At 49.2% G+C, this 521,429-nt stretch overlaps 12 protein-coding genes, 7 long non-coding RNA genes, 11 other non-coding genes and 2 pseudogenes across 63 annotated transcripts; 22 read left to right on the forward strand and 10 right to left on the reverse strand.

Moving 5' to 3' along the window:
- Nucleotides 1-812: 812 nt before the first annotated feature.
- Nucleotides 813-8,029, reverse strand: LOC129059692 (uncharacterized). Its single transcript, XR_008525712.1, has 3 exons — nt 6,278-8,029; nt 1,828-1,883; nt 813-1,053 (listed from the first exon to the last, which is right to left on the reverse strand). It is a non-coding gene; the product is annotated as an uncharacterized LOC129059692 (long non-coding RNA).
- TRNAN-GUU (transfer RNA asparagine (anticodon GUU)) lies at nt 1,957-2,030 on the forward strand. Its single transcript has one exon. It is a non-coding gene; the product is annotated as a tRNA-Asn (tRNA).
- A 276-nt stretch (nt 8,030-8,305) lies between the features above and the next one.
- On the forward strand, nt 8,306-8,469 carry LOC129052661 (U1 spliceosomal RNA). The gene has a single exon (XR_008517761.1). It is a non-coding gene; the product is annotated as a U1 spliceosomal RNA (small nuclear RNA).
- Nucleotides 8,470-18,418: 9,949 nt separating this feature from the next.
- Nucleotides 18,419-23,543, forward strand: LOC134760689 (uncharacterized). The gene has a single exon (XM_063719955.1). It carries the CDS (start codon nt 21,618-21,620, stop codon nt 22,431-22,433), a length of 816 nt encoding a protein of 271 aa, XP_063576025.1. The 5' UTR covers nt 18,419-21,617; the 3' UTR covers nt 22,434-23,543.
- Nucleotides 22,030-22,101, forward strand: TRNAE-UUC (transfer RNA glutamic acid (anticodon UUC)). Its single transcript has one exon. It is a non-coding gene; the product is annotated as a tRNA-Glu (tRNA).
- Nucleotides 22,579-23,515, reverse strand: LOC134760690 (uncharacterized). The gene has a single exon (XM_063719967.1). It carries the CDS (start codon nt 23,200-23,202, stop codon nt 22,579-22,581), a length of 624 nt encoding a protein of 207 aa, XP_063576037.1. The 5' UTR covers nt 23,203-23,515.
- Nucleotides 23,544-30,413: 6,870 nt separating the features above from the next.
- Nucleotides 30,414-36,263, reverse strand: LOC129059694 (uncharacterized). The gene is made up of 3 exons (XR_008525714.1): nt 35,883-36,263; nt 31,430-31,485; nt 30,414-30,659 (listed from the first exon to the last, which is right to left on the reverse strand). It is a non-coding gene; the product is annotated as an uncharacterized LOC129059694 (long non-coding RNA).
- On the forward strand, nt 31,559-31,632 carry TRNAN-GUU (transfer RNA asparagine (anticodon GUU)). The gene has a single exon. It is a non-coding gene; the product is annotated as a tRNA-Asn (tRNA).
- Nucleotides 36,264-37,925: 1,662 nt separating the features above from the next.
- LOC112131651 (U1 spliceosomal RNA) lies at nt 37,926-38,089 on the forward strand. The gene has a single exon (XR_002913648.1). It is a non-coding gene; the product is annotated as a U1 spliceosomal RNA (small nuclear RNA).
- Nucleotides 38,090-43,276: 5,187 nt separating this feature from the next.
- LOC112131459 (U1 spliceosomal RNA) lies at nt 43,277-43,440 on the forward strand. The gene has a single exon (XR_002913528.2). It is a non-coding gene; the product is annotated as a U1 spliceosomal RNA (small nuclear RNA).
- A 9,922-nt stretch (nt 43,441-53,362) lies between these two features.
- On the forward strand, nt 53,363-58,487 carry LOC129059670 (uncharacterized). Its single transcript, XM_054556384.1, has one exon. The coding sequence runs from the start codon at nt 56,588-56,590 to the stop codon at nt 57,389-57,391; it is 804 nt and encodes a 267-aa protein (XP_054412359.1). The 5' UTR covers nt 53,363-56,587; the 3' UTR covers nt 57,392-58,487.
- TRNAE-UUC (transfer RNA glutamic acid (anticodon UUC)) lies at nt 57,000-57,071 on the forward strand. The gene has a single exon. It is a non-coding gene; the product is annotated as a tRNA-Glu (tRNA).
- A 9,501-nt stretch (nt 58,488-67,988) lies between the features above and the next one.
- Nucleotides 67,989-74,156, reverse strand: LOC129059695 (uncharacterized). The gene is made up of 3 exons (XR_008525716.1): nt 74,117-74,156; nt 69,665-69,720; nt 67,989-68,890 (listed from the first exon to the last, which is right to left on the reverse strand). It is a non-coding gene; the product is annotated as an uncharacterized LOC129059695 (long non-coding RNA).
- TRNAN-GUU (transfer RNA asparagine (anticodon GUU)) lies at nt 69,794-69,867 on the forward strand. Its single transcript has one exon. It is a non-coding gene; the product is annotated as a tRNA-Asn (tRNA).
- Nucleotides 74,157-76,159: 2,003 nt separating the features above from the next.
- Nucleotides 76,160-76,323, forward strand: LOC112131612 (U1 spliceosomal RNA). Its single transcript, XR_002913628.1, has one exon. It is a non-coding gene; the product is annotated as a U1 spliceosomal RNA (small nuclear RNA).
- Nucleotides 76,324-82,216: 5,893 nt separating this feature from the next.
- On the forward strand, nt 82,217-82,290 carry TRNAN-GUU (transfer RNA asparagine (anticodon GUU)). The gene has a single exon. It is a non-coding gene; the product is annotated as a tRNA-Asn (tRNA).
- Nucleotides 82,291-91,731: 9,441 nt separating this feature from the next.
- LOC112131661 (U1 spliceosomal RNA) lies at nt 91,732-91,895 on the forward strand. Its single transcript, XR_002913653.1, has one exon. It is a non-coding gene; the product is annotated as a U1 spliceosomal RNA (small nuclear RNA).
- Nucleotides 91,896-100,050: 8,155 nt separating this feature from the next.
- LOC134760693 (uncharacterized) lies at nt 100,051-107,132 on the forward strand. The gene is made up of 2 exons (XR_010138572.1): nt 100,051-100,129; nt 100,562-107,132. It is a non-coding gene; the product is annotated as an uncharacterized LOC134760693 (long non-coding RNA).
- Nucleotides 107,133-113,067: 5,935 nt separating this feature from the next.
- On the forward strand, nt 113,068-136,116 carry LOC103889028 (rootletin-like). The gene is made up of 10 exons (XM_054556382.2): nt 113,068-113,675; nt 113,876-113,972; nt 114,634-114,717; nt 115,082-115,315; nt 116,058-116,257; nt 121,125-121,307; nt 122,480-122,624; nt 123,270-123,416; nt 123,760-123,990; nt 130,142-136,116. The coding sequence occupies exons 1-9, from the start codon at nt 113,659-113,661 to the stop codon at nt 123,784-123,786; spliced, it is 1,134 nt and encodes a 377-aa protein (XP_054412357.1). The 5' UTR covers nt 113,068-113,658; the 3' UTR covers nt 123,787-123,990; nt 130,142-136,116.
- A 3,549-nt stretch (nt 136,117-139,665) lies between these two features.
- NECAP2 (NECAP endocytosis associated 2) lies at nt 139,666-158,939 on the reverse strand. Of its 3 annotated transcripts, XM_002811420.5 has the most exons (8): nt 158,783-158,939; nt 155,926-156,026; nt 151,687-151,791; nt 151,519-151,600; nt 150,459-150,567; nt 147,694-147,871; nt 143,825-143,900; nt 139,666-140,889 (listed from the first exon to the last, which is right to left on the reverse strand). In XM_002811420.5, the coding sequence occupies exons 1-8, from the start codon at nt 158,872-158,874 to the stop codon at nt 140,841-140,843; spliced, it is 792 nt and encodes a 263-aa protein (XP_002811466.2). In that variant the 5' UTR covers nt 158,875-158,939; the 3' UTR covers nt 139,666-140,840. The 3 variants fall into 3 exon arrangements, with proteins under 3 accessions (XP_002811466.2, XP_009232936.1, XP_063576035.1); XM_009234661.4 differs by lacking the exon at nt 147,694-147,871; XM_063719965.1 differs by lacking the exon at nt 143,825-143,900.
- A 6-nt stretch (nt 158,940-158,945) lies between these two features.
- On the forward strand, nt 158,946-209,981 carry SPATA21 (spermatogenesis associated 21). 12 transcript variants are annotated; one of them, XR_010138561.1, is made up of 16 exons: nt 161,869-162,472; nt 166,673-166,806; nt 168,193-168,372; nt 171,565-171,716; nt 173,842-174,049; nt 177,536-177,819; nt 178,176-178,224; nt 188,728-189,170; nt 189,568-189,653; nt 193,683-193,820; nt 194,743-194,814; nt 194,938-195,055; nt 205,541-205,716; nt 206,510-206,534; nt 206,911-207,088; nt 207,607-209,981. XR_010138561.1 is itself a non-coding variant. In XM_054556365.2 (16 exons), the coding sequence occupies exons 3-16, from the start codon at nt 168,244-168,246 to the stop codon at nt 207,662-207,664; spliced, it is 2,184 nt and encodes a 727-aa protein (XP_054412340.1). In that variant the 5' UTR covers nt 161,872-162,472; nt 166,673-166,806; nt 168,193-168,243; the 3' UTR covers nt 207,665-209,981. The 12 variants fall into 12 exon arrangements, 10 of the variants coding, with proteins under 10 accessions (XP_054412354.1, XP_054412353.1, XP_054412347.1 ...); XM_054556365.2 differs by lacking the exon at nt 206,510-206,534 and adding an exon at nt 174,363-174,455 and having other exon boundaries at nt 161,872-162,472; XR_008525699.2 differs by lacking the exons at nt 206,510-206,534; nt 207,607-209,981 and adding an exon at nt 205,801-205,954 and having other exon boundaries at nt 161,868-162,472.
- SZRD1 (SUZ RNA binding domain containing 1) lies at nt 208,283-253,800 on the reverse strand. 10 transcript variants are annotated; one of them, XM_054546367.2, is made up of 5 exons: nt 253,555-253,795; nt 252,953-253,076; nt 215,008-215,057; nt 212,948-213,202; nt 208,283-211,394 (listed from the first exon to the last, which is right to left on the reverse strand). In XM_054546367.2, exons 2-5 carry the CDS (start codon nt 253,010-253,012, stop codon nt 211,292-211,294), a joined length of 468 nt encoding a protein of 155 aa, XP_054402342.1. In that variant the 5' UTR covers nt 253,013-253,076; nt 253,555-253,795; the 3' UTR covers nt 208,283-211,291.
- Nucleotides 236,869-237,287, forward strand: LOC100446533 (large ribosomal subunit protein eL22-like; annotated as a pseudogene).
- Nucleotides 253,801-253,854: 54 nt separating the features above from the next.
- FBXO42 (F-box protein 42) lies at nt 253,855-361,769 on the forward strand. Of its 8 annotated transcripts, none has more exons than XM_054549790.2 (11): nt 253,855-254,115; nt 264,271-264,346; nt 291,829-292,095; nt 301,520-301,636; nt 312,492-312,626; nt 351,902-352,055; nt 352,837-352,947; nt 354,909-355,005; nt 355,489-355,545; nt 356,240-356,356; nt 356,861-361,769. In XM_054549790.2, exons 3-11 carry the CDS (start codon nt 291,846-291,848, stop codon nt 357,974-357,976), a joined length of 2,154 nt encoding a protein of 717 aa, XP_054405765.1. In that variant the 5' UTR covers nt 253,855-254,115; nt 264,271-264,346; nt 291,829-291,845; the 3' UTR covers nt 357,977-361,769.
- Nucleotides 361,765-371,426, reverse strand: LOC129059702 (uncharacterized). Of its 2 annotated transcripts, XR_010138573.1 has the most exons (4): nt 370,801-371,426; nt 363,563-363,740; nt 362,471-362,601; nt 361,765-362,383 (listed from the first exon to the last, which is right to left on the reverse strand). It is a non-coding gene; the product is annotated as an uncharacterized LOC129059702 (long non-coding RNA). The 2 variants fall into 2 exon arrangements; XR_008525730.1 differs by having other exon boundaries at nt 361,765-362,601.
- On the forward strand, nt 363,728-367,423 carry LOC100449811 (metallothionein-1X-like; annotated as a pseudogene).
- Nucleotides 371,427-371,473: 47 nt separating the features above from the next.
- CPLANE2 (ciliogenesis and planar polarity effector complex subunit 2) lies at nt 371,474-377,012 on the forward strand. 2 transcript variants are annotated; one of them, XM_054556477.2, is made up of 5 exons: nt 371,474-372,045; nt 374,450-374,541; nt 374,927-375,079; nt 376,053-376,189; nt 376,402-377,012. In XM_054556477.2, the coding sequence occupies exons 1-5, from the start codon at nt 371,934-371,936 to the stop codon at nt 376,649-376,651; spliced, it is 744 nt and encodes a 247-aa protein (XP_054412452.1). In that variant the 5' UTR covers nt 371,474-371,933; the 3' UTR covers nt 376,652-377,012. The 2 variants fall into 2 exon arrangements, with proteins under 2 accessions (XP_054412452.1, XP_002811470.1); XM_002811424.5 differs by lacking the exon at nt 374,450-374,541 and adding an exon at nt 375,676-375,800 and having other exon boundaries at nt 371,477-372,045.
- Nucleotides 377,013-391,200: 14,188 nt separating this feature from the next.
- ARHGEF19 (Rho guanine nucleotide exchange factor 19) lies at nt 391,201-410,361 on the forward strand. Of its 2 annotated transcripts, none has more exons than XM_024237363.3 (16): nt 391,201-391,488; nt 399,474-399,914; nt 400,333-400,614; nt 400,783-400,891; nt 400,968-401,044; nt 401,352-401,614; nt 402,210-402,370; nt 402,467-402,619; nt 402,883-403,012; nt 403,127-403,201; nt 403,375-403,464; nt 403,632-403,792; nt 405,967-406,125; nt 406,627-406,706; nt 409,211-409,315; nt 409,721-410,361. In XM_024237363.3, the coding sequence occupies exons 2-16, from the start codon at nt 399,503-399,505 to the stop codon at nt 409,876-409,878; spliced, it is 2,415 nt and encodes an 804-aa protein (XP_024093131.2). In that variant the 5' UTR covers nt 391,201-391,488; nt 399,474-399,502; the 3' UTR covers nt 409,879-410,361. The 2 variants fall into 2 exon arrangements, with proteins under 2 accessions (XP_024093131.2, XP_024093127.2); XM_024237359.3 differs by lacking the exon at nt 391,201-391,488 and adding an exon at nt 395,598-396,052.
- Nucleotides 410,362-420,336: 9,975 nt separating this feature from the next.
- Nucleotides 420,337-428,899, reverse strand: LOC129060455 (uncharacterized). Its single transcript, XR_008527192.1, has 3 exons — nt 428,759-428,899; nt 424,213-424,385; nt 420,337-420,741 (listed from the first exon to the last, which is right to left on the reverse strand). It is a non-coding gene; the product is annotated as an uncharacterized LOC129060455 (long non-coding RNA).
- A 19,750-nt stretch (nt 428,900-448,649) lies between these two features.
- Nucleotides 448,650-453,592, reverse strand: LOC134759844 (uncharacterized). The gene is made up of 3 exons (XR_010136690.1): nt 452,667-453,592; nt 451,150-451,358; nt 448,650-449,115 (listed from the first exon to the last, which is right to left on the reverse strand). It is a non-coding gene; the product is annotated as an uncharacterized LOC134759844 (long non-coding RNA).
- Nucleotides 452,113-484,295, forward strand: EPHA2 (EPH receptor A2). Of its 2 annotated transcripts, none has more exons than XM_024231645.3 (17): nt 452,113-452,573; nt 457,442-457,509; nt 459,350-460,019; nt 469,987-470,142; nt 470,232-470,564; nt 472,511-472,626; nt 473,093-473,246; nt 473,715-473,814; nt 474,321-474,376; nt 474,631-474,756; nt 474,869-475,057; nt 476,201-476,262; nt 476,367-476,576; nt 476,771-476,920; nt 478,227-478,420; nt 479,041-479,196; nt 483,311-484,295. In XM_024231645.3, exons 1-17 carry the CDS (start codon nt 452,318-452,320, stop codon nt 483,414-483,416), a joined length of 3,102 nt encoding a protein of 1,033 aa, XP_024087413.2. In that variant the 5' UTR covers nt 452,113-452,317; the 3' UTR covers nt 483,417-484,295. The 2 variants fall into 2 exon arrangements, with proteins under 2 accessions (XP_024087413.2, XP_054396942.1); XM_054540967.2 differs by having other exon boundaries at nt 452,339-452,573; nt 483,168-484,295.
- Nucleotides 484,296-494,614: 10,319 nt separating this feature from the next.
- On the reverse strand, nt 494,615-494,996 carry LOC112135120 (small nuclear ribonucleoprotein G-like). The gene has a single exon (XM_054559711.1). The coding sequence runs from the start codon at nt 494,973-494,975 to the stop codon at nt 494,787-494,789; it is 189 nt and encodes a 62-aa protein (XP_054415686.1). The 5' UTR covers nt 494,976-494,996; the 3' UTR covers nt 494,615-494,786.
- Between the last annotated feature and the right edge of the window lie 26,433 nt (nt 494,997-521,429).

A 521,429-nucleotide genomic window follows, 5' to 3' on the forward strand; every position in this document is an offset into this window, starting at 1 on the left:
ATGAATCTAGGACATTGATGATTCATGTTTTTAGGTTTTTAGTACAATTTAATATTTTAAATTTAAATACGCATTCTGAAAATTGTATAACCAGCACAAGAAACCGGCTTTACACCATATTTACAAACATAGGAAAGAAAGATGATATTTTAAATGACAATGCTTCCTAAATGGCAACATTTTTAAAGTACCTAGAGAAAAAAAGTTAACCTAGAATTCTATGCAAAAATAAAATTTCAAAACTGTGAGTGAAATAAGGACATTGAAAACATACAAAAGCTAAAAGAATTCACCAATCCACACTACAAGAAATCTTAAGAGTCCTCCGGGCAGAAGCAAAAGGATACCAGATAAAAATGTGGACCTACACAGAGAAACGAATATTGGAGATGGCATTTAGAAAGCATGTACTACACGTTTTCTTATAATTTAAATCTTTCAAAAAATATTTGACGTAATAAATAAAAGTAAGAATGAATCGCTTTTTAAAGCTTACAGTGCATAAAGTAAAAATACATAACACTGGGATAAAGGCCAGAAAGGGAGGCATAGTGATACTAGAAAGCAGACTATGATAAATTAAAGATGTATCCCAGAAACCCTAAAGCAGCCTCTGAAATAAGAAAAGGGTTATAGCTAATAAAGCAACAAAGGAAAGAAAACGGAATGAAATAAAAGCTATGGAAACACTATGCTGGAACAACTACCCTCCAGGCTTCCACCCTATAGAAATACACCAGTGGCCAATGAGAGTGTACAAGAATGATGACTGCAGCATTATTTATAATCATAAAATAATAAAACCAACATAATTTCAAAGATATATGAAAAGGATTTTATTTATTTAACAGACAATTGAACAAACAAACAATGGAGGCAAGTCCTTTGCCACAAGGAACACAGAGGGTCATGATGATGCTACTCCTGCAAGGATTTCAGGGTTCCCAGACGCCTAGTTTTCTGTCTGGTTCTTCTGGAAGATGTTATTCTTGGGAAGCAATAGGTCCTCGAGTTTGGGGCTCTTTCAGGTTCTCTCTCCATTTCCCCATTCTGCTACAATAAACAAACAAACAAAAACAATTCTCACTTCCAGAAGATCCCGCCTGTGCCTCTGCATGCGCATTTCAGGAGGTCTGGATGTCTGGTCCACCGCTCCCCGTCTTCTTTCCCAGCTTTTGCTTTTCCCTTTCTTTACCTGCTCTCGCCCTACAGCCCCACTGCCGGACCACCGCCCAGCTGAGCCCCCGCGGCTCCACCGCGCAGAAGGTGCGACGGAGGCCCTGCCAGTTGCCCGCCTTGCGGGGTGCCGAGAAATCAACGCTTTGTAAAAGGAACTTCCCCATGGAAAAAAGTCTGTTGATTTCCGCTCTCAGGGCTCTTCAAAGGACTAAAAGCTAAAGGCCACGATCAATTCATTCGACAAGTCCTAGTCGTGAGCCCTGGTGAGTACCAGACCCTGCTCCCCCCAGGGGACCCACGAGCGACCCTCACCACCATCCCTGCCCTGGTGGAGCCCCTGTGAGGAACACAAGATCTGAAGATGGCAGCGGAAGCTCCTCAGCGGCCCCCACAGCGACTGGGCAGGGTGGGCACAGGCTCCTTCAATGGGTGAAGGCGGCGCGAAGAAGGGGAAGAACCATCCCCGGAGGCCACAGGGCGTTCAGCTTCCCTTGGGCCCCCAGGCGGCTCGGGCTGGGTCGCCGACCGGGGGGTTTCTGGAAGCTTCTGAAGCAGGGGAGGGGCAGGGCGGGAGAAGGCAATTCGGCTGTTCTTCTGGCTCCGGAGTCTCCTAACGCGCAGGTGTCCAACGTGACCGGCGCGACTCACCGCTCTAATCTCTCTGGTTTTCCAAGGCCTTGCTCAGTGGTCCTGCCGGGCGGGCCCTGAGAATAGACGGAACGGAGGAAGTTCAGTGAGTGCGCCCTTCCTATATGCCCAGTAGAGTCGGAAGCGCTTGTCTCTGTGGCGCAATCGGTTAGCGCGTTCGGCTGTTAACCGAAAGGTTGGTGGTTCGAGCCCACCCAGGGACGCTTATTGGACCTTCTGAAGCATTCACGCATTGTCAATCACTAGATAAATGGGGAAGATTTTATCTTCTCGAAGTCCCAAGCCACTAACTTATGACTGATCCATGTCAAGAGCCCCCACCTTCCCGACCAGATTCTTAACCAGGTATCTCCTGAAATGCCGGGTTTACGCCTGTGTAACTAAGGAATCCTGAAACAGAGACCTAGGAACCCACTTCTGGTGTGATAAAATTATAATTCAGTCCCTTATACGCCTAAACGAGTAATTTACAAACCTCCATTTTTTCATATTTTAGTAGTCGGGGTCCACTATTACCTCCAGGATGAGCCTGGGTTTCCTGATTGCTCTATCAATAACGTGACCAGTGGAATCATTCATCACGATAGTGATCTTCTCCATCATTTTTGAAAACAGTATTTTTCCTCAGTTTATGCATGATTTAACCCTTTTCAAAATGTTTTTGTTAGCCAGGTGTGGTGGCATGCACCTATAATCCCAGCTACTTGGGAGGCTGAGGCAGGGGAATCGTATGAACTTGGGAGGTGGAGGCTGCAATGAGCTGAGATGGCACCACTACACTCCAGCCTGGGCATTACAGTGAGACTCCATCTCAAAAAAAAAAAAATGTTTTTGAGATGACGTTAGTTTCATGGTTTTAGGATCACAAAGAATGCTGCAGTCACCATTCTTGTACAGATATCTTTGGTCATTGTGGAAATGTTTACACTGCAGACATTTCTGTAGTGTAGAAAGCTGGATGCGCCATTGCTACATTATATTGCTTACATAATCTTCTAATTTGAGTCCATTCTGCAAATGTATCTTTCATGGGAGCAGCACCAAATAATATTCCAATATAAATGTTTATAAGAGGAAAATGTGCAGGTGTGCAGTTGAGCTGCGTGACTCTCCATGGGGCCCATGTGCATAAAATGGTGGCATTAGTAATCATCTGAGAGTGGAGTTTGTGGCCCTCTGATGTCAAAAGCTGAGGCAGAGGACATGAAAACCCTCGCTGTACGTCCTCTGTAGTCTGGCCAGAATTATTCCTAGGTCGGTGGTCTCTTATCAGGAGGGAATGCTGCTTGCTTGTTTTGTCAAAACCACAAAGGGAGGGAAACATCAGGCTGTTGGTTGATAACAGTAGTGAAGCAAATCTTTCCAAAGGCTAGGTTTGTTAACCCTTAGGAAAAACAATCCTAATTCTTACAAGATGGTGCCGTGCATTTCCAGGCTCTTGGTGTCCCAAAGAACTGTACATGACACACAAAGCAGCAAAGCAAAGCAAAAATTGATTAAGCACAGTAACACTCTCGGAGTGGGGAGAGTGGGCTGACCTCTGGGATGTGAGATCAGTATTAGTTTGGTGTACTTTGGGTCTTTGTATGTGTGGCTTTTTTTCTTCCCTTCACAAGGATGTCTAATCATTAGCCAGTGTTTGCCTTTTGATTGATAGGTGGGTTGTTTAGTTGCTTTGGCCCTTGTGTGCTTGCACATTGCCTCCATCCCATAATTTTAAGTACATGCATGATATGCAGTCCATATGCATGAGTTTTAATGAGCTGATTATGATATGGAGTCATGTTAAGGATACTTTTTTTTTCTAATGCACATGCGTATCTCTGAGGAGCTGCCAGTTTACTCGTTTGGATCTCGCCAGCCGTGGGGTCCTTGCTTGCTTTTCTTTTTTTTTTTTTGAGACAGAGTCTCATTATGTTGCCCAGGCTGGAGTGCAGTGGTGCAATCTCGGCTCACTGCAACCACTGCCTCGTGGGTTCAAGTGATGCTACTGTCTCAGCCTCCCAATTAGCTGGGAGTACAGGAGTGCACCACCATGCCCAGCTAATTTTTTGTATTTTTAGTAGAGAAGGGGTTTCACCATGTTGGCCAGGCTGGTCTCAAATTCCTGACCTCAAGTTATCTGCCTGCCTTGGCCTCCCAAAGTGCTGGGATTACAGACATGAGCCACCGTGCCCAACCTTGCTTGCTTTTTTAAATCTTACCTTTTGTTTTGGCTGCTGAACTTCTGCCTTTTATCTTGCTTCTTGCTCTCCCACACCATCACCTTGCTTTTGTTTCTACTTTCACTCTCTCTGCCTTTTATCCAACTTCCAGTTCCCACTGCTGTTCTCCTGCCTTATAATGGCAGTTAGTGAGAGGAGGTTTTAAGGTGGCATGTCTAACCTCCTAGCCTGCCACATCCAGAAACCACTTTCGAGGTTTCTCTGCAGTCCTGTCAGCCAAGAGGGAGTCCATTCAGTTGGTTGTAGGGCCTAGGGCTTATTTTTATTTCTCAATCCTGAGAAGATAAGGCTGGATTAATGCAGATTCTCTGCAGGTGTAAATTTCCCCTACAAAAGACAGTTTTGCAGAGTTACTTCTGTTTGCTGGCTCTCTGACAGCATCTTAAAATATGCCAAAGGAATATATTCTGGGGTAAAATATTTTTATTTCCTTCATCTATCAAGAGCTTCACCATGCTGACAGCCTCTAATCCAAGCATACCTGAAGCTTTTCTTTGTTTGTTTGTTTGTTTGTTTTTTTGAGACACAGTCTCACTCTGTCACCCAGGCTGGAGTGCAGTGGCATGATCTCGACTCACTGCAAGCTTCACCTCTCAGGTTCATGCCATTCTCCTGCCTCAGCCTCTGGAGTAGCTGGGACTCTAGGTGACTGCCACCATGCCTGGCTAATTGTTTGTAAATTTTTTAGAAGAGTTGGGGTTTCACCATGTTAGTCAGGATGGTCTTGATCTCCTGAACCAGTGACCACCCACCTGGCCCTCCCAAAGTGCTGAGATTACATGCGTGAGCCACCGTGCCCGGCCCCTGAAGCCTTTCTTTTTAAACAGCTTTCCCACCCTTGTGACTGCCTTCAAGTCTCTGCCAAAACGCAAATAACAGTGACTGACTCCCTGCTATAGCGAGCTCAGAATAAATAGCCTTTGCTTTTTTTCATTTGGTTGGTCTTTGTTTATTTGCAGAAGCTTCAATGTAGAGTTGACAAGGACTCCAATCTTTGACCAAACCTTAGTAGTTTCCTCTGAGCCCTTTTCTCTGTTACTTCTTCGCCTGCCAAGTCCAATTTTAGGAAACAATACTGTTGAGTCTAGTTTAGCAAGAGTCTTCGCAATCACCTTTGATAGCTAATCATGTTCCTCTTAGTAATTTTCCATACACCGACTTTCTTATCTTGCCAATTGGCTATAATCTTCAACTCCTCCTGCTGTATTTGAGGTTGAGCCCAGTTCTCTGCTTGTCTCTCTTGCCTACTGTAGTACATACAACAAAATTTGTCTCATGTTTTTAACAAGTGTCCAGTGTAGTCCCTCAGAAACTACCTTTGCAAAATTATGACAATAAGAGAAAGCTGACATGGCTGACTCCATCTTGGTTCTAGCCTCTCTGGCTAGCTGTCTTTGCTCATTCCTATGCAATTACTCCCAAGCTAATTTTGGGAAAAATCGAGTTTATACTTTAAATCAGGGGTCCCCAACCTCCAGGGCCACAAGACAGGTACTGGACCATGGCCTGTTAGGAATCCAGCTGAACAGCAGGATGTGAGCTGCAGGCTTTCAAGCATTACCACCTGAGCTCTGCCTCTTGTCAGATCAGCATGAGCATTAGATGCTCATCAGAGCTCGGGCCCTATTGGGAACTGCTCATGTGAGTGATCCAGATTGTGCACTCCTTATGAGACTGTAACTAATGCCTGATGACCTGAGGTGGAACAGTTTCATCTGGAAACCATCCACCACCCCCTTCCATGGAAAAAGTATCTTCCACGAAACCAGTCCCTGGTGACAAAAAGGTTGGGGACAGCCAAAAAGGCTGGTTTAAATGATAACCTTCCCCAAAACTAAATTACCCCTGTAAAACTAATGAAAGATCACCAAGTTAGGACGATGAAAGGGGCCTGATTCCTGCTAAGATGTATGCCTCACTAAATAATTACCAGCCATTATTCCAGAAGTCACAAGATTCGCAGCTTCCCCAATTACTGCTGTAAAGAACATCACTATTGTAAAACCCAAGATTGGCCTCTTGAGATGTCTTTTCAGGCTTTTGCATTTCTGACTATTGGATGGCACCATCTGGCCCGAAAATCAACCAGTCCCTTAGCCCCCACCCAGAAGCTGACTCCATGCAGAAGGGCCATTTTCCACACCCCTGTGATTTCATCCCCAACCATCAGCACCGCGCAAGCCCTAGCCCCCTCCCCAACAAACTATCTTTGAAAAACCCCTTACCTCCAAGCCTTCAGTGAGATTGGTTTGAGTAATAACTCTGTCTCCCACATGTCGTGGCTGGCCTGTGTCAATGAAACTGTTTCCTGCAGCGCCGTGGTCTCCTTGAATTGATTTTGTGTGTACATTGGGCAGGAAGAGCCCATCAGGCAGTTACATCTGCATTACGGTGCCAGTTCTTTCCACAAAGGCTGGTCAGATACCCAGAAAGTATTTCTCCACTACCACCTGGACAATGTGTCTCCCTGTCAATCTCCAGGGAATGGGGCCTGGATCAAGTATTTAGTATTCAGCAGTTACTACCCTGTCACCTAATCCCTCATTTTCAATATTTTGCCAAGCTTCCAGTGGCCTAACTGGCCACCACACCGCAGAATCTTTACTTTATGGTCTCCAAGGAGAACTCTCCACTCGATGTTTTGTGATTTGAACAATGGAATAGAACGTGATACTGGTTGGCTGGGGGAGGTCCCCGGACACTGGTGGGATCTCGACCCCAGCAGTGGTGTCCAGGCTCTTGACACCATCTCGAGAACAAAGTCAAAGATGAGCCAGCAAATAGTGAAAGAAGAGATTTATTGCAAAGCAAAAAGTACACACTCAAGAAAGGGGAGCTCGGGCATACTCGAGAGAGAACAATGGGTTCTGGGGTTTCATCTTGATGGGTTTCTTTAACCAAGGAGTGGAATATTCATGAAAATTCCTGGGTAAAGGTGGAGATTTCTCGGAACCGTGGTGCCATCCATTTTTACAGCAAATATTGGTCTCAGAACTGTCATGGCACCGGTGGGTGTATGATTTAGTATGTTAATGAGCATATAATGAGGGCCTAGGTAAAACCTCCATCAAATCCAGCACCACATCGGGTCCACTCAGTCTTAGCCAGCTTGGTCCACACCCTGGTTTTTCAGCATCTTAACAGCCCATAGCCTCAAGTCATGTAAATCTGCTGCCTAGAATTAGTTATCCTGTGACCACCCGGTAGTATTCCTGTCTCAAATCTACTTGTAAATATTCAAACGGTCATTGACTTGAGCATTCCAACTTTGCTTACTTCACAGGGTTTCCTGCGTAATATATAAGAAAAGATGATCCAGACATTTGTTAAACTTCTCAAATAAGATGTATCCCAGGTATTTGTGTCAAATTTGGATGATTTTGGTTTTGTCTTTGCAGAATATAAAAAACTAACATGAGGTAAGCACTAAGGTGTGGAGATGGCTGTGCAAGAGGTGACAAAGTCCAACACCATGCTTGAGAGTGTCCAATCATCTCTTCTGGGGCAGCATATTTTTCTACAATACTGAATTTGGAAAAAAAAAAAAACCAACAACATCAAAAAAAAAAAAAACAAACCTACAAGATTGATGAAACTGGACAACTGTCTTTATAAGATTACCAGTGATAAAACCAGTAAGGAAGGCTGGTTTGCAGTCATCTGAGCAGCCTCTTTACTTTCATAAATATGGTTTGTCTCTGATATTAAACGGCTTCCAATTGCAAGTGGAATGCTACATCACAAGGATAAGGATGCGAAGAGAACCAGTTTCTTCTGTAATCTGAAACACTCTAGTTTGAGAATTAAAAGCCATTCTTTGAAGAAGGGTTCCCCCCAGCTCCATCTGTCCTCCAAAAAGTTGCTTCTCAACACATGCTAAAGACCAGCTTCTTTGGGAGAGAGCAGATGCAGGGGAGGGAGAGAAAAAGGGAGAGGCAGACGTCATTTCCCCTTGCCGGCTCTGGCAGCGGATTGGTCGGTTGAGTGGCAGAAAGGCAGACGGGGACTTGGCAAAGCACTGTCGGTGACATCACGGATAGGGCGACTTCTATGTAGATGAGGCAGCGCAGGGGCTGCTGCTTCGCCACGAAGGAGTTCCCGTGCCGTGGGAGCGGGTTTAGGACCGCCGATCAGAACTGAAAATCCCAGCTGTATGTGAGGGCTGGAAAGGGCTCGAGAGTGCGCAGGGAAGTGACCGTGTGTGTAAAGAGTGAGGCGTATGAGGCTGTGGCGGGGCAGAGGCAGAAGATCTCATACTTACCTGGCAGGGGAGATACCATGATCACGAAGGTGGTTTTCCCAGGGCGAGGCTTATCCATTGCACTCCGGATGTGCTGACCCCTGCGATTTCCCCAAATGTGGGAAACTCGACTGCATAATTTGTGGTAGTGGGGGACTGCGTTCGCGCTTTCCCCTGACTTTATATAGTTTGAAGAACAGACTGTACGTTCAGGGTAATTTTTTTTTTCTGTTTGTTTGTACCTTGGTTAGTGTTTTAGACTTAAGCATTAATCCTACAGTGGAAAGCAGGGGAATGGAAAGTAACAGGTATCCTGTCCGCGGTAGGAGAAAAACTGAGCATCAACCTTATTGGCGTTGTAACACAAGCTAACAAGGGTGAAAATCGCTCAGCTCTTCCCTTTCTACCGGGGCTGCTTTTTGCGGGGATTGGTCCGCGTTCTCCAGTCTCTTGGTTTCTCACGCTCTCTGAAAATCTTCGTGTTTTTTCCTACCCCCCAAGTCACCTCCTACACAGCTTCTGCTTCCAAGCTCAGCCCCCACAGGAGATTGTAGGATTTCTGTGCTAGCGGGGAATGTGTTCTCACCTCTTAGAGCCAGGTAGAAACTACTCAGTAGGGCGCTGTTCTCTGGGAAGAAAGCAGGGCCTTTGGGGCTCTCAGTGTCCCCGTTGGGTTGTAGACATAACAGGCTTACTTTGCGTAGGGGAAAGGCTCTACCCGCCGCCAGGTGCCCTAGCGCATATTCCTCGAGGCCCGCACGTCAGAACCGCAGTCTAACCTGTCTTGGCCGAAATGCGCTGCGATCCTCCTTGAGATAGAAGGAGGGAAGTTTTATGAGGAGCCAGGTCCAGTTTCCCTACTTACTATCTCCTGCCGTTTACGTATCTAGTCTTTTTTCAGACTTTATTTAAGCGACAGCTTCATGTTTGATGTCTCGCTCCCACATCCTACATCCATTACCAGGCAACTTTCTAGATAGCACCCCGACCCATCCTTCCCACCCCCAAGCAGCCCTTTCCTATTTCTGGGGCCAGTGTCCTCCCCCGTCCCTCTTTCTTCAGGCCCTCGCTTATCACCTTCATGGACAGAAAATACTTAGCTCTCTCTTATCCTGTGGTTTATGCCTGACACGCGTCAGTGCCCTGGCAAATTCCTTAATACCCCTTCTCAAATAGCACTGTAAATGCATCTCTTTTTAAATCCCAGAATTATCTAATTGGTTTTGTCCCTGAACTACATGAATACTAGTATTCCACTACAGAAGAAAACCCGAGGCCTAGCGATGGCGGTTCTGGGCATTGTGCCAGCGTCTCCCAGGGTATGTTTTCTGACCTCACATACTTTTGATCAACTGAGGTCAGGAGTTCGAGACCAGCCTGATCAACATGGTGAAACTCTGTCTCTACTAAAACTACAAAAAAAAAAAAAAAAGAAGAAAGAAAGAAAGAAATTGCGGGGCGCGGTGATGAGTGTCTGTAATCCCAACTACTCGGGAGGCTGAGGCAGGAGAATCGCTTGAACCCGGGAGGCGGAGGTTACAGTGAGCCGAGATCGCGCCATTGCACCCCAGCCTGGGCAACAGAGCGAGACTCTGTCTCAAAAAAAGAAAAAAAATTAGTCCATCTGAGACATATTATTGGAGACAGTAGAATCCTGCGTCCAACAGGCACTTGGTGCAGATCTGCAGCCATTGAGCTATTGGCTCATGTTCCCTATGTTCTATTAAGTATCATGAGCAGAAATTGAGCTCTTTGGCTTTTACCCACTGAGTATGGCTATAGGACAGGTCGCTCTCTGTCTCTCTTTCTCTCTCATTATTTGCATGGTTATTTTTTGCCATCAGTGTGGGTTTTTGGTTTTGAGGTTATGAAGTGAATTTCTGGGGACAATCTCTGTTGGGTCGTGTTGACAAGGATCCAGTCCCTGTTTGGTGATACATGACAACTAATCTGGTCTGTGAGTCTTCTTTATTGTCTATTTATTGTCCTGAGATAATGGTATTTCGTGATATTTGAGACTGCAGCAATGATAGGTTGTTCAGATCTTGTCTTTCCAATGTTTGGTAAAAATTTTATGGCCCCAATAGTTGTCAATATCTGCAAGAGTGGCATCTCTATTACAAGAGTGATCTTACTACTCAATGTCCCCCCTCCCACCAAACTTCGTTCCATAGGAGCTCTTGGCTTTAACAAACTTACTATATCTAAAAGACATCTTAGTACAGGAAGAAAACTAAATCTGTAGCCTGTAAGGAGCAGTTTTCTTTGACTGGTATATTCGGGTTTCTAACCAGCTGAAAAATTCAAATACATGTCCTTTAAGGATTAAGTTTAAACCACACTACAGAAAGGAGAGAAAAGATTTATATGATCACATATAAGCGATATCACCATCCATGGTCCTATAAATGTCTAACAGCATGGAATGATGAAGGGCAGTGTCTTTTAGGATTTTTGGTTATATCTATATGTATGGCTCTGAAGAAACCCAACGTTGGGCGAGTTCCCTCAAATTTTTCACTAGGCATGACCACTGCTCTATTTTAGATAGAGATTCTGTGGGGCAAAACCTGAGAATTATGTGCCTGGCTATCAAGAAGATAGCTCCTTGCATTTTTTGGGGGAGAACACTTTTGCTTCAAGGGAGTGTTTCCCCCCGGGATTAGAAATCTTTCTGTAACCTCAGGAAACATTGCTGATGAAAACCAGGCATGGTGTGCTGCACAACTTGTAGTAATAAGGCAGAAGTTAAAAGGAAAAGACAAGTTTTCCTGTACTTGGCTGACTCCAAGACCTGCAATAGATAGAGCCCTAGCAGATTCTTAATTACACTATCTGAAAAGTCAGAGCCCCAAGGAATGAGTTCTGGAGACTCTCTCAACACAGTCCACCCCTAACAAGGATAAGAGGTAAAAACGACAAATCCCTTCACTACCTTCTCTTTCCCCCTTTCCATTTCTAATTATACAAGTTTTGTTAAGTTCCTGATTTCCCTTCAGTGCAGCTGCAAGGTCACCAGCTATACTTGCATTGCAAGACTTGTCACAGTTTGATTAGCTGCCTTTCTTCTGCTTCTGTAAGCCCTCTTGCCTGCCCCATGAGTTTCGTGCCATCAAATTTCTGCCGTGCCATTCAAACTAGCTGACCCCCTTTCAGAAGTGTGTATAAAGTCAAGCCCTGTCTTTGTTCAGGGCTCAGCCTTTGGATTTTAATCTGCTGTGCCTGAGTGCAGTCAATAAATCCTCCTGTTCTACTTATTGGTCTCTCCGTTCTCCTGATTCCCACAACAGTAGTAGGGGACTGCGTTCACATTTTCCCCTGGTCTTTCATGGTATGAATAACAGATGGATTTTTTTTTTTTTTTTTTTTTTTTTTTTGCCTATAGTCGCAGGCGCCGTCTCAGTGATTGTATGGTGTGGTCAGCTGTTTTTGTTTTTGTGAGACCTTGTTTTCTTGTTTCCTGTCCTGGGACAGATGTCTGTAGTCACTTGTTTCCTCAGGAGACAAATTTCAGTCTCTGTGGGGGAGTTCTCTCCTGTTATCTGTGGTGGTACTAGGCAGGCGGCGCTCAGGGATCTAGGCTTCCTTGCTTTGTAGATTGCTCAATGGTCCCCAAGGCCTAGTGGCTTTTAACAGCACTTGAAAACCTTAGTGTTTTTCCACTGTCCCCAGGGTCACCTCTTACACGGCCTCTTTTTTTGTTTGTTTGACTTTTTCTCTGAGAGACAGTCTTACTGTATCTCGTGGCATCTTGGTTGACGCGATCCTCCCACCTCAGCCTCTGGAGTAGCAGAGGCATGCGTCACCACAGCCAGCTAATTTCTGTTCTTGTTTTTGCTGTTGTGGTGGTTGTTTTGTTTTTTTAAGAGTTGAAGTTTCGCCATGTTCCCCAGGCAACGTGCTCCCCGCGAAGGAGGCCGCCCGCCTGGGGGAGGGCTGGAGCCACGTCCCCGGGCTAGGGGTGCTGTGGGCACTGCGGGTACCGTACCCACCGCTGCCCGGCGCTGGAGGCCAAGAGAGCATTCCCGACGGGTTCCGCGGATGCCCCGCCGAGTCCTGCGTCCCATCCTGCCCGGATTGTCGCGGGCCGGGGCATGACATGAGGCCGGGGCCTGCGCGGCCGCAGCGGCCTGCAGGGCGCAGCCGTCCCTCCGCCGGTCGGGGTCCCCTCGCTCAGTCTATGAGACAAATAAATAAATAAATAAAGAAATAAAAGATGGAGTCTTGCTCTGTCGCCCGGGGTGGAGTGCAGTGGAGCGATCTCGGCTGACTTCAACCTCTGCCTCCCAAGTTCAAGAGATTCTCCTGCCTCAGCCTCCGGAGTAACTGGGATTACAGGGGCATGCCACCACACCCGGCTGATTTTTGGATTTTTATTTGAGATGGGATTTCATCATGTTGGCCAGGCTGGTCTCGAACCCCTGACTTCAAGTGATCCACCTGACTTGACCTCCCAAAGTGCTGGGATTACAGGCATGAGCCACTGCACCAGCCAGAAGGGGGCATTAATATGCAAGCACTGTATAGGGCAACATCTGTGTTCACCTCTTACAAATCTTAATGCCGTGCATATGAGTGGGTTCCTTCATGTTCCCCTGGGGATGTTTGAGGTTGCCTGTATGTGTTATGTGTGTGCATATCTTTAAGCTCAGATATGCATAGGTGGATTGACACCTCTGTTTGAATGTATTCCCATGAGCTCATGCCATTAATTCACCATGGCAAGAAATATTTACTGAGCGTGAGCCATGCCATTCCACAGCCACCATTCTAGTGCTAAGGTACAATGAGGAAGAAAAAATCGAGGCTTTCTGAGCTCACATTGGGATGGGGGCATGGTGGGGAGACCCAGGCATCAGTGTAATAAACAGAAACCATGGCAGGGCTAACTGTTCTGGAGGAGAGGTACATGGTGTACTGAGGACCCTGAGGTTGACCCAGGTGCACGTTTGAGCTTTGCCTGCATGGTTTGGGTTTTGTGGGCTCACCTGCATGTGTCCACACAGGCCCCATCTGCATGTCTGTGCATGGCTGCATCGCCTCATGCACACGTGCACTGCCCCTGGGCTTGCCCACATGTGCCTGCTCCCCAGGGTGCCAGGCTATCAGCCTACAAGGCATTGTGGGTCTGGGCCCAGCCTGCCACCCCCTACAGAGGCCTGAGCCTGCCTTCCCAGGAGGCCCAGGACTCTCACCCATGACCCTTCCCTGCAGCTGGAGCAGACTCTGTGGCTGGAATCTGGGGAGCTGGAGACGCAAGAGCGCAGGGGGCTGGTCCTGCAGAGCGTGGAATTGTGGAGGCAGCTACAGGAGGAGCAGGCCTCCTACCGGCGCAAGCTGCAGGCCTACCAGGAGGGCCAGCAGCGGCAGGCCCAGCTTGTGCAGCAGCTGCAGGGCAAGTTCAAGGCCACCCATTCCTGCTCTTTCCCTACCACGTGTTGACTTTGCCCTGCCCCCACCCCTGGGGCTCACCATCAGCTCCCAATCCCCAGATTCTCCAGTACGAGAAGAGGTTCTCGGAGCTGTAGCAGCTGTTGGAGAGATCCGGAGAGCTGGAGCAGCAGCGGCTGAGGGTGGGTGCCAGGGTGGGGTAGGGGCAGACCCTGTCCTCCACCTGCCCAGCCTGGTGCTTTAGCCTCCCTCCCACCCAGGACACAGAGCACAGCCAAGACATGGGGAGTGCCCACATCTGGCTGGAGGAGGAACAGCAGGGAGGGCCAGGGCTGGCAGGATGGCCCGCTGGGCGAGCGCCTACTGATCCCCTGTGCCCCACTCAGGAGTGCCAGCCTGGTCCAGGTGAATGCCATGCTCCGAGAACAGCTGGACCAGGCAGGTTTGGCCAACCAGGCTCTGAGTGAGGAGATACGAAAGGTGACCAGTGACTGGACACGCAGCCGCAAGGAGCTGGAGCAGTGGGAGGCGGCATGGAGGTGCGAGGAGGAGGTGGGCATGGGGGTGCAGGGAGGCCAGCTGGACTCAAGAGGAAGTGGCACTGCAGAGGAGGGAGGACTCAGAAGCCTGGAGAGGGAGAGGGAGCACTGTCTAAGGGAGCATGTTAGCAGAAGTAAATAGACGTCATCACAATAGTTGGTCTTTATCAATGTGTAGCATGTACCATGTGTACCGTGTGAATTGACCTTTATTCCTCGTGATAACTGCGTGTGGTATGTGCTATCACCCTCCTCATTTTAAAGAGAGGTTAAGGCCGGTCACAGTGGCTCATGCCTGTAATCCCAGCACTTTGGGAGGCTGAGGCAGGCAGATCACCTGAGGTCAGGAGTTCGAGAGCAGTGTGGCCAACATGGTGAAACCTCATCTCTACTACAAATACAAAAATTAGCCTGGCGTGGTGGCACACACCTGTCGTCCTAGCTATTCGAGAGGCTGAGAGATCATGCCACTGCACTCCATCCTGGACAACAAAGCAAGACTCTGTCTTGAAATGAATAAATACATAAAGAGTGGTTGAGTAACCTTCCCACAGTCATGCAACTGGCAGCTGGGATGCAAAGCTAGGTCCCTTGCATTTTTGCCCTTCCTTGCTGCCTCTTGCAGCCAAAAGAGGACTTGAAACCCAGGTCCCTGTGCAGGAGGGAGCCATGAGGCTTGGGAAGCTGAGCGTGGCCGCTGCGACACAGCTCCATGTACAGGCCCACAGGAAGACCCACTCTCTGAACGACGGTGCCTCCTGGGATGGTCGGAGATGAGGGAAGCAGGGGGAGGGAGTAAACCCGCTCTCACACCAACCCTTCCCTCGGCATGTCTTCCCTCCAGTCCTTCAATGCCTACTTCAGCAACGAGCACAGTCACCTGCTCCTCCTCTGGAGGCAGGTGGTGGGGTTCTGGCGGTTGATCAGTGAGGTGAAGATGTTCACTGAGAGGTGAGGCCTGGCCGGGGATGGGGCAGCAGCTGAGAGACAGCCCTGCTCTTTCCATCCAGCTCAATTCAGTTGAATTTCAGTTCACCTCAATACACCTACTGTGTACAAGGGCCTGTGAGGACACAGAGGCCACTTGTAATAACCATTACCACAGTCGTGGCAGTCAGCATTTATTAGATGTTTACTCTGGGCTAGGCTCTTTGTATATTTCATTTCAACTAATATTCATAGCTTCCCTGTGAGGTAGGAACTGTGTTCATTCCCATTTTATAGATAAGGACATTGAGGTGCAGAGAGGTTGAGTGATCTTCCTGAGGTCACTCAGTAATACATAAGTGGCTGAGTCGGAGTTTCAAGTTCCTGACTTTTTTTTTTTTTTTTTGACATGGAGTCTTGCTGTGTCACCAGGCTGGAATGCAGTGACACAATCGTGGATCACTGCAACCTCCACCTCCTGGGTTCAAGCAATTCTCCTGGCTCAGCCTCCCGAGTTGCTGGGATAACAGGTGCATGCTGCCATGCCTGGATAATTTTTTTTTGTATTTTAGTAGAGTCGGGGTTTCACCATGTTGCCCAGGCTGGTCTCGAACCCCTGAGCTCAGGCGGAGCCTTAGCCTCCCAAAGTGCTGGGATTATAGGCATGAGCCACCATGCCATGCCAAAGTTCCTGATTTTAATCCACTAGAATATTCAGCTTTGCTACCAAGGACCTCACAGCCTCTAGTGATGAAAAGATGTAGATCCCCAAAATTCTAGACTGAGGAAGTGAGTGGTTAGTGATATGTACGTGGGACAGAGGAAATGTCCTCGAGGCTCAGAAGGATGGGAGGGGTGGGGAGTTCAGAAAAACCGATTTGTGGAGATGGAATTTGCACTGAGCATCAAGGGATGGGTACGGTTGAAGCAGAGCAGCAGGCACTCCAAGCAGGAGCAAGGCATGAGCAAAGGCATGGAGATAGGAGCCCATGGCAGCCAGGGGTTTGCAACAAAAAGCTGGTACAGGGAAAGGAGAGCCTGCCTCAGCGGGGGAGCTTGGGCCTGCCTGATCTTTGAGCAGGGGTGTCTGATCGGTGTGAGCAGTCAGCTCAACAGTAGTGTTGGGGAGGCCGTGGAGACAGCCCCAAGGCAGGAGGCCAAGGTGTTTCATTCAGTGTGTTAAAAACATTTTAGCTAGTAATCTTTTCTTTTCCTTATGTCTCACTACAGCCTCAGCCTCCTGGTCTGAAGCAATCCTCCTACCTCAGGTCCTGTGCAGCTGGGACCACAGATGCATGCCACCAGGCTTGCCGATTTTTTTATTTCTTGTAGAGTCGAGGTCTCACTTTGTTGCCCAAGTTGGTCTTGAACTTCTGTGCCCAAGTGATCCTCCTGCCTTGGCCTCCCAAGGTGCTGGGATTACAGGCATGAGAAACTACACCTGGTTTAATAATCTTTTCTTAATATCATCAAATAGCCAGTGTCTACATTTTCCGTATGTCTCATAAATGTCACAGATAGGCAAGGTGCGGTGGCTCACGGCTATAATCCCAGTACTTCGGGAGGCCAAGGAGGGCAGATCATCTGAGGTCTAGAGTTCGAGACCAGCCTGGCCAACATGGTGAAACCCCCATCTCTACTAAAAATACAAAAATTATCCATGTGTGGTGACACACGCCTGTAATCCCAGCTACTGGGGAGGCTGAGGCACCAGACTCGCTTGAACCCAGGAGGCGGAGGTTTCAGTGAGTCGAGATCACACCACTGCACTCCAGCCTGGGTGACAGAGTGAAACTCTGTCTCTAAATAAATAAATGAATAAAAAGTCACAGATAGTCTTGCCTTAGTTTTTTCTTTACAATTTGTTTGAATCCGGATCCATAGACATTCACAAAGTGTGAATGGTTGCTTTGTTTTTTGTTGTTGTTGTTGTTGTTGTTGTTTTGAGATGGAGTCTCACTTTGTTGCCCAGGCTGGAGTGCAGTGGCAGGATCTTGGCTCACTACAACCTCTGCCTCCTGGGTTCAGCAATTTATGGCTTCAGCCTCTTGAGTAGCTGGGATTACAGGAGTGCGCCACCACGCCCAGCTAACTTCTGTAGTTTTAGTAGAGATGGGGGCTTCACCATGTTGGCCAGGCTGGTCTTGACCTCAGGTGATCCACCTACCTTGGTCTCCCAAAGTGCTGGGATTAGAAGACTGAGCCACTGTGCCCAGACCATGTTTTGTCTTTTACGTCCCTTTTAACTTATTTGTTCAGGAAACTGGGCTAGTTGTCCTTGGAGATTCTCATGGTCTGGATTTTGCTGGTTGCATCTTTATGGTGTCAATTAACATGTTTCTTTATCCCATGTATTTCCTGTCAATTGGATGTTGGATCTAAAGCTAGGTCAGATTCAGGTTCTTCCAGTTGCTTTTTTTTTTTTTTTTATCAAGAAACCATAAGTAGAATGTGTTCTAGCAGAATGCCCCTATGCCTGGTGTCTCTCTTTTCAAGATCCAACCCACTCATCAGAGGCTGCAAAAGTGAGCTTCTCATTTAGTCACTCCTGTGTATATTAATTAGAATTCTACAATGAGGTACTTTCCCTCCTTACTATTTGATAACCAGTGGTACATTTCCTTCAGGAAAGGAAAGGAAAGGATTTAACCTGTATTATGGACTTAAAATACGTTTTTTTTTTTTTAGAAAGTCTCTCTCCGTCACCCAGGCTGGAGTGCAGTGGCACAATCACAACTCATGTTAGGCTTGATCTTCCAGGCTCAAGTGATCCTCCCACCTCAGCCTCCCAAGTAGCTGGGACTATAAGTGTTCACCACTATACCCATGTAATTTTTTTTTTTTTTTTTTTTGAGACAGGGTCTTGCTATGTCTCAAGAAATGGGCCACCACGCCTGGCCTTAAAATACATTAGAAATGTATTTTAAGGCCAGGCGTCATGGCTCATGCCTGTAATCCCAGCACTTTTGGAGGCTGAGGCGGGTGGATCACCTGAGGTCAGGAGTTCAAGACCAACGTGGCCAGCAGGGTGAAACCCCATCTCTTCTAAAAATACAAAAATTAGCTGGCTGTCGTGACGTGCATCTGTAATTCCAGCTACTTGGGAGGCTGAGGCAGGAGAATCGCTTGAACTGGAGAGGCGGAGGTTGCAGAGAGCTGAGATTGCACCAGTGCACTCCAGCCTGGGCAACAGAGCCAGACTCCATCTGAAAAACAAACAAACAAACAAAAAATTTTGTAAGTAGCATTTAAATTTTTATATTTTACTTTAGATTAAGTCACACGTTCACATTTCAAAAGGGTACACAGTAAAATGGCTCCCTCTCACCTCTGACCCCAGATATTCCCATTCCGTCCTTGGAGGCAAGCAACATTATCAGCTTCTTTTTCTTTTTATATATACAATGTTTTTCTTTCTTTTCTTTTTTTTTTTTTTTTTTTTTTTTTTTTTTGTTGGCCACCAAGTTACCACGAGAAGCATTGTCAGTTTCTTTTTCTTTTTTCTTTACTTTTTTTTTTTTTTTTGAGATGGAGTCTCGCTCTGTCTCCCAGGCTGGAGGGCAGTGGCACGATCTTGGCTCACTGCAACCTCCGCCTCCTGGGTTCAAGCAATTCTCCCACCTCCGCCTCCCAAGTAGCTGTGATGACAGGCATGAGCCTCCACAGAAAATACTCCAGCAGGAACTGGGTGCAGCGTACCAGACCACTATAATTCTAATTACAGGGTGTGGAGGTCAGATACGTTTTGTGACTATTTTGTCTCTGTCGGTGGCTTGCTTGCCTTTTCACTTTCTTAGTGGTATCTTTTGATGAGAAGGTGTGGCTAATGTTGATGAAGTCTCATTTATCATGTCTTTCTTATACCTATATTTTTTCTGTGTCCTGCTTGTTGGTAGGGTAATCTTTGCCTACCAACAAGTCACAAAGTATCCTTGAAATGCTTTATATCTTTACCTTTTAAGTTTTGGTGTATAATGCACCTGAAAGTACTTTTGTGTGTAGTGTAAGGGAGAATAACATTGTTGGTCTCCCCACATCCATATACAAATCCATTAATTAAAATGATTTATTTTCTTTTATTGAACTGCTTTTATTGAAAACCCATTTATTGACCGTATAGCTGTGGTTCAGTTTCAAGTCTCTTAACTCAGTCTGTTTATCTATTTGTCACTCCTGATGCCTTGTCTATAATAGCTTATAGTAAGCCTTAAAGTCAGATAATACAAGTCCTTGTTATTTTTTACACATTGCAATAAATTTTGAAATAGGTAATCACTCATAAAACCATCACACACATCAGGATATGCTGTCACTTCATCTGTTTCTGATATGGTTTGGCCGTGCCCTCACCCAAATCTCAACTTGAATTGTACCTCCCAGAATTCCCATGTGTTGTGGGAGGGACCTAGGAGGAGGTCATTGAATCATAGGGGTGGGTCTTTCCTGTGCTATTCTCCTGATAGTGAATAAGTCTCACTATCTGATGGGTTTATCAGGGGTTTCTGCTTTTGCTTCTTCCTCATTTTCTCTTGCTGCTGCCATGTAAGAAGTGCCTTTTACCTCCCGCCATGATTCTGAGGCCTCCCCAGTCATATGGAAATGGAAGTCCAATTAAACCTCTTTTTCGTCCCGAACTCTGTTATGTATTTGGCAGCAGCGTGAATACGGACTAATATACTCTCATTTCTGAGTGGGACACACGCTCTCGCTCACATATGCTGGTTGCTGACTTGTGACTGAAGATTCTCTATTGTACCCTCTAGGGACAATACATCTCCAGTTGTCTGCGGGGAGGATGAACATGCAAAAAATCCACACCACTCAGTACAGAGTCTCGATTTAGTCCCATTAGTCTGAATGGGACTAATGCCCTTATAAAAGGGACCCCGGGGAGCTCTCTCGCGCTCTTTCAGCCCCCTGAGGGTACAATGAGAAGGTGGCAGTCTACAACCAGGACAAAATGCCCTCACCATAACCCTACCATGTCGGCACCGTGATCTCGGACTTCCAACCTCCAGAACTGTGAGAAATCAATTTCTGTTGTGAATCAGCCACCCAGTTGATGGTACAGTGTTACAGAAACACGAACTAAGACAGAGATGGAATCCTATGGAGAGTCCCTAATTTGCTAAGCTGGTCATGAGGCGGGATGTTGCCAGTTAGAAACAGGAAGAGCTGACATTTTGTGTATATGAAAGAAGACAGTGGACAGGCCCATTGTGTCGGCTTTGTCCGCCTTGGCAAACTGGAGACGGAAACTCGATTCACCATCGCCAGCCACGGGAGGACCGGGAGGAACTCCAGAGGAGGTTAGGTCGACTTCATGGTAACTTTAGATCCTGAAACCTCCCAGGATTTTTCTTGTCTTCCCTTTGCTCTCTCTTCTGCCTACCCAACAGGACAGGACTCGCCGCCTTTCTTTCCCGGCAGAAAGGGGTCCGTTGTGGACAGGACCAAAGTGAGCAGCCGGTTTCCCCTACATGTCCTTCCCGGCCTGGGCGTCTCGGGAGCTCAGGCTGACCCGAGACCTAACTCCCGGCGAGTGGAACCAGCAGGAGCCTGGAAGAGCGCGCGCACCGGGGTGGAGGTTGGGCGCCGGGGTCGAGAACCGCAGTCAAACCCTCTTCTTCCCGGGGCACTGCGCACCTGCCCCCGGGGATGCCAAAGGAAGTGGCCCATAAAGCTTCTCTGCAACCGAAAGAGGCCTGAAGCTCCAGGAGGGCCGAGAGGAGCCTCGTTGAGCGAACCCAGCCTCTGCCTGGCTGGCCCTGGTCAACAGGCTCGGAAGAGGCCGATTTGGAGGATAGAACGGAAGAAAACACCTAAAGGTTTCGAATCTCATGATGTAGAGATGTTAAAAGCCTCCAATCCTAAGGTCCGACTGTGCGGGGGAGCGAGGGGGTCTGAAGCTGGATCGACCCCTGAGCCTTCATCTGGAGAGTCTTCTGCACAAGCTCAGAGCACGACAAGGCGCATCAGTGGTTATCAAGAGGGGGCAACTTCACCCTTGCACGCCTCTCCCATCCCCGCTGGGACACTAGGTCACGACTAGGGGAAGCCGGGAGGGAGAATGTTAACCCCCTGGCATCTATCTAGTCAGCGGAGGCGACGGATGCTGCTAAACACCTTACAATCCACCGGAGGGCCCCTCCCCTACCCCGAAGTAGCCATTCCGCAGAGGTGGAGAGACTCGCGTGAAGCTCAATGCCCACGCACTTAGCAGACGGGAAATCATGAATTGATGACCCGTTGGCTCTTGGATCGGAGGAAAAAACTCCAGCGTCAGAGGGAACTCTGGAAGTTTTGTCCGGAGCAAACGGAAGGGTGGTGTTGCCATCGCCTAAGGTGGGAAAATGGCAGGTGTCACAGGTTGCAGGGGAAGGTCCGAGACCAGCTGAGGGCCCCGGAGCCTTCCTGGAAAGAGTTTCCCATCCAGCCCGTCTCGGTTCCGCATCCGTCTGATTCCTTATGATGTTGAGGGTGCTGGCGTCTGGGTCCTTTATGATGCAGCGGGTGCCCCCGTCTCACCCCGGGCGCCTCCCGTCTCCCGCCTCCTCCTGGCAACCTGGTGCGCGGCTCCGGACCTGGCGACCCACGACCGGCTGGTCACTTGCTGCCGCCTCGCAAAGGCGCATCTCTAGTTCAGTGGTGAGCTGCGGCCGGGTCGCTGCAACTCGCTCCAGGACTCGGGATTCGGTGTCCCTCGCGGAGCCCTCGGTGTGTCGCCTGCAGGCTCTTTTATTGAAGGAAGCAGGGAGGGAACGGCCTTGTGAGAGACTCCAGGAGCAAAGAGCGACCCTCAAAAGGCCCAAGTCCTTCCAGAGCTCAGGGAAAGTGTCGCTTCTGGCCGAAGAAAGGAGAGAAAGCTCCTTCCCCTGTGTCCCTGGTGGTCTAGTGGCTAGGATTCGGCGCTTTCACCGCCGCGGCCCGGGTTCGATTCCCGGTCAGGGAATTGTTTTGCACTGGCCGCCCTCCCGCAGGAATCTTCCTTCACTAGGCTGTCAGCCGGCCTGCTCCAAAGGCCAGAGGCAGAACAGTCTCCACAGCGAGAGGCAAAGCTGGGCGAGGGAGGGCAAGTCCTGGTGGACCACCTCTCACCACACACCGCTCCTGTTTATCTCCGTGTCCCTCATCCGCGGAAGCGGCTTTAGAGAGCGAATGAGCGTCTCGCTCAGGTGTACACAGCCGTGCAGAGATGCCAGCCCCCGTGGAGCCGCACCCGATAAGCTCACCCTCTTTCCCGTCGCCACTTCGGAGGCGCCTATCGGGCTGAGCTGCGAATAACTAAGAGAGAGGCCAAGTCGTGGCGTTTGTGCCAGCCCCGGACACGGGCACCGGCCAGTCAGCGGAGCCTCCTCACCTCCGTTGGCAGCTAACGCGCTCGTTAGGCCTTCGGAAGAGGCGACCGGAGGCGATGCCAGCGAATTTGTTAGGGGGTGAGCGGCGGGTGAGGTCCTCGAGGGCGGTCCCGTTTGCTGATTGAGCGGTAGAGGGAGGCGATGTTCGCTGACGCAACAAGGACAGCAGGTGGAGGAGGCACAGACGGAAAACTACTGCCGTGCCCTAAGCAGAAGGCAGGTGTAAAAATCAGCACTAAGACGTCAAAGCGATGGTACCACAGTGAAATCCCACGATGTCTACACTCAACCGAGCACTTGAGCACGCTCCCCCTTTTCCATTCAGTACTCCCAGGAGGGGTTCGGAAGAACCCCGAGTCCACTGTAAGCTCAGGGGACAGCGGGAGCCAGGGAGGTGAAGTGCACAGAGGCAGCGGGCAGAACCGCGGGGGTGAGAGGGCGCGGTGGCTGCGGGGCGGGAGCCGCTGCTGAGAGGCGGCCTGGGTTGTCTTGTGGGGTGACCGTCGGTGGAATCTTTGGTGGAGAGTGGTTTGGAAGAATGGCGAGGGGCGGCAGTGGGGAGGGTGGTGACCCTGAGCGACCGGCCAGGGCGAGGAGGCTGTGCTGTCCCTGCAGGCCATGTGCTCCTTTCCACTTACCTGGCAGGGGGAGACCGTGGTCACGAAGGGGGTTCTCCCAGAGTGAAGCTTCTTCATCGCACTCTAGAGTTGCTGATCCCTGTGATTTCCTCAATGTGGGAAATGGTGTTTGTGCTAGAAGAGGCTGTGCTCTTTACCTGACATAAGGGGGTTCAAGACTGACATCCCCTCACGCCCACCCTAAAACGTTTACATGGCTTCCTCGTCTCTTTTTTTTCTGTCCTAAAGTCGCCTCATCTTCACATCCCCTCATTTTTTCTTCCACACTCGAGAGTGTCTCTCTCTCTCATTAAAAGCTCCATCAAATATTTGAAATATCTCAACCAGAAAGACTGCAATAAATACATTATTTCATTCGTGGAAGCTACAGACCAGCTAGGTTGAGAGATGCTTGATATTTTCTGCTAAACGGTGAGGCATAGAGCACTTGGAAGGTTTCTCTTTGGGCCGTTGTTTGTGTACTCTTGGGTTTCCTTCTTTTCCCCAGACAGTATGGCGCTGTGGGGCCAGCGGTAAACCCTGCTTTCCGGCTTTCTGGCTGCAGATAAAGGCTGCATCTGGTGCAGGAATGAAAAGCAAACCAAAAGACACGTGGGTTCGCCCCAGTGGGTCCAAGATAGAGTCTGACTGTACCAGGATTCGGATTAGAACAGGGGTTGCTGCAGGCACAACGCAGACTACTAACCAGTACAGAATCCCAAGGCGCCCCACACCTACTGCCCATCGTTGTGCTTCCCCACCCCTCTTTTATTTATTTATATATATTTTTGAGAGACAGAATTTCGCTTTGTCGCCCAGGCTGGAGGGCAGTGGCACGATCTGGGCTCACTGCTACCTCCGCCTCTCAGGTTCCAGCGATCCTCCTGCCTCAGCCTCCTGAGTAGCTGAGACTACAAGCGTGCGCCACCAAGCCCAGCTAATTTTTGTATTTGTAGTAGAGACGGGCTTTCACCATGTTGGCCCGGCTGGTCTCGAACTCCTGACTTCAAGTGAGTGATCCACCCACCCCGGCCTCCCAAAGTGCTGGGATTACAGGCATGAGCCATCGCCCCTGGTCCCCCGATTTTTTTTATTAATGTAAAAACATTATGCGATTTTTACTTCTTTATTCTTGGGCGGCTACAGGTTCTTGTGATTTTCTCTCACATCTTCTCCCCGTTTCCCCCTCTCCATTCTGATACATGTCCCATCTTCTCTGCATCCAGCCGGTGCCCTCTGCACGGGCATCCTGGGCTGTCCCATTGTGTCGTCCTGGTCTCCCCTGCTTCTCCCTCCTCCTTTTCACGTTTTCCCTTTTGACTCCCCTGCCTCTTTCCCGCTCCCGCCCCACCGACCCCGTCTACTGAAGCCCAGTTGATTGGGGAGTTCGGCTTCCCTTGGGCCCTACTTGGCTCAGGCTGGGGTCGCAGATCCAGGCATTTCCAGGGGCAATGGCTTCTGAAGCAGGCGAGGGTCAACACAGGGTGAAGGCCGCCCTTCTGGCTTCAGAGTCACGCAATGCACGCGTTTCTAACGTGCAACAACACGATTAGTCGACTCCGCCTCTCCGGTTTTCTGAAGCTTTGTAGTCTGCACAGTTGTCCTGCAGAAAGCGAATGGCAACCCCTAGGGTTTAGTGATTGCTTAATCTATACAGAGATGAAAGCAAGCAATTGAGCTTCTCTCTATGGCGCAATCGGTTAGCGCGTTCTGCTGTTAACCGGAAGGTTGGTGGTTCCAGCCCACCCAGGGACGTGATTTTAAATGTTGATGGTTGTGGCCAGGTGCAGTGCCTCACGCCTGTTAATCCCAACACTTTGATAGGCCGACGTAGGGGAAGCCTCCACTGAGCTCAGAAGTTCAAGACCAGTGAGAATCCCATCTCATTAAAAACAAAAATTGCAGTTGTATCTCCTCAGACCTATCACTGTATTGAAAAGTGAAAATCTCTTCCCTTGTGTCTTGTGCATCCCATGAGGACAGAGAGAAGAAGGTCCTCCTCCAAGCTTCCTAGAAAATAAGATCTTTGCAGAACAAACTAGCTTGTATGTATGGGAAACTGAAAGTATTTGAAGAAACAAACTTCAAAAATTCTGCCTTGCTTTCCACAAAAATTAACCCATCACAGTCTGCCTTCAAGTGGCATCATACCTCTTCACATGACTCCTCTCCCTGCCTTTATGCTATTGTCATGCATTCTACTTTACACCTGTTATAAACCTTACAATCCATCTCTATTACTTTTGTTTCAAGAGTCAGGTGTGTTTTTGTTTGTTTGTTTGTTTTTGTGTTTTTTTTGTTGGTGGTGGTGTTTTTAAGATGAGTCTTACTCTATCAGACAGACTGGAGTGCAGTGGCACATTCTTGGCTCACTGCAACCTCTGGTTTCCGGGTTCAAGCGATTCTGCTGACTCAGACCCCTGAGTAGCAGAGATTACAGGCTTGGGCCACCACATCTGACTAATTTTTGAATTTTTAGTAGAGAGGAAGGTTCACCATATTGGCCAGGCTGGTCTCGAACCCCTGACCTCAAATGATCCGCCTTCCTTGGCCTCCCAAAGTGCCGGGATTACAGGCATGAGCAATCATGCCCGGCTAAACAGTCAGATGTTAAAATTATATATTTGTCTATGTAGATGTCATTTCTAGTGTCTTTTTCTTTTTCATCCAGATTTTCATCCGGTGTCAGTTTCCTTCTGCCTGGGGGACTCCTTTAACTTTTCTATTAGGTGTCTTAAACTTGCACTATCATTCACTGATGCTCTGTTCATTTAAAAAAAAAAAAAAATTGTTGGCCGGGTGCGGTGGCTCACGCCTGTAATCCCAGCACATTGGGAGGCCGAGGCGGGCAGATCAGGAGGTCAGGAGATCAAGACCGTCCTGGCTAACACGGTGAAACCCCATCTCTACTAAAAATACAAAAAATTAGCTGGCCGTGGTGGCGGGCGCCTGTAATCCCAGCGACTCAGCACGCTGAGACGGGAGAATGGTGTGAACCCAGGAGGTGGAGCTTGGAACCTGTCAAAAGGCATTCCTAGCCTTAAAAGAAAAGCCAGGGACATCCCTTGCCTCCAGACACTCGAACTTAGAAAAACCTTTCACCCTCTATGTGGATGAATAACAAGGGACAGCTTTGGATGTTCTAACTCAAAGGCTGAGGAATTACTTTGGACCAGTGGCTTATTTCTCTAAACAGCTAGACCAGGTGGCAGCTGGGTGACCAGGAAGCTTGAGATCAGTGGCTACGGTCACTCTATTGTTAGAAGAAACAAGTAAGTTTACCTTGGGACAACAATTAGATGTCATACCACCACACTCCCACCCCTGCCACCCCATAAAGTACAGTACAGAGGGTCCTAGAGGCAAAAGCACACCAAAGGCTAACAGGGGACCAGTTACTTAAATATCAGACCATTCTGCTTGACACCCCAGATGTTACCCTGAAAGTATGCTGATTTTTAAACCCTGCTACTCTGTTGCTGGACCTCGCGTCTCAAGAAACACATCCCCAACTCATTGACTCCTGTGTGGAAACCACGGAAGAGCTTTACTCTAGAAGGCCCAACCTTGAAGACAAGCTCTTGTCTAACCCCAATGTTGAGAGGTTTAGAGATGGAAATAGCTATATTCATGAGGGAGGAAGAAAGGAAGGTTAGCCAACAAGAAGTCATTGAGGCCAAGGGTTTACCTTCTCAGACTTCTTCTCAAAAAGCAGAATTAGCTGCTCTAATTACAGCCTTCCAACTAAGAAAAGAGTTAAGCTGGGCACGGTGGCTCACGCCTGTAATCCTAGCACTTTGGGAGGCCGAGGTGGGTGGATCACCTGAGGTTGGGAGTGCGAGACTGGCCTAGCCAACATGGCGAAAGCCCGTCTCTACCAAAAATACAAAAATTAGCCAAGTGTGGTGGTGGGTGCCTGTAATCCCAGCTACTCCAGAGGCTGGGGCATGAGAATCCCTTGAACCTGAGAGGCAGTGTTTGCAGTGAGCTGAGATCATGCCACTGCACTCCAGCCTGGGCGACAGAGCAAGACTCCGTTTCAAAAAAAGAAGAAAAAAAACCAAAAACCTCAAGAGTCAATGTGTTGACTGACTGTAAATATGGGTTCCTGGTGCTCCATGCTCATGCAGCCGTAGGGAAGGAAAGGGGACTATCAAGAGCCAACGGATCCCCCATACAACTTTACTCAGATCTTGGAACTTTTAGATGCTGTCCAACTCCCAAAGAAATAACAATTATTCACTGCAGGGGACACCAGAAGGGAGACACTTTTATTATTAGAGGAAATTCCCTGGTGGAAAGAGCAGCTAAGGCCACAGCTAAGGAAACCCTGGTATTTCAAGCTGCTGTGCTACTACCAGGTAGTCCATCCATGTCAGTGACACCATACTACACCCATAAGGAAATTAAAGGAACTGAGTAAAAGGCTTCCAGTGAGACCCCGCTGGATGGTTGCTAGAAAAGAACAAACTCTATTCCTGAGGCTGACAAACGGGAAATTATTAAACATTTTCATGATTCCTCACATTTGGTACAGGATTTTCCATTCAAATTAGTTTCCTAAATATTCTTGGGGAAGGGACTGTTCCAAACTATAAAAAGGGTTACCACTCAGGAAGCCACCCCATATCCCAATCCCTGCTTAAACCTGTACAACACCAAGGAACATACCGTGGCAAAGACTGGCAGACAGACTTAACCCACATGCCAACTTACAGGGGACTACAAGATTTGCTAGTATTTATAGACACTTCACCAGGTGGATAGAAGCTTTCCCCATGAGGACAGGAAAAGTATTGGAAGTGTCTAAATTCTTAAAGAAATCATTCCAAGATTTGGATTACCAAAAGGTTTACAAGGTGACAACTGACTTCCCTTCAATGCTAAGGCGACCCAGTGAGGTCATGCCTCAGCCTTACCTATCTTCACTCCTCATGGATATCTCAGTCTTCGAATAACATAGAAAGCCAATCACGACATTAGCAAAACTCTTTCAGGTTTGGGGCTTGCCTGCCCTGCGTCACAATCATTGTTTCCTCGGGTTTCCCAGGAATGTACATGTGTGAGACTGCCACCCGCTTATAGATCTGTTTCCCTGCAAGGAAGCAGGAATATCTTGCCTGTGGCTTCCAGAGTTGGAGATACATGTTGTTGCACCACTGAGTGCTAACATTTGATTTTGGAATCAAGTGATGCATTCAGACTGGTTGCTTTCATTCTGTGGGATACATGTAGTGAACACATTCATGATTGAGTTTCCTGCTTTTAGCTGGAGCAAGAAAGATTTATAATTGTGATTTGTATGAAAAAATCATGGGCAAGGGAATGGGTGTAAAATAAACTTTATTGTCAGAGGTTTCTAAAGGCTCATGCTTCAAGGAAAACAGACATATGCTGAAGAGCTGATAAACTGTCTACAGCAGTGTTATTCTAACTTAATCTTGATTTCAAGTTCTTTCCATTTTCCTCCAGCTGCTGTTGACTCCAGTTATATATAGGATGGGGGAAAGGGGATTATCTATGAATCTAGGCATCACTGTCTCTTGGGCAGTTATCACATTCGCAGGCTGAAGGGATGTGATTTCTACAATCAAACTATACATTTGGAGTGCAAATCTGGAGTGGCTGTGAATCAGGAGTGCAAATCAGGAGTGCAAATCAGGAGTGGCCTGGCCAGGCCTGTCTTCAAGGCCCAGGGACAGGGCCAGGTCATCCCGACGCTTCTTGAAGCTTCTCCCACCAGGTCGGCAGCCACCCTCCCCTTCCCTCTGACCTGCAGAGAAGCTTCAGGGGGCATTTATTCAATTTGCTAGGAGCCCACGGGCACAGGTGCGCGTGACTCTGTGGTTCCCACCGCACCCACAGCCCTCCTTGGTCCTCTCGCTGTCTGAAGCAGGCAGTAATGTTCTGGGTGAGTTTGGGTTCTGAAGACACCTAGTGAAGGAGGGACCGGTAGGGAAGGGCACTGGCCCCTTAGGTCCTTCGCAGCCAGGGATCCGAAAAAGGTCTTGAAGAAATAGAAAGGGAGAGTTGGAAGTAGATCAAAGGGAAAGAAAATCCTAGATTTCCTATCCGAAGGCACCATGAAGAGAAAGTCCGCCTCCTCTGGGCCGCGTCCTCACATCGCTGGTGAACCGAGTTCCGTTCTCCATTGGAGACCAAATCAGTTGACTTTGGCTTGACTCCTAGTGAAGAAGCCACGCTTGTCCTCCCCCGTTTAGCTCTTGATCCTGAAGCACTTGATGGTCTCTCCTGGGCTTTCGATGGATTTCAGGGATGCAACTGAGAAATTTGTTTTCAATGCACTTAATTGAAGTCAGAATATTTTAAAGTATTTTTGCAAAGAAAAACGTTTCCTTTTGTAATGAAGACATTCAGATGTGAGGAAAATCACTAGGCTCTCACAAACACAAATTCTACGTCAGCAGGTAGGTTTGACCCACAGGTTGGGCACATTTTTAGTGCACTGTTGGAACTTAAGATGAATCCAGGACATTCATGATTCATATTTTTAGTTTTTTAGTACAATTTAATATTTTAAATTTAAATACGCATTCTGAAAATTGTATAACCAGCACAAGAAACCGGCTTTATGCCATATTTACAAACATATGAAAGAAAGATGATACTTTAAATGACAATGCTTCATAAATGGCAACATTTATAAAGTACCTACAGAAAAAAAGTTAGCCTAGAATTCTATGTAAAAATAAAATTTCAAAACTGTGAGTGAAATAAGGACATTGAAAAACATACAAAAGCTAAAAGAATTCACCAACCCACGCTACAAGAAATCTTAAGAGTCCTCCAGGCAGAAGCAAAAGGATACCAGATAAAAATGTGGACCTACACAGAGAAACGAATATTGGAAATGGCATTTAGAAATCATGTACTACACGTTTTCTTATAATTTAAATCTTTCAAAAAATATTTGACGTAATAAATAAAAGTAAGAATGAATCACAAAGCTTACAGTGCATAAAGTAAAAATACATAACACTAGGTTAAAGGCCAGAAAGGGGGGCATAATGACACTAGAAAGCAGAGTATGATAAATTAAAGATGTATCCCAGAAACCCTAAAGCAGCCTCTGAAATAAGAAAAGGGTTATAGCTAATAAAGCAACAAAGGAAAGAAAACGGAATGAAATAAAAGCTATGGAAACACTATGCTGGAACAACTACCCTCCAGGCTTCCACCCTATAGAAATACACCAGTGGCCAATGAGAGTGTACAAGAATGATGACTGCAGCATTATTTATAATCATAAAATAATAAAACCAACGTAATTTTGAAGGTATATGAAAAGGGTTTTATTTATTTAACAGACAAGACAATTGAACAAACAAACAATGGAGGCAAGTCCTTTGCCAAAAGGAACAGAGAAGGTCATGATGATGCTACTCCTGCAAGGATTTCAGGGTTCCCAGAAGCCTAGTTTTCTGTCTGGTTCTTCTGGAAGATGTTATTCTTGGGAAGCAATAGGTCCTCGAGTTTGGGGCTCTTTCAGGTTCTCTCTCCATTTCCCCATTCTGCTACAATAAAAAAACAAACAAAAACAATTCCCACTTCCAGAAGATCCCGCCTGTGCCTCTGCATGCGCATTTCAGGAGGTCTGGATGTCTGGTCCACCGCTCCCCGTCTTCTTTCCCAGCTTTTGCTTTTCCCTTTACCTGCTCTCGCCCTACAGCCCCATGGCCGGACCACCGCCCAGCTGAGCCCCCGCGGCTCCACCGCGCACAAGGTGCGACGGAGGCCCTGCCAGTTGCCCGCCCTGCGGGGTGCTGAGAAATCAACGCTTTGTAAAAGGAACTTCCCCATGGAAAAAAATCTGTTGATTTCCGCTCTCAGGGCTCTTCAAAGGACTAAAAGCTAAAGGCCACGATCAATTCATTCGACAAGTCCTAGTCGTGAGCCCTGGTGAGTACCAGACCCTGCTCCCCCCAGGGGACCCACGAGCGACCCTCACCACCATCCCTGCCCTGGTGGAGCCCCTGTGAGGAACACAAGATCTGAAGGTGGCAGCGGAAGCTCCTCAGCGGCCCCCACAGCGACTGGGCAGGGTGGGCACAGGCTCCTTCAATGGGTGAAGGCGGCGCAAAGAACGGGAAGAACCATCCCCGGAGCCCGCAGGGCGTTCAGCTTCCCTTGGGCCCCCAGGCGGCTCTGGCTGGGTCGCCCACATGGGAGTTTCTGGAAGCTTCTGAAGCAAGGGAGGGGCAGGGCGGGAGAAGGCAATTCGGCTGTTCTTCTGGCTCCAGAATCTCCTAACGCGCAGGTGTCCAACGTGACCGGCGCGACTCACCGCTCTAATCTCTCTGGTTTTCCAAGGCCTTGCTCAGTGGTCCTGCCGGGCGGGCCCTGAGAATAGACGGAACGGAGGAAGTTCAGTGAGTGCGCCCTTCCTATATGCCCAGTAGAGTCGGAAGCGCTTGTCTCTGTGGCGCAATCGGTTAGCGCGTTCGGCTGTTAACCGAAAGGTTGGTGGTTCAAGCCCACCCAGGGACGCTTATTGGAACTTCTGAAGCATTCACGCATTGTCAATCACTAGATAAATGGGGAAGATTTTATCTTCTCGAAGTCCCAAGCCACTAATTTCTGACAGATGCATGTCAAGAGCCCCCACCTTCCCGACCAGATTCTTAACCGGGTATCTCCTGAAATGCCGGGTTTACACCTGTGTAACTAAGGAATCCTGAAACAGAGACCTAGAAACCCACTTCTGGTGTAATAAAATTCTAATTCAGTCCCTTATACGCTTAAACGAGTAATTTACAAACCTCCATTTTTTCATATTTTAGTAGTAGGGGTCCACTATTAACTCCAGGATGAGCCTGGGTTTCCTGATTGCTCTATCAATAATGTGACCAGTGGAATCATTCATCACGATAGTGATCTTCTCCATCATTTTTGAAAACAGTATTTTTCCTCAGTTTATGCATGATTTATTTAACCCTTTTCAAAATGTTTTTGTTAGCCAGGTGTGGTGGCATGCACCTATAATCCCAGCTACTTGGGAGGCTGAGACAGGGGAATCGTATGAACTTGGCAGGTGGAGGCTGCAATGAGCTGAGATGGCACCACTACACTCCAGCCTGGGCATTACAGTGAGACTCCATCTCAAAAAAAAAAAAATGTTTTTGAGATGACGTTAGTTTCATGGTTTTAGGATCACAAAGAATGCTGCAGTCACCATTCTTGTACACATATCTTTGGTCATTGTGGAAATGTTTACACTGCAGACATTTCTGTATTGTAGAAAGCTGGATGCGCCATTGCTACATTATATTGCTTACATAATGCTTCTAATTTGAGTCCATTCTGCAAATGTATCTTTCATGGGAGCAGCACCAAATAATATTCCAATATAAATGTTTATAAGAGGAAAATGTGCAGATGTGCAGTTGAGCTGCGTGCCTCTCCATGGGGCCCATGTGCATAAAATGGTGGCATTAGCAATCATCTGAGAGTGGAGTTTGTGGCCCTCTGATGTCAAAAGCTGAGACAGAGGACATGAAAACCCTCGCTGTACGTCCTCTGTAGTCTGGCCAGAATTATTCCTAGGTCGGTGGTCTCTTATCAGGAGGGAATGCTGCTTGCTTGTTTTGTCAAAACCACAAAGGGAGGGAAAGCATCAGGCTGTTGGTTGATAACAGTAGTGAAGCAAATCTTTCCAAAGGCTAGGTTTGTTAACCCTTAGGAAAAACAATCCTAACTCTTACAAGATGGTGCCGTGCATTTCCAGGCTCTTGGTGTCCCAAAGAACTGTACATGACACACAAAGCAGCAAAGCAAAGCAAAAATTGATTAAGCACAGTAACACTCTCGGAGTGGGGAGAGTGGGCTGACCTCTGGGATGTGAGATCAGTATTAGTTTGGTGTACTTTGGGTCTTTGTATGTGTGGCTTTTTTTCTTCCCTTCACAAGGATGTCTAATCATTAGCCAGTGTTTGCCTTTTGATTGATAGGTGGGTTGTTTAGCTACTTTGGCCCTTGTGTGCTTGCACATTGCCTCCATCCCATAATTTTAAGTACATGCATGATATGCAGTCCATATGCATGAGTTTTAATGAGCTGATTATGATATGGAGTCATGTTAAGGATACTTTTTTTCTCTAATGCACATGCGTATCTCTGAGGAGCTGCCACTTTACTCGTTTGGATCTCGCTGGCCATGGCATCCTTGCTTGCTTTTTTTTTTTTTTTTTTTGAGACAGAGTCTCATTATGTTGCCCAGGCTGGAGTGCAGTGGTGCAATCTCGGCTCACTGCAACCACTGCCTCCTGGGTTCAAGTGATGCTACTGTCTCAGCCTCCCAATTAGCTGGGAATACAGGAGTGCACCCCCATGCCCAGCTAATTTTTTGTATTTTTAGTAGAGAAGGGATTTCACCATGTTGGCCAGGCTGGTCTCAAATTCCTGACCTCAAGTTATCTGCCGGCCTTGGCCTCCCACAGTGCTGGGATTACAGGCATGAGCCACCATGCCCAGCCTTGCTTGCTTTTTTAAATCTTACCTTTTGTTTTGGCTGCTGAACTTCTGCCTTTTATCTTGCTTCTTGCTCTCCCACACCATCACCTTGCTTTTGTTTCTACTTTCACTCTCTCTGCCTTTTATCCAACTTCCAATTCCCTCTGCTGTTCTCCTGCCTTATAATGGCAGCTAGTGAGAGGAAGTTTTAAGGTGGCATGTCTAACCTCCTAGCCTGCCACATCCAGAAACCACTTTCGAGGTTTCTCTGCAGTCCTGTCAGCCAAGAGGGAGTCCATTCAGTTGGTTGTAGGGCCTAGGGCTTATTTTTATTTCTCAATCCTGAGAAGATAAGGCTGGATTAATGCAGATTCTCTGCAGGTGTAAATTTCCCCTACAAAAGACACTTTTGCAGAGTTACTTCTGTTTGCTGGCTCTCTGACAGCATCTTAAAATATGCCAAAGGAATATATTCTGGGGTAAAATATTTTTATTTCCTTCATCTATCCAGAGCTTCACCATGCTGACAGCCTCCAATCCAAGCATACCTGAAGCTTTTCTTTGTTTGTTTGTTTGTTTGTTTGAGACACAGTCTCACTCTGTCACCCAGGCTGGAGTGCAGTGGCATGATCTCCACTCACTGCAAGCTTCACCTCTCAGGTTCATGCCATTCTCCTGCCTCAGCCTCTGGAGTAGCTGGGACTCTAGGTGACTGCCACCATGCCTGGCTAATTGTTTGTAAATTTTTTAGAAGAGGTGGGGTTTCACCATGTTAGTCAGGATGGTCTTGATCTCCTGACCTTGTGACCACCCACCTGGGCCTCCCAAAGTGCTGAGATTACATGCGTGAGCCACCGTGCCCGGCCCCTGAAGCCTTTCTTTTTACAAAGCTTTCCCACCCTTGTGACTGCCTTCAAGTCTCTGCCAAAATGCAATTAACAGTGACTGACTCCCTGCTATAGCAAGCTCAGAATAAATAGCCTTTGCTTTTTTTCATTTGGTTGGTCTTTGTTTATTTGCAGAAGCTCCAATGTAGAGTTGACAAGGACTCCAATCTTTGACCAAACCTTAGTAGTTTCCTCTGAGCCCTTTTCTCTGTTACTTCTTCGCCTGCCAAGTCCAATTTTAGGAAACAATACTGTTGAGTCTAGTTTAGCAAGAGTCTTCGCAATCACCTTTGATAGCTAATCAAGTTCCTCTTAGTAATTTTCCATACACCGACTTTCTTATCTTGCCAATTGGCTATAATCTTCAACAACTCCTGCTGTATTTGAGGTTCAGCACAGTTCTCTGCTGGTCTCTCCTGCCTACTGTAGTACATACAATAAAATCTGTCTCATGTTTTTAACAAGTGTCCAGTGTAGTCACTCAGAAACTACCTTTGCAAAATTATGACAATAAGAGAAAGCTGACATGGCTGACTCCATCTTGGTTCTAGCCTCACTGGCTAGCTGTCTTTGCTCATTCCTATGCAATTACCTCCAAGCTAATTTTGGGAAAAATCGAGTTTATACTTTAAATCAGGGGTCCCCAACCTCCAGGGCCACAAGACAGGTACTGGCCCATGGCCGGTTAGGAACCCAGCCGAACAGCAGGAGGTGAGCTGCAGGCTTTCAAGCATTACCACCTGAGCTCTGCCTCTTGTCAGATCAGCATGAGCATTAGATGCTCATCAGAGCTCGTGCCCTATAGGCAACTGCTCATGTGAGTGATCCAGATTGTGCACTCCTTATGAGACTGTAACTAATGCCTGATGACCTGAGGTGGAAGAGTTTCATCTGGAAACCATCCACCACCCCCTTCCATGGAAAAAGTATCTTCCAAGAAACCAATCCCTGGTGACAAAATGGTTGGGGACAGCCAAAAAGGCTGGTTTAAATGATAACCTTCCCCAAAACTAAATTACCCCTGTAAAACTGATGAAAGATCACCAAGTTAGAAGGATGAAAGGGGCCTGATTCCTGCTAAGATGTATGCCTCGTTAAATAATTACCAGCCATTATTCCAGAAGTCACAAGATTCGCAACTTCCCCAATTACTGCTGTGAAGAACGTCACTATTGTAGAACCCAAGATTGGCCTCTTGACATGTCTTTTCAGGCTTTTGCATTTCTGACTATTGGATGGCACCATCTGGCCCGAAAATCAACCAGTCCCTTAGCCCCCACCCAGAAGCTGACTCCATGCAGAAGGGCGATTTTCCACACCCCTGTGATTTCATCCCCAACAATCAGCACCGCGCAAGCCCTAGCCCCCTCCCCAACAAACTATCTTTGAAAAACCCCTTACCTCCAAGCCTTCAGTGAGATTGGTTTGAGTAATAACTCTGTCTCCCACATGTCGTGGCTGGCCTGTGTCAATGAAACTGTTTCCTGCAGTGCCATGGTCTCCTTGAATTGATATTGTGTGTACATTGGGCAGGAAGAACCCATCAGGCAGTTACATCTGCAGGACAGTGCCAGTTCTTTCCACAAAGGCTAGTCAGATACCCAGAAAGTATTTCTCCACTACCACCTGGACAATGTGTCTCCCTGTCAATCTCCAGGGAATGGGGCCTGGATCAAGTATTTAGTATTCAGCAGTTACTACCCTGTCACCTAATCCCTCATTTTCAATATTTTGCCAAGCTTCCAGTGGCCTAACTGGCCACCACACCGCAGAATCTTCACTTTATGGTCTCCAAGGAGAACTCTCCACTCGATGTTTTGTGATTTGAGCAATGGAATAGAATCTGATACTGGTGGGCTGGGGGAGGTCCCCGGACACTGGTGGGATCTCGACCCCAGCAGTGGTGTCCAGGCTCTTGACACCATCTCGAGAACAAAGTCAAAGATGAGTCAGCAAATAGTGAAAGAAGAGATTTATTGCAAAGCAAAAAGTACACACTCAAGAAAGGGGAGCTCGGGCATACTCGAGAGAGAACAATGGGTTCTGGGGTTTCATCTTGATGGGTTTCTTTAACCAAGGAGTGGAATATTCATGAAAATTCCTGGGTAAAGGTGGAGATTTCTCGGAACCGTGGTGCCATCCATTTTTACAGCAAATATTGGTCTCAGAACTGTCATGGCACCGGTGGGTGTATGATTTAGTATGTTAATGAGCATATAATGAGGGCCTAGGTAAAACCTCCATCAAATCCAGCACCACATCGGGTCCACTCAGTCTTAGCCAGCTTGGTCCACACCCTGGATTTTCAGCGTCTTAACAGCCCATAGCCTCAAGTCATGTAAATCTGCTGCCTAGAATTTGTTATCCTGTGACCACCCGGTAGTATTCCTGTCTCAAATCTACTTGTAAATATTCAAATGGTCATTGACTTGGGCATTCCAACTTTGCTTACTTCACAGGGTTTCCTGCGTAATATATAAGAAAGGATGATCCAGACATTTGTTAAACTTCTCAAATAAGATGTATCCCAGGTATTTGTGTCAAATTTGGATGATTTTGGTTTTGTCTTTGCAGAATATAAAAAACTAACATGAGGTAAGCACTAAGGTGTGGAGATGGCTGTGCAAGAGATGACAAAGTCCAACACCATGCTTGAGAGTGTCCAATCATCTCTTCTGGGGCAGCATATTTTTCTACAATACTGAATTTGGAAAAAAAAAAAAACCAACAACATCAAAAAAAAAAACAAACCTACAAGATTCATGAAACTGGACAACTGTCTTTATAAGATTACCAGTGATAAAACCAGTAAGGAAGGCTGGTTTGCAGTCATCTGAGCAGCCTCTTTACTTTCATAAATATGGTTTCTCTCTGATATTAAACGGCTTCCAATTGCAATTGGAATGCTACATCACAAGGATAAGGATGCGAAGAGAACCAGTTTCTTCTGTAATCTGAAACACTCTAGTTTGAGAATTAATAAGCCATTCTTTGAAGAAGGGTGCCCCCCAGCTCCATGTGGCCTCCGAAAGGTTGCTTCTCAACACAGGCTAAAGACCAGCTTCTTTGGGAGAGAGCAGATGCGGGGGAGAAAGAGAAAAAGGGAGAGGCAGACGTCATTTCCCCCTTGCCGGCTCTGGCAGCGGATTGGTCGGTTGAGTGGCAAAAAGGCAGACGGGGACTGGGCAAAGCACTGTCGGTGACATCACGGATAGGGCGACTTCTATGTAGATGAGGCAGCGCAGGGGCTGCTGCTTCGCCACTTGCTGCTTCGCCACGAAGGAGTTCCCGTGCCGTGGGAACGGGTTTAGGACCGCTGATCAGAACTGAGAATCCCAGCTATGTCTGAGGGCTGGCAAGGGCTCGGGAGTGCGCAGGGGAAGTGACCGTGTGTGTAAAGAGCGAGGCGTATGAGGCTGTGGCGGGGCAGAGGCAGAAGATCTCATACTTACCTGGCAGGGGAGATACCATGATCACGAAGGTGGTTTTCCCAGGGCGAGGCTTATCCATTGCACTCCGGATGTGCTGACCCCTGCGATTTCCCCAAATGTGGGAAACTCGACTGCATAATTTGTGGTAGTGGGGGACTGCGTTCGCGCTTTCCCCTGACTTTATATAGTTTGAAAAACAGACTGTACGTTTAGAGTGATTTTTTTTTTCTTTTGTTTGTACCTTGGTTAGCGTTTTAGACTTAAGCGTTAATCCTCCAGTGGAAAGCAGGGGGATAGAAAGTAACAGGTATCCTATCCGCGATAGGATAAAAAGCTATCATCAGCCTTATTGGCGTTGTAACATAAGCTAACTAGGGTGAAGATCTCTCAGCTCTTCGCTTTCTTACCGGGGCTGCTTTTTGCGGGGATTGGTCCGCGTTCTCCAGTCTCTTCGTTTCTCACGCTCTGTGAAAATCTTCGTGTTTTTTCCTACCGCCCAAGTCACCTCTTACACAGCTTCTGCTTCCAAGTGCAGCCCCCACAGGGGATTGGTCCGCGTTCTCCAGTCTCTTGCTTTCTCACGCTCTGTGACAATCTTCGTGTTTTTTCCTACCCCCCAAGTCACCTCTTACACAGCTTCTGCTTCCAAGCGCAGCCCCCACAGGAGATTGTAGGATTTCTGTGCTAGCGGGGAATGTGTTCTCACCTCTTAGAGCCAGGTAGAAACTATTCAGTAGGGCGCTGTTCTCTGGGAAGAAAGCAGGGCCTTTGGGGCTCTCAGTGTCCCCGTTGGGTTGTAGACATAACAGGTTTACTTTGCGTAGCGGAAAGGCTCTACCTGCCCCCAGGTGCCCTAGCGCATATTCCTCGAGGCCCGCACGTCAGAACCGCCGTCTGACCTGTCTTGGCCGAAATGCGCTGCGATCCTCCTTGAGATAGAAGGAGGGAAGTTTTATGAGGAGCCAGGTCCAGTTTCCCTACTTACTATCTCCTGCCGTTTACGTATCTAGTCTTTTTTCAGACTTTATTTAAGCGACAGCATCATGTTTGATGGCTCTCTCCCACATCCTACATCCATTACCAGGCAACTTTCTAGATAGCACCCCGACCCATCCTTCCCACCCCCAAGCAGCCCTTTCCTATTTCTGGGGCCAGTGTCCTCCCCCGTCCCACTTTCTTCAGGCCCTCGCTTATCACCTTCATGGACAGAAAATACTCAGCTCTCTCATAACCTGTGGTTTATGCCTGACGCGCGTCAGTGCCCTGGCAAATTCCTTAATACCCCTTCTCAAATAGCACTGTAAATGCATCTCTTTTTAACTCCCAGAATTATCTAATTGGTTTTGTCCCTGAACTACATGAATACTAGTATTCCACTACAGAAGAAAACCCCAGGCCTAGCGATGGCGGTTCTGGGCGTTGTGCCAGCCTCTCCCAGGGTATGTTTTCTGACCTCACATACTTTTGATCAACTGAGGTCAGGAGTTCGAGACCAGCCTGACCAACATGGTGAAACTCTGTCTCTACTAAAAATACAAAAAAAAAAAAAAAAAAAAAAAAAAAAGAAAGAAATTGCGGGGCGCGGTGATGAGTGTCTGTAATCCCAACTACTCGGGAGGCTGAGGCAGGAGAATGGCTTGAACCCAGGAGCCGGAGGTTACAGTGAGCCGAGATCACGCCATTGCACCCCAGCCTGGGCAACAGAGCGAGACTCTGTCTCAAAAAAGGAAAAAAAATTAGTCCATCTGAGACATATTTTGGAGACAGTAGAATCCTGCGTCCAACAGGCACTTGGTGCAGATCTGCACCCATTGAGCTATTGCCTCATGTTCCCTATGTTCTATTAAGTATCATGAGCAGAAATTGAGCTCTTTGGCTTTTACCCACTGAGTATGGCTATAGGACAGGTCGCTCTCTGTCTCTCTTTCTCTCTCATTATTTGCATGGTTATTTTTTGCCATCAGTGTGGGTTTTTGGTTTTGAGGTTATGAAGTGAATTTCTGGGGACAATCTCTGTTGGGTCGTGTTGACAAGGATCCAGTCCCTGTTTGGTGATACATGACAACTAATCTGGTCTGTGAGTCTTCTTTATTGTCTATTTATTGTCCTGAGATAATGGTATTTCGTGATATTTGAGACTGCAGCAATGATAGGTTGTTCAGATCTTGTCTTTCCAATGTTTGGTAAAAATTTTATGGCCCCAATAGTTGTCAATATCTGCAAGAGTGGCATCTCTATTACAAGAGTGATCTTACTACTCAATGTCCCCCCTCCCACCAAACTTCCTTCCATAGGAGCTCTTGGCTTTAACAAACTTAATATATCTAAAAGACATCTTAGTACAGGAAGAAAACTAAATCTGTAGCATGTAAGGAGCAGTTTTCTTTGACTGGTATATTCGGGTTTCTAACCAGCTGAAAAATTCAAATACATGTCCTTTAAGGATTAAGTTTAAACCACACTACAGAAAGGAGAGAAAAGATTTATATGATCACATATAAGCGATATCACCATCCATGGTCCTATAAATGTCTAACAGCATGGAATGATGAAGGGCAGTGTCTTTTAGGATTTTTGGTTATATCTATATGTATGGCTCTGAAGAAACCCAACGTTGGGCGAGTTCCCTCAAACTTTTCACTAGGCATGACCACTGCTCTATTTTACCTCATTACCACCTGAGCTCTGCCTCTTGTCAGATCAGCATGAGCATTAGATGCTCATCAGAGCTCAGGCCCTATTGGGAACTGCTCACGTGAGTGATCCAGATTGTGCACTCCTTATGAGACTGTAACTAATGCCTGATGACCTGAGGTGGAACAGTTTCATCTGGAAACCATCCACCACCCCCTTCCATGGAAAAAGTATCTTCCACGAAACCAATCCCTGGTGACAAAATGGTTGGGGACAGCCAAAAAGGCTGGTTTAAATAATAACCTTCCCCAAAACTAAATTACCCCTGTAAAACTAATGAAAGATCACCAGGTTAGGACGATGAAAGGGGCCTGATTTCTGCTAAGATGTATGCCTCGTTAAATAATTACCAGCCATTATTCCAGAAGTCACAAGATTCACAGCTTCCCCAATTACTGCTGTGAAGAACATCACTATTGTAGAACCCAAGATTGGCCTCTTGAGATGGCTTTTCAGGCTTTTGCATTTCTGACTATTGGATGGCACCATCTGGCCCGAAAATCAACCAGTCCCTTAGCCCCCACCCAGAAGCTGACTCCATGCAGAAGGGTCATTTTCCGCACACCTGTGATTTCATCCCCAACAATCAGCACCGCGCAAGCCCTAGCCCCCTCCCCAACAAACTATCTTTGAAAAACCCCTTACCTCCAAGCCTTCAGTGAGATTGGTTTGAGTAATAACTCTGTCTCCCACATGTCGTGGCTGGCCTGTGTCAATGAAACTGTTTCCTGCAGCGCCATGGTCTCCTTGAATTGATTTTGTGTGTACATTGGGCAGGAAGAGCCCATCAGGCAGTTACATCTGCATTACGGTGCCAGTTCTTTCCACAAAGGCTGGTCAGATACCCAGAAAGTATTTCTCCACTACCACCTGGACAATGTGTCTCCCTGTCAATCTCCAGGGAATGGGGCCTGGATCAAGTATTTAGTATTCAGCAGTTACTACCCTGTCACCTAATCCCTCATTTTCAATATTTTGCCAAGCTTCCAGTGGCCTAACTGGCCACCACACCACAGAATCTTTACTTTATGGTCTCCAAGGAGAACTCTCCACTCGATGTTTTGTGATTTGAACAATGGAATAGAACGTGATACTGGTTGGCTGGGGGAGGTCCCCGGACACTGGTGGGATCTCGACCCCAGCAGTGGTGTCCAGGCTCTTGACACCATCTCGAGAACAAAGTCAAAGATGAGTCAGCAAATAGTGAAAGAAGAGATTTATTGCAAAGCAAAAAGTACACACTCAAGAAAGGGGAGCTCGGGCATACTCGAGAGAGAACAATGGGTTCTGGGGTTTCATCTTGATGGGTTTCTTTAACCAAGGAGTGGAATATTCATGAAAATTCCTGGGTAAAGGTGGAGATTTCTCGGAACCGTGGTGCCATCCATTTTTACAGCAAATATTGGTCTCAGAACTGTCATGGCACCGGTGGGTGTATGATTTAGTATGTTAATGAGCATATAATGAGGGCCTAGGTAAAACCTCCATCAAATCCAGCACCACATCGGGTCCACTCAGTCTTAGCCAGCTTGGTCCACACCCTGGTTTTTCAGCATCTTAACAGCCCATAGCCTCAAGTCATGTAAATCTGCTGCCTAGAATTAGTTATCCTGTGACCACCCGGTAGTATTCCTGTCTCAAATCTACTTGTAAATATTCAAACGGTCATTGACTTGAGCATTCCAACTTTGCTTACTTCACAGGGTTTTCTGCGTAATATATAAGAAAAGATGATCCAGACATTTGTTAAACTTCTCAAATAAGATGTATCCCAGGTATTTGTGTCAAATTTGGATGATTTTGGTTTTGTCTTTGCAGAATATAAAAAACTAACATGAGGTAAGCACTAAGGTGTGGAGATGGCTGTGCAAGAGATGACAAAGTCCAACACCATGCTTGAGAGTGTCCAATCATCTCTTCTGGGGCAGCATATTTTTCTACAATACTGAATTTGGAAAAAAAAAAAACCAACAACATCAAAAAAAAAAAACAAACCTACAAGATTGATGAAACTGGACAACTGTCTTTATAACATTACCAGTGATAAAACCAGTAAGGAAGGCTGGTTTGCAGTCATCTGAGCAGCCTCTTTACTTTCATAAATATGGTTTGTCTCTGATATTAAACGGCTTCCAATTGCAAGTGGAATGCTACATCACAAGGATAAGGATGCGAAGAGAACCAGTTTCTTCTGTAATCTGAAACACTCTAGTTTGAGAATTAAAAGCCATTCTTTGAAGAAGGGTTCCCCCCAGCTCCATCTGTCCTCCAAAAAGTTGCTTCTCAACACAGGCTAAAGACCAGCTTCTTTGGGAGAGAGCAGATGCAGGGGAGGGAGAGAAAAAGGGAGAGGCAGACGTCATTTCCCCTTGCCGGCTCTGGCAGCGGATTGGTCGGTTGAGTGGCAGAAAGGCAGACGGGGACTGGGCAAAGCACTGTCGGTGACATCACGGATAGGGCGACTTCTATGTAGATGAAGCAGCGCAGGGGCTGCTGCTTCGCCACGAAGGAGTTCCCGTGCCGTGGGAGCGGGTTTAGGACCGCCGATCAGAACTGAAAATCCCAGCTGTATGTGAGGGCTGGAAAGGGCTCGAGAGTGCGCAGGGAAGTGACCGTGTGTGTAAAGAGTGAGGCGTATGAGGCTGTGGCGGGGCAGAGGCAGAAGATCTCATACTTACCTGGCAGGGGAGATACCATGATCACGAAGGTGGTTTTCCCAGGGCGAGGCTTATCCATTGCACTCCGGATGTGCTGACCCCTGCGATTTCCCCAAATGTGGGAAACTCGACTGCATAATTTGTGGTAGTGGGGGACTGCGTTCGCGCTTTCCCCTGACTTTATATAGTTTGAAGAACAGACTGTACGTTCAGGGTAATTTTTTTTTTCTGTTTGTTTGTACCTTGGTTAGTGTTTTAGACTTAAGCATTAATCCTACAGTGGAAAGCAGGGGAATGGAAAGTAACAGGTATCCTGTCCGCGGTAGGAGAAAAACTGAGCATCAACCTTATTGGCGTTGTAACACAAGCTAACAAGGGTGAAAATCGCTCAGCTCTTCCCTTTCTACCGGGGCTGCTTTTTGCGGGGATTGGTCCGCGTTCTCCAGTCTCTTGGTTTCTCACGCTCTCTGAAAATCTTCGTGTTTTTTCCTACCCCCCAAGTCACCTCCTACACAGCTTCTGCTTCCAAGCTCAGCCCCCACAGGAGATTGTAGGATTTCTGTGCTAGCGGGGAATGTGTTCTCACCTCTTAGAGCCAGGTAGAAACTACTCAGTAGGGCGCTGTTCTCTGGGAAGAAAGCAGGGCCTTTGGGGCTCTCAGTGTCCCCGTTGGGTTGTAGACATAACAGGCTTACTTTGCGTAGGGGAAAGGCTCTACCCGCCGCCAGGTGCCCTAGCGCATATTCCTCGAGGCCCGCACGTCAGAACCGCAGTCTAACCTGTCTTGGCCGAAATGCGCTGCGATCCTCCTTCAGATAGGAGGGAAGTTTTATGAGGAGCCAGGTCCAGTTTCCCTACTTACTATCTCCTGCCGTTTACGTATCTAGTCTTTTTTCAGACTTTATTTAAGCGACAGCTTCATGTTTGATGTCTCGCTCCCACATCCTACATCCATTACCAGGCAACTTTCTAGATAGCACCCCGACCCATCCTTCCCACCCCCAAGCAGCCCTTTCCTATTTCTGGGGCCAGTGTCCTCCCCCGTCCCTCTTTCTTCAGGCCCTCGCTTATCACCTTCATGGACAGAAAATACTGAGCTCTCTCTTATCCTGTGGTTTATGCCTGACACGCGTCAGTGCCCTGGCAATTTCCTTAATACCCCTTCTCAAATAGCACTGTAAATGCATCTCTTTTTAAATCCCAGAATTATCTAATTGGTTTTGTCCCTGAACTACATGAATACTAGTATTCCACTACAGAAGAAAACCCGAGGCCTAGCGATGGCGGTTCTGGGCATTGTGCCAGCCTCTCCCAGGGTATGTTTTCTGACCTCACCTACTTTTGATCAACTGAGGTCAGGAGTTCGAGACCAGCCTGATCAACATGGTGAAACTCTGTCTCTACTAAAAATACAAAAAAAAAAAAAAAAAAGAAAGAAAGAAATTGCAGGGCGCGGTGATGAGTGTCTGTAATCCCAACTACTCGGGAGGCTGAGGCAGGAGAATCGCTTGAACCCGGGAGGCGGAGGTTACAGTGAGCCGAGATCGCGCCATTGCACCCCAGCCTGGGCAACAGAGCGAGACTCTGTCTCAAAAAAAGAAAAAAAAATAGTCCATCTGAGACATATTATTGGAGACAGTAGAATCCTGCGTCCAACAGGCACTTGGTGCAGATCTGCAGCCATTGAGCTATTGGCTCATGTTCCCTATGTTCTATTAAGTATCATGAGCAGAAATTGAGCTCTTTGGCTTTTACCCACTGAGTATGGCTATAGGACAGGTCGCTCTCTGTCTCTCTTTCTCTCTCATTATTTGCATGGTTATTTTTTGCCATCAGTGTGGGTTTTTGGTTTTGAGGTTATGAAGTGAATTTCTGGGGACAATCTCTGTTGGGTCGTGTTGACAAGGATCCAGTCCCTGTTTGGTGATACATGACAACTAATCTGGTCTGTGAGTCTTCTTTATTGTCTATTTATTGTCCTGAGATAATGGTATTTCGTGATATTTGAGACTGCAGCAATGATAGGTTGTTCAGATCTTGTCTTTCCAATGTTTGGTAAAAATTTTATGGCCCCAATAGTTGTCAATATCTGCAAGAGTGGCATCTCTATTACAAGAGTGATCTTACTACTCAATGTCCCCCCTCCCACCAAACTTCGTTCCATAGGAGCTCTTGGCTTTAACAAACTTACTATATCTAAAAGACATCTTAGTACAGGAAGAAAACTAAATCTGTAGCCTGTAAGGAGCAGTTTTCTTTGACTGGTATATTCGGGTTTCTAACCAGCTGAAAAATTCAAATACATGTCCTTTAAGGATTAAGTTTAAACCACACTACAGAAAGGAGAGAAAAGATTTATATGATCACATATAAGCGATATCACCATCCATGGTCCTATAAATGTCTAACAGCATGGAATGATGAAGGGCAGTGTCTTTTAGGATTTTTGGTTATATCTATATGTATGGCTCTGAAGAAACCCAACGTTGGGCGAGTTCCCTCAAATTTTTCACTAGGCATGACCACTGCTCTATTTTAGATAGAGATTCTGTGGGGCAAAACCTGAGAATTATGTGCCTGGCTATCAAGAAGATAGCTCCTTGCATTTTTTGGGGGAGAACACTTTTGCTTCAAGGGAGTGTTTCCCCCCGGGATTAGAAATCTTTCTGTAACCTCAGGAAACATTGCTGATGAAAACCAGGCATGGTGTGCTGCACAACTTGTAGTAATAAGGCAGAAGTTAAAAGGAAAAGACAAGTTTTCCTGTACTTGGCTGACTCCAAGACCTGCAATAGATAGAGCCCTAGCAGATTCTTAATTACACTATCTGAAAAGTCAGAGCCCCAAGGAATGAGTTCTGGAGACTCTCTCAACACAGTCCACCCCTAACAAGGATAAGAGGTAAAAACGACAAATCCCTTCACTACCTTCTCTTTCCCCCTTTCCATTTCTAATTATACAAGTTTTGTTAAGTTCCTGATTTCCCTTCAGTGCAGCTGCAAGGTCACCAGCTATACTTGCATTGCAAGACTTGTCACAGTTTGATTAGCTGCCTTTCTTCTGCTTCTGTAAGCCCTCTTGCCTGCCCCATGAGTTTCGTGCCATCAAATTTCTGCCGTGCCATTCAAACTAGCTGACCCCCTTTCAGAAGTGTGTATAAAGTCAAGCCCTGTCTTTGTTCAGGGCTCAGCCTTTGGATTTTAATCTGCTGTGCCTGAGTGCAGTCAATAAATCCTCCTGTTCTACTTATTGGTCTCTCCGTTCTCCTGATTCCCACAACAGTAGTAGGGGACTGCGTTCACATTTTCCCCTGGTCTTTCATGGTATGAATAACAGATGGATTTTTTTTTTTTTTTTTTTTTTTTTTTTTTGCCTATAGTCGCAGGCGCCGTCTCAGTGATTGTATGGTGTGGTCAGCTGTTTTTGTTTTTGTGAGACCTTGTTTTCTTGTTTCCTGTCCTGGGACAGATGTCTGTAGTCACTTGTTTCCTCAGGAGACAAATTTCAGTCTCTGTGGGGGAGTTCTCTCCTGTTATCTGTGGTGGTACTAGGCAGGCGGCGCTCAGGGATCTAGGCTTCCTTGCTTTGTAGATTGCTCAATGGTCCCCAAGGCCTAGTGGCTTTTAACAGCACTTGAAAACCTTAGTGTTTTTCCACTGTCCCCAGGGTCACCTCTTACACGGCCTCTTTTTTTGTTTGTTTGACTTTTTCTCTGAGAGACAGTCTTACTGTATCTCGTGGCATCTTGGTTGACGCGATCCTCCCACCTCAGCCTCTGGAGTAGCAGAGGCATGCGTCACCACAGCCAGCTAATTTCTGTTCTTGTTTTTGCTGTTGTGGTGGTTGTTTTGTTTTTTTAAGAGTTGAAGTTTCGCCATGTTCCCCAGGCAACGTGCTCCCCGCGAAGGAGGCCGCCCGCCTGGGGGAGGGCTGGAGCCACGTCCCCGGGCTAGGGGTGCTGTGGGCACTGCGGGTACCGTACCCACCGCTGCCCGGCGCTGGAGGCCAAGAGAGCATTCCCGACGGGTTCCGCGGATGCCCCGCCGAGTCCTGCGTCCCATCCTGCCCGGATTGTCGCGGGCCGGGGCATGACATGAGGCCGGGGCCTGCGCGGCCGCAGCGGCCTGCAGGGCGCAGCCGTCCCTCCGCCGGTCGGGGTCCCCTCGCTCAGTCTATGAGACAAATAAATAAATAAATAAAGAAATAAAAGATGGAGTCTTGCTCTGTCGCCCGGGGTGGAGTGCAGTGGAGCGATCTCGGCTGACTTCAACCTCTGCCTCCCAAGTTCAAGAGATTCTCCTGCCTCAGCCTCCGGAGTAACTGGGATTACAGGGGCATGCCACCACACCCGGCTGATTTTTGGATTTTTATTTGAGATGGGATTTCATCATGTTGGCCAGGCTGGTCTCGAACCCCTGACTTCAAGTGATCCACCTGACTTGACCTCCCAAAGTGCTGGGATTACAGGCATGAGCCACTGCACCAGCCAGAAGGGGGCATTAATATGCAAGCACTGTATAGGGCAACATCTGTGTTCACCTCTTACAAATCTTAATGCCGTGCATATGAGTGGGTTCCTTCATGTTCCCCTGGGGATGTTTGAGGTTGCCTGTATGTGTTATGTGTGTGCATATCTTTAAGCTCAGATATGCATAGGTGGATTGACACCTCTGTTTGAATGTATTCCCATGAGCTCATGCCATTAATTCACCATGGCAAGAAATATTTACTGAGCGTGAGCCATGCCATTCCACAGCCACCATTCTAGTGCTAAGGTACAATGAGGAAGAAAAAATCGAGGCTTTCTGAGCTCACATTGGGATGGGGGCATGGTGGGGAGACCCAGGCATCAGTGTAATAAACAGAAACCATGGCAGGGCTAACTGTTCTGGAGGAGAGGTACATGGTGTACTGAGGACCCTGAGGTTGACCCAGGTGCACGTTTGAGCTTTGCCTGCATGGTTTGGGTTTTGTGGGCTCACCTGCATGTGTCCACACAGGCCCCATCTGCATGTCTGTGCATGGCTGCATCGCCTCATGCACACGTGCACTGCCCCTGGGCTTGCCCACATGTGCCTGCTCCCCAGGGTGCCAGGCTATCAGCCTACAAGGCATTGTGGGTCTGGGCCCAGCCTGCCACCCCCTACAGAGGCCTGAGCCTGCCTTCCCAGGAGGCCCAGGACTCTCACCCATGACCCTTCCCTGCAGCTGGAGCAGACTCTGTGGCTGGAATCTGGGGAGCTGGAGACGCAAGAGCGCAGGGGGCTGGTCCTGCAGAGCGTGGAATTGTGGAGGCAGCTACAGGAGGAGCAGGCCTCCTACCGGCGCAAGCTGCAGGCCTACCAGGAGGGCCAGCAGCGGCAGGCCCAGCTTGTGCAGCAGCTGCAGGGCAAGTTCAAGGCCACCCATTCCTGCTCTTTCCCTACCACGTGTTGACTTTGCCCTGCCCCCACCCCTGGGGCTCACCATCAGCTCCCAATCCCCAGATTCTCCAGTACGAGAAGAGGTTCTCGGAGCTGTAGCAGCTGTTGGAGAGATCCGGAGAGCTGGAGCAGCAGCGGCTGAGGGTGGGTGCCAGGGTGGGGTAGGGGCAGACCCTGTCCTCCACCTGCCCAGCCTGGTGCTTTAGCCTCCCTCCCACCCAGGACACAGAGCACAGCCAAGACATGGGGAGTGCCCTCATCTGGCTGGAGGAGGAACAACAGGGAGGGCCAGGGCTGGCAGGATGGCCCGCTGGGCGAGCGCCTACTGATCCCCTGTGCCCCACTCAGGAGTGCCAGCCTGGTCCAGGTGAATGCCATGCTCCGAGAACAGCTGGACCAGGCAGGTTTGGCCAACCAGGCTCTGAGTGAGGAGATACGAAAGGTGACCAGTGACTGGACACGCAGCCGCAAGGAGCTGGAGCAGTGGGAGGCGGCATGGAGGTGCGAGGAGGAGGTGGGCATGGGGGTGCAGGGAGGCCAGCTGGACTCAAGAGGAAGTGGCACTGCAGAGGAGGGAGGACTCAGAAGCCTGGAGAGGGAGAGGGAGCACTGTCTAAGGGAGCATGTTAGCAGAAGTAAATAGACGTCATCACAATAGTTGGTCTTTATCAATGTGTAGCATGTACCATGTGTACCGTGTGAATTGACCTTTATTCCTCGTGATAACTGCGTGTGGTATGTGCTATCACCCTCCTCATTTTAAAGAGAGGTTAAGGCCGGTCACGGTGGCTCATGCCTGTAATCCCAGCACTTTGGGAGGCTGAGGCAGGCAGATCACCTGAGGTCAGGAGTTCGAGAGCAGTGTGGCCAACATGGTGAAACCTCATCTCTACTACAAATACAAAAATTAGCCTGGCGTGGTGGCACACACCTGTCGTCCTAGCTATTCGAGAGGCTGAGAGATCATGCCACTGCACTCCATCCTGGACAACAAAGCAAGACTCTGTCTTGAAATGAATAAATACATAAACAGTGGTTGAGTAACCTTCCCACAGTCATGCAACTGGCAGCTGGGATGCAAAGCTAGGTCCCTTGCATTTTTGCCCTTCCTTGCTGCCTCTTGCAGCCAAAAGAGGACTTGAAACCCAGGTCCCTGTGCAGGAGGGAGCCATGAGGCTTGGGAAGCTGAGCGTGGCCGCTGCGACACAGCTCCATGTACAGGCCCACAGGAAGACCCACTCTCTGAACGACGGTGCCTCCTGGGATGGTCGGAGATGAGGGAAGCAGGGGGAGGGAGTAAACCCGCTCTCACACCAACCCTTCCCTCGGCATGTCTTCCCTCCAGTCCTTCAATGCCTACTTCAGCAACGAGCACAGTCACCTGCTCCTCCTCTGGAGGCAGGTGGTGGGGTTCTGGCGGTAGATCAGTGAGGTGAAGATGTTCACTGAGAGGTGAGGCCTGGCCGGGGATGGGGCAGCAGCTGAGAGACAGCCCTGCTCTTTCCATCCAGCTCAATTCAGTTGAATTTCAGTTCAACTCAATACACCTACTGTGTACAAGGGCCTGTGAGGACACAGAGGCCACTTGTAATAACCATTACCACAGTCGTGGCAGTCAGCATTTATTAGATGTTTACTCTGGGCTAGGCTCTTTGTATATTTCATTTCAACTAATATTCATAGCTTCCCTGTGAGGTAGGAACTGTGTTCATTCCCATTTTATAGATGAGGACATTGAGGTGCAGAGAGGTTGAGTGATCTTCCTGAGGTCACACGGTAGTACATAAGTGGCTGAGTCGGAGTTTCAAGTTCCTGACTTTTTTTTTTTTTTTTTTTTTTGACATGGAGTCTTGCTCTGTCACCAGGCTGGAATGCAGTGACACAATCTTGAATCACTGCAACCACCACCTCCTGGGTTCAAGCAATTCTCCTGGCTCAGCCTCCCGAGTTGCTGGGATAACAGGCGCATGCTGCCATGCCTGGCTAATTTTTTTTTGTATTTTAGTAGAGACAGGATTTCACCATGTTGCCCAGGCTGGTCTCAAACCCCTGAGCTCAGGCGGAGCCTTAGCCTCCCAAAGTGCTGGGATTATAGGCATGAGCTACCATGCCATGCCAAAGTTCCTGATTTTAATCCACTAGAATATTCAGCTTTGCTACCAAGGACCTCACAGCCTCTAGTGATGAAAAGATGTAGATCCCCAAAATTCTAGACTGAGGAAGTGAGTGGTTAGTGATATGTACGTGGGACAGAGGAAATGTCCTCCAGGCACAGAAGGATGGGAGGGGTGGGGAGGTCAGAAAAACCGATTTGTGGAGATGGAATTTGCACTGAGCATCAAGGGATGGGTACGGTTGAAGCAGAGCAGCAGGCACTCCAAGCAGGAGCAAGGCATGAGCAAAAGCATGGAGATGGGAGCCCATGGCAGCCAGGGGTTTGCAACAAAAAGCTGGTACAGGGAAAGGAGAGCCTGCCTCAGCGGGGGAGCTTGGGCCTGCCTGATCTTTGAGCAGGGGTGTCTGATCGGTGTGAGCAGTCAGCTCAACAGTAGTGTTGGGGAGGCCGTGGAGACAGCCCCAAGGCAGGAGGCCAAGGTGTTTCATTCAGTGTGTTAAAAACATTTTAGCTAGTAATCTTTTCTTTTCCTTATGTCTCACTACAGCCTCAGCCTCCTGGTCTGAAGCAATCCTCCTACCTCAGGTCCTGTGCAGCTGGGACCACAGGTGCATGCCACCAGGCTTGCCGATTTTTTTATTTCTTGTAGAGTCGAGGTCTCACTTTGTTGCCCAGGCTGGTCTTGAACTTCTGTGCCCAAGTGATCCTCCTGCCTTGGCCTCCCAAGGTGCTGGGATTACAGGCATGAGAAACTACACCTGGTTTAATAATCTTTTCTTAATATCATCAAATAGCCAGTGTCTACATTTTCCATATGTCTCATAAATGTCACAGATAGGCAAGGTGCGGTGGCTCACGGCTATAATCCCAGTACTTCGGGAGGCCAAGGAGGGCAGATCATCTGAGGTCTAGAGTTCGAGACCAGCCTGGCCAACATGGTGAAACCCCCATCTCTACTAAAAATACAAAAATTATCCATGTGTGGTGACACACGCCTGTAATCCCAGCTACTGGGGAGGCTGAGGCACCAGACTCGTTTGAACCCAGGAGGCGGAGGTTTCAGTGAGTCGAGATCACACCACTGCACTCCAGCCTGGGTGACAGAGTGAAACTCTGTCTCTAAATAAATAAATGAATAAAAAGTCACAGATAGTCTTGCCTTAGTTTTTTCTTTACAATTTGTTTGAATCCAGATCCATAGACATTCACAAAATGTGAATGGTTGCTTTGTTTTTTGTTGTTGTTGTTGTTGTTGTTGTTGTTGTTTTGAGATGGAGTCTCACTTTGTTGCCCAGGCTGGAGTGCAGTGGCAGGATCTTGGCTCACTACAACCTCTGCCTCCTGGGTTCAGCAATTCTATGGCTTCAGCCTCTTGAGTAGCTGGGATTACAGGAATGTGCCACCACGCCCAGCTAACTTCTGTAGTTTTAGTAGAGATGGGGGCTTCACCATGTTGGCCAGGCTGGTCTTGACCTCAGGTGATCCACCTACCTTGGTCTCCCAAAGTGCTGAGATTAGAAGACTGAGCCACTGTGCCCAGACCATGTTTTGTCTTTTACGTCCCTTTTAACTTATTTGTTCAGGAAACTGGGCTAGTTGTCCTTGGAGATTCTCATGGTCTGGATTTTGCTGGTTGCATCTTTATGGTGTCAATTAACATGTTTCTTTATTCCATGTATTTCCTGTAAATTGGATGTTGGATCTAAAGCTAGGTCAGATTCAGGTTCTTCCACTTGCTTTTTTTTTTTAATCAAGAAACCATAAGTAGAATGTGTTCTAGCCGAATGCCCCTATGCCTGGTGTCTCTCTTTTCAAGATCCAACTCACTCATCAGAGGCTGCAAAAGTGAGCTTCTCATTTAGTCACTCCTGTGTATATTAATTAGAATTCTACAATGAGGTACTTTCCCTCCTTACTATTTGATAACCAGTGGTACATTTCCTTCAGGAAAGGAAAGGAAAGGATTTAACCTGTATTATGGACTTAAAATACGTTTTTTTTTTTTTTAGAAAGTCTCTCTCTGTCACCCAGGCTGGAGTGCAGTGGCACAATCACAACGCATGCTAGGCTTGATCTTCCAGGCTCAAGTGATCCTCCCACCTCAGCCTCCCCAGTAGCTGGGACTATAAGTGTTCATCACTATACACATATAATTTTTTTTTTTTTTTTGAGACAGGGTCTTGCTATGTCTCAAGAAATGGGCCACCACGCCTGGCCTTAAAATACATTAGAAATGTATTTTAAGGCCAGGCGTCATGGCTCATGCCTGTAATCCCAGCACTTTTGGAGGCTGAGGCGGGTGGATCACCTGAGGTCAGGAGTTCAAGACCAACGTGGCCAGCATGGTGAAACCCCATCTCTTCTAAAAATACAAAAATTAGCTGGGTGTCGTGACGTGCATCTGTAATTCCAGCTACTTGGGAGGCTGAGGCAGGAGAATCGCTTGAACTGGAGAGGCGGAGGTTGCAGAGAGCTGAGATTGCACCAGTGCACTCCAGCCTGGGCAACAGAGCCAGACTCCATCTGAAAAACAAACAAACAAACAAAAAATTTTGTAAGTAGCATTTAAATTTTTATATTTTACTTTTGATTAAGCCACACGTTCACATTTCAAAAGGGTACACTGTAAAATGGCTCCCTCTCACCTCTGACCCCAGATATTCCCATTCCATCCTTGGAGGCAAGCAACATTATCAGCTTATTTTTCTTTTTATATATACAATTTTTTTCTTTCTTTTCTTTTTTTTTTTTTTTTTTTTTTTTTTTTGGTTGGCCACCAAGTTACCACGAGAAGCATTGTCAGTTTCTTTTTCTTTTTTCTTTACTTTTTTTTTTTTTTTTGGAGATGGAGTCTCGCTCTGTCTCCCAGGCTGGAGGGCAGTGGCACGATCTTGGCTCACTGCAACCTCTGCCTCCTGGGTTCAAGCAATTCTCCCACCTCCGCCTCCCAAGTAGCTGTGATGACAGGCATGAGCCTCCACAGGAAATACTCCAGCAGGAACTGGGTGCAGTGTACCAGACCACTATAATTCTAATTATAGGGTGTGGAGGTCAGATACGTTTTGTGACTATTTTGTCTCTGTCTGTGGCTTGCTTGCCTTTTCACTTTCTTAGTGGTATCTTTTGATGAGAAGGTGTGGCTAATGTTGATGAAGTCTCATTTATCATGTCTTTCTTATATATTTTTTTTTCTGTGTCCTGCTTGTTGGTAGGGTAATCTTTGCCTACCAACAAGTCACAAAGTATGCTTGAAATGCTTTATATCTTTACCTTTTAAGTTTTGGTGTATAATGCACCTGAAAGTACTTTTGTGTGTAGCGTGAGGGAGAATAACATTGTTGGTCTCCCCACATCCATATACAAATCCATTAATTGAAATGATTTATTTTCTCTTATTGAACTGCTTTTATTGAAAACCCATTTATTGACCATATAGCTGTGGTTCAGTTTCAAGTCTCTTAACTCAGTCTGTTTATCTATTTGTCACTCCTGATGCCTTGTCTATAATAGCTTATAGTAAGCCTTAAAGTCAGATAATACAAGTCCTTGTTCTTTTTTACACATTGCAATAAATTTTGAAATAGGTAATCACTCATAAAACCATCACACACATCAGGATATGCTGTCCCTTCATCCGTTTCTGATATGGTTTGGCCGTGCCCTCACCCAAATCTCAACTTGAATTGTACCTCCCACAATTCCCATGTGTTGTGGGAGGGACCTAGGAGAAGGTCATTGAATCATAGGGGTGGGTCTTTCCTGTGCTATTCTCCTGATAGTGAATAAGTCTCACTATCTGATGGGTTTATGAGGGATTTCTGCTTTTGCTTCTTCCTCATTTTCTCTTGCTGCTGCCATGTAAGAAGTGCCTTTTACCTCCCGCCATGATTCTGAGGCCTCCCCAGTCATACAGAAATGTAAGTCCAATTAAACCTCTTTTTCGTCCCGAACTCTGTTATGTATTTGGCAGCAGTGTGAAAATGGACTAATACACTCTCATTTCTGAGTGGGACACATCCTCTCACTCACATATGCTGGTTGCTGACTTGTAACTGAAGATTCCCTATTGTACCCTCTAGGGACAATACATCTCCAGTTGTCTGTGGGGAGGATGAACATGCAAAAAATCCACACCACTCAGTACAGAGTCTCGATTTAGTCCCATTAGTCTGAATGGGACTAATGCCCTTATAAAGGGACCCCGGGGAGCTCTCTCACCCTCTTTCTACCCCCTGAGGGTACAATGAGAAGGTGGCAGTCTACAACCAGGACAAAAGGCCCTCACCATAACCCTACCATGTCAGCACCTTGATCTCGGACTTCCAACCTCCAGAACTGTGAGAAATCAATTTCTGTTGGGAATCAGCCACCCAGTTGATGGTACAGTGTTACAGAAGCCCAACTAAGACAGAGATGAAGTCCCATGGAGGGTCTCTAATTTGCTAAGCTGGTCATCAGGCATGATGTTGCCAGTTAGAAACAGGAAGAGCTGACATTTTGTGTATATGAAAGAAGACAGTGGACAGGCCCATTGTGTCGGCTTTGTCTGCCTTGGCAAACTGGAGAGGGAAACTCCATTCACCATCGCCAACCACGGGAGGACCAGGAGGAACTCCAGAGGAGGTTAGGTCGACTTCATGGTAACTTTAGATCCTGAAACCTCCCAGGATTTTTCTTGTCTTCCCTTTGCTCTCTCTTCTGCCTACCCAACAGGACAGGACTCGCCGCCTTTCTTTCCCGGCAGAAAGGGGTCCGTTGTGGACAGGACCAAAGTGAGCAGCCGGTTTCCCCTACGTGTCCTTCCGGGACTCGGCGTCTGGGGATCTCAGGCTGACCCGAGACCTAACTCCCGGCGAGTGGGACCAGCAGGAGCCTGGAAGAGCGCGCGCACCGGGGTGGAGGTTGGGCGCCGGGGGGCGAGAACCGCAGTCAAACCGTCTTCTTCCCGGGGCACTGCGCACCTGCCCCCGGGGATGCCGAAGGAAGTGGCCCATAAAGCTTCTCTGCAACCGAAAGAGGCCTGAAGCTCCAGGAGGGCCGAGAGGAGCCCCCTTGAGCGAACCCAGCCTCTGCCTGGCTGGCCCTGGTCAACAGGCTCGGAAGAGTCCGATTTGGAGGACAGAGCGGAAGAAAAGACCTAAAGGTTTCCAATCTCATGATGTGGAGATGTTAAAAACCTCCAATCCTAAGGTCCGACTGTGCGGAGGAGCGAGGGGGTCTCAAGCTGGATCGACCCCTGAGCCTTCATCTGGAGAGTCCTCTCCACAAGCTCAGAGAGCAGGACAACGCGCATCAGTGGTTCTCAAAAGGGGGCAACTTCGCCCTTACTCTCCTCTCCCATCCTTGCTGGTACACTAGGTCACGACTAGGGGAAGCGGGGAGGGAGAATGTTAACCCCCTGGCATCTATCTAGTCAGCGGAGGCGACGGATGCTGCTAAACGCCTTACAATCCACCGGAGGGCCCCTCCCCTACCCCGAAGTAGCCATTCCGCAGAGGTGGAGAGACTCGCGTGAAGCTCAATGCCCACGCACTTAGCAGACGGGAAATCACGAATTGATGACCAGTTGGCTCTTGGATCGGAGGAAAACACTCCAGCGTCAGACGGAACTCTGGAAGTTTTGCCCGGAGCAAACAGAAGGGTGGTGTTGCCATCGCCTAAGATGGGAAAATGGCAGGTGTCACAGGTGGCAGGGGAAGGTCAGAGACCAGCTGAGGGCCCCGGAGCCTTCCTGGAAAGAGTTTCCCATCCAGCCCGTCTCGGTTCCGCATCCGTCTGATTCCTTATGATGTTGAGGGTGCTGGCGTCTGGGTCCTTTATGATGCAGCGGGTGCCCCCGTCTCACCCCGGGCGCCTCCCGTCTCCCGCCTCCTCCTGGCAACCTGGTGCGCGGCTCCGGACCTGGCGACCCACGACCGGCTGGTCACTTGCTGCCGCCTCGCAAAGGCGCATCTCTAGTTCAGTGGTGAGCTGCGGCCGGGTCGCTGCAACTCGCTCCAGGACTCGGGATTCGGTGTCCCTCACGGAGCCCTCGGTGTGTCGCCTGCAGGCTCTTTTTTTGAAGAAAGCAGGGAGGGAATGGCCTTGTGAGAGACTCCAGGAGCAAAGAGCGACCCTCAAAAGGCCCAAGTCCTTCCAGAGCTCAGGGAAAGTGTCGCTTCTGGCCGAAGAAAGGAGAGAAAGCTCCCTCCCGTGTGTCCCTGGTGGTCTAGTGGCTAGGATTCGGCGCTTTCACCGCCGCGGCCCGGGTTCGATTCCCGGTCAGGGAATTGTTTTGCACTGGCCGCCCTCCCGCAGGAATCTTCCTTCACTAGGCTGTCAGCCGGCCTGCTCCAAGGGCCAGAGGCAGAACAGTCTCCACAGCGAGGGGCAAAGCCGGGCGAAGGAGGGCAAGTCCTGGTGGACCACCTCTCAGGACACACCGCTCCTGTTTATCTCCGTGTCCCTCATCCGCGGAAGCGGCTTTAGAGAACGACTGAGCGTCTCGCTCAGGTGTACACAGCCGTGCAGACATGCCAGCCCCCGTGGAGCTGCACCCAAAAAGTTCACCCTCTTTCCGTCGCCACTTCGGAGGCGCCTATCGGGCTGAGCTGCGAATAACTAAGAGAGAGGCCAAGCCAAGTCATGGCGTTTGTGCCAGCCCCGGACACGGGCACCGGCTAGTCAGCGGAGCCTCCTCACCTCCGTTGGCAGCTAACGCGCTCGTTAGCCCTTCTGAAGAGGCGACCGGAGGCGATGCCAGCGAATTTGCTAGGGGGTGAGCGGCGGGTGAGGTCCTCGAGGGCGGTCCCGTTTGCTGATTGAGCGGTAGAGGGAGGCGATGTTCGCTGACGCAACAAGGACAGCAGGTGGAGGAGGCACAGATGAAAAACTGCTGCCGTGCCCTAAGCAGAAGGCAGGTGTAAAAATCAGCAGTAAGACGTCGAAGCGATGGTACCACAGTGAAATCCCACAATGTCTACACTCTACCGAGCACTTGCGCACGCTCCCTCTTTTCCATTCAGTTCTCCCAAGAGGGGTTCAAAGAACCCCGAGTCCACTGTAAGCTCAGGGGACAGCGGGAGCCAGGGAGGTGAAGTGCACAGAGGCAGCGGGCAGAACCGCGGGGGTGAGAGGGCGCGGTGGCTGCGGGGCGGGAGCCGCTGCTGAGAGGCGGCCTGGGTTGTCTTGTGGGGTGACCGTCGGTGGAATCTTTGGTGGAGAGTGGTTTGGAAGAATGGCGTGGGGCGGCAGTGGGGAGGGTGGTGACCCTGAGCGACCTGCCAGGGCGAGGAGGCTGTGCTGTCCCTGCAGGCCATGTGCTCCTTTCCACTTACCTGGCAGGGGAGAGACCGTGGTCACGAAGGGGGTTCTCCCAGAGTGAAGCTTCTTAATCTCACTCTAGAGTTGCTGATCCCTGTGATTTCCTCAGTGTGGGAAACGGTGTTTGTGCTGGAAGAGGCTGCGCTCTTTACCTGACATAAGGGGGTTCAAGACTGACATCGCCTCACGCCCACCTGAAAACGTTTACATGGCTGCCTTGTCTCTTTTTTTTTTTCTGTCCTAAAGTCGCCTCATCTTCACATCCCCTCATTTTTTCTTCCACACTCGAGAGTGTCTCTCTCTCATTAAAAGCTCCATCAAATATTTGAAATATCTCAACCAGAAAGACTGCAATAAATGCATTATTTCACTCGTGGAAGCTACAGGCCAGCTAGGTTGAGAGTTGCTTGATATTTTCTGCTAAACGGTGAGGCATAGAGCACTTGGAAAGTTTCTCTTTGGGACATTATTTGTGTTCTCTTGGGTTTCCTTGTTTTCCCCAGACAGTATGGCGCTGTGGGGCCAGTGGTAAACCCTGCTTTCCGGCTTTCTGGCTGCAGATAAAGGCCGCAACTGGTGCAGGAATGAAAAGCAAACCAAAAGACACGTGGGTTCGCCCCCCTTGGGTCCAAGATAGATTCTGACTGTACCAGGATTCAGATTAGAACAGAGGTTGCTGCAGGCACAACGCAGACTACTAACCAGTATAGAATCCCAAGGCGCCCCACACCTACTGCCCATCGTTTTGCTTCCCCACCCCTCTTTTATTTATTTATATATATTTTTTGAGAGACAGAATTTCGCTTTGTCGCCCAGAATGGAGGGCAGTGGCACGATCTGGGCTCACTGCTACCTCCACCTCTCAGGTTCAAGCGATTCTCCTGCCTCAGCCTCCTGAGTAGCCGAGACTACAAGCGTGCGCCACCACACCCAGCTAATTTTTGTATTTGTAGTAGAGACGGGCTTTCACCATGTTTGCCCGGCTGGTCTCGAACTCCTGATTTCAAGTGAGTGATCCACCCACCTCGGCCTCCCAAAGTGCTGGGATTACAGGAGTGAGCCACCGCGCCTGGTCCCCCGATTTTTTTTATTAATGTAAAGACATTATGCGATTTTTATTTCATTCTCGGGCAGCTACAGGTTCTTGTGATTTTCTCTCACATCTTCTCCCGGTTTCCCCCTCTCCATTCTGATACATGTCCCATCTTCTCTGCATCCAGCCGGTGCCCTCTGCACGGGCATCCTGGGCTGTCCCATTGTGTCATCCTGGTCTCCCCTGCTTCTCCCTCCTCCTTTTCACGTTTTTCCTTTTGACTCCCCTGCCTCTTTCCCGCTCCCGCCCCACCGACCCCGTCTACTGAAGCCGAGTTGAGTGAAGGGAGAGCAAGCGGAGCAGATGATTGTTTGAAGGCGGCGCAAAAAAACAGAATGAGCTACCATGAGAGCCGTCGGGGAGTTCGGCTTCCCTTGCGCCCTACTTGGCTCAGGCTGGGGTCGCAGATCCAGGCATTTCCAGAGGCACTGGCTTCTGAAGCAGGCGAGGGTCAACGCAGGGTGAAGGACATTCGGCCGCCCTTCTGACTTCAGAGTCACGCAATGCACGCGTTTCTAACGAGCAACAACACGATTAGTCGACTCAGCCTCTCCGGTTTTCCGAAGCTTTGTAGTCTGCACAGTTGTCCTGCAGAAAGCAAATGGCAACCCCTAGGGTTTAGTGATTGCTTAATCTATATAGAGATGAGAGCAAGCAGTTGATGTTGTCTCTGTGGCGCAATTGGTTAGCGCGTTCTGCTGTTAACCAGAAGGTTGGTGGTTCGGGCCCACCCAGGGACGTGATTTTAAATGTCGGTGGTTGTGACCAGGCGCAGTGCCTCACGCCTATTAATCCTAACACTTCCATAGGCCGACGTAGGGGAAGTCTCCACTGAGCTCAGAAGTTCAAGACCAGTGACAATCCCATCTCATTAAAAACAAAAATTGCAGGTTTATCTATCTCTTCAGACCTATCACTGTATTGAAAAGTGAAACACTGTTCCCTAGTGTCTTGTGCATCCCATGAAGACACAAAGCAGAAGGTCCCCCTCCAAGCCTCCTAGAAAATAAGATCTCTGCATAACAAACTAGGTTGTGTGTGTGGGAAACTGAAAGTATTTGAAGAAACAAACTTCAAAAATTCTGCCTTGCTTTCCACAAAAATTAACCCATCACGGTCTGTCTTCAAGTGGCATCATACCTCTTCACATAACTCCACTCCCTGCCTTTATGCTATTGTCATGCATTCTACTTTACACCTGTTATAAACCTTACAATCCATCTCTATCACTTTTGTTTCAAGAGTCAGATGTGTTTTTGTTTGTATTTGGTTTTTTTTGTTGGTGGTGGTGGTGGTAATTTTAAGACGAGTCTTATTCTATCAGACAGGCTGGAGTGCAGTGGCTTAGTCTTGGCTCACTGCAACCTCTGCTTTCTGGGTTTGAGCGATTCTCCTGACTCAGACCCCTGAGTAGCAGAGATTACAGGCTTGGGCCACCACATCTGACTAATTTTTGAATTTTTAGTAGAGAGGAAGGTTCACCATATTGGCCAGGCTGGTCTCGAACTCCTGACCTCAAGTGATCCGCCTGCCTCGTCCTCCCAAAGTGTCACAATTACAGGCGTGCGCCATCGTGCCCGGCTAAACAGTCAGATGTTAAAATTATATATTTGCCTATGTAGATGTCATTTCTAGTGTCTTTTCTTTTTCATCCAGATTTTCATCCGGTGTCAGTTTCCTTCTGCCTGGAGGACTCCTTTAACTTGTCTATTAGGTGTCTTAAACTTGCACTATCATTCACTGATGCTCTGTTCATTTTAAAAAAAGAATTGTTGGCCAGGTGCGGTGGCTCACGCCTGTAATCCCAGCACTTTGGGAGGCTGAGGCGGGCGGATCAGGAGGTCAGGAGATCGAGATCATCCTGTCTAACACGGTGAAACCCCGTCTCCACTAAAAGTACAACAAAAAAAAAAATTAGCTGGGCATGGTGGTGGGTGCCTGTAGTCCCAGCAACTCAGGACGCTAAGGCAGGGGAATGGTGTGAACCCAGGAGGGCGGAGCTTGCGGTGAGTTGAGATCATGCCAATGCACTCCAGCCTGGGCAACAGAGGAAGACTCCATCTCAAAAAAAAAAAAAAAAACAAAACTGATCACAAATAATTGTATATTTCTCACTGCATCTTGTGGTCAGAAAAGGTTGAGAAACTGCTCTACACAGGCAAATTACAGGTTCAATCTCTCCATCTACCTCTTTATCTCTTCTCTATTTTCCATGCTATGCAGACAAGACCATGGAGAGACGAAGGCAAATTCCATCAATGGGTGGTGTTAAGCCTTTTCTATGAGGTAGCTGCACATTTGGGGCACTTCAATACTGGTTACTTCAGATTCTAGTATAGATTGTCCTTTTCATTTCTAGTCACATGGTAAAATTACTTGGGAGCTTTTTAAGACTACTAGTGGCTTCCACCCACCTGGAAGCATTTCAATCAGAATCTCTATGTGTAGAGTCCAAGCACTTGTGTTAGTTAAAACCTCACCAGGCTTTATAATATGACAGAGTGGTTTGAAGCTACTGAGTAGACCTACCCTATTTCCTACCTTCCTCTTTGTTTCTCTTTCACCACAGGCTTCTTTCCCATGACAAAGTAAAGATTTTTGTCTCTGTTTTCAGATTCTCAAGTAAATCACTCTCTTTCTCAACTGGACTTCCAAGGCAAAGATTTCTTTCTATTTATCTGTCTGCATTTTTACAAAGTTGGTCTCTGGTTTCCCTTTTCCTAAAGCTAATTCACCACAAAGGTGCCCCTCAGGTCAAGGAGCTGGGCTTTCATGCACCTGCACCTGTCAATCATGGGTCAATATTTTGCAGGCAGGGTTGCTGGGTGCTGTGGAATTGACATAAACTCCCAGGTATTGCCAGCTCTGAGCCTCAGGAAAGCTTGTGACTAAGTGACTCCAGTAGTATGAGGATAGTCCTTACTCAGAAGGGTCTTCAGAAGCAAAAGCAAACATAGGCATGAGAGGGTAAAAAAAAAAAATCTCATGTCATCTTGGCTTATACCTAACAGAACTTGTGCAAGAATGGATATTAAGGTGGGTATTGTACACAGCAGAACTTAGTAAATACCAAGTCTGGAGTTTAAGGGATAGGCTGAAGAGATTTTGCAGATTTGTAAACATTTTTGCCAACTTGAACACACTTTTGTTTGGGTTTGGTTTTTCTCCTCAGTGGTAAGAGCTATGCACAATAGGGTAGCTAAGATATTATAATTTGAATCAATACATTTGTATTTTGCCAAGGACCAAGATGAACTACGATGATTTCAATTTTTTAGTGCTTTATTGTCATCAGTTTGAAAATTAGGACTTTTGCTCCTTTTTAGGCTTATGGCACCTTTTTGGTTTTCACATTTTCTCAAAGGCCAGTAACTTAGAATCTAAATTATGATTGCTTATTCTTTCAGTACTCTAGGGGAAAGTTGATTTAATCTTGACAAAATGTATTCAATTAAAATATTTGTTCTCTTAAATCTTTTCTTTCTGTCTTTCTTTTTTCTTTCTTTTTTCTTTTTTTTTTTTTTTTTTTTTTGAGATGGAGTTTTTCTCTGTCACCCAGGCTAGTGTGCAGTGGCACAATCTTGGCTCACTGCAACCTCCACCTCCTGGGTTCAAATGACTCTCCTGCCTCAGCCTCCCGAGTAGCTGGGCCTATAGGCACATGCCATCATGCCTGGCTAATTTTTGTATTTTTAGTAGAGATGGGATTTCCCCATGTTGTTCTCTTAAATCTTTTCACCTTTTACGTTTGTGCTTCTTTTCTCCAATTTGCAATAGTGGAGTGTGGCTTGCAGCTAAATAGTATATTTCTCAGAGCTACTTATTCCTGGAGCCTAGCAGTCTGCGGGCCTGGAGGGGGAGCATCTAGAAAGCAGCCCTCTCTAAGTTGAGAATAACTATGAGAATTGTGGGTTATAAGGCTTTGAGCAGCTCTGGCCTCCCCGTCCTCTTTTGTTTCTGCTGTGTGGTGTGACAAGAGAAGGAACTCATCTGAGAGTGACTTCATATTGTGGCCTTTCACTGCTTACCTCTGGAATTTTGATTCAGGCAAGCTGAGGGGAGTCTCTAGTATTCTTCTCTGAGAAGAAGAATTCATTATACAGCTGGACAATGAAATCTATGATCTGCCTGTAGAAGTTAGAGGTGCATCCTGTTCCAGGAAATAATTACAATTTAGGCAAGTTATATATGTTTGCTTAAGAGAATGCTCTCTGCACATTTCATGCTCTTCCTTTCTATCTTAGCCTAGGGAGAAAACCGTGGGGACTCAGGGCTGGAACTTTACTGTGATGGGGCAGAAGCTTAATTTTCACATGATTCTCAACAAATGGCAGCTCATCACATGTATTATCATGTCCAATGGCTGCAATGTGAAGGAGGCTTTTCCAGAATAATTTCTGCTTTGATAAAATATTAACTAGATGGATTCAAAGTCAAATTTGAAGAAAGCTGAGCAGGCAGAAGAAACAATCAGTGAACCTTTAGATAAGGCAATGGAAATCATCCAGTCTGAGGAACAGAATTAAAAAAAGATTGAAGAAAAGTGAACAGAGCCTAAGTGACCATCAAGTGGACCAACATATGCATTGTGGAATTTCTTTGTTGTTGTTGTTGTTTTGGGGGGATGGGAGGGGGGATGGAGTTTCATTTTTGCTGCCCAGACTGGAATGCAATGGCATGATCGCAGCTCACCGCAACCTCTGCCTCCTGGTTTCAAGCAATTCTCCCACCTCAGCTTCCCGAGTAGCTGGGATTGCAGGCATGCACCACCATGCCTGGCTAATTTTGTATTTTTAGTAGAGATGGGGTTTCTCCATGTTGTTCAGGCAGGTCTCAAACTCCTGACCTCAGGTGATCCTCCCACTTCAGCCTCCCAAAATGCTGGGATTACAGGCATGAGTTACCGCTCCCAGCCTTGCATTGTGGAATTTCTAAAGAAGAGGGAGAGAAGAACAAAAGAGAATATTTGAAGAAATAATGGCTGAAAACTTCCCAAATTTGATGAAAGACAAGAATACAAACACAGTAGCCTAACAAACTCCAAGTAAGATACACTTAAAGAGACCTACACCAAAACACATTATAATCAAACTTTCAAAAGTCAAAGACAGAGAATCTTTAAATTGGTAAGAGAAAAGCAACTGGTCACATGCAAGAAAACTTTAATAAGATTATCAACAGATTTCTCATCAGAAACCTTGGAAGCTGGAAGGACAGGAAATCAAAAGCTGCCAACAACCAGGAGGGGTGGCTCATATCTATAATCCCAACACTTTGGGTGACTGACGCAGGCAGATCACTTGAGGTCAGGAGCTCAAGATCAGCCTGGCCAACATGGCAAAACCCTGTCTCTATTAAAAATACAAAAATTAGCCAGGCGTGGTGGTGGGTGACTGTAATCCCAGCTACTTGAGAGACCGAGGTGGGAGAATCACTTGAACCTGGGAGGCAGAGGTTGCAGTAAGCCAAGATCTCACCACTGCACTCCAGCCTGGGTGATAGAGTGAGACTCTGTCTTCATAAACAAACAAACAAAAGCTGCCTGTGAAAGGGAAAAGGATCAATAAATGGATATTCCAAAAAGTCCAAAGTCACAGAAATATCAAGCCAAAATAAACTGGGTTCCTGACTGGAAATGGAGCCCAGGCTATGGCAGCAAACCACAGAAGTTCAGTACCGAACTGCAAGGTGGAGCAGACTTTACTGGGAATCCTGGAAGGGATCCAGAGCAGGCAGTTTGAGCTTATGAAGAATTTTAACTTTGTTTTGGATCAAATTTTGCTCTTTAATTTAGTCAAGAGAAATTTTTTCCCTACACAACACACATAGTATTGTCAAGAGAATTTTTCAGGGTAGCCATGACACTACTATGTGTGTTTGTTTTAATTTGATCTTCCTATCAACTGTCAAAATAAGAGATCTCTAAAATCTTTTTTTTTAAATTCACGTGTCTAATTTAAGGGATTCATCTTCAGGCCATTGGCAATTAGAATTTCCAATGGTGTAATTATTGCAATAGCAATTCAACCAAATAGCTCCTTTGTGGAAATCCCAGGATGTCATTTTCCAGGTTAACTTCCTGGGAAGGGCATAGAAGAGGCAATCCCAAAGATTCCCCTGCAAGAAAAAAGTTCAATGCAAAGAGTAGACCACAGATGGGTAAGGATGATGTTTGCCTCCAGTAACCCACAAATTTGTGGGGGCTTCCAGTCACAGACCTTGAATCTATAATACCATGTAGGCCATCTTGGGATTGAGCTTTCCTAGAACGAACCAGGCAACAAGAGTTGAGATGACAAAAGCCTCAAAGGGATGGGACTTCTTAAGACAAACCCCAAGATCTTGACATGGTCAGAATAAAAAGGGTGCTGGGGTTCCCAGCCATTTTCAGACAGGCCTCCTAGTATGACCTGAAAGTTACCACCTCTTTCCAGATAGTGGAAACCGAGAGAAAGCGCTCCCACTTGGTCACAAGTCAAGCTCTCAAGCACATAAAATAAGATGAGAAGGAACCTCAACCGGTACCCCCTTTTATGACAGAATAACACATAGAGACAAAGACAAAGGAACAGACAATTTCAGGGAAGAAAGGGATTAAACAATAAGAATTGGTACACAAAGTACCAAAAAGCACACCAGAGTCACTACACCCAAGACTAGTCACACAAATCCTTTTCTCCAATTAATCAAGATTTTGGAGAGGGAAAAGAAAGAAACAGTGATTTTTACTGTCCACTTGATGAGATTCCACACAGAGAAGGAGGCCGGGAGCCTGGCTGGTAAAAAAAAACTCTTACCCTTATGACAGCTGATCAGATGCTGGGTTCTTCACTGCAGCTTCCAGAAGAGCAGAGCTTTCCTATCCTGCTTACAGCTCCAAAACTGTAGGGGCCAATGGAAACCCTCCCTCATAACCCTCTGAAGTTTCACTCAAAAATCAAGTCACAAAAGGCAGATTAATTGGGGAAAAGGCATAAAATGTACCAACATGTGCATAGGGAGAGTCACAGAGTGATTACCCTCCCCTACCCACAATGGGATGCAGAAGCTTATATACCATCTCGAGGTAACAGAATGAATGATGGCTCAAAGCATGGCCAAAACCAGGTGCAACCAGAGTCAGAGGTATATCCAATTATTGTGGGCAAGACAAGTGATGGGAGGGAGAGAAAATGAGGCTCGGCTAGCGAAGGTGGTCTTAATATGTAAATGAAACCTTACAGGTAGCAACTCTCAGAAAGAATAAACCCTAAAAGTTTCTTTCAGACCTTTACAGGTGTCAGACTTTCTGTTAATCTTTCCTAGATCTGCGCAAGGAAAGACATGGCTGTATCAATGCAGATTCCCTACAGATGCAAATCTCCTCGACAAAAGACAACTTTGCAAGGCTACCTCTGCAGCTGGCTTTCTGAAGAGGCATCTCAAAATATGTCCAAGAAGTGTATTTTGGGGTAAAATATTTTTAATTCCTTCACATCTACAGCCTGATGCACCTGCCGTTTCAATGCACCATTGTTGGTGGCAACTCCATTCTTCCCTACACTCAAGCCAAAACACCAGGTTCTCCTTGTGGCTAGTCTTTTTCTCACAGCACACATCCAATTTGTCAGAAAACTTATGTTTCCTGTTTGGTTAATTACAGATTTTGATCTGCCCAAACTTTCTCTTTCTTGGTGTCTGAATTTTGGCAATGGAGTCTCCTGATACAGGCAGGATCGATTCTACTGATGATTCTCAAAACCGTCAGACATTTAAGAGCCTTAATCTCGGGGTCAGGGTTTGGGCCACACTTGAAACTTTTCTTTGGGCCTACCCGTCAAAATCAGCCTGGCCAGGCCTGTCTTCAAGGCCCAGGGACAGGGCCAGGTCATCCCGACGCTTCTTGAAGCTTCTCCCGCCAGGTCGGCAGCCACCCTCCCCTTCCCTCTGACCTGCAGAGAAGCTTCTGGGGGCATTTATTCAATTTGCTAGGAACCCACGAGCGCAGGCGCACGTGACTCTCTGGTTCCCACCCCACCCACAGCCCTCCTTGGTCCTCTCGCTGTCTGAAGCGGGCAGTAATGTTCTGGGTGAGTTTGGGTTCTGAAGACACCTAGTGAAGGAGGGACTGGTAGGGAAGGGCACTGGCCCCTTAGGTCCTTCGCAGCCAGGGATCCGAAAAAGGTCTTGAAGAAATAGAAAGGGAGAGTTGGAAGTTGATCAAAGGGAAAGAAAATCCTAGATTTCCTATCTGAAGGCACCATGAAGAGAAAGTCCGCCTCCTCTGGGCCGCGTCCTCACATCGCTGGTGAACCGAGTTCTGTTCTCCATTGGAGACCAAATCAGTTGACTTTGGCTTGACACCTAGTGAAGAAGCCTCACTTTGTCCTCCCCCGCTTAGCTCTTGATCCTGAAGCACTTGATTTTCTCTCCCGGGCTTTCGATGGATTTCAGGGATGCAACTGAGAAATTTGTTTTTAATGCACTTAATTGAAGTCAGAATATTGTAAAGTATTTTTGCAAAGAAAAACGTTTCCTTTTGCAATGAAGACATTCAGATGTGAGGAAAATCACTAGGCTCTCACAAACACAAATTCCACGTCAGCAGGTAGGTTTGACCCTCAGGTTGGGCATATTTTCAGTGCACTGTTGGAACTTAAGATGAATCTAGGACATTGATGATTCATGTTTTCAGGTTTTTAGTACAATTTAATATTTTAAATTTGAATACGCATTCTGAAAATTGTATAACCAGCACAAGAAACCGGCTTTACACCATATTTACAAACATAGGAAAGAAAGATGATATTTTAAATGACAATGCTTCCTAAATGGCAACATTTTTAAAGTACCTAGAGAAAAAAAGTCAACCTAGAATTCTATGCAAAAATAAAATTTCAAAACTGTGAGTGAAATAAGGACATTGAAAACATACAAAAGCTAAAAGAATTCACCAATCCACACTACAAGAAATCTTAAGAGTCCTCCGGGCAGAAGCAAAAGGATACCAGATAAAAATGTGGACCTACACAGAGAAACGAATATTGGAAATGGCATTTAGAAAGCATGTACTACACGTTTTCTTATAATTTAAATCTTTCAAAAAATATTTGACGTAATAAATAAAAGTAAGAATGAATCGCTTTTTAAAGCTTACAGTGCATAAAGTAAAAATACATAACACTAGGATAAAGGCCAGAAAGGGAGGCATAGTGATACTAGAAAGCAGACTATGATAAATTAAAGATGTATCCCAGAAACCCTAAAGCAGCCTCTGAAATAAGAAAAGGGTTATAGCTAATAAAGCAACAAAGGAAAGAAAACGGAATGAAATAAAAGCTATGGAAACACTATGCTGGAACAACTACCCTCCAGGCTTCCACCCTACAGAAATACACCAGTGGCCAATGAGAGTGTACAAGAATGATGACTGCAGCATTATTTATAATCATAAAATAATAAAACCAACATAATTTCAAAGATATATGAAAAGGGTTTTATTTATTTAACAGACAATTGAACAAACAAACAATGGAGGCAAGTCCTTTGCCACAAGGAACACAGAGGGTCATGATGATGCTACTCCTGCAAGGATTTCAGGGTTCCCAGACGCCTAGTTTTCTGTCTGGTTCTTCTGGAAGATGTTATTCTTGGGAAGCAATAGGTCCTCGAGTTTGGGGCTCTTTCAGGTTCTCTCTCCATTTCCCCATTCTGCTACAATAAACAAACAAACAAAAACAATTCTCACTTCCAGAAGATCCCGCCTGTGCCTCTGCATGCGCATTTCAGGAGGTCTGGATGTCTGGTCCACCGCTCCCCGTCTTCTTTCCCAGCTTTTGCTTTTCCCTTTCTTTACCTGCTCTCGCCCTACAGCCCCACTGCCGGACCACCGCCCAGCTGAGCCCCCGCGGCTTCACCGCGCAGAAGGTGCGACGGAGGCCCTGCCAGTTGCCCGCCCTGCGGGGTGCTGAGAAATCAACGCTTTGTAAAAGGAACTTCCCCATGGAAAAAAGTCTGTTGATTTCCGCTCTCAGGGCTCTTCAAAGGACTAAAAGCTAAAGGCCACGATCAATTCATTCGACAAGTCCTAGTCGTGAGCCCTGGTGAGTACCAGACCCTGCTCCCCCCAGGGGACCCCCGAGCGACCCTCACCACCATCCCTGCCCTGGTGGAGCCCCTGTGAGGAACACAAGATCTGAAGGTGGCAGCGGAAGCTCCTCAGCGGCCCCCACAGCGACTGGGCAGGGTGGGCACAGGCTCCTTCAATGGGTGAAGGCGGCGCGAAGAAGGGGAAGAACCATCCCCGGAGCCCGCAGGGCGTTCAGCTTCCCTTGGGCCCCCAGGCGGCTCTGGCTGGGTCGCCGACCGGGGGATTTCTGGAAGCTTCTGAAGCAGGGGAGGGGCAGGGCGGGCGAAGGCAATTCGGCTGTTCTTCTGGCTCCGGAATCTCCTAACGCGCAGGTGTCCAACGTGACCGGCGCGACTCACCGCTCTAATCTCTCTGGTTTTCCAAGGCCTTGCTCAGTGGTCCCGCCGGGCGGGCCCTGAGAATAGACGGAACGGAGGAAGTTCAGTGAGTGCGCCCTTCCTATATGCCCAGTAGAGTCGGAAGCGCTTGTCTCTGTGGCGCAATCGGTTAGCGCGTTCGGCTGTTAACCGAAAGGTTGGTGGTTCGAGCCCACCCAGGGACGCCTATTGGACCTTCTGAAGCATTCACGCATTGTCAATCACTAGATAAATGGGGAAGATTTTATCTTCCCGAAGTCCCAAGCCACTAATTTATGATTGATCCATGTCAAGAGCCCCCACCTTCCCGACCAGATTCTTAACCGGGTATCTCCTGAAATGCCGGGTTTACACCTGTGTAACTAAGGAATCCTGAAACAGAGACCTAGGAACCCACTTCTGGTGTGATAAAATTATAATTCAGTCCCTTATACGCTTAAACGAGTAATTTACAAACCTCCATTTTTTCATATTTTAGTAGTCGGGGCCCACTATTACCTCCAGGATGAGCCTGGGTTTCCTGATTGCTCTATCAATAACGTGACCAGTGGAATCATTCATCACGATAGTGATCTTCTCCATCATTTTTGAAAACAGTATTTTTCCTCAGTTTATGCATGATTTAACCCTTTTCAAAATGTTTTTGTTAGCCAGGTGTGGTGGCATGCACCTATAATCCCAGCTACTTGGGAGGCTGAGGCAGGGGAATCGTATGAACTTGGGAGGTGGAGGCTGCAATGAGCTGAGATGGCACCACTACGCTCCAGCCTGGGCATTACAGTGAGACTCCATCTCAAAAAAAAAAAAAATGTTTTTGAGATGACGTTAGTTTCATGGTTTTAGGATCACAAAGAACGCTGCAGTCACCATTCTTGTACAGATATCTTTGGTCATTGTGGAAATGTTTACACTGCAGACATTTCTGTAGTGTAGAAAGCTGGATGCGCCATTGCTACATTATATTGCTTACATAATGCTTCTAATTAGCGTCCATTCTGCAAATGTATCTTTCATGGGAGCAGCACCAAATAATATTCCAATATAAATGTTTATAAGAGGAAAATGTGCAGGTGTGCAGTTGAGCTGCGTGACTCTCCATGGGGCCCATGTGCATAAAATGGTGGCATTAGTAATCATCTGAGAGTGGAGTTTGTGGCCCTCTGATGTCAAAAGCTGAGGCAGAGGACATGAAAACCCTTGCTGTACGTCCTCTGTAGTCTGGCCAGAATTATTCCTAGGTCGGTGGTCTCTTATCAGGAGGGAATGCTGCTTGCTTGTTTTGTCAAAACCACAAAGGGAGGGAAAGCATCAGGCTGTTGGTTGATAACAGTAGTGAAGCAAATCTTTCCAAAGGCTTGGTTTGTTAACCCTTAGGAAAAACAATCCTAACTCTTACAAGATGGTGCCATGCATTTCCAGGCTCTTGGTGTCCCAAAGAACTGTACATGACACACGAAGCGGCAAAGCAAAGCAAAAATTTATTAAGCACAGTAACACTCTCGGAGTGGGGAGAGTGGGCTGACCTCTGGGATGTGAGATCAGTATTAGTTTGGTGTACTTTGGGTCTTTCTATGTGTGGCTTTTTTTCTTCCCTTCACAAGGATGTCTAATCATTAGCCAGTGTTTGCCTTTTGATTGATAGGTGGGTTGTTTAGTTACTTTGGCCCTTGTGTGCTTGCACATTGCCTCCATCCCATAATTTTAAGTACATGCATGATATGCAGTCCATATGCATGAGTTTTAATGAGCTGATTATGATATGGAGTCATGTTAAGGATGCTATTTTTCTCTAATGCACATGCGTATCTCTGAGGAGCTGCCCCTTTACTGGTTTGGATCTCGCCGGCCATGGGGTCCTTGCTTGCTTTTCCTTTTTTTTTTTTTTTGAGACAGAGTCTCATTATGTTGCCCAGGCTGGAGTGCAGTGGTGCAATCTCGGCTCACTGCAACCACCGCCTCCTGGGTTCAAGTGATGCTCCTGTCTCAGCCTCTCAATTAGCTGGGAGTACAGGAGTGCACCACCATGCCCAGCTAATTTTTTGTATTTTTAGTAGAGAAGGGATTTCACCATGTTGGCCAGGCTGGTCTCAAACTCCTGACCTCAAGTTATCTGCCTGCCTTGGCCTCCCAAAGTGCTGGGATTACAGGCATGAGCCACCGTTCCCAGCCTTGCTTGCTTTTTAAAATCTTACCTTTTGTTTTGGCTGCTGAACTTCTGCCTTTTATCTTGCTTCTTGCTCTCCCACACCGTCACCTTGCTTTTCTTTCTGCTTTCACTCACTCTGCCTTTTATCCAACTTCCAATTCCCTCTGCTGTTCTCCTGCCTCATAATGGCAGTTAGTGAGAGGAGGTTTTAAGGTGGCATGTCTAACCTCCTAGCCTGCCACATCCAGAAACCACTTTCAAGGTTTCTCTGCAGTCCTGTCAGCCAAGAGGGAGTCCATTCAGTTGGTTGTAGGTCCTAGGGCTTATTTTTATTTCTCAATCCTGACAAGATAAGGCTGGATTAATGCAGATTCTTTGCAGGTGTAAATTTCCCCTACAAAAGACACTTTTGCAGAGTTACTTCTGTTTGCTGGCTCTCTGACAGCATCTTAAAATATGCCAAAGAAGTATATTCTGGGGTAAAATATTTTGATTTTCTTCATCTATCCAGAGCTTCACCATGCTGACAGCCTCCAATCCAAGCATACCTGAAGCTTTTCTTTGTTAGTTTGTTTGTTTGTTTGAGACACAGTCTCGCTCTGTCACCCAGGCTGGAGTGCAGTGGCGTGATCTCGACTCACTGCAAGCTTCACCTCCCAGGTTCATGACATTCTCCTGCCTCAGCCTCTGGAGTAGCTGGGACTATAGGTGACTGCCACCATGCCTGGCTAATTGTTTGCAAATTTTTTAGAAGAGATGGGGTTTCACCATCTTAGTCAGGATGGTCTTGATCTCCTGACCTTGTGACCACCCACCTGGGCCTCCCAAAGTGCTGAGATTACATGCATGAGCTACCGTGCCCAGCCCCTGAAGCCTTTCTTTTTAAAAAGCTTTCCCACCCTTATGACTGCCTTCAAGTCTCTGCCAAAACGCAAATAACAGTGACTGACTCCCTGCTATAGCAAGCTCAGAATAAAGAGCCTTTGCTTTTTTTCATTTGGGTGGTCTTTGTTTATTTGCAGAAGCTTCAATGTAGAGTTGACAAGGACTCCAATCTTTGACCAAACCTTAGTAGTTTCCTCTGAGCCCTTTTCTCTGTTACTTCTTCGCCTGCCAAGTCCAATTTTAGGAAACAATACTGTTGAGTCTAGTTTATCAAGAGTCTTCGCAACCACCTTTCATAGCTAATCAAGTTCCTCTTAGTAATTTTCCATCCACTGACTTTCTTATCTTGCCAATTGGCTATAATCTTCAACTCCTCCTGCTGTATTTGAGGTTGAGCCCAGTTCTCTGCTGGTCTCTCTTGCCTACTGTAGTACATACAATAAAATCTGTCTCATGTTTTTAACAAGTGTCCAGTGTAGACCCTCAGAAACTACCTTTACAAAATTATGACAATAAGAGAAAGCTGACATGGCTGACTCCATCTTCGTTCCAGCCTCACAGGCTAGCTGTCTTTGCTCATTCCTATGCAATTTCTCCCAAGCTATTTTTGGGAAAAATCGAGTTTATAGTTTAAATCAGGGGTCCCCAAACTTCAGGGCCACAAGACAGGTACTAGTCCATGGCCTGTCAGGAACCCAGCCGAACAGCAGGAGGTGAGCTGCAGGCTTTCAAGCATTGCCACCTGAGCTCCACCTCTTGTCAGAACAGCATGAGCGTTAGATGCTCATCAGAGCTCGGGCCCTATTGGGAACTGCTCATGTGAGTGATCCAGATTGTGCACTCCTTATGAGACTGTAACTAATGCCTGATGACCTGAGGTGGAACAGTTTCATCTGGAAACCATCCACCACCCCCTTCCATGGAAAAAGTATCTTCCACGAAACCAGTCCCTGGTGACAAAAAGGTTGGGGACAGCCAAAAAGGCTGGTTTCAATGATAACCTTCCCCAAAACTAAATAACCCCTGTAAAACTAATGAAAGATCACCAAGTTAGGACGATGAAAGGGGCCTGATTCCTGATAAGATGTATGACTCGTTAAATAATTACCAGCCATTATTCCAGAAGTCACAAGATTCACAGCTTCCCCAATTACTGCTGTGAAGAACATCACTATTGTAGAAGCTAAGATTGGCCTCTTGAGATGTCTTTTCAGGCTTTTGCATTTCTGACCATTGGATGGCACCATCTGGCCCGAAAATCAACCAGTCCCTTAGCCCTCACCCAGCAGCTGACTCCATGCAGGAGGGCCATTTTCCATGCCCCTGTGATTTCATCCCGAACAATCAGCACAGCGCAAGCCCTAGCCCCCTCCCCAACAAACTATCTTTGAAAAACCCCTTACCTCCAAGCCTTCAGTGAGATTGGTTTGAGTAATAACTCTGTCTCCCACATGTCGTGGCTGGCTTGTGTCAATGAAACTGTTTCCTGCAGTGCCATGGTCTCCTTGAATTGATTTTGTGTGTACATTGGGCAGGAAGAACCCATCAGGCAGTTACATCTGCAGGACGATGCCAGTTCTTTCCACAAAGGCTGGTCAGATACCCAGAAAGTATTTCTCCACTACCACCTGGACAATGTGTCTCCCTGTCAATCTCCAGGGAATGGGGCCTGGATCAAGTATTTAGTATTCAGCAGTTACTACCCTGTCACCTAATCCCTCATTTTCAATATTTTGCCAAGCTTCCAGTGGCCTAACTGGCCACCACACCACAGAATCTTCACTTTATGGTCTCCAAGGAGAACTCTCCACTCGATGTTTTGTGATTTGAACAACGGAATAGAATCTGATACTGGTGGGCTGGGGGAGGTCCCCGGACACTGGTGGGATCTCGACCCCAGCCATGGCGTCCAGGCTCTTGACACCATCTCGAGAACAAAGTCAAAGATGAGTCAGCAAATAGTGAAAGAAGAGATTTATTGCAAAGCAAAAAGTACACACTCAAGAAAGGGGAGTTCGGGCATACTTGAGAGAGAACAATGGGTTCTGGGGTTTCATCTTGATGGGTTTCTTTAACCAAGGAGTGGAATATTCATGAAAATTCCTGGGTAAAGGTGGAGATTTCTCGGAACCGCGGTGCCATCCATTTTTACATCAAATATTGGTCTCAGAACTGTCATGGGACCGGTGGGTGTGTGATTTGGTATGTTAATGAGCATATAATGAGGGCCTAAGTAAAACCTCCATCAAATCCAGCACCACAGTGGGTCCACTCAGTCTTAGCCAGCTTGGTCCACACCCTGGTTTTTCAGCGTCTTAACAGCCCATAGCCTCAAGTCATGTAAATCTGCTGCCTAGAATTTGTTATCCTGTGACCACCCGGTAGTATTCCTGTCTCAAATCTACTTGTAAATATTCAAATGGTCATTGACTTGGGCATTCCAACTTTGCTTACTTCACAGTGTTTCCTGCATAATATATAAGAAAAGATGATCCAGACATTTGTTAAACTTCTCAAATAAGATGTGTCCCAGGTATTTGTGTCAAATTTGGGTGATTTTGGTTTTGTCTTTGCAGAATATAAAAAACTAACATGAGGTAAGCACTAAGGTGTGGAGATGGCTGTGCAAGAGATGACAAAGTCCAACACCATGCTTGAGAGTGTCCAATCATCTCTTCTGGGGCAGCATATTTTTCTACAATACTGAATTTGGAAAAAAAAAAAAACCAACAACATCAAAAAAAGAAAAACAAACCTACAAGATTGATGAAACTGGACAACTGTCTTTATAAGATTACCAGTGATAAAACCAGTAAGGAAGGCTGGTTTGCAGTCATCTGAGCAGCCTCTTTACTTTCATAAATATGGTTTCTCTCTGATATTAAACGGCTTCCAATTGCAAGTGGAATGCTACATCACAAGGATAAGGACGCGAAGAGAACCGGTTTCTTCTGTAATCTGAAACACTCTAGTTTGAGAATTAAAAGCCATTATTTGAAGAAGGGTGCCCCCCAGCTCCATCTGGCCTCCGAAAGGTTGCTTCTCAACACAGGCTAAAGACCAGCTTCTTTGGGAGAGAGCAGATGCAGGGGAGGGAGAGAAAAAGGGAGAGGCAGACGTCATTTCCCCTTGCCGGCTCTGGCAGCGGATTGGTCGGTTGAGTGGCAGAAAGGCAGACGGGGACTTGGCAAGGCACTGTCGGTGACATCACGGATAGGGCGACTTCTATGTAGATGAGGCAGCGCAGGGGCTGCTGCTTCGCCACTTGCTGCTTCGCCACGAAGGAGTTCCCGTGCCGTGGGAGCGGGTTTAGGACCGCCGATCAGAACTGAAAATCCCAGCTGTGTGTGAGGGCTGGCAAGGTCTCGGGAGTGCGCAGGGGAAGTGACCGTGTGTGTAAAGAGTGAGGCGTATGAGGCTGTGGCGGGGCAGAGGCAGAAGATCTCATACTTACCTGGCAGGGGAGATACCATGATCACGAAGGTGGTTTTCCCAGGGCGAGGCTTATCCATTGCACTCCGGATGTGCTGACCCCTGCGATTTCCCCAAATGTGGGAAACTCGACTGCATAATTTGTGGTAGTGGGGGACTGCGTTCGCGCTTTCCCCTGACTTTATATAGTCGGAAGAATAGGCTGTACGTTACGGTTGTTTTTTTTCTTTTGTTTCTTTCTTTATTTGTGTTTTAGCCTTAAGTGTTAATCCTACAGTGGGAAACTGGGGAATAGAAAGTAACATGTAGTCTATCCGCGGTGGGAGAAAAAGTGAGCATCAGTCTTATTGGCGTTATAACACAAGCTAACAAGGGTGAAGTCCGCCCAGCTCTTCCCTTTCTATCCTGGCTGCTTTTTGCGGGGATTGGTCCGTGTTCCCCAGTTTCTTGGTTTCTCACGCTGTGTGAAAATCTTCGTGTTTTTTCCTACCCCCCAGTCACCTCTTACACAGCCTCTGCTTCCAAGCGCAGCCCCCACAGGAGTTGGTAGGATTTCTGTGCTAGCGTAGAAACTACGCAGTCTGACGCTGTTCTCTGGGAACGCTGTTCTCTGGGAAGAAAGCAGGCCTTTGGGGCTCTCAATCCCCAGATTCTCCAGTACGAGAAGAGGTTCTCGGAGCTGTAGCAGCTGTTGGAGAGATCCGGAGAGCTGGAGCAGCAGCGGCTGAGGGTGGGTGCCAGGGTGGGGTAGGGGCAGGCCCTGTCCTCCACCTGCCCAGCCTGGTGCTTTAACCTCTCTCTCACCCAGGGCACAGAACACAGTCGAGGCCTGGAGAGTGCCCTCATCTGGCTGGAGGAGGAGCAGCAGGGAGGGCCAGGGCTGGCAGGATGGCCCCCTGGGCGAGCGCCTACTGATCCCCTGTGCCCCATTCAGGAGTGCCAGCCTGGCCCAGGTGAATGCCATGCTCCGAGAACAGCTGGACCAGGCAGGTTTGGCCAACCAGGCTCTGAGGAGATACGAAAGGTGACCAGTGACTGGACACGCAGCCGCAAGGAGCTGGAGCAGTGGGAGGCGGCATGGAGGTGCGAGGAGGAGGTGGGCATGGGGGTGCAGGGAGGCCAGCTGGACTCAAGAGGAAGTGGCACTGCAGAGGAGGGAGGACTCAGAAGCCTGGAGAGGGAGAGGGAGCACTGTCTAAGGGAGCATGTTAGCAGAAGTAAACAGATGTCATCACAATAGCTGGTCTTTATCAATGTGTAGCATGTACCATGTGTACCATGTGAATTGACCTTTATTCCTCGTGATAACTGCGTGTGGTATGTGCTATCATCCTCCTCATTTTAGAGAGGTTAAGGCCAGTCGCGGTGGCTCATGCCTGTAATCCCAGCACTTTGGGAGGCTGAGGCAGGCAGATCACCTGAGGTCAGGAGTTCGAGAGCAGTGTGGCCAACATGGTGAAACCCCATCTCTACTACAAATACAAAAATTAGCCTGGTGTGGTGGCACACACCTGTCGTCCTAGCTATTCGAGAGGCTGAGAGATCATGCCACTGCACTCCATCCTGGACAACAAAGCAAGACTCTGTCTTCAAATGAATAAATACATAAAGAGTGGTTAAGTAACCTGCCCACAGTCATGCAACTGGCAGCTGGGATGCAAAGCTAGGTCCCTTGCATTTTTGCCCTTCCTTGCTGCCTCTTGCAGCCAAAAGAGGACTTGAAACCCAGGTCCCTGTGCAGGAGGGAGCCATGAGGCTTGGGAAGCTGAGCGTGGCCGCTGCAACACAGCTCCGTGTACAGGCCCACAGGAAGACCCACTCTCTGAACGACGGTGCCTCCTGGGATGGTCGGAGATGAGGGAAGCAGGGGGAGGGAGTAAACCCGCTCTCACACCAACCCTTCCCTCGGCATGTCTTCCCTCCAGTCCTTCAATGCCTACTTCAGCAACGAGCACAGTCACCTGCTCCTCCTCTGGAGGCAGGTGGTGGGGTTCTGGCGGTTGATCAGTGAGGTGAAGATGTTCACTGAGAGGTGAGGCCTGGCCGGGGATGGGGCAGCAGCTGAGAGACAGCCCTGCTCTTTCCATCCAGCTCAATTCAGTTGAATTTCAGTTCAACTCAATACACCTACTGTGTACAAGGGCCTGTGAGGACACAGAGGCCACTTGTAATAACCATTACCACAGTCGTGGCAGTCAGCATTTATTAGATGTTTACTCTGGGCTAGGCTCTTTGTATATTTCATTTCAACTAATATTCATAGCTTCCCTGTGAGGTAGGAACTGTGTTCATTCCCATTTTATAGATGAGGACATTGAAGTGCAGAGAGGTTGAGTGATCTTCCTGAGGTCACACGGTAGTACATAAGTGGCTGAGTCGGAGTTTCAAGTTCCTGACTTTTTTTTTTTTTTTTTTTTTTGACATGGAGTCTTGCTCTGTCACCAGGCTGGAATGCAGTGACACAATCTTGAATCACTGCAACCACCACCTCCTGGGTTCAAGCAATTCTCCTGGCTTAGCCTCCCGAGTTGCTGGGATAACAGGCGCATGCTGCCATGCCTGGCTAATTTTTTTTTGTATTTTAGTAGAGACAGGTTTTCACCATGTTGCCCGACATTAGCAAAACTCTTTCAGTTTTGGGGCTTGCCTGCCCTGCGTCACAATCATTGTTTCCTTGGGTTTCCCAGGAATGTACATGTGTGAGACTGCCACCCGCTTATAGATCTGTTTCCCTGCAAGGAAGCAGGAATACCTTGCCTGTGGCTTCCAGAGTTGGAGATACATGTTGTTGCACCACTGAGTGCTAACATTTGATTTTGGAATCAAGTGATGCATTCAGACTGGTTGCTTTCATTCTGTGGGATACATGTAGTGAACACATTCATGATTGAGTTTCCTGCTTTTAGCTGGAGGAAGAAAGATTTATAATTGTGATTTGTATGAAAAAATCATAGGCAAGGGAATGGGTGTAAAATAAACTTTATTGTCAGAGGTTTCTAAAGGCTCATGCTTCAAGGAAAACAGACATATGCTGAAGAGCTGATAAACTGTCTACAGCAGTGTTATTCTAACTTAATCTTGATTTCAAGTTCTTTCCATTTTCCTCCAGCTGCTGTTGACTCCAGTTATATATAGGATGGGGGAAAGGGGATTATCTATGAATCTAGGCATCACTGTCTCTTGGGCAGTTATCACATTTGCAGGCTGAAGGGATGTGATTTCTACAATCAAACTATACATTTGGAGTGCAAATCTGGAGTGGCTGTGAATCAGGAGTGCAAATCAGGAGTGCAAATCAGGAGTGGCCTGGCCAGGCCTGTCTTCAAGGCCCAGGGACAGGGCCAGGTCATCCCGACGCTTCTTGAAGCTTCTCCCGCCAGGTCGGCAGCCACCCTCCCCTTCCCTCTGACCTGCAGAGAAGCTTCAGGGGGCATTTATTCAATTTGCTAGGAGCCCACGGGCACAGGTGCGCGTGACTCTGTGGTTCCCACCGCACCCACAGCCCTCCTTGGTCCTCTCGCTGTCTGAAGCGGGCAGTAATGTTCCGGGTGAGTTTGGGTTCTGAAGACACCTAGTGAAGGAGGGACTGGTAGGGAAGGGCACTGGCCCCTTAGGTCCTTCGCAGCCAGGGATCCGAAAAAGGTCTTGAAGAAATAGAAAGGGAGAGTTGGAAATAGATCAAAGGGAAAGAAAATCCTATATTTCCTATCCGAAGGCACCATGAAGAGAAAGTCCGCCTCCTCTGGGCCGCGTCCTCACATCGCTGGTGAACCGAGTTCCGTTCTCCATTGGAGACCAAATCAGTTGACTTTGGCTTGACTCCTAGTGAAGAAGCCCCGCTTGTCCTCCCCCGTTTAGCTCTTGATCCTGAAGCACTTGATGGTCTCTCCCGGGCTTTCGATGGATTTCAGGGATGCAACTGAGAAATTTGTTTTTAATGCACTTAATTGAAGTCAGAATATTGTAAAGTATTTTTGCAAAGAAAAACGTTTCCTTTTGTAATGAAGACATTCAGATGTGAGGAAAATCACTAGGCTCTCACAAACACAAATTCTACATCAGCAGGTAGGTTTGACCCTCAGGTTGGGCACATTTTTAGTGCACTGTTGGAACTTAAGATGAATCCAGGACATTCATGATTCATATTTTTAGTTTTTTAGTACAATTTAATATTTTAAATTTAAATACGCATTCTGAAAATTGTATAACCAACACAAGAAACCGGCTTTACGCCATATTTACAAACATATGAAAGAAAGATGATACTTTAAATAACAATGCTTCATAAATGGCAACATTTTTAAAGTACCTAGAGAAAAAAAGTTAGCCTAGAATTCTATGTAAAAATAAAATTTCAAAACTGTGAGTGAAATAAGGACATTGAAAAACATACAAAAGCTAAAAGAATTCACCAACCCACGCTACAAGAAATCTTAAGAGTCCTCCAGGCAGAAGCAAAAGGATACCAGATAAAAATGTGGACCTACACAGAGAAACGAATATTGGAAATGGCATTTAGAAATCATGTACTACACATTTTCTTATAATTTAAATCTTTCAAAAAATATTTGACGTAATAAATAAAAGTAAGAATGAATCACAAAGCTTACAGTGCATAAAGTAAAAATACGTAACACTAGGATAAAGGCCAGAAAGGGGGGCATAATGACACTAGAAAGCAGACTATGATAAATTAAAGATGTATCCCAGAAACCCTAAAGCAGCCTCTGAAATAAGAAAAGGGTTATAGCTAATAAAGCAACAAAGGAAAGAAAACGGAATGAAATAAAAGCTATGGAAACACTATGCTGGAACAACTACCCTCCAGGCATCCACCCTATAGAAATACACCAGTGGCCAATGAGAGTGTACAAGAATGATGACTGCAGCATTATTTATAATCATAAAATAATAAAACCAACGTAATTTTGAAGGTATATGAAAAGGGTTTTATTTATTTAACAGACAAGACAATTGAACAAACAAACAATGGAGGCAAGTCCTTTGCCAAAAGGAACACAGAGGGTCATGATGATGCTACTCCTGCAAGGATTTCAGGGTTCCCAGACGCCTAGTTTTCTGTCTGGTTCTTCTGGAAGATGTTATTCTTGGGAAGCAATAGGTCCTCGAGTTTGGGGCTCTTTCAGGTTCTCTCTCCATTTCCCCATTCTGCTACAATAAACAAACAAACAAAAACAATTCTCACTTCCAGAAGATCCCGCCTGTGCCTCTGCATGGGCATTTCAGGAGGTCTGGATGTCTGGTCCACCGCTCCCCGTCTTCTTTCCCAGCTTTTGCTTTTCCCTTTACCTGCTCTCGCCCTACAGCCCCACGGCCGGACCACCGCCCAGCTGAGCCCCCGCGGCTCCACCGCGCAGAAGGTGCGACGGAGGCCCTGCCAGTTTCCCGTCCTGCGGGGTGCTGAGAAATCAACGCTTTGTAAAAGGAACTTCCCCATGGAAAAAAATCTGTTGATTTCCGCTCTCAGGGCTCTTCAAAGGACTAAAAGCTAAAGGCCACGATCAATTCATTCGACAAGTCCTAGTCGTGAGCCCTGGTGAGTACCAGACCCTGCTCCCCCCAGGGGACCCACGAGCGACCCTCACCACCATCCCTGCCCTGGTGGAGCCCCTGTGAGGAAAACAAGATCTGAAGATGGCAGCGGAAGCTCCTCAGCGGCCCCCACAGCGACTGGGCAGGGTGGGCACAGGCTCCTTCAATGGGTGAAGGCGGCGCAAAGAACGGGAAGAACCATCCCCGGAGCCCGCAGGGCGTTCAGCTTCCCTTGGGGCCCCATGCAGCTCGGGCTGGGTCGCCCACCGGGGAGTTTCTGGAAGCTTCTGAAGCAGGGGAGGGGCAGGGCGGGCGAAGGCAATTCGGCTGTTCTTCTGGCTCCAGAATCTCCTAACGCGCAGGTGTCCAACGTGACCGGCGCGACTCACCGCTCTAATCTCTCTGGTTTTCCAAGGCCTTGCTCAGTGGTCCTGCCGGGCGGGCCCTGAGAATAGACGGAACGGAGGAAGTTCAGTGAGTGCGCCCTTCCTATATGCCCAGTAGAGTCGGAAGCGCTTGTCTCTGTGGCGCAATCGGTTAGCGCGTTCGGCTGTTAACCGAAAGGTTGGTGGTTCAAGCCCACCCAGGGACGCTTATTGAAACTTTTGAAGCATTCACACATTGTCAATCGCTGGATAAATGGGGAAGATTTTATCTTCCCGAAGTCCCAAGCCACTAATTTCTGACAGATGCATGTCAAGGACCCCCACCTTCCCCACCAGATTCTTAACCGGGCATCTCCTGAAATGCCGGGTTTACACCTGTGTAACTAAGGAATCCTGAAACGGAGACCTAGGAACCCACTTCTGGTGTGATAAAATTCTAATTCAGTCCCTTATACGCTTAAACGAGTAATTTACATACCTCCATTTTTTCATATTTTAGTAGTGGGAGTCCACTATTACCTCCAGGATGAGCCTGGGTTTCCTGATTGCTCTATCAATAATGTGACCAGTGGAATCATTCATCACGATAGTGATCTTCTCCATCATTTTTGAAAACAGTATTTTTCCTCAGTTTATGCGTGATTTATTTAACCTTTTTCAAAATATTTTTGTTAGCCAGGTGTGGTGGCATATGCACCTGTAATCCCAGCTACTTGGGAGGCTGAGGCAGGAGAATCGTTTGAACTTGGGAGGTGGAGGCTGCAGTGAGCTGAGATGGCACCACTACACTCCAGCCTGGGCATTATAGTGAGACTCCATCTCAAAAAAAAAAAATGTTTTTGAGATGACGTTAGTTTCATGGTTTTAGGATTACAAAGAATGCTGCAGTCACCATTCTTGTACAGATATCTTTGGTCATTGTGGAAATGTTTACACTGCAGACATTTCTATAGTGTAGAGAGCTGGATGCGACATTGCTACATTATAGTGCTTACATAATGCTTCTAATTTGAGTCCATTCTGCAAATGTATCTTTCATGGGAGCAGTACCAAATAATATTCCAATATAAATGTTTATAAGAGGAAAATGTGCAGGTGTGCAGTTGAGCTGCATGCCTCTCCATGGGGCCCATGTGCATAAAATGGTGGCATTAGCAATCATCTGAGAGTGGAGTTTGTGGCCCTCTGATGTCAAAAGCTGAGGCAGAGGACATGAAAACCCTTGCTGTACGTCCTCTGTAGTCTGGCCAGAATCATTCCTAGGTCGGTGGTCTCTCATCAGGAGGGAATGCTTCTTGCTTGTTTTGTCAAAACCACAAAGGGAGGGAAAGCATCAGGCTGTTGGTTGATAACAGTAGCGAAGCAAATCTTCCAAAGGCTTGGTTTGTTAAACCTTAGGAAAAAAAATCCTAACTCTTACAAGATGGTGCCATGCATTTCCAGGCTCTTGGTGTCCCAAAGAACTGTACATGACACACAAAGCAGCAAAGCAAAGCAAAAATTTATTAAGCACAGTAACACTCTCGGAGTGGGGAGAGTGGGCTGACCTCTGGGATGTGAGATCAGTATTAGTTTGGTGTACTTTGGGTCTTTGTATGTGTGGCTTTTTATCTTCTCTTCACAAGGATGTCTAATTGTTAGCCAGTGTTTGCCTTTTGATTGATAGGTGGGTTGCTTAGTTACTTTGGCCCTTGTGTGCTTGCACATTGCCTCCATCCCATAATTTTAAGTACATGCATGATATGCAGTCCATATGCATGAGTTTTAATGAGCTGATTATGATATGGAGTCATGTTAAGGATATATTTTTTCTCTAATGCACATGCCTATCTCTGAGGAGCTGCCCCTTTACTGGTTTGGATCTCGCCGGCCATGGGGTCCTTGCTTGCTTTTCTTTTCATTTTTTATTTTTTATTTTTTTTGAGACAGAGTCTCATTCTGTTGCCCAGTCTGGAGTGCAGTGGTGCAATCTTGGCTCACAGCAACCTCCGCCTCCTGGGTTCAAGCGATGCTCCTGTCTCAGCCTCCCAAGTAGCTGGGAGAACAGGAGTGCACCACCACGCCCAGCTAATTTTTTGTATTTTTAGTAGAGACAGGGTTTCACCATGTTGGCGAAGCTGGTCTCAAACTCCTGACCTCAGGTGATCTGCCTGCCTTGGCCTTCCAAAGTGCTGGGATTACAGACATGAGCCACCGTGCCCAGCCTTGCTTGCTTTTTTAAATCTTACCTTTTGTTTTGGCTGCTGAACTTCTGCCTTTTATCTTGCTTCTTGCTCTCCCACCCCATCACCTTGCTTTTGTTTCTGCTTTCACTCACTCTGCCTTTTTTCCAACTTCCAATTCCCTCTGCTGTTCTCCTGCCTCATAATGGCAATTAGTGAGGGGAGGTTTTAAGGTGGCATGTCTAACCTCCTAGCCTGCCACACCCAGAAACCACTTTCGAGGTTTCTCTGCAGTCCTGTCAGCCAAGAGGGAGTCCATTCAGTTGGTTGTAGGTCCTAGGGCTTATTTTTATTTCTCAATCCTGACAAGATAAGGCTGGATTAATGCAGATTCTCTGCAGGTGTAAATTTCCCCTACAAAAGACACTTTTGCAGAGTTACTTCTGTTTGCTGGCTCTCTGACAGCATCTTAAAATATGCCAAAGGAATATATTCTGGGGTAAAATATTTTGATTTTCTTCATCTATCCAGAGCTTCACCATGCTGACAGCCTCCAATCCAAGCATACCTGAAGCTTTTCTTTGTTTGTTTGTTTGTTTGAGACACAGTCTTGCTCTGTCACCCAGGCTGGAGTGCAGTGGCATGATCTCGACTCACTGCAAGCTTCGCCTCTCAGGTTCATGCCATTCTCCTGCCTCAGCCTCTGGAGTAGCTGGGACTATAGGTGACTGCCACCATGCCTGGCTAATTGTTTGTAAATTTTTTAGAAGAGTTGGGGTTTCACCATGTTAGTCAAGATGGTCTTGATCTCCTGACCTCATGACCACCCACCTGGGCCTCCCAAAGTGCTGAGATTATATGCATGAGCCACCGTGCCCGGCCCCTGAAGCCTTTCTTTTTAAAAAGCTTTCCCACCCTTATGACTGCCTTCAAGTCTCTGCCAAAACGCAAATAACAGTGACTGACTCCCTGCTATAGCAAGCTCAGAATAAAGAGCCTTTGCTTTTTTTCATTTGGTTGGTCTTTGTTTATTTGCAGAAGCTTCAATGTAGAGTTGACAAGGACTCCAATCTTTGACCAAACCTTAGTAGTTTCCTCTGAGCCCTTTTCTCTGTAACTTCTTCACCTGCCAAGTCCAATTTTAGGAAACAATACAGTTGAGTCTAGTTTAGCAAGAGTCTTCGCAACCACCTTTGATAGCTAATCAAGTTCCTCTTAGTAATTTTCCATCCACCGACTTTCTTATCTTGCCAATTGGCTATAATCTTCAACTCCTCCTGCTGTATTTGAGGTTGAGCCCAGTTCTCTGCTGGTCTCTCTTGCCTACTGTAGTACATACAATAAAATCTGTCTCATGTTTTTAACAAGTGTCCAGTGTAGTCCTTCAGAAACTACCTTTGCAAAATTATGACAATAAGAGAAAGCTGACATGGCTGACTCCATCTTGGTTCTAGCCTCACCGGCTAGCTGTCTTTGCTCATTCCTATGCAATTACTCCCAAGCTAATTTTGGGAAAAATCGAGTTTATAGTTTAAATCAGGGGTCCCCAACCTCCAGGGCCACAAGACAGATACTGGCCCATGGCTTGTTAGGAACCCAGCTGAACAGCAGGAGGTGAGCTGCAGGCTTTCAATCATTACCACCTGAGCTCTGCCTCTTGTTAGATCAGCATGAGCATTAGATGCTCATCAGAGCTCAGGCCCTATTGGGAACTGCTCATGTGAGTGATCCAGATTGTGCACTCCTTATGAGACTGTAACTAATGCCTGATGACCTGAGGTGGAACAGTTTCATCTGGAAACCATCCACCACCCCCTTCCATGGAAAAAGTATCTTCCACGAAACCAATCCCTGGTGACAAAATGGTTGGGGACAGCCAAAAAGGCTGGTTTAAATGATAACCTTCCCCAAAACTAAATTACCCCTGTAAAACTAATGAAAGATCGCCAAGTTAGGACGATGAAAGGGGCCTGATTCCTGCTAAGATGTATGCCTCGTTAAATAATTACCAGCCATTATTCCAGAAGTCACAAGATTCGCAGCTTCCCCAATTACTTCTGTGAAGAACATCACTATTGTAGAAGCTAAAATTGGCCTCTTGAGATGTCTTTTCAGGCTTTTGCATTTCTGACTATTGGATGGCACCATCTGGCCCGAAAATCAACCAGTCCCTTAGCCCCCACCCAGAAGCTGACTCCATGCAGGAGGGCCATTTTCCACACACCTGTGATTTCATCCCCAACAATCAGCACCGCGCAAGCCCTAGCCCCCGCCCCAACAAACTATCTTTGAAAAACCCCTTACCTCCAAGCCTTCAGTGAGATTGGTTTGAGTAGTAACTCTGTCTCCCACATGTCGTGGCTGGCCTGTGTCAATGAAACTGTTTCCTGCAGCGCCATGGTCTCCTTGAATTGATTTTGTGTGTACATTGGGCAGGAAGAACCCATCAGGCAGTTACATCTGCATTACGGTGCCAGTTCTTTCCACAAAGGCTGGTCAGATACCCAGAAAGTATTTCTCCATTACCACCTGGACAATGTGTCTCCCTGTCAATCTCCAGGGAATGGGGCCTGAATCAAGTATTTAGTATTCAGCAGTTACTACCCTGTCACCTAATCCCTCATTTTCAATATTTTGCCAAGCTTCCAGTGGCCTAACTGGCCACCACACCGCAGAATCTTTACTTTATGGTCTCCAAGGAGAACTCTCCACTCGATGTTTTGTGATTTGAACAATGGAATAGAACGTGATACTGGTGGGCTGGGGGAGGTCCCTGGACACTGGTGGGATCTCGACCCCAGCAGTGGTGTCCAGGCTCTTGACACCATCTCGAGAACAAAGTCAAAGATGAGTCAGCAAATAGTGAAAGAAGAGATTTATTGCAAAGCAAAAAGTACACACTCAAGAAAGGGGAGTTCGGGCATACTCGAGAGAGAACAATGGGTTCTGGGGTTTCATCTTGATGGGTTTCTTTAACCAAGGAGTGGAATATTCATGAAAATTCCTGGGTAAAGGTGGAGATTTCTCGGAACTGTGGTGCCATCCATTTTTACATCAAATATTGGTCTCAGAACTGTCATGGCACTGGGTGGTGTGTGATTTAGTATGTTAATGAGCATATAATGAGGGCCTAGGTAAAACCTCCATCAAATCCAGCACCACATCAGGTCCACTCAGTCTTAGCCAGCTTGGTCCACACCCTGGTTTTTCAGCGTCTTAACAGCCCATAGCCTCAAGTCATGTAAATCTGCTGCCTAGAATTAGTTATCTTGTGACCACCCGGTAGTATTCCTGTCTCAAATCTACTTGTAAATATTCAAATGGTCATTGACTTGGGCATTCCAACTTTACTTACTTCACAGTGTTTCCTGCGTAATATATAAGAAAAGGTGATCCAGACATTTGTTAAACTTCTCAAATAAGATGTATCCCAGGTATTTGTGTCAAATTTGGATGATTTTGGTTTTGTCTTTGCAGAATATAAAAAACTAACATGAGGTAAGCACTAAGGTGTGGAGATGGCTGTGCAAGAGATGACAAAGTCCAACACCATGCTTGAGAGTGTCCAATCATCTCTTCTGGGGCAGCATATTTTTCTACAATACTGAATTTGGAAAAAAAAAAAAAACCAACAACATCAAAAAAAGAAAAACAAACCTACAAGATTCATGAAACTGGATAACTGTCTTTATAACATTACCAGTGATAAAACCAGTAAGGAAGGCTGGTTTGCAGCCATCTGAGCAGCCTCATTACTTTCATAAATATGGTTTCTCTCTGATATTAAACGGCTTCCAATTGCAAGTGGAATGCTGCATCACAAGGATAAGAATGTGAAGAGAACCGGTTTCTTCTGTAATTCGAAATACTCTAGTTTGAGAATTAAAAGCCATTATTTGAAGAAGGGTGCCCCCCTGCTCCATCTGGCCTCGGAAAGGTTGCTCCTCAACACAGGCTAAGGACCAGCTTCTTTTTTTTTTTTTTTTTTTTTTTTTTTCGGTCAGCAAAACGAATTTATTTTTCCATGTTGAAAAAGATAGACTCATAAGATAAGATCACCTACCTAATGATTCCAAAATCTGATTTGCGCGTTAAAATCACATGGGGAACCTATCGATGTATAATCAAATGCTAGCTAATTTGCCGTTAGTCCAAATTTCATTTTAGGGACCAATGACTTCATTTTACAGGCAGGGAAGTTGAAGGTAACACAATTTGTGGCAGAGTTGGCCAAGAGACCCCAAATCTCCTCCCAGCTTACAGTCCTGTTTTCATTCTACTGAACCTTCCCTTACATGCAAGAACTTCCAGGATTAAAGAGATAAATATCTGTAAATGAAATTTTAAATGGATTTTTGGACATATCTCTTCTATTTGTTTCCCCTGAATTTCTACTCTCTATGAGTACATTGGATGTCAAGTTCCTTAATAGCAAGAACCTTTATGAAAAGTGACCAACAGCACAAAATCCTATACTAAGTACTGGTCGGAACAAATTTCGAAGACCCAGTTTCATCCATTAGGAGCTTATTTACCCAGCATTTACTGAAGGCTCACTCGGTGCATACTCTCTGCTAGGCTCTCTGGGGATATAAGAATTTTAAATAGATGTGCTTCAAAGGAACATGCAGTCTCATCGAACAGAGAGGACCCAAACATACAAAAAGGTAACTTAACCAATTTGTGCAATAATAGCTCTTGTCTCTGGGTGTTTTAGTTAAAGTAGCTGCTGTAACCCAAAAACTCCCAAATGTGTAGTAGAAATTCCTGATGGGTGGGTAGTTTTCCTCCAGAGGGTGACTCAAGGCTCCAGTCTCTTTCCATCTTTTAGCTCTCTCATCTTCAACACGTGGTTCCCGGGGCCATTGTGTTTTTTTGTATCAAGTTGATAGAAGGGACACAGCAGTGGGGAATCCCCTTCTTTGGGAGGTGAACCATCTTCTTTCTTTTCTTTCACACTCTATTGGCACTATTTCACACTTAACTGCAAAGGAGGTGAGAGTGCAATGTGCTGTTCTCCTCCCAGACGGGGCGGCCGGGCAGAGGCACTCCTCACTTCCCAGAGGGGGCGGCCGGGCAGAGGCGCTCCTCACTTCCCAGACCGGGCGGCCGGGCAGAGGCGCTCCTCACTTCCCAGACGGGGCGGCCGGGCAGAGACGCTCCTCACTTCCTCCCAGACGGGGTGGCGGCCGGGCAGAGGCGCTCCTCACCTCCCAGACAGGGCGGCCGGGCAGAGGCGCTCCTCACTTCCCAGACTGGGCGGCCGGGCAGAGGCGCTCCTCACTTCCCAGACTGGGCGGCCGGGCAGAGGCGCTCCTCACCTCCTAGACGGGGTGGCCAGGCAGAGGCGCTCCTCACTTCCCAGACGGTGTGGCGGCTGGGCAGAGGCGCTCCTCCCTTCCCAGATGGGGCAGCCAGGCAGAGGCGCTCCTCACTTCCCAGAGGGGGCGGCCGGGCAGAGGCGCTCCTCACTTCCTCCCAGACGGGGTGGCGGCTGGGCAGAGGCACTCCTCACCTCCCAGACGGGGCGGCCGGGCAGAGGTGCTCCTCATCTCCCAGACGGGGCGGCCGGGCAGAGGTGCTCCTCACTTCCCCCCAGACGGGGTGACGGCCGGGCAGAGGCACTCCTCACCTCCCAGACGGGGCGGCCGGACAGAGGCGCTCCTCACTTCCCATACGGGGTGGCAGCCGGGCAGAGGCGCTCCTCACTTCCCAGATGGGGCAGCCGGGCAGAGGCGCTCCTCACTTCTCCCAGACGGGGTGGCGGCCGGGCAGAGGCGCTCCTCACTTCCCAGACGGGGCGGCCGGGCAGAGGTGCTCCTCACTTCCTCCCAGACGGGGTGGCGGCCGGGCAGAGGCGCTCCTCACCTCCCAGACGGGGTGGCCGGGCAGAGGCGCTCCTCCCTTCCCAGACGGAGTGGCCAGGCAGAGGCACTCCTCACCTCCCAGAGTGGGCGGCCAGGCAGAGGCGCTCCTCACTTCCCAGAGTGGGCGGCCGGGCAGAGGCGCTCCTCACTTCCCATAGGGGGTGGCAGCCAGGCAGAGGCGCTCCTCACTTCCCAGATGGGGCAGCTGGGCAGAGGTGCTCCTCACTTCCTCCCAGACGGGGTGGCGGCCAGGCAGAGGCGCTCCTCACCTCCCAGACGGGGCGGCCGGGCAGAGGCGCTCCTCACCTCCCAGACGGGGCAGCTGGGCAGAGGCGCTCCTCACCTCCCAGAAGGGGCGGCTGGGCAAAGGCGCTCCTCACTTCCCATATGGGGTGGCAGCCGGGCAGAGGCGCTCCTCACTTCCCAGACGGGGTGGCGGCCAGGCAGAGGCGCTCCTCACCTCCCAGATGGGGCAACCGGGCAGAGGCGCTCCTCACTTCCTCCCAGACGGGGTGGCGGCCAGGCAGAGGCGCTCCTCACCTCCCAGACGGGGCGGCCGGGCAGAGGTGCTCCTCATCTCCCAGACGGGGCAGCCGGGCAGAGGCGCTCCTCCCTTCCTCCCAGACGGGGTGGCAGCCGGGCAGAGGGGCTCCTCACATCCCAGACGATGGGCGGCCGGGCAGAGGTGCTCCTCACTTCCCAGATAGGGCGGCCGGGCAGAGGGGCTCCTCACATCCCAGACGATGGGCGGCCAGGCAGAGATGCTCCTCACTTTCTAGACGGGGTGGCGGCGGGGCAGAGGCTGTAATCTTAGCACTTTAAGAGGCCAAGGCAGGAGGCTGGTAGGTGGAGGTTGCAGCGAGCCGAGATCACACCACTGCACTCCAGCCTGAGCACCATTGAGCATTGAGTTAGCGAGACTCCGTCTGCAATCCCAGCACCTCGGGAGGCCGAGGCAGGCAGATCACTCGAGGCCAGGAGCTGGAGACCAGCCCGGTCAACACGGCGAAACCCCGTCTCCACCAAAAATACAAAAACCATTCAGGCGTGGCGGCGCGCGCCTGCAATCCCAGGCACTCGGCAGGCCGAGGCAGGAGAGTCACCGGAGCCCGAGGCAGGGAGGTTGCAGCGAGCCGGATCATGGCAGTACAGTCCAGCTTCGGTAACAGCGGGAGACCGAAGAAAGGGGAGGGGGAGGGGGAGGGGGAGGGGGAGGGGGAGGGGGAGGGGGAGCAGCTTCTTTGGAAGAGAACAGATGCAGGAGCGGGAGGGAAAAAGAGAGAGGGAGACGTCACTTCTCCTTGCCGGCTCTGGCAGCGGATTGGTCGGTTGAGTGGCAGAAAGGCAGACAGGGACTTGGCAAGGCACTGTCGGTGACATCACGGATAGGGCGACTTCTATGTAGATGAGGTAGTGCAGGGGCTGCTGCTTCGCCACTTGCTGCTTCGCCACGAAGGAGTTCCCGTGCCGTGGGAACGGGTTTAGGACCGCTGATCAGAACTGAGAATCCCAGCTGTGTGTGAGGGCTGGCAAGGTCTCGGGAGTGCGCAGGGGAAGTGACCGTGTGTGTAAAGAGTGAGGCGTATGAGGCTGTGGCGGGGCAGAGGCAGAAGATCTCATACTTACCTGGCAGGGGAGATACCATGATCACGAAGGTGGTTTTCCCAGGGCGAGGCTTATCCATTGCACTCCGGATGTGCTGACCCCTGCGATTTCCCCAAATGTGGGAAACTCGACTGCATAATTTGTGGTAGTGGGGGACTGCGTTCGCGCTTTCCCCTGACTTTATATAGTTGGAATAATAGGCTGTACATTAAGGGTCTTTTTTTTTTCTCTTTGTTTGTGTCTTGGTTGGCGTTTTAGACTTAAGCGTTAATCCTACAGTGGAAAGCAGTGGAATAGGAAGTAACATGTCTCCTGTCCGCGGTAGGAGAAAAAGCGAGCATCAGCCTTATTGGCGTTGTAACACAAGCTAACTAGGGTGAAGATCGCTCAGCTCTTCCCTTTCAACCCGGGCTGCTTTTTGCGGGGATTGGTCCGTGTTCTCCAGTCTCTTGGGTTCTCACGCTCTGTGAAAGTCTTCCTACCCCCCAGTCACCTCCTACACAGCTTCTGCTTCCAAGCGCAGCCCCCACAGGAGTTGGTAGGATTTCTGTGCTAGCGGGGAATGTGTTCTCACCTCATAGAGCCAGGTAGAAACTACCCAGTCCGGCGCTGTTCTCTGGGAAGAAAGCAGGGCCTTTGGGGCTCTCAGTGTCCCCGTTGGGTTGTAGACATAACAGGCTTACTTTGCGTAGGCGAAAGGCTCTGCCCGCCCCCAGCCGCCCTAGCGCATATTCCTGGAGGCCCGCACGTCAGAACCGCAGTCTCACCTGTCTTGGCCGAAATGCGCTGTGATCCTCCTTGAGATAGAAGGAGGGAAGTTTTATGAGGAGCCAGGTCCAGTTTCCCTACTATCTCCTGCCGTTTACATATCTAGTCTTTCTTGAGACTTTATTTAAGCGACAGCTTCATGTTTGATGTCTCGCTCCCACATCCTACATCCATTACCAGACAACTTTCTAGATAGCACCCCGACCCATCCTTCCCACCCCCAAGCAGCCCTTTCCTATTTCTGGGGCCAGTGTCCTCCCCCGTCCCTCTTTCTTCAGGCCCTCGCTTATCACCTTCATGGACAGAAAATACTTAGCTCTCTCTTAACCTGTGGTTTATGCCTGACACGCGTCAGTGCCCTGGCAAATTCCTTAATACCCCTTCTCAAATAGCACTGTAAATGCATCTCTTTTTAACCCCCAGAAGTATCTAATTGGTTTTGTCCCTGAACTACATGAATACTAGTATTCCACTACAGAAGAAAACCCCAGGCCTAGCGATGGTGGTTTTGGGCATTGTGCCAGCCTCTCCCAGGGTACGTTTTCTGACCTTACCTACTTTTGATCAACTGAGGTCAGGAGTTCGAGACCAGCCTGACCAACTTGGCGAAACTCCGTCTCTACTAAAAATACAAAAAAAATAAAAAACTTGCCAGGTGTGGTGGTGTGTGTCTGTAATCCCAACTACTCAGGAGAATCGCTTGAACCCGGGAGGCGGAGGTTACAGTGAGCTGAGATCGCGCCATTGTACCCCAGCCTGGGCAACAGATCGAGACTCTGTTTCAAAAAAAAAAAAAAAAAAAAAGAAAAAGAAAAAATTAGTCCACCTGAGACATAATTATTGGAGACAGTAGAATCCTGCATCCAACAGGCACTTGGTGCAGATCGGCACCCATTGAGCTATTGGCTCATGTTCCCTATGTTCCATTAAGTATCGTGAGCAGAAATTGAGCTCTTTGGCTTTTACCCACTGAGTATGGCTATAGGACAGGTCTCTCTCTCTTTCTCTCTCATTATTTGCATCGTTATTTTTTGCCATCAGTGTGGGTTTTTGGTTTTGAGGTTATGAAGTGAATTTCTCGGGACAATCTCTGTTGGGTCGTGTTGACAAGGATCCAGTCCCTGTTTGGGGATACATGACAACTAATCTGGTCTGTGAGTCTTCTTTATTGTCTATTTATTGTCCTGAGATAATGGTATTTCGTGATATTTGAGACTGCCCCAGGGTGTGGTGCCACGTGCCTGTAGTCCCAGCTACTTGGGAGGATTAGTAAGGAGCTTTGCTTGAATTCGAGAGGTCAAAGCAGAAGTAAACCCTGATCATGCCACTGCACTCCAGCCTGGGTGACAGTGAGACCTTGTCTCAAAAACAAACAAACAAACAAAAACCCACAAAACCAAACAACAACAAATTGTCACCTCACTATGAAATGACAGTGGCAAACATCACTTTGCTATTGGAAAATTAAAAGAAAAACACTCCCTCTTGCTGTCAACCTGGCCTCTTGCTCTAACATGTCTGACCCATGGTTTAAAATGCCCAAAAGCTGATGTACTGAAATTATGATACACTTACCTGTTCTGCACCAGCGTTTATTTTTGTCTGGAGGAGATCACCATCCATGGTCCTATAAATGTCTAACTGCATGGAATGATGAAGGGCAGTGTCTTTTAGGATTTTTGGTTTTATATATGTATATGGCTCTGAAGAAACTCAACGTTGGGGAGTTCCCTCAAACTTTTCACTAGGCATGACCACTGCTCTATTTTAGATAGAGATTCTGTGGGGCAAAACCTGAGAATTATGTGCCTGGCTATCAAGAAGATAGCTCCTTGCATTTTTTTGGGGAGAACACTTTTGCTTCAAGGGAGTGTTTCCTCCCAGGATTAGAAATCTTTCTGTAACCTCAGGAAACATTGCTGATGAAAACCACGCATGGTGTGCTGCACAACTTGTAGTAATAAGGCAGAAGTTAAAAGGAAAAGACAAGTTTTCCTGTACTTGGCTGACTCTAAGACCTGCAATAGATAGAGCCCTAGCAGATCCTTGGTAACACTATCTGAAAAGTCAGAGCCCCAAGGAATAAGTTCCAGAGACTCTCTCAACACAGTCAGCCCCTAGCAAGGATAAGAGGCAAAAACAACAAATGCCTTTACTACCTTCTCTTTCCCCCTTTCCATTTCTAATCATTCAAGTTTTGTTAAGTTCCTGATTTCCCTTCAGTGCAGCTGCAAGGTCACCAGCTATACTTGCATTGCAAGACCTGTCACAGTTTGATTAGCTGCCTTTCTTCTGCCCTCTTGCCTGCCCCATGAGTTTCATGCCATCAAATTCCCACCGTGCCATTCAAACTAGCTGACCCCCTTTCAGAAGTGTGTATAAAGTCAAGCCCTGTCTTTGTTCAGGGCTCAGCCTTTGGATTTTAATCTGCTGTGCGTGAGTGCAGTCAATAAATCCTCCTGTTCCACCTATTGGTCTCTCCATTCTCCTGATTCCCACAACAGTAGTAGGTGACTGCATTCACACTTTCCCCTGGTCTGTCATGGTATGAATAATAGATGGCTTTTTTTTTTGCCTATAGTTACAGGCTCAGTCTTAGTGATTGTATGCTGTGGTCAGCTGTTTTTGTTTTTGTGAGACCTTGTTTTCTTGTTTACTGTCCTGGGACAGATGTCTGTAGTCACTTGTTTCCTCGGGAGACAAATTTCAGTCTCTGTGGGGGAGGTCTCTCATGTTATCTGTGGTGGTACTCAGCAGGCGGAGCTCAGGGATCTAGGCTTCCCTGCTTTGTAGATTGCTCAATGGTCCCCAAGGACTACTGGCTTTTAACACCACTTGAAAACCTTAGTGTTTTTCCGCTGTCCCCAGAATCACCTCTTACACAGCCTCTTTTTTTGTTTGTTTGTTTGACTTTTTCCCTGAGACACAGTCTCACTGTATCTGGTGGCATCTTGGTTCAAGTGATCCTCCTACCTCAGCCTCTGGAGTAGCAGAGGCACGAGTCACCACAGCTGGCTAATTTCTGTTTTTTTGTAGTGGTGGTGGTTGTTTTGTTTTTTTAAGAGTTGAAGTTTCTCCATGTTGCCCAGGTTGGTCTCCAACTCCTGGACTCAAATGATCCGCCCTACCTTGGCCTTCTAAAGCACTGGGATTACAGGTGTGATCCATCATACCTGGCCAGCCCCTGCTTTTCACTATAGCATTCATGAGTGTTTCTAGGATTTCCATGCTGGGGGGAACGTGCACTCAGCTCATAGAGCCAAGTAGTAATTGTACTTGGAACTGGTGCCATGCTTCAGGGGGTGTTTATTCAATTTGCTAGGAGTCCACGAGGCACAGGTACATGGTGACTCTGTAGTTCTCACTGCACCCACCACCCTCCTTGGTCCTCTCACTGTCTCTGGCAGGCAGTAACTTGCTGCGTGAGTGCCAGTGCTGAAGACACCCAGGCAGGAAGGGGAGGGAAAGGCACCAGTCCCTTAGGTCCTGCACATTAGGGATCCAAGAAACGTCTTGAAGAAACAGAAAGGGAGCATTGGGAGTAGATCAAAGTGAAAGAAAGAAATCCTAGGAGATTTCCTATCTGAAGGCACCATGAAGAGAAAGTCTGCCTCCTCTGGGCTGCATCCTCCCTTTGCAGGTGAACCGAGTTCTGGTCTCCATTGGAAACCAAAGCAGATAACTTTGCCCTGACTCCTAGTTAGGAAGTCACGCTTTGTCCTCCCCTGTTTAATGCTTGCTCCTGTAGCACTTGATTGTCTCTCCTGGGCTTTCTATGGATTCCAGGGATGCAACTGAGAAGTTTATTTTTAATGCACTTTTCCTTGAAGTAAGAGTATTTTCGGCCAGGCACGGTGGCTCACGCCTGTAATCCCAACACTTTGGGAGCAGAGGTGGGCAGATTACTTGAGGTCAGGAGTTCGAGACCAGCCTGGCCAACATGGTGAAACTCTGTCTCTACTAAAAATACAAAAATTAGCTGGGTGTGTTGGCGCAGGACTGTAGTCTCGGCTACTCATGAGGCTGAGGCAGGAGAATCCTGTGAACATGGGAAGTGGAAGTTGCAGTGAGCTGATGTCAAAAAAAATTTTTTTACTTTATTTTATTTATTTATTTTGAGACAGGGTCTCACTCTGTTGCCCAGGCTGGAGTGCAATGGCACCATCTCAGCTCACTGCAGGCTCTGCCTCCTGGGTTCACGCCATTCTCCCACCTCAGCCTCCAGAGTAGCTGGGACTACAGGCGCCCGCCACCACACCCAGCTAATTTTGTTTTTGTATTTTTAGTAGAGTCGGGGTTTCACCATGTTAGCCAGGATGGTCTCGATCTCCTGACCTCATGATCCATCCACCTTGGCCTCCCAAAGTGCTGGAATTACAGGTGTGAGCCACCGCACCTGGCCTAAAGAAAAAAAAAAAGTATTTTAGAATCTTTTGGCAAAGGAAATGATTTCTGACTGACAGGTTTTGCACTTAAGACACTCAGGTGTGAGGAAAACACAAAAAACACTATGCTAGGGAAAGGAAATGCTGTTGAGAATGTCTCACAAACACAAACTACATGTCAGCAGGTAGGTTTGACCCTCAGGTTGGGCACATTTTACTTTAAGTGCACTGTTGGTGGAACTTACGATGAATCTAAGACATTCATGATGTGTGTGTGTGTGTGTGTGTGTGTGTGTGTGTGTGTGTATGAGAGACAGAGAGACAGGGTCTTGCAATCTCGCCCATACTGGTCTCCAACTCTGGTCCTCAAGCGATCCTCCTGTCTCCTCCTCCCAAAGTGCTGGGACTACAGGTGTGCACCACCTGGTCCAGCCCATTTTAATGTTTTTAACTTAAATACACATTCCCAAAATTATATAACAAGTACAGGAAGCCCACTTTATGCCAGTTTTACAAAAACAAAGTGACAACATCCTAAAGTACTGAAAGAAATAAAGTTTTCCTAGAATTCTACGTCAAAATGAAAAATCTTTCAAGAATGTGACTGAAATAAGGACATTTAAAGACATACAAAAAGTGAAAGAATTCAGCAACCCACACTACAAGAAATGCAAAAGGAGTCCTCCAGACCTAAAGATAAGGATACCAGACAGAAATCTGGATCTACACAAAGAAATGGAGACTACTGCAAATCGGTATGTACATAGTTAAATATATATGTTCTTATTATTTAAATCTTTTTAAAATAATTTGTTTATTTTAAATAATTTATTTATGATTTAAATCTTTTAATAATTAAAAAAGCAATAATAATGGATTCTGGGATTTATAACATGTCTGAAATCAAATTACATGACAACACTAGCATAATGGCCAGAAGAGGAGGTATAATGTCACTAGATGGCACTGATAAAGGTGTATTCTGGAAACCCTGAAGCCCTCACTGAAAAGGCAAAAGCAGGGAAAGAAGTCGGGGAGCAGTGGACCAGAAGAAAGAAAGAGTTACAGCTAATAAGCCAACAAAGGAAAGAAAATGGAATGATATAAAAACCATGTAATCACTATGCTGGAACAACTGCTCTCCATGCACTCCAGCCTGGGCGACAGTGAAACCCTGTCTCAAAAAAAAAAGCCCACCCCTAGGGCTGGCTGTGGTTCACAGCCAGCGCAGGCTGCCTGCAGGGTGCAGGTACTGTCACCAAGGGAGACCCAAGGTGCCCTGAAGGGAGAGGCAAGGACACAGGCCTGAGCCCAGCCCTGGTGATATGAACACTGGAGTGGGCTTCACAGGGACGGGCAGCATCAGAACTGGACTGGTGAGGTCATGAGCCCACCAAGGCCTGGGTAGGGACATAGCAAGTCTGGGGACTCCAGACAGGGTCACACAGACCTGGGCCATGCTGGGCATCCAGGGGCCGGCTGTGCATACTGGCAGATGTCAGTCAGCCCTCCTGCAGTTGGGCCAGGGACACCTCAGGGAAACTGTGCCCTTCCTTCCAATCTCGGTAACATCACCCTTCCACCCAAAACCCTGGGGAATGGCCCGAATCTCTCCTGACCAACAGCTCTCAGCCCTGGTCCAGGCCACAGTCTTGCTTGCACTGGGCCGGGTTTCAGAGTCCGAAGGGCACACTGGCAGCCTTTAGTGCAGTGTTTCAGATGTCACAAACAGGTTCCTCTTTGACGAAGATGGAACTTCCACTGCTTCCCTCCTACCACGCAGGAAACACAGAAGCAACCATCAGCCGCCAGCCTGCTGGCCATTCTTTCTGGGTACTGTGTTTGGAAAAAACACAAAATAATTAAATTAAACATGCTTTTTCAAACCAAACACATCCCTCTTTTAGCCCTGGAGATTCAGAGCTGCCTCTCCCTTTGAAAATGAATGATCTCGGCTGGGTGCTGTGGCTCAAGCCTGTAATCCCAGTACTTTGGGAAGCCAAGGCGGGTGGATCACGAGGTCAGGAGTTCGAGACCAGCTTGGCCAATATGGTGAAACCCCGTCTATACTAAAAATACAAAAATTTGGCCGGGCGCGGTGGCTCACGCTTGTAATCCCAGCACTTTGGGAGGCCGAGGCGGGCGGATCATGAGGTCAGGAGATCGAGACCACGGTGAAACCCCGTCTCTACTAAAAATACAAAAAATTAGCCGGGCGTGGTGGCGGGCGCCTGTAGTCCCAGCTACTCAGAGAGGCTGAGGCAGGAGAATGGCGGGAACCGGGGAGTCGGAGCTTGCAGTGAGCCGAGATCGCGCCACTGCACTCCAGCCTGGGTGACTCCGTCTCAAAAAAAAAAAAAAAAAAAAAAATCAGCCGGGGGTGGCGGCGGGCGCCTGTAGTCCCAGCTACTCAGGAGGCTGAGGCAGGAGAATTTCTTGAACCTGGGAGGTGGAGGCTGCATTTAGCCGAGATCACACCACTGCCTGGGCAATAGAGCGAGACTGCCTCAAAAAAACAAAAAACAAACAAAAAAAAACAATGATTTCATCCCATGCCTTCAATAACAGAAGGAGGTTGAAGCCCAGTGAGGGGGTGAAACGAACATATTGTTACAGTAGAAAGGACACGAGACAGGCGCGCCGCCGGGTTGAGTCTCGCGAACAAAATGACGCCAGAGTGCCTTCCCCAGGACTGCACGTCAGTCAGGAAAACAAAGGCATTCTCTCTGACCGGTCAAACCACCGAAGCTTCGGGATCGTCGCTGGGGGCTGTGACGGGGCTGGCATGAAACGTCCCCTCGGTCTGGCTGGGCGATGGGTCAGTGCTCATGAGTTTCAGGCCTTTAAGGCCTGGCCAGACCGCAGGGGGACTCTGCAGCCGGGTCGGAGTTTCGATCCTGCGCTGCGGTCTTGCAACTGCGAGGACTTGGGGGTCGTGGTTCGTTCCCCTGGAATCCTCTTTCGTGCGTGCAGGAGGAGCCTGGCTTGCCCGGCGGTGCGAGGCGGCAAAAGGGAAGGCGCACCAGGCGTTTCCGCCCAGGGCGGCCCCTGTAAGTGCCGCAGACCCGCGAACCCCGGCGCCCGGCCCCGCCCCTGCCTCCGCCCCGGCCCCGCCTCCGCCCCGGCCTGCCCCTCTCCCGCGCGGCGCAGGCTCCACCCCCGGTTCTCCCAGTCTAGTGGCGGGGACGCCCCGCCCCGCGCCACCTGGTGCAGCCCGCTCGGCCTCGGCGACCCCGGCTGCGGAGAAGGCGCGCGAAGGTAGGAGGCCAGGGATGCGCGCGTGCGCGGGGGCTGGACGGAGGCGCTCCCGGCGAAGGAGGCCGCTCGCCTGCGGGCGTGGAGCCCTGTCCCGGGGCTAGGGGCGCTATGGGCGCCGCGCCCGCCGCGGCCCGGCACCGGATGCCAAGAGAGCGTTCCCGACGGGCTCCGCAGATGCCCCGCCGCGTCCTGGCGCCCATCCTGCCTGGATTGTCGCAGGCAGGGGGCGCGACAGGAGGCCAGGCCTGCCCGGGCGCAGCGGCCTGCAGGGCGCAGCCGTCCCTCCGCCGGTCGGGGTCCCCTCGCTCCGCGGGCGGCCGTGGGAGGCCCTCGCGACGGCCTCTGCCCCCCGCAGATGCCCTCTGCAGCTCCTGCGTGCGGGCCCCGCCCTGCACTGCCCTCCTGTGGGACCCGGTTTCGTCTTCATTGCAGCCCTGCCGAGTCGTAAGCATCTCCATTGTGCGGATGCGGAAACTGAGGCCCAGAGCGCGCAGTTGGGCTGGCCACGGAGGCAGGGCCGCCGGATGCTGTGCGGGGATGAGGCCCTGCACCCCTTGCGCTTCTCACCATGCGGCCTCAGGCCCCTGTGCCCGGCAGCGTCTCTGGAGTGGGCATTTTGAACGAGCTCCCTCCTAATTTTCACACAGACTTAAGCCTAACGACCGTGCTGGGGCGGATGTCTGCCCCTCTGGTGACCAGGTCACAGCTCCCTCGGGAAGACGATTGACTGGGGAATGGGGACCTGGGGAGGAGGCCTTCAGGGTGCCATCTGTCTGTTTACTCCAGAAAACAGAATTTCTGTTTTCTTTCGCTGGGCTCACAGCAGGTGCTTAATAAACAGATCTTGTGGCGGGAGCAGAGGACAGCGAGGTTCAGGCAAGACTCCAGGAGTCAACCCCTGGATCTCCGAGGCTCCCCACCCGTGCACATTTCCCTGACTTAACCCTCCCCTCCCCAGTCTTTCAGCCCTTGGAGGGGAGGCCCCCTTTCCACCCAGGTGGCCCCTCTGGGGGTCACTCCCTGGTTTTCACCCTGAACTTCTGGGATGCGGCAGATGCTGGATATGTGTTCGCTGCTGTCCTTCCGTGATCCCCATCTATGGCTGACACCATCCGTGACACAACATGACCGCAGCCAGAGCTAAGGGGAATCATTTCTTTTTCCATTTAACATCCTATATTATTACTTGGCTCTTAGCATTCATTAATTCATTCAGCAGCTCTTCATGGAGCTTTGGCCTTAGCCCAGGCACTGTGGAAGTGGCAGTGAACTAAGTCAACCTGGCACTTTGGGAGGCTGAGGTGGGAGGACCGCTTGAGCCCAGGAGTTGGAGACTAGCCTGGGCAACATCTCATCTCTACAACAAGTAAAAAATTAGCTAGACATGGTGGCACGCACTTGTGGTCCCAGCTACTCAGGAGGCTGAGGTGGGAGGATCCCTTAAGCCCAGGAGGTCAAGGCTGCAATGAGCCATGATTTTGCCCCTGCACTCCAGCCTGGACAACAGAGCAAGACCCTGTCTCAAAGAAAAAAGGAAAAAAGGAGGAGACAGACAACATACATGTTGGAGAAAACGGAACAGCCACTGGAGGGGCCTCTTTAGCTGAGAGTCAGGGGTAGGTCCCTCAGAAGGTGATAATTTTGAGCCAAAATCTGGCCGACAAGCGGGAGTGAGCTGTGCAAAAGGGGGAAGTGCGTCCCAGGCAGAGGAAATGGCAGCGCAAACGCCCAGAGGTGGGAGCATGCCTGGTGTTTGAGGAATCAAGAAGGCCGTGAGCAGCCGGGTGTGGTGGCTCACGCCTGTAATCCCAGCACTTTGGGAGGCCAAGGTGGGTGGATCACTTGAGGTCAGGAGTTTAAAACCAGCCTGGCCAATATGGTGAAACCTCATCTCTACTAAAAATACAAAAATTAGCTGGGCGTGGTGGTGCACGCCTGTAATCCCAGCTACTCGGGAGGCTGAGGTAGGAGAATTGCTTGAACCCAGGAGGCGGAGGTTGCGGTGAGCTGAGATCGTGCACCACTGCACTCCAGCTCAGGCCTGGGCAACAGAGCAAGACTCTGCCTCAAAAAACAAAAAACAAAACAAAAAAAAAAAAAAAAAAGGAGATGAGGTGGGAGAAGTGAAGTGGGGCCAGATCTGGTGGGCCCTGTGGGCCATGGAAGGACTTTGAACTTCATTTTAGGTGCGGTAAGGGCTAGTAGAGGGCCTTGGGTAGGGGAGGGGTATGACCTTTACTGTGTGAAACTTGAGTGGGTGAGGGGATGAGCAGGGAAGCAGAGAGACCCTCGAGGAGCCATCTCAGCAGTCCAGGCAGTGGCTTATATAATACACATCGGCATCCTGGGGTGGTGCCAGGCACACAGCAGGCGCTGCAGGATGGCAGTCATTGCTGTTACTGTTTTTGCTTATTTGAGACAGGGTCTTGCTCTGTCACCCAGGCTAGAGGGTAGTGACACAACCACAGCTCATTGCAGCCTCAACTTTTGAGGCTCAAGCAATCCTCCTGCCTCAGCCTCTCAAGGAACTGGGACTACAGGAGGTGCATGCCACCATGCCAGGCCAATTTTTTGTATTTATTTGGCAGAGATGGAGTCTCACTGTGTTGCCAGGGCTGGTCTCAAACTCCTGGGCCCAAGCAATCCTCCTACCTTGGCCTCCCAAAGTGTTGGGATCACAGGTGTGAGTCACTGCACCCGGCTTGCTGTTATTATTTAAAACTCTGGGCTGGGTGCGGTGGCTCATGCCTATAATCCCAGCACTTTGATAGGCCGAGGCGGGTAGATCACTTGAGGTCAGGAGTTTGAGACCAGCCTGGCCAACATGGTGAAACCCTGTCTCTACTAAAAATACAAAAATTAGCTGGGCGCGGTGGCGCATACCTGTAATCCCAGCTACTCAGGAGGCTGAGGCAGGAGAATTGCTTGAGCCCAGGAGACGGAGGTTGCAGTGAGCCGAGATCGTGCCATTGCACTCCAGACTGGGTGACAGAGCGAGACTCCATCTCAAAAACAAAACAAAACAAAAAACAAAAACCCTTTGGAATCAGGCACACCTAGGTTGCAGCTGTGACTGGAGCTCTTTGTGGCTGGGTGCATTGGAACCAATTATTTAACTTTGCTGAGACTTCACACTGTCATCTGTAAAATGAGCAGGGTGGTGCCGGGAGTGTTAAAGCAGGTAAGGGACAGATGTAACGTTTTGGGCACAGAGCCTGGCTCATGGTTGGTTCAATATTTTTGTCATAATTTCTAGTCAGCAGCAGGAGGATAACGAAGGGGTAAGCGGATAAGAGCAGCTGCTATGTTTGAAGCAAGTAATCTTTGAGGGGCCTTTTGGCTAGTTCCTGCCGCTAGCCCTGGCAAAAGGCAGGTTTGGAGGGTGGTAGTGGGGAGGGAAGGGTACAAAGGGTGTCTCCTCTGTATTTGGTCACCAAATAATGGCTCAGCATCTAGAACAAGGCACAGGGTTCTAGCTTGGGTGCTAGAAAGAGCCAATAATACTCCTGATAGTAATGATAACAGTAGTAATAGCCAACACTCACCCGCTGTTCAACTGCAGGTAGTAATTAAGGTAACACTAGCTAATGTGATAGTGAAACCCTGAATTCTCAGAGGCTTAGCACAATAGAAGTTTATTTCTCATTCATGAAAAGTCCTGTTGGGTGTTTGGCAGGTGGCTTTCTATGTGGTGACCCAGGGACCGAGATCCCTTCTGTCTTGTGGTTGCAGCATCCCCTAGGACCTTGGAGTTATTGCCTTCTAGCTGATGGACCAGGAAGGAGAGAAATAATTTTATGGGCCAAGCCTAAAGTGGCACGCTTTCTTTCTGTCTTAATTCTGTGGACCAGAACTTGACCACATGGCCATATCTGACTGCAAGGGAGTCTGGGAAATGGCTTTTAGCCATATTCCTAAGAGGTATTGGAAATGCTTTGTGGTGGGCACATTGCAGTTTCTGCCACACCATATCCAGGCATATAGCTTAGTACGGAGTATTTTATTTAATGCTCATGCTAGAAACAGGCACCATTATTATCCCATTTTGCAGATGAGGAAACTGAGGCTCAGAGAAGTGAAGACACTGGTGCAGGGTCACACAGCTGGTGAGGGGCTGGTGAGCCAAGGCTGGAGTCCAGGTGGCCAGATGCTGAAGCTGTTAGCATCCAGATTTCTAAGAGGAATTCAGTCATTTTTTTTTTTGGAGAATTGGGTGGAAGCAGTGGACACATACTCGGGGTTCAGATATGACTTCCTGGGACCCACAGAACCCAGCAGGACTCTGGGGGAGAACTTTGGGGATGGAGCCAAGGGTGGGTGTCACCTGGTGCCAGGGCTGACATCCTGTCTCCTTCCCCCAACCGTTAGGGCTGTGGTCAGGAGAAGGCACAGAATAATTCAGTTCAGTCCCCCAAGGACATCTGGGGCCCCCTCTGCTGAGCTGGGCTTGCAGGGCTGGACATGCTGGTCCAGGGGTATTTGCGGCTTCCCCCCTGCTCTGGTGGGCAGGTGTGCAGCCTGTAGAGGGGATTTCTGGAGGCTGCCTAGAGGTAGAAGAGTGGGCGTCCCTGGGATTTGTAGTGGCAGCTCTCTGCCGCTGGCTGGATTAGTTTTTTTTTTGTTTTTTGTTTTTTGTTTTTTGTTTTTAGAGTCTCTCTCTGTCACTCAGGCTGGAGTGCAGTGGTGCGATCTCAGCTCACCACAATCTCTACCTCCCAGTTTCAAGTGATTCTTGTGCCTCAGCTTCCCGAGTAGCTGGGACTACAGGCACCCACCACCATGCCCAGCTGATTTCTGTATTTTTAGTAGAGATGGGGTTTCACCACGTTGGCCAGGCTGGTCTAGAATTCCTGACCTCAAGCGATCCACCTGCCTCGGCCTCCCTGTGTTGGGATTACAGGCATGAGCCACCGCACCCGGCCAGTGGCTGGTTTGGTTTTGCCCAAATCTGGCTTGCTTGCCATTGCAGCTTGGCAACATTTATCTTTTCGGCCCTGTTTCTTGGTTTTCCGTTTGCAGGGCAGGTTCCTTAGTTGGGCATGAGCGGTCCAACCTGGACTGATGAGCATTTATACAGCACCGTGGCATTCTGGGTCTGACCTGGATATAGAATTAGAGCCTCAAAGTGCAAATGCCTTGGCCTTGCCCTTCGGTCACTTATTGGGAGGCTGCTGGTCTAAGTGGAATGAGCTTTGGGCTCACCACTTCCCTGAAGCATGTCGCCTTGAATAGGTGAGAGCCCAATCTCTCTGAGCCTCAGTTTTCTCATCTGGAAATGGGTTGAAGTAAGGATTTAATGAGATAATGTGAATATGCCCCCTTTGGGGCACAGCATGGAGCAGCGGGCACCCAGGGGCGGAGGGCTGAGACATAGCAGTGTAGCAGGACGAGCCGCAGGCAAAACTCCTCAGACACCAGGTTAAAGAAGGAAGGAGCTTTATTCAGCCGGGAACTTCAGACTTGCGTCTTAAAAGCCGAGCTCCTCAAGTGAGCAATTTCTGTCCTTTTTCAGGGCTTACAACTCTAAGGGCAGGAGCCCAGACACGTGATGCTAATGACGATAGGAACAGTGGCTACCATTGGCTAATAGCTTACCACCTGCCAGGTGTGGTAGGTATTATCAGTCTCATTTTTTTGTTGTTTTTGGTAGGACAGAGTCTCGCTATGTTGTCCAGGCCAGTCTCAAACTCCTGGGCTCAAGCGATTCTCCCGTTTTGGCCTCCCAAAGTGCTGGGGTTACAGACCTGAACCACCACACCCAGTCTAGTATCATTTTATTTTATTTTTTTGAGACAGAGTCTTGCTCTGTAACCCAGGCTGGAGTGCTGTGGCACAATCTTGGCTCACTGCAACCTCCTCCTCCTGGGTTCAAGTGATTCCCCTGCCTCAGCCTCCTAAGTAGCTGGGATTATATGCACATGCCACCACTCCCCAGCTAATTTTTTTATTTTTATTTATTTATTTTTTTGAGACAGAGTCTTACTCTGTCGCCAGGCTGGAGTGCAGTGGTGTGATCACGGCTCACTGCAGTGTGGCCTCTTGGGGCCTCCTCCGTGCCTCTGCTCGGTAACCACAGCCATCCTTCAGGGAACTGTGGGCATGGGTTGGTGACACTCAAAATGCGAGTGACAGAGAGGTGAACAAGGTAGGCCCTCCCACTACCGGGCTGGTATTCTGGGAACAACAGACAAGCTCACTGATGTCTTTAATGCCACAGTCAGCTTCAAGGTTCAAGTGATTCTCCTGACTCAGCCTCACAAGTAGCTGGGACTACAGGCATGCACCAACATGCCCTGCTAATTTTTGTATTTTTAGTAGAGACGGGGTTTCACTGTGTTAGCCAGGTTGGTCTCGATCTCCTGACCTCATGATCCACCCACTTTGGCCTCCCAAAATGCTGGGATTACAGGCTAATTTTTGTATTTTTAGTAGAGACGGGGTTTCACTGTGTTAGCCAGGTTGGTCTCGATCTCCTGACCTCATGATCTGCCCACTTTGGCCTCCCAAAATGCTGGGATTACAGGCTAATTTTTGTATTTTTAGTAGAGATGGGGTTTCACCATGTTGGCCAGGATGGTCTCAATCTCTTGACCTTGTGATCTGCCCACTTTGGCCTCCCAAAGTGCTGGGATTACAGGCTAATTTTTGTATTTTTAGTAGAGATGGGGTTTCACTATGTTGGCCAGGCTGGTCTCGAACTCCTGACATCAAGTGATCTGCCCGCCTCAGCCTCCCAAAGTGCTGGAATTACAGGCTTGAGCCACTGCACCTGTCCTGGTCTAGTCTCCTTTTAGAGATGAGAAAACTGAAGCTCAGGGAGGTAACCTGTTCAAGGTCACACTGTCTTGAACACCATAGTTGCAAGTGACAGAGCTGTCTCACATGCAACCTCAGACCTGATACTGACTCCAGAGCTGTGCGCCTAACCACTAGAGCACATAGCCTCCTTGCCCCAGGGAAAGAACAATGGGAGGTGGTGGGTGACCTCTGGGTTTCAGTCAGGGCCCTGGGATATAGGGACTGTGCTTTTTTTTTCTTTTTTTTGAGACAAAGTTTCGCTCTTGTTGCCCAGGCTGGAGTGCAATGGCATGATCTCAGCTCACTGCAACCTCCGCCTCCCAGGTTCAATTGATTCTCCTGCCTCAGCCTCCCAAGTAGCTAGCATTACAGGCATGTGCCACCACACCCAGCTAATTTTTGTATTTTTGGTAGAGATGGGGTTTCACCATATTGGTCAGGCTGGTCTCGAACTCCTCACCTCAGGTGATCCGCCTGCCTTGGCCTCCCAAAATGCTGAGATTACAGGTGTGAGTGCCCACGCCTGGCAGGGAGGGACTGTGCCTTTTGCATTTTCAAATGAATTAAATGAGTATTTCTTGAGTGTTGACCGTGTGACCCCTGGCACCCTGCCATGTGCTGGTTATGCACACACGATATTCTGTTTCATCCCCGGACAGCTCCGTGAGGTGAGTACCAATATTATCACATCTTACGTAAGAGGACATTGAGTCTCAGAGAGGTAAAGTCAGTGTCCCTGGTGCACCCAGCTAGTGGGGGCTGGGGTGGGTGTGAAGGGGCCAGAAGCTTCCCAGTAAGTGCCTGAAGGGCAAGGCTGGGGCATTTGGAGTTTGAGGCTCTACCACTGTGTCTAGGTCAGACCTAGGAATGCCACAGGTGTTGCATAAATGCTCATCAGTCCAGGCTGGACTGCTCATGCCCAACTAAGTGCCAAGCCTGGTCTGGGTGATCTCACAGCCTGCATTCTTTGCCCTACACCTGTTGTGGGAAAACATAAATCCTCTCATTCTTAGCTAACACTGTGACCCCATTCTGGGCCAGCAAAGATGATCCCGAATACTTAGGACTCTGGTCTTTCCGGCTGCCTGGCTACTGACCCCACCCCCTGGGCTTGGAGGGCTCTAGGACCCAACAACCTGCGGAGGGTGAAGAGTGTGTAAGGTCCTGACCTCCAGGTGCCTCCCCTCTTTTCCTACCCTGATTCCCTCTTCTCTCTCCTTCTCCCTTTCTCTCCCTTCTCCTCTCCTCTCTTCATCCTTCCTCTTCCTTTGGCTCCCCGCCTCTGCTTCTCTCCTCTCCTGTCTTTTCCCATCCCCTCCCCTCACAGCCCCCATCCCAGAGCCTGGAGTTGCGGAGGCAGCTACAGGAGGAGCAGGCCTCCTACCGGTGCAAGCTGCAGGCCTACCTGGAGGGCCAGCAGCGGCAGGCCCAGCTTGTGTGCAGCGGCTGCAGGGCAAGGTCAGGGCCACCCAATCCTGCTCCTGCCCTCCCACATGTTCATTTTGCCCTGCCCCCACCCATGGGGGTCACCATCAGCTCCCCATCCCCAGATTCTCCAGTACAAGAAGAGGTGCTCGGAGCCGGAGCAGCAGCTGCTGGAGAGATCTGGAGAGCTGGAGCAGCAGCTGCTAAGGGTAGGTGCCAGGGTGGGGCAGGGGCAGGCCTGCCCTCCACCTGCCCTGCCTGATGCTTTAACCTCTCTCCCACCCAGGACACAGAGCACAACCAAGACCTGGAGAGCACCCTCATCCGGCTGGAGGAGGAGCAGCAGAGGTGAGGGCGCAGCAGGGAGGGCCAGGGCTGGCAGGATGGCCCCCTGCGTGAGTGCCTACTGATCACCTCTGCCCCATTCAGGAGTGCCAGCCTGGCCCAGGTGAATGCCATGCTCCGAGAACAGCTGGACCAGGCAGGCTCAGCCAACCAGGCTCTGAGTGAGGACATACGAAAGGTGACCAGCAATTGGACACGCAGCTGCAAGGAGCTAGAGCAGTGGGAGGCGGCATGGAGGCGCAAGGAGGAGGTGGGCATGGGGGTGCAGGGATGCCAGCTTGACCCAAGGGGAAGGGGCACTGCAGAGGAGGGAGGACTCAGAAGCCTGGAGAGGGAGAGGGAGCACTGTCCAAGGGAGCATGTTAGCAGAAGTAAATAGACGTCATCACAATAGCTGGTCTTTATCAATGTGTAGCATATACCATGTGCACGGTGTGCATTGACCTTTATTCCTCTTGATAACTGCGTGTGGTAGGTGCTATCATCCTCCTCATTTTAAAGAGAGGTTAAGGCCGGTCGCAGTGGCTCAGCCTGTAATCCCAGCACTTTGGGAGGCTGAGGCAGGTGATCACTTGAGGTCAGGAGTTCGAGACCAGTCTGGCCAACATGGTGAAACCCCGTCTCTACTAAAAATACAAAAATTAGCCTGGCGTGGTGGTGCACACCTGTAATCCTAGCTATTTGGGAGGCTGAGAGATCATGCCACTGCACTCCATCCTGGGCAACAGAGCAAGACTCTGTCTCAAAATAAGTAAATACATAAAGAGTGGTTAAGTAACCTGCCCACAGTCATGCAACTGGCAGCTGGGATGCAAAGCTAGGTCCCTTGCATTTTTGCCCTTCCTTGCTGCCTCTTGCAGCCAAAAGAGGACTTGAAACCCAGGTCCCTGTGCAGGAGGGAGCCATGAGGCTTGGGAGGCTGAGCGTGGCTGCTGGGACACAACTCTCTGCACAGGCCCACAGGAAGACCCACTCCCTGAATGATGGTGCTCCCGGGATGGTCAGAGATGAGGGAAGCAGGGGGAGGGAGTAAACTCGCTCTCACACCAACGCTTCCCTCGGCATGTCTTCCCTCCAGTCCTTCAATACCTACTTCAGCAACGAGCACAGTCACCTGCTCCTCCTCTGGAGGCAGGTGGTGGGGTTCTGGTGGCTGGTCAGCAAGGTGAAGATGTTCACCGAGAGGTGAGGCCTGGCCAGGGATGGGCAGTAGCTGAGAGCCAGCCCTGCTCTTTACATCCAACTCAACTCAGTTGAATTTCAGTTCAACTCAATACACCTACTGTGTACAAGGGCCTGTGAGGACACAGAGGCAACTTGAAATAACCATTACCACAGTTGTGGCAGTCAGCATTTATTAGATGTTTACTCTGGGCTAGGCTCTTTGTATATTTCATTTCAACTAATATTCACAGCTTCCCTGTGAGGTAGGAACTGTGTTCATTCCCATTTCACAGATGAGGATATTGAGGCGCAGAGAGGTTGAGTGATCTTCCTGAGGTCACAGTAGTACATAAGTGGCTGAGTCAGAGTTTGAAGTTCCTGATTTATTTATTTATTTATTTATTTATTTATTTTGAGACGGAGTCTCACTCTGTCACCAGACTGGAGTACAGTGGCACGATCTTGGATCACTGCAACTTCCACCTCCTTGGTTCAAGCAGTTCTCCTGCCTCAGCCTCCCGAGTTGTTGGGATAACAGGCGCATGCCACCACGACTGGCCAACTTTTTTTTGTAGTTTAGTAGAGACGGGATTTCACCATGTTGCCCAGGCTGGTCTTGAACTCCTGAGCTCAGGCAATCCGCCAGCCTCAGCCTCCCAAAGTGCTGTGATTATAGGCATGAGCCACCGCGCCTGGCCAAAGTTCCTGATTTTAATCCACTAGAATATCCAGCTTTGCTACCAAGGACCTCACAGCCTCTAGTGATGAAAAGATGTAGATCCCCAAAATTCTAGACTGAGGAAGCGAGTGGTCAGTGATATGTACGTGGGACAGAGGGAAGGTCCTAGAGGCTCAGAAGGATGGGAGGGATGGGGAGGTTAGAAAAACCGATTTGTGGAGATGGAATTTGCTCAGAGCTTCAAGGGATGGGTGGGGTTGAAACAGAGCAGCAGGCACTCCAAGCAGGAGCAAGGCATGAGCAAAGGCATGGAGGTGGGAGCCCATGACAGTCAGGGGGGTTGCAAGGAAGAGCTGGTACAGGGAAAGGAGAGCCTGCCTCAGCGGGGGAGCTTGATCCTGCCTGATCTTTGAGCAGGGAGGGGTGTCTGATCGGTGTGAGTAGTCAGCTCAACAGTAGTGTCGGGGAGGCTGTGGAGAGAGCCCCAAGGCAGGAGGCCAAGGTGTTTCATTCAGTGCATTAAAAACATTTTAGTTAGTAATCTTTTCTTTTCTTTATGGCTCACTACAGCCTCGGCCTCCTGGTCTGAAGCAATCCTCCTACCTCCTACCTACAAGTTGGGACCACAGGTGCATGCCACCAGGCTTGCTGATTTTTTTATTTCTTGTAGAGTCGAGGTCTCACTTTGTTGCCTAGGCTGGTCTTGAACTCCTGAGCCCAAGTGATCCTACTGCCTTGACCTCCTGAAGTGCTGGGATTACAGGCGTGAGCAACCACACCTGGTTTAATAATCTTTTCTTAATATCATCAAATAGCCAGTGTCTACATTTTCCATATGTCTCATAAATGTCACAGGCCAGGTGCGGTGGCTTAAGCCTATAATCCCAGTACTTCAGGAGGCCGAGGCGGGCGGATCACCTGAGGTCAGGAGTTCGAGACCAGCCTGGCCAACATGGTGAAACCCCCATCTTTACTAAAACTACAAAAATTATCCAGGTGTGGTGACACATGCCTGTAATCCCAGCTACTGGGGAGGCTGAGGCACCAGACTCACTTGAACCCAGGAGGCGGAGGTTTCAGTGAGTCGAGATCACACCACTGTACTCCAGCCTGAGTGACAGAGTGAAACTCTGTCTCAAAAAAAAAAAAGTCACAGATAGTCTTGCTTTAGTTTTTTCTTTACAATTTGTTTGATTCCGGATCCATAGACATTCACAAAACGTGAATGGTTGCTTTGTCTTTTTTTTTTTTTTTTTTTTTTTTTTTTTGAGATGGAGTCTCGCTTTGTTGCCCAGGCTGGAGTGCAATGGCAGGATCTTGGCTCACTACAACCTCTGCCTCCTGGGTTCAGCAATTTATGGCTTCAGCCTCTTGAGTAGCTGGGATTACAGGAATGCGCCACCACGCCCAGCTAACTTTTGTAGTTTTAGTAGAGATGGGGGCTTCACCATGTTGGCCAGGCTGGTCTTGACCTCAGGTGATCCACCTACCTTGGTCTCCCAAAGTGCTGGGATTACAAGAGTGAGCCACTGTGCCTGGCCCCTGCTTTGTCTTTTAAGTCCCTTTTAAATTATTTGTTCAGGAAACTGGGCCAATTGTCCTTGGAGATTCTCATGGTCTGTATTTTGCTGGTTGCATCCTTATGGTGTCAATTAACATGTTTCTTTATCCCATGTATTTCCTGTCAATTGGATGTTGGATCTAAAGCTAGGTCAGATTCAGGTTCTTCTGCTTGGTTTTTTTTTTTTTTTTTTTCCTCAAGACTCCATAAGTAGAATGTATTCTTCCATCAGGATGCCTCTATGCCTGCTGTCTCTCTTTTCAAGATCCAACCCACTCATCAGAGGCTACAAAACTGTGAGCTTCTCATTTAGTCACTCCTGTGTATATTAATTAGAATTCTACAATGAGGCACTTGCCCTCCTTACTATTGGATAACCAGTGGTACAGTTCATTCAGGAAAGGAAAGGAAAGGATTTAACCTGTATTATGGACTTAAAATACTTTTTTTTTTTTTTGAGACAGTCTCTCTCTGTCACCCAGGCTGGAGTGCAGTGGCACAGTCACAACTCATGTTAGGCTTGACCTCCCAGGCTCAAGTGAGCCTCCCACTTCAGCCTCCCAAGTATCTGGGAATACAGGAGTGCACCAGCACGCCTGGCTAACTTTTTGTATTTTTAGTAGAGACGGGGTTCCCAGGCTGGTCTCGAACTCCTGATCTCAGGTAATCTGCCCACCTCGGCCTCCCAAAATGCTGGGATTATAGGTGTGAACCACCACGCCTGGCCTCAGCGTAGTTTTAATTTGTAGTTGGGAGCGAGCCCCATCCCATCCCCATCCTGTGCTCTCTTCCCAAGGGACCTGCAGCGGCTGGAAGGGGAGCTGTCCAGGAGGTGGGCCTGGGACTTAGCATGGGCCTACGGCTGGCAGAGAGCCGGGTGGAGGCAGCCCTGGAGAAGCAGGCCCTGCTGCAGGCCCAGCTGGAGGAGCAGCTGCGGGACAAAGTGCTCCACTAGAAGGACCTGGCCCAGCAGCAGATGCAAATCGACCTGGACAAGGCTGACCTCAGTGCCAGGTGGTTACCTGGTGGGTGCCGCACGAGGCAGGCGTCCCTGCAGAAGGTAAAACTGGAGAGTTGGGGAGAAGGGAGCATCTGTTCACTAGGGGCAGGGCCTTCCTCTGTGAGCTCAGCCAGTCTTCTCAGGCACCCCACTGAGTTTCCGAGGCACTTGCCCAGTGTATATCATAAACAGCTTAGCCTCCAGTGACAGAACTTGTGGCTGGGTGCGGTGGCTCACACCTGTAATCCCAGCACTTTGGGAGGCCAAGGTGGGGTATTACCTGAGGTCAGGAGCTCAAGACCAGCCTGCCCAACAGGTGAAACCCTGTCTCTACTAAAAATACAAAAATTAGCCATGTGTGGTGGTGCGTGCCTGTAATCCCAGCTACGAGGGAGGCTGAGACAGGAGAATCGCTTGAACCCAGGATGTGGAGGTTGCAGTGAGCCAAGATCACATCAGTGTATTCCAGTCTGGATGACAGAGCGAAACTCCGTCTCAAAAGAAAACAACAAAGAAAGAACTTGTGCCCCTTACTCCTGCCACCTGGACAAGTCCTCATGTGCTTTCCCATGAGGTAAAGCTGGTGGCAACCTCATTCCCATTTCACAGATGAGAAGTGTGAGGTCTGGAGAGGAGCCGGGACTTGCCTAAGGTCAGGGAGGTGGATGTTAGGGTCCCTGCCTTGGGTTTGGAGAAGCATGGTGGACACAGAGCTAGTGGATTTGAGAGGCAGGGGTGGTCGTCTATTCACCTCTGTTGCTCCCCCAACTCCAGAGTGACAGAGCTGGCCCTGGCAGTGGAGCGTCTTCAGAAGCAGAATCTGGAGAAGGATCAGGTCAACAAGGACCTCACCGAGAAGCTTGAGGCCCTGGTGAGCTGCAGCTGCCCCTGAGATGGGGCAGGGTGGGATGGGGTACCGGCCAGATCCATGGATGCAGGCTTAGGGCTGGGCTGCCTGGGCCACCCCCAGCATTCCACTCACCCTCAGGTTCAGCCCTCACAGGTGTGCAGTCTTCGTGGTAGGCACACTCACCTCCTCCATCCCATTTCTTCCTCCCAGCAGCCCTGTAGCATAATCCTCATGACACAGATGGGAAAACTGAGGCCCAAGAGGGGAAATGCTTGTCCAGTCTCAGAGCCAGTAAGCGGGAGAGTCGGGACTTGAACTCCCATCCGTGCTCTCCAGGTCAGATGCTGCCTCTGGAATCCCAGCTGCCCACCCCCACCAGTGGGACACTCACTCCCCCAGGGTACAGCCTGGTTTGGTCATCCCTCTGTGTGGTGCCTGGCCTGGGTTCTAGGTCCGGCTCTCCTCCAAAGGACTGTGTGAACTGGGGCAGGACACAGATGTTCTCTGTGCCTGGTCTGTTCATTGACGGCCTCGGGCCTGCTGTGGGGTCTACCAGGTGGCTGGCCTATGGACATAGCTTCAGAGGCCACCTGGTCAGTGTTGGACCAGGGAGGGAGGGGAAGGGGAGGTTTCAGATAAGACAGAACCTGGACCACCCTTCGTCTCCCTAACTACACTCCAGGAATCCCTGTGGCTACAGGAGCAGGCGGCCCTGGAGACAGAGGACAGAGAGGGGCTACAGCAGAGCCTAAGGGACCTGGCACAGGTGTGAGCCCAAAGAGGTAGGAAGACAGGGCACTGCCAGGCAGTCCTGGGCTCCCCTGCCACGCCTTTCGGTGGCCTGGGACCGAACTGCAAATGGGTGGGGGCCTGGGACCCAGGCTGTAGCTGCTCAGCACCCCCGGCCTCTGCCCTGGGGAGCCCCCAGACTTAGAGGGGAGGCATGGCCCTTTCGGAGCCCACCTGTGAGCAGAGAACTGAGCTAGTGGAGGAGGTGAAATCAGGAAGGCTTCTTATAAGAGGAAGCATTTGGGATGAGCCGGTCCCCAGCCTCGCCTGGGCGTCTTTGCCAGCTAACACCGCGGTTCCTAACTCTGAGGCCTCCTTCTGCCTGCCTCCCCTACCCTCAGTCCGTCCTGTCGGACACTGAGAGCAGCGTCCAGCTGAGCGGCTCCGAGCGCACCGCGGATGCGTCCGAGGGCAGCCTGCGGGGGCTCTCGGGCCAGCTGACCCCGTCCCCACCGCGGCGCTCCACGCCGGGCCGAGGCCGTTCACCCCGCCGAGGCCCCTCCCCGGCCTGCTCAGACTCCTCCACGCTCGCCCTGATCCACTCCGCCCTGCACAAGCGCCAGCTGCAGGTCCAGGTAGGAAGGGGCTTGAGCGTTCTGGGCGCAGCCAGAGGCCCGGGGGAGGGGCTCGCGCCCTCTGGGTGGGGGCGGGGTGGGGGCGGGTCCGGGGGAGGAGTCTGAGCGCCCTGGGGTGCAGCCAGAGCCCTGAGAAAGTGTCTAAGGGTGTCAGGACCCCCAAGGAGGTGGCCGAGAGCTCTGCGGTGAAGCCGAGCCCAGAAGTGGGGGTGCTTGGGTAGCTGGGGGTGGGCGCTTGGGCAGCTGGTGGAGGGAGGAGGCTGCGGCAGTGTTAGGGTCCTGGTAGAGAGGGAGACAGGTCCCTGGTCATACAGAGCCAGGACCCAGGGAAAAGGTCTAACAAGGGGAATCAGAGCCTGGGATGAGAGCTTGGGAACGAGGGCAGAGCCAGGGTAGGGAGGATTGTGAGTGGAACCGGGATGCAAGGGGGGGGAGCCTGGGAGCCCTGGGGGTGGGGTCAGAACCCGGGAGACGAGTGTGCCTGGGGGTTTGTCTGGCATCCGGGGGGCTTTGATAGTTGTCCGGGACCCCAGGGAGGTGAGGGCTCAGAGGGTGGTGAGAGCACATAGGAGGGGAGCGGAAGCCTGGCTCTTAGGCCTAGGCCCCTATCCTGCCCCAGGCCAGGTCCAGGCCCTGGACCCCGCCTAGCGTAGGCTAGTGTGTATCCCTGGAACCAGAAGAGAGTAGGTGGCTCTGGAGGCCTCAAAGGACCCCCCTAGACTCTGTGATCCCCGCGCCCCAGGACATGCGTGGGCGCTATGAGGCAAGCCAGGACCTGCTGGGTACCCTGCGGAAGCAGCTTAGCGACAGCGAGAGTGAGCGGCGGGCCCTAGAGGAACAGCTGCAGCGCCTGCGGGACAAGACCGACGGCACCATGCAGGCCCACGAGGACGCCCAGCGCGAGGTGCAGCGGCTGCGGAGCGCCAACAAGCTCCTGAGAAGGTGCCGGGGAGGTCTGAGCTGGAGGGTGCTGAAGAATAAGTCGGCGGCTGGGCATAACACCAGTGGAGCCTTATGCGTGTGGCTCTGCACTAATATGGTCGCCACTAGCTGCATGTGCCTATTAACGTTTATTTATTTATTTATTTTTAAGATGCAGTCTCGCTGTGTCACCCAGGATGAAGTGCAGTGGCACGATCTCGGCTCACTGCAAGCTCCGCCTCCCAGGTTCACGCCATTCTCCTGCCTCAGCCTCCCTAGTAGCTGGGACTATAGGCCCCTGCTACCACGACCGGCTAATTTTTTTTTTTTTTTTTTTTTTTTGAGACGGAGTTTCACTCTGTCACCCGGGCTGGAGTACTGTGACGCGATCTCAGCTCACTGCAACCTCCGCCTCTGAGCTGTAAGCATTTCTCACCTCAACCTCCCAAGTAGCTGGGATTACAGGTGCCCACTGCCACTCCCGGCTAATTTTTTTTTTTGTATTTTTAGTAGAGACTGGGTTTCACCATCTTGGCCAGGCTGATCTTGAACTCCTGACCTCGTGATCCACCCCCCTCCGTCTCTCAAAGTGCTGGGATTACAGGCATGAGCCACCGCGCCCGCCCAACATTTATTTTTTAGTATTCAGTTTTGTTTTGTTTTGCTTTGTTTTGAGTCACGCTCTTGCTCTGTTTCCCAGGCTGGGGCACAATTTGTCCCTTACAGCTCACTGTAGCCCAGAACTCCCAGACTCAAGCGGTCCTCCCACCTCTACCTCCCAACTGCCCCTAGTTGGGGGCCAGGGCCTGGGCCTGGTCTGGGGAAGGATATGGGACCGAAGCCTGAGAGTTAGGTTTCCACTCCCTTCCTCTGTGCCCTCACCACCCTCTGAGCCCTCACCTCCCTGGATTCCTGGGTAACTCTGATCTCAGCCCCGAGGATACTAGGCAAGCCCCCAACATTTCTAAATTTTTTGTAGAGATGGGGGTCTCACTATGTTGCTCATGCTGGTCTTGAACTCCTAGCTTCAAACACTCCTCCCACCTCAGCCTCCCAACTTGCTGGGATTACAGGCACAAGCCACTATACCTGGCTCTGTTAAAATTTAATTAAAAATTTGAAAAAGTGGAAATTCAGTCTGGGTGTGGTGGCTCACACCCAGCTGGCTGGCCAACATGGTGAAACCCTGTTTCTACTAAAAATACAAAAATTAACCAGGCATGGTGGTATGCTCCTGTAATCCCAGCTACTTGGGAGGCTGAGGTGGGAGAATCACTTGAACCCCGGAGGCGGAGGTTGCAATGAGCCAGGATCACACCACTGCACTCCAGGCTGGAAGACGTAGTGAGACTCCGTCTCAAAAACAAACAAACAAACAAACAAGGCTGGGTGCAGTGGCTCACACCTGTAATCCCAGCACTTGGGGAGGCCGAGGTGGGCGGATCACGACGTCAGGAGATTGAGACCATCCTGGCTAACATGGTGAAACCCCGTCTCTACTAAAAATACAAAAACAAAATTAGCCGGGCGTGGTGGCAGGCGCCTGTAGTCCCAGCTACTCGGGAGGCTGAGGCGGGACAATGGTGTGAACCTGGGAGGCGAAGCTTGCAGTGAGCTTGCAGATCGTGCCACTGTACTCCCGCCTGGGTGACAGATCGAGACTCCATCTCAAAAAAAAAAAAGAAAAAGAAAAAGAAAATTCAGTTCTTTAGTTGCCCTAGCCACATTTCAAGCACTCGTCAACCATATATGGCCATAGAACATTTCTGTCATCTCAGAGAGTTCTATCGACAGCACTATTCTGGACTGTATTTCTTGGAGTTTTTGTTTTTTTTTTTTTTTTTTTCAGAGATGGGGTCTTGCTGTGTTGCTCAGGATGGTCTCAAACTCCTGGCCTCAAGCAATTCCCCTGCCTCGGCCTCCCAAAATGCTGAGATTACAGACATAAGCCACCATGCCTAGCCTTGAAGATTTTTTTTTCTTTTAATTTGAGAGAGGGTCTCATTCTGTCACCCAGGCTGGAGTACTGTGGTGCAATCTCAGTTCACTGCAACCTCCATCTCCTAGGCTTAAGTGATCCTCCCACCTCAGCCTCCTGAGTAGCTGGGACTACAGGCACACACCACCACGCCTGGCTAATTTTTCTGTTTTTTGTAGAGATGGCGTTTTGCCATGTTGCCCAGGCTGATCTCTAACTCCTGAGCTCAAATGATCACCCATCTCGGCCTCCCAAAGTACTGGGATTATGGGTGTGAGCCATCACGCCAGGCACCTTGAAGATTTTTAAGACAAGAAATTATCCACTTCTTTTTTTTTTTTTTCTGCAGTCTTGTTGCCCATGGCACGATCTTGGCTCACTGCAACCTCCGCCTCCCGGGTTCAAGCAATTCTCTTGCCTCAGCCTCCCTGGTAGCTGTGATTGCAGATGCTCACCAGCATGCCTGGCTAATTTTTATATTTTTAGTAGAGATGGGGTTCCACCATGTTGGCTAGGCAGGTGTCAAACTCCTGACCTCAGGTGATTCACCCACCTCAGCCTCCCAAAGTGCTGGATTACAGGCATGAGCCACCGTTCTTGGCACCTTGAAGGTTTTTAAGACAAGAAATTATCCACTTAGCTGCGAGGTTGTTTTTGATATTTTGTTGTTTGGTTTTTCTCTTCATAAATGTAACCATCTAATGAAAAATTTGAAAAATAGAAATAAAAAGACAGCACCTTCTCACAGCCGCATCTGCCCATCCTAATTCATTTAGGGCACTGGTTTTCCTTCCCATTGTGTTTCCTGGCAGTGAGATAGCAAACGTTTCCTGCACACCTACTGTGTGCCAGGCTCTTGGCCGAGTGTTTTTTATGTAGTCTGTGATTTAGTCTTCCTGTCAAACTCATGCAATTCGGAACTCTGTTGTTGTAAGCTTGAGAGACTTGCTCAGTCTCATACAGCATGTGTGGCTGGGGGTGGCAGGGTGGGAATTGGAATTCAGGTCCATGTGAGAGTAAACCAAGGCTTTCCACGCCTGGAAAGGAGAAGGTCTTTTTAAGTAGTTGTGTTCACAGCAAACATCCCATTTCGCATTCTGCAAAATGTAGAGATGGGGGTCTCACTATGTTGCCCACGCTGGTCTTGAACTCCTAGCTTCAAACACTCCTCCCACCTCAGCCTCCCAAATTGCTGGGATTACAGGCATAAGCCACTGTGCCTGGCTCTATTAAAATTTAATTAAAAATTTAAAAAAATGAAAATTCAGGCTGGGTGTGTTTTACTTAACAGCATGTTGTCAACTGGGCACAGTGTCTCACGCCTGTAATCCCAGCACTTTGGGAGACCAAGGCGGGTGGGTCACTTGAGGTCAAGAGTTTGAGCCCAGCCTGGCCAACATGGCGAAACCCCATCTGTACTAAACATTTAAAAAATTGGCCGGGCACAGTGGCTCACACCTGTAATCCCAGCACTTTGGGAGGCCGAGGCAGGAGGTCCACCTGAGTTCGGGAGTTCGAGACCAGCCTGACCAACATGGAGAAACCCTGTCTCTACTAAAAATACAAAATTAGCCATCCGTGGTGGTGCATGCCTGTAATCCCAGCTACTTGGGAGGCTGAGAAAGGAGAATTGCTTGAACATGGGAGGCAGAGTTTGGGGTGAACCGAGATCACGCCATTGCACTCCAGCCTGGGCAACAAGAGTGTCAAAAAAATAAATGAATAAAAATAAAAGTACAAAATAAAAAAATAAAAATAAAAAAATTAGGGCCGGGTGTGGAGGCTCACGCCTGTATTCCTAGCACTTTGGGATGCCGAGGCAGGCAGATCACTTGAGGTCAGGAGTTTGAGACCAGCCTGGCCGATATGGTGAAACCCTGCTTCTAACTAAAAATGCAAAAATTAGCTGCGCGTGGTGATAGCTGCCTGTAATCCCAGCTACTCGGGAGGCTGAGGCAGGAGAATCGCTTGCACTCTGGAGATGGAGGTTGCAGCAAGCCAAGATTGTGTCACTGCACTCCAGCCTGGACGACAGAGTAAGACTCTGTCTAAAAAAAAAAAAAAAAAAAAAAAAAAAATTGCTGGATGCGATGGCTCACACCTTTAATCCCAGCACTTTGGGAGGCCGAGGCGGGCAGATCACGAGGTCAGGAGATCAAGACCATCCTGGCTAACATGGTGAAAACCTGTCTCTACTAATAACACAAAAAATTAGCCGGGCGTGGTGGCAGGCGCCTGTAGTCCCAGCTACTCAGGAGGCTGAGGCAGGAGAATGGCGTGAACCTGGGAGGCGGAGCTTGCAGTGAGCCGAGATCACGCCTGGGTGACAGAGTGAGACTCCGTCTCAAAAAAAAAAAAAGAAAAAGAAAATCACGTCGTGAAGTTTTTTGCACCTACTGCCAGTGGGGAAAGTGGCAGCTCATGGCAAGTCTTTGGGTTCCCAGTGGTTGCCTTCTCCTCCCTCCCCTGCTGTGGACACCATGTGCCTGTGTAGCAGGAAGCTGTGGGATCTGCAGACTCAGCTCTATCAGGCTTCCCAGAATTGAGGGGCATGGGGTGTTCTAGGGGGCATTTCCTGGTCACATGACCTAGCAGAGCTGGTGGCAGAATTGCCCATGTGTCCCAGGAGCCTAGCCTGGCCTCTTCTACCTGGTAGGGTGCTTAGAGATCATGCCAGCACCTCCATCCACTCCAAGTGGGCGGGCTGGGGAGAAGGAAAGCCAGGTTCTTCTGCTGGCGGGTGTGAGTGAAATGAGTCAGCCATGGACAGGGTGGTCAGGGAAGGCTTCCTGGAGGCAGGTGCCTTGGAAGACTGGAGGATGTAGCTCATGCCTAGAGGAGCAGCCAGCCACCTTCCCTGGAGAGAGCAGCCCCAGCATCCCCTCTGCTCCCCCTCCCCTTGTCCTGAAGGGAGAAGAGCAACCTGGCCCACAGCCTGCAGGTGGCCCAGCAGCAGGCCGAGGAGCTGCGGCAGGAGCGGGAGAAGCTGCAGGCTGCCCAGGAGGAGCTGCGGTGCCAGCAGGACCAGCCAGAGGAAGAGCAGGAGGACGCAGTGCAGGATGGTGTGCGGGTGCGCTGGGAGCTTGAGCACAGGTGAGCAGCATCTCGCCACCCTTCCAGGGCCCTTCAAATGTGCCTCAGGTCCCCTGACAGTGCCCCTGGGGGTTAGGGAGCACCCACTGGGTCCTGGGCCTCCTACCTTCTGGACACCTCTGATGTCGGGTTTTTTAACCAGACCCATTTCAGGAAACTGGGGCTCAGGGAGGTGTCGTCACTTACCTGGGGTTAGAGAACTAGTTAAAAGGTAGAACTTGGATGATAATAACAAGAATAATTAAAATAACAGTAATATTGATAGTATTTTTAAAATTGTTATGATCATAATATCCTTACTAATTTCACTAAGTGCCAGATACCATTTTAAGCAATTCAGTTCTCTCATTTAACTCCATGATAACTCTGTGATGTAGAAGCTGTTATCTCCATTTTGTGGATGGTAAACTGAGGCACAGAGAAGCCGTGTCGCTTGCCCCAGGTCACACAACTAGTTAGCAGAACAGCCAGGATTTGAACCCAGACATTCTGCCTTCAGAGTTAACCTCTTCACCACTGCGCTGCTTACCTCTCTGGGAGGTGATCGATGATGTTTAGTAGACCGTGGTGGAGCATATTATTCTTGTTTCTGAAGACCCTTGGGGAGATGTGTCAGGCACTATTTTAAGCGCATATGAAGTTTGTATCCTTAAAACAGGCTGGGCGCGGTGGCTCATGCCTGTAATCCCAGCACTTTGGGAGGCCAAGGCAGGCAAATCGCCTGAGGTCAGGAGTTCGAGACCAGCCGGGTCAACATGGGGAAACCTCATCTGTACTAAAACTACAAAAATTAGCCAGGTGTGGTGGTGCATGCCTGTAATCCCAGCTACTCAAGAGGCTGAGGCAGGAGAATGGTTTGAACCCAGGAGGCGGAGGTTGCAGTGATCGGAGATCACACCACAGTACTCCAGCCTGAGCGACAGAGCGAGACTCTGTCTCAAAAAAACAAAGAAACAATGTGACAAGTTAGGTGTTACCTCATTTTGCAGATGTGAAAACGGAGGCCCAGGGTCATGGAGCTAAGCCGTAGTGGGCTTGGTTGCCCTGTGGCTCAGGCTCTTTCTCTCCAAACTCCTGCCTCAGGCCTGGTCCCCAGCCCAGCGTCTCGCTGGCTACAGGAGGTTCAGGGCAGGAAAGTGACATGGGCCACTCACCCGCCCTCTGTCCCGCAGCCATAGACAACTAGAGCAGCTGGAAAGGAAGCACTCAGTCCTGGCCAAGGAGCTGGTGGAGGTGAGGGAGGCGCTGAGCCGCGCCACGCTGCAACGGGACATGCTACAGGCCGAGAAGGCCGAGGTGTCCGAGGCGCTGACCAAGGTGGGTCCCTGTTTGCTGCACAACCACAAACCTACCTCTGACCCCCAGCCCCAAGCCTTCTCACTCTGGCAGGGACTGGTCCTAGTGTCAGGCAGACTTCTGAGCCTGGTCACAGACTGACCCCTTCTTTCTGGATACAGGCTGTTCTTTGTCACAGGCCACAGAACTCTGGACCTCTGGTCCCAGCCATAAGTGGATTGACCTCTTTATGGTCATATCCCTGATGTTCTGGATGCTCCTGGGGGCAGTGCCTGTAGCTCAGGATCATCCAGTGCCTGAAACTTAGCTTCTGGGGTCTGAGAGTTGGGGCCACAGCCCAGAGAGTCCTTGGCAGGGTCCTGCCCTGTCCGCTGCAGACTGGGCTCTGAGCAGTGCTGTCCCTAGACCCTACTCAGGGGATCCTCTGAACTATGGCTCTGCCCTGCAGCTTGAGCTATTTTTGCACAGCCCTGCGATGCGTGGCTTTTAAATGGCTCCATAAGCAGCAGGCTTTCTGCGGTGATTTTTTTTTCCATCTCACACTCTGTCCCCTCCTTGTCTCCCCTCCCGTCTCCGAGGGTCCATCTCTCTGAGTCTCTTCTTGTGCCTCCTCGCCTCCTCCTGACCTTTCTCCCTTTCCTCATCTCTCGGGGCCTGACCCTGCAGGCTGAGGCTGGCCGCGTGGAGCTCAAGCTCTCCATGACCAAGCTGAGGGCAGAGAAGGCCTCCCTGCAGGACTCCCTGTCCAAGCTGAGCGCCCTCAACGAGAGCCTTGCTCAGGACAAGTTGGATCTGAACCGCCTTGTCGCCCAGGTACACTGTGCACCTGCGGGCCCACCTGCCTTGCCCACCTGTCCTCCCCACTCAGTGAGGCACCCCGGGCCCAGCCCTGCACCTGTCTTGGCCCCTGCCTCCCTTTCTGTCTCTGGTTCTCTGTCTGTCTCCGTCTGTCTATCCTCTCTAGGCATCAAATCACAGAAGTTCCATGGGCCCTCCTCATCTACCCCTCCCCAGTGTCCCACACACCAAAGGACACTGTCCCTCATTCCCTGGGAGCCTCCCCTGGGCTATTGTGGCTGGTAGGTGGGTGGAGGAGGAGTCCTGGTCCTGGGAGGGATGCCCTGCTCATGAGGCCCCACTCCTACCCGGCCCCCAGCTGGAGGAAGAAAAGGCTGCCCTGTAGGGCTGGCAGCGGCAGGTGGAGCAGGAGGCCACAGTGGTGCGGGAAGAGCAGGAGCGGCTGGAGGAGCTGCGGTTGGAGCAGGAGGTGGCGCGGCAGAGCCTGGAGGGCTCCCTACAAGTGGCGGAGCAGGCCCAGGAGGCGCTGGAGCAGTAGCTCCCCATGCTGCGCTGTGAGCGCAGCCAGCTGCAGGAGCAGCTAGCGCAGGTGAGCCAAGCTGTGTGTGGGGTGGTGTGGAGAGCATGTGGGGCAGGCCGGGCTCCCAGCCCCCTGCATCCAGTACTGGGTTAAGTCACAGGCACTGGAGCCTGCTTCTGGGTTAAATCCAGCCCCGCTTCTGCTAGCTGGGGACCTTGGACAAGCTGCCCAACCTCCCCATACCTCAGTTGCCCCATTTATAACATGGGGCTAGCTGGGCGCAGTGGCTCACGCCTATAATCCCAGCACTTTGGGAAGCCGAGGCGGGTGGATCACCTGAGGTCCGGAGATCAAGACCATCCTGGCTAACACGGTGAAACCCTATCTCTACAAAAAATTAGCTGGGCGTGGTGGCACGTGCCTGTAGTCCTAGCTACTCAGGAGGCTGAGGCAGGAGAATCACTTGAACCCGGGAGGCAGAGGTTGCAGTGAGCCAAGATCGTGCCACTGCACTCCAGCCTGAGCAACAGAGCGAGACTCCATCTCAAAAAAAATAATACTAATGATAAAGATTAATAATAGGTCAAGACTTTTTAGAATTGAAATCTTAGACTTTTGGGAACATCACATCTGGAAGAGACCTTAGGGTTTCAGGGATCCAGGGAACTTCATGCAGTGTCTATCCTGGAGTGCCTGGGTTTCCGGGAGGGGCCTCTAGAGGATGGGGCAGGGGGTGCAGGAAGCAGGGTGCAGGTCTCCACCTTGAGGCCTGCTGAGCAGCTGCACTTGGGTCTGTTTTATATATTCAGCTTCTCTGCTTAGGGTAATACAAGGGTTCTGTTACTCCCAAAGCTGAGTGAGGGCCCTCTTTTTTGTTGTTTTTTGTTGTTGTTGTTGTTGTTGTTTTTGAGACAGAGTCTTGCTCTGTTGCCCAGGCTGGAATGCAGTGGCACGATCTTGGCTCACTGCAACCTCCGCCTCTGTGGTTTAAGCTGTTCGCCTGCCTCAGCGTCCCAAGTAGCAGGGACTACAGGCATGCATCACCATGCCCGGCTAATTTTGTATTTTTAGTAGAGACAGAGTTTCACCACCTTGGCCAGGCTGGTTTTGAACTCGTGACCTCAAGTGACCCACCTGCCAAAGTGCTGGGATTATAGGCGTGCACCACCGTGTCTGGCCGGGCCCTCATTTTTGTACACACATGCATTGCAGATCTAGAGAAGGTCATGACTTGCCCAAGTACATATAGCACATCAGGGCAGACCCTGGGCTCGAACCCAGGCCTTGTGCCAGGACTGGGTTATGCCCAGAGTTGGGGTGCTGCACGATTAACAAGCTGGGGGATGCTGGGAATGCTGCTCAGTCTCTGGGTGGGGGCCAGCTCTCCCAGCAGCTGAGCGGGCGAGAGCAGGAGCTGGAGCAGGCCCGACGGGAGGCCCAGTGGCAGGTGGAGGCGCTGGAGCGTGCGGCCCATGGGGTATCCGGTTCCAGAACTACGTGCCTGTGTGCGGGATTCACCTGGCTTACACTCTCCCGGTCCCAGAAGGTGCAGCAGCCAGCGGGTTTTGAGAGTCCCAGGCACCCTGCGCTGCGCAGGAGTGTGGACGCCACCCCTCCAGGGCTGTGACCCCGCCTCAGGGCCTTTTCCCTGGCGCCGGCCATCAGGGCTCTTGGCTTTGACAGGCGATCCACCCTTTGGCTCCTCCCAGGAGCCATGGGACCCTCCCTGCCTGCCCTTCACCCAAGTCGAGGGGCCTGATTCGCAGGCTCTTTCCTCTCAGGCCCTCCACTCAGGGTGTCAACAGAGATGGGTCAGATGAGAAACCTGGATTTCTACACACACCTGGCTACAATGAGATGGCACCACTCCCCTTCCCCTGCAGAAGCAGACTCAGAAAAAGGTAGTTAAAACAGAAGGTTTCAACAAAATTGACAGTCTGATAACATAATACCCAAAAGTCCAAGTTTCCATTGAAAATCATTCATCATACCAAGAACCAGGAAAATCTCATACTGAATGAAAATAGGCAGCAAGTACACACTGGCAATAAGGTGAGAGAAGTGCTGGGATTGTCTGACAAAGATCTTAAAGTAAGCAAGCCTGATAAAAATGATTTAGCAAGTAATTATGCGCACACTTGAAATAAATGGACAAGTAGAAAGTCTTAGCAAATAAATATAAGACTTAAAGGAGAACCACATGAAGTGTTAAAAGTGGAAAAATACAACAACCAAAATAAAAAGTCCGGCACATAGGCTCAACAGCAGAATGGATGGTGCAGAGCAAAGAAATCCATCCACTGCAGATGAAAAAGTAGAAATTACACAATCTTAACGGAAAAAATAGACTCGGGGAGAAAGTGAATAGAACCTCAGGGACCTGTGAAACTACCTCAAAAGGTCTCACTTTCATGTTGTCATCTATGTCTGGAAGGGGAAGAGGAAGAGGACAAGGCTGAAAAAAACATAAAGAAGTAAATGGCTAAAAGCTTCCCAGAGTTGGCAAGAGACATAAACCTATAGGCTTAAGAAGCTGTGAGGACCCCAAATAGGATAAAATCCGAAGAGGTCTATGGCAAGACACGTGAAAAAATAAAATGTTGGAAACTAAAGACAAAATATATTGAAAGCAACAGAGAAAGGTGACACCTTACCTAGAAAGGAAAAACAATTCCGATGATGATGGATTTCTCATCAGAAACCACGGAGGCAGAAGGTTGTGCAGTGCTTTTCAAGCCGTGAAATAAAATTGTCAGCCCAGACTCCTCTCTCCAGCAGAAACATCTTTCAGGGATTAAGGGGAAGATCAAAACAGTTTCAGATTAAGAAAAGCTAAGGACATCTCTGACCAGCAGTTCTACCCTAAAAGAAAGGCTAAGGGGAGTTCTCTAGACATAAAGGAAATGATTAAAGAAGGAACCTTGGGACATCGGAAAGAAAGAAAGAAAACAGAAAAATAGGGCTTCCTTCTCGTCTTGGGTTTTCTAAACTATGCTTGACGGTTTCAGAAAAAAATCATAGCACCATTCGATGAGGTTCTAACTTTCCATAAAAAAAAGTTTGAAACGGTTATAAACTGGGAGGGTAAAGAGACCTACAAGGGAGGTAACTCGTCTGTCATTCACTCAAATTGGTAAAACAATGACACCAGTATACTGTGTGGTAAGATATAGATGCACAGATATACAAATGTCTGGAAAAACCAAGAGGGCTATAGAAACAGATATACTCAAAAGCACTATGGATAAGGCAAAACACCATTCTCAAAGATGCTCAAGTCATGACAGGAAGGTAAGAAAAAGAAAGCATATCCAGAAAATGAAACCAGGGAGGACAAACAGAAAAGGAAAAATAAAATGGCAGACTTAAGCCCTACCATGTCAATCATCACATTAAATATCAGTGGCCTAAGTACACCAGTTGCAAGACACAGACTGGCAGAGTAGGTTAATGGACATGAACCAACTACATACTGGCTACAAAGAGACTAACTTCAAATATGATGATACAGGCAAGTTGAAATCAAAAGGATGGGAAAAGATATATCATGCTAACCTTAGCCAAAGGAAAGCAAGATTGGCTATATTAATGCCAGATATAGTATATTTCAGAACAAAGAAACTAATCAGTGACAGAGAGGGAGGTTATATAATGTGGAAAGGACCAATCCACCAACTCCTCCCCCGACAAATTCATAAATGTCTATGCAAGAACAACTGAAAGTACTTAACAGAGAACTAGACAAATCCACAAAAAGAGCTGTGTGCTTCAATGTCCCCCCCTTTCTCAACAATTTATACAACAACCAGACAGAAAATCAAGAATATAGAAGAACCCAACAACACGATCAACCAGTGGGACTTAAACTGGCAATTTTAGAACACCCAACCACACCAGAATACACAATGTTATGGGCTGCATTGCCCAGCCCCCCCAAATTCATATGTTGAAATCAGAACATTCTTAGCCACTGGTGATTTAGTAATTAAAACAATGAGAAATTGCTACATACCTATCAGAATGGCCAAAATAAAAGTGTGACCACATCAAGTGCTGTCAAGGATTCAGAGAAAGCTGGATCACTCATACATTGCTGGTGGGGATGTAAAAGACTACAGCCCACTCTGGAGAATATCTGTATAGTTTTTACTTTTAAAATTCTATGTACAACTACCATACCACCTTGGAATTGCATTCCCTGCATTTAACACAGAGAAATAGAATCTTATGTTCACACAAAACCCACGTACTTCAAGTTTATAGCAGCCTTGTTTTTAATAGCCAAAACCGGGGAAACAATGTATACACGACTTTCATGAGGTGAATGGTTAAACAAACTGTGGTATAGATCCACAGCATCAAATAGTCTTCAATAATTTTTTTTAAAAAAACAACAAACTATTGATACCCACAATGACCTGGATGAATCTCCACAGAATTATGGTGAGTGGACAAAGGGTAATCCCAAAGGTTACATGTAGGATTCCATTTAAGTAACATTCTTGAAATGAATAAATTATAGGAATGGGGAATAGATTAGTAGTTGCCAGAGGTTAAGGAGGGAAGGAGGAGCAGCACTGAATAGAAGGGGTGGTGACTATAAAAAGGCAACATGATGAATCCCAGTGTTGATGGAAATGTTCTGTACCTTGCTTGTATCAATGTCAGTCTCCTGGTACTGTGGCATTTGCAATACATTTGCAATATTTGCAAATTTTATTTATTTATACATTCATTTTTTTGAGACGGAGTCTTCCTCTGTTACCCAGGCTGGAGTGCAGTGGCGCGATCTTGGCTCACTGCAACCTCCATCTCCCAGGTTTGCACCATTCTCCTGCCTCAGCCTCCTGAGTAGCTGGGACTAGAGGTGCCCGCCACCACGCCCGGCTAATTTTTTATATTTTTAGTAGACATGGGGTTTCACTGTGTTAGCCAGGATGGTCTCAATCTCCTGACCTCATGATCTGCCCACTTCGGCTTCCCAAAGTGCTGGGATTACAGGCGTGAGCCACCATGCCCAGCCACTATTTGAAAATATTACCATTTTGGAAATATTACCAAGATGTTACCATTGGAGGAAACAGAGTAAGGCGTACAAGGGACCTCTCTTTTTCTGAGTTCTTAAGATTGTATATGAATTATTAAAACGTAAAAATTAACTTTAAAAAAGCTAAGTATATTTCTCCTGGATTGATCATGCCTTTGCTTAGAAAACATTAAGGCAACAATAATTTTCCAACACCCTTTATTTTCTTGAAGATAGTTTTAACAAAAGCTGTGCTTAGGGGTTTTCCTAGAAGTTTAAAACTTCTACTAATCCTTACTGTTCTTCTTTGAGAACCCTCCAGGGTTTTGTTTTATTTATTTATTTTACACCTTTCAAAAGCATAGAGACAAAAACCGGCAACTGGCATATAATACTATATTAGTCTGAGTTCTCCAGAGGACAAGATACACACACACACACACAGAGACACACACAGAAGCAGAGAAGCCCAAGTTCTACTCTGAGTAAGCTCTATACCTAGGAGAGTCGAATATAGTTCAAGACCAAGTCCAAGGCTTAAGGCAGAAGACTGATGTCCCAGCTCAAAGACAGTGGAGCAGAAACCTTTCTTAACCCATCATCTTATTCAAGCCATCCATGGGTTGGATGAGGCCCACTCACACTCGGGAGGGCAATCTGCTTCACTCAGTTGACTGATTCAAATGTCAATCTCTTCCAGAAACACCCTCAAAGACAGTGAGAAATAATATCTAACCAAATGTCTGGGCACCCCCAACCCAGGCAAATTGACACAAAAATTAATTTTCACAAATACTCTCAGTAGAAGTGACTAATAAATGTAGCATCATATCCTGCCTGTTTATCCCATGACAATTAGTATAGTCGAGCGTAACATTGGCTTCCGTTCCCTTACAGTAGCAACATGTAGGAGTTTCATTTAAAGCGAGAATAATTTTGACCTTACAGAGTTTCTCCCTACCCCTATCTACCGTTGCCACTTGTGGATTGTCATTTTGCCATGACTTTCTTTTACAAAATATCAATAAGCTCTATACTTTGGTAATGTAAGTTTGAATTTCATCCTGGCTGCATAAGTCACTTTCCATTTTGACAAAGCCTAGAAATATTTTTGTCTATCTCTTTGAATATGGGTAATGGATACCTATTGTGGGGCCCCCTCTCAATCTCATGGTTTTCTTTATTTTCATTTAGGTCTCAATAGATATGCCTCGGCTGCTTGAAAGGCATTGAAAATGGCCTGTGGCCTTGTCCATCTAACAGAGTCCAGTAAAATCCTGACAATGGAATGGGGAGAGAGAGTGAGAACCACCAAACTCAGCACACAACGACCGAGTTTAAACCTCTGTGCTAAGGGATGATCAGAATCTATCATGGCTTCTAGTAGCATAAGACCATGTCTCACGAATGACCCTAGGCTCCCATGACAATGCCTACCTAGGAAAGCTCAAGGCTGCCTGGGGAACTTACTTTAGTCCAGCCAATACTTGCTGATGATGGTAGTTTCAGGATCTTTCTTTCTTATGGCACTTACTAAGAAGGGAATCCTTCCTCCATCCCTTTGATATATGTGTGTATCTCCTAGGGACTTCAGTGTGTCTTTGCCCAGGATCTGAAAGCCATTACTTTGAGGTGTAGTCCTCAGGAAGGACTGAGCCTCTGTCTTCCAGTCTCTGTGGGAGGTTAGAATCCTAACTTCTAATATTGCCAGCTGGCAGACACAGCTGTCCTGATGAGGCAGACATTTAAAATGAGCAATCTTTTGTAATGTTTCCCTTGTGCCCTGCCCCCTGCCCTCTCCCCTACCTCACTCTCCGATTAGAATGCCATCACCTCCACACAAAGGCAAACGGAACTCAGCCCCTTCCTCTACGGTCAGTAGTTACTGAATAAAATTGGTTTTCATCGATTTGACTAATGTCTGATTTATCTTTGACAAAATAAGTGTGAATGATTGTTTTTAGCGACATGGCAGCTGCAAAGAGAGGCACAGACATGGCAAGAGAGGGAGGGATCACCTGATCCTTCTCATTTCATAGGCATCTATTCCTGCCTGGTGTTTATGAGCCTGAGACTTGGCAGGGCTGTCCTGGTGTATAACTCCATGGCTCTGTGGCAAGACTTGAATAGGCTGGTGGTGACACTTGGTGTGACCACTGCCACCTTCAAAGATGCCATTAAGCGTTCACAAGAAAATGAAGGGAAACATAGAAAAACTGATTATGAAAGTTGTTGCCTCTCCCGCTTCTTCATATTGCTGTGTGATGTTAGTTAGACTGCAACTTAGCACAACAGCTGTTCTAATAATTGGCAGTTTCTCATTGAGTTAAGCCTACCTGATAAAGAAGCACGCTTACATTTATTGACTACTCCTGTAAAATGAACAATACATCCAACAAGGCTTCTACCAAAAATGTTCTTATTAACCTCCTTTTTATACTAAGGAAAAACTGGGTACAACACAAATCTTCATCAACAGAAGAATACCGACTGTTACAGAGTCATAAAACAATCCCAGAGGTTCACTCCATAATATCAAAACCAGGAACCCACACTGATGCCCAATGGCAGAAAATCATGATACAAAAATGAGAGAAACGAGTGAGAGAAAATGTACTATAGTCATAGTAGTGGGTAAAAGCCAAAGAGCTCAGTTTCTACTCATGATATTCATTAGAAGAACCAAAGGAATATGAACCAATAGCTGTAAGGGTCCAGGTCTGCACAAGGTGCCTGTTGGGTGCAGGGTTCTGTTGGCTCCAGTGATGTATCTCAGGTGGGCTAATTTTTACGGACATAGCCACTTAAAAATCTATCAAACAATAATAAAGGGATAGCTATTTGCATGCTAATTTACCATTGTATAGAAGGGAGAACAGACATCAGATTGTTTTCGTCAAATAAAAGCAAAACCAAGATTTACGAAGAAAAGAGGAAAGAGGAAAAGAAAAAAATCACCTGGGACCTTTGTGATTTTGCTCCCCTTGGATAAGAGACTTGACAGAAAGCTTTCAAAGAGGTCACTGTGGCCTGTCTTCTCCAGACCCATGACACTTGGTCACCACGAAAAACAATTACAGATGTTGGACTTTAAAATATGCTAGAAGTTTAGCAGCTCATCCTATGCCACATAATCTCTGTGTGACATCCACCATGTCCTTCTGTTGTACATCCCTTCAGTTAAGCCAGGAGGGTGCCTCTCCCCACAGTGGAATATCATACATCAATGTGTAGAACGTTTGTTGTGCTGGCAAGCAAATGACAAAAGGGACATTGATAGAATTAGGAAACAAATTGGAATATGATCTGTTACCATTCCCGTGGAAGATAAATTTGCAGAATGTACTCAAATTAGAAGCATTAAATAAATGCTGTAATTAAATATGGCACATCCCATTCTCTACACTACAGAAATATCTGCAGGAGTGACCAAAGATATGCGTACAACTATGGTAGAGACTGCAGCATCAGTTATAATCCTAAAACTGAAACCCACCTTATTTCAAAAACATCTTGAAAAGGGTTAAATAAATCATGCACAAACTGAGGAAGAAATGCTGTTTTCACAAACAATGGTGAGGATCACCATGAGGATGACTGATTCTACTGTTCACATTTGATAGAGCAATCAGTTCACCTCCCGAGTTCAAGCGCTCCTCCTACCTCAGCCTTTCAAAGAGCTGGAACTACAGGCGGATGTCAACATGTTCGGATAACTTTTGCATTTTTTTGGTAGAGATGGGGTTTCGCCATGTTGGCCAGGCTGGTCTTGAACCCCTGGGCTCAAGCAGTCTACCCACCCCAGCCTCCCAAAGTGCTGGAATCACAGGTGTGAGCCACTGCGCCCAGCCAGATTTTATTTTTCTCTGAAAAGATGGTATATTTACATGGTTCAAAATTCAAATAGGGCCAGGCGTGAGCCCTGGAGTTCGAGACCAGCCTGGGCAAAAGAGGGCCCCGTCTCTATTTAAAAAAAAAAAAAAATAGTACAGAAAATTGTAAAGTTAAAATAGGCATCTCTTCCATTTCTGTCTCCCAGTCTCACCCTGTAGGCAATCTGTGGGATGCTGCTTCCTGTGAATCCTTCCAGGGATGTTTTAGATCAAGTCTTCCTCTTGTCACCCAGGCTGGAGTGCAATGGCATGATCTTGGCTCACTGCAACCTCCACCTCTCAAGTTCAAGTGATTCTCCTGCCTCAGCCTCCCAAACAGCTGTGATTACAGGTGCCCACCATCATGCCTGGCTAATTTTTGTATTTTTAGTAGAGACAGGGTTTCACCATGTTGGCCAGACTGGTCTAGAACTCCTGACCTCAGGTGATCTGCCCGCCTCAGCCTCCCAAAGTGCTGGGATTACAGGTGTGACCTCCACACTCGGCCTTTTTATTTATTTTTTGAGATGGAATCTTGCTCTGTCACCCTTGCGGGAGTGCAGTGGCACAATCTCAGCTCACTGCAACCTCGGCCTCCCAGGTTCAAGCGATTCTTCTGCCTCAGCCTCCCGAGGAGCTAGGACCACAGGCGTGTGCCACCACACCCGGCCTCCCTTCCCATTTTTTTAATGCGAAAGAGAACATATTATATATACACTTTCTTCTGTACCTTGCTACCTGTCCTTGATAGTTTAGGGACTATCCCTTATTCCTTATAAATATATAAAGAGCTTCTTTTTCACTGTTTTCCCCAGAGATCTAGTATTCCACCAGATGTGCCTAAATTTATATAATCCATCCCTTACTGATGGGCCTTGTAGCAGGTAGACGTAGTGGGTGAACTGTGTCTCCCAAAAAAGTATGTTCAAGTCCTAACCCCCAATACCTGTGAATGTGACCTTATTTGGAAATAGGGCATTTGCAGATAATATCCTCCTGGATTTAGGGTGGGGCCTAAATCCAATGATGAGCATCCTAATAAGGAAAGGAGAGGACACACATGGAAACACAGGGAAGAGGCAGAGATGGGCGTGATGCTGCCACACACCAAGGAATGCTCGGGGCCACCAGAAGCCGGAAGTGGCAAGGATTCTGGCCTAGACCCTCTGGAAGGAGCATGGCCCTACAGGCATCTTGATTTCAGATGTCCAGCCTCTAGAACTGGGAGAGAATAAATACATTCAGGTGGTTTAAACCACCCAGTGTGTGGTCACTTGCTACAGCAGCCCTAGCAAGCTAATACACGGGTAGACTTGTTTTGTTTTGAGACAAAGTCTTGCTTTGTTGCCAGGCTGGAGTGCAGTAGCATGATCTCAGCTCACTGCAACCTCTGCCTCCTGGGTTCAAGTGATTCTCCTGCCTCAGCCTCCCAAGTAGCTGGGACTACAGGCGCATGCCACCACACCCAGCTAATTTTTAGAAGAGACGGGGTTTCACCTTGTTGGCCCGGATGGTCTCCATCTGTTGACCTCGTGATCGGCCCACCTCAGCCTCTCAGAGTGCTGGGATTACAGGCATGAGCCACCGCACCCGGCCAGGTAGACTTCTAAGATGGCTCTCAATGATCCTTGCCTCCTGGTATCCACACCCTCCACTTAGTGTGGACACGACTTGTGACTTTTACTCAGAAGACCCAGCCAAGGGATGGGATCGTTTCTGGAATTAAAACTATGACTGCTATCTTGCCACAATCACGTTTGCTGGCTTCGATGAAGCAACTGCAAACACGTGAACTATGCAGAGGCCTATGTAGAAAGAAAATGAGTGACCTCTGTCCAACAGCCACGAGGAACAGAATCATGCCCGAAACCACGTGAGCGAGCTTGGAAGCAAACCCTTTCCCTGCTGGGCCTTAAGATGACAGTGCGGCCTCGGCTGACACTTTGACTGCAGCCTGTGAGAGGCCTGTGACCCAGCTGAGCTGCACCAGATTCCTGACCACAGAAGCGGAGATGACAAATGCAGGTCATTTTGGTTGGGTGTGGTGGCTCATGCCTGTAATCCCAGCACTTTGGGAGGCTGAGGTAGGCGGATCACCTGAGGTCAGGAGTTTGAGACCAGCCTGGCCAACAGGATGAAACCCAGTCTCTACTAAAAATATAAAAATTAGCCAGGCATGGTGGCGGGAGCCTGTAATCCCAGCTACTTGGGAGGCTGAGGCAGGAGAATCGCTTAAACCTGGGAGGTGGAGGTTGCAGTGAGCTGAGATTGCACCATTGCACTCTAGCCTGGGCAACAAGAGTGAAAATCTGTCTCAAAAAAAAATAAAAATGCAAATAAATAAAGTACTTACTTACAGGCTTTGTATGGTTGGCTAAAAAAAAAAAACCAACAGTATCTGTCAACATTTAAGCTGCAGTGAAGAAAAATTGGTCTTTTCTCTACTCCAGTCCACTCAGTCCACAGAGCATGGTATCTTTCTCACTCCCAGCTCATAGAAATCAACAACTATTAAGTACCTACTGTGTGCCCATGGTGCATTTCAGTAGCTTTCAATCACCAGTGAAATAAAGCCCCACCCTTCGCCTGTCATTCCTATTTGCTACGGCTTTCATAAGCCATGCGGAGGGAATGGGACTTTTCATATATTAAGGGGGTCTTATGTGCCAGGCTTTGCAGGGAGCACTGCTCCAAAGAAGTAGCCACCCTGACTAAAAGCATGGATGCTGGAGCCAGACTGCCTGGGTTCAAATCCCAGCTCTGCCACTTACCAACCATGTGACTTTGAACAAATTATATAATTTCTCTGCATTTCTCATTTTCAAAACAGGAATGAGTACTGCTATAAACATTTGTGTCCACCCCCACCTCCAAATTCATACTGAAACCTAATCCCTAGTATGATGGTATTTGGAGGTGAGGTCTTTGGAAGGTAATTATGTCATAAGCGTAGAGCCCTCACAAACAGTATTGCCCTTATAAGGAAGCCCTGGCCAGGTGTGGTGGCTCACACCTATAATCCCAGCACTCTGGGAGGCTGAGGCAGGCGGATCACGAGGTCAGGAATTCGAGACCAGCCTGGCCAATATGGTGAAACACCATCCTGACTAAAAATACAAAAATTAGCTGGGCGTGGTGGCGTGTGCCTGTAGTCCCAGCTACTTGGGAGGCTAAGGCAGGAGAACTGCTTGAACCCAACAGGCGGAGGTTGTAGTGAGCCAAGATCACACCATTACACTCCAGCCTGGGCAATAAGAGCAAAATTTTCTTTAAAAAAAAAAAAGGCAGCGCCATCCCCATGTGGGGGCTCACGCCCAGCATTTTGGGTGGCCAAAGCAGGAGGATCACTTGAGGCCAGGAGTTTGAGATCAGCCTGGTCAATATAGCAAGACTCCATCTCTTTAAAAAAAAAAAAGTCCCCAGAGTACTCTATTGCCCCTTCTACCATGTGAGATTACAGCAAAAAGACAGCCTTACCAGACACCGAATCTGCTGGTGCCTTGGACTTCCCAGCCTCCAGAACTGTGAGCAAAAAATTTCTTCTGTTTATAAACTACCCAGGCTATGTTATTCTGTCATAGTCCCAAATAGACTAAAACAAGTACTTACTGGCCAGGTGCGGTGGCTCACACCTGTAATCCCAGCACTTTAGGAGGCCAAGGCAGGCTGATCACTTGAGGTCAGGAATTTGAGACCAGCCTGGCCAACACGATGAAACCCCGTCTCTACTAAAAATCCAAAAAATTAGCCAGAACTACTACTGGCACACGTCTGTAATCACAGCTACTCGGAGGCTGAGGCAGAAGAACTGCTTGAACGCAGGAGGCAGAGGTTGCAGTGAGCCGAGATCATGCCACTGCATTCCAGCCTGGGCCACAGAGCGAGACTGTCTCAAAACACAAAACAACAAGTCCTTACCTCATAGGGTTGTAGAGATGACGCAATGAGTTTTATAAGTGCATAGAAAAGTGCCTAGCAGAGAGTTAAGCATTACTTTAGCAATAAACAATAAGCATTACTTAAAGGCAACAGGAGTGCCCAAAGGAGCATCGTAAGGGACCTCCCAAGGCCCTACAGCTATTAAGTCTATCCAGATTCTCTCTTTTCCACACTGATTCCCACCTCAAACACCCTTGCTCACCTTTGTATTGGTTATCTATTGCTGCATAACCTTACCACAAACTTAGCGACTTAATAAAATGTATTATTTACCATCTGTTCCTATGGGACAGTCTGGGCACAGCTTAGCTGGTCCTCTGCAAGGCTGCAGTCAGTGTTGGTCAGGCCTGGGGTCTCACCTGAAGGCTTACCTGGGAGTGATCAGCCTCCAAGCTTGTGTGGTTGCTGGCAGCATTTGCTTTCTTGCAGACTGCTGGACTGAGCTTCAGTTTCTTGTTGGCTGTCAGACAGAGGCTACCCTCAGTTCCTGGCCACCTGACCCTCTCCCAAGGGCAGCTCACACAACATGACAGCTTCCTTCTTCAAAGCCAGCAAGAGAATTTCTCAGCAAGGCGGATGTTGCAGTCTTACATAACGTAACCATGAAAATAACATATTGTCACCTTTGTGGCACTCTACTGGTTAGCAGTCACAGGTCTAGGCCATCTTAAGGGGCAGGGAGTACACAAGGCTGTGAACAGCAGGTGGAGATCACAGTGACCACCTGGGAGTCTATCTGCCACACCTCTCAGTGCATCCAAATTCTATTGTGCAGACGGCAAGTGAGGTCTAGCATACCCCCCCAGAAAAGCAGCCATCTTCTACCATCCACCCACCAGTTTGTAAACTCCAGTCAGGGGTGTAATTGAAGTGATGCCTGGTTTGGGATTGAGTTTTCCTGGAGATTCTGGTCCTGTAATGAGTTTTTTCCAGCTGGGATTCCAGTTGGTGATGGACAGCACCAAGCTGTCCCTTGCTCCTGCCCCAGACCCCACAAGGTGCTTTTCAGGCTAGATTCCTGAGGGCTGTGTCATCAACTGTGCCACCTCCTCCTCCCTACCACGATGACCTCTTCTGGGTACTTACCTGACTCCAGAGAAAGGTCATTAAGGGCAAACAATGCAACGTGCATCTGCTAGTGCCTCATCTGAGTGATGCTCAGGTGAACAACAGTCTGTGGCCACACGTCTAACCAGGGGATAGCCTAGATCCTAAGGCCAGCTCTGTCTCCACAATCCAAGTGCTCATCTTCAATGGTACATACTTTTTTTTTTTTCCTTTTGAGACAGTCTTGCTCTGTTGCCCAGGCTGGAGTACAGTGGCATGATCTCCGGTCACTGCAACCCCCACTTCCTGGAGGCAATTCTCATGCCTCAGCTTCTCAAGTAGCTGGGATTACAGGCATGTGCCAACATGCCTGGCTAATTTTTGTATTTTTAGTAGACAGGGTTTCACCATGTTCACCAGGCTGGTCTCGAACTCCTGACCTCAAGTGAGCCGCCCACTTCGGCCTCCCAAATTGCTGGGATTGTGGGCATGAGCCACCACGCCCAGCCATGGTACATACTTCTAATAAAGTTTCCTCTACATCTAAGCTTTCTGATTTCCACCCTCCAAGTACTTAAAACTGACTTGATGGGAAGTAATGCTATGTGAAATTGACACAAAAAAGTTACTGCTCCTGAGGATCATTTAATGCAATCTCCTTACCCTTATTCAATGGGCAAGAGAATCTTCAATTTCCATTTTCTTTCTTTCTACAGTTTCTTAATCAGAGTGGCTATTTCCATAACAATAAAAACTGCTTCTTACAGAATCCTCAGGGAAAAGAAGTGTTGTGGCTTTTTTTCATTTTTAATTCTTTTAGAGCATTCTCTAGGGTCTCACTGTGCTGCCCAGACTGGAGTGCGAGGCCGTGATCACAGCTCACTGCAGCCTCAAACTCCTGGGCTCAAGCAATTCTCCCACCTCAGCCTCGCAAGTAGTTAGGATTCCAAGCAGGCACCACCATCACACCCAGCTTTTTTTTTTTGTTTTTTTTTTTTAAGAAATAGGGTCTAACAGCCAGGTGCCGTGGCTCACGCCTATAATCCCAGCACTTTGGGAGGCCAAGGCAGGCAGATAACTTGAGGTCAGGAGTTCGAGACCAGCCTGGCCAGCATGGTGAAACCCCATCTCTACTGAAAAAATACAAAAATTAGCCGGGTGTGGTAGCAGGTGCCTGTAATCTCAGCTACTGGAAAGGTTGAGGTAGGAGAATCACTTTAACCTGGGAGGCGGAGGTTGCAGTAACCAAGATTGCTCCACTGCACTCCAGGCAGGGCAACAGACTGAGACTGTGTCTCAAAAAAAAAAAAAAAAAAAAGAGAAAGGAAAGAAATGGGTCTTACTATGTTGCCCAGGCTGGTCCCAAACCCCCAGCCTCAAATGATCCTGCCGTCTTGGCCTCTCAAAGTGCTGGGATTACAGGCGTGAGCCACTGCCCCCGGCCTCTTAATTTTACTTTTGATCTCTGGGTATCTGTACCCCTTTACTACTTAGGGAGATGCTCTGCGGGTAAGGTTTGGTGGAAGACAGAAAGCAAGGGGCCAGGCTCTCTAGAACGGCCTGTATCATGAGACTCCACAAGAGAATTAAGCCCCACACGAAGTGATTCAAGCAACTACTTTCACATCAACCAAAGGATAATGAAAAGACCATACTATCCTAGACAACACAGGAGAGAAGGTACCAATTGCCTTAGACAACAGGGTTGCATTTCCTCACTTTGGCCAGCCTCATACCCCAGCCCTGAACTTTCAATCTGGACACTTGGTCAGTGGTGAGACATGACCATGAGTCTAGCTATGGCACCCTGAAGAGTTTAGCAGCCACGCGGCCAGAAACACATTCATCTTTCACATACAATGACAGAAGTAAAAATATTTATTTTTATCTTAAAAATCTGGTCCCACAAAAAGGCCAACACTTTTTTCAGTTCACGGTCTTGACCTTTCAAAGAAGAAATCTTTCAACTGAAAGGTGAGTTAATAAAAGGAATTTCAGAGGTGCTTTCAGATTTCTTATAAACCAGTAAACCAAGCAACCCTGGACTTGTAGTTTACTGAGCTCCTTCTAGCCATTCACAGTTCCTGAAGGAGAAAAGTTGTTTGCAGATAAGGCACTTTAGAAACCACCAAAGAGAAAACCCACATCTGCCAGGAGCTGCACTGTGAACCTGTGAGCCGAGAGGGCCACCAGCAGACAGAGTGCCAACTCCCACAGCTCCATGACAACAGCTTCCACCTTCCTGCCCCAACACTGTTCTGTCTGGCTTCCAGCACCCGCCTTGGCTCTGTGTTGCCTACATGGCCTAGAATACATGGAAACCAGACAACTGGCCAGAGATGAACACTGCTGCCTAAAGCTCAGGGCAGCTGCCCACAGTGAGGAATCCCTTCAGAGGCCCCTGCTGGGGCACGCTGAGGGAGCAGTCCTTTTGCAAAGATGAGTTAGTGCGGATCAGCACATTAGCAAAGCAAAATATTTAAACATTTTTAAAAGCTGCTAATCCTTCCAATTTCCCTCCTGATTGTAGCTCAAGCTGCAGCCTCTAAACCTGCTAAAAATCAGGAAGAAACCCCTCCTCTGGAGGTCAGATGGACTGAAGTGGCTACAGCCAGTGTGGGTACGGAAAGCCTCCCGCTGAACTGTGATCATGTGACACCTGTAGACCCTGGGAAGGGCTGATCTGAATCCAGGCAGCAAACTCAACCTATTCTTTTGCTCTGGGGGCTTGTGTTTAATATGGGTCATTGCGATGGAAGAAGTCTCAGTCTCTCTCATGTCAAGAGGACAGATGGGGACAGGGATCCTGGAGCTTTTCTTCTGTGTTCTGGTTGCATACTTGAATCCCAGGAAACTGTGACACAGTGCCAATTTACTGCCAAACATGCCCGGTTTGTCAACAGAGCCAGACAAAGAGGAGAGGAGAGATTCATGCTCCAAACACAGGCCAGCTGAGGAGGGCTTCGTCCTCCTTCCTTTGGCCCAGACGAGGGAGCGCCTTCCCAGAAGTCACATGAGGAAAAACTGTGCTCAGGTCAGAACTGGACCCAGCCTGTGCCTGGCTGGGTCTGGCTGGAAGTTGATCTGTAAAGAAGACAGGGAAGGGTGGGGGAGTTCAGATCTTTGAAAATACAAAGCAGATAAAAGTTGGTTTCTCTCTGGACAGAAAAAGCTCTAAGAAGCCAGTTCCTAAATGTTCTAGAGCAGCAGTCAGCAAACTTTGCCACAGAGACCAAATCCTGGCCCTCGATTTTTTTTTTTAATAGTTAATGTAACTGTATTTATCAAAGTTTTTTGTTTGTGGTTCTGTTTTTTTTTTTGAGACAGGGTCTCAGTGTCGCCCAGGCTGGAATGCAGTGGCACACTCAAGGCTAACTGCAGCCTCAACCTCTTGAGCTCAAGCGATCCTCCTACCTCAGCCTCCCTAGTAGTTGGAACTACATGACCAGTTAATTTTTGTATTTCTTTTAGTAGAGACAGGGTTTTGCCATGTTGCCCAGGCTGGTCTCAAACTCCTGGCCTCAAGTGATCTGCCTGCTTTGGCCTCCCAAAGTGCTGGGATTACAGGCGTGAGCCAACATGCCTGGCCGAAGAGTCTTAACCCCTTTCCCATCTAGAAAAAAAAGAGTGCAGCTCACTGCCAGCCCTCATTTAATTTTACATAAACATGCTCTTTGAGGCTGAAGCAAATCTGACTGATTTTCAATGTGAAAATATAAAAACTGTTCTTGGAGTTATTTCAGAATCATCTGAATAATCAGAACTGTCTATTTTGGAAAAATCAGACTCCTCAAATGAATCTTAGGCTAAAAACTGTTCAAGAACGATGTTAACATCACATGTAAGACTGCTGCGTTTTCTAGGATTTGACTTTTTCAGTAATCAATAATTACTATATTTTGGGCCGGGCATGGTAGTTCACACCTGTAATCCCAGCACTCTGGGAGGCTGAGGTAGGCGGACTGCTGGATTCCAGGAGTTCCAGACCAGCCTGGGCAACATAGCAAAACCCCACCTCTACTAAAAATACAAAAAATTAGCTGGGTGTGCTGGCAATTGCCTGTAGTCCCAGCTACTCAGGAGGCTGAGGGATAATCACCTAAGCCTGGAAGGTCAAGGATGCAGTGAGCCGACATCACGCCACTGCACTCCAGTCTAGGCAACCAGAGTGAAACCTTGTCTCAGAAAAACAAACAAAAAAAACCAGAATTACTATATTTTGTAAATGGAAATACCACTATTAAAAACAGAATGCTATAAATAGAATGTTGTCTTTTGTTCCAAAGCTGATATACTAGAGCAATGCAAAAATAATATAAAAGCAATACATTTTGTGGCAAAGTTATCTCAGGGTCAGCGCTGCAGTCTGAAGTGCCACTGGCAAGTTTTCTTAGGGCAAACAGGAAAAGGGTTACAGTCCTCATTTCATGCCTCTGTTTTTTTGTTTGTTTTTTGAGATGGAGTCTTGCTCTTGTCGCCCAGGCTGGACTACAGTGGCATCATCTCAGCTCACTGCAATCTCCCGGGTTCAAGCAATTCTCGTGCCTCAACCTCCCAAGTAGCTGGGATTACAGGCGCCGCCCCACCATGCCCAACTAATTTCTGTATATTTAGTAGAGATGGGGTTTGACCATGTTGGCCAGGCTGGTCTTGAACTCCTGACCTCAGGTGATCCGCCTGCCTGAGAATCCCAAAGTGCTGGGATTACAGGCATGAGCCATCGCGCCCCGCCCATGCCTCTATTTTTGTAAATAAAATTTTACTGGCACACAGCCATGCTGATTCGTTTACATATTGTCTGTGGCTGCTTTTGTGCAACAAGAGCAGAACTGAGTAGCTAGAACGAAGACCACACGGCCTGAATATTCTAAACTATTTGCTATCTAGTCCTTTACAGAAAATGTGGCTGGGCACACTGGCTCGTGCCTATAATCCCAGCACTCTGGGAGGCCGAGGCAGGCAGATCGCTTGAGCCCAGGAGTTCAAGACCAGCCTGTGCAACATGGCAAAACCCCGTATCTATGAAAAAATACAAAAAATAGCTGGCAGGTGATGTGCACCTGTAGAGCCAGCTACGTGAGAGAATGTGGTTGCAGTAAGCCGTGACAGTGCCACTGCACTCCAGCCTGGGTGACAGAGAGAGACCCTGTCTCAAAACAAGAAACAAAAAAAAATGTGTGCTGACCCCTGTCCTAGAATCGGTCCATGTAAATAATAGTGCAGTAGGAATTTAGTATCTTTTCACCCCGGCCCCAAGTAAAGTCTTGAGATCTTATGGAGTCAGAAAAGACAAGCCACCTTGCCTCAGGTGTTCTATAAGGATGGGCTGAGGCTGGAGCCTGGGTCTGAACTCTCAGTCCACTATTTTGGGGAAGCTGGGGGTGGGGGATGGGGTATAGAAGAAGGAGGTACTGGGGACAAGCCAAAGCACTTGGGAAGGTGGTTTAAAGGCCCAGATTTGCAAAGGGTTGCCCCAGGCTACATAACAGTGGAAAGCAGCAAAACCTCCATGGAAAGAAGTGTTCCACCCAAAGCAGGCACGCTGGGGCTCTGTCCTCTGGCTGGCTTGAAAACATCCAAATCAGGCCAGGTGCGGTGGCTCATGCCTAGAATCCCAGTACTTTGGGAGGCTGAGGCAGGTGGATTGCCTGAAGTCAGGAGTTTGAGACAACCCTGACCAACATGGTGAAACCCCGTCTCTACTAAAAATACAAAAAATTAGCCGGGCGTGGTGGCAGGTGCCTGTAATCCCAGCTACTCAGGAGGCTGAGGCAGGAGAATAGCTTGAACGTGGGAGGCAGAGGTTGCAGTGAGCCAAGATCATGCCATTGCACTCCAGCCTGGGCAACAAGAGCAAAACTCCATCTCAAAAAAGAAAAGAAAAGAAAAGAAAACATCCAAATTAAAACTGTTACTCCTAATCCTAACACCAGAAGGCAGGCATGGGGAACAATACCAGATTTGTAGTGCAACGGCCCTGGCCCCAGCCCCCACCCCAACAGAAAATGGCCCTCCTTACCCTGTAGATTTGGTAAAGTCTCCCCAGATGTCAGCAGTGGCAGGATTGGGCTGTGGCCAGGGTACAGGAGCACCTCCTATTGATGTTCCCAAGTCCGACCCATAGGAAGAGAAGGGGGAACAGGGGAGTCAGAGACCTCTCTTTCTGGTTGTTTCCATGACCAAATCATGAGACTCAGTGATCAGTCTCATGACACCAGGTAGCTGGGAAAGCCACACCAGACATGCTTTTGGGCAACAAAACACCATTGAGTTGCCACACTTCCAGCATCTTCTCACCAGCCCTTGAGGGCTCTGGAGAAAATGCAGAAAGGCACATACAAGGTGGAAGGAAGGGTGCCCGCAGGGTGGGTGGTTAGTCTCACATCATCTATCACGCATACCTGAAGCTGACTTTGTTATCAACGATTTATTTGAAATCTATTTAAAATTTACTATAACCCGTCTCAGCTTCTTGAACAGAGAATGTCCACCAAAACCGCAAGATCATCTTCATATCAAGCCTGCACTACCATGTCTAGATCAACTAGCTGAGAATACTATGTGCCAGCCACATGCCAAGACCCAGGCCCCAAACTGGTTAGGGGTCAGGAAGAGCGTTCCAAAGAGCTCACACAGAAGCTCAATCCTATCTCTCCACCAAGGTAGGCGACACAATGGGGCTGCAATGCCTGCTTTTGTGCTTTTCAGTCACCTCCCCCAGTGCTGCCAACTGCCCTTCTGAAGGGCCTGTGTTTGCCACCCTCCACCTTTGCACTAATTTGCTATTTCTAATCTGCTCTGGGCCAGGAGAACAGATACAACTAGGGCCCTCAATGGTTTAGAGTTTTTCAGTTCACCAAGGGCTCAAGGCACATTATCTTCCGTGAACCTCGCCCCAGCCCCTAGGGAAAGACAGATCAGGACGAGCCACGTGACTGTGCAGGTCATTTCAGTTTCCATTCTCCTACCTCTAAAATGCTGAAAATAACAGGAACTAGTCCATAGGACTGGTGTGAGGATTAAATATCCACGGAATGCTCAGAACAGGTCCAGCATATAGTGGCAATAACGATATTAACAAAATGAGAGCTAACATTCAGTGAGCACTTAGAATGTTCCAAAAATTGTTCTAAGTGCTATACATAGATCAGCTTATTTGATCCTCACAAGAAACCTATATTTTAAGTATCATTACTTCCCCTATCCTACAGATGAGAAAAATGAGGCATGGAGAAGTGATTTTCTAAAGATCACAAAACTGGGCTGGGCACAGTGGCTCAGCCTGTAATCCCAGCACTTTGGGTGGCCGAAGCGGGTGGATCACCTGAGGTCAGGAGTTCGAGACCAGCCTGGCCAACATGGTGAAACCTCCATCTCTACTAAAAATATAAAAATTAGCCAGGCATGGTGGTACACGCCTGTAATGCCAGCTACTTGGGAGGCTGAGGCAGGAGAATTGCTTGAACCCAGGAGGCGGAGGTTGCTGTAAGCTGAGATCATGCCACTGCACTCCAGCCTGGGAGACAGAGTGAGACTCCATCTTAAAAATAAATAAATAGGCCAGGCGCAGTGGCTCATGCCTGTAATCCCAGCACTTTGGGAGGCCAAGGCGGGAGGATCACCTGAGGTCGGAAGTTCAAGACCAGCCTGACCAACATGGAGAAACCCCGTCTCTACTAAAAATACAAAATTAGCCAGGCAAGGTGGCGCATGCCTGTAATCCTAGCACTCAGGAGGCTGAGGCAGGAGAATCGCTTGAACCCAGGAAGCAGAGGTTGTGGTAAGCTGAGATTGTGCCATCACACTCCAGCCTGGGCAACAAGAGCAAAAAAAACTCCGTCTCAAAAATAAAAAATAAAAATAAATAAATAAAGATCACAAAGCTAGTAAGCTGAAATTTGAACCCAACCATATTGTTCATATAGTAAGTGCTTCATAAATGTTGATATTCATGACTTATTATCTGACACCATTTTGTTTGTAGACATGCCAACTGCCTGTCTCAGACACCAGAACACAAGCCCTTGAGAGCTGAAACTGGATGCTATACCTACCGGTGCCTAGAACTCTACCTGGCACACAGCAAGCGCACCATATTAACATTAAAATGCTGTTAAAAATGCATCAGCAAGGCCAGGCACGGTGGCTCACGCCTGTAATCCCAGCACTTTGGGAGGCTGAGGTGGGCAGATCACGAGGTCAGATCGAGACCATCCTGGCCAACACAGTGAAACCGTGTCTCTATTAAAAATACAAAACTTAGCTGGGTGTGGTGGTGCGTGCCTGTAATCTCAGCTACTCGGGAGGCTGAAGCAGAAGAATCGCTTGAACCCAGGAGGCGGAGGTTGCGGTGAGCCGAGAACATGCCACTGCTCTCCAGCCTGGGTGACAGAGCAAGACTCCATCTTAAATAAATAAATATCCATCAGCAACCAAGGGAAGGCCTAAGGTAGTAGCTCTCAGACTTTAGTCAACACACAAACAAGAAGAGACATAAGGGCCGGGTGCAGTGGCTCATGCCTGTAATCCTAGCACTTTGGGAGGCTGAGGCGGGCAGATCACCTGAGGTCGGGAGTTCAAGACCAGCCTGACCAACATGGAGAAACCCCATCTCTACTAAAATTACAAAATTAGCTGGGTGTGGAGGCACATGCCTGTAATCCCAGCTACTCGGGAGGCTGAGGCAGGAGAATCGCTTGAACCCAGGAGGCAGAGGTTGCGGTGAGCCGAGATCATGTCATTGCATTCCAGCCTAGGCAACAAGAGCAAAAAAACTCCATCTCAAAAAAAAAAAAAAAAAAGACAAAAGAATGCAGATTCTTGCCTCCATCCCCCAGCGATGCCAAGGCAAGTGGTCCTATGACCCCACTCTGAGAAATAACGCTCAAAGAACAGTTCTTGGTACCGGGCAGGGGCTCTCTGACTGCCCCTCCTGCCACTCTCCAGGTTGGAGTATTCCCCACAGGGCTGAAGTCTGAAGCTTGACCTCCAGATAGGGCAGCCGATGTTGGGGAGGCTTAGGAATCAGGAAAGCAGGAAGGCTTCCTGCCTGCAAGCTGGGGAGAGCTGTGTGCAGAAGGCAGGCTGTGGTGACAATCGCCCAGCCCGAGGAAGGCCAGGAGCATCAAGCTGGGCTGGGCAGGGTGAGGAGGTAGAGGCAAAGGGCTGGCACCCCAGCGTGGTCAGAGGCTGAGACTAGACACTCGCTTCCGGAATCCCGGGGTCTCCTAAGGCTCCTAAGCCCAAGCTGCCGGGGCAAATGCTCTCAGCTTCCCACACCCGAGGTGCTCACTCCAAACGAAATCTCATTTCCCACCACTCACCTTGGCACACATTATGCTGTACCCATCTCCCTAAATACACCAGGTGTCTAAAAGTCTGGGCCTCATTCGTGTTCTTCTCTCTGCCTGGAATGCCAACCACTCCCACTCTATCTCCTTCCTTCAAGGTCCAGATCAACGTCACCTCTTTCATGAAACCTCCCCAGATCACACCAGCCGATGGTGGGGGTCTAGGCCCTACACATTTGGGTCTCTGTGCTGTGACTCATCTCTCTCACTACACGTGAGCAGAGACTGTCTCCATTACCCACTCACTCAGTACCCACTGAGCAGACACTGGGAGCCAGCAACCGACATGTTCATGATTTCGCAGTAACAAACAAGTCGCAGCCCCAGCCTCTCAGGGGAGGGCAGATGCCCTAAAGGCCAAGTAGGAGGAGCCCCTTACCCAGCGTGTGCAGAATCAGCTTTGGGTGCCTGCCTTCTTCTTTGACACGGACAGGTACTACATGACGAATCCGTGTAATGGGAAAACCATGGGGCCTGGCTGCCAGTGAGAAGAGGAGCCCGCAGGTACTGATCCAGCAGTCGCCCACTGAGCACTAACCTGAACTGGGAGCAACTGCTGGCTGGACGAGGGATCCCCCTACAGCCAACTGCTCCCCAGGGGGAGGGATCAGGGTGGAGGTTTTCCCCCCTGGGGGAGGGGGAAGAAGACTCAGCCCTCCTGTGCTGGCAGGCCGGGCTCGGGGATTCCCAGCTGCTCCTTCCTTCTTCTTCATGTTCTAAAGAGGGAAGAGGAATGCAAATCAGCCCATTCTGCTGGAGTCCCAATGCTACCAGAAAACCCCACAAGGAGGGCCAAGGTGACCCCAGACCCCCAACATCTGTGTAAACAAAAGATGGTCCTACCTAGCACCTCCATTGCTATGAGCTATACTTAGTGCATCATCATTCTGAATCTATCACAAATAAGGTCCATTTTAAAACCCAGCACCCCCACTTCATTCATCAGGGAAATGCAGATCAAAGCTATAATGATACACCACTACACACTCACCAGAATGGCTAAAATGTAGATTATCAAGTATTCACTATGATATGAAGTAACCATTCACGCTCTGCTGGTTGAAATGTAAACTGGTAAAACTACTTTGAAAAATTATTTGAAAGGTTCTATAAAGCTCAACATAGGAACTTAAACTTATGACTCAGCAATTCCACTCCTAGATATAAACCAACAGAAATCATACATATATGCACCAAAAGACAAGAACTCAAACATCTACAGCAGCACTATTTCTAATCGCCCCAAACTGGAAACTACCCAAATGTCCATCATCAGTAAAACATAAATAAATCGGGTGAATTCTCACAATGGCACACGCCACAACAATGAGAATGAACAAACTACACGCAACACCATGGATGACTCTCACAAAAATTACATTGAGTAAAAGAAAGAAATCATTCCAAAACAAGATTAGGTGTATGAGTCAATTCATGAAAGTTAAGAACAACAAAACCTAGGGTATGTGAAGTCAGGATGGGGTTACTCAGGGTAGTTACTGGGAGGGGCCAGGAGAGGTGTTTCCAGAGTGCTGACAATCTTTTGTATCTGGAGCAAAGTGCAAGTTTATAAATTGGGTTTTTTGTTTTGTTTTGTTTTGTTTTGTTTTTTGAGCCAGAGTTTCGCTCTTGTTGCCCAGGCTGGAGTACAATGGCTCGATCTCAGCTCACTGCAACCTCCGCCTCCCAGGTTCAAGCAATTCTCCTGCCTCAGCCTCCCGAGTAGCTGGGATTACAGCCATGGGCCACCATGCCAGGCTAATTTTGTATTTTTAGTAGAGACGGGGTTTCTCCATGTTGGTCAGGCTGGTCTCGGACTCCCGACCTCAGGTGATCCACCCACCTCGGCCTCCCAAAGTGCTGGGATTACAGGCGTGAGCCACCACTCCCAGCCTATAAATTAGATTTTTAAAATTTCATTGAGTTCTGCATTTATGATTTGTACACTTTTTTACATGCATATTATACTTCAAGAAAATGCTTTAAAAAAAAAAACTGAGCACCAAGCATGAGCCAGAAACCAGCACAAGTTACACAGATGAAGATAATGTGTTCCCTACTTGTAAGGAAAGCAGCAGCTTAACAAAATAGTAAGTCCAGCCCTGAAGTCAAAAGACCTCAAAGACCTCAGTGTGAGTGCAGCTGTGCCAGTTATTTCTAGCTCTGTGACCCTGGGCAAGTCCCCAACCCTCCCTAAGCCTCCATTTCCTCATCTCATGGAGGAAAGGGAGAGGATGTTTAATTCACATGAGAAATGCCTAAAAACACTACCTGGCCCACAGCTGATGCTCATTAAATGTTAGTTTCCTCCAAGCGAGAGAAGGAATCACATCCCAACCAGTCCACTGGATTGGACTTGCATTTCTCTCTTAAGGGCCAGCTGGCCAACTTCAAGGATCCCAAATCATCACCAGCACGAAGCAGAAAAGAGGAGAAAGAGATGGTAAGTAAAGAGGAAAAGCATTATTTTAGAGTTACAAAGCTTCTTCAGAAAAACAAATCCATCTCAACAGTATTCCTAGCAAAAACAAAAACCAATCCACTTGGTCCTTGGGTCCCCGCAATCATGACTGACCTCATCTCCCCTCTCCACCCTTGCAGCCAGGTAAAGGCCAACTTTAGGCAACCCAGCCCAACCTGTTCCTATGAACAGGAGCTGACGGGGGGAAGCCAGAGGCAGAACAGCTCAGAATGAAGACACAGGAGCCAGGACAACACCATCAGCAGAAGCTGCCCAGGACTCCCAGCGCCCACCTCAACGCCTTCCTGCCAGAACTCTCCCAAATCTTCCTTATTCAAGACAGCCTGGGATGAGCACACAGGTCCCTCCTGATGCACTCTAATAGCTAGGACAGAAACACCACCTCTGGCAGCAAATGACTGATGCTCCTTCTCAGTTCAGAGGCTTTGCACCTGCTGTCCCTCTGTGTGAACCACTCTTTGATCACTCTTCCCTTGCCTACAGGTCCCTTCTTCCAGGAAGCCTTCCTTGGTTCTCACAACTATGGGCTGCTCACCCTTCCTCTAGGAGCCCACGGCACGCAGGGCATCCCTTAGTCATGGAACCTTTCCTGCCATGTTGTAATCACATTTTTACCTGCCTGTCTCAGCTCAACTCTGAGCTCCATGAGAACAGAGGTCTCTCGTTCACCCCTGATGCAGGACCTGGCACAAGGCAGATGCTCACTAAACATCTGCTGAACTGAAGGAGCTGAACCGTAAGAAGAGCGATGGGCTCTGGGCTGGGTGGCCACAAGTATCACGTGACCACAGCCACTACAGCCACGCAAGGGTAGAACTCACTGCGATGTTGAGCTTGATGGTCTGGCCCTCCTTGAAGCCCAGGTCCAGTTTAGGGCCTTGGTCTGGGTTCTGGGCTTGTTTTGCAAATTCACACTGCTGTTTCACCCACCTGGGGAGAGAACATGAGGAAAAAGGTGAGGAAGGAAGAGACCCGCTGCCCTGCAATCACTGTCTCACTTCACTACTGCCTGCCATCAGTCCAGGCTGAGCCTCGTAGTGAGACGGGGTGGTGGAAAGAGTGCAGGCTTAGGAGTGAGGCCTGAATTCAAATCCCGCTGTGACACTTAAGTAGCGGCATGCACATTGGTTTCCTCATCAGCAAAATATGCCCATAATTCTATAGGTCTTCAAGATGGCTACGAATGCAGTAAGATCACTTACATAGAGGGTCCTAACACTGTCTCTAGGACACGGGAGAGCCTGCCCTTCCCTCCACAGCATATGACATGAGAACTAATATGCGGTCTCTACACACCCTCAAACACTCAGAAGGTAGACGGGGGGACAAGACAGATACCCAGAAGTAGAGGGCAACACAAAGGTCCCCCACCCTCCATACCACACCACCCAGCAGCACCGGTAAGGGAAGAGCCAGAGGCGCCCACATGAGAGGCCGGGCACAGCCCATCCACTGGCAGCCTGAGTTCGAGCCCTGCAGATGGTGGAGGAGGACTTCCTGCCCTGTCTCTTAGCTTCAGAAAAGGACATCAGGGCATCTGCTGGGTGCCCTGGGAATCCAAGCGCCATTGATTACATGGAGGAGCAGGTCCAGAAAGGCCACAGGAGCCTGATGAGGACTCTGGCTGCTCAGGGGACTGGTAAGGAAAGACAGGTGGCAGGCCCGAAGGCTGGGATGGTAGAGACGGGCCTCAGGTAAAAGAGAAGGCTTTACAGCAGAGATGAGCATTGGCAGAGCAGAGAGGTGGCTTGCCCTGGGTTCTCCTGAGTCTCTGCTGCCAGACAAATCACACACGAACACTTGGGTATCCTAACCTGGGAGATCATTCTGTCCAGGGAAAGAAGGGAGGGGCATGAGCATGTGTCTCCCAGAACCACTCACTTGAAATGGTCCTGCAATGCAACATTGAAGTCAAAGGCATCACCTCGGTCCCCGAAGCCAATTCCAATAAACGCCCGTCGCCCTGGGGGACAACGCATGATCAATCCCACCTTCCAAAGGCAGAGAAAACCTTTCCCAAGAGGAGGAGGCACCAGGACCCATGCCTACCATTTCCATCTTCGATGCGGATCACGAAGTACCTGCTGGAATCCGTCACACTCTCCACAGCTGTGCCAGGAAACTGATCCACCGGGGCCTGAGCAAAGAGCTCCCCTGAAAGCACAGGTTAGGCTGAGTGCTGAGCCCTGAGCCCCCTTCCAGCCAAGTGTTTCTACCACACTACTGGGCCTTTTGCCCGCAAGGCATCTCTAACCAGCTGAGACAGATTGGCAAACCTTACTGTGGGATTCAAATCAAATCCATTCTTGCTAAAGGGAAGACACAGAAAATATAACCAAGGAAAGGCTTAAGTCAGAGAGCTTACAGGTCAAATCCAGCTCACAGTTTAGTATTCTGCCTGGCCTCTATTAAAATTAAGCTTTATTAATGCTGAGCCTCCAAGTCCACTTGAGAATAAGCTGGAGCTGCTAACCCATCCATTCCATCTGCTTTACCCACTTACATTACCTGAACCCTGAGTGTCCTAGAACAGGTGAGCCTTGGCCTAGGTAATCACACCTGCTGAAGAGAAGAGGCCTAGTACCTGAGGCAGGACTATAAGAGGGGTCAGTGAGCCCCGAGGAAAGAAAGGAGGAAGTTTTCACACGCACAGGGAATCTGAAGCAGGCTGATTTAATTCAATCTAGCTTTAAAAGAAGCCCTTGAGAAACACATCACCTTGTCAACTATAGCACTCGACAGGTGCGGCGCAACATAAAATTTCCACGAGCATTTATTAACTGGCATCAGTTTTTCGCATGTGCTGACGTCTGTTGTTGCTTTTAGTATTTTTTGTTTTGTTTTTTAGAAACAGGGTCACGGAGTGGGTGTGGTCCCAGCACTTTGGGAGGCTGAAGTGGGGTGCGTTGCTTGAGCCCAGGAATTTGATTTATACCTTTTTTTTTTCCTGAGATGGAGTCTCCCTCTGTCACCCAGGCTGGAGGTGCAGCGGCGCAATCTCAGCTCACTGCAACCTCCGCCTCCCAGGTTCAAGTGATTCTCCTGCCTCAGCCTCCCAAGTAGCTGGGATTACAGGCATGCACCACCACGCCCCACTAATTTTTGTGCTTTTAGTAGAGACAGTGTTTCATCATGTTGGCCAGGCTGGTCTTGAATGCCTGACCTCAGGTGATCTGCCTGCCTCAGCCTCCCAAAGTGCTGGGATTACAGGCGTGAGCCACTGCACCCAGCCCAGCCCAGGAATTTTGAGACTAGTATGAGCAAGATGGTGAAACCTGGTCTCTACAAAAAATACAAAAATAAGCCAGGCATGGTGGCAGGCACATTTAGTTCCAGCTCCCTGGGAGGCTGAGGCAGGAGGATCCCTGACCCCAGGAGTTGGAGGCTGCAGTGAGCTAAGATTGTGCCACTGCACTCCAGCCAACGTGACAAGAATTAAAAAAAAAAAGAAACAGGGTCATGCTCTGTTGCCCAGATTGAAGTGCAGTGTGCAGTGCACCATAGCTCACTGCAGCCTCGAACTCCTGGGCTCAAGTAATCTTCCTGCTTCAGCCTCTCACGTAGCTGGGAATACAGGCACATGCCACCATGCCCATTCAATTTCTTTTGTTAGAGATAGGGTCTTGATATGTTGCCCAGGCTGGTCTCTAACTCCTGGTCTCAAGCGATCCTCCCACCTTGGCCTCCCAAAGCCCTGGGATTATAAGTGTGAGTCACCACACCTGGCTGGTGCTTTAAGTATTTAACCAAATATCTTCTACTGAATCCTGTGGTTTAGAGATAACTTTGTTTTTTGGGTTTTTTTTTTTTCCAAGACAGTTTCAATCTTGTTGCCCAGGTTGGAGTGCAACGGCACGATCTCGGCTCACTGCAACCTCCACCTCCCAGGTTCAAGCGATTCTCCTGCCTCAACCTCCCGAATAGCTGGGTTTACAGGCATGCACCACCACGCCCGGCTAATTTTGTATTTTTAGTAGAGGCGAGGTTTCTCCGTGTTGGTCAGGCTGATCTCAAACTCCCGACCTCAGGTGATCTGCCCGCACTGGCCTCCCAAAGTGCTGGGATTACAGGCGGTGAGGCACCATGCCCGGCCTTTTTTTTTTCTTTTTGTTTTCTTTTTGAGACAGTCTTTCTCTGTCACCCAGGCTGGAGTACCATGGCGCAATCTCGGCTCACTGCAATCTCCACCTCCTTGGTTCAAGTGATTCTTGTGCCTCAGCCTCCCAAGTAGCTGGGATCACAGGTATGCACTACCAAGCCTGGCTAATTTTTGTATTTTTATTAGAGACAGGGTTTTGCCATATTGCCCAGGCTGCTCTGGAATTCCTGGGCTCAAGTGATCCACCCGTCTTGGCCTCCTAAAGTGCTAGGATTACAGGCATGAGCTACCACGCCCAGGCAAGAGGTAATTTTGTAATCAAGGCTGAACTGATTCAAAACCAACAGCCCTAGAGTCTGCAGTTTCTTGTCAATTTATCTGCCTTGTGTTCCAACCTCACCAAGATTCCTTCAGCCTACAGCAGTAGTTCTCAATCAGGGGTGATTTTGCTCCCCTGTCCCCAAGAGACATCTGGCAATGTCTAGAGATAATTTTGATTGTCACAACTTGGGGGGTGCTACTGGCATCTGCTAGACAGAGGCCAAGAATGCTGTGAAATGTCCTCACTGGGCTCCACAGCTCTCCAAAACAAAGACTCATCTGGCCCCAGGTGTCAACAGTGCTGAAGCTGAGAAAGCCTGGCCTAGAGTGATATGCTCATTACCTCATGGGAAAGTAAGACTAACATGACCCAGGCACGACCTTGAGCTAACAGCACCTTGGGGTGGGTCCCACAGGGGAGGCTCAGCCCTAGGCAGTGGCTGTTACATTAGGGAGTCATGTTAAAGTCACAGCTGGCCGAGGCACAGTGGCTCACACCTGAATCCCAACACTTTGGGAGGCCGAGGTGGGTGGATCACGAGGTCAGGAGTTCAAGAACAGCCTGGCCAAGATGGTGAAACCCTGTCTCTACTAAAAATACAAAAAAAATTATCTGGGCGTGGTGGTGGGTGCCTGTAATCCCAGCTACTCGAGAGGCTGAGGCAGAGAATTGCTTGAACCTGTGAGGCAGAGGTTGCGGTGAGCCGAGATCGTGCCACTGCACTCCAGCCTGAGTGACAGAGCAAGACTCCATCTAAAAAAAAATGATTTTTAAAAATAAATAAAGTCGCAGTTACCAAATTCCCCAGAGGACAAGAGGTGTTGCCATTCTCTCACGACACTACCTGGGGCGTCCCAGCAATTCTCCAGCTTAAAGTCTCTGGTCTGGCCATGGCAGCTGCTTCTTCAAACTCCTCTGCCGCCAGTACCCAAGTTCCCAAAGAACACATCAATGCTTTGGGTTGCCTCGCAGTCCATAAAGCATTAGAGAAATATCTGCTCACTTCATGTTCTCCAACAATCTTATGAAGGAGGAACTAATACGATCCCCATTTCAACAAGGAGGCGGCCAAGGCCCCAGCGGTCACATGGCTCACCCCACATCCAGCAGCTCAGGCAGAACATAGTTCTGAGAAGAGGCAGCCAGTTCTGTCTCTCAACTTTTGCACTTTCTCTTCTGCTCTACAAAGGAAAATCTCTACATATTAGAAAAAATAAATGACCGAATACTGTGGGACCTGACTGAGCAGACACTGTGTCCGACCCCACTCGGGGTCTCAGCTGGGGGATTCCAGGTGCACTGCCCTCCACAGCTCACCCAGAGGCACAGGTGGCCCAGGACTTGTGAAGTTTCCCCCAAGACGATCTTTGCCAGCTGACCCCAACACAACCCAGCTCGGCTTGTCCTCTCACTACAGAAAGAGCTGAGTAGGACAGTTTCCAGCTTCTTCAGTTAATGGGTGTGGTCAGCTCTGGGAGTTACCACTGCACTGATAAACAATTCCTCAGTAGGAAGCAGAACCCAGCGGCAGAGGGCTGTGCATCCCCCGCCTGTCTTCAAGGCCACTTCCAGGGCTTCCTACTTCCTATCAGGACCAAGCTGCGGTCTCCTCTCCTTGGCCTTCACATTTTCCTGAGGACTCCTAAAAGGAACTGGTGTTTGACATGAAATACTCGTTTTTACACCTGGAGACAGTACTTTCTACAACTAAGGTGGGGGAATGGTACAGCTTAAAGGTACACACACGTCTCTGATTTTTCAGGACAGGTTCCCATGACCCCTAAGCAGCCTGGCCAGACCAGGCCACCTCTCCCTTCATAAAGTGGGGTGCGGCCCCTCAGCTCAGTGCAGCCTCCCTTGCGGTTACCTGACGTCCTGTCCTCCAACTTGATGTAGGCCATCTGTCCCTTTGCAGTGATCCTCAGCCGGCCACTCCATGATGGCTGGTCCAGCTGCCACTCCGCGGCCCTAAGGGTACAAACACCACTGAACCTCTGCCAGAGGCGCCTGCTGTGTGACCCCAATGCTGGGAATGGAAAGGGCTGCTTATTCTAGCCCAAGAGTTGGCAAACATTTTCTGTAAAGAGTCAGACAGTAAATATCTTTGGCTCTGCAGGTCACACAGCCTGTCACAACAAGGCAGCTCTGCTGCTGTAGGGTAAAAGCAGTATAGAACATGCACGTGGTGATGCTTTAGGTATCTTAACTGAGTATTTTCTACTGAGCACAGCTGTATTTCAATCAAAGCGTAGACACTGAAATCTGAAATTCATATAATGTTCCCAGTATGAAATACTCTCCTTTAAAAATTTTCCAAACCATTTAAAAAATGTAAAAACTATTCTTAGGTGTGAACCATACAAAAACACAGTGGGTTGTCACTTGGTGACCCCCTCTCTAGACCACTGTGTCCTCCTCCACGTAGGACTTCCTTCCAGTTTCCTTTCTATAGAAGCAGCAGCTGCAGGGGCCTGATTCTGTTTCTGACACTGCTTGACTGCAGCGGTCAGGGCGACCATTTGAGACCAGTGAGACTATCTTGAAAGAAAAAGACAGCATGGAGCAATCACCAGAAGAGAAAAGGAGAACAACAGTACATGTGAGAAAAGTGAATGGGTGCTTAGGAAGAAACCCAGGAAACCATGAACCTACAGCAATGCCTCTTTTGGCTCTAATTTGTTTGAGACGGGGTCTCACTCTGTCACACAGGCTGAAGTGCAGTGGCGCAACCACAGCTCACTGAAGCCTCAACCTCCTGAGCTCAAGAGATCCTCCCACCTCAGCCTCCTGAGTAGCTGGGACTACAGGTGTGTACCAACACACCAGGCCAATTAAAAAAAAATTATAGAGATAGGGTCTCACTATGTTGCCCAGGCTGGTCCTGAAGCCTTGGGCTCAAGGGATCCTTCCACCGAGGCTTCCCAAAGTATTGGGATTGCAGGCGTGAGCCACCACAGCCAGCTGTTTTGACTCTTTTAAAGCATTAACTTCACATTTTAGTTCTAAGAAAAGGTCAGTTAAATCCCCAAATTGCAAGAACCACAGGTGTTTCCAGGAGGCTTTTCTTAGAAGTCCCTATGCCAGTTCTCAAGAACCCTGGACGCAGCTGTCTTGAGGGCTGCACAAATGCAGATTCAGTTCCTGTTCCTCTTACCAGGCCTGAGATTCAGGCTAAGGAGAGCTCCAAGACTTAAGTGCAGGCACTGGTAGTTTCCTCTAAGCTAAACCAGCCAGCCCTGACAATTCATAACCCTCGCTCTCTGGGGCACCAAGAGGAACCAAATCCATCCTACTAAAGACCCAATAGGGGGCCAGGCGCAGTGGCTCATGCCTGTAATCCCAGCACTTTGGGAGGCCAAGGCGAGTGGATCACCTGAGGTCGGGAGTTCGAGACCAGCCTGACCAACATGGAGAAACCTCGTCTCTATTAAAAACACAAAATTAGTCGGGTGTGGTGGTGTATGACTGTAATCCCAGCTACTCGGGAGACTGAGGCAGGAGAATCGCTTGAATCCGGGAGGCGGAGGTTGCAGTGAACCGAGATCGCACCATTGCACTCTAGCCTGGACAACAAGAGGGAAACTGTCTCAAAAAAAAGACCCAACAGGGGATGGGGCTAGACGACCATCAATGGTTTGATGGTCCAACTACAGTTTGATGACAGAAAACAAATATATTTTGGTTCCTGTTGTTTTTGTTTTTATACTATTTTAAAATATGTCATGAATGTAATGTTCACTAACACATCTTTTCACCTTAAGATCAGCTATAAGCCCACGGTAACACAACTGGAAAGTAACAAGAGGATATATGGACGCTCCATCATTCTTGGGGTGCAGGCCAATCCTGTATTTCCGAAAAACTTGGACAACCATCGCCTTCAAGAGCCACCCAGGTCCCCGCAAATACGAGCACTTCCCACCAACACTCAGTGGCACAAAACAGCCATAGGCCAGGTTGTCTGTATGAAGTTTATCTTTTTTTCTTTTAATATTTTTCGTCGTCTTGATAGATAACGCATACAAAGGGTAGTAAAATGCAAACAGCACAAAAGGGAAAGGAAGTCTCCTTCCAAGGGCGGTTCCCCTCCCCTAGGGCAGTTTCCTGTGTTCCCTTGCAGAGATACTCTGCATGTTTACAAGCGTGTGTGTTCATTCGTCTCAGGTAGAGATCAGAGAAATATAGATGGGGTCCTCCCAACTGCTCCAGGCTGTGATCAAGGGAGAAATTCGTGCGAAGGGATCTGGGTAGGAAAGGGTCCCTGGGCTTCGACCGTCAGCTTAAAGCTCCTCGGGACCGGTCCTTTCAGCAGGCTCTGGGCTCCCTCCCCTCCTCTAGGGAATTTCCGTCTGTGATAGGGCACCTCCCCGCTTAAGGCTTTTCCAGGATCCCTTCAAGGCCACCGGTTAACGCTAAAAGAGAAGCGTCTGTGACATGACCACCCCCGACCAAGTTTAGGGTACCCGGCAGTCCACCGGGGTCCCTAAGCGCTAGATACGACTTTAACGCCCTCCCCGCCGCCAGGAGTCCCGTGAGTCGTACTAAGACGGGCGAAACTATGGGTCCGCCTCCCTGCTCGGGCCTGGAGCTGGAAGAAGCAGCAGCATTAGCTCCCCCTCGCCCCAAAACTGGCCAGGGCTCTCCTCGGTTCCCGCAGTGGGTGTGTCCGGGTGGCGGAGAAAGAGTTAAATTGGAGCTAGCCTGGTCTGGCGGCGGGGAATCACCTGTAGCCACGGTTGGTAGCTCGCGGAGGGATGCGGTAGACGTGGACATCAGGCTTGACACACAGCACCGACTCGTACCCGCTCTCCTCCATCGCGACGCCTGGAGCCCACCGGACTTCCGGCTCCTTCCACCGTTCCTCTGTCCGACGGACGGAAGCGGTGCGACTCTGTAACCAGGTTTCGGCTAGAGCGGCAGCTCGTGGGCCTCAGCACCGCCTCGTTTGTGCGCCCTCTGCTGGAAACCCGGCTCAAGACACGCGGCGGGCGACCTCCGGAGGCTTCTCCCTCCCTCCAAAGGTTTCTCCCTCTCTCCAGACACCCTCGGACGCGGAGACAGCGCCCTGCGCCCGCCATGGGCGGACCCCTCCGTAACCCGTGGTCTGGGTGTGGATCATCCCCATCGCTTCGGTTCTTAGGCCTGGGGCCCAGTTGGCCGAGAGGTAAAGCTATAGCCCATCCTGTAGCATCTCTGTCCTCCAGCCTTTGCCTCGGCCCCTCCTCTGCCTGAATATCCTTCCCTCTCCTGACTGTAAGTCTCAGCTGGCACCTGACCCACCAGACTAAGTAGATGCCATTACCCTATCACCCTCCATGCTTCTCCTAGGGGAACCCACTTATGTGCTCAGGGCCCCGTGTGGCCAAACCTCAACAACGAGTTGTATTCAAAGAAGTAAATTTAGTAACACAAGTAATTTAAGAATTCCAGGCCAGGCTTGGTGGCTGACGCCTGTAATCCCAGCACTTTGGGAGGCTGAGGCGGGCGGATCACCTGAGGTCAGGAGTTCGAGACCAGCCTGGCCAACATGGTGAAACCCCGTCTCTACTAAAAATACAAAAATTAGCCGGGCTTGGTGGCGTGTGTCTGTAGTCTTAGCTACTTGGGAGGCTGAGGCACTAGAATTGCTTGAACCCGGGATGCGGAAGTTGCGGTGAGCTGAAATTGTGCCACTGCACCTCAGCCTGGGTGACAGAGCGGGACTCTTGTCTCAAAAAAAAAAAAAGAATTCCAGTCTTAACTTCGATTTCTCCCAGAATATTCTGGGAGATACAATGTCTACCGTTGCCAAATTCTCAAAATCCCTCCTTCTCTACCATTCTCTCATTCATTCCGCTAGTTGAGTGCCTGCAATGTGCCAGCCCCTGTGTGGGGTGCAGCTGATCCCAAATCTCTGACTCACTGAATACCCCAAACTTTCCCCACACCTTCTTTCCTTTTCTGTCTCACTCTCCTTCTCCTTTTTACTCTTTTTTTTTTTTTTCAGACAAAGTCTCACTCTGTCGCCCAGGCTGGAGTGCAGTGGTGCAATCTCAGCTCACTGCAACCTCCACCTCCCGGGTTCAAGTGATTCTTCTGCCTCAGCCTCCCAAGTAGCTGGGATTACAGGCGCCCACCACCACGCCTGGCTAGTTTTTGTATGTTTTTGGTAGAGATGGGGGTTTCACCAGATTGGCCAAGCTGATCTTGAACTCCTGACCTCAAGTGATCCGCCCACTTCGGCCTCCCAAGTGCTGGGATTACAGGCGTGAGCCTCCGCGCCCAGCCATTTCTACTCATTTTTTATAAGCTCTTTATTATAGGATTGATCTAACCACTTACATTTTTATTGTAAAATATATATAAGATAAAATTTACCATTTTAAGTGTGTGGTGCTGTGAAATTAAGTACATTCACAATATTGTGCAACTATACCATGCTTTCCAGAACTTTTCATCATCCCAAACAGAAACTCCACACCCATTAGCAATAACTTCCCATTTCCTTCTGCTCCATCCCTTAGTAACCTCTGTTTTACTTTCTGTCTCTATGAATTTGCCTTTTCCAGATACCTAAGTGGAATCATGCAATAGTGGGCTTTTGTGTTTCTTATTTCACTTAGCATCAAGTTTTCAAGGTTCATTCATGTAGCATGGATCAGAATTTCATTCCTTTTAATGGAGGGATAATATTCCATTGCATGTATTTACCATATTTTGTTTATCCATTCATCTGTCAACAATTGGGATGTTATCACCTTTTGGTATTGGGAATCAGGCTACTATGAGCACTTGTGTTCAAACACTTGTTCAAGTCCTGTTTTCCATTCTCTTGAGTGTATACGTGGGAGTGAAACTGCTGAGTTATACAATAATGCTATGTTTAGTGGTTTTGTTTTGTTTTGTTTGAAACAGCATCTCACTCTGTTGCCCAGGCTAGAATGCACTGGCATGACCACGGCTCACTGCAGCCTCAACCTCCCAGGCTCAAATGATCCTCCCAACTCAGCCTCCCAAGTAACTGGGACTACAGGTGTGAACCACCATGTCCGGCCCTGTTCACCTTTTTGAGGAGCCTCCAAACTGTCTTCCACAGCAGCAGCACCATTTACGTTCACAAGGGTTTCAATTTCTTCACGTTTTTGCAAATATTGATTATTTTTCTTTTATTTTCTTTTTCTTTTTTTTTTTAGACAGGGTCTCTCTCTTTCTCTCTCTCTCTGTCACCCCACACTGGAGTGCAATGGTGCGACCATCACTCACTGCAGCTTCAAACTCCCGGGCTCAAGGGATCCTCCTGCCTCAACCTTTTGAGTAGCTGAGCCTACAGGCACACACCACCCTACCCTGCTAATTTTCTTACTTTTTGTAGAGACGGGGGTCTTGCTATGTTGCCCAGGCTGGTCTTGAATTCCTGTCTTCAAGAGATCCTCCTGCCTCAGCCTTCCAAAGTGCTAGGATTACAGGCATGAGCCACAATACCTGGCCTTATTTTCCAATTTTTTTTTTTTGAGACTAAGTCTCACTCTACCACCCAGGCTGGAAGGCAGTGGCATGATCTCGGCTCACTGCAACTTCTGCCTCCCAGATTCAAGCAGTTCTCGTGCCTCAGCCTCCCGAGTAGCTGGGATTACAGGCGTGCGCCACCATGCCTGGCTAATTTTTGTATTTTTAGTAGAGACGGGGTTTCACCATGTTGGCCGGGCTGGTCTAGAACTCCTGACCTCAAGTGATCCACCCACCTCAGCCTCCCAAAGTGCTGGGATTACAGGTGTGAGCCACTGCACCCGGCCATTCAGAGCACTTTCAGTTCTGTTCAGTCTAACAAAGACAGGCATCGAGCACATACCCTATGCCAGGTGCTGAGTACTGGGGTCACTGAGATGCGGCCAATCCAGCTCCTACCATCCTGGAGCTCACAGACTGGAGGAGACAGAGAGAAAAGCAGTCATTAGCAACACTGAATGAAAGGTACTATAATGAAGCAAATTCACAGGGGGCTGTGGGAGCAAAGAAAAAGAAACCCCACACAGTCTGGGAACAGTCAGGGAAGGCTTTCTGGGAGAGAGTACCCTGGCACAATAATCACTGTGAGGTTGGCAAGGCAACGATTGTTATCCTCATTGTGTAATGGGGGCCACTGAACCAGTGACAAGCTGGGGAAATGACACTGTCCAGTAGTTGGAGGTCACACAGCCCCTTGCCTTATTCTCAAAACCTAACCATATGGCTGGACATTCCTGAAATGCATTCCTAAACCTCTGCTGCTGAGAATAATTGGAGCTGCCATCTGTTCCCAGTTTAACTGCCCTGTATACCAAACAAATCCAATTCAAGCCAACAGGCAAAGTATAGGCTCAGACAGAGTCCATCCTGTGTGCGAGGCGGTGAGCAGGGGTGGAAAATCTCACTGTGACTCATCCAGCTGATTTCTGGTAGGTGCAGGGCCAAGGTGGGGTGTGAGGTGAACAAGCTTTCCCTGACAGCCTCCAGACATATATATGATACGTACTTATCTTTCTCTGCTGTATTTTCCTGCCATCATAGATATTTCCAAGAGAAATTCTCCCATTTTTCAGATGAGGAAAGCACTTATAAAAGGGGCACTCAATACCCAAAGAATTTTGAGAAAGAACAAAGTTGGAGGACTCACACTTCCTGATTTCAAAACTTTTTGTTTAGTTATTTATTTATTTTTCCATAGGTTATTGGGGTACAGGTGGTATTTGGCTACATGACTAAGGTTTTTTTGTTTTGTTTTGTTTTGTTTTTGGTTACATTAGTAAATTTTTTTTTGAGACAGAGTCTTGCTCTGTTGCCCAGGCTGGCATGTAGTGGTGCAATCTCTGCTCACTGCAACCTCCATCTCCCGGGTTCAAGCGATTCTCCTGCCTCAGCCTCCTGAGTACCTGGAATTACAGGCATGCACCACCATGCCCAGCTAATTTTTGTATTTTTAGTAGAAACAGGGTTTCACCACATTAGCCAGGGTGATCTCAAACTCCTGACCTCAAGTGATCTGCCCCCTTTGGCATCCCAAAGTGCTGGGATTACAGGCATGAGCCACCTTGCCCTGCATGAGTACGTTCTTTAGTGGTGATTTGTAAGACTTTGGTCCACCCATCACCTGAGCAGTATACACTGCACCCTATCTGTAGTCTTTTTTTTTTTTTTTTTTTGAGACAGAGTCTTACCCTGTCATCTAGGCTGGAGTGCAATGGTGCGATCTCAGCTCACTGCAACCCTCCACCTCCCAGGTTCAAGCAATTCTGCCTCAGCCTCCTGAGTAGCTGGGATTACAGGCCTGTGCCAACATGCCTGGCTAATTTTGTATTTTTAGTAGAGATGGGGTTTCTCCATGTTGGTCAGGCTGGTCTCAAACTCCTGACCTCAGGTGATCTGCCCACCTCGGCCTCCCAAAGTGCTGGGATTACAGGCATGCACCACCACACCCGGCTAATTTTTTGTATCTTTAGTAGAGATGGGGTTTCACCTTGTTGGCCAGGCTGGTCTCAAACCCCTGACCTCATGATCCGCCTGCCTCAGCCTCCCATAATGCTAAGATTACAGGTGTGAGCCACTGCACCCAGCCAATAAATGGGACTTTTACAAAAATTTAAAACTTTTGTGCTTCAAAAGACAAAAAGGTGAAAGTGTAATCCACATAATGGGAGAAAATTTTTGCAAATCATATATATGATTCGGGACATGTATCTAGAATTTATAAAGAACATTTACCATGCAGTAATAAAAAGACAACCCAATATAAATGGACAGAGGCAGGCTGGGTGCTGTGACTCATGCCTGTAATCCCAGCACTTTGGGAGGCTGAAGTGGGAGGATCACCTGAGCCCAGGAGGTCAAGGCTATGGTGAGCCACATTCATGCTACTGCAGTCCAGCCTGTGGGCAGAGTAAGACCCTGTCTGAAAAAAAAAAAAAAAAGGGGAGGCCAGGCATGGTGGCTCACACCTGTAATCCCAGCACTTTGGGAGGCTGAGGTGGGCAGATCACCTGAGGTCTGGGGTTTGAGACCAGCCTGGTCAACATGGCAAAACCGCATCTCACTAGAAATACAAAAATTAGTCTGGTGTGATGGCACACACCTGTAATCCCAGCTACTAGGGAGGCTGAGGTAAAAGAATTGCTTGGACACGGGAGGTGGAGGTTGCAGTGAGCTGGAACTAGGCCACTGCACTCCAGCCTGGGCGACAGAGCGAGACTCCATCTCAAAAAAAAAAGGATGAAGGCTCTGAATAAACATTTTTCCAAAGAAGATAGACAAATGGCCAATAAGCACATGAAGATGTCCAGCATTATTGGCCATTAGGGAAATGCAAATCAAAATCAGAATGAGATAACACTTTACATTCATATCCACTAGGATAGCTATGATAAAAAAGACAAGTAAGGTCAGGTACAGTGGCTCACACCTGTAATCCCAAAACACTGGGAGGCTGAGGCAGTAGGATCCCTTGAGCCCAGGAGTTCAAGACCAGCCTGGACAACATAGTGAGATTCCTATCTACAAAATATTTAAAAATTAGCAAGGTGTGGTGGTGTGCACTTGTAGTCTCAGCTACTCAGGAAGCTAAGGTGGGAGGATCCCTTGAACCCCAGAGTCGGAGGTTGCAGTGAGCTATGATCATACCACTGCACTCCATCCTGGGTGATAAAGGAAGACCCTGTCTCAAAAAATAAAGAAAGAAAGAAACAAGACAGATAATAACAAGTGTTGGAGAGGATGCAGAAAAATTAGAGCAGTCATATGCTGCTGGTAAGAAGGTAAAATGATGCAGCCACTTTGAGAAAGTCTGGAAATTACTCAAAAGCTAAACATGAGTTGACATGTGATTCAGCAATTCCGCTCCTGTATACATACCCAAGAGAAATGCAAATGTATGTTCATATAAAAACTTGTACATGAATGTTCATAGCAGCGTTATTCATAATAGGTAAAATGTGGAAACAGGCCAGGCATGGTGGCTCACACCTGTAATCCCAGCACTTTGGGAAGCCAAGGTGGGAGGACCACTTAAGCTCAGGACTTTGAGCAGCCTAGGCAACCTAGTGAGACCTCGCCTCTATTTAAAATTTAAAAAATTTTAAGACGAGTCAGGCATGGTGGCATGCATCTGTAGTCCCAGCCAGCCACTCAGAGGCTGAGGTGAGAGGATCCCTTGAGCCCAGGAGTTTGAGGCTATAGTAAGCTATGATTGCACTGCTGCACTCCAGCCTGAGTGATAGAGCAAAACCCTGTCTCAAAAAAAAAAAAAAAAAAAAAAAAACAACCCCAATTTCTATCTACTGATGAATGGATAAACAAAATGGGGTCTAGCCATACAGTGAAATATTACTCAGCCATAAAAAGGAATGAAATTCTGATATGTGCTACAACATGGATGAACCTTGAAAACATGACATTAAGTGAAAGAAGCTACTCACCAAGGACCATATATTATATGATTCCATTTATATGGAATGTTCGGAATAGACAAATCCACTAAGACGGAAAGTAGAGTAGTGGTTACCTAGGGCTGGGTTTGGGGTGGGAAGATTGGGGATGATGGCCAAGGGGTGTGGGGTTTCTTTTTGGGGTGATAAAAATGTTCTAGAATTAGGGCGAGGGTGGCACAACTCTGTGAATATCCTAAAAGCCGTTGAATTGTACACTTTAAATGGGTGAACTGTATGATATGTGAGTTAAATTTCAATAAAGCTGTAAATAAAAAAGGGTCCCAAGTGATCTGAAAGGGTGACATAGTCGATATTTGTCAACTTCTCTCCCAGTTCTGCCCTTGGATTCCAAGCCCCTCTGCTAGGGCTGGGGCTTCCCCTCCTTGTCTAGATTCTCACAGTTAGCAAGCTCCAGATGTGGACAGATGGGGGCTGGAGCCCCTCTGGGGCTTCTGCCTCCATAAAACTTCAGTTTGTGGAATACTGGGGCCTGACAATTCCAAGGCTGAGCCTGCACATTCTCAGGCAGAGACAGTGGACAATAGGGGGTGTGTTTGAGGGGCATAGGGGGAGATTTTCTCTAGATGGTTCATCCACCTGAGACAGGAAGACTCAGAGGAAGCGGGAATGGTTAGGGGAACCCTAATGATAAAGAGGCTGGGGAGGGGCAAGGAACTCCAAGGCAAGAGAGAAGGACTTGGCCACAGCCCTGACTTTTCTGCTCCAGGTGACAGCCTGGTCCTTTATGAGGCCAGAGCTGCACCAGGGGTGGGAGGTCACCCCACCAAACCAGCTGAGGTCTGGTTTGCATGGTAGGGGTGCAGCTGTAACTTCAGGAAGGATCTGGAGGGCAGGAAAAGGAAGTGTGGACTTGGGTCAGCAGCTATTAAGTGCGCCTCCTCTGTGTCCCTGGTAAACTGTGGGAACCGTCAGGACACCCAGTGTATCCCCCAAGGCCTGATGTTGTCCCTAGCACGGGCACGTGTCATTAAACGGTTATTGATTGCACAAGGAAATGAATGAATGACTTGAGCTTCTTTGTAGGCAAAATGATATGGTGAGATGAGTGGCCCTGGGAGTCAGACAGGCCTGGGTTTGAATCCGGTTCCTCTGCAGACTGGCCATGTGGTATCGGACAAAACATTGCTCAGAGCCTTAATTTCTCTATCTTTAAAACAGGGCTGAACCCACTGACTTCACAGGGCTGTTAGGAGAATACTGTTTACAAAGGTTTCCAGCACATAAAAGGTTCCTCCATGGATGCTGGCGGGCCTGCCATGATTTAAAGTGGAAGAAGCACCATCAAGATCAAGGTCTTATGGTCTCACTATGGGAGGAAGGGGCGTGGGGGTTAGGATTTACTCCTGGAAACTAGTTAACAGTGAAAGGGGGTCCATGTACCCGTAGAAATGGCGCTGATGTTGCCTCAAAGGAATTCAGTGGCTGGAGAGAGAGCTGAGACGGTTGGAAACTTGCAGAAGAGGGAGGAGCTTGAAGGATGGGTTGGGGGCTATCGGAAAGACAGAAAAAATGGGAGGGGGGCACAGAGACTGGGGTCTGTGGGACTAGGATTGCAGGAGCCTGCCTGGATTAAAACAGAAAGTTTGTGTAGGGGGTGGTGGCACAGCTGAATATGAGGTTGGATGAAGGAGGTGGAGGAGAGACGAAAGGCTTTAGAAATGGCCAGGTGCGGTGGCTCACACCTGTAATCCCAGCACTTTGGGAGGCCGAGGTGGGCGGATCACTTAAGGTCAGAAGTTCAAGACCAGCATGGCCAACCTGGTGAAACCCCATCTCTACTAAAAATACAAAAATTAGCCGGGCATGGTGGCGGCCGCCTATAATCCCAACTACTAGGGAGGCTGAGGCAGGAGAATTGCTTGAGCCCAGGAGGCAGAGGTTACAGTGAGCCAAGATTGTACCACTGCACTCCAGCCTGGGCAACAGAGCAAGACTCTGTCTCAAAACAAACAAACAAACAAACAAACAAACAAAAAAAAACAAGAAGAAGAAGAAAAAAAGAAAAAGAAAAAGAAAAAGAAAGGATGTGTCCAGGGCAGGGTGTGGGTGCTTTGGTGAACTGCAGATTGCCGCTGGAGACCTTGGGGCCCTGAGACAGATGGACAGATGTCCCTAGTTCCTGTTCCTTAGCCCCATCTAAGAACATGGAGTTTTCATCTATAGCAGGAGAAGCTGCGACATTCTTGGACTCTCTTTAAAAGGCACATTAGTATTTTAAAAGCTCTGAGAAGTTGTACAGGAAAGACCCTGTATCATTTCGCTTATCACAGCACTTTCCAAAGGCATTTAGCCTTGGAATCCCTTGGAGCATCTCAAGGGACTAGTATGCCAAAGAATACCCTTTAGGAAATGTTGCAGTTGGGGAAAGTGCCTGGGTTTTGGGATTCAACAGGCCATGGTTCAAATCCTTGTCTGCGACCTAGCAGGTGTTAGATCTTGGGCAAGTCTTGTGCCTTCCAGAGCCCCTTTACCTCAGGGTCATTGTGAGAACTAGGAAAAGCGTGTGGGTAAATGGCATGTGGCTAGCTCTCTGGTTTTGCTACGTGCCTCTCCTTGCGAGGCCTGGCCCCGCCTCTTCCCTCGAGCCAGGCTGTCTACATTATAGGCTCCAAGTGGGCTCCTGAAGCAGTGGTTAGGTGATGGGCTTGGTGGGACGCTTGATTGGATTTCTCCTGTAGGAGCACACTAGCTGATGCCCCTCACTTGGCACCTGTGTTGGCCCTGGCATCATGGACAATAGAAACACCCAGATGTACACAGAGGGTAGAACCAAGGCTCCAGGGACGCAGCCAAGTCCTGGCCTGAGGATCACCATAAAGAGGGCTGGTGTTGAGCCCATCATACCGGGAGTCAGCAAGGTAGGGACCTGCACCCCATGTTCTGATCCATTCACTCCTAGCTTGCACCTTTCCCTTCCCCTGCCCAGGCTTCCTCCCCAGCTGCTTTAATTAAGACTCTGTTAAAAATGGACACAAAACCCAATTCAAACTGGATTCAGCAGAAAAGAGAATATATCAGTTTGGGTAACTGACACATACGTTCATAGACTTCAGGTATGGCTAGATCAAGGTGCTAAATGAGTATCTCTTGGCTCTATGTTCCTCTGTGTTGGATTCATTCTCAGGCAAGCTCTCCCTGCAAGACAGCAGGGATTGCCCTGGCCACTCCAGGATTACATCTTCCCATCTTACACCCTCTGGTTTAGCATTCCAACAGGAAGTGAGCCTCTTTGCAATAGTTGAAACAAGTCTCTAGCATCACTGTCATTGGCCCAGATTGTGGTCAGATGCTCATCCTTGAACCAGTCACTATGGCGTGGGGAGTGGTCTGGATCTCTTGATACAATGGAGACAGAGGTGATATAGGTGGCTCCACTGAGCCCCATGGGCTGAATGGAGAAGAGAAGCTTCCCAAAAACAATGCTGGCTTCTGTAACGGAAAGAGCTGCAGGGTGAGCAAACCCAGAATTGCCTACTTCCTCTTCTAGGTGCCTTGCATGGCCTCCAAACTCCCCTCACAGCCTCCAGCCCAGCTTTATTCTCCTGAGAGCTACTCAGGGCTTCCCTCCATGCCCCTCCCCAGCGCCCAGCCTGCATCCTAAGCTTCCATCACACCTCTCAGCCTCTTTCCATCAAATATGTTTATTAGTTTGTTTGTTTGTTTATTTTTGAGACAGACTCTCACTCTCTCACCCAGGCTGGAGTGCAGTGGTGCAATCACGACTCACTGCAGCCTCGAACTCCCAGGCTTAAGCGATCCTCTTGCCTCAGCCTCCTGAGTAGCTGGAACTATAGGCGTGGCTTGTGCCACCATACCCAACTATTTTTTTTATTTTTTGTAGAGACAAGGCTTTATCATGTTGCCCAGGCTGGTCTTGAACTCATGGGCTCAAGTGATCTGCCTGCCTCAGCCTCCCAAAGTGTTGGGATTATAGGCATAAGCCTCCATGCCTGGCATCTTCTTTTTTTTTGAGATAGAGTCTTGCTGTCACCCAGGCTGGAGTGCAATGGTGTGATCATGGCTCACTGCAACCTCTGCCTCCTGGGTTCAAATGATTTCCGTCTAATTTTTTTGTATTTTTAGAAGAGATGGGATTTCACCATGTTGGACAGGCTGGTCTTGAACTCCTGACCCCAAGTGATCCGCCCACCTTGGCCTCCCAAAATGCTAGGATTACAGGCGTAAGCCACTGTGCCCCGCTGGCCTCTTTTTGAATGTGCCAAGTAGCATGAACTGAAGAGCATAAGGAAGCCCCTCCTCACCATCCAGTTTCCTCAGGGCCAAAGATATCGCCATTTATAAAGTCAGCCAGCCAGGCGCGGTGGCTCATGCCTGTAATCCCAGCACTTTGGGAGGCCGAGGCAGGTGGATCACCTGAGGTCGGGAGTTCAAGACCAGCCTGACCAACATGGAGAAACCCAGTCTCTACTAAAAATACAAAATTAGCCTGGCATGGTGGTGCATGCCTGTAATCCCAGCAACTTGGGAGGCTGAGGCAGTAGAATCGCTTGAACCTGGGAGGTGGAGGTTGCGGTGAGCGGAGATTGCACCATTGCACTCCAGCCTGGGCAACAAGAGTGAAACTCCGTCTCAAAAATAAATAAATAAACAAACAAATAAATAAAATACAATACAATAAAATAAAAAGCCAGGTGCCATGGCTCACACCTGCAATCCCAACACTTTGGGAGGCAGAGGTGGGTGGATTGCTTGATCCCAGGAGTTAAAGACCAGCCTGGGCAACATGGTGAGACCCCATCTCAAAAAAAAAAAGCCAGGCACGGTGGCTCACGCCTATGATCCCAGCTTTTAGGGAGGCAGAGGCGGGAGGATAGCTTGAGTCCAGGAGTTCGAGACCCAATATAGTGAGACCCCGTTCTCCACAAAAAGGAAAAGAAAAAAAAAAGACAAAAAATAAAATAAAAAGTCAACATGCCCTTGGGTATGTTCCCTGTAGCCTCTGTTATAAATCCTCACTTCCCCTGGGGCAGGGAGAGGGCCTGGAGGGGAGGAGGCTAGGAGAGAGACTGGAGGTGAACATTCAGGGCTTCCTTCATCCACCCATTTATTTTTTCAACAAGCATCGTCATGGGGTCCCAGTCCCACCACTTACCCAACTGTATGACGTTGGGCATGTCACTGCACCCCTTGCAGCCTCATTTGTTTTACAGTGTTGACTAAGGCACCTGGCACAGGCCCTGTCTCATAGTAGGTGCCTGTTAGTATTAGCTCACATCAGAATCTTTTATTATATCAATGTCAATTAGTTAATTAAGTCCATTTGTTTGGAGTTTGCTGACTCCGGTGAAGCTTGGAGCTGGGTCTCAGTCACTGGCTCCAGGTCACCCAGTTGGAGAGTGACAGACCACGATAGTGATCAAAACCCAGTTCAGGCCAGGTGCGGCGGCTCATGCCTGTAATCCCAGCACTTTGGGAGGCTGAGGCAGATGGATCACTTGAGGTCAGAAGTTCGAGACCAACCTGGCCTACAAAAAAAATAAAATAAAAAAATTAGTTGGGTGTGGTGGCGCACACCTGTAATCCCACCTACTCGGGAAGCTTAGGCACAAGAATCGCTTGAACCTAGCAGGTGGAAGTTGCAGTGAGCCGAGACTGTGCCCCTGCACTCCAGCCTGGGCAATGGAGTGAAACTCTCTCTCAAAAAATGAAATAAAAACAGTTCAAACTACAACCTGTGTTTTGAAGGCATGGAAATTGTTGAAGGCCTCTCTTGGACCTTGTGAGAGTCTTGGGGTCCCCCAGGATGCTCTTTCAAGCTGTCCTTAAGGCAATCCGCTTGTCTCGGGTACTAATCTGGACTCCAGTTCATACCAGAGCCTTACATGCTGAGCAACAGCAACAGCAGGGCCGGGCCCTGCATCCCTGCCTCTCAGCTCCTGCTCACGCCTCTCCAACAGCTTCCCCAGTCAGGCACGGGATCTCCCTGTCCTTGAGGCCAAGAGAGTGCCCAGGGAGGAGGGGGAGGGGTCACTCCAGAACGGGTACTCAATGCCAGCCCTCAAGCCACTGCCATGGATATCTCTGTCCAGGTCATGTTTCCGGATGCTTTGGAAGTGGGCAGCAGGAAGCACCTCTCATCACCTTCAGGAGGGCCAGAGAAGGGGCCCAGACACAGAGATGCATTCGAGAAGGGGCCTTCAGAGCTCAGAACCCAGGAGCAGAGGCCTCCAGCAAGACCAGGGTGAGCTGAGGGGCTTTCCAGAGAACAGGACAGAACCCCCTGTAGCCCACCTGCGGGGGAGAGAGAGAGAATGGAGAACTCCCAGGCCAAGGCAGCTCCACCCACCACCACAGCACCTTGTCCTTCTCTTTCATTGCACCAGTTGCACTAAGGAGTTCGTGTTAACCTTTTGTCTGAACTCCCCCAACGAGACCACAAACATCTTTTATGTGTCTTGTTTGAGGAGCATCATATACCTGGTTCAGCCTCAAAGCCCTCATGCCTAGTACTATGCCTGACACATAGTAAATGTTCGATAAATATTGATTCACTGAATTAATAGAATAATGAACAAAAAAAGGTTAGGAGACACAGGAACACATAAAGATGTACGTGTAATTGTTTTCTAAATTTTGTGTTTTTTAAAAACTTTTCTACAGCAAGAATGTATTCAAAAAGAGAAAATCAAGAGCGAGCCAGATAGAGGCAAAGTGAAAGGCGTGGATAATAGAAATAGTAAAGACTAGCTGGCTTCGTTGGATTTGACTATAACCAGAAGCTCCTAAATAGCCTCCTCTAGAAGAAAAGTTAGGAGAGACAACTCAAGCCAGATCCGAGGCCCACTGAGACAACTACTGCCTACCATGCTGGTGGAAATAGAAACCATTTAAGCACACCTGTTTCCTCAACGTGGCAATTTGTTTAAACTGCCTTGAAACTCCCTTTATCCTCACCCATTTCTGGAAATAGGTCATGAGGAAGTAATTGGTGATTCAAGCAGTTTTATGCACAAAGACTTTCACTGTCACATTATCTTAAATACTAAAAAATGAGAAACCCTTTAAGTGCCCACACAATAGGGAAATGGTTAATGATGGTTATCTTTAAAATATGGAATTTTATACATTTAATGAACATAAAAAACATATAAAGCATGTTTCTGAAGGATTTTTAGCATGGGAAAAACATAGGCTATGATGTTAATTGAAAAAAGTAGATTAGGCCAGGTGCAGTGGCTCACACCTGTAATCCCAGCACTTTGGGAGGCCAAAGCAGGTGGATTACCTGAGGTCAGGGGTTTAAAACCGGCCTGGCCAACATGGCAAAACCCCATCTCTACTAAAAATATAAAATTAGCTGGGCGTGGTGGCACATGCCTGTAATGCCAGCTACTTGGGAGGCTGAGGCAGGAGAATCACTTGAACCCAGGAGGCAGAGGTTGCAGTGAGCCAAGATCACGCCACTGCACTCCAGCCTGGGCAACAAGAGCGAAATTCTGTCTCAAAAAAAATAAATAAATAAAATATATATATATAGCCGGGCACCATGGTTCATGCCTGTAATCTCAACACTTTGGGAAGTTGAGGTTGGCAGATCACTTAAGCCCAGGAGTTCAAGACCAACCTGGACAACATGGTGAAACCTCATCTCTACAAAAAATATGAAGATTGGCCAGGCATGGTGGCATATGCCTGTAGTCCCAGCTACTTGGGAGGCTAAGGCGGGAGGATTGCTTGAGCCCAGGAAGTGGAGGTTGCAGTGAGCTGAGATCATGCCACTACACTCCAACCTGGGTGACAGAGCAAGACTGTGTCTCAAATAAATAAATAAATAAATAAATAAGTATACATATGCATAGGAAGAAGCTTGGAGGAAATACTCCAGAATACTAAAGTGAGATCGGATAGACACAGCTTCAAATTTTGAACAGTTATCTTTAGCTTTATGACCTTAGGCTCAAATCTCTTGTCTTCTCTGCATCCCAGTTCTGATTTTTGTTTCATTTTTTTCTGAAAAACAGTTAAAAAATACTATAAAACTTAAATTCTAGGCTGGATGCAATGGCGTGTACCTCTAATCCCAGCACTTTGGGAGGCCGAGGTCGAAGATTGCTTGAGCCCAGGAGTTCAAGACCAGCCTGGGCAACATAGCGAGACCTTGTCTCTACAAATAATTGTGAAAGTTTAAATTTTAACTCCCCCAAACATTGACATCAAAGTGTCTATGATTTGGGGAATTCCTGTGAGTCCTTCATTGGTCCTTCCAGGCATTAGCTATGCACCTATGGTATGCCTACGCCTATAAAAATATGTAAAACTGTGCCCCAGTCTGGGAGCTGAAGTGTCACTTTGTCTATTTTCCCCAGGAAGAAACAGTCCTCTTGGGTCCCCCAGGAAGGGTCCCAGGAGCTGCAAGCAGGCCAGGATCAGAGTGAGCTGGGGTTGCTGCCTTCCTGGGTTCCTGAAGTACCTGAAGGGCTGCAGCAGCTGGGCTCCAGAAAGGAGATCAAGGGCCAGCAGGGGAGGCAACGAAACCGGGGAACCGGGGAGGATCAGCCTCCTGAGAGCTGCCAGGTAACCTAGGAGATCTGAGAAGAAGGGTATGGAATGACCTACCACAGAGGAGGTGAAAGACCCCCCCTCCTACCATGCACCCCATTCTGGTGCATGTACCTGTAGTCCCAGCTGCTTGGGAGGCTGAGGCAGGGGTGATCCCTTGAGCCCAGGAGGTCAAGGCTGCAATAAGCTATGTTCAGGCCACTGCACTCCAGCCTGGGTGACAGAGTGTTTGCTCCCCTCTGTGCCCTGAAGATGTCAAGCACTCAGTCTGTGGGTCATTGGGCTATTCCCCTAGCCTACATCACAAGCATTTAAGTCTTGTTTCCAGGCCGGGCGTGGTAGCTCACGCCTGTTAATCCCAGCACTTTTGGAGGCCGAAGCAGGCAGATCACCTGAGGTCAAGACCAGCCTGGCCAACATGGTAAAACCCTGTCTCTACTAAAAATATAAAATTAGCCGGGTGTGGTGGCACATGCCTGTAATCCCAGCTACTCAGGAGGCCGAGGCAGGAGAATAGCTTGAACGGGGGAGGTGGAGGTTGAAGTGAGCTGAGATCGCGCCATTGCATTCCAACCTGGGCGATGAGAGCAAAACTGCGTCTCAAAAAAATAAAAATAAAATAAAAATAAGTCTTGTTTCCAGAGTGGCCCCACAGTATGTGAATGGGTGCAGGGGGGAGGGAGGAGGTGCCAGGTTCTGTATAGAGATAATATTGGGACATGCTGAGTTGAACAAAGCTGAAACAGGTTTCTGTATGCTGGGATGTCCTGGAAGCAGTTTACTGGCTGCTGAGCCTTTGTAAGATCTTGCAAGATATGATTAGAGGCCAGGTGCCGTGGCTCGTGCCTGTAATCCCAGCACTTTGGGAGGCTGAGGCGGGAGGACTGCTTGAGCCCAGGAGTTTGAGATCAGGGCAACATGGTGAAACCCCGTCCCTACAAAAAATACAAAACTTAGCTGGATGTGGTGGCACATGTCTGTGGCCCCAGCTACTCCAGATACTGAGATGGGAGGATCCCCTGAGCCTGGGGTCAAGGCTGCAGTGAGCCAAAATGATACCACTGTGCTCCAGCCTGGGTGACAGAGTGAAACCCTGTCTCAAAAAAATAAATAAATAAAAATAAAAAATAAATAAAAAATTTTAAAAAGATATGGTTAGAGTATATTGCCTTTCCCAGATTTATTTGACCACAAGATCTTTTTTTATTTATCTGTAAGATTTTTTTTTTTTTTTTTTTTTTGAGACAGTCTTGCTCTGTCGCCCAGGCTGGAGTGCAGTGGTGCAATCTTGGCTCACTGCAAGCTCCGCCTCCCAGGTTCATGCCATTCTCCTGCCTCAGCCTCCCCAGTAGCTGGGACTACAGGCACCTGCCACCATGCCTGGCTAATTTTTTTGTATTTTTAGTAGAGATGGGGTTTCACCATGTTAGCCAGGATGGTCTCAATCTCCTGACCTCATGATCTGCCCGCCTCGGCCTCCCAAAGTGCTGGGATTACAGGTGTGAGCCACTGCACCCAGCCTGGTAAGATTTATTTTTAACAGCTTCAGTGAGGTATAATTGGCGTACACTTGCACATACTTTAAGTGTACAATTTAATGTTTTGACATATGTACACACCCACAAAACCATCCCCACAATCAAGAAAGCAAACATAGCCATCACCCCAACCATTTCCTCATGCCCTTTCTCATCCAACCATTTCCTCATGCCCTTTCTCATCCCCCCTCCCACTAGTCTATCCCCAGGCAACCACCACTATCACTATAGTTTGTATTTCGTGGAATTTTACACAAATGAAATTGTACAGTGTACATTCTTTCTGTCTGGCTTCGTTCACTCCACATGACTATTTGAGATTCATCTAGGTCAGGCGTGGTAGCTCAGCCTGTAATCCCAGCACTTTGGGAGGCTGAGGCGGGTGAATCACCTGAGATCAGGAGTTCGAGACCAGCTTTGCCAACCTGGTGAAACCCCGTCTCTACTAAAAATATAAACATTAGCCAGGCTTAGTGGTACACACCTGTAATCCCAGCTACTTGGGAGGCTGAGGCAGGAGAATCACTTGAACCTGGGAGGCGGAGGTTGCAGTGAGCTGAGATCATGCCATTGCACTCCAGCCTGGAGAACAGAGTGAGACTCTGTCTCCAAAAAAAAAAGGAGAAAGAGAAAGAAATTCATATATTGTGTGTATCAACATGTTGTTCTTTTGGTTGCTCAAGTAATATTTCCATTCTATGGATATACCATAATATACCACTTTTTTTTTTTTTTGACGTGGAGTCTCGCCCTGTTGCCCAGGCTGGAGTGCAGGGGTGTGATCTTGGGTCACTGCAACCTCCACCTCCTGGGTTCAAGTGATCCTCCCACCTCAGCCTCCTGAGTGGCTGGGATTACAGGCACGCGCCACCACACCCAGCTAATTTTTGTATTTTTAGTAGAGACAGGGTTTCACCATGTTGGCCAGGCTAGTCCTGAACTCCTAATCTCATGTGATCCACCCACTTAGGCCTTTATTATTTTTTTTCAAGAGACAGAGTCTCACTCTGTTGCCCAGGCCAGAGTGCAGTGGTGTGATCATGGCTTACTGCAACCTCCGCCTCCCGAGTTCAAGTGATTCTCATACCTCAACCTCCCAAATAGCTGGGATTACAAACATGAGCCACCATGCCTAGCTAATTTTGTATTTTTAGCAGAGACAGAATTTCGCCACGTTGGCCAGGCTGGTCATGAATTCCTGACTTCAAGTGATCCACCTGCCCCTCAGCCTCCCAAAATTCTGGGATTGCAGGTATGAACCACCACACCTGGCTAAAACCTCTTTTTAAGGAGGCTCATGAAGGATTCTTGTTCTTTGAAATATCCCTTGGAAAATCCCATTAAGGCTGGGCATGGTGACTGATGCCTGTAATCCCAGCACTTTGGGAGGCTGAGGCAGGAGGAATGCTTGAGCCCAGGAGTTCAAGACCAGCCTGAGCAACATAGTGAGACCTCATCTCTACCAAAAATTAAAAAATACCAGCCAGGCATGGTGACAGGTATTTGTAGTCCCAGCTACTCAGGAGGCTGAAGCAGAGGGATCCCTTGAGCCCATGAAGTCAAGGCTGCAATGAACTGTGTTCTTGCCACTGCACTCCAGCCTGGGTGACAGAGTGAGACTTGTCTCAAAAAAATAAAAAATAAAAAATACACAGACACACAAAGGAAAATCCTATTTAAAGGGGATCTTCTCAATTTTCCAGGCTCTCATTCCACTCCCATAGGGAAGTGTGGTTCTTTGGGTAGGCCACGCCTTCTCTGGGCTTCAATTTCCTCACCCCTCAAAATGTGGGAGTACCTGTGCTACCCTCTAGGGGCACTAGGAGAATTAAGTAAGATGATGCCTGAAGTGCTGGGACCCTAATAAGTGTGTAATAAGTGGTCTCCAGTTCACCTGGAGCATTGAGGTTCACCTGGGAACCAGGATGGAGCTCCTCAGCCGTGGTGTCCTTGTCCTTGACAGGGCTCCGGATATCAATCCACCCTCGGTCACCAGGCAGACATGGTGCAGCCAGCAGAGCCTTGCTGCCGCTTGGCCAGCCGTGGCCAGCCACTGGGAGGCAGGCACCCCAAGGAGGCAGGTGTCCCACACATCAGGCCACAGGAGGCTCCGCCAGAGCCCAGCCCAGGAGGACATGGGGACAGCTCTCAGGAAGCAATGGCCCCAATGTCCATCGTGGCTCCAGAGGAAAAGACAGCCAACCCCTTCCTGCCATCCACGCCTGGACCTAAAAAACCAAAAGGAGGGTAAGTCATCCTCCAGTGCCATCATCCCCTGCCCCCAACAAGGGTGCTCTTCTGCTGAGTTTCAGGTGAGGTGAATTCTAGTCCAGACTGCTCCTGACCTGGTAGAGGACCTTGGGCAAGTCATGCTCCCCTGGGTCTCAATTTCCCCATCTGTGTAATGGCTGAAATACCAGAATTCTTGGTTCTGTGAGCCTGTATACATGAGGATGTGGGGAAATAAGGAGCCCCCTGAGATGAGAAGGCCAAGGGGATGAGGCTGGGGTGGAACTGAGTGTCCTGGGGGCTGAGAGGGGAGGGCAGGGAGGCAAACCTTCAGCTGAGTGCTTCCCCCACCTGGGGGTTTCTCTTCTATTCAGGAGTGAGGCTGTGGAGACCCACCCAGCACCGGGGCCTCTTCCTCCACCAGTAAGTAGGGCCATAGTGGGAATGGGGATGGGCTGTATAGGGGAAGGGCAGGGGGGATGAGGAGGAGGAAGAGGGCAGAGACAGATATGGCACATCAAACCCCTATTTGGAGTCAAACCAAGGAAGGTGTGTGTGGCTGTGTGTTAAAGTGCACATGGATGTGCACACGTGTGTGTATGTGTGTGCCTGTGCCTGTGTGTATGCATGTGTGTGTATTCTGGGTGGGCGTCAAGAATGCTCTTACACTCTGGAGCCCTTGGGTTCATCCCAGGTGGTGGCCTGTTCCACATCAGCATGGATTTCTTCCACCCATTTGCCCTCGGCCACAGCCACACAATCCAAAGCATCCCTGAACACCTGGGAGGCTTCCCCGACCCCTCCCAGCCACCCTTCCCTCCCCCAGCTCTGCCACTTCCTAGTTCTTTGACCTGACCGGGCAACCTGCAAATACACAGTCACTAGCATGCATGCCCTGCCAGCACCTGCCCTGTCTCATCCTGCTCTGTTCATTGGCAAAACCCCACCCTGGCTAAACCCACCCAGCCTTCTACCCATGTTGAGCAGCTCAATGCAATTGGAGAACATCCTGTCTTATTGATGGGTTTCACTTTCAAGCATTAACCACTCATGTCAGATGCTGCCTGCAAGTCTCACTTTTCCTTGGCCACACCGCCCTCTCCTCCGCTCCAGGTCATCATTTCACAACAGCATCCCCCACACCCCTCATGTCACTCATGTGTCACTGACAAACAGAAGCATCAGATGAGAAGAAGCATCCCCAAACCCACCACCCTCCCTGCCTTGATTTGGCTGCAATGGGAGCTGTGAAGATGGGCCCCTGCTCCCATGGCTGTCTCCCCATTTATTCATTAGCTCTTGTCCCCTCCCCCCACCACATGATCCCTCTCTGCGTTACTACAGGACGATTCCATCAGCATACAAACACGGCTTAGCCTCCACAATATCAAAAGCTGCCTTTCTTTCTTTTTTTCCTTTTTTTGAGACAGAGTCTCTGTTGCCCAGGCTGGAGTGCAGTGGTGTGATCACGGCTCACTGCAACCTCCACCTCCCGGGTTCAAGCTAGTCTCAGCCTCCCGAGTAGCTGGGACTACAGGCGTGCACAACCATACATGGCATCAAAAGCCGTCTTTCTTTGCTCCTCTTTGCAGCCCCATCCCTCAATAATTGTCCCCCTCACCTCCTCCGCTTGTCTTTTCTCAACACATCCCCATATAAGAGCTTTTATCGGGATCTCCATAATCTCCATCTGGCTTATCAAATGGAAGAGCTCTGTCCTTACAGAGCCCACCTCAAAACAGCAGAAGACACAGTGGCTCCCTCTCTCCTTCTCAATGCTGCCTTCTCCAGGCTCCGTGACAGCCCTACCTTGGTTCTCCTCCCATGTCACTAGCAACTCCTTCCCAGTCTCCCTCCCTAGTTCCTCCTCATCTTCTCCACCCTCGGGGCTCCACCCTCTGCTCTCCCATCTCCATTCTCTCCCTGGATGATCTCATTCAGTCCCTCTGATGATTCCCAAATCCATATCTTCAGGCGAGACTTTGCCTTTTTTTTTTTTCTTTTAAATTGGCAGAGTCTCTGTTGCCCAGGCTGAAGTGCAGTGGTACAATCTCAGCTCACTGCAACCTGTCTCTGAGGTTCAAGCAATTCTCTTGCCTCAGCCTCCCGAGTAGGTGGGATTACAGGCATGCACCACCTCACCCGGCTAATTTTTGTATTTTTAGTAAAGACGTGGTTTCACCATATTGGCCAGGCTGCTCGCGAACTCCTTACCTCAGGTGATCCGCCTGCCTCGGCCTCCCAAAGTGCTGGGATTACGGGTGTGAGCCACCACACCCAGCCATAGACCTTGCCTTTAAATTCCATGTTCATATATCCGATGGCCTACTTGAATTTCCTCTGGCTGGCTAATTCACTTCTCAAACATGACCACAGCAGTCTTCTTCAGCCCAGCAAACGACACTGCCTTTCTCACCCAAGGGGCTCATGCAACCCGGCTCAAAATCACCTCTGATTCCTCCTTTTCCCTCTATAATCCTTTCACATGGAGACAAGCCCTGTTTAGTGCTACCTACAAAATAAATCCTGAATCCGTCCCTTCCTTCCACCCCCTCTTTCATTACCCTAGTCCAAGCCTCATCTTCTTAGAAGAAGATCCAAAATCTTCACCAAGAGCCATAAAGCCCTATGCCTAGCCACTCTGGTCTAACCTCCAGCCCTTGAATATGCTAAGCCTAGTCTCACCCCAGGGCCTTTGAATGTGCCTGTGCCTGAACTCCTCCCCATAGACAGTCTTACGGCTCTCTTGAGTCATTCACTTTCAATTTCGACATCAGTTTTTCCTCAAGGCCTTCCCTGGCCAGCCGATCTCAAGGAGCCTGTCAGCCACACTCATCCTATCACATTGCCCTGTTTTATTGTCTTTGTAGTACTTTCTCCCTCCAACATTATCTTTAAGTTGTCAACCTATTTATCATCTAGAACGCAAGCTCCCTGAGGGCAGCCTCGCTAGTTGACTTAATTCTCTATGCTTTGTGCCTCAAACAATGCCCAGCACGTGGTGGTAGGTACTCAACAGGAATGTGTTGAATAAATGAATGATGGGAATAAGACGAGGTACCTCTCTGGACTAGTGAGAAGTCAGATGAAAAATAAGAACTAGGCTGGGCGCAGTGGCTTATGCCTGTAATCCCAGCACTTTGGGAGGCCGAGGTAAGTGGATCACCTGAGGTCAGGGGTTCAAGACCAGCCTGGCCAAAATACAAAAATTAGCAGGGCATGGTGGCATGCACCTGTAGTCCCAGCTACTTGGGAGGCTGAGGCAGGAGAATCACTTGAACCCGTGAGGCAGAGGATGCAGTGAGCCAAGATAGCGCCACTGCACTTCAGCCTGAGCAACAGAGCAAGACTCTGTCTTGGGAAAAAAAAAAAAAGAGAGAGGGTATGGTGGCTTACGTTTGTAATCCCAGCACTTTGGGAGGCTGAGGCGGGTGGATCACCAGGTCAGGAGATCAAGACCATCCTGGCTAACAAGGTGAAACCGTGTCTCTACTAAAAATACAAAAAAAATAGCCAGGCATGGTGTCGGGCACCTGTAGTCCCAGCTACTTGGCTGGCTGAGGCAGGAGAATGGTGCGAACCCAGGAGGCGGAGCTTGCAGTGAGCCGAGACTGCGCCACTGCACTCCAGCCTGGATGACAGAGTGAGACTCCGTCTCAAAAAGAAAAAAAAAAAAAAAAAGCAAAGAAAAGAAAGGGCAGCCAGGCAGCAGGCAGCAGACCCATCACAAGGAAAGTTACACAGATGGGAAGGAAGGTGAATGAAGAGTGACGATGGAGAGGGCCATCATCTGGGCCTCGTGGGACAAGCATATTGGATATGATGGACAGAGCGGCTGAAAAGCTAGGCTGGCTGTGATATGAAGCCTCCAGGATGTGAGAGAGGCTCACCGTGTACTGGTTACCAACTTGTCTTGAGTCCAATGAGGCAGAATACCCACGCATACATGTTATATAAAGCGAGTTTATTACTAAAGATGGGCAGCAAAGGACAACAGAAGCCTAGGATCCACTGTGAGCCTGGCCCCCAAGGCTCAGGAAAGCTGTCTGGGGCAGAGGGAGTCTTGTCTGTGTGTGCCACACTTGCTGAGGGACCCCAGAAAGCAGCCCACCCTGGGTTTTATATGTCAAGGTGACGTGATTTGCTGGGCTAAAGCCTTGAAGGCCATCCTATTTCTAGAGCTCAGGGAGTGGAACAGATCCTGGGGTGTTCCAGCCAGCCCCTCCCTATCTTAGGATATTGCATTCCCACCACGTTCCTTTTTTTTTTTTTTTTTTTTTTTTTGAGATGGAGTCTCTCTCTGTCGCCCAGGCTGGAGTGCTGTAGTGGTGGGATCTCAGCTCACTGCAACCTCTGCCTCCCAGGTTCAAGCAATTCTCCTGCTTCAGCCTCCCGAGTAGCTGAGATTACAGGCATATACCACCAGGTGTGGCTAATTTTTGTATTTTTAATAGAGACAGAGTTTCACCATGTTGGCCAGGCTGGTCTTGAACTCCTGACTTCAAATGATCCACCCACCTCAGCCTCCTAAAGTGCTGGGATTACAGGCATGAGCCACCGCACCCGGCCCCCACCACATTCTTTAACTGTATAATCTTCAGAACTACAAGTAAGAAATGAGAGAGAACTGGGTGGGTCCAAGGCCCACCTGCACCCGGAGACTCGTCCTGCACAGTCGTGGAGTGAAGCATTTGGCCTTAGCACTCCAATGACTCTCTTAACACCTTGCAAAAAGCTGGGCCTAGGAAGAAATACTAGACTAGAGCACCCCGAGGCTGGACACTAGGCACCCCTGTACCCACGTGACTGCACGTGTGGCAAAGATGGATGAAGGGATGGGTGTGACAGTCACAGGGAGCCCCTGCAGGCTCAGGGGTGGCAGAGCAGGGACACAAGAGCTGCACAGAGGTCAATGCAGTAGCTGGTTCAGGACACGTGGTGCCAGGTGGAAGGGGCTCAGAGAAGGCAGAAGGAGGAATCCAGGTGTGCGATGGTTGGAGAAGCTGGAGGGAAAGATGTCAGGGCCTTGGCACCATCGTTCACCCATAGGCTGAGCGCCTGCTGGGAGCAAAACTTGGTGCTGGATCCTGAAATAATAGGAGACATTTGGCCGGGTGCGGTGGCTCACACCTGTAATCCCAGAATTTTGGGAGGCCAAGGTGGGCGGATCACGAGGAGATCGAGACCATCCTGGCTAACATGGTGAAACCCCATCTCTACTAAAAATACAAAAATTAGCCGGGCATGGTGGCAGGCGCCTGTAGTCCCAGCTACTGGAGAGGCCGAGGCAGGAGAATGGTGTGAACCCGGGAGGCGGAGCTTGCAGTGAGCCGAGATCACGCCACCACACTCCAGCCTGGGCGACAGAGCGAGACTCCGTCTCTAAAAAAGAATAATAATAATAATAATAATAGGAGACATTCTGGGACAGACTTCTACCCACCTTGGGGCTCAGAGTCTGTATCTGCGACAGGGGCAGAGGCCCCGGACTTTGGAAGCCCTGTAGTCCCCAGAGGGCCATGGGGAGTCCCCGGAGGGCCATGATGACAGTGAGGCTGGATTCATGGCCACCATCTTGGGCCCCCAATATCACAATGGAGCAGAAGCCCCAGAACTGCTTTTTTTTTTTTTTTTTTTTTGAGACAGGGTCACATTCTGCCGCCCAGAGTGCTAGAGTGCAGTGGCACAATCTTGGCTCACTGCAACCTCCGCCTCCTGGGCTCAAGTGATCCTCCCACCTTAGCCCCTTCAAGTAGCTGATAGTACAGGCACGAGCCATCATGGCTGGCTAATTTTTGTATTTTTTGTAGAGACAGGGTTCCACCATGTTGCCCAGGCTGTTCTCCAACTCCTGAGCTCAAGCGATCCACCTGCCTCAGCATCCCAAAGTGTTAGGATTACAGGCATGAGCCACCACGCCCGGCCCAGAACTGCTTTTAATTGCTCGTTTGTTTTAGGCTTGACAGAAATAGAGCATTTGCCCTTAATTCAGGAAAACAATTAAAGGAGTCTTCGGCATGGGAAAATTGGGTCTCTTTTCTAGGCTGTCAGAATACTCAACTAGAATTTTTTTTTTTTTTTTTTTGAGATGGGGTTTCGCTCTTGTTGCCCAGGCTGAAGTGCAATGGTGTGATCTCGGCTCACCTCAACCTCCGCCTTCCAGGTTTAAGCGATTCTCCTGCCTCAGCCTTCCCGAGTAGCTGGGATTACAGGCATGCAAACAACGCCCAGCTAATTTTGTATTTTTAGCAGAGATGGGGTTTCTCCATGTTGGTCAGGTTGGTCTCGAACTCCCTACCTCAGGTGATCTGCCTGCCTCAGCCTCCCAAAGTGCTGGGATTACAGGCGTGAGCCATCACCACACCCGTCCAGCTATAATTATTTTCAACCATACTGTTTGCTGAGCGTTTACTCTGTCCAAGTGCTTCATTTACATTATCTTGCTTCTCAGACGTCACTGAGAAAACTGAAATAATCAGTGTTTAGTTAACATACATATTGAGGACGACATACCAAACACAGTTGTAAAACTGGGGACTTCATGGTGAATGGAGCTTGTGACCTAGTTGGCGGAAAGTCTAGACCATTAACATGTAAATAAATAAATACAGTTTAGGCCGGGGGTGGTGGCTCATGCCTGTAATCCCAACACTTTGAGTGGCTGAGGTGGGCAGATCACTTGAGGCCAGGAATTCAAGATCAGCCTAGGCAACATGGCAAAACCCCGTCTCCACTAAAAATACAAAAAAATTAGCCAGGCTGTGGTGGCGCACATCTGTGATCCCACCTACTCGGGAGGCTGAGGCACGAGAATCACTTGAACCCAAGAGGCGGAGGTTGCAGTGAGCCGAGATTGCACCACTGCACTCCAGCCTGGGCGACAGAGCAAGACTCTGTCTCAAAAAAAGAAAAAAAAAAAAAAGAACTCTAGGCTCACACTCATCAGGGTGACTGCTATAAACAAGAAAAAAACAGAAAATAACAAGTGTTGACAAGGATGTGGAGAAACTGGAACATCTGTGTACTGCTGGTGGGAATGTAAAATGGTACAGCTACTGTGGTAAACAGTATGATAGGCTGGGTGCGGTGGCTCACGCCTGTAATCCCAGCACTTTGGGAGGCCGAGGCAGGCGGATTGCTTGAGGTCAAGAGTTCAAGACCAGCCTGGCCAATATAGCAAAACCCTCTCTCTATTAAAAATACAAAAATTAGCCAGGCATAGTGGCAGGCATCTGTAGTCCCAGCTACTCCAGAGGCTGAGGCAGGAGAATCGCTTGAACCTGGGAGGTGGAGGTTGCGGTGAGCCAAAATCGCGCCATTGTACTCCAGCCTGGGCAACAAGAGTGAAACTCTGTCTCAAAAAAGAAAAGAAAAAGAAGAGAAGAGAAAGATTGTAGTTCCTCAGAAAATTAAAGATAGAATTACTATATGATGCTGAAACTCCATTTCTGGGTATATACCCCAGAGAACTGAAAGCAGGGTCTCAAGGAGATCTTTGTACACCCATGTTCATAGCAGTATTATTCACAATGGATAACAGATGAAAGAAACTCAAGTGTCCAAGATGAATGGATATGCCAAATGTGGTCTGTACGTACAATAGACTATTATTCAGCCTTAAAAAGGGAGGAAATTCTGACACATGCTGCCACATGGATGAGCTTTGAGGATGTTATGCTAAGTGAAATAAGCCAGTCACAAAAAGACAAAGCGATTCCGCTTATATGAGATTCTTAGTCAAATCTGTAAAGACAGAAGGTGGAAATGGTAGTTGCCAGGGCCCGGGGGAGTGGTGATGGGAGGTTATTATTTAATGGATATGGAGTTTCTGTTCTACAAGATGAAAAGACCAGCCTAGGCAACAGAGCGGGACCCTGTCTCTAAAAAAAGAAAATCGTTGGCCGGGCGTGGTGGCTCACACCTATAATCCCAGCACTTTGGGAGGCCAAGGCGGGTGGATCATGAGGTCAGGAGATCGAGGCCATCCTGGCCAACATGGTGAAACCCTGTCTCTACTAAAATACAAAAAACTAGCCGGGTATGGTAGCGCGCACCTGTAGTCCCAGCTACTCAGGAGGCTGAGGCAGGGGAATTGCTTGAACCCTGCCTCGATCACACCAAGATCTGAGCCAAGATCACGCCACCACACTCCAGCCTGGCGACAGAGCAAGACTTCATCAAAAAAAAAAAAAGAAAGAAAGAAAGAAAGAAAATCGTTAAGATGGTAAATGTGGCTGAGTATGGTGGCTCATGCCTGTAATCCCAGCACTTTGGGAGGCTGAGGCAGGCAGATCACCTGAGGTCAGGAGTTCGAGACCAGTTTGGCCAACATGGTAAAATGCTGTCTCTACTAAAAATACACACCTGTGGTACACACCTGTGATCCCAGCTACTTGGGAGGCTGAGGCAGGAGAATTGCTTGAACACGGGAGGCAGAGGTTGCAGTGAACCAAGATCGTGCCACTGCCCTCCAGCCTGGGCAACAGAGTGAGACTCTGTCTCCAAACAAACAAACAGAGGTGGTAAATGTTATGTGTATGTTATCACAGAAAAAAAAAAAGTTGGAAAAGAATAAAAGGACTCTAGGTCTGGGGCCTGAGCCACCGGTGGTGTCATGAAGTGAGACACGAGCCTGGGTAGCAGCAGATGAGAGGAACCTGAGGTCTCTGCTTTGGTCCTGTTCTAGACACCCAAGAAGAGATGTCAAGGAGGACATCTGGTATTAGGAAGGACAAAGAAATGTGAGGAAAATGGAGTCATGGGCAGGAGGATGACTTTTAGCAGGGGAAGGACTGAGGACAAATCCCTGGGTCTCCGCAACACTGAGAAATGGAGCACGAGTGAGGAGGAGCCAGCACTGGAGGCAGGGGCACAGCAGCCAGTGAGGGGCGGGAGTCTAGAGAAGGGAGTATTTCCAGAAGGACAGAGTGAATGGGCATCTGTGTCTAATGCTGCCAAGGGGTCAACTCAGATGAGGGCAGAGATCTGACCGTGGCATGGCGAGAGCAGCTTTGGAGAGTGCTGGGCAGAGCCTGATTGGAGATGGAAGTGGGGAGTCAGGACAGCCAATGCTTTCAAGGAATTTTGCAATAGAAGGGGAGCAGAGAACTGGGATGATCAGGGGTGGGGGTGGTATCAGGAGACTTTGTTTTGTTCTTTTTTTTTTTTTTTTTTTTTTTGAGACAGAGTCTTGCTCTGTTGCCCAGGCTGGAGTGCAATGGGGCGGTCTCGGCTCACTGCAACCTCTGCCTCCTGGGTTCATGCCATTCTCCTGCCTCAGCCTCCTAAGTAGCTGGAACTACAGGCACCCGCCACCACACCTGGCTAATTTTTTATATTTTTAGTAGAGACAGGGTTTCACTGTGTTAGCCAAGATGGTCTCGATCTCCTGACCTTGTGATCCGCCTGCCTCGGCCTCCCAAAGTGCTGGGATTACAGGCGGGAGCCACCACGCCCGGCCTGTTTTGTTCTTAAAGAAGGAAGATTAGCCAGTTTTGGTGACACACATCTGTAATCCCAGCACTTTGGGAGGCTGAGGTAGGAGGATCATTTGGGCCAAGGGTTTTGAGACCAGCCTGGGAAAGACAAGACCTGTCTTTACAAAAGATTAAAATATTAGCCGGGCCTGGTGGTGAGCACCTGTAGTCCCAGCTACTTGGGAGGCTGAAGTGGGATTATCTCTTGAGTCCAGGAATTCAAGGTGGCAGTGAGCTGAGATCGTGTCACCGCATTCCAGCCTGGGCAACAAAACGAGACCCTATTTCTTTCAAAATAAAAGAGGGAAGATGATAATATATTTACATGCTGATAGGAGTAATCTGGTGGGGAAAGCGAAGTTGATAACTTAGGAAGAGAGAGTGTGTGGTAAGCACAGTGTCTTTGATTGGGAGAAAAGCCTGGCCTGGCAAGAGGCAGAATGGGGATAGCCAGTCCCTCTGAGGGGAGGGAACAGGGGCAAGAGAGCCTGGGGTTGCTGAGTGAATGAGAAGTGGGTATACAGGAATAAAAGAGGCATCCAAGATCCTGCCCTCATAATGCTTACCTTCTGGTCAGGAGGGCAGACAACAGGCATGAACAAAGCCAAGTGGTGGGACCAGGAGTAACTCACTCAAGACCATGGCTCAGCCGGGTGCAGTGGATCACGCTTGTCATCCCAGCACTTTGGGAGGCCAAGGCGGAGGATCACTTGAGGTCAGGAGTTCCAGACCAGCCTGGGCAACATGGTGAAACCCTGTCTCTACAAAAAATACAAAGATTGGGCCGGGTGCAGTGGCTCATGCCTGTAATCCCAGCACTTTGGGAGGCCAAGGCAGGCAGATCACCTGAGGTCAGGAGTTGGAGACCAGCCTGGCCAACGTGGCAAAACCCCATCTCTGCTAAAAATATAAAAATTAGCTGGGCGTGGTGGTGCACACCTGCAGTCCCAGCCACTCAGGAGGCTGAGGCAGGAGAATCGTTTGAACCTGGGAGGTGGAGGTTGCCGTGAGCCAAGATCACACCACTGCACTCCAGCCTGGGCAACAGAGCAAGACTTCGTCTCAAAAAAAAAAAAAAAAAAAAAGATTAGCTGGGCGTGGCAGTGCGCAGCTATAGTCCCAGCTACTCTGGAGGCTGAGGTGGGAGCCTGGAAGGTCAAGGCTACAATGAGCTGAGATCACACCACTGCACTCCAGCCTGAGTGACAGAGTAAAACCCTGTCTCAAAAAAAAAAAAAAAATACAGCTCACTTGGAGGTGGCAAGTCAAGTGTTGGGGAGGACGTGGGGCAGGAGCACAGTGGGGTGTGTGTGAGATTTGGGGTACCTCCTCCAAAGGCTCAGAGAGTAAGGGGCAGTCTGAGGATCTCTGGAGAGGGGATGGCAGGGAGGAGCTTTGTGGGACACTCTGGCCCACTAGAGGCCTCCTGGATCCCCTCCCCTATCCCCAGGAGGTGAGGGACATTGGAGAGAGGCCAGAGCCAGGCCGTGTGCAGCAGCAGCCTCAGAAGCCTGCGGTGGCTGCAGGGACACAGAGCCTCGGGAACTTCCGGCAGGGCTTCATGAAGTGCTTGCTGGAGGTGGAGAAAATGGAGGCCTCCCATCGGAGAGCCTCGAAGGCCCGGTCCCAGACAGCCCAGAAGTCCCCCAGGACCCTGACCCCGGTCCCCACCTCAGCCCCAAGCCTGCCTCAGACCCCTGCCTCGGTCTCTGCCAGTGTCCCATCGTGGGCCCAGCTGCCAGCTCCTGGGCCAGAGCCTGCCCCCATGGGAGCCCCGGTCCCCACCTCCATGCCTTGCCCTGTCCTGCTGGGCCCTGCCCTGGACCTGGGCTGGAGAAGGATGGAACTCTTGCACCAGAGCAGCGAGAGAACCCTGAGCTACGCCAAGGCACGGTAGGAGCCCCTGCTGCTCACCCGCCCTCTCCTGAAAGGCCCCAAGATCAGAGCCTTGTCCCGGATGCAGGTCCCTGTCCCTGCACCTGCCTGTTCCCTCGTGTGTCCCCCTCTCTCCATTTCTCCTCATGTGTCTCCTCTCCGCATCTCCCATGTCTCTGCCTCCTCTCCCACTTCTGACCCCTTTTCTAACTCCCCCAAAGGGGTCTCCCTCTAGTCCCCTCTCCTGTGTCCCACTTCTCCTCTGGGTCTCCTTTTTCCTGCCATTCTTGATCTCTCCGGGCTCCCCAAAGCCTCCCCCACGACCTCCTCCTGCAGGCTCCCCCAACCCCTCCCCTAGCTATCGGCAGGGTGGGCGGCCGGATGTTGCCCTGGGTCGGGGTTCTGTCCTCCGCAGGCAGGAGCCGGAAGAGCAGAGCCTCCAAAAGCTTTATGAAAACCGGGAGAAGTCCGAGGAGCAACTGACCCTGAAGCAAGAGGAAGGTGAGGGCAGGGAGGTCAGGGAGGTCCCAGCACAGGCAGGACCCTTGGTCCTTGGGGGTTTATAGGCGCAGGGCGGACTGGGGTGTTTTCCAGATCACATGGCTGCCGCCATGCCCACCAGAGCCCTGTGTAGCAGACCCAGCAGGGGTTTTCTGCACTTGGCCTATGGGACAGGGCTGGGTGGGGGATGGGCTCCAGCTCACAAAGCTGCTGGGTTGGGGTGGCCAGAACTCATGCTGGGTCTTTTTTTTTTTTTTTTTTTTTTTTTGAGGCAGAGTCTCGCTCTGTTGCCCAGGCTGGAGTGCAGTGGTGCGATCTCAGCTCACTGCAACATTTGCCTCCAGGGTTCAAGCGATTCTCCTACCTCAGCCTCCTGAATAGCTGAGATTACAGATGTGTGACACCACGCCCGACTAATTTTTGTATTTTTAGTAGAGACGGAGTTTCACCATGTTGGCCAGGCTGGTCTCGAACTCCTGAACTCAAGTGATCCACCCGCCTCAGCCTCCCAAAGTCTAGAATTACAGGCGTGAGCCACCACGCCCGGCCTCCTGCTAGGTCTTCTGACTCGAGGTCCAGCCCTCTCCCTGTGCCAGAGCTGCCTCTCTGAGAGAATGACAGATGCCCTGCACAGTGCTTTAGGTTTTGGAATAGTTTCTGCTTCCTTTAACCCAAGCCTGCTCTATTGGTCCTCTTCAGAGCACCCTGGATGGGAGACAGGGCTCCAGGAGCCCTGCCCATCCTAGACAGTCCCTCACCATTAAACAAGGCCATCAGCCTAAACATGTACCCCATTCCCACCGCATCTCACCTTCACCAAAAAGTTTAAAAAGTTCTGAACACCTACCCTGCTCTCTATTGTCCTCAGGATGGGGCCCTGTGACCCCACTCCCCCATCACCCTGGCCCTAGAAGAATGGATGTACATCCTCCTTCCATCCCCTACTCCTCCCCAAAGCCTGCAACCCTCTTGGCCAGAGCGGCCCCTTCCTTTGTCTTCACTAGCTCCCTGTGACCCCATCCTTGAAGTTCACCCCTTTTAGTATTAAAACCCTCTACCGTGGCTGGGCACAGTGGCTCACGCCTATAATCCCAGCGCTTTGGGAGCCTGAAGCAGGAGGATCGCTTGAGGCCAGGAGTTCAAGACTAGCCTAAGCAGCATAGTAAGACCCCCCATATCTACAAAAAATTTAAAAATTAGCCAGACATGGTGGCATGAGCCTGTAGTCCCAGCTACCCAGGAGACTGAGGTGGGAGGATCACTTGAGCTCAGGAGTTTGAGGTTACGGTGGGCTATGATGATGCCACTACACTCCAGCCTGGGCGACAGAGCAAGACCCTGTCTCTTAAAAATAAAATAATATACAACTCCAGCCGGGAGCAGTGATTCACACCTGTAATCCCAGCACTTTGGGAGGCTTAGGCGGGTGGATCACAAGGTCAGGAGTTCGAGACCAGCCTGACCAACATGGTGAAACCCTGTCTCTACTAAAAATACAAAAATTAGCCAGGTGTGGTGGCGGGCACCTGTAATCCCAGCTACTCAGGAGGCTGAGGCACGAGAATCGCTTCAACCTGGGAAGCAGAGGTTGCAGTGAGCCGAGATCGCGCTACTGCACTCCAGCCTGGGTGACAGAGAGAGACTCCGTCTCAAAAATAATAATAATAATAATAGTAATAATAATAATGATATACAACTCCCTAGCCACCTTCCTAAGTGCAGCTCTCCCTGCCCCACCTCCTTGAGCAGTTCATGAACAACGTGCCACTTTGACTCAGAGACTCAAGGTCCCACAGCTCCCAATCCCTGTCTGGCAATTAAAGGGCCGACTGCCCTGCTCCAGTGGCTCAAACCACCAGGCATTCTGAGCGATCACACCTGCTTCTGAGAGTTGCTCTGGTTTTTCCTTCTGTGGAGTGCCTGCGCACGACAGGTCACCATGTGCCCCAACACCAATCCTAGCCCCACCTCTTCCCTCCCATTCAGCACTGTTTGTCAGAGACTTCCAGGCTAACAGAGGCTATTGTGTGCCAGCACTGAGTTCATAGAATACCTCCAAGAGGGTGCACTGTTGTCATGGCCATCATACAGATATGGAAATAGAGGTTCACATGAGTGCAGCAACTTGCCCATGCCCCCGTCCCAGTCAGCACGGGCTACCTTAACAAAGGACCGCAGGCTGGATGGTTGAAACAGCAGACATTTCTTTTGTCACAGGCTGGAAGTCCAAGATCAGGTTGCTTTCTTCTGTGGCCTCTCTGCTTGGCCTGCAGACAGCTGTCTTCTCATTGTCCTCACATGGTCTTTCATCCGTGAATGGGCAACCCTGGTATCTCTGTGTGTGCCCAAATTTGCGTTTATTATTTATTTATTTATTTATTTGAGACAGGGCCTTGCTCTGTCACCCAGGCTGGAGTGCAGTGATGTGATGCTACCTCACTGCAGCCTCCACCTTCAGGGTTCAAGTAATCCTTCTACCTCAGCCTCCTGAGTAGCTGGGACTACAGGCATGTGCCACTGTGGCTGGCTAATTTCTAAAATTTTTTGTAGAGATGGATGGAGTCTCTTATGTTGCCCAGGCTGGTCTCAGACTCCCGGACTCAAGTGATTCTACTGCCTCAGCTTCCCAAAGTGCTGGGTGGATGGTGTAAGCCATCGCACCTAGCCCAGATTTTCTTTTTGTAAGAGGACTCCAGTTGGATTGGATTAGGGCCCACCCTAAAGGCCTCTTTTTAACTTAATCACCTCTTTAAAGGCCCTATCTTCAAACACAGGCACATTTGGAAGTACTGGGAGTTAGGGCTTCAACATAAGAGCAATCCGGCTCATTGAATGGCAGAGCCAGGCCAGGCGCAGCGGCTCATGCCTGTAACTCCAGCACTTTGGGAGGCTGAGGCATGAGAATCACTTGAACCCAAGAGGCGGAGGTTGCAGTGTGCCGAGATTGCACCACTGTACTCCAGCCTGGGTGACAGAGTGAGATTCCGTCTCACCAAAAAAAAAAAAAGAAAAGAAAAAAGCGCTGTGGTCCCCTTGACTCACTCTGCTGTCTATTCCAAATCCAGGCCAAGGGTTTGGTTTGGGTGCCAACAGCTCAGCTAATTAGTGGCCTCCACTCAGCGCCAGTAGCCCACCCACTTTAGGGCACCCTACTATGTGCCAGACACTGGACTAGGCTCTTTATAGCCATGTTCTCAAAAGAGTAGAATGCTTATTCCTGTTGTAACAATGGGGAAACTGAGGCTCAGAGGTTAGATGACTGGACAGTTTTTCTGACTAAGTCTGTGCCCTAGACCTTGGTCACCTATCTGGATGGACAAGGTCGCAAGGATCGCTGCATTGTGTGGACCAGAGCAGAGGATGGGAAGGGTCTGAGAACGTCCCAGAGCAGCACTGATACAAAGGCCGTGTACTAGTCAGATTGTGTGGTGTCAGGTTTCTCAGCCCCATGGCAAAATCTGGGTTGGAGTCAACAGAGGGTCTTACTCTGTTGATCCAGCTGGAGTGCAGTGGTGTGATCATGGCTCACTGCTTCCTGGATCTCCTGGGCTCAAGGGATCCTACTGTCTGAGCCTCCCCAGTAGCTGGGACTACAGATGCGCACCACCATGCCCAGCTTTTTTTTTTTTTTTTTTTTTTTCATTTTTATTTTTAGTAGAGATGGGGTCTCCCTGTGTTGCCGAGGCTGGTCTTGAAATCCTAGGCTCAAGCAATCTTCCTGTCTCAGCCTAGCTGAGTGTTGTAGCTGGGACAGCAGGCATGCACCACCACGCCCAGCTAAGTTTTGTATTTTTAGTAGAGACAGGGTTTCACCATGTTGGCCAGGCTGGTCTTGAACTCCTGGCCTCAGGTGATCTGCCTGCCTCGGCCTCCCAAAATGTTGGGATTACAGGCGTGAGCCAACGCACCCAGCTCTTTTATTTTCACTTTTGATGGTGGAGGAGGCTGGCAGGAGGGTGGTTGGGGTGATGGGATGAATGAGGGAAACAAGAAATGCCCCCACCCCACATAACCCTGCCCTCCCCACAGCCTTCCGCAACTACTTTGAGATCTTCAATGGCCCTGGTGAGGTAGATGCACAGAGCCTGAAGAATATCCTGCTCCTAATGGGCTTCTCTGTGACGCCGGCCCAGGTGGAGGACGCCCTGATGAGTGCTGATGTCAATGGTGAGCGGCAGAGGTCTCCACTCTGCATCCCAGGCAGGGCCTGCTTCACTGGCTTGAAACCTGTGCAGTTGCATGAGGCTCTGCACCTAAAGGATCCTGTGCTTGGTTTAATGCTCTACTGTCACAGTCTAGAAATGCCTTTGTTGTTCTTGTTGTTTGAGACGAGGTCTGGTTCTGTTGCTCAGGCTGAGTATAATGCTGTGATCCCTGCTCACCACGGCCTCGACCTCCTAGGCTCAAGCAATCCTGCCACCTCAGCCTCCTGAGTAACTGGGACTATAGGCGCACTACCGTGCCCAGCTAACTTTTTATTTTTTGTAGAGATGGGGTCTTTGTTGCCCAGGCTGGTCTCAAACTCCTGGACTCAAGGAATCCGCCTGCCTCAGCCTCTCAAAGTGCTGGGATTATAGGCATGAGCCACCACACCCAACATCATAGAAATTCTTAACAATTTTTCTTTTTTTGCTTTTGTTTTTTTTTGTTTGTTTGTTTTTGCAACAGAGTCTTGCTCTGTCACCCAGGCTGGAGTGCAGTGGCACGATCTTGGCTCACTGCAGCCTCCACCTCCCAGGTTCAAGCGATTCTCCTGCCTCAGCCTCCCAAGTAGCTGGGATTACAGGTGTGCCAACACTCCTAGCTAATTTTTGTATTTTTAGTAGAGACGGGGTTTCACCATGTTGGCCAGGTAGGTCTCGAACTCCTGACCTCAGGTGATCCATGCACCTCAGCCTCCCAAAGTCCTGGGATTACAGGTCTGAGCACTTTCAGCTTGTACTTTCCTGTGTGCCCCATGTTTTCTGCATTGAGTATGCACTGCTTGATAATCAGACCCAGACAGTCCCTTCTAATAACCATGCCTGGGCTGCAACGCATGGACCTGCTCTGAAGGTCCCTGCCCACCCTGCTCCTCTGGCCTCCACAGGAGATGGTCATGTGGACTTCAAAGACTTCTTGGCTGTGATGACAGACACCAGGCGCTTCTTCTGCTCTGTGGGTGAGCAGGGATGAGCCCAGTGTAGTCAGAACTGGAGGAGGGGCTGGGAGGTTGGTTGTGGGGAGAGGAGAGGGCATTCAGGACTGCCCAGTGGTAATGGCAGCCACTATCCCATGTCTCCAGAACAGAACGCCCTGTCGGACATGGCTCCCCACAACCCCCACACTCTACTCTTTGAGATCCTGTCCCTGCTGGTAGAGATGCTGGCCTTACCAGAGGCAGTCTTAGAGGAAATCACAAAGTGAGTGGGGCTGGTTGTTGGGGGTGAAGGGTTGTGGACACAGAGGTGGCATCTAGCATTTTGGCACTGAGAACTTTTGGTAGTTACGACTTTTAGTCACAAGTGAAAGAAACTGGAGGCTGAGGCACGAGAATTGCTTGAACCCAGGAGGTGGAGGTTGCAGTGAGCTGAGATTGAGCCACTGCACTCCAGCCTGGGTGACAGAGTGAGACTCTGTCTCAAAAAAAAAAAAAGTGAAAAAAAAACTAGAATAAAACTGGCTTAAGCAAAAGGGGAATGTATGGCTCAAATCACTGGTTGGGGCCTCAGGACTATCGGGATCCCAGAGACCAAATGATACCAGTAAGTCTTTCTCTCTCCACGTATCCATGTCTGTGCGCATTGGCTTTGAGCTCAGCTAGGCTCTCCCTACAGAGGGAGGGATGGTAGCTGGCGGCCCCCATGCTCACACCCTCCTAGTGCAGCAAGAGGAATTCCTTCCTGCAGCACCCACTGAGCAGTCCCAGGAAAGGAATTTGATGGACCCCATCTGGGTCAGAAGACACAAAAGCCTCCATGTGTCTCCAGGGCAGGTGGGTGGGTAGGTAGTGGTTCATCTAAGGAAGAGACAGCCATAGGTGAAACAACATGAACATCCAGGGCTAGAAGCAAAGGGTGAAGGCAGAACAGTCCAGTTGATCTTCAAATAGCAATTTCAGGCCCTCATGCCTCAGAGGAGCCCGAGCCTCCATTTCCTGTCTTTGAAATGAACATGTTTTAATACTTGTTGCTCAATAAATGCTAGCTTTCAGCAGAGGTGGCTGAGTCTCGCTCTGTCGCCCAGGCTGGAGTGTAGTGATACAATCACGACTCACTGCAGCCTCAACCTCCTGGGCTCAATCGATCCTCCCACCTCAGTTTCCCTAGTAGCTGGGACTACAGGCGTGTGCCACCATGCCCGGCTTCCCAAAGAGCTGGGATTACAGGCCACCACATCCAGCCAAAAGGCACTTTGTTGCTGGGCAAGATGTTGTGTGCCTGTAGTCTAGCTACTCAGGAGGCTAAAGGGGAAGGGCTGCTTGAGCCCGGAAGTTCGAGGCTGCAGTGAGCTATGATGGCACCACTGCACTCCAGCCTCGGTGACAGAATGAAAGTCTATCCCTTAAGAAAAAGAAAAGAAAAGCCAGGCATGGTGGCTCACGCCTGTAATCCCAGCACTTTGGGAGGCCACAGTGGGTGGATCACAAGGTCAGGAGATCGAGACCATCCTGGCTAACACGGTGAAACCTCGTCTCTACTAAAAATACAAAAAATTAGCTGGGCGTGGTGGCGGGCACCTGTAATCCCAGCTACTCGGGAGGCTGAGGCAGGAGAATGGCGTGAACCCAGGAGGCAGAGGTTGCAGTGAGCTGAGATGCCACCACTGCACTCCAGCCTGGGTGACAGAGTGAGATTCAGTCTCAAAAAAAAAAAAAAAAAAAAAAAAAGAAAAGGAAAAGAAAGAAAGAATTTGGAGTTCTGTCTGTGCCTCTTACTAGTTCTGCAGCCTTGGGCAAGTCGCTTTCTCTCAACATTCTGTTTCTTCATCTGTGAAATGAGGGCATATTTCCTCAACTTCAATGTGAGTGATGGAAGGATATGAGGACGGGAGCGTATCTCACAGAATTGAGCTTGTAGGAACCAGGCTCTCAGCCTGCTCGGGTCTCCTCTCAGTGAGTCACACAAAGGCTTGTCCTTGCCAATCAGTAAGTTGGACTAATTTTTTTCCTACCACAAACTAGGCCTTTTCTATATGGGCCAGGGAAAGGTGAACGAGCGCAGCCTGTTCCAGCGAGATCAATCTAGCAACTCCAAAGACAAGAGATCTTTTTTTCCAGCCAGGCGTGGTGGCTCACGCCTGTAATTCCAGCACTTTGGGAGGCTGAGGTGGGTAGATCACCTGAGGTCAGGAGTTTGAAACCAGCCTAGCCAAAATGGTGACACCTCGTCTCTACTACTAATACAAAAATTAGCCGGGCGTGGCAGTGGGCGCCTGTAATCTCAGCTACTCAGGAGACTGAGGCAGGAGAGAATCGCTTGAACCCAGGAGGAGGAGGTTACAGTGAGCTGAGATCGTGCCAGTGCACTCCATCCTGGGCAACAAAAGCGAAACTCCACCTCAAAATAAAATAAAATAAAATAACTAAAAGAGTATAACTGGATTGTTTGTAACATAAAGGATAAATGCCTCAGGGGATGTTTAGCCCTGAAGTCTTGCTCTATTGCCTAAGCTGGAGTATCCACTGTATGTGTGTGTGTATTTTATATATATATATATATATATTTTTTTTTTTTTTTTTTTTGAGACAGTCTCGCTGTGTCGCCCATGCAGGAGTGCAATGGTGCAATCTCAGCTCACTGCAAGCTCTGCCTCCCAGGTTCAAGCAATTATCCTGCTTCAGCCTCCCAAGTAGCTGGGATTACAGGCACCCGCCACCATGCCTGGCTAATTTTTGTATTTTTAGTAGAGATGGTGTTTCTCCATGTTGGCCAGGCTGGTCTTGAACTCCTGACCTCAGGTGATCCACATGCCTTGGCCTCCCATAGTGCTGTGATTACAGGTGTGAGCCACCATACCTGGCCTCTTTTAGTTACTTTTAAATATACAATTAAATTATTATTGACTATAGTCACCCTGTTGTGCTATCTAATAGTTGATCTTATTCATTCTTTTTATTTCTTTGGCACCCACTCAGCTTTATTTTATTTATTTTATTTTATTTTATTTATTTTTGAGACAGAGTTTTGCTCTTGTTGCCCAGGCTGGAGTGCAATACCACAATCTTGGCTCACTGCAACCTCCATCTCCTGGGTTCAAGTAATTCTCCTGCCTCAGCCTCCCAAGTAGCTGGGATTACAGGCACGTGCCACCATGCCCGGCTAATTTTGTGTTTTTAGTAGAGATGGGGTTTCACCATGTTAGTCAGGCTGGTCTCAAACTCCTGACCTCAGGTGATCCGCCTGCCTTGGCCTCCCAAAGTGCTGGGATTACAGGTATGAGCCAACATGCCTGGCTTTTTTTTCTTTCTTTTTTTTTTTTTTTTTTTTTTGAGACGGAGTCTCGCTCTATTGCCCAGGCTGGAGTGCAGTGGCATGATCTCAGCTCACTGCAACTTCTGTCTCCCGGGTTCAAGCAATTCTCCTGCCTCAGCCTCTGAGTAGCTGGGATTACACGTGCGCACTACAACGCCTGGCTAATTTTTGTATTTTTAGTAGAGACGGGGTTTCACCATGTTGGTCAGGCTGGTGTCGAACTCCTGACCTCATGATCCGCCCACCTTGTCCTCCCAAAGTGCTGGGATTACAGGTGTGAGCCACCACGCCCGGCCTCAGCATATTTTTTATATTCATCCATGTTCATTCTTTCTTGTTTCTGAGTAGTATTTTGTCATCTGAATATACCACAGTTTGTTCATCCATTCTTTTATTGATGGACTTCTGGGTGGCTTGTAGTGTTTGGGTTTTCTTGGTTCTTTTGGCTATAATGAATAAAGCTGCTTTTAACACCAAAGTGAGTGGATTGCTTGAGCCCAGGAGTTTGAGACCAGCCTGGGCAACATGGCAAAACCCCATCTCTACAAAGATACAAAAAAAAAAAAAAATTAGCCAGGCATGGTGGCACACACCTGTAGTGCCAGCTACTCAAGAGGCTGAGGTGGGAGGATTACTTGAACTTGGGAGGTTAAGGCTGCAATAAGCCACGATCGCACCACTGCACTCCAGCCTGGGTGACAGAGTGAGACCCTGGCTCAAAAAAAAAAAAAAAAAAATTTATGAAAGTGTTTTTTTGTAGACATTTTTGTTTCTCTAGGGTAAATACCCAGGAGTGGAACTGCTGGGTCACAGGGTAGCTGTGTTTAGTTTCAGCAAAATGCCAGAAGTTTTTCCAAATAGTTGAGCCATTTTACACTCCCACCAACAATGTATGAGTGTTCCAGTTACTCCACATCTTGCTGAGATTTGGTACTGTCAATCTTATGTAGTCATTTTGGTGGATGTGTGGTGGTATTTTTTTTTTCACTCACATTTGTTTGTATTCCAGAATACTTTTTTTTTTTTTTTTTTTTGAGACAGAGTCTTGCTCTGTTGCCCAGGCTGGAGTGCAGTGGCACAATCTTGGCTCACTGCAACCTCTGCCTCCCGGGTTCAAGCAATTCTCCTGCCTCAGCCTCTGGAGTAGCTGGGATACAAGGGCGCACCACCACGCCCGGCTAATTTTTGTATTTTTAGTAGAGATGGGGTTTCACCATGTTGACCAGGCTGGTCTCAAATTCCTGACATCAATCGATCTGCCCACCTCAGCCTCCCAAAGTTCTGGGGTTCACTTTTCTTCAATTATTTATTATTATTTTTTGAGACGGAGTCTCGCTGTGTCACTCAGGCTGGAATGCAATGGCGCGATCTCAGCACACTGAAACCTCCACCTCCGGGTTCAAGGGATTCTCCTGCCTCAGCCTCCAGAGTAGCTGGGATTACAGGCACCCACCACCATGCCCGGCTAATTTTTCTATTTTTAGTAGAAACAAGGTTTCACCATGTTGGCCAGGCTGGTCTTGATTTCCTGACCTCAGGTGATCCGCCCACCTCAGCTTCCCAAAGTGCTGGAATCACAGACGTGAGTCACGGCGCCCGGCCTCTTCAATTATTTTTTCATTCTCTTCCTCAGACTTGATTATTCCATTGTCCCATCTTCAAGTTCACAGATTCTTCTGCCTGCTCAAATCTACCTTGAATCCCTGTAGTAAAATTTTCATTTCAATGATTGTACTTTTCAACTCCACAATCTTTTCGGTTTCTCGTTTGGATTTTTTTTATCTCTTTTGTATTTCCATCTTGTTTATACATTGTTTTCTTTTCTCCAAGTCTTCCTTTAGTTCTCCGAGCATCTTTAAGAGAGTTGTTTTATAAAGATTTTGTCTAGAAGATCTGCTGTCAGGTACTTTTCAGGGACTGTTTCTGTTGATTTTTTTCCTTTAAATGGCCATGCTTTCCTGTTTCTTTGAATGACTATGATTTTTTGCTGAAAACTGGACATTTGAATCTAATAATGTGGTTACTATGAAAATAAGATTCTCTCCCTTCCTCAGTTTGCTGTTGTTATTGTTTGCTTATTTGTTTTTGTTGTTGTTGTTGTAGGCTATCTCTGTGCCAAAGAGCAGTGTAAGGTATACACTTAAGGTCTTCTCAGGTCTTTTCTGAGCCTGTGCCTTTCCCTAGGAACTGGGGTTACTTTCTAACTTTCCCCCACATATGCGGTTGCTTCTGAATGTCTTAGTCTTTAATGTCTGCCTCCGAAAAGGGTGAAAAGAGAGAAATGAAGTGGGGAAAAGGGCACTGGCCCTTTAAATTTCCTGGAAGTCACTTCAACTGGAAGGGTGCATGGCTTACCAAAAACAAAAAAACACAGGGACAAGGGCTTGCAACAATGTGGGGAGGTGCAACAGCCCCTCTTTGCACCTTTGCAAAGCCCACCTCTTTGCACCTTTGTTTTCAGAAGCAGCCATTAGTGATCAGAGCACAATTCCCAGTATTTTGGAGGACAGGGTTCTTTTTGCCTACCCTGGCTCCAGCAAGCCAGGCTGCTCCTGGAACACATACACATCTGCCTCCCAGAGGCTGGAAATGGAAGATAAATAGCTGATATTGTGCTAAAAGCTTAACTTGACCAAAATTAACTGCAATTCGCCATCCAAACCTTCCCCTGGATGGTGCAAGACTCCAGAGTTCCAAAATAGTATATGACAGATTCTGCCAGTGCAATTGTTGTGTAGGTTTGAAGGCAGATTCCTGGTGCTTCCCACTCCACCATCTTCCCCTAATCATCTTAAATCCATCCAGTGGGCGGAGCCTGCAGTGAGCCGAGATCGTGCCACTGCACTCCAGCCTGGGCGAAAGAGCGAGACTCCGTCTCAAAAAATAAAAAAATAAAAAAATCCATCCAGTGAATTTTTCACTTTGGGTATTGTTGTTTTTGTTTTTGTTCTTTTTGTTTGTTTTTTGTTTTTTGTTTTTTTTGAGACAGAGTCTCGTTCTGTCGCCCAGGCTGGAGTGCAGTGGCACGATCTTGGCTCACTGCAACCTCCACCTCCCGGGTTCACGCAATTCTCCTGCCTCAGCCTCCTGAGTAGCTGGGATTACAGGCGCACACCACCACACCTGGCTAATTTTTTGTGTATTTTTAGTAGAGACAGGGTTTCACTATGTTGGCCAGACTGGTCTCGAACTCCTGACCTCATGATCCGCCTGCCTTGGCCTCCCAAAGTGCTGGGATTACAGGTGTGAGCCACCGCGCCCAGCCTGTTCTTGTATTTTTTTGAAGATACAGGGTTTTGCCATGTTGCCCAGGCTGGTCTTGAACTGGGCTCAAGCAATCCTCCTGCCTCAGCCTCCCAAAGTGCTAGGCTGAGAAGACCTGAGAAGACCTTAAGTTTATACCTTAGGCTGATCTTTGGCACAGATCAACAACAACAACAAAAATAAATAAATAAATAAACTAACAAAAAACAGCAAACTCTGGGGAAGCGGGAGAATCTTATATTCATAGTTACCACATTATTAGATTCAAATGTCCAGTTTTCAGGAAGAAAATCACAGTCATTCAAAGAAACAGTGAGCTACTGCACCTGGCCAGGTATTGTATTTTTCATGTTTAGAAATTTTATTTGACCGGGAGTGGTTTATGGCATTTGCACTGCCATCGTGGGATCTCTCTTCATCATCTTCCTTTTCCTTCACCTCTCTCCTGCATTATATCTCCTGCTTTCTTTTTCTTTTCAGACCGAGTTTCGCTCTTGTTGCCCAGGCTGGAGTGCAGTGGCGCCATCTCGGCTCACTGCCACCTCCACCTCCCAGGTTCAAGCGATTCTCCTGCCTCAGTCTGCCGAGTAGCTGGGATTACAGGCATGTGCCACTGTGCCCTACTAATTTTTGTATTTTTAGTAGAGACAGGGGTTTCACCATGTTGGCCAGCCTGGTCTCAAACTCCTAACCTCAGCTGATCCTCCTGTCTCAGCCTCCCAAAGTGCTGGGATTATAGGTGTGAGCCACTGCGCCTGGCCAGGATCTCCCGCTTTCTGTAATCACATCTTTCTCTTTTTTGGTTTATGTTCTCACTTTAGAAGAACATGTCCTCCAGTAGCTTCTTGGGAAAGGATGCATAGGAGGTAATATTATCTATGTCTACAAATGTGTTTATTCTATCCTCACACTTACAGGACAGTTTAGCTGAGTATAGAATTTTAGGCTGGTGTCTTAGTTAAGAAATAGACCCCAATATACTGTAGTTCAAAAAGATAGGAGTTTACTGTCTTATACTGACAGTTTGGAGGAAGCAGGCAGGAAGACAAAGTTACCAAGGCACCGAGTTTGTTTCCAATTTATTGTTCCACTACTCCCTAGTCAATCCTAAACCAACTTATCAGCAACACACCTGAATTCAAGCCCACAAGAAGGGGAAAAGAGGAAGCAGAGAGCAAGGAATTTCCTCTGAAATTGTGACTGAGAAAGTTGCACACACTCTACTGTGTCCTGTTGGCTCCTGAGGGGTGAAGTTATTTTCTAGTCCATCTATTTCACTCAGAGTGTTGCCTTTTGAGACTTTCAGTTTTATACAAGGGATCTAGATCCAACCTCGCACCACGTGAGGGTCCTGGAATTAGTTTTCTATCTTCTGTGTATGAGGCCCATTAAAACCGCAAATCCTAGGCCCCAAAGATAGGCAGAGGCCCTAGCAGAGCCATCAGCTTAAGCCCTAAGGCTTCCCAACACTCTGAGTAGCATGCCCACCCCCCATCACTGCCTACAAAGCCCCAGATGCCGTGGCCCTGCCATCTCACTGCCCGTATCTCTTCCTCTCCACCACTTACACATCAGGCTCCAACCTCTCCAGTCTCCTTGCTGTCCCGAGCTCTTTCCTGCACCTCCCAGCCTTTTCACAGGCCACTCCTCTGCCTGAAGACTCTTCCTCCAGATACCCATTCAGTTTGTTTCCTCCCCCATCCTGTTCAAATGTCACCTCTGAAAACTTTGCTTACCACCTTGAGCAAAATAGCCCCTTATCGCTACCTCCTACCCGTCTACGTTTCCTCAGGGCACCCAGCACTCCTAACATGGCACTTTTCTTGAGACAGGGTCTCGCTCTGTCATCGCCCAGGCCGCAGTACAGTGGCATGATGACGGCTCGCTGCATCCTTGACCTCCCAGCTCAAGCAATCCTCTCGCATGAGCCTCTTGCGTAGCTGGGACTACAGGCACATGTCACAATGCCCAGCTAGTTTTACAGTTTCTTGTAGGGGTGTCTCACTATGTTGCCCAGGCTGGTCTCAAACTCCTGGGTTTAAGTGATCCTCCCACCTTGGTCTCCCAAAGTGTTGGGATTACAAGCATGAGCCCCACCATGCCCGGCCTGTATTTTTATTTATTTGTTTATGGTCTGACTCTGCCAGTAGGCCTGTGTCCAGGTGGTTGATGTGGGAAATGATCCCAGGAGGCAGGAGTAAGGGAAGGGGTGTCACAAAGGAGGAGGAGCCAATTCAAGGATGTGTTACTGAGTCAAGCACCTCCCAGGATCTTCTGAGGAGACTAAGAATGGCAGCTCAGGGCCGGGTGCGGTGACTCACATCTGTAATCCCAGCACTTTGGGAGGCCAAGGCGGGTGGATCACAAGGTCAAGGGTTTGAGACCAGCCTGGTCAACATGGTAAAACCCCGTCTAAACTAAAGATACAAAAAATTAGCTGGGCGTGGTGGCGCGCACTTGTAATCCTAGCTACTCAGGAGGCTGGGGCAGGAGAATCGCTTGAACCTGGGAGGCGGAGGTTGCAGTGAGCTGAGATCATGCCATTGCACTCCAACCTGGGCAACAGGTCGAGACTCCGTCTCAAAAGAAAAGACCAGCCTGGCCAACCTGATGAAACCCCGTCTATACTAAAAATACAAAAAATTAGCCGGGCGTGGTGGTGGATGCCTGTAATTCCAGCTACTTGGGAGGTTGAGGCAGGAGAATCACTTGAACCCAGGAGGCGGAGGTTGCTGTGAGCTGAGATTGCACCACTGCACTCCAGCCTGGGCAACAAGAGCAAAACTCCATCTCAAAAAAAAAAAAAAAAAAGAATGGCAGCTCAGAACTGCCAGGAGAAGATAGGGAAAAGCCTGTATAGCTCATCTACTAACACCTTTGGCAAGGGTGCCCCACAGGTGCTTCACTCCCCGGCACTTCTGAGTTGCACGTGTGTCAGAGAATCCCTGGGGCAGGAAGCAAGAGGCTTAGCCTGAGGTGAGACCCGTAGGGTTGCCCCTGTGCAAAGCTAGTTGAAGCCTGTGTGAAAGTGGCCACTGCGGCACCCTTGGCCCACGGTGTTAGTAGACGGCTGGAGTAAGAGGTGGGACTGAGGCTGTGATACAGGGACCCTGTGTGGATGTCTCTTTCACCACTCTTTTCCAATCACTTAGGAGAGTGGCCAGGACACAGTGAACATTCAGTGAATACTAAATGAATGATGATGTAGTCTAGCAGGGGAAAAGGCAAGCAGTGAGTTAAGAAAATCAAGTGGGTTGTGGGCTATAATTGGGTAACTGCAGGTTGCAGGGGGCCTCCAGCAGGAGCCTAGCTACTCTGTAGGGTAGGGGTGGGGATAGGACAGAGAAGATTTTCTGGAGCAGAGAGTCCTTAACTTGAAATCTGGAAGATGAGCAGGAGTTAATTGCACAGATAAGTACTTGCACATCTAACTAAATGTATCAGTGATAAAATCATAGGTAATCACAGGTAATGCGGTGGCTCACGCCTGTAATCCCAACACTTTGGGAGGCCAAAGTGTAAGGATTGCTTGAGGCAAGGAGTTTGTGACCAGCTTGGGCAACACAGCGAGACCACGTCTCTACACAAAATAAAAAAATCAGCTGGGCGTGGTGGTTGGTGCCTATGGTCCCAACTACTCGAGAGGCTAGGGCAGGAGGATCAGTTGAGCCCAGGAGTTTGAGACTGTAGTGAGGCCACGTTCATGCCACTGCACTCCTGCCTGGGCAACAGAGTGAGACTCTGTCTCCCCGCCACGCCCCTCCCCAAAATAATAGATAACATATACAAAGCATTTTCTGTGTGCCAGACACCATGCTGTGTGCTTGATGGGCCTTGTTAATTCATCCTTGTTATTTAATCCTACGGCATGTGAATTGTCTGATCTGTTTTACCCAACGGAAACTTGAAGCTCAGAGAAGTCAAGTCACTTGCATTGACAGGGTAGAGAGAACCCCTTCCCTCTATTTTACACAGGGCGACTGAGGCCCAGAGCAGGGCAGTGACTTGCTCATGGTCACAGAAAGGTAAGGGCTGAGCTGGGACTAGAATCCAGGTTTCCTGACTCCTAGGCTTGCGTTCCTGCTCCAGAGCTGGCTAGAGAGACAGGGGCTGAGGAGAAGGGTGAATTAAACACTGCCAGGCTGAGATGGGTGGGCACTGCCTCCCCAGCTACTACCAGAAAAAGCTGAAGGAAGGCACCTGCAAGGCCCAGGAGATGGAAGCGGCCATAGGCCGGCTGCGGTTGCAGAAGAAGCTTCCCCACAACCCCCAGCAAGAAGAGAACTCAGAAGTCCCAGAACGAAAGGTCCTCAGTATCCTGAGCCGGCTGAAGCAGCAGAACTATGGTGAGGGCTCTGGGCAGGGTGGGATGGGCTAGGGTTGGGGCTTTGATCTCTTGCTCATCTGGTCTCCTTTCCTTGGGCCCTCAGGCAGCCAGGCCAAGGGAGCTGAGAGGCCAGTTTCCCACTTTGGGCTTAACTGTGTACATCAGAAAACAGGCTGATAATCACTATTTTCCATCCAGGCCTATGACAATGGCCTTCTGCATTGGACTACTCCCCTCCTGCCTTAGCCTGAGCACAGGTTGGTCCCATGAGCCAGGACTGAGAAAGAACAGCTGTAGAGATTAGCAATCCCAGCTCACTGTTCGAGTGGCCACTGTGCTAGGCCCTTTGCAGATGCTCTAGGATACAGTACTCATAATCAGGTACTTACCCCATTTTACAGATTAGAAAAATGAAACTGACCCGGGCGTGGTGGCTCACACCTGTAATCCCAGCACTTTGGGAGGCCGAGGTGGGCGGATCACCTGAGGTCAGAAGTTCGAGACCATCCTGGCCAACATGGTGAAACCCCACCTCTAAAAAATTAGCCGGGCATGGTGGTGAGCACCTGTAATCCCAGCTACTCTGGAGGCTGAGGCTGGAGAATCACTTGAACCCGGGAGATGGAGGGTGCAGTGAGCTGAGATCACGCCATTGCACTCCAGCCTGGGCGACAAGAGCAAAACTCTGTCTCAAAAGAAAAAGAAAAATGAAACTGATATAGTTCAGCAATTTGCCCAATGCCCCTAGCTAGTGTTTTGGAAAGGGGAGTTTATATCCAGGTCTGACCCCAAAACCTATGCTCTTTCCACAGGGCAAGCCTGCCTCCCTTCCCCCAGGTACCATTTATTAAACTCCTACTGTGTGCCAAGTAACAGGACAGGAGCTTTGCAGTCTTTCTAGAGCATGCCTACTAGACTTTGCCAGCACCCATCACGAAGTCCTCTGCTCCTTGTTAAGCTGTTACCAGCTCTTATTCTGTGTGCAGCACTGAGCTGAGTGCTTTGCATATATTTCTCCTTTAATCCTCATCATCAACTTTTGTGAGGTGGGTACCACTATCACCTCCAGCTCAGAAGCTTAGAGAGGTTAAGTGACTTGCCCCAAACCACTCAGCTCATTATGTAGCAAAGCCAGGATTTCACTTGAATCTGCCTGCCTCCCAAGGCTGGGCACGCTCTGAAGCATTCCCCCTTCTGCCTCCTTCTTCACCAGCTCCCAACCTGCAGAGCCCCTATGCCCAGGTGCCCTGCATCCCGCTCTGCTCACGGCTGGACAAGAAGATGGTCCGTAGGAAGCCAAGCAACCACTATGCACTAGACCAGTGCACACCCCCTGGCCTGGATCCTGACATCCATAGCCCCTTCTTCCAGTCAGGATCTCAAGGAAACAGGTGGGTGCCCAGATAAAGGGCCCCAGCCCAGGCCCTTCCAGACTCTTCCTTAAGAGGCCCCCTGGCCTAATGCCTGGGAATCCATCTTTCTAAGAGATCATACCTGAGAGGCTGCTTGCTCCAGGGAGGAGAAAGGGTGAAAGGCGAAGAAGACAAACCTTTGTTGAGGGCCTGTGTACCCAGCAGATTGTTCCACTGAAGCCAGAGTGCTTCTGCTTTCCTGTGTCCAGGATTCAGTGGCACCTGAGTGCTCTGAGTTCCCTATGGTTCCATATTAGGACTAGCAGACTGTGCACCTGGGCAGAGGGGAGCGTCTCCTGCAGCAGTCCCCCTCCAGGCTGCTGGGGAACGGAACTCTGGACTTGGAATCAGGCCCCTAAGCCCAACTGCTGGTTCCACCATTTCTGAGGGGAGGCCTCCTCTCTCCCCTCACTTGGGCACGCACAGATGGCTCATATACTGGCAGACAGGGAAAGGGCCACATGTCTCCCACCCTTCTCCCCCACTCCTCTTCCCAGGGAACACAACTCTGACAGCAGAAAGTGGCTCAGCTCTGTGCCGGCTCGAACCCACTGACCCTCTGGAGGCCTGACTCTAGGCAGCTGCTCAAGGCCTGCAGACAGATGGGCCACCAGGCAGGAGCTGCTGCTGGGATTTGTTTTGTGGCCTGGTGAGCTAATAAACACCAATAACTTCAGCCTCTGTGCCTCTTGCCAAGGAAGGCCCTCAAGTTGTCACCCAGCCACCACTGGGTTCTCAGAGTGCAGGGTTCCACCTCAAAGCCCTGCCCACGGTTGGGGTTTCTGCTACAGGTGCCCCTGCGTGCAGTCTTGACCTTCTGTGCCTTCTCAAAGCACAGGGCTAGGTCTCTCCTCAGGTGAGCACTTCCCCCTCTAGACTGGGAGCCCCACAGAAGCAGCCGTTCTCTCTCTCCACTGGCTCTAAGACAGGCCCTGTGGAAGAGCAGGAGGTGGCCTCTGCACGCTCCCCCAACAGAGCCCCAGGACCCAGGGCTCTCATTCTCTGGGAGCCCCAAGAGGGGTGGGTCCTTTCCCCTCAACCCACATACCACCCGGCCTCATGTTTTCCCAAAGACAGTCTTTCCCTGGGACTAGGCAGAGGGAAACCCCCCAGGGTTAAATAAGCAGCCACAGCAAGAGGTAGAGGGCAGGGACTGAAATGAGGACAAAGATCTGACAAGTTTAAAACATGTATTTAAAATACAATTTATAAAATGCTTAATCTGCCGACTCAGGAGCCCGCGGTGCAGGGTGGGGTGGGAGTGGGCAGCTGCCCGCTACACCAGCAGAGTGAGACTGCAGGGGTGCGGCCCTCCCTCCCATGCCCTTCTGTTCAGACACCCGAGGGGCCCATGTGCACCCCTGGGATCACACGACCAGAAAACAGGACCCCAGAGGTTTCTTGAGTCTCTGCTTACCAGGGAGGCTGGGTACAGCCCTGCCAGCCCATCCCTGAGCAGGGCACCCCCAGATGGGGTAGAGCAGGGTATGGCTGGGCAGGGCAGGGCTGGGCGGGGCAGATGGGCTCTGGAAGGGGCTGATGGTAGCAGATAGGGTGTTGCCTCCTGCCTGCAGGTGGGGAGCACCCTGATTGAGTGGGCTGAGAAAGGTTGGTCACCAGGCCTGGACCCCCCAGCTCCTTTGGTTATAGGCTGACATCAGAGTAGTGGCTCATGGGAAGCGGTTAGCTGGAAGGTCTGAGGCCTGGCCCATGGGGTCAGGGAGGAGCTGGGGGAAGGGGACAGTACCGTGAAGGCAGATAAAAGGGCAGCAGCCTCAGGTTTCTGCCCCCCATCCCCCTGGGGTTTTCCAAGCCAAAGCCTGCAACTTACTTTAAAAAAGAAAAGGAAAAAAAGCACTTAGGAAAGTTACAGACAACTACCCCCAAAAAAATACCCTCCCACACACAAAATCCAAACCGTTTCCTCATTTCCCTCCCGCCTCCCCCGACACAATACAGTTTCCTGTTTTCTTTCTTTTTAAAAACGTTGCCTGCTACCTCTCCATTTGGGAAGCCCAGGGCATGACTGCTGGTGGGTGGTGACAGGCACACAGCGGGCAAAGCCCATCTTTGGCCAGAGGGAGGTGGGAGGACCAGTCCCTGCCACATCCTCAATCCACAGACACCCACCAGCCAGCCTTTACTTTGGCCTCCCACTAGAGAGTAGTATGGCAAGAACAGGTGGTCCCAATGGCTGGGCAACCAGCACTTCTGGCCTTCCCACCTGGACTACCTCTACAGCCTTCTCCAATTAAAAGGAAAGTCTCACTTTGGGCGGGAAACCACTATTACATGAGGGATGGACACTACACATTTAGAATGTGGACACTTGGTTAGGGCAGTGGAATTATAAAGATAGCAGCCAATTTTCTTCCTTGCCTTCTCCTGAAGGTAATCCTCCCTCTTACTGACTGAAGCTCTGGTTCCAGCTCTGCTCATGGGCAATGCCTGGCTTTACAGTTATAAGGCTGTGCTATGGACTAGCTGCTGACTCAGCTGGCAGCTGGCCCTTCCTCCGGAGGAGAGGACGTGGTGGGGCATGGCTTGCTGGGCCTGCCCTACCATTCCCACAGGGAACCAACGGTGGAGTGAGCCTGTGAGACTCAGCTTGCCACCTTGGCCACCACGTGCTGCCCTCATCACAAAAACCACACCAACCACTCCGAAACGTATCTGCTGGTCAGGAGCAGGGAGGCTGTCTGGCTGGCTGAGGGATAAGGCGCAGTGCAACGGAAGGGATCAGGAAGCCTGAGAGGAGCCAGGTACACACAGAGCCGCTCTGGGCAGCTGCTCTCTTAGTCTCTTCCACCTCAAGGAGCCAAAGCAAACCCCAGGCTCCAGGGACAGAGGATAAACTGCCTTCATTCCAGGCCCTCGCTCTGGAAAAAGGGGTGACGGGTAGCCTAGGCCTCTGAGGAACCAGTCTGTCATCAATCTTTGCAAAGCAAAGCTGTTCTTTTTCCAACTTTATTCAGAATGTTCTGCCTTCAAGGTACTGATTGCACACAGGAAATGTACCAGGTATAGTTACTGAGCTGGGGCCATCAATGGAGATGGAGCACTGCAGACCCCTAAGAGTTCAAGCCATGCTGGAGTGGGAAGACCTATCCACCTTCTGAACATACGAGGCAGAAGGCTCAGAGTCCTGGAGGCAGACTCTCTCCTGGTTTTCCTTGTGCTGATGGCAAAATACTAAACAAGTCTTCTCTCCGTCACTTCTAAGCCCAGGGATGCAATCTCACTCCCTGGCACTCTGCTCTCTTCTAGAAGTAGTAAGCCTGGCTGGTAGGGAACCACCCTGAGGGGTATGGGAAGGGGAAGTCGGTTCACTTTCCCTATCTCCCAAAATACTAGAGGTGGGGTTGGCACCCTCCCCAGGCTCTCCGAGCCTACAGAGCTAGCCCAGTCTCCAGGCAAGGCCCAGATGCCGTGGGACTTAGCTCGGGGAGGGAGGTATAGGCATGGGGTGCTCATCTGTCCTGGCGGCTGCAGAGCCCTGCCCCTTTTCCGGGCAGCAGTAGGAATACAGAAGCTAAGCTCACCAAAATCCTATTGGTTAATGTTTCTAGTGAATTTCCCAGAAACATTTTTAAGTAGACTACCAAACTACCCTTTCTTAATTAAAAATTCATTAAACCACTAAAACCCCTCCCATGCACTTTTTCTTGCAAATCAGATATTTGTATAAACAAACAAAAATAGGAAGAAAAAAAAAAAGAAAGGATATTTTCAAATGGAACTTACTTTTTAAGTGATGGAGACATGCACTTGGGGGTGGGTGGGTGTGAGTTTTCATTTGTGTTTTGAAATCCCAAATTAATGAGCATGATAAACTGTTATTGCTGGCACTGGCTTTACCCCAAGTGGCCAAGTGGCACTGTCTGACTCTCTGAGTCCTTGCTGGGTCCCCCCAACCTTCCCCTAACCCCCACCCTTTCCCTTTCCATTGACTTGGGACAGCCCTTGTCGATGTGCCAATCACAGTGGGAAGGGGGAGAAGGGGGGAGGTCACAGTGCATGGGGTTCAAGGTCACAGTGGGCGGAGCAAGGGGGATCACAGTGCAAGTAAGTCAGGTCGTTCCCTCTGCTCAAGTCCAGCTGTCTGCCACGGCAGTGCAACCCGTGGCAGACGACCCAGGAGGCGGTGACGGCAGCAACGGCGGCATCTTTTCTTGCCTGCATTTATCTGCGCTGTTTGAAGCCTTGTGACCCATCAGGACCCAAAGGCTGTCTGATCACATTATTGGGCTGCCTGCTGTCTTCGGGTTGGGAGATCCTGGTTGGCCTGAAAGGAAGAAGAGCAGAGGAAGACCTGAAGAAGGATATAATAGATGTCCCCCATCATTTCTTTATTTTTTATTTATTTTTGAGACGGAGTCTCATTCTGTCACCTAGATTGGAGTGCAGCGGCACGATCTCCGCTCACTGCAACTCCACCTCCTGAGTTCAAGTGATCCTCCTACCTCAGCCTACCGAGTAGCTGGGACTACAGGCATACGCCACCACACCCAGCTAATTTTTGTAATTTTAGTAGAGATGAGGTTTCACCATGTCGGCCAGGCTGGTTTTCAACTCCTGACCTCAAGTGATCTGTCCACCTCGGCCTCTCAAAGTGCTGGGATTACTGCACCTGGCCTAGATGTCCCCCATCTTAAAATCAACTGTCCTTATAGCTGGGGGCCAAGTCACTCTGGCTCCACAAGCCTGCTTCTTTGGGAAGCTGACTCAGGGCACCTCCAAGTTGAGGCCCCTGTGAGCAGGTAGGGTCGGTGGTGCACGTTCACCTCTAGCAGCTACAGCATCCTTTCCCCCGCTCAGCTGCCATCATGCACTTGTAGGCAGGGGGAGTGCTTGAGGGCCCACTCTGCCCAGAGGCAGTGACCATGGATAGCACATGCTCCGCAGAACCATTTGGAATCTCCAGAGTGTTAGGCCAAAGTAAAGAACTGGAATCAAGAGCTCAGCAGAGGGACACATCCCCCGCCCCCCAATTCTTCCCTCCCACTCCTCTCCAAACTCTGCGGTTAACGGTTGACTCGTATTACTATTTTTCCACCCTGGAAAGGTGAAGACTTAGAGGAGAAACAACGAAAAGAACAGGTATCTCTTCAAAATTATGAAGAGCTAGAAAGAAGGTACGCAGATTTTTTCTTCAAGTCCCAGAATACCAAACCATAGCAGTCCCTCAAAGTTAGAAGGAGGCCATCTTAATGAATACTGTTTGATTAGAAAGTGATAAACTTATATGATGCAACCTCTAATACTGCAGAGAAAAAAATGATAAAAGTAAAAAGGAATTTAGAAAATTCACAAAAACATCACAGTGGGCATACTGGAGACCCAGAAAATATCATCAAAGCACTTATCTGGGTACCTTCCACTCTGCCAGCCCAGGTTCTCCACATCCTATGCTCATTTACTCACTGAATTGCACAACACCTTGATAAGGTTGGTACTATTATTATCCCATTTTTTCAGATGAGAAAACTAAGGCCCAGAGAGGTCAAGTCATTCTAAAGAAGAGGTTAAGAGGCAGATTTTGACACAAGCTCATCCATGCCTTCACTCTCTACGCAACAGTGCCCCCTGGTGACTACCAACCGCAGAGGCAGCATGCCAGCAAACTGCCACCTCCTCCCTGGCAAGGCTTTCAGAGCCCTCTCCAGCCAATGCGGCACAGTGAACTAGCGCCAGCCGGCTGGGGTCAGCAGCTGGAGCTGCATGGTTCCTACCCGGACTCTGCTTGCTTCTCACTACTCTACATGCAGCCAGGATGCTCTCCTCTTCCCGGGTGGACTGGGACAGCCATCACTGGCTGGCCCTGCCAGCCACACTCACCTGTCGAGGATGGGTTTCTCCTGCTCCTCCTCGGGGCTGGCGCTGCCCAGGATCCGCTTCCGGGCCTCAGCGTACTCGGCCTCTCGCTGTGCTAGGGACTTGACTGGAAGGGTGGGCCTGCTGGTGGAGTTGGGGCTGCTGACCACACCGTTGCTGGTGGGCCTCTTGAGGATGCGGATCTGTGGAGGGGGCCCCGCGGGAAGGCTATCGTCCTGAATCACAATGGGCACTTTGGGAGGAGATTTGGATTTCCTGCTGACAAAGAGCAAACACAGCTTCATAAATCATGCTCCTGACTAAGGAGGCCCTGTCCATGTCCCACACCCACCTCTCATCACTTTCCTCTCCCTCCCTACTAATTCTACCCATGATTCTCTGGCCTCTGACCAGACAGCAAAATTTCCACTCCTCAAGAAGGGTGTCCCAAAAAATCAAGCTTGCGACCAGCTCTGGCAGGCCACAGAACTGCTCCTCAGCCCTAACCCCTGGCCACGGGGGCTGGAACACCACCTCATTCTGGCACTTCTATCCCCATGTTCACCACAGCCACATCAACCACCATTTGGCCCTGCAGCAAAACAGTTTATATCCAGAATCGAATGACGTCAGTTAAGATCCCAGCTTCCCTACACAGATCAGAGTAAGACTGGCTGGTGGGGTGGGAGCCTTTGAACTTGGGGGTCAGCAGTGTTCACTCTCAGCCAAATCTTCCAACACATGCTCAAACCAGACAAACACTACAAAGGAGCCCACTATGCCATCCCTGCCTGGCATCAAGATTTACCAAGCCACCTTCTAGTGAGAGTGACCTGTGCCTCCCAGAGACAAGCTACACCAGACAATTGAATCCTCTTCAAAAAGCTTCTGAACACAGAAACCTCCCTTGCCAGGGCTTCCTGGTCTTTTGGACAGCGGCGGGGCTGGAGTGGAGGATGCTCCTAGAAACAGTGCTCGGCAATGCTCAAAAGAAAAGCATTGTCCAAGGCTGGTGGACGCGTACATCAAGGCGATGTGTCCACAAGGAGAGGTGGAATGACAAAAAACAAAGAGGGACAACAACACAGGAAGGGAAAGAAACAAAAGCCACAGGAGGAGACAGGAACCCAGACAGGAATGACCACCCGACAACAGCCACCAGGACCCTCCCCAGAGCAGTCAACCAGCTTCTCTTCAGAACCAAACAAGCCTGCTTTCAGAGCCTTGGCTGTCAGGAGGAGTCGGGATTGGAGGAACTGAGCCAGGGTGAATGGAAACAAGTCTCGGGTAGGACACAAATGGTATGGAACGGGGACTGTAACCCAGGGTTAGTGTGGTTGCTGAGATGAGCAGACAGACAAGGAGCCAGCAATCTGATCAAAGAGGCAGGGAGCCAGGAAAACTAGTGGTCGGGCAGAGCACCCCAGAGTTTCCTGGGGAATGACTGTGCAGCCCCGTAAGCAAATCCAGAGAGGTCCTATCCTCTTTCCTGTCCCTTGTACCTATGGAAAACCAACAGGTTCCCTAAGCCCAAAAGCAGAAAGCCTAAGTCAACTTTCACCTACTCTGGAAACACCCTCCTCTGTCGTCTAGGTGGAGAACAAAGCTATTTTTAAAAGTTTTTTTCAAGAATTTCCTAGAATGTTTTCTTCCAGGATACCCTCATAATACCCTAAACCACCAAGTCACTGGGGACCCAGAGAAATCATCTGCCCACACTCCTCATGCCACAGAGAAAGAAACTGATATCCAGAGCAGGGAAACGACTTGCCCCAGACCTCAGAGCAACTGGGGCACTGCCAGGCCTAAAACTCAAGTCTTCCAACTTGTCACTTCCTCACATCGCATCAGATGACCTCACACAGGGAGCCCACGAAGGTCAGAGGCAGATGCAACACCCCAGCCTCAACCCTAAAGCCTCAAGCCACCACGTCCTGGTCTCCAATTTGGAGGGAAGGATTTGCTGCCCCAGAGCCTGACCTGCTAGGACCTGCTAATCCTAATGGCCAGCTGGAGAACACCACTGACTGCCCAGCTCTCAAACCACAGAGAGCATGAGCCCTCAGACCAGACAGCAGCCTTACCTCTCTTTTTGTGTGATCTTCAGTTTTTTTTCCAACCGTCTGTCTATTTCCTAGAGGAAAAAAATGTATATAAAAAGAGGAAAAAAATCTCTCTCAAATAAAAACTTAGTCTTTATTTTTGGAGCTAAGGGCAGTGTCCTTTCTCTAGCCAGGGACATGACTATGTCCTTCAACATAACAAATGTGGACTAGATTTTGGGGTTTGGGGACCTGATACCCTCTGCAGGTCCATCTCCCTTCTAGCCCCATGGCCACCATGACAGTTCTAAACCTCATTGTTCAGCTGGGTTCTTTGCATAGCCTCCAACCAGTTTTCTGACCTGTAATCTGTCTTTCACAGAGCCACTCATATCAACTTCTAAACCTAAACTTAGGAACACTTACTCTATTTTACGAAATAAAGAGTTGGAAAAAAAATTAAACATAAATCTGATCATGTCACTTCCCTACTTTAAACCCTTCAACTGCTTGCAGACCTAGTCAAAGCTTCTGAGCATGTCTCACCCATACCTTCTTTCACCTTCTGTCTCTATTTTGCTATCACTAGCCCCCAGAACTCAGCATGCTGTTCCACCTGCCTGCAATGTCCTCTCCCCTTGCAAAGTCCCACTGATCCTGCACAACCCAGCCTGGATGTCTACTTCTCTTTTGTAAAGTCTCCTCTGATCCCACCAGCATGGGGCATCACCTGGTCCTCAGAATAAACTCTCCCTTTTACATTCCTTTATGGTCATATCTATCTAATATTTTAATAATCTATTTTTTCCTGTTACGGACTTGAACTCTCTGTGACTGGCACCTACCGAAAGGCTTAGAGTAAAACCTATGCCTTATGTTTGTGGCTTTGGAGGTCCATGCTCTACAAGTGAACATGGGGAACCTGAGGAAGAGACAAGACACCTGAGAGTGCAGCAAGGATTTCTCTCACAACCAGAGCCTGGCAGGTCTTGATTAAAACACCACCACCATTTTAGAGAAAAGCGGAGAGAAGAAAGAGGCTGAGAAGGAGGAGCAGGCGGGACTGCCTTCCAACACGCCCTGGCCTCATCTCTTCAAGCCCTGAGCGGGACATTGGGCTCATGGCAGTCTGAGCCCTCAGCCCATCAGCACCAGCATGCCTGTGACACCTCCACACACAGGTGTGAGCATCTATATCCAGGACAGGGGTGTGGAGAGGCTGTGCACAGAACAAAGACCAAACCCCCAGGCTGCTTGGCTGCCCTACGGCCTTTCTTAGAAAAAGTCCCACTCCCTCTCAGCCATCCTCAGTGAGGACAAGATCAACTAGCTCTAATGGAGTGGGAAGAAACTGTATGCAAAATTCTGTGTTTTTCTAGAGACAAGATCTCTAATGGTGGTTCTCAACCAGATAAGATTCTGTCCCTCAGGGGACACTGGACAATGTCAAGCCATTTTTGGTTGCCACTATCGGGGAGATGCTAAATGTCCTACAGTGTACAGGACAGCCCTACACAAAGAACTATTTAACCCCAAAAGTCAACACTGCCGAGTTTGGGCAACCTTAATTTATTAGAATGGGATTTTCAAAGGAGTCCATCACTTGCAAAATGTAAAGAACCACAGCCGTAGTGAGGAGACTTTGAAATTTGGTGAGATCTGCCCCATGGCTCAGCGTGTAGGCCATTTTCATGAGTGCTCTGTATGTTCTGAAAATAACTATTCTCGGCCCGGCGCGGTGGCTCACACCTATAATCCCAGCACTTTGGGAGGCCAAGGCGGGCGGATCACAAGGTCAGGAGATCGAGACCATCCTGGCTAACATGGTGAAACCCCATCTCTAATAAAAATACAAAAAATTGGCCGGGCATGGTGGCTCACGCCTGCAATCCCAGCACTTTGGGAGGCCGAGGCGGGCGGATCACGAGGTCAGGAGATCGAGACCATCCTGGCTAACACAGTGGAAACCCCATCTCTACTAAACATACAAAAAAAAAAAAAAAATTAGCCGGGCGTTGTGGCGGGCGCCTGTAGTCCCAGCTACTCGGAAGGCTGAGGCAGGAGAATGGCGTGAACCTGGGACGCGAAGCTTGCAGTGAGCCAAGATCGCGCCACTGCACTCTAGCCTGGGCGACAGAGCAAGACTCTGCCCCCACCCCACTCAAAAAAAAAAATACAAAAAATTAGCCGGGCATGGTGGCAGGTGCCTGTAGTCCCAGCTACTAGGGAGGCTGAGGCAGGAGGATGGCGTGAACCCGGGAGGCGGAGCTTGCAGTGAGCTGAGATCATGCCACTGCACTCCAGCCTGGGCGACAGAGCGAGACTCTGTCTCAAAAAAAAAAAAAAAAAAAGGAAATAACTATTCTCTAGTTGATGGGTGCAGTTCAAGCTGGTTAGCTTAGCTATATTGTCCTAATCTTGTAAATTCTTACTGACTCATTTGATCTACTGACCAGGTAAAGAATTAAGAATTATTGGCCAGACACAGTGACAGTGGCTTATGCCTGTAATCCCAACACTTTGGGAGGCTGAGGCAGGCGGATCACTTGGGGTCAGGAGTTTGAGACCAGTTTGGCCAACAGGGTGAAAACCTGTTTCTATTAAAAAATTCAACAATTATCCAGGCGTGGTGGTGCGCACATGTAATCCCAGCTACTAGGGAGGCTGCAGTGAGTTGAGATCACGCCACTGTGCTCCAGCCTGGGCGACAGGGCAAGACTCCGTCTCGAAAAAAAAAAAAAAAAAACGATTTATTCTTTCTAGTAAGTTAAACAGTGTATCATTATGATGTGATCTTTTTTGCCTTATAATGTATTGTTTAATATTAATAAAGTTGGCCAGCTTTCTTTTGGTATTTCCTAGAACATATTTTTTCTCACCTTTCCATGTCCTTATTTACATCTCTTGTAAACAATATGAACTAGATTAACCATATGAAACTAGATTTAAATCTAGTCTAACACTGACACATATCCTGATTGGTACTAACTTGTGTTCAAAATATATTTGGCTGGGCATGGTAGCTTATGCCTACAATCCTAGCACTTTGACTTTGGGAGGCCGAGGTGGGTGAATCACTTGAGGTCAGGAGTTCGAGACCAGCCTGGTCAACAAGGTGAAACACCGTCTCTACTAAAAATACAAAAATTAGCTGGGCGTGGTATCCCAGCTACTCAGGAGGCTGAGGCAGGAGAATCTCTTGAACCTGGGAGATGGAGGTTGCAGTGAGCCAAGATTATGCCACTGCACTCCTGCTTTGGCAACAGAGCAAGACTCTGTCTCAAAAAAAAAAAAAATATATATATATATATATAGATATAAAACTTATTGTATTCTGAGGCACCATCAAGTCTCTGGAGGGGCCAGAAAGGCACTAAAATGGAAACCTCTCACTCCAGCTTGGAACATAGTTGGTGCCAAAGAATGCTGAATGACTGAATGGAAAAGGTACACCAATAATAAGAGAACGACCTGGATGTTTTCTGTGAACTGACAAACACAGACACTCACACGGAACCTATGTCCACTGCGTACTCTGTCCTGAAAATGACTGTATTGGTGGAATTATATTAATTCTATTAATACCAGTGTTATTACCTGAGTAAGTACTACATCTCATATTAGTCTATTGCCTATTACCTTTTAAGGGCTTCTCACAAGTAACTTCTTGTTTTAAAGTTTCATACTGTATCATTTCGCTCCACTCTAAATACAAGACTGCCTATTCGAGTTTCTCCATCATAAACACAGCCTTGACAGCTGTAGAATTTAGATGCCTTTGAGGGTTGAGACCAAATGCCTTCATAGACCAGGCAAGCAGCCAAACTCCACTCGCAGGGAGCATACCTGGGGAAGTGAAGGGGCTGCAGGGCACCAAAGAGCACTTGCCCTGCCTAATGACGGCCAACAAGCCTTGGCAGACAGGGCCAGACCTAGCGCAGAAGAAACCAAATCAGTATTTTTATGGCAATGCACTGAATTTTCTAACTTCACTATGTGAACTTTCACTTCCATATCACTGCGAGAGCCAAATAAGGCAGAGAGAGAAATGGGCCTCACACATTAGAGTGAATTTGAGAAGTCCCATCCAGGTCTCCTCTGAGGAAAGCAAACTGCTTCCTTCTTCCTCTAGGGTTTAAGGAAGATGGATCATCTGCCCAGTTCCAGCACAAGGAGCCTGGGTGGAAGAAAAGCCCTTCAAGAGGACATCGTAGGCCATGTCTGAGTAAATGCGCCTCTGTCCCCAAACTAGAACATGACTAACATACTTGGCATGTAATATAATACTAATGGCTTTTAAAATAATACCTTATATCAATATAATGTATTATGGCTGTCAATATTCTTCCCCAGACATTCATTTTCTGCTCACACCAGCCCTGTTTGGCAGACAAGTAGCTTTTATCCTTCTGTCAGATGAGGGTTAGGGAACTTACCCAAGGTCACAAGGTAGTAAACCACAGAGACAGCCCTAGAATTCGCCTTCTGAGGCCCCTATGCTGACATACCACCCTCCCCCGACAACTGCTCAAATCCCCTGGAAATGCCGGTATAAACCATTAGATACGGTCATCTCCCCCGATTCCACACTGCCCCCTGGCATGCCAAGAACTACAACTCTCATCCAACTCCACTGTGAAAGGCAGAAGAGCTTTATCAGAGCTGGAGAGGGATTCTTCCGTAAGATTACAGAATGGGATGGAAACCCAAGCAGCTTTGGTGGAAAGTGGATCCTGGTCATCTTTAGATGGCCAGCTGGATGCTAGCATGCTCAGAGGCGCCCAAGCAGGAGAGGGAGTGCTCTGTCAGCAGCTGGAGAGGGCATCGCATCTCCCTCTGGAGTCTGTCCAGGTATCATGAGTCAGTCCATTCTCTTCTCAGACAAGGCCTTGCAATCAATCTGCTCTCAGACTCATGCTCTGAAAAGCTGGACCAAGTCAAAACTTTCCTACAGGGTGCATTACAAGGAAAATGCGCATCTCCCCCAGAGATGCAATAGCCCAACGGAATTAAACAGGCCTCAGAATTTGTTTGGGGAAGCATCTAGATGCAGGCCTGAAATAAGGAATCGTATTACCTAAGGGAACCCTCTCTTTTGACAAGGATGCAGAGTCCTGCCCAAGGTCTAGGCTCCTGTGTTAGAGGCCTGACCTCCATCACTAGTGAAAGAAAACCATAAGCTTTGTGACTGCTGTGAGTGGGCACAAGGCAAGTGCTAGGGCACAAGCATACCACACAGGGCGGTGGCCAGGAAAGTGATCTCCTACGGCTCCTGCTCCTGGAAAGGCTCTTCAGCCAAGTAGCACCAAGCAGCCCACAGAAGGTGACATTCTGTGTTCTGGGTCCAAATCCTAAGCAAAAGATCTACTGTTGCCAAACCTTGATTATCACTTGTCCTATGGGGCTACACATCTACAGAAATGGGACACAAGCTTCTCGGTCTCAGAGAACAAGCAAAGCCAGAAGGAAAGAGTGGAGGCAGGAAATCATGAAGAAGCAGTGGGGAGGAAGGTGGTTCTCGACAGGGCTGGTCCTTTATGGGAGGTAAAGGAGAGCCACAACCACAAGGTGAATGGGATCAGATGTCAACATTTGCAATTTTAACTCACCAGAGAAGGAAGCTCAGCTTCACTGGCTGCTGATGCCCTTAACCTTGCTATGAATGTGCTTGTGTGAGCCTCTGGCTGAAAAGTTGGGGTATGGGACCTAGGAGTATAATGGGGATAAGATCATTCCCAAGGAGGAGAGCAGGGAAGGGGTCACCTCAAACAACCCAGTTTGTTACTGTCACAAGCTACAAAAGGAACAAAGGTGACAAAAGATAGGGATGTGTCTGCAAGGTGAAGCAGATTACAGTGGTAGGTTTACTCCTGTAACGTTAAGAGGTCGATGACAAAGGAAAAAAGAAAGGTGAGAAGGGGAGAGGAGAGGAAGAAAGGCAGAGGAGAAAAAGAAATAGGCTATTCTGGGTCTTAGTGTAAAGCACAGCAAGTATAAGCACCATTACAGTTATACTTTCTCAGGTACGAATGTTTACAAAACAGCCTGGGGTGATGATGCCCTGGGGGACTGATTCGAACTAGCCAAGCTCACAAGAGACAAAGTGAACAAACTCACACCTGTTACACTACAAGGGTCAGAGGGGGTATCTCACCCTTTCTGGTGCCTGATCTGCTCCTACCCACTCCCCAAGGCCAGCAGGCCTCCCCACTCTGTGCCTCAGTATACAAGCCAAAAGACTGTACTGTCCTACTCCATCACAGCATCCCTCTCTCTGAGAACCGGAATCCTCTGGTCTCCAGTGTCACCAACATGACTCCCAAGAAATAGAGCAATCTTGTATTGAACAGAGATCTAAGAGGGACCCTTGCTTTGGACTTTGAATTAGAAAATACTCTCTTATTGGCAACAAGGTTACCATTTAAGTAACTTTTCCCAAATGATTTGCCTTTCTCTGTTAGTTTTCATTTCAGAAGATGACATTTCCAACGTTTCTCTCAAATTCAAAGAATAACAACTGGCCTTTGAGCTCCCTATGAATCGCTGCCCCACAGGGTCCTCTGGTCTCATCCTGAATCGGCGTGCACAAGTCTACAAGTGGACCCGGGGAGATCTGAAGAAGAGACAGGAACCTGGAGAGCACAACAGGATTTCTCCCAGAATCAGGGTCCCACAGGCCCTGAGTAACACAAAAAGCAAAGGGCAAAGAAAAAAGCAAAGAGAAGAAAGAAGGGATAGCAGGCGAGACTACCTTCCAACCTGTTCCGGCCCTGAACTCCCACACAGCCGGCCAGGGCCCATGCTGGCCTTATGTCTTCAGGCCTTGGGAGGGACACTGGCGCCCAGGTCCCTGGGCTACAAGGTCTCCTGGTGGACCAGTCTCCCCAGCAAGGGGTCTTGTTTTCCATACCACAAATATGGATGGGATTCTGACTCCTTGGGTGTAGGCCCCAATTTCACTTGGGAATACAGCCAAAGAATTCACAGGTAGAAGCAATCTACAACAGCAAAATCTGGTCTAAAACTATCAGATAAAAATGTGTCCCACATCATTAGCCATTTCTTTTTCCCTTTTTTTTTTTTTTTTTTTTTGGTGGAGACAAGGTCTTGCTATGTTCTCCAGGCTGCTCTTGAACTGTGGGCTCAAGTGATCCTCCCACCTCACTCTCCCAAAGTACTGGGATTATGTGTGAGCCACTGTGCCTGGCCACTAGCCATTTCAAGTTAAGATGTACAATCCATGGACTTCTCCAAACAACCTCCATGTTGATTTAATTCTCTTTCGTCTCTGCTTTGTTTCCCTGTCAGTAGCATAGCAGTGACAGTGTCCTGGCCTGGTAGGACTAGGACTGGCCACCTCCAATGCTCCTGTAATTATTCTACTTCCCCTGACTAACCCCAGAGAGGGACACACCCCAAGTCCTATCACCCCAGGTTTGATTTTACAGGAATGCTTCACATATTTTTAAACAATTCACGTATTTAAAAATAATAATCATGTTACAATTATACTATTTTGGACATACTGAGTTAAATTAAAAATATTAAAACTGGCCAGCTGCGGTGGCTCACGCCTGTAATCCCAGTACTTGGAGAGGCCTAGGCAGGCAGATCACGAAGTCAGGAGTTCCAGACCAGCCTGGCCAACATGGTGAAACCCTATCTCTACTAAAAATACAAAAATTAGCCAGGCATGGTGGCGCATGCCTGTAATCCCAGCTACTCAGGAGGCTGAGGCAGAAGAATCGCTTGAACCTAGGAGGCGGAGGTTGCAGTGAGCCAAGATTGCACCACTGCACTCCAGCCTGGGCGACAGAGCAAGACTCCATCTAAAAAAAAAAAAAAAAAAAAAAAAAGGAAAAAAAGAAAGAAAAGAAAAAATTAAAATTAATTTCATCTGTTTCTTTGTACTTTTAAAATGTTTCTTCTAGAAAATATAAAATTAAGGCTGAGGCAGTGGCTCACGCCTATAATCCCAACACTTCGGGAGGCTGAAAGAGAACTGCTTGAAACCAGGAGTTCAAGACCAGCCTGGACAAGAAAGTAAGACCTCAACTCTACAAAAAATAAAAAATTAGCTGGGCATGGTGGCACACGCTTGTAGTCCCAGCTACTTGGGAGGCTGCTGAAGTGGGAGGATTGCTTAAGTCCAAGAGTTTGAGGCAACAGTGAGCTATGATTGTGCCATTGCACTCCAGTTGCATGACAGAGTGGGGCCCCACCTCGAAAGAAAAGAAAAAAAAAAGGAAAGAAGCAAGCAGGAAGGAAGGAAGGAGAGAAAGAAAGAAAGAAAAGAAAAAGAAAATATAAAATTACCCACGTGTCTTTGGGAGGCCGAGGTGGGTGGATCACCTGAGGTCAGGAGTTCGAGACCAGCCTGAGCAATATGGTGAAACCCTGTCCCTTCTAAAAATGCAAAAATTAGCCGGACGTGGTGGCAGGCTCCTGTAATTCCAGCTACTCAGGAGGCGGAGGCAGGAGAATCGCTAGAACCTGGGAGGCGGAGGTTGCAGTGAGCTGAGATTGCACCATTGTACTCTAGCATGGGGGAGAGAGTGAGACTCCGTCCAAAAAAAAAAAAAAAAATTATCCATGTGGCTCACATTGTACCTTCTGTTGGACAACACTGCTTTAGAGTCTAACCTTAGAAGAAGATGGGTCCCGACTGGGCACAGTGGCTCACTTCTGTAATCCCAGAACTCTGGGAGTGCCAAGGCTGGCGGATCACCTGAGGTCAGGAGTTTAAGACCGGCATAGCCAACATGGTGAAACCCCGTCTCTATTAAAAGTGCAAAAATTAGCCAGGTGTGATGGCGCATGCCTGTAATACCAGCTGCTTGGGAGGCTGAGGCAGGAGAATCGCTTGAACCCGGGAGGGGTAGGTTGCAGTGAGCCGAGATTGTGCCACTGCACGCCAGCCTGGGCGACAGAGCGAGACTCCATAAAAAAAAAAAAACATGTGGCCAGGCGCAGTGGTTCACGCCTGTAATCCCAGCACTTTGGGAGGCCAAGGTGGGCGGATCACCTGAGGTCAGGAGTTCCAGACCAGCCTGGCCAACATGGTGAAACCCTATCTCTACTAAAAACATAAAAATTAGCTGGGCATAGTGGCGTGCATCTGTAGGCCCAGCTACTCAGGGGGCTGAGGCTGCAGTGAGCTGAGATCGGGCCACTGCACTCCAGCCTGGGCGACAGACGAGACTCCATCTCAAAAAAGAAAAAAAAAAAACCCACCCATGCTAGCCCCTGCTCAGCACCCTCTCCTGGTGCTATTTCAAGGTGATATCCATCTTGGCCTACTAGTCTCCACTAAATCTGGCTGTCCACTACCTCTGACCTCATCTCCTACCACTCTCCCCTATCAAGCATGGCCACTACATTGGCCCCATTGTCCCTCAGACAAAACAATCATGCTCCAGCCTCTGGGCCTTAGCATTTGCTGTTCCCTCTGCCTAGAACGCACTTCAACCAGCTTCTTTCTTTTTGGTTTTGTTTTGAGATGGAGTCTTGCTCTGTCGCCCAGGCTGGAGTGCAGTGGCACGATCTCAGCTCACTGCAACCTCCACTTCCTGGATTCAAGCCTGCCTCAGCCTTCTAAGTAGCTGGGATTACAGGCGCCTGCCACCACACCCAGCTAATTTTTGTATTTTTAGTAGAGACAGAGTTTCACCATGTTGCCCAGGCTGGTCTTGAACTCCTGACCTAAGGTGATCCGCCTGCTTCAGCCTCCCAAAGTGCTGAGATTACATGGGTGAGCCACCGCACTCGGCCTTCAACCAGCTTCTAAGCAGCTTGTTGCTGCACTTCTTTCAAGTCTCTTTGCCTATCTTTAAGAGACCTTCTCTGATCTCTTTTTTTTTTTTTGAGATGAAGTCTCGCTGTCGCCCAGGCTGGAGTGCAATGGCACGATCTCAGCTCACTGCAACCTCCACCTCAGGGGTTCAAGCGATTCCCCTGTCTCAGCCTCCCAAGTAGCTGGGATTACAGGCGTGTGCCACCACGCCTGGCTAATTTTTTTGTATTTCTGCAGAGATGGGGTTTCACCATGCTGGCCAGGCTGTCAAACTCCTGAACTCAAGTGATCCACCCACCTCGGCCTCCCAAAGTGCTGGGATTACAGGTGTGAGCCACCATGCCCAACATTATTTTTTATTTTTTTAAGAAACAAGTTCTTGCTCTGCTGCTCAAACTACAGTGCAATGGTGCAATCACAGCTCACTGCAGCCTCACACTCCTGGACTCAAGTGATCCTTCTGCCTCAGCCTCCTGAGCAGCTGGGATTATAGGCATGTGCCACCACACCTGGCTAGTTTTTTGTTTTTTGTTTTTTTTTTAATGAGCCGGGGTCTTGCTCTGTTGACCAGGCTGGAGTGCAATGATGCAATCATAGCTCACTGTAGCCTTGATTTCCTGGACTCAAGTGGTCTGCCTCAGCCTCCTGAGCAGCTGGGATTACAGGCACATGCCACTATGCCCGGCTACTTTTTTCTTTAAGAAAAAAAAAAAAAAAAAAAAGATGAGGGGCTGGGTGCAGTGGCTCACATCTGTAATCTCAGCACTTTGGAAGGCCAAGACAGGTGGATTGCTTGAGCTCAGGAGTTCGAGACCAGCCTAGCCAAAATGGTAAAATCCCATCTCTACAAATACAAAAATTTATCAGGTGGCCAGGCACGGTGGCTCAAGTCTGTAATCCCAGCACTTTGGGAGCCCGAGGCAGGAAGATCACCTGAGGTCAGGAGTTCGAGACCAGCCTGACCAACACGAGAAACTCCGTCTCTACGGAAAATACAAAACTAGCCAGGCATGATGGCACGTGCCTGTAATTCCAGCTACTTGGGAGGCTGAGGCAGGAGAATCGCTTGAACCCGGGAGGTGGAGGTTGTGGTGAACTGCGATCACGCCATTGCACTCCAGCAGCCTGGGCAGCAAGAGCGAAACTCCATCTCAAAAAAAAAAAAAAAAATAAGCCAGGCATGGTGGCACATGCTTGTAACTCCAGCTGCTTGGGAGGCTGAGGCAGGAGGATTGCTTGAACCTGGGAGGATCTCAGCAGTGAGCTGAGATCATGCCACTGCACTCCAGCCTGGGTGACAGAGTGAGACTCCAGCTCAAAAATAAATAAAAGAGACAAGCGTCTCTCTATGTTGCTCAGGCTGGTCTCAAACTCCTGCCCTCAAGCGATCCTCCTGCCTCAGCCTCCCGAGTAGATGGGAATACAGCCGCGCACCACCTTGCCTGCCTCTGAGCATTTTTTGTAAGATGGCAATTCCACCACAGTCACTTTCTAAGACCCTTAATCTGTTTTACTTTTCTTTATTGAGTGGTATATAAAACACTTGCTGTTTATTGTCCATCTTTCCCCAGTAGAAAGTAAGCCTTATGAGAGCAGAAACTTCATTCACTGCATTTGTCCAATGTCTAAAATAGTACCCAACACACGAATTAAAGAACAATCACCAGCCTGGCCAACATGGTGAAACCCTGTCTCTACTAAAAATACAAAAAATTAGCGGGGTGTGGTGGCTGGCGCCTGTAATCCCACCTACTTGGGAGGCTGAGGCAGGAGAACTGCTTGAACCCGAGAGGCAAAGGTTGTAGTGAGCCAAGACTGTGCCACTGCACTCCAGCCTGGGCAACAGAGTGAGACTTCGTCTTAAAAAAAAAAAAAAATCCTAAATCAACAGGATTTTATAGATATATCTTTATTTTACAAATGAAGAGGAATCAATTCAGATAGGTTATATAATTTGACCATGGTTCCACAGCTAGTATGAAGTGGAGCCAGAATTTAAACTGGATCTATCTGGAACCAGTTGACAAATGACACTATCCATATTCAAAATAAGAGCTAAGGCTGCCTTAGGCATTTCTTGGCAAAAAAAAACAGGTATTATGTCCTCCCTTTACCACCTCTAATCTTCGCTACAACCTGTGGAGCATCCAGCAGCCTTGCTGCATACCCAGAAGTTAAGTGATTTGCCTGTGACTGCACAACTATGCACAACTAGTAAGTGACAGAACTGAACCCTAAGGCAGGGCGTGGTGGCTCACGCCTGTAATCCCAGCACTTTGGGAGGTCGAGGCGGGCGGATCATGAGGTCAGGAGATCGAGACCATCCTGGCTAACACGGTGAAACCCCGTCTCTACTAAAAACAAAAAATTAGCCGGCCGTGGTGGTAGGCACATGTAGTCCCAGCTACTCGGGAGGCTGAGGCAGGAGAATGGCGTGAACCCCAGAGGTGGAGCTTGCAGTGAGCCAAGATCGTGCCACTGCACTCCAGCCTGGGCGACAGAGCGAGACTCCGTCTCAAAAACAAAACAAAACAGAACTGAACCCTAAATCTCAAGAAGGGGAAGCAAAAATGTTCAGGAGAGTGGCAGGCAGGTGGCATCAGGAACTAATAAAGTAGGATATAAGGAGGTCGGGCACAGTGGCTCACGCCTGTAACCCCAGCACTTTGGGAGGCCTAGGTGGGTGGATCCCCTGAGGTCAGGAGCTCAAGACCAGCCTGCTCAAAATGGCAAAACCTCCTCTCTACCAAAAATACAAAAATTAGCCAGGCGTGGTGGCATGTGCCTGTAATCCCAGCTACTCGGGAGGCTCAGGCAGCAGAATCACTTGAACCCGGAGGGTGGAGGTTGTAATGAGCCGAGATTGCGCCACTGCACTCCAGCCTCCAAGACTCCGTCTCAAAATAAATAAATAAATAAATAAAGTAGGATAAGGGCTGACAGATAACAACATCCCAGCCTGCTGCTACACCTCAGGCCAGGTCAGTGCAAGCCCAGGTTTCCTAAGGCCTATAGCAGTAACAGACAAAAAACAGCTGACTCCCAAGGCCCCGATCTTAAAGCTATAAAGAAGTTGCCAAAAGCACGGTGGCTCAAACCTGTAATCCCAACACTTTGTGAGGCCGATGTGGATGGATCACCTGAGGTCAAGAGTTCAAGACGAGACTGGCCAACATGGTGAAACCCCGCCTCTAATAAAAATACAAAAATTAGCCAGGTGTCACGGTGGCGGGTGCCTGTAATTCAGCTACTCGGGAGGCTGAGGCAGGAGAATTTGCTCAAACCTGGGAGGCGGAGGTTGCAGTGAGCTGATCACACTACTGCACTACAGCCTGGGCGACAGAGCAAGACTCCATCTCAAAAAAAAAAAAAAAAAAAAAAAAAGGTTGCCAAACAGAAATAATTCTTCAGCAGCAACCAGGCCTAGCAGTTTAGATGTATCCCAGGCTAGAAAGCCTCAAAAACTTTGTAGATGCTATCTTGAGACAATGTATTATTTTGAGTGCCTCTTCAAAGGGTCTCCATGCCGGTGGGATACACTCAGCCCTATACCTGAAAGTAACGGGATAGGCAGATGTGATGGTGAAGAGTCTTGCCCTGGAAATAAAATGGGGTCGAATCTAATGGGGCTCCTGCTTTCTCTGTGTTTCTGTAAATGCTTTTCCCTGTTGGTTTTCGTACAACACTAAGCAATACAACTCTCAGAAGAGAGTATATTAGTCCTCAGGAGCAGCAAGAAAGTGACCCTTCAGCCAGTCTTAGGAATCCTGAACCCAAACCGGATAGAGGCTACACTGTGAGCGGCTGGAGAGCCGGGAACAATGCCTTCAGACTCAGAGCAATGGCACTCTCGGCTCCCACATCCACTTGTGAATGACGCTTTACTAAGTGTTTTAACTCTCACTACCAGGCAAGGCAAATTCTATTAATTAAGTTTTACAAATTAGGAGAATGATGTGGAAAGAAGGGTAGGTAGTGATTTGCCCAAAAATCAGACCAGGCATTTAAATCCCAGTCTTCTGACCTATTGCCATTAATGGAGAAAAGTAGGCCGTTAACTGGCAGAGGGAACCTATCCTTTCTTGCTACTTTATTTTTTTTTTTGAGACAGAGTCTCGCTCTGTCGTGATCTTGGCTAACTGCAACCTCCACCTGCCTAGTTCAAGCAATTCCCCTGCCTCAGCCTCCTGAGCAGCTGGGATTACAGGCGCACACCACCACGTCCCGCTAATTTTTTTGTATTTTTAGTAGTGATGGGGTTTCACCATGTTGGCCAGACTGGTCTCGAACTCCTGACCTCAGGCAATCCACCCGCCTTGGCTTCCCAAAGTGCTGGGATTACAGGTGTGAGCCACTCTTGCTACCTTTTATAATGACTGCAAGGCTCCTCTCCCAAAGGAAATATCAGGCGTTAATGACTTTGGAGGATGAAACAAAGACACTATTAACCCTCATCCACCAGATTTCACTTTAACACCCAAGGGTGCCCTCATCAAATCCCAGTTAGAATCGCCAGCACTCAGCAGGGGTGGCAAACACAATGCCTCCAAGCCCAAATGGCTAAAGCAGGCAGAATGGAACACAAGAGGTAACAACAGGTAAAGGAGGATTGCAGGGGAGAGCAGAGGAGAGGACAGCAGAGAGCAGCCAACACCCAGTAAAGGCATTCAAGTTCAATATTTAAAAATCCTGCCGGCTGGGTGCAGTGGCTCACGTACCTGTACTCCGAGCTACTCAGGAGGAGGCTGAGGTGGGAGGATCACTTGAAGCGATCTGAGTTCAGATCAGTCTGGGTAACAAGGCAAGACCACCGCCCCCTCCATCTAAAAATCCTGAGCAACGTTTTTTTTGTTTTTTTTTGAGACAGAGTCTCGCTCTGTCACCCAGGCTGGAGTGTAGTGACACAATCTCAGCTCATTGCAACCTCCGCCTCCCAGGTTCAAGCGATTCTCCTGCCTCAGCCTCCCAGGTAGCTGGGGTTACAGGCACCTGCCACCACGCCTGGCGAATTTTTGTATTTTCAGTAGAGACAGGGTTTCACCATGTTGGCCAGGCTGATCTGGAACTCCTGACCTCAAGTGATCCGCCTGCCTCGGCCTCCCAAAGTGCTGGGATTACAGGCGTGACCCAACGCGCCCAGCCTAATAATTATTTATGTTATCTTTTTCCACTTGGCCAAATGTTAAAAAGTTATTTATCATTTATGATCAATATTTCGACCAGCATCTCACTTGTAGTCACTGTTCTTAGTATTATAACTGCCAGCAGGATTATCGCTTGGCTCTTCAGCACTGAGTTCAAATTTCTCAGGTGCAGTTTATGAGCTCATGCAGGCTACAGAGGCAGGAGGTCAATCCCAGGTGAAAACAAATGAAATGCTTCAAAGGAGCTAGTAACTAAGCATCCTAAAGCACTTAACTAGTGAATTATCTGGTGAGAAGCAAATGTAAACAAATTGCTCGGAAAAAGGTCCCTAAGAGTGTGGGCTCAGGCCTAACAGCCAGGGGTGGACCGACCACATGATTTCCTCCCCCGGACCAGGAATAATAGCACCTACACCTCACAAGGTCACTGATAATGACTGCAAAAATGCACTCCCCCTGGGCTGTAGGCAGCCGTACAACATATATCTTAGAAGCTCTTCCAAAAAGGGCCCGAGGGACTTGGGAGCTTCCCACAGACTCCGCAGTCGTCAGTGAGATGAACAACTGGATAGCCGAAACACTACTGACATATGGAAGGTCACAAATGTTTTTATAAGCTAGGAAGGGCTGGGCTGGGAACTGTTCTCAAGGTCAATGAAGAGTGGTGACAGTCCTGACCTTTCCAGACTCAAGTTATACTTTCCTTCTATACAATCTCATCTAATCACCATGGCCCCTGAAGAATGCAATTTTAGCTGTACATATTTATTATTCCTTTTAGAAAGGAATGACTGTTATTTCCTGTGTTCCTTTTATAAGGGAACGAGTTTGTTGAGGGGAGGGGCTGCCTTACTGTGATGGGCATTTTGAAGTGTCTCACCGTCAGGGACAAGATTCTCTGTCTCGGACCGGGCACGGTGGCTCATGCCTGTAATCCTAACACTGGGAGGCCGATGTGGGCAGACTGCGTGAGCTCAGGAGTTCCGGACCAGCTTGGGCAACATGGTGAACCCATCTCTACTAAAATACAAAACATGAGTCGGGCATGGTGATATGAGCCTGTAGTCCTAGCTACTTGGGAGGGTGAGGCATGAGAATTGCTTGAACCCGGAAGGCAGAGGTTCAGTGAGCAGAAATTGTGCCACTGCACTCTAGCCAGGGTGACAGAGAGAAACTCCTTCTCAAAAAAAAGAAAAAAAAATTATCTGTCTCCATACAGACTATTGGGGTTTGTTGCTAATTTCTGTGGGGCATGGTTTTACCTTAATATCCTGCACAGAGCTAGATGTTACAGAGAAGGATGCTTGGTAGGAGCAAATAGTTTTAAGAAAAACACTCAAAGGCCAGGCGTGGTGGCTCACGCTTGTAATCCCAGCATTTTGGGAGGCCGAGGCAGGTGGATCACGAGGTCACGAGTTTGAGACCAGCCTGGCCAACACAGTGAAACCCCATCTCTACTAAAAATACAAAAATTGGCTGGGTGTAGTGGTGGGCACCTGTAATCCCAGCTACTTGGGAGGCTGAGGCAGGAGAATCGCTCGAACCCGGGAGGCAGAGGTTGCAGCGAGCCGAGATCGCACCACTGCACTCCAGCCTCGGCGACAGAGCTAGACTCCGTCTCAAAAAAAAACAAAAACAAAACAAAAAACAACAACAACAACAAAAACACTCAAGAAGAGAAATCTCTATGGATACTATATTAAAAAATTTTTTATTTTATACTTTGGCCACAGATTTAAGTAGCTAAACTCAACCTTCTCCTAGGAAACCAACAGGTCAGTAGTTTTCCTGACAGAACACAACTTGTAGAGGCGAGCTACCTGATACAGCCAGAAACTGATGCTAGCTGTTGGGGGCCAACAGCAGTAGAGAGGTGGAAACTGGAAAGGGCTGGCCCCTGGAATGTTTTCAGTCATCAGACCTAGACAACCGTGACTTTTCTCTGCAGAACTGTACCAACAGTTTTAGAAAGACGTGCTAAACCCTCTCCTGTAAAAACAAGAAGGCCTGTGATTGCTGGAATTTCTAGCCCACAGCAACCATGGCAGCTTTCTTGATACCCAGAGCACGCTGGGAACAGGCCCTCCCATGCAGCCAATGAAAAAAGGGCTGAGAAGTTACTAGTGAAAAGCTCATTATCCTCCTTTCTTTGAAGCCACAGTGAAACCAACCTTTTTCCAGAGTCCCAGGGACAGACTGCTCAGCAGAATCATGCCTAAACTGCCCAATTGCTTCACAGAAAGCCCTTTCTGAGGACATCACAGTCCGGAAGGCTCAGCCTTTCCAAAAAGACTAGCACCAGCTGAGAGGTGGCTCCTTTAGGCATGGTATATCTGGAACTGTGCTTTCTGTGATACCACAAATCTTAAACGCCTTCTTTTTACTGAAGGGACAGACATAAAGAAATCCCCACCAGATAGCCCCAAACTAATTGATCTCTTTTTTTCCCACTACCCATAGCCTTTTTTTGTTGTTTTGTTGTACATGTTCCAAAATGACAGCAGCTACAGGAAGCACTGGGGACCCCAGAGTGAAGTGGCAGTCACACTTTGGGGAGAATGGCCTCTTCTCCAAAGAAAGAGAAGAAAATCAAAGTTCTGATCTCCTGAATTTAATCTAACTATGGGCCGGGTGTGGTGGCTCACGCCTGTAATCCCAGCACACTGGGAGGCTGAAACGGGAGGATCGCTTATGTCCAGGCATTTGAGACCAACACAGGCAACATGGTGAGACCCCGTCTCTACAAAAAATAAAAAATAGTCAGGTGTGGTGGTGCACGCCTGTAGTCCCAGCTACTCGGGAGGTTGAGGTTGAAGTGGGAGGATCACTTGAGCCTGGGAGGTTGAGACTGCAGTAAGCCATCATCGCACCACTGCGCTCAGCCTGGGTGACAGAGTGAGATGGAGTTTCGCTCTCGTTGCCCAGGCTAGAGTGCAATGGTGTGATCTCGGCTCACCGCAACCTCCACCTCCCAGGTTCAAGTGATGCTCCTGCCTTGGCCTCCTGAGTAGCTGGGATTACAGGCATGCACCACCACACCTGGCTAATTTTGTATTTTTAGTAGTGACAGGGTTTCTCCATGTTGGTCAAGCTGGTCTCAAACTCCCGACCTCAGGTGATCCACCCGCCTCAGCCTCCCAAAGTGCTGGGATTACAGGCGTGAGCCACGGTGCCCAGCAAAAAATTTTAAAAATACATACATAAATCTAGCTGTATCACTCTTCTGCTTAAAAAAAAAAAAAAAAAAGTTCAAAGCTCCTTGCACTTTCAGGACAAAGTTCAAGCTTCCAGAACCAAGTACAAGGAAGCCTTTCCCAATCTGGCCCCTACATACCTCTGTGGTCTCATCTCTTTCCACTCAACCTTGCCAACCCTCTCCCCTTCAGCCAGAAGGAAATACTTGTAGCCCTCCCAATGCTGCATATTTGTCTCTCGGCCTCCTCATCCATGCCTGCTTTGGCCCTATACTCTACCTGCCACTCCCAGACTTTCCACCGCTTAATTCAACTGATCTTTCAAATCTTAACTTAGGCATCGTATTCTCTACAAGACCTTCTCTGATCCAGCCATGGTACCCCACTTATGCCTCTTCCTGAAGGTGCTGCCAGACCTGTCTGACTTCCCCACTAAACCAGGCCTTCATGCCTGGTATGCAATAGTTATTTAATGTTTAATGACACCTTCCTATGGACTCATACACCATCCAGCATCACTGATGGGGCAATGTTTGGGTAACTGACTCATGGGGGTAGAAAGTAAACATAAATTTCAATTCTTAATCCAGAAGACCAGTCATCCTTTAACTTACTCAAGATGCATTTTCTTCCCACTAGCTGCATGCCTTGACCTTGAGAAAAAGAATAAAAGGAAACTTGCAAGATACAGGGAAATAAGAGAGGTTGCCAGTGCTTTATAATAACCACTGGTCCAATTACATTTTTATATCATCTGCTGCCTTCCCCTAGCTGGGTTAGCTCATTACCAACACTATGAACTCTTTTTTTTTGAGACAGAGTCTCACTCTGACACCCAGGCTGGAATGCAGTGGTGCGATCTCTGCTCACTGCAACCTCCGCCTCCCAGGTTCAAGAGATTCTCCTGCCTCGGCGTCCGGAGTAGCTGGGATTACAGGCACCCGCCACCATGCCAAGCTCATTTTTGTGTTTTTAATAGAGACAGGGTTTCGCCATGTTGGCCAGGCTGGTCTTGAACTCCTGACCTCAGGTGATCTGCCCACCTCGGCCTCCCAAAGTGCTGGGATTACAGGCGTGAGCCACCACGCCTGGCATATTTTATTGATTGTCTTAAACAATTGGGGATATAGGATGAAACCCTATATCAAAAAAATAAAAAATAAAAAAGAAGAAAAAGAAGAAGAAAAAAGTGTTTGCCATACTAACTAAAAGCAAAAAGCCTATTTACAGAATATGTGAGGGACTTCTCAAAGTCAGTCTTTCTCTAAATGACACAATAGGACTTGATACTAAGAATTCGGAAGCTATACAGGAAACAATGACCTCAGATGACTCACACACACAAAAATTCTTCCAGTCTGGGCAACATGGCAAGACCCTGTCTCTACAAAAAAATTTTTTTTTTAAATTAGCCAAGCACATAGTGGTACACGCCTGTGGTCCCAGCTACTCAGGAGGCTAAGGCTGCAGTGAGATGTATTCCGACCACTGCACTCCAACCTTGACAACAGAGCAAGACCCTCTTGTCTTAAGAAAGGGGCCAGGCGCAGTGGCTCACGCCTGTAATCCCAGCACTTTGGGAGGCCGAGGCGGGCGGATCACGAGGTCAGGAGATCGAGACCATCCTGGCTAACACAGTGAAACCCCATCTCTACTAAAAATACAAAAAATTAGCCGGGCGTGGTGGTGGGTGCCTGTAGTCCCAGCTACTCCGGAGGCTGAGGCAGTAGAATGGTGTGAACCCGGGAGGTGGAGGTGGAGCTTGCAGTGAGCTGAGATCATGCCACTGCACTCCAGCCTGGGCGACAGAGCGAGACTCTGTCTCGGAAAAAAAAAAAGAAAAGGAAAGGAAAGGAGAGAGGGGAGCAGAGGGACAGGAGCAGAGGAAGGGGAGAAATTCTACATGATGTCAAAAAATTTTTGGCTGGGCATGGTGGCTCATGCCTGTAATCCCAGCACCTTGGGAGGCTGAGGCGGGTGGAGATTGCTTGAGGCGGAAATTGCCTGAGACTTCAGTGAGTGTTCTCCACTGCACCCCAGCCTGGGCAACAGAGCAAGACCCTGTCTCAAAGAAAAAAGACAAAAATTTTCTTGTGGTGTTGGAGGGCAGAGATCTCCAAAATCCTTTACTCTCAAGGATTAGAACTGCCCCTGGATTTTTGTGTAGTTTCAATATTCACATTTAGGTTATTAGTCTTCACCCAGTTTTTGTTGTTTTGGAGTAGGGTATTCAAAGCTTATTACCAGTAGGAAGAGGGGATAACCTGAAGCCAAGACTTTTACATACACAATTGCCTATATATGAAAGACATGTATAGCCTGCAGTCCATTGGTTTCCCAGTGATGTGGACATATCATCTCCCTGGCTCCCCTCTTTCAAAAGTGCATATTTACAAGAACCTTTGTGAAATTTGAAAAGGGAATCAAATTCAAGACAGTGTTCAAATATAAGCCCAGAAAAAGTATTAAAAATGAAAGCTGGCTGAGGGCAGTGGCTCATGCCTGTAATCCCAGAACTCTGGGAGGCTGAGGCAGGAGGACTGCTAGAGCCCAAGAATTCAAGGTTGCAGTAAGCTATGATTATGCCACTGCACTTCAGCCTAGGAAACCAAATAAGACCCTGTATCTAAAATAAATAAATATTTTTTTTTTTTTTTTTTTTTTAGTGAAAGCTGCCAGGCATAGTGGCACATGCCTATAATCTATTGGGAGGCCCAGCCTGGGCAACCTCATCTGAAAAAAACAAAAACAAAAACAAAAAAAAGGCCAGGCGCAGTGGCTCATGCCTATAATCCCAGCACTTTGGGAGCCCAAGGCAGGAGGATCACTTGAGGCCAGGAGTTCGAGACCAGTGTGGCCAACATGGCGAAACCCGGTCTCTACTAAAAATACAAAAATTAGCTGGGTGTGGTAGCATGCGCCTTGTAATCCCAGCTACTTGGGAGGCTGAGGCACGAGAATCGCTTGAACCTGGGAGGTGGAGGTTGCAGTGAGATGAGATTGAGCCACTGCACTCCAGCCTGGGCAACGGAGTAAGACCTTCTCTCTCAAAAAAAAAAAAAAAAAGGAAAAGAAAGAAGAAAGAACACCCAATTCCCAAATTTTCCACATGTCCCCAGGTAGAGAGGTAGCAGCAAAATGCTAGAGAAAAAAGCCCAGCCATGAGGTCAGACACGCTTGGGATCAAATCCCAGCTTCCCCCACTTACTATCTGTGTGATCTTGCGCAAAACAGGTTACTCTCGAAACCTCCGTTTCCTTGTCTATAAAAGGAGGACAATGCCTCAACAGGTTGTTTCAAGGATTCAATTAAATAAAATATATTAGAGAACCTGCATTTTGGCGAAGTGTTCATGATGCCAATAAGGCAAGGTTTGTGTTCCACCTCTGTAGTTTTTTTTTTTTTTTTTTTTTGAGATGGAGTTTCACTCTTGTTGCCCAGGCTGGAGTGCAATGGCATGATCTCAGCTCACTGCAACCTCCGCCTCCTAGGTTCAAGCATTTCTCCTGCCTCAGCCTCCCAAGTAGCTGGGATTACAGGTATGTGCCATCAAGTCCGGCTAATTTTTGTATTTTTAGTAGAGATGGGGTTTCACCATGTTGGCCAGGCTGGTCTCGAACTCCTAACCTCAGGTGATCCACCCACCTCAGCCTTCCACAGTGCTGGGATTACAGGTGTGAGCCACAGCACCTGGCCGCAGTACATTTTTAAAGGATATTACTAAAGTAAGGGATAGCAGAAAGAACTCTGGCTTTCTGCCTCCACTGCTGCCATGGCTTCTGTGAAAAAGCCTGTGGCGAAGGGGGGCAAAAAAAAGAAGCAGGTTCTGAAGTTCACTCTTGAATAAACTCACCCCGTAGAAGATGGAATCATGGATGCTGCCAATTTTGAGCAGTTTTTGCAAGAAAGGATCAAAGTGAACGGAAAAGCTGAGAACCTTGGTGGAGAGATGGCGACCATTGAAAGGAGTAAGAGCAAGATCAACGTGACATCCGAGGTGCCTTTCTCCAAAAGGTATTTCAAATATCTCACCAAAAAATATTTGAAGAAGAATAATTTACATGATTGGTTGCTCCTAGTTGCTAACAGCAAAGATAGCTATAAATTATGTTATTTCCAGATTAAACAGGACAAAGAGGAAGATGAGAATTAAATTTCATTTATCTGGAATATTTTGTATAAGTTTTTGAATAAAACTTGGGAACCAAAAGAAAAAAGAAAGAACACGGGACAAGCATCAGAAAGACCTAAGTCTCTAAATCTCACATCTCTAGGCTTATTCAGCTGTTAAATGGGGGACTGTACTAGCTAATTTCTAATTGACTTACCCATTCTGAAAAACTAAAGTAAGCCCCAATTTCTGCTGAATCCTATTCATTTTTGTTCATTTGCCTCCAACTTCTCTAAAATGAGGGACTTATGACCCTTTGAAACAGGTGAGGAAAACCAAAAAATGGCCAAGATGCCCAAGAAACCTATCATTTGCATGATATTAAAATTGTAAGCCAAGCTTTTTTATAGGGATGTCTGGATGATTCACTCAGATTAGTGGTAGGCAATAAACACCTGTACCGAAAATGTTGCATTTTCTGGCACAAAGTCACTGGTAAGCACACTGCCTAGCATATAGCAGACACTCAAAAATGCTGGTTGAATGAACAAGGAGCCAACTGACACCTGTTACTCCCTATAAAATCTTTAACTTTCTTAAGCCAAAACTCAAGAAAGATGGTTGTCACATTAAGAACTCTACTAAATATCCTCTGAACGAACTAATCCTTCAAATTCTCAATTATGCTAACTGGAAAAACATAAACAACCGTTGAGAGAAATGCTGAACCAGCGGAAAAAAGTTCAAAGCCAAGTTTCAACATTCCCGTAGAGCTAGATACACCCACTGACTGCTGCCAGGGTCAATTTCCCGGCCTCTTCCAGAGCTCATAAGCACCCTCAAAAAGCGCTTAGGAAAAAAAACCCAGCGCCTACTCTACCCTGGTACGCTCGACTCCTCGCACACGTAAACCTTTAAGGTGGATGTCAGTGGAGCCAGCATTGAACAGACACGAACACGGGGAAACGAAAAGAGCATCTCCCCATATTCACAAGGGTCACCACAGACAAACTCTGAAAAGACCAAATTATTCACAAATCTAAGAGAACTGACAGATCCTCTTCGAGATAAACTATTTTCCTACAGTTTCTGGAGGCAAACAAGAACTCCAAAAACAAGTCGAACGGTCCATCTCCCCACTCCTCTCCCAGGAATGTGGCTGTTTTACATATCACACCCTGGACTCCGACAAGCGCACTTCTAGACCTTCCCGGGGCCTCGGATCGCTGAGTGGCAGAGGGGCTGCCCCGCAGAGCTTTCGGTTGCTTTGGCAGAGTCCCCGTGAGACCTCCCTGCCTGCCCACAAACTCTTCTTGGAGTAAAAGTGAAAGAGAAAAAAACCCCTACTCGTCCACCGTGACGGACGGTGGGGATTTTAGCAGAGTTGAGTAGCCCAAAGAGGACTCAATTTCCCCCCGCCCTCGGCTGCCTCCTCCTGCTTTCCTGCGAAGCCAGACATGCTTCCCCGGTCCGCGCAAGCCCTCCCACCACCCACATGGTGTGTCCCTCCCCGTCAGAGCACATGAACTTTAAAATGGTGCTTGGGGCCACAAGGCTCGTCGGAGTCACAGAGGCCCAGGGCCAGAGAGCGGGCGCGGGGGGTCAGGAAAGGAGGCCCCGGGTGGCGGGTGGGGCGCCCCGGGTGACGCGCGCGTTAGTGGGCGGAGGGAGGCGCACCAGGCAAAGGAAAGGAGAGAAATGGATCGCGGCCCCTTTAAGAGGCCTTCACAGCGCTCAGGAACTAGGGGCCTCTCTTCCACCCCCAGCCCGGCGTATGGGGCCCTTCCTTGGGGAGAACTATCTCCAGACCCGCTCCCCGGAGGCTCCCCTCACGCCAGGTCTCGCCCGGCCCTGCCATGGGGCGGCGGCTCCTCCTTACCCCGCTGTCTGCCGCCTCTTCCCAGCTCTCAGCGACCTCCTCATCTTCCATCTTACTCGCCGCTTTCCCTCCTCCCCCACCCCCTCCCCGCGCCTGCGCTTTGAAGCGGGCCTCCGTCGCGGGCGCAGGCACGCAAAGCTTTACTCAATGGACCCCGCCCGCTGCCAAGCCCGGAAGAGGCGCCAGGCGAGGTCCCAAGAGTACATTGGGGCAGCCATCTTGGAAGGGGGCAGAGAAGGCGGAAAGATGCCATCTTTCTTAAAGGCCAACGCGTTATCTGTCTTACAGAATGGGAGTTCAAGGGAAGTCATCGTCTGAAGTACCGGAAGTGTGTTCTTTAGAACCATCTTTTCTAAGGGCAGGCAATTAAAGAAAACTTTTTTTCTTTTAAAGTGAGTCGTAGTTTTCCTAAACTACAGATAATGGTATCTTCAGAATTCTGAAAACATTTTTAAACACCAACAAATGATGAAAAATATCTGCTGATGCAGAAAACATTTTATTATTTCTGATAGGGTGAAAATGATTACAGTATTTCCTGCTCATAAAGCAGTATTCTAATCATTTATTAACACTATATCCGCTACCGTAAGGTAAAGACGGTAAAGATAATAGTGCACCTCAGCTGGGACAACCAGTGGGATTCCCAGCTACTAAAGTTCTCCTGGGTCTTTAATGGTAGATAAATACGTTAGTATTACCTCTAAAAATTATTGGCCAGGCGCGGTAGCTCACGCCTGTAATACCAGCACTTTGGGAGGCCGAGACAGGCGGATTACCTGAGGTCAGGAGTTCAAGACCTCCTGGCTAACATGGTGAAACCCCGTCTCTACTACAAATACAAAAATTAGCTGGGCATGGTGGCACACGCCTATAATCCCAGCTATTCCGGAGGCTGAGGCAGGAGAACTGCTTGAGCCAGGGAGGTGGAGGTTGCAGTGAGCCGAGATCATGCCACTGCACTCCAGCCTGGCCGACAGAGTGAGGCTCTGTCTCAAAAAAAAAAAAGAATTATTTATGTCAGAGCAGGCGTAGTGGCTCATGCCTGTAATCCCACTTTGGGAGGCCAAGGTGGGCAGATCACCTGAGGTCAAGAGTTCGAGACCAGCCTGACCAACATGGAGAAACCCCGTCTCTACTTAAAATGCAAAATTAGCCGGGCGTGGTGGCACATGCCTGTAATCCCAGCTACTCGGGAGGCTGAGGCAGGAAGATCGCTTGAGCCTGGGAGGCGGAGGTTGCAGTGAGCCGAGATTGCGCCATTGCACTCCAGCCTGGACAAGAGCAAAACTCCATCTCAAAAAGAAGTTATTTATGTGGCCGGGCGTGGTGGCTCACGCCTATAATCCCAGCACTTTGGAAGGGTGAGGCGGGTGGATCGCTTGAGCCCTGCAGTTTGAGACCAGCCTGGGCAACAAGGCAAAAGCCCATCTCTAATAAAAAAAAAAAAAAAGCTGTGTGATCTTATGCAAGTACATAAGGATTCTATGTCTCAGTTCCCCAAGTGTATACATTAGAGATAGCTACTTCAAAAGTAGATGGTAAGAATTTAACCAGTTACTATGCTGAAATGCCTAGAACAGTGCCTGACCTGTAGTAAGAGTCCTAAGGGTTAGCTATTATCATTATGGGAGTGTCTTGTCTGCCCGAGGAAGATTTATAATTGTCACTTCTGTAATCATCCTTTCTTTCTTAAAATACAAGGACAGGGAAATGCCAGGCGCGGTGGCTCATGCCTGTAATCCCAACACTTTGGGAGGCTGAGGTGGGCGGATCAGTTGAGGTCTGGAGTTCAAGACCAGCCTGGTCAACGCGATGAAACCCCATCTCTACTAAAGATACAAAAATTAGCCGGATGTGGTGGCAGGCACCTGTAATCCCAGCTACTTGGGAAGCTGAGGCAGGAGAGTTGCTTGAACCCAGGAGGCGGAGGTTGCAGTGAGCCAAGATTGCGCCATTGCACTCCAGCCTGGGCAACAGAGCGAGACTCCGTCTCAAAAAAAAAAAAAAAAAAAAAAGGCAGGGAGATAAGCAAACACCATGTGTTTATATTCTTACTGACATGTTCCTGTTTTTCTCTCAGTTTTAAATACATGTCATTCAGTAGTGTTGCATTTGGCTGCTATAACTAAGTTATCTGACTTGGAATGTGTTTTTTCTTGTATTTTTAGTATGCCATTAATCTTTCTGAAGTAAAACCTTCCTATTGTGAAATTTCGTAATTTGTATTTTTTTTTTTTTTTTTTTTTAGACAGTCTCACTGTCACCCAGGCTGGAGTGCAGTGGCACAATCTTGGCTCACTGCAGCCTCTGCCTCCTGGGTTCATGCGACTCTCCTGCCTCAGCCTCCCGAGTAGCTGAGATTATAGGTGCTTGCCACTATGCCCAGCTAATTTTTGTATTTTTAGTAGAGGCCAGGTTTCACCATGTTGGCCGGACTGGTCTGGAACCCCTAACCTCAGATGATCTGCCTGCCTCAATCTCCCAAAGTTTTGGGATTACAGGTGTGAACCACCCTGCCCGTCCTGTTATTTGTATTCTTAATGATTATTATCATAAACTGCAACCATGTGTTCAATGTTACTGGTCTTTATTTAGAAGCTTAAGTGACATGCTTACTAATTGTCTGGTTTCACAACTTCCTGACTCTGAAATATTGTTCATTTCCAGGGTCTGTCCTCAGTCCACTGTTCTTACCTAGATGCTCATGGTATAAGCCACCCACTGTATGCTGGACTGCCAAAGTTGACTTCTAGCTGTGAACTGACCTGGTGTTTCTGATTCCGATTTTTACAGTTAGGCTTCTTATTGCCATCTCCACATGGATATTCCACTAGCAGCTTTAAGTCTCTAAGTCTAAAACTCAAGTAATTCTCGGCCGGGCGCAGTGGCTCACACCTGTAATCCCTGCACTTTGGAAGGCCAAGGCAGGCGGATCACGAGATCAGGAGTTCATAGACCAGCCTGACCAACATGGTGAAACCCCATCTCTACTAAAAATACAAAAATTAGCCAGGCGTGGTGACACATGCCTGTAATCCCAGCTACTGAGGAGGCAGAGGCAGGAGAGTCGCTTGAACCCAGGAGGTGGAGGTTCCAGTGAGCCGAGATCGTGCCACTGCACTCCAGCCTGGGTGACAGTGAGATTCTATCTCAAAAAACAAACAAACAAAAAAAACACACAAAAACTCAGTAATTCTGTTGAGTTCACCAATTTCATAGATTTTTGTCTTGTTCACTCTCTGAGATTATATTTACTTGGAATACATTCTCCTGTGAACCCATTCGTTGAAGTAAATTATCCTAACTGAGTCTTGGCAACAGCAAAGTGGTTGAAATTGTCAGATGGGGCTGGGCGCGGTGGGCTCACACCTGTAATCCCAGCACTTTGGGAGGCCGAGGCGGGCAGATCACGAGGTCAGGAGATCGAGACCATCCTGGCTAACACGGTGAAACCCCGTCTCTACTAAAAATACAAAAAAAAAAAAAAAAAAAATTAGCCGGGTGTGGTGGTGGGTGCCTGTAGTCCCAGCTACTCGGGAGGCTGAGGCAGGAGAATGGTGTGAACCTGGGAGGCAGAGCGTGCAGTGAGCCGAGATTGCACCACTGCACTCCAGCCTGGGCAACAGAGCAAGAGTCTGTCTCAAAAAAAAAAAAAAGTATACAGAAACTGTCAGACGTAACCTCGTTCTGGAGCAATAGTTTTTCCTAAATGCAAGTGACTCCTATATTTAAGCTTTGTCGTTATGCCATATTACCAGCAGAGGGAGATAGTTTCTTACAATTTAGCATATTGGGCAACGACCCTTAACAAAGGCATTAGTTGTGCATTTCTGGGACTGAATTTTGAAGGAGATAAGAAAGATAGAGACCTTGGAAATCATCTGAGAATGCTGCAAATGAAATCGTTTTTGTTCCACAAAATGGGTAACCAGGAGGTCAGTCTTAGTTAATTACATAGACCCCTTGTGACCTTGGGCAAGTCTCTTCTCTCTCAGTCTGATTCCTCATCCGTAAAATCAGGGATGGAACCAAATTAGCTCTAAAATTGAAAAAGTAGTGGCAGTTTCTTCTCCCAGGGAGAAGCCCAAAAAGTTGAGGCAGTGGCGGCCCGGCACGGTGACTCACGCCTGTAATCCCAGCACTTTGGGAGGCCGAGGCAGGTGGAAGACGAGGTCAAAAGATCAAGACCATCCTGAACATGGTGAAACCCCTTCTCTACTAAAAATTCAAAAATTAGCTGGGCATGGTGGCACGTGCCTGTAGTACCAGCTACTCGGGAGGCTGAGGCAGGAGAATCACTTGAACCTGGGAGGCGGAGGTTGCAGTGAGCCGAGATGATGCCATTGCACTCCACCCTGACCGATAGGGCGAGACTTTGTCTCAAAAAAAAAAAAAAAAAAAAATTTGAGGCACACAATACACAGGTATTGTCAGAGGCCCTAAAGCATGAGTCTTTCTCTTTCTATCTCTCTCTCTCTCACGCTTTCTGCTCTCACTTGGTCACCAGGCTGGATTACAGTGGCACAATCATGGCTCACTGCAACCTCCACCTTCCAAGCACAAGCGATCCTCCTGCTTCAGCCTCCTGAGTACTGAGTAGCTGCGACTATAGGTGTGTGCCACCACACCCAGCTAAGTTTTTGTGTGTTTTTTTTTTTTTTGGAGATGGAGTTTCTCTCTTGTCACCCAGGTTGGAGTGCAATGGCGTGATCTTGGCTCACTGTATCCTACGGATTCAAGTGATTCTCCTGCCTCAGCCTTCTAAGTAGCTGAGATTAGAGGCCTAGGCCACCACACCCGGCTAATTTTTTTTTTTTTTTTTTTTTTTTTTTGACAGAATCTTGCTCTGTTGCCCAGGCTGGAGTGCAATGGTGTGATCTCAGCTCACTGCAACCTCTGCCTCCCGGGTTCAAGCGATTCTCCTGCCTCAGCTTCCCAAGTAGCTGGGATTACAGGCGCCAAGCCTGGCTAATTTTTGTATTTTTGGTAGACACGGGGTATCACCATGCTGGCCAGGCTGGTCTCAAATTCCTAACCTCAGGCGATCCACCCGCCTCGGCCTCCCAAAGTGCTGGGATTACAGGTTTGAGCCACCGTGCCCAGCCCGGTGTATTGTATTATTAGTGGAGACAGTTTCTCCATGTTGGCCAGGCTGGTCTCAAACTCCTGACGTCAGATGACTTTTCTTTTTTTCCTGAGACAGAGTCCACTTTTTTTTTTTTTTTTTTGAGTCGGTGTCTTGTCTTGCTCTGTTGCCCAGGCTGGAGTGCAATGGCGCGATCTCAGCTCACTGCAACCTCTGCCTCCCAGGTTCAAGCAATTCTTCTGCCTCAGCCTCCTGAGTAGCTGGGACTACAGGCACGTGCCACCACGCCTGGCTAATTTTTGTATTTTTAGTAGAGACGGGATTTCACCATATTGGCCAGGCTGGTCTCAAAGTCCTGGCCTCGTGATCTGCCCGCCTCAGCCTCCCAAAGTGCTAGGATTATAGCCATGAGCCACTGCGCCCAACTTTTTTTTTTTTTTTTTTTTTTTTTACAGATTTTCACTCTTGTTGCCCAGGCTGGAGTGCAATGGCATGATCTCGGCTCACTGCAACCTCCACCTCGTGGGTTCAAGCGATTCTCCTGCCTCAGCCTCCCGAGTAGCTGGGATTACAGGCATGCGCCACCACACCCAGCTAATTTTGTATTTTTGGTAGAAATGGAGTTTCTCCATGTTGGTCAGGCTGGTCTCAAACTCCCGACCTCCTCAGGTGATCTGCCCGCCTTGGCCTCCTAAAGTGCTGGGATTACAGGCGTGAGCCACCGTGCCCAGCCGAGATAACTTTGTATCTGACGCACAAGCTGAAGCTAGGTAGATAGTTGTGATAAGTAAATGGCAACTTACCAATATTGAAAATGTGCAGGCTGGGCGTGGTGGCTCACGCCTGTAATCCCGGCACTTTGGGAGGCCAAGGCAGGTGGATCACCTGAGGTCAAGAGTTTGAGACCAGCCTGGCCAACATGGTGAAATCCCACCCCTACTAAAAATACAAAAATTAGGTCTGGTGCAGTGGCTCATGACTGTAATCCCAGCACTTTGGGAGGCTGAGGCAGGCAGATCATGAGGTCAGGAGTTCAAGATCAGCCTGGCCAGCATGGTGAAACCTCGTCTCTACTAAAAATACAAAAATTAGCCAGGCATGGTGATGCGCATCTGTAATCCCAGCTACTCAGGAGGCTGAGGCAGGAGAACTGCTTGAACCTGGGAGGTGGAGGTTGCAGTGAGCTGAGATCAAGCCACTGCACTAGCCTGGGTGACAGACTCCATCTCAAAAAATAAAAATAAAAAAATAAAAAATAAAAATATAAAAATAAGGCCGGGCGCGGTGGCTCATGCCTGTAATCCCAGCACTTTGGGAGGCGGAGGCGGGTGGATCACCTGAGGTCAGGAGTTGGTGACCAGCCTGGCCAACATAGTGAAACCCTATCTCTACTAAAAATACAAAAAATTAGCTGGGCGTGGTAACAGGCGCCTGTAACCCCAGCTACTCGGGAGGCTGGGGCAGGAGAATTGCTTGAACCCTGGAGGTAGAGGTTGCAGTGAGCCAAGATGGTGCCATTGCACTCCAGCCTGGGCAACAAGAGTGAAACTCCATCTCAAAAATAAATAAATAAATAAAAATAAAAATACAAAAATTAGCTGGGCGTGGTGGCACGCACCTGTAATCCCAGCTACACAGGAGGCCGAGGCAGGAGAATCGCGTAAAGCCTGGAGACAGAGGTTGCAGTGAGCCGAGATCATGCCACTGAATTCCAGCCCGGGTGATAGGGCCAGACTCAGTCTCAAAACAAACAAACAAAAAGAAAATGTGCATACCTAAGGATATCCATTGCTATTTTGTTTATAATCACAAAAGACTGGAAACAAATTAAATTTTCATTGCTAGGGAATTTGTTTTAAAAGACTATGGTACATTCCTATAAAGGAATAGAATGCAACTGTTAATAACATTTATATTGTCCTAAATGCACCGATATTGAGTGATCTCACATGAGAACTAAAAATAAAATCCTAAACCTTCCAACGGACTAAATGGACACCCTTTTGGTACAGGGGACCCCAGAGAAGCCATGATGGAACAGGAAGTCGACACACTTGGTTATACCCTATCCCTTTCTCAGTTTAGACACAACAGTTGACCAGCATTAATGCTAAAATAGAGATCATAAGACTGACACAACAAATGCTTTGTGGTAATAAGATGCTTTTTTTTTTTTTTTTTTTGAGACACAGTCTCTCTCTGTCGCCCAGGCTGGAGTGCAGTGGCTCGATCTTGGCTCACTGCAACCTCCACTTCCCAGGTTCAAGAGATTCTCCTGCCTCAGCCTCCTGAGTAGTTGGGATTACAGGTGGGCAACACCATGCCCGGCTAATTTTTGTATTTTGAGTAGAGATGGGGTTTCACCATGTTGGCCATGATGGTCTCAAACTCCTGAGCTAGTGATTCTCCTGCCTCAGCCTCCCAAAGTGCTGGGATTACAGGCGTGAGCCACCGCGTGCGACCAAGATGCCAATTATAAACAGGACATAAGGTCATACCAAGCAAGGGTTAAGTCATGCACCCCAACCCTTTAAGAATAAACTATGTTCTGGCCAGGTGTGGTGGCTCATGCCTTTAATCCCAGCACTCTGGGAGGCCGAGGCAGGCAGATCACCTGATGTCAAGAGTTCGAGAACAGCCTGGCCAATGCGGTGAAACCCTGTCTCTACTAAAAATACAAAAATTAGCCAGGCGTGGTGGCGCATACCTGTAAATCCCAGCTACTCGGAGGCTGAGGTAGGAGAATGGCTGGAACCTGGGAGGCTGAGGTTGCAGTGAGCCGAAATCGCGCCACTGCATTCTAGCCTGAAAGACAGAGCGAGACTCTGTCTCAAAAAAATAATAAATTGGGCCGGGCGCGGTGGCTCACGCCTGTAATCCTAGCACTTTGAGAGGCTGAGGTGGGCGGATCACGAGGTCAGGAGATCGAGACCATCCTGGCTAACATGGTGAAACCCCATCTCTACTAAAAATACAAAAACAGCCAGGCGTGGTGGCGCACACCTGTAGTCCCTCAGGAGGCTGAGGCAGGAGAATGGCATGAACCCAGGAGGCGGAGCTTGCAGTGAGCCGAGATCGTGCCACTGCACTCCAGCCTTGGCAACAGAGCGAGACTCTGTCTCAAAAAAAAAAAAAAAAAAAAAGAATAAATTATGTTCTGGGCTGTGCGCAGTGGCTCACACCTGTAATCCCAGCACAATTTCAGCACCTTGGGAGGCCAAGGCAAGGTGGGCGGATCACCTGAGGTCAGGAGTTCAAGACCAGCCTGGCCAACATGGCGAAACCCTGTCTTTACTAAAAATACAGTAATTGGCTGGGCGCGGTGGCTCACGCCTGTAATCCCAGCACTTTGGGAGGCTGAGGCGGGTGGATCACCTGAGGTCAGAAGTTGGAGATCAGCCTGACCAATGTGGTGAAACCCTGTCTCTACTAAAGATACAAAAAATTAGCTGGGTATGGTGATGCGTGCCTGTAACCCCAGCTACTTGGGAGGCTAAGGCAGTAGAATTGCTTGAACCCAGGAGGCGGAGGTTGCAGTGAGCCGAGATCGTGCCATTGCACTCCAGCCTGGCCGATAGGGCAAGACTCTGTCTCAAATAAATAAATAAATAAATTAAATAAAAAAACAAAAAATACAAAAAATTAGCTGGGCATGGTGGCACGCACCTGTAATCCCAGCTACTTGGGAGGCTGAGGCAGGAGAATCACTTGAACCCAGGAGGCGGAGGTTGCAGTGAGCCAAGATCACGCCATTGCACTCCAGCATGGCAACAGAGCAAGACTCTGTCTCGAGAAAAACAAAACAAAACATATAGATAGAAAAGGTACAGTAAAAATATGGTATCATAATCTTATGTGACCACCATTGTACATGTGGTTTGTCATTGACCACTGTTATGTGGTGCCTGACTGTGATTGATTATTGGGACAGACTCTGGAGCAAAGTACCTTATTTAAATGTATTAGAGAGACTCCAGCCACCCCTTTCATTCTAGCCTTATCTGCTGTCTTTAATCATGTCCCAATCAGCCTTCACACCGCAGAGACTATTCTGAAAAACCATTTTAATTATAGATTATAACCTCCCTGTTCCCAGTTCTTCATGACCTATAACGTAATCTCCAGTCTTCCCCCGATATTCCAGCCACTATGTAGCTCAGTTTCATCATCTTTAAAATAGGCACAATAATGACGCCTACTTAGCAGAGTTCGGTACATAACAAATGTATACAATAAATAGCAATTGTGATTATTATTAGAGTTTAATACTTTTGTCCTTATCACAATTTATATTTCTATCTTGTCTACAGTCTTTTTTTATTGGTTATCTCTCTCAGTAGATAGTAGGGCCCTCCACGAGGGCAGAGACCTTATGTTTCATTAAAAAATATATATGATCACGGCTGGGCACAGTGGCTCATGCCTGTAATCCCAGCACTTTGAGAGGCCGAAGTGGGCGGATCACCTGAGGTCAGGAGTTCAAGACCAGCCAGGGCAACATGGTAAAACCCCATCTCTACTAAAAATACAAAAATTAGCCGGGTATGGTGGCATGCACCAGTAATCCCAGCTACGCAAGAGGCTAAGGCACGAGAATCACTTGAACCCAGGAAGCAGAGGTTGCAGTAAGCAGAGATTGTGCCACTGCACTCTAGCCTAGGCAACAGAAGCAAGACTCTGCCTCAAAAAAAAAAAAAAAAAAATTTATGGCCAGGCCCAGTGGCTCACGCCTGTAATCCCAGCACTTTGGGAGGCCAAGGTGGGTGGATCATGAGGTCAGGAGATCGAGACCACCCTGGCTAACGCGGTTAAACCATGTCTCTACTAAAAATACAAAAAATTAGCTGGGCGTGGTGGCAGGTGCCTGTAGTCCCAGCTACTCAGGAGGCTGAGGCAGGAGAATGGCGTGAACCCGGGAGGCGGAGCTTGCAGTGAGCCGAGATCACGCCACTGCACTCCAGCCTGGGTGACACAGCGAGACTCCGTCTCAAAAAAAAATAATAATAAATTTATATATATTTATAAATATATATATTAATATCATATATATATATGACCATACGTATCACACGGTCTGGCACATAGTAGGTGCTCACTAGATATTTGTTTCCCAAATGCCCTCTTAGTTGCCAAATTCCAAGTTCATTAATTCAACAAATATTTAGTGAGTCCCTAGTATGTGCATCTCTATGTCAGGTGCTGGTGGAAAACAGACAAAAATCCCTGCTGTCCTTGAGTAAGAAGATTCAGGGTGAAGTGATTCTGTATTTGAACGTATTCTAACATGGTCCAGCAGTTCCAACCCTGACCGGTCAACAGAATCCCTGAGGAGCTTTCAGAAAAGTCTGAGACCATTGTTTGAGGTGGGCCCTGGAACCTGCATTTTAATTTATTTTTGTAGAGATGGGGTCTTGCTATGTTGCTCAGGTTGATCTCAACTCCTGGCCTCAAGTCAGCCTCCCATGTCACCCTCTGAAAAGATTGGGATTACCAGTGTGCAACACTGCAACTGGCCATGGAACCTGCATTTTTACTTTTACTTTTTTTTTTTTTTTTTTTGGAGACAGAGTCTCACTCTGTCACCCAGGCTGGAGTGCAGTGGCATGATCTCAGCTCACTGCAACCTCCACCTTCCAGTTTCAAGTGATTTTTGTGCCTCAGCCTCCCGAGTAGCTGGGATTACAGGCGCATGCCACCATTCCTGGCTAATTTTTGTATTTTTAGTAGAGACGGGGTCTTACCATGTTGGCCAGGCTGGTCTTGAACGCCTGACCTCAAGTGATCCACCTGTCTTGGCCTACGAAAGTGCTGAGATTTTTTTTTTTTTCTTTACTTTTACTTTTTTTTGAGACAGAGTCTCGCTCTGTCACACCAGGCTGGAGTGGTGTGATTATAGCTCACTGCAACCTCGAACACCCTGGCTCAATCAATCCTCCTACCTCAGCCTCCCAAGTATCTGGGACTAGGCAAGCTACTTTGGAGGCTGAGGTGGAAGAATTGATTGAGCCCGGTTAGAAACTTCCTTCCTCAAAAGAAAAAAAAAAAAAAGTAGCATTTAACAGCTGGTCCAGTGTTTCCAATATTGAGCTCTACAGGATATTTCGAGGGGGAAGAGTGGCGTTGGTCACAAGTTCTAGTAATTTTTTTTTTTTTTTTTTTTTTTTTGAGACAGTCTCGCTCCGTGGCCCAGGCTGGAGTGCAGTGGCACAATCTCAGCTCACTGCAACCTTCACCTCCTGGGTTCAAGCAATTCTCCTGCCTCCACCTCCAGAGTAGCTGGGATTACAGGTGTGTACCACCAAGCCTGGCTAATTTTTTGTACTTTAGTAGAGACAGGGTTTCAGCATGTTGCTCCCATGGTGGTCTTGAACTCCTGAGCTCAGACAATCTGCCTGCCTCGGCCTCCCAAAGTGCTAAGATTACAGGTGTGAGCCACTGTACCCGGCTCAGTTCTAGTAATTTTTAAGCTTGAGGTTTTTAATGACATGATTTAAAAACTAGATTTAAAAAACAGATTTAAAAATATTTCTTTTACCAGTTATAATTGCCCAATTTCTCTTTTGCAGTAAAATTTCCTAGTTGAAAGACTTGATTTTATCTTTTCTTTTTTTTTTTTTTTTGAGAGGGAGTATTGCTCTTGTTGCCCAGGCTGGAGTGCATGGCGCGATCTCAGCTCACCACAACCTCCACCTCCCAGGTTCAAGCAATTCTCCTGCCTCAGCCTCCCGAGTAGCTGGGATTACAGGAATGTGCCACCACGCCTGGTTAATTTTGTATTTTTTTTAGTAAGGATGGGGTTTCTCAATGTTGGTCAGGCTGGTCTCGAACTCCCGACCTCAGGTGATCCGCCTGCCTCGGCCTCCCAAAGTGCTGGGATTATAGGCGTGAGCCACCGCGCCTGGCCAAGACATGATTTTCTTAAATCAATGTTTCTCCCACTGGGATTCCCTGAGTGTATCCCTAGGGGAGTTTGCATTATTCAGGTTTGAAGAACATAAGAACATACTGCTTTCTATTTATTTATTTGAGATGGGTTCTCTCTATCACCCAGGCTGGCGTGCAGTGAGGTGATGATAGCTCGCTGCAACCTCCAACTCTTGAGCTCAAGCAACCCTCTGCCTCTGTCTCCCAAGCAGCTAGAACTACAGGTACACGTGCCACCATGTCCAGCTAATTTTTCAACTTTTTGTAGGGATGGGGTCTTGCTGTGGTGCCCAGGATGGTTTTGCATTCCTGAGCTCAAGCGATCCTCCCCTCTTGGCTTCCCAAAGTGCTGGGCTGACAAGTGTGCACCACTGCCTCTGGCCCATACAGCTCTCTATGGGTAAGGGTGACCCAAGTCTGCTCAAAGAGGCCTTGCCCTCCAACTTGAGGGGAAACTTGGCTTCTGGCCCAGCCCTATGCCCCATGAGATTTCCTAGGAGGAAACTTTGTAAAATATTTGAAGAGATTTATTCTGAGCCAAATATGAGTGACCATGGCCCATGACACAGCCTTTGGGAGATCTTGAGAACATGTGCCCAAGGTGGTTGGGGAGCAGCTTGGTTTTATACATTTTAGAGAGACATGAGACATCAATCAAATACATTTAAGATATATTAATATAAGGCCAGGTGCAGGGGCTTATGCCTGTAATCCCAGCACTTTGGGAGGCCGAGGCGGGTGGATCAGCTGAGGCAGGAGTTCGAGACCCGCCTGGCCAACATGGTGAAACCCCGTCTTTACTAAAAATACAAAAATTAGCTGGGTGTGGTGGCACATGTCTGTAATCCCAGCTACTCAGGCGCATGAGGCACAAGAATCGTTTGGACCCGGGAGGCAGAGGTTGCAGTGAGTGGAGATCACACCACTGCACTCCAGCCTGGGCGAAGAGTGAGACCCTGTCTCAATAAATACATAAAAAGGTCAGGCGCCATGGCTCACACCTGTAATCCCAGAACTTTGGAAGGCCGAGGTGGGTGGATCACGAGGTCAGGAGTTTGAGACCAGCCTGTCCAAGATGGTGAAACCCCGTATTTTCTACTGAATTTTGTATTTTCAAAATTAGCCGGGCACGGTGGCAGGCACCTGTAATCCCAGCTACTCAGGAGGCCGAGGCAGGAGAATTGGTTGAACCCAGGAGGCGGAAGTTGCAGTGAGCGGAGATGGTGCCACTGCACTCTAGTCTGGGCGACAGAGCAAGACTCTGTCTCAAAAAAAAAAAATAAATAAATAAATAAAAATAAGTAAATAAATAAATAAAAACTACATTGGTTCGGTGCAGAAAGACCGGAAACTTGAAGTGGGGGCTTCCACGTTATAGGCAGATTTAAACATTTTCTGATTGGCAATGAGTTGAAATAGTTATTATCAATAGGCCTGGTGCGGTGGCACACGCCTGTAATCCCAGCATTTTGGGAGGCCGAGGCAAGTGGATTACTTGAGCTCAGGAGTTTGAGATGAGAGTGGGCAACATGGCGAAACCCTGTGTCTACAAAAAAATGGAAAAATTAGCCAGGTGTGGTGGTGCCCGCCTGTAGTCCCAGTTACTCAGGAGGCTAAGGTAGGAGGATAGCTAGAGCCTGAAAGGCAGAGGTTGCAGCGAACCAAGAACTCATCACTGGACTCCAGCCTGGGCAACAGAGTTAGACCCTGTCTCAAAAAAAAAAAGTTATTATCAATAGAAATGAATGTCTGGGTTATGATAAGGGATTGTGGACACCAAAGTTTTATCATGCACGTGAAGCATCCAAGTGGCAGGTGGGCTCCAGAGAGAATAGATTATAAATGTTTCTTACCAGTCTTAAGGTCTGCTGTGTTGATGTCAATGCTGGAGGGTGTAATGAGGCATGTCTCATGTCCTGCTTCCTGTCATGGCCTGAACCAGTCTCTCAGGTTGGTTACATTTTAGACTGCCCTGGCCTAGGAGGAAGTCCATTCAGATGGTTTGGGGGGGCCTTAGATTTTATTTATTTCTTTATTTTTTTGGCTTACAGAGTTTAGACTGAAGCCTTTGACTCTGTATCTGGCATTTCCTTAGACCACATGCTGTAGGGCTGGGCTCATGAAGGTTCTCACCTACACACCAGGTTGCTCCCTTGAGAAGGGAGACTTTGCTGGATCCTGGATCCTATCCCCTAGCCAGTAGGAAGTAAAGGAGCTTGGGAACCAGACACGCCTGAGTTTAAATCCTCTTTCCCGCGCTGCCCCACCTCCACTGATTACGTGTGTGACTCGGGGCAAATAACTGATCGTTTACTGTGCCTCAGTTTCCTCATCTGAAAAGTAGAGATAGTAAGAACTCACACAGTGGTTGCTACGAGGCTAGGGTTAAGGGAGACTTCTCCTGCACACCTCAAGCACAGTTTCCCTCCCCTTGGCGATATCCAAGGGCACTTACATCGGCCACAGCCCTCTCTGCTCATCGGGCCCTCGGGGTAGGAGTTAGTTAATTCCTGGCTAAATGTTAGTCTCAAACCACCGAGAAAACCACCCAGTTGCCCCAGACAGTGCAGCGGAGGGCGGGTGCGGCTATGAAGTCGATGCTAGATACGCGGCGAAGGCGGGTGCGGGAGCCTCGCTCCCCCGAGCGCATTCCACCCTCCACAGAACCTCGGCCTGTGACCACTGCCCTTCTCAATATTGCACCGCCCCCTGGCCGCCCCTCGCCAGCCGGCCGCGCTGACGTGAGTGCGCGCGCGTCCTCCGCGCCCGCCCCGGCGCATGCGGGCGCTGCGCTGTCTTCTCCCGGCCTGAGCAGCAGTAGCTGCGGCGGCGGCGGCGGCGTTTGAGTGGAGGAAGATGGCGGCTCCGGGCGGCTCGGGGTCCCGTCGGCTGTGAGGAGCCCCGACCACGGCTGTCGCGGCCTGAGGCAGAGCGCCTCTGCTCTGACCCTGTCCCTGGCTCCCTCGTTACCGTCGCCAGCGGAGCGAACCCGAGAGCGTGGAGCGGGCTGGGCCAGGTGAGGCCTCTCCTCCTCCCCGGGCCGCGGTGGGGAGCCGGCGCCTTCTGCCCTTTATGCCCGGGACTGGCAAGGGGCAGCGGGCGCCCGGGGTCTGACGCAGGCCCCGTATCCCACGCGGGGGTCGGTCCTGGTTGGGCAGGGTGCCTTGCTATCGCCGTCTTCGAGTGAGGCGAGGAGGAGGAGAGCTCCTTTCCAGCCAGCCCTTGGGTTGGGAGCGAACCCACCCCCTCTCCTCAGCAGGGTGGTTCTCGTCCCGTCACCCTGGCAGTGAAGGGGTGTGTGGCCCGAGCAAGGATGGCTTTAGGGTGTCAGGTAATCTTTCATCGCTTCTCCGAACATTTCACTCCTTTGCGAGAGAGGAGCCGGGGGTCGGGTCAAAATTGGGGCTGCGGCTGGGGGCCAGCGTCTCTGAACCTGCAGCTGCAAAGGGATAATTTTGGAATTGGTTTACGTTAAATAAAACACAAAAGGCCTTTCCTATCCCCTAGCTTGTTGAGTGTTCCCCTAGAGAAATGGGAACTGCGGATCTCCTTGCTTGAGACAGCAATCCATGCTGTGACTGTGGAAGGCTTCTCTTGGCGAGAATTGTGTGTGCAAAGGGAACGGTGGAGGGTGGGAACGAATTTGTAAGCGAAGAGAAAACGATTGTGAGATCTTGATGGTCGCTGCAGAGTAACTTCAGCGCTGAGTTCGTTTGAAACCTTCGGATTGTTAAGATTTGGAATAACCAATTGCTTTGTCTTAAATCTCCTGATTTCTATTAGGAAAATAAAAGCCTCATTTCTTAATTGCCAGAGTCTGGATTTTTCTGTGGTGGGATTCTGATCGATCTAGATGAAGATTCTGACACATTACCAGTTCTTACTTGCTGGCAGTTGCTGGCCCCGACATTGAAACTATGTTGTTCCTTTTTGAGAACAACTTTTGTTGTTGTTTAAATGCTAATTGGGAGACTTCGATTGTGTTTCTGTCATGTAGGGAAGTCGGTTTGAAGCCTTGTGGTCTCTTTCTTGAAGAATGATGGCTTCATTGGACTTGTGCTATGGGGAATTGTTGAGGAAATTGCTTTTGCTTGGACACACCAAAATATCTTTTGTAACAAATTGGCTTTACTTGTGCTTAAGAATGATGACATCATGGATTTAAAGAGGCAAGGAAAATTTGGGGGAAGTACCATCATTTAGAATTGAATATTTAGAATTAAGTCTGTAGCTCTTATGGCCATTAGTGATGCTGTGTTAAATTGCTAACTTTGAGCGTATTCATGTGTGTAATCTGATTGGGTGTCTTTTCTATTGTGTGTTGTCATTTTATACCCAGTAACTGTTTGCTTTTGACAAGCTAGTATAAATAGATGATTCAATCTACATTGATCCATAGGCATGTTGTGTATCTTAAAAAGCTTTTCATTGTTAAAATGACAACTGTTTAGGTTATTATTTGACCATTTTCTTTCTTTCTTTCTTTCTTTCTTTTTCTTTTTTTTTTTTTGGCAGTCTCTCACTCTGTCTGTCATCCAGGCTGGAGTGCGGTAGCACAGTCTCGGCTCTCTGCAATCTCCATCCCCTGGGTTTAAGCGATTCTCCTGCCTCAGCTTCCTGAGTAGCTGGGATTACAGGTGTGCGCCACCACGCCCGGCTAATTTTTTTTTTTATTGTAATTTTAGTAGAGACGGGGTTTCACCATGTTGCCCAGGCTGATCTCAAACTCCTGGTCTCAAGCGATACCCTGCCCCACCCCAGGCTTGAGCCACCGCGCCCAGCCTCCTTTTCTATTTTTAAATCAAAGACTTTTCCATAGAAATTTGTCGATTTTCTTAGTGTCTTTGCTAAAGATGTAAATCTGAACCAGCAGCTTCTGTGTGGTAGAAAATTGGAGATCTACTTTGCATATCAATTTGCTAATAGTCATGAAATTAATGCAGTAAAACATCCTGGTGGCTCATCATTATGCTTCTTGGCATAATATGTTGCACTGTTATGCTAAATCATCATCAGGTATTGATGCAACTTCATGACATCCATGACATCATTTGCTCTCCAGATTTTGACCTTTGCAATTCCTTACTTTAGTTACAAAAAGAACAGGATCAGAAAAAAAATAGCTTAGGATGCTTCTTCTTGTCTGATTTCTAGAAGGGTCTTTAATAACAGCTTTATGTGGTTTAAACCCTTAGTAAGATTCAGAGCAGGGTGAGTCCTACCTATTATGGAGAGCAAGCAAAGAAAATGCTAACAAAACATCTGAGTTTTATGAGAACACTGAGGTCCCAGGGAGAAGCTATCTCAAAGATGAACAAATATGTAATTATCTTTGTGATTTCAGAATTGTTTTAGTCATTGAATTAACTCTTTTTTGTTTGTTTTTTGAGACATAGTTTCGCTCTTGTTTCCCAGGCTGGAGTGCAATGATCTCGGCTCACTGCAACCTCCACCTCTTGGGTTCAAGCGATTCTCCTGCCTCAGCTTCCTGAGTAGCTGGGATTACAGGTGCCTGCCATCATGCCCAGCTAATTTTTTGTATTTTTAGTAGAGACGAGGTTTCGCTACGTTGGCCAGGCTGGTCTTGAACTCCTGACTTCAGGCAATCCACCTGCCTTGGCCTCCCAAAGTGCTGGGATTACAGGCTTGAGCCACTGCGCCCGGCCCTGAATTAACTATAAAACCAGAAGCCATTTGATTAAATAAAGCCGTTCCCACGATTGTTAATGTGGCTCAAAAAAGATAGTGTTCATGAAAGTGCTTTGTAAAATGTAAAATAAAAGGTAAATATAAAATTGATTATTCCTATTTATGAACCACCTACTGAGGGCCCTTCATATGGCAGGTGTTTTGGGAAGTAGCTATTAATTTAAGACAGCTTTTGGTCTGAAGTTGTATATAGTATGGCTGGGGAACCAGACAAGGAAACCCGTTAAGTGCTATGTAGTGTAAGAAGTGCACTGAATCCAACCAAGAGAGTCAAGGAAGGCTTCTCAGAGCAGGGATGGCTTTTCCCCAACCTTTCCTATTATTCTGCACAGTCTGCCTTTAGTGAGTGACTTGCTTTTTATAAAAACTTAAAAAAAAAATTCTGTCATGGGTTCTTTTCCCCTTTTATTCATTCACTGTCATGACACTTCCCACACAGTATGCTCCAGTTATGGCTTCTACGTTCTCAAAAATCCAGCAGTCTTGGGAAAACCTTTCTATATGAGTCATATACACAGGCAACAAACACAAACATTGCAGCTGCAATTAAAATATCTCAGATTACTAAGTGGTGACAATTTTAGAGTGATGATGCTTTTTTGTTTTTATTTTGTAAACTAGTACAAGAGGCACTGTGTTTTTAATTTGATGACAATACAGTAAATATTTGTTATTCCTTACAACGTTGATTGTAAGTGGTTAGTACTGTCTCCTTTTTCCCAACAATAAATAAAATGAGAAGATCTTAATTCTTTTTTGATTGAAGCTGACCGCTTAAGTGAGAATTACACTAAACTTTCTTTCTCTTTTTTATTTTTTTGAGACCAAGTCTTGCTCTATCGCTTAGGCTGGAGTGCAGTGGCGCAATCTCTGCTCACTGCAACCTCTACCTCCCGGGTTCACACCATTCTCCTGCCTCAGCCTCCCGAGTAGCTGGGAGTACAGGCGCCCACCCCACGCCCAGCTAATTTTTGTAGTTTTTTTTAGTAGAGATGGGATTTCACCATATTGGCCAGGCTGGTCTCGAACTCCTGACCATGTGATCCGCCCACCTCTGCCTCCCAAAGTGCTGGGATTACAGGCTTCAGCCACCACTCCGGCGAATTACACTAAACTTTTATGGAATCTATGTGGATTGGTGTTGCTAGTAGCTTTGATATTGAACTTCTGTATCCCAGTACAAGTTATTCACCTTAGTGCTGTAGTTGTTGTACAATTGTTGTACAATTAATTTAGCGTGTTGTTGCCTATATTGCAAAAACTTCGAATTTTTGGATTGAGTGGAATTTTTATGTGGCACTGTATTATTGAACATATACCATCTGTATCTTAACTGAAAATGAGTGCTCTAAAGTTGCAGTTGATGGAAAAGTGAAGGTGATGTGTTCATTTTTCTATAATGTGACAGCTTGCTACATGTACAAGGATATGACTTACAGACAAGTCATTTAAAAATTGTCCAGCATTAAGCTTATAATACAACTTATGACTTATAGGCAAGTCTTTCTTTTCTTTTTTTCTTTTTTTTGAGACGGAGTCTTGCTCTGTCGCCAGGCTGGAGTGCAGTGGCACGATCTCGGCTCACTGCAAGCTCCGCCTCCCCAGTTCACACCATTCTCCTGCCTCAGCCTCCCAAGTAGCTGGGACTACAGGTGGCCGCCACCACGGCCGGCTAATTTTTTGTATTTTTAGTAGAGACAGAGTTTCACTGTGTTAGCCAGGATTGTGTCGATTTCCAGACCTCGTGATGTGCCCGCCTCGGCCTCCCAAAGTGCGGGGATTACAGGCGTGAGCCACTGTGCCTGCCTAATTTTTGTATTTTTAGTAAAGATGGGGTTTCAACATGTTGGCCAAGCTGGTCTGGAACTCCTGATCTCAGGTGATCCGCTGGCCTTGGCCTCCCAAAGTGCTGGGATTACAGGCGTGAGCCACCGTGCCCTGCCTGAAATTTTTACTTTTTAATTTGTAAAGTTGTTTGTTTTGAGAGGATGTCTCTCTCTGTTGCCTAGGCTGGAGGGCAGTGGCGCCATCTTGGCTCACTACAACCTTTGCTCCTGGGTTCAAGTGATTCTCCTGCCTCAGCCTCCTGAGTAACTGGTATTACAGGTGCACACCACCATGCCTGGCTAATTTTGTATTTTTAGTAGACACGGGGTTTCACCATGTTGGCCAGTCTACTCTCGAACTCCTGTCTTCAAGTGATCCACCTGCCTCAGCCTCCCAAAGTGCTAGGATTACAGGCATGAGCTACTGTGCTGGCCTGTAAGGTTTTTTTCTGAGTTTTTAATTTTTTCCAGGTTTTGCTTCAAAGGTGGATATATCTTGTGATGCTTTGATGCGTGCACACACACACAGATAAGTGTATTTATATATGTATACTATATAAATCTGATAAATGTATAGTTACTATATATGGCAATAGTCAATTTTAAAATTGTACTATTCTTACAGGCTGGGTGCGGTGGCTCATACCTATAATCCCAGCACTGTGGGAGGCTGAGGCGGCTGGATCGCTTGAGGTCAGGAGTTCAAGACCAGCTTGGCCAACATGATGAAACCCCATCTCTACTAAAATACAAAAATTAGCTGGGTGAGGTGGTGTGTGCCTGTAATCCCAGTTACCTGGGAGGCTGAGCCAGGAGAATCACCTGAACCCAGGAGGCAGAGGTTGCAGTGAGTTGATGTCCCTCCACTGCCCTCCAGCCTGGGCGACAGAATGAGACTGTCTCCAAAAAAAAAAAAAAAATTGTACTGTTCTGGACAGTAACTTAGCTTAGTAACTTATTTTCTCTTGTTTTCTTTTTTTTTTTTTTTTTTTTTTTTTTTCGAGACGGCGTCTGGCTCTGTCGCCCAGGCTGGAGTGCAGTGGCACAATCTTGGCTCACTGCAAGCTCTGCTTACCGGGTTCACACCATTCTCCTGCCTCAGCCTCCTCAGTAGCTGAGACTACAGGCGCCCACCACCACGCCGAGCTAATTTTTTGTATTTTTAGTGGAGACGGGGTTTCACTGTGTTAGCCAGGATGGTCTCGATCTCCTGACCTCATGATCCGCCCGCCTCGGCCTCCCAAAGTGCTGGGATTACAGGTGTGAGCCATCACGCCTCGCCCTCTTGTTTTCTAGTAATAAATAGATTTGAAGTAGTTCATTTGATTTCTATAAAGGCAAGCATGTTTTGGTTTTAGTTGGTAATGTTCCGTTAGAATATTTTCTATTTAGCTTACTTTCATTTCAGTTGTTTTAAGGAATTCACTGGTATGGGGGTAAATGCTCTTTCAAATGTTTCCTTTATTGATCTCTAATAAGGTAGGGTTTTTTTTTTTTTTGCTTTTCATTATAAATTTCTTAGTAAAGAATTGGTGCAGTGGTCACCTCAGTGGTAGCAAATAAGTTTCCTTGCTACTTTCTGTATCACTATATTGTACATGGATTTTAATTTATTCATTATTTTACACTTCATTCTCACCATTAGTCGTTCTGACACTGAAATTTGGCCAGCATAAGCCTCCTTAAGTTGGTGTTGTGTCCTTCTGACATGTCACCTTTGGTCTTGGAGTGCTTCCTTATTTTTTGTCACAACAAGCTATCCCGGATTCACCTTGTACTCTACCTGTCATTGAAGTGAAATTAGTCGTTTTTCTAAGAAGACCTGGTGTCTTTTTTTTTTTTTTTTTTTTTTGAGACAGAGTCTCGCTCTGTCCCCCAGGCTGGAGTGCAGTGGCTTGATCACGGCTCACTGCAAGCTCTGCCTCCCGGGTTCATGCCATTCTCCTGCCTCAGCCTCCCGAGTAGCTGGGACTGCAGGCGCCCGCCACCACGCCCAGCTAATTTTTATGTTTTTAGTAGAGACAGGGTTTCACCTTGTTAGCCAGGATGGTCTCGATCTCCTGACCTCGTGATCTGCCTGCCTCGGCCTCCCAAAGTGCTGGGATTACAGGCGTGAGCCACCACGCCCGGCGACCCAGTGTCTTTTACAGGGAATGCCAGTAGAAACCAGGATCTCTGTGCTAGGAATGCTCCTTGCTACAGGGTCTTCATTGTTTCTAGGTCCTTTCAGTAGTCACAACTAGAAAATTTTATTTTATTTTGTTTTATTTTATTTTATTTTATTTTATTTTTAAGACAGAGTCTCACTCCATCACCCAGGCTGGAGTGCAGTGGCGGGATCTCGGCTCACTGCAACCTCCGCCTCCTGGGTTCAAGCAATTCTCCTGCCTCAGCCTCCCAAATAGCTGGGATTACAGGTGTCCTCCACCACGCCCAGCTAATTTTTTGTATTTTTAGTAGAGACGGGATATCACCACGTTGGCCAGGCTGGTCTCGAACTCCTGGCCTCATGATCCGCCTGCCTTGGTCTCCCAAAGTGCTGGGATTACAGGCGTGAGCCACCACGCCCGGCGACCCAGTGTCTTTTACAGGGAATGCCAGTAGAAACCAGGATCTCTGTGCTAGGGATGCTCCTTGCTACAGGGTCTTGATTGTTTCTAGGTCCTTTCAGTAGTCACAACTAGAAAATTTTATTTTATTTTATTTTATTTTAGTTATGTTATTTTTTATGTTATGTTATGTTATGTTATGTTATGTTATGTTATGTTATGTTATGTTATGTTTAAGACAGTCTCACTCCATCACCCAGGCTGGAGTGCAGTGGCGGGATCTCGGCTCACTGCAACCTCCGCCTCCTGGGTTCAAGCAATTCTCCTGCCTCAGCCTCCCAAATAGCTGGGATTACAGTTGTCCTCCACCACGCCCAGCTAATTTTTTGTATTTTTAGTAGAGACGGGGTATCACCACGTTGGCCAGGCTGGTCTCGAACTCCTGGCCTCGTGATCCGCCTGCCTTGGTCTCCCAAAGTGGTGGGATTACAGGCATGAGCTGCTGCGCCTGGCTCAGAAAATATAGATTTTTTGTTGTTGTTGTCGTTTTTTTGAGATGGAGTCTCACTCTGTCTCTCAGGCTGGAGTGCAATGGCATAATCTCGGGTCACTGTAACCTCCGCCTCCCAGGTTCAAGTGATTCTCCTGCCTCAGCCTCCGGAGTAGCTGGGATTACAGGCGCCCGCCACCACGCCCAGCCAATTTTTGTATTTTTAGTAGAGATGGGGTTTCACCAGGTTGGCCAGGCTGGTCTCAAACTCCTGACCTCAGGTGATCCACCCACCTTGGCCTCCCAAAGTGTTGGGATTACAGGTGTGAGCCACCACGCCCGGCCCAGAAAATATTTTTATTAGAAATCAGAACTTTATATTGATATTTACAACTGAATTTAACACATTTATGGGATTTTTTTCTTTTGATTTTATATTTGTCTCATACTGAAATATTTGGTTTTAATATTAACATTTATTTGCTTTATCCTATGTATGTATAAGAAGGTTTAAAAATACAACAACTGGATGGGTGCTGTGGCTCACACCTGTAATCCCAGCACTTTGGGAGGCTGAGGCGGGCAGATCACCTGAGGTTGGGAGTTTGACACCAGCCTGGCCAACATGGGGAAACCCCGTCTCTACTAAAAAATAAAAAAATAAAAAAAAGTTAGCTGAGTGTGGTGGTATGTGCCTGTAATCTCAACTACTTGGGAAGCTGAGGTGGGAGAATCGCTTCTACCCGGGAGGCCAAGGTTGCAGTGAGCTGAGATCGAGCCACTGTACTCCAGCTTGGGCGGTAGAGTCTCTGTCTCAAAAAAAAAAAAAAAATTATATATATTCTATATTACTATTAATAAAATACCTGAAGCTAACTTAAGTAATCTCAGCACTTTGGGAGGCTGAGACGGGTGGATCACCTGAGGTCAGGAGTTCGAGACCAGCCTGACCAACAATGGAGAAATCCCGTCTCTACTAAAAATACAAAATCAGCTGGGTGTGGTGGCACATGCCTGTAATTCCAGCTACTCGGGAGGCTGAGGCAGGAGAATCGCTTGAACCTGGGAGGTGGAGGTTGCGGTGAGCCAAGATCACGCCATTGCACTCCAGCCTTGGCAACATGAGTGAAACTCTGTCTCAAAAAAAAAAAAAAAAAAAGATCCGTTTGCACTTTTCTTTTTTTGTTTTATTTTTGTTTTTTTTTTTTTGCCATGCTAAAGTGTAGTGGTGTGATTATGGCTCAGTGCAGCCCCGATCTCCTGGCTCAAGCGATCCTCCTGCCTCAGCCTCCCGAGTAGCTAGAACTACAGGTGGGCACCACTACACTTGGCCAATTTTTTTTTTTTTTTTTGAGACGTAGTCTCTGTCACCCAGGCTGAAGTACAATGGCACAACCTGGGCTCACTGCAACCTCCACCTCCTGGGTTCAAGCGATTCTCCTGCCTCAGCCTCCCAAGTAGCTGGGATTATAGGCACCCACCACCACGCCTGACTAATTTTTTGTATTTTTAGTAGAGATGGGGTTTCACCATCTTGGTGAGGCTGGTCTTGAACTCCTGACCTCGTGATGTACCTGCCTCGGCCTCCCAAAGTGCTGGGAATTTTTTTAATTTTTATTTTTTTAGACACAGGGTCTGGCTCTGTCACCTGGGCTGGAGTGCAGTGGTGCGATCTCTGCTTACTACAACCTCTCCCTCCCAGGCTCAAGTTACTGTCCCATCTCAGCCTCCTGAGTAGCTGGGACTACAGTCACATGCCACCATGCCGGGCTAATTTTTTTGTGTTTTTTGTAGAGATGGAGTTTTGCCATGTTGCCCACGCTGGTCTGGAATTCGTGTCTTCAAGCAATCCTCCACCTCCCTTGACCTAAAGTGTTGGCATTGCAGGCGTGAGCCACTGCGCCTAGCCTGCAGTTCTTCTAAATCCTTAGAATTTTTTATCCATCAGGATCCAGCCAAAAACTGGAAAATATACTAAATATTTCAAACAGGAAATTTAATATAGGGAATTGGTTACATATGTGTTATAACACCAGAAGGGCAAAAGATGGTAGAGTAGGTGTCTTAGTCCATTTTGTGTTTCTGTAAAGAATACCTGAGACTAAGTAATTTATTATATAAAGAAAAGAGGTTTATTTAGCTCATGGTTCTACAGGCTAGGAAGTTCAAGGTCATGGCCCTGGCTTCTGGCAGGGCTTTCCAGCTGTATCACAGTGTGGCAGGAAAGGTCAAAAGGGAAGTTGACACGTGAATAGGGGAAACCTTGGGGATGGCCTGATTTACAACAACCTACTCTCCCAGGAACTAATCTAGTTTCAGAGAGCCAGAAGTCACTCACTACCAGGAGAACAGCACCAAGTCACTCATGAGAGATCTGCCCCCATTACCTAAACACCACCCAGTAGGTCCCACTTCCTAACACCACCACATTGGGGATCAAATTTCCACATGAGTTTTGATGAGGACAAACCTTATCTAAACCATAGCAGTAGGTAACTTAGAAATTAATTACTGTAGGGTGAAACTATTAAGGGTCAGGGGAACAAAAGGGAGGAGATGGTATTACTATAACTTTTTTTTTTTTTTTTTTGAGACAGGATCTCAATCTGCCTGTCAGACTGGAGTGCAGTGGGCGATCACGGCTTACTCCAGCGTTGACCTCCCCAGGCTCAGGTGACCCTCCTACACCAGCCTCCCTAGTAGCTGGGACTACAAGCAGGTGCCACTGTGTCCATTGTTTCTGTAGAGTTAGTTTTTTGTTTTTTTTTTTTTTTTGAGACAGAGTTTCGCTCTTGTTGCCCAGGCTGGAGTGCAGTGGTGTGATCTCGGCTCACCGCAACCTCCGCCTCCCAGGTTCAAGCAATTCTCCTGCCTCAGCCTCCTGAGTAGCTGGGATTACAGGCATGTGCCACCACACCCTGCTAATTTTGTATTTTTAGTAGAGATGGGGTTTCTCCATGTTTGTCAAGCTGGTCTCGAACTCCCAGCTTCAGGTGATCCACCCGTCTTGGCCTCCCAAAGTGCTGGGATTACAGGCGTGAGCCACTGCGCCTGGCCTGTAGAGTTAGGGTTTTGCCATGTTGTCCAGGGTGGTCCTGAACTCCTGGGCTCAGGTGATCCACCCACCTCAGACTCCCAAAGTGCTGGGATTACAGACATGAGCCACTGCACCTGGCCCAGAACTTTTTTTTTGAGACAGAATTTCTCTCTTGTTGCCCAGGCTTGAGTGCAATGATGCGATCTTGGCTCATCGCGACCTCTGCCTCCCAGGTTCAAGGGATTCTCTTGCCTCAGCCTCCCGAGTAGCTGGGATTACAGGCACATGCCACCATGCCTGGCTAATTTTGTGTTTTTAGTAGAGACGGAGTTTTCTCCATGTTGGTCAGGCTAGTCTCGAACTCCTGACCTCAGGTGATCCGCCTGCCTCGGCCTCCCAAAGTGCTGGGATTACAGGCGTGAGCCACTGCACCCGGCCCAGAACTTTTAAGAATATCAGATAGTAGGGACCACCACTCAAACTTACTGCCACTTTCTTTTTTTTTTTTTATCTTTTTTTAAAGATGCAGTCTCGCTTGGTTGCCCAGGCTAGAGCGCAGGGGTGCAATCTCGGCTCACTGCAACCTTTGCCTCCCCACCTCCCGGGTTCAAGCGATTCTCCTGCCTCAGCCTCCTGAGTAGCTGGGATTACAGGCGTGCACCACCACTCCCAAATAATTTTTGTATTTTCAGTAGAGACGGTGTTTTACCATGTTGGTCAGGCTGGTCTCGAACTCCTGACCTCGTGATCTGCCCGCCTCAGCCTCCCAAAGTGTTGGGATTACAGGCTTGAGCCACCGCTTCCAGTCTACTACCACTTTTATAGCTGGGACTTTGAGGCGGAATTGCCAAGGGTTGTCTCGTGGTTGGTGCTTGAACCATTCTAATATTTATTTGGTTTTGGTTTATCCTTTAAATGTTGGATTTTGCAATAATAAGCAAATATCTGCATATATTCTTTTTTCCCGTTATGCAAAAGGTTTTCCTACTATATACGCTGCTCAGCCTCTTGGTCTTTTCGCCTAATATATTTTGGAGATCTTTCCATATTGGAACAGAGGTAGCCCTTATTCATTTCCACAGCTACACAGTGAGGATGTACCAGAGTTTGTTCAACTGGTCTGTTTTTGATGGACGTTAGTAAATAATGCTTTACTGCTGATCTTTTATAAATAAATTTTGGTATGGTGCAATAGAAGAAGTGCTGGGCTGAAAGACAAAAGATAGAGTTTCTATTTTTGCTACTCATTAGCTGTATGAAAAAGCCAGTTAGGTTTTCTGACCTCACTTTCCTCATTTGTGAAATAAGGGTTCAATTGCTCTATAATCTAAGATCTACTCCTGCTTATACTATTTTGTATTTTTCTGCAAGTTTTATTAACTGTATTTTAAGCCTGTTGCTCAGTAAAGTGTATAAAGCATTATAAGAAAATTATAAATGAGAACATAAGGTTAAGTTTTAGAAGTACTGCTGAGGGTTGGCCGGGCGCGATGGCTCATGCCTGTAATCCCAGCACTTTGGGAGGCTGAGGTGGGTGGATCACTTGAGGTCAGGAGTTTGAGACCATCCTGGCCAACATGGCGAAACCCCGTCTCTACTAAAAATACAAAAAATTAGCTGGACGGGGTGGGCGCCTGTAATTCCAGCTACTCGGGAGGCTGAGGCGGGAGAATTGCATGAACTTGGGAGAGGTGGAGGTTGCAGTGAGCCGAGATCGCACCATTGCATTCTAGCCTAGGCAACAAGAGTGAAACTCCGTCTCAAAAAAAAAAGTACCACCAAAGGTTTTCTGGATTTGGATCTGTGGTCCTTGTTGATAGAATTAAGATTTCTGCTTTCATGCCTATTTTTCTGAAACAGTCTCCAGGAAATCTACCTGCTAGGTGATTTTTAATTTTTTTAATTTACTTTTTTTTTTTTTTTTTGAGACTGGAGTCTTGCTCTGTCGCCCAGGCTGGAGTGCAGTGGCACGATCATGGCTCACTGCAAGTTCCACCTCCCGGGTTCACGCCATTCTTCCGCCTCAGCCTCCCAAGTAGCTGGGACTATAGGCGCCTGCCACCACACCCTGCTAATTTTTTGTATTTTTAGTAGAGACGGGGTTTCACTGTGTTAGCCAGGATGGTAATTTACTTTTTAAATTTTTTCTTGAGACAGGGTCTTGCTTTGTCCCCAGGCTGGAGTGCAGTGGTACAATTATGGCTCACTGCAGCCTGGATTTCCCAGGCTAAGTGATCCTCCACCTCAGACTCACAAGTAGCTGGGACTACAGGTGTGTGCCACCGTGCTTGGCCAGGTGATTTTTATGATCAGGTGAAGCAAAGATTTACTTCATGTGCATATACACCACTGTCCTTTAGGTTTCCTGCGGATAAGATGTAATCAAGACATTATCTACCTTTCATAAATTTATAATCTGTTCCAGCTGTGCAGATATTAACCAAAAATGTATAATCCGGTTATTGAGAAAATTTGCATAAAAACATAACTATGGCTGGGTATGGTGGCTCATGCCTGTAATCCCAGCACTTTGGATGGCTGAGGCGGGCTGATGATGAGGTCAAGAGATCAAGACCATCCTGGCCAACATGGTGAAACCCTGCCTCTACTGAAAATACAAAAATTAGCTGGGCGTGGTGGCACACACCTGTAGTCCCAGCTACTCAGGAGGCTGAGGCAGGAGAATCACTTGAACCCAGGAGGCGGAGGTTGCAAGTGAGCCAAGAACATGCCACTGCATTCCAACCTGGCAACACAGTAAGACTTCATGTCAAAAAAACAAAAACAAAAAAACTATAACAATATGAAATAGTGTGACATTGTGTCAATAAGTAATGGTGTAGATGGACTTCTGGAAATGATTAATGTGGAATGGAGTAGGAAATGACTTGTGATGGAAGGAGGTCCTCTCCTCTGCTCTAGAGAAGTGAGTAGAAGGCAGAAGCAGGAAGGCATTCCTTTGCCTTGACCACCCCTAGAAAAAAGATAAATGACCGCTGGGCAGGGTGGCTTATGCCTGTAATCCCAGCACTTTGGTAGGCTGAGACGGGCAGATCGCTTGAGGTTGGGAGTTTGAGACCACCTGGCCAACATGGTGAAACCCCATCTCTACTAAAAATACAAAAATTAGCCGGAGGTGATGATGCACACCTGTAATCCCAGCTACTCAGGAGGCTGAGGCAGCAGAATTGCTTGAACTTGGGAGGCGGAGGTTGCAGTGAGCCGCGATTGTGCCACTGCCCTCCAGCCTGGGGAAAAGGGCGAAACACCGTCTCAAAAAAAAAACAAAAAAAAGACAAATGGAAATAAAATGTTCCATTCCATCACAGCATCTTGTTAAAATGTATTATGTTCTTTGCAGAATATTTTTGTTTATCAGTGGGGAAGCTAGGTTTATATGCCACCCAAGAGATTTGATAGGAGCATTGTGAGATTGTAAAGTACTTTGAATTCCTCTTGAAACACTATTTTTACCATGCTTATGGTCTGCTCACATTTAGTGAATTCCTGGAGACTGCAGAATAATCTCTAGATTGATGAGGCAAAAGGCTAGAGTCAGAACAGTGAGGTAGGTGTCTACTATTTTGGTTCAAGTATGGATGACAATGACCAGCATCAAAGCAGGGGGATAACAATAAAAGGTAGGACATTTTGAAGAAATAGGTAATAGAGGAAAGTGAAAGTCTGTATCCAAGACAAGATGTCATGCAACATTGTTATTCTTTTTTTTTTTTTTGGAGATAGGGCCATGCTGTCCACAGCAGCCTCAACCTCAGTGCTCAAGCGATACTCCCTCCTTTTTTTTTTTTTTTGAGTTGGAGTCTCACTCTGTTGCCCAGGCTGGAGTGCAGTGGAGCGTGATCTCGGCTCACTGCAAGCTCCGCCTCCCAGGTTCACACCATTCTCCTGCCTCAGCCTCCCGAGTAGCTGGGACTACAGGCGCCTGCCACCACGCCTGGCTAATTTTTTGTATTTTTAGTGGAGACGGGGTTTTACTGTGTTAGCCAGGATGGTCTTGATCTCCTGACCTCGTGATCCACCTGCCTCAGCCTCCCAAAGTGCTGGGATTACAAGTGTGAGCCACTGTGCCTGGCCGATCCTCCCTCCTTGGCCTCCCAAAGTGTAGGCATGAGCCACTGTGTTTGGCCTATTCTTTTTTTTTTTTTTTGAGATGGAGTCTCGCTCTTTCTCCCCCCGGCTGGAGTACAGTGGCGCAGTCTCCGCTCACTGCAACCTCTGCCTCCTGGGTTCAAGCGATTCTTCTGCCTCAGCCTCCCGAGTAGCTGAAATTACAGGTGCCTGCCACCGTGCCCAGCTAATTTTTGTATTTTTTGTAGAGACGGGGGGTTTCACCATGTTGGGCAGGCTGGTCTTGAACTCCTGACCTCAGGTGATCCACCCACCTTGGCCTCCCAAAGTGCTAGGATTACAGGCGTGAGCCACTGTGCCTGGCTTGGCCTATTATTCTTTTGAGGATGATTTGAAGTTAATTTCAATGACGGTTTATAGTATCTGTTAAAAAGAATAAATGGAGTCCGATGATTGGGTTGAAATCTGGTTCTGTGTAATCATGGTCAAGTTAATTTATCTGAGCCTCAATTATCCTCATCTTAAAAAACAGAATTGATAATATGTTCCTCACAGAGATGAAGTAAAGATTAAATGAGATAAGGCACCTGGCACATGTTCTCAATACCTGTTGATTCCTTTTTCTCATCTAGTATTGATACCAGCTACATTTTAATGGTTACTGAAGACCTTGATACTCAAGGTCCCCAAACTGGCAGTGCTGGCGTCATCAAGGTGAGAATGCAGAGTGTCAAGTTCCACCCAAGGCTTACTGAATCTGAATCTATAAACTAGATTCACATTAAAATTTGAGAAGCATTGGAACCTTAGGAGATATTGAATGAGATTTCCTCTGAGTACCTAATGATTTGGTTGTTCTTTTATCTTTGGACAGTTGTTTTTGCTGTGCACTCTTAGCTGAAACTATTATAGATAAAATATGTGCACTTGTGTTTGGAAAGACAGTCCAATTGCAGAGATGTTTATATTATTATTTTCGAGACAGGGTTTTGCTCTTATTGCCCAGGCTAGAGTGCAATGGCGTGATCTCTGCTCTCACCACAACCTCTGCCTCCTGGGTTCAGATGATTCTCCTGCCTCAGCCTCCCAAGTAGCTAGAATTACAGGCGTTTGCCACCACACCCAGATATTTTTTGTATTTTTTAGTAGAGACAGGGTTTCACCATGTTTGCCAGGCTGGTCTTGAACTCCTGACCTTAGGTGATTCACCTGCCTTGGCCTCCCAAAGTGTTGGGATTACAGGCGTGAGCCACCGCGCCCAGCCCAGACATCTTTCTTCTATGAATATGTCCAAATAAGCCTTGGCACAGCTAGGGACAGTGGCTCATGCCTGTAATCTCAGCACTTTGGGAGGCCGAGGCAGGTGGAGTGCTTGAGGTCAGGAGTTCGAGACCAGCCTGGCCAACATGATGAAACCCCTCTCTACTAAAAATACAAAACTTAGCCAGGTGTGGTGGTGTGTGCCTGTAATCCCAGCTACTCAGGAGGCTGAGGCAAAAGAACTGCTTTAACCCAGGAGGTGGAGGTTGCAATGAGCCAAGATCACACCACTGCTCCCCAGCCTGGGTGACAGAGCTAGACTACATCTCAAAAAAAAAAAAAGGCAGCAAGAACAAAGGATCATAGAGGTGGGAAGAGACAATATTACGATCATTTGGCTGAAGGAGAGAGGAATAGATCAGAGTGAGGAGAGGCACACAAAAAGTAAGATTAGGCCAGATGTGGTGGCTCATGCCTGTAATCCCAACACTTTGGGAGGCTGAGGCAGGCAGGTCACCTGAGGTCAGGAGTTCAAGATCAGCCTGGCCAACATGGTGAAACCCCATTTCTACTAAAAACAGAAAAATTAGCCGGGCATGGTGGCGGGCACCTGTAATCCCAGCTACTTGGGAGGCTGAGGCAGGAGAATCGCTTGAACCCAGGAGGTGTTCAGTGAGGTTGCAATGAGCTGAGATCGCTCCATTTTACTCCAGCCTGGGCAACAAGAGCGAAACTCCATCTCAAAAACAAAACAAAATTTAAAAACCTTGAATTTGAAAGAATAGGCATTAAAACAGTCAAAAGGTTTTTTTTTTTTTTTTTTTTTTGGCGCGATGGAGTCTCGCACTGTCACCCGGGCTGGAATGCAATGGCGTGATCTCAGCTCACTGCAACCTCTGCCTCCCAGGTTCAAGCGATTCTCCTGCCTCAGCCTCCGGAGTAGCTGGGATTACAGGTGCCCACCACCACGCCCAGCTAATGTTTTGTATTTTTAGTAGAGATGGGGTTTCACCATGCTGGCCAGGCTGGTCTCGAATTCCTGACCTCTGGTGATCCACCCGCCTCGGTCTCCCAAAGTGGTAGGATTAGAGGCCCCAGCCTCCCAAAGTGGTAGGGTTACAGGTATGAGCCACTGTGCCGGGCCCAGTCAAAAGTTTTTGATCCAGATTTGCATCATGAAGTTTAATACTACAGCAAAATAAAGAATAGATTGAAGAGGGAAGAAGGAAGGAAGTGGGAAACGAGCTAATTCTCTCTATTGTGGCAGATTAGTTAGGAAGTGATATGACCTGGGGGCATGGTGTCTCACACCTGTAATTCCAGCACTTTTGGACACCAAGACAGGAGGATCACTTGAGCCCAGGAGTTTGAGACCAGCCTGGGCGATGTGGTGAAATCCTGGTTCTACAAAATAAAAAAATTAGCTGGTCTTGGTGGTGTGCACCTGGAATCCCAGCTTCTTGGGAGGTTGAGGCAGGAGGATCACCATGTTGCCCCAGCTGGACTCCTGGCCTCAAACAGTCCTCCCACCTCAGACTCCTGAGTCGCTGGGATTACAGACACAAGCCACCATGTTGGTAATTTTATTTATTTTCTTTTCTCTTTTTTTTGAGACAGAGCCACCAAGCCTGGCTAATTTTTTTTTTTTTTTTTTTGTACAGATGAGATTTTGCTGTGTTGCCAGGGCTGGTGTTGAACTCTTGGGCTCAAGCTATTCGCCCACCTTGGCTTCCCACAGTGCTGGGATTATAGGTGTGAACCACTGTGCATGGCCATCATTAAAATAGTTTTTTCTTCCTGATACTAAGGATCACTGTTTACCCTTCTAGAACTCCATTTAATTCGTATTTGCTTTAAGGAATTTCAATATTTAAGAATAAGAGAACTTTGAATGTTTTTGCATACCTGTTTGTCTGTATGAGTCATCTTCATGTACTCTCTATTTAGCATTTCTCCTATTTGGGGTTCTGATTTGTAGTTTACAGCATTAAGGAAGTAACAGAGAACTAGATAACTCATAACAACCTTGGTATTATCTTTTGTATGATAATGTTGTTGTGTTGTTGGGAATTCTGTTAAGTGTATGTCAGTTTAATTTTAGTTTGTAAACTGATACAGAATAGTAAACATGAAGCAGTGAAATTATGTTGTTAGTTGTGGGTTATTTTAAACATTATTGAAAAGTGGACTGTTTAAAATAGACCACATCATTGGCCTTTTGCTCCAAGTGTCAGGGAGGTGTTCTCAGGTCATTAGTCTTATCTGTAGAATCAGTCTGTTTTTTTGTTTTTTTTTTTGAGGCGGAGTCTCGCTCTGTCGCCCAGGCTTGATCTCCGCTCACTGCAAGCTCCGCCTCCAGGGTTCACGCCATTCTCCTGCCTCAGCCTCCCGAGTAGCTGGGACTACAGGTGCCCGCCACCACGCCCGGCTAATTTTTTGTATTTTTAGTAGAGACGGGGTTTCACCGTGTTAGCCAGGATGGTCTCGATCTCCTGACCTCGTGATCCACCCACCTCGGCCTCCCAAAGTGCTGGGACTACAGGCGTGAGCCACCGGGCCCGTCCTAGAATCAGTCTTAAATGAAGTGAACGCTTTTGTCTTCCCCATATTTCTGTCTGGTAGCCGAATTTCATATTATAAGCTATCTTTGAATATATTTGTATTCTGCACAGTCGTCACTTATTTTCGTAGAAATGGTACAAAATATAGCCTTTTGAAGTTTCTGATGGATTATTATTTTTACCATACAGTTGATATGGTATGCAAAATCAGTTTTCCTGAGATCATAGCAAATTTATAGAAGGTCAGAGACGGAAATTAGTTTTCTGGATTCCATCCCTTTAAATGCTGACTGTTAAAATTGAACTAGTATTAACAGTTTTCAGCCATAACACTACCCATCTGAAATACAGTATGATTCAACACACATAAAAAGACAATTGGTATTGGCAATTTTCACATTTCTGGACACCACATCTTAAGGCATATTTTCCTTAAAGCAAACTCGTGGCTGTGCATTTTTGCATCTTGATTGCTTTAGTGCTCTTGCCTTGTCTTGACTTTATTGGATACCATAGCAATGAGAAGTAAAATGTGGATTTTATTTTTTCATATTTTAATTAATTTTTTTTTTTAAGAGATGGTCTTGCACTGTCACAGGCTGGAGTGCAGTGGTGCAATCATCAAGTAATCTTCCCACCTCAGCCTCCCACATAGCTGGGACTACAGGTGCACACCAGCATACCTAGCATTTTTTTTTTCTTCTTGGAGATGGGGGTCTCACTATTTGCCCAGGCTGATCTCGAACTCCTGGCCTCAAGCGATCCTCTGGTGTCAGTCTCCTGAGTTGCTGTGATTATAGGCATGAGCCACCACTCCTGGCTGTTAATGTGGGTTTTAATTAGGCAAGTGGTTAATAAGCAAAATTGTAACTTATGAAGTGGTGAAAAGTAGAAACTATCTGTAGTATTTATCTAATGTTGGCTTATGTCTTGTAGGCCACCTCACTCAACAAATATTTATATAACTTTGAGATAATGAAGATACTGTACAAAATGAATAGAAGGTCAGAGGAATACTTAATTGGCTGGAGGGGATAGCACCTCAAGAAGAGGTAACTCTTACGTGGCAGAGTAGGAATTTGTCCTACTGGCAAGTAGGAGTACAGTATTTCTGCAAGAGGGGTTGGCCAGCAAGAGCAGAGACTAGAAATGAGAAAGGAGTTTAAGGTATTTCACAAACAAGTACTTCAGATGACTGAATTGAAATCTGTTGGAAAAAGCCACTACTCTTCTCGTTGTTAAATTCATGACATGCTTTGGTCACTATTGCCTGATAATTTTATTCATTTTATCAAAAATATTCATTAGTCGAGGCCAGGCGCAGTGGCTCACACTTGTAATCCTAGCACTTTGGGAGGCCGAAGCAGGCAGATGACTTGAGGTCAGGAGTTCAAGACCAGACTGACCAACATGGTGAAACTGTATCTCTACTAAAAATACAAAAATTAGCTGGGCATGGTGGCACATGTCTATAATCCCAGCTATTCAGCAGGTTGAGGCAGGAGAATCACTTGAACTGTGGAGACGGGGGTTGTAGTGAGCTGAGGTTGTGCCACTGCACTCCAGCCTGGGCGACAGAACAACTCCATCTCAAAAAAAAAAAAAAAAAAGGAAAAGAAATTCATTAGTTGAAACATTGTTGACAGGAGTAGTTAAACCAAGTAAGATTTATTTTCCAAGGTCCAGGAGGATAACTTTATTTGCTTACTAAATCACAATATGGCAATGTCATTTATTAAATCTTTTAATCAATTCCATAAGCATTTTTTTTTGGAGAATAATAGGTATATTTAATCTTCCTTCATTCAACTATAGCAATGGTAATAATAACAAATGTGCCTCCCTTCTGTGTTGGAGCAATTTTAAAATTTTAACCTATAAATTTACTATCATTTTTAAGTACAAGCAAAGCTCTCAGTGTGTGATTAAATTTATCGAAGGTGGCAAAGAGGGGATTACATTTTTGTTTCACTTGTTTTTCGCTGTCCTAAATCTGTTATCCCAGAATGAACAAAAAATATGCTGTATCAGAAGTGACTAAATATTAAAGCTAATGAGATGTAACCAGCAACTGATATTATATACTTTTTCTTTTTCTTTTTTTTTTTTTTTTTGGAGATGGAGTTTTGCTCTTGTTGCCCAGACTGGAGTGCAGTTGCACGATCTTGGCTCAACACAACCTCCACCTCGCAGGTTCAAGCGATTCTCCTGCCTCAGCTTCCCGAGTGCCTGGGATTACAGGCATGTACCACCATGCCTGGCTAATTTTGTATTTTTAGTAGAGACAGGGTTTCTCCATGTTGGTCCGGCTGGTCTCAAACTTCCGACCTCAGGTGATCTGCACGCCTCAGCCTCCCAAAGTGCTGGGATTACAGGCATGAGCCACCACGCCTGGCTGCATTTATTTTTTTTTTTTTTGAGACTGAGTCTTGCTCTGTTGCCCAGTAGTGCGATCTCGGCTCACTGAAACCTCCGCCTCCCCAGTTCAAGTGAAAATCCTGCCTCAGCCTCCTGAGTAGCTGGGATTATAGGTGCCCACCACCAGGCTGGGCTAATTTTTGTATTTTTAGTAGAGACAGGGTTTCACCATGTTGGCCAGGCTGGTCTCGAACCCCTGAGCTCAGGTGATCCACCTGCCTCGGCCTCCCAAAGTGCCGGGATTACAGGCATGAGCCACCGCACCCGACCGGTTTTTACTTTTTAATTAAATTATTATTATTATTATTATTATTATTTTTGAGACAGAGTCTCGCTCTGTCGCCCAGGCTGGAGTGCAGTGATGCGATCTCGGCTCACTGCGAGCCCCGCATCCCCCGGGTTCATGCCATTCTCCTGCCTCAGCCTCCTGAGTAGCTGGGACTACAGGCGCCCGCCACCATGCCCGGCTAATTTTTTGTATTTTTAGTAGAGACGGGGTTTCACCGTGTTAACCAGGATGGTCTTGAACTCCTGACCTCGTGATCCTCCCACCTCGGCCTCCCAAAGTGCTGGGATTACAGGCGTGAGCCACCACGCCCAGCCTATTATTTTTGAGATGGAGTTTTACTCTGTCACTAGGCCAGAGTATAGTGGCGTTGTCTCGGCTCACTGCAACCTCTGCCCCCCGGTTCAAGCGATTCTCCTGCCTCAGCCTCCCAAGTAGCTAGGGACTACAGGCACGTGCCACCATGCCCAGCTAATTTTTGTATTTTTTATTTTATTTTATTTTTGAGACAGAGTCTTGCTCTTGTTGCTCAGGCTGGAGTGCAATGGCAGGATCTCAGCTCACTGCAGCCTCCGCCTCCTGAATTCAAGTGATTCTACTGCCTCAGCCTCCTGAGTAGCTGGGATTACAGGTGCCCACCACCATGCCCAGCTAATTTTTTGTATATTTAATAGAGACGGAGTTTCACAATGTTGGACGGGCTGGTCTCGAACTCCTGACCTCAGGTGATTCACCCTCCTCTGTCTCCCAAAGTGCTGAGATTACAGGCATGAGCTACCTACCGCAGCAGCCAATTTTTGTATTTTTAGTAGAGACAGAGTTTCACCTTGTTGGCCAGGATGGTCTCAATCTCTTGACCTTGTGATCTGCCTGCCTCGACCTCCCAAAGTGCTGGGATTACAGGTGTGAGCCACCGTGCCTGGCCAAATAAATTAATTTTTGTGGGGGACAGGGTTTCACTCTGTCACACAGGCTGGAGTGCAGTGGTAAGACCATAGCTCCCTGCAGCCTCCACCTCTTGGGCTCAAGCCATCCTTCCACCCCAGCCCCCCAGGTAGCTGCCACCACACCCGGCTAATTTTTAAAATTTTTTTTGTAGAAACAGGGCCAGTCTGTGTTATCCCAGCTGGTCTTGAACTCCTGGGCTCAATTGATCCTCCCATCTTGGCCTCTCAAAAAGTGCTGGGATTACAGGCATGAGCCCCTGCACCCTGCCTACTTTAAATTTTTTAATCTTCATTTCCCCATTATGAATTTCCTGGCATAGATACACAGAAAGTTTTATTTGCCCAAGGTATGCAGGAATGAAATTACTTTCTGTCCATTGTAAAACTAGCTTAGTGTCTAGCTACATTGTGTGATAATAATATAGTAACTTCACCTAGGTGGAGACAAGTTAGGAAGGTAGGGGAAATTATGCTCTACTACTGTGAGAGGAAAACGTACATACACGAATTATTTGGAAATCTGCATGGGAGATTTCCCCCGTTTTTTCCCTCCGCCCCGAGATGGTGTCTTGCTCTGTTTCCCAGGCTGGAGTGCAATGGCGAGATCTTAGCTTACTCCAACCTCTGCCTCCTTGGTTCAAGTAATTCTCCTGCCTCAGCCTCCCGAGTAGCTGGGCTTACAGGTGTGCACCACCACGCCCAGCTATTTTTTTGTATTTTTAGTAGAGATGGGGTTTCACCATGTTGGCCAGGCTGGTCTCAAACTCCTGACCTCGTGATCTGCCTGCCTCGGTCTCCCAAAATGCTGGGTTTACTGGCATAAGCCACCGCACCCAGCCTTTTTTTTTCTTAATCAGTTATATCAATATGAATTTGTGGGTATTCATTTTGTACTTTGGGATTGATTGATTGATTGATTTAGAGATGGAGTCTCGCTCTGTCTCCCAGGCTGGAGTGCAGTGGTGCGATCTCGGCTTACTGCAACCTCCACCTCTTTGGTTCTAGCAGTTCTCTTGCCTCAGCCTTCTGAGTAGCTGGGACTACAGGTGCACACCGCCACGCCTGGCTAATTATTTTATTTTAGTAGAAACGGGGTTTCACCCTGTTGCCCAGGCTGGTCTCGAACTCCTGAGTTCAGGCACTCCACCCGCCTCAGTCTCCCAAAGTGCTAGAATTACAGGCATGAACCACAGCACCTGGCCTGTACTTTGGGTTTTAATCCAATACCAATTTATTTTATGGCCCAGTTGTTTCAGTTTTGACCATCAGGAGCTCTTTCATCTGTCTCCTTTGCCCGTTTTACACAATCCCATCAATTTTCTTTTTTTTTTTTTTTTTGAGACAGAGTCTCGCTCTGTTGCCCAGGCTGGAGTGCAGTGTCACGATCTCAGCTCACTGCAACCTCCGCCTCCTGGGTTCAAGCAATTCTCCTGCCTCAGCCTCCTGAGTAGCTGGGATTGCAGGCACCCGCCACCACAGCCAGCTAATTTTTGTATTTTTAGTAGAGACAGGGTTTCACCATGTTGGTCAGGCTTGTCTCGAACCCCTGACCTCATGATCCACCCGCCTCAGCCTCCCGAAGTGCTGGGATTACAGGCATGAGCCACCGCGCCCTGCCAATCCCATCAGTTTTGTTTCGTTTTTAGGGCACTTCCTTACTTTGTGGCAGTACTGGATTCTCCAGGCTCATCTTATATATTTCCTGTCCTCCTCCTAGATTCTGCCATTTCACCAAGAAGCCCTGGTTTCTTTTATTGGAGAATGGTATTAGAAAGAACATCTGGGTTCTAGATATGCTTATTACTTGTAGGCCCTTGCAGTTAACAGAACAAGGTGGTAGATGAGTGTATACTAACACGTATATATGTGTGTGTGTATGTATTATACACCAGTTGTAAATATTTCTATATGTAACCATCTGTATCTATTTAAACATGAGTTCATCCTGTCTCCCACTCTAATCCATTATCACAGGATCATTCTATCCTCCTTCCTTGACTATTTGTAAATTCCCACTCCAGTAAGAAAATTGGGTCTAGCCATCTGCCAGCTATTTACTTAATCGTTCATGTATAGCTAAATTAGTATTGTTAGCCTCTACTTTTGTGAGAAACAACTTTATCAAGTAGAGACTAGTGCTTATATGCAGTTTCTTTTGCCTTTAGTCTTATAGATGCCCCTTATTTCCAAAGTTACTTAGGTTACACCTTTTCCTCCACCCAAGGTGGTCTCATATATTTGTAATATAGTTGGATTATTTTATCATAATCTGGGATCCCCCAGCCTCCTAAATAAGTGTTTTTTAAAAAAATTTACATGTATTAAATTTCACTCTTTGATGCTGTGGGTTTTGACAAATGTGGGTTGTTAGCTTTGAGTCTTACCAGTTTTATAGAAAACCTTGGAATTTCTCATAGTGGCAGTTGTCAGTATAAGCTACGTGGCTTGGATATGTCTATCATTTTGATTGTTTTTTTTGTTTTTTGTTTTTTTTTTTTTGAGATAGAGTCTTGCTCTGTTGCCCAGGCCAGAGTGTACTGGTGCAGTCTCAGCTCACTGCAACTTCCGCCTCCCGGGTTCACGCCATTCTCCTGCCTCAGCCTCCCGGGTAGTTGGGACTACAGGCACCCACCACCATGCCCGGCTAATTTTTTGTATTTTTAGTAGAGACAGGGTTTCACCGTGTTAGCCAGGATGGTCTCGATCTCCTGACCTTGTGATCTGCCCGCCTCGGCCTCCCAAAGTGCTGGGATTACAGGCGTGAGCCACCGCGCCCGGCTATTTTGATTGTTTAAAACTGTCCCGGCTGGGCAAAGTGGGTCACATATGTAATCCCAGCACTTTGGGAGACCAAGGTGGGCAGATCACTTGAGGTCAGGAGTTTGAGACCAGCCTGGCCAACATGGTGAAACGCAGTCTCTACTGAAATATAAAAATTAGCTGGATGTGATGGTGTGTGCCTGTAGTCCCAGCTACTTGGGAGGCAGAGGTGAGAGAATTGCTTGAACCTGGAGGCAGAGGTTGCAGTGAGCTGAGATTGTGCCATTGCACTCCAGCCTGGGCGACAGAGCGAGACTCCGTCTTAAAAAACAAAACAAAAACTTTCCCATCTTAAAATAAATGAGATTGTGTTTACTTTGCAGTAATTCATCGAGCTCTACTCTTAGGATGGTCACTTTTCAGTGTTACTTGGATTTTAAAATGCTTTAAAGAATTGAATGGTTTGGGCAAAATACTTTAGGCTCTATCTTTAACTCTGAATCTATTTATCTTTCTAATTTTGAACTCCTTTTAATGTTTTTCTTCTGGGACTTATCACAATTAAAAGTTAGCATTTTTGTTTTGTTTTGCTTTTTGGTTTTTCAGCTGGGCTCCTGACAGTATTGCGCATTTACATAAAGGTGTAATTATGCGTTTGCTTAAGATTTATTTTTATTTCAGTAAATTCATCAGTGAAGAAAAATACATTTTATGCTCTACTCCCAACTAAGATGAACTGTCTTACAGATGGCTTTGTGCTTTTGGTCATAAGCAAGGCCATGTGAAAGTATGGTTCAGTGAAGTCTTTCAACACTGAACACCTCAAGAGTATACTTTGCAACCATAAGTGAGTCATTAACATCCTTCGTCAGTAAGGGACTTTATGATCTTCATTCATCAAAAAAGTACCGATATTGATAAGGTGTCTACTAATGTGCCAGATGTACAAAGATAAATATGGCTTAGACTCTGTTCTCAAGTAGTGTACAGTCTAATGGGGAAAAAAGGAAGTTAAAATGACGTTTAGAAGTGGGTCATAGAGAGAGATGGTGAGAGAGAGATGGTGCTGTGTAAGTGAGCAGGCTTCCTTGTTGATACCTTTTGGGATTAGGAAGATTAAATGGTTCATAGTAAACTAAGCGTTTTCAGAGCAGACCTATCTTGTTTAAGGGCCTTAGCCATTACTTAGATGACATTTATGTAGCTCATCTCCATGTTTTATTAGTTGTTTGTTTAAATTATGTGAGTAATGAAAGGTGTAGTTGATTCTGGCCTACGTGTTTTAGATGACTTATAAATCCTAGAAAACACATCACCTATCAGAATTAACTCAAGAATAATTTTTTTCTTTTCTTTTTTTTTTTTTTTGAGACAGGGTTTGGTTCTGTTGCCCAGGTTGCAATACAGTGGTGTGATCTTGGCTCACTGCAACCTCTGCCTCCTGGGCTCAAGTGATCCTCCCACTTTGGCCTCCTGAGTAGCTGAGACTACAAGTGTGCACCACCACACCCCACTAATTTTTGTATTTTTTGTAGAGATGGAGTTTCACCATGTTGCCCAGGCTGGTCTTGAACTCCTGAACTCAAGTGATCCACTTGCCTTGGCCTCCCAAAGTGCTGGGATTACAGGCATGAACTACTGCACCTGGCCTCAAGAAGAAATTTTAAAACTCGAGTAGTTGTATTAACAATAAAGAGGCTGGACACAGTGGCTCATGCCTGTAATCCCAGCACTTTGGGAGTCCCAGGCGGATAGATCCCCTGAGGTCGGGAGTTTGAGACCAGCCTGATCAACATGGAGAAACCCCGTCTCTACTAAAAAATACAAAATTAGCCGGGCATGGTGGTGCATTCCTGTAATCTCAGCTACTTGGGAGGCTGAGGCAGGAAAATCGCTTCAACTCAGGAGGTGGAGGTTGCAGTGAGCCGAGATCGTTCCATTGCACTCCAGCCTGGGCAACAAGAGTGACTCTGTCTCAAAAAAAAAAAAAAAAAAAAAAAGTTAAATATATATATATAAATAAAAATTTGGGCATTAAAATTCCATTTTACCTTTCTACCAAATAAAGCATTTTGCTGAATTTAAAATGTATGGTTCTCCATATGAAATTTTCGGCCAGGTGTGGTGGCTCACGCCTGTAATCCCAGCACTCTAGGAGGCCCAGGTGGGCAGATCACCTGAGGTCAGGAGTTTGAGACCAGCCTGGTCAGCATGGTGAAACCCTGTCTCTACTAAAAATACAAAAATTAGTTGGGCATGGTGACGTATGCCTATGGATATCCCAGCTACTCTGGAGGCTGAGGTAGGAGAATTGCTTGAGTGAGTTCACTGCACTCCAGCCTAGGTGACAAAGCCAGACTCTGTCTCAAAAACAAAACAACAAAAAAAAATAAAGTATATTGATGGATAGTTTGTGGGAATACTTTATTTTTCCATTTTTTAATTTTTCTGTTTTATTAAGGGAATCTTAATTGGGTAACACACTAATGAGTTCACCATTTTTAAAAACTGCAGCTGGTATCTGTTATGAAATTTGGTATGCTTTATAAAATAGCTTCCTGAATTTGCTTGTCATAATAGCTCACAGTTTGCTAATAGCAACAATGGTTATGCCAAATTATTCTATTTCTAGGCTTTTTTTGGTCAAAACATAGACTGTCAATAATAAGGAGTCTCTAGATTATACGCTTCGTTAATGTAGAATTTAAGATATTAAACTGTACTTAAAAACAATTGGGTAAAAAATGTGTTTTTTAGTTCAGTTTAGGTTTGTTTTTTTTTTTTTGCCTTAAAGGTAATTCTGTTTTGTTGTTGTTGTTTTGGGACAGAGTCTTGCTCTGTTGCCCAAGCTGGAGTGCAGTGGCATGATCTTGGCTCACTGCAGCCTCCACCTCTCGGGCTCAAGAGATCCTCCCACCTCAGCCTCCCAAGTAGCTGGGACAACAGGTTTGCACTACCATGCCTGGCTAACTTTTGTATTTTTTATAGAGACAGGGTCTCACTTTGTTGCTTTGGCTGGTCACGAACTCCTGGGCTCAAGCAATCTGCCTGTCTTGGCCTCTCAAAGTGTTGGGTTTACCGGTGTGAGCCACTGCACCCAGCTCTAAAGGTAATTCTGTAAGTGGCAAAGGATATCAGTTTAAGTGACAATAATTTGACAATGTTTAATCCCTTCACCTTCCCCAGTTTTATTCTCTGAAATTCTACCTCTTCTTTATTTTTGTGGTTGTTTTTTGATTTTTTGAAACAGAGTCTTGCTGTGTCACTCAGGCTGTAGTGTAGTTGCGCGACCTTGGCTCACTGCAGCATCAACCTCCTGGGCTCAAGCAATCCTCACACCTCGACCCCCTGTAGCTGGGACTACAGGTGTGCGCCACCATGGCCAAATAATTTTTGTATTTTTTGTACAGAAGGGTTTTGTCATGTTGCCCAGGCTGGTCTCAAACTCCTGGACTCAAGTTTTCTGCCTGCTTTGGCTTCCCAAAGTGCTTGGATTACAGGCATGAGTCACCACACCTGGCTTCTACCTAGTCTTTAAAGCTCAGCTGAAATGCTTGTCTGTGAACCTTCCTTATACTAGTTAGAAGCCATCTCTTTCTTTCTTGAACTGTTAAGGCTTCTTGTTTTGTCTGATAGGTCATTTATTATATAATGTTCTGTGTTGGTATTATTAATTTATGTGTCCTTGGCCCTTAGTGGGTCAGTCTGTTTGACAGTAAATAGTGACATATCTTCTTTTTGTACCTTGTGTGGGATCTAAGCATAATATATTTTTTCTTTTTGTGTTTTTAATATTTGATAGCAGTCAAGCTTGCAATAAGCACAGTATTTTTACATATAGCAAATGTTTCATTGATATTTGTTGAATTCATGGAGTAAGGTAGAATTTTTTATTTTATCCTTTTTCTACTTTCTATAACTTTTTCATTTGAGTTGATACAATGATAACGGTGGTATATTCATAAGAAGGCTTATTGTCTTAGATTGAATCATTTTATGATCTTCTGTAAATCTCTCATTCAACAGTGTTTTATGTTTTCAAGAGTAGCATTTAGTACTTAGTCTACATTAGTGCTGCTAAGGTGGTTCACTTTATGAGTTCATAATGACATCTGTTCAGGGTTGCTGCTTTGTCCCTAAAGCCTCAGAAGCCCTCATGCTGTGGGATGACTGTGGGTGTCTCCATTCAGTCCAGTCCCTTCTTCTTCTTTTTATTTTTCTCTACTCCTCCTTCTTGTCCCTTATTCTTTTTTTTTTTTTTTTTTTGAGATGGAACCTTGCTTTGCCACCTCACCCACCTTGGAGTGCAGTGGTACAATCTCGGCTCACTGCAGTCTCCGCCTGCTGGGTTCAAGCGATTCTCCTGCCTCAGCCTCCTGAGTAGCTGGGATTACAGGTGCACACCACCACGCCTGGCTAATTTTTGTTTTTAGTAGGGGTCTCACCATATTGGCCAGGCTGGTCTCGAACTCCTGACCTCAAATGATCCGCACATCTCAGCCTCCCAAAGTGCTGGGATTACAGGCGTGAGCTACTGTGCCCAGCCCTGTCCCTTATTTTTTAGTTAGGTCTCAGTCCTTTATTTTATTATCTATCAGTAAGAAGTTCCCTTAATTACTTTTTTTGTTTGTTTGTTTTTGAGACGGAGTCTCGCACTGTCTCCTGGGCTGGAGTACAGTGGCACGATCTCGGCTCACTGCAACCTCTGCCTCCCGGGTTCACGCGATTCTCTGGCCTCAGCCTCCCAAGTAGCTGGGATTACAGGTGCCCACCACCATGTCCAGCTAATTGTTTGTATTTTTAGTAGAGATGGGTTTCACCATGTTGGCCAGGCTGGTCTCAAACTCCTGACCTTGTGATTCCCCCACCTTGGCCTCCCAAAGTGCTGGGATTACAGGCGTGAGCCACCGTGCCTGGCCAATTACATTTTTTAACCTTTTGAATTTGTGACAAATATGTTTGATTGCATTTTAAATGTTCAGCTTCCTTTTAGGTAAATGAAGTGTATTCCAACTTTAATAAAGATGTGTTGGCCAGGCGTGGTGGCTCACGCCTGTAATCCCAGCACTTTGGGAGGCCGAGGCGGGTGGATCACAAGGTCAGGAGTTCGAGACCAGCCTGGCCAAGATGGTGAAACTCCGTCTCTACTAAAAATAAAAAATTAGCTGGGCGTGGTGGCAGGCGCCTGTAGTCCCAGCTACTCGGGAGGCTGAGGCAGGAGAATTCCTTGAACCTGGGAGGTGGAGGTTGCAGTGAGCCGAGATCGTGCCACTGCACTCTAGCCTGGGTGACAGAGCGAGACTCCATCTCAAAAAAAAAAAAAAAAAAGATGTGTTTACCACAAGAGGATTGTCAGATGTCTAGTTGGATAGAAACCAAAGGCAAAATACGAATCAAATATTGCCCTCAAATCTGGCAATGGCTTTTAAATGCATAGCAGTTTCATTCCCATGTTGAAATTCTTTTGAGTTGATTCTTTCTAGGTTACGGATTTTCTCCAATGAATTCAGAGTAGTTTCTTGATATCTACTATCTTTACAAAATCTTCCTGAAGTAAGTGGGGAACTTTCATTACTTAAGGAGGTTTTTGTTTCTTACTCTGTGTGACTTATGCTAGGTTTCACAGCATTAAAGCTAGAAACAGTGGCCACATCTTCCAGTCTCAAAATCTTAACCTTAATTTATACCTCAGAAGGGTAAGGCACTAGGACTTTAGAAACTGATTTGTATTTAGTTGGATGTAGCATAGGGTTTTTTTTTTTTTTAATTTTTTAAAATTTTTTTATTTTTTGAGACAAGAGTCTCGCTCTGTTGCCCAGGCTGGAGTACAGTGGTGCGATCTCAGCTCACTGCAACCTCTGCCTCCCAGGTTCAAGCAATTCTCCTGCCTCAGCCTCCTGCTGGGATTACAGGCATGCGCCCCCATGCCCGGCTAATTTTTGTATTTTTAGTAGAGACGGGGTTTCCCCATGTTGGTCAGGCTGGTCTTGAACTCTTGACCTCGTGATCCACCTACCTCGGCCTCCCAAAGTGCTGGGATTACAGGCGTGAGCCATCGCGCCTAGCCTAGTATAGTAGTTTTTCAGAAGAAAAAGATACTACTGGGCCAAATAAGTAGTTTCCTCTCTGGCAGCAGACTCAGGCCAGTATATACACCTTAAAAGGTACGAAATTCCATAAACCAGAGATTTGTATTAATTCTGACCAATAAAATATTTTGACAACATCTAGTAACATATAAAAGTAGGATCTACCATTTTCTGGATATACTAATGATGTAATTTTTTTTACATGTCCCAAGTAGCTGGGATTACAGGCGCCTGCCACCACGCCTGACTAATTTTTTGTATTTTTAGTAGAGACGGGGTTTTGCCATGTTGGCTAGGCTGGTCTCGAGCTCCTGTCCTCAGGTGATCCACCCACCTCGGACTCCCAGATTGCTGGGATTACAGGCGTGAGCCACCACGCCTGGCCTAATGATGTAATTTTTATTATAAAATAACGACTGGGCACAGTGATTTATACCTGTATTCCCAGCACTTTGGAACATTGGGACAGGAGGATCACTTGAGCCTAGGAGTTCAAGGCTGCAGTGAACTATAATTGTGCCACTGTACTCCAGCCTGGGCGACAGAGCAGAACCCTATCTTTAAAAAAAAAAAAAAAAAAAAAAAACCCTTGCGAGCTCAGCACAAAGGTATTCTGAGTAGACATGTCAATAAACCTTACACTCATTTGAATTTCTAGTGCTAAGAAGACAAAGATGCCTAGGCCAATGGTCCTGCCCCCAAGGAGTTCAGATTCCAGTACATTCATTCAGTCACGTTGGGGAAGCTGAGAAGGTCTAACAGAAATGTGGAGGGTGAGAAGGACTTCTTTTAAACAGTTTCATGAAAACTGCATTCATTGAGTTAGTATGCTTACATGTGAAAAGTTTGTAGGGCTTCTTTTGGCATGAAAACGAGAAAAACTCAGAGTTTCAAAATGCCTCTATATCCTTGGGGGAATATGAGTGATGATTTTATTACCTAATCATGGAAGTGAAAAAGAAGGGCTATGCAAATTGGTGTTGGGCATGTAATTACAGAGGAATTGCATCTGAGCTCACCCATGTGTGTTCTCCTTGGCATCTGTGCCTAGGGCCAGGTTAGCAAACATGCCCTCAAAGGTATGGGGTTTGATGTTTTTGTGGAGGGTGTAACAGTTGAGTGGTGGAAATTGCTTAACATTGGCTATTACAGCAGTATAAGTCTCTTTATGTTGGCTTGCTATTGTATTTTAAGACAATTTGGAAAGAGTGAGTTGTTTTATTGAATCAAATTTATTCTGATCGGGAAAAATAGTAATGTAAATAAACTTTTGCAGCCTCCATTGATTCATTTTGTTCTGCAACAGACCTTAGGCTTATAGTCTGTCAAAATGTTGTTCAAGGGAGCAACTATTTAATTTAAATATCAACCATGCAGCCAAACTCAAGGAATCCATTTCTTTGGGCTCTTTTCCTTGGTGAATTTTAGAGCTGAGTGGAGGTTAAAAATATAAGAAAGTTAGGCTGGGCATGGTGGATTACTTGAGGTCAGGAGTTTGAGACCAGCCTGGTTAACATGGTGAAACCCTGTTTCTACCAAAAATACAAAAATTTGATCATGCCACTGCACCCCAGCCTGGGGCACAGAGCGAGACTCCCATCTCAAAAAAAAAAAAAAAAAAAAAAAAAAAAAAATTAGCTGGGCATGGTGGCGCGCGCCAGCTACTTGGTAGGCTGAGGTGGGAGAATCACTTGAACCTGGCAGACACAGGTTGCAGTGAGCTGAGATCACGCCACTTCACTCCAGCCTGGGTGACAGAGTGAGACCCTATCTCAAAAAAAAAAAAATAATAAAACAATATATATGAAAGTTAATAAATCAGGGAAGTTAGCCAGTAGGAAATGATAATATACAAGGGAACAAGTAAGAGGGACCATGGGAAGTGATGTTTTTTCCAGTAATAAAAGGCATGGTTTGATTTTTTTTTTTTTTTTTTTTTTTTGAGATGGAGTTTGCTCTTGTTGCCCAGGCTAGAGTGCGGTGGCATGATTTCGGCTTACTGCAACCTCCACCTCTCCAGTTCAAGCGATTCTCCTGCCTCAGCCTCCCGAGTAGCTGGGATTACAGGCATGTGCCACCACGCCCAGCTAGTTTTTTGGAGACGGGGTTTCACCATGTTAGCCAGGCTGGTCTTGAACTCCTGACCTCAGGTGATCTGCTCACCTTGGCCTCCCAGAGTGCTGGGATTACAGGCGTGAGCCACCATGCTCGGCGACTGTACGTTTTAGGATAGGAATTTGGGCTGGAAATGGAGGTCTCTGTTGTTTGAAAGGCCTCCCTCTAGCGAGTCAGTCATGTTGAAAAACACCTTACCCACATGAGCATGGAAAGAGGCCTAACTATCTAGGATCCTTTTTCTTTTTCTTTTTTTTTTTTAAGATGGAGTCTCACTCTGTCGCCCAGGCTGGAGGGCAGTGGTGCAATCTTGGCTCACTGCATCCTCTGCCTCCCAGGTTCAAGTGATTCTCCCGCCTTAGCCTCCCGAGTAGCTGGGACTACAGGTGCACGGCACCATGCCCGGCTAATTTTTGTATTTTTAGTAGAGACAGGGTTTCACCATATTGGCCAGGCTGGTCTCGAACTCCTGAGCTCGTGATCCACCTGCCTCAGCTTCTCGAAGTGCTGGGATTACAGGTGTGAGCCACCACACCTGGCCTAGGATCCTTTTTCTAATACAATTTTCAGGAAACCCATTATAATACTCTTCTCTGCTTTTGGGGGAATGAAGGGAATTGCTTCTTTGTCACTGTCACTGCCTTTCCCCCACACCACCAGGTGGACTTAAGCCACTCCCAGTCCTTCCAAGTAGCCACCAATTTGCTGATTATCACTAAGATTCTAATAGCCACTTTGCTAGGACACATTTGCAGTATCATAAGCTTTCAGCCAGTTTGGTAGGTAAATTACCTTGGAAGCAATTTTATGAGTTCATGTTTTCATTTTCCTTAATGTGATTCTTCCAGTTTTAAAAGATGTTACCCATAATTAGTGCATGAATTACTGCAGTGGTAGAGATGAGGTAGGAGGTTTCTGTTCTCTGCTGTCCCCTCTGTGTCTCTTTTTGGAACATTTTAGATCTTTCTCAAAGCCCCAAAGTATATTTCGAGATTACTCTTCATTTCCTTCCCCACTCCCCGCAAATCCAGCTTTTCCCAATTTTGGGAAGAACTGGGAAGAGAAGACCGTTCTTATTCTTCCTTTGATCAGTGCTAGAGGGAATGCTGGAAATTTGTAAAGTGGGGTGGCATAGTAAATGGTCTGGGTAGAGTGTGTTGAGTAAGGGAAATAAATGTATTAAAAAATAATAAAATTAGCCCTTCAAAAGGACTTACTGTCCGTCTGTAAGGAGGCCAGCTGAAGCTGTTAGCTCCTTTAGGGTCTGCCTCAGCTTTGGCGCCTTCTGCCAGTGGTTGAGCGAAGCAGTGATTTAGAGCCTTGCCCTTTCTGCCCAGTACTAGATTCCCCTGAGTGGCCGTCTTTGCTCCCGAGCTCTCTGGACAGGCTTTGTCAGGTCTGCGTTGTGGTCTGATGGCTCCTCTTGCTCAATCCTGCTGCTTCTGCACTTCTTCCAGAAGTTACTTCCCATTAAACTTTTTTCATTCTGAATTCTGTCTAGCATCTGCTACCTGGAGAATCTAATCTGCAATACAGTTCTTACATAAAACACCCTATTTCTTTCATTTTACTGGTTTTACCTCAGACTTTGTGTATAATGTCATAGGAGTATAAATGAGATGCCTGCCTCTATGTGTATGTTTTCTTTGTAGAAAATTTAGGAAATACAGATAAGCAGAAGCAAGACATTTTTATAATTATTAATAATATTCCCACTAGAAGTAACTGCTGATAATGGCTTATTTTGGCAAACTTTATTTATTTATTTAAGATGGAGTCTTGTTCTGTCGCCCAGGCTGGAGTGCAGTGGAGCGACCTCAGCTCACTGCAACCTCTGCCTCCTGGGCTCAAGCGATTCTCCTGCCTCAGCCTCCCGAGTAGCTGGGATTACAGACATGTGCCACCACACCCAACTAATTTTTGTGTTTTTAGTAGAGACAGGGTTTCACCATGCTGGCCATGCTGGTCTCGAACTCCTAACCTCAGGTGATCCACCCGCCTCGGCCTCCCAAAGTTCTGGGATTACAGGCATGAGCCACTGCACCCAGCCAGTATTTTGACAAACTTTAGAGAAGTGCGTGAGTATTCAGCTCAGTAAATTTTTCACAAACAAAAAACATCTGTGTAACCAGTACCCAATCAGGAAACAGAACTTTACTAGTACCTCAGATACCTCACTTTTAACAGCATAAATTTTGCCTCGTTTTGAACTTGATATAATTGTAATCGTATAGTATATATTCTTCTTCTTCTTTTTTTTTTTTTCTTCGAGACACGGTCTAACTCGGTTGCCCAGGCTGGAGTCCAGTGGTGTGGTCATGGCTTCCTGTAGCCTCAAACTCTTGGGCTCAAGTGATTCTCCTGCTCAGCCTCCTGGGTAGCTGGGACCACAGATGTGTGCCACTACACCCGGTTAATTATTTTTTTGTAGAGATGGTGTCTCACTTTGTTGCCCAGGCTGGTCTCAAATTCCTGACCTCAAATGATCCTCCTGTTTTGGCTTACTAAAGTGTTGGGATTATAGGCATGAGCCACTGTGCCTGCCCATTCTTCTGTCTTCTGTTTGTTTGTTTGTTTGTTTGTTTGAGATGGAGTCTCGTTGTATTGTCTAGGCTGGAGTGCAGTGGCCCAGTCTTGGCTAACTGCAACCTCTGCCTCCCAGGTTCAAGTGATTCTCCTGCCTCATCCTCCCAAGTAACTGGTATTACAGGCATGTGCATCACCAAGCCTGGCTAAGTTTTGGATTTTTGTTTGTTTGTTTGTTGAGACGATCTCACTCTATTGCCCAGGCTGGAGTGCAGTGGAGTGATCTCGGCTCACTGCAACCTCCGCCACCCGGGTTCAAGTGATTCTCAACCTTCCTAGTAGCTGGGACTACAGGCATACGCAACCACGCCCAGCTAATTTTTGCATTTTTAGTAGAGATGGAGTTTCACCATGTTGGCCAGGCTGGTTTTGAACTCCTGACCTCAGGTGATCTGCCTGCCTCAGCCTCCCAAAGTGTTGGGATTACAGGCATGAGCCACCGCATCCGGCCTTCTATCTTCTTTTGCTTAACCTTATGTTTGAGAGATTTATTTATATGTATGTAACCTGTGGTTCTTTGCTCTATAATATTTCATGGCGAATGTACCACAACTTATTTGTTCTTTTGCTGATAGACATTCATGTTCTTCTAGTTTTTTACTGCCTGGATCTCTTAATGATTCGTATTTTCTATTGTAAATACTGCCTTGTATTTGGTATTTTAGCAAGTGAAGCCTATTCTTGGAACATTTACTATCTTCTTTTTTTTTTTTTTTTTTTGAGAGTCTTTCTCTGTGGCCCGGGCTGGAGTGCAGTGGCACAATCTCGGCTCACTGCAACCTCTGTCTCCCAGGTTCAAGCGATTTTCCTGCCTCAGCCTCCTGAGTAGCTGGGATTACAGGCACGCGCCACTACACCTGGCTGATTTTTGTATTTTAGTAGAGATGGGGTTCCACCATGTTGCCCACGCTGGTCTCGAACTCCTGACGTAAGGCGATCTGCCGGCCTCAGAATCCCAAAGTGCTGGGACTACAGGTGTGAGCCACTGCACCCAACCAAGAATTACTATATTTTGTAAATGGAAATAACCACTATTAAAAACAGAATGCTATAAATAGAATGATGTCTTTTGTTTCTAAAGTTGATGTACTAGAGCAATGTGAAAACAATAACAAAAGAGATATTTTGTGGCAAAGTTATCTCAGGGTAAACACTGCAGTCGCAGGCACTGCTGGCAAGTATTCTCCGGGCAAACAGGAAAAAGGTTAAGTGAATCGTCTTGCGTAAAAGCTTAGAAAAACTGTTCTTTCTTTTCTTTCTTTTTTTTTTTTTTGAGTTGGAGGTTTGCTCTTGTTGCCCAGGCTGGAGTGCAGTGGCACGATCTTGGCTCACCGCAACTCTGCCTCCCAGGTTCAAGTGATTCTCCTGCCTCAGCCTCCCGAGTAGCTGGGATTACAGGCATGTGCCACCATGCCCGGCTAATTTTCAGTTTTTAGTAGAGACGGGGTTTTTCCATGTTGGTCAGGCTGGTCTCAAACTCCCAACTTCAGGTGATCCGCCCACCTTGGTCTCCCAAAGTGCTGGGATTACAGGTTTGAGCCACCGTGCCTGGTCGAAAACCTGTTATTTCTTAACCCATATTCTCAGAATGTTATTACTCTTTGCAGGACCCAGAGTTAGTTTTTCCTTCAAAGTTTGAGGTCTTAGATCATTGTTACTGGCCAAGGAGGCTAGTTGCTCTTCCCTTTGCTGTCGGTCAGTCAGATCCTTGAGTTAGAGGAATTGTTGGAGAACAAGTTTTCTGGTTTATGGTTATACCAGAACTTGGCTGCCACTCTGGTTTTCAGTGAAGAGAAAAAATGTAATCAAAAGCTTTTGGGGATGGGCTTGGTATTTGAGGGGTACCTGTCGAATTAAGGTGGCTCACAAATGGTGTTGGAAAGTGCTGAAGAGCAGATTTCACACTGAGGGTGGAAACGAAATTATGAAGAGCTTGGATGTGCATGCCCGAATTGTTTTTGAGCTGCTTTCAGTGGAATACTGATATTTGTGTTTTACCTATTACAGCTGTTGAGTGGAATGTCATGGCCAGCTCCTCGGACAGTGAAGATGACAGTTTCATGGCTGTGGACCAGGAAGAAACTGTGCTGGAAGGGACAATGGAGCAAGATGAGGAGCCCCACCCAGTATTGGAGGCTGAGGAGACTAGACATAATAGGTCCATGTCGGAGCTGCCAGAAGAGGTTTTGGAGTATATCCTGTCCTTTCTCTCACCGTATCAGGAACACAAAACTGCGGCCCTTGTCTGCAAACAGTGGTATCGACTTATCAAAGGTACTGTGGATAGGAGAAAGGTTTATTTATTGATTTCAAATTTCACTGATTTATTTTTAGACTCCAAATTTAGTTTTTTTCCTCCCTTAAATGTATTATGGTTATAAAATCTAGCATTAGACCATACTACCTGGTTTTCTTTCTTACCCTGGTTAGTTTAATGAACAGCTTGAATACTAAAGTATCTAATCCCATTTGCTTTTTAAAATGAGGATTCTTTTTAAAAGCTTCATATTCTTAGAGTTGATCTGGTTAATTGTATTGTTCTTTTCTTTTTTTTTTTTTTCAGACGGAGTCTCACTCTGTCACCCAGGCTGGAGTGCAGTGGCCTCATCTCGGCTCACTGCAAGCTCTGCCTCCCGGGTTCACGCTATTCACCTGCCTCAGCCTCCGGAGTAGCTGGGACTACAGGTGCCTGCCACCATGCCTGGCTGATTTTTTGTATTTTTAGTAGAGACGGGGTTTCACTGTGTTAGCCAGAATAGTCTCGATCTCCTGACCTCGTGATCCATCTGCCTCGGCCTCCCAAGTGGATTAATTGTATAGTTCTTGAAAGGGCAAAATAGAAATGGATATGGGATAATAGTAATAGCCAACGTGAACATAGCTTTTATCACGTGTCAAGCACTATTGTAACTGCTCTGCATTCTCACAGCAAACCCTGACTAGAACATCCTGCATTTTATAGATGACAGAACTGAGTGAAGCACAGTTAACTTATTTACACGGATAGTAAATGCAGGATTAAAGATTCACATTCAGGCGATCTGGCTTTAAAGTCCATGCTCTTATTAAGGCTACAGATTGTCTCTGAGTAGCTACTTTTAGCAACTGTGCTTTCTTGAAAACATTTGTCACTTGATTTTATCTCTAAACAGCAAAGACCCTATATACATCTTTTACTTTTTAAAATATGTTTCTTGGCCGGGTGCAGTGGCTGACGCCAGTAATCCCAGCACTTTGCAAGGCCAAGGCAGGTGGATCACCTGAGGTCAAGTTCGAGACCAGCCTGGCCAACATGGTGAAACCCTATCTCTACTAAAAATACAAAAATTAACCGGGTGTGGTGGTGGGCGCCTATAATCGCAGCTACTTGGGAGGCTGAGGCAAGAGAATTGCTTGAACCCAGGAGGCAGAGGTTGCAGTGAGCCAAGATCACACCACTGGACTCCAGCCTGGGCGACAGAGCAAGACTCTGGTCCTTTTTTCATCCTTTTCCTAATCAAGATTTCAACTTTTTGCTAAATGTTTAGGTGGCTAGACATGCTATATTTTTAATTAGCAGAAAGCAGGCAGTGGCTTCATTGCAACTTAAGTGGAAAGGGCCCATTTTTTGTTTGAAGATGATCAATCAAGTGGAGTAATTTTTTATCAAGCGAGGGTTGTCTCGATGTATTCTTTCCTGGGGGAACAAGGCAGCCAGAGATATAACAGAGAACAATCTTTAGATCAAAATCAATCCGTTTTAAAATGTTTTCCTTGCATCAAGGTGGTTCTCATGGGGAAGGGAGTCCTTGTCAACTCCCAAAGTCCACCTAGAGGGCTAAGAACCAGCTGTATTGAAACTGCTCTGTGGGCCCTGTGCTCATTTGATTATAACTGCTAATACTGGCACACACAGCCTGCTTCTATATTCTGAGTTGATGGGCTCTTCAGGAGAGATTGGCTCCCTGCAATGTGGAAATACAAGGTTTCACTTCTCAAATAAAGGGAGGAAAACCACAGGTAGGGGACTGTGATTTAATCAAATATATGAATTTATCCTTAGGTTTTCTTTGGCAGTCTTATTTGGTTTTCTTTCTTTTCTCTCGCCTTTCTTTCTTTCTTTCCTTCTTTCTTTTTCTCTTTCTTTCTTTCTCTCTCCCTCCCTCTCTCTCTCTTTCTTCTTTTCTTTCTTTTTTTATTTTTATTTAGAGAAGAACCCTACCCTAGTACTCACAGTCTCAGATCTATCTTTCTGGCAGAAGTCACTAATGAGATAGTTTTGTTTGTTTGTTTTTAATTTTAATAGACTTTTTTTTAAAGAGCACTTTTAGGTTCACAGCAAAATTGAGCAGGAGAAACAAATTCCTCTGAGCGGACACAGTGGAACACACCTGTAATGCCAGCACTTTGGGAGGCCGACGTGGGCGGATCGCTTGAGGTCAGGAGTTCAAGACCAGCCTGGTCAACATGGTGAAACCTCATTTCTACTGAAAATACAAAAATTAGCCAGGCATGGTGGTGGGTGCCTGTAGTCCTAGCTACTCGGGAGGCTGAGGCAGGAGAAACGTTCAAACCTGGGAGGCAGAGGTTGCAGTGCGCCAAGATCGAGCCACTGCACTCGAGTCTGGATGACAGAGTGAGATTCCGTCTCAAAAAAAAAAACAAAACAAAACCGATTTCTCATATATCCCCTACCCTGACACATGTATAGCCTCTCCCATTATCAACATCCCCTATCAGAGTGGTACATGTGTTACAATTGATGAACCTGTACTGAAACATTGTTATTATCCCAAATTCCATAGTTTACATTAATATTCATGCTTGGTGTTGTGCATTCTATGGGTTTGGATGAATGTATAATGACACATATCCACTGTTATAATATCATAATAGCTTCACTGCCCTAAAAATCCTGTATACTCTCTCTGTTTATCCTTTCCTTCCACCAACCACTGGCAATCACTGATTTTTTTACTGTCTCCATAGTTTTGCCTTTTCTAGACGGTCATATAATTGGAATCATACAGTATATAGCCTTTTCCGATTGGTTTCTTTCACTTAGTAATATTTGCATTTACGTTTCCTCCTTATTTTTTGAGACAGGGTCATGCTCTGTTGCCCAGGCTGGAGTGCATTGGTGCGACTTTGGCTCACTGCAACCTCCGCCTCCCGGGCTCAAGTGATCTTCCCACCTCAGCCACCAGAATAGCTGGGACCACAGGTGTGCACCCCCATGCCTGTGTAATTTTAAAAAAAAATGTTTATAGAGACAGGATCTTGCTGTTACCTAGACTGGTGTCAAACTCCTAAGCTCAAATGATTTTCCTGCCTCAGCTTCCAAAAGTGCTGGGAATATAGGTGTGAGCCACCGTGCCTGGCTTCCTCCTTTCTTTTCATGATTTCTTAGCTCTTTTTTTTGTTAGTGCTGAGTAATATTTCATTGTCTAGATGCACCACAGTTTGTTTACCCACTCACTTACTGAAAGGGCATCTTGATTGCTTCCAAGATTTTACAGTTATTAGTAAAGCTGGTGTAAGCATCCATGTGCAGGTTTTTCTGTGGACATAAGTTTTCAGCTCCTTTGGGTAAATAAATACCAAGGTGCACAATTGCTGGATCATATGGTAAGAGCATCGTTAGTTTTGTAAAGAACTGCCAAAATGTTTTAAGTGGCTAAACCATTTTGTACTCCCACTAGCAGTGAATGAGAGTTCCTTTTGCTCCACATTCTCACCAGCATTTGTAGTAGAAGTTGGGATTTTCATCATTCTCACAGATGTGTAGTGGTATCTCATTTTAATTTGCATTTCCCTGATGACAAATGATATGGAGCATATTTTCATGCGCTTATGTGTTATCCACATACCTTCTTCGGTGAAGTGTCTGTTTCAGGTCTTTGACCCATTTTTTATTTTATATATACGTGTATATATGATTTATATATAAATATATATTTATATATATGATATATATCTATTTATATATAATATATTATATATTATGTATAGATAAAATATACATAAATATATAAAAAAATATATATTTTTTTGAGACAAGATGTTGCTCTGTCACCCATGTTGGAGCACAGTGGCATGATCATAGCTCATTGCGGCCTCGACTTCCTGGGCTCAAGCAATCCTCTCGCCTCAGCCTTCCAAGTAGCTGGGACTACAGGTGTATACCACCACACCCAGCTAATTTTTGTATTTATTTATTTATTTTAGTAGAGATGGGGTCTCACTGTGTTGCTCAGGCTGGTCCTGAACTCTTGGGCTCAAGCGATCTTACCACCTGGGCCTGCTAAGGTCCTGGGATTATGAGCCACCATGCCAGGCCTTTGACCCTTTTTTTTTTTTTTTTTTTTTTTTGTGAGACGGAGTCTCTCTCTGTCGCCCAGGCTGGAGTGCAGGGGCGCGATCTCGGCTCACTGCAAGCTCCGCCTCCTGCGTTCACGCCATTCTCCTGCCTCAGCCTCCCAAGTAGCTGGGACTACAGGCGCCTGCCACCATGCCCGGCTAATTTTTTGTATTTTTAGTAGAGACAGGGTTTCACCTTGTTAGCCAGGATGGTCTCGATCTCCTGACCTCGTGATTCGCCCGCCTTGGCCTCCCAAAGTGTTGGGATTACAGGCGTGAGCCACCGCTCCCGGCCTTGACCCATTTTTTAATTGGGTTGTTTGTTTATTAATGTTGTTGAGTTTTTTTGTTTGTTTGTTTGTTTTGAGATGGAGGCCCGCTCTGTTGCCCAGGCTGGAGTATAGTGGCACGATATTGGCTCACTGCAACCTCCACCTTCTGGGTTCAAGCGATTTCTGGGTAATTTTTGTATTTTTAGCAGATACAGGGTTTCACTGTGTTGGCCAGGCTGGTCTGAAACTCCTGACGTCAAGTGATCCACCTGCCTCATCCTCCCAAAGTGCTGGGATTACAGATGTGAGCCACTGTGCCTGGCCCTAATATTGTTGAGTTTTAAGAGTTCTTTGGATATTCTATTTAACTGTCTTTTACCAGATATGTCTTTTGCAAATATTTTCTCTCAGTCTGGCTTATCTTCTCATTTCCTTGACAGTATTTTTCACAGAGCAGAAACTTTTAGTTTTAATGACTTCTGGCTTATCAGTTATTTTGGGGAGGGGATAAGGTCTTGCTTTGTCACCCACGCTGGAGTCTAGTGGTGTGATCAGGGCTCACTGCAGCCTCGACCTCCCAGGCTCAAGCAATCCTCCGATTTCAGCTTCCCAAGTAGCTGGCACTACAAGCACATGCCACCATACCCAGCTATTTTTTTTTCTTTTTTTTTCAGATGGAATCTCACTCCATCACCCATCACCCAGGCTGGAGTGCAGTGGCTCAATCTCGGCCCATTGCAACCTCCACCTCCTGGGTTCAAGGAATTCTGCTTCCACCTCCCAAGTAGCTGGGATTACAGGTGCATGCTACTACGCCCGGCTAATTTTTTTTTTCTTTTTTTTTTTTTGAGATAGAGTCTTGCTCTGTTGCCCAGGCTGGAGTGCAGTGGTGTGATCTCGGCTCACTGCAAGCTCCTGTCCCAGGTTCACGCCATTCTCCTGCCTCAGCCTCCCGAGTAGCTGGGACTACAGGCATCCGCCACCACACCCAGCTAATTTTTTCAGTTTTTAGTAGAGACGGGGTTTCACCATGTTAACCAGGATGGTCTCGATCTCCTGACCTTGTGATCTGCCTGCCTCGGCCTCCCAAAATGCTGGGATTACAGGCGTGAACCACTGCGCCCGGCCAATTTTTGTTTTTAGTAGGGACAAAACCTTTTTTAGTAGAGTAGGTTTTACCATGTTGACCAGGCTGGTCTCAAACTCCTGACTTCAACTGATCACCTACCTCGGCCTCCCAAAATGCTGGGATTACAGGTGTGAGCCACTGCACCCGGCCACACCCGGCTAATGTTTTAAAAAATACTTTGTTGAGACAGGGTCTCCCTGTGTTGCCCAGGCTGGTCTTGAACTCCTGGGCTCAAGTTATCTTCCCATCTTGGCCTCCCAAAGTGTTGGGATTACAGGCGTGAGCTACCACGCCTGGCCATTCTTACTTTCATGGATCATGCCTTTGGTGTTGTGTATAAAAAGTCATCCCCAAAGTCAAGGTCATCTAGATTTTCTCCTGTTGTCTTCAAGGAGTTTTATGTTTTACATTTAGGATTGTGATTGATTTTTAGTTCGTTTTCGTAAAAGATGTCTAGATTCGTTTTCTTGCATGTAGATTTTAATTTATTTCAGCATCATTTTTGGAAAAGGTTTTTTTTCTTAAAGAGATGGGGTTGGCCAGGTGTGGTGGCTCATGCCTATAATCCCAGCACTTTGGGAGGCCAAGGCAGGTGGATCATGAGGTCAAGAGATTGAGACCATCCTGGCCAACATGGTGAAACCCCATCTCTACTAAAAATACAAAAAAAAAAAAAAAATTAGCTGGGCATGGTGGCGCGTGCCTGTAATCTCAGCTACTTGGAAGGCTGAGGCAGGAGAATCGCTTGAACCCGGGAGTTGGAGGTTGCAGTAAGCCAAGATTGCGCCACAGCACTCCAGCCTAGGTGACAGAGTGACACCCCGTCTCAAAAAAAAAATTAAAAAAAAAAAAAAAAGAGATGGGGTCTCCTGGCCAGGCATGGTGGCTCACGCCGGTAATCCCAGCATTTTGGGTGGCCGAGGTGGGCAGATCACTTGAGATCAGGAGTTTGAGACCAGCCTGGCCAACATGGTGAAACCCCGTCTCTACTGAAAATGCAAAATTAGCTAGGCATGGTGGCACATGCCTGTAATCTCAGCTACTTGGGAACCTGAGGCAGGGGAGTCATTTGAACCTGGGAGGTGGAGGTTGCAGTCAGCTGACATTGCGCCACTGCACTCCAGCCTGGGCAACAAAGTGAGACTCCTCAAAAAAAAAAACAAAAAACAGAGATGGGGTCTCCCAGCCTGAGAACATGGCCAACCCCCATCTCTATGAAAACAAACAAACAAAAAAACAGAAATTAGCTGAGTGCGGTGGTGTGTGCCTGTAGTCTCAGCTACTCGGAGGCTGAGGTGGAAGGATCCCTTGTGCTCAGGAGGCAGAGATTGCGGTGAACAGAGATCGTGCCACTGCACTCCATCCTAGGTGACAGAGTGAGACCCAGTCTCAAGAAAAAAAAAAAAAAGAGAGAGAGAGATGGGGTCTTACTGTGTTTCCCAGGCTGAAATTCAATGGCTGTTCACAAGTGGGATCATTGTGCACTACAGCCTCGAACTACAGCCTCGAACTCCTGGGCTCAAGCAATCCTCCTGCCTTGTTTCTCGTGTAGCTAGGACCACAGGCATACACCACTGAGCCTGGCAAAAGGCTGTCTTTTCTGCATTGCATTACTTTTGCTTCTTTGTCAAAGATCAGTGAAGTCTGGACACAGTGGCTCACGCCTGTAATTCCAACACTTTGAGAGGCTGAGATGGGAGGAACGCTTGAGCTCAGGAGTTTGAGACCAGTCTGGACAATATAATGAGACCCCACCTCTATTTAAAAAAAATGAATGGACTGTATTTGTATGGGTCTATTTCTTGGCTCTCTATTCTGTTCCATTGATTTATTTGTCTATTATTTGCAAATACCACACTGTCTTGATTACTGTAGCTTTTATAGTAAGTCTTGAAGTCAGGTGCTATCAATCTTCTGACTTTGTTCTTCTCCTTCCATGTTTTCTTGGCTATTCTGGGTCTTGTGCTTCTCCACATAAACTATAGAAACAGTTTGTCGATATTCACAAAATAATTTGCTGGGGTTTTGACTAGGATTGCATTGAATCTATAGATCAAGTTGGGAAGAACTGACATGTTGACAATATTGAGTCTTCTTATCCTATCCATGAACATGGACTGTCTCTTTATTTAGTTCTTTGATTTCTTTCATCATAGTTTTATGGGTTTCCTCATATAGATTTTGTATGTATTTTGTTATATTTCATTTTTTGGTGCGAATGTATATGGATTGTGTGTTTTAATTTCAAATTCTACTTGTTCATTGTTGTATGCTAATTTTGTATCCTGCAACCTTGCTTATTAGCTCTAGGACCAAGACAGGTTATGATTCCATAATCAATTCCTCTCCATTGTTATATGTTTGTCTTTTTTTTTTTTTTGCTTGTTTTTTAAGACAGGGTCTCACTGTCTTGCCTAGGCCGGAGTGCAGTGGCATGGCATGATCATAGGCATGATCGCTGCTGCCTTGAACTCCTGGGCACAAGTGATCCTCCCTACTCTGCCTCCCAAGTAGCTAGGACTACAAGTGCAGACCACCATGCCTGGCTAATTTTTAAATTCTTTGCAGAGAAACGGGGTCTTGCTATGTTGCCCGGGCTGGTCTCAAACTCCTGGCTTCAAGCTATCCTGCCTTGGCTTCCTAAAGCACTGGGATTACAGGTGTGAGCCACTGCGCCTGGCCTCTCATCTTTTAAAAAACTTTTCCTGGTTGGGCACGGTAGCTCACACCTGTAATCCCAACACTTGGGAGGCTTAGGCTGGTGGATCACCTGAAGTGGGGAGTTCGAGACCAGCCTGGCCACCATGGTGAAACCCTGTCTCTACTAAAAATACAAAAATTAGCTGGGCGTGGTGATGCATGTCTGTAATCCCAGGTACTGAGGAGGCTGAGGCAGGAGAATCACTTGAACCCGGGAGGCAGAGGTTGCAGTGAGCCACTACACTCCAGCCTAGGCGACAGAGCGAGACTCTGTCTCAAAAACAAAAAAAAAAAAAAAAAAACTTTCCTGAGTTATATATTTCATAATCCATTTTAGCCAGGCATGGTGGTGTTTGCCTGTAGTCCCTGCTACCCAGGAGGCAGAGGTAGGAGTATTGCTTGAGCCTGGGAGGCAGAGGTTGCAGTGAGCTAAAGTCATGCATGCCACTGCAGCCTGTCTAAAGAAAAAAATAAACAAAACATAATCAATTGTAAACTAATTATTATCTCCATATTTAAGACAGAGAATGCTTTATTATAGTTTCCAATTATAGATATTTACTGAACACCTGTTTTGTTCCAGACATTGTTTTATCATACTCTTTCATAAAGCTAAATTATCCCCCAACACCTTTGCTTTGGAGTAAATAATATCAGTGATCTTGATATGTTGCCTTATGAGATAACATAAAAGGGACTAGAGTTACAGTTGTGAGCTAATTTTGTAATTTTTAATGTCACTTAACCTCCCTGAACTTTGATAAAACGAAAGGATTGCCTTTCAGTTTTAAAATTGTATTTCCTTTCTTTGAATGAAAATCAGATAAATTTGGAATTCCTTAAAGAAACTTGTCTTATAGGCCGGGTGTGGTGGCTCATGCCTGTAATCCCAGCACTCTGGAAGGCCGAGGCGAGTGGATCATGAGGTCAGGAGTTCAAGACCAGCCTGGCCAAGATGGTGAAACCCCATCTCTACTAAAAATAAAATTAGCCGGACGTGGTGGCGAGTGCCTGTAATCCCAGCTACTTGGGAGGCTGAAGCAGGAGAATCACTTGAACCCGGGAGGCGGAGGTTGCAGTGGCCGAGATTGTGCCACTGCACTCCAGCCTGGGCGACAGAGTGAGACTGCATCTCAAAAAAGAAAAAAAAAAGAAACTTGTCTTATAAAAATGATAAAAACAGGTAATAGACACAGTTTTAATAATTTGATGGATAAGTTAAGTGTCTGGACTGAAGGATTTGCTTTTTCTTTCTTAGGTGTAGCCCATCAGTGTTATCATGGTTTCATGAAGGCTGTCCAGGAAGGAAACATTCAGTGGGAGAGCCGTACCTATCCTTATCCTGGAACCCCAATCACTCAGCGCTTCTCGCACAGTAAGTATTTACTGTGAAAACAGATTCCACCCTGCCTGTGGTCATATTTCCAGAAACTTCTTTGGAGGCATGTTTTTTTGTTTTTGAGACAAAGTCTTACTCTATCACCCAAGCTGGAGTGCAGTGGCATAATCACAGCTCACTGCAGCCTCCACCTCCCCAGGCTCAGGTGATCCTCCCACCTCAGCCTCCTGAGTATGAGGACTACAGGCGTGCCCCATCACACCTGGTTAACTTTTGTATTTTTTGTAGAGATGGAGTTTCACCATGTTGCTCAGGCTAGTCTTGAACTGAGCTCAAGCAATAGTCCTGCCTTGGCCTCCCAAAGTGCTGGGATTACATAACATGAGCCACCACACCCAGCCAAGGCATGTATTTTATCTGACTTTTAATTATTTATTATTTTTTTTTTTTGAAACGGAGTCTCACTCTATCACCCAGGCTGTGATATGGTGGCGTGATCATGGGTCCCTGCTGCCTCAACCTCCTGGGCTCAGGCAGTCCTTCTGCCTCAGCCTCCCGAGTAGCTGGGCCCACAGGTGCATGCCACCACACCTGGCTAAATTTTTAAAAATTATTTGTAGAGATGGGGTCTCACTGTATTGCCCAGGCTTGTCTTGAACTCCTAGGCTCAAGCGATCCTCGCACCTTGGCCTCCCAAAATGTTGGGATTACAAGTGTGAGCCACTGTGCCTGGTCGTTGTCTGACTTTTTAATGAAGAGAATGTAAAATGAGAGTTTATATTAATTTTATAACCAGAATTAGGGAAAAGTGTCAGCCTAAATATATTGTAGGCAGTTTGTTAAGAATTTTATATTCTGCTTTTTCTTTTTTTTGAGACAGAGTCTCTGTTGTCCACGGTGGAGTGCAGTGGTGCAATCTTGGCTCACCGCAACCTCCACCTCTTGGGTTCAAGTGATTCTCCTGCCTCAGCCTCCTGAGTAGCTGGGACTACTGGCGTGTGCCACCACACCTGGCTAATTTTTGTATTTTTAGTAGAAATAGGGTTTTGCCATGTTGGCCAGGCTGGTCTCGAACTCCTGACCTCAGGTGATCCACCCACCTCGGCCTCCCAAAGTGCTGGGATTACAGGTGTGAGCCACCGTGCCCAGCCCTCTGCTTTTTCATTGGATTTTTCTCTACTCCAGAGTGGTCCAGGTGTTATGCTTAGCATTTTAAACATCTGACATTATCTAAGAGGAAAACAAAGGAAAGCTGTACATGAGGGTATTTCTAAGATCTTGCTTAGGGAGTAGTCAGATTTTAGTACTAGGTCATATAATGACTATTTTAACATAGTATATGTTCAGCAAACACAAAATTTAAATGGACTCCTACAAAAATTTTGAATGTGACAAGTATCGATTATAAAATACAAATTTGGGCTGGGCTCAGTGGCTCACGCCTGTAATCCCAGCACTTTGGGAGGCTGAAGTGGGCAGATCACCTGAGGTCAGGAGTTTGAGACCAGCCTGGCCAACATGGTGGAACTCTGTCCACTAAAAATACAAAAAAAAATTAACCAGCCGTGGTGGCACGTGCCTGTAATCCCAGCTATTTGGGAGGCTGAGACAGGAAAACTGCTTGATCCTGGGAGGCGGAGGTTGCAGTGAGCCCAGATTGCGAAACTCCGCAATCTGGGAAACTCCGTCTCAGGAAAAAAATATATATATCTATATATACAAATTTGGCCAGGCGCTGTGGCTCACGCCTCTAATCTCAGCACTTTGGGAGGCCAAGGCATGCGGATCACCTGAGGTCAGGAGTTCGAGAACAGCATGGCCAACATGGTACAACCCCGTCTCTACTAAAAATATGAACAATTCCATCCTGGCTAACACGGTGAAACCCCGTCTCTTTAAAAAAAAAAAAAAAAAAAAAAAACACAAAATTACCCGGGCGTGGTGGCGGGCGCCTGTAGTCCCAGCTACTCGGGAGGCTGAGGCAGGAGAATGGCGTGAACCCAGGGGGTGGAGCTGGCAGTGAGCTGAGATCACGCCCCTGAACTCTAGCCTGGGTGACGGAGTGAGACTCCGTCTCAAAAATAAATAAATAAAATAAAAATATAAACAATTAGCCAGGTGTGGTGGCAGGCACCTGTAATCCCAGCTACTCAGAAGGCTGAGGCAGGAGAATCACTTGAACCCGGGAGGCGGAGGTTGCAGTGAGTCAAGATAGTGCCACTGTACTCCAGCCTAGGCAACAAGAGCGAAACTCTGTCTCAAAAAAAAAAAAAAAAAAATTCTTGCCTTTCTTCTCTCTTCATGTGAACCTGGACTAAAGACCATTAATAACCGCCTCTAAAACTGGGGACAGTATCTCCTCCTCTGACATTCAGAAATCTGTAAGAAATCTGTAAAGTCATTGCTTAGTGTCTTCACTGAAAAGCAGTATAAGCATGAAGTAGGCAAGGGGCAGGGATGTGCAGCATCCTGCAGTGCATAGGACAGTCCTACAGATAAAAAATTATCCTGCCTCAAATGACAAGAGCTCCTGTTGGGAAATACTGCAAGTCTGAAACATGCAACTAGCCTTCCATTTTTCCACCAGCAAGCTTCAGCGTTAGTGTGCATGTGCATGTAGGAGTTTTCATTCTGCCTGCCTTTCAAGGACCTGGCTTGCCTTTTCAGCCTGACTCACTGCTGCATCCTTAGGTAGCCAGACTTCAGCCACATGAACCTCCTTGTTATGTCTTAAACTTCCCTATTTGCCCTTCCCTTTTTTTCTTTTTTTAATTAGTTTTTGAAATTTTTAATGGTGTTTTGCCATGTTGTCCTGACTGGTCTCAAACCCCTGAGCTCAAGCAGTCTGCCCGCCAGATATGGTTTGGCTCTGTGTCCCCACCCAAATCTCATCTCCTTCAGTGGTAATCCCCATGTGTCAAGGGAGTGACCTGGTGGGAGGAGACTGGATCATGGGGGCAGTTTCCTCCATGCTGTTCTTGTGATAGTGAAAGAATTTTCATGAGATCTGAACGTTTAAAAGTGGCGGTTTCAGCTGGGCGCAGTGGCTTACACCTGTAATCCCAGCACTTTGGGAGGCTGAGGAGGGCGGATCACTTGAGGTCAGGAGTTCGAAACCAGCCTGGCCAACATGGTGAAACCCCGTCTCTACTAAAAATAAAAAAATTAGCTGGGCCTGGTGGCGGGTGCCTATAGTCCCAGCTACTTGGGAGGCTGAGGCAAGAGAGTTGCTTGAACCCCTGTGGTGGAGGTTGCAGTGAGCTGAGATTGCACCACTGCACTACAGCCTGGGCAACAGAGCGAGACTCCGTTTCAAAAAAAAAAAGGTGGCAGTTTCCCCTCTGCTCTTTCTCCTGCTGCCTTGTAAGAAGGTGCTTGATTCTCCTTTGCCTTCCACCATAAATGTAAGTTTCCTGAGGCCTCTCCAGCCATGTGGAACTGTGAGTCAGTTAAACCTCTTTCCTTTATAAATTACCCAGTCTTAGATAGTTCTTTATAGCAGTGTGAAAATGGACTAATACACTACCTCAGTCTTGCTAAGTGCCTAGATTACAGGCGTTGAGCTACCACACCCAGCCTGCCCTTCTTAATGGACTGAAAGTGTCCTGTTCTCTAAAAGTCATCTCAGATAAAATCAAAAGCCACATTTTTTACCAACTTCTCTCAGATTCCTCACCGTAGATATTAAGCTCTTTTCTTCCTCTCTGCTTCCCTAATATACTGTTCATACCTTCTTCCATTATTTATTACCGTCTGTCTTTTGCCATTATTATCTGTGTGAGAGAGGCTGCATGCTAAAAAGGAAAGACCTTTGGATGTGGGAAGCAAGTTTCTTGGCTTGTCTGACCCACAGTTTCTTTGTCTGAAAAGTGGATATGACAAATTCTGTTTGTGCCATAGATTGCTGAGAAATGCATTTAAGAAAACACTTGTAAAACTATGTTTTAAGGTTGAGGCAGGAGAATGACTTGAGCCCAGGTGTTTGAGACCAATTTGGGCAACATCTCTATTTAAAATTAAAATATATGTGTGTATTTTAAGCTGTAAAAAAGTAGGATGATGATGATGTCTCCCCCACAAGATTGTTGTCTACTTGAAGATAGACAGGCTCCATGTCTTAGACATTCTTGAACCATTTCTTTTCTTTTTTTTGAGATGGGGTCTCACTCTGTCACCCAAGCACCCAGGCTGGAGTGCAGTGGCGAGGTCTCGGCTCACTGCAGCCTCTGCCTCCCAGATTTAAGCTATTCTCTTGCCTCAGCCTCCCAAGTATCTGGGATTACAGGTGCCTGCCACCATGCGCAGCTAATTTTTGTAGTTTTAGTAGAGACTGGGTTTCGCCCTATTGCCCAGGCTGGTCTCAAACTCCTGGGCTCAAGCAATCTGCCCGTCTCAGCCTCCCAAAGTACTAGGATTGCAGGTGTGAGCCACCGCACCCAGCCTTCTTGTACTGTTTCACAACACCTTGTTCATAGTTGATATCTAATAAATTTGGTATCAATACATTTTGATACCTAATAATTTTTGTGGACTTAAGTGCAACAAAGGTATGCACAATACAGTGTCTTTCCTATGGAAAAGTCTGGGACAAAAAAGGCAGGTGAAGTAAAAAGGCCAATTCTAGGGCCAGGTGCGGTGGCTCACCCCTGTAATCTCAACACTTTGGGAGGCCAAGGCAGGTGGATCACTTCAGGCCAGGAGTTGGAGACCAGCCTGGCCAACATTGTAAAACCCTATCTCCATTAAACATACAAAAATTAGCTGGGTGTGGTGGTGCACGCCTGTAATCCCAGCTACTCAGGAGGCTGAGGCAGGAGAATCGCTTGAACCTGGGAGGCGGAGGTTGCAGTGAGCCAAGATTACGCCACTGCACTCCAGCCTGGGCGACAGAACAAGACTCCGTCTCAAAAAAAAGAAAAAAAAAAATTAAAGGCCAATTCTAGCTTTTTGGTGAATGTGTGCATAGCTAATCATGCAAGCTTTAATTAATGTAGAATGTCCTTTTCAGATTGATGTAGGGGTCTTCTGAGTCCCCAACATCATGCTTTGAAAAATGTTTCAGTGTTGTAGGCGTCACATATAGTCAGGTAGTTCCACACACAATGCTCATCATGCTCCTGCAGGAGCCAGCAGGCCCAGACTGGATAACCGCCCTTGCTTCTTCATAGTTACGTAATTAGAGACCTTATCAAATATGTTCTGGCTTGTAGGTGTGAGACACATGACAGCATAGTCTCTTTAAGCATGGGATAAATGCCTCAGGATCTTTCCCTGGAGACAGGTGAAGAAACAAAAGAGAATTTGACGTCTGAAAATGCAAAAGCATATCATTCATTTAGTGAGCATTTATTGAATGCTCCATACACCATGGAAAAGATGAAACTACTGGAAGATCTTGCACTTGAGATGATTATAGAATAGTGGAGAAGTATTCAGAACTGTGAAGAACTGTTTGCTTGCTCTGTGTGTAATTAAATTGTGACTATTTGACTTGTATTTTAATAGAGATGATTAGTATGTGTTGTAAACTAAGCCCATTTCAGAAAACTTGAAGAGATTTACCAGTTGGAATAGACATTCTCAGTATTATTTCTTAGCCCAGTATTCATACTGTACTGTGAGCTGTAACTGTATAGCACATTCCAGTGGTCTAGATGTTCTGAAAGGAAAATTTTCTATTTGGGTGGAGAACTTGTGAAAAGGGAAATTACTACTGGAGCACTGGGAGTTGCTCAAATTCTTTTTCCTAAAAGGTTCATTTGAACTTGTTGAGTCTTCCTCCCTGCCCCCACCCCCCTCAGATCAATCTATAGGTGTCTTAAATAAAAAGTAGGCAATAAGTAAAGTTCAGTAGGCTAGGGTGCTTACAATAGTTGAGCGTGACCGGGCGTGGTGGCTCACGCCTATAATCCCAGCACTTTGGGAGGCCAAGGCGGGTGGATCACCAGGTCAAGAGATTGAGACCATCCTGGCCAACATGGTGAAACTCCGTCTCTACCAAAAATACAAATATTAGCTGGGCATGGTAGCACGCGCCTGTAGTCCCAGCTACTCAGGAGACTGAGGCAGGAAAATCGCTTGAACCCAGGAGGCGGAGGTTGCAGTGAGCCGAGATTGTGCCACTGCACTCCAGCCTGGGCGACAGAGTGAGACTCCATCTCAAAAAAAAAAAAATAATAATTAAGCATATTATTGATAGTTATTTTCTCATTCCATTATATCTGAGTTCTAAATATAGCTGCCTAAATTGACTCCCTTTGTCTCCCAACTTTGTTGATTATTGACTGCTGGTCACTGAAAATACAGTAGTGTGTGAAACTTGCCATTTTAGTGCCATTAGCTTTGCATACTTTGGGCTGTGCCTTCCTCTTCCAGAAACCTTTGTTTGCTCAAGAGAAGCAGGAAAATGCCAATTGCCCTATTTTAGTATGGAATTAAAATACATGTGGTAAGGACCTCAGGGCCCCGCTGTTGGCTGGGTTTTCAGTCCAAATAGAGAAGAAAAATGTGGGCTGGGTGCAGTGGCTCGTGCCTGTAATCCCAGCACTTTGGGAGGCCAAGGCGGGCGGATCACGAGGTCAGGAGATCGAGACCAGCCTGGCCAACGTGGTGAAACCCTGTCTCTACTAAAAATACAAAAAATTAGCGAGGCATGGTGGCACACGCCTGTAATCCCAGCTACTCAGGAGGCTGAGGAGGAGAATCGCTTGAACCTGGGAGGCAGAGGTTGCAGTGAGCCAAGATTGTGCCATTTCACTCCAGCCCGGGTGACAGAGCAAGACTCTGTCTTGAGGAAAAAAAAAAGGAAAAATGTTTGCTACCTTTTTGAAAAATACAGGCACTGTGTTGTTTTGCTACACTAAGGAAGCAGCTGCCAAGAAGTTATCTGTGAGGAACTGGGAGACGTAACAAACCCTTGACTCTTTTAGTTATGAAATCATGGAATTGTTTTATTAAGCAATGTTATAATGGATACTAGTTAAGGTTTCAGAAGTCATAGGACATTGGCCAGGCACGGTGGCTTACGCCTATAATCTCAGCACTTTGGGAGGCCGAGGCGAGCGGATCACCTGAGGTCAGGAGTTCGAGACCAGCCTGGCCAACATAGTGGAACCCCATATCTACTAAAAATACAAAAACTAGCTGGGCGTGGTGGCGGGCGCCTGTAATCCCAGATACTTGGGAGGCTGAGGCAGGAGAATCGCTTGAACCTAGGAGGCGGAGGTTGCAGTGAGCCGAGATCATGCCACTGCACTCCAGCCTGGGTGACAGAGTTGAGACTCCATCTCAGAAAATAAATAAATAAATAAAGAACTCATAGGACATTGCTAATTTCTTTTTCTGGAGGTCTGGAATATCAAGAGGAGAAGAATGTTCTTTTACTGACCCAACCTGGTACCAGTTGGCTCATTTCAAAATTGCCCCATTTTTTAGGATTACTAGGTCAAGATATGTCTAAGAGGACCAGGATATCTGGAGTTGAGCTCCTTTGGTGGAGATTAAAATGTGGCTCCAGTAATTGTCCTTTTGTTCGTCTAATGTCCTCTAACTTGATCCTTTATTATTTGTAGTTCTTTGGTTTTTTTTTTTGTTGTTTTTTGAGACAGAGTCTTGCTCTGTCACCCAGGCTGGAGTGCAGTGGCGCTATCTCAGCTCACTGCAACCTCCACCTCCCAGGTTCGAGCAGTTCTACTGCCTCAGCCTCCCCAGTAGCTGGGAATTACAGATGCATGCCACCATGCCAGACCAATTTTTGTATTTTTAGTAGAGAGGGGTTTCACCATGTTGGCCAGGCTGGACTCGAACTCCTGACCTCAGGTGATCCACCCGCCTCAGCCTCCCAAAGTGCTGCGATTATAGGCATGAGCCACTGTGCCCAGCCTGTTATTTGTAGTTCTTAACAGATCTGACATGTGAGCCATGGATTCACTGGACTTGACTTTTTTTTTTTTTTGAGATGGAATCTCACTCTGTCGCCCAGGCTGGAGTGCAGTGGCGGGATCTTGGCTCATTGCAAGCTCCACCTCCTGGGTTCACGCCATTCTCCTGCCTCAGCCTCCCGAGTAGCTGGGACTACAGGTGCCTGCCACCACACCCGGCTAATTTTTTTTTTTGTATGTTTAGCAGAGATGGGGTTTCCACTGTGTTAGCCAGGATGGTCTCGATCTGCTGACCTTGTGATCCGCCCGCCTCAGGCTCCCAAAGTGCTGGGATTACTGGCGTGAGCCACCACGCCCGGCCTGGACTTGACTTCTTAGTAGAGTTCTGGGGATACAGTAAATATTTTGCAGGTGTGAGCCTATTGATGGCTAGATGGTATTTTATTTCTTCACATCTGTTTTCTCTAATTTCTTCAGTAATTTTAAAAGCCTGCAGCTGCATTATTCCACAGTATCAGAGGTCAGATAATTTGGATTTAACCCTTCCACTGACTGAGATTATGGGGTTTAAGGCACTAAACATACTGCTTTCATTACCTCTTAACTTGCTCAGTTTTCTGACTTGGCCTTCTTACTGTAGAGGGTCCCAGGGGTCTAACATGAGGGCTGAATTAAGGAAAAAAAAGAAGGTGGGGGGCTGGGCTCATTGGCTCTCACCTGTAATCCCAGCAGTTTGGGAGGCTGAGGCGGGTGGATCACTTGAGGTCAGGAGTTCGAGACTAGCTTGGCCAACACGGTGAAACCCTATCTCCACTAAAATACAAAAATTAACTGGGTGTGATGATGTGTGCTTGTAATCCCAGTTACTCCTATTCGGGAGACTGAGGCAGGAGAATCGCTTGAAGCTGGCAGGTGGAGGTTGCAGTGAGCCAAGATTGTGGCACTGGACTCTAGCCTGGGCTACATAGCAAGACTCTGTCTCAAAAAAAAAAAAAAAGCCGGGGCTGCGGGGGTGGGGGTGAGTTTATTCCCAGAGCTAGTATAGTGTATATCACAGAGGTGATTATAGTAGTAGCATTGGATGAGTCAACAGTAGTAGCATTTCCCTTTTTCTGAACTCAGATAACTAGTGCCAGAGTTCAGAAGAGACCTTAAAAATATTGGTGTGCTAAACTAAATTAGACCTACAAATACGCTAGATGATCATTAAAGCCATGCACAGGGCAATGAATCTGTGAATTTCTTGTTGGTGTGTGGTTTTTTTTTTGTTGTTTTTTTTTTTGAGATGGAGTCTTGCTCTGTCGTCCAGGCTGGAGTGCAGTGGCGCAATCTCGGCTCACTGCAACCTCCGCCTCCCAGGTTCAAGCGATTCTCCTGCCTCAGCCTCCTGAGTAGCTGGGATTACAGGCGTGCGCCACCACGCCTGGCTAATTTTTGTATTTTTAGTAGAGACAGGGTTTCGCCATGTTGACCAGGCTGGTCTCAAACTCCTGACCTCGTGATCTGCCTGCCTCAGCCTCCCAAAGTGTTGGGATTACAGGCGTGAGCCACTGCACCAGGCCTGAATCTGTGGATTTCTTTTTCCTTTCCCCTTCCTTTTATGTGACACTGAACCGTTAGTTTCACATGAACATTGAGAGGTCTTTTTTATTTATTTTATCTTATTTTATTTTATTTTATTTTTACCTCCTGTGTGCATGAAATGGATGGCAAGGAAAGCTTTGCTTGGGCCTCTTCCTGAAATCCAAGATGGCAAATGCAAGACTTTAAGGAATGTGATCGTCATTTCCAAAGGATAGAGACCGCAAGGGGCAGAACCTAGCACTCATGCATCTTTTCTAGACTCTGGCTTTGGTCTTTGTAGTTTTGGGGTAACAGCCCTTCTCATAGTCATTGCCTCTTTTTCTTAGGAATGGCTGGTGATGTGTATACAATCATCTAATCAAAGAAGGCTTTTCTTAGAGATCCTGGTGTTTTTTAAATGTTACAGTTCTGTTTTCTAGTCGGCTCCAACCAGCATGCCTTGGTAGCTCTTGGATACATATTGGGACTTAATGATTTCCATGCGTTTTCAATCTGTTGCTTTGGGACTAGTCCAAGACCATACTACTATTGAGTTTCCCCCACTGGCCTTTGGAATTAATAAAAACTGTATTTCTTCAATCACATTGGACTTTATGTGTGGTTACTTCATGGTATTGATTAAAATCATTTCATTGTGTGTCATATAAAGATTCATTTATTGGCCGGGCATGGTGGCTCATGCCTGTAATCCCAGCACTTTGGGAGGCCGAGGTGGGTGGATCACCTGAGGTCAGGAGTTCGAGATTAGCCTGGCCAACATGCTGAAACTCCATCTCTACCAAAAATACAAAAAAATTAGCTGGGTGTGGTGGTGCACACCTGTAATGCCAGCTACTTGGGAGGCTGAGGCAGGAGAATTGCTTGCACCTGGGAGGCAGATGTTGCAGTGAGCCGAGATCGTGCCACTGCACTCCAGCCTGGCTGACAGAGGGAGACTCCATCTCGAAAGAAAGAAAGAAAAAAAAGATTCATTTATTGATTTGTGCCTCAGGTTTAATTTGAAAACAAAAACAATAGGAGAATTGGAGGAAAGGAATGGGAGGACAGAGTACATGTGTTGGCATTATCTTTGCTTAGTTCTAGAGGATAATGATGCAGATTTAGATTATGTAGCTGTGCTGAAATTTCCCTCATTTGAGCACCTTTAATGTGAATTATTATGTGTTCTTGCTGGACTTACACTGTTACATCATTGTCAACTTGCTTAGGGTGCTCAGAAATAAAATTTTCATAGCTTTCCTCTGGACCTTGTTTTAAAGGGTAATATATTAATCTACTTGGAGACAAGAGGCTGGTAATAGAAATTTGGTACTTGGTAACAAAATTGCTGAATGTGTGAAATAAGCTTTGAAAAATAAATGTTATGGTTAAAATGTTGGAAGGGCCTCAGAATTTTCACAGCAGTTATTTGTGTATTTTCCTTCTAGGTGCATGCTATTATGATGCTAATCAGTCTATGTATGTGTTTGGAGGCTGTACCCAGAGCAGCTGCAATGCTGCTTTCAATGACCTCTGGAGACTTGACCTAAACAGCAAAGAGTGGATCCGACCTTTGGCTTCAGGTAAGAGATGAAATGCTGATCTTTGCCTCCTTACCAGGTGACTCCCTTGGCATGGAAACTCTACCTGATCTTTTTTGGCATTGGTCTCAAGGATAGGTTACTGGGACTCAGGTCCTTAAGTTTAATGTGCCATATAAATGATAATAGTAATATGCTTGTGTAAGTCTTTGTTTTTTGTTAAATTATACTTTATCATTAGTAATGGCCAAAATTGCTATACTGCTGTGTGAATTCATTTGCATGGTTTTCTCAAGTATACTCATACAGGTGTGATACATCATTTGGTAGGAGGTTGAAGTAAGAACAGAAACACAGAGTCGTGAGAACTGTAGTTGACTGACAGAAGCTATTGTCCTAGGGCTAAGGTCTCTGAATATCTTTTGTTGTTGCCAGCTCAGATATTTGGGGAGTGTATGGGACATGCCTCTGCTAGTTACTCTTAACAACCCAGGGGTGTGGGAAGATTCCACAGTAGGTACATTCCTGCCCAGTCCCACTATGCCAGAAATCTGGCAGAAAGAAACTAGATTATTTTCTTATTTTTGACCTAACCTCTCCTGGGGGAAAAAATAAAAACAGTGGTTTTTGCACTCATGAGGCAGGGCAATTTGAGGAGGCATAGATTGGAGGGGTTGGTGTGATGGAGAAATAGAGTCCACTGAGTATAAAGTATTCTGCTAGGTTTGTTGGCAAGCTTTTCTCAAAACATTCATTTGGCTTTTTAGTATTAGGACTCAGTCTTAGGACTAAGGACATTTGGGTTTCCGTTGGGCAAGTTCCTTATTTATTTAGGCCTTGCCTTACTACTTTGATTACCAGATAGGAGGCATCATTGTATATTAGAAAGGGCACTGGACTAAGAGTGAGGGGACATGAGTTTCATTTCCGGGCATAGTCACCAATTCTCCATGTAACTATAAATAAGTTACTGCACTTCTCTGAGAGAAATGTGGAGTAGTACTAAATGACTATTTTTAAATGGGCTGAAAAGGCTAGTTTATGTTTCCCTTTCCATAACCGCTACTGTGAATGTCTAGGCCAGGGGCTTAAACCCATTTATGAGAAGAAACTGCATTTTGCTTCCCTAAAACTTAAGTTCTTGTTCCTCTGCCTGCGTTAGGCAAATATAGGAGGAGCCTACTGAGTGGATACCATGGGTGGAGCTGGGCTTTGTGTAGATGAAGTTCTTTATTAAAATTATTGGCATTTGGAGGGTAAGAGGGTGGAGGTCCAGTCTGCAGATGGCCACTCCAGGAGCAGGAGCTATTATATCCCCTTCTCTTCCACTTCCTGTCACAACCAATAAAGGCTGTTTGTGCCATTCATAAAAAACAAAAACAAACCTACAGGCCAGGCCCACTGGCTCACGCCTGTAATCCCAGCACTTTGGGAGGCCAAGGCGGGCGGATCACCTGAGGTCAGGAGTTCGAGACCAGCCTGGTCAACATGATGAAACCCTGTCTCTCCTAAAAATACAAAAATTAGCTGGGCATGGTGATGGGTGCCTGAAATCCCACCTACTTGGGAGGCTGAGGCAGGAACCTCATGAACCCAGGAGGTGGAGGTTGCACTCCATCCTGGGCAACAGAGCAAATCTCCATCTAAAAAAAAAAAAACCCACAAAAACTATTGGAATAATAAAGAAATGGTAATCGTATAAAAAGTTTGATAGCTAGAACTATTTCAGGGCCCTGAGAATTTTGTACTTTGGAGATTAACCTTTTCTAGCCCTTTATACCATATTGCACTTAGTGCAAATTGATTAATATTTGGAGTTACAGCTTCTGTTTTGTTTTGTATTGTTTTTTGAGACAGGATCTTGCTTTGCCACCCAGGCTGGAGTGCAGTGGTACAGTCACAGCTTACTGCAGTCTCAGCTGAGTTACGGATTCTAAAATGTAGAAGATCTTCTCAGCTTAAGCATGCTATTGCCACCGTGCTTGGGATTTTGTACAGATCTTATTTCAGAGGAGCTTTGATAGTTTCAGTCACAAAATACTATTACTGTCTTTATTTTGTAACCAAGCTTTATGCCTTTGATAATTTAGCATGGGTGGTGCTCTTTCTTGTGAAAATGGAGCTCTGGTTTGGGGACCTTCATAGCCTCTGCCAACTACTGTGCTTATTTCTCCCTGTAATATGGAGTAAGACTTTTTTTTTAAATCATCAAGTTTAAAGACTGCTTTGTGGCTAGGCGAAGTGGCTCACGCCTGTAACCCCAGCACGTTAGGAGGCCAAGGCAGGAGGATCCCTTGAGGCCAGGAGTTCGAGACTCACCTGGGCAACATGGTGAGACCCCCATCTCTACAAAAAATAAAAATAAAAAAATTAGACAGGCATGGTGGCATGCCTCCATAGTCCCAGATACTTGGGAGGGTGAGGCGGGAGGATTGCTTGAGCCCACAGATATAAGCCTAGACGCCTAGGCGAGAGTGAGACTGTGTCTCAAAAAAGATAGAAAGAAAGAGAAAGAGAGGAAGGGAAGAAAAGAGGAAGGGAGGGAGGGAAGTCAAAGAAAAGGTTATGCTTTGAAATTCCCAAAGTAGAAATGCTGGAGAAATAACTGCTTCAATCATTTACATTCTCTATGGAATATGAATTTTTTAAAATAGAGCATTTGGAATATTCTCTTTGATAAAAGATACAAACTTCTGAATGTTTAAAGTAATTTTCTAACAAAATATCTCAAAGAATGTAGCTACTCCCTCACCCTAATCTGCAATGAGAGGCTAATTTTAGAAGGAGGAAAACCTGAGCTTTTTGAAATGTCTACTTATAAAAAACAGTTGTTTCATAAAGAGTCCTGGCTGGGCACGGTGGCTCACTCCTGTAATCCCAGCACTTTAGGAGGCTGAGACAGGAGGATCTCTTGAGGCCAGGAATTTGAGACCAGCCTGGGTAACATAGTGAGACCCTGTCTCTACAAAACAATTAAAAATTAGCCAGGCATGATGACATGTGCCTGTAGTCCTAGCTACTTGAGAGGTTGAGGTAGGAGGATTGCTTGAGCCCAGGAGTTCAAGGCCACAGTGAGTGGTGATTGCTCCACTGCACTCTAGCCTGAGTGAAAGAGGGAGACCCTGTCTCAAAAAATAGGCTGGACTTGGTGGCTCTCGCTTATAATCCTGGCACTTTGAGAGGCTGAGGTGAGAGGATCACTTGAGGCCAGGAGTTCCTGACCAGCCTGGCCAACATAGCGAAACCCCATCTCTACTAAAAAGACAAAAAATTAGCTGGGCATGGTGGCATGTGCCTGTAACCTCAGCCACTCAAGAGGCTGAAGCATGAGAATCACTTGAGCCCGGGAGGCAGAGGTTGCAGTGAGCCAAGATTGCGCCACTGCACCCCAGCCTGGGTGGCAGAGTGAGACTCTGTCTCAAAATAAAATAATAAATTTAAAAAAAAAAAAGTCCTATGAGATTCTCATTTAGGCAAAAGTAGCATGTAAGATGCCCTGAGACAATGTTTCTGTATGCTATCATGAGTCCTAATCAAAATCACTTCGTAACTGAAACATCAATTAGTCCTTCTGAATAAAACATAGTTGTTTATAAGTCTTGGTGTACCTGACTCACTCATTTTAGTGCATCGAGGTAGGTAGATTGGAGGGTGACTGAGGGGAGGGCACTGTCAGTTGTGAGGTTGTCTTCTAACAGAGTATGTACAGGAAGGTAATAGTTGCTTTAACAGTGTTCAGACTTCAAAAGTGTAGCTGTTGGAGAAGTAAGAGCATCAAGCAAGGAGTGGAAAACTTTTGGTTGGGAGTAAAGAGTCTTGATAGAGAATACTGCTCCATCAGATGTCTTTTTACATGTGTATTTGGTTATGTGGTTATGAGATTAGAGCATTCTCCTATTGGTTGGTGTCTTAGTCAACTCAGGGTGCCATACAAAATACCATAGACTGGGCAGCTTAAACAACAGAAATGTATTTCTCATGGTTCTGAAGGCTGGAAATTCAAGATGAGAATCTGGCATGGTTGGCTTCTAGTGAGGATTCTCTTCCCAGCTCCTGGTTTGCAGACTGCCACCTTCTCAGTGTGTTTTCATGTGAGCTCTGGCATCTCTTGTGCTTCCTTTTTTTTTTTTTTTTTTTTGTCACTCTGTCGCCCAGGCTGGAGTACAGTGGTGCGATCTTGGCTCACTGCAACCTCTGCCTCCTGGGTTGGAGCAATTCTCCCGCCTCAGCCTCCCGAGTAGCTGGAATTATAGGTGTGTGCCACCACGCCTGGCTAATTTTTGTATTTTTAGTAGAGACGGGCTTTCACCATGTTGGCCAGGCTGGTCTTGAACTCCTGACCTCAGGGGATCCACCCACCTCATGCTCCCAGAGTGCTGAGATTACAGGCATGAGCCACCGCGCCCGGCCTCTTGTGCTTCTTATAAGGGGATTCGTCTTACAAGGCCTACCCTCATGACCTCATCTAAACCTAATTGTCTTCCAAAGGCTTCATCTCCACCATAGCATCACCTTGGTGTTAGGGCTTCAACATATGGATTTGGTGGAGGACACAATTCCATCTATACCAGTTGGAATTAATGTGATTTCCCAGTGAAATCTTGTCTTTAGTTCCTTTCAAAATGATAGAAGTGCTCCATCTGGAGGAAGAGTGGTATTGGAGTTAGAGTGGTGACAAGTGTTGGGATGACAGATCTTACACTAAAAGAGACACACAGCTAGTACTTCTCAGACATTTCCAATGAGGTAACACCTCTTCCCATTTACACCTGCTTTTGTGGCCCCTGCCCTCATGGAGCTTATATTGTAACAGGAAAGAAACAAAAAGCAAGTAAGCAAATTGTTATAAATTATGAAGGAAACAAACGGAATGAAGTATAGAATAAGAGGAGAGCTCCTTTTTTTTTTTTTTTTTTTTTTTGAGACAAGGTCTTGCTCTGTCATCCAGGCTGGAGTGCAATGGCACAGTCATGGCTCACTGTAGCCTCGACCTCCTGCCTCAGCCTCCTGAGTAGCTGGGAATACAAACGTGCACCACCATGCCTGGCTAATTTTTGTACTGTTTTGTAGAGATGGGGTCTCGCTATGTTGCCCATGCTATTGGGGAGACCTACTTTAAACAGGAGACTTTTTGTTTGTTTGTTTGTTTTGTTGTTGTTTGTTTGTTTTTGGCTGAGACCTAAAGAATGAATAGTGGAGGAGGGAAGTGAGAATGGCATATGCCTGGTGCAGCAAAGAAAAGGACATGTTAGAGGAGCTTAAAGCAGACCTTTGTGGATGTAGCCTAAGGAGCCAGGGGAGAGAGTGGCACAGGTGGAGTTGAGATAAAGACAGGAGCAAGCTTATTCACAGACTAAGGTGGGGACTCAGAAACCTTTGAGATTTTAACGAGAGGAATGTCATCATCTGGATTACTTTTTTTTTTTTTTTTAAGAGACAATCTTGCTCCGTTGCCAAAGCTGGAGTGCAGTGGCACAATCATAATTCATTGACTATAGCCTCAAACTCCTGGGTTCAAGTGATCCTCCCACCTCGGCCTCCTGCATAGCTGGAGCCACAGGTTTGCACCACCACGTCGGGAAATTTTCTTTTCTTTCTTTTTTTTTTTGTAGAACTAGGGTGTCACTATGTTGCCTGGGCTGGTCTTCAACTCCTAGCCTCAAATGATCCTCCTGCCTTGGCTTCCCAAAGTGCTGGATTACAGGCATGAGCCACTGCCCTTCCCTGCCTCAATTTACATTTTAGAGCACATTTTGCTTCTATTTAGGAAATGAAGGAAGGCAAGAAAGTAAACCAGACTAGATAGAAGGCCATCAGTATTACAAGACTCAGGACTCAGATGAGCATATATCAGTAAGAAACTGACAAGACTTTTTTTTTTTTTTTTTTTTTTTGAGACAGAGTCTTACTCTGTCACCCAGGCTGGAGTATGGTGGTGCAATCTCAGCTCACTGCAGCCTCTGCCTCCTGGGTTCAAGCAATTCTTGTGTTTCAGCCTCCCAAGCAGCTGGGATTACAGCAGTGTGCCACCACACCAGGCTAATTTTTGTATATTTAGTAGAGATGGGGTTTCACCATATTGCCCAGGCTGGTCTGGAACCCTTGACCTCAAGTGATCCGCCCACCTTGGCCTCCCAAAGTGCTGGGATTACAGGTGTGAGCCACTGTGCCCGGGCAAGACTTCTTAATGAATTAGATTTAGGAGCATGAGAAGGCCAATCAAGGGTGACTTATGTTTAGGTTTATACAGCTACATAGATGGTGGGGCCATTTGCTGAAGTGGAAAGTAAATATTTGGGAGAGGTTTAGTTTTTGGTTCCTATTAAACATTTAAGTAGTAGTATCTAGTAATTCATTGCTACGAGAGTTTGACATTTGTTTATTATTATTATTATTATTATTATTTTTTTTTTTTTGAGACACAGTCTCGCTCTGTCACCAGGCTGGAATGCAGTGGTGCAATCTGGGCTCACTGCAACCTCCACCTCCCGGGTTCAAGTGATTCTCCTGCCTCAGCCTCCCCAGTAGCTGGGATTACAGGCACGTGCCACCATTCCCAGCTAATTTTTGTATTTTTGGTAGAGATGGGGTTTCACCATGTTGGCCAGAATGGTCTCGATCTCTTGACCTCGTGATCCGCCTGCCTCGGCCTCCTGGGATTACATGCGTGAGCCACTGCGCCCGGCCTATTATTATTGTTTGTTTGAGACAGAGTTTCACTCTTGTTTGCCAGGCTGGAGTGCAATGGCATGATCTCGGCTCACTCCATCTCCTGGGTTCAAGTGATTCTCCTGCTTCAGCCTCCCAAGTAGCTGAGATTACAGGCGCCCACCACCACACCCAGCTAATTTTTTGTGTTTTTAGTAGAGACAAGGTTTCATCACGTTGGCCAGGCTGATCTCAAACTCCTGACCTCAGGTGATCCACCCGCCTCGGCTTCCCAAAGTGCTGGGATTACAGGCATGAGCCACTGTGCCTGGCCGAGAGTTTGACACTGAAAACAAAGGGCCTGACTTCCCTTAAATGACAGCACAGGCCAGGCACAGTGGCTTACACCTGTAATCCTAGCACTTCAGGAGGCTGAGTGGGAGGATGGCTTGAGGCCAGGCCACTCTGAGGCCAGGATGGCTTGAGTTCAAGACCAGCCTGAGCAACATAGCAAGAGCCCGTCTCTACAAAAATAATAAAAAATAAATGACTCTACAGTCCTTCTGTTCAGTTAAATTCTTCTCTCATCCTTCACTTGTTCGTGTAACAAATATTCATGGATTGCCTACTATGTGCCTGGTATTGTTCTATATGCCAGGGACACATGAGTCAATAACTGACATCTCAGCCCTAATGAGACTACATTCAAATGAAGGAAGACAGATACTAAAAATGACAAATATATAACAGTATGTTAGAGGATGGAAAGTGCTATTGAGAAACTACAGTATGGCTAGGAGGATTATAACTAGGGGAATCAGAGAGAAGGCAACATTAGAACAAGGACTTGATGGGTACAAGAAGTGAGCCATGTGGGTATCTGAGGAACGAACGTTTCAAACAGAGAATAATCAGTGCAAAGACCCGGAGTTGGGAGTGTGCTTGATATAGTCAAGGGATACTGAGGAATCCACTGTGACTGGAGCAGAGTGAACAAAGGAGAGGAGGTTGGACAGAAAATGAAAGGGATGTATCACATATGTGTGGCTTTCTGGCTGTTGTAAGGACATTGTCATATTCACTGAATGGAATGGCTAGTTTTTTAGGTTTCTGAGAAGAGGGCAAGTATGGAAGCAAGGAGACCAGTTAAAAGGTGGTAGCAATAATCTAGGCTGAAAATGGTAGGCACTTGGAGTAAAGTATTCACAAAAGGTAAGAACTGGGTGGATTTGATAGAGCCGAAGGGATTTGCTCATATTTTGGATGTAGAGTAGGAAAGAGAAAGAGAGCAATCAAGATGACTCTTCAGGTTTTTAGCCTGGGCATTTGAAAGGGTGGAGTTTTCATTAACTGAGATGGGGAAGACTGGGTGATCAAGGTTGGCAAGGGGCAGGAGAGATGAGAAATTCCATGTGAAACGTATTGAGTTTGAGACACTTATTAGGACATCCAGGTAGAGATACATGTATATGGAGTTCAGGGGAGACACACAGGCTAGAGCTAGCCATGTAGGTCTCATTAGCCTTATTAGATAGTAATATAGTTTGGCCCTGTGTCCCCACCCAAATCTCACCTCAAATTATAATCCTCATAATCCCCATGTGTCAAGGGCAGGACCAGGTGGAGGTAATTGGATCATGGGGGCGGTTCGCCCATGCTGTTCTCGTGATAGCGAGTGAGTTATTGATGGTTATATAATCATCTGGCATTTCCCCTGCTTGCACTCACTTCGTCCTGCTGCCCTGGGAAGAAGGTGCCTGTTTCTCCTTTGGCTTCTGCCATGATTGTAATTTTCCTGAGGCCTCCCCAGCAATGCCGAACTGTGAGTCAATTAAACCTCTTTCGTTTATAAATTACTCAGTCTTGGGTATTTCTTCATAGCACTGTGAGAACAAACTAATCCAGATGGGTTTAAAGCTATGAGACTGCATGAGATTACCAAGGGACTGAGTGAAGACAGAGAATGGTATAAAGGCCAGGCGTGGTGGCTCACGCCTGTAAAATCAGCACTTTGGGAAGCTGAGGCAGGAGAATTGCTTCAGCCTAGGGGTTTGAGACCAGCCTGGCCATCTCCTCAAAAAATAAAAAAAAAAAAATTAGCTGGGCATGGTGTGAACCTATAGTCCCAGCTGCTTGGAAGGCTGATGCAGGCAGGCAGGGGTGAGGGGAGAGGATCACCTGAGTCCAGGAGGTTGAGGCTGCAGTGACCCATGTTTGCGCTACTGCACTGCAGTCTGGGCGACGGAGCAAGTCCTATCTCAAAAAGAACAACAAAAACAAAAAAGAGAATGGTGTAAGGATTGAGTCTGGGAGACTCCAGCATTTGGAAATCAGGGGACTCGAAAAGGAGCACCCAGTAAGGAAGGAAAACATCGGAGAATGTGGCATCTGGGAAGCCAGCATGTGAGGAAAGCGTTTCCAGGAAAGGAGGAAAAATCAGCTGCATCAAATGCAGCGAAGAGGTCAAGTCATGTAAAGACTGAGAATTACCCTTAAATTTAGTAAAGAGAGTTTGTGGGGTGAGTGATAAGGATGGAAGCCAGTTTGTAATACATTTTAGAAAATGAGAAGACAAGCCGGCGCGGTGTCTCATGCCTGTAATCCCAGCACTTTGGGAGGCCAAGGCGGGCAGATCAGGAGGTCAGAAGTTCGAGACCAACCTGACCAACATGGTGAAACCCCGTCTCTACTAAAAATACAAAAATTAGCTAGGCATGGTGGCGCCTGCCTATAATCCCAGCTACTCAGGAGGCTGAGGCAGGAGAATCGCTTGAACCCAGGAGGCAGAGGTTGCAGTGAGCCAAGATTGCACCATTGTACTCTAGCCTGGGCGACAGAGCATGGGAAGACAGAAGTTAAAGGCATTGAGTATAAACAATACATTGATTTTTTTTTTCTTTTGAGGAATTTTGCTAAAGGAGAGCAAGGAGCTGAGGTGCTAAGTGGAGGTAGATGTAGAATTGAGACGTTCATTGTGGTTTTTTTGTTTGTTTTTGAGATGAGTCTTGCAGTGTCGCGGGGCTGGAGTGCAATGGCGCGATCTCAGCTCACTGCAGCCTCTGCCATCCGGGTTCAAGCAGTTCTCCTGCCTCAGCCTCCTGAGTAGCTGGGATTACAGGCACGTGCCACCACGCCCGGCTAATTTTATTTTTGTTTTGTTTTGTTTTTTGTTTTGTTTTTTGAGACAGAGTTTCACGCTTGTTGCCCAGGCTGGAGTTCAATGGCGCAATCTTTGGCTCACTGCAACCTCCGCCTCCTGGGTTCAAGCGAATCTCCTGCCTCAGCCTCCCGAGTAGCTGGGATTACAGGCATGTACCACCACACCCAGCTAATTTTGTATTTTTTAGTAGAGACAGGGTTTCTCCATGTTGGTCAGGCTGGTCTCGAACTCCCGACCTCAGGTGATCCTCCTGCCTTGGCCTCCCAAAGTGCTGGAATTACAGGCATGAGTCACTGCGCCTGGCCTAATTTTTTTGTATTTTTAGTAGAGACGGGGTTTCACTGTCTTGGCCAGGCTGGTCTTGAACTCCTGACCTTGTGATCCGCCCACCTTGGCCTCCCAAAGTGCTGGGATTATGGGCATGAGCCGCCGCACCCAGCTGGTTTTTTTAAGATGACAGATTTTATAGCATATATGTATGCTGATGGGAATGATCTTCCTGAGGGGAGAAGTTGATGTGGATAGAGGGGGAGAATTGTTAGAGCAGTATCTTCAAGTAGTGAGAAACACTGAATCAAATGGAGACGTTGGCCTGAGATAAGAACATTGTGTGTCTGTATGCACAAAAGGTAATATGTGATTGCAGGTGCTGGTGAGTGGGTAGATGCGGTGGATCCTGGTGGAAGTTCTCTATTGATCACTTTATGACTCAACGTAAAATAATTGAGGGTAGAACAGAAACCATTGGAAATCCTGGCCAGTAATTATGAATGTATAATTATGTACATTGTAGTCTTTGCCAAATGGTTCTAGAAAGTTGAATGTTTCACCTTCTAGTATTGTCTAAAGGTAACACCTTAATTCTTAATCAGATTTGTATGACTCAGCCTTTGTTCAATTCCCAAAACAAATGAGCAGTTCTTGGAACAGGTGCTTTGAAAGACTAATGTTTAAACCACTGTTTCTGAAATAAATTACCCTTTATTCAAACTCAGGCTGATTTTGGCATCTGTTTAATACAGAGTCAATGTAAGTCATACTGCCTTTTTCTGTTACTTTAAATCAAGATAGAAGTTTTCAAGTAGAAATTTTACGTTTAAATTAAAATTGGAGTATTCTGATTTTCAAAACTACTTAGAGATTAACCCAAACCCATTTATAAAAAGGGAACAAATTTCAGTTTTAAAACTTGCCACAGGCCAGGCACGGTGGCTCATGCCTGTAATCCCAGCACTTTGGGAGGCTGAGGTGGGTGGATCACTAGGTGAGGAGTTCAAGCCTGGTCAAGATGGTGAAATCCCGTCTCTACTGAAAATACAAAAAGTAGCTGGGCATGGTGGCAGGTGCCTGTAATCCCAGCTACTCGGGAGGCTGAGGCAGGGAATTACTTGAACCCGGGAGGTGGAGGTTGCAGTGAGCCAAGATTGTGCCACAGCACTCCAGCCTGGACGACAGAGCGAGACTGTCTCAAAAAAAAAAAAAAAAACAACTTGCTACAGTTAGAAGAGTCTATAAATGCCAGGTAAAGATTTAAAGCTCAGCCTGTCATTTTCACTAACTAGTACTGGAGCACAGTTGATTTTCCCACCACATTCTCCCCACAGAATTGTCTTTCCCAAGGATTTTCTTTTTCTTTGCGTTTCCTCCCTTTCAGTCACACATGCAATTCCAGGTGATGGTTTGTGGGTCCAAGCCCTTTGTTTTAGAAAAATGCACTCAAAGATAGAGACATGTAACCTAGATGCCTGTTCTTGGCCTTGCTACTTCTCAGTTATTTGCCTCTGAATTTAATCATTTTTTGCATTCTCTGGGCCTCAATTTTCTTTCCTGTAAAAAGAAGAAGAGACAAAATTACTGTTCATAAAATTTGGATAACAGATCACCTTTATTCAGATCACCTGAGAAGCTTACCTAAACTATGGATTCCTTGGCCCCATAGCAGACTCACCTAATCTCAGGAGTTGGGGATAAGATGGTGGATCAGCATTTTTTTTTTTTTTTTTTTTTTTTTTTTTTTTTTTGATGAGTCTCGCTCTGTCACCCAGGCAGGCATGCAGTGGGTGGTGCAATCTCAGCTCACTGCATCCTCTGCCTCCTGGGTTCAAGCAGTTCTCCTGCCTCAGCCTCCTGAGTAGCTGGGATTACAGGCGCCCACCACCACGCCCGGCTAATTTTTGTATTTTTAGTAGAGACGGGGTTTCGCCATGTTGACCAGGCTGGTCTTGAACTCCTGACCTCAGATGATCTGCCCACCTTGGCCTCCCAAAGTGCTGGGATTACAGGCATGAGCCACTGCACCTGGCTGATCAGCATTTTTAAAAATGGAAATGGGGTCTTACTCTGTTGCCCAGGTTGGTCTTGAACTCCTGGCCTCAAACCATCCTCCTACCTTGGCCTCCCAAAGCGCTGGGATTTTAGGCATGAGCCACTGCACCTGGGCATGGATCAGCATTTTTTTAAAAGAGAAAATGGCCGAGCGCGGTGGCTCACACCTGTAATCCCAGCACTTTGGGAGGCCGAGGCGGGTGGATCACCTGAGATCAGGAGTTCGAGACCACCCTGGCCAACATGGCAAAACCCCGTCTCTGATAAAAATACAAAAATTAGCTGGGCATGGTGGTGGGTGCCTGTAATCCCAGTTACTCGGGAGGCTGAGGCAGGAGAATCACTTGAACTCAGAAGGCAGAGGTTGCAGTGAGCTGAGATCGCACCACTGCACTCCAGCCTGGGGGACAGAGTGAGACTCTGTCTCAAAAAAAAAAAAAAAAAGTCTTAGTTGATTCTAAACATAGCTAAATTTTGAAATCCTGGAGCCCTATGATATCTTCTTGCAGTCTTACTGTATAATATGTGAGCTCGCTCAGTGTTATTACAGTAAATTAGGTGAGTATGTGATGTGCTAAACTGGACTCCTCAACTATCGTTAGGAAGCAACATAGCCACTGCATGCTCTCAGTGGCTGCTTTGTAGAAATTGCTAGCTTTGGCCAGGCATGGTGGCTCACACCTGTAATCCCAGCACTTTGGGAGTTGAGGATCACTTGAGGTCAAGTGACTCCACTTGGTGGATCACTTGAGGTCAGGAGGATCACTTGAGGTCAAGAGTTTGAGAACAGCCTGGCCAGCATGTGAAACCCTGTCTCTAACTAAAAAATACAAAAATCAGCTGAATGTGGTGATGTGTGCCTGTAATCCCAGGTACTCAGGAGGCTGAGGCAGGAGAATCGCTTGAACCCGGGAGGTGGAGGTTACAGTAAGCCGAGATCGCCACTGCACTCCAGCCTGGGCAACAAAGTGAGACTCCGTCTCAAAAAAAAAAAAAAAGAAAAAAAGAAAATTAGCCAGGCGTAGTGATCCATACCTGTAGTCCAAGCTACTCGAGTCCGAGGCACAAGGATTGCTTGAACCTGGGAGGCAGAGGTCACAGTGAACCATGTTCATGCCACTGCACTACATCCTCGGTGACAGAGCGAGACTCCATCTCAAAAAAAAAAAAAAGAAAAGAAAAAGAAATAGCCACCTTTTACAAACCCAGTTAAGTTAGTCATGAGTGGCCTACTGTCCCAGGAGATGTATGTGGACCTTGAGAGGGTGTTAGGGGTGAGATGTTGGTTCGCCCAGATTCTTTATGCATATTATCTAACCTTCATATCAACTCAATAGGATGATACTATAATTATCTCCATGTTACAAATGAGGAAACTGAGGCAGGGCATTGCGGCTCACGCCTGTAATCCCAGCACTTTGGGAGGCCGAGGCGGATGGATCACCTGAGATCAGGAGTTCGAGACCAGCCTGACCAACATGGAGAAACCCCGTCTCTACTAAAAATACAAAATTAGCCAGGTGTGATGGTGTATGCCTGTAATCCCAGCCACTCGGGAGGCTGAGGCAGGAGAATTGCTTGAATCTGGGAGGCAGAGGTTGCAGTGAGCTGAGAATCGTGTCATTGCACTCCAGCCTGGGCAATAAGAGTGAAACTGTCTCAAAAAAAAAAAAAAAAAAAAAACCGAAAACAAACACACACACACACACAAACAAGTGAGGAAACCAAAGCTCAGAATCACCTAGTAATTTACCTAAAATCACATAGCCAGTAAGTGATGGAGCAAGGATTGAAACCCAAGATTTTGTCTCTAAAGTTTGTGTTCTTTTTACTAAGCCATGCTGTGAGTAGTTTTCGTTTTTCTTTTCTTTTCTTTTCTTTTTTTGTTTTTGTTTTTGTTTTGGAGACTGAGTTTCACTCTCTCTCCCAAGCTGGAGTGCAGTGGCGGATGTTGGCTCACTGCAGCCTTGACCTCTGGGGTTCAAGTGATCCTCTTGCCTCAGCCCCCAAGAAGCTGGGACTTCAGGTGCTAACATAGTGTTTTATTTTAGAATAGAACAGAGAGAGTTTCCATATATCCGACACCCAGTTTCCCTAATGTTAGCATCTTGTATTAGTATAGTACACTGTGACAATTATAGGTTGGTGCAAAAGTAATTGCAGTTTTTGCCATTGAAAGTAAAGATAAACCAATATTGATATATTATTATTAACTAAAATGCATACATTATTCAGATTTTCTGATTTCTTTCTTTAACATAACATCCTTTTTCTGCTCTAAGATCCCATCCTTGATACATTACATTTAGGCTTTTTGTCTCCTTAGGCTCCTTTTGGCTGTGACAGTTTCTAAGACTTAACTTGTTTTTGATGATCTTGACAGTTTTGAGGAATACTGGTCAGGTATCTCATAGACCACTCTTCAACTTGGATGTTTATCTTATGGTTAGACTGGAGTTACGGCTTTTGGGAAGAAGACCATAGAGATATAATGCCATTCTCGTCACATCAGATCAAGAGTACATATTGTTGGCTGATGTGGTGGCTCACGCCTATAATCCCAGCACTTTGGGAGGTCAAGGCGGGTGGATCACTCGAGGCCATGAGTTCAAGACCAGCCTGGCCAACATAGAGAAACCCTGTCTTTACTAAAAAATACAAAAATTAGCTAGGTGTGGTGACACAGGCCTGTAATCCCAGCTACCCAAGAGGCTGAGGCACAAGAATCAGTTGAGCCAGGGAGGCAGAGGTTGCAGTGAGCCAAGATTGCACCACTGCCCTCCAGTCTGGGCAGCAAAGCAAGACTCTGTCTCAAAAAAAAAAAAAAAAAAAACCATTGTCAACATGATTTGTCACTGTTTCTATTAACCAGCATCACCTGGTTGAGATAGTATACATTTGATTTTCCACTGTAGAGTTACTCTTTTCTCTGCCTTGTAATTCTTTTTTATAGTCTATTGCTTTCTTTTCCTGTTATTCTCTTTTATCTATTTGTAATTGCCCTTGGTCCTCGATGTTCCATTGAATTTTAGGGGAATAACTAAGCTATTTGACTATTATGTTTATCATTAGAGTCAGGAAAGGGTAAAGAGAAGAGGGTATATCATTTGAAGAAACTTTTTCACAGCTTAGAGAATTTTTAGATATCAACATGATTTGCTTTTAAAATTTTTTTGGTGAGGAGCAGGATGCTAGACAAGATGTAGACAAGATATCTCTTTCTGTTTGTTTGCTTTTCAAGAGATGGGGTCTCACTCTGTTGCCCAGGCTGGAGTGTAGTGACTCAGTCATAGGTCCTAGTTCACTGCAGCCTCAAACTCCTAGACTCAAGCAGTCATCCTGCCTCAGCCTCCCTTCTTTCAAGCTATCCAGAGTTAGAAGCTCCGTTGGAAATAGTTTTGTTTTTTTAGGGCTATTCTCTAAAAGAATATCTTCCAAAATCACTGAGTAATCTTGCAGAAAAGCTAATTTACTTTCGGAGGTGGGGGCAGGAAAAAGTATTGGTCATATCACACGTCAGTAGGAAGACCATAGGATATCCTTAAAAATTGGATAGGGAGGACAACCAGTGCTAGAACTGTTCAGAAATAACCGTCTAGGCTGGGCGTGGTGGCTCACGCCTGTAATCCCAGCACTTTGGGATGCCGACCTAGGCAGATCACCTGAGGTCAGGAGTTCGAGACCAGCCTGACCAACATGGAGAAACCCCATGTACTAAAAATACAAAATTAGCCAGGCGTGGTGGCGCATGCCTGTAGTCCCAGCTGCTCAGGAGGCTGAGGTAGGAGAATCGCTTGAACCCAGAAGGCGGAGGTTGTGGTGAGCCGAGATTGCGCCATTACACTCCAGCCTCCAGCCTGGGCAGCAAGAGCGAAACTCTGTCTCAAGAAAAAGAAAAAAAGAGAAATAACTGTCTAGAAATAACTGTCCAGAGTATTACTGTTTCTCTTACAGTGTAAATGATACCTTAAAAAGGTTACATATGGGGCTCTCAGTCCCGTTAATGAAGCTTATTGTCGTGTGTCTAGTGGAAAAGCTTAATCTTAGGTTATCTTCCCTGAGCCTGTGGTAATATCACCAGGAAATGTCTAAACAAGGGAGTCTGGGACTGATACCTGGTACCAGGTATAGCTAAAGCAGCTGACAGTAGAGTCTATTCTGACAAAAAACAAAATAAAAATAAAAAAGTAGAGTCTATTCTGGGAAAAGATTTCCCAGTCCATCCTTTGGCTTAGGTCCCAAACGTCAGTGCTAACATTGAAATAGCTGGATGTGGTTTGCTTTTGTTTTTTGTTTTTTGTTTTTGAGACGGAGTTTCGCTCTTGTTGCCTAGGCTGGAGTGCAATGGCGTGATCTCCGGCTCACCGCAACCTCCACCTCCCGGGTTCAAGCGATTCTCCTGCCTCAGCCTCCCGAGTAGCTGGGATTACAGGCATGTGCCACCACACCCAGCTAATTTTGTATTTTTAGTAGAGATGGAGTTTCTCCATGTTGGTCAGGGTGGTCTCAAACTCCCAACCTCAGGTGATCCGCCCGACTCGGCCTCCCAAATTGCTGGGATTACAGGCATGAGCCACCACACCCGGCCTGGATATGGATTTTTAAAAATAATTTATTTTTTGAGACAGGGTGTCACTCCATCACCCAGGCTGGAGTACAGTGGCATGAACATGGCTTACTGCAGCCTCGACCTCTTGGGCTCAAGTGATCCTCCTGCCTCAGCCTCCCTAGCAGCTGGGACTATAGACATATGCCACCAAGCCCAGCTAATTTTTTAAATTTTTTGTTGAGACAGGGTCTTGCCCTGTTGCCCAGGCTGGTCTTGAACTTCTAGGCTCAAGTTATCCTCCTGCCTCATCCTCCGAAAGTGCTGGGATTACAGGCCTGAGCCACCACGCCCAGCCTGGATGTGAAATTTTTAAATTTTTTTTTTGAGACAGAATCTCGCTCTGTCACCCAGCCTGGAGTGCAGTGGTGAATTTTGGCTCATTGCAACCTCCGCCTCCTGGATTCAAGCAATTCTCCTGCCTCAGCCTCTTGAGTAGCTGGGATTACAGGCGCATACCACCACGCCCGGCTAGTTTTTGTATTTTTAGTAGAGATAGGGTTTCACCGTGTTGGCCAGGCTGGTCTCAAACTTCTGAGCTCAAGTGATCTGCTCGCCTCGGCCCCCCAAAATGCTGGGATTACAAGCATTAGCCACCATGCCCAGCCTGGATATGGAGTTTTTAAAAATAATGTATTAGTAGTGGGGGCAGGGAGGAGAAAAAAGGAAAAAAAAGAATAATGTATTAATGTGCTCGACGCTGTTCGATTCTGCTTTTTAACATTGTTTTGTACTAAACACTTTATAAATTTTTAAAATTATAATATGCAAATGTGTTAGGAGAATGCCAAATCTGTGGCAATGGGGAATAAGTGGATGATGATTAACTGCTGAATATCAGACAGTATAACAAGAGGACACACGTGCCTTTCAAATATACTCCTAGCTTCTATTCTGTCTTAAAAACAAGTGATTGATCTCATTGTTTTAATATTTTGTTTGTGAATGAGACAATCCAGTTCTACTCACAGATCTTTCCTTGATTACCAAATGTATTTATTACCAAAATGTATTAATATCTGTCCTTAGTTATTTCTCCTCCATGTTGAAAATCCTGCCTCCTTTAACTTGTAGTCATTGGGTCAAACTCATGAGCCTTTTCTATTCTTTCTTAAAACCATCTAAAATAAAACCCTCTTATTTTAGTAGTGTCAGTGAAAATAAGCAGTGACATTTCTTGGAATTCTCAGCTTTCAAATCTACATGCTATGATCCTGTCTGCCTACCATCTGGACAGTTTTTGTTTACTCTTGGGTTCCCCCATGGAGTAAAACTCTCAAATCATCTAGCATTGTTTCTCTTTATTCTGAGGTATCCATGTAATCTCCTCCTAACAGTACTTCATGTTTTATTACCACAATAAATTTCATTTCATATGATGCCTTATCCTTGTATATCTCCAATGCTATATAGATTAACTTTATGTCCTAAATGTAGTTATAAAAGGCTAATCCTAAATGGGAGAGGAACACAAGATACTATCCCTGAGTCATTTCTAACTTCTGCTTCCCAGGAATGACCCTCTTGGTTTCAAGGACACTCGGTAGTGCCATGGACCAATTCATGGCTCATGCTCAATGTTTGGCTGTTTAGTTTCTATGTAATTGGGATCAAGCCAGTTTCTCAAGTTTTCCAGGTTTCTTTTTTTTTTTTTTCTTTTTTTTTGAGACAGAGTCTCGCTGTGTTGCCCGGGCTGGCGTGCAGTGGTGCGATCTCGGCTCACTGCAAGCTCTGTCTCCTGGGTTCACGCCGTTCTCCTGCCTCAGCCTCCCGAGTAGCTGGGACTACAGGCACATGCCACCACGCCCGGCTAATTTTTTGTATTTTTAGTAAAGACAGGGTTTCACCGTGTTAGCCAGGATGGTCTCGATCTCCTGACCTTGTGATCCACCCGCCTTGGCCTCCCAAAGTGCTGGGATTACAGGTGTGAGCCACTGCGCCTTGCCAGGTTTTCCAGTTTTCATAACTGTGAGGAGATGTGCTGTTCCTAGGTGGGTAAGAGCTGTGATGGGTCATTTATTGACTTATAAATATCACCTTGAATTCTAGGAGGCTCCTTTGCCCTTTTTTGTTTATTTATTTTGAGACGGAGTCTCGCCCTGTTGCCAAGGCTGTGCAGTGGCGCAGTCTTGGCTCACTGAGATCTCTGCCTCCTGGGTTCAAGCAATTCTCCTCCCTCAGCTGCCCAAGTAGCTGGGATTACAAGCACGTGGCACCACCACGCCTGGCTAATTTTTTGTATTTTTAGTAGAGATGGGGTTTTGCCATGTTGGCCAGGCTGGTCTCCAACTCCTGACCTCAGGTGATTCACCCGCCTCAGCGTCCCAAAGTGCTGGGATTACAGGCATGAGCAACCACTCCCGGCCTCCTTTGTCCTTTTAAAACTCAGAAGCTATTTCTCATTCCTCCTTGAGGAGATGAACTCTTGAACTATGGCTTTTTATTTTTATTTTTCCATTTCTGTTTTTGGGTAAGAGACAGGGTCTAGCTTTTTGTCCCTGAGTGGAATACAGTGGCATGATCATAGGTCACTGCAGCCTCAAATTCCTGAGCTCAAGCGATCCTCCTGCTTCATCCTGCCAAGTAGCAAGGACTACAGGCATGTACCACTATGCCCGGCTATTTTATTATTTGTAGAGACAGCATCTCACTATAATGCCCAGACTGGTCTTGTACTCCTAGCCTCAAGTGATCCCTCTGCCTTGGCCTCTCGAAGTGCTGAGATTACAGACATGAGCCATTGCACCTGGTGTACTATGCTTTAATTGATTCTACTTTTCAAATACATTGTGCCCCTGATAATTTCCTCTTTTCTATAGTTCTCTCTAGAAGTGATGATGGGTTGTGGGTTTTATATTTGATTTGTTGGCTTTTATGTTGTGTCCCTTTTTTGTCTTCTCTCCCATTTTAGTAAGCTTTCTGAAATCCCACTGCTGAATCTCAGAATGTTTCTTGCTATTGGATTTACATATGTGAGTTACAGGGTAGTTGCTTTTTATGTGATGAATGGGTTCTTAAAGACCTCATATAATGAATTTTAATTCTAATAATGGATTGCTGATATTTCTGCTTACTGGCTAAAGTAGTTGGTGGTGGCTTACTGGCTAAAGTAGTTGGTGGTGCCATGTGACACCAGTACGAACATGGTTTACGGTTTACTGTCAGCTTTTACATTAGCGATTCTTTTTTTAAAAACAATATTATTCTATTCAGACATAATTTGATAGCTGGCACGGTGGCTCACGCCTGTAATCGCAGCACTTTGGGAGGCTGAGGTGGGCAGATTACGAGATCAGGAGATCGAGACAATCCTGGCCAACATGATGAAACCCTGTCTCTACTGAAATACAAAAAATTAGCTGGGCGTGGTGGTGGGTGCCTGTAGTCCCAGCTACTTGGGAGGCTGAGGCAGGAGAATCGTTTGAACCCAGGAGACGGAGGTTGCAGTGAGCCAAGATCGCGCCACTGCACTCTAGCCTGGCAACAGAGCAAGACTCCCTCTCAAAAAAAAAAAAAAAAGTGGGGGGGTATAATTTGTATGGGGGGGAACATACATTACTTATAGTAAAATGAGCAAATCTTAAGTGCACAACTCAGAGATTTTGTTTTTTACATATGTATACAGTCATGTGATCATTACCTAGATCAAGATACAAAAACTTTCTTCACCTCAAAAAAGCTCCCTCATGCCCCTTTCCTGACTGTACAACCCCCATAGAGGTCAGCTCCTATTCTGACTTATAACACTGTGGCATTGTTCTGTTCTTTTTTCTTTTTTCTTTTTTTTTTTTTTTTGTTTTTTTTGAGACAAAGTTTCATTCTGTCTCCCAGGCAGCAGTGCAATGGCATGCTTATCATAGCTCACTGCAGCTCCAGCTCTTGGGCTCAAGCAGTCCTCCTGCCTTAGCCTCCCAAGTAGCTGGGACTACAGATGCACACCACCATGCCTGACTAATTTAGTTTTTGTAGAGATGGGGTATTGCTGTGTCTCCCAGCCTGGTCTTGAATGCCTGGTCTCAAGCAATCCTCCTGCCTCAGATTCCCAAAGTATAGTTCTGTGTTCTTGAACTTCGTGTAAATGGAGGTCTGTGATAGGTAGTATTTTGTGTCTGGCTTCTTTCTTTGAACATGTTTTTGAGATTCATCTATGTGGTTGCATCTGTCAGTAGTTTATTCCCTTCCGTTACCATGAGTGCTTCTTAATATGAATATACCACTTTTTTTCTTGTTTGAGACAGTGTCTCGCTCTGTTGCCTAGGCTGGAGTGTGCAGTGGCACAATCTTGGCTCACTGCAGCCTCTACCTCTTGGGCTCAAGTGATCCTCCCACCTCAGCCTCCCAAGTAGCTGGAACTACAGGTGTGCACCACCACACCTGGTTAATTTTTGTATTTTTGTTGAGACAGGGTTTCATCATGTTGCCCAGGCTGGTCTTGAACTCCTGGGCTCAAGAGATCTGCCCACCTCAGCCTCCAAAGTGCTAGGATTACAGGCATGAGCCACCATGCCCAGCCCTCATTTTTTTTTTAACTTGTTCTCCTGTTGATGGATACTTGGGCTGTTTCTACTTTGAATATAGCTGCCATCAACATTGTTTGTACATTTCAGTGGATATATGCACTCACTTCCTACTTGTCAACTTTAAGAGATATTCTAGACATGGCAAGCATCCCAGAGAGCTCTCCATTTCCTTAGTCCTGCTCCGTCTGAAAGATCCGATGATATAACTAAGTATTACAGAGGTTTGGAGAGGAAAGACCACTTGGCTAATAATAAAAGATACTAATTATTAGGGGCTAATGACCTAAAGTAATGTGAGGAAGATATTGTAGGAGAGAGGGAGGCTCGTTAGTAATACCATAAAAATGATGGGTTTTGTGCCAGGAGGCATACTTTTTCATTTGAGCCCTGTCACTTACTGGTTACCGGTTGTTTAACCCCAGTTGCCTTACCTTTAGGGTAGAGATGGTAATACCTACCTTTCATAGTTTTTGTTCGTATTACATACAATACAGTACTCAGTTGGAGGGGGTTTCTGGGAACCGATGATGAAGTTGACATCTTTATATACACTGAGATACTAGCTAAGGAGTAAGTTATCAGGGTTCTTTGGATGAGAGGTCAGGCAAACTGGCTTTGTCTCTAGGGAATCTGAAAGAAACGAAAAGAATCGAGACAAGAACTTTACATCCATTCAACAGGATTATTTTTGCAGTTGCATGTTCTGGGGACCCTGGTTGATATTTTCATGAAAATGAAATATTTGTAAGAATTCATCAAATGCTAGCCATTGTTCATGTAAAGGCTGGAAGTTATAACATCAGGAAAAGCTATGGATTTTTATGTACACAAATTTTGATGACTAACATGTCCTTTTACCCAAAGTATCCTACTTGCTGCCACCTTGGGTCTCAGGGATAAGAAAGGTAGTTAGGGATCAAAGTGTGGCTGACAAGATCCTGCATAATCTTCCCTTCTCCCCACCTCTACCTTTGTGCATACTCTTGCTCCTTCAGCCAAGCCTTTACCTACTAGAGAGTTGCAGTGACCCACCAGGCACGGTGGCTCACGCCTGTAATCCCAGCACTTTGGGAGGCCAAGGCAGGTGGATCACTTGAGGTCAGGAGTTCGAAACCAGCCTGACTAACATGGTGAAACCCGGTCTCTACTTAAAATACAAAATTAGCTGGGCATGGTGGTGCATGCCTGTAATCCCAGCTACTCGGGAGGCTGAGGCAGGAGAATCACTTGAACCCGGGAGGCGGGAGTTGCGGTGAGCCAAGATCATGCCATTGCACTCCAGCCTGGGTAAAAAGAGCGAAACTCTGTCTCAAAAAAAGAGAGTTGCAGTGACCCTTAGAGCTTGCGTCTCTGTGGACATCTGGCCAGACTTCATGCTGTTAGACATTAATAATTTCAGTCTACAGAGGACTTTTTTTTTTTTTTTTTTTTGCGGGGGGGATGGAGTCTTGCTCTGTCCCCCAGGCTGGAGTGCAGTGGCACAGTCTTGGCTCACTGCAACCTCCGCCTCCCAGATTCACGCGATTCTCCTGCCTTAGCCTCTCGAGTAGCTGGACTATGGGCATGCACCACTATGCCCAGCTAATTTTTGGTTTTTTTTGTTTGTTTGTTTGTTTTTTTTGGTAGAAACGGGGTTTCACCATGTTGGCTAGGCTGGTCTCGAACTCCTGACCTCAGGTGATCCACCCGTCTCAGCCTCCCAGAGGGCTGAGATTACAAGTGTGAGCCACCACGCCCAGCCTACAGAGGACTATTGAGCATCCAATGACTATGCTAGGTATGCAGGTATAGTACTAAGTAACAGGAGTTCCTAATCCTAAAAGGTTCTCCATCTAGCAGAAGAAAACCGAACACTTATGTGGTAAAGGAAGAGGGCTATGGATGGCCATTGAAAAAAGGCTATGGATGGAGGTAAGAGAGTTTGGTATGTTCATGGACTTACAAATAGGTTGGTGTTCCTGAACCAGGATGTGTGAGGGGAGAGTGGTACAAGTGGGTATTAGAAAGGTAGTTAGCGGACAGGCACAGTGGCTCATGCCTATAATCCCAGCACTTTGGGAAGCTGAGGCGGGCAGATCATCTTGAGTTCAGGAGTTCGAGACCAGCCTGGCCAACATGGTGAAACCCCGTCTCTACTTAAAATACAAAAATTAGCCAGGTGTGGTGATGGGCGCCTGTAATCCCAGCTACTTGGGAGGCTGAGGCGGGAGAATGGCTTGAACCTGGGAGGCGAAGGTTGCAGTGAGCTGAGATCATGCCACTGCACTCCAGCCTGGGCAACAGAGCTAGATGCCAACACACACACACACACACACACACACACACACACACACACGTTAGGGATCAAAGTATGGCCAAACAAGGTCCTGCACAATCATCCTGTCCCCTCATCTCTCTGACCTCATTGCCTGCTGCATTCCTGCCCCTTACTGTATTTTAGCCTCACACCTGGGCCTCTGCTCTTGCTGTTTCTGCCTGGAGCACTCTTCCTGCATGTCCTTGTGACTCTCTCCTTTACCTGCTTCACAGGTCTTTATTAATATGTCTCCCTCTGTGAGGCATTCCCTAACTACAGTTTGAAAGGACAACTTCCCTGACTCCTTTTCCTCTTGTTTTTTTTTCCCCCCTTGGCACTTAGCACTGCCTTTCTTCCCCTCAGCAAGCTATACGCCTCCTGGGGCTGAGGGCTTTTTGTCTGTTTTACTCACTGCTGACTCTAGTACCTGGCACATAGTAGTTGCTCAAAGAATGGAATTTTATACGTGTGTGTGTGTGTGTGTGTGTGTGTGCGTATCATGGTAAGTAAGGGATTTGGAATTTATCTTTTCTTTCTTTCTCTTTCTCTTTTCTTTTTTTTTTTTTTTTTTTTTTTTTGAGAGACAGAGTCTCTCTGTATTGCTCAGGCTGGTCTTGAATTCCTGGCCTCAAGTAATCTTCCCACCTCAGCCTCACAAAGTGCTGGGATTACAGGCGTGAGCCACTGCACCTGGCCTGGCCTTTATCTTGAAGGCTCTGGTGAATAAGTGAAGGATGATGAAAAGAAAGGGACATGATTATATTTATGAATTCATCCCCAATCTTCCCTTGGGAATTATTTTCTGGACAAATCCTAAGCACTTCAGCATCCAGTTGTTAGGCCTAATTAAATTGTTTTCTCCATTTACTGCTGCCTAACTCCATCTAGCAGAGACACTGGAAGTGATGGGGCTTGCCATGGTTTGAATGTTTGTTCCCTCTGAAACATGTGTCGAAAGTTAATCCCCAATGTAGCAGTATTGAGAGGTGGGGTCTTTAAGAGGTGTTTGGGTCATGACAGCAGAATGGATTAATTTGTTTCTGGATTAGTAGGTTAAACTGGGAGTGGGGACTGGTGGCTTTATAAGAAGAGAAAGAGGCTGGGCGTGGTGGCTCACGCCTGTAATCCCAGCACTTTGGGAGGCCTTGGCAGGCTGATCACTTGAGCTCAGGAGTTCCAGATGAACCTACGCAACATGATGAAACCCTGTCTATACCAAAAATACAAAAAATTAGCCAGGTGTGGTTTGCATGTCTGTGGTCCCATCTACTTGGAAGGCTGATGTGGGAAGATCACTTGAGCCTGGGAGGCGGAGGTTGCAGTGAGATTGAGCCACTGCACTCCAGCTTGGGCGACAGAGTGAAACTCCATCTCAAAGACAAAACAAAACAAAAAAACAAAGAAAACATAAAGAATAGGCCAGGCATGGTGGCTCATGCCTGTAATCCCAGCACTTTGGGAGGCCGAGGTGGGCGGATCACCTGAGATTGGGAGTTTGAGACCAGCCTGACCAACATGGAGAAACCCCGTCTCTACTAAAAATACAAAATTAGCTGGGCATGGTGGCTCATGCCTGTAATCCCAGCTACTCGGGAGGCTGAGGCAGGAAAATCGCTTGAACTTGGGAGGCGGAGGTTACAGTGAGCCGAGATCACGCCATTGCACTCCAGCCTGGGCAACAAGAACAAAACTCTGTCTCAAATAAACAAAAATTTATAAGTAGCCAGGTCTGGTGGCACATGTATAATTCCAGCTACTCAGGAGGCTGAGGCACGAGAGTCACTTGAACTGAGATCGTGCCACTGCACTCCGGCCTAGGGAACAGAGTGATACTCTGTCTTAAAAAAAAAAAAAAAAAAAAAAAAAAAAAAAAAAAAAAGGCTGGGTTCGGTGGTTTACACCTGTAATCCCAGCACTTTGGGAGGCCGAGGCAGGCAGATCACCCGAGGTCAAGAGTTTGAGACCAGCCTGGCCAGCATGACAAAACCTCATCTCTACTAAAAATATAGAAAAGTAGGCGGGTGTGATATCATGTGCCTGTAGTCCCAGCTACTTAGGAGGCTGAGGCAGGAGAATCGCTTGAACCCAGGAGCTGAAATTACACCACTGCACTCCAGTCTGGGTGACAGAGACAAACTGTCAAAAAAAAAAAAAAAAAAAAAGCCAGGTGCAGTGGCTCATGCTGTAATCCCAGCACTTTGGAAGGCCGAGGTGGGTGGATCACGAGGTCAGGAGTTCGAGACCAGCCTGGCCAACATGGTGAAACACTCCCGTCTCTGCTAAAATACAAAAATTAACCGGGCATGGTGGTGCATGTCTGTAGTCCCAGCTACTCGGGTTGCTGAGACCGGAGAATCCCGGGTTCAAGTGATTCTCCTGTCTCAGCCTCCCACATTACAGGCATGTGCTACCACACCCAGCTCATTTTGTTTGTTTGTGTTTGTTTGTTTGTTTATTTTTAGTAGAGACGGGGTTTCTCCATGTTGGTCAGGCTGATCTTGAACTCTCGACCTCAGGTCATCTGCCTGCCTCGACCTCCCAAAGTGCTGGGATTACAGGCGTGAGCTGCTGTGCCCGGCCTGTTTGTTCTTATTAAAGTGATGTGCTTTTGATTAAGGAGGAGTTAAGATGTTATTTAAGGGAATGTTGTAAGTTATTAGTTCCTCCCTGACCCATGGACCTATTCCTGGTTAACCTTCTTCATGAGGTGGTGGTTCTTCCTTGTTTGCTCTAGGCCTTTGCAGTCCTGTAACAACCTGGACCTGTGATGGTCTCAGGACATGTGAATGAAAGCAGAGCCAGTAGGTTCCCTTAGAAAAGGAAGAAATCCTTCCTGTTTATTTAGAAAGTTCAGACCCTGGGATTTTTCCAGAATACATGCTTTTCTAAGATGTATACACATTACTTCCTGCTAAAGAGAAGAGTGGGAAAATTTGCATAGCACAGATCTAGGTAATTTTTGGTCCTCCCAGGGAGAGAATAAGTAAGATTTTACCATATTTCAGTTTGGCTCACTCTCAGGGCTGACAAGGATTTTTCTGTTTTGACACCAGGCCAGAAACGTTATGACTGGTAACATTGTTTTCACTTCTTAAAGTCCCTACTTGAAAGAGTACCCCCCATGCCCCCCACCCCCATTAGAACTGCAATTAACAAATTATCAGATTAAACTGAGACTTTGGACCTCCTCTCCTCCCTCAGAAATTGAATCAAAAGACTACTTGAAATGGTAACAAGGAACTATTACTGGCTTTTGTGTTGTTAATTTTTAGCTGATAAGTGCTGCCCTATTCATCAAGTGGTCTTTCATATGGTTTTGTTAAGAAGTGAAAACAATGCCAATAGAGAATTTCCTTTAGTTCATGCCTGTGGCATAGTTAGACAAGATCTAAAAGTTTCTCATGCCCATTACAAAAGTTCCTGTTATTTGCATATTTCATAAATGACCCATAGAATGTTTTTAGAGATGGGGATATAGTTGTAATAATAATGTATACCCTGAATCCTGAGATCCAGACAAGTTTTGTCTAATACCAGTGAATGTTGATGTCAATCAGCAACTTTTCTGGCCTTTTTACAATTGAGGAGTAAAATAGGAGGAAAAAAAATGGAGTGGGTAGAGGGGGAGACCCAAAGAAATGTTTGGCTTTAACCCCACCCAAAGGTCGGCTGATGCCTCTAGGATATGTTATAATTAGCTGGAGCCAACCCTGATCTCAGCTCATGAGAGATCTATAACCATTTGGCTTCCATAGATGGCTTCAATTCAGCAAACATTTTCATAAGAAATAGTCCCTGTCTTCTAGGATAGTATAGTCTTATTAGGGAGAATCTAAATGGATAATTTCAACACCCCTGATTAGAACTGCAATTAAAGAGCACTCCTGGGTAGAACCAAGTCTTAGGAAGCAGGAGTTTAGAGGTTCTGTAACTTTGTATTTACGTCCTATTTCTTTCTTTAAAGCATTATGTACTTGTATCTTCATGGGCATTTATATAAATGCAATGACTTGTAATTATTATTGGCCACATTGATGTTAAGTTGGAAATATTTTTATTACCAGAAGAGAAACTAGTATCTGTTCCAGATAGAACCCCCTTGGTCCTTGGGCTGCAGTATTTTGGAGACCATTCTGAATAGTTGTCTTCAAGGTGTTTATGGTCAAGACAGACTTTATACTCATGAATCTTGAAGTGTTTTTTTTTCAATTATCCTTTTATCTGTTCCTCCTCAAACCACAGAAGAACCATGAAACATGCTTTTGTTGTTCCCCTTACGAAGTATTGCCTGTAAAATCAAAATAGTTTTGAGTAAGCAGTTAAATTATAACTCTAGCAGTTTTTCTTTAAGGAATCTGTTTCCTTCTAAGTTATATGTGCCAGGCTATCCTCTAGTGCCCTCTAGGTTTTCTGATTATGATGCTGATCTGGTATTCTGGGAAATATCTGTCCAAATTATCCTGATCTCTGAACTCCTGCTATCGAGGTCAGTCACTTCACACAATACCATGATGACAGCTTTACCAAGCCAGATGCTTAGTCAGAGCTTTCCAAGACCCAGCTTTGGTTTTATCAGCAAAATCCATCCTTCCCACCCCCAATACACAACGCCAGTTTGAGGCTCCTCACTACCACAAAACAAAACAAAAAACAGCATCTGTGGGGTAGGGTTTTAGTTAACTGGTCTATCTGGCATTACTTTGCCCTCAAGGCCAGTTTTGTGTGTGAAGGACTGGTATACTACCTGTGGAGCTGGAGTTGCAAGTGAATGCTTTATATTGGACCCACCCTGAGAAAGCGAGTCTGCACAGAGTGGTTAAGATAGGGAGACTTAACCTATCTTAAGGCAGGAGGTTAAGCCATCCTCCTTCCTCAGTCTCCTGAGTAGCTGGGGACTACAGGTGCATGCCACTCTGCCTGGCTGTTAGCAAACTTATTTTAGCATGCCTCTTTTCCTCAAATTCTCCTTAAGACCTGAACCTCATACTTTATTCATCCCATTATTCTTTACTGTTCCTTTTGGCAGGTAACTATAAATTATTTATTTATTTATTTATTTTTATTTATTTTCTTTTTTTGAGACAGAGTTTTGCTCTTGTTGCCCAGGCTGGAGTGCAATGGCACGATCTCGGCCCACCACAACCTCCACCTCCCGGGTTCAAGCAATTCTCCTGCCCCAGCCTCCCGAGTAGCTGGGATTACAGGCATGTGCCCGGCTAATTTTGTATTTTTAGTAGAGACAGGGTTTCTCCATGTTGGTCAAGCTGGTCTCGAACTCCCGACCTCAGGTGATCTGCCTGGCTCAGCCTCCCAAAGTGCCGGGATTACAGGCGTGAGCAACTGCACCCAGCCGGGTTCTTTATATTCATACACAGAGTATATGCACAGAAAATAAGTCTGGAGAGGTTCAGTGTTAAGAAAAATCCAGAACTTGGAAATAAGGCAGAAGGATGACTAGATACCCTTTCATTGTCCTATTGGAGCATCATCTAACAGGCTCACCCAAGGATTATTAAACTCTCTAGAACATGGTTCTCAAAGTCTACTCCCCAAACCATCAGCATCACTTAAGAACTTGTTAGAAATGCCACTTCTCAGGCCCCACCCAAGACCTACTAAATAGGAAACTCAGAGGTGAGGCCCAGCAATCTGTTTTAACAAGTCCTCCAGCTGCTTCTGATACAGCTAGTTTGAGAACTACCCTAGAGCAATGTACCTTTTTTTAACTTACTATTTATTATTAGTTAGGTCTTAGGCTTTGTGAAGTTACATGTTAATTGTAGATTTTTGCCTGTAAAAGATACAGATCATTTCTGTCAAATAGGAAAGATTAACCCAAAGGTTACAGTTTTACTGTCCCATGGATGTTAACTAGTTTTGTCCTTAACTTAGCAAACTTCTTTAAGAAATGGGGGGTTTGCTGTATATTGCCTAGGCTAGACTGCAACTCTTGGGCTCCAGTGATCCTCCATTCCCAGCCTCCCAAATATGACCACAGGCACATACCATCACGCCTAGCTAATTTTTAAATATTTTGTAGAGACAGGATCTCACTGTGTTGCCCAAGCTGGTCTGGAACTCCTGGCCTCAAGCCATCCTCCCGCCTCAGTCTCCAGAGTAGCTGGGGCATGCAACTGTGCCTGGCTGTTAGCAAACTTATTTTAGCATGGCTCTTTTCCTCAAATTCTCCTTTGAATTAGCATTACTTCCTGCTTGCTCCCTTATTAATAAGTTAAATATATCCTAACACATGTTTACTCTATATATGTATGAAAGACATGTTTCTATTTTTTTAAAAAAACTATACTTTGAAAACAGCAATGAAAATAGCCATTTTCCATGGGGTAGAAAGGGTTCTGACTTTTTCTTTTAAAAGTTCTATCTTGTTTATTTTATTTGAAAGTGTTTTAAAGCACTTTCATTTTCTTAAAGAAATAAAAATAAGTAAGTCAGTTTCTCCCCCAAAAGTCTGAAGTGTGTAAGACTAGAGTAACAGTTCTATTTGTTGAGAATGTAAGTGATATTGAGAAAATGGTAGGATTTTATACCTGCTTCTCATCTTGTGACATTTGGCTTATTATTGCCTAAGACACCTGTACTCAGAGCCAACAGTGTAGTATGCAGATCAGGGACCAAAAGGCTTTGTGAGCCATATAGAGCTCCTTTAGGAAGCCTTGAAGTGTCTTTTTTTTTTTTTTTTTTTTTTTTTTTAAATAGGGACTCATCTGAACCTAAACTTCCAGGGACAAGGGATGAACTCTTCTTTCATTAAATAACCCTTTAGGTTGGATTTCTTGATTACTCGGAACATGGAATTTGCCTTTTTTTTTTTTTTTTTTCTTTTTTAGTTTTCAGGAGGCATCTAGAACAGTACCTGGCTCAGTGTAAGCATTATGCATTAGCTTCAACTACCATTATTCATCTGTAAAATGAGGCTAGTAATAATACTTGCATTTTAAGGTTATAATGATTAAATTAGATAATAAATACAAAATTTGTAGCACTCAGTAGTTAGCACATAATAGGCCATCAAACAGTATTATTTATAACACCTTAACAATAAACTAATACTAAAAAATGATAATAGCATGGAGATATAAAAATATTTTTTAGGCCAGGCACAGTAGCTCATGCCTGTAATCCCAGCACTTAGGGGGGCCAAGACAGGCGGATCACCTGAGGTTGGGAGTTCGAGACCAGCCTGACCAACATGGAGAAACTCCATCTTTACTAAAAATACGAAATTAGCCACTTGGTGGTGCATGCCTGTAATTCCAGCTACTTGGGAGGCTGAGGCAGGAGAATCCATTGAAACCGGGAGGCAGAGGCTGCGGTGAGCCGAGATCGCGCCATTTCACTCCAGCCTGGGCAACAAGAGCAAAACTCCGTCTCAAAAAATATATGCATACATTTTTAAATCATGCATAAAATACAGGCTTCCCCAGTTAAAACAGGTGATTGTTTTATCTTGTTATCAAATAGTTGAGCTGCTCTATTTAGTCCTGGGTTCTGTGTAAATAGAAACTACAATTGTGGGAAAGTGGCATAGAAATCAAACTAGGATTTGGAACTGCTTTACTGTTTAACCAGCTTCTTTGCAAAGGTAAACAAGAATGCCGTGTAATTCTGCCACTTTCACATGTGAAATTTTCTTCTGATTTCATAGGAACCTTGGGAAACAGCTGAACCGATTAGCAGTTTTAGGGAATGTTAGTTCTGTCCTATAGAGTGTCTATCTGATTATCCAGTTTGCCACAGCTGCCTTTTGGGCTCATGTCTTGTTTTGAAATTTGTTCCATTGATCGTATCTGCTGTGTGATTTAGGAGGCCTTTGATGTGTTTGGGGAATGAAGCCCATGAGGATGACTCCTGGCTCTAGGGGAAGAGGCTCAAGTAACATGTTCTTCTACGCTTGATGTGGGCACATTTGGTCCTGTCGTGCTTGATGGGAACTCAGTGGGAACGACACCCTTCCTTTCTTCACTTTTGTGCAGTAATGGCACTTAGACTGAATTTAGAAGCCCAGTGGCTTCATTATTTTGAAGGCAGGCCAAGAAATGTCCTAATGAGTATAAAACCTTCATTTTATAAGTGTTCTTGCAGGAGAAGTATTTATTTCATCATATGTCACCATAGTGATTATGTGCCTTTTTAACTATCGAATGTCAGCTATTCCGAGCGTACTCCATGTTGTTCAAGATTTCCAGTTACTCCGGTGCTAGTGTGGCAGATATGTGTTTTAATAAAAATGTATTAAACCTATGTGCTATAACTGTAGCTGCTGTTTGGAATGAATTACATGCACATAGGGGCAGTTCTTCAAAGTCAGGACTTGACATTGTATCTACGACTACTCCATATAAAACTTATTGTTGGCCTGGCGTGGTGGCTCATGCCTGTAATCCCTGCACTTTGGGAGGCCGAGGCAGGTGGATCACCTGAGGCCAGGAGTTCGAGACCAGCCTGGCCAACATGGTGAAACCTCGTCTCTACTAATAATACAAAAATTAGCCAAGCATGGTGGCACACACCTCTAATCCCAGCTACTCGGGAGGCTGAGCCAGGAGAATCGCTTAAACCTGGGAGGTGGAAGTTGCAGTGAGCCGAGATCGTGCCATTGCACTCCAGCCTGGGTGAAAAGAGCGAAACTCTGCCTCTAAAAAAAAAAAAAAAGTTATTGTTAATAATGTATGGCCGTGGGCTTTTTTGTTTGTTTGTTTGTTTTTCGTTTTTTCTTTGAGATGGAGTTTCGCTCTTGTTGCCCAGGCTGGAGTGCAACGGTGCAATCTTGGCTCACTGCAACCTCTGCCTCGCAGGTTCAAGCGTTTCTCCTGCCTCAGCCTCCCAAGAAGCTGGGATTACAGGTGTGCACCACCATGCCCGGCTAATTTTTTGTATTTTCAGTAGAGACGGGGCTTCACCATGTTGGTCAGGCTGGTCTGGAACTCCTGACCTTAGGTGATCCACCCGTCTTGGCCTCCCAAAGTGCTAGATAGGTGTGAGCCACCACACCTGGCCGGCCGTGTGTTTTTAAAGAAAGTTTATAGGTACTCTTTTTTTTTTTTTTGGAGACAGAGTCTCGCTCTGCCACCCAGGCTGGAGTGCAGTGGTGTGATCTTGGCTCAATGCAAGCTCTGCCTCCCGGGTTCACACCATTCTCCTGCCTCAGCCTCCCGAGTAGCTGGGACTACAAGGCACCCGCCACCACACCCAAGCTAATTTTTTGTATTTTTCACCATGTTAGCCAGGATGGTCTCGATCTCCTGACCTTGTGATCTGCCCGCCTCGGCCCCCCAAAGTGCTGGGATTACAGGCGTGAGCCACCGTGCCTGGCTTAGGCACTCTTTAAATGGCTTGCTTTTCCTGGAACTTAAAAAAAAAAATGAATAAAGTTATGTAATTTGAATATGGCTTTTCATGTTTTTCTTGAAATTCAAGTAGAGACTTATTGTTTGTTTTCCAGAACTCCACTTTGGCTAAAGAGAATGCTATTCTTTGATATAGAAATTACCAAAGTTGTGGTTCACGCCTGTAATCCTAGCACTTTGGGAGGCCGAGGCAGGCAGATTGCTTGAGTCCAGGAGTTTGAGACGAGCCTACACAACATGGTGAAATGCTGTCTCTACTAAAATTACAAAAAAACTAGCCTGCCGTGGTGGCACGTGCCTGTAGTCCCAGCCACTTGGGAGGCTGAGGTGTGAGAATCACCTGAGCTCGAGAAGTCGGAGTTGCAGTGAGCTGAGATGGATCACGCCACTGCACTCCAGACTCTAGCCTGGACAACCGGAGTGAGACCCTGTCTCAAAAAGAAAAAGAAATTGCCAAAATTCATGGATCCCCATCATCTCTGACCTCACCATGTGTACTGGTGCACGGTCTGGGCTCACTGCAACCTCTACCTCCCAGGTTCAAGCAATTCTTGAACCTGGGACCACAGGCACACGCCACCACACCTGGCTAATTTTTGTATTTTTAGTAGAGACATGGTTTTGCCATGTTGCCCAGGCTGGTTTCAAACGCCTGGCCTCAAGTGATCCACCCGCCTTGACCTCCCAAAGTGCTAGGATTACAGGCTTGAGCCACCACACCCCACCTGATCTCACCATAAATTCATTTGATTTATAGATTTTGCTTTAAGATCATCGAGAGGGAATTAAGGACCATCTGCTTTAAACAAATTCAAAGTATGAAATATGAGCCAGGCATTTTGGTATACTCCTGTAGTCCCAGCTACTCGGGAGGCTGAGGCAAGAGGATTGCTTGAACTCAGGAGTTAAAGACCAGACTGGGCAGCATAGCAAGACCCCATCTCAAAATATATATACATATACACACACACATATGTATGAAATATGTAGATTTTTAGAAATAATGGAAGTAGGAGTTCCTTATAAAGGCTTCACAATATCAATTCTTAAAGTAGCAATAATTTAAAAGGATCCAATTTGCAATAAATATGCCAAATATTATGTGGGCACTCAGGGTCACATAAAATTTGATATGCCTGGGCCAGGCACGGTGGCTCATGCCTGTAATCCCAGCATTTGGGAGGCGAAGGCGGGTGGATCATGAGGTCAGGAGATCAAGACCATCCTGGCTAACACAGTGAAACCCTGCCTCTACTAAAAATACAACAACAACAAAAATTAGCTTGAGCGTGGTGGGGGGTGCCTGTAGTCCCAGCTACTCGGGAGGCTGAGGCAGGAGAATCTCTTGAACCTGGGAGGCGGAGCTTGTAGTGAGCCGAGATCGCGCCACTGCACTCCAGCCTGGGCAACAGAGTGAGACGCATCTCAAAAAAAAAAAATTGATATACCTGTGTCCTTGACTTCTGGTTGCTGAACTCACTGTATAAAAGCTGTATGTTGATCTCTGCCCCCTCATTTGTTCTTGTATGGTAAGTTTTTTTCCAGTTCACCCACAAATTTAGGTGGGGGTATACAATTGATTTAACTTTCCCCTACTTAGTTGAGATAATTAAGATGCTGAAATTAAGTTGAGGTATTTAAGATGCTCCTATTCTTTGTGACATAAAACAGGCCGTGGAGATGAGATAAATTCTAGATGGAGGAGTTCTCCTACTTCGTGGGATAAAAAGTAGAGGGAAAGATTTTGCCTTTCTAAAAGGTCAAGATATCTGAGGCGTCGTTTTGGAAAGCCCTTACCTAAGATAATCCTAGAGGATCTCTTATACTGATTTATCATTATCACTGGCCTCAGCTTACCTTTCCCTGGAGAGTTCAGAGAATAAGTAAATGGTCCTATATTAGAGGTGGAGTGTGTCCCAGAGCCTTGTAGAGAAAAAGAGGTTCTAAGAATAGCCTTCTGTTTAATTTACTTCTCTCTGACTAGATCTTTGGCTTTACCGGATTAAGATTTAAGAAAGAACTTCTTCTGCTTCGAAACACTAGACCTTTTAAGGCATCAGACTTGTTTGTGGCAACTATTCAGAAGGAATGTATCTGTATGCATGAAGTGCAGCATGATATATTCCGACTTTAAAGCTCATTCTTTTAAGGTGAGGTGGCTCATGCCTGTAATTCCAGCACTTTGGGAGGTGGCAGAGGTGGGAGAATCACTTGAGGCCAGGAGTTTAAGACTAGTCTGGGCAACATAGAGAAACCCCCATCTCTACCAAAAAAAAAAAAAAAAAAAAAAAAATTAGCTGGATGTAGTGGCCTGTGACTATAGTCTTAGCTGCTTAGGAGGCTGAGGTAGAAAGATCCCTTGCACCCAGGAGGTCAGAAGTGCAGTGAGCCATGATCAGTCACACCACTGCACTCCAGCCTAGGTGCCAGAGTGAGACCTCGTCTCAAAAAAATAAAATTAAAAATTAAAATCCAGAATAAATGGATTAGAATCTTGGCTCTTCACTTATTGGTTCTATGACCTTGGACAAGTTATTTAAAGAGTTGTGCCCTCAGGTTTCTTATCTGTAAAATAGGAGTAAAACTTGGAATTTTAGAAGGATTAAATTAATTAATACATGCAAAGCACTTAAAAAGCTGCATAGTAATTGGGCCAGGCGCGGTGGCTCACACCTGTAATCCTAGCACTTTGGGAGGCCGAGGCTAGTGGATTGCCTGAGCTGAGGAGTTTGAGACCAGCCTGGGCAACACGGTGAAACCCCGTCTCTACTAAAATACAAAAAATTAGCCGGGCGTGGCAGTATGCACCTGTAATCCCAGCTACTTGGGTGGGAGGCTGAAACAGGAGAATCGTTTGAACCTGGGAGGCAGAGGTTGCAGTGAGCCAAGATCGTGCCATTACACTCCAGCCTGGGTGACAGAGCGAGATTCTGTCTCAAAAAAAAAGCTGCATAGTACATAATAGATGTAGATGCTCAATAAATATTAGTCATTACCATCAGTAGCAGTAGTAAGAGTTATAGTAACAATAATTGTCATTTCTCTTGGAGTTAAGTTATTCATCTATCCCTGCTACTTTCCCATAATCCCCAAACATAGGCACACTGTTGACAAAGTTAAAACCTTTTTCTAAAATACTGCTATTCAATAGAACTTTCTGCAATGATAGAAATGTCCTACATCTGTGCTCTTCAGTTTGATAACCACGGGCAACATGTGGCCAGTGGTGACTTTGTTGGGCAGTACAGATCTAAAGTGTAGTCTTTCCTCTAGTTTCATTATGTTTTATGCTATATTTTATGAATACTTTAAAAAATTCTATGAATATGTCCCACCTTAAAAGGTGTATATTCTTTCTTTTCTTTTTTTTTTTTGGAGACAGAGTCTTGCTCTTTCACCCAGGCCAGAGTGCAGTGGCTCAATCTCAGCTCACTGCAACCTCCGCCTCCTAGTTCCAAGCAATTCTTGTGCCTCAGCCTCCTGAGTAGCTGGAATTACAGGCGTGGGCTACCATGCCTGGCTAATTTTTTAATATTTTTAGTAGAGACAGGATCTCACCATGTTGGCCAGACTGGTCTCAAACTCCTGACCTTAAGTGATCTGCCTGCCTTGGCCTCCCAAAGTGCCAGGATCACAGGTGTGAGCCACTGTGCCTGGCAAGAGGTATATATTCTTATACTGCATTTATAATTTCTTTAAGCCCAGTATCTCAAATCCAAATCCACATTCTAGTCTAGAGAGTTTACATTACTACTTTGCTGAAGCCTGTGATGTGTTTATTTGTTTTTTCTTTTTTCTAACTGTTTCATAGTACTGATGATTTCCAAGTTAGAGGCAAGAACTTGGAAGCTTTGTCTGGTATTTCAACAAATTAAATTATTTTAGAGCAATAGTTGTGTTTTAACTAGACCATTATATTACTTAGGCTTTCTAATTGGGCTAGGAAATAGATCCCCTTGGGGAGGTAAACGTTTTTGACCAGGAACAGTAAGGCTATATGAAAGACAACAGCCTCCTTAGTCACTATTCTTTGTGGGATTTGAGGGTAGAGAATACCTCAGCACTTTCAGATTGATGTGATAACTCTTCCTAGAGAAGATTTCTGGCTGGGTGAGGTGGGTAATGCCTATAATCCCAGCACTTTGGGAGGCTGAGGCGGGAGGATCGCTTGAGGCCAGGAGTTCGTGGCCAGCCTGAGCAACATAGCAAGACCTGATCACAACAAAAAAGTTTTAAAAATTAGCTGGATATGGTATTACATGCCTGTAATCTCTGCTACTCGAGAGGCTGAGGCAAGAGGATTGCTTCAGCCTGAGGAAGTCGAGGCTGCAGTGAGCCATGATTGCATCACTGCACTCTAGCCTGGGTGACAAAGCTAGACCCTGTCTCAAGATTAATAAATAAATAAAGACTCATTTCTACAGTCAGTTCCTGTGGTCTGGATTAGTGTTGGTTTTATTTAGGAACGTATTCAAAATAGTTGGACACGGACAGGCACAGTGGCTCACACCTGTAATCCTAACACTTTGAAAGGCCAAGGCGGCAGGATTGCTTGAACCCATGAGTTTGAGACCAGCCTGGGCAATGCAGGGAGACCCCATCACTACAAAAAATTTAAAAATTAGTTGGGCGTGGTGGTGCTTGCCTGTATTCCTAGCTATTTGGGAGGTTAAAGTGGGAGGATCCCTTGAGCCCAGGAGGTCGAGGCTGCAGTGAGCCGTAATTGTGCCACTGCACGCCAGCCTGGGCAACAGCAAGACCCTGTCTCAAAAAAAAAAGGAAAAAGAAATGAAAAATAGCTGATGCCACATGGTGTTCTTAGATGCTCACCCTGTACTCTTCAGGACTGATGCCTTCTCAGTAAATCGTATTGTTCCCCTAAGTGAGATCACAAGAAAGACAGTCCTCTGCTCTACCTTCTCAACCTTGAGACTTTGTAAGTGACACCATTAAAGCAATCTGAGCAGGGCTTTTCAAACAGTGTTCCCGTAACGTGCTACTGAAAGAGGAAGCAAAGCTCTCCACCTAGATTGGAGCATCTCAACTGCTGTCAGGTTAATGTAGTGTTGGGATTTCTTCTGCTTAAGATATCCTTTGAAAAATGAGTCCTGCAGCTTTAACCAAAAAGAAAAAAAAAAAAAAGGGGGTTTTAAAAAAAAAGTATTCTCGGCCAGGCATGGTGGCTCACACCTGTAATCCCAGCACTTTGGGAGGCCAAGGCGGGTAGATCACCTGAGGTCAGGAGTTTGAGACCAGCCTGGCCAACATGGTGAAACCCTGTCTCAACTAAAAATGCAACAATTAGCTGGGCATGATGGCAGATGCCTGTAATCCCAGCTACTCAGGAGGCTAAGGCAGGAAAATCACTTGAACCCAGGAGGCGGAGGTTGCAGTGAGCCGAGATCGCATCATGGCACTCCAGCCTGGGTGACAAAGCGAGACTCCGTCTCCAAAGGAAAAAAAAAAAAGTATTCTGGTATTTACTGACACCTGGATATTGGGACAAGTTACTTTGGTCTTGAGGAAACTAAAGGTGACATATAGAGTAAGGGATGGGGAGAAATAGCAATTGTTATTTCAAAGACAATAGATTTTGAAAAATTATGCTCCTGTAAGACATTTGTTAACTCTAAAGTTTTCCAGCATGCGCCAAACTTTGTTTTTTTCAGAATTTGGTCAGTGTAGCCCAGAGGTCCAGTCTAGGTGGTGTTTGGTGTAAGACTCATGGTTTCATTTGGAATTCCTTCACACCAATCCTTGAAAGTCTGCCCCATTTGTGCTAGGCTGAGGCTGTCTGGTTATGTGAAGCCCATAGCTAGGGGCCTAGAGGTCCCTATGTTAAAATTTGACTCACAGGACAAATAAGAACTGCATCCTGCCTCCTTTTCTTGCCTGTGTTTTGTAACGAGTTATTTTTAAGTTGCATCCAGACATCCAGCCTCTATGTATACTTCTCCCTGGTCCTCTACATTCTTTCTTTTCTTTGTGACCTCTGTTAAGTTTGTTAAAGGGATGGGAAGGGGTGCTAACTTGTTAAGCACTTTCTATGTGCCAGGCATTATGTTAGGTGCTTTGAATATACTACTTAATACTCAAAACAGCCTTATGAGATAGGTACTCTCATCCCTAATTTTAGGTGAGCAAATTATAAACATGAGAGAGGCTAAGTAACTTTCCTGTAACTCATATTTCTCTGTTAATAATAAAAGACGTGTGAATTAGTGATGATTTTCTCTCAGACTCAAACCCAGTTTTCTTTCCACCTTTCCTCTACACTTTGTAGTATTAGTTCCCCTTTTGTTACTCTTCCAGGGAAAGGTCATCTATGGATAGCCTAACTACGGATTGTTGTGAGATCCTGAATGCTAACCATGGTGTTACTGACTTTCCCTAGGGTCCTATCCTTCCCCCAAAGCTGGAGCAACTCTCGTCGTGTACAAGGACTTGCTAGTGCTGTTTGGTGGCTGGACGCGGCCAAGCCCTTATCCCCTACACCAGCCAGAGAGATTCTTTGATGAAATACACACTTACTCACCCTCTAAAAATTGGTAAGTCACAAAGATAAACTCTTTAAATCTGGAAGAAAAGGCCTTATATCAGTGGATTCTTTGTTTTTTGTGTCGAGTCCCTTTGAGGATTAGATGGAAAGCTGTGGACTCTTTTCCCAGGAGGGGAAAAATGTACATATACACAGATTTTACCAACAATTTCAGAGAGTTTACAGGACTTCCTTAGAACCCTGCGTTTAGAACCCTTATTCTAAAGAGAAAAAATAGAAGAGATTTATTCCTCTTTCAAAAAAAATGAATGAGCCAGTTGAAGAACAGCGAGCCCTTCAGCTTTGGCTGCTAACACTTCAGGAGTGTTGTAGATCCAGATGATTCCTTACTCCTAACTGTGTCTCCAAGACTTACTCTGAATTGTTTTTCAAACATATATTTCTTAATGACAGCAACTGCTGTTTCTTGTAATGGAATACTTAGTACATGGCGCTTGTTAGCTGTTACTGATCAGGACCATAGGGAAAGGTAGCAGGTGGCAGGTGGTGCTCTGTCAGCAAACCAGGCCAAAGAAGCCATGATCTTGTCTCTTGTCATCATTTTCTCATCTCTCTCCCTCCAGACCATTTATATTCAGAACTTGAAAGAAGATAACTTTAAGCAAACTTGTAGGAAAGGCATAAATACATTATGCCACCCTCTACTTATTATCCCAACAAATCTCTGCTGAAGGTGATAGGATTATCATTTTAAATGGATGCCTACTTACTATTTTTACATAAAGTGTGTGGTGCTTACTTCTTGGCTTCCTCCTGTCTTTTTACATTAGGTGGAACTGCATTGTGACAACCCATGGGCCACCTCCCATGGCTGGCCACTCCTCCTGTGTGATAGATGATAAAATGATTGTCTTTGGTGGCTCTTTAGGATCCCGGCAAATGTAAGTACATTTGGTTTGCTCCATATGAGCCTGAAGGTAAACACTCCTGGGAATAACACGTTTAAAAGTGAATTAGGGACCAGGTGCCTAATTGACACCTGTAATCCCAGCATTTTGGGAGGCCAAGGTGGGTGGATCACCCGAGGTCAGGAGTTCGTGACCAGCATGGCGAACATGGCGAAGCCCCATCTCTACTAAAAATACAAAAATTAGCCTGGCATGATGGCACACACCTGTAGTACCAGTTACTTGGGAGACTAAGGAAGGAGAATCGCTTGAACCTGGGAAGTGGCGATTGCAGTGAGCCAAGATCGCGTATTGCATTCCAGCCTGGGCAACAGATCGAGACTCTTAAGAGAAAAAAAAAAAGGTAGATTAGGGCCAGTATTCCTGAGCATGGCTCTAATTATCTCATCCTAGCATTCTGTTCTTTAATCCCTTAATCACAGACCAATAAATTGAAAAATTTGCTCTATAAAATCATAGTTACATAGAATCTCTTTGACACATGGTTCTATTCAGTAGGATCAAATTCTGATGGAACCTCCACCTTGCCTGCTGTGCTGTGCCTGCAGAAGGCCAACTTTCGAGAAACATAGTGCTTTTACTTATTCTACTTTATTACCCAGCTCTTGCCCTTTTGGGCTTTAGAGGAGAAGAGGGGGAGATTGACAGGACAAGTGGAAATGGTGGGCCCTCCAAATGTGATAGGTTGGTTGAGCCACATGTAAAGGGCATGAAAAGAAAGAAAGAAGGAAAGAAAAGAAAAAAACAAATGGGATGGGTTGTGGATTGGGTAGGAGCAGGAAAACTGTGTCAGGCGTGACACTTCTGTGAGGTCATTGTCCCTACCTCCTGTCCTGTCTACTTCTGGCCATACTGGACAGCTCAAGCCATAGTCAGGAGCCAGAGCATTCCATCTGTATCACTGATTCAGCGGTAGCAGCAGTTGTGGTCATTCCCCCTGTGCTCTGAAGTGGAAGTTGATGAGCTGTCAGCAGCAAGACTATCCCACACCTGTCCTCCCTTAGGGCATTTCCATCTTCATATTTTAAAACAGTTATGGAGAGAGATTATAGGAGCTACTGTCCCAGTGAGAGAGTTTAGGATTTCAGATGTTGGAACTATTATTCCTGTGTTTTTGTGGGTGAATCAATGACCTTAAGTGACCATAAAAGAGAGACTGCCATCCAGAAGTCTGTCCTCGTCACGTTGGTCCCTTGAGGGTTAGAGATGCCAGTCTGTCCTTGATAAAACTGCAGCTTTCATTAGTCATTGTGAAATTACTTTTTGTAGCCAGAATCGATAAAGCTTTTAACTCCTGGACAATGATGAAGCTGCCTTTTGAATCGTTTTTTCTCTTCTTTGTGGTTTCTGCTTTTGAAAACTATAGCTTGACCAGTGTCTATTTCCTGCTGTCACCAATTAACTATTTTTTTAATCATCTGCTTTTACTTCAGTTAATAGATGGTTTAAAAAAATCACCTCATCAGGTACTAGTGTCTGGCCACAGACGTGGCTCAGATGAGGCCTTGTGGAAAGAGCAGAGGGAAGGTCTCAGGATGACTGCTAGGGAAAGTAGGGGAAGAAAGATACAACGTAAGTGCTAAGTAGGAGCATAACACTTTGCTGCGCATCTTTATAAAGGTCCCTTCATTTTATATCAGCTCCTCAGAGAGTAGTAACAGTATTTTCATTTTAGAGATAAAGTCAGAGTTAGAGAAAATTAAGTGACTTGTTCAGGCTACAGAGCTGGGATTCAGCAACATGGTCTCTTTCTGGTTCAGAAGCCCCTGAACTCTGAGTAGGGCATCTCTAAAACCTGCTCCAGCCCACACAGTCTGTGAAAGTGAAAATGGTGCAAGTTTGCCAGATGGGCACAGGCATGTGGAACTCCCCAGCCGCCATTATGGTCCCTGGGAGCTCCTAACTACCTTTATCCTTCTGTCCTTAATTCACAGGAGCAATGATGTCTGGGTCCTTGACCTTGAGCAGTGGGCGTGGTCCAAGCCGAACATCTCCGGCCCCAGTCCTCATCCTCGAGGTGGCCAATCTCAGGTGCTCAGGAATTAAAATAACTATTCAGCAAACACTGTAGCATCTTTCAGTTAGGACGGGAGAGGGAGGAGGGAGTCAGGTAAGATGCCAATATGCACTAAGCCAAAGAAAATGTATCATTCTTTTTTACTGGTATTTATTTTTCAACTTCTAATGGGTCATATTATTTATAGTGGTTTTATATTATGCTCCTCCCCAAAACATTTACTTTGCTGTGTCATTTCTCAAGAGAATCCTGCATTTTATTTGGTTGACATTCATGTTAATATTTGATCAACAAAGAATGTATCCTTTCAGGTGAATTATCAGTAATTTGTTCACAGGGATCAGAATTGACATGTTTTTTAGGAGAATGGAGAGGTTATGGTAACTAGAACATTCCCATTTGGGAGCTAGGTAGGCTATTCTCATATACCAGTGAAGCATAAAAAGTCAGAAACCTGTGTCTTTGTAGGTTTATTTTCAATGTCTTCCCCTCCTCAGATTGTCATAGATGATGCAACTATCTTAATCCTCGGAGGGTGTGGCGGTCCCAATGCTGTGAGTATTGCTTCTGTGGCATTCCCATGTGCATGCTGCTAAGTGTTCAAAACCTGTTTCCCCTGTCTTCTTTTCTAGGAGTATACAAGACTATTTCCATGGCATTTTATTTTAAGGAATGCTTTTTGGGTATAGCCTTTGTATTTTCTGGCCTTTGTTTCTGCTCTTTTTTAGGGTTGCGGGGGGATCCTTTTAATCATAGATATTTGTCTCTTGAATATTCATATCTATATTCTTCCTATTCCTATTTCCTTTTGAAGCTATAAAGTTTACTGCTATCATATTTTCAAAGGGGAGAGGGCAGTGGAACAAAAAAGCAGGTTGATAACTGTCAGAGTTCACACAGAATTTAAGAAAGCAGATTCAAAAAGTTGTGGATATGTATTATTTATCCTCTCCTTCAATCCCCAATACATACACATAAAATTATGGGCAAGTGTCAGAACCACTCACAGTTGATTCATGGGTCACAAGCACAATTCCATGTGCTAAGCCAGTGGTAATATATGAATGAATGAAAGCATAAGTGGATGCATGCACAACTGAATAATTAACTGAGGATTTTGCTGTCCTTCTGAAGAGTCCACATCCTTTCAAGACCAGACAGGACAGCTTTGAGACTGCAACTCTGTGTGTGTGTGTTTTGGAACGCATATCACACCTGAGTCTTGTTATTGGTTTTTTTCTCTTACAGCTATTCAAGGATGCTTGGTTGTTGCACATGCATTCTGGTCCTTGGGCCTGGCAGCCACTCAAGGTAGAAAATGAAGAGCATGGGGCCCCAGAACTGTGGTGCCATCCAGCTTGCCGGGTAAGCAGGGAGCTGACAGGCTAGCAGGAGGACAGGTCCTAAATTGTGGAAAACCACATTACTTTGTCAGGTTACAAAGAAATTTGTACAAAAATAGAAAACACCTTGGTGTCACAAAAGAGGTGAACATTAGCCATAGCTCCTTTGGCATTTCTCACTAAATGGGAAAATGTATAGGGGCCCTACTCATTCAGTAAGTCCCAACTTTAAGCATCTGTTTGTCTGTGAAACTTTCCCTTCTCCTTCTAACAAAAACTGATTGTTCCCTTCTCCCCACCCCTTCTCTACACATATCTCTAATGATAGCATATGTCACACAAAGCAGTGTTTGTTCCCATGTCTGACTTCTAGCCTAGAGGGCAGACTACATCATTTTCATCTTCATATCTCAGGTACCTACAAAATGTCTGGCACATGACAGATGCTCATGATAAAATGTTTGACAGTTGAATGAACAATCAGAATCATAGAAGAGTCTGTGAGCACTGGTCCTTTGTCTTCCAGGTGGGACAGTGTGTGGTGGTCTTCAGCCAGGCTCCTAGTGGGAGAGCCCCACTCAGCCCCAGTTTGAACTCCCGCCCATCACCTATCAGTGCCACTCCTCCAGCTCTCGTTCCTGAAACCCGAGAGTACCGCTCTCAGTCTCCAGTAAGAAGCATGGATGAAGCTCCTTGTGTTAACGGCCGCTGGGGAACACTGAGACCCAGGGCTCAACGGCAGACTCCTTCAGGTTCCCGGGAAGGGAGCCTTTCCCCAGCCAGAGGAGACGGCTCTCCTATCCTCAATGGTGGGAGTTTGTCTCCAGGAACGGCAGCTGTGGGTGGCTCTTCTTTGGACAGTCCTGTACAGGCCATATCTCCAAGTACTCCATCTGCTGCTGAAGGATACGACCTAAAAATAGGACTTTCTTTGGCCCCCCGACGAGGATCACTACCAGATCAGAAAGATCTGAGATTAGGATCCGTAGATCTGAATTGGGATCTGAAACCCGCTTCCAGTAGCAATCCCATGGATGGCATGGACAATAGGACAGTTGGGGGAAGTATGAGACACCCTCCTGAACAGACAAATGGTGTGCATACCCCACCTCACGTAGCCAGTGCCCTTGCAGGGGCCGTCTCCCCAGGTGCCCTGCGTCGGAGTCTGGAAGCCATCAAAGCAATGTCCTCCAAAGGCCCCTCGGCCTCTGCAGCACTAAGTCCTCCTCTTGGGTCTTCTCCAGGCTCTCCTGGGAGCCAGAGTTTGAGCAGTGGAGAAACAGTGCCCATCCCTCGCCCAGGGCCTGCCCAAGGAGATGGACATTCCTTACCTCCCATTGCCCGCCGCCTGGGCCACCACCCTCCACAGTCCCTAAATGTTGGCAAACCCCTATACCAGAGTATGAACTGCAAGCCCATGCAGATGTACGTGCTGGACATTAAAGACACCAAGGAGAAGGGGCGGGTCAAATGGAAAGTATTTAATAGCAGTTCTGTGGTTGGACCTCCTGAAACCAGCCTGCATACCGTGGTACAAGGCAGGGGTGAACTCATCATATTTGGAGGACTCATGGACAAGAAACAGAATGTGAAGTACTATCCAAAAACAAACGCCTTGTACTTTGTACGAGCAAAGAGATAATGTGTTCTAAACCCCTTTCCTTTTCTGTGGCTTTTAATTTGGAATTTTTCAGTGTATAAGCATTTGGACTGAGAATTGGGAAAACAGAATTACTCCCAGAAGCCAAAACTCTTTAATTCCCAACTGAAGTCACTCCAGTCTGGGATCAAATCTCCATTAAGAAAAAAAAATTATATATAAATATATATATTATATAGCCAACTCTGTTTACAAAAAAAGGGAGAGATCTCCATCCTGGTTCAGATAAAGTTGTTGCTGTGTTGTAACGGGCTGTGCTGCCTTTTTCTACCTTGCTGGTAACTAGACCAAGAAGTTAGAGAACAGACTAACATCAGTGATTTTCCAAAAGAAACTGAAGAGCCCCCTGTAAATCTTTATGTGGCCTTCATGGAGTTAAAAAATGAAAGGGCATATGTAAGTTGCAAAGGTGGAGGTTTTTAGACTCTCATGCTTCAGGTGCTGTCAGAGTAAAAGTAACTGTTCTTCCCCTTCTCCTCTTAAAACCACAGAGGACCTGTGACAGCTCTGCAGAAATGCCAGTGCCTGGACCCCTCTTGCCCTTTATGGCTGAGGAAAGTTACCCAACAAAGGATTTTATTCCACATTTGTGTGTCAGGTCATCGTGAAATAATGTTTATGCAGCCAACATCTGACCGCCTAGTAGTGTCCATTGGTCTTTGGAGTGCTTCTTGTGTGTCTCAGAAAACATTTTGTGTCTGATTGTGGAAATTTCTGACAATCAATCATATTTGGTTGCAAGTTGCCAAAAAACATATTTATTCTCCTCTTTCTTCCCTTAGAACATGGTACTTGGAAACTGCCTTTTCCATTCACTTACAGGCTGCTTTTTTCTTCTACCTTTTTTTCTTTTTTTTTGCATATGTAGATTTTTTTTTTTAAGTCCTAAAACCTGTCTGACTTTCTGTTTCTTTTACAAAGCTCAGGTGCCTACAGAAATCAGAAGCTGCTTAGAAATACTTGTGGAACCCTTTCCCTGGTGTCACTAGGGGGCCAGTAGGGAATTCTAAGATGCCAATATTGTGACAAATCTTTGAAGCATCAAAAGATACTGTTTTTTCCCTATGGGCTGCTTTTTACTTCCAAAGCACATTGAGCACACTCATCCCATATTTGTAGAATGTGGAAATTGATTCTGGAAGGGAATTCCAATAACAGTTCTTTTTAGAAATGTTTTTTTCCTTGTGGTGACATGTATTCCTCTTCCTGGCTATTGGCAGGTGATGGAGTTGAGAATCATGTACTTGACTTCTTGACGCATGGCTGACCTCAGGAACAGCTCCATCCTTTGCACTTGTCTTCTTCATGTGTCACCCAAATAGGGCTTGGGTTTTTACTTTCACTTCATTTCTGAGATTAAGGTGTAACCAAGTAGAGCATTTCTTTGCTTGATACAGAAAGTTACTAGTCTCAACCATGGCCTGGGCATAGGAGATGTCAAAATAAGTTTATTTCAAATGGCACCATTTAAATAGGGATTTTTGGTGATTTCTCGTCAGTGGAAAGAGGATTTTTGTTTTGCCCTTAGGATTTAAATTTCAAAACATTACCTTCCCACCCTGACACTCCTCTTTTTATTATTAGCATTTCTCAGGCACAAAGCCTGCTGCAGCTGGCCCTGGGTCCTGGCTTTCAGCCAGCATCTGGCAGCATAAGTGTACTGATAAGTGTGTTTTCTCCTGTTACATCATGCTGAATCCTTTCCCTTAGCCATTAGCTTTTACGACGTGGTCTTGGTAGGAAAGCCACCCTGGTGCCAAGCCTAGCTTGTGGGAGGGGTATGTGTTCCAGAAACTGCTTTCTGTGTTCCCTTCAATGAGGAAACAACATGTGTCTACTTATGTGGCATCCAACTGCTCGGAGCTCCACACTTCCCTTTCCCGACTCTGGGGCTCCAGTGCTGTTGCCAATCCTTGCTTGGCAAAGACTGTTCGATCATGTGGGGTCCTTGTTTACAAGGGAAAGCTGGGCCAGAAGGTTAGCAATTCAGGTGTTACCGCTATTGCTGTACCTTGTGTTAGGACATTGTGTTTGTGCATGGACTGTGCCTCCAAACTCAGTAGTTCCTATCTAAATATAAAGTATATTAGAAGCCTGAAAGTACAGAATCTCGACCTTACAGTCTTTCCCTTAGTCCTGTGACCTTCCTAAGCCAGCTGTTAACGTGTTGATTCCTTCCACTTCCCACAAGTAGGCAGGCAACAGAGATGTTGATTGTCTTAGAAAGTAATCTGGTTCCTCTGAACTCCATTGAATTCCAGTTTGACCTATACTGCCTGGAACCGGACTGTTTGCTTACAGCTTTTTAAGAAAAATCTGCCTTGTCTGCCCCCATTATTGTTGGTCTTGGTAGCTCCTGGGCACTGTGGGCGTGTACCGTGGGAAAGTGATTCAACACAGTGAAGGTGATTGTCTCCTCAGGCCTCCTGAAGCCACCTGTGCAGTGGGACTTCACGTGTCTCGGCCGAGGTGAGCATTTCCACAATGCCGTGGATGCTGCAGTCAGGCCAGATTGAACCATGACCCCATTTTTCACATGATACCAATTTTGTCTTAAAATTCACTGAGAAAAATGAGACTAAATTTTTTTTTAACCCTCAGGAGCACCTGAAGCAAATATTTATCAGTATTTATTGAAAATTCATTTTGTTTCTACTTGAAGCTTTAACCCCTTCCATTCCGGCAAGTGTGCCTTTTGAGAGCTCCCATGGCCTAGTGACTTCACTGGTCACCTTGTCCATCTTAGGTAAGAATTTTAGTCTCTCCCTACCCTCTTGGACGGAGCTTCCTGTTCTCTAATTTCACAGGTTATGCAGCAGAGAGGGTTTTGTGTTTTCGTTCGTATTCCACCCTTCACTTGGTTGGTGGACTCCACAGGCCCACCCTACGCCACACTTTGGGAGCACAAATTTGGTGTTGAAACAAGCTTAAATTTCATTTTAGGGCATACTGGGCTTACTCTCCTCCCAGCTGTCTGTGGATTGATTTGATTTTAATGTTCGAGTTTTACAGCAACAGCTGAAAACCATGAACTATTCTAGGAACTGTGTTGGAACTCTTTAAAATGAGGAGGAGGAAGAAAGAAAACCAACTTAAGAAGCCTTGACTTTGGAGGACAGAAAGCCACCAGCCAATGGAGAACAAAGAGATGTTTCCCTTTCCTTTCTTTCACCTTGTCATTCTGGGTTTCCTTCTGCTTCACTCTTTTCCTTCCCCCTCTTAAAAGTGGTATTCCTGGTTGGTCTGTCTGTCTGTCCTTGTGGTGATCCTGGCATGGTAATGTGCTTTGCTTTGCATTATCCATGGTCTCTTACCAGCGCACAAGTCAGTGGGGAGGATCTAACCACGCCTGGTGGTGAGGAAGCTGAACTTCCAGGCCTGCGTCCCATGTAGCCTCTCCATGAACTGCAGAAGGCATGCTCTGCATGGTTACCAGTAAGTGGCTCCCTCTCACCGTGTTCATTGTCAAATGAGAGCAAACTTTAGGTGTTGGCTCCATTGTACACTCTACTTGCTCTTCTCCCCTCCCTCCAACCAGGGTTCATGTCAGTGCACACCCCATGTGCCCTGGCGAAGCTGGTGCTGTGAGTGATGTTTCCCATACAACTCAGGGATGCCAGGTGGCTTACCCTGAGATAGTCATTTTAGGCACATAACAGTGTAGGAATGAAACATGGATTTCATTGATATTTAAATCTGTCAATTTCATTTTTTGTTAATGTTTTCCCCTGATGACTTTTTAGCAATTTAACAAATAAAATAAAATGGACAATTGTCTTAACTGTTTTATTAGCAAAAAAAGAAAAAGAAAAGAGGTCTGGCCGGGCGCAGTGGCTCACGCTTGTAATCCCAGCACTTTGGGAGGCCGAGGCAGGCGGATCACAAGGTCAGGAGTTTGAGACCAGCCTGGCTAACACAGTGAAACCCTGTCTCTACTAAAAATAAAAAAATTAGCTGGGCATGGTGGCAGGCACCTGTAATCCCAGCTACTTGGGAAGCTGAGGCAGGAGAATTGCTCCAACCCAGGAGGCAGAGGTTGCAGTGAGCCAAGTTTGTGCCAGTGCACTCCAGCCTGGGCAACAGAGTTAGACTCTGTCTCAAAAAAAAAGAAAAGAGGCCAAGCACAGTGGCTCATGCCTGTAATCCCACCACTTTGGGAGGCTGAGGCAGGAGGATCACTTAGACCAGGAGTTTGAGACTAGCCTGGGCAATATAGTGAGATCCCGTCTCTACAAAAAAAAAAAATTTACCCAAGCATGGTGGTGTATGCTTGTGGTCCCAACTACTCAGGAAGCTGAATGGGAAGATCACACTTGAGCTAGGGAGGTCGAGACTGCAGTGAGCCATGATTGTGCCACTGCATGCCAGCCTGGGCGACAAAGTAAGACCCTGTTACAAAAGAAAAAAAAGAAAAATTGTCTTGATGGGAAACAATTGAGGTTGGAGATTGAAGGCACAGTAGTTGGAAAGTGATACCTTCTCTAGGGAGCTGTGTTTTCAGGGAGAGGTGGAGAGTTGCCACTCCTTGGGGACAATGCCATTTAATAATAAAGCAGCTCCCTCCATCGCGCTTGAAGGGCTTGGTGTTTCAGAGCCTCAGTACCAGCCTGCAATGGAGATCCAAGAGTGGTCATGAGCTTGGAGCAGAGGCCCAGGGGCCAGGATGACATTTGCATCTTCCCTGGCCCCCTAAGCAAAGATGAAGACACAGGGCCCCAGGGGCATGAGGAGACACAGCCGATGGTGGTTTGGAACACAGTCCTGAAGCTCCGAAGGCCTATGGCTTAATCCTGCCTTTCTCTACTTACTACTTAACCTTGGATACAAGTTTCCTCATCTGTAAATGTAGTTGCTTCTACCTTATAGGAGCCTGTGGGTTAATTGAAGTTGCATGTGAAAAGCGCCAGCGCAGTTCCCGGCACATAGTAAGTTGGCAGCTACTGCCTTCCACTGCAGGGCCAGCACAGCACTCCCCAGCCAGGGTTCTTGCTTTTCTGGATACTAAAGGGCCAGTGGGCTGGGCATGGTGGCTTATGCCCGTAATCCCAATACTTTGGGAGCCCAAGGCAGGTGGATCCCTTGAGGTCAGGAGTTCGAGACCAGCCTAACCAACATGGCAAAACCCCTTCTCTACTACACATACAAAAATTAGCCGGGCATGGTGGTACACACCTGTAATCCTAGCTACTCAGGAGGCTGAGGCAGGAGAATCACTTGAACCCAGGCAGAGGCTGCATTGAGCCAAGATTGCGCCACTGCACTCCAGCCTGGGCAACAAAGCGAGACTCCATCTCCCAACAAATAAACAATAAAGGGCCAGAGGCCTATGAATATTCGGGTGTAAATTAAAAACCTGGCTGGGAAAGGGGAGACTGCAGGAATCAGCACCTCAGCCCAAGGTTTTGCCTTCATTACTCCTCCCGTGAGGCCTGAGAAAGGTTCCTGGAAGTGGTAGGCTTTGAGCAACCCCACGTCCAGGCAGGACAGGAAGCATCCACCAAAATTTTGCCCATGAAAATCCTGCAGGCTGGCCTCTGCGTGGTGCTGCCGCACATGACTGGGGCTTACCTGTGCTCTGTGCCTTTTCACCTCCCAGGCCAAGGAGAGCCTCCCAGCTAAGTTCCACCTTCTGGTCTCAGTGGCCATTACTACTTCTCTTCCCACAAACACTGCCAGCCTGTCAGTGGATGCTGTGTGAGGTGATGATTTGCCCACGGCTGGAAGTGTTCAAACAGGGTTTGACTACCTGCATGGGAGGAAATAACAGAGATGCATCAGATCAAGATTGGAACCAAGGAAACGCTTGATGCCATTTCAATTTTTTGAGACATAGTTCTGTGGACTCAGAAGGGACTTAGAGGCAGTAGGACAGGGCAGACCTAGGTTCAGGAGCTGACTGTCACTTTGAGCTGGAGCAAGTCATCCTGCCTCACTGAGCCTCAATTTTATCAGTAAAATGGCAATGATTTGGCAGCCAGCCTCACAGGTTAGCAACTTAGCTGGAACCAGCCAAGAATCGTTTAATCCATTGGATGGGTGTGATTCCCCAAAAGGCCACCTGAGGGCACCCTGTGAAAGGCTTCAAGTGTGCTTGGGCGATCTGTCGGAGGCAGTCTTGACAAAGAAAGCAGATGGGCAGGAGGAAGAAAACGCTTGCCCGTTTCTCCCCTCCCTCTGTCAGTTAAGCCTGGGGGGCACCCCTCCCTGGCCCCTGCCTTGTTTCAAGTACCATCCCCCAGCTGGCCTACCTGCCTTCCCTTCCCCAGCCCTCAGCTGTGGGAAAATTACAGTCTTTCTCATGGGCCTGGGCTCTGGGTCCAGAGCCTGTCGGCATGCACAAAGCCAAGCCCATGTCTTAAGTAAATGCTGAAAAGTCCTAGCAGAGTGTGTTCTGCACCCACTAGGGAACCTGTCTGCCCACCTACAGCAAGGAAGAGAAGGAGGGCTCCTTTGCAGCAGAAGCCTGGGGAGAGGGAGGATGCTCCTGCCCGAGGACATGGGCTGTGGCCCGTTGACAAGGCCTAGAAAGCCTGGAACTGACTGGGAGACTATTCACTCTCAGCAAGCATTCCCTGAGCATCTGTGACCCCCGAGGCACTGGGACACACAGAAGACACAAAAGAGGCCCACCCTGAAGGAGCTTACAGCCTAATCACAAACCAGGGAGGTGTCACATGGGCTAAACAAAAATGACAAATCCTGAGCTTCTAAGGTCAAAAGACAATCCAGGTATCATACTAAAAAGATACCAAAGGGGATGGAGTCAGTAGAACCATCTGCAACAGTGCAGCCACCCAGGGCTGGGACAGTTGTTCGGGAAGCCAGAAGCCAAGAAGTTAGCCTTCTCTTTGCTTTGGTGTCTTAGTTCCCTTGTGCTGCTATATATCACAGACTGAGTGATTTATAAGCAACAGAAATGTATTTCCCACACTTCTGGAGGCTTAGAAGTCCAAGCTCAAGGCACCATCAAGCTTGGTGTCTGGTGAGGGCCCAGTCTCCACTTCCAAGACATTGCCTTGTTGCTGCTCCATCGTGAAGGCTGTGTCTTCACACCGTGAATGGGACGAACTGGCCCCTCAAGCCTTTCCATAACGTCACTAATTCCATAGTGAGGGCTCTGCCCTCATGACTTAATCATTCCCTAAAGGCCCCACCTGTTAATACTGTCACAGTGGTGATTAAACTTCAACATGTGAATCTGGCGGGACGTTCAGATCATGGCACTTGGCCTCGTCCTGCTAACCTGTGGCAGGGGGGCAGATGAGGATAGAGCCTACCTGGGGCATCCCAGATGGGTGGGGTCTAGGCCTCGCTTCTGGCAGTCAGTAATGCAGGGTCTTGATAAGCCTATAAGCCGCAGCAGCCAGTGGTCAGGGCTGAGGACAATGGAGGGTGACCCATGTGGACTTGATGACCAGAGGTCATCCCCTCAAATGTAATGGGAAAGGAGTTCCCGAGCGGAATCCATAGTGGGAAGAGAACACTTAGGACCGCATGGCTGGGGCCATGGCAGAGGCACAGAGTAGAGTACTCTCTGCAGCAGAAGGCCCACAAGAGATGGCGTCCAAGGAGTAGCATCGCTCCCCAGCCATGCTTCCCTGGGATTTGGGCAAGCCTCCCTGCACACCGAACATGAGCCTCAGGGTGGGCTAGAGGAGGGGATTTCCAGTTCCTTTGCCTCTCCTGGGTCTGACCTTGTGGTTGTCATTGCCCAGGTGGCATCCAAGGCTCTGCTGTCTGTCCACAGCATCCGGACCTCTCATCTGTCTACACCCATTGCTTCAGGCTTGGTCCCTCCGCCGTTGGTAATGTCCAGCTCCACTCAGGCCGCTCACCTGCGCTTTACGTTCCAACATCTGCTGTGAGTGTGTCCTCTCTGGGCAGCCCCCCACCCTCCCTCACTCCCCAGGGGCTCCTCCTCTGACCCTGTGCGCTTCCTCCATGCTTCCCCCACAGTTAGGGGCACCACCATCCATCCAGTCACCTGGGAATAATCCCAGGGTCAGGTGATCTGAGGATGGAAAATTGACCACTGAGCTTGGTGGCGAGGCTGGTGCCCTTGACCTGACTTGATTAACTGGCTGTGGCTCCAGCTTGGAGAATGGCCTGAAGCTGGTGAGCCTGGCGGAAGGACTGCTAGGAGGCAGAGCAAGCATTCCAGGTGTGAGTGGAGCACTCCTGGTGCCAGGCCATGCTGAGGGAGGGGTGGGTGTTATTCTAGGTGCTGAGAGGATTTTAAGCCTGGTGTCCTAGCTGACCTCCCGCCCTCCACCCACCCAGGATCCTCAGGCAGGGCTCTCCATGCCTCATTCTCACCCCAGCTCAGCCTGTGTGTCTGCCCACCTGGGCCTCCCATCCACTCTGTCAAGTTGGTGACTGTGTCCCTGCCTTGTGGAGTTCTCTCAAGGTCTTGTGGGGACCTTGTCCAAAAGGTTTTTAATAAATGTTTGTGGGGAAACCAAACCAAGAAGAAATGAGTGGATTAATATAATCACCGGGCTCTAGGCCGGGCGTGGTGGCTCACGCCTGTAATCCCAGCACTTTGGGATGCCGAGGCGGGCAGATCACGAGGTCAGGAGATTGAGACCATCCTGGCCAACATGGTGAAACCTCATCTCTACTAAAAATACAAAAATTAGCCAGGCGTGGTGGCATGTGCCTGTAGTCCCAGCTACTTGGGAGGCTGAGGCAGGGGAACTGCTTGAACCCGGGAGGTAGAGGTTGCGGTGAGCCAAGATCGCGCCACTGCACTCCAGCCTGGCGACAGAGCAAGGCTCTGTCTCAAAAAAAAAAAAAAAAAAAAAAATCAGAGGGTTCTAGACTAGAAGGGTCCTTAGGGAGATGTTCTACATGTTTTGCTTGAGGCCCTGAAGGGAGAAGCAGCTTAGGGGGACACATAGTTTAGTGGTCAGAGGGGCACAGGAGAGCAGAACTCATAGACCAACATGGTCCACAAGCGTCCTTCTGAAACGCAGTTCTAACCATGTCACTTTCAGGTCCCAACAGTCAGCTGGCCTCCTTTGTCCAGCAGCAGTGTTTACATGAGGTCTGTGGACCCTCACGTAAACTGTTATGGACTGAATTATGCCCCCCTCCACCCAAATCCATACATTGAAGCCCTAGCCCCCAATGTGGCTATATTTGGAAATAGGTCCTTTAAAGAGGTAATTAAGGCACGCTTTTCATCTGTCCCGCTGCGTGTTTGCCTCTTGACTGGGAACTCCTGCTTCTCCTTGCCTCTAAATGGACCCCAACTGCTCCTGCTCGCCTGATGGTTCCTGCGCCTGTGCTGGCTCCTGCAAATGAAGAGAGTGCAAATGCACCTCCTGCAAGAAGAGCTGCTGCTCCTGCTGCCCTGCGGGCTGTGCCAAGTGTGCCCAGGGCTGCATCTGCAAAGGGACGTTGGACGACTGCAGCTGCTGTGCCTGATGCCAGGACAGCCATGCTCTCAGATGTAAATAGAGCAACCTGTATAAACCTGGATTTTTTTTGTTTTTGTACAACCCTGACCCATTTGCTACATCTTTTTTTCTATGAAATATGTGAATGGCAATAAATTCATCTAGACTTAAAAAAAAAAAAAAAGAGTAATTAAGGGTGAGCGTGGTGGCTGATGACTGTAATCCCAGCACTTTCAGAGGCCAAGGCAGGCAGATCACTTGAGGCCAGGAGTTTGAGACCAGCCTAGGCAACATGGCAAAACCTTATCTCTAAAAAAATACAAAAGAAAAAGTCTGGGCATGGTGGCTCACGCCTGTAATCCCAGTACTTTGGGAGGCCAAGGCGGGTGGATCACCTGAGGTCAGGAGTTCAAGACCAGCCTGGCCAACATGGTAGAACCCCCTCTCTACTAAAAATACAAAAATTAGCTGGGTGTGGTGGCAGGCACCTGTAATCCCAGCTACTTGGGAGGCTGAGGCAGGAGAATCACTTGAACCCGGGAGATGGAGGTTGCAATGAGCAAAGATCGCGCCATTGCACTCCAGCCTGGGGCACAAGAGCGAGACTTTGTCTCAAACAAACAAACAAAAATACAAAAAAAAATTAGCCAGGCGTGCTGATGTGCACCTGTAGTCCTAGCTCCCCTCGGGGCTGAAGCAGGAGGATTGCTTGAGCCTGAGGAGGTCGTGGCTGCAGTGAGCTGAGATCACACCACTGCCCTCTAGCCTGGGTGACAGAGTGAGGCCCTGTCTCAAAAAATAAAAAGGTAATCAAGGTTAAATGAGACTATAAGCATGGAGCCCTAATCCAGTAGGACTAATGTCCTATTTATAACAGAGGAAGAGACACCAGGCATGTATAAGCACAGAGAAGAGGCCATCTGCAAGCCAGGAAGAGAGGCCCCACCCAGAAACCAACTCTGCTGGCACCTTGGTCTTGGACTTCCAGCCTCTAGAACTATGAGAAAATAAATTTCTGTTGTTTAGAGTACCCAGACTATGGTACTTTTGTTACAGCAGCCTGGGCTGACTCATATAGACCCCAACTTCAGAATTGCCTAGTGCTTTTGTCAAATCTGCAGGCTCACAGACCTACCCAGCCCCTGACACAGAATGTCAGGGTTGGATGTGTGAACCCCAAATATCTGAGACAGGTCACAGTCAATTTAGAAAGTTTATTTTGCCAAGGTTAAGGATGTGCCCGTGACAGCCTCAGGAAATCCTGAGACATATACCCAAGGTGGTCAGGGGTACAGTTTGCATTTATGTTTTAGGGAGACATGAGACCTCAATCAATATGTGTAAGATGTACATTGGTTTGGTCTGGTAAGACAGGACAACTTGAAGCAGGGGCTTCCAGGTTAGAAATACATAAGAGACAAGGCCAGGTGCGGTGGCTCATGCCTATAATCCCAGCACTTTGGAAGGCCGAGGCGGGCGGATCATGAGGTCAGGAGATTGAGACCATCCTGGCCAACATGGTGAAACCCTGTCTCTACTAAAATACAACAACAAAAAAAATTAGCCAGTCATGGTGGGGCGTGCCTGTAGTCCCAGCTACTCAGGAGGCTGAGGCAGGGGACTCACTTGAACCTCAGAGGCAGAGGTTGCAGTGACCCAAGATCACGCCACTGCACTCCAGCCTGGGCGACAGAGTGAGACTGTCTCAAAAAAAAAAAGTAGATAAGAGACAAAAGAGTGCATTCTTTTGACTCCTTGATCAGCCTTCCACTGAATACATAATTTATTTTGTTTATTTATTCAGCTCTGTCACCCAGGCTGGAGTGCAGTGATATGATTCTGCTCACTGCAACCTCCACCTCCCAGGTTCAAGCGATTCTTCTGCCTCAGCCTCCAGAGTAGCTGGGATTACAGGCGCCTGCCATCACAGCCAGATAATTTTTGTATTTTTAGTAGAGACAGGGTTCACCATGTTGGCCAGGCTGGTCTTGAACTCCTGACCTCAGGTGATCCGTCCACCTCGGCCTCCCAAAGTGCTGGGATTATAGGCGTGAGCCACCACGCCCAGCCATTTTTTGTATATTTTTAGAGATAAGGTTTTGCCATGTTACCCAGGCTGGTCTCAAACTCCTGACCTCAAGTGATCCACCAGCTTCAGCCTCCCAAAGTGCTGGGATTACAGGCGTGAGCCACCACACCTGGCCCCAAGAGGACTTTACATCTTCTCTGGGTTGCAGATTAACAGGCACATTCATTCTGCCAAGTTGCTTCATTTTCTTACACGCTCACTGAGCCCTCCACGAGCCAAAGACGGATGGATGTGAAGTCTGGAAATCCAGAAATAATTCAGATCAGAGCCCTGCCACTGAGTCACTCCTGGCCCATGGAGAGAGCTCTGGACAGCTGTGAATCTCCCTGACTGGGCAGATGTGGTGACAGCTGCAGGAATGGGAACCATGTGACCTGGGAGTATGGGCAAAGGATTCCAGCTGCAGAATCCTGTAGGAATGGTTATTCATCTTGTTTTTCTGCCTAGCCACAGCGTGAGCAAGTTGAGAGAAAGCACCTTGTCTTACACATCCTCATCCCCTCTCTTAGACATAATGGGCCTTAAAAATCTGTGAGTTCATGGTCCTCTGGCTGCTTTCTGCTTCCCTAGGAACAGCCCTCCTAGTGGCTAGGGGCAAAGTTTTAAAAACACAAAACCCAAACTGGCAGAACAGATAAGTACTTTAGAGTCAGGTAAGTGTGGGTTCTTTTTTTTTTTTTTTTTTTTTTTTAACAGGGCCTGGCTCTGTCACTCAGGCTGAAGTGCAGTGGCATGATCTCGGCTCACTGCAACCTCCATTTCCCAGGCTCAAGCAATCCTCCTATCTCAGCCTCTGAGTAGCTGGGACTACAGGCATGCACTACTGTGCCCGGCTAATTTTTGTATTTTTTCTGGTAGAGACAGGGTCTTACTGTGTTGCCCAGGTTGGTCTCGAACTCCGAGCTTAAGCAATCTGCCCGCCTCAGCTTCCCAAAGTGCTGGGATTGCAGGCATGAGCCACCACACCCAGCCAGCTGTGGGTTCTGAGTCGGTTTCACACTGACTAGCTGTGCGGTGTGACCTCAGACAGGTCATGTTATGTTTCTGAATGTCTTCGTCAGTACAAGAGGGTAATACTATTTACACAGGTTTGTTTACAGAATTAAATCAGGTGACCCCTGTAAAGTCCCCACTGTCTGGCACTTGGGTGGCCTTCGGTAAAGCTTAACTCCTAAATCATTCCTTTCAAAACAATGATTTGCCCTACTTGAAGGCATTGCGGGAAGATAATGGTAAAAATTAAATGTAATAGACAAACTCTCAGTAATGACCCACCTGCACTCTTTCCAACCAATGGGCATTTACTGAGCACCCACCTTCTGTGTAACAGGCCTGGTGTCCAGTGCTGGAACGGTGGAGAGGAGCTCAGAGTGCTGGAACGGTGGAGAGGAGCTCAGAGTTTAAGAGCTGAAAAGTCAGCTCCAGGAGAGCAGGGACTTCTTGTTGGCCACTGTATTCCCAGCTAGGTGCTCAGTATTTGTTGAGTGAATGAATGAATGAATGAAAAATACAATCCAACGGGACTCTGACTCATTTTTTAAAACTTGAGCCAAGTCCCTTGACCTCTCTGAGTTGGTGTGTGTCCCCATCAGTGAAGCCAGAGATGTTTAAGTCATCTAGAGGTCCTGCCAAGCAGGATTAATAGGGCAATAATATTAATAATAGCAACAATCATAACTAAACATATGGAGCACTGCTATGGAGGGAATAACATGTTACGTCCACGTTATAGAAGAGGAAACTGAGACAGAGAAGCATGAAAGTCTCCTGGAGTGGGGGTTTCATGATGTTTTGGAAGAAAGACTGGGGATCGGACGGAGTAGTAGAGAAGACGATCCACAACCCAGAGGAAAAGGCCTAATCCAGAGCCATCGCGTGGCGCAGGCTGCGGACGTTGTAGGTGGGACGAACTCCTCCCGGAACCCGCCCAACCCAACCTCCGGCGTCTCCATGGCAACAACCTCCGCACATGCGCCGCGAGCACCGGCGCCGGAGCTGCCAGCACGCGCAGAAGGCGGACGCAGGCGGGGCGGACGCAGGCGGGGCGGAAGCGGGCCCGGCGGGCTGGGGCGGCGGGAGTGCGGGTGGGCGTTTAAAGGGGCCATCGGCACCCGGGTCGGTTCGCCGCCGGGACTGCTGACGGTGAGGGCTAGGTAGCCCCGGGAGTCGGGATCTAGAAGGTAGAGGAGAAGCGGGGCTGTCTGACCCCAGGAGGTGACAAGGGGAGAGGGGCTGTGTGAATACCCTCCATGGGCAGTAATGGGATGACTATCACCAGGGAGCACTGCGGAGGAGAGAGGCGGCTGAGGGACTGCACTTTCTGGGGCCCCCCGGGAGAGTCAGAGGGCAGTTAAGAGGGATCACAGGCCCGGCTTGGTACGGTCACCACCCTTCCCACTCCCTGCTCTCAGCATTCTGTCACCTCCCTACCCCGTCGCGGTGCCCAGCCATGGCCAGACCTCCCGTGCCCGGTTCGGTGGTTGTCCCAAACTGGCACGAGAGTGCCGAGGGCAAGGAGTACCTGGCTTGCATTCTGCGCAAGAACCGCCGGCGGGTGTTTGGTAAGTGCCTCCCCCTTTCCTCCAGCCTGCCACTTGTTGTTCCCTGGGGAGAAGAGTGTCACCTGTTGCTCCCTGAGGTGAGCAGAGAGGCAGGGCAGTGAGGGCCTGCTCCACTGCAGTCTTCAGCAGTCTTCAGCCTGGGGGACTGAAAGCCCTATCTCTGGGACCCCCACCCCTAAATCTCCTTAGAGCTAATTCCATCGTCAGAGCCAGGAACATGGAAACAGCAGAAACCCTGCCAGCAACCACTGTCACCAGAGATGCAGTTGATTGAGCCCTCCCCTGGTGCCAGGCCCTCTGTTGGGCACGTTACACAGTGCACCCCCATTTAACCTCTCAACGGCACATGGTACAGACTTGGCTAAGATCACACCCCAATAAATAGAGGTGAGCCTCTTCCATGTCCTGCTGTCTCTGGGATGAGACGCTGGTGTTCCCCATGGTGAAACTGACTCACCCAGGCAGGGCCCAGCTGTCAGGCCGGCAAAGGTGCCTGTAATTAGCTGTGGAGTCCAGCTCTGGCCAGGAGAAGCAAGGTGCCAGAAGACTTAAGACCAGAGAGTGAGATAGCTAGAACCAAAATTTGTGAATAAGTCAACTGTTTCTTTGTTTTTTTAAAAGAAATTATATTAAATTCAAAAAATGACCCTCTAGAAGGCCGGGCGCAGTGGCCTGTAATCCCAGCACTGGGAGGCTGAGGTGGGCAAATCACCTGAGGTCAGGAGTTCAAGACCAGCCTGGCCAACATGGCGAAACCCCGTTTTTACTAAAAATACAAAAATTAGCCGGGCGTGGTGGCGGGCGCCTGTAATCCCAGCTACTTGGGAGGCTGAGGCAGGAGAATCGCTTCAACACAGAAGGCAGAAGTTGCAGTGAACCTAGATCGAGCCATTGCATTCCATCCTGGGTGACAAGAGTGAAACTCCGTCTCAAAAAAAAAAAAAAAAAAAAGACCCTCTAATATGGCCACTGTCCCTCTGATCCCATGATGGCTGGCAACACTGTATTTGGGGTCACACATACACAGGCAAGTGACCCAGGCTCCACCACTGCTAGCTGTATGGCTGGGGATAAGTGAACTCTAGCCTCAAGTCCCACCTCTGTAAAATGGGGATAATCACAGTATTTACCCCATAGAGTTACTGTGGAAATTAATAAGGAGTGTGTTTGTAATATACCAAGCAGGTTCTGGCATGCAGTGGGTGTTCACTGAAGGTTGGCCGTTATTGTATTTATTTTGCATTTAGTTGTGTTGAGTGGAAGAGAATTGAGTGAAGGTCAAGCTGATTTTCTGGGAACATCATAGAATCCACTGACCATATTATCTATGCCACAGATAGGATCAAGCAGCCATAACTTAGAGGAATGGCAGTGATGGCTTTTAATTTTTGTGTTTTTACTTTAACCGCAGACATTTGGGTTTTTTTTTTTAACACCTGGGTTTATGCACCTGAATGTATCATTCAGTGGTTGTCATGCAGGCCCCACAACAAACGTTGAGAGCAGCTAGTAAATAAATATCAACAGACTGACTATAATCACTTAGGCCAGTCCCTTTGTATCCCAGACTTCTGTAAAATTGGGTTGAGTATTAAGAGCCATAGATGGGGCCCAGCGCGGTGGCTCACACCTGTAATCCCAGCACTTTGGGAGGCCGAGGCAGGCAGATCACCTGAGGTTGGGAGTTCGAGACCAGCCTGACCAACATGGAGAAACCCCGTCTCTAAAAATACAAAATTAGCCAGGCATGGTGGTGCATGTAATCCCAGCTACTCGGGAGGCTGAGGCAGGAGAATCACTTGAACCCGGGAGGCGGAAGTTGCGGTGAGCCGAGATCACGCCATTGCACTCCAGCCTGGGCAACAAAAGCGAAACTCCGTCTCAAAAAAAAAAACAAAAAAGAACCACAGATGGTTGGTTAGCCCTGAAGAAGCCATTAGAAATGAGGTTGTCCTTGGCTGTGTGTGGTGGCTCATGCCTTGTAGTCCCAGCACTTTCAGAGGCCAAGGTGGGAGGATTGCTTGAGCCGAGGAGCTCAAGACAAGCCTGAGCAACATAGTGAGACCCCATCTGTATTAAAAATAGAAGGTAAAGAAAAAAAATAAAAATAAATAAATGAGATTGTCCAGCCCAGGATCTGATGGGGCAAGTCCAGGATTTACCCCCATCTTAGTCCATTTTATGCTGCTATAACAGAATACCACACTCTGAGTTATTTATTTATCTATATTTTTTTGAGACGAAGTCTTGCTCTGTCGCCCAGGCTGAAGTGCAGTGGTGTGATCTCGGCTTAGCAACTTCCACCTCCCAGGTTCAAGCAATTCTCCTGCCTCAGCCTCCCAAGAAGCTAGGATTATAGGCACCCACCACCACACCCAGCTAATTTTTTGTATTTTTTTTGTAGAGATGGAGTGTCACCATGTTGGCCAGGCTGGTCTCGAACTCCCGACTCAGGTGATCTGCCCGCCTTGGCCTCCCAAAGTGCTGGGATTACAGGTGTGAGCCACCGCACCAGGCCTCCTCTGGGTAATTTATAATGAACAGAAGCTTATTTGGCTCATGGTTCTGGAGGCTGGGAAGTCTAAGAACATGGCAGCAGCATCTGGAAAGGGCCTTCATGCTGTGTCATCCCATGGCAGAAGGCAGAAGGGCAACAGCAAGACAGCAAGAGGCGCCCAAACTGGCTTTTATAACAAACGCACTCCCTCAATAACAACATTAATCCATTTATGAAAGCAGAACACTCGAGCTGATCACCTCACGTTAGGCCCCACTTCCTAACACTGCTGCATTGGCAATTAAGTTTCCAACACATGAACTTTGGGGGACACCTTCAAACCACAGCACCCCTTGACCCTGCCTGGCTCCCTCTTTGCCCTAGGGCTGCTTGAGCGGCCAGTGCTGCCGCCGCCTGTGTCCATTGACACTGCCAGCTACAAGATCTTTGTGTCCGGGAAGAGTGGTGTGGGCAAGACAGCACTGGTGGCCAAGCTGGCTGGCCTGGAGGTACCTGTGGTGCACCACGAGACCACTGGTGAGTGGGACCTCAATCCTTTGCCCATCCTGGGAGGCCCTCCTTGAGGGTGGAGGCAAGAACCTGGCCCTGGACTACCTCTTACTCTGTAGCCTTGGAAAGTCACTTCACCTCTCTGAGCCTACATGGGCTCCTTGGTCCCAAGGGGATAATAGTACCTACCCCACAGGGTTGTTGTGTGGTTGCCACTAGAGGTGGTGGTGGTAACATGCCTAGCATCAAGCTACGCTCAAGGTAGATGCTCAGGAAGTGCTAATCTTGCTTTCTTGTTTCTCACCACTGGGTGCTGATTGTTCCACCATGTTGAAACATCTCCCAGTGTCCTGGGCCCTTTGGGTCTCCCTGGACATACAAACGAAACTGCTTTGCCATAGCTAGGGCTGCATCTTCCTGGTGTACCAGAGTCTCCTCCAGGCCTGGTCTCTGTTTCTCCCATCAGACTGAGAATTCTCCCGGGTCAAGGACTGTGCCTCCCTCATCAAACTGGGGACCCATCAGGGCAGGGATGTATCTCTTCTTCCTGTTCCTTCCTGGCCGCCTATTCCTCCCATCTCCACCTCTCCCATGCTGAATGGCTGACCCTGGCTCCCCCTCAGGCATCCAGACCACCGTGGTATTTTGGCCAGCCAAGCTGCAGGCCAGCGGCCGTGTCATCATGTTTCGTTTTGAGTTCTGGGACTGTGGAGAGTCTGCACTCAAAAAGTTCGATCATATGCTGCCGGTGAGCAGGCATGTGGGCCTGGGTGGGCTCTGTCAGGGGCCGATTGGGTATTAATGAGCTCAAGGCACTGCTCAGAGACCTGAGCTGGCACTGGAGACTGAGTCCCAGCCCATGCTCATCCTAGGACCAGCCGCTCCTTGCTCTGGGCCTCAGTTTCCCAATCTGTGAAAGGAGGGATTGATTATTCCTGATTCTTCTCAGGGCCCTGCAGCTTATGGGAGGTGACATGGTTATATGCCTCTCCATCACTAGGCTTGCATGGAGAACACAGATGCCTTCCTCTTCCTCTTCTCCTTCACTGACCGTGCCTCCTTTGAAGACCTCCCTGGACAGCTGGCCCGCATAGCAGGTGAGGCCCCTGGTGTCATCAGGATGGTCATCGGCTCCAAGTATCCTTTGGATACCCTTGGCAAGTCACGGAGCAAGGGGGTCAGGGGCCCAGCCTCTGCCCAGGCATGGAATTCAGCACCTGGGCTTTTACTTAAAGGGTACGGCATGGCTACCCCAGCTCCTGGGTGTGGGCTCCAGGGAGGAGGGAGAGGCAGGGTCTGATGGGGGGCTGTGCAGAGGCATCCAGTTAGGCTCCTTGACCCTCCTCCAGATTTGACCAGTACATGCACACGGACGTGCCCGAGCGGGACCTTACAGCCTTCCGGCAGGCCTGGGAGCTGCCCCTGCTACGGGTGAAGAGTGTGCCGGGGCGGCGGCTGGCTGATGGGCGCACGCTGGACGGGCGGGCTGGGCTGGCCGACGTTGCCCACATACTCAATGGCCTTGCTGAGCAGCTGTGGCACCAGGACCAGGTGGCGGCTGGCCTGCTTCCCAACCCCCCAGAGAGTGCTCCTGAATGAGTCACAAGTGGGTGCCTGTGATCCCACCCCCAACCCTCAGGTCTCGACATAGGGCCGGAGGCTGAGGCAGGAACATGGATCCTATCTGGAGGACTGGCCAGCATGGCCTGATCAGGGAGGATGTGGCCAGAGAAGGCCCACCCCCGAGCAGCGCTTTCCTTGCAGAATTCATGGCAGGGAGGTGGGGACCAAGGCCCTGAGCTCGAACATCTCCCGTGGCCTTTACCCCTTTGGCAGCACCCATGGAGGGTGACTGGGAGAGGGAGTGCCTCTCAAGTGACTTCAATCAAGAACCTGTATTGGTTGAGGTGACACCATCTGTTGTAACAGATAAACCCCGAAATCCCAGTGCTGAACTCCAGAGGTGTGTTCGTTCTTGCGTAGGCCTCAGCTCGGGAGGAGCTGACAGGGGGCATGGGGCTCTGCTCCAGGCACTCCTGCAGAGACCCAGGCCCAGAGACCCTGCCCTGCCCAGTTGCCCTAGGGTATCAGCACCCAGTCAGCAGCTAGGGAGTGAGTGCAGGCAGGAGGTGGCCCCCAGCTTTCTGTGGACCAGGCCCAGGGTGGCACCTCATTCTGCCCACATTCCAGAGGCCAGCACCCAGCAGTCATGTGGTCATGTGGCGCTGTGGGGGAGGCTGGGACATGGAGTCCACCTGTGAGTCCAGGAGTCGAGCCCGTCGCTCTGCAGGGCCTTTTTTTTTTTTTTTTTTTTTTCCGGAGTCTTGCTCTGTGGCACAGGTTGGAGTGCAGTGGTGCGATCTCAGCTCACTACAACCTACACCTCCTGGGTTCAAGCGATTCTCCTGCCTCAGCCTCCCAAATAGCTGGGATTACAGGTGCCAACCACCATGCCTGGCTAATTTTTGTATTGTTAGTAGAGATGGGGTCTCACTATGTTGGCCAGGCTGGTCTCGAACTCCTGACCTCAAATAATCCGCTCGCCGCAGCCTCCCAAAATGCTGGGATTACAGGCACGAGCCACCGCGCCCGGCCTGCAATGCCTTTCTTGATCGTGGAGCTGTCAGGCCAGGCTTAGGATAGGAGCTTTGGCAGCCCAGGGGCACCCGAAAGCAGCACCATGCAGGGCCAAGGACCATCCCAGTGGGGGTCAGGGCATGAGCTGGCCTGAGAGGCAGCTCTGCCCCATGGGAGGCCATTGAGGACAGGAGCTGGGAGAGGAGTGAGTAGGCCCAGCCTTGTGTCTTGGCCCTGCCCCATAAGCCAGAGACACTGGTGGAAGTAGGCTAAGGAGGATGAGGGGAAGTCCCCAGGGAAACGGGCCTTTATACAATCCCCTCCAATAAGCCCCTGCCTGGCCCCATAGATGAACCCCTGGGCTGAGGCCTGGCCTGCGTCTGGCTCGAAGCAGAGTGTCCCCAAAGCCAGCTGACTCTCAGAACTCTGCAGCTGTGCCCAGGCCCCACTCACACAGCATGACCCGTGCTCACACACCTGCGCTAGGACGAAAGCACTTTCCACTCCTGCCGGCTGGCACACAGGAGGCCCACACTCACCTGTCCTGATGCCCGCGCCCAAGCACACTGCTCACATGCCCATGCACACTGCCAGCCTGTCCATGCTGGGTACTGCCACCTACGTTTGTCAACCCTTCCAGGGTCTGGGCCAGAGGAAGGACTGATTCCAGCACCTTCTCACCCCTGACTAAGGCTTAGAGCTCAGGCCCTGCACTTATCCCACACCCCAAGAAGGAATGTCCCTAGGCGGGACCCCCGCCGCAGAGCCTGCAGGCCTGCTCCCACTCCTGCAGCCCTCAGCCCTGCTTCCAGGTGGGCCTGTCCACGTCCCCCTCTGTCTTTAACTCCAGGAGACCTTAGCTCACATGGACAGCAATGGAGTGGGGGGAAGGGCCCTGAAGGCAGCCCCAGGCCTGACTGTGGGCCTCCAGCTACCCCACATCCCAGCCGGTCATCTCTGGGCATAAACCCCCACCCCCCAGAAAGGAGGCTTCCTGTCCCTCTTGGGCACCAGCTCAGCGAAAAGCCAGAAAGCTGCTCTGGAGCATAACCTGACCCCCCGACGGCGAGGCAGGGCAGTCTTCTCCTGGCTGGCACTGCTCTGGTCATAGAATTGATCCCTCATCCACCTTTACCCCAAACAAGAGGTGTCTCCCTGGGTGAGGACAAAGTGGGGAGGGCAACAGGGCTGGGGCTTAGAGCCCCTCCACCAGCCATCCAAGGCTGCCTTCTCAGCTCCTCCCAGCGCAGCACCAGTGCCACTTTAGTATTTAGTAGGCCACCCCCAGGGCCTCCATCACCACAGTGCAGAACTGGAAGCCACAATGCTTTGAATAGTCGATGCCTGTGCCTCCTGGGAGGTCTCTGGGCAGCCCTGTGGAGATTGAGTGAGAGGAGAGTGTGTTCTTATATGCACATGTTCAGGCTGATGGCATGGGACTGTGACTTGTCTGGTCACACGGTCTCAAACTCCAAGGAGCCCCACACCTGGTTTAATGCTCTGCTGTTGCCCTCTTGCTGATGCCCTTCTTATTTTTTTAGAGACAGGGTCTTGCTCTGTCGCCCAGGCTGGAGTGCAGTGTCACAATCATCATTCACTGCAGCCTCGAACTCCTGGGCTCAAGTGATCCTCCCTGTTTCTCCCCAGCCTCGGAAGTAGCTCCCACCATACCCAGCTAATTTTAAAACTTTTTGAGAGACAGGGTCTCACTATATTGCCCAAGCTGGTCTCAAACTCCTGGGCTCCACTGGGTGCAGTGGCTCATGCCTGTAATCCCGGCACTTTAGGAGGCCGAGGTGGGCATATCACCTGAGGTCAGGAGTTCGAGACCAGCCTGGCAAACATGGTGAAACCCCGTCTCTACTAAAAATACAAAAATTAGCTGGGTGTGGTGGCAAGTGCCTGTAATCCCAGCTACTCAGGAGGCTGAGGCACGATAATCGCTGAAACCCAGGAGGCGGAGGTTGCAGTGAGCCAAGATTATACCACTGCACTTCAGCCTGGGCAACAGAGTGAGACTCTGTCTCAAAAAAAAAAAAAAAGCCAACAACAAAAAATGGGCTGGAGGAGCGGGTTGGAGGCCCTTCCGCCTCTGGAACACTGGTGGGTGGGGAGAAGCAGGGGAGCTGGTGTTCAGCTCTATTCTACAAAGAAGGGGTGGATCCTGAGAGTGGGACTGAGGCCTAGTTACAGGTGGTTGGGAAGGAGGTTGAAGGGGAACTGTGTGACCTTGGATGTCCTTTGTAATTATCTTATGCTTAGCTGACACATCTGTAAAATGGAGATAGCAGCACCCACTTCTTTGAGTTGTGAGAAGTAAATGCATGTGAAATGTTTAGCACGTGCTGGGCACCAAGTTAAGAGCCCAGTAAATGTTGGCTGTTATCATCGTCCTTGTTATTACAGTATCAGCGGCGGTTCTGGTCTGAGAGCAGGTGGAGGGGAGGAAGAAGCGTCTCAGATCGCGCTGAGAGCGCCTCTATTGTTACACTTCAAATTTAGTCAGGGGTGCGGGGAGGGAGGGGCAGCCCAACTGGGCCAATTGAGAAGCTTCTGGCACCTGCAACTGCGCCCCGTCCCCTCACCTTCACCCCATGCCTGCTGCACCCAGGACGGCGATGACGCCACCGACAGGAACCCGGACGACGACTGTATCTCGCGCCCTGTGGTGGCATTTATGTCCCGGACTCTAGGGGTAACATTTTCTGAGACGGGAAAACCTGCATTGGTGAGACTTGGGCCAGACAGGACTCTTGTCCCACCTCACCCAGAAAGCCCGAGTGGCCAGGCCACAGGCTCTCCCTTAAACCCCCTCTCCCCTCCCCGAGGAATCCCGCAGCGTCTCTTGTCTTTTTCTTGCAATGGGCAATTTCTTCCTCGAACTAACCCTAATACCTTTTGCTACAACTCAAATTTCCTTTAATTTTGGCCTTAGTGGGACTGATGGACTCAGATCCCCCTTTCCACCCAGATAAAAGTGGGACAGAGCGGGGTCAGACCGCTCCTAACTGTCCCCCTGACCCCGCGGTGGGGCAGACTTCGTGCTTGCCTGGGAGGAGACGCTGAGACCCCCGCGGCGGCGGGAGAGAGGCGACTCCGGCAGCGGCGCTGGTGCGAGAATTTTCAGCGGAACCTGGAGGAGGTGAGCGCGGAGCCGGCGGGCTGCGAGTCCCGAGGCCGAGCGCAGACGCCCCTGGCCAGCTCTGAGACCCGCACAAGAGCCTTCAGCAGCTCATCTGTCAAATGGATTTGGCCGTAGTGTCAGCCCCATGCAGGGGCTGTGACGATTACAGGACGAAGGGTGTAAAGCGCTCAGCCCAGGACCTGGCACATTGGAGGTGCCCAAGAAAGGGGCAAGATCAGTCGCTATACGACGCGGCCCACCCGGCGTCTGTCTCCGCGTTTGAAAAACGAAGGTGTTCGTTTTCCTCATTTGACATTTAAACGAGGAAACGCATGTCAAAGCGCTTTTGAAGGCGGAAAGGACCGACGCGAAAAATGGGATATGGCTGGGCGCGGTGGCTCACGCCTGTAATCCCAGCACTTTGGGAGGCCGAGGCGTCCGAATCACCTGAGGCCAGGAGTTCGAGACCAGCCTGGCCAATATGGTGAAATCCTGTCTCTACTAAAAATACAAAAATTAGCCGGGCGTGGTGGCGCATGCCTGTAGTCCCAGCTACTCGGGAGGCTGAGGCAGGAGAATCGCTTGAATCCGGGAGGCGGAGGTTGTGGTGAGCCGAGATCGCGCCACTGCACTCCAGCTTGGGCAACAGAGCGAGATTTTGTCTCAAAAAAAAAAAAAAAAAGGGATCTGTCACCTCCCGGCCGAGATCGTGAAGGGAGGGGCTTAGGGGTCCTTACCACTCCTCCTGGGAGAGCAGCCCACGAGAGCAGCCCCGCATAGCGCCGCACCCTTCGCCGAGCTGAGCGCGCCTGGGAGCCGCTGTGCTACGCCGAGGAACTGAGCCTGCGCGCGCCGCCGCAGGTGGAGGGGTGGGGCGGGGTCCGCCAGGGGCGGAGTCTCCTCAGGGGCCGTAACCCTGCCCTTGACCCCAGGCCCGGCCCAACCCCGACTCTGAGGGCTCCGCGGAGCCACGGCGACGCCTGCGCCTGCGCAACCCTCTGCAGCAGTAGGTGCCCAGCCGGCCGTAGGACACGTGCGCCTTCCGCGGCTCGGAGCCGGACAGGTGAGACCGGGCGGCCCCTTGGGTGGGCGGGGTCTGTCCGCGGAGGGGCCGAAGCCTGCAGAAGCCTTAGCCCAGCCAAGGCTGATTTGCCCCTCCTCGGAGTGCCTCAGAGGCAATTCCCGCCTCACTCGCTTTAGGTCTCTGACCCTGTCCTTTCCGCAAACTGGGGTCCCGGCCCTGCCCACCATCTCTGATTCCCACCTGTTCAATCCGCTCTGATGCACACCTGACTGGAACACACCCAGCCCAGGCTGCGCTCTGTGGGCAGAAGGGCTCTCTGGCAATGGCAGCTGGCATGTCTCACCTGCCTGTCTCCAACGGAGAGGCTCTGGACTGGTATTAGGTTTCAGATCGGGCGGAGGGCTGGGCTTCTGACTCCTGTTCCTCTCACAGATTCCTGGACAGAGATTCCCATGACTCCTACTTCTCTTACATGTGGAGGCACTGAGTGGTGAGATGGCTGCTTGGGGCGAGTCCAGCTGGGACCTTAAGCGAGCAGTTGACACCAGGACTCCTCTGGCAAGTGGCAGAAATCCTGGACCGCACAGTCTCCAGGAAGAAGAAACATACGGAGATGGGCATCGCCCACCTGCTAGCAGAGGGAGTCTACACTGCGGCCTTCCCACTGCATGAGGAAGAGATGTCCCAAGCTCAGATCTCTCCCAGGCCTGACAGCATGGCAGCAGTGGCTGGGGCATCCGGAGAGCACTCTCAAACCTCCCTGCAGCTCTCCCTCCTTTTGTCCTCCTAGGGCCCCTTTGAACTGCCTGGGTACCAGGTACCCGGTTCAGATCTCAACTTTTGCCAATTGCTGTACCCATACTGGGCTTCCTGGGGATACTGGCACAAGTACCAGACCCTGGACAAAGTATGAGAGTACTTTGGGGAGAAGGTGGCCATCCACTTTGCCTGGCTAGATGAGTCTGGCGCTGGGGTGGGGTCTGGGAGTGGGGCTTGAGTGCAGAGATGGGGGTTCATGAGCTTTCTCTCACCCTTCAGGTTTCTACATAGCTTGTCTGCTGCCTGTGACCCTGGTGGGCACCCTGCTCTAGCCTTGTCACCGTGGGGACCAACACACCAGTGTGGGTAGCTGTGGAAGTGTTGGGGGATGGGCTGGGTGGGCTGGGTTGTCTGCCTGGTTGAGGATAGGCCCTCCCAGGATAGGCACCCTCTGCTCACAGACAGGAGATCTGTGCCAGTGGGGGTGCCACTCTGTGATACTTGTGCCACGTGGAATATTTCTGGGATCTGCCCCATGGCCAAGGTGAGCCAAGGAAAGGGGCAAAAAAACCAGGTAGGTATTTTGGACCCAACCTGGGCCTGGATGCTGGCCCTACCTTGTGCCCTCTCTCCCCTCCTCACAGCTGAGCTGCCTCTTTGACCACCCAGGAACCATGTTCTTCAGCATCTTCATGTCCTTCTGGGCCATGGCCTTCCTGGAGCACTGGAAGCAGGGAGTGCCACCTTGGCCCACCACTGGGACTGCAGCGACTTCCAGGACCAGGAGATGATGCCCAGTTCAGCCCTCCAGGCCACAACCCCATTTCCCAGAGTTCTCAGAGGCCTTAAAGTGTGCTGGGAAGAGCTCAGACTTTGGAGTCCAACATCCTGGGATCCAAATCTGGCTTCTCCTCACACTTTTCCTGGGTCACTTTCCACCCTCCCCTGACATCAGGATGATACAGGCTTGGTGAGGTGAAACATTGAGAGTATTTATATAATAAGCTGGGCCTTGGAAAGAGACCCTCCCAAGAACCGAGAAGGAGAAAACATTCCACCTACCCACCCACCCATCCAGCTACCTACCTGTCTATCCAAACATCTAATCATTGATCCTGAGTCTGTTCGCTTCTCCCTACCTCCTCTGCCACACCCCAGTTCTCCCTACTCCAGTCCAAGTCACCATTTCCTCTTTCCTGGACCACTGCAGTGACCTCTCAACAGGTCTCCTTGCCCCACTTAATTCATTCTCAGCTGCCAGGACGGTGACATCTGTGTTACCTTCCTCAAAGCCTTCCAGGGCAGCCTCATTTGAGACGTACCTGGGAAACCATCCAGACCCCTCACAGTGGCCTACAAGGCCCTGTGCCATCTGGCCTGTGTCTGGTTCTCCCCAGCTGGCTCCACCAGCTCCTTGAATAGGTCAAGTTCATTTCCACCCTGGAGCCTCGGCATTGGCTATATTGGCTATGCTCTGCCAGAATCCTCTTCCTTCAACATTTTTTTTTTTTTTTTTTTTGAGATGGAGTCTTGCCCTGTTGCCCAGGCTGGAGTGCAGTAGTGCAATCTCCGTTGACTGCAGCCTCTACCTCCCAGGTTCAAATTATTCTCCTGCCTCAGCCTCCCAAATAGCTGGGATTACAGGTGTGCGCCACCACACCCGGCTAATTTTTTGTATTTTTAGTACAGATGGGGTTTCACCATGTTGGCCAGGCTGGTCTCGAACTCCTGACCTCAGGTGATCTGCCTGCCTTGGCCTTCCAAAATGCTGGGATTACAGACAGACATGAGCCACCATGCCCAGCCCCTTCAGATTTTATGTGGCCTACTCCTTGTCATTCAAGTCTCAAATGTCTCCTTCCTAGAGAGGTCTTCCCTGATCACTAATCCAGAGAGGCTCCCTGTCACTGTTTTAACTTAATCACAGCATTCATCACTGTATTTTGTTTGTTTGTTTATTATCTGTCTTCTCCCACTGGCGTGTGAGCTGCATGAGAACAGAGACCTTGTGTGTGATGTTGGCTGCTGTACCCCAGTGCCCAGAATAGTCTCTAGCACATAGAAGATGCTCCATAAATGTTTGTTGAGTGAATCTGTGAATAATCTATCTTCTGCCTACCCATTTGTCCAGCCATCCATCACTTTATCCATTCAACATGGTTATAAGAAGATAGAAAACCAAACAAGATATTTTAACAGAGATAGTTTAATATAAGGTATTGGTTAAACAGGTGCTGGGGGACTGAAAAAGCAGAAAGGGAACACTGAGGCAACGAAGTAAATGTCAGTGGTACCCTTTGGATAGTGCAGTACATAACTCAGGTGACTTTAAAGAGTGGCCCTGGCCCGGGCACAGTGGCTCACACCTGTAATCCCAGCACTTTGGGTGGCTGAGGCAGGAGGATCACTTGAGCCCAGGAATTCAAGATCAGCCTCAGCAACATAGTGAGACTTTCTCTCTACTAAAAAATAAAAAATTAGCTGGGTGCAGTGGCATGTACCTGTAGTCCTAGCTACTCAGTAGGCTGAGGCAGGAGAATCACTTGGGCCAGGACTTTGGGGCTGCTGTGAGCTATGATTGTGCCACTGCACTCCAGCCTGGGTGACAGAACAAGACCTTGTCTCTAAAAAATATATTAAAAATTAAATTAAAATTAAAATTGGCCATGCTTGGTGGCTGATGCCTATAATCCCAGCACTTTGAGAGGCTGAAAATTGGCCATGCATGGTGGCTGATGCCTATAATCCCAGCACTTTGAGAGGCTGAAGCAAGCGGATCACTTGAGGCCAAGAGTTTAAGACCAGCCTGGCCAACATGGCAAAACTCCATCTCGACTAAAAATACAAAAATTAGCCCTGGCTGGGCGCGGTGGTTCACACCTGTAATCCCAGCACTTTGGGAGGCCAAGGTGGGCGGATCACGAGGTCAAGAGATTGAGACCATCTGGCCAACATGCTGAAACCCCATCTCAACTAAAAATACAAAAATTAGCTGGGCGTGGTGGCATGCGCCTCTGGTCCCAGCTACTCGAGAGGCTCAGGCAGGAGAATTGCTTGAACCCGGGAGGCGAAGGTTGCAGTGAGCCCAGCCTGGTGACAGAGCAAGGCTCCATCTCAAAATAAATAAATAAATAAATAAGCCCAGTATTGTGGCGTGTGCCTGTAATCCTAGCTACTTGGGAGGCTGAGACATGAGAATTGCTTAAACCCAGGAGGCGGAGGTTGCATTGAGCTGAGATCTCGCCACTGCACTCCAGCCTGGGCAACAGAGTGAGACTCTGTCTCAAAAAAAAAAAAAAATTAATTTAAAAAGAGCGGGCTGGGCACGGTAGTTTATGCCTGTAATCCCAGCACTTTGGGAGGCTGAGGCAGGCAGATCACTTGAGGGCAGGAGTTCAAGACCACCCTGGCCAACATGGCAAAACCCCATCTCTACTAAAAATACAAAACTTAGTGCCAGGCACAGTGGCTCATGCCTGTAATTCCAGAACTTTGGGAGGCTGAGGAGGGTGGATCACTTGAGGTCAGGAGTTCAAGACCAGCTTGGCCAACATAGAGAAACCCCATCTCTACTAAAAATATAAAAATTATCTGGGTGTGGTGGTGCACACCTGTAATCCCAGCTACTCGAGAGGCTGAGGCACAAGAATTGTTTGAATCTGGGAGGAGGAGTTTGTAATGTGCCAAGATCGTGCCACTGCACTCCAGCCTGGGGGACAGATTGAAACTGTCTCAAAAAAAAAAAAAAAAAAAGAAAGAAAAGAAAAAGAGTGGCCCTGCCTTTGCACCCACTGTTCCCTCCCCAGAAAGCTTCTCTCCACTGTCCCTTTAGCACCTTTTCACATTTTGGGTCATAGCTAAAGTGTCATTTCTTCAGAGTGACCATCCATGAAAAAGTTTTCCTTCATAGGACATACATATGTCTCTGTTCATTCATTTAACCTCTGTCTCGCAAACTAGTTTGTAAACTTCATTAGGGCATGGATCTTCTCCAGTTTGTTCACTATGGCATATTCAGTATCTATTGCAGAGTGGTACACAGTTAATAGTTATTGACTAAACCAGTAAATTTATCCATTTATCCACCCATGCACCCATCCCACTCATCCATTCATCCAAATATTCCCATGTTCGTCAACCATTCAAACAGACTTTCATCTGCTCATCCACCTAACCATCCATCCATCCTCATGTCCATCAGCCATCCCACCAGACTTTCATCTGCTCACCCACCTAATCATCCACCCATCCTCCATTCATCCATCCATTCATCCATTCATCAATCCTCAACCATCCAACCAGACTTTCATCGCTCACCTCCCTAGCTGTCTATCCTCCATTCATCCATCCATCCACCCATCCATCCATCTATCCATCCATCCTCATGTCCATCAACCATCCAACCAGACTTTCATCTGCCCACTCACCTAACCATCCATCATCCATCCATCCATCCATCCATCCATCCATCCTCATATCCATCAACCATCCCACTAGACTTTTATCTGCTCACTCACCTGGCCATCCATCCATCCCTCCACCCACCTGCCTGTCTACCCATTTACTTGTGAATAAACTATAGAGATTTACTGATTGCTTGCCCAGTTTACCCACCCGTTTGTCAGCCTACTGCCTGCTTAATCATCAGTCTATCTATCCCTTTTCCACATGTCCACTCATTTGCTGTTTATTTCTTCGTCTACCCACCCATCCATCTAGCCATCCATCTACATGCTTTTAACCATGTCCTGGGGAAAAAGGCCCTGCAAAACCAAAAATGAATTAGAACCCATTCCTGTACTTCCAGAGCTCCCTCTACAGTCAGAAAAAGGTGGGGGGCTTCCCCTATCCTAGGATCATGGTACCAGCCTCTTGGCCCTGGGATGCACATTTCTGTTGCCCCCTGTGATAGGAGTGCCCACATCTACAGTTTGCTGCCCTGGCCCTGCAGATGACCCAGAACCCAGTGACAGGCTTGAAGGAGCCCTACTTCCAACCGCACAGCTGCCTTTCCCGCCTACTCACCAGCTCTGCAGCCATCCTCACTGTGGTGAGGGGACACTGGGCCTTTGCTCTGGAAGGACTGGCTCCTCCAGGGTGGGTGCACTGGAACCTTGGCAGTCCACTCTCCAGCTCTGACAGCCCTGTCTCCTGGCCCCCAGCTCTGTGTGGTGATGATTTTCCTGGTATCTGTCATAATTTACCATGGCATCATCAGCACTGCAATGTTCCACACTGGCAAGTCTGTGCTCATGACCCAAGCGAATGTCCTTTGGGGCAATGGAGGGTGAGAGCACTGTTCCAGGCTCCAGGCCTAATGTGGGCATCTTCAGGTTTTTTTCATCCCACCAATGGATGGGCTCCCGGTAATGGCCCACCACACCCGCCCAATTTTTGTATTTTTAGTAGAGACGGGGTTTCACCGTGTTGGTCAGGCTGGTCTCAAACTCCTGACCTCAGGTGATCCACCCATCTCGGCCTCCCAAAGTGCTGGGATTACAGATGTGAGCCACCGTGCCTGGCCTCGTCTTCCTCTAAAACCAGGTAATGCGTTGCAAGGCTATCTTTGTGTCATCTGGGAACTGGAGTCTGGTGTCTCCAGTCACCCTCAAGCGAGAGTGGCCAGGGACACATGGCTGGCATTAGGGGTTGGTAGGTTAAGGACAAGAGCATAGGGGCTGACCTGATGGGCTATGCCTGCCTCCTTGCGCCCAATAGAATTCTGACCAGCTCTGCCCTTTGTCCAGAGATGCATAGAATCCAGACCCTCCGTGAAAATGCCTTCACTTTCATTTTCAGTTTGTCAATTTCTATTCTTCTCCCTTCTACGTGGCATTCTTCAAAGGCAGGTGAGGACCACTCCCCAAACCCCAGCCTTAGGGCTGTTGCCTCCCAAGGAAGCAGCCCAGCAAAGAAGCAGCACCCTTTGGGCTCCAGATTTGTTCCTACCCAGGTCTTGCTATTGACCTTGAAGCTGGTTCTTGATTTCCCTGGGCTAGAGTCTTATCAACTGTAATTTATGGGCACATCATTGCACAGCTGTGAAAATCTGACACCTGCATTCAGTCTGTCCTACAGCCCTCACTGGGTGGCCCCAGGCCTGACAATGCCACCTCCCAATGCTGCAGTTTGAGTTTATCACCATCTTTTGGGGGCCTTCCTGCTGTGCACCGTTGGTTGGATGCTAGGGACACAGAAATGAATCAGAGCTGGTCCTTTTTCCTAGAAGCATTGAGTCTTTAATAAGATCTGGTTAGGAGTCATAAAGTGCTGGACTCTCAGGAGGTGCTGTTATTGTGTAATTGCCATTGTCATTTGATGGGTTGGGAGGGATGGTCACCAAAAGAGCCCACTGCCCAGCACAATGACGCCATCTTCCTGGGCCATAAATGCTGCATTAGCTGATCATGGGTTGAGCAGTAAGTAGATTTAGGCCATGGTCCCAGCAGACCCCTGGGGCCTAGTAGGGTAGGCAAGGTCCCATCAGCTCTGTCAGCAGGGTTAGCTGTCAATTCAGGGGGTGGCCAGAGGACCAGGAGCAGTGGGGAGAGGGGGTCAGCCTCAGCATGGAGTTTAGCTGCAGCCTGGCTCCAGAGAGGGAGAGCACATTACCCACAGATGCAGGGGGCCCTCAGGTTTGTGGGATACCCCGGTCAGTATGGCACGTTGCTCGGCATGCAGAGTGAGCATGTGATTATGTACCCCTGGGTTGCTGGTTCTTAGGGGTTAGGGGGTAGTCATCACAACCTCAGGTCTGGCAGGGGTAGGATCTGCCTCTGGGGCCTCCAAAGTGGGTAGGAGGAGCAGGTGGCCAACTCTCTGCACCAGCAGGGAGGTAGGGTAACCCCTATGCAGCCCCTAAGCCCTGAGTAATGTGCTCTGTGTCTGCCAACAACAGTGCGGCCCTGGTGGCTGCCACATTCAGGTCACCCAGCAGCTCATCATCATCATGGTGGGCAAACAGCTGCTCAGCCACATGGAAGAATTTGTTGGGCTGCGAGTGTTGGGGGAAGAACGGGGGACAAGGCTGGGCCTAATCAGGCCTTTCAGAGGGCTTTTATAAGAGCAGAGCAGAAAACCCCTTTACTGGGACAGAAGATACAGGCACAAGTCCTAGCCCTGCTTCTTGTGAGCTGAATGGCTTTGTGTCTCTCTGAGCGTCAGTTTCTTCTCTGAGCGTCAGTTTCTTCATCTGTACAATGGGGACAATAATACCTCTCCAAGAGAGTTGAGGGGATTATGAGGCGTTCAACAGAAAAAAGCTTTGCAAATGGAGGGCTTTCTATTACTATTTTTTTCAGGGGCAGTGATATTCCAGAGACCAAGAATGACTAGGTGGGAAGCGCAGAGTTGAGAGCACTGGACTCGAGTCTAACAGATTGGATTTGAACACCGGCTCCACCACTTACAATTTGGGGAGCCTGGGGCAAGTTCTCCAGGTGTGTTTCCTCATCAATAAAGTGGAAATCATCATGGTGCCTGCCTCTAAGGGGTGCTGGTGATAGAAGTGGCAGTTCCTAGCACAAGGTCCTGTTATGATCATTATCTGGTTTCCCTGCCTCCTGCCCCCAGGAAGCTGAAGGCTTGGTGGCAGAAGTGGCAGCTGGCAGGGCAGAGGAACACCCAGATCAGGCAGGAGCTGCAGCACTGGGAGAAGGAAGGACTATGAGCTCGTCAAGTGCCAGGGCCTGTTTGATGAATACCCAGGGATGGAGGAGCAGTCGCTCAGCAGCGTGTGCCCTGGGCATGAGTGGGGCCCCTGGGGGCCTGGCACAGCAGGGGAGGTGGCCCCGGGCCTGACACTCCCTGCCTGCCAGAGCTGCAGTTTGGGTTCATCACCATCTTTGTGGGAGCCTTCCTGCTGGCACCCCTGTTTGCTCTGCTCAACAACTGGGTAGAGATCGGACTAGACGCCCACAAGTTCCTGTGCAAGTACCAGCGACCAGTGGCTGGGCGCGGCTGGACATCTGGATCTGACTGCTCCTGCTGGAGGCCATGGTACACCTTGAGGTCACCGTGAATGGGAGTGAGGTAGATGAAGGGAATACAGGGGAAGGGGGCGGGGGAGATGGAGCTCAGAGACTGGGGAAGGGGGTTCAGGAATACGGAAATGTAGGGCTGGAGAAGGAAATCCGGGTCAGAGGTTGGGAAATAGGGGAGAGGAGGCCAGGATCCCGGGCCAAAGGCTCATCCTGCCACGGAAGGGGGTCTGGATCCGAGTTGGAGTGAGTTAGGGGGTTGGGCTCTGAAGGCCCTCTGGCTCTGCAGGCTTTCGTCTCGCTTTCATCTCGGACTTCCTGCCGCATATCCTGTAACAGTACGAACACCACACCCAGCTGCACGGATTTGTGAATTTCACGCTGGCACCCGCGCCCCCTGCCTACCTGGCCCAGAGCAAACATACTGCCCTTCAGGCTGGGGAGGAGGGGCGCGGCGGGAGGGGCGGGGCCCTGAGCTTTGGTGGGCGAGGCCTTCCTGGGAGGGGCGTGGCGCTGAGCCTTGGTGGGCGGGACGCTGAGGCTGGAGGGGCAGGGCTGTCTGGGAAGCACGGCGTTGACCCTTGGTGAGGGAGGCCGGCCTGGGAGGGGGCGGGTGCTGAGCCTTGGTGGGCGGGGCCAGTCTGGGAGGGGCAGGTGCTGAGGAGGGAGGGGCGGGGCCTGGCTGGGAAGCCGGGAGCCGAAACTGGACGGGTCGGGTGGGGCCTGGCTGGGGTGCAGTGAGCTGATTCTGCCCCGGACAGATGTGCGGAGCCGGCTAGGGTACTGGCTGAACGGGCAGGGCCAGATTCTAGGGAGGAGGAGGGAAGGAAATGCGGGGTTCGGAGTCGAGATCCGAGAGCCTCTCCAGACCCCGCAACCCAGATACAAGGCCCCTCGCGACGTGGGGGTGAACCTCGCCCTCTTCTACTGGAAGCTGCTGGCCGTGCATCTGGGCTTCATTATCGCCTTCGAGGTAGGCTCAGCCATCTGTCTTGGACAGACTTGGTTCCAAGTTCAGGCTCTGCCGCCGACCGGCTGGAAATCGGGATATATTATATAATAGGATCTACTTCATAGGGTCGTTATGAAGGTTCGGTGTCAAGCATTTGCACTGTGCCTGGCATGTTGTAGGTGCCCAACGAATTAATATCACAAATAATAATAATATTATCTCTTGGCAAGAGAAAGGAGAAAAAAGAGGAAGCACTCTCCCACCAGCTTTGCTCTTTTACAAGCCCTGCCCTGACGGGGTTCCTAGTGTTAAGGGGTTCGAATCATACCTCTATGTCTTTGGGCAAATGGCAACCCCTTTCTGCTTCTGTTTCTTCACTTGTGGAGTAGAAATTACCCCCAGCTCATAGAGTTGTGTGGATTAAATGAATTAATATCCGGAAAACCTTCAGATTAGGGTTTGGCGCAGGGTAAGCGCTCCATGAGTTAAGATCGCTAAGGCAATCATTCTCTCTTTTTGGCCCCCTTCTCCCCAGAATGTAGTGTTCTTCCTGTGCCCCAACGCCCAGCTCGTGCCCGATGTGCCAGCCCTGGCTACCAAGATAACCGCGCGAGCGCTACCTGGCCAAGCAGGCGGTGGCAGACAACCGGGAGATGCTGTTTCAGTCAGCAAGGCAGGCGGAGCCCGGCCCCGTCCGCACCATAATGACCATAATGACCACGCCCCTTGGCCTGCCCTCAAGCTTTAGCTCAGCCCTCTCAAGTTCAGCACTCTCTAGCCCCGCCCCCTTATTTGGCCTCGCCCATTGGAGGGATTGGCTGGACTCCCTGTAGTTTCCGCCTGTTCCCGCCCATCATTAAGCTCCGCCCCCGCCAAGCCCCCTTTTCTACTTTATCTGCAAGCTGGGGTTGGGGGCTCTGCTCTGGAGAGCCAGCCTGCTCAGCCTGACCAAGCTATGCTCTATGTCCGCAAAGGGGACGCAGGGGCGTCCAGGACGCAGGGGCGAGTGAGGCAGGGCTGCCCTTCCAGGACCCGAGGTTCACCAGGATGGGGTCCTCTGGCTTCCAGTTACGCGTCTGGGCAGTGTCCCAAGGCCGGTCCGGGAGTTGGATGAGAGGATTGGAGTTCCCTGGAGACCTCCAGACCTGCATTGCTACCCTTCCGTGTTCCTTGCCTCCTGGCCTCTGTGCAATGCTGACAATAAACCTGTCTCTGCGTCCCAGCCTGCCACCTCTCCACGGCCACCTGGTCCCCACCCACACGGTGCAGTGTCTCCTCACTATGTGGCAATGCTCTAGGGAGCCAAAGTGAACATGGGGGAGCAGAGGGACCCTAATCACTCTGAACTTAATGGCCGTCGGTTGGCAGCTAAGGAAAATACTCTGGGGCCGGGCGCGGTGGCTCACGCCTGTAATCCCAGCACTTTGGGAGGCCGAAGAGGGTGGCTCACCTGAGGTCAGGAGTTCGAGACCAGCCAAACCAACATGGAGAAACGCCGTCTCTACTAAAAATACAAAACTAGCCGGGCGTGGTGGCGCATGCCTATAATCCCAGCTACTCAGGAGGCTGAGGCAAGAGAATTGCTTGAACCCGGGAAGCGGAGATTAGGGTGCGCCGAGCCATTGCACTCTAGCCTGGGCAACAACAGCAAAACTCCGTCAAATAAATAAATAAATAAATACTCTGGGGGACTAGGACATGGGCCATGAAACCTCTGCTGTGTATTCCGAGCCTGTAGTGTATGAATAATAAGACCAATAAGAGTTTAGTTAGCTCAGCCGAGACACCCCGGATTACACTTTCACACACTTTTCACCACGAGACCCTCCTAAAAGCCTGGTGAGGCAGTACCAGGCAGTGGTGAAGGACTCAGGTTGGTGGTGGGGTCAGACAGACCTGGGTTTCTTTTCTTTTTTTTTTTTTTTTGAGATGGAGTCTCGCTCTGTCACCCAGGCCGGAGTGCAGTGGTGTGACCTCAACTCACTGCAGCCTCTGCCTCCCCACCTCCCTGGTTCAAGCGATTCTCCTGCCTCAGCCTTTCGAGTAGCTGGGATTACAGGTGTGCGCCACCACGCTCGGCTAATTTTTGTATTTTTAGTAGAGACAGAGTTTCACCATGTTGGCCAGGCTGGTCTCAAACTCCTGACCTCGTGATCCGCTGGCCTCAGACTCCCAAAGTGCTGGGATTACAGGTGTGAGCCACTGTGCCCAGACTATTTTTGTGTTTTTAGTAGAGACAGGTTTCACCATGTTAGCCAGGCTGGTCTAGAACTCCTGACCTTAGGGGATCCACCCACTTTGGCCTCCCAAAGTGCTGGGATTACAGGCGTGAGCCACTGTGCCCGGCCAGACCTGGGTTTCAATACTAGTCCTGCCCCTTATTAGCTGTGTGACCCTGGGCAAGTTATTTAATCTCTTAAACCTTAATGTCATCTGTAAAATAGGGACTTCATAGAACTGATGAGAGATTTCAAAGGGATAATGCTCATGCCTTAACTTGTTAGTTGGCCCCCCATATCCTCAGGTTCTGCATCCTTGGGTTCAACCAACAATGCATGGAAAATGAAAATAAAAACAAAAAAAACCAAAAATAATGACAATAAAAATAATGCAAATTAAAAACATTACAGGATAACAACTATTTACATAGCATTTACACTGTATTAAGGTGTTATAAGTAATCTAGAATTGATTTAAACTGTACTGGAGCGCCGGGCATGGTGGCTCATGTCTATAAATCCAGTACTTTGGGAGGCCAAGGCTGGTGGATCGCCTGAGCCCAGGAGTTTGAGACTAGGCTGGGCAACCTGGTGCGATCCCATCTCTACAAAAAATACAAAAATTACTCAGGTGTGGGGGTGCACACCAGTGGTTCCAGTTACTCAGGAGGCTTAGGTGGGAGAATCACCTGAGCCCAGGAGGTCGATGAGACTGCAAGTGAGCCCTGTAATTGCACCACTATACTCCAGCCTGGATGACAGAGTGAGACCCTCTCACTTGAGGACATTTTATTTTATTTATTTTTTGACAATAAATACATAAAATAGACTGGGTGCGGTGGCTCATGTCTGTAATCCCAGCACTTCGGGAGGTTGAGGCGGGTGGATCACTTAAGGTCAGGAGTTCAAAACCAGCCTGGCCAACATGGTGAAACCCTGTCTTGACTAGAAATAAAAAAAATTAGTAGGGTGTGGTGGCATGCGCCTGTAATCCCAGCTACTGGGGAGGTTGACACAGAAGAATTGCTTGAACCTGGGAGGCAAAGGTTGCAGTGAGCTGAGATCCCACCACTTGCTCCAGCCTGGGTGACAGAGCAAGACTCCATCTTAAAAATAAATAAATAAATAAATAAATAAAATAAAATAAAATAAAATTTACTGGAGGATGTACAAAGGTTATATCAAACACTATGACATTTTATACAAGGGACTTGAGCAACCATGGATTTTGGTATGGGAAGGTTCTAGAACCAATTCCCCACAGATTCTGGGTACCAAGGGACAACTGTACTCACCTGAGAAGTGGCAGCAGTATCTACCTGACAGGGTCATGGTGGAGATTAAATGAGTAAATACATGTGAAGTGCTCAGGACAGTGCCTGGCACCTAGTAGGTGAACAATAAGTTAGCTTCATGAGTATTAGTATGTGTACACATCTGCATATTAATATTAGGTGCCTGGCAATTGCTGGGAGCTCAAACAGATGGCAGGTCGAATTAGGGGAAAAATGCAGCTTCCCCTTCCACAGGGTTGGGAAGATTGCATGCCGGGCATAGAGCATGCCCTTCTTATTGGAGGCGGTTTGACTTGGCTATTTGACTTGGTTTATTGAGGGCTCAATTGGTATAGTCTGGGAAGGCTTCATGGTGGAGGCGGCCACTGGAGATGGTGGGGCAGGTCATTCCAGGCAGTGGGAAAGGATGGGGATTTGCAAGCAGTGGCTGTACTAGATGAGGAGAGGCCATCCAGGATGATGCCAGATGTCACATCGTCAACTTTCAGGATTGATGTCTGTCTCCCAATCATAGGGATAAGTGTTCCAATTTGATAGATGTAGTAATAGGATCAGAGAAGGTCATCAGGGTTCTCAGGGTGCCTGAGGAGTGCAGGGCTTGGGAGGCTCTCCGTGAAGCTCCCAGGATGCTCCCCAGCTCCAAGAAGTTCCCTGAGCATGCTCATGTTTGGGAAGCTCCAGAAGAGTGGTGACCTGTCTCCTAGGAGCAGAAGCACTGCCTCCCCCGTCTTTAGGACTTGGGTGTAGGGTCCTTTAGAGCCTCACTTGGGCATAGGACTCCCATTGTTCCAGCCCCCCTCTTGTACCCCAGACTAGCCAAACCGGTTCTGGGGAAGGGGGGTGGGGAGCAGGCACGTTGAGACAGCCGCCTGCCTCTCTCTGCAAGGTTCCCTCCTCCTTCACCTCCCCCTCCCTGCCCCGCACAATACCCAGGAGCTTGCCTTGCTCAGCTCTGGGGCCATGCTGACATGCTGACATCGCCCCCTGAGGACTTGGCTGCAACCCTAGAGCCCCCAGGGTGTCCCGGAGCCCTGGACCGTGCTGGCAGCTGGACGGAGCTCCCTGGCTGAGGTAGGGCCCCACCTGGGTGCCAGCAGTCCCATTCTCTTCCCGCCAGTTTTCCCCACTGAGTGAGCCCTTTGTGCTGCCTGCCTGGTCTCTGATCCTGGCCCTGACCCAGTATGGCCTTCTGGGGCTCAGTGAACCACTTGGCCTGGATCCCCTTTCCAGCCATGACTTCCCACCTGGCTTTATTCCTTAAAGGGCAGAGAGGCCCTGGCAGGGTACCAGCTCTCCTGGGCAGCAAGGCAAGGGGCACCCGGGAGGGGGCAGGGAAAAGCTAGGTACAGGAGGCCAGAAATGCTTTTTCTGATCACAGTAGTGTCCAGGGACTCTCTGGCAGCCTTGCTAAGTGGGCCCATCGTCTTCTGTAATTAGCAGCACCCACCAAGGGTACTTTCCTCGGCCCCTGCCCATCCTTCTTGGCCCAGAGACATTTATGATGAGACATGTTTCTTAGAGAGGGCATTAGGTGGTGGTGCAGTCCCTTAGGAGCCACTTTACAGATGGGAATACTGAGGCCAAGGGATGGGCTGTGAATTGCCTAAGGCCACACAGCTGGTCAGTGTCAACACTGGGCATCGAAGCTTGGGCGGAGGTTATTCTTTTTGGGCTCCAGAGTGGCCCTTGCCTAGTAGACACTAGAGTCTCTATCCTGTGATCGTGCCTTGGGAAGGTAATGTCCCTGCTGTCTGGGGCCAGTTCTCTTTCTGAGGTTTTTGTTTGTTTTTTCTAACAGAGATGAGCTACCACAATATGAACACAGCTTGTCCCTCTTAGCTCCCGAGCATTGAGGTTGGGTGGGCCAAACCCCTGGAGGGCCACAGGGCTGGCATCCCAGCTAGATGGGTCATTCTTATTACCCCTTGGCTTGAGCATAGGTGGAGGCTGACACACTCCTGAGTTCCCCGCTAGGGACCTGCCTCCAGCTTCATCTCCCCGGGAAGCCTTCTATGTCCCCTCTCCCCACATTCACCTAGCCTTCTCCTCTGCGGCCTTAACTGGGGGTGCTCCTGCTGCAAAGCCTCAATGTTTTGCCTACTTATCCCTGCGAATCATGGGAGAGAGGGTCCCTCCCTGCCCTCCAGAGGCTTCCAGAACCCAAGTGCTAGAATCTCCCAGCATACAAGGGGGCAGGGGGCATGTGTACATGCCTGCACATGTGTGCCCCCAGAAGCAAGCGGGACTTCTGTGTCGAGGACTCCTGATTCCTGCAGAGAAAGAGAACTGTCTGTGGGCAGAGGCCTCCTTCCGCACACTCCTGCAATATAATGTGTGTCTCAGCCTCGCTCCATCATCTTCCCCATCTGTGTGAAGGCCTGAGCCGCCTTCTCTCTAGAGAAAGACTGATGATAATAAAAATACTATCCTATTTGCCAGACGAGGAGACTGAGGCTTAGGGAGACTTGTTCAGATGGGCACTTTTCAGGCTAGAGGGACAGAGGCTGATGGTACAAGCCAGAGTGGCCACCGTAGAGAGGACCCCTTTGGAACAGCCAGTCCCCTTCTTCCCACCCTCCCAGACAGCGAGGTGAAGGGAGCAGGGGGAAGCAGTTGAGAAGCTGTGCAGAGAGACTGGGGCCTGCCATAGACCCAGCCATCTCTCACTGGGTCCTCTTCTCCCTCCCTGTCTCCAATAGTGACTGACACTGTCACTGTTCAGCCCAAGGCTCTCTCTCTAAGTGCACTAGGTATTTCAGCCATGGAGCAGTTACCTATTACCTCCTCTAGGAAGTCTTCCTGGAATACCCAGGTTGAGTTGAGCCCAGCACCCTCCTCTGATGGTTCCTCTGGCTTGGCTCTTGCCAACCTGGATTGTAACTGTTTTCGTTTTTGGCTCTCCCACTAGACTGGCAGCCCACGGGCATGAAATGTTTGTCCATCTGTCTCCCTGGGTTTTCTGGGCTTCATCTGTGTCTCTGAGGATCTCGTTGGCCTGAAATTGTCAGTGTCTCTGTCTCCATCTCTGGGTCCCTGAATGTCTCAGCATCTGTGGTTTTTCTGTTTTTGAATGTCTTGGGGTCTTGGTTTCTGAGTTACTGGCTAAGTGGTCTCTGTTTCTCTAGGTCTCTCTCAGTCTTCATTTCCTGGCTGTCCTGGTCCTGCCAGGCTGGGCACTGCCCCTTTGGCCTGAGGGGGCCTCTGGGGGGTCCTGGCTGCCCGGCCTGCCCACAGCGAGGCCAGGCTAGGGTAGGCCCCCGCCCAGCCCGCTGCCTGCTCCCTCCCTCCCTCCCGGCTTGCCTCACCACAGGGTTTGATGAATCAAACTCTTTGTCTGGGTGGGATCTCCCCCAGCCAGCTGGGCAGAGAGAGGGCTTCCCCTGCCGGAACAGCCAAACAGCATCAGCAGCGGGCCTGGGCCCAGAGAGGTGAGGGGCTGTAGGAGGGATGCTGGCAGAGGGCCACAGGGCAAGAGCTGCGGGGGCTTGGGCCTCTCAGATCATCAGGCCTGCCCCGATCGGAGGGCTGGCTCCCCAGGGATAACTTCCTGCCCAGAAAGGACCCATCCAGCCTGGCCCACCCAGGGGCTGGAAGCTGGGGTGGGGAACAGCCCCTCTTTCACTCCAAGCGGGGGGAGCTGGGGCACCTCCCTGAACTTCGGGAGGGCCCCTGCCTGATCTGGGTGGTGGCCTGCCTGTCAGTCCATGACCCTCCCAGCCAACTTGGCATGGGTGTGGGCACCACTCAGCGCCGAAGGCCGCAACTCTGGGCAAGGGTCAGGGGGATGGGGGGAGAAACATCAAAGCAAGGACCTGTGGGCTGGTGTGTGTCTGCATCCTGGGGTGTGCATGTGAAGGGAACAGGAGGGTGAGAAATCTCGGGTGCCTGTGTAAATATCGGACGGGTCAGCGTGTATGTGAGGAGTTGTCTGTGAATGTATGCGGTTGTGTAAAAATGTGTGTGTCTGTGACTGTGTGAGCCTGAGTTTGAAATGTCTGTATCTATGAAAGTGTACATGTCATTCTATACTTGGGAAAAAATGTAGTGTGGATGTATATGTTGGGACATGGATGTGTGTGACAATGTATGTATTTCCATGTCTGGTGACATGTCAGTGTGTTTTAGAGAAGTACAAGGTGGTTAAAATCATCAATTTCAAAGCTAGAACGGCCAGGTTAGAATCCTGGCTCCACCATTTACCAAATAACCTCTCTGTGCCTCACTTTCCTCACCTATAAAATGGGGATAATAAGAGCATTAACTCACAGGGTTTTTGTGAGGATTAAATGAGATAGTATGTGTAAAGTACTTGGCCTATCATTCAGGCAATGCCAAGCAAGTATCAGCTATTTCTATATAATTAAACGTGAGTGTGTTTGTGGAGATGTGTGCACACAAGTGTACACAGGGGTTTGTCCAGGCCTCCAGGGGTGGTGGCTTACTGGCCAGCCCCACTGTCCTCTGTCTAGGTCTGATATCTTCTCTTCTGCAGGGCCAGGTGGGTGGCAGAGCAAAAGAGGAATGGACTGTGGGCCACCTGCTACCCTCCAGCCCCACCTGACTGGGCCACCTGGCACTGCCCGCCGCCCTGTAGCAGTGTGCCAGCAGGAGAGCCTGTCCTTTGCAGAGCTGCCCGCCCTGAAGCCCCCGAGCCCAGTGTGTCTGGATCTTTTCCCTGTTGCCCCGGAGGAGCTTCGGGCTTCTGGCAGCCGCTGGTCCCTGGGGACCCCTGCCCCTCTCCAAGGGTTGCTATGGCCATCATCCCCAGGAGGCTCAGACACAGAGATCACCAGTGGGGGGATGCGACCCAGCAGGGCTGGCAGCTGGCCACACTGTCCTGGTGCCCAGCCCCCAGCTCTGGAGGGACCCTGGAGTCCCCAACACACACAGCCACAGCGCCGGGCCAGCCACGGCTCGGAGAAGAAGTCTGCCTGTGAGTCACCCTGGGGGAGGCGGGTGTGGGTGCCACAGTGGGGGGGATAGGGGAGGGGCTAGGCAGCTCCTTAACCTTTATGTCCCAAGGTTCCCCCAAAAGTCAGGACAAGTGGTAGATTAGTGATAAGGAAACTAGCGGGGCTCAGGGAAGGCAAGTGACTTGTCCAAGTTATGCAGTGAGTGAGTCACCATTCTGGGCAGCCTGATCCCTCTGCCTACTGCAGCCAGGCCCTGTGCTCTCCTTACCCCTCTCGGGGACCCCAGGGCTCTGGGGACCAGATGCTAGCAGAAACACAGGCCCTTCCCTTGGGCATGGTGCCTAAACCTCCCCAGGTGCTCAGGGCCAGGGGCAGCAGCAGGGAGGAGGTTGGGGGAGACCCCAGCCCGTGCTCTCACTCCTTGCCCCCCAACCCTAGGGCGCAAGATGCGGGTGTACCAGCGTGAAGAGGTCCCCGGCTGCCCCGAGGCCCACGCTGTCTTCCTAGAGCCTGGCCAGGTAGTGCAAGAGCAGGCCCTGAGCACAGAGGAGCCCAGGGTGGAGCTGTCTGGGTCCACCCGAGTGAGCCTCGAAGGTCCTGAGCGGAGGCGCTTCTCGGCCTCGGAGCTGATGACCCGGCTGCACTCTTCTCTGCGCCTGGGGCGGAATTCAGCAGCCCGGGCACCCATCTCTGGGTCAGGCACTGGAGCAGCCCGGGAAGGTACCAGCTCCTCCCATGGGCCCTGAGGGCAGCCAGATGCCGGGTGGGGGTGGGGGATGCCCACTCACCGGCCGCCTGAGGCCGTCAGGGTGCCCGGGCCGGGGACCAGGCCCCAGGCCCCAGGCCCACTCTCTGGACCCCCCCACCCTCAGTTCTCGCCCTCTCCAGGGAAAGCATCTGGAATGGAGGCTCGAAGCGTAGAGACGAGCGGGGACCGGGTGTCGCGGCCAGCCCCTGGTGACTCACGAGAGGACCATGGCGATTGGTCCGAGCCCAGGTACCACCTCCCGTTTGGGCTTGGGTCCGAGACAGGGTGCAGGCGAACAAGGGCCGTGACGCTCTCTCTTTCCTAGGCTAGACACACAGGAAGAGCCGCCTTTGGGGTCCAGGAGCACCAACGAGCGGCGCCAGTCTCGATTCCTCCTTAACTGTACGTGGGAGGGGGGTCCCTGGGAGGAGGTAATGGAGGAAGGGGCTGCGGTGTGGAAACGGGGAAAAGGGGGTTTGGAGAGTTGAGAGGTAGGGATCGAGTGAGAAACGGAGAATGGAACTGTCGGTATCTAGCACGCAGTAGGTGCTCAATTTGTTTATGGAATGAATGAATGAATGCATTCACTGTGTCCAGATATCCGAACCGCGGCAAAGGTTAAGTGACGCCGGCTCTTCAGGGAACCGGGGAAAAGCCGGGCAGGGGCTGGCGGGCGCCCCACGCTCTCGCCCGCCCGTCTTTCCCCCAGCCGTCCTCTATCAGGAATACAGCGACGTGGCCAGCGCCCGCGAACTGCGGCGGCAGCAGCGCGAGGAGGAGGGCCCGGGGGACGAGGCCGAGGGCGCAGAGGAGGGGCCGGGGCCGCCGCGCGCCAACCTCTCCCCCAGCAGCTCCTTCCGGGCGCAGCGCTCGGCGCGAGGCTCCACCTTCTCGCTGTGGCAGGATATCCCCGACGTACGCGGCAGCGGCGTCCTGGCCACGCTGAGCCTGCGGGACTGCAAGCTGCAGGAGGTGGGCGCGCGCGGGGACCCGGCGGGGCGGGGGCGGGCAGGGGAGTACGCGGTCCGGGGACTTAGCGGGAACCGGGCCATAGAGGGAGGGGGACACACAAAGGGGGTTGCTGGCGCGACTGTCCGCGCGGAAGGTTGGCTCTAGGACTCGACTACACGAGGACAGCAAGCCGCTGAGCGGGAGGCGAGGGTAGCCAGGCTTGGGTGCGGGACGAAGCCAGGCGGAGCCAGCGGGACGAAGCCTAGGATAGGACAGGGCCGGATGAAGGGCGGAGCCATTGGGAGTGCAAACGCCTGGTGGGCGCGGAACAAGGCGGGGAAAGGATCAGGGGCGGGACCTGGGGGTGGGCGTGGGCTCTGGGAAGAACGCGTCGGGGCGGGGCTTAGGGGAGGGGCGGGATCGAGGACAAGCGGGGCTTGCACAATTGCCCGCGGCGGGAGGTGGGTCGCCGGGCCCGCCCGGTGCCAGATTAGGAGTGGGGCTAGAGAAGGGGCGAGGGCGCGGGGTGTGGCGTACTGGGGTCCGGGGATGCGAGGCCAGGGCCTCCGAGGTGAACTGGCCCGGCCCTTTCGACCCCGTGTGCGTCCTCCCTCAGGCCAAGTTTGAGCTCATCACGTCCGAGGCCTCCTACATCCACAGCCTGTCGGTGGCTGTGGGCCACTTCTTAGGCTCTGCCGAGCTGAGCGAGTGTCTGGGGGCGCAGGACAAGCAGTGGCTGTTTTCCAAACTGCCCGAGGTCAAGAGCACCAGCGAGAGGTGAAGAAGTGGTCTGGCCTGGCCCGGGGTGGGGACCGAGCCTGTGGTTGGCCAGTTCCCAGATCTGGGGTCTCCATTCTGGCTCTGACTCCTCAGGTTCCTGCAGGACCTGGAGCAGCGGCTGGAGGCAGATGTGCTGCGCTTCAGCGTGTGCGACGTGGTGTTGGACCACTGCCCGGCCTTCCGCCGAGTCTACCTGCCCTATGTCACCAACCAGGCCTACCAGGAGCGCACCTACCAGCGCCTGCTGTAGGGCTGGGGACTCTGAAAGGGGCGGGGGCGTGGAGGGAGTCTCAGGCAGGTGTAGGCACTGAGGGCTGGGTGATGCAAGGTGACTCTGGGAGGGGAGGGGTCCCTGAAAAGATCTCTGTGACCAGGATAAGGTGAAATGCAACCCCAAAGGGCAGTAAGGATGTGCTGAGAAGCCCCCTGAGGACCCCGTGGATGGCCAGGGTTGTGGATCCCAGGAATTCCGGCCTACCTGTGATTCCAGAGCCCTCCCCATTTTCCAGCCTGGAGAACCCCAGGTTCCCTGGCATCCTGGCTCGCCTGGAGGAGTCTCCCGTGTGCCAGCGTCTGCCCCTTACCTCCTTCCTCATCCTGCCCTTCCAGAGGATCACCCGCCTCAAGATGTTGGTGGAGGTACCTCGAGGGGACAGGCCACAATGAGGGCTGGGCGAGGGAGATACACCTGTGGGCGGGCCGGGTCTCAGGGGAGTATGAGGCCTGCCTCATTGTGCTGATCCCACCTTCCAGAACATCCTGAAGCGGACAGCACAGGGCTCTGAAGACGAAGACATGGCCACCAAGGCCTTCAATGCGCTCAAGGAGGTGAGCTGGGCAGGGCAGGGGCTGCTTGGCTCCTGAGGCCCCCCTGGACCCCCAGCATGTCTCTAAAACAGCCCCCAGCTGTCAGAGTCTCCGGTCCCCAGGCAAGAGTCTGAGGCTGGGCTCTGGGAGCCAGAGCTGAGGGGCTGCAGGTGACCTCCCCACGGCTCCCCCAGCTGGTGCAGGAGTGCAATGCTAGCGTACAGTCCATGAAGAGGACAGAGGAACTCATCCACCTGAGCAAGAAGATCCACTTTGAGGGCAAGGTGTGTGTCTGCAGCCAGCAGAATGGGGACCCCAAGGGACAGCTCTTGTTTCTTCCTTGCCCTGGGGGCTTCAGGCCAGTTCATCACTGCCCACACCCTCCCATCTACCATCCTGTGCTCTCTGCCTGGTGCCCCTGGGCCTGACCCATCCTTCTCCATCCCTCTAGATTTTCCCGCTGATCTCTCAGGCCCGCTGGCTGGTTCGGCATGGGGAGTTGGTAGAGCTGGCACCACTGCCTGCAGCACCCCCTGCCAAGCTGAAGCTGTCCAGCAAGGCAGTCTACCTCCACCTCTTCAATGACTGCTTGCTGCTCTCTCGGCGGAAGGAGTGAGTCGGGGCAGTCAGGGGTGGGTAGGTAAACTGGAGCCAGGCTCTCTTCCTCCCCACCACTGGGCTTATGACCAGTCCATCCCTGGGCCTGGGAGCCCCTGCCTGTGCCAGGGTATGCTGCCAGGGCACCCTGAGATTTGGAGGCTCCTGAAGCAAAGGCAGAGATGTGAGACAAGTCCATGTTTCAGAAGGGAGAATCAAGGGATAGACTGTATGCCGAGGACTTGGAGATGCTGTGAGCTTCAGCCAGTAAAAGCAGAGACTAAGAGCATAGCCCTGGAGTCCCAACTCTGCCCTGAGTCACAGCTATGCCAGAAGCCAACATTTACTCAGTACCTACTCTGTGCAAGGCATGCTACATGAATTATTCCCTTTAATCCTCCAAATACCTCCCTGGGAAATAGGTTTCTCTGTTTCTCTCAGATCATGGAGCTAGTAGGTGGGGGAGCCAGGAGGATGCCAGCTCTGTCTGATGGCAGCACCGTGCCTGGCTCACAGTGAACACTTGCTCAGTATTAGCTGTGATTATTATGAGGAGTGAGGTAGAAGACTACCTGGATAAGGTGAATGGGATAAAGGATGGACATGTGGGCTGGGCACGGTGGCTCACACCTGTAACCCCAGCACTTTGGGAGGCCAGGGTAAGAGGATCACTTGAGTCCAGAAGTTCAAGACTAGCCTGGGCAACATAGTGAGACCCCATCTCTTAAAAAAAAAAAGGATGGACATGTTATGCTATAAGAAGAGTTCATTCCTGATTTGTTTGTTCATTTAGTAAACAGTCACTGAATCTCTATTCTGTAGCAGGCCAGTACTAGGGACATAAATATGAATGAGACTTGTTTTCTGCTCACAGGAGCTCTCAGACCAGTAAAAATACATCCTGATAACCGTATCATCACGATTTTGATGGAAGGGTGTACTGCGGTAGTTCCTGGTATGGAGTGAGAATCAGTAAAGCTTCATAGAGGACAGGACATTTGAGCTGGGTTTTGAAGGATGAGTAGGAGTTTTCCAGGTAGACAGGTAGTTTGAGTGCAGGAGTACAGCAGAGTCATGGTAGTGTAGAAGAGCGGAATGTGTGTTTGGGAATGATGAAGCCTAATGTGGTTGGATTTGTAAAGGAGAAGGGCAGCAGAGGGAAGTTGAAGGTCATGGTGGAGAGGTTGGACTTTTTCTGAGGCAGCAGGGAGCATGGAGGGTTAAGCAGAGGGATGATATTTTGCTCCTGGCCAATTTGGAGGATGAACTGGAAGGGGAGAGGCCAGAGGGTCTTGCAGTTGCTCAGGAGAGGGCAGATGCTCCAGAAGTGGCAGGGTACTTCAGGATAAGTGGATTCAAGGGACAACAAGGAGGAAAGACAGGACATAGCTACAAGGTGGGTGTAGGGGGGATGGAAAGGGAAGAGGTGAGCATGATGTCTGAGTTTCCTCTTGGGCAAACTGGTGGGGTCTTTCACTGGAATTGAGAACAGTAAAGGGGATCTGGCTTGGAGTGGGAGAAGCTGAGTTTTTTTTGATGCCGAGTTTTGTTGAATGAGTTGACATCCACGGAACACCCTCCACCCATCCTGCCTCCAAGTACTTACTGAGCCCAAACTGTGGGTCAGGCAGTATCATCAGACACTGAGATACAGTGGCAAAGAGACGAGGCTCAGCCTTCGTGGGGCTTATGTACTGGAAGAGAGTTAGACACTCCTCAGGGGAGCTGTCCAGTTGGCTCTTCGGAACAGACACTTGGGAGGGAGGTTCGGAGAGAGGTCGTGAATCGCTTGAACCTGGGAGGCGGAGGTTGCAGTGAGCTGAGATCATGCCACTGCACTCCAGCCTGGGAGACAGAGCGAGACTCTGTCTTAAAACAAAACAAAACAAAAAATAAAAAAACAAACAAACAAACAAAAAAAGAGAGAGATAGAAAGGTCGAAAGCGTGTTTGGGGCTCAGGGACTGGTCTCCATCATCTCCAGCCTCCACCAGCAAGCCAGCGGGGAAGGAGCTCTTGGTTCCTTGTGGGGACTAGCAGCGCCCTATCCAGAAGCAGGACCCTGTGAGAACGCTGGCAGGGCAGGCAACCCCTTCTCCCCGCTTCCAGTCAGAACCCACCTGATCCCGAGGGTGGGTGCCTGGAGCCAGGGCCCAGGCCAGGCTGACCTCCCCTCCCCCGGTCCTCCAGGCTAGGGAAGTTTGCCGTTTTCGTCCATGCCAAGATGGCTGAGCTGCAGGTGCGGGACCTGAGCCTGAAGCTGCAGGGCATCCCTGGCCACGTGTTCCTCCTCCAGCTCCTCCACGGGCAGCACATGAAGCACCAATTCCTGCTGAGGGCCCGGACGGAGTGAGTGGGCCTGGGTATGGGGAGAGAGGAGGCTCCCCATCTCCATGACGGGCACCCCTGGGACATCCTGGCCTTGTTCCTCCCCGAGTGCTCAACTCTTCCCTGACTTGGGGAGGACACAGGGGCAGAGGGCAGGGCTGGAGGCCAGAGCAGGGGTGCCTGCCCCACAGGTGGTGTCGGGGGGCTGCCACCTCCTCCTCAGCCTCTGGGCATCTCTTCGATATAAACCTCCACACCCTGCTATCTCTGGCTTCAGGACTGTGGCATTAGGCAGGATGGGGGTAGGGCTGGCATCCATGGGGTTCTGGGTCTGTTATGCTCAGAGCTGGGTGGGGCACAGGCTTGGAAACAGGGTTGTGGGGTGGGCCCTGGGGTGGGGCAGACATGACCTGGGTCCTAGGCCTGGACATCATGTCTGGCTCCCCCAGCCTTGGTTTCAGCACCCTGCCCTGGGCAACTGCACTTTGCATGTTGTGACAACTCAGCCTCCCCCTTCCCTAGAAGTGAGAAGCAGCGATGGATCTCAGCCTTGTGCCCCCCCAGCCCCCAGGAGGACAAGGAGGCCATCAGTGAGGGAGAAGGTAGTAGCTCATCCCTGCTGCTTACATCCCGGGGCCGGACCCTCGCCCGCTCTCCTCCCCTCCCATCCTGGGTGCTGTGTTGCTGGCAGGGCTGTGGGGAGAGAGATCAGCTTCTGGGGCAGTCAGGGGTAGCTCTGAGGAACCTCGAAGGCTGGGCAGAACTTACATAGCACAGGTGGACTCTGTGTCCACAGGCAGCATCCTACAGATCACAAAGCCTTCATAGCCTCCCATTTCCCCCCTGTTTTACAAGTTAGAGGAGAGGTGCAGAGATAAATGGACTTGTGTAAGTTCACCCAGCCAGTAAGTAGCAGAGCCGAGACCAGAGCCCGGGTCTGTCTCCATCTTTGCGTCAGTTGCAAACAAGACAAGAAGCAGCCGGAACCAGGGTATGAGGGGTGGTGGGGGTGGTGGTGGCAGGTGAGGGATCTGCTCAGTTGGAATAAAGGTTTCTCCTTTGGGTGTGAAGTGAGGCTGGTAAGCCAGGGTGCGACCTAATCCTAGAGAGCCTTCCTATAGTGACCCTAGGGAGCTATTGAAGGTTTGTTTGGGGTTTTTTTGAGACAGGGTCTTGCTCTATTGCCCAGGCTGGAGTGCAGTGGCATGATCATGGATCACTGTTGTCTCAACCTCCTGGGCTCAAGTGATCCTCCTGCCTTAGCCTTTTGAGTAGTTGGGACCACAGGTATGCACTACCACACCTGGATACCACACCTTTATTTTTATTTTTTGTAGAGATAGGGTCTTGCTATGTTGCCCCGGCTGGCCTCAAACTCCTGGACTCCAGCAGTCCTTTCCCTTCTGCCTCCCAAAGTGCTGGGATTACAGGCATGAGCCATCGTGCCTGGCTTATTGGAGGCCTTTATTTATTTATTTTTTTGGAGACACAGTTTTACTCTGTACCCCAGGCTGGAGTGCAGTGGCACCATCTCGGCTCATTGCAACCTCCACCTCCCGGGTTCAAGTGATTCTTATGCCTTAGCCTCCCGAGTAGCTGGGATTACAGGCACTTGCCACCACGTCTGGCTTTTTTTTTTTTTTTTTTTTTTTTTTTTTTTTTTTTTGAGACAGAGTCTCACCCTGTCATCTGGGCTGGAGCGCAATGGCACAATGTCAGCTCACTGCAACCTCCACTTCCCAGGTTCAAACAATTCTCCTGCCTCAGCCTCCCAAGTAGCTGGGATTATAGGCGCCTGCCACCACGCCCAGCTAATTTTTGTATTTTTAGTAGAGGCAGGGTTTCACCATGTTGACCATGGCTGGTCTCGAACTCCTGGCCTCAAGTGATTCACCTGCCTCAGCCTCCCAAAGTGCTGGGATTACAGGTGTGAGCCACTGCACCCAGCCTTAATGGAGGCTTTTGAGCAGAGGAGTTAGGGCTGAGCTTTAGGTAGTGAAGGGAAAGAAAGGGCACTCATGCCCACTGAGCACCTGCCATAGGCCAGGCCCAGGGCTAGGGGCTTTGTATTTGCATTAAATCTAATTTAATCCTCATGGCAACCCTACTAGGTAGACATTTTTCATATCTGAGAAAACTGAGGCTCAGAAGGTGAAGTAAATTGGTCACACAGCCAGTAAGTGGCAGAACTGGGATTCAAGCCAGGTCTGGTCCCCCAGTCTGTGGCTTTGGATGCTACCAGCCCACCTGGTCTAATGAAAAGAGCTGAGGGCCAGGAAGGGGGTAGATGCTCTGGATTGAGCTAGGAGTCCCACCTGGGTGGGGGTAAGCTCCCTACTCCCAGATGGTCAGGGGAGGTCCCTGGGAATTAACATTTGACCCCTGAAGGATGAGAAGAGGTTGTCACGAAAAGATCTGGGGAAGAGCGTCTGGCAGAAGGAAGAGCCAGCACAAAGGCCTTGGGGCAGGAGGGAGCTTAGAGTGAGGAACAGCAGGGAGGCTGGTGTGGCTGGAGCTTTGTGAGCGAGTAGGGAGGGAAAGTGGAGGGGAGAAGACGAGGCTAGCAGGGGGCGATGCCAGACCATGAAGGGCCTTGTAGGGCCTAGGGAGGACTTTGGATTTTATTCTAAGAGGACTGGGAAGCCCTGGAGGGCTTTAAACAGGGGAGTGATGCAACTTGAATCCCAGTTGGGAAGGATGGGCCAAAGGGAGCACCAGAGCAATGTTAGGGGCACATTGCAGGGCCGTTACTGTTTTCTGTGGGGTATCTGGGGGCAGTTGGACGTTGGGGTCTGAAGGTCAAAAGCAAGATGTTGGCTTGAGCTGGGGAGGGGACAGCCCTTGGTATAGAGGCAGAAACTGAAGCTGGGAGGGACTGGATTAATCCTGCACTTGTGTTTAGGGTAGGAGAGGAGATCGGCCAGGGTGGGCAGAGGGTACACCTGCTTGAACGTGGGCCTGTGGCACGGGAGTGGCAGAGGAATAGAAGCCTCAATGGCCACCTTCCCACCCCCTTACTTCCTCCTACTCCCCTCCCTGCCCTACCCATGCTCCTGCCCCTGCCATCCTGCCCTTGGGACTCCCTGAGCTTCCCTTGGGCTGTCAGATTGCCCCCAGGTTCAATGTGTTAGGACATACAAGGCACTGCACCCAGATGAGCTGACCTTGGAGAAGACTGACATCCTGGCAGTGAGGATCTGGACCAGTGACGGTGAGGGGGCCTCCTGGGAAAGTCTCCCTGATGGGGCTCGGGTGGGCAGGAGGTAGCTAGATGACTAAGATATCACAGGGAAAGGTTCTGCAAGTGTTGATCTGCCACAGCATGTGGGAATCAGGTTAGACGAGAGGAGGAACTTCCTGCTTGTAAAGATATAGGATTGAGAGTGATGGGGAAGAGTGGGAAATACCCTTTCAGAGGATATCAGGAAAAACAGGTCAGAAGTTCATCTACAAGACAGCTTGAGACAGGGTCCTTCCTGGAGCTGAGAGATGCTGAGATGATGTCACCTTGGCCCCAAGGGTGCAGACAAAGCTTGCATCAGGGCTGAGGTGTTCCCTTCCAGGCCTGGCCCTGGTGCCCCTTTGATGCTGTTGTTCTTGGCCTGTGTGTCCCTAGGCTGGCTGGAAGGGGTCCGCCTGGCAGATGGTGAGAAGGGGTGGGTGCCCCAGGCCTACGTGGAAGAGATCAGCAGCCTCAGCGCCCGCCTTCGAAATCTCCGGGAGAATAAGCGAGTCACGACTGCCACCAGCAAACTGGGGGAGGCCCCTGTGTGATGGGCAGCCATGGCCTAGGACCCCACCTCCATGCCTGGCTCTTGGATGGTCCTGGAGGGGCCTGCAGTGTCTCCATGCCCCAAGCTGCTCCTGCTGGCACTTCGCTTCTGTAGCCTTGGCATTGAGGGCACAGGCTGGACACAGGAATGGGGGCGCCTCCAGTGGGTCTCTCCGTCCTCATGCTCCTCAGTGTCCACACATCAAGGCCAAGGGTAGTTTCTTCCTCCGACATGGGGACCATAACAGGTGATCACTGATACCTGGCAAAGACTGGGGCCCTCTCTTTTCTGTGTCCTCAATCCTGCCTGACTCTTGGTCCTTCTGGCAGGGACCTGGCTGGGGAATGTTCTGGTGCTGAAGGTGCTGGGACCTATATGTATATTTATATATATCTGGGGTCTTGTCTACCACCTCCCCTGGTCAGAGCCCAAGTGGGTGCTGGTTGCTGTGTCTTGTCTGTAAATAAACTCCTATCATGCCTTTGCTTGGAGTCTGTGATCCATCTGATGCTGCCCCCACCCCCGCAGTCCTATTTTCCCAGCTAAAGACCAGGAGAGTCTCTGGCTGGCTCCCAATTGGGGCTTTGCATTTCTCTAGAGTTCACCTCTGAGCTGTAAGGGTGACCGGGGGCAGGTGGACGATTGTGTATCAGCTAGGCTGCTTTCGGCTGCAAGTAACAAAATGTCAGACACAAGTAGGCTTAAACATTAAAGAGATTTGATTAGTTCTTTATTTGTTTCCTGTGGCTTCTATAACAAAATTACTACAAACTGAATGACTTAAAACAATGTTTTCTTCTCTCACAGTTCTGGAGGCCGAGTCCAAAATCAGCAGCACTGGGCCCACACCCAGGGGCTGTACTCCCTCCCGGGGCTCAAGGGGAGAGTGGTTCCTCACCTCTTCTCGCTGCTGGTGGCTGCCACGTTCCTTGACTTGCAGCCGTATCACTCTGATCTCTGCCTCCGTGGTCACATTGCCTTCTCTGTGTGTCTATACCAAATTTCCCTCTGCCTCCCTCTGATAAACAAGTGATTGCATTTCAGGCCCACCCAGATAATCTTCCCATCTCATAATCCTTAATTTAAATCACATCTGCAAAAACCCTCTGCGCCAACCCCCCCCCCCCACTTTTTTGTCATATGAGGTAACATTCACGGGTTCCAAGGACTAGGGCATGGATATCTTTTGGGGGCCATTTTTCAGCCCAAGCTGGAGTGCAGTGGCGCAATCTTGGCTCACTGCAACCTCCGCCTGCTGGTTCAAGTGATTCTCCTGCCTCAGCCACCTGAGTAGCTGGGATTACAGGTGTCTGCCACCATGCCCGGCTAATTTTTATATTTTTAGTAGATATGGGGTTTCACTATGTTGGCCAGGCTGGTCTTGAACTCTTGGCTTCAAGTGATCCACCTGCCTCGGCCTCCCAAAGTTCCGGGATTATAGGCATGAACAACCATGCCCAGCCCCTCCCACAGTTCTTGTTGCTGAGAAGTATAGAACCAAGGCAGGCTTCAGGCAAGGCTTGATCCAGTGGCTCAATGATGTCACTGAGGACCCAGATCTTTCCATTTTCCTACTCTGTTGTCCTTGGTGTTGGCTTTATCCTAAGGCTTCCAGGGGCTTCTTCATTCACATCAAACATGGAATAAGAGAATTGTCCTTGTCTCAGCCTTCCCAGAGTCCTGGGATTCTCTGGTTGGATCAGCTTGGCTCACATGGCTACCTCTGGGCTGATCATGGCGGTGCGGATGGGCCTAGCCTAAGTCCTGTGCTCTATCCCTGGAGTCAGGCTGGGGAGTTGTCTTCCCTGGAATCCTGTGGATCCCCAAGTGGAACGTGGTGGCTGCTGCAAAGGAGGGGCGGGTGCTGGAGAGGCCAATGCTTATTACATCACCCAAAAGAGTAGAAGGGCCTGGGAATAATGAACTTGAAGATGTGAACACCTGTGGGGATGGGAGCATCCTTCAACCCTCCAAAGGAGGTCATGGGGCAAAGAAAACCGGTGAGTCAGGGTGATCCAGAGGAAAAATGTGGGACAGGTGGGGAGAAGCTCAGATCCATGAGGAAGTCTCTGGGAATGACTTTCTATCATGGTGTAGTATAGGGACGGAGGAGCATGTGGGCTTAGGAAGCAGACACATTGGAATTTTTTAAATTTTTTAATTTTATTTTTATTTTTTAGACAGGGTCTTGCTCTGTCGCCCAGGCTGGAGTGCAGTAGTGTGATCATGGCTCACTGCAGCCTCCCAGGCTCAAGCAATCCTCCCGCCTCAGCCTCCTGAGTAGAGGAAACTACAGGTGTGCACCGCCCTGCCGAGCTAATTAAATTTTTTTTTAAGATGAAATTTGGCCATGTGTTGCCCAGGCTGGTCTTGAACTCATGGGTTCAAGTGATCCTCCTGCCTCAGCCTCCCAAAGTGCTGGGAAAACAGGTGTGAGCCATCATGCCCAGCCTTGAATTTTTTTGTTTTTTGTTTTTTGTTTTTTTGTTTTTTGAGATGGAGTCTTGCTCTGTCACCCAGGCTGTAGTGCAGTGGTGCAATCTTGGCTCACTGCAAGCCCTGCCTCCCAGGTTCAAATGATTCTCCTGCCTCAGCCTCCCGAGTAGCTGGGATTACAGGCATGTGCCACCGTACCTGGCTAATTTTTGTATTTTTAGTAAAGACGGGGTTTCACCATGTTAGCCAAGCTGGTCTCGAACTCCTGACCTCAGGTGATCCACCCACCTTGGCCTCCCAAAGTGCTGGGATTACAGGCGTGAGCCACTGCACCCAGCCTGCAGCCTTGAATTTGAATTCTGCTTCTGACATCTATATCCCATGTGATTTTAAAAAATGAACTTTTTGTTTTGGAATACTTTCAGGTTTATAGAACAGTTGTAACAATGGTACAGAAAGTTCCATCCACCACTTTCACAACTTCCCCCATTGTTAGCGTCTTACGTGACTACAGTACAGTAGTCAAAACTAAGAAACCAACACTGGTACACTGCTATTAACTCAACTCCAGACTTGATTCGGATTTCACCAGTTTTCCCACTAATGTCCTTTTCTGTTCCAGGATCCAATCCAGGATCCCACATTGCGTTTAGTAGCCGTGTCTTAGTCTTCTCTGGTCTGTGACAGTTTCTCAGTGTTTCCTTGGTTTTCATGACCTTGACAATTTCAGAAGTTCTGGTCTGTGGACTGTCCCTCAATTTGGGTTTATCTGATGTTTTTCTCATGACTAGCCAGGAGTTATGGGTTTGGGGGAGGAATACCACAGAGGTAAATAAAGTGCGCTTCTCATCACGTGATGCCAGGAGGCACACGATGTCCACGTGACTCGTCTCTGGCAATACTAGCCTTGATGACTTGGTGAAGGTGGTGTCTGCCAGGTTTTTCTTTTATGAAATTACTCTTTTTCCTCTCTTCTCTTCTCCTGTTTTTTTTTTTTTTTGACGGAGTCTTGCTCTGTTGCCCAGGCTGGAGTACAGTGGCACGATCTCGGCTCACTGCCTCGCGGGTTCACGCCATTCTCCTGCCTCAGCCTACCGAGTAGCTGGGACTACAGGTACTGCCACCACGCCCGGCTAATTTTTTGTATTTTTAGTAGAGATGGGGTTTCACTGTGTTAGCCAGGATGGTCTCGATCTCCTGACCTCGTGATCCGCCCGCCTCGGCCTCCCAAAGTGCTGGGATTACAGGCGGGAGCTACCACGTCCGGCTTCCTTCCTTCCTTCCTTCCTTCCCCTTCTTTCTTTCTTTCCTTTCTTCTTTTCTTTCTCCCTTTCCCTTTCCTTTTCCCTTTCCCTTTCTCCCTTTCTCCCTTTCTCTCTTTCTCTCTCTTTCTTTCTTTCTTTTTCTTCCCTTCCTTCTTTCTTTCTTCCCTTCATCCCTCCTTTCCTGCCTCTCTTTCTCTGTTTCTCTTGCTTTCTTTTTGAGACAGAGTCTGGCTCTATTGCCTAGGCTGGAGTCCAGTGGTACAATCGTGGCTCACTACAACCTCTGCCTCCCAGCCTCAAGCCATCCTCCCACCTCAGCCTCCCGAGTAGCTGGGACCAGAGGCACATGTCACCACACCTGGCTAAATTTTTTTTTTTTTTTTTTTTTTTTTTAGAGATGGGGTTTTGCCATGTTCCCCAGGCTCATCTTGAACTCCTGGGCTCAAGTGATCTGCCCGCCTTGGCCTCCAAAGTGATAGAATTACATGTGTGAGTCAATTTTTTTAATTTTAATTTTTTGTAGAGAAGAGGTCTTGTTATGTTGCCCAGGCTGGTCTTGAATTCCTGGTCTCAAACAATTCACCCTCCTCAGCCTCCCAAAGTGCTGAGATTGGCCAGGTGTGGTGGCTCATGCCAGTAATCCCAGCACTTTGGGAGGTTGAGGCGGGTGGATCACCTGTGTCAGCCTGGGCAACATAGTGAGACTCTGTCTCAAAACAAAACCAAAACAAAAAAAAATCCAAAGTGTTGGGATTTCAGACATAAGCCACCATGCCTGGCCAACTATTTTCTTTTTATTTTTTGCAGAGACGGGGTGTCACTGTGTTGCCCAGGCTGGTCTTGAACTCCTGGGCTCAAGTGATCTACTCACCCCAGCTTCCCATGAGGTTGAGATGAGCCACCGTGCCCAGCCCCCTTTTCAAATTCTGTTCTTTGGAAGCAATTTGAGCCCACATTCAAGTTGGCAGGGGCAGATATACTTGGGGCCAATTATTTGGAATTCTTCTGTAAGGAAGTTTTATTCCTTTCCTTCCATTTATTTGGTTAGTCATTTACAGTCATGCATTGCTTAATGGTGGATACATTCAAAGAAAGCACTGTTAGGCAATTTGGTCATTGTGAGACCATCATAGAGTGCTGTAACATGCACCTAGATGGAGGAGCCTGCTACACACTTAGGCTATGTGGTGTAGTCTACGGCTCCTGGTAACCTGTGCTGCATGTTACTGTACTGAACACTGCAGGCACGTTACTGTACTGTAACACAGATCACTAGGCAATAGGAATTCTTCAGCTCCGCTGTAACTTTATGGAACCACCATCATCTACGCAGTCCATTGTTGACTGGCAATGTAGAATGTTGTTATGCAGCATATGATTGCATTTCTATCAGCATGGACCTCTGCATTTATTATTTTATTTTATTTTATTATTTTATTTTATTTTATTTTTTGAGACAGAGTCTCACTCTGTCACCCAAGCTGGAGTACAGTGGCATGATCTCGGCTCACTGCAACCTCCGCCTCCCAGGTTCAAGTGATTCTTCTGCCTCGGCCCCAAGAGTAGATGAGATTACAAGAGCGCACCACCACGCCCGGCTAATTTTGGTATTTTTGGTAGAAATGGGCTTTCACCATGTTGGCCAGGCTGGTCTCGAACTCCTGACCTCAGGCAATCCACCCGCCTCTGCCCCCCAAAGTGCTGGGATCACAGGCATGAGGCACCGTGCCCAGACTGTTATTTTATTTTTCAGATGGTTCCAGCTTTGGCCATTAGGAGCTCTTTCAGATGAGCTCCTGTGTCTGTTTGACATGTCCCCATCTTTCTGTTTTTTGAGCATTTCCTTGCTTTCTTGCGCTGCAAGATGCTCTGGAATCATCTTGCATTTTTTCCTGCCTCAGTGCTAGAATCAGCCATTTCTCCAAGGAATGTGATCCTTTTATTTTAGAGACTGGGTGTGCTTATTGCTGCTGAGGCGTCACTGCTTCTAGGCCCTCTCATCAGACGGAGGTGGGAAATACATATATATACACACACACACACACATATACAGACGTTTATATATGCGTATACATATAGACACACATATATGTCTATATGTACATATACATATATTTATATATGCGTATACATATAAACACATATATAGTATATACATATATAAATATATGTATATAAATATACATGTATATATGTGTTAATATAATATATACTTACATATATAATATATGTATACATATATAATATATATGTGTGTGTGTGTGTGTATATGCACCATGTGATTTTTAGGCAAGACACCAAGTCTCTTTAAAGTCTCTTTAAGGCTCCAAGCCCCATCTGCAAAATGGGAACGGTGATAATGTTTCCTGCCTCATGCAGCCACCGTGAAACGAAGTATGTAAGTGGTTGACACAGTGTCTGGCCCATAATTAGTCACGAGAAGTGGTGGCTTTTATTGTGTCAGAGCTGCACAGCCAGAGCATGGGGGCCCTTTCGAGGTGGGGAGGCCCCTGTCCCTTGAGGATTGAAGGAACTCAGGCAGTCTGGGAATGGGATTCCTGTGCTGAGTAGAGACCAACGGGCCTGCGTGTTTCTTCCAGTGCTGAGTCTGCCTGAAGAGCGCCCAACTTGGCAGCAGCTTGGCAGAGCAGAGGAAACAGGCTCTCCTGCATTCAGCCTGCCCTGGCACATCTGGACTCTGGCTGACACCTGAGTCTGGGTTAGACTGCTGGGGGACAGGGGGCTGGCTTTGGGGCTGTGCTTCAGGCAAGGAGGCCAGGGCTGCTCACTGGGCCCACTTCCCTCATTCCCCACCTGCTCCCTGCCCACCTGCCCAGGGGGTAGATCCAGGCCAGGCATCTCGGGGGAGCCCCTCTCTCAGTGGTGCCTGCCTCTGCCCATCATGCCCTGCCCTGGTAGGGCTTTGGCCAAGGACCCAGGGCCCTGTCCCCGCTTGCCGCAGAAGGAGGAGGAAGCTGGGGGGAGGTATCTGCAGGACAGGACCTGGAGATGGCGTCTGGGGCGGGAGTTTTGGTCCCTGAGGCTGTCTGCCCAGCCAGTCTCCAATCCTTCAGGAGCTCCTCCCCACCCAGTGCCCATGCCCTTCTCTGCAGGGACCCTGCTACCCCTCCTCATTCCTCCTGGTCCCCAAACTCTGAGCCTATTGTTTAGAAGATTTTGTCCTGAAGTGAAGCTGTTGAGAAAGAAACTTATTTGATTGTTCATTTTCAGAGCACACTGAGGTTTCATGTGAACCAGTGAGCCCTGGCTTCAGCCTAGCAGGCACTTCAGCTCTGGGGCAGACAGTGTGGCTTGTTTCTTTGTTGATGTCCTCCCTCCCTCCCTCCCTTCCTTCCTTTCTTTCTTCCTTCCTTTCTTCCTTCTCCTTCCTTCCTTCCTTCTCCTTCCTTCTCCTTCCTTCCTCCCTCCCTCCCTCCCTTCCCCCCTTCCTTCCCTTCTTTTTTCTTGCTCTGTCACCCAGGCTGGAATGCAGTGGCATGATCTCAGTTCACTGCAACCTCCACCTCCTGGGTTCAAGTGATTCTTGTGCCTCAGCCTACCAAGTAGCTGGGACTACAGGCGTACACCACTACGCCCAGCTCTCTTTCCATCTTTCCAATCCCCTTCATTCTCCTCTCTGATTGTGTCACGTATGGACCAAGGGACATCAGCAGCATCCCCATCCTTGGTGACACTCCCTAATGGTGAGACAGACAAGTAAACAGGTGAAGTGTAGGGCCCCATACAGAGTGTTGTCAGGATGTGGGGCAGCAGGAATTCTACACTGTTGGTGGGGTGTGAATTGGCACAGCTCCTTTGGAAAACAGCTTGGCTGCATCTGCAAAAGCTGAACATGGCTACGCTATGACCCAGACATTCCACTGCCTTCTTTGGGTATACACCCAACAGAAATGGGTACATATGTGCCCAAAAAGACCTGAATTAGTATGTTTTTAGCAGTATTATCCATTAATAGCCAAAATGCTAGAAACTACCCAAATGCTCATCAACAGTAAAATGAAAATCCTGGTATATTCACACAGTGGAACACTGCACAGTCATGAGACTAAACCATCTACAACTACAAGTACTGTCTGTGTCTATATAGGCGAATCTAGACTGAACGTGAGAGAAGCCAGATGCCAAAAAAAAAAAAAAACCCAACAAAACAAATTAGTTGATTTGCATAAAGTACAAAACCAGGCAGACTAATTGATGGATCGAGGTCAGGGTGGGGAGCGCCTGCAGCTGAAGTAGTGACTGCTTAGGGAGGGACTACCAATGTTGCTTCCACAGGGCTGTGCACTTTGGGGTAGTCCATCAGGCTGGGCACCTAAGATCTGTGTGCGTTTCTGCATGGGACTTGAATTTCAGCTGAAAGCTTACACAGTGCAAACTGTGGCGCTGTGGGGGCACAAATAAGGGAGCAGCCTGTCCTCACTGGCGGTCAGGGTGGGCTTCCTGGAGGTGGTGCCACTGAAGCTGCATCCTGAGAGCTGAAATGGAGGTGACAGGAGGGGGACAGTGCAGAGCCGAGTGGCCACTCTGGGATTCCTTGTTGATCCATGTGGTGTCCTGTTTTCTGTTGTCTCCCCCACTGGACCGTGAAATCCATGAAGAAAGGGCCTCTGGCTGTCTTCCCAGTGCCGTGGCCTCATTGCCAGCTGCCATGCCTGGAACCCAGGAACAGCTCAGTGAATATTTGTTGCTGGGTCTGAGCCTGGCTCTGCATGAACCCTGAGCCCAAGCTCATAACCGCCCCTCAGACCCGCTCTGCTTCCAAGTTCCACCCCAGCTCTCTTCCCTCCTTTGAGCTACTTGGTGCCAGTGGGGTAGGGTGGAGGGTCTGGGTGCCTTCGGGCTGTGGGCGGGGCTGCCCCATCTGGGCTGAAACTGCCCTGGGCACCAGGAGACCCACTGGGCCGCTCTTTTTTTTTTTTTTTTTTTTTTTAAGATGAAGTCTCACTCTGTTGCCCAGACTAGAGTGCAGTGGCACCATTCCGGGTCACTGCAACCTCTGCCTCCTGGGTTCAAGCGATTCTCCTTCCTCAGCCTCCTGAGTAGCTGGGATTACAGGCGCCCACCACAACGCCCAGCTAATTTTTGTATTTTTAGTAGACACGGGATTTCACCATGTTGGTCAGGCTGGTCTCAAACTTCTGACCTCAAGTGATCTGCCCTCCTCGGCCTCCCAAAGTGCTAAGATTACAGGTGTGAACCACTGCACCTGGCCTCGCTTGGCCACTCTTGTCACCCTGACCGGGATTTGAACCTGGGTTCGCTCTCACTTCCTGTCCCCAAGTGTGCCTTCCCCTTCCCAGGATCCCACTCTCCTGGCATGTGTCTCCCCCAGATTGTATTTCCGATGCTACTGGGAGAAAGAACTAAAATAAATGGGCTGACATTGCAGCAGGAGGGACTCCGGTGGGACTTAAGGCAGGGTTTGCCAACTGTGGGAACTGTCTTAGACACCTGGGCGAGTGGAGGGAGTGGAGTTGGGGAATTTCTTCCCCTGAGCAGCGTGAAGAACAGGATGAACAGTCATCTGCTTGGGTGGGGCACAGGGGGGTGGAGAGGATGACCTTTGGAAGCCACTCTCAAGCTCTTGGCTCATGAGCTGCCCTGAGGGTTGGGAGCTGGACAGGAAGGAGGAAGGGGTGAGCTATTGGGTCTAGCGTTTCGGCTGCTGGAAGGGTGTGGGAGGAGGAGAAGAGGGGCACTGAAGGAGGCAGAAACCAGGCCTGCTTTACTTAAATGAGGCAATAGGATTCGGGGGATTGGAAGGTTCCTTAGAGTTTCCAAAGCAGGGTGTGGGAAAGTCCAGCACCGGGTTTGGAGGCAGGTGGACCTGGCTTGAGTCTTGCTTTAACTTACAAGCCACGATGCTCTAGGCAAGCTGCTTCCCCTCTCTGAGCCTCAGTTTCCTCCTCTGGTAAACGGGCATGATAATGCAGCTGAAAGAAGGTGATGCCTTGGAAAAGGACTTTGGAAAAAGCCCTATGCAAAGGGGAGTTGATCTCCCAGGACAGACTGGCCAAGGATTAGTATGTAACAACAGCCATGTTATTCTCTCCAACCCAAGTGCCAGGTGTTAGGTCTTTTAATAGCCACCTAAATTCCAGAAGGGTATATTTTGGAGGCCAATTTAGTTCAATAGATGGTTTGTTGTTGTTGTTGTTGTTGTTATTTTTTGTTTTTGACAGAGTCTCGTTCTGTCGCCCAGGCTGGAGTGCAGCGGTGTGATCTAGGCTCACTGCAATCTCCACCTTCTGGGTTCAAGCGATTCTCAAGTCTCGGCTTCCTGAGTAGCTGGGGTTACAGGCATGTGCCAACATGCTTGGCTATTTTTTGTATTTTTAGTGGAGGCGGGGTTTCACCATTTGCTCAGGCTGGTCTCAAACTCCTGAGCTCAAGCAGTCTTCCTACCTCGGCCTCCCAAAGTGCTGGGGTTACAGGCATGAGTCACCACGCCTGGCCAGGTGTTAGGTCTTTTAATCCTTACGACAACCCTATTTTTGTCACCCCGTTCCACAGATGAGGAGTCTGAGGCTCAAGGAAGTGACATGACTTGCCCAAGTTCACATAATCAGTTGGAACTTGACTAGGGACTTACATTCCCAACTGATTTCAGTCCAGAACCCTGCACTGTGTTTGGTGCAGCCTATGATTGACGGAGAAGGTACTTTGCAAACCATAAAGCAATGAATATCATCATCATCGTCATCATCGTCATCGCCATCATCGTCATCATCATGAGTAGCAGCAACAGCATTTTATTTTTTTAGGGCAATTGCGGTTCTACAAAGGCAGTAATGGGAGCAGTATCCTTCCCAGCCCAGCCACCAGAGGGCGGCAGAGCCCAGGGCTGGGATAGCGGGGTCCTCCGAGCGCAGCCTGCTCATTCCCCACATTCCTGTGGGTTGAGTCCTCCTGAGGCTCGGCTGTGTCTGTGGGCCAGGGGTAGAGAGTAGCGGCAGGGGCAGTGGGCTGGGTAGAGGGAAGGGAGGGCACAGAGCCCGGGAGACAGGAGCACATGGCCAGTCCTGGCCTCAGCTGTGAGGGTTCCTAAGTCTGAAACATGCTCAGAGGCTCCAGAGACCACCCCCTTGGTCCTATGATGTCCCAGTCCTTCACGTCAAGTTCTTCTTCTTCTTTTTATTTTTCTTATATAAAAATATGAATCACAGAAATAGTTAGTGGTTGTATTTACAATTTGAACTTCATTATCACATGGCACAGTAACTCACATAATGTATCCATTCTTTATATTGGTGTAGTTTTTTTATACCTTAATTTCTGGGATACATGTGTAGAACATGGAGGTTTGTTACATAGGTATACACGTGCCATGGTGGTTTGCTGCACCCATCAACCCGTTATCTACATTAGGTATTTCTCCTAATGCTATCCCTTCCCTAGCCCCCCATGCCTCCCTTTTTTTTTTTTAAGAGTCTCGCTCTGTCACCCAGGCTGGAGTGCAGTGGCACAATCTCACCTCACTGCAACCTCCGCCTCCCAGGCTCAAGCGATTCTCTTGCCTGAGCCTCCTGAGTAGCTGGGATTACAGGCATGCACCACCATGCCAGGCTAATTTTTGTATTTTTGGCAGAGATGGGTTTTTGCCATGTTGGCCAGGCTGGTCTCGTACTCCTGACCTCAGGTGATCCACTTGCCTTGGCATTCCAGAGTGCTGGGATTACAGGCATGAGCCACTGCCCCCGGATACACCAAGTTCTTGACTGAATAAGGGGACAATAAAAATCACCACCACTGTCCACTGAGTGTTGTTTACCACTCCATCGGCACCAATTATGCCCTTTAATCCCTGTAACTCCGCTAGGAGCAGGTTCTATTCAACTCAGCCAAACTTTACTAAGAAGGAAATGGAAGCTCAGAGAGGAGAAGTGACTTGCCTGAAGTCACATAGCAAGTAAAAGGCAGAGCTTCTTTGAAACCAGACCCACCAGACCTAGGCCTACTCCCTGATGCCCTTGACTATCAAAACTTCCCCGACCCCAGCTCTGCAGCGATTCCAGCTCAAAGTGTAAGCATGTTCCCTAGCCCTCAGGATTCTCACAGCATCTCGAAAGGCTGGAAGTGAAGACACGGAGGACATGCCAGTGCTGTACCCAAGCCCACTCAGACGGGCTCTCAGGAGGAGCTCTGCCCAGGCCGGGCACAGTGGCTCACACCTGTCATCCCAGCACTTCGGGAGGCTGAGGCAGAAGGATCACTGGAGCTCAGGAGTTTGAGACTAGCCTGGGCAACATAGTGAGACATCATCTCTAAAAAAATTTTTTTTGACCGGGCACGGTGGCTCATGCCTGTAATCCCAGCACTTTGGGAGGCTGAGGCAGGCGGATCATGAGGTCAGGAGATCGAGACCATCCTGGCTAACATGGTGAAACTCCGTCTCAACTAAAAATACAAAAAGTTAGCCGGGCATGGTGGCGGGCGCCTGTAGTCCCAGCTACTCGGGAGGCTGAGGCGGGAGAATGGCGTAAACCCGGGAGGCGGAGCTTGCAGTGAGCCGAGATCGCACCATTGCCCCCCAGCCTGGGCGACAGGGCGAGACTCTGTCTCAAAAAAAAAAAAAATTTTTTTTTACTTAGCCAGGTGTGGTGATGAGTGCCTGTATCCTGGCTACTCAGGAGGCTGAGGTGGGAGGATCACTTGAGCTTGGGAGGTAGAGGCTGCAGTGAGCCATGATCACTCCACTGCACTCCAGCCTGGGTGACAGAGTGAGACCCTATCTCAAAAGAAAAAGAAAAAGAGGCCAGGCGCGGTGGCTCACACCTGTAATCCCAGCACTTTGGGAGGCCAAGGCAGGGGGATCATGAGGTCAGGAGTTTGAGACCAGCCACAGTCAACATGGCGAAACCCCATCTCTACTAAAAATACAAAAAAATTGGCCGGGCACGGTGGCTCACGCCTGTAATCCCAGCACTTTGGGAGGCCGAGGCGGGCAGATCATGAGGTCAGGAGATTGACATCACGGTGAAATCCCGTCTCTACTAAAAATACAAAAACAGCCAGGCGCGGTGGCGGGTGCCCGTAGTCCCAGCTACTCGGGAGGCTGAGGCAGGAGAATGGCGTGAACCCGAGAGGCGGAGCTTGCAGTGAGCTTGCAGTGAGCTGAGATCGCGCCACTGCACTCCAGCCTCAGTGACAGAGTGAGACTCCGTTTCAAAAATTAAAAAATATATATATATATATACTAGCCAGGCATCATAGTGGGCACCTGTAATCCCAGTTACTCAGGAGGCCGAGGTAAGAGAATCGCTTGAACCCGGGAGTCGAAGGTTGCAGTGAGCTGAGATCGTGCCACTGCACTCCAGTCTGGGCGACAGAGCGGGACTTCATCTCAAAAAAAAAAAAAAGAAAGAAAAAAAGAAAAGAAAAGAAAAAGACTAGCTCTTGCCAGCATTGCACTGGGAAATTCAGGCTGGTGCTGGAAGCGGCCACGGTGGGAGTGAATATTGCACCTTGAAATCAGCTCCCGCACCCCTGCCCTGGAGTCCGCTGAGGCCTGGATTGGGAAGAGATAGGACCGAGAGGCCCAGGGGCCCTCTCTGCTTCCCCACCAGGCTTCAGCCCCTCGGCCAGGCCCTGCTGATGCCTCTGTTCTCCCTTGCCTGGGTGTGGTGTGTGGTGATGAAATTGGTGGAGGCTGAGCCCCAGATCCTATTATCCCCTCCGGGGTGTGACAAGTGTCTGTGACAGGCCCTGCTGGGACCTCCCCCAACTGGAGTCTGAGGACAGGGGGTGCTGCTGAACCCATTCCCTATTCTTGACCCCCCTCTGGGCAGCAGGATCCTTCAGACTAGATTCCATGGAGGCCCTAAGCTGTGCCCCATGGCAGAGTGGCCCTGATACCTCCCAAAGAAGAGTGACAGCAAGTGATGTCACATAGACCTGCCTCGATGCTCATCTACACCTGCCCCTTCAGGGTGGGGCAAAACAAGGCTCTGCAGACAGCAAGTGGGGACGTGCCCTGAGAGGCTGTGCTGCTTGTCTGCAGTGGTAGCTGGCAGCACTGGTCATGCAGAGCCTTGGTGGCACCATGGACTCAGCCCACAGCTGGCTCGGACTCGTGGATCCGGTGGCTTCTGGGGTCTGGGCAGGTGGTGGGAGGTTCGGGGGGCACCTGGAGCTAAGTACCTGTGCACTGGCTGTGGGGAGCTGCAGGGCAGGACAGGGTTCCCACACACCCTTTTCCCAAACAGGTGCCTCCCTCCCTGACACCCGCACTGCGTCTACTGTTTTCCAGGAAAAGGCCGATGCACTCGTTGAGTCAGCAGATCAAGGCTGCTGTCACCCTGGCAGCTCCACAGGGTGAGCCTGTTGCTCGCAGGGCCCAGCAGGGCCTGCCCAGGAGCCCCAGAGCTGGCCGGGCTCCCGTTACCCGCCCCGTACCATTGTTCCTGCCTGGCGCTTGGCTCTGCCTCTCTGGCTCTCCTCTCCTTCCCCACCCTCTGGCCTAAACATCACCTTATGCCCAAACCCAGCCTCTCTCCAGTTCCACAAATGCCAAACTGGCTCATCCCTGGGTGTAGGAATCAGCGTGAGAAGACCTGGATTTGAATTCCAGGACCACACTGACTGGCTGTGTGGCCTTGGGCAAGTCCCTTTACCTCTCTGAGCCTCCGTTTCTTCATCAATGAGAGGCAAGTTGTCCTCCCACCATGTCATGCTGTTGAAAGGAATCAAGTGCCCAGCGCAGTGCCCGGCCTGCAGGACGTGCTCAAGAAATGGCTTTTGCAGAACGCGACAGAATCTTCCCCAGCGGGACCTGTTCTCCCAGGGCCTGTGGGGAAGGAAGTGGCGGGATCTTCTGCTCAGCCATCTTACATTAATCAGCATGCAGTCATCATGTTCACACCAGCTCTAATTGTTCACTGGTGAAATGGGCTCGAGCTTTGGGGCTCTCACCTCAGCCAGCCCGGGGCTCCGGGCTTGGGCAGAGCTTGTGCATGGAGCAGGTCTGGGGCTCCTGGCATGAATGAAGCCTGAAATGTGGACAGGTGCGGTCAGGATGTGGGAGAACGCAGCCTTGGGCAAGTCCCTTTACCTTTACTCAAAGAGGGGAGTGGGTGAGGCTGCCCGGGGTGGGGGGCACTGGCCGGGCACCTGCAGGTGGGGAGGCCTGGCCATCTCTGGAGCAGCTCCGGTGATGAACTCTGGTCAAAGAGCTCGTCCTAGAGGGTTTGTCCCACACCCTGCTTCTGGTCTTAGCACGTGGCCCCTGCTCCAGATAGGTCCTTCTTGTTTGTTTTGGGCTTGAGAGGAATTAATGAAATTGTTAGGGTAATTGGCAGCACGGCGGGCACCGTCCAAGACTGGCAAAGGGGGGCTGGGAGGACTGAGAGGAGAGAGCCTGGCACACGAGGATTGCTTAACAGATGACGGTGAAGAGGGAGGGGTGTGTAAGTGGCGGATGGCATGTAGGAGCGAATCAGTGAATGAACAGTAAGTGAGTGAGTGACTCAATGAACGCGTAAGCTAGAACCTCAGTAATAGCATTGGCCAACACTAGTGTAGTTCTCACTACATGTGCAACATCGTTCTAAGCACTTCACTTGTAAAACTCATTCAGTCATCTCAAAAACCCTGTGAAGGAGGCACTATGATTACTTCTGTATTTTTTTTTTTTTTTGAGTCTCACTCTGTTGCCCAGGCTGGAGTGCAGTGGCGAGATGTCAGCTCACTGCAACCTCCGCCTCCCGGGTTCAAGCAATTCTCGTGCCTTAGCCTCCCGAGTAGCTAGGATTACAGGTGACTGCCCCCACACCCGGCTGATTTTTGTGTTTTTAGTAGAGACAGGGTTTCACCATGTTGGCCAGGCTGGTCTCGAACTCCTGACCTCAAGTGATCCGCCCGCCTTGGCCTCCCAAAGTGCTGGGATTACAGGCGTGAGCCACCGTGCCCGGCTGATGACTACACTTTACAGAGAAGGGACCAGAGGCACAGAGAAGTTAAGTAATTTGTCCAAAGTTACACAGCTGGGAAGTGACTGAGTTCAGACTAGAACCCCGGCAGGCTGGCTCCGTAGTCTCCAGGTACCAAGCACCTTCAGGATCATGAAAAGAGTTCAGAGCAGAGGGGATAGGAGGATGGACTCCTCTTTTGCAGTCTCGGCCTTGAGACTCCAGACTTCATGTCATTCAGTCTGTCATTCATTCATGCTGCATAGTCGCTGGTCAGCCGCTCACTCACTCATGCACTCACTGAGCGCCGGCTCTGGGAGTGTGAAGGGGGGAGATTCGTAAGATTCTGTCCTCCCCGGTCCTAGTTTACCTTTCAGGGCTCAGTTCAATGCCACCTCCTCCAGGAAGGCCACAGGGCTCTAGGCTTCCCCTGATCTGCCCAGCTAGGCAGTGCTTATGTTCTCAGTTCTTGGAATACCATGGGTGCTCAATAAATGCTTGAGGAGGCATCCTGTTGCTGCTGAGCCTTCTCCTGGGGTCTCGTGGCTTTCCCAGCTCTTTTTCCCTTCCTGTCCTCACCCCAGCCAGGATGCTCCAGTATCTGGACAGAGCCTGGATCCCCCCAAACCCCCATGACCTTCCCATCCCACCAGCGGAGTGGAAACTCCCCGAGCACTGGGTCCAGCCGGGGGCCGCGGTCAGCAGCGCTGGGATTCACCCCTGCCCTGAAAGGGAGGGACCTGGGCCCGCCCAGGCTCAGCAGCCAACAGCAGTCTTTTCCTTCCCTGGCAAAGTGTTTGTTTTCAAATTCCTGAGGCCTGCGTCACCCCCAACCCTGTGTCCGCTGGCCCCGGCTGCCTCTGCTTCCTTCCTCTGCTTGCCGGACCAGGCTGATCTGTGGGGTGGGGCGCCGGGCCAAGCCTCTCCCTCCCATTGCCCACCAGCTAGGGCCACAGCCTTGAGCTGGCTGACTGGAGAGCCCCAGAGGTTGGTAGGACATGGGATAAGGGAACTCAGGACCCCTCATCCCAGCCCCTCTGGATAGAGCAGGGAAATTCCAAGTCTTTTTGCTCTTCAGGGAACAGTGCAGGCTGGCGAAGAATCATGGGCTGGTAGCCAGAAGTAGCTATCTTCATCCCAGCTATCTTCTGGGTTAGCTGGGATGGGGAAGTTCTGAGCAGGGCACATGCCCCTAAGCAGGCCTGGTCTGGGCCCAGGAGGCCCGGCGCAGGTCAGACTTCATTCAAGCTCTCTTCCTGGCTGGGAGTCTTTTTTTTTTTTTTGAGACGGAGTCCCGCTCTGTTGCCCAGGCTGCAGTGCAGTGGCGCGATCTCAGCTCACTGCAACCTCCACCTCCTGGGATTACAGGTGTCCACCACCACACCTAGCTAATTTTTGTATTTTTAGTAGAGACGGGGTTTCACTATGTAGGCCCGGCTGGTCTCGAACTCCTGACCTCAAGTGATCTGCCCGCCTTGGCCTCCCAAAAGAGCTGGGATTACAGGCATAAGACTTTGCATCCAGCCAGTGCTGGGAGTCTTGAACAACTAGGGCAGTGGGGTGGGTTTCAAACTCGACCTCGTGTGCATCAGAATCACCTGGGGTGTGTGGTGAAAGGGCAGACTCCCAAGCCCAGGCCTCTGAGATTCTGATTCAGTGGGTCTGGGATCCCAGGGATCTGAAGTTTTGACTTCCTAGGTGATTCTGCTGCCAGAGGCCCAAACTGTGGAAAACCAACGCTCAAGAATGTGAATAACACACAGCCAGGCCCAGCTCTCGCACTCACATGCTGCTGACGTTTTAGAGCTGCACTGGCCAGTCCGGTGGGTACTGTTTAAATCTAGAGGCCAGGCGCAGTGGCTCATGCCTGTAATCCCAGCATTTGGGGATCCAAGGTGGGTGGATCTCCTGAGGTCAGGAGTTCGAGACCAGACTGGGCAACATGGTGAAACCCCATCTCTACAAAAAGCACAAAAAAAATTAACTGCATATGGTGGCATACACCTGTAGTCCTAGCTACTCAGGAGGCTGAGGTAGGAGGCTGGCTTGAGCCCAGAAGGCAGAGGTTGCAGTGAGCTGTGATTGCGCCACTGTACTCCAGCCTGAGTGACAGAGCAAGACTCTATCTCAAATAAACAAATAATTAATTTAAATTATTTAAATGAAATAAAATTAAAGTCAGCTCTTCAGGTGCACCAGACGCATCTCAAGTGCTCAGTAGCCGTGTGCAGCCAGTGTGGAGCAGATGTAAAACGTTTATCTCCATCCATCATTCCATCCACAGCAAGTTCTTCTAGACTGCTGTTCTCCAATGTCAGTTTCAGAGAGGCAGAGATCTTTGTCTGCTGTGTTCATTGCTATATCCACAGCATCTGACTCATGCCTAAAACACAGCAGTGGACCAGTAAATCTTTTTTTTTTTTTTTTGAGACAGAGTCTCGCTCTGTCACCCACTCAGGCTAGAATACAATGGCACAATCTCGGCTCACTGCAACCTCCACCTCCTGGGCTCAAGTGATTCTCCTGCCTTACCCTCCTGAGTAGCTGGGACTACAGGTGTGCAGCACCACGCCTGACTAACTTTTGTATTTTTAGTAGAGACGAGATTTCACCATGTTGGCCAGGCTGGTCTCAAACTCCTGACCTCAAGTGATCTGCCTGCCTCAGCCTCCCAAAGTGCTGGGATTATAGGTGTGAGCCACCATGTCCGGCCCCGTAAATCTTTTTCATTTGTGTTTTTATGGTGGTAACATATACGTAACATAAAATCGACCATGTTAAGCGTTTGGAAGTGTACAGGTCGGTGGCATTAAGTACATTCACATTGTTGTGCAACCATCGCCACCGTCCATCTGCAGAACTTTTTCATCATCCCAAACTGAAACTCTACTCAACAAAAGCTCCCCATCAATCAATGTTTTCTGAATAAACCTTGGCTGGGCGTGGTGGCTTACGCCTGTAATCACAGCACTTTGGGAGGCCGAGGAGGGCGGATCACCTGAGGTCACAAGTTTTAAACCACCCAGGCCAACATGTTGAAACCTTGTCTCTACTAAAAAAAAGTACAAAAATTAGCCAGGCGTAGTGGCGGCGCCTGTAATCTCAGCTACTCAGGAGGCTGAGGCAGGAGAATCATTTGAACCCAGAAGGTGGAGGTTGCAGTGAGCCAAGATTGCACCACTGCACCCCAGCCTAGGCGACAAGAGTGAGACTCTGTCTAAAAAAATAAAAAATAATAATAATAAAAAATAACCTTGGTCAAATCACTTCCACTCTCTGGGCTTCTGGGCTTCCGGTTCTTCATTTACAAAACGGGTAGCACATGCGTTCCCACCCGGCGAGTTCTTTGCAAGGATTAAATAAGATGAAGCATGTGTTTAGCACAAGCCCTGGCACACAGCAAGTGCTCATCAAATATTAGCTGTTCCTGTATTATTATTACCTCATCAGGAAGTCTTCCCTGAACATTCCACACCTCCTTGTTTTCTAAACTCTGCAAGACTAGAGCGCACCTCATTCAAGGCAACAGAAACAGAGTCCGCTGCCTCTGCCGGTGTGAATCACGTGGGCGTGTTCTGTCTCCAGGGCGTGAACTGTTGCTGGTCCTTTGTGTGTCAGCTAGCCTAGTTACTCAGCTAACCAAGGTTCCCCAGCCCCGATATCCCGCAACAACCCCCTGGGATGGGGAAAGGAGTTGGAAGGAACCCTTATGTGGGTGCCATTGTACAGATGGAAACGCTGAGGCCCATGGTACCGAGGAAGCCAGTGCCAGAGCCAGGATTCAAAGCAGGCATCCCGACTCCAGTATCCTTCAAAAACACCACCCGGCACAGCGGAGCCGCTAACTGAAGGAATGGGTGGATGGATGAATGAAAGTAGTCAGGCTGAAGGGCCCCATTTTGCAGCTTTGAAGAAACAGGCTCAGGGAGGTTAAGTGAGGCACTTGGTAAATATTTATGGAATTGATCATACATGGTCAGAGGGCAGGGCACGCTAGCCAGGGGCTCTGAACCTGTAGTACCTTTAATCCCTGCCCCCAAGGGACAATCAGGACAGTTTCTTGCCCTGGACAGGAAGTTGTCATGATGGGGTAGAAAGAGACGCTAACTCTCGGCCTCGTGAGGGAAGGAAGGTATTTCTTTGGCTTTGGTGTCAGACAGGCTCAGATCCGTCACAGGTCCTGAGACACGGGAGGAGTCTTGCTAAGCTCTTAAACTTTCTAAGCTCCAGACCCTTCTGAGACGCTATAAATGCTGTGGCCTCCAGCCAGTGGTGAGCTGGTAAATGTTTAACAGCCTGCTCTCTGAAAGGAAAAGAGAAAAAAAAATGAAAAGGGTAAAAAGAAGGCCGGGTGTGGTGGCTCACACCCGTAATCCCAGCACTTCAGGAGGCTGAGGCAGGTGGATCACTTGAGGTCAGGAGTCCGAGACCAGACTGGCCAACATGGTGTAACCCCGTCTCTACTAAAAATAAAAGAAAATCAGTTGGGCATGGTGGCGGGCACCTGTAATCCCAGGTACTTGGGAGGCTGAGGCATGAGAATTGCTTGAACCTGGGAGGCTGAGGTTAAAGTGAGTCGAGATTGAACCACTGCACTCCAGCCTGGGCGACAGAGTGAGACTCTGTCTCAAAAAAAAAAAGGAAAAAGAAGAGTGTCACTGCTGATTGCTATGGTGTAAATACTCCCACTACAGTTGACTTCAAGCAACCAATGAAACTTGGCTTGCGAAATGCATGAAAATGGAACAATCTACTCTCCCTGAGCCTGCAAGAGCCAACTGGGCACACCACTCAGTGTAAACTCAGGCAAATGCTTCCTCTTTCTGTGCCTCATTTTCCCCATCTGTAAAGTGGGTGGTAATGGTTGCTGCCTTCAAGGCTCTTATAAGGAGTCATTTCCATGTTCCAAACTAGAGGTGGCAGGATCTTCAGGGACTGGTGAGGACAGGGGAAGGTCACATTTTGCAGCCCTTGGAGGTGCGTCAGGGGATGGCAGAAATAGGGCTGGTGCCTCACCCTTCATAGGCTCCTGGGAGCATGTCTTTCTTTCTCTATCAGCAGAGGTGACCATGTGGCTCCCTGCTCTTCTCTTTGGGCCACTTTCAGAAGCCAAGCAGTGGGGAGGTCGGAGTAGCCAGGTGCTGGTGACAGAGTTTGCCCAAATCTGGAAAGACAGGCTCCCCTGCCCCCACCTCACTAATCCCACACACTTACCCTGACTTTACTCCTGGGGCTGTGGCAGACGGGGGTGGAATGGGCCCCTGGCAACCAGGCAGCCCCTCCTATCCCTGCATGAATCCTGGCATGACCCCGGACTCCCAAGAAAGTGCACCTTTGACAATGGTGCACCAGGTCATGGTGGCACCGCTCCCCTTGGTGGTGGCATCTGGGGCCCTTGCACACAGGGGACAAGGAACCTGAAGTGAAGGGGAGTTGACCTATTGAGGCCACACTGAGGACAGTCCTTCTCACTTTGGGAGATGATATAGCACTCCTGGTCTGATGTTCCAGAATTCCTCTCCATGGAAGGAGAGGAGAACACCATAACATATTAGAGCAGAAAGGGGCTCCGTGGCAAAGGCAAGGCTTCTGTTACAAAGATGGGGAAACTGAGGCCAGCCAGGGGAAAAGTCATATTCACAGTCACACAAGGACTCAGAGGTCAAGTTAGGACCTGGGCCCAGTGCATGGGTGGCCAGTCTCTTCCGTGTCTCCTGACCTCGTGATCTGCCTGCCTCGGCCTCCCAAAGTGCTGGGATTACAGGCATGAGCCACTGTGCCTGCCAGTCTCTCTTCTCTCTTCTCTACTGCCTGGCAGAAGGGGCTGAAAGGTGGGGGCCCAAAAGTTTGTCTGTCCTGGGGGAGGGGTGACCAGCCAAGGCAGGACATTTTCCATGGGGACCCTTGTGCTGGGTGACCACCTTAGGGGAGGGCACATCACCTCCTAGGAAGCAGACCACCCTTCTGAAAGACACAGGGACCTGAGAAGTGTGGTGACTGTGTGTTTGGGGGTGTCAGTAATGTCACTTGGGAGTGGGGGACCTGAGAAGTGTGGTGACTGTGTGTTTGGGGGTGTCAGTAATGTCACTTGGGAGTGAGGGACCTGGGTCGGCCTGGCTTTGCCCCTAACCCTCTGTGCGGTGTTGAGCAAGACATGACCCCCTCCTTGGCGCCAGTCTCTGGCTGTAGATGGGTGGTTTGGGCTAGACCAGTGTTTTAAAACTTGTCTCAAGCTGCAGAATTATTTTCTAGATGCTTAGTAGAGAAAATAGACACAGGAAGGGCAGATGCAGGGGCAGTGGGAGCTTGGAGGAGGAGGACGGCAGAAGATGGAGCATCTGGGTTCTGGAGCCTCCGCTGCTAGACACCCCCTCCCTCCTCTGGAGCGCCAGACCCCCGACACAGGGCTGTGGCATGCCTGGGGACTTTACGGCAGGGGCCCAGGCCACACCCCGAGGGGGGAAGTCTGGTACCTCTCCTGACTCCTGAAAGCTGCGGAAAAAGAAATAGAGAAAGAGACAGAGAAATCAAGAGATAGGAAAACAAAGAAAGAATGAGAGAGAGAGAGAGAGAGAGGCAGAGGCAGAGAGAAATAGAGGAAGACAGAGAGAAAAACAGAGAAAGGGAAGTACAAAAAAGAGAAATATTCCATGATGAGCTGGAAAGAGACAGGGAGAGAGGGAAGGGGGAGAAAAGAGAAACACATGTTTCCACTCAAAGTTCTTTTTTGTTTAAAATAAAACCAACCCAACAATCTCTGCTGCTGACGGTTGGCCGGAGCCCAGGCCCCAGGCGGAGCGTGACCGCGGGCCTCCTGGCGCCCGGCCTGGAAACTCAAGTCATCACCGCCTGGGCTTTGCTCTCCGCAGCCTCTGACACGGTGACTTGTCCCCAGACACTGGCTCAGGTCTGAGGGTCACAGGAGAGACCCCCGCACAGGCAGGGTCCCTGAAGCCTCTCCCAGGTCCCCCGAGGCTCCTACCCACTACGGGATCCTTTTGGCAATTCCAGGCTGGGAGCAACCAGCCACCATGAGGCCCGAAGCAGAGGGCCAGGCAGAGAACTGTGGCCAGGAGGAGGGCCTGCCTGAGCAGCGACAGGCGCAAGCTCGGCTTTAATTTGAGACCTAATCAGCAGAGGGCTGCTGGCATCCACCCCCCGCCCAACCAGCTGCGGAGGCCCCTCCATTCCTGCTCTGGAGAGACACATCCCAGCCCCTACTGCCCCAGGCCCCGGGCCCCTGAGGTGGGGACTGTGGAGGGTGGGATGGGAGGAAGAGCAGGCCCATAGGAGTCATAGGCCTTGCCTCCCAGCACACCTGCCAGGCCCACACCAAGTCCCATTCCACCCCCTCCCACCCCCTCACATATATTTTACACTCAGTCCCAAGATTTGTTCTGGCCTGAGCCCCACATACCCAGGCAAGAAGGAAGCTGGTCTAATAGCAGCTACAATTGTAGAGCACGCAGGGCCCCAGGGCCTGCCACGTGCTGAGTGCATCATCTCATTCAAGCATCCCGCATCCCGAGCGACTCTAACGTCCACTTTACAGATCATGAAACTGAGGCTCCGAGGGCTTAAAACACTTGCCCAAGTCTCATGATGAGTAGAATGTGGGATCTGAACCCAGGTTTCCTCATCCACCATAGCTCCACACCTGGGGGTAGTGGGGAGCTTCTGGGGTATAGGGTCAGCCCCGGCACCCCAGGGCCCATGGAGGGAGTGTGGCCCACCCCTCATGCCCAGGCTTCCGTCCCTTCCGGAGCTGAGAGAGGCAGGCCTGAGAACAGCTGATCCCCCGGGTTTTGTTCTTGGCACAAAGGCGCCCGGATCCAGGCTTAGCGGTGAATGGCGAGGGGCCCGCAGCCCCCTCCCTCGGGCAGGCCTGGCAGGCTCAGCCCCTGCCTGCTTCCCCGCAGCCCATGAGCCCTCAGCTTCCTATTCAGAACCCCGGCTCAGCCACCCACAGGAGTATCAAAGGCTGGCAGATCTGTGGGGATTAAAGGAGGCAGTGAGGGGCTGAGAGCTGGGGGCACGCATATGGGACTCCCCTTTTCCGAGAACCTACTATGTGCTGGGTAGATGATAATGGGGAAAACCAGAGAGGGGAGGGGACTTGCCCAAGGTCACACAGCAAGTCAGACAGAATCAGGGTGCAAATCCAGATGGCCCTGCTCCCAGTCGAGGCCTGTTTTCATCAGACAAGTTTCTTCTATGCTTGGGACACCCCTGTCCTGTGGCCTCTTCCTGGGATGAAGACACAGAGAGAAAAAGACAAAGGCAGACAGAGAGGAGAACCTGGTAGGCCGACACGGAGGAAGGGAGGATTCCCTGGGGGAAGCTCCTGCCCTGACTGCCTGATGGGGGTGCTGAGGACCAGGGCTGGAAGGATGCAGGTCCTGGTCGCCCCCCTCCCTCCCCCACCCCCCAGGTAAATGCCTGGTTGGCTTGAGGGGCAGAGGACGGGCAGGGTTCCCCACTTGGATGGAGCTCCAGGAAGCGGGGAGAAGGAGCTCTGAGCAGAACTGTGGAGCCTCCTGCACCAGGTCTGGCCCTGGCTGGTGGGAATAGGATCTGGGAGTCCTCACCGACCTGGGGTGCAGACTTGCCAGGGGATGGGGGAGTGCGGGTCTGGCTAGTGAGGCTCTGGGTGGATGGAGAGGAGGGCAGGCATGATGGGCACGCAGCCCCTGGGGCCTATACCTGCTGTGTGGCCTAGGGGAGGTGCAACTGCCTCTCTGGGCTTCAGCCCCACTCTAGGGCCCAGAGCCAGAAGACCCCCTGATTCTATTATAGGGGTGAGGGTCTGCTTCACGGAATCCTCAAGGTGAGGCAGGTTGATGCTGAGCCCCAGATGGGCGCACTCTCATTCAGTCCTCCCCATAAGCCCACCAGAAGGCTACTGCTATTCTCCCCTCACCTTACAGGTGAGGAAACTGAGGCTCAGAGAGGCCTTGTTCAAGTCACATGGCTGGTACAGATTTCAAAGCCTCACGACCTCACTCCATCCCCCTGCCCTCAGGACACTGGGCCCTGACTCCTGGCTCCCTTCTACCTGTGGCAAGGTAACAGAGGCAGGTGCCTACCTGCCCCCCACCGGCCCCCCAGTCACAGGCACGGTGCCACGGCACCCCCCAGGAATGTTGCTGCATTCCTGTGGCAGGGGTGTGGTTGCCGTGGCTCTGTTTGCCGGAGGCCTGGGCTGTTGCTAAAGCAAGCCCTATCCCCAGGCGCTGAGTCAGCAGGCTGGGCAGCTCTGGCACTCCCCGCAGAGCCCGACCCTCACCAGGAAGGTGGTGGCAGGACCAAACGAGGAAGCTCCACTTCTCATGGAGGAGGGAGGGGTGCCTGGGGCAGGAGTGGGACAGAGGCTGGGAGTAGTGGGGGAAGTCAGGCCCAGGGGTCCAGGGAGGGGAAGGGAGATCCCCCAGAGAAGCTGGGGAGCTGAGTGAGGATTTCAGACCTGAAGGAAGGCGACTGCTTTGCTGAGCACTGTCTGTGTGCCAGGCCCTGTGTCGCTGCTTTGTCCGGCCGCCTTATCTCATATAATAAAACTGACTCACTCTCCTCAGCCTCTGTCTTTCATAAGGGGAACCTGAGGTGCGGTTAGTTCTTCCGCAAAAGAAGGACACAGACAGGTCTGTGACGCTCAGAAAGGCACTGTATGCCCCAGGTGGGAATGGAGGGGACGCGACTCCCTCACCCCTCCTCTGCCAGGCCGGCTCTATGAGCCTGGACTCCCGCTCTGGGCCTCAGTTTCCAAGCTTTGCTGGGGTTGGCCGAGAGGAAGAGGCCCCGTGAACTCCTCCTCAGGGCTGATACCTTCAAGTGACCTTGGCTGGCCTCACCCACTCTGGGCCAGACATTGATCGCCCAGCAATCTGAAGGTGGAGGGTGCCTCCATGCTCAGATTCCTTTTTCTTTTTTTTTTTTTTTGAGATGGAGTCTTGCTGTTGTTGGCCCCAGCTGGAGTGCAATGGCGCGATCTCGGCTCACTGCAACCTCCACCTCCCGGGTTCCAGCAATTCTCCTGCCTCAGCCTCCAGAGTAGCTGGGATTACAGACACCCACCACCACGCCCAGCTAATTTTTGTGTTTTTAGTAGAGACGGGGTTTCACCATGTTGGCCAGGCTGCTCTCGATCTCCTGACCTCATGATCTGCCCGCCTTGGCCTCCCAAAGTGCTGAGATTACAGGGGTGAGCAACCCTGCCCAGCCAGATTCCTTTTTCATTATGGGCCATGCCCCTGGCCTGCCGCCCTCACTCCACTCCATCCCCTCACTCCACTCCATTCCCTGCCACTTAGAGATGCCGAGGCAGAAGGCAAAGAAAGGCACACCCCAGGAGAAACAGTAGGGTGGAGGGCCCAGGGCCAGGAGGGGCTGGGGACCGAGGGGGCCTGGGTTGTTGGCCTCCTGGTGCCAGCTCTGCTCCCTTCTGGGTCTTTCCAGGAACGGAATTGGCAGGTTTGGGGCACTGGATGCCAGAGTGGGAAGACAGGTGGAGCTGGGTGGGGCATGGGGGTCAGGAGGCCAGGAGTTTCGATGGCGGGTTTTGGCAGTTTTTGATAAGAGAACCAAGGGGTGGTCAGAGTCCATGGGAGACAGGGCTGAACGGGGTGGGGTGGGAGCGGGCAGTGACCTGACTCCTGGCCAGCCAAGCACTTGTGCCCCACTGTCCAGGGCCTCCGCCCAAGTCTCAGGACCAGCTGCTCCCAGCCGTGGCTGCCCTCGCAGGCTTAGAGTGAGGGAGACTCCAATAGATGACATGGGGACTCGGGGCTGAGAGAGGCAGTGTCTATTGTGCTGATGCCCCTCCCTTGGAGACATTCACCCTAGAGCTGCTGGACTGAGCTGAGGTCCCAGTCTGATGGGGGAAGGTCACCTCTGCCCCGGGAATATCCCACAGCCTCTGCCCTCAGGGAGCTCCTAGTCTGATAGCAGAGGCCTGGCCTCTGTCCTGCTGAAGCCTCCACTCTCATGGGGAAGCCACAGCCTCTGCCCTCTGAGGAGGGGACATATACTCCATTTCTGGAAGAGCCCTCCAATCTGCTAGAGGAGTCACCACCTCTTATCCTCTGGGAGTTTGTGATCTGAAGGCAGAGGCGGGCAGATGTAGCGCTGACTCGCAGGGCTGCCCAGGGCCAGGGCCCTTCACCTGCTGGGCCTGCTGAGGCCAACTTGGAGGTGAGGAAGGCAGGGCAGGGCAGGGCCTAGAAATCCCCACTCCTCCCAGGGATCAGCCTAGGGTCAGGCTTGGGCGAGGTCTGGCCCGGCTGCCCTGACTGGGGGGTGGTCTCTGCAGACGGGCCCTGAGGCACATTCTCAGGCTATGGCATGAGGCGGTTCTGCTGGGCAAAACAGTTATTACCACCCGTCGCTGGCGAGACAGGGAGGGTCTATTACAGGGTTGGAGCTGCAGGCAGCCCCCCCTTCACTCCACCCTACCCACCACGCACACACACCTGCACACACACACCCCCATGGGCAGACTCACTAGTTGCATGATTTTCAACGAATCCCTTCACTTCCCCATGCCTCAGTTTCTTCATCTGTAAAAGGAGGATAATAACATAGGCTTGCCTGGACACGTGACGCCTGTGTATGCCACAGCCTCCATCCCCTACCCGGTTCCATTGCTCAGGACATACACACTGTCAGACGTGGACACATATACGACCCTGAACATTCACCTGGGAACTCACATGCAATGTGCACACATGTCCTGGCTTGCACGCCTTCACCCAAGTGCACACACACCTGTATAAGAAGTTAGAGGGGCTGGGGGTGGTGGCTCATGCCTGTCATCCCACCACTTAGAGATGCCGAGGCAGAAGGATTGTTTGAGCCCAGGATTTCGAGACCAGCCTGGGCAATACAGGGAGACCCTGTCTCCACAAAAACAATTTTAAGATGAGCTGGGTGTGGTGGTGCACATCTATGGTCCAAACTACTCGGGAGACTGAGGTGGGATGTTCGCTTGAACCCAGGAGTTCAAGGCTGCAGTGAGCTGTGATGGTGCCATTGCACTCTAACCTGGGCAACAGAGTGAGACTCTGTCTCCAAAGGGAAAAAAAAAGGGTGGAGGATTGGGGCAAAGACCGCAGGACCCCAAAGGGAGCTCTCATACCCCCTCCACCAGCAGCATTCTATCTCTGGGGCAGCCCCCCACATCTACAGGCTCAGTGCCCCTTCCTTGCCCCTCTCCCAGGGAAATGCCAGGTTAACAAAGGGAGTACGAGCATGTGAGAGCCACGTAGATCTCGCTTCAAATCCCAACTCTGCCCCTGAGTCTCAGTTTCCTCATTTGTAAAATGTGGAGATGAATAGTCTTTGGGAGATCATGAGGCAGCGGGTAGGGGTGGATTCCATGAGACGACCTATGTCAAGTGTGTTGCACATAAAGTGCCTAGGAAGTAGTAAGTGCTCACTAAATGCTTCTTGGATTGACTTGGGAAGGCAGGACCTCTCTGGAGTGTGGAAGAAAACAGATAATTACCAGGTGTCTTCGACAAATTTGTTATGTCCCAGGGCCTGAGCTGAATACTGGTCCTCAGATCAAAAACAAAGCAAAAGCAAACCAAGGCCTGCTCTGTCCCTTCCCTGAAGATGCTTGCCCAATACTGGAAACTTGGCAACAACCAGTGTCAAGTCAGCATGAAATATGTTGGGAGACACAGCAAGGCAGGAGGGCACAGGTCAAAGAATAGGGTTGCCACTTGCCAGGGGGTAATCTTAGTCAAGTGACTTTCCTTCTTTAAGCCTCGGTTTCCCTCTCCATATAATGGGCATGAAATAACCACCTCCCTGCACTGTTGTTCACGTTCACGAGGTTTTGGGCACATGGTCCGGCGTAGTGGCTCATGCTTGAAATCCCAGCACTTTGGGAGGCCGAGGCAGGCAGATCATTTGCGGTCAGGAGTTCGAGACCAGCCTGGCCAAAATGGCGAAAACCCAACTCTACTAAAAACACAAAAATCAGCTGGGCGTGGTGGCTCATGCCTGTAATCTCAGCTACTCAGGAGGCTGAGGCAGGAGAATCACTTGAACCCAGGAGACGGAGGTTGCAGTGAGCTGAGATCATGCCACTGCACTCCAGCCTGGGCGACAGAGTGACACTCTGTCTCAAAAAAAAAAAAAAAAGGTTTTGGGCACATAGCCAAGATCACTAAATAGAAGGGATGATGATTGTGGTGTTGCTGCCCCGGAAGTTGTCTCTGGGCCCCTTTCTCCTCTTCTGAGCCAGTGCTGGAAGGGGTCTGAAAGTCTGGGATGAGGCTTTCTTTTTATGGCAGAGCTGGAGGTTTCCCCACCAAGAACCCAGTCCTGTAGACCTCAGATCTCAGGATCAGGACAAGGGACTGGGGCACCTTGGGGTGTGCTTGTGCTTGGAGAGACATGGTCAGCCTTCAGCCTGGATTTGGGCATTCCTAGTGACCACAGACCTGGGGGAGTGACAGAGGTGTCCTAACCCTTAGCAGTGTCCAGTCTGACAGGAGAGGCACAGCCCCTCACCCCCAGGAGCATCCGGTCAGAGGAGGGAGACAGCACAAGAAGTCACCCTCTCAATAAGCTAAGACTTCAGAATGGCAGAGCTGGCAGGCCCCTTAGAGATGTCTCTTGAGTCACTAGGAGCTTGGTCTGGAGAGATTCACTTAGGGTCCCAAGGGTGGGGACGCACTGGGGGACAGAGTGGGGGGTGTGACGCAGCAGGGCTGAGGTGAACTAGAGCATGCATACCCTGACTACAGGCCTTCAGAGTCAGAATGCCACACTCAGTCCCTGCTCAGACAAACCTGCGGTCTCATTCCCACCCTTGCGTGGTCACTCGGCAAGTGCCTGGTGCGAGCTTCCCTTTTTACAAATGGGAACACTGAGACTAGAATGAGGAGGGAATTTTCCAGGTGTGAGAACTTGAGCAGACCCCCTACCAGCTTTAGTTTTCTCATTTGTAAATATTGACAAAAGTGGCCTCTCCATACAGGGTTGGTATGAGGACAGAAGAAGATGGGGGTGAAGGAAGCACAGAGACAAAGCTCAGCCAAGCCTAGCCACGATGACAGTGATGATGAATTATTATTGTTATGAAGTGTCAGTGGTGCCACCGGGCATGGTGGTGGTGGCTGAAAGCTTCCTGAAGGAGGTGACTTTTAAAGGCAGGGGTGGCCGAGTGCAGTGGCTCATGCCTGTAATCCTAACACTTTTGGAGGCGGAGGTGGGCAGGTTGCTTGAGTCCAGGAGTTTAACACCAGCCTGGGCAACATGGCAAGATCCTGTCTCTATAAAATAATACAAAAATTGCCGGGCATTGCCAGGCATGGTGGCTCACGCCTGTAATCTCAGCACTTTGGGAGGCTGAGGCAGGCGGATCACGAGGTCAGGAGTTTGAGATCAGCCTGGTCAACGTGGTGAAACCCCATCGCTACTAAAAATACCAAAAAAATTAGCCGGGTGTGGTGGCACGCGCCTGTAATCCCAGCTACTCAGGAGGCTAAGGCAGGAGAATTGCTTGAACCCGGGAGGCGGAGGTTGCAGTGAGCCAAGATCTGACCACGGCACTCCAGCCTGGGTGACAGAGCGAGACATCACCACACACACACATACACACACAAAATTAGCCAGGCGTGGTGGTGCACGTCTGTGGTCCCAGCTATTGGGAAACTGGGGTGGGAGGATCACCTGAGCCCGGGGAGATGGAAGGCTGCAGAGAGTCGTGATCGCACCACTGCACTCTGGCCTGGGTGACAGAGCGAGATCCTATTTGAAAAAAATAAATAAATACACTTTAAAATAAATTTAAGACAAATAAAGGCAAGGGTGATGGGTTTGGGGAGGAGGGGCGGAGAGAGAGGCGGGCCCAGCGAGGCTGGCGGGGCCCAAAGGGAGGAACCTGCAATGGTATGCAAAGTGCATGGGGCTCTCCGGGCCGCCGCCTCTCCCACCCCGTTTCCATGGAGACGGAGGCCGCCGCCCTCCAGGCCCAGACCCCTTTTACGAGACGCAGAGGCTGTTCCTCGCCGCGGGGAAGGGGCTCTGGCTCCGCGGTAAACTGCGAGCGGCGGCCCTCAAAGGCGGCACCTGCGGAGCCGGAAGCTGGGGCGGACTGGGGTGCGAGACTTGGGGGAATGGGGGTGAGGCTGGGACAGGGGGGGTGAGGCTGGGACAGGGGCCGCCCCGCCCCGCCCCGCCCCGCTTCCTCTCGCCTCTTGCGCTTTCTTCCACACAGCGCTTCCCACCCCGAGGCCCTGGCTTCCCCCGGACCCGCTCCCAGGGCAGGTGGGGCACCCCCGACCCACTCCCCGCCCGCCCTACGGGACCCGGAGTTCCACTCCGTGCCCCCCACCGCACCCCCGGCCCGCGTCCCTCCCCGCGTCTCCTCCGGTCCCGCTCCATTGTCCTAGGCAGCCTTGCTCTCTCCTGCCTCCTCCCACCTCCCTCTGCTCCACGTGGCCCGGGCTCCTTCCTGGGCTTTCCCGGGAGCCCAGCATTCTCCATCTGCCTCTGTGTCTCCGTCTCTCCAAGTCTCTTTCTGCTGGTCTCTCGTCTCAGCAGCAGGAAGAGGAGAGGGAGCAGTGGTGGGGAGTCAGAGCCCTTTGAGGGAGGAGACTGGATGACCCCAGGCAAGGGACTTCCAGGGCTGGGGGAGCCTGGGTCCCCAACCATGCTGGGCATTAGTCAGGCCCCTCTTAAGGAATCAGGAAGTAGGAATGGAAGCCGGGCACCGTGGCTCACGCCAGTAATCCCAGCATTTTGGGAGGCAGAGACAGGTGGATCACCTGAGGTCAGGAGTTCGCGACCAGCCTGGCCAATATGGTGAAACCCCATCTCTGCTAAAAATACAAAAATTAACCGGGCGTGGTGGCGCGTGCCTGTAATACCAGCCACTCGGGAGGCTGAGGCAGGAGAATCACTTGAATCCGGGAGGCGGAGGTTGCAGTGAGCCAAGATCTGGCCATTGCACTCCAGCCTGGGTGACAGAGCAAGACTCCATCCCGGAAAAGAAAAAACAAAACCAAAAAACAAAAATTAGCCAGGCGTGGTGGCACAGGCCTGTAATCCCAGCAACTTGGGAGGCTGAGACAGGAGAACTGCTTGAACTCGGGAGGTGGAGGTTGCAGTGGGCTGAGATCGCGCCACTGCACTCCAGCCTGGGCGACAGAGCGAAACTCCGTCCGCACCCCCCACTCCCCCCGCCAAAAAAGAAAAAGAATGGAGATGGGAGAGTTTTCCAGTCGTATATTTATTTTTGAGCAGGCCGTTGATGCCTACGGTGTAACAGACCACAGAGAGAATACACAGGGAAGCTGCTGTGCCCCCCACCAAGAGGTTCCCAGTCTTCCTGTTCCCACCCCTCCCCAGCTCCTCGTCCAGGTCCCTTGCCCTCTGCTTAGCACAAGGCATGCTGGCGGCCACAGACATATCTACTGACATGAACACACACACCCCACCTACACTGCGCTGGCTGGGGGATAGCACAGGGGCCCAACTAGGGAACATGTGAATGGTGGCAAGAATGGACAAGTGGCCTGTGGCATGATGGATGGGCTGGCAGACGGATGGATGGATGGGTTGGTAGACAGATAGACAGATGGATCTGCTAGGAGGTGACTACCTGGCCGGGGAGGGCTGTCTGGGAAGTGATGGATGGGATGCAGAGGGGGCTGAGAGGGGCTGGGCCAAGGTGGGACGGAAGGAAGGATGGATGGATGGATGGATGGATGGATGGACAGATTGACAGATGAAGGACACAGCTGAAGGGGTGGGGGGATAGATGGGTGGGTTCTAGAGAAATGATGAGAGACCCTGCTGAGGACAGGGACAGGGTCTTAAAGGGGTGTTGTGATGGACAGGGCTGAGTAGGGATAGACTGCTCACTGCAGGGCTAGCTACAGGCAGGAGACAGACAGATGGACCCATGTGTGGACGGACGGATGGGCAGACAGATGGAGGGGGAACAGGGAGGGAGTGAGCAGGGGCCCACTGGGACTGGTTGATGAAGATGGATGGACAGACAGAGGGAAACAGGGCAGGAAGGGGAATGGGAATGGGGGAGGGAAGACCATGTCCTGTCCCGAGGTGGTCCCTACAGAGCCCCTGAGACCTGGCCATTAGGAAAGTGTAATGCGAGTTTGCCTGGACAGGTGTGTGTGTGTGTGTGTGTGTGTGCACAGGCATCTGTGAGTGCTCTGGTGTGGCTGTGTTCCTGGCACTTCCTGGTGTGTGTGTAGCCTTGTGAGGGCCCAAGCCTGGTGATGGGTGTGGAAATAGGGGCCTGGAGGAGTGTAAGCTCTCTCCTCTTCCCTCAGGGGATAAACCCAGGGAGCGTGGCAGCCAGGGGGCCTGAGACAGATTTCTGGTGAATGGCGGACTTGTGTGTTAGTGCCTGCAGGGAGGGGAAGGGGCTAGAGTCAGACTGGGAGGTTCTCAGAGACAGAAAACAAACAGAGGGGCTTCCCTGACCCCTTCCTCCCTTCCTCCTTTCCTCCCTTCTTCCTTCCAAGCCTCCACCCAGGCCTGCAGCCAAACTGTCAGGACTCAGGAAGGGGGTGGCACCTGGCAGGTACTCTGCCAGGCTGGGGCCCCCAAATACGGTGTCAATGATAAAAATAATCCTAGCTGACATTTACGGAGTACTTGCCATGTGCCAGGCACATTGCCAGGTTTTTCAGGCTCCCATGTCTTCCCACAAGGTGGGTATTGTTTTATTTTTATCCCCACTTGACCCAGAAGAAGAGCTCAGGGCAGTGAAGCACCTCATCCGAAACTCCCGGTAAGTGGTGGCTGTGGGAAGCCAGAAATTTTCCCTCGGCCCCTGGCCAACAACAGCTTGATCTTCCTCTGCACATCTGCCCAGGGGACACGGGTTGTCAGGCTGACCCTCAGAACACAGTGCAAGGAGGAGAGGAGGGTAGAGAAAAGATGGCAGTGATGTCCAGAGGCCACGTGGTTAGCTGAGTAGCATCAGGGCCTTTAGAGCCCAACGGCTTGGATTCAGAGCCTGACTTTGTCACTTCCTTGTGCAACGTCGAGCAGGTCACTTCACCTGTGTAAGCCTCAGTTTCCTTGTATGTGAAGTGGGGAGTGTGCTGCTCACAGAGGCTATTGGGAGGATAAAATAAGATAATATAGGAAAAGCACCTGGCAGGTTGGAAGGCCCCAGGGTCACAGAGGAGGATCCTGGGACTCAGGTAAGGGCACTTCCTGGGGGCCCCTGGGCACCAGTCGCCCCACCTTCTGCAGGAGCGGGAATCCCCCATTTGTCATTGTCTCTGGATTGTATCCTGGGCCTCTGGGCATGACGTCATGCTCTGTGCTTGGCAAATAGTAACTTCTGCCATCGTCATACTGCTCTAAGAGGCTGAGCTACTGTCATCTCTCAATGCACTGATGAGGAGAGGGAGGGAAAGACAGCAGTGACTAGCCTAGATCACACAGTGTAAGCTTTCATCACTGGTCAGCTGGGAAGCCACCATGTTTATTTGCTCATTCATTTAACAAATTTGTAGGACAGACTGGGGGGTGGGGATGGTTCACGACTCACAGAGCAGCAGCAACCCCGGCCCTTCTCGGGTGCAGGGGGAGACAGACAATAGACAAATGAACGGTAATCTCTGGAGTGTGGCAGCTGGTGGTGGTAATTGCTATGGAGAAAAATACAGCAAGGAAGGGGGACAGGGAGTCCAGGGGTGGAGTGGGGTGAGAGGCTGCTATTATTTTATTTTATTTATTTTATTTTATTTTATTTTATTTTGAGACAGAGTCGCTGGGATTACAGGCATGCGCCACCACGCCCAGCTAATTTTGTATTTTTAGTAGAGATGTGGTTTCTCCATGTTGGTCAGGCTGGTGTCGAACTCCCAACCTCAGGTGATCTGCCTGCTTCGGCCTCCCAAAGTGCTGGGATTACAGACGTGAGCCACTGCACCCGGCCTGAGGCTGCTATTTTAAGTACGGTGGTTAGGACATGTGGCAGACATGAGCTGAACTTCAGAGACCTGAAGGAGGCGAGGGAGCCAGCCCTGAAAATTTGGGGGCAGGGGCACAAAGTGATCCAGGCAGAGGGGACAGTAAGTGTAAGAGCACTGAGGCACGCCTGGCCTAGTTTTCAAAAAAAATTTTTTTTTTTTGAGATGGAGTTTCGCTCTTGTTGCCCAGGCTGGAGTGCAATGGTGCGATCTCGGCTCACTGGAGTGCAATGGCGTGATCTCAGCTCACGGCAACCTCTGCCTCCCAGGTTCAAGCTATTCTCCTGCCTCAGCCTCCTGAGTAGCTGGGATTACAGGCGCATGCCACCTCGCCTGGCTAATTATTTTTGGTAGAGACAGGATTTCACCATGTTGGCCAGACTGGTCTCGAGCTCCTAACTTCAGGTGATCTGCCCGCCTCAGCCTCCCAAAGTGCTGGGATTACAGGCATGAGCCACCGCGCCCAGCTGGCTATTTCTGTACTTCAAATTTACTTATCCCAAAGGTCGTGATGAAGCACCTTCCATTCAGCTGACAGCCTTTGGGGCTGCAATGGAGGAGCGATGGGCTCTCTTTTTCTTTTTCTTTTTTTTTTTGAGATGGAGCTTCGCTCTTGTTATTGCCCAGGCAAGAGTGCAATGAGGCTATCTCGGCTCACTGCAACCTCCGCCTCCCAGGTTCAAGAGATTCCCCTGCCTCAGCCTCCAGAGTAGCTGGGATTACAAACATGCGCCACCATGCGCGGCTAATTTCGTATTTTCAGTAGAGACGGGGTTTCTCTAGTTTGGTCAAGCTGGTCTGGAACTCCCGACTGCAGGTGATCCGCCCGCCTAGGCCTCCCAAAGTGCTGGGATTACAGGCGTGAGCTCCCGCGCCCGGCCCGCTTTTTCTTTATTTTATTTTTATTTTTTCACACACATCCCGTAGGATGAGATGCTTTTTGATTTTTTAAAAGACACCTAGTTGAAGACTGGCACTCAGAGGCCAGAGAAAAGCCTGTGGTTCCGATGGTCAGGGAAAGGCATTGGGGGTCGAAGCTGAGTTGGGAGAGAGGAGGATGTGGCCGAATGGGGAAGGCAAGGCCGAGCCGAATGAGGGGCGCCCTCAGGGAGTCGGAGATGTTGGAAGGGGGCTGTAAGTACAGGCGGGAGGTGGGCGGAACCCGCCCAAGCTACCGGGTGGCCGCCTCCCCAGTGCGGGCCCAGGCTGAGGCCCCGCCCTGCCCGGAGGCTCCGCCCGCATCCAGGCCCCGCGGGCAGGATTTACTGAGAAACCCACATCAAAGGCTCCCAGGAAGCAGGAGCGAGCCCCAAAGGAAGCGGCGCAGCCTCTAATCCAGCTCTGGGGGTGGGGGAAGCCCCGCAATTATTGGGGGGCTTCCTCCCGCGCTACCCCCTTTAAAACCCGGGAACCCACATTTAAGTCTCCCCACCCCCACCTCAAATTGCCTCCTTGTTGGGTGTGAGGCTGTGTTCAGCAAAACTTTTATTCAGACGAGTTTCACCCCAAAACCTCACCTGAAAAGCTGAACAGTCTCTCTTTGCGGCTGCACCTGGGGAGTGTGTTCTTTTGAAAAAGATGGGGCCCTAGTTACCGCATGTTTGTGCAACACACACGTTAACTGGGCACCACTGCATGCCCGGCACCATGGGGGATGGCAAGTTGGAATAAAACCGGGCCTCTGTCCTTCAGGGAGCCCCCTGCCTAAAGAGGAGGGAGTGAGAGCTGCGGTTTGTCCCTGGAGGAATTATTTATTTGGCCTGGGGGAGCCCAGTCTGTTCTTCACAAGTGATTTTTGATCGATTGTGAAGGTAGCAATAGCTAAGATTCAATGCACATTCACTGTGTGCTCAGCACTGACCAAAGGGCATTAGATACATGATGATCTCACTGAGTCCCAGCAGCAGCCCTGAAGGGTGGAAACCAGGATTACTGCACCCACATGGCTCCACCAAGGCCACACAGTGGGTTACATGGAAGAATCCAGGTCTGCTGGACCCACTGTTCATTCATTCACCAAATCTGTGTTGGGTGCACACTATGGACTAGGCACTCTCCTACCCTTTGGCAATCCGTTCAGGGAAAAGCCAGGTGGAACACCCTTTTGCCACCACCTGACATACCACTCCTTTCCATAGGCCTCTGCTCACGTCACATGCTGCAGATGAGCGACACCCTGCCCTATGTATGCCAAGGCAGGTCTAGTAGGAGCTGCCCAGATGGAAGGGGCATCCGGGGAGAGGGCACAGCTGGGACAAAGGCATGAAAGCCCAGCATGTGTTCAAAAAAGAGCAGGTCTACGCGGCTCCGGGGGAGACACACTTAACTTTTTAGTTCCACCTCTGCCATGTACCAGGTGTGTAATTTTAGTCATTTCTTCTCTCTGAGCCTCACGTTGCTTCTGCAAAAATGGAGGCAATATTAGCTTTTCCTTCCAGGGCTAGAGAGGATTAAATGAGTTCACAGAGGTGAAGTGGCCTGACATAGAGCAGGCCTTCAAGAAATGTGGATTGAAATGAATGGAGGGGGCTGGGTGTAGTGGCTCACGCCTGTAATCCCAGCACTTTGGGAGGGTGATCGAGACCATCCTGGCCAACATGCTGAAACCCCGTCTCTATTAAAAATACAAAAATCTGGGCGTGGTGGCACGTGCCTGTAGTCCCAGCTACTCGGGAGGCTGAGGCAGGAGAATCGCTTGAACCCAGGAGGTGGAGGTTGCAGTGAGCCAAGATCGAGCCACTGCACTCCAGCCTGGCAACAGAAGGAGACTCTGTCTAAAAAATAAATAAATAAAAAATAAAAAAAAAGAAATGAATGGAGGGGGCTGGGCATGCTGGTTCATGTCTGTAATCCCAGCACTTTGGGAGGCCGAGGCGGGAGGATCACTTGAGGTCAGAGGTTCAAGACCAGCCTGGCCAACATGGTGAAACCCCATCTCCAGTAAAAAATACAAAAATTAACTGGGCATAGTGGTGTGTGGCTGTAATCCCAGCAACTAGGGAGGCTGAGGCAGGAGAATCCCTTGAACCCGGGGGGATGGAGGTTGCAGTGAGCCAGGATTGCGCCACTGCATTCCAGCCTCGGTGACAGAGCAAGTCTCTGTCTAAAAAAAAAGGAAATGAATGGAGGAAACTAATTTAGAATGTCACCATCAAATGTGAGCATCTAAGGCCGGGCACAGTGGCTTACGCCTGTAATCCCAGCACTTTAGGAGGCTGAGGAGGGTGGATCACGAGGTCAGGAGTTCGAGACCAGCCTGACCAACATGGTGAAACCCCGTCTCTACTAAAAATACAAAAATTAGCTGGGCGTGGTGGCGTGCACCTGTAATCCCAGCTACTCAGGAGGCTGAGGCAGGAGAATCGCTTGAACCCGGGAGGTGGAGGTTGCAGTGAGCTGAGATTGCACCACTGCGCTCCAGCCTGGGCGACAGAGCAAGACTCTGTCTCAAAAAAAAAAAATTAGCATCTATTGAGCAGAATGTGTAGGGAACTGTTCTACCTGTTGTTGGATTCATACCCTGCCTCTGAGGGATTTACAGTCTAGTTGAGAAGACAGTTCAGAGGCTTTGAAAACAAAGAAGAGTTCAGTTGGCTGAGAGCAGGGTCCTGGTAGGCATGCAGCATGGAGGCCCCTGGGACTCTAGGGCGGGCCTGATCCCTGGGTGTTTCACCCAAGAGGTAGTAATTAGACTGACCTTAAAGATCCCAGCTGCAGAGAGTTGGCACATTCCAGGACGGGGGACTGCTCTCTGGGTTCAGTGGAATTCAGAGGCAATGGTTGAGACAGGTACCCATGAGGGTGTGCGCTGGATCTAGCCTGTTTGGGCCAGAATCCCAGCTCCAAATTTTACTTCCAAATTTGCTCTTCTGCAAAATGTGGACAGGAGCAGTGCCCACCTCGTTGAAAGTGCCATGAGAACTAAGTGCATCAGTATAGATAAGTGCCTAGAACTGGGCCCGGCACATAGTAGTGCTTTATAAGTATTGGCTACAATTTTTTTCTTTTCTTTTTAAAACAATTTTGTTTTGAGACAGGGTCTCACTTGATTGCCTAGGCTGGAGTGCAGTGGTGCAATCACGGCTCATTGCAGCCTTGACCTCCTAGGCTCAAGCAATCCTCCTGCCTCAGCCACCCAAGTAGCTGAGACCACGGGTGCTCACCACCATGTCCAGCTAATTTTTTTTCTTTTTTCTTTTGTAGAGATGCATTCTCACTGTATTGCCCAGGCCGCATTATTTTTTTCTGATGCTCTTGGCCAAAGGCAGGCACAGATCGAAGGTGGGGTAAGTGAGGCCATGGCTTCAGCATTCACCTTTGTCATCTCCTTGCCCCCAGTCCCCAGCCCCTGCTAAGTCCTAGCAAAGGTGGGCCCCTAAGCAGGCTGGTGGGCTGGAGGCAGGGATTGGCAGGACAGGCAGTCACACACAAACACACACTCACTCAGGCTCCACCTGCCTGGACAGGAGCCTTGTCTGCTGCAGTGGCGCTGAGGCCCTGAGGGCTCCTTGGGGCCTTTATGGGGTAATTCCATCTCCATTAGGGCTGATTATGTCACTATAAATACCACGTTTTGGTGCCGCTTTATAAGACTCGCTGAAGAACTTTCCTCCTTAGCACCTAGTCACCTAGAGCGGGAAAGACTCTGAGTCGGACAGGAAAAGAGGGAAGGGTGTGTCATTAGATGGGTGACTAAAAGCCAGGGAAAAGCCAGGTGGAACACCCTCTTGCCACCACCTGACATACCACTCCTTTCCATAGGCCTCTGCTCACGTCACATGCTGCAGATGAGCGACACCCTGCCCTATTCTCTCAGCCCCCAACTTGTGCACATACTGCCGGGCACACGCCCCACAGCCATCAGGGCCTGCCTGCACCCCTGCCACGTGTGTGTGCTTGGATCCAACCTTTTGAGGCCACACGTGGAAACCCACACTTGCCACCGGAAGGACCAACCAACACTACACACTGAGACTTTCACGCAACACTGTCATTCACTCATTAGTTCATTCATTCAGCGGAGGCTTGCTGAATATCTTGTGTGTATCAGGCACTGTCTGTTTTCTTTTTTTGTTTTTGACTCTCGCTCTGTCACCCAGGCTGGAGTGCAGTGCCGCGGTCTCGGCTCACTGCAACCTCCATCTCCTGGGTTCAAGCGACTTTCCTGCCTCCACCTCGAGTAGCTGGGATTACAGGCGTGCGCCACCATGCCCGGCTAATTTTTGTATTTTTAGTAGAGACGGGGTTTCACCATGATGACAAGCTTGGTCCCAAACTCCTGACCTCAAGTGATCTATCCGACTTGGCCTCCCAAAGTGCTGGGATTACAGGCGTGAGCCACCGCGCCTGGCCCAGGGACTGTCTGTTTTCTACAAACATCCCTGTCCTCCTGCAGTGTGTCCTCTAGTGACACATCTGACAGATGGAGCCTGCAAGTGGCATGTAACACACATGTACAAGCAGTGGCTTCCACACAACTCACATGGAGTCTTACACACACCAGTGTCCCTAGCCCAGAGGCTCCAATACAACATGCAAAACATTTATCCAAACCATGTACTACACACATGCTCACACTCATCCACACACCCCGTGTGCCTGTCCACAGAGCCCTAGGTACAACACATGCCCTGCTCTCCACGGATGTGGCTTCCTGTTGCTGAACCGTGTGTAACCCAGTAACAGCTGAGATTTCATGCGTGCTTTCTGTAGTCCTGGCCCCTGTGGTTTACATGTATGACTTTATTTGATCTTTACAGTAACTCTCTGAAATAGGCTTTACATCTTCCCAGTGAGCAAACTGAGGCTCAGAAAAGTGAAATAATTTGTTCAGAAACTCACGGGCTGACTCCACAACTACTGTGAAGTATGGCACACTCACAAATACACGCATACACAAATCCACACTCACATGCACTCATACACAAATCTCTCACACCCACATGCACACTCATACACACATCTAGACACATCCACACAATCCAAACACACACAGACACACACTCATACCCAAATCCTCTCATGCGCATGCACACACACTCATATACACTTATACCACACTTTTTTTTTTTTTTTTGGAGACAGTGTCTTGCTGGCCCAGGCTGGATTACAGTGGCGCAATCTCGGCTCACTGCAATCTCTGCCTCCAGGGTTCAAGTGATTCTCCTGCCTTAGCCTCCTTAGTAGATGGGATTACAGATGAGTGGCACCATGCCCAGCTAATTTTTTTGTATTTTTAGTAGAGACGGGGTTTCACCATGTTGGCCAGGCATGTCTCGAGCTCCTGAACTCAAAAGATCTGCCTGCCTCGGCCTCTCAAAGTGCTGGGATTACAGGTGTGAGCCACCGTGCCCAGTCACATACAACACTTATGTCCATACACACACTCACAGTCATACATACATCAGCACTCTCATGTCTACACACACGTATGCACATTCAACAAAATGTCACACCCTCATACACATGCACTTGTTCTCACAGGCACTTGCACACTCACAGGCTCTCAGAGGACCAAGGCTCTCCTCCATCCTCTTGGTCAAAGGCTTTAATTAACCCCAACCCCTGTAATTAACCCTTCCTCTCCTCCTTCAGGAGAGATGTCTGGACCCGCTTCCCAAAAGTAGGCACCAAGGCGAGAGGCCAAGATGTCCACATCCGGCAGAGAGGACCCAGGTACCTGGGTAGCAGGTCCCGGGCATCGAAGCGAGGATGGGGTCAGAGAGGAAGAGGTAGGCAAAGGGAGTCTGGGGCCTCCCAGGAAATCAGGCCTGCCACAGTTGCTCTTCCTGGACTGGTCAAATGGTGATTGGCCAACAGGCAGCCGTGGGTGGCTGGGCAGGCGGGCCAGAGCAAAATTCCCGTTTGTTTCACTCACACTAGCCACTTCTGTCAGGAAGGGAGATGACCTCATGTCTGAGGAAGTTTTGTGAAGAGGCCTTATCAAGTGGCAGGTGGTAGGCAGGTGTCCTCCAAAGTGTCAAAACCTATCAACCCATTCTGCCACGCCAGGGTCGGGGGCTAGGGGTGCTCTGCACAGCAGCCCCTTGCCCCCTTCCCCAAAACGAAGCAGTGGTTCAAGCAGAGACCACAGGATTCAAATCCTGCTTCTACTACCCGTGAGCTGTACACCCTTTGGGCATGTTGTTTCTGCTCTTGGAGCCTCAGTTTCCTCTTCTGTAACATGGGGATGATGACCCCTGCCTCCCAGATGAGAATTATTGATAAGTTATATTATTATAACTTATTAATATAAATATATTATAATGAAATATATATTATATTTATATTATATTATAAATAAGATAGTGCATGTCTGATCCATTCCCAGAGAAAATGAATCTAGTCTCAGATCATAGTAGGCTTAGAGGCTTCTGAACAGAGATACTCTTTTTGACCATCAGCAGCTTGGTATACTCTTCAAGGGTTTTAGGAAGGAAGGCATCCAGGTCTATTTCTGGGCCACTCTCCCAGGCCTGCTGCTTAGGAGGCAACTGCTTATTGGACCCCCAATTCATTTCAGCTCAGGCCTTCAGGCCAGCGTTGAGCTCAGTTGCATTGAGCTCAGTCTCAGAGGTGAAGGGCAGAATGGGTATGGCTCAGCGCAAAACCATTAAACGTTTGCACCGAGGATACCAGGCTCAGAGATCCCTGGGGGCTAACCCGTAGGGGCGCTGGCGCTTTGAGACGCTCAAACTCTGGAAGGCCTGCGGGGAGCCCGCGAGTCCAGAGGGCCCCAAGGTCCTCCTCCAAACCCCTCCGGACTTCCCCTCCCTCTCCTCCGGGTGCCAGCCCGGCCCCTTTAAAGACATTCCTGAGGGCGTGGCGTTGGTGACGTCACGCAGGGCATGAATGAACAGGAGTCGGTTCTCACCCAACTTCCATTAAGGACTCGGGGCAGGAGGGGCAGAAGTTGCGCGCGGGCCGGCGGGCGGGAGCGGACACCGAGGCCGGCGTGCAGGCGTGCGGGTGTGCGGGAGCCGGGCTCGGGGGATCGGACTGAGAGCGAGAAGCGCGGCATGGAGCTCCAGGCAGCCCGCGCCTGCTTCGCCCTGCTGTGGGGCTGTGCGCTGGCCGCGGCCGCGGCGGCACAGGGCAAGGAAGGTGAGTGCGCGCGGCGTCTGCACCCCTGGCCCCCGGGCCCCAGTGCCCCCCAGAGCCCGGAGCTCCTTGACGCGCACAACTTTGGAAACCGACCTGGTGCCTCCCAGTCCCGGCGAGCTGGAGTCCGGAGGGCGCACGGGCTGCGATCGAGGCGAGCCCTGGCCCCCACCCGGGGTCATAGGGGCTCCGGAGAATAAGGGGTTTCAGCTTGGTCGCACGGGCCTCGGAGGCTGCGGAGAAGAGGACGCGGCGCAGGCCACGCGGTTGCAGTCCAGGCGGCGACTTCGGGAACGCGTCCGGGCGGGGGGCGTGGGGAGTCCCCTAGAGAAAGGGGTGTTTGGGCGGCTTTCCGCGGGCTCAGCTTCTTAGTGACCTGAATTCACTAACCCGCTTGCTGGGGTTTTGCAGAGAAGGCATACTGTGCAGGCCTCGCATTTTGGGGAGGGGGCTCGGGCGGGCGGGAGCCCCCTGTCGAAGCCCCTGTTGCCTGAGATTTCCTCCACGCCCCCCTTCACCTCCAGTCCCGGGGGAGAGCGTGGAGGTAGTTTCGGGCCAATCCCTGCTCACACACTCCTTTCCCTCCTTCCCAAGCCGCACTCCCGGGCTCCCGGGGCAGGTTAGGGGCCGCGAGTGCGGACAGGAAGTCCCAAAGTCAAGCGTTCTGAGCAAGGGTGACTCAGAACGAGGAAATGCGGCAGGTGGGGGTGCGGCCTCCCAAGGTGTGGAGCTGTCAGCCCAGGGCCACCAAGGAGTCAGGACACCCGGGGGTGGGGGACTGAATCACCCACCCCCGCCCCAGTGTTCCCGGAGCCGCGCCGAGTGAGGGGCCGCAGACTTTGCTCATGGCGCGGCGGGTGTGTCGTGGGGGTGTTGTCCCTCCGCTAGGGTCGCGGCGAGGTTGGGGGCTCCTGCCCTGGCCGAGGACCTTCCTGTCCACCCAGCCCAGGCCAGCTTCAATTTCCAACAGTGAGGGCAAGGCTTCCCCTCCTGCCTGGGCAGAGCGAGGTTTCCGCAGGCTCCACAAGGGGGAAGCCGGGAGGAAACCTTGGGCCGGTGAGAAGTTTCCTTCTTTTTTTTTTTTGAGACGGAGTTTCGCACTTGTCGCCCAGACTGGAGTGCAATGGCGCAATCTCGGCTCACTGCAACCTCCGCCTCCCGGGTTCAAGCTATTCTCCTGTCTCAGCCTCCCTAGTAGCTGGGATTACAGGCGCCCGCCACCAGGCCCGGCTAATTTTTGCATTTTTTAGTAGAGACGAGGTTTCACCGTGTTGGCCAGGCTGATCCTGAACTCCTGACCTCAGATGATCCACCCTCCGCGGCCTCCCAAAGTGCTGGGATTACAGGCATAAGCCACCGCCCCCCGCCTGTTTCCTTCTTTTTCTGCCTCCCAAACTGGGTTTGGAGGTTTTGCTGTTTTGTGTTGGGAGGAAAAGAGGCTAGATCTGGAGCCGTTGGGCAGTGGCAGGTGTTGGGGGTGGCATCCTGTCTCAGTCTCTGGAGTGACAGGGCCCGGGTCTCAACCGGGACCTCTGGTTGCAGGAGGAGCTCATGGCAGGGATTTCTGCCACCCTCAATATCCGCCCCACCAACGTTTGGTCCTCCCCCTTCCTGGGGGACTGTGGTTGGAGAGAAGGGGAGAGACAGCTGGAATCACTATAGGCCTTTCTCCTCGGCTGCCCATGGGGGGTGGGGGATTAGGCGGGTGCTTTGCTGCTGCAGCCCCCAAGCTGGCCTGGAAGCCTGGAGCTGCCTTGTTCTTGTCCCCTGTGTCCACCTCTCTCCAGCCTGTGTGATTAAACCCCACCCCCACACCCCATGGGATGCAGGGGGGAAGGCTTATGTATTTCACTGGGGTGGGGGTCCATTTTTGCTTCAACTCTGAGTCCCCGTGAAAGACTCCCTAGAGAAGTGTGCCTAGGTGGGGGTGGGCATGATGGCCTAGCTTGCAGCTGCTGGTTTCAGTTCCTGGGAATCAGGCTGTATGTGGTGGGTCTGCCTGGGGGTGGCTTAGGGGGCAGGCAGGAGGACACAGGTGCCTTTTTCACCTACCCCCAGGCTGCTTCAGACTTCTTTCTTGCCCCCTCACTCCTAGGCTGTACTTGGTTGCCCACGTGGCTCCGGTTAGGTCATCAACAGCCACTGAATCTGCCCTCTTTTTTACAAATGGGGAAACTGAGGGAGGCCTGAGCCCTTGCCAACCAGGGGCCTCTGGACAGAGGACCAGACTTGAGCATCCTGCTTCTCGGCTGCCAGAGCCAAGGCCCTGCCTGCCTTGTGGTTGGTGTCATGGTAGATTTTCCTGGGAAGCGGGCATAGCTGGTCAGGGGCCTGGGCAGGTGGCAGGGGGTGCTGAGCTGGGGTGCTGCTGATGGGAAGAGGGCTAAAGAGTGCCAGGAAGTCCTTGGTTTCTGGTTCTACTGGGGCCGAGTCTGCCCTCTGTCCCCTTCCCCTTTTCTTTCATGTTTTCCCCAGAGTCCACACCTCCCCACTTCCTTTAGGGATTAGCTAGTCTTGGTTAGAGAGGAATGGGGGAAGCAGGGAGGGAACCACAGCCTTGGAGGCTGTGGAGAAGGACCAGAGACCGGGAGTGGGTGGCAGTCCTGCATTTGTGGAAGAAGCTGTGGAGCAATGTGGACCCACAAAGATGGCACTTACGGTAGAACTCATGGCAAAGAAGGAGGTGTTTTTTGCTTTTTTTTTTTTCCCCAGAAATGGGAAGGTAAGGGGATAGAGAGCTCACAGATAAGCCCTGCTTAGCCTAAACCTCTCCAGGAAGCCGTCTGGGTCAGCTGAGGGGCTCCCAGGCTCCCACCCTTTTCAGGGAAGCAGGAGCCTGTGTCCCTGGAAGAACCTGGGGAAAGAGCCGCGCCCGCGTCAGGGCGGAGGGACCCAGCGCTGGGCGCCTCCTGTTCCTGGTGGTTGGTTCGAGGGAATTTCCCTGGGAGGGGGCCGGGGGTTGGAAACCCCTGCAGGGGGGCTCCTTCCTGTGTGAGGGCTTCTTTTCTTCTCCGATTGAGCCCTGTGCTACTTCTAGAGCCAGGCCTAGGCTGGAAAGGGAGGGCCCTCCATGCCAGGTTAACCCTTCAGAAGCCTGGTAGCAGTGAGCCCTCTCACTTGGGCACAGACCTCAGCCTCCTGTCAATCTGAGGGGGAGCTGCAGGACTGTGAGGAACCTTTGTCCTTCTACCCACCCAGCTGAAATCAGGAGCCTCCAGATTCCTTCCTGTGTAACTGGAACATTCCATTTGCTAGTGGGGTTAGTGAGTTTCAAAGCCCCGGCCCTGGGCATGTCTGAACAAATCCCTGCCGCTGCCCACCCCGCTGCCCCCAGCCACCCTCCCCTATCCCCACAGCCTCTGCCATGGGGCCGGTGTCACATCGGATTTCCTCTTGCCTGTCTGGGCTGCCTGACCCTTCCTAGAGAGGTTTGGCCCAGGTCAGTAGTGGGGGTGGCAGCATTTCACACCCCAGCCTGGGGGCCTTCAGCCCAGGTAGGAGGGCCATGTCACTTCAGGAGGGGGTTTCCAAGACCACCCTCAGAGCCCAGCTCCCATCTCCCCAAACCGGGTCATCCCTGCTCCCAGCCTGCCTGGAGCTCTGTCCACCCTTTGAGTCCTTCTCTGGTCCTGGCCTTGAGGAATGGGGCTTCTGAGGCAGATCCTTCATGCTCCAGGGCCCAAAGGAAGCATTGACTTGGTTTCTTTACCCCCACCTTAGGGCTTTACCCTCTGAATCCATCTTGCATAGGTTCTATGCCTCAGTTTCTCCAATCTCCTTACCCTCTAGGGAGGGTAGCACTTATTGGCAGCTACCTGGACTTTATTTGGAAATAGAGTGGGGGCAGTACCTAGGGTCTTAGGTTTTGGCTATGGCCTCTGAGCCTGGCAGAGAACCTGGGGTGGATCAGTGGGAGGTGCCCAAGGGCAGGACTAGGTCTAGGGAAGACCCCGGGAGTGTATCCCTCCGCCAGGCTCCAGTTGCCTCTCTGGGAACAGGATGGTCCTGACACCTGGTCTCTGGGCCTCGAATGTCCCCTACAAGGGCTTTTATTCCTGATCCCCCAGGAACCTCTGGCACCCCTGGCAGGGCAGTTGTCAGGATGTGAGGGGCAGGGGTGGTGGGAGTGACTTTCCCAGGGAGGGGACCTCGCCAGCTGTGTGTATCTTTGGGCCCCTCTTAGGGGCCCTATGGGTTCAGGGCTTTATCCTGCCTGCTCTGTGGCTTTTGTGGTGAGAAGATCGCTTTCCAGATACCCGCTTCCCTCCTCCACCCTGGAGCTGTTCCCACCTGTTAACAGCACTCTCTTCTTGGAGTACCACAAGATGCATGTGGACATATAGGTGCATATGTGTGTGCTACATGACCTGAGTGGGGTTGGTGTGTTTCCTGCTGGGGGGAATGTGGCAGAAGCAGACACCAGTGTCCCCAAGGCCCACATGCACGTGAAGTGCTGCCGAAGGGCCTTGTTCAAGGAAGCAGAGGGGGCGGTGTGGTGTCACTTAATACCCTGCTCAGCCCAGCTCTCTGCCCAGCTGCTGTTCTCCTGCCGGGCTGAGCGCCCTGGCCTGCTCTGCCCAGCTGGGGACTAACGGAGGGGGGCAGCATGGCTGGAATCCTGGCCTGGGAGACAAGAGGCCCAGTCCTGACCCCAGCCTGCTGTGTGCCTTCAGCCGGGTTCCATCCTTTTTCTGGGCCTGTTTCCCTCATGAGTCGAGGGATGATTTTCTTGGATATGGTGACCCTGTGTGGTGGGGTCCCTCTTGCTCTGTCTGAGAGTTGGGGTTCCTGGAGGGATCCTCACCTTTCCTGCCATGGTCTGACTCCTGAAGACACCCCCAGGCTCACCCCCTCTCCTTTCTCCCTTTCAGTGGTACTGCTGGACTTTGCTGCAGCTGGAGGGGAGCTCGGCTGGCTCACACACCCGTATGGCAAAGGGGTATGTAAGCCTTCGGGGTAGGGAGGGGTGTGAGAATGGGGCTGCTGGTCTCCTGTAGAGATGGAGAAACTGAGGCCCAGGGAGCGTGGGGCCTGGCTTCAATTCAGCAGCTTAGCCAGGTCTCAGGCTCGGGGTCCAGCTTCTCACACCAGGCTCAGAGTCAGCTGGTCCAGGCCAGGGCTGGATGGGCGTGGGAAGGTACGAGGGTGTGGGTGTAAGCCTGAGAGGTGGGGGGAACTGGGGAGACAGAGAAGGCCCTAGTGGAGCTGGGCCTTCCCTGTTCCAGAAGGGCTGACAGTCAGAGGGATCTCTGGCACCACCCATCCACCTCTTGGGAGGGAAGGGGTTAAAGATGCCCCCTGTCTTGAGGTCTCAGCCCAGGAGGTGAGGGGTGAAGAAGAGACAGGGAACAGGAAAACCTGATCAAGTTCCTTCCTGCCCACCCCTTTCCCACCTCCAGCTGTTGCTTCCCCTTCCTGTGGGGGGCTGCATTTCTCTGCCTCATTCTCACCCAGGTCTTCCCCTCTATGCCGTCCTGATGTGACCAGGAATGGGGGCAGGGGCTGGGGTTCTTCCCCTGGCTGTGTGTGTCTGCTGTGTGATCTTGGGGAAGATGTGGCTCTCGGGGCCTCAGTTTCCCTCTCTATACAATGGGCCCTTGCTGAGTTTGTCCTGGGACCCTGAGCTGAGAAAGGGGGCTGTCTCCCAGGGGCTACTTGGAATAGTTCCCAGAGCTGGCCAGATCCACATGAGTCGAGTTCTTGTCCCTGGTCACCCTAGCTCTGGGCAGGCTTGGCTGGGGTGTAGCCCTGAGCAGGTTTCTAGGATCCTGGAAGTCTAGCTGGGAGGGAACACGGGTCACCTAATACAACCCAGTCATTATACAGAGTGGGAAACTGAGGCCCAAGGGCATGTAGGGCCTTGGCCAATGCCACACAGTATAGCCCGGGCCTGTGTCCTCCTCCCCTGTGCTTTCATTCGTTCTTTTGTTTATTCATTCAACAAACGCGTCCCTGAGCACCTACTCTGTCTCAGGCAGGCTCTAGGGACACAGGTGAGTTAGATGCAGACCCTGGCTGAGGAGCTCAGAATCTCGTGTGGGAGCCCAGATGTGGATGTCCCCATGTGCCGTGCCAAGTGCACTTTGGGAAATGGCAAGGGGTACAGGGTAAAGGGAACATGGCAACTTTGGGAGTTGGGTGGCGGGGGGCACCTGGCCCTACTGTAGCCTAACCTGGGAATTCTTTCTGGAGAAGGCTGAGTTGTGATCCAGGGAGGGAGGAACATGTTGATCTGCTCCAAAGCCAAATTCTAAATGACAGAGATGATCATCCATTGTTTCTGACTTAATGCCACTCCTGCGTTTGTCAACACACATGGGTGCATGGTGAATAACACCAACAGTAACAATAATCATACTGGCTGCCCGTATGCCTATTACCTTGTGCCAAGCACTGTGTTCGGCCAGTGTAGACATTCTGTCCTTTATCCTCACAGCAATTCTGTGAGGTAGGGGGTCTTGCTCCCATTGCACAGATAAGGAAATTGCGGCTTAGAGAGCATAACCCACCTGAGGTCACATGGAGTCCCGGACTCCACCTGCGGGCTCACAATCTAATAGAGAGGTTCGGCTTCCAGACATGTGCCAGAAAGACCAGGGGCCAGATTCCAGCTCAGCCACTTATGAATGCATCCCCCACCCACCCCAGGCCTCAGTTTCCTTCACCGTAGAACCCGGAGAGCACGAACCGGAAAGCATCTTCCTAGTGCCCCACTCTGCCACCTGGGCCTCAGTTTCCCCAGGCACCTGCCCACACTAACCTGTATCTTCCCCCCACAGTGGGACCTGATGCAGAACATCATGAATGACATGCCGATCTACATGTACTCCGTGTGCAACGTGATGTCTGGTGACCAGGACAACTGGCTCCGCACCAACTGGGTGTACCGAGGAGAGGCTGAGCGTATCTTCATTGAGCTCAAGTTTACTGTACGTGACTGCAACAGCTTCCCTGGCGGCGCCAGCTCCTGCAAGGAGACTTTCAACCTCTACTATGCCGAGTCGGACCTGGACTATGGCACCAACTTCCAGAAGCGCCTGTTCACCAAGATTGACACCATTGCGCCCGATGAGATCACCGTCAGCAGCGACTTCGAGGCACGCCACGTGAAGCTGAACGTGGAGGAGCGCTCCGTGGGGCCGCTCACCCGCAAAGGCTTCTACCTGGCCTTCCAGGATATCGGTGCCTGTGTGGCGCTGCTCTCCGTCCGTGTCTACTACAAGAAGTGCCCCGAGCTGCTGCAGGGCCTGGCCCACTTCCCTGAGACCATCGCCGGCTCTGATGCACCCTCCCTGGCCACTGTGGCCGGCACCTGTGTGGACCATGCCGTGGTGCCACCGGGCGGTGAAGAGCCCCGTATGCACTGTGCAGTGGACGGCGAGTGGCTGGTGCCCATTGGGCAGTGCCTGTGCCAGGCAGGCTACGAGAAGGTGGAGGATGCCTGCCAGGGTGAGTGACGGTTCTGGGTGGCAGGGAAGTGGTTCTGGAGTGACAGGCCGCATTCCCAGGTTCTGGTCTTTAGCTTTGGAATCATGGAATCTTGGTAAGCTCATCCCTGCTTTGACACATATTAGTTCTGTTAGTGGAAATTATAGATCCTTCCCAGACATCAGTTTGCTTATTAAGGCTGGATTAACTCATTCATTAAGAATGAATGAATTGTGGCTGGGCGCGGTGGCTCATGCCTGTAATCCCAGCACTTTGGGAGGCTGAGGTGGGTGGATCACTTGAGCCCAGGAGTTTGAGACCAGCCTGGGCAACATAATGAAATGCCGTCTCTACTAAAAACACAAAAATTAGCCGGGTGTGGTGGCATGCACCTGTAATCCCAGCTACTTGGGAGGCTGAAGCACGAGAATCAATTGCTTGAACCCGGGAGGTGGAGGATGCAGTGAGCAGAGATCGCACCACTGTACTCCAGCCTGGGGTGACAGAGTGAGACTCTTGTCTGAAAAAAAAAAAAAGAATGAATGAATTGAGAAACAGTAGAATGTGGAGTTTATGATTGATGACTCTAGAACAAGAATGCCTGTGTTCAAATCCCAGGTCTACATTTTTAGCTGTGTGGCTTTAGGCCATTTCCTTGACCTCTCTGTGCCTGGGTTTCCTTATCTGTAAAACGGAGAGGATCATAGCGTCTATCTCGTAGGGTGGCTGTGATAATCAAATGACTTAATAGTAAAGTGCTTAATTCAGTGCCTGCCACGTAAGTACTTTTAAATGTGGCTGTTATTTTTGATTCATCCCACGAATGTATACTGAGTAGCTCCTGTGCGGCAGCACTGTGGTCCCACGGTGGAGTATCAGGAGCGAGTTCCATGTCTGTTATCAACTCACTATGTGGTCTTAGGCAAGGTACTTAAACTCCCTGGGCCTCAAACTCCTCTTTTGTACATAGAAGCGACTGAGTTGGACCCGGGGTGCACATCCCCTGGCTGCATATCAGGATCACCCGCGGAGCTTTTGGGAAATGCTTTTGTTGAGGGAGAGGTTGGAGGGGGGCCAAGGGTCTGCCTTTCTTGTCTGAATGTCCCCAGGGCCACAAATTTCCCATTGGGGCCTCTATTGATTTTCCATTGGAGCCTCTATAGATGACACACTGGGCCCAGAAAAGGGCCAATTCAATCAGACTCTCCTTGGGGAATGAGGCTTGGGCATTAGTGAGTTCACATGGAGGAAGCTGTGGCGTGGGGTGGCCAGGGCCTGTGACAGTGGAAATCTCCGCAGCAATGTGGATTTTCAATGGGTGACTTTTTCTGGAAATGGCCATGAGGCAGAGCATTTGTGGAATGCAGGCGGACCTTTGGAGGGCTGGCTCATCCCCTCTCTCTGGCAGCTTCTTCGCTGAGATAAGCGGGATGTTAAGGAATTGGAGGTTTAGTGGCTGTGTTGCACGCACCTTGGCTAATTCCCCCCTCATCTCTGGCCTTGGGTTTCCTTTGAGTAAAATGAGAAAGTTCAACAGCACCAGCAGACTTTATGCTTGTTTTCTAGCCATGGATCCTGCAGCCCCTGGAGGGGGTTGAAGGGTTGGAGGACCCTGAAGCCCTTTGTGATGGGCCCCACTTGCCTCCCAAAGCAAGTCCTCAGAACCTTACTTAACACGGTCTGTAAACCCCCCGATGAGAAGTTCCCTACGAGCCTTTCTGGCCATAAGCCTGTGGTGTAGGCTCTGCTCCGGCCCATCCCATCGCCCCCTTGTCTTCCCAGCTCCCCTCTGCTGAGTGAGCCCCCCTTCCCCAGGCGGCCCCTGCTTTAAGTGACCTCGAATTCATACTCCCAGTTTCAGACAATGACTGCGGGTTGAGGGGGCCGGGACGAGGCAGCCCAGTGGGGCGAGCAGGCTCCTCCCACATGACATCCTCGCACAAGAATGCGGGGGTGGGGGTGAGGGGCAGCTGAAAACTTTCCACAAGCTGGTGAGGCAGGCCCCGCAGAGATAAGTGGACGATTGGGGTGGGGGTGTCTCTCCAGGAAGGGGGGCAGCCTTCCCTCCTCTAGAGGTGGGGCGTCAGGGTTCCGGCAGATTTTGTTTGCAGAGAGCCGAGCAGCCCCCTGTTGGGAAGATCAGCCCAGCAGGAGGACAAGTTTCCAAGAGCGAAATTTCCGACTTAGTTCGTGGGACCCTGTCAATCGCTAGTCACCTACTGCCGGATTGTTCCTCCTCGGGATCCTCCCACGAAAATTCCTTTCAGTGTGGCTGGGTGCCGGTGCGCGAGATGCCAGGAACGCCCGGCTGGCTCCTCTTTATACCTCTAGACTTTTCTCAGCAGCCCCTGGCCATGCTGCTGCTGAAAGTGATGACAGTCGCTACCGTAGACAGGTGCCGTCCGAGGGGCAGGCGCTGAGCCAAGCAAGTGCTTTATCAGACATGCGAGCGGAATCAATGCCGCCTTTCTGCGTGGCAGGGACTGTGATCAATCCCATTTGATAGACCAGGAAACTGAGGTTCAGAGAGCTAAAGAGGCTTGCCTGAAGTCATACAGCTAGGATGTGGTTGCGTCAGGATCTGAATCCAGGCGGTGCAGCGGCGCCCAGGCTGCAGGATGGGTCAGGAAATGGGGCGGGAAGTGACCAGTTCCTTTGGAATCCCTGACTCAGCTCCTGGCCCTGGGGTAGGCTCTCTGGCCAGCCCTGGGGATGGCAGGGTCTGTTGCAGGGGCTTGGGGGCTCTGTTGGAGGCAGGGGTCCTGGAGAGGGCACTGCTGGATACATTGAGGGAGAACCAGAGGGAGGCACAGGGTCTGCCCTCCCTGCCGGACCCTTCCCAGGTCTGGAGACCCAGATTCTTTCACTGGGGCTCCTGCTGGTGACAAACCAGACCCAGAGAGAGGCGGGGCACCCTGAGGTCACCTGGCACCTTGTCTAGGTTATTCCCAGTTTGTCCGTTTCTCCTCAGGGTTCTTTCCCCAGGAAGCCTGGAGCTCAGGAAAGAGTTAAGTGGGCAGAGGAAGGGAGGCACCTCCCAGGTGCTGTGTGCGGCAGGTGGGCACGCTGCCCGGAGCACTCCTGTGAACTATGTCAGGAATGAGCCAGCTTCCCTTGGTTCCCCCGCCCCGCCCCCGGCCCTGCCTATGGGACAGTGGAGTCGCTCGGGCTGACCGCTGTCCCCCAGGGGCTGCTTTGTCTCCATGTCTCCGCTTCCTGTGCTGGCTTCAGCAGCTGGCGGGGCCCCTGCTGGCGCCTCAGCCCTGGGGACCGCTGGCCAGGTGAGCAGGTGGCCAGCAGCCTTGGCCAGCGGCTCAGCCGAACAGCTGGGAGGCCAGAGCTGGGGTTGTGGGGGGTTGGAGATTCCCTCCTGAGAGGCTCCTGCCCCCTCAAGGGGCCCAGCCCCTTGGGGATGTCCCCTCCCTACTGTAGTTTCACGATCCCCCAGTTCATAGGGACACCCCATTCCAGGCACCATGCTGGACATCTCATAAGCAGGGCTTTCTTCCATCTTCACACAGAACCCAGAGAGGATGAGGACTTGATCCCCATTTTACAAATGAGGAAACTGAGGTCCGGAGAGGAAGCAGTGAACAGTGACTAAAAGAATGGGGGCCTGGCACAAGAAGGCAGTTGCCCCTGGTGTGTGTCCTTCCACCCACAGGCTGTATGACCTTAGCAGGTCCCCTCGGGGTCCCACCCCCATCTGTAAAATGAGTGGGCTGGACCTGTGGCCCTGAAGGGCACCGTCAACCTGGTGATCCGAGCTTCCCTCCTGTAGTTTCCCACTGGGGCTCAGTCTGAATACCGGGGAAGCTGTTGACTGTGTGACTCAAGTGTGGTGAGGAGAGGTCCCACTGCTTGCAGCCCGAGTGGCCTAAAGTCCATGCTGACAGGGAGGAGTCCCCTGGCTAGGGTATGGCTGTGGTTAAGGTGGTCTTTAGACAGGGTGGTCTCGGGCCATGACAGGGGCTGCTGGCAGGACTCCTGTTTCATCAGGTCACAGTTGGTCCCCCAGGTGGAAGACTCTGGGAGCTGCTGGCTGTGGCTCGCAGGCTTTGTCCCCTGCTGGGAAGTCCCACCAGGCCTTATTTCTGTGATGTTTCTTCTGGCCTACAGGGGTGGGACCATGGTGGCAGCACCCGCAGCCCCCCATGGTGGCTCTCACCTCTGTGCCCTGTCTGCCCCACCCTCAGCTCACATTGGGGGCAAAGCTAGGCGCTGGCATCTCCGCTGGGCGGGCACCGGCTTCTCCCTCCCTCCCTCTCTCCCTCCTGGAGGTAAGTAGGTCCCCAGAACGGAAGGAAGGAGGTGAGGGAAAGCAAACAGAAGATGAAAGGCTGGAGGCAGGACGGGAGCGGTAGGCGGGGGCTGAGGTGGGGAGCGGTGCTTATCAATGGTGGAGGAATGTGCCTGCAGATAGCTCCCTAGGGTGTGTGTGAAAGGGACAGGGTGCTGGCAGCCGTCAGGTCCTGGGGGCAGCCCCCCTTCTGCAGGGACGACAGGGCCTGCTGGGAGCAAGAAGCCACCAGGGCCTGAGGTTGTCAGCTCCCTCATTTGCTGGGTCAGTAACCCATAGGTCGCCATTTGCCGTCTCTCAGGGCCCAGAGACAAAGTCCAAGCTCCACATCCCTAGGCCAAGGTGGTTCCTGTGGTCACCTGCTGGGCCTGGCTTGGGCGGTGACTGGCCCTAGGTGAATTGCAGCCATGACCTCTTGACCTCACAACCTTGCCATTGCCAGCCTGGGAGGTGGCTGTGTCTTGGGAGGAGGGGCTCCATTGGGGGCTGGACTTGTGTCACGATAAGGGCGTCTGTCCCTGAGTCACCTCATGCTGCCACCTGAGGGGCGGGCATCAGGAACTGGAAAAACCAGGGTATAGCCGGAGGTGCAGCCGCTGTGCCCCAGTTCCCCTGCTCGGAGTGGCCCAGGCCTGCCAGACAACCGGGACCAGAACAGCTCTCCACAGGTGTGCCACAGGTGTGCCAAAGTTAGGCTTTTGTGTAAGGTAGGTAGGCATCCTGGTGGACCTTCTCCACAGTGTCTCTCTGGGCGCTGAAACACTGCTCACTTCTCTGGCCCTGGAGTGCACATTTCACGTGCACATGGTAGGTTTGCCACCCATTCTCTCTCCCACTCACTCTTCCATCCACGTGTCCACCCATCCACTCATCCATCCATCCACCCCTCCACCCAACCACCCCTCCACCCATCCACCCCTACATCCATCCATCCATTCATCCATCCATCCATCCATCCATCCATCCATCCATCTATCCATCATCCATCCATTCACTCATCTACCCGCGAACCCACCAAACCACCCATCCACTTTTCCATTCATCTGTCCATCCATCCATCCACTCATACCCCCCTCTACTCATCCATCCGTCCACCCCTCCACCCAACCACCCACCTATCCATCCATCCATCCATCCATCCATCCATTCATCCCTCCACCCACCCACCCACCTATCCATCCCTAATCCATCCATCTACTCATTCACCCGTCCACCCACCAACCTACCCATCCACTTGTCCATTCATCTGTCCATCCTCCCCCCCATCCATCCATCTATCCACCCACCCACCCACCCACCTATCCATCCCTCATCCATCCATCCACTCATCCACCTGTCCACCCACCAACCCACCCATCCACTTGTCCATTCATCTGTCCATCCTCCCCACCCATCCATCCATCCACTCACCCATCCATCCTTCCATCTACCCACCCACTCATCCATCCGTCCACCCACCAACCCACCCATCCATTTGTCCATTCATCTGTCCATTCATCCACCCACTCATACCCCCCTCCACCCATCCATCCATTCATCCACCCATCCATCCATCCATCCACACACTCATCTACCCATCCACCCACCAACCCACCCATCTATCCATCCATCCATCCGTCTGTCCATCCATTCAGCAAACATTAACTGAGCACCGCTGGGCCATGGGACACAGATAAATTGGTCTCCATTCCTGCTCCTCATGAGCTGCCAGTCTCACGGAAGCTCCGATACATGCAGGAATAATTTCAAATGGAGCATAAAAGCCAAGTTTTGAATTCCCCTGGAGCTGAAACGGTGTTTATCTGTCTCACCATCGTATCCTAGCACCCAGCATTGTGCCAGACACGTATGAAGTGCCCATTTCTATTTGGTAAACATAAGATTAATAGATGCCCTAATGGGGGCCAGGGGGGCCAGGAATTGGGCAGTCTGGGAGGGCTGTGTAGAGGAGCTTAAGCTGGGTATTAAAGGATGCATAGGAGTTTGCTGGTTGGCTAAGGAACAGTAGGTATTTGGTGTATGTGGGTGTGTTTGAGTGTGCGTGACCCCTGTCCCCATTTGCCCGCCCAGAATGCCAGGAAATCCAACTAGATAAAGTCAGGAAGAACACAGGGGCTTGCTGGTGTCCTACTCATGAACTCTGGGACCCCTGAGCACTTGGAAACTCTGGCGGGGCCCTGGAGACAGCCCCTGGTAGTTCTGTGGTAGGAGGAGGGGAAGCACATCTCATCAGGCAGGCACATGCCCTGTTGACGCTGCCTCTCTGCTGTATTATCTGGCACATCCGCAGCGGAAATCTCTCCAAATTCCCTCTTTCCTGGCAGCAGCAGGCAGGCCACCCCCGGGCGCTGGGGCCAAAGAGCCCATCTCTTCCCCCACTTCCTCCTCTTGGCATAGGAGCAGCCGCACGGTGGGGAGTCAGGGCATTGTGACGGTTTGCAGGTGGCTAAAGCCTTCAATGAGTCCGAGCCTGGGCTGTGGGGGTTTATGGCCCCTGCCTGGCCTGAGGGCCTGGGCTGGGAACGCCCCGGAGCTTCCCAAGTCAGCTGGCCCTGGACCACCTGGAGCCAGCACTTAGCCAGGTGAAGTCTCCTCGGCAGACAAGTCAGGGCATTTGGAGGAATTGAAACCCCAGGATAAACATGGCCCAGCTTTCTGGAGTCTCAGTTTTACTCAAAGATCTGGTGGAGGAGAGAGCTATTTTTGTATCATGCAGATATGTTATGGGGAGGGATGCAATATACTCATGGGTTTCCAAATACAATAGGAGATTTGAAGACATTCGAGGCTTGAAGGAGACCACTTCAGCCACCCCAACCAACCCCCCTGGGCTGGAGTCTATACTTTTCTGCTCACAGACACAAAAGTGCCTAGTTTGAGAAGATCTGTGGTGGGGAATACCCTCCCCCTCCCCACAACACATAGACCCACAGCTGCTCTGAAATTCGTCGGGAGTTTCTGGCTTTTGAAGTGGGTCAGTCCTTATCTCCTCTCTCTTCAGGCTTGTTTCAGAATGTTGATTTATCTTTGCTCCAAAATGAAGTGTTCCTAAGAACAGAAGTGGGAAAGGAGGCCCGACGCAGTGGCTCACGCCTGTAATCCCAGCATTGTGGGAAGTCGAGGTGGGAGGATCACTTGAGGCCAGGAGGTCAAGAGACCAGCCTGGGCAACACAGACAGACCCCGTCTCTAAAAAATAAAATAGGCCAGACGTGGTGGCTCATGCCTGTAATCCCAGCACTTTGGGAGGCCGAGACGGGTGGATCACTTGAGGCCAGGAGTTCGAGACCAGCCTGCATCTCTACTAAAAATACAAAAGTTAGCCAGGCATGATGGCCGGTGCCTGTAGTTCCAGCTACTCAGGAGGCTGAGGCAGGAGAATTGCTTGAACCCAGGAGGCGGAGGTTGCAGTGAGCTGAGATCCCACCACTTCACTCCAGCCTGGGCAACAGAGCGAGACTCCATCTCAAAAACAGAAATAAATAAATAAATAAATAAATAAATAATGAAAAAGGAGTGGGAGAAGAGAGAGGCTGAAAATCAGGCATCCTAAGTTTGAGTTCTGGTTTCCTTCTTGGGAGCTTGGTGACCTTGGGCAAGTTTTTTTGTCGCTCCTCACCTCCAAAGTGGAACGAGCGCTAATAGTGCCTGTACATGGCAGGTCTATTGCGAGGACTAAATGAGTGTAAAGTGCTCAGCCCCAGCCCTGCGCACAGTAGGTACTGTCATTGGGACTCCAGGCTCTGTGCAGAGCAGGAGTCAGGTCCTGGGCCTCCTCTGTCCTGCTGCATGACCCGGGACAAGCCCCCTTCCCTGCTCTGTGTGCCTGAGCTCTCGCAGGGCCAATGCTGAGGGTCTGCAGAAGCAGGATGGACCAAGGGGGTGAGAGCAGCTGTTTGTGTGGTCCCTGGGCCAGGGTGGGGAGGGGACAGGGATGCAGCCTGGCTCTGAGAGCAGAGTCATCAGCAGGAAGTCACTATCTGGCACCTTACAGAGCTAGGTGTCCTTTGAGTCCTGTTCCCCTGACTCCTGGTCCCCCTCTCCACCTCTGCTCACAGAGGGGACTGGATGAAGAGAGTCTTCGCTCCAGATTCTGTCCCTGAGAGTTAGCAGGTCTGCTTGGGTCAGGGCACTTGAAATTGGCTTCCCTGGAGGGGGTTGTCCTTAGGCCATTAGGGGCCAGGCTGTCCCCAGGGTCTTGGACAAAAGCTGCCTCCAGGCACAGATTTTTCCTGACGGCAGGGGTCTGACTTCCCCCCATCAGACCTCCAGCGGCTTTCCATTGCCTCCAGGATAAAGTCCCAGCTTCTTGGCCTGGCATTGAAGGCCTTTCTCAACCGTTTTATTGCTTGCTGCTCCCCACATTTGTGCCCACAAACCCACTCATACCTTCCATATTAGTCATGCACTTTCTCACTCCTAACTCCCTCTCCCAACATCTATCACTCCCCTGCTAAACTCCTATGCAGCCTCTGAACCCCAGCCAAAATGTCCCCTCTGTGACTTCTCAGACTCCTGGCCAAGGTTTTTCCCCTTCTCCACCCCCTTAGCCCTTAGCTTGTTTCCTCCCTCTGTCTTGCAGACCTTGTCAGGTGCTTCTGCTCCCTGAGATCAGGGGTTTGTTTCCGTCCTGGTGCATATCCAGCACTGGGGGTGGGCCAGGCACAGAGCAGAGGATCATTGTGTGTGGTGAACATGGTGCTGAGGTTGGAGGTGTCTCAGGACCCTCTCATCAGAACAATCTGAAGGATTATAATTGTAGGGCTGTTGGGGGAGCTCCCTAGGGTGACCTCTACCCACCCTGGCCACTTCAGCAGCTGCCCAAGCCCTGGACAGCCCTGCACCGTGAGCCCTGTGTCTGGGCAGCTTCCTGCCTGTAGGGCCAGGAAGGGGCTTAGGGCAGGGGCGGGATAAGACAGGATAGGGCGGTGGGAGGAAGAAGCCCCCGGAGTCAGGTGCCTGAGCCCCCAGCCTGCTGGGCCAGGACAGGACTGGCCACTGGGGGAGGAAGAGACACTTCCTGGCTGTCCTTGTGAGTAGCGGATATGACTCGGTTCTGGAAGCAGAGCCAGAGAAAATGCCAGGGGGCTTGGCCTTTCCTGCTTCCTGGTCAGCCCCGGATGGAAAGGAGGGCAGGTCCTGGGCTGGAGGCAACACCTGCAGGGATGGCATCCTGAACTGATGAGGCTGGCCAGTGAGTCAGGGTGGTGGTGACAGTCAACAAACACACATAGTCAAGAAGAGGCAGTCATTGCCCTGGGCAGCTCTCAGCTACCCAGGTGGGGACCTGACAGGCTAGTCTGCATGGAGGAAAGGGGATGAGGCCGGTGGGCAGCGTGCTTGGTTAAGTGCTGAGCTAGGCTGTGATGGGATTCTTGGTTGGCTGAAAGGCGAGGTATGGCCTTGAATGCCAGGCTCAGGGGCGTGGTGCTTCTTGCAGGAGCCAGTGGGGAGTGAAGCAAAGGTTTGCAGCATGTGTGTGAAGCACTTCCTGGGTGCCTGGTACATGCTAGGCTCTTGCCACGCATTTTTCCATCACAAGACATTTTGCCGATGAGAAAACAGGTCCATAGAGATTTACTGACCTGCTTGCAGGGCAGGGGTCCCTGGTGAGGGAATGAGACAGTCACGTGGGGTGGAAGCAGATTGAACTGATGTCCTTGCGCTCTGTCTGTCCTGTGCCCACCAGCCTGCTCTCCTGGATTCTTTAAGTTTGAGGCATCTGAGAGCCCCTGCTTGGAGTGCCCTGAGCACACGCTGCCATCCCCTGAGGGTGCCACCTCCTGCGAGTGTGAGGAAGGCTTCTTCCGGGCACCTCAGGACCCAGCGTCGATGCCTTGCACACGTGAGTCTTGCAGTGGGTCAGGGTGGCGTGACTGAGGGTGACGTGTCCGCCTGGGTCCAGCACAGCACTGACTCCTCCTGTCTGTGCAGGACCCCCCTCCGCCCCACACTACCTCACGGCCGTGGGCATGGGTGCCAAGGTGGAGCTGCGCTGGACGCCCCCTCAGGACAGCGGAGGCCGCGAGGACATTGTCTACAGCGTCACCTGTGAACAGTGCTGGCCCGAGTCTGGGGAGTGCGGGCCGTGTGAGGCCAGTGTGCGCTACTCGGAGCCTCCGCACGGATTGACCCGAACCAGTGTGACAGTCAGCGACCTGGAGCCCCACATGAACTACACCTTTACCGTGGAGGCCCGCAATGGCGTCTCAGGCCTGGTGACCAGCCGCAGCTTCCGTACTGCCAGTGTCAGCATCAACCAGACAGGTGAGGTCCAGGGGTGGCAGCTGTGTCTTATGGGGTCTGCCGAGGTGGGGCTTAAGGAGGACGGCCACCTGGGGCTCGGGTGTGTTTAGAGAGAGGCAGCAGAGCAAGTAGTTAAAGGCACAGTGTCTAGAGCAAGCTTGTCCAACCCGTGGGCCACATGCGGCCCCAGCCGACATTGAATGCGGCCCAACACAAATTTGTAAATTTTCTTAAAACATTATGATATTATTTTTGCAATTTTTTTCCCCTTTTTTTTGAGACAGAGTCTCGCTCTGTTGCCCAGGCTGGAGTGCAGTGGCTCGATCTCAGCTCACTGCAACCTCCGCCTCCCGGGTTCAAGCAATTCTCCTGCCTCAGCCTCTGGAGTAGCTGGGATTACAGGCACGTGCCACCACACACAGCTAATTTTTTGTATTTTTAGTAGAGACGGGGTTTCATTATGTTGGCCAGGCTGGTCTTGATCTCCTGACCTCATGATCCACCCGCCTCGACCTCCCAAAGTGATGAGATTACAGGCGTAAGCCACTGCGCCTGGCCTGCAAATTTTTTTTTTTTTTTTTAGCTCATCACCTGTTGTTAGTGTTGGTGTATTTTATGTGTGGCCCAAGACAATTCTTCCATTATGGCCCACAGAAGCTGAAAGATTGGACACTCCTGCCCTAGAGCCGCTTCTGAGCTCTGTGACTGTGGGCAGGTTACTTAACCTCTCTGAGCCTCAATGTTCTCACCTGTAAAGTGGGATAATAATTGAGAATTGAGACTGAGTGCGGTGGCTCACGCCTGTAATCCCAGCACTTTGGGAGTCTGAGGTGGGCAGATCACCTGAGGTCGAGAGTTCGAGACCAGCCTGACCAACATGGAGAAACCCCATCTCTACTAAAAATACAAAAAATTAGCTGGGCGTGGTGGCGCATGCCTGTAATCCTAGCTACTTGGGAGGCTGAGGCAGGAGAATCGCTTGAACCCGGGAGGCGGAGGTTGCGGTGAGCTGAGATCGTGCCATTGCACTCCAGCCTGGGCAACAAGAGCGAAACTCCGTCTCAAAAGAAAAAAAAAAAAAGCAAGCATTCGGGAAAAGTTAGTTCTTCTTCTTCTTCTTTTTTTTTTTTTTTGAGACAGAGTTTTGCTCTTGTTGCCCAGGCTGGAGTGCAATGGCACAATCTTGGCTCACCGCAACCTCTGCATCCCGGGTTCAAGCGATTCTCCTGCCTCAGCCTCCCGAGTAGCTGGGATTACAGGCATGCGCCACGACGCCCAGCTAATTTTGTATTTTTAGTAGAGATAGGGTTTCTCCATGTTGGTCAGGCTGGTCTCGAACTCCCAACCTCAGGTGATCCTCCCACCTCAGCCTCCCAAAGTGCTGGGATTACAGGCATGAGCCACCGCGCCTGGCCTTTTATTATTATTATTATTTATGCACTCGTAAATATGGGGCACCTCTGATGTGCCAGCCCCTGTGATGGGGCCAGGGTGGAGGCCTGGGGCTCGGGCCCTGTGCTCTGGAGCTGGAAGTTTAGGACCCTAGGTTGGGATCTAAAGAGCCTGGGGGCTGGGCGTGGTCACCACGCCCATAATCCCAGCATTTTCGGAGGTTGAGGCAGGAGGATTGCTTGAGCTCAGGCATTTGAGACCAGCATGGGCAACATAGGGAGACCCCATCTCTACAAAAAATACAAAAATTAGCCAGGTACAGTAGCACTTGTCTGTAGCCCCAGCTATTCAGGAAGCTGAGGCAGGAGGATCACTTGAGCACAGGAGTTCGAAGCCGTAGTGAGCCGAGATCGTGCCACTGCACTCGAGCCTGGGTGACAGAGCGAGATCCTGTCTCAAAAAAATGAAAGAATCTGGGCTGTGGAGGATCTGGCTCCACGTCCACTTGTCCCCCCAGACCCTGCCTGCTCGTAGGCAGCTTCTTACCCACTTCCCCCACTGCCTGTCCTGCCCAGAGCCCCCCAAGGTGAGGCTGGAGGGCCGCAGCACCACCTCTCTTAGCGTCTCCTGGAGCATCCCCCCGCCGCAGCAGAGCCGCGTGTGGAAGTACGAGGTCACCTACCGCAAGAAGGTAACTCCCAGAGGGGCAGGGCTGGCTCTAGCTGGGCCGAGAGCAGGGGACAGGCTGGTCACACAGATGCTCACCAAACCACCCAGCCATCTGAAGAAGCGCCCTTCTGCAGATGGGGAAACTGAGGCCTGGGGTCTGCCAGGGGGTTACATCTCCCAAGGCAGCACAGCAGAGATTTGTAGGAGAGAAGACATGGTGTCCTTGGAAGAGGCAGTCAGGGTGAGGACAGGGGCGGAATTTTGGGACCCCACACAGCTCGGTTTGAGTCCTGGTTCATGCATTTAGTGGTTCTGACCTTGAGTGAGTCACTTAATTCCGAGCCTCAGTTTCCTCCTCTGTAAGAAGAGCCTCAAGTTTGCTAACAAAGGCAAGCCACCTTGCTAGCTCGGGGTGGTCTCCAGCGGGCTGAGCCGAGGCCCCTGCCCTGCCCTCACTGCCTGCTCCTCCGCTGGCCACCCACCCACAGGGAGACTCCAACAGCTACAACGTGCGCCGCACTGAGGGTTTCTCCGTGACCCTGGATGACCTGGCTCCGGACACCACCTACCTGGTCCAGGTGCAGGCACTGACGCAGGAGGGCCAGGGGGCCGGCAGCAAGGTGCACGAATTCCAGACGCTGTGTGAGTTGGGGGACCCTGGGCATGGACCAGGTCAGGGCCCAGAACCAAGTAATTTAGACATCTTGGGAAAGGAAGTGAATCAAATAACTTAGAAATGCCCCTTTCTCGGTCAGCGGGGGCCTGGGACAGCCCTTCAGGGACTGCCCCCAAGCCTGGGGAGGGGGAAGCATGGAAGGCTGAGGGGTGGAGGAGCCGGGATGTGGATTCACAACAGTGATGTGAGGAAGTTCAAATCCGCATCGCAGAAAGAGCCAGAGCTTTGAGCCCCACATACCTGCAATACCTCCTGTGAGACCTTTGGGAAGGCCTCCGCTTGACCATCTATGAAATGGGACTAAGTACCCTCTGGAGCCTTCCCAAGTGCAAGCACCCAGCACACAGTAGGGGCCCAGGTGTCTTGGGTGCAGCGCGGGTGTTGCTGTGATTTGTGGGGGAACTCCCTTGTCGTCAGCTGATTTCTTCCACCAGCCCCGGAGGGATCTGGCAACTTGGCGGTGATTAGCGGCGTGGCTGTCGGTGTGGTCCTGCTTCTGGTGCTGGCAGGAGTTGGCTTCTTTATCCACCGCAGGTTTGTCAGAGCCCATACCCTGGCTCCACGTGGGCTTGGGTGGGAAAATGGGGCAGGAACCTCCGTTTCCTCATCTGAACGATGGGGCCCACAGGACACTAGTCTAGTCTAATCCCTGCCTCCGGATGCTGCGAGGATATATGAGCTGGAGTGTGTAGCGAAGTGCCTGGCACGCGGCGGGGCCGGGACATGGGGGTCATTACCTCTGCTCTTGTTATTAATGATGTGTCCACACTTCCTCTGGACACGCAAGCAGGAATCCCCGAGTAGCTCTAATGGGAATGCCTTCATCACGACTGCTTAAGGGGCCATTCCTCCCCGTTCCTCCATCCGCCTTCTCCGCACCCTCGGCCCTGAGAGTGGAGCTTGGGCAGTGACAGCGGGGACTGGGCTGCGTTCTGAGCACCCCAGGTCCTCCTAGGACCAAAGTAGGGTCAGGAGGCTTCCCTGGCTGGAGCAGACCTCACTGACCTCCCTGCATTTGGTTCCCCGTGGGGCTCTTTCAGGAGGAAGAACCTGCGTGCCCGCCAGTCCCCAGAGGACGTTTACTTCTCCAAGTCAGGTGAGACGCAGCCCCTGCTCCAGGCCCAGCCCTGCCCGCACTGTCCCTAGCTCTGTGGGGGAGGTGGGATGCAGCCAGGGTGTTCCCAGGGCACTGGGGTGGGGCCACAGGCTTCTGTGGGTAGCTCTGAGGGGTCCGTCCCCCACAGCCTGGTCCAAGTCGCTGAAGATCACGTGACCTTCTCCTCTGACTCCAAGGCACCCCCCATGGGGCCCCTCCTGAGCTGCCTGTGACCCCACCCCTTCTCCTTCCAGAACAACTGAAGCCCCTGAAGACATACGTGGACCCCCACACATATGAGGACCCCAACCAGGCTGTGTTGAAGTTCACTACCGAGATCCATCCATCCTGTGTCACTCGGCAGAAGGTGATTGGAGCAGGTGAGGTCGGCCCCCTGCCGAGGGGCCCTGAGGAGGCAGCGGTGGTGACACAGGGTGGGAGCCCTCGTGCCGGGGCTGACTGGGGCACTCCCCTGACCCTGTCTGCCCACAGGAGAGTTTGGGGAGGTGTACAAGGGCACGCTGAAGACATCCTCGGGGAAGAAGGAGGTGCCGGTGGCCATCAAGACGCTGAAAGCCGGCTACACAGAAAAGCAGCGAGTGGACTTCCTTGGCGAGGCCGGCATCATGGGCCAGTTCAGCCACCACAACATCATTCGCCTGGAGGGCGTCGTCTCCAAATGTGAGGCTTGGGGCCTGCCCACGTTGGGTGGTGAGGGGCCACCTAGCAGGTGCTCTGTCTGTGACTGTGCCCTCCTCCCCTATAACTGTGCCCACCTTCCCCCCATACCTGCACCCACCTCCTCTACACCTGTGCCCACCTTTCCCCAATACCTGCACCCACCTCCTCTACACCTGTGCCCACCTCTCCCCATACTTGTACCCACCTCCTTACACCTGTGCCCACCTCTCCCCATACCTGCACCCACCTCCTCTACACCTGTGCCCACCTCTCCCCATACTTGTACCCACCTCCTTACACCTGTGCCCACCTCTCCCCCCATACCTGCACCCACCTCCTTACACCTGTGCCCACCTCTCCCCATACTTGTACCCACCTCCTGTACACCTGTGCCCACCTGTCCCCGATACCTGTACCCACCTCCTCTATACCTGTGCCCATCTCTCCCCATACTTGTACCCACCTCCTTACACCTGTGCCCACCTCTCCCCAATACTGTACCCACCTCCTTACACCTGTGCCCACCTTCCCCCCATACCTGCACCCACCTCCTTACACCTGTGCCCACCTCTCCCCTATACCTGCACCCACCTCCTTACACCTGTGCCCACCTCTCCCCAATACCTGTACCCACCTCCTCTACACCTGTGCCCACCTCTCCCCCCATACCTGCACCCATCTCCTCTACACCTGTGCCCACCTCTCCCTGATACCTTTATCCACCTCCTCTATACCTGTGCCCACCTCTCCCCAATACCTGTACCCACCTCCTGTACACCTCTGCCCACCTCTCCCCAATACCTGTACCCACCTCCTCTACACCTGTGCCCACCTCTCCCCAATACCTGTGCCCACCTCTCCCCGATACTTGCACCCACCTCCTTACACCTGTGCCCACCTCTCCCCAATACCTGTGCCCTCCTCTCCAACACCTGAACCCACCTCTCCCCATACCTGTGCCCACTCCTCCACCTGTGCCCATCTTTCCCCACACTTGTTCCCTCCTCTCCCCATACCTGTACCCACCCTCCCCACGACTGTTCCACCTCTGCTACACCTGTGCCCCCCTTCCCCCATATCTGTGCCCACCTCTCCCATACGCCTGGGCCCACTTACCTCTCACCTGTGCCCACGCCTCTACAGACAAGCCCATGATGATCATCACTGAGTACATGGAGAATGGGGCCCTGGACAAGTTCCTTCGGGTAAGGATGTGGGTTTCGGGGGGCGGGGATGCCTGGCCATTGAGCCTGGGGCTGGCCTGGCAGGTTCAGGGCTGGCCTGCAGCTGAGCACCTGTGCTCCGGCAGGAGAAGGATGGTGAGTTCAGCGTGCTGCAGCTGGTGGGCATGCTGCGGGGCATTGCAGCTGGCATGAAGTACCTGGCCAACATGAACTATGTGCACCGTGACCTGGCTGCCCGCAACATCCTCGTCAACAGCAACCTGGTCTGCAAGGTGTCTGACTTTGGCCTGTCCCGCGTGCTGGAGGACGACCCCGAGGCCACCTACACCACCAGTGTGAGTTGGGGAAGGGGACCTCAAGGGAGAAGCGGCCTTCGCCCTGCCTGGTGTCCTCTTACCTGCAGACCTGGGCATGGGCTTCAGGAGGCAGAACACCTGTAGGAGTCCAGGGAGGGGTCGTGGGGCCTGGCTGCAATGGTCCTGGGGCCAGCCAGAGGGCACAGTGGTGACTGGGCCTGGGTTCCCTGCAGGGCGGCAAGATCCCCATCCGCTGGACCGCCCCAGAGGCCATTTCCTACCGCAAGTTCACCTCTGCCAGCGACGTGTGGAGCTTTGGCATTGTCATGTGGGAGGTGATGACCTACGGCGAGCGGCCCTACTGGGAGCTGTCCAACCACGAGGTGGGTGCCCTTGCCCTCCCCAGGCCTGCCTGGACCTGAACTCAAGCCCTTTACTCATCTCAAACTGCAGGGGCTGGGCAGAGGACAGTTTAGATGAACCTTCTTAGGTTTGCTCCATAAATGTTTATTTTTTTTTTTGGAGATGGAGTTTTGCTCTTGTTGCCCAGGCTGGAGTGCAATGGTGTGATCTCGGCTCACCGCAACCTCCACCTCCCAGGTTCAAGCAATTCTCCTGCCTCAGCCTCCCGAGTAGCTGGGATTACAGGCATGCGCCACCACATCCAGCTAATTTTTGTATTTTTAGTAGAGACGGGGTTTCACTATGTTGGCCAGGCTGGTCTCTAGCTCCTCGCTTCAGGTGATCCACCCGCCTCGGCCTCCCAAAGTGCTGGGATTACAGGGGTAAGCCACCGCACCCAGCCCCGTAAATATTTCTTGAGGATCTACTGCGTGCCAGGCCTTGTGCTGGGTTCCAGGAGCTGATTCAGAGAGTGCAGAGATGAAACAAGGAGTGGGGTGTACGTGTGTATCCGTGTGTCCATGCATGTGTGTGCATCCGTATGTGTGCACATGTGCATGCATGCATGTGTGTGTGTGTCTGTGCTTGGTGCCTCACTCAGCCTGGTGGCCTGGGAGGCTTCTCAGAAGAGGTCCCATCTCTGCCAAGACCAAGGGCACTGTAAGGCACCCAGATGAAGAGAAGTAGGGGAAGAGAGGTGGGAGGGAGGCTGGGCTGAGGGCACACAGTGTGGCTGCTGCCTGGTGCCCTGTGAGGGAGTAGGGTCCCTTCTAGCTGGGAGCAATGGCACATGCCTGTAATCCTAGCACTTTGGGAGGCTGAGGCAGGAGTATCACTTGAGCTGAAGAGTTCGAGACCAGCCTGGACAACATGACGAAACCCCATCTCTACAAAAAATTAAAAAATTAGCCAAGCGTGGTGGCACGTGCCTGTAGTCTCAGCTACTCAGGAGGCGGAGGTGGGAGGATCACTTGAGCACAGGAGGTTGAGGCTGCCGTGAGGTGTGACAGCGCCACTGCACTCTAGCCTGGGTGACAGACTGAGACCCTGTCTCAGTCAAAAAAAAAAAAAAAAAGTCCCTTCCAGTGAACTCTGGACACAGCCCCTTAGGCATTTGCCCTTTGGGCAGCTCTGAAGGTTGGGTGGCAGCTCAAGAAAGGCCCTTCCCATCTGTTTCTGGGATGTTCCTATTTCCCTTCCCTCCCCTACCCACCTCCATAGGCTGGAGGCTGCAGAGGGTTTCAGTGGCTTTCTGCAACAGCGCCCCTGACCTTCATGCCCCGCCAGGTGATGAAAGCCATCAATGATGGCTTCCGGCTCCCCACGCCCATGGACTGCCCCTCCGCCATCTACCAGCTCATGATGCAGTGCTGGCAGCAGGAGCGTGCCCGCCGCCCCAAGTTCGCTGACATCGTCAGCATCCTGGACAAGCTCATTCGTGCCCCTGACTCCCTCAAGACCCTGGCTGACTTCGACCCCCGGTGAGTTCTATGCCCTCTGCCTATGATGACCCTAATTTTCCTTCTGAAGACTCCTGAACCACTTCGGTAGAGTGGCCACTCAGGGGAAGTTGGTGGGGGGGTGCTGGGGGCTAAGGGGTTATGTGTGGACTTGACTTAGACTGGACACGATGGCCCAGGAAATCCTAATAGAAGCAACCAGCTTATGTGTCTGTGTGCAGGGCACTGCATGAGCACTTAATATGTTTTCATTCATTTAAACAAACTAAGAGATGAGTCGTCCAGTGATCCTCATTTTGTAGAAGAGGAAACTGAGACACAGAGCGATTGAATATCTTACATGGCTGGAAGTGTGACCTCAGGATCCGGAATCTCCGCTCGTAGCGTTTTATGATGTGGTAGTTATTGGTGGTGGTCCTGTTAGTAGGAGTGGAGGGGCAGCAGTAGTTACAGATGCTGAGCGCTCCCAACGTGCCAGGAGGTCTCATTGAATCCTACTTGACTGGGCTTCCCTGTTGCCCAGATAAGGAAACAGAGGCACGGGGCAGCCCAGTCAATCATCCAGGTTAGGGAGCAGCAGGTGCGGGGCCCAGGGTGGACTGGGTGCTGCAGCCCCTCACCTGCAGTGCTTCCTGTTGCAGGGTGTCTATCCGGCTCCCCAGCACGAGCGGCTCAGAGGGGGTGCCTTTCCGCACGGTGTCCGAGTGGCTGGAGTCCATCAAGATGCAGCAGTATACGGAGCACTTCATGGCGGCCGGCTACACTGCCATCGAGAAGGTGGTGCAGATGACCAACGAGTAAGTCAGGGCCCTTCCCGTCCCCCCTCACCTCCTGCCTCCCACTCCAGAGGCTGCCTCCACGCACCCCCAACCCTCTTCCCTGCCCCTCAATGCTCCTCTCTTTGTTCTTTCTCTTCTGGGAAGAAGCTCCTTGGAAGAGAAGGGCAGAACTTCGCCAGCAGCTGGCAGCGCTGGGCGCCCACTCTCAGCTCTCTCCTTTTCCTACATCCTTTACCAGAGTGGGGAAATAATAGTAACCGTAATCATAACAGTAGCTACTGTTTACTGAGGGCTATGTGCCGTCTCTGCTTGAGCACTTTTGTATGAGAACCCAGCAGGGTGAGTCCTGTTAACAGGTGAGAAACAGGTGCAGGTGAGAAACAGATGCAGAGAAGTGCAGTGACCTGCCCAGGGTCCCACAGCCACGAGGGGGAGAGCAGGATTCCACGCCCAGTCAGTCGGGGTCCCAGAGCGCAGGGATCGGAGAGGTCATTGGTAGAGAAACAGGCTAAGACGTTACCGGCTTGCCTGAGGTCACGTAGCCAGTTTGGGGCAGTCTTCTCCAAGATGCCCTGGCTGCTGCCCAGGAGAGAGAACCCCTGGCCTACCCCAGGCACCTCTCTCCACCTGGTTGGCTCTCAGCCTGCAGTCCCACCTGGCGAGAAGTGCCACTTACTCCCTGCTGGTCCTGAGTTTGCCCCTTTGTCGAGCTGCCCCTTGGGAGCTCTTCTCTCCTTCCCAACTCCAGCATTGAGACTTTTCCCGGCATGGCCTTGGCACAGACACCTCCTCCTGTCCCAGGAGGGGGAAGACCCTATCCTCTTAGCCTTTTGTGCCTCTAAAAATAGTGGCCGGTTTCAACAACCCAGCTTGTGCATGGTCCAAGGTCACGGCGAGAACAGACCGGGAGGCTGGGAGGTTTTGGGAACCGTATGGAGGGGATGACCTGAGCCTCCCATGGTTCTAGGTCACAGAAGTTCTGGGATTTGAGCCTGTTCATGAACATTCTCTAGGGCCTTTGGAAAGTGCTCAGCTGGGCTTCCAACCTGCTGGCCAAGGCCATAGCCCCCCTCAGGGAACAGTCGGTAATGGGAAGCAGGCAGGAACAGAGCCAACCAGAGGGGAGGCTGGGAGATGTAGGGAGGGGAGATGGATCACAGGATGTCTTTTGCTGCCGGCCAGCGCAGCAGGGCCACAGGCTTGGGTTCTGCACACATGCCTGGGTTCAAGTCCCGCATCTGCCGCTTCCTAGCGGGTGACCTTGATCAAGTTTGATGGGATTGCATGGGTGCAGTGCAGATGACACGACTGGTATACAGTAGGTGCTAAATCCTCATTGCTCTCCTCTTTTCCTCCACTCCCTTGCTTTCCTCCCCTAGCGCTGTGCAAATGCCCCCTCCTTTTCTCCTTTTCCCTGGGAACATCCACCAGACCCTTTGCCCCTCCAGGGGCTCCCACCAAGGACAACACAGCCTCTCTTCTGGGGACCAGAGCTGAGGGCACGGAGAAGTGCTTATAGGAAACACATGTTCTTAGAAGCATCCCTAAATAGCCCGGGGTGCTCCTTGCCAATTCCTTTCCCACAAGCAGGGACGGGGCGGTCTTGGATGGATGGAGGCTGTGTGTGTGTGTGTGTGTGTGCTGCGGTGCGTGTTGTTGTGAAAGGGCCTGGATAAAGGCAGGAAGTCATTCGGCGCCCCCCACCCCCCACCACCCGCTCCTCCCACCAGCCACTGATGCTCAGAGCTGGGGCCTGCATGCCTCCTCCTTCCCCTCTGCCTCTTTCCAAATAAATGGGGATCTCAAAGGACTTTTTAAAACCTGAAGCCTGGGTCTACACACGCCACAGGTCCCAATGGGAGGCTTGGAGCTGGTAGCAGGGGAATGCGTGCCTTTCCCAATGGGATCAGGATTTAGGCTTCAGTGTCCCACCTCCTCCCCTTCTCAGCCTCCTGCCTCCTTGACTCCCTCCCAGGGGACCAGCTGCCTGTTCCCCTGGGGTCCCACAGCCACTGTCTCTTCTCCATTTGTGCTATTTTGGAGTCAGTTGGGTTTCTAGCTAGACTAGTGGTCCCAGATGTTTTGTGAGCATCTGATGAAAGGGGTGGATGTTGCACCCCAGAAAAATAGCCCAACCCCAGGCTCTGTCTTGAGCTGGGACTACAGCATTTGCATCCTGTGTGGGGGTCGAGGGCACAGGCTGTAGATCTTAGGGTCTCCAGTGCCCTTGGCATAGGCTTGGCACTGAAGGAATGCTTGCTGAATGAATGAATGATCTGACACGTGAGGCTCCAAGAGCCATTTCTTAACTCCCGTCCCCCTGCACCCAGGGCCAGAACACAGTAGGAGCTCACCGAGTATATGGCCTTGGAGTTTTCTGTGCAGGGCCTCAAAAGCAAACTGTGCTCCCATCCTGTGAGATTAACCACTACCATTTGCAAGAGGGACCAGAGGTGGCCCAGCAACAGCCCAATCTCCGCTAAAGCATTCATTCACTCATTCATTCATGCAGCAGACTCTCCCTAGGGACCTACTATGTGCCAGGCCTATCCTGGACCCTGGGCAGGGGTGGGGGTGGGAGCAGGGGCTGTGGGGGTGATGGGCCCAGATGACGAGGTCTCAGCACTGACAAGTTCCGGTTCTTAAACCGGATGTCAGGTTTCTTCTGGGATTCAACCAAATGCAGACTCCTTGCCCCACCTGCGGAACTGCAAGTGAGTGAATCTGGGGTCAGGCCGGGGGTCCTGTCTCCTTCCCCGTGGTCTGAGCGCTTTTCTAGGGACCACAATTCTAGACCTTCAAGTGTGTGGAAAACTGCTGCTTTTTCAGCACCTCCAACTGTATAGGTTAGAGACGTCCTGTGCGGGTAGCATAGGAAGTTCTCCCAAATGTCCCAAATGTCCCAAATGTCCCGGCCTTCCTGCTGCTGTGGGAGCACCAGCCTCTGCGGGAAGTCCTGGAGTCCCCCCAACTCACCTGGGTCTGCCCTTCCCTGCTCTGCGCCTGTGCCAGGGCTCCCAGAGCCTGTGGGAAAGTCATGTCTGCAGAACTGCAACTAGGATCTTGCATCATATAATTAGCTCCCTTTACAGCCAAAAGACAGTCCATAAAAACTTGGGTGTTTTCATGGGTTTGGGCTAGTGGGTGAGGACGGTGGAGGAGAAAACTCCCAGAGTGAGTAATAAATGCCCTCCTCACAGGTTCCTGGGAGCATAAGTGATTTCATGAGGGGATGGAGGGGCATGGAAGGGGGCCCCAGCAGAGTGTGTACCCTGTGGGGGTGGGAAAGCAGGACTGTGGGCTCCTGGGCACATCTGTCCATCTGGTACTGATGCTGCCTTCCCCCTCGGCTGCTGGTTTTGAGGTCTCTCGCCCTCCAGATGGACAGTAGCTCCCATTTTACACGGGAGGAAACTGAGGTTCCCCCAAGAGAAGACATCTTCCTAGTCACTGGATCTGGTGACCCGCAAGCCTCATCCATGAAGACTCGCAGAGTTTAACCCTTCAAGTATTTCCCGAGTCCTTCCTTCATGATCAGCAGTGGGAACTTGGAAGGGGTGAGGGAGAAATGAGGCAGCAGATGGGAAGAGACCTTGGGCAGAGAGGCTTTGAGTGACATCCCTAGAGAGTTCCTGGGAAGGAGGCCTGAGCTGGGGGCACTGGGGACAGACTAGGGGTGAGGGGAGGGGAGGCATTTGTTCATAGCTGGTTTGATTCCCAGCTCTTCTACCTCCTAGCTGTGTGACCTTGGGCAAGTCACTTCACCTCTCTGACGTCAGTTCTCTAATCTGCAAAATGGGGATGAAAAAGAGCACCTGCCTCACAGATAATTCAGAAGATTTGATTTATTTTTATTTTTTTAAAGCATCGTACGCAGTTGAGGCTTCTGTCGTTTTCCTAACTTTGTTGATGGTGGGCCACCTTGGCAAGCTTCTAGGCTGTGGCTCCTTCTCCCAGGCCTACCTAACTAGAGCTCTCTTGCCCTACAGGTCCCCAAGGCACCCTCTCCACCCTCCTCCTCTGCCTCCCTCCACTCCCCTCCCCAGCTGCCCACCGAGTCCTGTCCCCACCCAGCCCGGCCCCCTCCCCTGCTCCAGCCCCTAACTCTCCCTCTCTCCCTCCGGGCCCACAGCGACATCAAGAGGATTGGGGTGCGGCTGCCCGGCCACCAGAAGCGCATCGCCTACAGCCTGCTGGGACTCAAGGACCAGGTGAACACTGTGGGAATCCCCATCTGAGCCTCGAGAGGGCCTGGAGCCCCATCGGCCAAGAATACTTGAAGAAACAGAGTGGCCTCCCTGCTGTGCCATGCTGGGCCACTGGGGACCTTATTTATTTCTAGTTCTTTCCTCCCCCTGCAACTTCTGCTGAGGGGTCTCGGATGATACCCCGGCCTGAACTGAGGAGATGACCAGGGATGCTGGGCCGGGCCCTCTTTCCCTGCGAGACACACACAGTTGAGCACTTAGCAGGCACCGCCACGTCCCAGCATCCTTGGAGCAGGAGCCCCGCCACGGCCTTCGGACAGACATATAGGATATTCCCAAGCCGACCTCCCCTTCGTCTTCTCCCACATGAGGCCATCTCAGGAGATGGGGGGCTTGGCCCAGCGCCAAGTGAACAGGGTACCTCAAGCCGCATTTCCTCACACTAAGAGGGCAGACTGTGAACTTGACTGGACGAGACCCAAAGCGGTCCCCGTCCCTCTAGTGCCTTCTTTAGACCCTCGGGCCCCGTCCTCATCCCTGACTGGCCAAACCCTTGCTTTCCTGGGCCTTTGCAAGATGCTTGGTTGTGTTGAGGTTTTTAAATATATATTTTGTACTTTGTGGAGAGAATGTGTGTGTGTGGCAGGGGGCCCCGCCAGGGCTGGGGACAGAGGGTGTCAAACATTCCTGAGCTAGGCACCCGGGGGCCGGTGCTGCAGGAGTGTCCTGCCCATGCCCCAGTCTGCCCCATCTCTTATCCGTTTGGATAGCAACTTCTATTCTGTCAGTGTTAAGGATTTTGTTTTGTTGGAAATTTTTTTCAAATCTTAATTTATTATTTTTTTATATTTATTGTTAGAAAATGACTTATTTCTGCTCTGGAATAAAGTTGCAGATGATTCAAACCGATCTTGGCTTTCGGTCTTAGGAAAAGCAGTGGGGTCCCAGAGCTTCCTGGGTGGGAGTTGAGGGGCTGAGGGTTCCCCCCAAGCCCCGAGTGTTTAAACAGAGATTCGTGCACAAGGCAGACACATCACTTAACCCTGGGAACAGGGGTGGGTGGGAGGTGGGCAGGGGGCCGGGAAGCAGGTTCTGCCGGGCCTGGCCTCCATGCCAGCAGGCCCCAATCACCTTTGATCTCCAGGCTGCTCAGAGTCTTCTGGAGGGCTGGGAGGTAGAAGAACAGCAAGAGCCGCCGTCAGCTTCCCTCCCACGGCTCCCCGGAGCTGTTGAAATAGATCCTTCAACCATCCACGTAGGGCTCTGAGGTTTACACAAGCTTTTCACAGGTTTCGGCTTGTCGGAACCTCAACACTTTGTTATGAGTTTTGTGGGCAGCCCCATTTTACAGAAAAGGAAAACCAAGCTGGAGCCCAGCAACTGGGTTTGCTCAAGGCCACACAGCAAGTTAGGGGCAGAGGCCAGAAGAGAAAGCAAGGTCAGAAACCTTAGTGGGATGCTTTTCTCATAGATGAGGAGATGGAGGCTCAGAGACATGCAGCGACTTGCCCAAAGTCACACAGCAGTCTCAAGAAAAGCCAGGGTTCTAATTTCTTTTTTTTTTTTTCTTCTTTTTTGAGACAGAGTCTCACTCTGTCGCCAGGCTGGAGTGCAGTGGCGTGATCTTGGCTCACTGCAACCTCCGCCTCCCGGGTTCAAGCGATTCTCCTGTCTCAGCCTCCTGAGTAGCTGGGACTATAGGCACGCACCACCGCACCCAGCTAATTTTTGTATTTTTAGTAGAGATGGGGTTTCACCCTGTTGGCCAAGATGGTCTCGATCTCTTGACCTTGTGATCTGCCCACCTCTGCCTCCCAAAGTGCTGGGATTACAGGCTTGAGCCACCACGCCCAGCACCAGAGTTTTAATTTCAAACCTGTTCTAATTTCGAGCCTTCTCCACTCTACCGGGTTGCAGCCCTGCATGTCATAGGTCGTTCATAGTGGGGGTTAGGAAGATGTCAAACACAGGTCACCAGGAACGTAACCAGGGAGCACAGATGATCTGAGGCCCAGGAGGAAGACTTCCTGGAGGAGGTGGTCCCAGAGCTGAGACCTCAGGGACTGCTAGGAGTTAACCAGCGAAGCCAAGGGAGGGTGTTGCAGAGTGAGGTGCGGGGGCGTGAAACCACGTGGTTGTGCAAGGGAACCACAAGCAATTTGGTGTTATTAAGGCATGACGTGAGGTGCTGGAGAGGTCTCTAGGGCCTCTCAGTTGAGGGCAATAAGGAGTCATTGAAGGTTTCAAGCAGGGAGTGGCATGATTGTTGTCACTGGTAGAGGCAGGTCTGGAACCCAGAGCTCCTGACTCAGCCTGGAGCTTTGGGGAGATACAGGAGAGGCGCTGGCAAAAGTCGAGTGGGTGTTCGGCCTGCCCTGGGGTCTCAAAGCTGGCATGCTCTGCCCTGACCCCTGCTGCTGCAGGAGAGCTGCCTCCCTCTGGGTCCTGGCCCACTGGGCATCCATGAGACACCTGACTACCTGTGTCAGGTGCGGCTGGGGTCGGATGAGCTATGGGAGTGCAGGGAGCACCTGGCTGGGCCTTCCTCCCATTAGTGTTGGGCCATCTGAGTGTGCTGGGCATGATAGCTGAGTCAGGCCTTCCTGGTGCCTGACCCTGGCCTGGCCTAACCCAGGTGGCCACTGTAGCTCTGTGGCTGGGCTACGGCTACTGTCACTACCACTGACAAAGCTGTTGGCCCACAGGGAATAAGCCTGCAGCTTGCAAACCCACAGCAATCTGGGCTATGAGGGCACGTCAAGACCAGGCCTGAGTCCCATTCCCAAAGCAACTCAGCCATGGCCCTGCTGATGAGCAGGAATGAACGCAGTAAGTGGCTCAGCATTGGGGGAGGTGGCCTCGTGTGCTCTCTCCCTTGAAGTCCTGGACATAAGACCCTTCCAAGGGTATGTGAGAACGCATAAACCTGTGGGCCATGGACAGGTCCAATGGTCAAAACCCAGTGAGCAGCTGTCTGCAGTCTCCAATGGACCCTGCAATTGGCAAGAGGAGAAACTTTATTTTTAAATTAAAGCAAATCCAGATCTGTCTCCTAGAGGGCCTAGATGTAGGAACACCCCTGTAGCAATAAGAACACCCAGCCCGCAGATCTTGCTTCCTAAAAACCATTCTCCAATAAAAGGGACCAGGGCTCCTTAGAGAAATGGCTGATTCTGGGGCCGAAGCAGCAAAAATACAAGATGAGCTGGGAGCATCTTGGAGCATCAGAGAGTAAAGAAGTGCTCAAAAATAAACAGGTGGGGCTGTGCCAGAGAGACACAAGAGCCAGCCCTAAAGAACTCCCAAGGGCTAAACCTAGAACAAGCTGAGCAACAAAACGATGAGGTATTAGATTAAATCCGAAGTCAAAAATAAATATTCACGAGTCCATACTGACATAAATAAATGATTAAAGGCTGGGTGCAGTGGCTCACGCCTGTAATCCTAGAACTTTGAGAGGCCGAGGTGGGTGGATCGCTTGAGCTCAGGAGTTTGAGATCAGCCTGGCCAAGATGGCGAAACCCCGTCTCTATCAAAAATACAAAAAATTAACCAGGCATGGTGGCACGCGCCTATGGTCCCAGCTACTCAGGAGGCTGAAACGGGAGGCTCGCCTGAGCCTGGGAGGTGGAGGTTGCAGTGAGCCGAGATTGTGCCACTGCATTTCAGCCCGGGAGGTGGAGGTTGCAGTGAGCCGAGACTGTGCCACTGCACTTCAGCCTGGGCGACAGAGTGAGACCTCATCTCAAAAAATAAAAAAAAAAAATGCTTGAATAAATAAATAAGTGGAGGGAGACTAGACAAATCTTCCTTACAGATGAATTTCAAAGGGGTGAATCCTTTTCCCTCCAGCGGGTAAAGCTTACTTCTCCACCGCCTGGACTGCGGACTGGACACCCTTCCAAAGAAAGGCAGTAGGGAGGTATAGAAAGGGTTAAAAAAATAAGAAAGAAAACGAAAAGTAACTTTAAGGTGGAGAAACCTGGCAAACACCACCGTAACCAAGTGATCAAAGTTAATATCATCAGAGAAAAAACAAACAAACCAACATTGAGCTTGAATTGAAGATCAGGTATCAGCAAACACTTACACAAGGCTTTCTGGGCACCACCCACTGTTCTAAGCACTTAGCCTGTGTTTACTTATTTCATTCTTCCAACAGTCCTTCAAGGTAGATGCTATTAATATCCCATTTTACAGATTTGAACACCGAGGGGAGAGAGGTTACATAACTGGCCAGAGCCACCCTCTCCCCTCTCTGCCATCATGGACACTTCCCTAGATAAGGTCTGAGAAGCACTGGTTCTGGGGAAACTGAGGCACCATAACCTGCCCATGGTCTCCAAATGCCACCACATCCCACACCCCAGGTATCCAGATGGTTTGCTGCTCTGTCCCTTCTCTCAGTGGCCATTTCCTGCTCTATGCCAAGCTGGACACAAGGTCCACAAAGATGGATAAGGGCCCTGTCTGCCCTCATGGGACTCTTAGTCTGGTGGGGGCAGCAATGGTAATAGAGTAGGACCCAGGCTAAGAAGTGGCAGAGCTGGGTGTTACAGGAGCCAGAGGTTGGGGCGGGGATAGGCGAGGGGCACCTGACCCAGCCTAGAAAGTCCAGGCAGGCTGCCTGGAGGAGGAGCCATCCAAGCTGAGTTGGAGGTCAAGTGAGAGTCCACCAGGTGAGGGAAGAAGTGTCCCAGAAGAGCCTGGCTCTGACTCCAGACCTCTGTGGGTGGGGCTTGAGTCTCCCCTCCAACATCTGGGCCCCATTTGACCAAGACAAGACTCCTCCACCTGCTATGCCACCCTAACCCCTGGCTGTTGTGTCAGGAGCAGCCGTAGGACAGCAGCCCTGCCCTCATTCCCACCCCGAGCGGAACCTTCATCTCTGATTTTAGTCTTCCCTGCTGAGAAGTGGGCTTGCAGCCCTTTCTGGGTTCTGAGCTGCAGGGACCTTGGTGGGCCTTTGATGCATCCAGCAAAGCCCCAAAGGAGGTGAAGGCAGTGGTGACGGGGGCATTGGGTAGGGAGGTGCCTGCTTTCTCTGCCGCTCCCAGTCTGCATGGCAAGTTAAAACCGTGTCGCCAGGCACCAGCCTGAGATTTCCTAATTAATTAGCAAATTCTGGAGGGACAGGCAAGCTCTCTGCTCGCCTCCCCATTCACACCCTCTCAGCTCCAGCTGCAGTCCAGGGCCTGGGATGGGGCCTGGGGCACCAAAGATGCTGCTAGAACAGGGGGCAGATGAACGTGTGCGGGAAGTGCTTGAGTCCTTAGCTCAGGCCCTCTGCGCCTTCGCCCATTCTGTGCATCGTGCCTGCATCGCCCCTCCCTGGAACTGTGTCTGGCACCCAGTAGGCCCTCAATAAACATTTCTTCAATAAACAAATGAACCGTGGGGGACAAGGGCTGGGTTTTTGAGATCCAAGGGCCCTGTGGAGCTGGATATGGGTTTTGGGAATGTGGTAAATGCTGTGCAATGGTCCTGGGCTCCCTCTGGCTGGCCGGGAGGGACCACAAAAGCTGGTAAGGAGAAGCAGTTGAGTGTTTCTGAACACCTATCATTGTAGGTGGTGGGTGTTCCTCTAGCATTGCCTGTTCCTAGAGGAGTTGCTAATTAATTAGGAAATCTAAGGCTGGTACCTGGTGACATGGTTTTAACTTGCCACGGTGCCAGTGAGTGTGCCATGCCAGTGATCATGCCCAGCCCAAGACCCACACCGTCTTATGCAAGGGTCACAACGACCCTGAGAGGCATACGTTTATCCCCATTTTGGTGAACCTGGGGCTCAGCGAGGTTATAGTAATCAGACCAAGTTCCCACAGCTAGGAGGTGACAAAGCGGCATAGGAGACAAGAGTCAGCTCATCCCACTGCCTGCTGCTCGGTGACATTTGGGGACCTTGGGGTTCTTTTTAGGAAACGGCAGGAAGACCCTTGGACTGGGAAGGGAAGACAGAGGTTCTGTTGGGCGCCTACTATCGACTTGGCTGTGGGCTCCTGGGCATATCCCTTGGTGTCACGAAGGCTCAGTTTGTCCGTCTGTAGTGAGGAAGGCTCCAGGAAGTCTGTCCTGGCTGAGATGAGGGGCCCCTGCCCCCACCACAGAGTTGCCCCCTCCCCACTCTTGGCACCCTCTCCCCAGGCAGCCTTGGGCAGCCCCAGGTAGCCCGGCCAGCAGGCCCCACTCCAGACCTCTGGGTCTGGCTTTCCAGTCCAAACCGTCAGCCAGTCTCTGTCGGCAGAACCAGACCCAGTTTCTGGGAAGCTGCAGCCACATCCCACCCCTGCCCGGGGTGGGGGCCCCCTTTCTCCCGCTGGGCCCAGGCCCCATTTCAGCAGCCTCATCACATTCCCCACGGCCTCAGCAGCCTGATGGATGGACGGATGCAGTTTCCACACTGGGCTGGCAGAGCAGGCGGCTACATGATCAGGTCTCCTGCTGGGTGGAGGGACCTTTCCCCCAGGACCAGGCCTCAAGAGCCCGGCCAACCAATCCCAGCATCTGGGCACAGGACACACTTCCCCAGACTCTGCACCCCTCCCCTGTACTCTAATGCGGTCCAGACTCCCGGACCTGCCCTCAGTTCCCCATGAGCCCTCGCCTACCCCCGCACACATCCCTCCCTATTTCTGTCTGTGGAAAATACACCCACCTTTCCAGGCTCAAATCAAATCACCCGTTTTCCAAGAGATCTTTGCAGGCCGGGTTTGGTGGCTCACGTCTATAATCCCAGCACTTTGGGAGGCCGAAGTGGGTGAATCTCCTGGGGTGGGGAGTTTGAGACCAGCCTGGCCAACATGGTGAAACATTGTCTCCACTAAAACTACAAAAGTTAGCTGGGTGTGGAGGCGCATGCCTGTAATTGTAGCTACTCAGGAGGCTGCGGTAAGAGAATCCCTCGAAACGTTTGAACCCAGGAGGTGGAGGTTGCAGTGGGCCAAGATCATGTCACTGCACTCCAGCCTGGGTGACAAGAGCGAGACTCTATTTCAAAAAAAGAAGAGAGAGAGACATTTGCAGAGCCCACTCTGCTTCCAAGCAATGAGGACACATCAACCCTGCCTCCCCCAGGCTCCTATCGTGGCCGGCTGTGGATCACAGAGGGCTTGAATGACACTCAGGTGTGTCTATCTGTCTGGCCCTCTCCTCTGAGCATGTGTGTGTGTGTGTGTGTGTGTGTGTATGTAATAAAATGCTAATAGCTAATAATTATTAAGCGCATTGCATGTGCTGCCACTGTTCAAAGTGTTTCCCAAGGATTAACTCATTTAATCCTCCCAAAAACTCTGTGACCTAGTCCTACTACTGCCCCATGGGCTGGGGGCCATATCTCCCGTCTGTCCAGGACAGTCCTGGCTTTGGCCTGTCGTCCTGGTATAATTGGTTGTAATAGCTCCCCCTTTCGCCCTCTGTCTTTAATTGGACAATAATTGATCCAGTCACCCTACCATGAAGCGCAGAGAAGTCAAGGGTTTGCCCAGAGCTCCACAGCTAGCAAGTGGCAGCATCAGGATTTGAGCCCAGCCTCTTGCTGCAGGTCTTTGCTCTAAGCTATCAGTGAATTTCTCAGTGAGTGAGCCTAGGTCTCCTTGTGATTTTCTCTCGACCCTCCTTTTATTTTACAAGATTCTTTCTTTTTTTTGTTGTTTTTTTTTTTTTTCCATTTTATCACATCTGACTCAGTCTCTACACAAGATTCTTGAGATCTGCTAAATGCCACCCACTGCCTGGAGCTCTTCCCCACATCCTCAGCACGATCTTACCAGCTCATGAGTAACACCCTGGAAGAGGGTGCCCCCATCACTCATTTTTCTTTTTTTTTTTTGAGAGGGAGTCTCACTCTATCGCCAGGCTAGAGTGCAGTGGCGCGATCTCGGCTCACTGCAACTTCTGCCTCCTGGGTTCAAGTGATTCTCCTGCCTCAGCCTCCTGAGTAGGGATTACAGGCGTGTGCCACCATGCCCAGCTAATTTTTGTATTTTTTAGTAGAGACGGGGTTTCACCATGTTGGTTGGGCTGGTCTCGAACTCCTGACCTCGTGATCCACCTGCCTGGGCCTCCCAAAGTGCTGGGATTACAGGCTTGAGCCACCGCATCCCTCCTCCCATCACCCATCTTAAAGGTGCATCCAACCTCTACCACATAGAGGCATGTTTCATCTGTGCCACTTTTGACCTTGCTTCTGTGGCCCCACGTGGTGAGATACTTTTCCATCACTGACCCCTGCGTCCCACTCAGTGGCCAGCTCCATGAGGGTGGGGACAGGCCTGTTTTTCCCTTAGATCCCCAGACCTGACACCCGGTGGGTACCCCCACATATTTGATGAAGGAATCAATGGACTCAATGAATGCTGCTCCGTGCTGGGGAGACAGCGAGGGGTGGGGGAGCCCAGGCCGCACCGTCACAGAACTCCCAGTCTGCCGGAGGGAATACTCAAAAGATAAATGTTGTGATATGACCGGCGTGGGGGCTGTGGGACCCAGGAACTGAACAACATGCTCAGCCTGTGGAGAGTCAGAAAGGCTTCCTGGAGGAGGCGGTGTCCAAGCTGAGATTTGAAGGAAGAAACGGTAGGGAAGAATGAAGGATATTCCAAGGCTAGGGAACAGCAATTGTTCAGCTCAGAAGCTGAAGGAAGGCCAGTGTGGCTGAAGGCAGAGGGCAGGGGGCCGGGTGGCAGGTAGGGACAAGGCTGGAGGGGTGGGCGGGGTCTGAGCCTTGTTGCTGTGCTGAGGATTTGATTTTTATCCTAAGGGTGGGCACCAGGAAGCCGCTCAATGCACTTTAACTGACAGGTGGTGGCGGTGAGCCAGGATAAAAGGCAAGAATATCTCAACTTTTACTTTTTTCAAAATGGCACTGTCCTCTTTTAAAAAAAATGGTCTAAGTGTTGACTCACACCAAAGAAAAGTCGATTTATTTGCCTGTCCTAGTGGCATTGCAGCCAATGCTGCCTGGCCCTGCCGGCCTGCTCTTCAGAACCGAGGACGCAGGTGTCCTGGCCCTGCCCCCCACGACCCCCGCCCCAGCCATCTGTCCCACCCCCAGTCTGGGCGGCTGGGAAGGTCCATTGTGGCGGCCTCTGACATCACAGCGGGGGGCAGCGTGATGTCACAGGGCCCCATTGTGGCTGCGCAGGAGGGTGTCCCCCGCCAGAGGCCTGCTCCCCACCCCCAGCCTCCAATCCTATTAAGCACGGGCTGGGGACAAAGGAAGGCACTTTGTGTTTTGCCCATGTCTGAGGGAGGGGACGGCAAGAGGTTGTGCATTCCAGAGCCCCCTCCCCCCGCCCCCACCAGCTGGGCCTCCAGGTCAGACTGGAGACCCTGCAGCCACCCCCGTGGCTGTCTCCATGCCCCAGCCCTCCTGCCCCCGAATCCCCCGCGAGGGAGACCACAGAGGTAAAGGAGCTCCAGGCCCCCTGCCTCCTGCCTGCGCCACTGTCAAATCTAGGGCCAGATCCTAGGCAGAGGAGGCTGCAAGCAGAACCTGTGGGGTGAGGAGGAGAGCCCTGGGGGGGCCTCCCAGCGGGAGGAGGAGGGGGCCAGGAGAAGGAGGCCACGAGTCTGCTGGAAAATAAGAAGACCCCAATCCCTGAAAGACAGGCCTGGGGGAAGCAACCTCAGGGCACAGGTGGGGGACAGAGGCCTAGAGAAAGACAGGGACTTGTCTGTCACCCAGGGCACCAGTGAGCACTTATTAAACATCTACTGAGAGCTACACCGGTCTGTGCGGGGGTCATTTAATCTCACAACCCTGGAAGGGAGTGGCTGGCACCAGCCCCAGGCCTGGCTGCTTTGTACAGGCACTTAGAGAGGGAAACCTCTCATGGGGACAGCTTGGGGACAACTTGGCAGCCCCCTCCTTCTCCCAGGTGTCCCTGAGTCTCCAAGGTTGGAGCTTTGAGGTCAGAGGACTGATTTGCAGATCCTCCTCTGCCACTAACTTGCGTGTCCTCCCTTTGCTGAGGCTCTGTTTACTCGTCTGTAAAATGGGCCTGACAGTACCTCCCTTATGGGGTGTGGGGGAGACCGGATGAGAGTGTGTGAGCATCCAGAGTGCTACTCACACCTCACCCCTCCCTCAGCTGGGGTGCAGGTATTTCCCTAATCCTGACACTCCAACCACTCCAACCTCTGTCTCTCCTCGGACTCTAGTCCCCAGCTAAGCCCCCTCCCAGGCTGGCATCGGCACCCTTTAATGGACCTCTCTGGGCCCTAGGCTGGGAGGAGGGAGCGACTGACCACGGGCGCCCAGGCCGGGGGAGGCCGAAGTTTCAGGAGAGGCCTGGGCACCCCCGCCTGTATAGTGTGAGCTTCTCTACCTTTGGCCGAGTGCCCAGGCATGCAAAGAGACCGGGGGCGGCTCAGTTTCGGGCAACAAAGCCCCCTTTCTCCCCAGCTGGAGGAATGCCTGGCACCCCTCCCGCCTCTGCCTTGTTCCATATCTGCTACCAGGACCCAGACCCCAGTGTTCACTCTGTGGAGCCCAGGCGGAGCCCGAGAGGCAGCCATGGCCCTTTATGGGGTGGGAGCACTACCACCCTCCTCAGCACTGTTCCCGCCACCTTCACATGCCCCACTACATACACGCACACGCGAAGGCATGCAGCCCTGGCTCCCCAAACAGCCCGGCCCTTGGGTTGGTCACAATCAAAGCAGTCTAGGGCAAAGGTGTCCCCAGCTGGCTGGGAACCGAGAGGGGCCCATGGAGAACCACGTGGGCAGTGCCCACCTACGCCTGTTCCTGATTATTATTATTATTATTATTATTATTATCATCATCATCATTGAGACGGAGTCTCGCTCTTTTGCCAGGCTGGAGTGCAGTGGCGTGATCTTGGCTCACTGCAACCTCCGCCTCCCGGATTCCAGCGATTCTCCTGCTTCAGCTTCCTGAGTAGCTGGGATTACAGGCGCCCGCCACCACGCCTGGTTAGTTTTTGTATTTTTAGTAGAGACGGGGTTTCACCAAGTTGGCCAGGGTGGTCTCGATCTCTTGACCTCGTGATCCACCCGCCTTGGCCTCCCAAAGTGCTGGGATTACATGTGTGAGCCACCACGCCCGGCCCTATTTTTTTTTTTTTTTTCTTGAGATGGAATCTCACTCTCACCTTGGCTCATTGCAACCTTCACCTCCTGGATTCGGGCGATTCTCATGCCTCAGCCTCCAGAGTAGCTGGGACTATATGCGTGCACCACCACATCCAGTTAATTTTTTTTTTTTTTTGACTATTACAAAAGTTTATTTAACAAAAAGTCTAATATGAAAATGTACATGACCTAATTTTTACATCATAGTAAAACAGGCCCTATGGAGAGAGGACATGGGTTTCTCTGCTGAACAGCCATTATTTATACTCGTTCCAAGGCTTCTAACATGATGATACTATTTCCTCATATTACCACCATTCCAATATTGTTCTGTTGTCCACTAGTCGCCATCTCCACACATTCATCGATCACAAGGTTCATGAAGGGATCAAATCCCCGCAATATTCCTTGGACATGTCTGCCACCATTTAATTTCAATGATAACTTCTTGTCCATAAATTTTTTCAACTCGGGAGGGTGAGCTTTGCTCATGGTGTATACTCCGCGGGCTCACAGATCAATTTTTGTATTTTTAGTAGAGATGGGGTTTCATCATGTTGGCCAGGCTGGTCTCAAACTCCTGGCCTCAAGTGATCCACCTGCCCCAGCCTCCCAAAGTGCTGGGATTATAGGCATGAGAAAACGCACCTGGCCTAGGCTAGATCTTTTTTTTTTCTTTCTTTTTTTTTTTTTTGAGACGAGTCTCTCTCTATTACCGAGGCTGGAGGGCAGTGGCGCAATCTCAGCTCACTGCAACCTCCGCCTCAAGCAATTCTCCTGCCTCAGCCTCCCCAGTAGCTGGGATTACAGGCATGCACCACCACGCCCGGCTAATTTTTGTACTTTTAGTAGAGACGGGGTTTCACCATGTTGGCGAGGATGGTCTGGAACTCCTGACCTCAAGCGATCTGCCCACCTAGGCCTCCCAAAGTGTTGGGATTACAGGTGTGAGCCACTGTGCCCAGCCTGTCCCGGATTTTTTGGATCAGTATTGGCTCGAGAAATTCCGGAATGGGAGACCCTGACTCTGTCCAAGCCCCCCATTTTTACTAAGGAAGGTGTGGAGGCCCAGAGAGCAGGGGTTGCCCAAGGCCACAGAGTCTGACTGGGTGCGGACCAGAATCGGGGAAGGCTGGTGAAGGCCACCCAAGTGCTCTGGTGGGGCCGCACCCCCAGCTCAGCCCAGGGCAGGACGGAGAACTGGCCTCCCCCGTGATGGTGGTACCCTTTGTATAGATGAGAACACTGAGACTCCAAGAAGAGAGGCCCAGGGTCACCCAGAGGAGCAGGATGAGAATTAAAGCTCCAGTCCATGGATGGGGAGGGAGACAGTGAGCCCCCAAGTCTCCCCCTGAGCACTACAGAGCCAGCACAGCCCCAGGCCTCAGCTGGAGACTGCTCGGTGCTCAGGCCCGGCTGCTGCCCTGGCCTTGACCCCTGAGTGGGGGAGCTGCCCCTCCTGCCACAGCCCTGCCGGACTCTGCCCAGACACCTCAGGAATGCAGGGGGAGGGGGACTCAGGGAAGAGGGACCTGGGATCCGGGGTGGACGGAACAAAGAAGCCGTGTATCTGGGCTCTCTCTGCACCCCCAGCTGGACCACAATTGGCAGAGGGAGGCCCCCAGGGGTGGCTCGGGCACGTGCCATCGTGTGCTGTGTGACCCTTGGGATGCAGCTGCCCATCTCTGGTTTCCTGGGATGTAAAGTGGAGTTCCAGAGCCTGGGCTCTAAGGCAGAGGAGCCTGTTGAAGCGCTGAGGTTGGGGCTTCTGGCAGAGGGAGGAAACAAGTGGGGGCCCAGCCCTGTGGCGGGCTCCTCTGCCTGCCTCCTCCTGCAGCCTCAGGAATCGCCTTAATTACAGCATCAGCCTTGCTGCGCTTCCTGCCATAAACCCAGGAATCTAAATTAGAAGGCAGGAGGTCGGCTCCCCCCTTCCCTCTGACCCCCCAAGTCTGCCGGGAAGTTCTCCTGGAGACAGGCTGCCAGCAGGAGCCAACCTCAGAGGGAGGCTAGGGAGGCCCGAGAGCCTAGAGAAGGGTGGGCGGCTGTCCACAGAATCTTCATACCTGTCACTGTCCAGTGCCCACTTTGTGCCAGCAATTCTGCAGAACTGATGTAGAGGTTCCTGTTGACAGAGGAAGAAACTGAGGCACGTGCCCAAGGTCTCCCAGAGTGATGGTGGCTGAGCTGGCTGGACCCGGGTCTCTGGATCTCTGGCCAGGGCTGGCTGCCTTTGCAGAAGGCAGACTAGCTTGTGGGGGCAGAGGAGATGGCCCGTCCACATGGGGCGGGGTGAGGGGACCCTGAGCCATGAGTAACCCCCAGCCCCAGGGGAAGATGGGAGGGAGGCTGGCAAGAGGGAGTGGGCCGAGTGTGTCTGAGCAGAGAGCTTGATTTCTGCAAGCCCTGCCTGGGCTCCCTGCTGTGGCTCTGCTCACTCCTCCCTGGAACCTGACTAGACGGGCCAAGCCTGCACGGAGGCCAACCGTGGGCAGGGCCACGTCAGATTCAGAGAAACCCAGCCAGGGACCCCTGTGCATGGGTCTGAGCATATAAGAGTGTGTGTTGGTGTCCCTGGGCGTGTGCACCTGTAAGTGTGTTTCCATGTGTATATGAGTGTATGTGTCACCGTGTCTTTGTGGGAGTGCATGCTTTTGTGTGGATTTGTGTGTGACAGTGAGTGTGTGTGTGTGTGTGTGCACGTGGTGGGGAATGAGGTCATCTGGGCGGAAGGGAGCTGAGCTTCTCCAAACCACTGGAGTCACTGAGGGAGAGAGACAGACTCGGGAAGGGGGGTAGTGGGTGATGAGGCTGGAGAGACCAAGACTGTGGCTGAGGGCGGGAAAGAGCTCAAGGCAGAGAGGACAGATGCAGCCAAGGACCGGGCAGGGGACGAGGTAGGGGTGAAGCAGACAGACAGACAGACAGACAGACAGGTTGATGGAGGATAAGGGGGCAGATAAGGTGGGAGACAAGGAGAGGCTCAGAGAGAGCATGTTTGAGAGAGGGAGCGCCAGACACAGTGGCTCATGCCTGTAATCACAGCACTTTGGGAGGCTAAGGCGGGAGGATCGCTGGAGCACAGGAGTTCGAGACCAGCCTGGGTAACAGAGTAAGACCCTGTCTCTACCAAAAATAATTTTAAAGAGTACGTGCCTGCAGTCTCAGCTACTCTGGAGGCTGAGGTGGGAAGATTGCTTGAGCCTGGGAGTTCGAGGCTGCAGTGAGCTGTGATTCAGAATGAGACCCTGTCTCAAAAAATAAAAAGTTTGAGAAAGAGGGACCCAGAGACCCAGAGAGCTGAGAAGAGGGAAGATGGGCCCCCAGAGGGTAGGGCAGCTGTTCAGTCTAAGGGGCTTCCCGACTCCCCTACCCTGAGTGGGGGATGGAGGGAGGACCCTTTATGGTTATTTTTATTTCGGGTTGAGGGCAGTTTCTGGAGACCCTGATACCCGCATCCCAGGGGGGACCTACCTAGGGAGCAAAGGTTCAGTGGGGGCCAGGGGTGGCCCTTGGGTGGCCCCCCAGGCTCGGAGTGGATCGGGGAGGGAGCCCTGGGGGCACTTCAAAAGGAGCTGCAGTGGAGGGGAGGCCAGTACAGAGCCCCCATCTGGGCAGGGCTAGGGCAAGGGTGAGGTGTCCCTTTCTCCTCAGTCACATCCCTGACCCTCTTTGATCTTCCCATCTTCTGACCCCTGGAAGGGGCTTGCCAGGCCCCACTGGGCCTATGACCTGCCCACCTTACATCCATGCCCTCCCCAACCCTGTGGTCTTCAACCAGGGGCAATAACCCTCCCCACCACCCACCCAGGGGGACATTTGGCTCTATCCGGAGACACTTTTCTTTGTCACAGTTGGAGGGATGTCACTGCTGTTATCTGATGGGCAGAGGCCAGGGAAGCTATAATCGTTCTGCAACAAAGAATTCTCTGGCACACTCACCTTTCTTTTGTTCCTAGCACATGTCATGCATGGCACGTTCATTTCTGCCTCAGGGCCTTTGCACTTGCTGTTACCTTTGGCCGGAATGCCCTTCCACACAGATCACCACACAGCTGCTTCCTTCTTATTTTTTGAGAATCTGCTCAAAAGTCCCCTCCTCAGAGCGGTTTTCCTGATACCCCCAGCCTCCCTGCACTCTCCATCCCAAACCTCTGGTTCTTTCCTTCGCAGCACTCATCCCCAAATCGTGAGAATCTTGTTAATTCATTTATATCCTTATTTACAGTTTGTCTCCCCTACACTTGGCTCTGGGCTCCATGAGGGCCTGGGACTTTGGCTCTCAGCAGTACCTGCACACAGAGTATTGAGTGACAAGATTGAAACCTCACTTAGAACAGCCAGGAAGCTTTGCTCAGGAGACTTTGCTTGTTAACTCGTTTCAGTCCTGTGAGGCATGCACTGTAGTTGTGCCCATTTCACAGATGGGGAAACTGAGGTTCAGAGACAGCAAGTCATTTGCCCAAAGTGACATAGCTAGTCAATGCCTGAGGTGGGATTTATGCCCAGGCAAGCTGACTCCAGGTTCACTCCCTAACCACCACACAGCAGCCTCGTAGAGAGTTGAATGTATGTCTCACCACCAGAAAGCACGTCCTGCGACCCAGGCCCCTGTCCCTCCCTCTCCCTGGAAAAGCCTCCCCACTCTGGGCCTGAAGCTCTGTTCTCAGCAGAGCTGTGGCTTCCAGAAAGAAGGGGGGGGCCTCTTCACTCCAGATCAGCAGGGAGCTAAGGCTCTTGTTGGCAGGTCCCTACAGTGAGGAGACTTGGGGATCAAGATGTAGGGAGGGAGCCCCAGGTCTTAGTCACCTCAGTGGGGCTACAACCACTGAGTCACTGCTGACTCTCCCAGGCACTGGATACAGCAGCTTGTGACAGCCCTGCCCTCCTCCAGACCCAGAGCTGAGCAGGAGAGGCCTGGAAAGAAGCATGCCCCTTCCTCATGCCCCCTGGGTGGGGCAGGGTAGGCTGAGCACCGGAGTGAGTCTGAGGGCTGTACTGAGTCCTGCATAGGGACCCGGAGTAGCTAAGGAGGGCCCCACTCTCCCCAAGGCTAGCCTCAAACTCCTGGACTCAAGCAATCCTCCCATCTCAGCCTCCCAAAGCACTGGGATTACAGGAATGAGGCTCTATGTGCAGCCTCCCCAAAACTTCTTTCCCTGTCCTCGTCTTGCTGTCCTTTGAGGCCAGGAGTTCAAGGCTGCAGTGAGTTATGACCATGCCACTGCACTCCAGCCTGGGCAACAGAGCAAGACCTTGTCTCTAAAAAAAAAAAAAAAAAGTTTTGGGGAGACTGGGACAGGACTGTGTGGCTGGTGGGAGAGTCACAGAGATACCAATGCCTAGCAGAGGGGCAGAAGGGGATGAAAGGGGATAGTCAGTGGGCTCTGGGCCGGCAGAGGCCTCCTGGCTGGGAATGGGGTCAGCAAACAGCTCTGGGCCAACTTCTAAGCTCCTCCCCCATCTCAGAAAGCAAGGGCTGCCCAGTTTGCACCCACAGCTTCCTGGTGAGCACTTCCTGATGTCCCTACTGTGACCCCTCCCCCATTTTGGTTGCTGTTCTTTACTAGGGGCCACCATATTGGCCAGGCTGGTCTCAAACTCCTGGCCTCAAGTGATCTGCCTGCCTTGACCTCCCAAAGTGCTGGGATTACAGGCGTGAGCCACTGCACCCGGCCTGTGAGCCATTATTCTTATTAGCTAGCATCATCTCTGAGGATATTTATAAAATTGAGATATAATTCACGTTCCATAATATTCATCCTTTTAAAATATATACAACAGTGTTGGGAGTAGGCCCCCCAAAATCTGGCCATAAACTGGCCCCAAAACTGGCTATAAACAAAATCTCTGCAGCACCGTGACATGTTCACGATGGCCATAAAGCCCACGCTGGAATGTTGTGTGTTTACTGGAATGAGGGCAAGGAACACCTGGCCCACCCAGGGCAGAAAACTGCTTAAAGGCATTCTTAAGCCACAAACAATAGCATGAGTGATCTGTGCCTTAAGGACATGCTCCTGCTGCAGTTAACTAGCCCAACCTATTCCTTTAATGGCTCATCCCTTCGTTTCCCATAAGGGATATTTTTAGTTAATTTAGTATCTATAGAAACAATGCTAATGGCTGACTTGTGGTTAATAAATACATGGGTAAATCTGTGTTCAGGGCTCTCAGCTCTGAAGGCTGTGAGACCCCTGATATTCCAGTTCACACCTCTATATTTCTGTGTGTGTGTCTTTAATTCCTCTAGCGCCACTGGATTAGGGTCTCCCCAACCGAGCTGATCTCAGCAAGTGGCGCCCAACGTGGGGCTCGAATCCAGGTCTAAGGGTCGCCGGAGCGACGGTTGAAATGGAAAACTAACTGGAGGACACCCGAGTACTCTTAAAGCAATTCCCGTGGTGAGTAAGAGCGGGAGCTCGGAAGCGTCAGGGTAACAATGGGACAAGTGTGGGGTGTGGTTCATTCCACCTTGGAACTTTTTCACACTGATGATGAGGAGGAAGGAGAGTATGGCGAAGTAACAGAAAAGGTTACAGAGCATGTTTATGTACCAGCTAAAGCTAAATGGCAAAGGAAGGAGAGGTTCATCCCAACCCTCTTCCCCCGCCTCCTTATTATTCGAAAGAAAAAGACCCTCCAGATCTTTCTTTTCCGGAGGACACTGGGCAAAAAGTAGTTGCCCCAGTGACTGTTTGAGCAGCACCTCGAGCAACCACTCTTAGTTCGATTCAGGCAGGGATTCAGCAAGCTAGACAAGAGGGTGATTTAGAGGCTTGGCAGTTCTCTGTTAGAATACACCCCCCAGATCAACAGGGAAATATTATAGCTACATTTGAGCCTTTTCCTTTTAAATTACTCAAAAAACTTAAACAAGCTATAAATCAGTATGGACCAGGTTCTCCTTTTGTAATGGGGCTGTTAAAGAATGTTGCTGATTCCAGTCAGATGATTCCTACTGACTGGGATGCTCTTACTTGAGCTTGTCTAACTCCTGCTCAGTTCTTACAATTTAAAACTTGGTGGGCAGGTGAAGCTTCCATTCATGTTGCTTGCAATGCCCAGGCCCAACCTCAAATTAATATAACTACAGACCAACTTTTGGGGGTTGGCAGCTGGGCTGGTTTAGATGCACAACTGGTCATGTAGGATGATGCCATAGAACAGAATGGCTTAGAGGAGTGTGCATTAGAGCTTGGGAAAAAATCACTTCAGGTGGGGAACAATACCCTTCTTTTAGTGCTATAAAACAAGGACCAAGAGAACCATACGTTGATTTTATAGCTCGGTTACAGGAGTCTCTTAAAACGATGATTGCAGATTCAGCTGCTCAGGATATAGTGCTGCAGTTATTAGCTTTTGACCATGCTATCCCAATTGCCAGGCTGCTCTGCGACCTATTAGAGGGAAAGCACATTTAGTTGATTATATCAAGGCCTGTGATGGTATCAGAGGTAATCTGCATAAAGCTACTTTGTTGGCACAGGCAATGGCAGGACTGAGAGTGGATAAAGGAAATACTCCATTTCCTGGAGCTTATTTTAACTGTGGGAAGCATGGTCATACTAAAAAAGAATGTAGAAAAAATCAGTGAGTCAGGCTGCGAGATAGGGGAAAAACTTCTGATCCTGAAATATGCCCAAAATGTAAAAAAGGAAAACATTGGGTTAATCAGTGTCACTCTAAGTTTGATAAAGAAGGGAACCTGATTTCGGAAAACGCCATGAGGGGCCTGTCCCGGGCCCCATTCTAAACTGGGGCATTTCCAGCTCAGGCCATTCCCTCACCCCTGTACAATGTCTGTCCCCTGCCACAGCCAGTAGTGCCACAGTAGATTTATGCTGCACAAAAGCTGTGAGCCTTCTACCTGGGGAACCCTCGCAAAAGGTCCTAACAGGAGTCTGTGGACCCTTGCCAGTGGGGACAATAGGATTACTTTTAGGAAGGTCTAGTTTAGGTTTAAAAGGTGTACAGATACATACAGGAGTCATTGATTCAGATTACACTGGGAAAATTCAAATTGTTATATCTACTTCTGTTCCCTGGAAAGCAGAGCCAGGAGAGCATATAGCACAGCTCCTGATTGTGTCGTATGTGGTAATGGGAAAAAGTGAAATTAAATGAATAGGAGGATTTGGAAGCACAAATAAACAAGGCAAAGCAGCTCACTGGGTGAGTCAAATTACTGATAAACATCCTACCTGTGAAATAACTATTCAGGGAAAGAAATTTAAAGGTTTGGTAGATACAGGAGTGGACTGTTCAATCATTTCTCTACAGCACTGGCCATCCACGTGACCAATTCAACCTGCTTAACTTAACATAGTTGGAGTTGGTAAAGCCCCTGAAGTATATCAAAGTAGTTATATTTTGCATCGTGAAGGGCCCAATGGACAACCTGGGACTATTCAACCAATTATAACTTCCGTACCTATAAATTTATGGGGAAGAGATTTATTAAAACAATGGGGAGCACAAGTTCTAATTCCAGAACAATTATATAGCTCTCAAAGTCAACATATGATGCATTGAAATGGGGTATGTCCCTGGTATGGGACTAGAAAAAATTTGCAAGGTTTGAAAGAACCGCTTCAAGCAGAAAGACAAAGTTCCCACCAAAGATTAGGATATCATTTTTAATGGAGGCCATTGTTAAGCCTCCAGAACCTATACCTTTAAAATGGTTAACAGATAAGCCAATTTGGATAGAACAATGGCCGCTAAGTAAAGAAAAACTGGAGGCTTTAGAGAAATTAGTTACTGAACAATTAGAAAATGGGCACATAGCTCCAACATTTTCCCCTTGGAATTCTCCGGTTTTCGTAATTAAGAAAAAATAAGGTAAATGGAGAATGTTAACTGACTTAAGAGCTATCAATTCAGTTATACAACCTATGGGAGCATTACAGCCAGGATTGCCTTATCCTGTTATAATTCCAAAAAATTGGACTTTAATAGTAATAGATTTAAAAGACTGTTTCTTTACTATCCCTTTAGCTGAGCAAGACTGTGAATGGTTTGCATTTACAGTTCCTGCAGTAAACAACCTGCAGCCTGCTAAGTGTTTCCATTGTTTTTACAGATGGGTCTAGTAATGGTAAAGCTTCTTTTTATTATTATTATTATCATACTTTAAGTTTTAGGGCACATGTGCACAATGTGCAGGTTAGTTACATATGTATACATGTGCCATGCTGGTGCGCTGCACCCACTAACTCGTCATCTAGCATTAGGTATATCTCCTAATGCCATCCCTCCCTCCTCCCCCCACCCCACAACAGTCCCCAGAGTGTGATGTTCCCCTTCCTGTGTCCATGTGTTCTCATTGTTTAATTCCCACCTATGAGTGAGAATATGTGGTGTTTGGTTTTTTGTTCTTGTGATAGTTTGCTGAGAATGATGATTTCCAGTTTCATCCATGTCCCTACAAAGGACATGAACTCATCATTTTTTATGGCTGCATAGTATTCCATGGTGTATATGTGCCACATTTTCTTAATCCAATCTATCATTGTTGGATATTTGGCTTGGTTCCAAGTCTTTGCTATTGTGAATAATGCCGCAATAAACATACGTGTGCATGTGTCTTTATAGCAGCATGATTTATAGTCCTTTGGGTATATACCCAGTAATGGGATGGCTGGGTCAAATGGTATTTCTAGTTCTAGATCCCTGAGGAATCGCCACACTGACTTCCACAATGGTTGAACTAGTTGACAGTCCCACCAACAGTGTAAAAGTGTTCCTATTTCTCCACATCCTCTCCAGCACCTGTTGTTTCCTGACTTTTTAATGATTGTCATTCTAACTGGTGAGAGATGGTATCTCATTGTGGTTTTGATTTGCATTTCTCTGATGGCCAGCAATGGTGAGCATTTTTTCATGTGTTTTTTGGCTGCATAAATGTCTTCTTTTGAGAAGTGTCTGTTCATGTCCTTCGCCCACTTTTTGATGGGGTTGTTTGTTTTTTTCTTGTAAATTTGTTGGAGTTCATTGTAGATTCTGGATATTAGCCCTTTGTCAGATGAGTAGGTTGTGAAAATTTTCTCCCATTTTGTAGGTTGCCTGTTCAATCTGATGGTAGTTTCTTTTGCTGTGCAGAAGCTCTTTAGTTTAATTAGATCCCATTTGTCAATTTTGGCTTTTGTTGCCATTGCTTTTGGTGTTTTAGACATGAAGTCCTTGCCCATGCCTATGTCCTGAATGACAATGCCTCGGTTTTCTTCTAGGGTTTTTACGGTTTTAGGTCTAACATTTAAGTCTTTAATCCATCTTGAATTAATTTTTGTATAAGGCGTAAGGAAGGGATCCAGTTTCAGCTTTCTACATATGGCTAGCCAGTTTTCCCAGCACAATTTATTAAATGGGGAATCCCTTCCCCATTGGGTAAAACTTCTTATTCTGGATCAAAAGGTAAAGTTTTGCAGATGCCCTATACTTCAGCTCAAAAAGTGGCGCTTGTAGCTGTAATTGAGGTATTGACTGCTTTTGATATGACTATTAACGTGATTTCTGATTCTTCATACGTGGTTCATTCCACACAGTTAATTGAAAATGCTCAGTTATGATTTCATACAAATAAACAACTGATGACTTTATTTACCCAATTGCAAACAGCAGTTAGAAGTAGAATGCACCCTTTTTACATCACTCACATTAGGGCTCATACACCTCTTCCAGGACCTTTGACTGAAAGGAATCAAATGGCTGATCACCTAGCTGCTAATGCAATATCTAATGCTAGACAATTTCACAGTTTAACCCATGTTAATCCCTCTGGTCTCAAACGCAGATACAGCATTACCTGGAAAGAAGCTAAAGCTATTATCCAGCGATGCCCAACTTGCCAAGTGGTACATTCCTCATCTTTTACAGGAGGAGCTAATCCTCGAGGACTGGAATCTAACTCTCTTTGGCAAATGGACGTCACACATGTTCCCTCGTTTGGGAGACTAGCTTATGTACATGTATGTGTGGACACTTTTTCTCACTTTGTCTGGGCTACATGCCAAACAGGAGAGTCTTCTGCTTGTGTTAAACTTCACCTTTTGCAGTGTTTTGCAGTGATGGGCATTCCAGCTTCTATTAAAACAGAGAATGACCCAGGCTATACTAGCCAAGCTCTAGCTACATTTTTCTCCGTGTGGAATATTAGACACATTACTGGTATCCCATACAATTCTCAAGGACAAACCATAATGGAAAGAATGAATCTCTCCCTAAAACAGCAGTTGCAAAAGCAGAAAGGGGGGGACAGAGAGTTTGGAACCCCACAAATGCAACTGAACCTAGCATTATTAACTTTAAATTTTTTGAGCCTGCCCAAAGGCCAAATGTTATCAGCAGCTGAACAGCATCTACAGAAACCAGCCGCAAAGATAGAAGCAGAACAACTGATTTGGTGGAGAGATCCGATAACAAAAAGTTGGGAAATAGGTAAAATAATAACTTGGAGTAGAGGTTATGCTTGTGTTTCTCCAGGCCAAAATCAGCAGCCCATTTGGACACCATCAAGGCATCTGAAACCTTATCATGAGCCAGATGTCAAGGAAAGATTCCGGGAGGATCCCGAGGACCCCCGGTTGCAGCCATGTCGAGACTGACACTGAGGAGGACCCCAACTGTCACGAGCAACACCCGTCGAACACAGCCACCCACCTGGGGACAGATCAAGAAGCTGTCACAGATGGAAGAAGAAAACCTGAGGAAAGCGGGACAACCAGTCACAACGAGTAATTTAATGGTAGCTATGATAGCGGTTATCACCACTGCCATGACTATTCCTTCAATAAGGGCTGACACAGAGAACAATTATACTTATTGGGTATATTTATCAATCCTGGGTGGCAATAATGCAATCACTCTATAACACAGTTACACATGCTTTCTGATCTCAGTATTAACCATAATAAATCTGCTCCTATAATTGAGGCATACCGCCCTCAAAAACCTATTTGTAAACAAGATTGGACCTATTTGTAAACATAGAAAAAATGAGCGTACTTGTTTAGGAAGATTGCATTGCAGAACAGGCAGAGGTGCTGCACAATGATTCCTATAGAATCATTATTAATTGGTCCCCTAAGGGGATGTTTAGCTTGAATTGCACCTCTCAGTCTGTGTGCCACAGCCACATTATGTTCAGATGATCTGAACAAAATGGTCAGATGGTAGAAATGATAAGAAGTACGGCAAAAGTTCCTATTATCTGGAACCATGGCGGTATAGTGGCACCTCAACCTCAAATGATATGGCCCACTCTAGGAGCTTAACATAAGGATTTAAAATTAAAAGAACAAATATTTAAAGCATCCCAGGCACACCTGACCTTAATGCCAGGAACTGGAGTGCTTAAAGGAGTTGAAAATGGATAAAAACACTTGGAAGTTCTGTGATTTCAATGACAATTGTGCTTTTAATCTGTGTTGTTTGTCTTTGTATAGCCTGCAGATGCGGATCCCAACTCCTGCGAGAAGTAGCTCACTGTGACAAAGCTGCCTTTGCGTTTATCGATTTGCAAATCAAAGAATGGGGACGTGTTGGGAGCAGGCCCCCCAAAATCTGGCCATAAACTGGCCCCAAAACTGGCCATAAACAAAATCTCTGCAGCACTGTGACATGTTCATGATGGCCATAAAGCCCACGCTGGAAGGTTGTGTGTTTACTGGAATGAGGGCAAAGAACACCTGCCCCGCCCAGGGCAGAAAACCGCTTAAAGTCATTCTTAAGCCACAAACAATAGCATGAGCGATCTGTGCCTTAAGGACATGCTGCTGCTGCAGTTAACTAGCCCAACCTATTCCTTTAATTCGACCCATCCCTTCATTTCCCATAAGGGATACTTTTAGTTAATTTAATATCTATAGAAACAATGCTAATCGCTGGCTTGCAGTTAATAAATACATGGGTAAATCTCTGTTCGGGGCTCTCAGCTCTGAAGGCTGTGAGACCCCTGATTTCCCACTTCACACCTCTGTATTTCTGTGTGTGTGTGTCTTTATTTCCTCTAGCGCCAATGGGTTAGCCTCTCCCCGACCGAGCTGGTCTCAGCACAACAGTGGTTTTTATTATAGTCACGAGGTTGCACAGCCATCACCATGGTCTCATTTCAGAACATTTTCATCACCCCAAAATGAAGCCTGTAAGCCACTGCCCATTTTCTGTCCCCCACCCCTGGCAACCACTAATCCATTTTCTGCCTCTAGGATTTGCCTATTCTGGGCATTTCATATAAATGGAATATACAGGCTGTGCGCGGTAGCTCATGCCTGTAATCCCAGCACCTTGGGAGGCTGAGGTGAGCGGATCGCTTGAGCTCAGGAGTCCAAGACCAGCCTGGGCAACATGGTGAAGCCCCATCTCTACTAAAAATACTAACATTAGCCAGGCGTGGTGCTGGCTTATGCCTGTAGTCCCAGTTACTTGGGAGGCTGAGGCAGGAGAATCGCTTGAACCTGGGAAGTGGAGGCTGCAGTGAGCCAAGATCCTGCCACTGCACTACAGCCTGGGTGACAGAGTGAGATTCCATCTCAAAAACAAAACAAAATTGGAATATACAGTATTAGCTGGGCGTATTGGCATGTGCCTGTAGTCTCAGCTATTCTGGAGGCTAAGGTGGGAGGATCTCTTGAGCCTTGGAGGTTGAGGCTGCAGTGAGCTGTGATCATGCCACAGTGCTGCAGTCTGGGTGATGGAGCAAGACTCTGTCTCAAAATAAAGCTTTGTGATTGGCTTTTTTCACTTAGCCTAACGTTTTCAAGGTTCACACATGTAGCACGGATCATAATTTTATTCTTTTTTTTATGGCTGAATAATGTTCATGGCACGGATTGTTGATCAAAAAGTGAAATAACAGGTACTCAGTATAGATAGTATAGACCAAGAATGTGTCCAGAAGTAGGTTCTGTGAGGCACAGTATATAATTTTCTAACAGAGGGATATGCGTAGCACAGAAAGTGGGATAAGCAGTGTGAAGCAACGGCTGCATTCTTGCAATTCTGGTCTCAGTTCCGTGACGTTATTGTGTAAAATCAGATGAACATGCCGTCGAGCGGGTAGAGAGAAAGGTTAGGCGTCTTAGGGTCTGGCGGAGGGTCTGGTGGAGGGCAACTGATTCCATCTTGTCTTTGTTCTGCATCTGATAAACAGGTTTATAGCCAGCACCTTTCAGTGAAATATTTCACAAACTCTAGTCATGCAGGCAAGAGGTCAGCTTTAGATGATAGGTCTAGGTTTTATTACCCACGTGCCTGACTGCAGCCACCGTGGGCCACTATGAACATTTTCTTTTGAATTGTCCTTTTTCTGAGAGGATAGACTTTATTTTATTTTATTTTGAGATGCAGTCTCACTCTATCACCCAGGCTGGAGTGCAGTGGCATGGTTTTGGCTCACTGCAACCTCTGCCTCCCGGGTTGAAGTGATTCTCCTGCCTCGACCTCCCAAGTATCTGGGATTACAAGCATGCACCACCATGCCCAGCTAACTTTTGTATTTTCAGTAGAGATGAGGTTTCGCCATGTTGGCCAGGCTGGTCTCGAACCCCTGACCTCAGGTGATTTGCCCGCCTCAGCCTCCCAAAGTGCTAGGATTACAGGCGAGAGCCACCGTGCCCAGCTGACCATATTTTATTTAGCACTCACCATTGTATGGGCTTTGGGGTTGCTCCCACTTTTAGGTTATCATGAACACTGCTGTTGTTAACATCACCTCTGTTTTTCCTTCTCTGGGGTATTCCTAGGAGTGGCATTGTTAGACCATATGGTAACTACTGATTTAGGTGGTTTTTTTGTTTGTTTGTTTGTTTTTGAGATGATGTTTTGCTCTGTCACCTAGGCTGGAGTGCAGTGGCATGATCTCGGCTCACTGAAACCTCTGCCTCCCTGATTCAAGCGATTCTCCCACTTCAGCTTCCTGAGTAGCTGGGACTACAGGTGCGCACCACCACATCCAGTTAATTTTTGTAGTTTTAGTAGAGTTGGGATTTCACCATGTTGGCCAAGCTGGTCTCGAACTCCTGACCTCAGGTGATCCACCCCTCTTGGCCTCCCAAAGTGCTGGGATTACTGGCGTGAGTCACTGTGCCCGGCCTCGTTTAGGTTTTTTTTTTTTTTTTTTGAGAGGGAGTCTCACTCTGTCGCGCAGGCTGGAGTGCAGTGACATGATCTCAGCTCACTGCAAGCTCTGCCTCCTGGGTTCACGCCATTCTCCTGCCTCAGCATCCCGAGTACCTGGGACTACAGGTGCTCACCACCATGCCTGGCTAAATTTTTGTATTTTTAGTAGAGACAGGGTTTCACTGTGTTTGCCAGGATTGTCTCAATCTCCTGACCTCGTGATCCGCCCGCCTCGGCCTCCCAAAGTGCTGGGATTACAGGCTTGAGCCACTGTGCCCGGCCTCGTTTAGGTTTTTGAGGAACTACCAAACTGTTTTCCAAAGTGACTGCACCATTTTATATTCCCAGCAGCAATGTATAAGGGTTCCAATTTCTCTGCGTCCTCGACAGTGCTTGTTATTGTCTGTCTTTGGTTGTAGCCATCTTGGTGTGTGTGAAGGAGTGTCTCACTGTGGTTTTGATTTATATTTCCCTAATTGCTAATGATATTGTCTTAGTTCAGGCTACTATAACAAAAATACCATAGACTGGGTGGCTTAAACAGAAATCTATTCCTCACGAAGTCTGAGATCAAGGTGCAGCATGGTCAGGTTCTGGGGAGGGCTCTCTGCCTGTTTCATAGATGACTTCCTGCTGTATCTTCACAAGACAGACAGCAGAGCATAAGACAGAGAGCAGAAAGAGCAGAGAGCAGGCTGGACACAGTGGCTCACACCTGTAATCCTAGCACTTTGGGAGGCTGAGGCAGGAGGAGCACTTGAGCCCAGGAGTTAAAGACCAGTCTGGCCAACATGGTAAAACTCCATCTCTACAAAAAATAAAAAATTAGCTGGGGTAATTGGCATGTGCCTGTAGTTCCAGCTATTCTGGAGGCTAAGGTGGGAGGATCTCTTGAGCCTTGGAGGTTGAGGCTGCAGTGAGCTGTGATCGAGCCACAGTGCTGCAGTCTGAGTGACAGAGCAAGACCCTGTCTCAAAATAAATAAATAAATAAGAAAATAAAAGAAAAAGGGAAGAGAGACAGAGAGAGCAAGCTCCTGTGTATCTTCTTCTAAGGGCACTAATCCCATTCCTGAGGGCTCCATCCTCATAACCTAATCATTTCCCAAAGGCCCCATCTCCTAACACCATCATATTGGGAGTTAGGATTTCAACCTATGAATTTGGCAGGGGGGACAAAAACATTAAGTCTATGATACTGTGAAACATGTATTTGTATTTTGATGAAGTGCAATTCACCTATGTTTTCTTTGCTTTTATTTATATGTCATGTATTTGGTCTCCAACTCCATTTCCTAGCACACATCTCCTAAAATGCTTAGGATCCCCAAAGTGACATCTTTGTGTATGTTAATAAGTGGACTAACAGCTAGCTGCTCCTCAGTAGCTTTAGGCTGGGGCTGGTCACCAGAAAGACTAAGGCATGATTAAGAGGTTAGTTCTTTCAGCCCCATCTCCCAACCTCTGGGAAGGAGAGAGGGACTGAAGGTTAAATTGCTCATCAATGGCAAATGTTTTAATCAATTATACCTATGTAACGAAGCCTCCATAAAAACCCAAAGGACCAGACCTGGAGAGCTTCCAGACAGATGAATAGGTGGAGGTTACTGGAGCGGGGCGCACCCAGGGAGGGCATGGAAGCTCTGTGCCCCATCCCCCACACCTTGCCCTTCGCCTCTCTTCCCCTCCTCTCTCCTCTTCTCCCTTCTCCTCTCCTCTTTTTAAAGACAGTCTGGCCAGGCGTGGTGGCTCACTCCTATAATCCCAGCTCTTTGGAAGGGCGAGGCAGGCTGATTACCTGAGGTCAGGAGTTTGAGAACAGTCTGGCTGGCCAACATGATGAAACCCTGTTTCTACTAAAAATACAAAAAAATTAGCCAGGTGTGGTGGTGTGTGCCTGTAATCCCAGCTACTCAGGAGGCTGAGGCAGGAGAATCGCTTGAACCCGGGAGGCAGAGGTTGCAGTGAGCCAAGATCGTGCCATTGCACTCCAGCCTGGGTGAAAGAGTGAGACTCCATCTCAAAAAAAAAAAAAAATCCAGTTTTCTCAATATAATTTCTTGAAAACCACCTCCCCATTGAATTTTTTTTTTTTTTTTTTTTTTTTTTTTGAGACCGAGTCTCACTCTGTCACCCAGACTGGAGTGCAGTAGTGTGATCTCAGCTCACTGAAACCTCTGCCTCCCTGGTTCAAGCAATTCTCTGCCTTAGCCTCCCAAGTAGCTGGGACTACAGGCGCACACTACCACACCTGGCTGATTTTTGCATTTTCAGTAGAGATGGGGTTTCACCATGTTGGCCAGGCTGGTCTCGAACTCCTGACCTTAGGTGATCTGCCTGCCTCAGCCTCCCAAAGCTCTGGGATTACAGGTGTGAGCCACCATGCCCGGCCTGCTTGGTTATTTCTGACTGACCTGCTCATTGTATTTGAAAATTACTTGTGAGAATAATTTGAGACCTAGGATGATGACACCCAAATTGTCCCTTCAGACAAGTTTTTTGTTTGCTTCTACCAAGCACTTAGGGACAGTACTACAAATCCAAGGCCACTTCAATTCAAGTTCAAGGCTTTCATCTCATAATTCTTTTCTTTTTTCTTTTTTGAGACAGGTTCTTGCTCAAGTGCACTGCAGTGATACCATCATAATTCACTGCAGCCTGGGCCTCCCCGGCTCAAGTGATCCTCCCACCTCAGCCTCCCAAACAGCTGGGACTGCAGGTGCACGCCACTAGGCCTGGCTAATGTTTTAATTTTTTGCAGAAATGGGGTTTCACCATGTTGCCCAGGCTGGTCTCAACTTCCTGGGCTCAAGTGATACTCCCGCCCTGGCCTCCCAAAGTGCTGGGATTACAGGTGTGAGTCATCGTGCCTGGTCTCAAGGCTTGCGTTTCTTGAATCACTCACGATTTGGTTTTCATCTGGTTCATCCTCGTTCTGAGGATGTGTCAAAGGTATTGTGGGGTATCAGACTCCTCACCTCGGACAGAAGGCTGGGCTTGCCTTTTATCCTGCGCCTCTCAGCCCCCGTGAGGCCATCAAAGCTACAGCTCAGTTTCAAAGCTGTTTCTTCCAGATTGGCAAATGCCCTCAGGGAAAATGTGGCTTTCTGCACTGGGCTTTCTTCTCTGGATTCTTACCTTCTCCTCTCCTAGATTTTTGGTAAGGGATTCTTTCTTTTTTCTTTTCTTTTTTTTAAGACAGCGTCTCACTCTGTCGTCCAGGCTAGAGTGCAGTGGCACAATCACTGCAGCCTCAGCCTCCCTGAGCTCAGATGATCCTCCTTCCCTCAAGCTCCAGAGTAGCTGGGACTACAGGTGCATGCCACCATGCCCAGGTAATTTTTGTATTTTTTGTAGAGATGGAGGTCTCTGTATGTTGGCCAGGCTGGTTTCGAACTCCTGGGCTCAGGCGATCTGCCCACCTTGGCCTCCCAGAGTGCTGGGATTATAGGTGTGAGCCACCTAGCCTGGCTGATAAGGGATTCTTACTGCCTTGTTAATTAAAACAACGACAACAACAACAACAACAAAACAAAACAAAACAAAAAACAAAAAAACCTTTTTTTTTGCAGAGATGGAGTTTCACCAAGTTGCCCAGGCTGGTCTCGACTTCCTGGACTCAAATGATCCTCCCGCCTCAGCTTCCTAAAATGTTGGCATTACAGGTGTGAGCCAGTGAGCCCAGCTGGAAGATGATTTTTAAGAAATTGGATCAAGGGAATTTAATTGTCCTCAGAAGGAGTGTTGGTTCAAATTACAGATCCCATCATGACTCAAAGCGGAAGCCCCTGCAAAGTTGTAATTTCCCACAGGCATCAGGCTGTGCCTAGCCCAGGATGAACCCTCTCTCTACCTGTCTCCTAATCTCAAAGCTCTGCACAGACCTTTGCCACCAGAAGCCACCCTAAGTCAAGGTCCCTGGCTCTCAACTCTGGTCCCTAGGGTGTACATCTCCATCACTGTGGTCACTCATCATCCAATATTTACGTGGCACCCACGGACGCCAGGCCCATCCCAGGCACTGAGGATTCAGCTGTGAACAGGACAGAGGCTGGTTCTTACTCTTGAGGAGGGGAATGACAGTAGGCGACAACCCAGTATGATCAAGTTCGGGAGGGAGAAATAGAGCCATGGGGTGCATTGCAAAGAAGTCCAACCAGGAGAGGCTTCCTGGAGGAGGTAATATGTAAGCTGAGGCTTGAAGGATGTGTAGCAATTATCAGGCAAACAGAAATGTGGGAGCAAAGCGTGTTCCAAGCAGAGTGAAGGACATCCGTGAAGGTGCATAGCAGTGAATCAGAGTGGAGTGTGAGGGAGGAGGGGACTGACAGGTGAAGCAGGAGGTAGGTTCAGCACCCTTGTCGGGCTTTATGAATTCCCCTTTTCAGTTTTTTTGTTTGTTTGTTTGTTTTGTTTGTTTGTTTGTGATGGAGTCTCCCTCTGTTGCCCAGGCTGGAGCGCAGTGGCGCGATTTCGGCTCACTGCAACCTCCATCTCCCGGGTTCAAGCGTTTCTCCTGCCTCAGCCTCCTGAGCAGCTGGGACTACAGGCGCCCGACACCATGCCCGGCTAATTTTTGTATTTTTAGTAGAGATGAGGTTTCACCATGTTGGCCAGGCTCATCTCGAACTCCTGACCTCAAGTGATCCTCCCGCCTCGGCCTCCCAAAGTGCTCGGATTACAGGCATGAGCCACCGCACCCAGCATGAATTCCCCTTTTCCCTCTTTCCCTCCAAAAGATGGGGCTGGAAGCCTGGAGGACCCCACACTTGAGGGAAAGCAAACTCCCTGGATCATCTGTGTGAAATGATCCCTTTCTGGAAAGGTCACTGCCCTTGGCACACACTTCAGTCCTCAGCTTCTGCCACCTCTCTTTCTGCCCGGGGCAGAATGGAGGATGCCACATCCCCTTGGCGCAAGAGAGGTGGGATTTGGGGCTGAATGGAGCTACAGAGACTGTCTTCCTCAACTGCCTGCCAGCGTCCTCCTTATAAGCCCTGAGGCTCTGCCGGGACAGGACCTTCCTGTGGCACCTCCGGCTCTGTCCTGGCCATCCTGTTTGACTTGGATGTGGTCCCTGATCCAGGGAACGAGGAGGGATGGGAATGGAAGGGCATGGAGCCCTGACCTTGAACCCTTGGAAATGGCCACAAGCAACACTTCTTCCTACCCGGCCAACAGTGTAGTGATTGGGGACACATGGGATCCCTGGACGTCACCTGCTCCTCAGGTCACCCCAACATCAAACCTGGAAGGAAAAGGCTGGGTTAACCCTCAGGGAACCACGGCTTGATAGAGGAGCCTAGAAGATTCCTGTCTTGACCACTCAAAGTTTGATAGAAGTGAGGTTTTTGTTTGTTTGTTTGTCTGTTTGAGACTGAGTCTCACTCTGTCACCCAGGCTGGAGTGCAGTGGTGTGATCTCGGCTCACTGCAACCTCTGCCTCCCAGGTTCAAGTGATTCTCCTGCCTCAGCCTCCCAAGTAGCTGGGATTACAGGCACATGCCACCATGCCCTGCTAATTTTTGTATTTTAATAGAGACGGTGTTTCACCATATTGGCTAGGCTGGTTTGGAACTCCTGACCTCAGATGATCCGCCCGCCTCAGCCTTCCAAAGTGCTGGGATTACAGGCTTGCGCCACTGCACCTGGCCGATAGTAGGGAGTTGAGTGAGTAGTTTCAACTGGGGAAGGGTTCCCTTCAATCAGTTATCCCACTCGCCTCCATCCCACCACATTGTCCAGATGGATAAACTGAGGCTCGGTCACATGACAACTGAGAGGCAGAGGCAAGACTGAACCAGGATCTCCTGACTCCTGGCCCAGTGCTTGCCACCTTTTGCCATCCTCTCCACACAGACGCTTGATGGCGGTGATGATGGTGGTGGTGGTGATGGTGGTAGTGATGGTGATGGTGATGGTGGTGATGGTGGTGGTGGTGAGATGGCGGTGGCGGCAGTGGTGGTGGTGGTGGTGGTGGTGGTGGTGGGGTGGTGGCGGCGGCGGCAGTGATGGTGGCGGTGGCGGTGGTGGCGGTGGTGGTGATGGTGGTGGTGGTGGTGGTGGGGTGGTGGTGGTGGCGGCGGTGGTGGTGGCGGTGGTGGTGATGGTGGTGGTGGTGATGGCGGCGGCGGCGGCAGTGGTGGTGGTGGTGATGGTGGCGGCGGTGGTGGTGATGGTGGTGGTGGTGGTGGGGTGGTGGTGATGGCGGCGGCGGCGGCAGTGGTGGTGGTGGTGGTGGTGGTGGTGGTGGTGTGTGTGTCAAAGCTTACATTTGGGCTGTGGTGAATGGAGCTGCAGGGCCAGCAAGGAGTTAACCTTCTCCACCCAACAACTTGGAAATGCGGCCTCCTGGGAACAGCTGGAGATGACAAGGTCCTTTCTTACCTTGTCATGCTTCACTGGAGGCTGACATTTTCCTGGCCCCTGGCTCCAGAGGCATCAACAAAATGGGCTGAACAAAACACGTCTCGTTCAATTGTTCTAAGACCTTGTTAATGCCTTCTAGCCAAAGACCACCAGAAACACACCTGGACAAAGCTGGGTTTACTGCTCCTTGATACGAAGAAAGACGCACACCTCAGGAAAGCGAGGGGGTGTCTAAGAGGGTGCAGGAAGGACTTAGAGGATTCGGGCTTGTGTTGGATGCTTTTGAGGAGGGTTCAGGGAAGTGGAGTTTGCTCTGAATTGTATGCTGTCACGAAGCGGGAGGTCATTCTGTGATTGGAGATCTGAGGAATTTTTATCTACAGAGTGAGAGGAGTAAACTGAAACCAAAGCTATAATTGGCAAAGAAGCCATTGTCATTTGTTTAGCCAGGAGAGAGGGACGTTTGATCATTTTTGTGATTTGGGTCACCTTTTTTCCTTGTTGTCTATGTTCAGATATAATTGTGAAGTGGTCTTGTTTTTCATCTTGATCATCGTGGTCGTAGGGTGGCCTTGTGTAATGCTGGTGAGCTGTGAAATGGATTCTCTCTAACAGGATCACACCAAGGGCTAGCTGGGAGGGCCAGGCAGCTCCAGGTTGTCAGGGGGGCTGCTTCCCTGTTTCTTCATTTGAAAGCGAACAGCATGGAGCCCCGGAAAGCTGGCCGCATCGCACAGGGTGCTCATGCGGGGCAAATGTCAGCCATGTGTCATTTGCGAGCCCTCAGGCTGCAGAGGAGGCTCTGCCGAGGTCAGGAAGCTGAAGAGCCTTTGGCAACAGATGGATCCTAATCTTGACTGCTCACGCTTTTGGTCACTTTGCAAGTCACTTTCCCCTTTGCAACTTCATTCTCTGAACAAATACTTAGTGAACAGCCACTGTATGCCAGGTTTTGGGGACCTTGGGCCAGTGCCTTAACTCCCTGGTACTCGGTTTATCCCTCTAGAAAATGAGACTATTCCAGCCTGGACAATAAAGCAAGATCCTGTCTCTACAAAAATAAAAATAAAAAAATTAGCCGGGTGTGGTGGTGCATGCCTGTGGTCCCAGCTACTCAGGAGGCTAAGGTGGGAGGATTGCCTAAGGCTAGGAGGTCAAGGCTGTAGGGAGCTGCGATCACGCCACTGCCCTCCAGCCTGGGCCACAGAGTGAGACCTTGTCTCAAACAAAACAAAACAAAACAAAACACACACACGCGCACACACACAAAACAAAAATCAAAACAAAACAAACAAAAAACAGAAAAAAGAAAGAAAATAAGACTATTGCTGGTACCTAAAACAAATTAATGCCTTACTCCCAGGGTTGCCGTGAGGTCAAATGGAAAACTCAGTGTACAGGCTCAGGCACAGAGTCCAGTACATGCCACCTGGACCTCCTAGGGGCTCTCTGGGCCTCCTTAACCGCCTCTGCCTAGTGGGCCCTTTATTAGTAGAGAACTGGGGCCCATTCCAGGTTCAGCCTGCTCTGGAGAACAAGGCCCCCACCCCACAGGCCAGGGACCTGAGACCCCAGCTGGTCCCCAGGCAGATCTGGGAGTGCACAAAGCAGGAGGAGGAGATCCTGGGGTCTGGGCCTCCCTCTCCGGTCTACACTTTCAGCTGCTCTGGAGGCTGGACCACGTGACACAGTAGGGAGCTGGTCCTGCACCGTGGGATCACCTTGCAGGCAGCCGAGCCCCTTGCTCCCCCAACACTGCCCAGGTGTCAGCTCCACCTCCGCAGGCAGGGTGCTGCGTTCTTTGGGCTTGAGACTGACCCTCCATATGCTGGGGGGATGCCCTTCCAGAAGTGACGTTCTGTGACTCTCTGGCCTTCTCCGGAGCAGCGGTGGTGCCAGTGCAGCTGCTGGGCCTGGAGAGGCAGAGAAGGCACCAGGGCTGTGGGGGTGGAAGAGGGCATGTACCATCCTGCCTCTCAGGTGTGGAGGAGGGGGTGGTGACAAGGAGGGTGTGAGAACAGCACAGAAGGAAGTCTGTGTACCCACAGATTTCCAAAGACCACCAGAAACAGACCTGGACAAAGCTGGATTTACTGCTCATTGATACGAAGGAAGACGCACACCTCAGGAAAGGGAGGGGTGTCTAAGAGGGTGACTGGGAGATGATGGTGGGAGGGCCCTTTACGTGGGCTTGAGTGGTGTGGGTGGGGGCTGTGTGCCTGGGTGCACCCACACGGGTGTAGATGTGTATATGTGTGTGAGCAGGACTCTTGACAGCGGGGTGGGTGCACGTTCGTGTGGGCAGGTGTGATGCCTCCACCTCGGTGGGTGGGTCTCAGAAGCAGCCTGAGTTTAGGGTTCAAACTGGCCTGAATTATCCCCAGTTGAGCTCCCTTCTGGCTGTGTGACCTTGGCCAGGTCACTTGCCCTCTCTGAACCCCATTCATCCCTTCCACAAGTACACCTTGAGATCTTGCTGTGTGCCGGGAGCAAACAAGGCAGAGAAGGTCCAAGCCTTCATGGAATTGGTGGTCTTGCCTCAGTTTCTCCATCTTTAAAGTGAGGGTGGCAGTATCTGTCTTCCAGGCAACGTCTGTCAAATGCAGGGCATCAGGGCCAAGTGCTCAGTGGAGGTCTGTTTTCGTTCTCCTTCTGGAAACCTGGAACTGCAAGCCTTCTTCCAAGGGACTCAGCTCTCAGCTGGTGCGTAGAGGGAGCCAAGCTCCCTCCACTTAAGGCACGACCTAGTTCCCAGACGGCCCTTGCTCTGTTGTGCTGGCTAGGGCCCTGGGAGGGAATGGCAAAGGCATCTGGGGTGGGTGGGTGAGACAGGGGCCTTGGCATTCCAAAGAGCTGGGCGCCTCCCAGACAGTGAGGGGCGCAGATCTGGAGGACAAAGATCCGTTGTGGGCTCCCATCAGAGTCCCCCCCACACACCCAGTACAGGCACCAGGCACCGATGTGGGATGGAAACTCCTCCAGCAAGTTGGGACACCCTCTTTCTCTGGGTAGGCGGGGCTCACGGGGCAGGGACTGGGGATAGAGCAGAGGAGGTGGCTGCCAACCTCCCACTGGGCAGTTGTTTACACCCAAGTGATGAGCTGGCTCTTGGCTTCATCACCTGCTCACCTGGCCAGGTGTGCCAGGAGAGGCTGGCTGTTCCTGCCTGGCCCAGTCGGCATTCAAGGTTCTGGCTCCGCTGGGACAGGGCACGAGACTGAAGGGGTGACCAGAAGAGGATGACTGCAGGTCTTTGCTTAGAACCCGATGTCTGATTTCCTCTCTGCCTGATTTCCCTCACGTGTCCACAGCAGCCCTGGAGTGTGAGACGCTGCGGTTCCTTTTACAGGGGAGGCTGGCAGAGATTTAGGGCACCCCTGGCCCAGAAAGGACGATGCCCCGCAAGAGGGGTTGGTGACCCCTCTTTTCCACATCAGTGAAGCGTTGGGGGTCTTGATAGAGGTGGCTGCCATCTGCCAGCCCAGCAGGCAGGTGGAGAGGAAGCAGTCTGTACCCAAAGTAGGAAGGACTCAGGTTAGACCCAAGAGAGTCATTGCAGCCCACGGAGGAGTTCTGGAGTCAGAAAGGGATGCTTCCTTGCAGGACCTGCCTTTGGTGGGGTTGGGAGGTGGAAGAGAGGCCAGGACAGACGGAGGAAGGGGTAGGTCCCCTCTCCCTCTTGCCAAGTGAAGAGCATGTGGAGCCTGCACCCACCTACCCACCCACCCATTTCCCTCCACGCTGCCAGCCAAGGGAACCCAGGCCTAGGAGTTGCACAGTTAGAATTGTAGGGACATCATGAGCCAGTTCCTTTAACTTCTCTGAGCCTCAGTTTTCCTCTTCTGTATGATGGGCAGCATGTGTTTGACTCTCAGGGCCTGGGTGAGACCAAACTGTGTACCAGGCACTTGGTATGCACCATGCACAGTGTACCAGGCACATCATATGTGACACTCACAGTGTACCAGGCACTTCGTATGTGCCACGCACAGTATACCAGGCATATCATATATGCCACGCACAGTGTACCAGGCACATCATATATGCCATGCACAGTGTACTGGGCACTTCATATGTGCCACACACCCTTGTACACAGTGCCCTTGGCTTCTTCGTCTGAGGCAGGCACCGTTATAGGCCCATTTTACAGATAAGGAGATTGGGGCTTAGAGTCCAAAGGAGACACTGGGTAGGGCAGGAGATGTCCATCCTGTGGGTCTCTCTGCTCTCCCAGAGAGCAGGCAAGTGAGGCAGGGTCTCAGATGGTGGCATGCAGGAATGGCTGACGGCTCAGCTTGGGCTTGCACTGGCTCTGGCTCGGGGGGTTCTTGTAATCTAGGCAGGGTATTGTCTCCTGGTCACCTTCCAGAGTTTCATTTCTTGAAGCAATGCGTCACAGCTGCAGAGTTGGTCTCCCCTAATAAGGATGTGAGAGCACTGGCAAGCAGGTCCCTGTTCCTGCTTCCTTGCGTCTGTTTCTGGGTTCTGGGCATCCATGGCCCAGGGTGTTTGGTGCTATGGTGTCCAGAGAGAGAGAGACAGGAGGCTTTCTTTGTTCTGCCTCAGTTCCAGCCTTACTTTTGTTATGTTCAAAAGACAAGAGGGATGGACTTCACACACCATCAGGTACACAGTGGGCCACGCCACCAGGAAGAGGAGGGGCTGCCTGACCCCAGTGCCTGCACCTCCCTCCCTCCCACCCTCCCTCCCTCCCTCCTTTCTTTCTTTCTTCCTTTCTTTCTTCCTTCCTTCCTTCCTCCCTTCCTTCCTTCCTCCCTTCCTTCCTTTCTTTCTTTCTCTTCTTTCTTTCCTTCTTTCCTTCCTTCCTTCTTTCTTTCCTTCTTTCCTTCTTTCCTTCTTCCTTTCTTTGACAGAGTCTTGCTTTGTCACCCAGGCTGGAGTGCAGTGGCGCGATCTTGGCTCACTGCAACCTCTGCCTCCTGGGTTCAAGCGATTCTTGTGCCTCGGCTTCCCAACGTGCTGGGAGCCACCACCCCCTCCTCCTCCTTTCCCCTCCCTTTCCCTTTCTTTTTTACTTTTTTGAGACAGAGTCTTGCTTTGTTACTCAGGCTGGAGTGCAGTGGTGCGATCTCAGCTTACTGCAGCCTCCACCTCCTGGGTTCAAGCGAGTCTTGTGCCTTGGCCTCCCAAAGTGCTGGGATGACAGGTGTGAGCCACTGTGTCCAGCCTTCAATTTCTTTATTTTCCTTTCCCCCGCCATCATTCACAGGCATCCATTAAACCTTATTCCCTCACCCCTCTTCTGTCATTTCACGGAGGTCCAAGCTGTGGCCTCGTGCTTTCAGCTGGACTCTACCCACCTCCCTCTAGCCTCCAGCCTGGCCCCTTCCTGCACCCTCATCTGATCACCTCCCGCGCTGGTGCTGAACCCTTCAACAGCTCCCCTTTGCTTCCTGATGAAGTCCTGACTAGTGGCTCTGGCATTCAGTGCCTGCCC

Source organism: Pongo abelii, chromosome 1 (assembly GCF_028885655.2).
Source record: "Pongo abelii isolate AG06213 chromosome 1, NHGRI_mPonAbe1-v2.0_pri, whole genome shotgun sequence".
NCBI lineage: Eukaryota > Metazoa > Chordata > Mammalia > Primates > Hominidae > Pongo > Pongo abelii.

What these genes read in the sequence shown, in the direction of transcription:
- LOC134760689 (XM_063719955.1), top strand. Translation starts at nt 21,618, where the DNA reads ATGATGTTGAGGGTGCTGGCGTCTGGGTCCTTTATGATGCAGCGGGTG.
- LOC134760690 (XM_063719967.1), bottom strand. Translation starts at nt 23,202, where the DNA reads ATGAAGAAGCTTCACTCTGGGAGAACCCCCTTCGTGACCACGGTCTCC.
- LOC129059670 (XM_054556384.1), top strand. Translation starts at nt 56,588, where the DNA reads ATGATGTTGAGGGTGCTGGCGTCTGGGTCCTTTATGATGCAGCGGGTG.
- LOC103889028 (XM_054556382.2), top strand. An exon ending in GCCAACAAGCTCCTGAGAAG is followed by an intron (nt 116,258 to 121,124) that starts GTGCCGGGGAGG and finishes CTTGTCCTGAAG; the next exon opens with GGAGAAGAGCAACCTGGCCC. An exon ending in TGTCCGAGGCGCTGACCAAG is followed by an intron (nt 122,625 to 123,269) that starts GTGGGTCCCTGT and finishes CTGACCCTGCAG; the next exon opens with GCTGAGGCTGGCCGCGTGGA.
- NECAP2 (XM_063719965.1), bottom strand. Translation starts at nt 158,874, where the DNA reads ATGGAGGAGAGCGGGTACGAGTCGGTGCTGTGTGTCAAGCCTGATGTC. An exon ending in GTTGGAGGACAGGACGTCAG is followed by an intron (nt 151,792 to 155,925) that starts GTAACCGCAAGG and finishes CTGTGCTTTCAG; the next exon opens with GGGAGCTCTTTGCTCAGGCC. An exon ending in CCATCAAGCTCAACATCGCA is followed by an intron (nt 147,872 to 150,458) that starts GTGAGTTCTACC and finishes TTCCCTCTTTAG; the next exon opens with AACATGAAGAAGAAGGAAGG.
- SPATA21 (XM_054556365.2), top strand. Translation starts at nt 168,244, where the DNA reads ATGGACAATAGAAACACCCAGATGTACACAGAGGGTAGAACCAAGGCT. An exon ending in GACCCTGAAGCAAGAGGAAG is followed by an intron (nt 189,654 to 193,682) that starts GTGAGGGCAGGG and finishes CCCTCCCCACAG; the next exon opens with CCTTCCGCAACTACTTTGAG. An exon ending in TCAGGATCTCAAGGAAACAG is followed by an intron (nt 207,089 to 207,606) that starts GTGGGTGCCCAG and finishes TCCTCTTCCCAG; the next exon opens with GGAACACAACTCTGACAGCA.
- SZRD1 (XM_054546206.2), bottom strand. Translation starts at nt 218,979, where the DNA reads ATGGAAGTGAAAGTTCACATAGTGAAGTTAGAAAATTCAGTGCATTGC. An exon ending in CAGCCCCTTCACTTCCCCAG is followed by an intron (nt 215,058 to 218,811) that starts GTATGCTCCCTG and finishes TTTTTCCTCTAG; the next exon opens with GAAATAGACAGACGGTTGGA. An exon ending in AAGATCACACAAAAAGAGAG is followed by an intron (nt 213,203 to 215,007) that starts GTAAGGCTGCTG and finishes GCTCTTTGTCAG; the next exon opens with CAGGAAATCCAAATCTCCTC.
- FBXO42 (XM_054549790.2), top strand. Translation starts at nt 291,846, where the DNA reads ATGGCCAGCTCCTCGGACAGTGAAGATGACAGTTTCATGGCTGTGGAC. An exon ending in TACTCACCCTCTAAAAATTG is followed by an intron (nt 352,056 to 352,836) that starts GTAAGTCACAAA and finishes TTTTTACATTAG; the next exon opens with GTGGAACTGCATTGTGACAA. An exon ending in TCTTTAGGATCCCGGCAAAT is followed by an intron (nt 352,948 to 354,908) that starts GTAAGTACATTT and finishes CTTAATTCACAG; the next exon opens with GAGCAATGATGTCTGGGTCC.
- CPLANE2 (XM_002811424.5), top strand. Translation starts at nt 371,934, where the DNA reads ATGGCCAGACCTCCCGTGCCCGGTTCGGTGGTTGTCCCAAACTGGCAC. An exon ending in GAACCGCCGGCGGGTGTTTG is followed by an intron (nt 372,046 to 374,926) that starts GTAAGTGCCTCC and finishes TCTTTGCCCTAG; the next exon opens with GGCTGCTTGAGCGGCCAGTG. An exon ending in GGTGCACCACGAGACCACTG is followed by an intron (nt 375,080 to 375,675) that starts GTGAGTGGGACC and finishes GCTCCCCCTCAG; the next exon opens with GCATCCAGACCACCGTGGTA.
- ARHGEF19 (XM_024237363.3), top strand. Translation starts at nt 399,503, where the DNA reads ATGGACTGTGGGCCACCTGCTACCCTCCAGCCCCACCTGACTGGGCCA. An exon ending in GGCGATTGGTCCGAGCCCAG is followed by an intron (nt 400,892 to 400,967) that starts GTACCACCTCCC and finishes TCTCTTTCCTAG; the next exon opens with GCTAGACACACAGGAAGAGC. An exon ending in CTGCTGAGGGCCCGGACGGA is followed by an intron (nt 406,126 to 406,626) that starts GTGAGTGGGCCT and finishes CCCCTTCCCTAG; the next exon opens with AAGTGAGAAGCAGCGATGGA.
- EPHA2 (XM_024231645.3), top strand. Translation starts at nt 452,318, where the DNA reads ATGAATGAACAGGAGTCGGTTCTCACCCAACTTCCATTAAGGACTCGG. An exon ending in GGCTTCTTTATCCACCGCAG is followed by an intron (nt 473,815 to 474,320) that starts GTTTGTCAGAGC and finishes GGGCTCTTTCAG; the next exon opens with GAGGAAGAACCTGCGTGCCC. An exon ending in GGGAGCTGTCCAACCACGAG is followed by an intron (nt 476,921 to 478,226) that starts GTGGGTGCCCTT and finishes ATGCCCCGCCAG; the next exon opens with GTGATGAAAGCCATCAATGA.
- LOC112135120 (XM_054559711.1), bottom strand. Translation starts at nt 494,975, where the DNA reads ATGAGCAAAGCTCACCCTCCCGAGTTGAAAAAATTTATGGACAAGAAG.